Source organism: Macaca thibetana, chromosome 12 (genome assembly GCF_024542745.1).
Source record: "Macaca thibetana thibetana isolate TM-01 chromosome 12, ASM2454274v1, whole genome shotgun sequence".
NCBI classification, from domain to species: domain Eukaryota; kingdom Metazoa; phylum Chordata; class Mammalia; order Primates; family Cercopithecidae; genus Macaca; species Macaca thibetana.
Window position 1 is genome coordinate 5,533,341 of NC_065589.1, and position 576,716 is coordinate 6,110,056.

The 576,716-nt window shown below is 45.5% G+C and overlaps 2 protein-coding genes, 3 long non-coding RNA genes and 1 other non-coding gene across 11 annotated transcripts; 4 read left to right on the top strand and 2 right to left on the bottom strand.

The window, feature by feature from the left end:
• Positions 1 to 20,607: 20,607 nt before the first annotated feature.
• Positions 20,608 to 460,068, bottom strand: COPS8 (COP9 signalosome subunit 8). Of its 2 annotated transcripts, none has more exons than XM_050751681.1 (9): positions 460,065 to 460,068; positions 33,331 to 33,464; positions 32,172 to 32,242; positions 30,727 to 30,775; positions 29,401 to 29,533; positions 25,185 to 25,292; positions 23,501 to 23,563; positions 22,420 to 22,467; positions 20,608 to 21,644 (listed from the first exon to the last, which is right to left on the bottom strand). In XM_050751681.1, exons 2-9 carry the CDS (start codon positions 33,406 to 33,408, stop codon positions 21,565 to 21,567), a joined length of 630 nt encoding a protein of 209 aa, XP_050607638.1. In that variant the 5' UTR covers positions 33,409 to 33,464; positions 460,065 to 460,068; the 3' UTR covers positions 20,608 to 21,564. The 2 variants fall into 2 exon arrangements, with proteins under 2 accessions (XP_050607638.1, XP_050607639.1); XM_050751682.1 differs by lacking the exon at positions 460,065 to 460,068 and adding an exon at positions 32,577 to 32,641.
• On the top strand, positions 33,545 to 62,529 carry LOC126932630 (uncharacterized). Its single transcript, XR_007718251.1, has 3 exons — positions 33,545 to 33,913; positions 34,666 to 35,225; positions 59,452 to 62,529. It is a non-coding gene; the product is annotated as an uncharacterized LOC126932630 (long non-coding RNA).
• Positions 104,365 to 104,466, top strand: LOC126933226 (U6 spliceosomal RNA). Its single transcript, XR_007718471.1, has one exon. It is a non-coding gene; the product is annotated as a U6 spliceosomal RNA (small nuclear RNA).
• LOC126932633 (uncharacterized) lies at positions 182,100 to 207,734 on the top strand. Its single transcript, XR_007718257.1, has 2 exons — positions 182,100 to 182,825; positions 206,922 to 207,734. It is a non-coding gene; the product is annotated as an uncharacterized LOC126932633 (long non-coding RNA).
• LOC126932631 (uncharacterized) lies at positions 403,746 to 416,262 on the top strand. The gene is made up of 3 exons (XR_007718252.1): positions 403,746 to 404,179; positions 408,214 to 408,416; positions 411,698 to 416,262. It is a non-coding gene; the product is annotated as an uncharacterized LOC126932631 (long non-coding RNA).
• A 78,501-nt stretch (positions 460,069 to 538,569) lies between the features above and the next one.
• Positions 538,570 to 553,061, bottom strand: ACKR3 (atypical chemokine receptor 3). Of its 5 annotated transcripts, none has more exons than XM_050751672.1 (2): positions 552,981 to 553,061; positions 538,570 to 540,487 (listed from the first exon to the last, which is right to left on the bottom strand). In XM_050751672.1, the coding sequence occupies exon 2, from the start codon at positions 540,458 to 540,460 to the stop codon at positions 539,372 to 539,374; it is 1,089 nt and encodes a 362-aa protein (XP_050607629.1). In that variant the 5' UTR covers positions 540,461 to 540,487; positions 552,981 to 553,061; the 3' UTR covers positions 538,570 to 539,371. The 5 variants fall into 5 exon arrangements, with proteins under 5 accessions (XP_050607629.1, XP_050607628.1, XP_050607630.1 ...); XM_050751671.1 differs by lacking the exon at positions 552,981 to 553,061 and adding an exon at positions 550,702 to 550,811; XM_050751673.1 differs by lacking the exon at positions 552,981 to 553,061 and adding an exon at positions 550,183 to 550,622.
• Positions 553,062 to 576,716: the final 23,655 nt, after the last annotated feature.

Below are 576,716 nucleotides of genomic sequence, written 5' to 3' on the forward strand. Positions count from 1 at the left end.
CAATCATTTACATGAAATAAAATGTCCACCCTGGTTTTAGCTTGTCTTTAGATATTTGAATACAACTACATAATCTTTTCCACTAATTTTGAAAGCTTCCTTTACTTAGAGAAGCAACAAATTCAGAGGAAAGTTACTACTTTGCTCAACCACAAATGTGATGCAGATTACTCAAAGTTATTGATTCTAGCAAACAGGCAAACCCTTACCTTTCTCCAACTGCAGTGATAGCAAGGATTCTCAGGTGAGAGAAAATCCAGGCATGGCATTTGTTAACAAGGAGGTCCTTACTCCACTTCATAGGCTGTCCAGCTAAGAGGCAATAGATGCATTTCTTCCCCTTGCTTTTCAATGCAGAGTTTAATTGTGGGTTGTTGTAAAAATCCCCCACACACACTAAAAGCTAGAAGACTCCTGGAAAACTGCTAATCTCTCCAGGAGGTGTATTTGTCCTTGCTGCTATCATTTGGGTGGAGGAGGGGCAGAGGGTATGGATGCTATCAGGTGAATTCCGTTCTTCCTGTTTTTGCTATAAAAGGTGGAGATAAGTAAGGGGAGGGGAGTCCCGGTAACTGTCCCTAACATAACCAGTGCCTGAACATTCCTTCAAAATCACCTTGATCAGTGGTTATTGAACTTGGCTTCAATGGTATCTGACTGATGGGATCCTCACTCTATCTGAGACCATCTGGACCACCACCAACTGATAGGCACAAGTCGTGTGGCTACTGAGCACTTGGAATGTGGAAGTCCAAATATGGCTGTGCCACAAGTGTAAAGTACATGTGAGATTTCAAAGACATAGTATGAAGGAAAGAATGTAAAATATCTCATTAATATTTTTGCATTGATGGCATGTCGAACTAATAATATTTTTGATTGGCTAAATAAGATTGTTGTTAAAATTAATTTTATCTGTTTTTATTTTTCTCCTTTTTACTGTGGTTTCCAGAAGATTTAAAGTTACATATGTGGTGTGTCTTCTAGCTCTATTGGGAAGTACTGGTCTAGGCAGTTAAATAACTCTTCTTTGTATTGAGTCAAAACTGGCCTTTTCTAACCTTCTTGATCTTGCCTTCTGAAGCAATAAACAAAATTCTTCCACATGACAGTTAGTACAATATCTTAAGACAATCATGATCCCCACCCATCTTTTCTTCTCATGCTGAACAGCCTTTCCTTTTGCAAAAATTCCTTCTAGGACATGTGTTAAAAGTTATTTATCTAAAACTTGGAAAATATCAAAATGATTGCTGTTATCTTTCTGAACAATTTCTTTAATAAGCCCAGTTGACCTTCATCGAGCCCTCTCAGGGAATGTAACTTTGATTTTACAGGGCTGTAAAACATCTGGTTCCTTATCAGTTATGGATAGTTGCTCTGAGTTTAACTTGCAAAAAGTAGAGAGTGAGAAATGTTCTTACGACTTGAGATGAAAAGCAAAAATACTGCAAATAGAACTCTGGGAATTATGATGAGGGTATTAAACTGAGCTTCTTCTCATGCCCCTGCATCTAGCTGTTGGGGACCCAACTCCATATTGGCTGTGGTTCAGTTTAGTGCATATTCCATCACTTGGAAGAAAGCATCCCAGCCAGTCATGCTAGTACAAGAGCTGAGCCTTGAATAGGCCATTCCACCATTCTATTAAGCTAGATACTTCAGTGTAAGGAGAACTTAAAATCAATGAAATGGTCATGCACCCATTGTCACATCTCCTTGTTCATAAAATGGGTCTCTTGGACTGAGGTGATGCTCTGTAGGATTTACGGTTAATAGATGAGACTTTCATATGTTCTTAGAAGGTGGTACTGGAGAAGGCACTCACGGTGCATGTAAGGCAAACCCATACCTGGAGTAGGTGCCATTTCCAGTAAGGATGTCACGTTGTCCTTCCTATGATAGATGGGGCCAATATAACCAACTAATGGTATCTTCAGTGCTGCCGAGCAGTATCTAGTTTCCTTCTGGAACAGAGTCATAGTTGATGGCTTCACATCACTCTCCAGTGACTCCAGGTCCATCGAGGATGAAGCAAGATCAGCTTTGGTGATGGAGAACTCACGCTGCCTGGCCCATGTGTAAACCCCATTCCTGCTACTATTATGACTCTGTTTATGGGCCCATTGTGCCAACACAGGGATGACTGAAGACAACCTGGCTCATAGGCAAAAGACAAGTTAACTTGTCCACTCGATAGATGACTGTTTCCTGTCTGGTGAGTGTTTTCTGGTGGGCATTAATGTGAAACACATAGATTTACTTACTGTGTGCCCACTCCTACAAGTCCATTCATGATCTCTTTCCCAGACTTCTTTGTTTCCAATTTTCTTATCTTTCTCCTTTCAGGCCCCCGATCCACTAGCCTAGCCACTTGCCGCTATCTTAAAGTCCATTCTGCTGGCTGATACTATCTCTGTTCAAAGTGAATGGCCAAACGTACGGCTCAAAAATCTGTCCACTTGGAGTATTTCCCCTCATTGCTATCTTTTATGTCCACCACTGAGTGGGTTTGAAATACGTCAGCAGTGCATTTTTTGGCTTGTATCAACGTGTCAAGCTGACCTGTTTGTGAATCAGGCCTGCGTGTTTGCTTCCTCCATCAGCAAGTCAGAAGAAACCTCCCATAAAACTACACATGTGAGTTGAGAGAGAGGTGTAGGTACAACAGAGGTATGGAAGTCTAGGTCACCTGGTTAGCTGTTTGTAATTGTACCTGCTTGGATGTGCTATCAAATTTACCATTTTCACTGACCAATAAATTTCTGCTGTACCCACAAACTTTTAAATCTGAAAATAGCCAGTTATAGCCTACCCATTGAAATCTTAATTTTGTTTTTCTTTGGGAGAAATTCTAGTTAACTCTTTTTCATATATGCCAGGTATGTTTTGATGTCTCTTGCTCACTGTTCATACTTTTAATGCCTTGACTTTTAAAAATATTTTTAAAACTTATTTAAACAAAAATTTAAATAGTTTTATAAAATGAACATATTGTTAAACATGTTTTAACGTACTTAAACATATGAAACATTTTCATTTTATAATTATAATTTCACACCCAACATCTTTGAGGCTTTAATTCTATGGCTTTTAATTTATGCTGATTCTTATTCGTAATGGCTTACTTATCATGCACTGTTTAGTTTTGGATTGTGAACTCATCTTTCTTGGAACCCTGTCTGTGGCAATTCATTCAGGCATTGAGCTAAATATATTGTCAGATATTTGCTTTTGCTTCTGGCCAACCTTCTGAAGACAGACTTGTGTACTCATATCCCCTTCCCATTACTTCTTACTTGCTCCCCTACTGCAGAATCTTCTGGAAGGGAAGGATTTTTCTCTAGTTCATCTTTCCAGGGTGTTATCTTTAAGATGTACTACTGTATGTGAGTTGAGTGATCTTACTTACCTCATCAAACATAAGGTTTTGTCTCCTGCACCCTTCATATCAGTGGCCCCAAATAACAGAGGTTCTAGGCCATCAAAATTGGTAGGTGCCCCTACAACAAACGCAGTCTACAGTGCTAGAGTATAGTTGTTTCTGGCCTTTGAGAATGTCCCTATTTTACTGTCAGCTCATCAATGTATACTTAAAGATAACTTTAATACTTTAAATAGCATTTTAGTTGTTCTAGACTGGGAGGTTTTCTCCAGACATTTAATTAACTATATTAGCAGAAACAGATGTTAACCTTACATTTTAACATGCGCATTTAACTTAAAGTCTAAAATTAATCTGCATCTTTCCCCCTACATGAATGTTTCAAAGATTTAGGATTAACGTACTAGACAATAATAGTTACAAGTTTGGAGTCATCTTGTTTTTAAATGGTTCTAATTTAATAATTATCAATCAAGGGTAAGGATGACAAAAATCTTCAGAAGACTTTTTCAAGTGTTACTGCATGTAATGAATGTGTCATATATGTTAATAATATGAAGGCCCAACAATGTTAAGAATTCAGTGTTCTCACTGATGAAATCATCTTCTTTTAAAATTTTATTACTGACCTATACATCCAACAGATATATATAAATATATGTACAAAATTATATATATGTATATATTCTAAATTTAGTTTAAGTTCTTAAAAGGAAATTTTCTTTTATAACCACAGTAAAATCAACACAATCAGGAAAATCAGCGTACTATGAAATGATCTCATGCAAAGGCTGGAAAACTTTCCATATAGGGTCAAATAGTAAATATTTTAGCCTTTAAAGAACATATAGTTTGTGTTACAACTACTGAATTCTACTGTCGTAGTGTGAAAGCAGCCACAGATGATGCATAAATCAATGGGTGTGGCTGTGTTCCAAAAAAAAATTTGCAAAAACAAGCATTGACCTGGTTTGGTCCCACAAGCTATAGTTTGCCAACTCCTGATCTAATCTACAGAGTTAATTCTGATTTTGCTAATTTCCCAATCATGTGCGTTATAGCGTTGTGTTGAGCTGTGCCTCTTTACTTTCCTTTGATCTGGATAGTTTTTCAATCTTTCTTTGTCTTTCATGAAATTGGCATTCCTGAAGAATGCAACACAGTTGTTTTGTAAAATATCCCTCATTTTGGGTTTGTGTGATGCTGCTTCATTATTAGATTCAGGATTTACATTTTGGACTTGGATACCACAGAATTGAAGTGTTCTCTTCAGTGTTTTGTAGTAGAAAGGACATGATGCTGAAGTGACCCCTTACTGGTAAAGTTAACCTGGTTAAAAGGGTCATCCACTAAAATTTTCTTCTTTAGAAAATACTTGTGGGAAGGGAGTTTGGGTCTGTAAATATTCTTAATTCCCAAGACTTAACCCACTAGTTTAACATCCAGTGATGAACCTTTCCTGTATTAATTATTATCATGATGGTTTCCCAGTGGTGACATTGCAAGTCCATTCATTCTACATCTGTTAGTTGGAACCGTTCTTCATCCCTATCTATTTGTTTACATCCATATGGAATAATGAATTCTTATGTAATTGAACAGGTTATAATCTTTAACTATCATTTATTTTGAAGCTCAATCTGTCACTAATTTGGCCAGAGGGATCCCCTTTCAAGCTGGTTCTAGTGTCCTGTTAGCATGTCTTCCAATTCTTTAAGTTCCTCCTTGCTTTCTGGCACAAGCTGTGTTAAGAGGTTCTCTACTTACAGACCTGAAACCAACCATTTCTCCAAGGAGTCCTGTGTCCTTTGAAAGAAATAGGCTTGGTTTCATTGATTTTCCCTATTATTTGTAAGGTTTTTATGTTGCTTATTTCTGTTCTCATCTTTTCATTTGTCTGGGGCTTAATTTGCTCTTCTTTTTCTAAGTTGTTAAGATAGAAGCTTATATAATTGATTTTACATTTTATTTTAATAAAATAAACATTTTAAAACATGAATTTCACTCCAAGTACGGATTTAATCCCACAAATTTTGTTATGGCTGTTTTGATTTTCATTCATTTCAAAATATTTCCTAGTTATGCTGGTAATTTCTTCTTTGACCCATGGGTTATTTAGAAGTACATTTTAAAATTGTTGAATATTTGGGGATTTTAAATATATCTCCTGCTATTGATTTCTAATTAAATCCTGTTACAATCAGAGAACACATAATGCATGATTTCTAACCTTTTAAATGTATTGACACTTGCTCTGTGGCCCAGCATATGGTTTATCTTTGTGAATGTGTATTCTGCTGTTGTTGGGTGGAGTGTCAATTAGGTCTGCATGGTAATAGTGTTGATCATGTCCTCTATATCCTTATGTATTTTCTGTCTAATGTTCTGTTAATTACTGAAAAAGAAGTATTAAAATCTCCAACTGTAATTGTGGCTTTGTTGGTTTCTCTTTTCGGTTCTATCAGTTTTAGATTCATGTATATTTGAAGCTCTGTTGTTGGGTGCATATACATTCCGGATTATTATGTCTTCCTGATGAACAGACCACTTAATTGTTTTGAAAGGTCTGTCTTTATCCTTTGTAACATTCCTTGTCCCAATATTGACTTCATCTGATATCAACATAGCCACTCCATATTTCTTCTGTTTAGTAGAAACATGTAATTTCATTTATTTTACTTTTAACTCTTTTTAAGTATAATAGGTTTCTTGTACACAGAATAGAATTGGGTCTTGCATTTTTAGTCAGTATGACAACCTCTTTTTGGTTAGAGTGCTTGTAATTATTCATATGATGGCTTTAAATCTCTCATTATGCTATTTGCTTTCTGTTTGTTTCATCTTTTCTTAGTTCCTTTCCTCCTCACTTCTTGCCTTACTTTGAATGGAATGTTTTTTAAATTATTATTTTATCTATGTCCACTATTGGACTTATTTGTTATATCTATGTTTTCTTTATTGGTAGTTACTCAAAAGCAGTGAGGTCCAGTAGAACTTTCAGTAATTATGGAAATGTTCTGTATTTATGCTCTCAGATATGGTAGCCACATGTGACTAATGAGCATTTGATATGTAGTTGGTGCAACTGAGAAAGTGAATAATTAATTTTATTTCATTTTCATTAATTAAAATTTAAATTTAGTCAGTTGTGACTAGTGGCCACCATATTGGACATTTCACACTAGGCTTCAATATCTTTACCTTATTATAATTTAACTTTACTGTATTTTACCACTTACTATATAAGACCATTACAAAAGCATATATCTATTTCCCTCTTCAATTCTTTGCACTACTGTTGTCACATATTTTACCTTTACATATTAAAGATCCTACATCATTTTTGCTTCAAATAGCTATCTTTTAAAGCAATGAAAAAATAAAGACGTGTTACTCACATACTTACTATTTCTGATGTTCTTTATACCTTCATATAGATCTAAATTTATCTGACCTGATATGTTTTTATTTCAGTTGGAAGAACTTCCTTTAACATGTATTTCAGTGCAGATCTCTTGGTGATGAACTCTAAGTTTATGTTTGTCAAAAAAAGTTGTTTTTCTCCTTTGATCTTAATTTTTCAGGACATTTTTACTGGCTTTAGAACTCTAGTTTGACAGTTGTTTTCTTTTAGGCCTTTAAAGATGTCATTCCATTATCTCATTGCTTGCATACTTTCCAATATCTGTAAATTCTTTTTTTTTTTTTTTTTTATGACGGAGTCTCACGCTGTTGCCCAGGCTGGAGTGCAGTGGCGCGATCTCGGCTCACTGCAAGCTCCGCCTCCCGGGTTCCCGCCATTCTCCTGCCTCAGCCTCCCGAGTAGCTGGGACCACAGGCGCCCGCCACCGCGCCCGGCTAATTTTTTGTATTTTTAGTAGAGACGGGGTTTCACTGTGGTCTCGATCTCCTGACCTTGTGATCCGCCCGCCTCGGCCTCCCAAAGTGCTGGGATTACAGGCTTGAGCCACCACGCCCGGCCCATATCTGTAAATTCTCATCTTTCTTTTTATGCAATGTGTCCCCTGCTACTCTAAGAGACAGCAACCTCTTTAAAATTTTTTAAAATTTTTTTCTTTATCGGTTGTCCAGAAATTTTATCATGTACTTTTGTATGACATATGTTTGTGTTTATTCTAGTTAGGGTTGATTGAACTTCTTGGATCTGTGAGATTATGTACTATTCATCAAATTTGAGAAATTTTTGGCTAATTCTTCAAAGAGTTTTACTTCATATTAGCTTGTGGATACTCTAATCACACTTGTATTAGGCCTCTTGATATTAATCTACAAGCCCACTCATTTTAATTCTTTCTTTTCCTCTAAACTTCATTTTAGATATATCCTGTTCCTTATAATTCATTCATATTTTCTTCTGTAGGATCTATTCTGACATTAATACAGTGCAGAGAAATTTTCATTTCAGATCTTGTATTTTTTTAATCTGTAAAAGTTTCACCTTGATCTTTTATATCTCTTCTATTTCTCTACTCATTGTGTTTATGTCTTCCTTTACATCCTTAAACACTTAAAGTATATTTATTATATCTGTTTTCTCCTCTCTGTTTGCTATTTCCATCATTCCTTTCATTTCTATGTCTGTTTCTAGTAAGTGATTTTTCCTCCTAGTTATAACATTTTTCTTGTCCACATAATGTCTAATAATTTTTTATCTGTTGATGAGCATTGTGAGATTAGGTTGTAGAATGCTGAATTTTGAAATGTGTCTTCAAAGACTGTTGTACTTTTTCTGGCAACCAATTATGTAACTTGTGGATTTCGCTGTTTTGAAGCTCTTTTAAACTTTTGTACAGAAGCTCTATATTTACCTTTAATTTAGGGCTAATTTAGCCCCACTCCTAAGGTGTGGCCCTTCTGGAGTCTCTAGTGAACACTCCATTTAGTCAATGAGGTCTTCTTACTATAAATGAAGGGAACTTGAATGATTTCTAGCTCTTTGTTAATTTTTTTTCTCATAGTTTTCCAGTAGTTGTTCTTTCCTTGGAAGTTATTCTTGCCCACCTCATGGGATTTCATCCTACACATGAGCAGACTGGTACTCAACCAAAGACTCAAGCAGATGTCTATGCAAATATGTACAACTATTTCTCTGACTAGTCCCCCACCCTTTATCAAACTCCACCATACACATCTTAGCTCCCTCAGCCTTTTGAATCTATGCTCTTCAGTTAGTAAGATTGCCAGGCTCTATTTGAGTTGCACTTTGCTGAGCTGCAGTGTTATTTGCCCCCGGGCAGAAAACATAGAAAACTGTAAGGCTTACCGTCTTTGTTCCTCCTCTCTCCAGAATTACGTCTAGTATTTCCAGTTGTCTAATGTCAGAAAATAATCATTTCCTATACTGCATGCATTTTTAAAATTTATGATGGGAGGATAATTCTGAATCCTATTAGTCTGTCAGAGCCAAAGTGAAAGTCCCTAATTCCTTTTAGTGGAAAATGCTTCTAGAAGCAAGGATCTGAGGGTTAGGTGTGCTTTTTGCTACACAGTCATCATTTTTGTGGTGATAGCACATATCATTGCTCTTTTTACATTTTTCAAGAATACAATATACCTTGCTGTACAACACAGTTCTTGATATTTATTCCTTCTATCTAATAGTAATTATGTATCCTTTCACCTTTAATTTAGGGCTAATTTAGCCCCACTCCTAAGGTGTGGCCCTTCTGACCAACATGTCCCCAGACCACCTTTACCTAACTACCCCAGGCTCTGGTAACTACCATTTTACTCTCTACTCCTATGAGATCACCATTTTTAGATTCCACGTATGAACAAAATTATGAGGTATTTGTCTTCCTGTGCTTATTATTTCACTTAACTTGATGTCTACCAGGTTCATCAATGTTGTCACAAATTTCAATTTTTATGGCTGAATAGTATTCCATTCCATATATATATATACCACATTTTCTTTATCCATGCATCCATTGATGGGCACTTAGGTCGATTCCATATCTTGGTTATTGTGAACAATGCTGTGATCAACACAGAAGGGCAGATATTTTTAACATACTGATTTCATCTCCTTTGGATATGAACATACATACTATTTTACATAAAGCTGTACCATTTTACACTCCCACTAACTGTTTTTAAGCATTCACTTTTCTCCTCATCCTCACCAACACTTGTTATCTTTTGTCTTTTTGATAATGGTCATTTTCATTGGGGTGAGGTGATATCACTTTGTGGTTTTGATTTGCATTTCCCTGATAATTAGCGATTTTGAGTATTTTTTCATACATCTGTTGGACATTGTATGTCTTCTTTGAGAAATGTTTATTCAGATCCTTTGCCAATTTTTTAAATAGGCTATTTGTTTTTGGTTGTTGAGATCTTTGTGTATTTTGAATATTAGCCACTTGTCATATGTATAGTTTACAAGTATTTTCTCCCATTTCTACAGGTTATCGCTGAACTCTGTTGATTGTATCCTTTGCTATACAGAAGCTTTTTAGTTTGATGTTAGCCCTATTTTTGCTTTCATTGTCTGTGCTTTTAAGGTCTTATCCAAAACATCCTTGCACAGACCAATGTCATAAAGAATTTCCCCTGTATTTTCTTCTAATCGTTTCAGTTTCAGATCTGACATGCAAGTCTTTAATCCATTTTTTATTTTTTATATGGTGGAGATAAGGGTCTCATTTCATCCTTCCACATGTGAATATCCAGTTTTCCCAACACCATTTATTGAAGAGAATGTCCATTCTCCAAGGTGTGTTCTTAGAATCTTTGGCAAAAATCAGTTGGCTATAAATGAGTGGATATATTTCTGGGTTCTGTTCTGTTCCATTGGTCTATGTGTCTGTTTTTATACCAGTACCATGAGTTTTTGGCTAGTATAGCTTTGTAATAAACTTTGAAGTCAGATAGTGTGATGCCTCCAGCTTTTTCTTTTTTCTGTCAAGATTGCTTTGGCTATTTAAGGTCTATTGTGGTTCCACATCAATTTTCAGATTGATTTTTCTATTTCTATGAAGAATGTCATTGATATTTTGACAGGGATTGCACTGAGTCTGTAGGTCACTTTGGATAGTATGAACAATTCAACAATATTAATTATTCCAATTCATTAAACACAGTATGCCTTTCATGTATTTGTGTCTTCTTCAATTTCTTTAATCAATGTTCTGTAGTTTTTACTGTAGAGGTCTTTCACTTCCTTGGTTAAATTTATTCCTAAGCATTTTTGTAGCTATTATAAATGGGATTGCTTTCTTGATTTCTTTTTCAGATTGCTCACTAATAGTGTACAGAAATACTGCTGATTCTTGTATGTTGATTTTGTATCATGTTACTTTATTGAATTTGTTAGTTCTAACAGTTTTTTAAGTGAAATATTTAGGGTTTTCTATATATGAGTTTATGTCACCTGCAAACAGGGACAATTTAATTTCCTTCTTTCCAATTTTGATGCCTTTATTGATTTCTCTTGCCTAATTACTCTGGCTAGGATTTCCAGTATTATGATGAATAGAAGTAGTGAAAGTAGGTATCTTTGTCTTCTTCTAGATCTTAGAGGAAACATTTTCAGCTTTTCCCGTTCAGTGTGCTGTTAGCTGTGGGTTTGTTGTATATGATCTTTATTGTGATGAGGTGCATTCTTCTATACCTAATTTGCTGAGAATTTTTATCATGAAGGAATGTTAAATTTTATCATGCTTTTTCTGCGTGTATTGAAATGATCATATAGGTTTTAACCTTCATTCTTTTAATGTGATGTATCATATTTATTGATTTGCATATGCTAAATCATCTTTGCATCTCTCTTGCATGAATCTTACTTGATCATGATCTTTTTAATGTGCTTTTGAATTTGGCTTGCAAGTATTTTGTTGAGAATTTTTGCATCAGTGTTCATCAGGATATTGACCTGTAGTTTTCTTTTTTTATTGTAACCTTGTCTGATTTTGGTATCAGGGCAATGCTGATACCAAAATTGAAGTTTTTCTTCTTCAATTGTGTGAAATAGTTTGAATACGATTCATACTAATTTTTGTTTAAATGTTTGGTAGAATTCAGCAGCAAATGCTTTTCTTTGATGGGAGACTTTTTATGCAATCTCTTTACTCATCATTGGTCTGTTCAGATTTTCTGCTTCTTCATGTTCAATCTTGGTAGGTTGTTATGTGTCCAGGAATTTATCAATTTCTTCTAGGTTCTCCAGTTGGTTGGTACATAATTGTTCATGCTTGTCTCTTAGAATTATTTGTATTTCTGTGATATCAGTTGTTATGCCTCCTTTTTATAATCTCTGATTTTGTTGAGTAGTCTCTCTTTCTTAGTCCAGTTAAAGTTTTGTCAGTTTTATCTTTTAAAAAAAACTCTTCATTTTGTTGCTTTTGTATTTTTTAACTTCTAGTTTATTTCTGCTCTGACCTTTATTATTCCTTTTTTCTGCTAATTTTGGATTTAGTTTGTTCTTGTTTTACTAGTTCCTTGAGGTGCAATGTTAGATTGTTTACTTGAGACCTCGCTTCTTTTTTTGGTGTAGGTATTTACTGCTATAAACTTCCTGCTTAGAACTGCTTTTGCAGTGTCCCATAGGCTTTGGTATGTTCTGTTTTCATTTTCATTTGTGTTTAGACATTTTTAAATTTCCCTTTTAGAGGCGGAGGTTGCAGTGAGCTGAGATCGCACCACTGCACTCCAGCCTGGGCGACAGAATGAGACTCCGTTTCAAAAACATATAATAAAATAATAAAATAAATAATAAATACATAAATAAATTTCCCTTTGAATTTCTTCATTGACCCATTGACTGTTGAGGAGTATGCTGTTTAATCTCCGTGTATTTGTAAAATTTCTGAGGATTCTCCTGTTATTGATTTCTAGTTCTAAACCACTGTGGTGAGAAAAGATATTTGCCATGATTTCGATCTTCTTAAGTTTGTTAAGACTTTTGGCATACCACATGATCTTTCCTGGAGAATGTTTCATGTGCAGTTAAAAGAATGTGTGTTCTGTAGCTGCTGAATGGAATGCTCTGTAAATGCCTATTTGGTCCATTTGCTTCAGAGTGCAATTTAAATCTAATGTTTCTTTGTTAATTTTCTGTCTGAATGGCCTGTCCATTGTGAAAAGAGGAGTGTTGAAATCCGCTACTATTAAAGTATTACAGTCTATCTATCTCTTTGGATCTACTTATACTTGCTTTATATTTTTTTGTGCTCCCATGTTGGGTGCAGGCATGTTTACAATTGTTACAGCCTCTTGCTGAATTAACCCCTTTATCATTATATAATGGCCTTCTATCTTTTTTCACAGTTTTTGACTTAAAGTCTATTTTATCTGATATCAGTGTAGCTACTTCTTCTCTCTTTTGGTTTCTATTTGCATGGAATATCTTTTTTAATCCCTTCGTTTTCAGTTTATGTGTGTCCTTACAGGTAAAGTGAGTTGTGTGTAGGCAGCATATAGTTGGGTCTTTTTACTCTGTCTTTTAATTGGTGAATGATCCACTTACATCCAAGAAAATTGTAATAGTTAAGAACTTAGTACTGACATTTTGTTAATTGTCATCTAGTTGTTTTGTAGCTACTATCTTCCTTTCTTTTTCTGTTACTGTTTCCCTTTGTGGCTGATTTTTTTCTAGTAGTAAGTTTTGATTCCTTGGTTTTTATTTTTAATGTATCTATTATAGGTTTTTGCTCTGTGGTTATCATGTGGCTTACAAAAAACATCTTATAACAAGTTTTTCAAATAAATAACAACATAACTTTGATCACTAAAAAGAAAAATAGTCTACACTTTTAACTCCACTGCCCCCATATCTTGAATTTTTCATGTCAATATGTATTTTTTATATTGCATATTCCTTAACAAATTATTGTGGTTATTATTAATAGGTTTGTTTTTTAACCTTCATACTAACGATAAATGATTTACACACTGCCATTACATTATTAGGGTATTCAGAATTTGACTGTGTACTTACTTTTTACCAGTGAGTTATATAATTTCAGTTACGTTTCTGTGATACTCATTATTGTCCTTTTCTTTCAACTTGATGAACTCTTTTTAGCATTTCTTGTAAGATAGGTCTAATGGTGATAAACTCCCTCAGCTATTGTTTGTCTGAAGAAGTCTTCATTTATCCTTCATTTCTGAAGCCAGCTTTTACTTAAGTAAGTTTTCTACCCCTTTCTCCTTTTCAAGGTTTGAGGAAGTACCTCTTGAACATTGATACATTTGCTCTTTTGATGTTATCCCATAAGCTTTCTTGCTTCTTCTTTCTTCTTTTTTCTCCTCTGACTATATATATTCAATTAATCTGTCTGAATTCACAGATTTTGTCTTCTATTTGATCAATTCTGTTGATGCTCTTTATTGCATCAAAGCTGTTGATGATCTCTATTGCCTTTTTCATTTTGTTCATTATATTATTACTCCAAGATTGCTGTTTGATTATTTCTTATTATTCCAATTCCTCTGTAAAGATTTTCTGATCCATTTTTGATTTGTTTCTCTGTATTGTCTATACGTTTGCTGAGCTTCCTTAAAACAACTATTTTAAATTGTTTATCAGGCAATTCTTCCATTTCCATCTCCTAAGGGTCAGTCGATGGCATCTTACTTTGTCCATTTAATGACATCATGTTTCCTTGATGATTCTTCTTCCCATGGCTGTGCATTCATGTTTTCACACTGAAGTAGACACCTAATGCAGTCTTTGCAACTGGACTTGTTTTTGAGAGTGTTCTTCAGCAGTTAGCTTATCCAAAGATAGAAGGCAGGTCTATTAATGAGGTCCTTAAGCCCATGATTTCTTCAGCTGTTGAAGTGCTAGGGGGCTTACTAAGACCAGGACTACCATGACTGGAATTCCATGGCTGCCAAGGTTGAAGCAGAGCTGGATGGCACCAGAAGCCCTCAACAGCTGAGATGACTGCATTACTGGGGTGCACCCAAGGCCCACAGCTTCTACACAAAGTCTGTACACAACTAACCCTAAAGTCTGAGGGTTATTCAGAGTCTGAGGGCCCTGTAGTCAGCCAGTGATGGTATCAGCTAAAACTTGATTCTATCTTGTTGGGGACATGGGTTCCCACCTGGCACCAGGCAGGGTCTTCAGTACAATTTTGAATACAGGTGATTACAGCAGATATACCTGTCTTGATCTCAGTACAAAGTGGGAAGCTTTCAGTAATTCACCACTATGTGTGAGATCTGCTACAGGTTTTCCATGGATACTCTTATTAGATTAAGGACATTGTTTTATTTTTATTTATGAAGAGTTTTTCTGTAAATCATGAGTGAGTGTTGAATCAAATGCTTTTCCTGCATCTCTTTAAATCACTGCATGATCCTTCTCCTTTTTTCTGTTAATGTGGTGAATTACACTCACTTTCTAACATTAAACTGCCTTTTAAATGCTGGAATAAACTCCACTTGGTCATAATAGTCTTTTGAAATATTGATGGATTTGATTTTCTAACATTTGGATATGGATTTTTACATCTATCTTCATGAGTATATTGGTCTGTATTTTTCTCTTAAAATTGTGGCCTCTTTAAGTCAGCTCGCGATTTTTCTACTGTATTCTATTAATTGGAATAAATTGTGTAAAATTATTGCTCTTTCTTAAATGCATGGATAAATTTATCAGTGACCCTATATGGGTGTTGTGTTTTGGAGAGGATTTTAGTAGCCAAGTCATTCTCTTTGACAGATAGGCGTAGTCAGATTTATTTCTTGGTTTTATTTCTCTAAGTTGCATTTTTCAAAGAATTTGTCCACATAATTTTTTCTTGGCATAAAATTGCTCACAAAATCCTATTACCAGCTTTTTTTTTTTTTTGGTGGGGGGATGAAGTCTCGCTCTGTCGCCCAGGCTAGAGTGCAGTGGGGTGATCTTGGCTCACTGCAACCTCTGCCTCCTGGATTCAAGCAATTCTTGTGCCTCAGCGTCCTAAGTAGCTGGGACTACAGGCGCACTCCAGCATGCCCGGCTAATTTTTGTATTTTTTCTTTTATTAGAGATGGGGTTTCGCCATGTTGGCCGGGCTGGTCTTGAACTCCAGGCCTCAAGTGATCCACCCACCTCGGCCTCCCAAAGTGTTGGGATTACAGGCAAGAGCCACCACACTCAGCCCTATTACCAAATTTTTTGCTTTTTCACTACTGCTGTGTATAATTTGTGTTTTCTCCCTATTATTCTTGCTAGAGACTTAACAATTTTGTTTCTTTTCAAAGCCCCAATCTGTGGTTTTGTTGACTTATTTCTATTATATTTTTATTTACTATTTCATTGATTTTTGGTCTTAATGTTTCCCTCCAACTTTATTTGAATTTGATTTGTGATTATTAGTTTTCAGCCTCTTTTCTAGTAATTGCTTTTAAGTCTATACGTTATCTCCAATCTTAGCCTTGGATGAATTCCTTAAATATTTCTAATTTATGTTTTCTTCTGTGTCTCATAGGTAATTGAGAAGTATACTACATAATTTCTTTCTTTCCTTGGGACGGGGTCTTACTCTGTTGTCCAGGCTGGAGTGCAGTGGCATAATCACGGCCCACTGCAGCTTTGATCTCCCAAGCTCAAGCGATCCGCCTGCCTCAGCCTCTCAAGTAGCTGGGACCACAGGCATGCACCACCATGCCCAGCTGATTTTTTTAAATTATATTTTTGTAGAAACAGGGGTCTATGTTGCCCAGGATGGTCCTGAATTCTGAATTCCTGGGTTCAAGAGATCATCCTGCCTCAGCCTCATAAAGTGCTGGGATTACGGGTGTGAGCCACCATGCCCAGACAACTACATAATTTCTAAGCAGTTACAGATTTCCTAGTAATCCATATGGCTTCATTGATTTCTAGCTTAATCCCACTGTTTTCAGAGAATGCACTCATTTTGATTTCTACTCTTTGTAATGTATTAGGGCTTTATGGTCCTTTATGTGTCCAGTTTTGGTAAATGGTTTATACAGCATAAAATGAATTACATTTTGTCATTGTTGGTTAGTGTTTTATGTATCCCAATTCGATCAAGTCTGTCACCTTTTCTATATTCTTTGTGATACTGGCTGTTCATGCCATCAGCTAATATGAGTGGTATGTCTTCCAGTATGATTATAGATGACTTTTCTCCATTTAGTTCTGTCAACTTCCACTTGATTATATTTTGAATATAAAATTAGAATTGCTACATAATCCTGTTGCCTTTTGGACTGATCTCTGTAGAATAATGTCTATATTCGAATATTCCAAAAATGTCTATATTCGAATCTGTAGAATCTCAGGTTACATGGGAAAAGGAAATTAAGATAGCAGACAGAACTAGATTGTTAATCAGCTCATCTCAAAATAGACTGATATATCCTGAGTTTCCAGGTGGGCCCCATATAATCACAGGGGTCCTTCAAAGTGGAAGAAAGGAGGCAGAAGAGAGAATCAGAGAGCGAGCAGGGTGAACATAACTCTACCCAATGTTGCTGGCTTTGAAGGTGGAGAAAGAGCGGCATGAGCCAAGAAATGTGGGTGGCCTCTAGAAGCTGGAAAGGGCAAGGTAACAGCTTGTCCCCTAGAGCCTCCAGAAAAATATGCAGCCCTATTGACATAAGCCCAGCGAGACCCATTTCAGATTTCTGAACTGCAGAACTGTAAGGTAATACATCTGTGTTGTTTTAAGCCATTAAGTTTGTGGTAATTTGTTACAAAAGGAAACTATATGCAAACTTTTTCATTAAAAATCACTTTCTATCTCTAATAATGCTTCTTGCCTTGAGGTCGACTTTGTCTAATACAATCACCCTTGGATATTCACAGGGGATATACTTGGCTTCAAGACCGCCGAGTATACAAAATCTGTAAATGAGAGTCCTCTATGTAACAGTATTTGCAAATAATCCATACACATTCTCTTGTATACTTTATCTTTAGATTTAATACCTAATACAATGCAATGTATAATTGTTATGCTGTATTTTTTTTTTTAATTTCAAATAATTTTGAGCCACAGTTGGTTGAATCACAGATGTAGAACCCACAGACATGGAGGGCCAACTCTTACTTTCAAAGATGCACCAACTTTCTTTTGGTTAGTATTTGCAGTGGTATATCTTTTTCCAACTTTTAAATGTAAGAACACAGGAATATTAAGAGTATCTTTTGTATACAACAGTTAGGATTTTACTTTTCTTTCAACATGTTATAAATGCCATTTCACTGTCTGGCTTTACCACTACTTCTTTGAAGACAATGCCCCCCAAGTCCTTCCTCTGTGCTTTTAATATATTCTCGTTGTCTCTGGATTTCAGTAGTTTACTATTTTTGTCTGGGTGTGGTTTTCTTTGCATTTATCTTCTGTGGGGGTTTTCTGAGCTTTTTGAATTCCAATTAGATGAATGGTAGATCGCTTTGCCGTGTACCACACGTCTCCAACACAATGGCCAGTTAAGTTTCACTGTTTCATTTCTGTACTTCAGCTTAGTATTTTATATTGACCTGTTTTCCAGGAGCAGTTTTCCTAATATTCTACTTCTTCTCCCACCCACCAACCTTGTTTAATGGAGCGCTGACATAGCAAGACTCCAGGAAAATGGAATTGTTTCTCAAGGTTTTTGACTTGCGTTTTGGTCTCCCACCCTAGGCAGCTTATAAGTTCACCAAATGTTTTGAAGGGTAAACAGTGCGGTTTAGCCCTCTCAAGTCTCCATTGTTATCACCCCAGCCCTTTGAAAGTGCCCAAATTCCACAGGTTGTTATTCAGCAGTGGACCCCTCACCAGGCAAAGCTTGAATCTTGCTGTGCCCAGTGGAATAAGCAAACACCGCCACCGACCTGCAAAGAACTGCTGCACATGACCTCACTGTAGCACTCTCAAATCTCAGCATTCCACATTGATTTACGGGCTGATGCCTCTCAAGGGATAAATGTGGGTATCCACCTATTATAGTTATTGACACAGTTCTGAGTTGGCCTCAAGGCCCTTCAACCCAGGAGCAGAAATGTTCATATTTACCACCCCCTGACTTTGTCATTTATTTTTCAAGCAAACTCACTAATCCTGTTAAATTTCCCACATTCTGGAACTGGCTGATTCTTAGTGGGATGTTTAACTTGTTCCATTAATTCTCACATTTTACGTAAAGTAGCAGATCTAAAGCTTCAATTATATGTGTATATATATGTGTGTGTATATATGTATATAATTAAATACAGGTGCTTTCAACCTGATTCATGTATTATACATTTCCCTTTGATTTGATTAGGTCCCCGATCCCTGCCCCAAGGCAGAACAGCATAGGTATATACAGGTATGCAGACAGATCACTTCTGTTTATCTCTGGGAACAAGAGACAGGGAACCAGGAAAAGTAAAACAAGGAAGAGGAAAAAACAATCGAAGGCTGCGTTAGAGAGCTTATGACCATGGGACACCACAGCTCAATCTTTTTGGGGTTCTTTTTGAGGAAGTAGGTATAGAGCACATCGGAACTAGTCTGCCCTGAGACAAGGAAGAGAGTGTTTATTCAGCCTGTCATGTTCACAACTGCTGAAGGGCTGCCCGTGGGGCTAACGCCCTCTTACCCAGGTCTGTGTGGGCATCCTGATAGTAGTGCCAGGGTAAGTCCCAGAGCAAAATTGTAGAGATATTCAATGGATCCGAAGCACGGTGCTGTCAGGCTACACTTGTACGCAGATTGCTGGCTCAGAAACAGCCCGAGCACAAAGATAGGCTGATGGATGTACCGGACGTATTTTATGCTCAATCTCATTTTCTTACCCTGTGGTCTCAACAGCATTGATATATATTTCCACGATCCCTTCTTTGTTTCATTAAGGGCTGCAAGTACTGTTTTTCTAATTTTTATCTTTATTAGGTGGAATTTTCCAGCATGAGCTTTTTGACTACCATACAGGTTCAATTTTTGTGGCTTTAGAGATTGGTAGGATATCAATTTGTCCTGAAAATTGATAATAAAGGGAAGTGAAATCAAGCACTTAGCCTGCCTTTCTTATACAGTGATAAAGTTATTAGTTAAAAATAGACACATATACAAATATTTCATGCTCAAACTGTCTCATTTTTACATGGCCTGTAGAAATCCCTTCAAGTTGGCTTGTATAAACCTTTGACAGAATCCCAAGTCTTTAAGAGCTTCCTTGAATCCTGGACATCTTGTAGCAGTTTTGCAAGTAAGTTCTTATTCCTTTTAATTGCAAATGAAAATGAAAGAACACAATCTGGATACTAGTGGTGCTCATGGTTACTGAACTGTAATCACTCTAGACCTTTTCATGTAGACAGGAGTGGGAAATATTTACTGTTTACAAAGAAAAAGAAAGCATATAATGAGGTTTTCGTGTCAAATTTAAGATGACTGGGGTCTAAGGTTACATGATTACTAATCTATAATATACTTTTAATAATAATGATATCAAGATTTTGTGAAATTAATCATGAAAAACCACATTCATGAATCTAAGATTTTTTTGTCCTTGGTGTATATCCTACTGACAATGTAAAATTGAACTACTGTGTTTGAGTTATTCAAGATTATTTTTTCTCCATGTAGAAGTTCACTGTCCTCTCCTTCATCTCTCGGGAACTATTTTATTCATTTTGTAGATATCCCCCAATTGCTTCATTTTGAAATATAAGGAAATATGTACATATATATAATTGTAATCATTCTCCTTTTGTTACCCTCAAAATAACCAGATAAACTACATGTGCTTTCTATGTTCTCTCTCTGAAGATCATTCCAGTTTAGTAGAGAGATCTTCACTCCTTTTACACTTGCGTAGTCTACACTGTTGTTTATTCAAACAATTCCCTATTAATGAACATTTGGATTGACTTTAATCTACTTTTAAAAAATAACCAGGGATACAGTTTGTACTTAATACCTAGAAGTTAAAAAAACTGGCACTGTCATTCTCTTGACCACTCTACTGATCCTCTGACTTCTTAAATTTCCATTTCCTCAACTGTAAAACAAGGAATTGTAATATGACTTACCTATCCGGGTTAAATAAAATTGCAATTCAAAAAGTATTCCCATATATGTTAAGAAAAACTGAAATAGCCACTAAAATGCATTTAAAATAAATAAATTATGTAATTATCACCACACAGATTCACCATACAGCTCATTTCTATTTAAGAGATTCATATTGAGACAATGACAAAATAGACTGTGTCCACAGAAAGATTGAGAGAGTGGAATTTCCAGAAACTATCTTAGATGAAATAGTTGAAGAATTCAGTTAAATATTTATTGAACAAATGCAGAATAAATGAACTAAGGCCGTTATAACCTGAAGTTCCAACAAATAACTTCAAATATTCAGAGGGCTGTCACACATAGAATGAAAGACTTGCTCAGTATTTCTCCAAAGGGCAGAACTTGAGCCAAGAGATAAATATAAGCAACCAATGGGCTGCAGGATAGTTGTACAAAGTGTATCATGTATCTTCATAGCTTCTTTGCCCATACAATGCATTCCACACTTAAGTTTTCCCTTCTAAAAGGAGACAGCATAAGTTAATACGTCTCATGAATGTCTTAAATAAGTTGCATTTTCATGGCAAGCCCTCCACTGCCAGCAATGGATATACTCACACTATTGGAAAAAATCTAAAGTCAACAAACTGGTTTAGTATGGAAATGGTCTATTTGTTCCTCAGCTATGTTTCTGTATTTTACATTAGTGGCTCTTAGGAGGTGGGGGTGAAAAGAGAGCATATTCTCCAAAAAGCGTGAATCATAATCTCCAGGGATTCCGATACTGTGCCTGGGGACAGTCTTGCTTCAAGTCCAAATGAGTCATGACAATTATCAACCAATGGTACAGGTAAGAGTGTGGCATGTGCTGGGGCAGACAAAAGACAGTTGACAAACACTATTCTACATGAAACAGGAAACCTTATTTTATGAGTCACCAGAAAACAAACTAACTGTAATACTGACGGGCTCCATCCAGATTATTAAGTATTACAAAATGAGAACTGTTTCAACAACTATTCAGCATAATGTTTAAGGACAAAATGTATACAGTATATTTTATATTCTATATGTATTTTATCACATACTCAGTAAGGAATGCTGAGGTGCTTAAGCCATCCAATAAACTGAAAACACAAACTTTACATTTCGATATTTGTCAGTATACAGGATTCTGAAGATGAATCTTGAACTCAGAGTGATAATTCAGTTTTCAAGGAAAGCTACATAATCCGTCAGTCTGGCTAACTGCTGTTCATTGGGTATTGGGGGAACTGGAGCAGGCTCTGTATGTTAAAGAATAAACACACTTCAAGTTAGATACCACTGTAACAAAGCTTTGGCCCCAACACCTATCTCCCCCAATGCCTTCCATTTTGAACAGTAAGTTAATTTTCTTAGATTTGTCCTGGTTTTAGACAAAATCTTACATCATAGAGCCTTGGACATTTTTGAAAAGCAAGTCAAGAAGTCTCAACTTTTTTGAGTATGGTTTTACCTAATTGGTAGTAAAGGCATGTCTGATGTTGTTATTGAAGTATTCTATGTAAAGGTTAAAGACACTTTTATCAAGCAACATCTCGTTTAAAAGATCACAGCTCTTCTTGAAAACATCCGTACCCAAGCAACATTAAATTCAAGAAATAATTAGCGTGCCTACCATGTCCCAGGCTTCATTGAAGAATATTAAATTGTCAATGAACCAAAAAAAAAAAAAAAAAACCCACAAAGAACCTCAAGGAATTTACATTCCAACATTTAAGTTACTCAGGATGCCTTCTGAATACCTGCTGGTGAACAGCTCTGGTGGGTCTCCCCAACGTGAGAATAAGAAGGCTCTGCAGCTGGCCCAGAGGAGGCCACTGTCTCAAGGCAAGCTCTGGGGGAGCCCAGTTTCACTCTTGTAACCAGATGTATTATTACACATTTATGAAATTTAACCTCTGTTGACAAGGTAAGAAATAGATACACACACTCACACACACATATACATATATATACTACAAAAAAGAAATTAGGAACAATGAGACATTTAAAAAATGTGCATATGAAAATACATACCTGATAAGGGAATAAACTTGTTAAAGGAAACATCCAGGGCCCCTGCAACTAAATTAAAATAAAAAAAAAAATGTACAGCTCAATTTACAAGTCATTGTAAAGACCTTTCATAGAACATGCGATTTTCAGCACAACATGCATTTATGGCCATTTATTTCTCAAACAGGGATAATAACCGTCCTCTATTATAAGTCTTCATTATATTACTCTTCCCCACTATCTCACTTGACTGGGATCGTGTCTTCCCACTCTTTGTAACTCAAAGGACTGAGCACATTGAGAATCCTTTACTGTATGTTCAACAATGTCTAAACATAGGCATTCCGAGTAGGTGGAAGGAAATCTGGGTTGACGTGGATGCAGGCGGGTTTGTGGAAGTGGGCATTAAGCCTGGCTCTAAAGACCTGGCAGAAAAGGACACTCCTGGTCAGCAGAAGGAAGAGAAACTATCAGGCAGGAAGGAGTGTGGCTCACTTCTAACAGCAAGACTGAGGGGCTGGGAATTCAGATAATAACAACAAGGGCAGGTCACAGAAATTAAGGCCTTAAAAGGAGGGCTAGAGAAGTTAACTCTGTGAAAGTGGAAGCCACAGGAAAAGTGCCCGTATGACTTGAGAGCAAGCAGAAAAGGGGGCCAGTTGAATATTTAAGGTTTTTTTAAATACAGACAACAGTTTCGATATGAAGGATAAGCTCAGTTACAAATGGCTCCATAAAAGGATGGAGATTAATATTTAGTAAAAACTATGGTTTAAGAAGGACCATGAAACACCTATATAAAATCATTTATATACAGGAAATACATTTTTAAGAGTTTAAACTAGCTGATCCTTTCTACCCTGTCTACTACGCTTTATTTAAAATGTGTTATTTCCATCATTAGAAATAACTGACGTTAGAAAACAAACCACGATCTTTAAAAGATTCTTTCTACCCTGTTGACGCTTTATTTAAAATGAGTTATTTCCATTATGTTAGTATAGCAGAATTTTATATGCAATTATCAAAAATCAAAGCCTGAAAACCTGAAGCAGTCTTAGAAGAGTTCAATGCTGCATAAATGGGTGAAAGCTCCACCTACCTGGCTTTCTGGGCAGAACCATTCTTGTGGTGGAATCAGCTTGCCATCCTTGTTCTAATATACCTAAAAAAGTATATTATACATAAAGATGCGGAAAGAATAAAACACCCCACAAAATCCAAAACTTGTCCATGACATTAGTTGTACAGAAGACCTGATGTGTTTAGTATAACCCATCGTATGCATTTTTACTAGAAAGGTATATCACAAAGAGCATGGAAACTTATTATTGAAATATTTCTGAAACAGGTATCAAAGCCTCATTTTACTCTATTAGGCTGCTATAATCATTAAAAGATGGTTAGTTTTCTGTCAAGAATACATTACAGTATTAACCTAATCAGTATTATTTGAAACAAACATAAGGAAAACTCATATGGTGCCTTTTGTGATCATCATATCAGTAATAACAAAAATGGCAATAATAAAAACAGCTTCCATATACAGAAGGTTTACCTGTAGGTATCAGACTACGTGCTTTTATAGGGATCATTTTATGTAACCACCACAACTCTATGAAGTGGGATATAAGGCCATTATTTGACAGGTATGGAAAATGAAGCTGAGGGAATTCAAGTGATTTGTCCTAAGTCACACAGGCACTAGCATCAGGGATGGGTGGTACCAGGATTCACATCCAGGTGGTCAGCTGAGAGTATGAGCTCTGAAGTATGTTATATATAGAAAATAAATGATGGATCAATTTTAAGAGCCAAAAGAAGAAATAAAAGTATTTAATAACTTAGTATAAGAACTTGCATTAACCTATCTTCATGTATCTAGAACTATGCTAGGCCCTGGAAATTTAGGATGTGGTGCTCGATGGAGCTCATATTGTAGCTGGAGAATCAAAAATGTCAATCATGGTAAAACAATGCAACAAGGTGTATACAATATTCTTTTTTTTTTTTTGAGACAGAGTCTCACTCTGTTGCCCAGGCTGGAGTGCAGTGGCACAATCTTGGCTCACTGCAATCTCCACCTCCCAGGTTCAAATGATTCTCCTGCCTCAGCCTCCCAAGCAGCTGGGATTACAGGTGCCTGCCACCATGCCCAGCTAATTTTTTGTATTTTTAGTAGAGATGGGTTTTCACCATGTTGGCCAGGCTGGTCTCGAACTCCTGACCTCATGATCCACCTGCCTTGGCCTCTCAAAGTGCTGGGACTACAGGTGTGAGCCACTGCACCCGGCCAGGTGTATACAATATTCTATAGCAACGAGCAGGAGGAAGGATTAGTCTGGGCATCAGCTGAGAAATGAAAATGCGAAGTTACATTTGGAGAGACCAGCAGGTAGGTGTGAGTGGGGAGCAAGCGCCTAAGGTATGGGTCCGAAATGGCAGGGAAAATGGGCTGAAAAGGGATGTGGGGATGATGCTGCCTTTGCCAAATAAGGGCGAAATAAGGATTTCCAGATATGAGTAAAGAGGCCAATTAAGACATATTTTTGTAACCACCTGTGTGGATATTCACGCATTTGCTTGCCACAGAACTATTAATATGCTTGACTGCAGGGTGCCTGCTGCGTGTTCCACAACACCTGTTTCATATCACCTCTCAAAAAACACTGCCTGGACTCCAAAAGCATATTCTGTTCCAAGCGTTTCAGAGGAGACTGAGAAACCTACAATTCACACTTCCATTTTCCATTTTCCTTGTAAAGTAAAAAGTAAGCCAAAAATACCTTTCACAGCCTCTTCTACAGGAAGTCCAACAAAGGCTGCAAAATCATCAGCGATGATTGAAGTATACGCTTGAGAGACCAGGGCGAAGGCGCGTCTCCTTGTTGCATCTATTGTGGGAGTGGAGGGTTGGCAGAGAGTGAACCAGGGGAGCAGGTATTTTCAACACACATCGCTAAATCACACCACTGTCCTTGTCCAGTTTTCATAAGCAAGACCAGATGAACCCAAAGATTTCTGTGCTTATAGATACAAATATGTATGTCCAGTATGTAAAGGGGGTTCAAATATTGCTGAATAAAAAAATACATTTCTTACACTTCTTCTCGGATGAAAAATCTCAGATAATGAACATTACAAAGATGGAAAAGGGTTACTAAACACAAGGCTCTAACCCTAAGAAAATACAGTTCGTTTACACAATGGGGGTATAAATGTACTTATCTTATTTCATTCACAAATGCTGGAATCAAAGCAGCAGAAAACTGATTTGTGTAACCAGCTGTCCTTTTCAAAAATGTCTCTAATACAGGACCACACCTGGGAGTCACAGGACAGATCCTGTAACTGAGGCACTCTTCAAGTCTGCATCAAACTCTTGACTGAATTAAGGTTCAAACTCTTAAATTCCCACCCTGAAAGAATGAGTCTAAGAAGAGACTGCCAAACACCACCAGCAACAAAAACTTTCCTGAAAATGGCATTTAGGATTGTCCCCAGGCTCACATACCCACATAAATCAATTCCGGAGTGATGCAGAGTTGAGCACTGTGGAACCAGCTGGCCTTTCTTCCTGTGCAGTGCTTTGTGGTAACGCAAGAGCTCCTCCACCTGGCTGTCCACATGCTTAGGAAATATTCTGGGTCTTACTTTCCATATTTAATAGGCCAGTGGACGTATGTAAAACAAACACCCTAACGTATTTAAAATCTTCTCTCCATTCCTGGGACATTGTCAAACTACACCAATGCCCTCAGATGCCCTTTGTGCCAAACTAGTCCACTGGCTCTCAGACAAGTCTTACACCTTCTCCCACTGGGAATTTTGGTTTACGCTGTTCCGTGGCCTGAAATGCCCTCCTGTCTGCTCTCTACCATTCCTAAGTCTGTTTATAATTCATTACGATCTCTGCCCTTCTCTAAACTCAGCAGTATCGTTTACACTTCTACTTTAACAAGCAACTTTCCACCTACGCGGCAGACACTGTTCCACCTACCCGCTTCTTTTCAGTTCTATTCCAAACTTCTCAACAGGAAGGGCTATTCTTATCTTTATAGTCCCCCAAACATCTAGCATCTCCAGTGAAATCTATGCCAAATACATGCTTGTTGACGGTATCACAAGGACCAAAATGGGGCACAACTCCAACACTCAGGCTTTGTTTTCTCAGATTCCTTAAAAACTGCTGACACTCCCGTGCCTTCCCTTCATACTGAGCCCGACATCCTCTCCAGCTTTCACTCAGCCACTGTCTGTCCGCTCTTCATTCTGTGGCTTTACACTTACTATTGTAGGTTCCTTCCTTCCTTTAACCAGCCTGTAACCTAACAGACTTTACAACACCAAGAAACGTTTTCTATTAAGGCTGCAGACATTCAATGGAAAAGAACGGAGCCAACAATGTAAAAGAAATATATATTTTTTAGAGAAACAAAAGTATACACCACAAAACTATATTCATTTGGTAAGCCAACCATATTTCAAAAACATTTACTTCAGTTCAAATATTCTGATCATATTTTCAGAGTGGGGAATAAAACAGAAATACAATAAGAATGGAGGAGATAAACAAAAGGGAGAGAAAAGTAAAAAGATATAACTGGAAAAGGAAAGAAAAACATGCAATGGGAGGCAGAAGTGAGTTGACGAAGCAAAAATAAAGGCTAAGTGTTCTTAGTCTCAGGGGCTGCAATATCCACTTGGCACGAATCACATCCACATTCCAACTAGTCACTCTGTGATCCCCAAGTTGTGAAATCTGTAACCTCAGGTCCCAGAATGACATGCTGGAAGGTGGAATAAATTGAGCCAGCACCTAATATCTGTGGCAGTTGTTGATGGAACACATTTTTGGTGAAAACAGAAATGCTAACAGAATGCAAATTCAGTTGTTCAACAAATACTCAAGTGCTGCTCATCCATCTCTGCCTGTGCTGGAGACAGAAGGGAAGAGGAGCTCGTCACTCCCATCCTTTCGAATCCTCTTCTGTCTTTCCCAGCCATGCTGTAAGCCAGGGAGGTTGGCCACCAATGCCTGTGGCACCTGAGCTCTCCTGCTTTGGCAAATGGGGGTCTATCAGGTCACAGGCTGGGAAAGAAGGTCAGGGAATTTACTTCCTATGTCCCTTCCCCGCCTTGCTCCAGCTGACCTTCTGTATCCATCCCGTAGGGCAGCCCCAGAAACACTGGCCCCTCGCCTTGCCCTTTCAGGCCTCAGATGAGAATGGCTACTGTCTCCCTAGTTCCTGGGTACTTCCTCAGCCCTTGTTTCCCGCAAAAATACTTTTCGCTATAGCTTCTCTTCAGTTAAGTCATTTTCAGTTTAATAGGACTGTGCCTAATTCAGAATAGAATGGAAAGAGATCGTAGCTAGAAAATAAGTTTCTAATATGTTAAGAAGCAAAATGTTAAATTCATCAGTAAGACCAATCTGTTAAGAGACTATCCTGACCTGGCTGCATTTTACAAAGGAAACCACAGTACCATTCATGAATCTGGAGATTTGTAAAAGTCTCAGGATATGTTCAGGAATATTGTAGTACTTTAGAATAAGGTACATGATTATATATTAACTCATTTATAACCTGAAAAAGTACTATTTCTAATCACATTTCACAAATGAGGAAAATGAGACACTGAGGAGTCACCCCAGTAAGTGAAAGAATCAGAATTTAAACTCCAGAAGCATGGATCCAGAGTTCAAACTCCCACATGGTATGCTGTATAGCCTTTCCTGGGTCTACTGAACTTCTTTCCAAGAATTCTCAATCTCATGGAATTCAGTGAAAGGAGGCTCTGGGAAGGAATAAAACTACAGATCCCAACGGTGCACAACAGAATGCTTGCTGAATGAGTAAAGAGCCCCAAGCCCAGTCCTGCCAATGAACCCGCTGTGTAACACTGGGAAAAGGCAAATGGCCTGTGACCGCACCACCACAATCACAAGGCTGATTCACAAGGATACTATGAAAGTCCACTGTGATACTAATTCCTCAGGCCTTATATGAAGAGGTTTCCGGTGCTACTTTCTGAAACTGCCCCTGCTATACCTGTGCAATCTTCTTCCACACTCCTCCCTTCCCATCTATCTGCCTGCCTTAGGATTCTGCTCATTTCATTCACATTTAAAGAAGCTGCCTCCTGTTTTGTCACTTACATTGTTCTGTTTTATGCTGCTAAGAATTTTACCATGCCAAGGGAATTATGTGCATCTCAAAAACAATCTTTGCTGTCTGCTGCCCTGTAAAGCTGATATCCCGTAGCAGAATGATGAACAGTTATTAAAAAATTCCTGCTCCCTGACTTCCTCCACAGCAGGAGGGCATACACTGAAGGTGGATATTAACTGTGGAAGTAAGGGTAACAGTAAGAAATAAGAGTATACAACAACGTAAAACCAGATTATACAATTTTATAAAGAGTGAACCAGGACGACTGGGGGCAAATGTTAAGGGTGGGAGAACGTAGAGAGGCAGGGAATGAGATTTTATTGTGGGATCAGTGCTCTGTCACACCAGGCTTGTAATCTTTCAAAGCAATTAAAAATGCATTTGAGCATCTATGTATTAAACTGATTAGTTACAAAATCCAGAAGCTTAAGACAACACCTATCAAAGGCTGAGGCTGACATAATTCAAAGAGCAGTCTCTATTTTCACATCTCTACAAACCCATACCTTAAACTTGTTAGAATACTACAACATCTCATTTTAACAGCAAAAAAAAAAAAAAAAAAAAAAAAAAAAAAAAAAAATCTAAAACTGATGAGCAATTTCCATCTAGAATTAAGAAACAACAAAGGCACAGGAGCCAATGTAATCTCAAGCAACAAAAAATGAAGAAGCATGATTAGGGCAAATCTGAAAAATTTTGAAAACTGCTCTTTTCACCTATCAAAAATATCTACTTAAACACACACCACTGATTTATTACTTCAACACTGCAGCACTTAGGGACCAAGTCTCATCTAATTTCATTTTTAATCACAAAGAAACACTACCTCTAAGTGCTTCCATAATTGGCTGGACCGTCTCAGACCACTGGTGAGCGTTGATGGTTGTATAGATCCCAGGGAAATCTCTCTGCCAGATTCTTTGTCCTACTGACCAAATTCCCCCAAGTTCAGAATTTGCCTGCAATAAATATTATTGCCTTAGAGGGTATTCACTCTGTAAATGTACCAATGATTGTATCTTAAAACAAAATACCAGAAATGATATAAAAACTTATTAGTTACATCATTAAAACATTTATTTTAAAAGATGCAATTACTTTTTCAGCCCAATCACTATCAAAAAGGTTTTCAAACACTATGAGCAGTAAGGTAAAATTTATCTGTAGGCCTGATACACATTTTTAATTACAACAGCAAATTAAGGCATGAGAAAGTAGTCCAAAACCATTTCAGAATTAAGCCTGGGGACTAATTAGCTTAAGCATTGTTTTTAAAGATGCTGTCTTTGTATTTCATAGATATATTATGTATAGATATTTAGGTCAAAAGTAATAGCAAAATGGTTAATAGAGACTGTCAACCTAAGATGTCACACATTGTAGCCTAAGGATAGAGCTTCCACTAATATCATTGAAACTTAAGTGCATAATTTATAGTTGTTCTTTATTTAGCCAAAGAAGTTGAGGAATATTCCAATCTTACTTAACAGGATGTGTGAGGAAAAAAAAAAAAGTAAAAATACTAATCTGATCTCTTGATGAATATCGACAATGAACAAAAGTTGAGATGAATTCTTGGTAATATCCTGAGAATGCTAAAAATTTCACTTTACACTCATGTTAGACACATGGAATCATCTGACATTAAAATTTTACTTCATTCCACTTTGGAAGAACCTTTTCACAGGCTATTTCTTCTAATCTCCCATCCAAAATAAGAAATTTAAAATCTTAATTAGCAAAAATAATCTTATTGCTGTGAATCATTCTTAGAATATTCTTGTAAACAATGGCAGTTTCAAAATAAGTACCATTACAGGAAGCAACATAAACCGGTTGAAAATCACCTCGGCTGCTTCCGCCACCTCCAGGACCTTCCTTCATCTAAACTGGCTCAGCTGTTTAACTAGGGAAGCTGCACATAGAATTGTCTCAAGAAATCTAATCAGTAGGAACTGGGCACAAATTCTACATCATCCCAGCAAAATTCAAATTTCTGACTAGAGGACTCTGAAGATTTATTTTGAAACCTTAATACTAGTTTGATGACTATTTCTAGGACGTCAGACAGAAAACAGAAACTTATAAAAGGTTGCCATTTAAGGGAATGTCATTACATTAAAGCAGTAAGGCAGGTTTAAAGGATACTTACAGATTTTATAGCAGGTGGTATTCTTTTCCAAAGATATCTTGCATTATTCCTAATTTACGCCACCACAAAGAAGAATAATCAATTAAAAACATAATCATCTCCGTAAATGTTAAAAACTATCAGGTCCCAAGGCAAACATTCAGAAGTATACTTTACATAACACAAAGTAAAATTTAGTGTTATATGAATTTGTTTTGGGGAAACAATAGTAGTTTTCCAGATAAAAAGGACATGAAATATTTTTACCAAAGTAATATTCTGCCATTTCTACTGAACTTTTTAAAAATAATAATCCATATCCTAAATTAAGGCAACAGCACACTAAAAACACAAGGACGTATAGAACGGCCCAAATGATTTATTCGGATACAAAAGTAAACAAATTTATGTACTATGAAGGCTCCAGCATTCCCTGACAATAAGCCTGGTACACAACACTTCTCTCCCTGTCACAGTCCCTCCTACCAGTGGGTACAGAGCTTCTGAGGCAGGAGTTTGTATGGGTTTGGAGGCTTGAACTATGACAAACATATAATGATAGTTTTACAAAAAATAAAAAACCAAACGTACATGTGTAATAAAAATTTCAATTTAGTTTTTAAAAAGATATAAAAGAAAGGTTTTGGAACAATTTAAAATAAAATTTTATCAGGAATGATCAGTGAGTCTACAGGAGAACTATAGGAGATTTTTTTTTTTTTTTTTTTGCACAGTTACGCTTTCTTTTTGAGACAGGGTCTCACTCTGGCTGCCCAGGCTGCAGTGCAGTGGCGCAATATCGGCTCACTGCAGCCTCGACTTTCTGGGCTCTGGTAATTCTCCCCACCTCAGCCTCCTGGGTAGCTGGGATTAGAGGCATGCGCAACCACATCCAGCTAATTTTTTGTATTTTTAGAGCAGATAGGGTTTCACTATAATCCCCAGGCTGGTCTCAAACTCCTGGACTCAAGCCATCCACTTGCCTCGGTCTCCCAGAGTGCTGGGATTACAGGTGTGTGTCACCACGCCTGGCCTAGCATAGTTATGCTTTCTGACTTTTCCATGTGAACGTGAAATAGGAATAATTAAAAATTTAAAAAAACTTTCAAATCTCATACATGTTTGTAATGAATCTCTTGGCTGCAATCTTCTCTTTCCACTTCTTTTGTTTTATTAATATGAAGTAAATAAAGATCATAAAAGTATTTTAAAAAGACAAAGATTAAATGAATTTACTGACATAGTTTCTCATAATAAATCGAAATGTTTTCTAGAAAGTATAAGACAATGACGACCTAATCATAATTCATTAAGCTATGATTCAATAGGAAATAGATGTAATAGTTATTATAATAAAAGAGGTAGCTCGTTGTGCCTATGTTTGGTGGTGCTACTTCAGGGCAGAAATATTTCCATGTAACTTTTGAGAAACCTGCTGCTCTTGGCTTTAGGTTAAACGTACTTACATGTCATTATGGAGCAAATATAAAGCTAGAAGCTGACCATACACTGGGGGTGTAGCAATTCCTCCAGGGGCCTAGAAGGCCAAAAATGAAAACAAAACAAAACAAAACAACACAAAATTTAAAAAACCTCATTTACCCTTTAACTTTCATTTTTGAAATAATATTTTATAAATGCTAATTAAAAAGTAAGCCTTTTTAGTCTAAGATTATAAATAATCTTATAGTCCTAGTATAGATTTAGAAACAGCTTAGAGAAGTATTAAACACGAAAATCCTAAGTATTAAGTTTATATTCGTCATCAGCTTTGATTTATCTCCCTTTGGGCCTCAGTTTCTCTATACATTCAAGAATATGTAAGAGGATCCCCTTCCCCAGTTCTCAAATTCCCATTTAAATGATCTTACTAGTATAAGAAACAATTTCGACAGATTCCTGAAGCATTCTGATTCTGCCCATTACATCAAGCGTCCTGAATAAGAGACAAAAAATCACCACAGCTGCGTTGCAAAGACAATTCTTTCAATTTTAACTCAATTGGGAAGTGTCTATTGTCTATTAGTGAGCTGCTTCTTCTGGATGTTGTCTCCTTTAGTTAATTTTAAAACTAATGATATAAACGCTTTTAAGTGTCTAAAAAAAACGTTAACTTTAACAGCTGCATAACTTTCACTTGTCTTACTAAAGACAAAATGGCAAGCTTACTTGACAACATTACGAGAAAGGCTCTGTGAGTTAAGAAAAGGTTACAATGGTCACATCTTTCTTGGTGTGTGTGTGCGCTTTGGGGTGTCTGTGTTGGTGTGTGTGTATATACCAAGATCTTTAATAAAATCCACATTACTACTCTCTCCCAACCCGATACTGGGAATGAAAGATGTCTAATTAATATGAGCTTATCGATAGGTGCTGGAGCAAAGATGCACAGGGTTTTCGGGATCACAAGCTGAAGACATATAACAAAAAGGTCCCGGTGACTTAGGGGAGACCGGGCCTGGTCGCAGCAGGCCGCGACGGTCAGGGCTCCACACGTCCACCTCCCGCGCCCGCCCCGCGAGCTCCCAAAGCCCGCGAGCCTCAGACCCCGTTACCCTGGAAACTGGTGCCGCCCCGGGGCCTAAGACTACTCCGCAGTTTCTCCCAGGGAACGCAAAGGGCTACCTCGAGCTCCTGGTTCTCGCACTGATCCAGCAACTTTTTGAAACTGAAGGCACTTTCCGCCATCACCGCCACTGGCATCTTCCCGGCCGGTCTCGCCGCCGCACCTTCCGGACAGCCAAACCCCAGACCGTCCCTCGGGCGTCGCGCCCGCGATGACGTTTAAAGCCGCCGTTGCCGCCGAGCGCCCCTGCGTACCAGATCGTCAGTTCCGGGGCGCCGTCAGACATTGCCGCGGCCGGGATAGGGCGCCGCCGTTCTGGCCGGCTCTCTCGGTGCCCTGGAGGACCTGGCCGGCTTGGCTGGAAGCTGTGCTCAAAGCGCACGGCCGCCCCCTGGCAGAGAGGAGTTCGTTGCACTTTTGAGGGTTCTTCACGAAGACATCCAATATATAGAAAACAACAGCAACAGTAGCGCATTTTTAAATATTAAAATTGCTGGGGAACACGATGGATCCTGCAGCTGCTCGGCTGTCCTGGTCAAGTCGGTGACCCTAGGGCTCTGCTCCGTGCCCTGCATACCGTAGGCGCTCACGAAACGTTCGTGAGTTCCCCGCTTTGAGGAGACAAGCTTAAAAACTCGGAATGTAAGGTTCGAGTCTCCCCAAACCTGCTTGTTGGGTAGCGTCTCCCGCCCGGGCCCGCCCCGCACACTCCCCACTCCGGAACCACGCTTCTGCAGCCGGGACCCCTGCCTCCTTCCGGGCTATTCTCGGAACCGCAGCCAGAGGGAATTTTTTTTTTCTTTCCTGAAACGTAGAGCAGATCTGGTTACTCTTATGCACAACGCCCTAAAATCCAGGGCCCTTCCCGTCGCTCAGAATTTACGGCTAATTCTCAGCTCTCCCCCAGCTTGCTGTAGCCATCCTGGCCTCTTCAGTTTTAGTTTCGCACAGCACTGATTGTTAGCGAACATTATATATTGCATATTATTTATTAACATACTTGTTTTTTACATCCCTCACTAGACCCCCAGGAAAGAGGCTTTGATTGTTCCCTGCTGCAAGGCTGGCTGCATAATTTGTGGGTCTCAGAGAAAAAGTGCAGAGCTTCCTTATTCAAAAAACAGAAGGAAAGTGACTTTAAGGTCATAAAATATAAAACTTTCTCTTTCCTCTCAGTTTCTCTCTTTTCATAGTGTTCTTATGGGTTATTTAATATCATTCCAAGAAAAATTTAGATTTAAATTGTTAGCATGAAGTTTACCATTCATCTTTACGTTGTGCAATGCCAGTTTTAAATACTAATATAAGTGCACTGAACTCATATGTGGAATCACAGAAATGATACAATTTGTACTTTATAGCTTATACATGCGTATGTATTTTGTTTTTACCAGAACCACGCTGCACAAAGTGAACTTACCTGTTTTCATCGCACTTTATATGCACGAATTCTACCTCCACTCTCGACCTGGGACTCACTCCTGAGTAAGGAAGGACTGAAAGGCAAAAGGACCATGGACTGGCCTTTTGGCATAATCAGGTGTTTAATATAAAGAAGTGCACGAATAAGAAAAGATATGATATGTGTGATGGTTAATACTGAGCGTCAACTTGATTGGATTGAAGGATGCAAAGTGTTGATCCTGGGTGTGTCCGTGAGGGTGTTGCCAAAGGAGATCGACATTTGAGTCAGTGGGCTGGGAAAGGCAGATCCACTGTTAATCTAGATGGTCACCATCTAATCAGATACCAGCGCAGCTAGAAATATAAAGCAGGCTGAAAAATGCGAAAAGAGTGACTGGCCTACCCTCCCAACCTCCCAGCCTACATCTTTCTCCCGTGCTGGGTGCTTCCTGCCCTGGAACACTGGACTCCAAGTTCTTCAGTTTGGGACTCGGACTGGCTCTCCTTGCTCCTCAGCTTGAAGACAGCCTATTGTGGGACTTGTGATCATGTGAGTTAATACTTAATAAACTCCTGTCTTTCTCTTGATAGATAGATAGATACATAGATAGATAGATGGATGGATGGATAGATAGATAGATAGATAGATAGATAGATAGATATAGATATATATCCTATTAGTTCTGTCCCTCTAGAGAACCCTAACACAATATGGTTCCTTCATGTTTCTTAAGACATCATTGCCTTCTTTCTGCCTTCGAAACAAGTTTAGGCTCTAAGGGAAAAAGTGTGGCCTTTCAGGGCTCAGCACCCAGCTCACTCAGTTGTAGATACAGCACGAGTACCTTGTGCTCACTTTGAGTCTTGCTGGCCTTGCAACATCAGGGGTCCACAGGGAATTCAGTGTGCATGGTGCATTGTGAATGCTGTATGGAACATCAGTGGCCACATGTAGAGGCCTGTTTCCCTGGCTCATGCTCCATTGTCTTAGTGGACCTCACTTACAAACCACAAGTTTACAGATAAAATTATTAAGCATTTCAAGACAGAAACAGCCATCTTTGATTATTTTTGTGTAATCCACAACATCTCTGTGTGGAAATGATTGTTTAGTAATTCCCTGAATGGAATGTAAAGAAAAAACAAAACACTACAGGGTTCCTCATGGAACTGCCAACATTAAATAGAAGGGCACATAAGCAGTTAGCAGAACTAGAGAGATCTTGGAGGAATAAAGCAACGGAGTTTCATCCATGGCTGCAAGGAAGGAAGGACTCAGGGTAGTATGATTGTCAGATCATTTGACAGAACTATGAAGAGCAGGATTTTGAAGCTTGTAATATGGTCTCTAACCCTTTTGGGGCAAAGAAATATTCAGTAGAAACGCTGCTTGGCAATTTGATCATTTAAAGGGAAAACTATCATGTGAAAGCTTTGGCAGGTGCTTTGGGCCTGTAAGAGGTGGAAACCTACAAAGGTGGCTCTTCGCTGAATAGAAAATCCCGGTGAGGCTTTTGATACATATCACAGGTTAGAGGTGGAGATGGGGTGTCACTTAAAGGACCAAGCTGTTCTTTAGAAGACCAGTACGGGAATTGGGGAGTTGGAGCCTGGGTGCCAGAAAGGGTAGGAAGAGAGTCTTTGTGGGGCAGAGAGGAGTCTCTGGGAGCAGTTGGGGTCTAAGGTGAGACCCTGGTCTGGACACCGGGAACTCCAAGTGGCAGTGAAGCACTGAAGCGTCTTCAGGGCTGTGATGGTTGACATTCAGTTTTAAGTTGTCACTGTACTGTGCTGGCGCCACCTTTCCCCCCAGACTTTTGACAGTAAATGGGAGAAGTGAAAGGGTACAGGAAAGGGCAGTGTGGCGTAAAAGGCTGTCATCTCCGGAGGTGTGACTCAGAAGAGGGGTCGAGACTGGGAAGAAACAAGAAAGTCAATGAGAGGCACCCACAGGGACCCTCTGTTCCTGGAGATGCTGGCGCTGTAGTGGCAAGGACTGCGTTTCTCTCTGCTCTTGCAATGAGGGATGGGGTCAGCATGCTGAAGGGAAGCGTGCACTCCGAAAGCTGGAGGATGGGGGTCTCAGACCCGTTACTGCCCCTGGTCTTCCCCTTGTGCAGGCGGACCCTTTTTCCATAACTCTTCTCTGAGAGAAGCACAGTGATGGAGGAGGTTGGAAATTGTACCAGGATGGCTGACACAGTTTGGGCGTTTGTGCCCTCCACGTCTCGTGTTGAAATGTGATCCCCAGTGTTGGAGGGGGGCCTCGTGGGAGGCGATTGGATCATGGGGATGGATCTCTCACGAATGGCTTAGTGCCATCCACTTGGTGATGAGTGAGTTTTCCCTCTGGCAGTTCACATGACACCTGGTTGTTTAAAGGAACACGAAATCTCCTCCCTCCGTCTTGTTCCCTGTCTTGCCATGCGACATGTCTGCTCCCCCTTCACCTTCCACCATAATTGGAAATTTACTGAAGCGTCACCAGAAGCAAAAGCCAGCACTATGCCTCCTGTACAGCCAACAGAATCATGAGCCAAAGTAGACCTGTTTTCTCCATAAATTACCCAGTCTCAGGTATTTCTTTATAGTAATACAAAAATGGACTAGCACAATGGCTAACTCAAAACTCTGAAATTTGATGTTTTTTGGTCCTATTTTCTACCCTTTCAAAGTTTTCTGCTCCATTTGCTCCTGGGGACTATAGAGTCATTTATTATGAATAAAGTCCCTGAAGAAGTGATGTCACAGGGCCTCAGGTGTGCTCCCCCCAGTTTCACACTGGTTGCCCATTTGCTTCGGGATCACAGTTTCCATAGCTGGGTCTATGGCTACATGATCTGTCTGATTCATGTCATGAAGAAACCACAGCAAGCATTTATCAAGTGGCCCATCTCCCCTCCTGGGGCTCTTGGGCCCATGCACCTGCTCTTGAAGCTCTGGGGTGTGGATAAGTCGGCCAGTGTGGGACAAAGCATAGGAAAGGAGAACGGAGGATGAGCCCTGGTCACCTCTGTGCTCAGAACACTCCCATTGTGTCAGTCAGGATTGCAGCAAGAAACATGGAATGCTTAGTGTATTCATCTGTTTTCACACCGTTATAAAGAAATACCCAAGAGTGGATCATTTATACAGGAAAGACGTTTGATTGACTCACAGTTCTGCACAGCTGAGGAGGCCTCAGGAAACTTACAATCATGGCAGAAGGGGAATCAGGTACATCTTACATGGAGGCAGGTGAGAGAAGAGCAAAGGAGGAATTCTCAAACACTTATAAAACTGTCAGATCTTGGCCAGGTGCGGTGGCTCACGCCTGTAATCCCAGCACTTTGGGAGGCTGAGATGGGTGGATCATGAGGTCAGGAGGTTGAGACTATCCTGGCTAACACGATGAAACCCCATCTCTACTAAAAATACAAAAAATTAGCCGGGCATGGTGGCAGGCACCTGTAGTCCCAGCTACTCAGGAGGCTGAGGCAGGAGAACCCCTGGAACCTGGGAGGTGGAGGTTGCAGTGAGCCGAGATCACGCCACTGCACTCCAGCCTGGGCGACAGAGTGAGACTCCATCAAAAAAAACAAAACAAAACAAAAACAAAAAGAAAAAACACCAAAAAACTGTCAGATCTCATAAGAACTCACTATCACGAGAATAGGAGAATAGCAGGGGGCAACCGCCCTCATGATCCAATCACCTCCCTCCCTTGACACATGGGGATTACAATTCGAGATGAGATTTGGGTGGGGACACAGAGCCAAACCATATCTCAGATTGGGCAATTTGAGGAAAATTTAATAAATGGCTATTTACAAAGATATTGGAAAACTACAAAGGATAGCACCCCAGGGCTTGCAATAGTGTAACATCGTTACCACCCCTAGAGTTTAAAAAGTACATGAAGGGGAGTTCTACTTCTGTGGACACACTCCCCACTGAAACAGCCATCGTTGGAGAAAATGATTTCTAAGAAAACTTAAAAGTTTCTGGAAATTATCTTAAAGGTATATAAAAAACGAAAAAACAATTCAATAAAATATATCACAACTTGGTAAGAACAGAGAGAGTGTGTGGCATTTGAGCTGCAACATGCTCCTTCCCGCCCCACACCTAGCTCAGCTTGATAGAAGCTCCACTGTGGGTGGATGTGGTCAAGAAGATGGGGCTCACTCTCCCTTCTTCTCTCAAACAAGGGATAAGGTGTCTCACAAGAAGGCAAAGGATGCAAGCATTTCTCATCCACTCCAACTCCAAGTTTAAGGCCAAATTCCAGATAAGTGTGGCCAAGAGGCAGGAGGCTGCCTTCCTCCACCAAGCTCCCACTCATGGGTGGAGACTATGCACTAGGTATAACAGGCCCGGAAGCAGGGGTCCTAATTGCCTTCACTCCAGCTTGCTTTCTAGGGTAAACATATATTCTGTGTACAGTAGAAAAGCTGAGAAGACCAAAGGCTACCACTCCTGCCATGTGCCAGAGTAATGACTGTGGCATCCAAAAATCGATCAGTGTAATAAGCCATATCAGCAGAATAATGGATCAAAACACACGTTCATCTCAATAGATGCAGAATACATTTATAAAACAAAATCCAACTTTTTTTTAGTAATAAAAACACTTAATGGAGAGAAGGGAATGTCTTCAAACAGATAAAAGGCACTTATGTAAAACCTGCAGTTAACATTACATTTAATGGTCAAAGACTGATGGCTTTTCTCTATGATCAGGAGGAAGACAAGAAAGTCTGCTTTTGCCATTTTTAGTCAACAACGTACTACAGGTTCTAGCCAGGGAGATTAGAGAAGAAAAATCAATGAAAAGCGTCCAGATTTGAAAGGAAGTAGTAAAGCTCTATCTACTAAAGATGACGTGATCTTGTATATAAGAAATCCACCAAGGCGGGGCGCGGTGGCTCAAGCCTGTAATCCCAGCACTTTGGGAGGCCGAGACGGGCGGATCACGAGGTCAGGAGATCGAGACCATCCTGGCGAACACGGTGAAACCCCGTCTCTACTAAAAAATACAAAAAGCTAGCCGGGCGAGGTGGCGGGCCCCTGTAGTCCCAGCTACTTCGGAGGCTGAGGCAGGAGAATGGCGTGAACCCAGGAGGCGGAGCTTGCTGTGAGCTGAGATCCGGCCACTGCACTCCAGCCCGGCGACAGAGGGAGACTCCGTCTCAAAAAAAAAAAAAAAAAAAAAAAAAAAATCCACCAAAAAACAAAAACAAACAAAAAAACAGGTAGAACTAATTGTGAAAGGAAAATAAATCTTTGGATCCCAAACTTACTAAGCCAAAGGGAAAAGTCAAGCCGGAAAGTGGGTCATGCAAGCCTACCTCCCATTTTGTTTCCTAAATAAGATGGCTACACACATGAAAAGCTACACACCTCCTCTGTGGGCGCCAAGATCTTTACCCTAAAGCATTTCTGTTAAAGTTCACCATGGCAATGTAAATTAATAGCTTATCTTCACAGGTGCGAGGACGTAGGACAGAACTCAAAGCTATCCCTCTGCCCACCTGAGACAAATTCATATCTAATTTTTTCCTCTGCCCTATCATCTACGTTATCTTAAGTAAACACGTATATTCACAGAGCCAAAGACATGAATGACTCTTTTCCTCTAACCCACTCTTACATGAAAATTGTGCATTTCTCAATATCCCACCCTTTCCCCCTTAAACATTGAAGCTCTCAAAGATCATCTCTCGAGAAAGGCATAGACCTGTCTCTCAGGCACATCCTTAACTTTGGCAAATAAACCTCCTTAAAATGATTGAGACTTGCCTTGGTCATTTACCTTGATTGACATAGTATTGGGTCCAGTGAGGTTGCAGGATACAAAATCAACATGCAAATATCAATTTTATTTCTGTACATTAGCAATGAATAAACCAAATGTGAAATTAAGAAAACAATTTCACCTGTTGTATTAGTCCATTCTCATGCTACTATTAATGTAAAGAACTGCCCAAGACTGGGTAATTTGTGAAGGAAAGAGATTTAATTGACTCCGTTCCGCATATCTGAGAAGGCCTCGGGAAACTTACAATCATGGCAGAAGGTGAAAAGGAAGCATAGACCTTCACACGGCAGCAGGAAAGAGACAGCTAGCAAGAGCAGGGAAAACTGCCTTATAAAACCCATCAGATGGCTGGGCACGGTGGCTCACGCCTGTAATCCCAGCACTTTGAGAGGCCGAGGTGGGTGGATCACCTGAGGTCAGGAGTTCGAGAACAGCCTGGCCAACATGGCGAAACACCTGTCTCTACTAAAAATACAAAAAAAAATTAGCTGGGCGTGGTGGCACGTGCCTGTAGTCCCAGCTACTTGGGAGGCTGAGGCACCAGAATCACTTGAACCCGGGAGACGGAGGTTGCACTGAACTGAGGTCATGCCACTGCCCTCCAGCCTGGGTGACAGAGTGAGACTCCGTCTCAACAAACAAACAAACAACACAACAGCAGCAAAATAAAAACCATCAGATATCTTCAGAACTCACTCACTATCACAAGAACAGCATGGAGGTAACTGACCCCATGATTCAGTCACCTCCCACCAGGTCCCTCCCATGACACATGGGGATTATGGGAACTACAAATCAAGATGAGATTTGGGTGGGGACATAGCCAAACCATATCACTTGTAATAGTATGAAAAAGAATAAAATACTTAGAAATAAATATGAAGAAGTGTAAAACTTAAACTCTGAAGACTGCTCAACATTGTTGAAGGAAATTAAAGACCTAGGTAAATGGAAGACATCCCTTGTTCATGGAGTGGAAGACTTTATATATGATTGCAATGCTAAAATTGACAAGCTCATCCTAAAATTCATATAAAAACTTAAGGGACACAGAATACCCCCAAACAATCTTGAAAACAAAGAACTATGAGGACTCATACTTTCTGATATCAAAACCCACTGTTAAGCTACAATAATAAACATTGGATAGACATTTCGGTAAATGGATAATAAGAATCGACATAAAGATCAATGGAATAGAATTGAGGATCCAGAAATAAGCCCTTGCATTGATAATTGATTTTCAACCAGGGTATCAAGACCATTCAGTGGGGGAAAGAACAGTCTTCTCAACAAATGATGGTTGAATGACTGTATATCCACCTGCAGAAAAATGAAGTTGGACCTCTATCTCACACTACCTACAAAAATTAACTCAAAATAGATCTAAGACCTAACTAAGAGTTAAGACTAATAGTCTTAGAAAAAAATAGGATAAATCTTTATGTCTAGTCATTAAGCACTGATTTCTTAGATATGACACTGAAAGCACAAGGAACAAAAGAAAAAAATCGATAAATTGGACATTATCAAACTTAAAAACTTTTGTTCTTCAAAAGATACCATCAAAATGTGGAAAGAACCAAGAATGGAAGAATATTTTTACAAGTCACATGCCAGATAAAAGACTTGAATTTAAAATTTAAAATATATTGATAACTCTTAAAACTCAAAAATAAAAAGGCAAATAACCTGATGTTAAGATGGAGTAAGGATTTGCTTAGACGTCTCTCCAAAGAAGACAGATGTCCAAACACACATGAAAAGATGTTTTACGTCATTAGTCACCAGGCAAATGCAAATCAAAACCACAGTGTGATAGCACTTCACACCTACTTGGGTGGTTATAATAAAAAGACAGCAGCAAGTGTTGGTGAGGATTTGGAGAAACGAGAGCCCTTATGCCCTGCTGAAGGACTATACCATGGTGTTGCTTTGGAAAATCGTCTGGTAACTCCTCAAAAGTTTTCAGAGTTGCCATATGATGTAGCAGTCCACTCATAGGTATATTATATAGGTATATTCCATTTTCATTCCAAGAGAAAGGAAAACGTATATCCCCACAAACACTTGTAAGTGAATGTTCATAGCAAGCTTAATTCATAATAGCCAAAAAGAAGAAAATCCCAAATGTTCATCAACTGGTGAATGACTAAGTAAAATGTGGTATATCCATACAACAAAATATTATTCACCCATAACGAGGAATGCAGTGCTGATACATGCTGCAATATGGTTAAATCTTGAAAACATATATTAAGTGAAAGAAGACAGATGCACAAAGCCCATATGGTATTATTTTATTTACATGAAGTGTCCAGAGTAGCAAGTCCATAGAGAGAAGCAGATTGGTGGTTGCCATGGACTGGGATGTTCAGGGGAAATAGGAAATTACTGCTAATGTATCTGGGGTTTTTTTTTGGCGTGATGAAAATATTATTATTATTTTACAGTCTCACTCTGTTGCCCAGGCTGGAGTACAGTGGCACGATCTCAGCTCACTGCAACCTCCACCTCTCAGGTTCAAGTGATTCTCGTGGCTCAGCCTCCCAAGTAGCTGGGATTATAGGCATGCACCACCACGCCTGGCTAATTTTTTGTATTTTTAGTAGAGACAGGGTTTCGCCGTGTTGCCCAGGCTCGTCTGTAACTCCTGAGCTCAGGCAATTTGCCCACCTCAGCCTCCCAAAGTGATGAAAATATTTTAAACTTCTATTGTGGTGATGTTTGTACTATTGTAAACTTTCAGTGGATGAATTCTTATAAGAGAAACGGAGGGAATATTTAGTAGAGCCCAGCAAAGACTGTTTGGCTGGGACTCTGATGTTTAATTGAAGGGCCAACCAGGGAGTGAGGGAGTGAGGAGTCAATACTCAGAGGACCTTCCTCCCCTCTGTCCCTCTGATCGCCTGCTGGGGCTCCCCATTGGCTGAGCGCAGCCGGAAGCTGAGGGCAGGAAGTCTGCAGCAGTTGCTTATACAGCTGGCCTTCTGAGGCATAATGGGGAGGAGAGCATGGAGAGTGGATGGGTGAGACAAATGGAAGACACTCAGTGCACCTAGTGTGGTGACAGTGTGGTTGGGGCCCCAGCGATGGTAGAGTGGCCTCTGTGCTGCAGGGCATGTGTCACCAACCCCCGGAAGCCCCATGCAGGAAGGTCACCTACAGAAGAGAGGAATGTGACATTAGCCCCTGCCAAACCCTCAAGAAGAAAAGTCAACATAGATCATTTGCAGCCATGAAGTGTATCAGGTTTAGAGTCCAGCCAGGCAGGCAGGCAAGAGGTGGAGAGTTCATGGATATCAGTGAGAAAGATTTCCAGATGGATCACCTGGCTGGAGGCAGCAGGACCTGAGGCTAGAGGATGGGCCCCAGGCAATGACGATGGCTCTGCCAACAAGGATCTGTGTCAGTTACTGGAAAGCAGCTGTAGAAATAGGCCGGCCCTGAACCAGCTCTCCTGGTGGCCAGGAGTCCTGGCTTTCTGCTGAGGGTGGAAACCAACCCTGCCCACAGCATGGGTGGCTGACTCTTTGAGCAGGGGCCACTGGGGTGAGAAGAACAGATAGGGAAAGAATGGGAGACGTTTATTATTATTCCGGAGGCATTGAACTCTCAGCAGACTAGAGGAGATTACTAATTCTGATGAGTTGTCCTCTGGAGGAACTGGAGTTTGGGGGGTGCTGCCATGGACCATTGCCACTAGACATTCATATCCATGACCAGCGAATTTTCCAGTGGATCTCTTGGCAACGTCATCCCCAGTGGCAGTAGATGCTACCAGTTTGGAAAGGCAGGTAGCAGTACACAATGAGAGCAATGAAACAGTCTTAGCCTTGGACTTAGCATTCTGGCTCTGGGAAGTTATCCTGAGGAAGTTATTAAAAAGAGGAAATAAGCTACAGCTAAAGATGGGACAGCAGCATGAAGTACAATAGCTATTAAATGCATAAATATCAAGTCTATATAAAAGTAGTGTTTCTGAAATAACTTTGAAGAAACATGAAAAATAATATTGTATATACCTCTTGGTTATTATATATCACAATCCAGACTAGATTCATGGGGAAATGTTGAAAGGGAACATGGAAATTAACATTACGATAAACTTAAAGAGCTAGATTATGGGTGAAAAGTATCTCCTTATAATATTATAAAATCAATGAAGATTTTGTTCTTCTAATCTTAGACAACTTTCACAATTCAAACTTTAAAAATAGGACACTTTTCTTTCTTTTTTCTCCTCCTTTTTACTAATGCTTGTGTTGGCAAGTGAATAATAAAAGAGAACATTTTTGCAAAACTTCAGAAGGGCCCTGGAGCTAAGGGCAAATACATGTTAGGGGAAGTTTGGAGGAATAAAGAAAAGCTGCAAAAAATGATGGCAGTGGTAGAGGCAAAGGCAAAGGGGTTATAAATAAAGCATGGAGGAAGAGCACAGGCACACAGCGACCTGGGAACAGAGCAATGGTGCTTCCAGAGCAGGGTGGCTTCCAGGCACATGACATCATTGAAGGCCACTCTCACACTCATTAGCTGTTTCCTGAGTCAGGACATGTGTCGTGGCTAACGGCGTGAGTGGAAATATAGAACAGGTCATTATGCTTTTGATTTCTAGTTTTATTTTAATTCTGTGCGCTCAGTGAAGCTTGGTGTATTATGAGCACTGCACATAGCATGTGTTCCATAAATGTTTGTTGAATGAATGCTAAGTGTGCTCCCTTTTCTTGAATTTATTCCCTGAGAACAGGATCTCACCTTGCTTTTTTGCCTTCCTTGTTTTCCATCCACCCTTGCTCTTTTCCTTTTGCCTTCTATGACTCAAGCAGTAGGGTGTTGTATGAGTCTGTTCTCACACTGCTATAAACAAATACCTGAGACTGGATGATTTATTTTAAAAAAAGGTTTAATTGGTTCACAGTTCCACAGGCTGTAGAGGAAGCATGATTCTGGCATCTGCTTGGCTTCTGGGGAAGCTTCAGGAAACTTACAATCATGGCAGAAGGCAAAGGGGGAACAGGTGTCTCTCATGGTGGGAGCAGGAGCAAGAGAGAGTGAAGAGATGCCACACACTTTTAAACACCAGATTTCAGGAGAACTCACTCACTATCGCGGGAACACCACCAAGGCAATGGTGCTAAATCATTCATGAGAAACCCACCCCTATGATGCAACCACCTCCCACCAGGCCCCAGTCCCAACACTGGGGATTACAATCAGACATGAGATTTGGTGGGACACAGATCCAAAGCATATCAGATGGGCTGATGCTTTCAGCTCCCATGGCAATTCTGACAAAGAGGACAAAAGCATGTCCAGATGCTGCTCTCCCCTCACAACTTGCTCTCTCAGATCTCAGTTCAGGGGCTGGGCCAGGAGAGCCAGGGACAGCAGAGCCAGGGACAGGACAGCCATGTCGACCTCCAAGGAGTCCCCTTCTCTCTTTATAGTTGCCCTCCCCAGTATCATCTGATATGTCTGCCTGAGACATCTGTTCTCTGTCCTGCAATACTTCCTACTTGTTTATGCTGATTACTTCTATCTTCCACATTCTTCCATGCCTACAGAATCACCCAGAACCCTATCCGTTCCCACTGGGTTCAGGCTCTAGTACTCTTATCTCATTCTCTCGGATTTTCTCCTGTTGTGTTAGGTCATTTCCTCCATGCCTAGTCTTTTGGCATAGTTATCTTGTGTGCAGGCAGCCCTCTTAGAAGCAGAAACTGCAAATTCCTGGCATGAATCCTGCCACTACCCCAGATGCTGACCATGGCAGACATCACTAGTCAATCACAGCCGACTTTCCCATGGAGCCTGGGCATGGCTTCAGAGTCCTCCCAACAAATAACTTCAGCCTGCTTCTACCAAAAGATCAGAGTGGGTGTGCAAGAAGAAACCTGTCGGCATTTCTGTGCTAAAATGAAGGCTGCTGCCAAACTACTTGCCCCAGATTTCTTGTGGTTGCCACGTCCCGTGTGCTTGATCAGGGGCCCTAATCCTGAGCATTGCCCGTCCCTCCCCTCTCCTGCCTTCTGCTTACTCAGAGCTCTCCAACTCCCGGTACACTTTGCACCCAAGCCCGTCTGTATCACAGTGACTCCCTAAGCCTAATCCTGTTCTTATACTGGCGACACACATTGATTTCAAAGCTCAGAGCATCTCAGCGTAGCCTTATGTCAGAGTCACCAAAGTCACCTCAGGTTAATGTGAGCCTCCCGCCAGTAGACTATTCCCACAGTGCCTAGCCCAGCCACCTTGAAAACAGTATGTGATTAACAAGCTTCCTCAAAGGGATGACTTATACTTTCCTAGAAAAACTAGGCTTTGGAGTTGCCTAATGGAAAGCCAATATTCAGTGAGAAAAGAAACATAGCAATGTTGGGAATCAAAAAGAGTTAATCGTGTATTTTGAGGGAACCAAGCAGAGACGGTCATGTTTCTCCTAGGCTGTTCATAGCGGTGTGTTTGAGACCCCGGGCTTGAGAATCCTGGCACTGACCGCGTGACTTTGGGCAAGGCCATAGCCGCTCTCTGAGTCTATGCCTGCACCTGTAAAACTATGGTTAACAGCCAGGCTGCAAAGTAAGGCTGTCTTAAGCATTGCATTAGATTATTCTTGCCTCAGGACATGGGCAAATAAATGGTGATTTTTGTTAATTATAGGAATGCCAGGTTGGGATGTCCCACAACCTTATTCATACAGGGTTTTAAGACATGTCTTTTTTACCTTTGATAGCAGAAATCAAGCATTATACTTAACTTGAGGGAATGCAGTCTTGGGAAAGAATTTCCGATGTTCTTCCCTCCAAAGTAGAGGTGAGAGGGTCAAGCCAGACAAGGACACCTGGAGACCGTCGGTGCAATCTCAGTCTTTCCCACCAGGGGGCGGTGTGGCACCGTGCAGGATCCTAAATTCCCCACTGGCTGAGGGAACGCGGACAGGTCTTGGGTTGGGCATAAGTTTTCCTCCTCTCTTTATTTTTCCTTTTCCCCAAAATTAGTTTTTAAGTGGCAGTCCCTTTAAGTGTGCTTTCAGGGAGTCCCTTTCCAGGTGCTGTATGTTTGTCTAAGTCTTGCCAGGCTTCCTCTGGCTGCATCCGCTTCTTGGCTCCATCCTGAATTAGGTGGTCCAAGCCGAGTGGACCTCGTCCTTGTCCGTGAGGCTGGGGGAAAGGTCATGATCAGCCTGAAGCATCCTTGGGAAAACTGGATGAGGTTCCCGGGAGAGTAGGAGGGGAAGGTATCAGGAAGGCTTTTCTCTGGGCACCCCTATGTCTTTGCATTGGGAAGGGCGTTCTGCAGGGAGCACAGTCCAGTCCCTACAGAAACGCCAGGGGAAAGATTTTTTGTTCATCATCACTTTCCACAGCATTCATGGCCCTTCTCAAAGGGGTGTGTGAGCCCCAGGGGTACTGAGTCTCTGGCCTCTATAGAAAACCTCCATGGCCATAGGAGGGGCCGACAGGAACCAGCTTGAGGCTGTTGCATATCTTAGGAGATACCTGTCTGATAAGAGTTGAGGATGCTTTTTAAACTGGATTTGGCTGGATTTGAATGACCATTTACTAAGCTACCTCATTTGATTCATCTGCAATACTCATGACACCAAATGAAGAACCGAGGCTCAGAGAAGTCAGATAACTATCCCAAGGTCACACAACTCTCAGGGATTTAAACTCAGGGCTCTCTGACTCCAAAGCCCATGTTCTCAGCAGCGTTGCACAGATTGAGGAGGCCCCACAGCACCAATGAGTGTTCACCCCAGTTATGTCCAAACTCCTGGGAATCAGTGCCAGAGGCAGCCTGGAAATGACTTTATACCCAGTCGCAGCAGAATATCTGAGGCCACACTGTGAATCCATGTTCTTCCTGATAACCCTTTCAATTTCAAATGGCCTCCACACTGGGATGCACTCTGCCTACTTCCCCATTCCAGGTTCTACTCATTCCCACCCATGTCTGTTCTTCTCTTTCCAGGAGCCATTTTCTTATTAAGCACCTACTGAGTGCCAGACACTTTACTAACTGCTGGGATACAGTGGCAAATACATTCAGCCCTCACACTGGAGTGAAACATATTGCCTTGAGGAATTCCTTTAGTTCTCTTGGGGTTTTCTAGAATTTACTAGTCTATTTCTATGTCAATTAAGATTGCATATCAATCCCAAAACTTAGCAGATTAATACAACAGACATAGGTTATCTGATGCTTTTTGCGGTTCAGGAATCCTTGTGTACCTTAGTTGTGTTCTATCAGAGTCACTCACGAGGCTGTGATTAAGGTGTTGTCTGGGACTGTGGTCTCATCTCAAGGCTCAACTGGGGAAGGATCCCTTTCCAAGATCACTTATATGGTTGTTGGTAGGATTCATTGTACGCTTCCCCAGCAGTATTTCTGCTGATATTCTGGGGGAAGGGTACACAAAATGGTGCTGATGAAAAAGAGTCAAACTCTGTAAAATATTTGAAGAGATTTATTCTGAGCCAAATGTGAGGATCATGACCTGTGACACAGCCCCAGGAGGTCCTGAGAACATGGGTCCAAAGTGGTTGGGTTTTATACATTTTAGAAAAACATGAGACATCAATCAATACAGGTAAGATATGCATTTGTTTGGTCTGGAAAAGTAGGACAACTCAAAGCTCGGTGGGGGTGTGCTTATAGGTCATACATAGATGAAAAGATTTTCTGATTGGCAATTGATTATTATATTACCTAAAGACCTGGAATCAACAGAAAGCAGTAACCAGGTTAAGATAAGGAGCTGTGGAGATCAAGGTTCTTATTATGGAGAATAGATGGTATATGTCTCTTATTAGGCCTTAAAAGGTGCAAACTCTTAGTTAATTCTCTCCTGGATCAGGAAAAGATCTGAAAAGGGGAGATGATTCTGTATAGAATGTAGATTTTTCCCACATGAAACAGCTTTCCAGGGCTATTAAAAATATGTCAAAGGAATATACTTTGGGGTAAAATGCTTTGATTTCTTTCAGTGCCTGCTATCTGTCATGTGATGGTATACTAGAGTCAGGTTATTTTATTGCTACAAAGAGTCTGTTTTTTCTATCTTAATATTCCTGTTTTAATGTTAATGCTGGCTAGTTGTGCCTGAATTCCAAAGGGAGGAGAATGTAATCTGGCATGTCTGAACCTCCTTCCCATTATGGCCTGAACCAGTTATTCAGGTTTACTTTGGAGTGCCCTGAGCTGAGAGGGGGATTCAATTCAGTCAGTTGGGGCGCTTAGAATTTTAGTTTTGGTTTACCAAGGTTTCAGCTGTGGTGGTAATTATTTCTTCCCTAAATTAGGTGATAGGTACATGGGTCATCATTGTCTTACTCTTTGAACTTTTTTGTGTGTCTTTTTATATTTCATAATGAATGTTTAAAAATGAAAGCATTTAAAAAATAAACCTTATGTTATTTGTGCATGACTAGAGAGACACATCAATGGAACAGAATAGAAAGTCTAGAAATAACTCAAGTACATATGGAAATTTAATATATGATAAAGATGACATTTCAAGTGCTGGAAAAGTGATTGGCTTTTTGATAAATGACACAGAGAAAATTAAATAAACATATCTCACATGATACACAATAAACTCTAAATGAATTAGAAATGTAAGTGTAAAAGATGACATCAAACAAGCACTCGGAGGCAACATGAGTGAGTTCACCTATGGAGAAAAGCTTTCTCATTATGACTCAAAAAATCCAGATGAGATGCCAAGAAAGAAAAAACGGACAAAATTGGACATATAAACATTGCAAAGAAATCTATTGTCTTAGTTCATTTTCTGTTGTCTATAACAGAATACCTGAAACTGGGTAGTTTTTAAAGAAAAGAAATTTATTTCTTATGGTTATGGAGGCTGAGAAGTCGAAGGTCAAGGGGCTGCATCTTATGAGGGCCTTCTTGCTGTTGGAGACTTTCTGCAGAGGCCCAGGTTGGGACAGGACATCACATGGTGATGGGGCTGAGTGTGCTAGCTCAGGTTTTTCCTCTTCTTCTTATAAAGTCACCATTAAGCCATTAATCCATGAATGGATCAATCTATTTAAGAAGGAAGAGCCTTAATGACCCAATCATCTCTTAAAGGCCCCACTTCTCAGTACTGCCACATTAGGGATTAAGTTTTAATGTGAGTTTGGAGAGGACAAATATTCAAACCATAGCACCTATGTATGCCAAAAAAATGCCATAGCTACTGCTTTTAAAAACAGTGGAAAGTAGCTGCAGTGTGCATCAGAGACACTGGGTTAATTTCACTAATAAAGAATTCTTAAAGATGAGGAAAGACAAGTGAGGAACTACCATGCTGATGATAGCATAGTTTTTGAAACTCCCTGAATCCCCCCATAAGAATAGATAGAAACCTAGATACAGAATCAGAAAGCCATGGATGATACAAACAATAAAGCTAGGTCACAAGGCATTCTTAGGAACATCAAAATATAAGTAGATGGGAATAAACCATTAACAGCCTGAAGACTTGTAAGTTTGTGTGTCTGTGCAAGAAATAACATAAGAAAGCAACAGGACCGAGAAGGGGAGAACCCCAAGGTAGCCAAAAGTTTTCACCATAAAGCATAGAAAGATGATCTGAGCACAATAGCTGAAGCTGAGAGGGGCATTGCCAACTTTAGTAGCAGTGATTGCAGTTGTCGCTGCTAAAGTTTGAAGGGACCAGGGCTGTCTAGACCCTGTTGATCCTCAAAAGTACCTACCAGGGCTTTCTTCCAGGACAGGGCCCCATGCCCAGAAGAAACATCTAGGGGTGGAATAAACAGTTTGAAGAAAAGAGGCAGTTGAGAAACAGGAAAGAGAAGGTTCAGATTTGGCTGGAAGAAGGAAACAGCCAGGAAGTTTCTGAAGCCAAGCTGCCATGTTTTTAAAACACACCACAAAAATGCACAGCAGAGGGAGCTCTGTGGAGTCAGAAGAGTTGGTGAGCCATGATTCTTTCTAAATGGTCAATGAAACAACATCACATAAAAATGAACAACAGAAATGGATTAATAGAAAATCCCATACAAATTCTATATTAAAAAACTGAGGAAAATAGACCAAAAAACCTACTAGAAAGATGGACAAACACATGAACAGGTTTTCCCCCACCAATGGACAAATGAATATGTAAGAAAAAAATGCTCATCTTTATCCAAAACAAAAAATAAAAGACAGAGATGTTGGTTTTCAGATATCAGACTGGCAAAAATTCAAAAGCTTGACCACAAGCTGCATTGCTATGGCTCTGGGGACAAAGCTGTTCCCTTTCATCCTTGGGGGAGAGCAACATGGTACTATTCCATGAAGGGGAGCTTGACACCATATAACCACCGTATGCATGCATTTCCTGTAAGAGGTTGAAGAGTGTTTCCGCCCAACTTCAAGCTCACCTGGAACCTATGAATGTAACCTCATTTACTTATAGGGTCTTTGCAGAAGTAATCAAGTTAAGATGAGGTCATACTGAATTAGGGCGGATATTAAGCCCAATATGACTGGTGTTGTTATAGGAATTAAAGAACAGACACAGACACACGGGGAGATGTTCATGTGATGACAGGGGCAGAGGATGGAGTGATGCATCTACAAGCCAAGGAATGCCAAGGATTGCTGGCAACACCAGAGACTGGAACAAGCAAGGAAGGATTCTTCCCTGTAAACTTCCTGGAGAGTACAACCTGGCTGACTCCTTGACTTTGGAATTCTAGCCTCCAGAGCTGTGAGAGAATAAGTTTCTGTTATTTTTAACCACAAAGTTTGTGGCACTCTGTTACAGCAGCCTCAGGTAACATATATTTGCCCTTTGGCCCAACAATCCTCTTCTCAAAAATAGCAATCACAATTGTATTCACTAAGGCATTATACGTAATTGAAAACAGTCTAATTGCTGAGACATAGAAGATTGGTTGAACCACGGCACAGTCTCTCAATAGAGTGCTATACAGCTTTAAAAAGGAGTGAACAATATCATCATCAGCTGTGAAAAATTGACTCCAAAGATGGTGCCCTGTGCACGTGCAGCCAATCACATCGAGAACCTGAGCTGACCTTGCATTTTACTTTGCCCAGCAGAATGTAGAAGTGAATTCAGTTCTTTGAGAAAACTAGTCTCTAGAAGGACTGACAACTTCTACCTTCTCTCTCAGATATTATATGAAAGATGAAGAAAGATATGGAATATGGCCAGTGCATCTGTAGGGGTAGAGAGAAAGTGTTCCTTCCACCCTCTGTGAAGTTTCACTGAAATGACTGACAATAGACAGATTCATAGGAGAAAAATGGCTTACACATTTATTACGGTGCATATGGCCATGGAAGCCCTACAAATAGGAGACTCAAAGAAGGGCCAGATGGTTGAGGCTTATATACCCTCTACATAAGGGACAGGGAAGTGGCGGACTGTAGGACATTTTAGAGAGGTAGTAAATGATTTCCTAGGAAAATGAGTGAGCCCAAAGAACAGATAATAGCCTGGGACAAAGTTCCTCTGAGTTCTGGGGCAGGTGGCAGGATGGTGAGGGGCAGAACCACACTGTGAACAAAGGTTGTCTTTTTCGCAGATAAAGTCTCCCAGGTAATCTCTTGGAGCTGTCCTCAGAAGAACAGATGAAAAGTCTGTCTGGCATGGTGATGATTCCAGTCTCTTCTCTTCTCCAGTAGTTAATCTTTCCTGGTTATTTGATGAGATTCCTAGGAAGGGTATCTAAATTACATTTCTGGCCAGGTACAGTGGCAAAACTTATTCAGACAGAGAAATTCCCTCCTGGTGCTTCAGGAAAGAAAGAGGATCAGATAGACTAGACAGGGGGATGAAGGGAGACTGGAGAGAGACCTTAGTTCCAAAGCTTATTTCTGAAGCCTTTTAATTTCCTTTAACTCAAAAACCCTCAGCATACGAAAGTGCCATATTTTTTAGGTACTGTTTTCTGAGCCTCAACTCATCCAAGAATGTCTTGGAGGTATCATGGTCAAGGACATTGAAAACATGGTCTCTTTGGCAAGTCTAACCCAGAGGGAAAACAGAAAAGCCCCTGACTCTCCTGGCCAGGGGTGAGGAATGTGGTGGGGGCCTTTAAGATTATGTAAGGCCTGGCTGGGCATGATGGCTGACACCTGTAATCCCAGCACTTTGGGAGGCCGAGGTGGGCAGATCATGAGGTCAGGAGACTGAGACCAACCTGGCCAACATGGTGAAACCCTGTCTCTACTAAAAATACAAAAATTAGCTGGGCATTGTGGCATGTGCCTGTAATCCCAGCTACTCAGGAGGCTGAGGCAGGAGAATCACTTGAACCCAGGAGGCAGAGGCTGCAGTGAGCTGAGATCACACCACTGCACTCCAGCCTGGGTGACAGAGCAAGACTCTGTTTCAAAAATAAATAAATAAAAAATAAGTCCTTCATTCCCACTCTGTACCATCCACAATGACCTTGTGATTGGAAGTTGGTTCTCGGGAGGCCATCCACAGGCAGGAATCGACTGATGGGAGGTGTCTGGTCAATTTGGGAACTGACCAGGGTCTTCAGCTGCCACCGTCTGCTGAGGTTCTGTCTCAAGGCTCTCTGAAGGGCCCTGTCACACCCAGCCCTCCAGCCTGTGAAGTCAAGGTGACTACATTTAGTTTTCCTTCCAAGAAGGCTCTGGGAACATTCCACATGATTTGAATTCTTTGAAGAATCCAATCATTGGTGACATAATTTGGGTGGATAGTAAAACACTGTTCCATTTGCCCAAAGGAAGAGAAAAGTGCTCATGTTTTTACAAACATAATAACTTCCTTTTAGAGCTACTTCTTTTGCAATAGTCTGTGAGCAGAACTTTGTGGTAAATGACTTTTCTGATATCCACCAGCAAATCCTGCGGCCCACCCACACACATGCCAGCTTAGATGACTGTTGATGTAACGTTTTCACTTCCCTATCAAGGGGGCAAACCAGGGTGAAGTTTTGAAATCTGAGATGATTGATAACATGCTCTGGTGAAACAGATGGTCTTCAATGGAATATGATACTGATATTAATTACGGGATTGGAAAATAAAGTTCTTGACAGAAAGTGAATAGGCCAAAGTGGCATTATGCATACAATTATAGGATTTTGATGATCTTGCTGTTTGATTAAGTAGCAATCTCATTGCAGAATTTAAATGTGATTGTTCCTGTCCTAGAGCCCTGTTCTCCTAAAGGGAGGTCAGTAGCTGGTTGTGCAATAAGGATTCTGGTTGGCCTTTGTGGCAGGTTCCTCAAAAGAGTCTCTAAACCTTAGGATTACCTGGCCGGGTAATCTAATCTGCTTTCTTTCTGTCAGTGGAGCTGGAAGGAGCCCAGAGGCCAGTGAAGATTAGCCCGGCCTTGAAGACATGGGCTCCACTGCGCAGCAAGCAGGCCCCGGTGGTCTCTGCTCTGCCTGGAGGGGGAAAAGGGTGGGGATGCATTTCGGGGCTGAAGCTTACACCCCAGTGCTTCCCTGAGAAGCCCCCATGCTATGGGCTAAGATAGGGTCCCGGCTGCAGGCGGGTTTCCTGCGTGGGCTCACATGATGTCACAAAGCTCGTGTGTCCTTGTCCATGGTTGACCCAGTTTCCTCGAGGTTGGCTCCACCTCAGACAGGCCCTCCGCCCAGTACTGCAGCAGCGACTGCCTCGCGTCTTCTCAGGCTAGTCCAGCAGGAAGGAGGGAGAGGCTCTTTCCGGGGAGTCCAGCCCCGGCGGTGTCATGTGCCCACGTGGACCAATCACTGCCGCGAGGGTAGTGAGATGCTCTGATTGGCTTAGATCTAGGTCATGTAATCAACCCCGCCCAGAGTCGATTACTGGGCTTAGAGACAGGGCGGGGTGTTTCCCAACTTAAGTGTGGATGCAGTTACCAAGAGAATGCATTTTAGGAGTCAAGATCAGCGGATGACAACCAACATTTGTAGAGTGGTCACTGCCTGCAATACGGATAATGATGTCCAACCTCTGGGTTGTTGAGCGAGTTCAATGAATTAATGCATGTAAAGTACATAGAACAGTGCCTGGTGCACAGCAAGCTCTCAGCAAATGTCCACTGTTTGCCAAGCAGCAGTCTCAGCACCTCTTGCACCGTATTACTTCATCCTTTTACAGCAGCCCCATCAAGTGGATGCTATTTTCTCCACTTTACAAATGAGGAAACCAAGGCTCAGAGGGGTTATGTAACTTACCTGGGGTCACACAACTAGTGAGGGATGGAGTCAAGATTTCAACCAGGACAGTTTGACCTCAGAGTGTGGGTGCTTAACCCTTCCACAGTGCTACTGCAAGAGGGATGCGCATTCTGTATAGATGCCCATTCTATGTATTAGAGCCAATGGCAGTAGGCTGGACGGAAGTGTATTTAAAGCACCCCATAATATAATAGTATAAATAGGATTCTCCCAGTGGTCAATTTTCACTCTAGTTTTAATTTGGAAACCCTTTAAAACTACATTAGTGCTTTTCAGAAACAATTCTGAAACATGAGGACTAGCAATACCTTCCTGTCATCCCAGCGGCCTGAGAGAGTTAATGTAGCTTCCAAGACTTTGTAACTTACAACCAGGGAGGAACTTACATGCTGGGAAAGTGTAATTCAATGAATAATGGGAATCTGGATTAATTCCCAAATAAAGTTGTTATCGTAAGGATTATGAAGAGGGGAAAAAGACATTTAGCAGAATCTCCAGGGGCAGATATTAGACATGAAAATCAAACTTTGCAGTGCTTTAAATGTTATTTATCATGTCTTTTTCTTTTCTGTGTCCAGCGTCTGGCGCCCCAGGCCTGTGATCATATTGTTTTAAATGGACAGGATCACAAGTGGCTGCTCTCACGTGGAAGTAAGGGCAGGGAAAGACAAATGAGGCACAGATGAGACACGAATGTGTTCTGTGTTTGTGAACACAGAACACAGGATGTAGGTGGTGTGCCCAGTTCAAGTTCAGCACCGAAAACCCTTTTCTGGGAGCTTAACATCAGGATTTTTTCATCAAGTCAATCAGAGGAGACTGGGAAGTTAAACAAAGTAGTCCTGCCTCCCCTTTACTTATATCCCAGGATCAGTGGGGCTTAACTGTGTGTGAACTGGGGTGATGAGATGTCAGCTTTGTTCATCCCCTGCAGGGGGTGCTGGTCAACTCCAGGAGGAACCTTCAGCCAAGGGCCACGGGGAGTTGCTTCCCATCTAAACAGAAGCCAAGCCAAAACAACTGCCATCGTGAGCTCAGTCGGGGTCAGCGTGTGCCATGCTGTCATTGTGTGCGATTTCAGGGAGGTCCCTAATGACACTAGTAATTCCTTCCAGCAGATTGCAAATCCTGAGATTCCTTCAAAACTAGTCCATTGGAGGCCAGGCATAGTGACTCATGCCTGTAATCCCAACACGTTGGGAGGCCGAGGTGGGTGGATCACATGAGGCCAGGAGCTCGAGACCAGCCTCGCCAACAAGGCGAAACCCAGTTTCTACTAAAAGTACAAAAATTAGTGGGGTGTGGTGGCACACGTCTGTAATCCCAGGGAACCCAGGGAACTGAGTTCAACCAGCAACCTAACGGAGCAGGGACGGGCCTTCCCCAGAGCTCCGGGAAGGGATGCAACTTGCCGATACTTCGATTTTAGTCCAATGAGATCTGTACTGAACTAATGACCTGCAGAACATAGCATCAACTTGTGCTGTTTTAAACCACAACGTTTATGGCAATTAGTTACAGCAATCAAAGATTCACACAGGGGTACAGGGGAAAGCTGTGCCTGCTTCAACGTGGCCCATAGCCTGAGCCCTTTGGCGAGGGGGCTGTGGGCAGAACGTGATGGAGCAGTTTTCGCGTGTGCCCAGGTTCCCAGGTATGATGCCCCGTGGGCGACAGGGCGTTTGCCTACCTTGGTATGGAGCACAGCCTGGCCACAGCAAGGACAGGTGCTCCACACGCTGGGGTCCTCAGGAGTCTGCCCCGAATGTTCTCCCAGAAGGCATCTGCAGCCGTGGTAGAAGGGGGTGCAGCCCTCCTTGGCTCTGTGACCAGCAGGTGGTAACAAAGAGAGTTCAAGGAAAGATGCCCAGAGATGCGTCTAACTGGGGGCCTTGCTTTACATGGGAGGAGTTAGAAGCTTGTAGAACTTGAGTACCTATAGCAAGCTGATCGTGTTAGGGAAATTCAAGATAAACAAGCACATTTTCAACCTCCGTGAGCCTCGGTGTCCTCATCTGTACAATGGGAAAATAGTCGTTCACAAAGCTTACTATGAGAATGAATTAAACACCAAGAGCCCAAGTGCCTGCTTACACCCAGTGCATGCAGCCACCTCGTTCCGGTTCCTTCCTCCTTCTCCTCGTCTTGTTCTCTGACTGTGCTTTATTCTGGGATGACACCCCGGCTCTACCTGTTTGCTTCAGGCCTCGGCAGAGCTTATCGCGGCGCTCCGCGAGGCACCTTTGGTTGTCCGACGTGGATTTACGCCAGCATCTGCAGTCGCTTTGGCTGAGACGCCTCCAGTGCCCCCCGGGTGCAGGGTGGGTCCTTATGTGGAGGGATGCGGAGTTTCCCAGGGGGTGGGGCAACGCTTTCCTTGCTCCAGGTGTTTATGGTTGAAGTTGACGGTGATCGTAGACTAGGGGTGGCGGGCTGCTGGGAAGGTTCCTGTTCTGGGGATTGGCCAGACCCACTACATTATGCCAAAAAAAATCCCAGCAAGTTGCTGAAGGGGGATGTAGGAGTGAGGAGAGAGAAATTTTGAGCAAAATGGGCATATGGAGGGACTGTGTGTGTGGGCGCTGTGTAGGGCAATGGTCCCCCAGGGGTGGCCCCAGAGAGACCCTGTGAGTGGCACAGCAGCCGTAATAAGACACCTGGGCCTTGGGCTCAGGCCAGCAACTTAATGTTCAGTCTTATTTCCAGAAAGTGGGACAAGCCTACTGGGGCAAGCCTGAGATGGGTCTGAGCCCTCGAGTGGGAAGGGTCTGGTAGGGTGGGATGGAGCAGATGTGGGAGGCTGGGGAGGAGAGGCCAGCCCGAGTGTGGTAACCAGGTTTCAGCAAGCCTGGGACCGTGACATCGTGTTCTTGGGAAATGCAAAAGGCAGACCACAAGGTGGTGCTCACCACAAAAGAATTCCAGGACCAGTCAAAACCCGGAGAGTGCCAGCTTTTTATTCACCCCGGATTTACGAAAACAGCAATATGGACAAAAGACATTTGAGGCTCTCCTGGGCATGCTTTCCCTTTTCTTCTTTTATGGTGTTTTTCTAGTTTGTTTCAGGCAAGCTCGCCCTTCATTATTGGAAAGTCTTGTTCAGAACAGTTGGTGTCTTCACAGTGACTGCAAGTACTAATGAATACACACAAACACACACGCACGTGCGCGCGCGCGCGCACACACACACACACACACACCCTGCAATAGGTGGCTTTCTAGATTGATACCCCCACCCCAGGGTACTAAGAGGGGTAAAGCCAGAGTCCGGTAGGGTGTCCTTCAGGATGTGACCTGTGACTTTGTTGTTGTCCTGAAATTCTCAGGATAGGGAGGATTTCAGTTTGATGCAAAAAATATTCTATTTCTATAACACATATTTTTGCTTTTTTTGTACCGCACGATCCTCCGTCGTCTCTCACTTTCCCCACACACTATTACATGCGTCATTAACTCTCAAGGTCCTGCCAAGACAAGCAGCTCCCCTTCAGCTGTTGAGAGCGATGTGGGACTCACCCTGCCCAGCGCATTGCCGTGAGGACACGAGGTGAAGCCCGGCGGGGCAGAGGTGCGCTGGGAAGGAGCCCGGGCCTTGTGAACTTTGCATACAAGAGTGTTTTGTATCCGTGTAGAAACTCACATAAACAGCAAATTATCATAGTTTTTTCCCTCTTCTGTCTCTTGGTGTATTGTATATGTGTGAATGTGTGTAAATAAAGTATTAATTTCAGTGCAGTGTGAGATATCCTCACTGAATCCTGCCCACCTCTCTCGGCCAGGCTGATTCAAGGGGGCCCTGCCTGGCATCCTTCCTGCTCCACCAGCCATCACGAGGCCACCTTCCATGAGCTCCATTTCCACGACTGGCCCATCTGGGTATCACAGTTCCAACCAGAATGCGTGTTTGGTCCCTGGGGCTTCTGGATAACTTGGAGCTTTGTGAGAACTCCAGAAGGATTTCTTCTGAAGAACCAAACCCATGTTTCATAGGCGACACACAGTTTGCTCCTTTCAACATGCACACGAAACACACATTCATGAAACAGCAAACAAGAGCAGCCTCGGCATGATCTGAGAGTCTGCCAATCCCTTCCTCACCAGAGGAGGGCTCAAAACCATGTTTTCACGTCCTCGGATTCTGGGGCGCAGCCCTCAGGGACAGCTTGGGGTTGCGGCCAGAACACAGCAGGCAGGACCCAGAGCTTCTCCCCTGACCCCACCTGGCACATGGCTCAGAGCCGGCGGGGCTGGTCAAGGGTTGCTTTTCCAGTATGGTTTGCTCATTTTCTTTTGCTGTTCTTGTTCCTGCACTGTATGCTCTGTCCCTGCTCCTCAAGGGTTTCAAGATCAAGATGCTTATTGTCGAGAACTGTCTTCCTTTCAAAAATGGCTTTTACAGTTCTGGCCTCCAAATGCAGGATTTTACCTACACTGCTACCTCATTCAACATTTAAAAAACAAAACAAAAATAGTTCACATGATTATAATTTTTCCATTTGCTAATGGGCAAATGAGGGTTGAAAGTGCAACTGCCCGCAGAGCCCCTTGACAAAATCTGCAGAGAAAAGTTTCTTTTCTGTTTTTGGGCAGGAACTAGAAAATGCTGCGCCTCATGGCTCCTGTAGACGCTCCTCCACCACTGAGCTGGGCTTGGCTTCACAGTGGGCTCATAGGTTCCATTTAAAATATTAACCCTCAGCAGAAACTACAATTTCAGATGGATGTAGAGTTTCCTACGGCTGTTGCTTCACCTGTCATCTGGAGAAAGCTGCCTGTACAGTCTTCCCAACTTTCCACAGATAAAGGTGAAAACAATGCAAGAGGAAAACAGAGATGACGACCTTTCCTTAAGGCAGAAACTGGGAAGAAGGGATGCCTGAGAGGAGCAAAAGGACCCCGATGCCATGAATGGCCTCGGTGTGAAACGCAGAGGGCCTCAGTTTGTGTCCCAGCACAGAGACCACCTACACAAAGTTTTGTTCTTGTTTGTGTTTTTAACTTTTCCCCTGTCCCCGATGGAGACACCTGTGCCTGTGCTCCGGGGGAACTCAGCAGCGCCTGTGCTCCATTCCTTGGCTGCTTCTGTGAGTTGAGCAGAACGCCTTTCTTCTCGTTTCCATCAATCACCTCTCTTTGCTCTCAGCCCGCTCACTTCCCCATCTTCTACACCTCAGCCAAGATGCACCATCACAGAGACAGGAAGGAGGGGCTGCCGAGGACCCCAGGAACGCGGCCTCAGGAGTCACCATGCAGGTGAAGAAGGGAGGCGCCCTCACATTCGGGCAGCCTGGGAACCGGGATGTGTTCCGTGCAGTGACAGCTCCCAGCACCCTGAAACCATGACGGCGGAGGAGGCAAGGCAAGACCCCTCCTGCGGAACAGCCATCCACAGGGGCGATCTGGCGAGGAGTAGGAAGCAGGTAGTCTTACCCCAGGTCCCCTAAGAAGCGGTGCAAAGAAATGGATCAAATAGGCAACCATTTCATCAGGGAAAATGCCTAAGAGAAACTGGGGGGAAGCTGGGGGGAGCTGGAATAGCCTTCAGACTGTGGTGTGAGTCTGACCCCAGTGAAGGAGAGAGGAGGGATGGTTGCGAGCAGGTGGCCCCAGGAAAGTTCTGCAAAGCCACGGGGCATCCTCAAGCCTGAACCAGAAGACCCAGCCCCAACCTCTCCCCAGGGTGGACCTGCCTAGCTCAGCCGCTGGCTGGGAGCAGCCTGTGGGAAACGTGGCTCCATGCAAATATTTAACAGTCAATAAGCCACAGCTGAGGAAGCATGGCCACACAACCGTGTTAGTCCATTCTCGCACTGTTACAGAAAAATACCTGAGACTGGGTAATGTATAAAGGAAAGAGGTTGAATCGGCTCACACTTCCACAGGCTGTACAGGAAGCGTGGCAACATCTACTTCTGGGGTGGCCTCCGGGAGTTTTTACCCATGGTGGAGGCAGTGAGGGAGCAGGCATCTCACCTGGCAGAAGCAGGAAGGAGAGAGAGAGCGGGAAGGTGCCCCACTTTTGTTTTTTTTTTTTAAAGAAGACTTGCTCTGTCACCCAGGCTGGAGTGCAGTGGCATGATCTCAGCTCACTGCAACCATTGCCTCTTGGATTCAAGCGATTCTCCTGCCTCAGCCTCCCGAGTAGCTGGGATTACAGGTGCACACCACTACACCCAGCTAATTCTTTTATTTTTAGTAGAGATGGGGTTTCACCATTTTGACTAGGCTGGTTTCAAACTCCTGACTGCAAGTGATCCACCTGCCTCGGCCTCCCAAAGTGTTGGGATTACAGGTGTGAGCCACTGCTCCCAGCCTACACACTTTTATACAACCAGATCTTGTGAAAACTCTGTCACTATACACTACCAGCGGCAGACGGTGGCAAACCATTCATGAGAACTCTGCCTCCATGTTGCACTCACCTCCCCTAGGTCCTCCCTGACACTGGGGTTACAATTCAACATGAGATTTGGTCAGGGACACAGAGGCAAATCATATCAACAACGATTTGAAAAGTCATATGCAATGGGAGAGGGAAATCATGGGAAATAATAGAAAAGGAATTCTTTTCAGCAATGAAATCTGCTGACATCAAGATAAATACATATATACATGCATATATATACACACACACACACACATATATATATATTTAATATGAAGTCTACTTCAAACCCAAACAATAGAGAGATGGATTTATGCATACCTGAAAATGAGCACTATATCTCTATTAAATAGGTAATATTGAAAAATACCCAATGGCATAGAACAATGTTCTAAAATGAAAATAACAGGTGAAAAACAGTAAATACAAAGTAAAATGTCATGTTTCATAAAACTTCTTACCAGTGGTTCTCTCTGTGTGATGGGATTACAGATGATTTTTTTTGTTTTATTATTTCTCTATTATTATTATTATTATACTTTAAGTATAATATATAATGATTTTTGTGTTTTACTATTTTCTTAAAAAAAGGAATACATGTTGTTTTGTACCTTTAAGAGATTTTAAGAGCACCATGGCATGGGTCTGGCTCTCCTAGTATGTCAAGGTGCCTGCCTGTCATCCGTGGGGTCGCAGGTCGGCACTGCTCGGGGAGTGGAGAGTCGGTGCCCCTTCCCTACGCCGCTGCCCCCACCGCGATGAAGTTTACCAGGGAGCCCCCAGCCACTGGGGACTGGGGTCTTATTGTCCCTCTGCTCCTCCTCTAGGCAGAAATGTGAGTGCCCCCGGAATTGACATCTCCCGGGGATGGGATTGAGAGAGGGGGGAGGCAGGGCATGCCAGCCTACCTGAGCTCACAGCCCTTGCCAACTCCTCTGGGTAGGGGCTGAGCTGGGCTTCATGTTACCCACCTTGGGGTCAACCAGTGCTGCCCCCAGCATGGTTTGCAGCAGTCGCCTTCTGCTTGCCAAATCTCCAATAGCCCCCTCCCTCTGCAGGCTGCCCAGCCCCCAGAAAACATGCTGGGCAGGTTCTCCCAGGTTGTGCTCCAGGCTGAGCACAGATGCATGTGACGTCCCCACCGCCAGCACTGTTAAATTAAGCCATGTCCAAGGACCCACAACACCCCAACACCTAGGTATTAAGCAGATTCTTTGGAATGCAAGTCCAGTGAATGCATTCCCGTCCTGTCACATGGCTCCGTGAGGTTCTATAAACAAAGACCCTAATATGTTAACTACTCTTTTGGGTTATAATGTAATCTCCCTGCCAGTGGTCTGGATTTTTAAAAAATGGATTATTTCATCTCTCAGGTTTTTGGCACCTGTCTTTTCTGACCATAGGGGAAAAAGTCTGGCAGAAGCAAGCCTTGGCTGGCCACGTGCACCTCATTCCATGCCATTCCAACTGTCACTGTGCTCCCAGGCTCACATAGTAAGAACCAGCTTTCCTGCTTCATGATTTTGCAGCTTAATGGGATGGATATGGTATGGCTTAATTAGAGGCCTAGTCTCATTTTGACAGTCTTTTGTGCGCCCTACATATTCCAGCCGCTATCATTATTACTGGAAATGTGAAAGTGGACATTGGCAATGGGTTGGCCTCCACAAAAAGCCGTGAGAATCGAACTGTACAAACCAAGCTAGGAACGCCTAGCCAAGTTTATTCTAAAGCATTAGCTCATATTGTTAGACAGCTGTCTTTTGGCTAAAACTGGGGGAAACATCAATTAAATTCCTATTTCAGGGGTCAGAGTTATAGATTATTAATGAAAGCACTGAGTTGTACTTGCTATATCTGTCACCAGAAAGAGAGTAATTTAGCTTCTAGACAGGCACAATCGCAGACGCGCACAGAGGCTGGAAGACGGTGCACCCCGTTGAGATACATGTCTCATCCGGTCCGCCACATGCAGCCGGAACCAGGCCAATGCCTGGGTGTCCCTTCTGTCCTGTCCTCCTCCCTCTTCTCTCTTGTCCCCACATTCCTTCCAGAGTTTCCCATACATGCATCGCTCTCAGGCTCCCTTCCATTGGGGGCCAGAGGTTCTCACAGAGCACAGAGAAGGAGACCATTGGCCCCTGGGACCATCAGGGCAATGATCTAGAAGTCAAGCAAATGTTCTAGCCCTTCAGGGTCTTAAAGGCGAGTCACTTGGGGTGAACCAAACATTTCTCATGCACACAATGGCTCTCTCATAATCATGACGTTGCATTCTGTTTGCAAAGTCTGCCTTTCTTTGCTCTGTGTTACTGAAGATCCTCTTCCTACCAGGGATGAGAGAGTGAAGGGAACAAAAGGTTGGCTGAGAGGACAAGTCCATTTGTCCACCTCATACTCCCACTGTGATTGCACGTGCCGCCCTCATCTCTATCCTCACTTTTTTCCCAGTCAACTTGTACCCAACTGTTCTAGGGAGATTACAAGGGAAGAAGGCTGAGGTAGAGAGCGGGGCCTCTATACATTTAAGCTCATAGAGATACAGAGCATATGAAGATATGGGAATTCAGAGAAGTTTCATCCAACAGAAATATAATGTTAGTCACATAGTAACTTTGAGTTTTCCAGTATCTGTATTAAAAACAGAAAATATAAAACAGGCAAAATTAATTTTAATACTATAACTTATTTAACCCAATATATCCAAAATGCTATTTCGTCATGTAACCAATTACATGATGAGCTTATTAATGATATATTTTATAGTTTTCCTACCAAATCTTTAAAATCTAGTATGTATTTTCTACTTACTTTACATCTCAAGGCAGATGCTAAATTTTCATTAGAACTACTTGATCTGTATTTAAATTTCATAAGATCTGCAGTTAAAAACTTAAATTCACACGCCCAAGTGTCCCCAAAGATACTTCAAAGTTTTCCAATAACTGAATCAAGTCCCAGTTTTAATTTACAATTAATTAAAGTAAAATTAAAATTAAAAATTTAGTTTTTCAGTTGCCCCAGTCACACTTTAAATACTCAGTAGTCACGGGTGGCTAGTGGCAGCCACGTTGAGCATGTGGATTCAGAATCTATGTGTATTTTGTTTCCAAGGATTGTAAAGTAACAGCAGCAGCAGCAGCACTTGAATATGATACAAACAAATAGGAAGCCTCAGGAAGACGCTTCACAGAACTGTCAGCCTGTGGAGTTGTTTCCCCACGAGAGTCTGGAGTTAGAAAGAGGTATCCAAATCTGGGAGGTTCAATTCCTAAAGTTCTTTGTCCCAGAACTGCTACCTTAAATTGCGATCCCACAACAAGCTCAGCATGCAGCTTTCCCACTCATTGCTCCGTCAGCTCCTAACTCACTTTACTGAAGACTTACCTCACTTTAGCTTGCATGACCTCTGAGGGCAGCAGCCATTTTTAACCTCTGATGCTGGGGGTAACTAGCCCATATTGCTTTCGGGTCACTAAACTTCTTGCACAATTTGAATTTTTATATGAAAATTGGGGTAGACAAGAAAGCTTTCTGGCAGAGCAACTCTCTTGGAGTTAACCGTGCCTGCTCTTGTTCATTGAACATGTATGTGTTTGTAACTGAAAACCAAGAGGTAGCAGAAGTACGTCTTTCATGCAGAAATAGTTCACTCCTGAATACTGATACAACAGTTTTCCTGTCAGTCCTGCCTCAGTTGCTGTCAAAACAAATGAGTCCTCAATAACTGTTATAAGTGTGTTCAAGGCCCTCCTTGCTTTAAGGTGTTGGTTACTGATGGTAGAGAGAGGGTTGAAAATTGAGGTGCTACAACTGCTCCCCAGTGAGAGGTATACCATCTGCTCAGGTTGGGCAGGCAGTGTGAGTCATTTCCAAGTTACCTTTTCTGCCTCCAGTGTGTGTGTGTGTGTGAGTGTGCGTGTGAGTGTGTGTGTGAGAATGTGTGTATATGTGTGTGTGAGCGTGAGTGTGTGTGTGAGTGTGTGTGTGTGAGTGTATGTGTGTGAGTGTGTGTGTGTGAGTGTGTGTGTGAGTGTTTAAGGAGGGTACAATATGCCCAAAGAAAGCCCCACGTGCCCGCAGGCCCATTGATAATCCAATACCCCCAAGTTAGCGACTATCTCCCCACAATCTCCTTCCTGAGAGCAGACGACAGCACTCGTCACTGATCCAAACTCCCGAGAATCTCCTGGGATCCAGAGGGTGATGGTTTTTTCTCCAATTCTTCCTGTTTTTTGTGCCAGTTCCCACCACAGCACAGCAAGGTGATGAGAGACTCCAATAAAAGCTTGTGCTTTCTCATCCTTCAAAAATCATGCCTCAGATTTTTCATTTTGAGGCCAAGCATAATTTTGACTCTAATTGGTTTCAGGCTTCAATCAGTGACATGACTCATAATCAGGATCCTTGAGTGCAAACTCACAATCCCATCCCCTAGCCCCAGGCTTCCTTTTCCAGCATCTGTGGGAATCCTTTTGTCCTTGATCTTTACTGTAAGGTATTTTGAAGACTTTGATGTATTAACTCCTCAGCCATCTCCCTCCCCTAATTTTCATTTTTTTCCTGGAATTAACCTTTAGTCTTTTGCAAAATTCCCTTTCCTTCGTGGGTGTAACCCTCTGGGCCAGGGAGAATTCTGGGCCCCTGTTAGCATTTATTGCCATAGGTGCCAGTTACCTCCCCATTTGCTCTCAGATTTTTAAATAAACACACAGGGTGCTCAGGTCGATTTGAATTTCAGAAAAACAATGGATAAATGTTTGTATAACTGAATACCAAATATCGCATGAGGCATAGTTATGCTAAAAATTTTTCATTGTTTATCTGATATTCAAACTGGGCATTTGTGTTTGATCTGGCAACCTCACTCTTTGGATTGATCCCTCCCCTTCCCTACTCTGATCACCATCACACGAGATGTCCCCTCTCAGCTCCCTTGCCCTTCAGATCCTGGAAGAATTTGGTTGAGACTGGTGGGCCAGAGGCCGGGAAGAGCCAGGCTGCATCTCCTTTCTGTTCTTCTTGTGGAGTCTCCAGCTACAACTTAGTGTCTCCATGGCTCAGGCCGTGCCTGGATTTTCCTGCCTCTGTTGCCGTTTTCACTGGGTGACCTGGATCCCCGGGTGCTGCCAGGATGCTCCTCCCTGTACCCGCCCAGCACTGAGATGGTGGCAGCAGCTGCCCACTGTGCTAGTCTTCCCATTGTCTGCCGTCCCCTGCTTAGAGACTCCACTTGCCCAGTACCTGTTTAAGCAATTTCCTGTATTAGATTTCATCTGTTTGAAATGTCGAGTGTGGCTGCTATTTCCTTGAATAACCCTCGATTGAGAATGGCTTTGCTGTTTATTTCTCCAGTTCTCAAGAGCCCCCTCATCCTTCTTCCTTCAGTCTGTCAAACACTGTCTTTGCCTGTTTCCTCTCTTGTTTTCTTCTCAGCTGCCTTTGCCTGTAAAGACGGAGCTGTCATAGGCCATACACAAATAAGGTGTTATCAGTATTAAAGTGCCAAAATGTCCTTCTTTATAAATATCTAAGATGCAAGCCTGGGAAACGATGACACCATCCCTCACCTGCGGTCCCATATTGTCATCAGCAAAGTTTAGTCATGGTTCTTGAGGAGAAAAGGAAGGGTTGTGACGGGAGCGAATCCACCTGGCTCTGTTTTCACCATGGAGTGTGCATCCCATCAGCTTGTGTGAAACAGAAGAAAGGCTGCGCTGTCCTGCCGCAGAGCAACGAGGGGGGCTAACGCTCAGTCTTCGTCTCCTGTTCCTTCCCAGAGAGGCATCCACATATTTGCTCCTCACCAATCCACAACTATAAAATTAAACCACATTTTCAGTTAATAATGAGATGTTAATGTCATGAGAGATGCCTAATCATTTAATTGCCCAAAAAAGCCCTTCTCAAATTATTTCCAAGTAACATTGACAAGTATCAGAGACAGCTGCCCCGTGTGTTCAGGAGTGGGCGCCGCGATCATCCAGCGAGTCTCCTGGTCATGCCATTCTGCTGCCTCTGCTTCCGTGACTCTCCCGAGGACACGGCTCCACAGGGCCCAGCTGGGATCTGCCTTGGGTGCACGGCGTCCTCCATGGCCCGCTTTGACTATGGAATACACTTGCCCTTAATTCTTCAAAGCATAGCAATAATCAGCCTGTAGCTTCAAAATTGTATGGAAATTTGTGAGTTAATGGAAGGGAAAAATATTACAAGAAATGCATATGTTACCTTCAGAGCCCGCGGCTGAAGGCTTCCTCTCCCTGTTCCACATGGCAGGAGCCTGTGGACTGCATTGGTGAATTTTCAGAACATCTGTTTACTTTTGAGTCCAAACCAGACTGGCAAAGGCTCCCACAAACAAATTATGCAATTCTTTGCTTTTTGTCCCTAGATTGGCCTCTTCCTGTCACTTGTGACACTGGGACCACTGACTCTCGTCAAGAGAAACATGACATTTCTCACAGGGGTGTAGACTAGCCCCCCAAGGTAATCATGCAATAGCCCTAACAGCAATTCATGCACTGGGGTGTTCGTGAATTAACATTAAATAATATTACAAAATGGACAGCAGGGGAATTCAGTGCCTTCTTATATCACCCTGAGAGTGGAGCCTACAAATCCTCCTGAGTCTTTGAGGTTCTCTATTCCTGTTATCCTTGAACAAGAAAATGTGCACATGTACACACACACACACACACACACACCACTAATTTCACTGAAAGCACAAGAATGAGCAGTAATAGATATGCACAGGTCAGTCTAAATGAGTATTTATCAAAACAGATTTTTCTATTTTGCAGATGTGAATTTAGAACTCTGCCTACATCTTAAAAAAACCTCTCCAATAACCACCCACAACAATTTACCTCCTTAGAATTCTATTATTGGATATTTCCTTCTTAGAAGAAGGTTTTCTTTTTCCTGAGGAAGGCACCTCTGTGAGCTGTTTAATTATGCAAATGTGAGCAAGGATGGTGAGCAGGGTGGGGAGCCCGAAAGGCAAATTCAAATATCTATTCTCGGCAGCAGAAGCTGCTAATAACCTAAATAACAGATATTTTAAATTAAGAAATAATTGGGAGACTTAAAAATATATAGTGAGTATTCTTTTAGCCAACCATCAGCTCTAAGTAATGCTAATATACTAACATATTTAGATGTTTGTTTGATGTTTTTATTTTAAATAAGACATTATAGATAAAGTTCAAACCCCATTTTATTATCCCCTGGTCCTCTCTTCCAATTTTCTCTTTCCTGATGCATCACCTCCCCTGTGTTGGCTTAGGTGTTTCTCATACATATGTTTATGTTTCTCTATATAAAACTGGTATACAGGATACCTTTGCACGTTTTGAAATTAAGTAAACTTTTTCAGACAGAATATATTTTTCTTCAAATTGGATTATTTTTACTCAATATTTAATGTCAGATCTCTGTTACTGCATATAATCCTAATAATCTAGTTCATTTATGAAAGCTGCAATATTCTATCAAATGCACTTGCTTTTCCGACAAAATGAAGTGATGGGGATTTTATTTACCTTCCTCCCCAAAACAATCAAAACACAGACAAAACATGTGATATAATGTTTTCAAGTCACTGGACATCAAACAATGAAGGGCAGTGAACTCTCTGTGACAGCAAATGAACAATAATGAGGCCTCCAATTGCTCAGCCTGTCTTCCTTGATAGTGTTTCTAGGCTCCTATTCAGAGAAGGGGGAACCCAGGCAGAGCTCAGTGGAGTCCCTGAGTTGAGGAGACAGAACTGAGAGTATAGAGAAATCCAAGAGGCAGGAGGAGCTCACAGGACAGAATGCCAGCAAGGAGAGCGCTGTACAGAAAGAATGATCGGGAGGCAGACAGCGGGTGCAGAGCGTCACCACTGAGGGTTCTGGTGAGTATTCATGATCACATGAAAACCTCCCAACTTTGGGGAAAGAACCACCCAAAAAGACCAGAAGTAACTGGAGCTGACCAGGGCCTGAGAACAGCTCCTGTTTCTATTAGCTGGACTGAAGAGCTTCATGATTCACAGGACATTTGGTTTGAATACACAGACAGGCTTCCCTTAATCAGTGGAGAATAAGTAGAAATAGAGTCAGCATTGCTGTGGTCCTACCTAGAAGATCTTAAAAGCCAGACTCAAAAGGATCAATCTATTTCCAGTAACTTAATTACATCCCAGAATAAAGCTCAATAATATTGAAAGGACTACAGCAACTTTCAGTACTCAATACCAGGCATTCAGGGAAGCAGAAGAATATAATCCTTAATGGAGAGGTCAGTCCATCAGAATTGACCCAGAACTGGCACCAATGTTAAAATTAGCAGACAAGGACATTAAAATATCAGTATAATAACTGTATTCCGTATGTTCAAAAAGTTAAATAAAAGCATGGGAGATACAAAAATGACACAAGACAAACTCCTAGAGATGAAAAAAATACAACGTATAAGACAAAAAATAAATTACAGGGTTAGCAACATGTTAGACACTGCAGAAGAAAAGCTTGGTAAATTTTAAGATCTAGAAGTAGAAACTATCTAAAATGAAACAAAGAGGGACTAGTACAGAAAAAAAAACTCCAGTACATCAGTAAGCTGTGAAATCATGTCAGGTGGTTTAATATATATGTAATTGGAATCACCAAAGGGAAGGGGGCAGAAAAAACATTTAAATAGATAATGGCCAAAATTTTCCAAATTTGATGAATATTATAAACCCATAGATCCAATAAGCTCAGAGAACCTTAAGTAAATTACACCAAAGCACATACTAACCAAATTGGCTAAAACCAATGACTAAGAGAACATCTTAAAAGCAGTCATACAGAAAAAGACAAAAGGAAAAGACAGACAAAATAAAGAGGAGGGAAGATAAGGGTGACAGCAGATTTCTCAGAAGAAACAATGCAAGTGAGAAGCCATTGGAGCTGCATTTTAAAAGTACTGAAAGAAAAAATTGCCAATCTTGAATTCTGTACCCAGTGAAAATATTTTTCAAAAACAAAGGTGAATAAAGACTTTTTTTCAGATTTGAAAAGCAATTCCATCAAGTGACTATATTACAATTTGCCCCTCCATTTTTCTCTTGATGGACATTTAGGTGGTTTTCGTTGTTGTTGTTTGTTGGACAGCACTGAAATGAGCATCATACACACATTACCTTTTGTTCACATGAGAGTTTTTCTAGAATAGGCATCCAAAGGGAGAATTGTTGGGTAACAAGGGATGTGTATCTTCCATTTTTGCCAAGGTACATACCAAGTGCCTGGAAAGTGTGAGCATTAGTATTATCAGATTAAAATGTTTGCTTTTCTAATGGGCCTGTTTCTGGATGTTCTATTCTGTTGCACTGGTCTGTTTGTCTATCATGGGACTAATATTAGGCGGTTTAAATTGTATAGTTTCACAATAGCAATTGCACAAGACCCTCTGAATCAGTTTGCTAGGGCTGCCATTATAAACCCTGTTGTAGTAGGGCTGCCATAAAAAACAGACATTTCTAAACAGCAGACATTTATTTTCTCACAGTTGTGGAGGCTGGAAGTTCAAGATCAAGGTGTTGGCTGGGTTGGCTTTTTTTCTGAGGGCCATGAAGGTAGGATCTGTTCCAGGCCTCTCTTCTTAGCTTGTAGATGGCCTTCTCCCTGTGTCTTTACATCATCTCCTCTCTGTATGTGTCTGTTTGTGAATTTCTCTTATAATATTCATCAATATTGGATTAGCCCCACCCCATCATGACCACAATTTTAACTTAACTTCTGCAAAGACCCTATCTCCAAATGTAGTTACATTCTGAGGTATTAGGGGTTAGAACTTGAACATAGGAAATTCGAGGGAATGCAATTCAGCCCATGATACCCTCTGTCTTAGTTTTTCATCAAAAGTGAATTTTAGAATCAGTTTCTCAAGTTTCACAAAGAAAAGCCCACCAGGACTGTAAGTGAGAATTGCATTGGATTGATTAGGGGAGAAATGACATATTTGTGACATTGTGCCTTCTCTTTCATAAACATGCAGGTCTGTCATTTGTTCAGGGATTCTTTTAAGTCTTTCAGTAAAGTTTAAATTTTACTCCTAATGGCCGTGTATTAATTTCTTCCCCTGGCTTATTACCATAGAAGCTCCATACCTAGGGGGTTCACACAGCCTTTTTGAGAAGCTCTTGCATTCAAACTTCTGGCTCCTGTATAAATTTTTCTATCCTTATTTCTCACGACTCACTGCCTCAAACTCTTCACTTCAACAACACCAAAATTCTTGAGGTTTCTCAAACATACCATGTTAAATCACGTCTCTATGCTTTTTCATGTTCCCTCTGCCATTGATCTATCTATTACCTATTAAAAGATGAGGTACATTAAAGACTCAGCCTAGACAAAACCTCCTCCAGGAATCCAACCTCAGCCAAGACCACCACCCAACCAATAGAGTTAGGTAGCTTTCTTCTCTGCTCTTCTAGCATGTGACTGCAGTGCCCCAGCATTTTCTAAATGTCTCTATGATGCTAAAGACATTTAGAAATAGTGTTGTATCTTATTCAAATTTGGATACTATCAAACAGCACAGTGCCTGGAATATAAGAAGTGATTCCAAATATTGCTAGAATAAGTGGATAAAATAAACCAGAATAGCAATTGGTTAATTTTTTCATAAGTGATATTTCCGTGTTAGAGATTGCTAGCTGGAACCTCCTTCTCAGGATTAGTGGACCTGGGAATGAGAGGGATATGGAAGTGGGGAAGTGAACATGGTTTCAGGAAAAATCTCAGTGGAGATGGTGAACACTAAAAACCTGTTTCCACTTCTTAATAGAAAGCAGCTAATGAGTAGCCCCAGTGTTGGTGTCTGCCTTATTTAACATCTCTCGTTCTTGGAAAGCCTTGGATAAAGGCCACCGGGTCTATTGACTTCTCCATTGCCTCACAGTTTCTTTCAGACTCAAGAGCAGCCTTCGTAACTGTGGTCACAATCTCTGTTGCTGCATTGCTGAGATTACAAACAGCCCCTGAGCAACGACACCATGGACATTCCCAGGAGGACCCAGGCCGGATTTCTAGACCCTCTCTTTCCCCAAGCCTCAGAGGATTTTCTTTCTGTCCGAATCCTTGGGGGAAGGAAGCACCTCCCTCTTGTCCTCAGGTACTGACTCCACTTAACAAGAAATATGCAGTGAATTCCCAGGCCTTTTTCTCTGAAATTAGTGAGCTGACTGAGGGTTTCAAAACACCCCCAAGAGGCCACATGGTAAAGGTGACTCTTCAAACATGTTTTAAGTTCCTGGCTTTTGATGGCTTTTATCTCCTCAAAAGTAAGTGAGAGCTTTAGACAGAGCTGTGAGGACTATTCAGTAAGTGTGAGCACATGAGCTGGGGACAGGCTTCTTGCGGAGAGCTTTTCTGTCTCACATCATCCGTGCTGCGGCCTTGCTTCCTCTACAGGTGGAGGAATTTGGAAGGGATGTTGACCTCCAATAACGTCTCCTAGACATTCTTGTGTAAACCACATGCTCCAGGCGCTCTCCCCTCGAGTTCAATCTTGCAGGACACTGGACCCTGGAGATTTGCCGTGCTTGCTGTTGGGACAGCGATGCTATGGAGACAGGCTCCCTTTGCCCTGTCGTCTGCATAACTGAGGCATCTCCCTTTCTCCCGCCTCGAAAGGCTGTGGGACTCAAGTGTAGCACTCAGATGAGAGTCTTCCAGGAGGGGAAAGGATGTTCTAGAAAATGCACCATCTTTGTGGGGAGCATCTGCTCTCCCCTTGCTTCCCCACTCCTGTTGGTAACAGTCTTCCTGTTTTCCTTAGGGAACTACCCTTGGCCTGCCCTTTGCAGCAGGCTGTCTTTATGGACATCCTAATCAATCCCCCTTCTCCTACATAGCTCCTCTCAGGTCATGCTTGAAATGCTCCTCATGCAGGTCCCTTCTGGGGATGCTGAAAGGCTACTCCACCTGTTCCAAAGAACTTCTGCTCACCCCGCCATATGGGGAGGATTTCCGTCTCTATTTGTGGTTTTTACGAGTCAATGCAAGTATTCTAGGAATGAGTAGCAGCGCAGCCCGTCATTAACTTCTTAGGGTAAACTTCCTTGATGCCTCTGTTATCTGACATCCTTGGGGGTGTATTGCTTCACATGAGAAAAACTACGAGATCACTGCACCGAAATTTTCTGAAAAAACCTTGACACATTATAATCTTCTGGGAAACTTTGAAATGGAACATGGTGAAAACAAAGCCCAATCTAGCTTGTTCTTAGGAGTCATGATGGTCCTTCTGCAAATCAGGTCTCTGCTCAGTGTTGTAATGTTATATACCAAGTTTCTTTGGTCCGGGGAGCTTCAGTGGGAATTCTTTTGAATGTTTTCCTTTGCGCTTTTGAAACTTCTTTTACTACCCGGCAGCAATTGGCGTTTCTTGCCCATGTGAGCATTTCCCTTCTTAAAGGCTGTTGCCTGCTACCAGGTAAGCAAAGATATCTGAGTCACCCTGAAGGCAGAGGTGGTAACAGTGGCGAGAGGAGAGCCGAGGTGGCTCTAGGAAGTTTGAGAGAAAGGGCAGGGGATCCACAAAACATCATCTCCAGCCAGACTAACCTGTTTTCCCAAATGTTAGTTCAATAATTGAACACATGAATGATGGAGAACACGGCACAGTTTTCTAAGAGGAAGCAGATCTTCCTGGAGTTCTCAAGTCTCATTAACACAAATTCCCTTTATGCAAGTTATATAAATTGCGTGTGTTTCCTGGGCCTTGGTCGGCTTCTTAACAGCATCATTCAAATAATGAACATTGAAAAAAAGTGTCAAGAAAACTGTGTAAGCATCATATTGTCAGATTTCTTTGGGAAAATGTATTAAACCAAAAATGTTACTTTGATTATTTCACTGAAAGGACAGGTTGTTAGGTTTTCAGATTTTTTTCCTATAAAAGTTGGTTCACTTTCATCTTCTTGTAAAGGAACTAAACATATCCCAGGAAAAAGAAAGTGCACAATTGTGGGGTGTCTGATATCAGGGATGCTTATTTGACATTATTATAAAGTAAACACTGAGTTCTGGCATGTCAGGTGAGGCCAGGCTTCCTTTCCACCCTCCATGTCCTAGTTTATGTCACTCCTGTCTTTTCTAAGAAACCGATACCCATTATCTCCCTCCCTGCCATTCAAGTTGCTTTTCTTTGATATCAAAGATTCCTCTGTGATTTCCTCTCTTGGCTCTGCTGCTGACAGTGGAGAATATGGACTCAGCAGCAGGGAAATCTGAAGTCATTAAATATTATCAATTCCCCCTTTGGATGTACGCAGTGATTTTTTGGCAAGTACTGCATTTCCCGTGCCTTTGTAAATGAAAGGGAAATTAAAAAATAAATGACAAATGTCAAAGTAATTAGGTCATCCAATCACAATCCAAATGTTTACATTTGCATGATTACGGCAGCAACATGGGAGCATCCAGGTGATGCTTTGAAGTACAGTTGAATAAATGATATGTCATGGTAAAAGTAAATATTTTAAATCACTATTACATTATCAGATTGATCACCCTACAACTGCGCAAGATAAACGGAGATGGAAGCATGTAATGTGCATTCATTTGGAATATCTCCAGCAAACTCCACAGTGTTCCATTGGACAGTTGATGAGGCACTCTAGGTTTTGATGAGAATGTACCATCTGTTGCTACATGACCTAAATCCTCTATTGGGGTCAGTCCTCACTGAGCATTAGTGTAGTGACTTAATCATCTGTACAGTCTGCACTGTCCAGGCATTCTTGTATAGACCATATCACAAAGTGGTTCTTTCATTGAAAAAGTAGAAATAAAGACAATAATTAAAATAAATTTCAACTGTACTGTACATGGCCATGGTATATGGAGTGATTTTATGAACAAGTAACTTCAAATTGAGATGACTGATCATCCATGCAGATAGACTGAGTGGGGTTCTTCCTTGGACCACTGGCAATGCCTTCAGCCTAGCGTGATCGGACACTGGGAATTCCAACTCTTGTTTCAGTTTTATCATCATCGCCAGCTTAACATGGACAATGGGCTATTTCACAGTATTTCATATACATTATCTCATTGATTTCTTAACCCAGGTTAGGACTCTTTGTGTTACATTCTTCAATGCCATCTCTATTCCTGGGACTCTTCCCACTTTGTAATTATATATGCACTTTTGAAATTAGTTAATTTATGTCTCTTTTCCCCTAGCAGGTGGGAAACTCCATGCAGGCAGAAATTTGTCTGCATTACAATTAGCATCTGATCATGAGTAGGATCCATGCATGCCCAGGTATTCTGCAGTTCTTTAATTGGAAAACAAGAAATAAGGACATTGATTGAAAGTAACTACATTGCATATGGATAACAGTGTATATACAGAGATTTACTAAACAAGTAACTTAGAGATGATTGCTGAAACATGCATATGGCATGGACTGGGGTTCTTGCTTGGAACTAGGACCCAAGCACAGTTCCTGGTACCCCATAAAAGGCATTCAATAAATGTCTGTGAGTGAGTGAATATCAACATTCACAGTAACACAGTGAGTTAGGAGATAGTATTCCAAATGTGTGTAAAAGGAAACTGAGGCCTAAACAAGATAGGCTCTGTGTTCAGTAATGAAGCTGGAACCAAAACCAGGTCTGCAGGGCTGCAGAGTTCTGTGTGGTTGACTGCCACACTGACTGCCTTTGGCATCCTCCTCTCCTATGACCACATTCTCTTCCTGTTGGGTCCAGAGTCATCACTGCTCATTGTGGGAACTCATCGCCATTCAGCTTACATTAAATCAGTATTTCTCATGTGCAGCCATATCCCATGGGTGCTAGTTGGGAGGATTTTACATGACAGATGGATGAATATTTTTTATTTTTTAGTTATATCTTTAATTTGAATTTGAAAAATATAAATGGAGCATTAAATCAATTTTTTCCCATGGATATTACTGCCTAGGATGGGAAAAAGTATTTAAATTTTCAAATGAGTCAACTTACAGAAAAACATTAAGTGATTAATATAATAGAGGAGACACATGGACAAGGCACTCCTAATAAATTGTGGGAATGTTATGTAAGTTTCACCCGAAGTGGAAAACATTCTCTTTGATCGATTTCTCCCTCTTGTTAAAATTTCATCTCACCTGCTTAAGACAATGTTGACAGTCTTCTGATGGCAAAGGAGGGACACTCCTTTTTGAGAAGGAAAACTGTTTCACTGCCTTACCTATCTGACAATAGGAAGGCTTATTTTTCTGTCCCATGGAGAAATCCTAAACTTTCCAGGGGAAGAGTTTGCTTTGAGAGGTTCTATTTGCAAACCAGTCTCAAAGACAAAGCAGCTCTCTGCTCACTATCTTTCCTGCTTTCTTTGCAAAAAGTTCCTGCTGCCCTAGAGTGGGAGGATGAAAGGGAATGTCTCCTCCTGGAGTTGGAATGGGCTGTTGCTGCTTTGTAGCAGAGATGAGGGCCAGGTCTGGGACAAGACTGGATTCATCAGTGGTTTAAGAGCCAACAACCTTGTCTTAGGTATACTTAAATCTTTCTCCACAAAATACATGCAAAGCATGTATCTTAGTTTTTAAAAATGCTAATTGAATGCGAAATGAATGAATAGTTCTTCTATTTTTCCCTCAAAGTAGCATGCTTTTAGAGGGATAATATATTCTTTAATAATTGGAGAACAGAGCTGACCTTCATGTCCAGATAGTACGAGTATGTGTCCTTATACTTTCACACTGGAATATGAAATTTGGGAACTCAAGAGACGTACAATTGTTTCTCATACGTTAAGCAGGTGCTCAGGAAGTACGTATGGGCTTTTGTCCTGGGTTGAATAGTGTCCCCCACAAAGTTCACGTCCACATGGAACCCGTGAATGTGACTGCTGTGGTTTGAATGCTTCTGTCGAAACTTAATCCCCAATGTAACAATACAAAGAAATAGGGTCTTTAGGAGGTAAAGGGAAGTAGATGCCTGTATAAAAGCGCTTGACTGAGGGAGCTCACCCCTTTTTGCCCCTCCTGCCCCTTCCCCCGTGTGAGGATACGAGGCTGCATTATCTGTGAGGAATGGACTCTCACCACACACTGGACCTGCCAGCATCTTCACCTTGGACTTTCCAGCAAAGACTAGAAGAAATAAATTTCTGTTTTTCATACATTGCCCAGTCTCTGATAATTTTTAGAGCAGCACAAACAGACTAACACAATGACCTTAGTTGGAAATAGGGTCATTGCAGATGTGATCAAGTTAAAGACACACACAGGGAAGCCACCCTGTGAAGGTGGGGCGGAGACTGAAGTGACCTCTCCACCAGCCAGGCAACACCAGGGACTGTCAAATGACTGGACTGTGTCGCTGAAAAAATTGATTCTGTGCAAATTTCACTTCCACCGGCAAGTTCTCCATGAGAATTTTGCATTATGTTTTCCATTTTGATGATTACTGAAAAAATGATTGTAGGCCTTCTTGGAATTATCAGGACAATGACTTTTGTCACCTTATTTCAAGGTCCCACTTACATTTGCCTCCACTTCAGTGCCCTGTGGTTTCAAAAATGTACCAGGTCCTAACAGCAGCATCCTTCCCCGTTTCTCACTGTGTCAAGTTGAATTCTTTAACCAGCTGTGATGGCAACATTTCTTCTAGATCATTTGGTAGAACGTTTTTATAGACCAAGACTTCACTTTCTTAAGTTACTTAGTGAGCAAAGACTTTGATCTGACAGAATTTAAAAGACCTAGTATTGCAAACGGATGCTTTCTTTAATTGTCCTGGATTAATAGCAGCAGAGGCATACTTAATGTTAAGGTGATACCGCTGCATCAACAAGGCCAAATGAAGTCATGTTTTACCTAAGCAATAAAGGTAGCAGAGATTAGACAGAAAAGCATGCTGGGTGAACTGAGACCTCCCCTCACACTGGCGGTGGAGCCAAGAGGACCTGGGCCTCCGCTGTCAGCCCAACACGCTCCCCTCCCAGGGATGCGTCTGCCGGGTCCTAACCTCATATACTTCATCAGAGGCAATTGCAACACTCAGTTTGCAGTCAATGTAGCAGGAGATGGCCCACAAGGACGTTTTCATTCAATGACATATTTTTATTTTTCATGATTGCATTTTGGAATATATTTTAAAATGATTGGCCTGTCAACAGAGTGTATTGGCAGTTAAACATAACCAGGAGAATATGTAAAAAATAAAAAGCGTAAATTATGACAATGATAATATTGGTGATGCAAACAGTGGTCCACCAAGCTGAACATAAAAACACATTCCAGGCAGTGACAAGTCAACAGAAAGCCACCAACACATCATTTTCTAATCAACTCAGAACTAGCAATTTTATTTTAGCCAAATAATGCAATCTGTCATATCAATGAGTATCGTTGATTTAAATTCTATTAGTTTTTAAGTTAGGGCCTTTCTTTTGTTCCCCCTGTAAATGCACATTGCTAGTGAATACGGGTTTTATAGCTAGTTTTATATTTGTACATATTTAAGTAACATGATGAAAGAATTTGTCGACCATGGGAATTCATGAGAATCATTTTCCTTTCAAAGGAAATCACTTAAGGTGGAGTAGTGTAGCCTTAATAGCATTGTAGCCTTTTCTGTGTTTTATTTTCATGTTTTGAAAAACCACATTTTCACGTCTGTATGTCATTCTAAAGGTGTCCATTGTGAAAAGTAATTGTCACATACGGAGAAATCGCTCATAACTCCACTACCCACACCATTTTAACACCTCTTTTTTAGGGGATGTCTATAAATATTTAATTTAATTATGCAAAAACGATGTGAAACTCTAAACCTTCTTTTACCATCTGCTCTTAACACTTAGTTGATATCCATGCCAATCATAGGGTGTTAAAATGAGAATTTTCTGTCTCAGAGTTTTAGGTGAGAACAACACAACCAAGCCGAGAACACATTTCCTAAGGTAGAGGAGAGAACAGATCACTGGAGTGACATGATGTGACATGAAGTGTCTTTTCCCAGCATTATCCTGAGCCGGAACCTGTGTGATCTGAGGCCAGGTCAGGGGGCAAAGAGGGTGAGCTGGCTCCTTGAGGGAGAGTTGTCGGCCTGCTGTCTACCCCGCTCTCCTGCCTGGGACAGAGGGGATGCTTCCTGCACACCTGGAGCCAGATGAATGAGGCTTCCATGGGGCCTGCCCGGAAACTTGACCCCCTCCTCCAGAATCCGGGGTGAAACTTGACCCCCTCCTTCAGAATCCGGGGTGAAACTTGACCCCCTCCTCCAGAATCCGGGGTGAAACTTGACCCCCTCCTTCAGAATCCGGGGTGCAGGAGGCGTGGCTCGCACTGGAGAGGCCTCAAGGCCTGAAGCTGCATTAGGTGCCTCTGAAGAGGCAGCACTCAGAAGCTGTGGGCAAAGGTGAATGTGCCTGGAACTTCATCAGTACCCAAAAGGGTTTTAGCTGACCCCGAAAGATGACACTTCCTACCTGTATGTAGACAGATTAAACACACACACACACACCATGAAGTTGATAAAGAAGGAGGGATGGTTAGAGAGGAAAGGAGAGTACTGGGTGGGGGCAGGGGGATGGTCTATGAAGGAAGTTCAAGTTTGCCCCTCTCCTCTGAGGTCATAAATAAAAAGTCCGTTGATCCAACGAACTGCCTGAGATATCAGGTGGAAGTGATGGGCTGAGCACCATCTTAGTAGGCATGATTAGTAGAATCAGCTCCACAGGGTCGGCCTTTCACGGGTCAGTCTTCTTTGTCAAAACATAGTATTGAGGGCCGGGCGCGGTGACTCACGGCTGTAATCCCAGTACTTTGGGAGGCCGAGGTGGGCGGATCACGAGGTCAGGAGATTGAGGCCATCCTGGCTAACACGGTGAAACCCTGTCTCTACTAAAAATACAAAAAATTAGCCGGGCATGGTGTCGGGTGCCTGTAGTCCCAGCTACTTGGGAGGCTGAGGACGAAGAATGGCGTGAACCCGGGAGGCGGAGCTTGCAGTGAGCCGAAATCGCGCTACTGCACTCCAGCCTGGGAGACAGTGAGACTCCGTCTCAAAAAAAAAGATGGTATTGAGGCCAGGCACGGTGGCTCACACTTGTAATCCCAGCACTTTGGGAGGCCAGCAGATCACCTGAGGTCAGGAGTTCGAGACCAGCCTGGCCAACATGTTGAATCCCTGTCTCTACTAAAAATACAAAAATTAGCAGGGCGTGGTGGTACATGCCTGTAATCCCAGCTACTTGGGAGGCTGAGGCAGGAGAATCTCTCGACCTCAGGAGGCAGAGTTTGCAGTGAGCCAAGGTCGCGCCACTGCACTCCAGCCTGGGCGACAGAGCGAGACTCCATCTCAAAAAAAAAAAAATTTTTTTTTGAGAAAGCAGTCACCTGAGAAGGCTCTTTTCCTTCTCTGATCAGTTTCTTAAGAAGAAATTCTCTTGGGCTCTGGCCACAGGAGGATTCCTATTAATGAACACAATTCCTATTAATGAACATTAATGTATCTAAACAATTTTACTTAAAATTTAAAAACATAACCTTACCACTGTCAGAGGCATATAAGAAAATTTCAACTTGTTGCTACTTCTAAATGCCCCTTGCCTTCTCATTTTTCTATGAACCTATGTCTATTGCAAGGGCTGTTCTTTTTTTTTTTTCTTATTTTCTGGAAGTAGAGAAAGAAAAGTGTCTAGCTGCAAAATACAAAAATGCAGGTTGTTGTTTACCTAATGTTAGTATTCTTCGGATGGATTAATAAGGGGAGCAGTTTTGGAACCTGGCTTGCATAATTTTTCACCTGTTTAAACATTGCGGCTTTGGGAGCTTGGCTCTGCTTGGTGCTGAGTCAGCCAGCATCCTAGGGGTTGATGGGGTGGAGTCCCCGATTCTTTGACACAGGCGAAATTATGTATTTGGAGGTGTTGACATACCATCAGGCAAATGCTTTAAACCTTATCAGTAATTTTTAAAGACATGATTAAAAATGGGGGTATAAATAGCATCCAGCACCCCTAAGGCGACAAAGTATTCCATGAAGCAAGTTCTTACTTCTTGCAGGTCTGCTGCTTTGTTCTGTTTTGTCTTTTCCATTAACTAAAAATCAAGGTAGTCTCTGGAGCTCAGAATTGAGTGAAAGGTTGGAATTTAGAAGGTCAGACGCCCTGGGGTGGATAAGTCTGGCCTTTCTGGGTTTGGGAGATGATTGTCTGAATTCTTGCTTAGAACTCTGCTCTCAGATTTCACAAGGGCCTTACGAAGGGGAGATCCATGGGGCTGCCACCAGGAGGAGGGGGCTCTGGGCCTAGGTGAACCCCCTCAAATGGGTGCCCACGAGGCTGCAAAAATCAGCTTTGCAACTTCAAGAAACCTTTGCTAGCACTGACGGACAAAGTGAGGAGGTCGTGTCAGACTTGTTTGCTTTCCAAGAGTGTACAAAGTCAGTTCCACGTGGTCGAAAGGGGAAACTCGTACATGTACAGTGCAGTGGCTGGGTTTGAATTCAGACCCACAGAAGTCTAAATCCTGGCTTCATTGCTCTCACTATGTGACTCTGGACCGTCAGTTCCTTTATCTGTGGAATGGGAATAGCAACCCCCCTAGGGCTGTCCTACACATCAAATGCAGGGCAGCTGCTAGAACGAAGCACGCCTTTCGCTGTGACAAGCAGCTGCTGAGAGTCATTGCTGCGGACACTAGCTGAAATAAAGAACAGGGTCAAACCCAGCAGGGGACACCACAACTGTAGTGGAATCATTCTAGGACCTGGCACAGGATGTAGGTTTGTTTTGTTTTGTTTTGAGATGAAGTCTCACTCTGTCGCCTATTCCGACAGTAGCACTGCATTCTATTGGAACGTAGTGGCATGGTCTCAGCTCACTGCAACCTCTGACTTCTGGGTTCAAGCAATTCTCCTGCCTCAGCCTCCCAAGTAGCTGGGATCACAGGCATGCACCACCACATCTGGCTAATTTTTGTATTTTTAGTAGAAATGGGGTTTCACCATGTTGGTCAGGCTGGTCTCGAACCCCTTACCTCAGGTGGTCCCCCCACCTCGGCCTCCCAAAGTGCTGGGATTACAGGTGTGAACCCCTGCACCCGGCCAAGATGTAGGTTTTTTTGATAAATGCTATACTGTGAAATCGTTTAACATATTGGATTTGGAAGAGAAATGATTCATACAGTAAAATGGATCTAAAATACCTTTTATGAAAAAAAAAAGCTAAGGAATGCAAAGTCTGCTTCACTTTTTCCTGGAGGGGACTGGTATTTAGCGTTTTGTTGTAAATTAATGATTCTGTTAAGATAAACGTCCACACTGGATGTCACATTTCCAATCATCAATAGCTAGTGACAGAGGCTTTGGTGTAAAAAGTACCTTCCATAGGGTGGAGGAAAAAAGGCATAATGACGTTAAATGAAACTGAAAAAAGAAAAAAAAATGAACATTCTAAGGAAACAATGAGGAAAAATAATGTTAAGGGATAAAAAGGCTTGTATGGAGGATAAAATACAATTACATAAGTAAACCTTATCCAAGTATCTTAAAGGCCATGGTCTCAGAATCTCATTACTCAAAAAAGGGCATTACTAAAAAATTATTGACAGAAATATCTTAGCAAACCAGTGCAGTTAAAGAAAAAACCAATTTACTGTATACTGAACACATCCAAACTGTAAATGAGCCATTACTTAGAGTTTGGATTGAACTCAAGATCATTAGGCTTAAATGACCTTGGCAAACTTATAAAAATTACCGTCAACTTTGAACAATTATTAGATGCCTAATTGCACAAGGCGGTGGATTCCTGATTTCAATAGATCTAATTAGGAAACATGCAAAGAGGAGCCACTCATGTGGAACGTGAGACCCTCCCCAGGGTGGAGTCCCTGGCACCTTGCAGAAAGAGCCGTGGGGGCAGTAGGGCAGGGCGGAGGCATGAGGAAAAGTTGGTAACAAGTTCGGAGGGCCAGCTAGGAAGCTGGCTGTGGGTGTCTCTGGAGTCTGTCTCCCTTTGCTTATTCTAAATTATTTTGGAATTCTGGGCTTTCCTCTCTTTATGCTTTGTTTATTTATTTAAAAGAACAAAGGGAAAACGGAGCTAGCAATGTCAAGCAGAAGTCCATTCTTTCTCCGGATGACAAATTGCCTTCACTTTCCTCCTCTCCTAGCAACATAACCCCATGACCGTTTCTTTTTGATTTCCTTAGGAAAACAATCTTTTACTTTTTCTATTTCAGGGTTTTTTTTTTTTTTTTTCAAGACAGAGTCTTGCTGTGTCATCCAGGCTGGAGTGTAGTGGTGCCATCTCGGCTCACTGCAGCCTCCGCTTCCCAGGTACAAGTGATTCCCGTGCCTCAGCCTCCTGAGTGGCTGGGATTACAGGCACCTGCCACCACGCCCAGCTAGTTTTTGTAGTTTTAGTAGAATTGGGGTTTCACCAGGTTGCCCAGGCTGGTCTCAAACTCCACCAGTGATCCAACAGTCTTGGCCTCCCAAAATACTGGGATTATAGGCGTGAGCCACCATGCCCATCCAGAAACAATCTTTAGCTTGCTAGAATTTAGTTCTGTTTTAGACCCCGTATGAAGCCCCTCTTGTGATAATCCTAATGTTCTCTTTATGTCTTTCTCATTAAACAGGCATATCCTATGCTTTGGCTTGAATGTTTGTCGCCTCCCAAACTTACATTTGAAAATATTAATTGAAAACAAGCTTGTAGATCATGCTGGTCCCCTCAACCATCCTTTGGCATTGGGAGTACTGACAATATCATTCCCATTTCCTCCACCCCCAGCACAACAGGCATAATAGCAGTGATCAAATGCTGGCTCAAGGCCACTGGACTAGTGTGTTAGGGTGAGGACTTGGGTGGGGCCAGGTACCTGGATTCTACCACCTGTGCTTCTTCTCCTCTGACCCATCCCATCTTCTCCAGGACACCAAGGGATTTGTGTTGTTGCTTTAATTGCTTAAAAAAACCCTGGACGGCTGCAACATGTATAGGCCCCCATTAGTTCATTCTTAAAAATAGCCTTTAGAATTAATTGCAGTATAGTTGGCCTTTTAATCACTCACAAAATAAATGCATTTTGACGCAAGTAAAGCAATTTATTTATGCATCATTGAAAATTTAGATTAGAGCAGTAGATTTCAAACTTCGTGAGCAGCAGAACTTTTGTACACACCTAAATACATGGATAAAGGAATAAACAAATTAGATAGACAGATAAAAATGGCCTGTATTGAGAAAAGGGGAGGGGCTGGGTCCATACTTCTACCTACCTGTTTGGTTCTCCACTCTCCCGCCCTGGTAGAGAAGCCACTGGCCTCACTGTAGGTGGGTTTTCCCACCAGGGTTATATAAGGCTGAAACCAAGCTCGACAGTTGCAGCAATGCACACATGGTGAAATGGTGGGGTCTGACACACACACGCACATGCACACAGACACACGCATACGTGCACACACGCACACATCTTGATATTTATAGGTCTTGAATATCAAAGGTTGCTATGAATTTAGCAATGGTCTTAAATGAGTTGCTATAAAATGTCAGTGCCAATTCCTTTTCAGCTGTGTTCAATCTTGTCCTACTTGTATAGAGAGCCAAAATTAGGCACTAAAATCACTTCCATGCGTTTTCCCTCTTCCTGCCTGTGTTTGGAATTCCCACATGTCATCTCTGTGCCTTCTAGAACTAAGACCCCCATGTGGAGTACTTGACCGTCCACCCATTTGAGGGTAGCTTTATTCAGAGGCCAACACAGAGAGTTAGAGGACAGTTAAAGAAGCCCCTCAGTGTGACTACAATGCCTGCAGAAGTCATTTCTCCTGCAACCCTTGTGGTTTAATTAAAAGAGAGCAGTAAAGTTGCCAGTGCAGCATTAGGAGCACAGTATAAAGGCAATGCAGAGAGTGAACTTATTGTATTGTTGCTGGGTTTTTGGAAGAGGTTGAAGCTAAACATGAAGTGAGTTTCACATCAGGGAGGAAACTTGACAAAAGAAAATTCCTAGTTAATTGCTTGCTATTTGCACTCTCTCTTAATGTCTTGCAACTGAGCTTTTGTTTCGTATGTCTTTGTGAACTTCTGATGATAAATATCTCCATTAGAATATATTGTATTCTCCTAAAGACTCCAAATTATGGAGAAGTTGTTCTAAATCTTATACAGCCCACAGATCCCTTTGAGGTTAGCCATTTGGGAGCCTTCTGCATGATAATAGGTGCAGTTGGATTGAAAAATACCTACTGTCAAAAGTGTATGTGAGGTCATAACTTGTTGATCTCAAAGTCCTGTGAGGACACATTTACATGACAGTCAAGCCTTGGTGCACAAGACTGTTAGTATGCAGGACGTACTTGGTGCCTGCAATGACTGTGAGACTCCTTGAAGAAGGATGCAGCTCGGAGTGTCCCCTGGGGGTCTGCTGCAGACAAATCAGGAACCATTGCTCCAGGAAACAGAAATTCTAGAATGTCTGGTTTCAGAGTTAATTTTCCATTAAGAGAGAGAATACATACCCAATTATTCATCATCATAACAATATGACCAAAGAGTAAATATCACTGCAAATCTCTTCCATTAGATAGACATGATACAGTTAAAATATGTTACTGTTAAAAATGGCAATTACACAGTAGGTAGGCCAGATGGGAAGCTTGGAAAAGCTGATGCATGTTAAGCCTACAGCAGTTTACTGAGAACAAAACATGCACATCATTATTCTAGAAGTGGACATAATTTTGTTTCTTGCTTTGAACTTCCATAGGAGCTGTAGCTGGGATGTTGACTCCGGCTTCTATGAAGTGTTTTGGAGAAAAGTTAACCACATCGGAACAGGGTGCCTGTATCTGATGATCTGAAGCAATTTTGGTACAGAGCTTAAAAAAGAGGGGGAGTAGGCAACCAAAACCTCCACTGGGCTTTGTCAGGAGCCTCATCAGCCATGTATGGTTGGCATCCACAGAGAGAACCTCAATACAGGCACCCCGGGGGCCAACTGAGGGGGGCTTCTTCTGCTCTAGATGTGCAGCTGGGGAGGACGCTTGTGTTCATTCATTCCATTCACTCCGCAGTCATCTGGGGATACAGCAGTGAACACATCCAACTTCCTGCCCTCATGCCACCTAAGTTCTCGTGATGTGCGGAGGGGGTGCAGATATACAGCAAGCAAACAAACCAGTTAGTGTAGATTCCACATCGTGCTGTGTGTAGACTTCACATGGCGTCATGTGTAGACCCCACATGGTGTTGTGTGTAGATTCCATATGGTGTTGTGCGTACACTTCACCATGGTATCATGTGTAGACCCCACATGACGTTGTGTGTAGACTCCACATGGTGTTGTGTGTAGACCCCATATAGTGTTGTGTGTAGACTCCACATGGTGTTGTGTGTATACCCCATATAGTGTTGTGTATGGACTCCACATGGTATTGTGTATATACCCCATATAGTGTTGTGTGTAGACTCCGCATGGTGTTGTGTGTAGACCCCACATGGTATTGTGTGTAGACTCCACATGGTGTTGTGTGTAGACCCCACATGGTGTTGTGTGTAGACCCCACATGGTGTTGTGTGTAGACCCCACATGGTGTTGTGTGTAGACCCCACATGGTGTTGTATGTAGACCCCACATAGTGTTGTGTGTAGTGTGTAGACCCACATGGTGTTATAAGTAGACTCTACATGGTGTTGTGTGTAGACTCCACCTGGTATTGTTTGTATACCCAACACAGTGTTGTGTGTGGACCCCTCATGGTGTTGTATGTAGTGTGTGCATTCCACATGGCATTGGTGCATGGAGTAAGGAAGCAGAGCAAGGAGAAGGTGACTTGGCACAGGTTGGTCCAAGGCACCTCCTGAGAAGGTGGCATTTGAGGAGAGACCAGTAGGGAGTAAAGGCGTAAGCCATGCAGTTCTGCAAGGGAGGGGAGTTTCAGGAAGGGACTGTGCCATGTGCAAAGGCCCTGAGCTAGGAGCTAGGTGGCCAGCAGGATAGAGCAGAGTGAGGGGAGTGGAGGGAGGTGAGTTAGAACGTGGGGTCAGAGGGGTCTCCAGGTCATGGTAAGGAGCTTTCTGAGTGACATGGGGAGCCAGGAGAAGCTTTTAAATAGGACATGATCTGACCTTTGTTGCAATAACATCACTTGGGCTCCAGGGGTGCACATGCCGTGTCCATGACACTCACACAGCGAGACTTTCGCTCTGTCTGGGAGGGAGTTCAGACCATCCATTTATAGAGTCATAGACATACCTCCAGCAACTCCTACATCTCCCTTTCCCAGCTCAGAATCCATCCATGGGACTGCTGCCCTGAGGCCAGGACATGGAACAAGGGCCACGTCCCCTGCTGGCAGTGTGTGTGTGAGCGAATTAAACCCAGGCTCAGCCAACATGCCCACCTCTGGCTCTTAACTCCCTGCCTCCTTCCTCTTTCCCCATACCATGAGAAAATACAGTATAGGGTTTAAGAGGATGAGCCCAGGAGCCATGCTGCTTGAGTTTAAATCCCAACTCCACCAACACTAGCCTGGCAAGTTACTTCATCTCTCACTGCCACAGTCTCCTCATCCATGCGAGGGGTTTGATGCTATTCGCACTTCCCTCACAGGATTGTTAGGAGTTCAATGTGTCATTGCATGCCCAGCATGGAGAAGAGTACCTGGCTTACAAGAGTGCCACAGGAGTGAGTGACACGTGAGTGACACAGGAGTGAGACATGAGTGAGTGACACAGGAGTGAGTGACGTATGAGTGAGTGCCACAGGAGTGAGTGCCACAGGAGTGAGCACTACATGAGTGAGTGCCACATGAGTGAGTGCCACAGGAATGAGTGCCACATGAGTGAGTGACATAGGAGTGAGTGCTGCAGGAATGAGTGCCACATGATTGAGTGCCATCTGGGTCTCAGTTCCTGCCTTTGTTGTTAATGTCAGCGTCTGTCCCACAGGAATGGCTTTGCTTGGGTCTCCCTGCAATGCTGCAGCCTTCTCTGTGGGCCTAGGGTGAGGAGCTGGCCTTCTCTCTGGGCCTAGGGTGAGGAGCTGGCCTTCTCTGTGGGCCGAGGGTGAGGAGCCAGCCTTCTCTGTGGGCCTAGGGTGAGGAGCCGGCCTTCTCTGTGGGCCGAGGGTGAGGAGCCAGGCTTCTCTGTGGGGCCTGGGACCCTGCCCAGCTCCTGCAGCCACTTCCCTGGGAGCCCTGCTTGGGGCCATGGGCTGCTGCCAGGCCTCCATCACCTCGAAGCAGACCTTGGAGAAAGCACTGAACCAGTCCAGCCCTGCTTCTTGGGTGTCTGACTGCCCCTGGGGAGCCCTGTGGCAACGCCCTCCTGGCTGGGTACCTGGCACCACCTACCCCACGGAGGAGTCAGCCACTCCAGACCCCGAGCCTCGTGCCCTCCTGCACCAGCTTGACTTTTGTGATTGTTGTATTGTTTTGACCAGGATAGCCCCCCAAGGCCCCTCCCTGGACTGGTCCAGATGGGGACCCGAGTGTCCCCATACCTCTTCAGCACACCCCAAATGCCACTTTGTTTTCCTCCACGCTGAAAGCTGGCATGCCTCCTTTTCCTGAGTTTCAAGATACCTGATGAAGCTCTCAGAAAACTTGGTTATTGAATGGCATATCTGCTTCTTAGATGTTATTACCTTTTTGACCACCTGTGAAATACTTTTACCTGATAATGGCTAGTTTAAATTCTGCACCTTAAACAATGGACTCTGGGCTCACCATGCACCCCATGCCCCCCAGTTCTCTCCCTCACCCTCAGATCTCCTAGCTCCTCTCAGGGCCACCTGTTCCCCCAGCCCTTCCTGTTCCCTCCTCCCTCCCAGCACATCTCAGCGCCCCCGCCTCCATTAACCCCAGGCCCTGCCTGTATGAGAAATATCTGTTTAAAAAACAGCTTTATTGAGTTGTTTTTAAAATTAATATACAAACCTGCACTTATTTAATGTACACAGTTTGAGGAGTTTGATACGTTCATACCCACTGAGACAATCACCACAATCAAGATAAATGTACCTATTGCCTCCACAAATGTCTTTGTGTCTCCCCATTTTTTACTGTGTTAAGAGCACTAACCATGTGATCTATTCACTTAATACATTTTTAAGTGCACAAAAGAGATATAACCTTAAACCAGGGGGCTTACGTCTTGGCTTGGGTCCCGTAGGATGGAACTACCTTATGCCAAAGGCTACTGTAAAACTTTACCATGAGAAGCAGACACAGTTGGCTTTCAGAAGAAGAGCTTCAGCAAGCTTTCAGAACATTGGGGTGCTTCACATTCCAGAGGAAATTTCACAAGAGGACTCATTAGACCATGCACCCCTGTGTCATTTTAACAGGCCTTTGTAAAATAACTTTCGCTCCGAGTTTTGAAGCAGCAAATGACTTTTAATCACATTGGAGAATTACGAAACAATCAAAATTGGTGCCTGAGCCATTTAAGCATCCATTGGCACAAGTGGTATTTACTAAGTGTCTCTGGGCTGCCAGGCAGTGGGAAGTACAAGGGACAAGGTGTTGTTCCTGTGCTGTTGAGGGACTCACAGTTTCCTAAGGAGAGACCCAGGTAGACAAGGAAGCAAGGCTTTAACTGGAGTGTCAACAAAATGCTATGAGGGCCCAGAGGAAGGGTGAGCGCTGGAGTTTGGCTTGGACGGGGGGAGGGTTTACTTCAGGGAAAGGAGTGGGGTGGGGTGAAGTGGGGGTGAGACTGATGTTATAAGCTGCCGTCATGGCCTTCCTTCAAGGGCTGCAGAAACAGGCATAGAGAGTGGACGGTGAACTCTGGATATACAGCTGAAATTTGCCACGTATCTGCTTTGTCCTTGAGTTTGTTCAGAAGAGCAGGGTTTTGGCTGGGCACAGTGGCTCACTCCTGTAATCCCAGCAGTTTGGGATGCTGAAGTGGGCAGATCACTTGAGGTCAGGAGTTCAAGACCAGCCTGGTCAACACGGTGAAACCCCATCTCTACCAAAAATACACAAATTAGCCAGATGTGGTGGTGCACACCTATAATCTCAGCTACTCAAGAGGCTGAGGCAGGAAAATCACTTGAACTCAGGAGGCGGGAGTTGCAGTGAGCCAAGATCATGTGACTGCAGTCCATCCTGGGCAACAGAGAGAGACTCCATCTCAAAAAAAAAAAAAAAAAAAAAAAAAAAAAAAAGGCCAGGTTTTAAGGGCTTGTTAGTCTGAGGTACAGGAAATACTTCTGACTGTCAGAAAACTCCACAAATTATATGTAGTTTTCACGCATGTACATTTTCCTGGAGATTCCATACTTGCCTTCAGTTTTTAAGGAGTGCGTGTCCCTAAAAGCGCATAACTATTGTATCTGTGCCAGGCTGCTCCCCTCTGCCTGGGAAGCCATCTGTGGTGGTGCTGGTTGTCCCTGGACTGCTACCCAGAGACCTGGGCCTTCTTGTTTGACCTTGGGAATGTTGAATCCCCATGCACCATTTTGTCCAAACAGCGCCCATTCTAGGCACCTAGAAAATGTTGGTTGAAATGAACTCAATGCTTACCTAGGTTGTATTTTCATTTCTTCAACATACCCTGTATGGCCAGTAAGAGCATCTTTACCCAACTCAGTAACTGCCCCACTGACATACACAAGAAGGCGGGAGGCCTCCATGTGAAACCAGAGGAAGTCTCCATGTTCGTGGTTAAGGTGCACCTCCCAGCTCAACTAGAAAATGAACTTTTCTGGTAGTCTTTGGGGAGTGACTAGTTCCCTCACACCTTGCCAATAATGGAGAGCTGGAAAAGACTCATTGGAATAGAAGCTTCCAAAAGACATGAGCAAAGTTTCTGAAAAGGCAGTAAAAGGGAAAGAAACAAAGAAATGAGCATTGTTGATTATCAGGAAATTATTCTTGACATTTCACATAGCATAAAAAAAGAGGACCGTGCACAATAAATTAAACAATCTTGATGCTCCCATTGCAAAGGGTCACTTTCATGTAACTTTCATTCCAGCTGTGCATCTTTGGGCGAGTTCGTTAAATCTCCTTTTGACCCCAACTTTCCCATCTTTGAGGGGTCAAGTCTCACATGGCTATGGTGAAAATCAAATGAGGTGAAGGATGTTGAAAGAACTTAGTAAAAGATCCAGTCTACACAAATTGAAGCTTCCATGGCCGTCATGAACACTGACCATCTTTGATAACTTTGCTGCAGCCTCTCTTGAAATCACTTGCAATGATAGTACTGCCTTCATATCACCCACCGGCCACCAGGTGGACTCAGCTGCCCTGGCTTGGTGGCTGCATATCCAATTTCTCACTGCTTCCTAAGTGTCCTTCCCTCTCTAAGCTGCACCTTCAGAAGGGGAGAATGCCTTTCCTGTAGGGGAAGACTATTCCTCAGTCAGGTGGTCAGATGCAGTCGCCTCGCCCTGTAACCTCTCTCCTCCCCTGCATTTCAGGGCTCACTCATGGAGCTCATGGAGGTGGGCAGATAGCAGGTTGGGTAGAGGTTGGGGGGTCAAGAGCTTTCCTCCTTCCCTGGGGCTTTGGCACAACTTCTCCTGTTCACCCCTTTCATGGAAGAGACATTTTCCCTGAAGTTCTGCCCTTGAGTCTCCTCTCTCTTAACTCATGGTCTCCTGAGCAATCTCATCTACTCTGTGACTCCAGCTCTTGCCCCCTAGGACACTCTAAATGCCACCTCCTAATGTGTCTAGGGCTCCGAGGGAGTGCACGGCACACAGCAGCCTCTCAGCAAATACCCCTGAAATGAATGCGCCCTGGGCTTCCCATGCCTCCTTCTTGTCCCTGCGCAAACTGCGCTCCTCTGTGAGCTCCCTCAGATCCTTCCTCCCTTCCTCACCCTCCCTCACTCCATGTCTCCCATCCTTGCCAAGCCTGATACTGTGGGCCATCACTCCATCCTCTTTTGTGTTTCTCCCTTCAGTTTCTTTTTCCTCTGGTGACTTCTCAGCACCGATACTCTGCTCATACATTCCTGGGGCCCCTGCTGTCAGGCCGATCGGCACTTCTGGTAGACACAGCCCATCTGGTCTCCATTCCCAATGAGGCCATCTGTGGCTGCTCAGTATCTCCCATACCCTGTTCATCTCTCTCCTCCAAACGACCTCACCTCCTCCTGGCCTCCTTCTTAATACGTTAATAAAATTTCTCTTGTCACTCTTCCCTTCTTCCTTTGGGTACAGAGAGTGCATCTCCTTCACTCAAGTGAGTCCCTCTGAATTCCATCCAATAGATCCAGGCTCTGGGGCCTCCGGTCATCCCCTCCTCCCTGTGTCTGTTGCTTCTTCTCTCACCACCTCCTTCCCTTCAGCCTGTCCACCTGCTCTGTGGTTTCAGATATTTGCACACACACCACAGCCAAAGGCACACACCTTTCTGGGACCCCGTTTAGTGTCAGACACTGCCTTATCTCTTTCTGCTGCTTTCCATTGATTCAATGCATGTAAAGTGTTTAGATGATAGATATTAGTGAGCGACCATCATCGTCATCACTATGGTCGTCATCATTGTAATTTTTGTAGCAAACATTCTTAAATATTTGTCCAAGTTCACCACCTCCATTTCCTCCTCTTCCAAAAGCCCCTGAAATCTCAGAAGCCATAGCCTGGCTTTGATTCTGCCGCACCCTGAAAGTATTCTGACTAAGATCATCACTGGCACCAAATCTAAAGGAGGATTTTGGCCTTCGTCATACTCTACTTCCCCATCAGCTTCAGATCCAGTTGGAGCCTCTCTCTTCTTTCCCGGAAATGCTCTCCAGCTTCCTGAGATTGGGCAGCCCCTACCCTGCAGCTGACCCCGCCCCCAAGCACAGCTGAGGCTCCTCCTCATCTCTCTGACCTTGAATGTCGCAGTAATCCTTGGTCTTCATGGTAATCATCAGGGTTCAGTCCTCTGAGCCCCTCTCTTTTCTGTCCTCACGCACCCCTAGGGGACCTCATGCTGTTTCCTGGCTGTAGGTATCATCTATATCCTGACCACTGGCAAATATACTTGCTGGCCCTGGCCTTCCCCTTGAATTCCAGACTGGCGCACCTGAGCTTCTCCTTGACATCTGGTGCTTTCGGACATTCAGTGGGCATCTGAAGCTCACCATGTTTGAATTAGATCTTCCGATGTTTCCACCAAATCTGTTCTTCAAATCTGTCTCCAATTTCAGTGAATTCTTCCAATTGCTTAAGATTGGAGTGAACATTCATTCCTCTCTACTTCTTACACCCCACATGAAACTCCCTAGCAGATCATGTTAGCTTGAGAATCAGGTCACATTCTCCCCCCATACTAACCCACTCTGCTCCAAGCCCCCATCAGCTTCTCCCAGCTTCCCACAATAGCCTTTTAATGATCCTCCTGCAGATCTGGCTCCCCTGCCCTCTCCCCTCTTCACTGCTATAGCCTTCTGTCAACATCAGTAAAATTAATTTCAGTTTTGTCAGTTAAGTCAGCCACAGGGATCCTGTTACAATCAGATCATGTCATTCCTCTGAGCAAAATTCCCCACTGGCCACCAACTCACTCCATCCAGGCCAAAGTCCTCATGACGTGCGAGGCTGTGAGTGGCTCCGTCATTGTGACTCATTTCTTACTTTTCTTCCCTATTCCTTCTGTTCAAGCCACACTGCCCTGTGCACTATGCCCTGAACACGTGACACACCCCTGCTTTGTGTCTGTGCACATTCTGTTCCTTCTGTTCCCGAAGGCATTTGCATGGCTTCCTCCCTGACTTCCTTTGAGCCTTCACTGCACCTTCTTAGTGCATCCTTCTCTGGCCAGGGACACTACGATTTCACCCCCTTCCCATCACTACATAGCCACTTCTCTTCTTTGCTTTAAATATTCATTTACTACCACTTAATAACTAACATTCTACATGTTTTATTATTTATCTTGTATATTGTTGGTCTCCCCAATGTCTTACTAGAATAGAAGCTTCATGATGCAGGGGTTTTTTTTGACAGCTTTCCCACCCCAGAAATAGAAACAGAGCCCAACTCACAGTTGGCACTCAATAAATAGCTATACAATCAATAAGTGAAGTTTCTCTTTAAAACCTTTGTCATGTGCCCATCTTCTGCTCCATAGCTATTGGTGTCCCCTTATCTCATTGATATTTTCTTCAGGGTATTTTATCCATACCCAGGGCTTCACCTGGAATGGCACCATGTGATGGAGAGCAACATTGTTCCACAGCTTTTATTTCTTCCTGAAACCACACCCTTCTCAATACAACTTTGAAGCAGAAGCAGAATATACATTCTCCAGCCAACTGAAGATGAACTCAACTATGTGATTTGCTTTGGGAGTCTTAATAAACATGTGGAGGCTGAGTCCAGCCAAGCTTAGCAGCAATGAGCAGAGCCCCCACACCTGACCATCTCACATGCTTCTGAGTTTGGGGAGGTAGTTTGTTATGCAGCAGTAGCTGACTGATACATATTTTAGTAACTCCCGAGTTCATTCTGAGTCTAAGTCTCTATTCTGAGTTCAAGGTACAAGTTCCACTTTTTAACTGCTTCCTGGACATGGCCCCTGAATATCTTGCAGGGATTTAGCAGCTGTCTTTCTCATCTTCCACCCCATTCCCAGCCAGCTCTGAACTAGCCAGGACACTTTAAATTATCAGGCAATTAATTAGCTCATTAAACTGGAAAGCTCAGTAGCGGGAAGGACTTTGGGTCAGCAAATCCAGTGGCTCCATGCTGCCATCAGGGATCCAATTTGTTCCTCTCTGGCTGCTTGGCCTTCTGTTGTGTTGGTTGCATTCCAAGGCTGACTGACTTCTTGGCCTTAGGATGGCTGCCATTGCAGCCTGGGCTTCTTTAAACACACACAATAGCCAGGAGGAGGCCTTCCCACAATTCTCAAGCTCAAATCTAGAGCTTTATGCTGGTTGGATCACCCTTGAAGTGAGCAGTGTGGCCAGGGGAATATCACTTGCTGAATGGCTCAGAACTGTGCTAGTTGAACCACATCAGGTGGATGAGATCTGGCTGCTTGACGTGGACCTGTGGTGGGATGGGGACCTGTAGAACTAACATGGAGTCCATTGCCCCAAAGAACTCAGTTACTGAACAGTGGGAGAGGAAGAAAGGATGTTGAGGAGACCCTGGCATCTGCCACACGTCCCTTCTGTATTTTCAGTATTTATGCGCTGTCTACCAGTTGTTTGGATTGGTGTTTCCCTAGCTCCAGGTCACTCTCTTGGTCACCAGGCCTAGCACTCTCTAGATACTCTCAAATCTTTTTCTTTCTCTCTCCATTCTCACTGCCACTGCCTGTATCAGTCCCCCATATCTCAATTACAATGAATAGCTTATTGCAAAATGCTAATATGATATTATAGGAAAGTCAGGCAATACTGTTAAGTAAAAAGGAAAAGTGTTAATATCACCCACACTACCCACATCACAATTCACATTTTGATATCTGTCCATTCGAATTATATTCTTCGAAGATTTTAATCGAACGTGTGACTGGGTTCAGAAGAGCAGCCTGGTCCAGACTGCACACGGAGTTAGGTGATTCCTCACTTTCCAGAGCCCCTTCTGGATTTTGGGCTGGCAAATCCATGCATGTGCTTGTGGGTATTTGGGGACATTGAAGCCAATGCACAGCCATTTTTTTTTTTAAATTTAAAGGAGGCCCAGGAGCTCCATAGGAAATGCTGAAGCTTGACCCCAGAGATGTAGAGATGTGTCTGACCTGGAAGAGTTGGGGGGAAGGGGAAGGAAGCCAAACTTCAGAGGGACAGAGTGATTCCTGAGAGAAAAATCACACGAGTGAGGAGGCTGGTGGGGGGAGGTGTGAGGAAGCAGGGACATTTCAGTTACAGTGTGGGGGTCCACTGGAACCTTCTCTGACCTGGTTTTCATTTTCCTTGAGGAAACAACTGCATGTCCTGAAAATGCAAAACTGAAAGAGTTATTTTGGTACGGTCCCCAAATCCCAACCCCTTCTCCCAGAGGAGATCCAATGGAGGAAAGAAATCAAACAAAAACATGTAACGATAAAAGCATTATCTTACCGGATAGAGAGAAAGATGAGAACCCAACGTCACCAGCAACCACTGAGATGCCACTACTTGATGGTGGCAGCAGAGGGTGGCAGAGGTACTAGTATTACCATGAGCACTAGCGGGCAGATAGGGAGAAGGTCGGAAGTGCCACAGATGGGCAGCCGTCAAAGGTGGCTTCTCCAGCTCTAGGGTGGACAGCTCTCTTCACCTGTGTCACCTCAAGTGGGAAGATAGTCCAGAGGGTCCAGCGATAAACAGCTAACATGAGCATTTCCTTCCTTCCTTCCTTCCTTCCTTCCTTCCTTCCTTCCTTCCTTCCTTCCTTCCTTCCTTCCTTCCTTCCTTCCTCTCTTTCTCTCTGTGCCTCTCTCTCTCTCTTTCTCTCTCTCTCTCTCTCTCTCTCTCTCTTTCTTTCGAGACGAAACCTCACTCTGTTGCCCAGGCTCTAGTGCAGTGGCATGACCTCGGCTTACTGCAACCTCTGCCTCCCAAGTTCAAGTGATTCTCCTCCCTTAGCCTCCAGAGTAGCTGGGATTACAGGCACGCGCCACCACACCTGGCTAATTTTTATACTTTTAGTAGAGATGGGTTTCACCATGTTGGTCAGGCTGGTCTTGAACTCCTGACCTCAGGTGATCCGTCCACCTCGGCCTCCCAAAGTGCTGGGATTACAGGCATGAGCCACCATGTCTGGCCCTAACATGAGCATTTCTAACAAACAAAACAAAGATAGTCAACCCCCCAAATTCATACTCAATATACTGTCACACAAATTGAATCTTTTCAATGTAAAAGTGTTGAGAATATTTTATAGTCAATTTAAAATTTGAACAGACAAGTTAGTGACCACGTGGTTCATATAATTTCAAACTTTTCCGTCCTTTACCATTGTAAAGAGCCGTGACCCTTTACGCCAGCTCCACGCTGGTGATATATAGCACTCAATGAAACCAACACCTTATTGAACCATCAAATATGTCAAAAGGAAATTTAGAACAAGTGGCAGGAAAAGCTTCATAGCAGGAAAATCTTATGGGAACATAAAATTATTTCCCAAGGAAGTTGTTAAAAATCCATTATGCGAGCCATTTATAAACGTGTTATTTATCAACATCTTGCAAAAAAAAAAAAAAAGTGAGACAGCACATTACTAGCAAAATTCCTATACTGGCAAGCTAGACCACATGCCTTAATAGCACCTTTTTTCAAGTCCACTGATGATTTAATTTATAGCATTTCTTTTTTTCACGTGATAGAGAATGTTATTTTCTTGCAATATGATATGTAATACCAAAATGAAACAGTTGCTTTCTGAGAATGAATATGGAAAGATATTTTTTGTTGTCCCTCATGGCTCTCAATTCGTAAATCAGTGCAAAATACATGTGAAAAACCTGTGTAACTTCAAATAAATGTAATTTTTAATAGTTAGATTAGTTATGCGAATATGTCCTTAGATGACACAAAATTGATTTATTGCTGATTAACATGATGTATTAATATTAACATGGTTATTAGTACATATTAATTTAAAAAGACCCAAGGGAAGGTTGGTTGGGAAGGAAGGCATCATAGGGAAAGCCTCAATTGGGCAGGACAATGGAGAAGGATGAGGTGGAAGAAATGGCGAGCAGAGGGCAAGTACAGTCTAGGATTGGGAGGGAGTGGGTTTAGGGCATTTCATATAAGAAAGATTTGTATTCAAGGCTGAATCAAGATGGTACCACTGAAGACCACTGGCAGAGATCTTTTAAAAATCTAAAATATGGCTGGATGCAGTGGCTCATGCCTATAATCCCAGCACTTTGAGAGGCCAAGGTGGGTGGATCATGAGGTCAGGAGCTCAAGACCAGCCTGGCCAAAATAGTGAAATCTTGTCTCTACTAAAAAATACAAAAATTAGCCAGGCATGGTGGAGGGCACCTGTAATTCCAGCTACTTGGGACGCTGAGGCAGAGAATTACTTGAACCCGGGAGGTGGAGGTTGCAGTGAGCTGAGATCACGCCACTGCTCTCCAGCCTGGGCAACAGAGCGAGACTCCATCTGAAAAAAAAAAAAAAATTTACGATATGATTTTTAACATGAGATCCCACCATAAAGAAGAAATTAATAGGAAAAAATTCATTCATATGAGCCACCCCGATCTGTGCTTCAGGGATATCTCTGTATGTGCCTAAGGCCTAAATGACGCAATGCACTTTTAGACATCAAAGTCTGAGAAAAAAATGGTGTGTGGAGCCCACAAGATATCAACTACCAGGTTTCTAATTTACAGAGCAGCCTGAAGGGATCAGAGAACATTCTGTAACCATGTCTGAAGTGACCACTGTAAAGTTCTTCAAGCTATGGAAAATATTGAAGTCAAATATTTACAGTACTGAAAGGCCCACATGCAATGGAAAATAACCCCCAAATTAAGAACATCTGGGGGAAAAGTCTAACGAGAGCCAAGTAATGAAAGCAGCAATAAAGATGCAGAATGCATTTGTGGAAGGCTCATGAAGAAGGGAACCTTTTTTTCTTTTTCTTTTTTGTTCTCTTTTTTAGGTAATGAGGCTACCTGCCTGTGGTGAGCTTAAGGGAAGTGATTTGATTCTGTCTGACTGAGTTTACAAGCTGCCAAATGAAAAAAACTGCTACTTCCCATTTCATGAAATGAAATAATTACTGATGTATAGAACTTGTAGACGATCTTAGATGTTAAAACACTGGAGAAGTAAAACGTATGTGTATATAATTATATAGGATCAATCAATTGAGGAATGTTTTATCTGGGTTATAGAAAAACAAGAAAGGGAGTCCATTTAAAGAGAGGAAGAAAAATATTGACTTTGTTGTCGTCAAGTCCTGGATCCATGTGTTACTTATCATTATTTTAGGCCAGCTGCCTAAACCTCTCCCAGCCTCAGTTTGCACATCTTTAAAATGGGACTCTGATAAAGATTCATTGACAGAATTGCCAGGTGTGGTGGCTCACGCCTGTAATCCCAGCACTTTGGGAGGTCGAGGTGGGCAGATCACTTGAGGCCAGGAGTTTGAGACCAGCCTGGTCAGCATGATGAAATCTCATCTTTACTAATATACAAAAATTAGCCAGGCTTGGTGGAACATGCCTGTAATCCCAGCTACTCTGGAGACTGAGGCACAAGAATCGCTTGAACTTGGGAGGTGGAGGTTTCAGTGAGCAGAGATTGCACCACCGCCCCCCTTCAGCCTGGGTGACAGAGCAAGACTGTGTTAAAAAAAAAAAAAAAAAAAAAAAAAAAAGATTCGTTGACAGAATGCAGATGAGGCACACAGCCTTACACCTGGCCTATAGAAAGTGCAGACCACCTGGTGTTTGCCATTACTATGATTGTCGTTGTATTGTTGTTATTGTTGTAAGTGTTGTTATTACATTTTTACTTAGGGAAGCAAGGTGTCAGAAGGAGGTTACGATTCTATCAAACAATAGCGTCCTAATGAAAAGTACTTATAAATTTTTAAAGATTGAAACTCTCTTGGAAGTATTTTGGATGATAAGCCACATAAAATAATGGGGTGAAGTATTTTTTCTCCTTTGATGAGAACAGTTGCATGAATGCACAGGAGTGCCCCTGGAGCGTGTTCAGATGGTCTCATGTTGAATGTACTGGGGAGGAAAAATTAATAAAACCCAGTATGAATGAACAAGGCCTCACTCCCCAAGTTTCCTCTAATCTGATATTTATAATAGGACATCATACAAGGGTAGACTCTCACAGCTGCTGTCTAGCTTAATACAAATGATTTTGAAGTCTTGGATACTCTTGGATGTGTGTTATTTATACTGTGCATTGTATACTTATTTAGCATTTCCACCTTGAAAACCTCCTGTTACTTAGGCATCAAGAAAACTTTGAAATTAAGAAAGTTATAAACTTCAAAAGATTGCTATTGGTTGAACTTGCAAGAGTATAATAGGGAATCAGAAGAGGACAAAAGAATCCAGTGGTATTCAAATCCTGTTAGAGACCATATGATGTCTGCTTGCTGTTTAGGGACTGAACAGCAAATTGCAAAGAACTCCTAATCATAGGTGTGGTCTAAGTGCCTATTAGAATACCTTGAGCAGTTAACAGTAGCAGCAAAAGTCTACCAAAAAAAGTCAGAAACATCCAAATTTGTTGTTGGTCAAACAGGTTGACTTAGTTACTGGCATTATCAATAACACCAGTGGCTAAAAAACCATGATACATAATGATACGATAGAATACATATAATAATCCTTTCAGAACTGCAAGGGATGGAAGGAGATACCATGTCTGTTCAATGCCTGATGCAAAGCTAATGATTAATTCAAGTTCTTTTTGTTTTTCCTCTTCTTCCCTTCCCGGAAAACCAAATAAGGGTCCCAGTGACATTTTGCCTTGGATGTCCCCACTGTTGGAATTGCTGTCAATGATACGTGTATAGTGCATGAGGACTCAGTTTTCTCCCTGACCTGTAGGAGGGATGGAGGAAGATGGCTCTGGGTGCGGGCAGACACGCTGAGGGTCAAACCCTGAGGAGGAGGAACATCCTATGCCTGGGACTGCATCAAAGCCCCTGAGTTACCAGTGACTGTGCATTCCTCTGGAATCCCTCTTTTTCTGAACCCCGGGTCCTAGAATGGCTGCTCATAATCTAGAACAGGGTGGGGCAATAAGTAACACATTTGCACCTCCTAGGCCTGAGACGTAAGTTCACGGCCCTGTGTTGAGAAGGAGTGTATAGCTCAGTTGGAAAGCAAGCCATGATTGATTAGCGATGCCATTTAGAACTGGGTTTTCATCCACTAAACACATAACATTGACAGCAATTCCAACAGTGGGGACATCCATGGCAAAGTGTCACTGGGACCCTTATTCGGTTTTCTGGGAAAGGAAGAAGAGGAAAAAAAAAAAAAGAACTTGAATTAGTCACCTGCTTTGCATCAGACATTGAACAGGCACTTTCAGACATGGTATCTCCTTCCCTGCCTTGCAGTAATCAATTATCATGGAGAAATCAATTAGTGATGTCTGCCACTGGCTAGGGCTAAAGGAAGGCAGCACATGCCAGCTTGCGAGAATTCCTATCCATAGTGCAAGACTTGGCTCAAATACCATCTTATAACCATATCCCAAGATTTAGAATTAAAGCAATGTATGAACTAAAGGGTAATGAGATCATCCCTATCTTTGTTTCTGTATTTTAGGCAGTTAATTTATTATACTGCCTTATATTATAATTTTTTCTTATTCTTACCACCAGATTATAAGCTCCTTGAAGGCAGGCCCTTCTTCTAAATCATCCTTAAGTAACCATGACTCCCCCTCCCTCTCTCTCACTTCCAACTCTAATGCATGCATTCAGGCTTTCTTCTGGTGACACATTCAGAAAATGTTTGCTGAGCCCCTATTAGGGACTAGAAGTGACAATAAGAGGACAAAGCTCAGCTCTGTGGAGCTTGTGGCTCGGCATAAGGCAGGTGCCCAGAAGCTCTGCTGCTAAATCTGCCTGCTGGACTCATTGCATCCTACTCTTAAGGCCTGGCCGGTGGTGACCTGGGCTGTGGCTGAAGCTGAGTGAGCATTTGGGACCAGCACTGGGTGTAGAGCAGCCTTCCGTGGCAGGCCCTCTGAGAGGAACTCAGCAGAGATGCTGGCAGAAGGTGGGAGGTGATTGAAATGCCGGAGATCCAGGGGGTCCCAGGGACTAATTTGCTAGCAGAGGTGGTTGCGTTTTCTCAAATCTCTACAAGTTTCTGGAGTAAGCTTGGAAAGCCAGGCAGCCTCTGATGAGTAAGCAGAGGCCGCCACCGTTCAACGTGGGGACTGTAACTGCCCGCAGGTCAGTGCAGAGGGAACGCCCATCTGTCCTGGTGTGCAATGATCGAAGGCTTCTTTCCTGGAATTCTCCCCTGCATTCCTGCTTTCTGGTGAGAATTAGTTAGACATTTCACCTTAACTTCCCTTATCAGAAAAATGGAAAGGATAAGACTCAATTGTTTTGTATCTATTGAGCTAATGTTTGCATTTCTAACTTCCTAAATCATCTTACCTAGGCTGCTTGAAAGAAGTGTGTCCTAGACTTAGAATAATGTTTAATTTTTAGAAGATGCCATTCTCTTTCCATGGAAGGTTAGTAATTCCAAAGAAGTCAATATAACATTATCCAGTCCTTCTGTTAACATTTCGATTGCTTTCTTTGTCAGTCTTCTTGTCTCAATGGTGAAGGGTATAAATGTTTCAACAGCTGTGGAAGAAATGTTTATTACCCTCCAGTTAGGCAAAGCGATCCGTCTTCCCCAAAACAATGCTTAGGGTTAAAGACTTGCCTCCCCTTTGCAATTTAGTTTGCGCCTTTATTTCTGAGAATGACTTCAATTCAGGCAGTTGGTAAATCAAGGATCTGACTACCAGAAAACCCCCTCCTTGTTGTCCCCTGTGGGCAAAAAGGATGGTGTTCTGGTTTGTGGTGGCTGTTTTGGGTGTGAGTGTTGTTTGATTTTTCTGTAGAGGTTTCTCAAAGAAGCTGACTTGAGTTTTCCAGGTGCCCCAGTCTGTTACATCACTCCTAAGCATCAAGAACAGCACAAAACGTCTGTGCTGCTAGCAATGGCAAGTTAGGATAGAAATCCCCCTGGTAGAAAATCCAATAGGTTCAGGTTCCTTGAGGTTCTCCTCTTTTGCCTCAATCTTCTTTACCTGTTCGTTCCTTCCAGTATGGGAAAATCCCTGGAGACACTGCAATGCCGGTGGCACCAGGAGACCCCATCTGAGGGCCATTCTCATTAAGAGCAGTCAGACCCCCATGGCAATGCCACTTTCATCCCGCATGCCATGCTCAGAATCCTTCCAGGCTCCCCAATGTCAGTGGGACAAAGTGGAAACATTAGAGTCCTCCCTGGGAAGGCACAGGTGCCTCCAGCCTAGTGTTCTCTCTCTCACCCTCCAGCCCCTCTGGTAGACATATCCTGTTCCTGGCGACCTTGGGCATCTGGGCTTTCCGTGTTCTGTGCTGGCATTGGCTTCCAGTGGCCTCCCCGGCCCTGCCCTGTGAACATGTCTGACTATGACCCACACTGCAGAGACCAGCCTCTGTCACACACTGAATGGCCCAACCACCTCTGCACACACTGTTTCTCCACCTCCCTGTGTTAATTATTATGTACTCCATAAAGGGATCTTGGAGATCATGTAGTCTGACACCCCATTTAGTAGGCAAGAATATTGAGGCCTAAGAGGCAAAAGGAGAGTTAGTTCACATAGAACCCAACAGTCCTGGTGGACGCTTGAGCAGCACATACACTAAAATTGGAACAACGCAGAGAAGATGAGCACGGCCCCTGCACAGGATATCATACAAATTCATGAAGCATCCCATCTTTTTATGTTTATTCCAACACTGTTCATGATAGCAAAGTTGGGAAATCAACCTAAGTATCCATTAATAGATGAGTGGATAAAGAATACGTGGGGCTGGGTGTAGCAGCTCACGCCTGTAATCCCAGCACTTTGGGAGGCCGAGGTGGGTGGATCACCTGAGGTCAGAAATTTGAGATCAGCCTGGCCAGCATGGCGAAACCCCCTCTAAAGAAAATTAGCCGGGCGTGGTAGTGGGCGCCTGTAGTCCCAGCTACTCCAGAAGCTGAGGCATGAGAATGGCATGAACCGGAGGTGGAGATTTCAGTGAACTGAGATTGCACCATTGCACTCCAGCCTGGGTGACACAGCGACACTCTGTCTCAAAAAAAAAAGAATATGTGCTGTATATACTCAGTCATAAAAGAGAATGGAATCGTGTGTTTTGCAGCAACGTGGATGGAACTGGAGACCATTCTCCTAAATGAAATAACTCAGAAACAGAAAGTCAAATATCATATGTTCTCACTTAGAAGTGGGAGCTAAACAGTGGGTCCACATGGACATACAGGGGAATCCTTGGAGACTTCAGAAGGTGGGGAGGTTGGGAAGTCGGTAAGGGCTGAAAGATTACCTGTTGGGTCCAGTGTTCATTATTTGGGCAGTCGGTACACTAAAAGCCTAGACGTCACCACTATGCAACATAGACATGTAACAGAACTACATTCCTACTCCCTAGATCTATAAGAATAACAAAAATACAGCGGGGGAAAAAAGAGCCCCAGGGTCATTTCTACTACACTGCGTTGTCTTTTATTTTGTTGTCTTATCAGCTTTTTTTTTTTTTGAGAAAAAGTCTCACTCTGTTGCCCAGGCTGGAGTGCAGTGGTGCGATCTCAGCTCACTGCAACCTCTGCCTCCCAGGCTCAAGTGATTCTCCTGCCTCAGCCTCCTGAGTACCTGGGATGACAGGCGCATGCCACTACCCTCCCGCTAATTTTTATATTTTTGGTGGAGATGGAGTTTCACCGTGTTGACCAGGCTGATCTTGAGCTCCTGACTTCAAATGATCTACCCGCCTCAGCCTCCCAAAGTGCTGGCATTACCTGCATGAGCCACAGCACCCGGCCCTCTTATCAGCTTTTGTTGCCCATCTATGAATCTGTCTGATTTCTCCAACCAGATTCTCAGCCCTTTGAGAATAACTATGTCTTGTTTCCTTTGTGCTACTACTTATTTCCTTTGTAACAGTCAGCAGAGCCTGTAAAGAAGGATCCTCTGACTGAATTGATGGATAAAAGCTGTGTGCTTTATAAAACAGCAAATCACCAGGACACCCATCTTGGAGACTGTTGTGACACTCAGAACAGGGGCTCTTGAGCTGCTGGTACCGGAAAGCAAATCGTGCCTTGTCATAGAGCAGACCTGCTGGACAGAGATGAAGTGGTCACTGGGTCCAGTGTTGTCATTGTTCAGTGCAGATGCCGAAGCCCAGCATGCTGAGGTCACACAGGTATCTGGTACTGAAACCGGAATTGGAACAATGTCTTGCCCTGTGTTTATCACTTCAATGCCCCCCAGTTTTCCTGGACAAAGGTTTGCATGAATAGGGGCTGAGGGAAGTAAGCAGGAAGGAAGAGAAGCTGCTGCACTGAACAGAAGTCAGGATGCTGGGGCTCTGCGTGTGTTCCTGCAGCACGGCCCGGTAACCAAGGCCAAGTAGGCTCCCAAACTTCTCTGGTGTCTTTCCCAAGCTTCTGCTCTTCTTTCTCTTTTCAGCTAACCTCCAGGCTCTCTATCTTTTTGTCCTTGGCTCTAGTCTCTGATTAAGATGTACTCACTTCCCGCTTAGCAAAACTCATCACGCCAGGCCTCACCTGTCCCCAGAACTCCCTTTTTAATTACAGAAAACGGCCCGCTGATCTTGGAAAGGGCTGTCAGGTGAGGTACCCTTCTCAGACTCATGATTCTTTTGGTCCTGCTTTTCCAAATCTGCTCCCACTTCTGTCTCTGCCTTCTGTCTCTGTCAAACAACCACTGTCAACCGTTCTTTAAATCAAAAATCATCGCTCAGGAAGCGAATTTGTTTGCGGGAAGAATGACAGTCTGTCGCCGTGCAGAGGGCGGCGTTCATGACGGTGCTTGAAGGAATTCACGGGTCAGGCCCAACAATGCCCAGCGCGTTGATCAGGCAGCTTGAGCATGGGTTGTCTTCCGCCTTCTTGCTGGTTTGACATCGTGGATAAAACCTGATCATTTTTTCAGAAGGATTCTGAAGAGGTTTTGTAAATGGAAGAAATGGCTTGCTCTTGTTAGGAAAGCAAAGCCAATCTTTGAGATATTCAGGGAATGTGAGGTCTAGTGGACTCTTTTACTGCCAAGTTTCTTATCATGAGAAACTCTCAGCTCCTTAGTGGAAGGAAACTAAATATATGCGAGGCATTAGCAGCTGACTCAGACAACTGCACCAGCATAAACCATGTTGTGACTACTTTGCAAACTTAGTGCAGGGAAGGTCCTTAGACGCGATTCTGGAATTGCCAACCCTATGAGCTTCCACAGATGCCGTGGGCCACTTTTAGAGCCCACGGATTCAGCATGTGGCTGTTGGGAACAGGCTTTGCTGTGGAAATCAGTGATGGCTTATAATACCTCTAACTGCCATAAATGTTTTTGTAGGATTATTATTTATGATCTCAAATAATATTTCCATCTGATTAGCAGTGAAACAAACCAGGATGTGAGGAAATGGGAACTTAATTAAAGGTTGCTGCCTGGTCAGGGTGGCGTTCCAGACCACGGATCCTGCTATGTAGGAGGGACGCCCAGATTTGCCCTGAGTGGGCCTCCCTTCCTCTTCTCGTGCAGCCTCTAACTCGAGGTGTCTCTTGCAATGCCACTTAGAATCGTTTCACCGAAGATGTAGGTGATTAATCAAGGCCCCGGGTGTCACAATGGCCCATTGTCCCTGAAGGCATTCCTTTGGCCGGCTTCTGACCTTTTCTCTTGAGGCAAGTGTGCATTTTCCCAAACTCTTAATGGACAAGAACTCACAGACAATGGCCCTGCATGTAACTTTCATTTGCAGGATGGAACAGAGACAGTTCGGGTTGCTGGAAGTAGGGAAAAGGGCATGCATTAACTCAATCTTTGTATTCTCGTCAAAAAACAGACACATATTTTGAAGAGGACAGCTTTCCATTCGGTTTTTTATTTTTAAAAGAATCCATTGCACGTAAGCCCATCCTGATAATATTAAAGGAAATTAAAATAAAAGACTCACAGTCCTACCACTCTGACACTCTGGAAATTTAATTATTTCCATTTACGGTGTTTCCCTCTAATCTTGTCCATATACAAAGTTTTTACTCAGTTGTCATCAAAGCCCCCCTGGCTTTTAAAAGAATTACATTGTGATGGAGATATCTCTTTTAGATAGTTATGTATCATTATTAAAGATTCAAAATATCATTAATTTCTGTCAAGCTCTATTATGTTTATCATCTATCACTGTGTCAGCACACTAATCACTTCCTCAGCTGCCTCAGGACTGCGGCTTAACTATTTACTTTTAATAGAAATCGGACCACTGCAGCCTTTCTCTGCACCAACAAAGATGTGCCATTTCATGAGCTGTTGATCCCTCAAAACAAGTAAAGTCCTTTCATGGTCTCCTACGTGGTCGAGATTTTTTTTAGATGATGAAAATGAAAGGTCAGAGAAGTTTGTGGAGACAAAGAGACTCATCCCTATTTTCCTGCAGTCCCTGGATGAAGAGCAATGGTGGACAGCAGCCAGCCTTTACACAGTGGTGTGGAGAATTCTGCAGAAGGGATGCTTCCTCCAACCCTGTGTCCCCAGGCTTGGCTGACAGCTGCCCAGGCAGCTGAGATGAGGGAATTGGCTCAGGTTATACTGAAGGTGCAAGCTTGGACCCTGGCTTTCTTTTTTTTTTGAGATGGAGTCTCGCTCTGTTGCCCAGGCTGGAGCGCAGTGGCCAGATCTCAGCTCACTGCAACCTCCGCCTCCCGGGTTCACGCCATTCTCCTGCCTCAGCCTCCTGAGCAGCTGGGCGCCCGCCACCTCGCCCGGCTAGTTTTTTGTATTTTTTTAGTAGATACGGGGTTTCACCGTGTTATTAGCCAGGATGGTCTCGATCTCCTGACCTCATGATCCACCCGTCTCGGCCTCCCAAAGTGCTGGGATTACAGGCTTGAGCCACCGTGCCCGGCTGACCCTGGCTCTTTCTACAGGCACGGTCCTATCCCTGTAACAAAGCCTGAGAATCGGGGCTTCCGAATCAGATACTCTGGGTTCACGTTCAGACTTTCCCATTTACTTAATATGTGGTATCAGGTAAGTTATGTGACCTTCCTCATTCTTGTTTCTTCACATTTGACATAGAAATTATATCACTCATTCATTCAATAGGTATTGATTGAGCACAGTTCTGGATACTGGGAATATAATGGAGTTTATAGAGGAGGAGTGGGGAGGGGATACAGATACTGATCAAATTGTCATCCTGTGAACTGCAAGTGCATTCATTAAGGAACAGAGCACCACACTATGAGAGCCTGTTAAGAGGGAACTTGAACTTGTTAGGCACGTCAGAGGATGAGTTCACCAGCTGAGGACTGGAGGGAACACCATTCCCACTGCTGGAAACAGAAAGTAGATAGTCTCTATGCTAAGAGGAAGCATTGTCACCAAAGGTTCCACAGAAGTACGGGGGCCAAGAGCACAGGGGCCAAGGGAGATGTGGCTGAAGGGATAGGAGCCATGGCCCCTGTTAAGGATTCCCTCCCTGTGATGGTGAATTTTAGGTGTCGACTGCGTTAAGGGATGCCAGCTAGCTGGTTAAGTATCATTTCTGGGTGTGCCTGTGAAGGTGTTTCCAGAAGAGGTTGGTGTTTGAATCAGTAACTGAGTAAGGAAGATCCACCACACCCAATGTAGGTGGTCACCATCCAATGGGTTGAGGATTCAGATAGAGCAAAACACACACACAGATACACACACACACACACACAAAACTCACAAAGGAAAGAAGAATCCATTCTGTCTCTTTGGGAGCTGGGACAACTTTCTTCTCCTGCTCTCCTGCTCTTGGACATCAGAACTTCAGGCTCGCCAGCCTTCAGACTTCAGGATTTTCACCAGTGGCCCTGGTTCTAAGGCGATTGGCCTCAGACTGAGAGTTACCCTTATCCCAACAGCCACCTGGTTCTCAGGCCTTCAGACTTAGATTGAGCTATGCTCCTGGCTTTCCTGGTTCCCAAGCTGGCAGAAGGCCTATTGTGGGACCTCTCAGCCTCCATAATTGTGTGAGCCAGTTCCCCTATTAAATCTCTTCTCATATATCTATTTTTGTATCTATGTATCAGTCTATCTATCTACCCATCTAGCTATCTATTTATCCATCTATATCTATCTTTTCTGCCCTGAGTAACACATCCCCTAAGAGCAAAGAGAAGCCATGGAGGGTGTAGCAGTGCCTGCTACAATGAGACATGGGCACTGAAATGTCACTCTCACTGCAGCATGAAGCTGGTATTCCCGGTGAGTTGGAGCAGATGCAGGAAGACTAATGGGTCTCCAGAGAATTCACCTGGTTTCCTCTCTATTAGAATCTGGCAGCTGGCTTAGTGCTTGGGATAGCGTTAGTGCTGAATAAATATTTGTTTCAGTGAACGAATGATCTAAACTGATGATTGCAGAGGTGGAGAGACTTAGACGGATTTTAGGGGTATTTAGGAGAGAAGGTTGACATTTGTTGATGCCTGGCCTGGGGAGGTCCCCATCCAGGCACCCTTGCTGATTGTGGTTGGGACTCCATGTCTGGGTTCCACTTCACAGGGACCTCAGCCGGGACGACTGGAACCTATTGGCTCTGCCCATGGTTTCCATATAGAAGGTTAAATTTTCTCTCATAGTTCCCTCCTGGCATTTTATTTCTGCCTCCCCCATTCCCCACTGTTCCCCAGTTGTATCTTAATCAATTTAGAATTAACACTCAGTGATGAAAAAATATAACCCACCCAGAAGTGGCATGCTGTTTAAATTCCATATCCCTCTGCCTGACATGTTTAACCTTAATATAGTGTAAGTTCATTCCTAAGACCACGAACTCTTTCATATTGAATTGTCGTGTATTTCACAGACAATGTAAACCACGCAGTAGGTATTCATTGCTGAATAATGATATATTCAGCCTTGCAGGTTCATCCTCAGGCAATATCTTGGACCATTCTGTAAGCATCATTGTTTCCAGAATATTCAGTTTGAGCCCTTGCTCAGTCCTAAAACGTTCTCTATTGTTGGCTACATTCCAGAAAACACATTTGCCTCGTATAATAATAATAACAACAACAATAACAATAATAACATCAGCAGCAGCTGAAAACTATGTAGTGCTTCCCATATGCCAGGCGCTGTTCTGAGTGCTTATTTCACAGAAATGTACATTCTACACTCATCCTCCTGCAAGGTTATTCAGTTATACGAAAGAATTATCTCAAGAGAGCTTTACAAAACACATCCATACTACGTACAAACACTATATATTTGATAAGACATTATCAATAGAGAATGGACCCAAACACTGTCTACTTAACTATATGTTTAAAGTCCTTCTGTTTGGTTTGTAATATTAAAGTGTTTTTTTCTATAAATGGTACATTCCTTCATTTAAAAAAATAAAACATTTAGGGCCGAGCAGGGTGGCTCACGCCTGTAATCCCAGCACTTCAGGAGGCCGAGGCGGGCGGATCACGAGGTCAAGAGATTGAGACCATCCTGGCCAACATGGTGAAACCCCGTCTCTCCTAAAAACACAAAAAATTAGCCGGGTGTGGAGGCAGGTGCCTGTAATCCCAGCTACTTGCGAGGCTGAGGCAGGAGAATCGCTTGAACCCGGGAGGTGGAGGTTGCAATGAGCCGAGATCGTACCATTGCACTCCAGCCTGTGGAAAAAGAGCGAAACTCCGTCTAAAAAAAAAAACAATAAATAAATAACACATTTACAGTAAAGGATTCTATAATATATTCTGTTTTGAGGAACCTGAACTCAGGTGGAGATGCACAGGCAATGGACCTAGCCCCGAAGTCTGGTGGCGTCTCGGGGCTGTCCCATCTGACCGCCGAAGATGAAGGAATATGTGATAAAGCTGAAGATTGTTAAGGATTTCACAGTGTTTCCACTCTTTACTTTTAACTGTGCAATAAAAATTCATTTCCCTACTGGAACTTGGCTCTGCAGGTTTACGTTTGAAAGGCTAAAGTCACACCAAGCCATATTTCTCCCCAAGTGGAAAATAATAGACTATTTGATGTAGAGTGGATCTATGATGAAGAATGAGAGTGTGAGAAGAAAAGAAACTCTTTTAAGAAATTGAAAGTAAGACTTTGGTTTTTATTTGGAATTCCTAGAGCACTCTTTTGATGTTTAAAAATTGCCTGCCAAAAGCTCAAGGTTTATATGCAGGTAATGGACATCTTCACTCTGGTTTTGACATTTAAGAGGGTCTAGTCCTAAAAGGCAGAATCTTAATAAAAACACACTATGGGTTAAAAAAATAAAATATGGGAATTCACTGTTTTCTTACTTAAAGTAGTTATGATATCTGGCAATTCCCATTAGCACCAACCCCTACACCCCCTCTCCGCCCCGGCCACACACACATCCCAAGGGCCAAAGAAACGTTGAATCTAACTTGTTGTTCTCTAATGGGTGGGTGGATGGGGTAGGCATTTGTTCACCTTGGGTCTGTGCTCACATACTTGATTCATTTTATATTATAGTGTACACTTGCCTGAGTTTCTACATGGTCTTTTAACCGCTTTGTTAAAATGAATCACATTGAAGTACCAGAATTTGCTCATCTATTTCTCTGTTATTCAACATTTAAGTTGTTCTTACTTGTTTCTCTAACAGATATCACAGCAACAATTAATTTTAAATTATACATTATAGCTTCTTTTTTTTTTTTTTTTTTTTTTTTTTTTTAGATGGAGTCTTGCTCTGTCTCCCAGGCTGGAGTGCAGTGGCACTATCCTGGCTCACTGCAACCTCTGCCTCCCAGGTTCAAGCGACTCTCCTGCCTCAGTCTCCCTGAGTGGCTGGGACTACAAGTGCACACCACCACGCCCAGCTAGTTTTTGTACTTTTAGTAGAGACGGAGTTTCACCATGTTGACCAGGATGGTCTCGGTCTCCTGACCTCATGACCCACCCACCTCGACCTCCCATAGTGCTGAGATTACAGGAGTGACCACCGTGTCCGGCCAATTATAGCTTCTATTTAATTATTTCTTTAATCATTCCTGCTAGATAAATTTCTAGATGTGGGAAAACAAGGTTAAAAAATTTAGTTGTCAAAGCACAGTGATCTAAAAGTTTGTACTAATGTACAATGCTATCAACTGCATATTATATACACACAGATGCATACACACGTCTATGTATATATTAGTTTTATCCCAACTTCACCAGCAACAGATGTTATTATTTAAACTATTTTCTCATTTAAGTTTTAAAAGTTCACATATGCTGTTAGGCTAATTTTTATCTTATGTTATTTTATATTTTATTTTACGTTATTTTTATCTTACTTTATGTTTATTCAAGTGCTGGTTTATTATTTTTATCCGCTTATGTGTGTATATTTTTTGTAGTTGGCCTTGACTCATTTTTTTATGAAGGTCTTAAGCCTTTCCAAATATGCATGAGCATTTTCAAAGGTCATTATCAATATTAATCATATTTGTAGACATAATTCATGTAAATATTTTATCTTACATGTCTCCCCCTACATTTTAGTCTAGTTCTTTTTATTTTAATCACTGCAGTCAAAAATTTCAACATTGCATTGCCCATCAGTCCGTTTCGTATTTCCTTGAATTTTGAAAAAAAATTATTTATTATTTCTTCAAAGGTAGGATATTTTCTGCTGATTTTTCTCTACAAATATATTTGTAATGATGAAACAGCCTCCTTTATTCAGGGATTATGGTGTAAAGTATGGATATAAATTAGGTTTTCTCCAAATTGCTCCCAGATTATCCCAACATTATTTATATTACAATTCCTTATCCTTTTGTTTTGAGAAGATTGCATAATAATATATTATTCTGGGTCTATTCTACTGTGCCTGTTCCTTCCTTTCATATTTATTTTCATTTCTTTGCAATTCTACTTGGCATTTTATTGCCATGGGAGCTAATATTATGTTTTTCAAAAAGGCTAAGGTTTATTTTCTTCTACTTGGAATAGTTGTTAACATACCCACACAGGGAAGACTATGTGTTTTGTGGAACATAAAACTTACACCGTTTGAGTGCCCTGTTAAGAAAAACAAGACAAAATTATTAATACAAAGCATCCAGGCTCCCTCTGTGAAAGAGAGCAAATGAGGGGCCCTGAAACCTCTGTGTCCTTAGCTTCATGGCAAATTCACCTCTATTTTATTTTTGCCAAATGAATTTAACAATATTTGGCTGAGTTATTTATAAAAAAGGACTTTATTTATATTTCAATTGGAATCCCATTATATCTGTGAAATGGAACACGATGTTTCTCTACTTTCTTTGTCTTCTTTTTATACTCCTGATAAGACATTCTAATTTCGCTCATTCATCCAGCAGCAATTTATTGAGTACCTCTTCAATAACTTTGCAAGGAATTTTTTTATTTTTTATTTTTTTTGAGATGAAGTCTCACTCTGTTGCCCAAGCTGGAGTGCAGTGGCGCGATCTTGGCTCACTGCAAGCTCCACCTCTTGGGTTCAAGCGATTCTCCTGCCTCAGCCCCCTCCGAGTAGCTGGGACTGCAGGCACATGCCACCATGCCTGGTGAATTTTTGTATTTGTAGTAGAGACAGGGTTTCACTATGTTGACCAGACTGGTCACAAACTCCTGACCTTGTGATCTGCCTGCCTTGGCCTCCCAAAGTGCTGGGATTACAGACATGAGCCACCAGGCCCGGCCACAAGGTTTTTAATAATGATGATATGCAATTCTGTTTATTACGATTATTATGATTTCAGATTCTTGAATGTTTTATAAATGGGATCTTGAATTTCACAATGGTTTTGTTTATTTGTTTCCTATAATTAATGACTTTGCTACTTTTTTGTATATTTTTCTTATATACAGAGGGGTCTTCTTCTTCAGAGGGTTTTTTTTTTAATTATGTTTACGTTTTCAGTAAGTTTGTCTTTTAGACTTTTTGGAGGTGGAGTCCAGTCATCTTAAACTAATCATGTTTTTAAAAAATCTAAGTGTCTCTGCTTTTCCACAATTCCCCATTGCCCTTTTTGAAAACTATATTTTTGATTGTGATAACAAAAAAATGTAACATAAAATTTGCCATCTTACCATTTTTAAGCACATAGTTGAGTAGCATTAAGCATTTCTGTGACATTGTTGTGCAACAGATCTCCAGAACTTGTGCATCTTGCAAAACTGAAACTCTGCCCTCATTAAACAACCCCTCCCCATCCCTTCAGCCCCTGGTAGCCACCACTCTGCTCCTGTCTTCATGAATTGGACTGCTCTAGGAACCCCATGTAAGTGGAATCATACAGCATTTGTGTTTTGCGACTGGTTTATTTCACTGAGTGTGACGTCCTCAGGGTTTATCCATGTTGTAGCAGGGGTCTGGATCTCCTTCCTCTTTAAGGCTGGATAATATTCCCCTCCATGCGTGTATGTGGTATTTTGTTTATCAATCTGTTGCTGCATCCCCATTGCCCTTTGATGGACCCCAACTCCTCTCCCTGCACAGCCTGGTCTTGTCTCTCCTGGCTTCATCCCGGTTTGTCCTCTCCTGTCTAGCGCTGCATCTTCACTGCTTTCTTCCTGTCCCTCAGAAGATGCCAAGTGTGTTCCTGCTCCAGGGTCTTTGCTTACACTTTCCCTCCACCCTTGATGTTCTTCCCACAACTTTCAAAGGGCTGGCTCCTCTCAGCATTCAGGTCTCATTTCCAATATCACTTCCTCACAGAGGCGTGTTTACTACTTAAATAGAGGCTCGATCTCTGCCACTTTCTGCCATGCTACCTTTAAAACCCGTAATCATTACATTTACCATGACCTGCCATTCACCTGCTTACTTATTCCTGCAAACCTTGTTTCTGTCCCTCCATAGGTGTATTAGTCTGTTCTCACATTGCTATAAAGAACTACCTGACACTGGGTAATTTAGGAATAAAAGACATTTAACTGACTTACAGTTCCACAGGCTGTACAGGAAGCATGGCTGGGAGGACTCAGGAGACTTAAAATCATGGCCAAAGGCAAAGGGGAAGCCATCACGTCTTCACATGTTGGAGCAGGAGGAAGAGAGCGAAGGGGGAAGTGCCACACACTTTGGTTAAGCTTGTTCTCGTGAGCACTCACTCACTATCATGAGACTAGCAAGGGGGAAATCCATCCCCATGGTCACCTTCCACCAGGTCCCTCCCTCAACACTGGGAATTACAATTCAACATGAGCTTTGGGTGGGGACACAGAGCAAAACCATGTTAGAAGATAAACTCCATATGGGTCAGAAGATTACCTAACTGACCACTGCCTCCCCATGCTGAGAGCATCTGGCAGCAACTTATTAAATATCTCTCCAGTGAATCCATTCACCGTTATTTATTTTTCTTTTGTGTTACTGCATTGCAGGGTACTTAAAAAATATAGAAAAGTAACGGGATTGGTGGTTATCTTTGTTTCATTTTTTAACTCTTATTATGTACATGCTTATTATTATGAATTATTATGCATATTATGAATTATATTATGAATCTTATTATGAATGTGATATGTAAGGGCATTTAAACATTTTAAGGAGGGTTTCTTAAAACAATTTTGCTAGAAATCTATGATGAATGATATTAATTCTGCCTCAGCGTCTGTTTGAAATGTTATTCTTTGTTTGTCTATCCAAGCCTAAGACAAACCAGTCCCCACAGGAAGGCCTGGATTAGATATCTTCACTCTGAAATAATGGCATGCTGGAGTGTTCTCAGTGGGATCAGTTGCCTGGCGCTGTGTTAGACAATATTAATTGCTTTGTTTAAAATGAGTCACCCTTGCATTAAATGACTCTCTAAAATTATTTTGATATTGATTGGAACAATTAAAACTGACAATATCTCTTTGACTGCAAAACAGGGATGCATAAAGCCTGAACCATTTGGAAGTGCTGAAATACAGCACTTCATGCATCTGGCTTCTTTGTTTACAACTGTTTGCCACTGACAGCAGTTAAATGATCTCAGCAATGTCTTTCCCAGACATATGCAGACATCCTGTGTGGCAGGAACCTGCCCCATCAGAACAAGAAGGCCTGCATTGGAAATCTTCACTTTATAATACCAAGGCCTGGGGCCGTGCTCAGCTCTGCCCACTGCCTAGGGCTTCCTGGGTATCCTTTCCGAAATCCTGCCTGTTTGGAGGAGGCAGCACACCACGATGGGAGCAGTGTCTGCCTCTAAGTCAGTTTAGAGTAGGTGGGTATCCTACTAGCTGTACGGCCCTGGGCAGCTCATTTACCATCTTCGTACCGCCGTCGTGGTATATAGGTCTTGACAATGCTAACACGTGCTTGTCAGGGAGGTGGAGAGCATCCAACATGGGAGGAGAGTACCTGAGCCAGAGGAGATGTTCCGCAAACAAGAACTATTCTTATCATCATCCGAATCCTTGCTTGCCACTCTTCCAGTTTTTACCAATTAAGTACCCTAGTAAAAATACACCTCTCTCTCTCATTTTCTTTCTTTCCTCTGTCTGTGTTTTTTTTTTTTTTTTTTTTGTTCTTGCAGTTGAACAGATTTTTTTTTTCAGTCTAATCATAGCAGCGCCCATTTGAATCCATATTGAAGCTATTGTTTCGAAACATTAGCCTGGCCCACAGATTGAATTTCAGATTTGGAACCCTTCCATCACACAGCGCTTTTGATGAAATCAGTTGACTCCTTCTGAAATTATTCTGAAACAGACCGAAAAATGAACATGAAATGTCAAGTCGTTGGACTGAAACTGAAATCTCAGTTTAGTCAGTGAAACCACATGTCATGGCTATCCTGGAAAACCTTGATAAGCCGAACACATAGCGGAGCCTTGGTTACATCTCAAAGAAGGAACCCATGATGAGAAAAGCCAGTCTAAGTGATGGCACACTCCAGCAGCAGCCTGTGCAGGGGACAACCGTGGCGCTTAGTCATGGGAATTCACACTTGGTGATGAGCCCGGAGGGTGTCTAACCCAGAGCCATGGTGTATGAGATTGCCAGGGCTACCATAACTCAGTTCCATCGACTGGGTGGCTTAAACCACAGATATTTATTGTCTTTCAGTTCTGGAGGCTGGAAGTCTGAGATCACTGTGTCTGTAGGCTTGGTTCCTTCTGAGACCTCTCTCCTTGGCTTGTAGACAGTCATCTCCTCCATGTACCTTCACATGGTCTTCTTTCTGTTGAGTCTCTGTCCTAATCACCTCTACTTATAAAGAGACTGGTCATGTAAATTAGGACTTATGTGAATGACCTCATTTTAACCTAATTGCCTCTTTAAATAACCTGTCTCCAAATACGGTCACATTCTGAGGTACTGAGGACTAAGACTTCAGCAGATGAATTTGGGGAAGACACAGTTCTGTCTATGACACATGGATTTCCTTGTCTCTCCTGGTGCTCTGTCGCCTGTCTGGTTTCTTGCAAGTTCTCTAACCTACAGAGGTAAGTGACCTCTGGCTCATAATGTGTTATTCAGATGGCCAATTGCCCTGATATTATAGTGTGGATGATTCAGTACTTTCCCCAAACTTTGAATCATTAGTGCATGAAGCTTCACATCACATTCTTAAGTTATTTTCCTTTTTTTTTTTTTAAGACAGAGTCTTACTCTGTTGCCCAGGCTGGAGTGCAGTGGCACGATTTCAGCTCATTGCAACCTCCGCCTCCCGGGTTCAAGCAATTCTCATGCTTCAGCCTCCCCAGCAGCTGGGATTACAAGCATGTGCCACCATGCCCAGCTAATTTTTGTTTTTTTTAGTAGAGTTGGGTTTCACTATGTTGGCCAGGCTGGTCTTGAACTCTTGGCCTCAAGTGATCCACCTGCTTCAACCTCCCAAAGTGCTGGGATTACAGGTGTGAGCCACCGCATCCGTCCAGTTCTTTTCCTTTTCTTTCATTAATGATTACTTTAGGTAGTCTGCAATTTGAATCTACTTATTTTTTCAAGGGAGTGTTTCTGAAACACAAGGTTGAGACTAAATGTTTCTATATTTTGTAGAATGTTTTATGGCTTATTAACACATTTTAAATACATATGTTTTGGACTCTGAAAAATAAGGTAAACCTTACCACTTCTATTTCTGTATTGATTTCAATTTCCTGAACTGAAGTAACAATAACATGGAGAGAGGTTTTTTTTTTCATTTTTCACATAGACCCAGATGATGTTGAGCAGGTAGCCCAATTTAACCTTTTGTTTTTTGAATGAAGCTAATAAGACTAAATGTTGGAAAACAAAAGATATTACATTTATTTAATAACAATGCAGGTCTAAAAACCCAGGCCAGTATTAAAAGCTGAGCAAAGAAAAACAACAGGAAAGTCAGGTGAATAAAATTGGCCAAAATAGCTATAGACTCCAAAAGAGAGGACCTTGATTTGGAGAAACCAGAAAATGCCACCCTCTGCAAGAGAAGCTCACAGTGACCAGTAGAAAATTAATGAACTCAGGCACCTGTATGTATACACCAGGAACTGGGTCATTTGTCAGCGTGCTGCAGAGGCTCAGTAGTGTTTCCGGCGGTGTGTGCTGGAGAAGGTCACTTCTGTAAGGTAATACGGGGATCGAGGGTGCCTGGGTATGCAGACCTCTCTGTATATTGTTCCCCTCTCTTAGAGAGGTGAAATGCTCAATAATGCTTTAAATGCTCTGAGAGGCCCTCCTAGGAAAACAAGCAAATCCAGGTTAATTTCATTTAACCCAGCGTTTTCTACAAGGAGTTTGACTCTAGGCCTCTCTTTGTAGGACCACTTTCACTGGAGGTTAGCATAAGCCTCTCACATGGATTATCTCATTGAATTCCCGTACAGCCCTACATTAGTAGGGGACTAATTTGCCACCATTAGTCCCCACATGTGATGAATAATTAAGCGGAATCTAACAGAGATGAAATAAACTAACCTCAGGGAACAGTGAATGCTGGAACCTGGGCTGACTCCCCGCAGCCTGCACAGAGTCTGTGTCCCACACACTCCCCACCCCGGCACACCAACAGGCTCTTCTGAGCGGCCACAGGAGCTGCCCAGTTCCCAAGAGAGGTCCATCCCCTAGGTGGAGATAGAGAAACTGGGCGTTTGGAGCCCAACAGCTCTCAAGTACTGTTTCTCTTAAGGCCACCCAGCCACCCCTCGTTCTCTGGTTGGTGCTCACCAATGGGTCAATGGTAGAAATTTTGTTTTCCAGATAGGTTTATTGACTTTGAGAGAAGAGTATGCTTTGCGGACTGGCCTTTGTGAATGCATCATCCTCCCCGCAATCCGAGCAGGGCTTCACCAGGTCACAAGGGAAGCACTAACTGTGGACATTCGGGAAGGATTGTACTTCGTCATGGGGGCTGTCTTGTGCATTGGGGATGCTTGGGAGCATCCCTGGCCTCCACCTACCAGAGGCCGGTAGCACCCCTCACCCTCCCCAACAGGTTGTGGTGACTAAAAATGTCTCCAGCCATTGCCAAATGTCCCCTGGGGGGCAGAATTGCCTGGTGAGAATGACTTCAGTTAGACCATTATGTTAATTCTCACCCACCATCCATTTGCATATCTGTGAGCATGAATCAGGCTACAGGAGCACTCCCCAGTCTTGGGTGAATGGAGAAACTCGGCATTCTGAAATTGCACAATATTAGGCTGTTCTCGCATTGCTATAAAAAATACCTGAGACTGGATAATTTATAGAGAAAAGAGGTTTAATTGGCTCATGGTTCCTCAGGCTGTACAGGAAGCATGATACTGGCATCTGCTCAGTTTCTGGGGAAGCCTCGGGAAACTTACAATCGTGGTGGAAGGTGAAGGGGGAGTAGGCATGTCACACGTCACATGGCAAAAGCAGGAGCACTTTTAAATGACCAGATTTTGCAAGAACTCACTCACTGTCATGAGGATAGCACTAACGGAATGGCACTAAACCATTCGTGAGAAATCCACCCCCATAATGCAATCACCTCTCACCAGGCCCCACCTCCAACACTGGGGGATTACAATTTAATATGAGATTTGGACAAGGACAGATCCATCCATCACATAGGAAGCTGAAACTTAGTGACTGAATCTCAGGGCACCTGGATCAGTCAGTACCTCAGGAGGAACCAGAGGCCCACTGGGACTGGGCAACTGAGATGAGCCTAAGGATGATCAAGATAGTGCCAGTGGAGTTGAGGGCGTCAACAAGGAATGATGCAGCATGCCGGGCCCAGCCCAGCTGGAAGTGATTATCATCCCCGCACCTGCAGGAGCAGATGAGTAAGCAGTTTCCCGAACCTGGAATGTTGTATGGAAAGGCTGCCCAAGCCAAGCTGTAGCCCTTAGGACAGGGACACAGCCTTCTGGAGCAACCTGGCATGGAGTGCCAGGGAGAAATGACTCCTTTCATACTCTTCCCCCCTCCTTCCTGTTTTTTGCTGTCTTCCTCCATTGCCCAAGGTAATAGAAAGCCAAAAGACTAAAGAGTGGCGAATGTGGAATATTGGCTCTCATTCTAGATCAGTTTTCTCCAAATTACTCACAAGCCATCCCAGCGTCATTTATTATATGATTCTCCTCCCCAAATGGAGTGCTTATTTATTGTATTTTGAATTGTTACATAAAAGTCTTATTTTTGTTGATTCTGTTATGCTACATTATATACCTTTTAAAAAACTAGCTCCTCATTATTCCAATTATTTGCTTTATGACATGGTTTAATATCTAATGGAGCTAGTTGGACTAATTTTGCTGCCAAACTGCAATTTGCCATTCCCCCTTCCTCCTTCTTCATTTATTTTCCCATTGTGTGTCTTAAATGACTAACAGCCAAAACCTTTCTGATTGCAGTGGGCAGATTGCCCGAACCTTACTATGAATTTAGTACTCTTTAACACTCATCCAGGTTTTCTTTGATTTGCTTTCCTTTTCATTAAAAACAAAAAATTCTTGAAAATTATTCCTCTGCATGTTTGCTAGAATGGTTTATTTCACCTTGGATGTATGCATTTATTTCCTTTCCAAATGGAAAATTCTATAAAATTAATAAACAAGCACACCACACCCCTCCTTTTTTTAGACCAGTATTTCCAACAGTAGCCTCAGCTTTGTTTTGATCACCAGTTATGTCCTAAGTCTTGTTTGAGCAGTGTTGCTTTGTTGAGACCTGATGCTTCACCCAGACACACACCATTTGTTCACTGTAAATGTTTTGTTTTTAATGAGAAAAATTTAGACTCAATATCTCCAAGAAAAGTAAGATTTTGATATCTGACATTACCACTCATCCTTTGGGATGTGTAAAATGCACAACATCTGGGTACAATAAACAATAATAAGGTCTAATAATGTTTTCATTGCTCAGCATCCTTTTAATAATCTGTCCACAGGTTTTTTTTTAAATATCTCAAACAAATAACAAGCAAGTTTCAGAACCACAGACATCATTAGCTTATATTTCCTGAGACTGATTCCGCAGAGTGAACTAGGGACATACACAGGTGAGATAAAATTTCTGCTTGAGAGAGACATTTATCATAGCACGCAGGGAAATGCCTAATGAGTTACACGAAAGCAAAACATACAGACTCTTGCAATTTTGATTTGTGCTGCATTTTGAAGCAGGCGCTGTGGGATGAAGGGTCATGATGATTAAGCTCCAACTGGAGCCAGTGAAACAATGTAAACAATTTACCATTCAATTTGGCTAACTTTCCTTTTTTGTTTGTTTGTTTGTTTTTTTTTAACATGTTAAGTACCTTTCGGTTTCACACAGCTTTAAAATGTACTAAATAACACTAGCAAGAATTCCACCAATGCAGCAATAAGACAAGACCATAATTTATTTGGGAAATTGACCAAAACAAAAATACATTGCTGAAAAAGGTGAAGAATGGCTTCCCCTTTCTCTTTCTCCGTTGGTGGAGCGATTCTGTGTACTTGGCTCCAGCAGGCAAAACAAGCGTTGATAAATTAGGTGTTGCAAGCACCCTCCTGCCAGGTTAGCAGGCGGGACCTGTGGCATGCTTTCCCTCACTGGCTGTCACGCTCTCTCTCTCTCCTTGGGGACATCAGGAAGCTGTCCAGAAAAATAATTGCTTGACATGGTGGGTGGGTCAGGACCCTTTCCAAGCGACCTAGAAGAAAGAATAAAATATTACATTCAAATATCTGTCTAGCAAACATGCCTATAGTTTGTGTTTCCCATAATTCCACCATGCAAACAAGTCAGTTGATGTATATTACCTTCAAACAGGGTGTTAAGGGAATAAAAAGTAGAAATGTGTGGTCTCTTCCTTACAGAGGTACAAGTAACAGAACATTTCTAATTTAAAATTAGCCAGCAGTATGAGATACTGTTAGTGTTTATATGTGAACTAAAGACTACAAAGAATGTGACCTTTTGGGGTACATCCCCCAAGCAGATTAGAGAACAGGCTCTGTGGCAACTCTGAAAGGAACCTGGTTCCAGGGGTCAGGGGCCTGTCAAGATCCTCAGCCGAGAGCTCAGGAACTAACACATCTCTCCAGCAAACGTCCAGCAAACTGGAAATTGTGAGACATCTGAACAGCATCCGTGGTTTTAAAGAAGGGACCGGCCTGTACAAATCCTCCCTGTGCTGACAGCCTGCCTCAGGAGCACAAGAGAGCTCTGAAATAACCAATTCACGTTCTCAAGGAGATTTGAGGACATTCTTTAGAGAAAAGGGAACAGTATAAACTGAGAAGGATGCTTTGTAAGTTTTGTTTTGTTTCTAATCAAAGTAGCCAATGGTAGATTGGCTCCTCCAGAAAACTGAGCATTTATTACTTTTATAATCAGAAAAAAGTGCAACTATTTGCATTTTGGATTTTAAGAAGAAAAGCATACAGTTAGATACATCTCTGTGAAGATTTCAAAATTCCAGAAATACAGGCAACCTGCTGAAACAAAACAAAACAGAACAGGCATGTCACTTCTTTGCAGCAAGATATATCAGTCACAGTGGACCAGCGACTTCCCAGTGTTGAGGGAAGCATGCGATCTTGCCAAGTCTCATCCCTTCCTGTGGCCACAATCACAACGATCTCAGGAACTGGAAGGGCCCCTTGCCTCACTGTGAAAGTTGCCAGGAAAGATCTCCTGAGAACTGAGCAATGATCAAAATGTGGAAGGCAATAACAGGGAAGATTGGTATAAAATAAACCACATGAAATGGACATGAAGGAGTAAATAAACATTGATAACAAGTTTATACAACTCAACGCCTCAATGCAAAAGTAAAAAAAATAATAATAATACTAAAAAGAGGCCAGTTGCACTGGCTCACGCCTATAATCCCAGCATTTTCAGAGGCTGAGGCGGGAGGATCACCTGAGGTCAGGAGTTTGAGACCAGCTTGGCCAACATGGCAAAACTCTGTGTCTACTAAAAGTACAAGAATTAGCTGGGCATGGTGGCACATGCCTGTAATCCCAGCTACTCAGAAAGCTGAAGTAGGAGAATCACTTAAATGTGGGAGGTTGCAGTGAGCCGAGATAGCGCCACTGCACTCTAGCCTGGGTGACAAGAGTGAGGGTCCATCTCAAAAATAATAATAATAATAATACTAAAGAGAAATGATCTGTAATGTAAAAATAGTTTAATGATAATCATCTGCATTTTAAATTCTCACTGAGTTTACCAATAGCTTGGAAGGGAGATAGAGCAAAAGAAAAAAAAAACCAATAACATGCTACATGCTTTCATCCTACGTGAGAAAGGTAAAAGACCAATGACATGCTACATGTTAACATCTCATCCTATGTGAGATAGCTAAAAGATGCAGTTTATACAAATGTTGATTTAAATATATATATATATGTGTATATGTACAAATCAAACTTAAGCATTACCGTTGTTAGTGAAATAAACAGAAAACTCACAAATCGTCCAGAAAAAAGAGAACAAGTACTGCCTGGCAATATGGCAAAAGGTAGGGAAGGAAATACATTGGAAGCATGAGGGAAACATAAATAAACATCATAAATTAAGATGACAGAATTAAGACCAAGCAAATCAGTTAATATGGCAAAGTAAATGTTTAAACTCTTCTGTTAAAAGACAAACTCTTAGACTGTATAAAAGCAAATATAAACTTTTATGTTCCTCCGAACGATCCTTTTAAAATGTGAGCATCCCCGTAAAGGCAGGTTCTTGGGAAAATAATTTCCTGGAAGTGCATGTCTTCTGACACCTAAAGGACAGAGAGAAAACGAGCAAAAGGCCATGAATTCATCCATCTGCATTCACTCAGCCAGCATCTCCGGAATGACCCTGGACACTGCGTGGGTTGTGGAGAATACGATGGTGAGGAAGACACTACGTCTGCTCTCTGGAGGTGCCATTCCGGAGAGGAGCACAGACGTGGGAAGAGGTGGTGACCGCACGAAGGACACATGCTGTGGGGGGAAGAATGGCAAGCACAGGGCCAGCCTCCCCCACGTCAAGCCAAGAAATCAGTTCGAAGCCAGATAGGGTCATTACATAATTGGTCATTTGTGTCTGTAACTCTCATAGAGAAACCCAGATTAAATAATATATGCCTACACGCTCAAAATGTACCCCACTTCGTGTACGTTTCAGTTGTTAATTTTTTTTTCAGCCGGGGTCGCTTCCCTGTGTGGACGCACAGAGCCTGATTCTCCTGCACAGCTCTCCCAGGTGGATGATGCTTGGAAGCTGGTTGAACAGAAAAAGGCTCTGAGCTGCACAAGGGAAATTTTCCTACAGTAGTAGAGTCAGAAGATGAAAATAAGGGTCCAGGAAATCACTGCACAGAGCAGGGAATTGAAGCATTACCCTGTTGGGGGCGGAGGTGGTCGTTGGAAGCATGCAATTACTTTCAACTGTTTTTATAACTGGTCAGCCGTCGGGCCAGATCTAAGGCTTTCTTTAGTCAATGGCAAGGTTTTTAATAATTCTGTACATTTTCAGAGCCCTCAGAGGCAATGTGAGACGATTGCAGCTTCTAACATGTCTCACATCTGTGCAAGTGACTTAGCTTATTCCAGTTGGGGACCGGCTTAGGTTGGGCTCCCCCAGAAGCAGACCCCCAAACCAAGATGTGAGTGCAAGTCATGTATTTTAGAGGTGATCCCAGAGAGCCATGGCAAGTGAGTCGGGAAAGGGGCTGGGGAGGGTGGGAAACCAAGGCAGGGAGTTATTGTAAGCAGGTCCTCCCACCTCCCCCCAAGGGCATTCGGGCTCATCCGCTACATTCTGCTGGGGGAAGGGGAAGCTGGGTATTCACCCATTCACTCCCTTCCACCATGGTTGAGAGCAGCCCTGGGATATTAACTCCCCAGCTTGGTTGGCCATGCCTGGCCTGCAGCCGTTGAACTCTTTCGCGCACCAGGCGCAGGAGTCTGAAGGTCACAAGCTGTGGGCATGTATATGAATGGAGAGTACCTAGGTGATGCTGGTGGGGTGCTGGCAGCATCCATTAAACGACTGTGCCTCCACTCTTCTTGCTATCCCCTGCTACTGGTTTTCTTTTCACATCTTTGTTAAATTAATGCTTGTATATATTTTTTAATTTTTAAAGATACTTTTATGTTGCTCAGGCTGGTCTCAAACTCCTGACTTCAAATGATCCTCCTGTCTCAGCCTCCCAAAATGCTAGAATTACAAGCATGAGCCGCTGCACCTGGCCGGTGCCTTGTGTCTTATTCTGCTAAACTGCTGTGGCTTCACTCCGTTACACTATCCCTCCCTCCTTCCTTCCCCCTACTTCCTTCTTTCCTGTCTGCAAACATTTACTGAATGACCACTCATTTCAGCCCTGGTGATGAAAGATGACTGGACCTTTACATGCACAGATTCTTCACGACACTGTATTGGCAAGGCTAGGAGACAGGCATGCGTGAAGTACTGTGGAACATGGAGCTAGCGTCTTCTAGCTCGAAAGTAACTGCCAGGGAACTGGATGAAGTGACTCCTGAAAAGGCAGTGCAAATACATGCGTCAAGCTCAGAGCGTGCAAGGTGCTGGTTGAATGTGACGCTTGATTATGACAGCAGGTGACAGGTGGGCTGATGTGTTATGAGGAGTCTCTGCTGCTCCAAGTTCCCATCACTTTCCCAGCAAGGAAGTCAGGAGATGAATGACCTCCGCTGTTGAGGATGGAGGAGGCCACAGTACATGCTCTATTGATGCATTTTCCAAGTGGAATTCAGGTCGTAGCGTAAACAGTTTGTGGAAACTTGAAGGAAGACATATGACAGACGACATGTTCTTTAAACAAAGTAAGTCCACTGTCACCTCTCCTTAAATCCCGTCCTTCCCAGAGAATGTTCCCTGAGTGTCTAATGTGCACATCACATATCATTCAGCCAGATGTTCAAGCCAACCTTGTGCGGACCTCTCTGTCATCCCTTGAACTCAAACTTCACTGTATAAAATGAACCCTGGGGAGCCTATTATAATGATATTCCTAGGCCCTGTTCCAAACCTACTGAATCAGAATCTCTGCTGGTGGTCCCAGTACTCTCAGGTTTAGGCACTTCTTATGCAGCCAACTGTGCTTTCTCTGGGTTAGAAGAATGATACACTCATTCATCCATCTATTTATGTATCTGCCCATCCATCCATCCACCCATCCACCCATCCATCCATTTATCCATCCATTCGACCATTTATCTATCCATTATCCATCCCCATCTGTCCATAAATTCATCCATTCATCTATCCATTTATTCACTTAAAAATATTCATTGAGGACCTACCATGTGCAAGGCACAGTACTAGGCAGTGGAGCTACTGAACAAAACAGACAATAACTCCTTCCATCAGAAATGTCACTTTCTTAGGAGGGAGGCAGACAAGAAAGTGCCAGATAGGTCAGGTATGTGGTATGTCAAGAGTAGTAAGTGTTATGGGAAACCTAAAGCAGGGGAGAGGGATGTAAAATGTAAAGGGGCAACTGAAATTTTAACAACAGTGGCTGGAAAAACATCCTCTGAGAAGGTGACATTTGCATTGAAGACTTAAGGTGAGACAGCCCACCATCAACATGCTCACTGGGGAGAGAATTCCCCCCAGAGGGACCAGCTCCATCTGGCAAGGCTCTAGAAATAGAGAGAAAGCCAGCACAGCTGAGCTGGGTGAGTCAGAGGTGAGGGTTGGGGTGTGAGATCATAGAGGTAGGGAGAAGCTGAGGCCACTGGGGGACTTTGGGTTATTCCCTGGTTGAGATGAGAAGCTCTTGGAGGAACTGGAGCCGTGGAGCCCCTTGATCTGATGCGTGCTTTCACAGGATCGCTCGGGCTGCTGTATATAGAATAAACAGAAAGGTGGGGAAGTAGATTCAGGTAGTCTCGTTGGGAAGCAACCACAATGAAGTTCTCAGACCAGCAGAGAGTGTTCAAATTTTTTTGCTTTAACAAAAGGATTTTCATTCAGAAATGGATGTGACAAATAAGCAATAAAACATATGAAAAATACAAAACATACTCCAGATAGAAGATGCTGGGTGTGTTAGTCCATTCTCATGCTGCTATGAAGAAACACCCAAAACTGGGTAATTTATAAAAGAAAGGGGTTTAACTGACTCACATTTCTGCAGGGCTGGGCAGGCCTCAGGAAGCTTACAATCATGGGGGAAGGGGAAGCAAACATCCTTCTTCACGTGGTGGCAGCAAGCAGAATTGCAGAGTGAAGTGGGAGAAAAGCCCCTTATAAAACCATCAGATCTCTTGAGAACTCACTCACTATCATGAGAAGAGCATGGTGGTAACCGCCCCCATGATTCAGTTACCTCCCACCAGGTCCCTCTCATGACACATGGGGATTATGGGAACTACAATTCAAGATGAGATTTGGGTGGGGACACAGCCAAACCATATCACTGGGTATCACAAGGCCACCCCAGGCTGACTGTGCTCCCCACAATCCTAGGGGCACCATTGCATGCACATTGGAGCTGTGCATGCAACAGCCCTGCTTGCGCTGGGGAATTAGCAGGGAATGAAGCTGGGACTCTGAATATGTTTGGAAGGTAAGGCCAACAGGCTGTCTAGCAAGATCCCTTTCACAGTGGAAATGGAATCATCTTTTGTCATTTTCCTCATGTGGGTCCCCTCTGCAGAGCAGATTCAGTGTAGAACTTTCGTTTGGATTCTCAAGAACCAGCAGAAAGTCACCGAGTGCTGCCCTGGTTTTGTCATCAGTCATCAATCTCCCAAAAGCCTGGGGAAGATAACATGGAGAGTGAGCCCAGATGTATCTTTGGAGACAAGGTGCCCATTAATAGAATGTCATATTTAGTCAATGACATTGTAGGAATTTGTAAGTGTTTTCTGAAGGGAAAAACATTTTGTCTTTGATGGATTTTCTGTTTTACAGACATAATTAATCACACGTCTTAAGAAATCAATTTCTCTAATAGCAAAAATAATCTATGTTTTGCCAACTGGAAACACCACTTTCATTTAAGAAACACTCTCCATCAGTTGATTGTACTTCTTGGCGCCAGAAGCAAGGATGCCGTCCATATGCTCAGATTATAATGATTCACTGAAGAAATATGAAGTTCTCAGACCAGCAGAGAGTATTCAAATGCTTTTGCTTTAACAAAAGGATTCTCATTCATAAATAGATGTCACAAATAAGTAATAAAATACAAATATACAATACACAAAGTATACAAAACAATTGTTTTGTATACAATTATTCAATTGTTTTCAAACTTCTGAGGAATAGGCATATTCTGAAGAGTGTCATGTGATAATGTAGAATCAAAGAATTGAACTCATACGCAGATGTTAACCTAGTCCCCTTCCCCTGCCCCCATGGCAGGACCCCTCTTCAGTATCTTCAGGAAATGGGCTTCTACTCCCTCTCCCACCATCAGGGGAGGAAGAGGCTGACACACTGCCTGCTGTTTCCTAACTGAATAGTGCTGGCTGTGGGAAAGCCCTGCTTATTGCCCATCTACCCTCTTGTCATCTCCCCATTGGCACTGGTTAGGTTTTCTGGAATTACAGTTCTTTTCTCAAAAAGGTGAAGCTGGCTATCAAGTCAGTACTAAACAATCACTTTTCTGAGCTCACACTTTCCTCATTCCATCAGCTGCAACAGGAATCCAGTCTTGGTGAATTTTGTTGTTGTTTTTTTTTTAGACGGAGTCTCACTCTGTCGCCCAGGCTGGAGTGCAGTGGTGTGATCTCGGCTCACTGCAACCTCTGCCTCCAGGGTTCAAGTGATTCTCCTGCCTCAGCCTCCCGAGTAGCTGGGATGTGTGTCACCACACCACCTAATCTTTGTATTTTTTTTTTTTTAGTAGAGATGGGATTTCACTATGTTGGCCAGGCTGGTCTCAAACTCCCGACCTCAGGTGATCCACCCACCTTGGCCTCCCAAAGTGCTGGGATTACAGATGTGAGGCACTGCGCCCGGCCTCAAAAAGGTGAAGGTGGCTATCATGTCAGTACTAAGAATTCACTTTTCTGAGCTCACACTTTCCCCATTCCGTCAGCTGCAACAGGAATCCAGTTTTGGTGATTTCTTAAAGAAGCCATTTGAACCGAGGCACAGCGTCCCAAAGGCACATGGCCTCCACAGAGCTCACCATGTGCTTTCCACGTCTACCCCAGGTTTCCAGAGGGAATGAGGGCTGACACTTACTGAGAGTCACCTCCTTCTTGCCCTGGGGTTGAAGTGGGGTCACCTTGGGGGAAGAAGTCCTACTTCTCTGAAAACAGCAAAGGAACTAACACTTGGCTCACCCCGACTCAGCTGTGCAGGCTTTGTTGGAAGAGAAAACCCCACATCCCTAATCCATCAGGGTCTGGAAGAAATCTCACAAGAGAGAATGACTTGATTTTAAAATTCTGACTGCCTTTGTCATCCTCCTGCCAGGCCTGACCTTTTGCAGATATGCTTTTAATTAAGCAAGGGTTTTGCTCAGCCTCCTCCCACCTTCTTCAGTTTCCAGCGATGGTGCCAGATTGTTCAGACAACTTCTTAAATTAACACGACGGCTGCCGGTGAACTGGGGGCTTCGATAGGAGGTACCAGTGCCTGCCTTTCTGTGCTTGTCACGGCTGCTTCCCTGCAGACTGAGATCCGGGGCGCTGGGGTGACAGAGAGCACGTGGCCACATCGACGGGTCACAGGGAGGACCTTGCTGTGTGCTGCACATATTTGTGACCTGACCAATGGCTGGCAGGCTGCATCCTGGACTGAACCTAGAAGGCACGCCTCTGGGGTGAAGAGGGGTCAACAAAGCAGCTCGTGTTCCCTGCTCCAAAGGACGCAGCTGCAGAGTGTTTTGGTCATGGAGAATTGCTACTGTCCCCAACTCAGAACTTGGAACAAGCTGTCTCGTCTCCAAAATACAAAGAAAAAAAAAGATCAACAGGAACACAAAGTGAGGTGAGGAAAAGTGCACTTGTGCAGCAAGCCCGCTGTTCCTGCCATGAGGAAATGCCGAAGTCACTTAGAACTGACAGCTGAAATGATTGTGGCAAGTGCTTTCTTGCCACACTGGATGAGGTGGCATTTCCCTATTAAAGTCCCTTACCATTTTCTAAGGGGTGCAGTTTAAGGTCATCTTTTTGTGAAATACCTAATTGTACTAACTAAGCCTCCTTTTGGAGAGAACTGACCCTGCTCTTCTCCAAAGGTAAATATTGAATGTGACAGTGGGAGAAAATCATTCAAGTTGCTATTGACACGCTCTGATAAACATTTGGCAAGCAAGAATCTGGTTTGAAATCCACACACCCAAAGTCCTAGGTTGATCACTGTATTCATCTCTAACACGGGTACCTGCAAACAGCAGTCTGTTACATGGGTTTCCTTTGAACTAGGAAGGCTGGCATCCTTCCAAAGGGCCACTGGGTCTAAGGTCCAGCTGCCTGCTTGGTTGCAAAACCTTCTCTGTGTCTAGAACGTTGGGAGATATCATGGCCTTCTTATGCCCGTAGGCCAGCCCATTGATTTAGAACGCAGTTAACAGACAGAAATACAGACACGTTTGCTTCTAAGGTCTTAGGAATGAAATTCCCTTTAGAGCTCACCTGAAGTGGAGTATTAAATGCCTCCTTGCAGAAGGGTTGCTCCTACATTTGTCCTGTTGTGATGCGTGCCTTTGACACACAGCAAACACCTAGGATCCTAGAATGTCACACCAGCAAGGCCCTAAGGCATCACGCTTCTTCTGATGACAAACCTATAGCCCAGGGTGCTATGTGACTGGCTCAAGGCCCCACAGCAAGTTGACCTCAAAGCTGCGCCCAGGCTCCTGGGCTGATAAGCCCACACCCCCCATCCTGCCCTCCCAGGATCCTCCAGACCCTTTAAGAGGAGGAGACGCTGACCTGGGCATTTGGAGAGACACAGTGTTCCTGGACTTGGGGGTGGGAGGGGTAAGGACAGTCGCCGGGTTGCTGACTCTCTTTACAGTCTCAGGAATTGTACCTGTTTAGGGTCCCTCAGTTTTGCAGCCAATGCCAAGGCAGGTGAGGAAAACAGTCCCAGCCTGCTGTGTGTTGCTGGGACACTTTACCGCAGATGTCACCTTCGCTCTCCTGACTCACCTAATGCTGACAGTGGCGCCCATGGACCAGGCTTTCTTCCCACACGTCCTGAAATGCTCATTCATCAGCGGAAACTCCCTTTGCAGCACCTCAAGGAATTTCCCCCTTCAAGGGTCAGTGAATGACAGCCAGAGCAGCCTATTGTATATGGTATTGTCAGACTGAAATATAGTCGAAGAACTATCACCCAATGAATGGTATTAGACCTGCATGGGGTAGTGCCAATGGGAATGGGAATTCCAGCCCCTTATCTTCCAGAAGAATTCCTCGGACTCCATGGAAGGCCATCGTGCCACAAAGCAGTTCACCGCTGCTGCTTCCCTTGGAGGGCTGTGTCTCAGTGCAAGATGCAAAGAAGTGGACTGGGAAGCATGTTGTCCAGCATTGGTCACCTCACCTGTCCAGGTGGGTGCTCCCTTCTGCAGCTGTCCCCATGGCTTCTCCCCATGAGGGTGGACACCCAGGCAGTGTTCCAGTGTTCACAGAGGCCACTGGCTCAGGAACGGTGCCCCAATTCATCTCCACCAAGAAGGAAGGACAAAGATCTACTTGCATCCTCAAATAGCATACTTTGAGATTTTAGGAGCACTTTTCTACGGGAAATACTGAAAATGGACTTTTGAACCTCAGGAGAGAAAGAGAGAGAGCAAGTCAGGCTGAGAAACATGTTTCCCAGCAAGCAGCAGCCCGCCTGAATCCCCGCACCTACACATGGGGTGGGCTTCTCGTGGAAGACTGTGGGAACCAAGACTAAATAAATGCTAAGCGCCCTCCGTGCTTCTAAAACGCAAGGCTGGCAACAATACAAAATACAAACTGAAAAGAAAAGCAAACAGGTAGCCCTTCCAGCTGGGCATTGCCCCAGGTGTCTGAATAATTTTGTGATTGAATCAGGCACCCGCCTATAGCATTGTAGTTTATTCCTCCTCAGCTAAAGTGACACACTTAACGAGAATGTTGCGTTAGTGTCTGGGCTTCTTCAAAAACAAAGGTAAATAGAAGGGGCAAGAATGGAAGAGGGCATGCAGGATTTGCTCAGGACTGTTTGCTTTTGCCCATGGAAACTGCAGTGGCCTCGAGAAGCAGTTGAGTGGGTTGTATAACCCTCAGCTGCTTCGGTCTCAACAGGGAAAATACTGTCCTGGGTAAGCACACCTTGGGTTTTTTGTTGTTGTTGTTTGTTGTTGTTGTTGTTTTAACTGAATCAATTTCTTAGAAAAATGAAGTCTCCATAGCATTTGTTTTCCATTTTTAAGTTGTTGTAAGAGCAATGGAGTGAAATGGAGATGGAACTGCCTCCCAGTGCCTGTGATCTTCACCCACCTGCATCCTTCGTCTGTCTCCGTGTCATTCCCCCTTTATCACACTGTGACCCCCTCTCTGATCACAATCTTTAGTTACACTATCATTACTCACCTCCCAGACAGACTCTGTAGATTTCAAATGTCAAAATCAAGGAATTCTCCACAAGATCATTTAATCAGGAAAACAGAGAGAGAAAGTGAAACATAAATGAATTACAACTCACATTTTCCACACCCTCTGCACCCTCTGTGGATGCTAGACTTCAGCCAAGTCTCCTTCCTAACCATGTGTGCTGCTTGTTGAACTATAAACTAAAAGGTTTGTTTCCAGGGTTATGTTACTGTTAGCTGATAGCGTATCATTTCAAGGGGGTCCATTTTTCTCAGCTTGGCTCAAATCACTTTGGCAGGTTTAATCTGGTCTAACAGCTTTGCTATTTACTGCTGGAATTTCTGTATCTTAAGAGTACCCTGGGAATTTAGCTTAGTGGCTAAAAGATTGACTTATAGCTCCAAACCAGGTGGAAGTCAGGATGCACTGAAAATATACACAAGGATATATTGCAGAATTATCTCTGCTCTGAGAGCATTCCCACGGGCACGGAATTAATTTCTGGTTTTTAAACTGTGCAAAAGTTACTGTATGAATCTAGAGATTTAGAGCATTCCTCAGGTTGAAAGTGGAGAGCTAGGCTGGGGAAGGAGCGGGGACTTGGACACACACAGACCTGGGCTCTGTGATTCACTAGTCCTGTGATCTTGGGTGTGTTCCTTGATCACTTTGAGCTTTCTTCTCCTCATTTGCACAAAAGGATAATAAATCCCCAGTGGAGAGTGGTCCTGGGGATCTAGTGAAGCAATGCTCTGGGGATACAAATTCGTAAGTCTCTGTCTCTATTTAGAAGACTCTCCATCCCCTCCTCTATCTAAATCACTCTCACCTTCTCTCTGTTTATAAAATATGTTTTAAATGTTTGAGAGCCTGAGACTTATGAGGACCATCAGAGTAATAGTGACCCAATCTTTGTAGATGGGACCAAGGTTGATCAAGATTTTTCACAAATTTGTTTCATTCCACTCTTCCAAACGTCTTTGGAAGAGCTCATTCTTACTTCTGTTATCTGCTGAAGAAGCCATGCTACATAATTGAAGATAAGCAAAGCAGGGCCCTAATAATCATAAGATAACAACAATGGCAACGATAACAAGGATGATGATGATGATGACAGCTAACCTTCACTGGGGGCTTCCTTGTACCTGATATTCTATTAAGTGGCCCAACATAGAGTTACTCATTTAATACTCACAACACCTTATTTGATAGGACTATTATGATCTATATTTTATGGATGAGATCATCATGTTTCAGAGATGTCCAAGGTCACCAAACAAGTGAGAAGCAGAACAGCATTCAAATCCCATCTTTTTACTCCATCTCCATATCAAACCATGGTCTAATTATCTTTCTACTGTCTCAAGTGATAGATGACATTAGAGAAGAAAGGTTACCTTTGTAGAAAATAAAATCATCAGGAAGATTTTTAAAGGAAGAAACAGTAAGATCATTCAGCAAATACTTTGGGTGTCTATTAAGATTAGGTGCTTCATTGGACATTGGGAAGCCCTTGAAATCACCCAGGTGAGAGATAGCAGTAGCCAGGTGTATCAGATACTTTCCGTTGTTCCTCATCTGTTTCCCGCTTTCAGCTACTTGGTCTGTATCAGCCACTGCTCTGACCAGCTTTCCATGGATTACAATGAATCACACAGGCACAGCAAAAAATTCATCCAGAATATATACAGAATCCACACACAAAAAAAAGACAATAAGATTTCAAGATGGACAAAGTGTTTGAAAAGTCATTAAGTAAAAGAGGAAATCCAAATGTCCAATAAACTTACATAAAGGTGCTCAACTTCATTAGTTATTTTGGAAATTCTCGTTAAAACCAAAATGCGATGCTCCTCCATACCCATCAAAATGGCTACAATGGAAAGAGTGGAAGCGGTTTGAAGCTACAAAAACTTTCATACACCACTAACAGAAGGATAAACTCACACAATCACTTTGGAAAATTGTTTGGCTGTATCCACCAAAAACACATGTGTGCCTTATGATTCAGCAATTCTGCTCCTGGGTGTACACCAACAGTAACACATGGATATGTTCACCAAGAGGAATGTTCACTGTGACACTATTTGTAATAGTCCCAAATTGGAAGCTTGACAAAAGCCCATGAAGAGTAGAATAGATAAATAAAATATGTTAGCATCATATAATCGAATGTCACACAGCAATGAAAGTGAACATTATACACAGCAGTATGGAGAAACTCACAAACATAATGTTGACCAAAAGAAACTATCAATAGAAGCCATTCATTCCAGCACTACAAAGTTTTAAAATATCTTTAAAAATTAATGAATGTTATTAGAAATGAGGACAGTGGGTCTTCTGGGTTGGGGAGAAGTAGGGAGTGCCTGAAAAAGGGTCTAAGTGGGGCTTCTGGGGTGTTGGTAATGCTTTGTTTCTTGATCTAAATGCTGAGTACCTGGTTGTATTAGTCCATTTTCACACTGCTGATAAAGACATACCTGAGACTGGGTAATTTACAAAAGAAAGAGACTTAATGGACTCGTTCTTTAGGAGCACTTTAGGAGGCTGGGGAGGCCTCACAATCATGGCGGAAGGTGAACAACACATCTCACATGGTGGCAGACAAGAGAAGAGAGCTTGTGCAGGGAAACTCCCCTTTTGAAAGCAATCAGATCTTGTGAGATTTATTCACTATCAAGAGAAAAGCATGGGAAAGACCTGCCCCTGTGATTCAATTATCTCTCACTGCATCCCTCCTACAACACATGGAAATTCAAGATGGGATTAAAATTTTTTAAAATCAATAAAATGCTAATGTGACTTATACTGATTAGTGTGGTTGCATTTGGCCACTCTTTGTGATAAACTTACTTAAGTAACCCAAATGAACAATAGCTCCTGGCATTCTTGCTCATATGTAGCCCCCTCCTACACTGTCTCCAGACTTGGCCATGTGACCAGCTTCAACAAATGGTTCAGTAAGTTTTCGCATGCTGAGTTTGTTTTCTTGGAACGCCTCTTCTTGGAACCTGGCCACCAGGCTGTGAGGAAGCCCAAGCAGCCATCTGGAGATGCCCATGTAAAGTTCCCTCCTCTTACGTGCGGATAAGCATGCCAACTTTGGGAACTGTAGAGGTGATTAAGTGAGTTAGTATACACAAGTGGACACACAGTGAAAGGCAGGCTCTAGCTGCTTACCTTGACCAAAAAGATTTCCTTCCATTTCTACAAACTCGTACGTTGCCTTCTTCCACACTGCTCAAAGTTCGCCTTTTCTAGGAAGCTATTTGGCACTTCCTAGTCCTCCTCTATCCATCAGCACAGCCTGCACAATTCAGCACAGGAGTATTTGGTTGTGCTCTGGAGCTGGATACTTTAACAGTGAGTCATTGCACTGTATGGCACTGAGAGGCAGTTTTGCCCTTCATCTCATCTGGGCTTCATCACAATGCTATGTGAATTGGGCAGAGTAGATACTATCACATCCATCTCAAAGATGAGAGAACTGATGCGTGGAGGGCTGCCGTTCTCTGGCTGGCCCTGTGAGAGGAGTGGTGGGATCCAAAGGTGGGCCTTCCCCTTCTCTGGTTGCCTTGAACCCCAGGGAAGGATCTGGTGCTTCTTTTCCTTGGTATCTCCTCTCAGGCATCTGCTCTTCCTGGACCCACCAAGACACTCCAGTGCTCTCGCCAATGTTGAACCCAGGACTTTGCTCAATAAAGCTTCTCGATTATGATACTAATAATGCAGCACTGAAACTGAGAGATAGGATGCTCTGCTGAGAATCAGAGGGATGGGTTTTCTCCACATTCACTGAAGAAGGTGTTTCATCATCCACAGAGGTGTCAGTCCTTAAGCACAGCCTGAATGCCACCTGCTGTTGCTGCTTCCGCTGGCTGCCGCTTACTGACCACTGGTTCCATGGGCTCTGTGGTACACAGATGGAAGCATCCTTTCTCCACTGGGGCTTCTCACTGTGACCAGGACTAAGACAGGGAAATAACCAAAGGATAGTGGGATCAGAGCTGTTGACGGCACACACACGGTGCCATGCAAATCCACAGACGAGGAGAAGCTGGGCAAACTATGTGATGATGTTCATCTTCATTTTGCCCCCCAAGAACCCCCAGGAGAAGGAAGTAAGGATAAACCTAGCAAGATCTGTAGATGCTCTCCAAGACATGTTTATTTCACCTACTTTTCCATTCCCATTGAAGTGGTCCAGGCCCAAGGCCTGTAACCCCCAGCCAGAGTGTGGTGCCCTCCCCAGCCTGGCTGCTTCCTTCAGCCCTGCACCTCCCCTGCACTGGCACATGGTTGCCAGGCTGGCCTCCAGCACAGTCTACACTTCCCACAGCCTCCTCCACAGGCCGTCATGGCTCCTGCAGCCTTTAGCAGCATTTCCCTACTTTTTTCTCACTGCAAAGCTATCTTTGGCCCCAAAGTGTCTTGGCCACCGTGACCTCACAGGGAACAGAGGCAGCTGACACAGATTTGTCTCCTTGATCAGGCTTTAGCCTAAGTATGACGTAGTCAGGAAAACCCTCTCTGGGCTGGTGGCCTGGGGCCACATTGGTACCGCACTATCTTCTTTCAAACTATGGGTGCTCACATGAGGGAACATTCCAGGCATTTGCTTCCTGTGTTAAACAGGACCCTCTACAAAGGCAATGGTGGTGTCCGTTCTGTTCACAATGACAGGCTGCACTGAGCAGAGGATGGGGCCTGTGGCTGGTGTTTCCTAGGTGGCAGCTGGATGGCTACTGGTTCCAGAACCATCCTCTGCATTTGGAGGTCTCTGTCCAGGAAATTCAGGCTCCGCTACATCAGGTTTTATGCTAGAAGCAAAAGGAGATTCAAACGGGTTTGAAATGACAGGTTGGTGACTTACAGGTTGGTAGAGGAGACAGACTTTATTAACAAGGGCTTCAAGCCTGGGCTCCTCTGTGCCCCTGCAGAGCACGAGGCCATCTGTCGTGCCGGGGTGCCTCTCTACCACCATTGCCCTGTGGAGCAACTCCTTCGCTGGCATTTTCTGTGACTACTCTGAGTAAGTCTGTTGAAGCTAGTATTTGTTGAACACTCATCTGAGTCAGGCACTGTACAGGCAGTTTCATACCTGATCCATACAAGAGCTCCAAGTCAGAGGAAAGAAGGCGAGAGTTGGAGATGTGAAGTCACTTGTCTAACTAATGTCCAGCAGGGAGAAAATGGGAGAGGCTGCAATGGAGAGAGGTCTGCGCGATGCTGTAACCAAATATGCTCAGTTACAGAGAACAGAGTCATGCTTGCCAGTTTAGAAAGGGATTTACCTCGGCCGGGCTCAGTGGCTCATGCCTATAATCCCAGCACTTTGGGAGGCCGAGGCGGGTGGATCACAAGGTCAGGAGATCGAGACCATCCTGGCTAACACAGTGAAACCCCATCTCTACTAAAAAATGCAAAAAAATTAGCCGGGCATGGTGGCGGGCGCCTGTAGTCCCAGCTACTCGGGAGGCTGAGGCAGGAGAATGGTGTGAATCCAGGAGGCAGAGCTTGCAGTGAGCCGAGATTATGCCACTGCACTCCAGCCTGGGTGACAGAGCAAGAATCCATCTCAAAATAAATAAACAAACAAATAAATAAATAAATAAAAGAAAGAAAGGGATTTATCTCTGTTACTAAATTGATAACAGAATCACCGAGGAGCTGAAGAATGATCCTAGGTGAGCTTCCAGGACCAACTATGATGCCACAAACGTAGGCTGTTAAGGAAGCTGCCTGTCAAGCAGGGCCCCAAGATGTCACTGCTGCCTCCAGAATGCTGCCCTCCACCCACTGAACTCAGTTCTGAATGCAGGTCTTGAACAGTGCTTCTAATTGGCAGGAGATCAGCTGCAACCAGAATCTTGGCTCTGAGAATATCTGGGAAATAGTGGTTTTAGCTCTCTAGCCTCTGTAGAGCAAAAGGCATATCCAATAGAGTGGGAGAAAAGAAACCTTGGAGAGGGTAAGTCAGAGGTAGTCCCAAATATCAGTCCAACGTTAAATTGCGATTTCGTGTGTGTGTGTGTGTGTGTGTGTGTGTATCTGGTGTGGTATAAGTTTGGGTGGGGTGGAGGTGATCGTATGTGTGCATTCTCTCTACCCTCCTTCCATGCATATGCATCCAGGAGAGATGGGTCCACCTTCTCTCCTTCTGGCACATGCCCCCATATTTCATCTTATCTAACGGTCTTTGTGTCTTGCCAAACTTCTGACTGTGGGGGCCACTGCTAAATGCCTATCCCTAAGGCATTCTCTACTTCCGTACTTCAAACACCCAATATACACTCTTCCCTTTTTCCTTGTCGACAGAAGCCCAGTGTATCTCAGAATGTGTTCAGGATCTCTTGCAGCTCAGGATAGACTTACAAGATGGTTCTGGCCAAGAAGATTTAAGTAGAAGTTTAAAAGGTGAAGCTTCTAGAAAAGCTATTGTTTTCCTAATGAAAAGGGACCATTAGCTTGCATTTCCTTTTGATTTTTGTCCTTTCCTATTAGGTCTTACTTCCTGGAAATGAAACATGTTGCCTAGAGGTGGAGCACCCATTCAGTGAGCCTGTGAGGAAGGCCATTTACCAAGAACAGGAGAAAGCTAGAAGGAGCCCATATCTCTGACTGCCCTCGACAGCCCACACAAGAACTCACGCTGGAAAAAGAAAGCCCTGTTTCGGTAAGCTCATGTGTGTTTAATTTTCTGTTTTTCTGATACACACGAACCCCAGAGAGTCTTCTCTGAACTCAATCTTTGTATACTCAGTTCCATGGCCTAATGGAATTTTAGGGTCAAAAGAGGGTTTAGAGATTACTTAGCTACAGTCATATACTGCCTTATAGATTATTAGCACTCAATGTATGTGTGTCTAGTCTACATGGTTAGTATTAAATTCTCTGAGGATGGAAACTATATGTACATTTAAATGTTTGTGTTGAAAATGTTTTTCAAAACCTTGCTAAGTAAATGAATTCACAGAACCTTTCGCAATGTTTCTGGAGAAACATTTTTTTTGAAAGTGCATGGATTCTGCGAAAAATTTGGGGAGGATAGAAAGAAAAAGAAAAATCCTATGCAAAGGTTAAATTTTGAAACTCTTGTTAAAATAAAATCCTTAGCCAAATTAAATTTAACAGAGTTTATTTTATTTTATTTTTGAGACAGAGTTTCGCTCTTGTTGCCCAGGCTGGAGTGCAGTGGCCCTCATGATCTCGGTTCACTGCAACCTCTGCATCCCGAGTTCAAGGATTCTCCTGCCCCAGCCTCCCAAGTAGCTGGGATTACAAGCATGCACCACCACGTCTGGCTAATACTTTGTATTTTTAGTAGAGATGGGGTTTTGCCATGTGAGCCAGGCTGGTCTCCAACTCCTGGCCTCAAGTGTTCCTCCCACCTCAGCCTCCCAAAGTGCTGGGGTTACAGGCACAAGCCACAGCGCCCGGCCTAAATTTAACAGAGTTTAATTGAGCAAAGAATGATTCATGAATCAGGTAGCCTCCCCAGCCAGAGCAGGCTCAGAGAGTCCAGCATAGCTACGTGGTGGAAGATGATTTATAGACAGAACAAAGGAAAGTGATGTACAGAAAATGGAAGTGAAGTACAGAAGCAGCCGGATTGGCTCAGCATTTGTCTTATTTGAACACAGTCCAAACAGCTGACCACCATAGATTGGCCAAAACTCAGTGATTGGCACAAGGGTAGGTTATAGTCTGTTTGCACTTCCATTTAGGTTGTAGTTCACGATGTACAGAGAAACCTTAGGGCAATCTTAAAATATTGGCTGGTGACATTACTTTTAATGGCAAAAACTACAACTACTTTTGCACTAACTTTTGCACCAATACGTAAGGAGGCAGTTTTAGGCTAAAATCAATTTAACAGATTTATTCTGAAAACTTGCTTTGTCTGTTGCTGCATAAAAAACAACCTCGAGGCTGGACGTGGTGGCTCACGCCTGTAATCCCAGTACTTGAGGAGGCTGAGGCGGGCAGATCACCTGAGGCCAGGAGTTCAAGACCAGTCTGACCAACATGGAGAAACTCCGTCTCTACTAAAAAATACAAAGTTAGCCAGGTGTGGTGGCGCATGCCTGTAATCCTAGCTACTTGAACCGGGGGTGCTGAGGTTGTGGTGAGCCGAGATCACGCCATTGCACTCCAGCCTGGGTAACGAGAGCGAAACTCCATCTCAAAAACAAAACAAAACAAAAATCAACCTCGAAATGTAGTGGATTCAAACAACCGTGATTTTATTTGTTCTTGATTTTCTGGGGCTAGAATTTGGGATGATGTTTCTTCTGCTTCACGCAGGTTGGCTGGGATTACTTACTCGGCTGCATTCAGCTGCTGCCTGGGCTGGGCTGGGAGGCCAAGAAGGCTTCACTCACAAGCCTGCCCATGGGTGCTCCTGCTTCTGCCAACTTCTATTGGTCAAAAAAGGTTGCAGGACCTGCTTAAATTCAAGGGAAGGGGAAATAGGCTCTTCTTAAGGAGAAATAGCAAGGCTGTAATACAAAAGAACATATATGATGGCAGAGAGTGCTGTCACTATCTCTGGAGACAAATCTACCACTCTAACTTTCACTTCTTTACAAGCCGAGATTACCCTGCAAATTGGAATTTTTATATGTGAGGAAAAATTAATATTTATAGGATCCCTACCATATGCTGAGTGCTGTGCTAACTACTTTCACGTAGAATTTCTCCTTTGCTGTGACCTATATTTTCTGTAGACCTAATCTCTGGGTTCATTTGAACCATCTGCTGATGGAAAGGCAGTAGCTCACAGCTGGTCCATCCATAAAGGAGGGTGCATGACAATTCCGACAGGTGGAACCTCTCCAGCTTCCTTCCATACTCAAGAACAACCCTAAACATGTTCTCTTTGTCCCTCGGGATCACGGGATACCAACTTGCATTCCTCAAAGAGCTCATATCACACTGTTGTTCATTTGGCCTCTCGGGGGATAGAAGCTTATCTTTTTAGAGATTCTTTTATTATCGAAAAGAAATCATTTCTATGATTCTGGGTATCCAACTAAAACTTGTACAAACAGAAGATATTGGATGGGCAGCTCCCTGGCAACCCCCTCCTATTCAATTGTGAAACACCCTCCTCCAGTTATTCAGAAACTACAAACTAAGGCAGTAGCCCCATGATGTCTGTACAAGAACTGATGACAGGCACACCCAGAGGCTTACAGGGTGTTTGTGCTGAACATCAGCCCTGAGGAACCTTCCTGTTTTATCCCTTTTGAAACTCTTGACTGTGATTCAAAAGTAAAGAATAAAACAATAATCTGCCTGTGTACCACAGAGCAACTCTACTGCAGTAAAAACGGCAGATGCAGGAATATTTCATCCACCAGAAATTAACCTGCAGTCAGAGGAAAGCTGTGACATCAGCAGAGTTGGTGTCTCTGGAGTCAAAAGGGAAAGTTCTGGGACCTTCTAGCAGGGAGGTCGTGGAAAACGCAGGAGCGGCCCCAGATTGCTAATAGGGGCAATTTGCTAACATTTTCAACACCTTTTAAATGTTGTAGACACTTTAGGAGTAGTGTAGGGATTTCAAACGTTTATTAGGCAAATGAGGAAAGAGAGGCCCAAGTGGGTGAGGCGACTTGACCAGGGTCATTGGGCTGGGGTGTGGCACAGCAGCTTCTGGACCCCGTTTCCTCATCTCCAGCCCAGCCCCCTTTCCAAATACACCCTTCCTCCAACCCCGACCTTTCTGCCCAACTCATCTTTACCAAGTGACCCTGAAGTGGTGAAGAGGAATCCACTTGGTCAGAGCATGGAGAACAAGGAGGAGCAGAAGGGAAGGGACAAGGTCAGGGGTTTCTGAAGGGTCTTTAGGCAGCCTCAAGCTGGAAAGTGTGTGTGGTGGGCAGGGGAGGTCTCTCTAACACCTCCTGCCTCTCCAGATAGCACTAGAGGAGGGAAGGAGTCATTCTTGGCCAAATCGAGGGAGGCCTGCAGCAGCCAGGCCTTCAGGGATGCAGCCGTGTCTAGTGGTTGTAATCTGGTCTCATATCAAACTCACACAGAAAGACAGAAAAGGCTCCTTGACTGTGAGGTCTTGGTGAGGACACACTTGTGTGAACTTGAGCAAACCAGGGAAGAGGAAGTCAGTAGAAAACATGCCTGGAAGACAAAGAGAAGAGAATAGAGGCCAGTCCTTAGTCACAATTATTGTAAAAGATCATTGTTCATCTGAAATCACCTCCCTCTTAAATGCAGGTTGGGGCATTTATGAGTGAATTTGCACGTGTGAATATTGCAAAAATAGACAGCTGAGGGCAGAATTCCCACTGGCCTTGTCTTTGGGACTGTGTGTTAGCAGAAGACAAAAGAAACAAAAGAGAGCCACCATTGGTTTGTAACTCAAAGGATAAAGGCTAGCGGGGATGGATACCTCATTCTCCATGATGTGCTTGTTTCACACTGCATGCCTGTATCAGAACATTCACATACCCCACCCCACAAATATATACACGTACTATGTACCCACAAAAATTAAAAACTAAAAATAAAATGGAGAACAACAACAAAACCCCAAAGAGAGCTACCTCCTCTGCATTAGAAATACATAGGAAACTTAGTGTCGAGAGAGTGAGGAGAGGGACAGTGGAGGAGGAAAGAACGGGAAGGGGATCCCGAGACACACACTCAAGCTTTGGGGTTAGCTGAAGGAAGATCCGACATTAACATGCCAGGAATGCTGACACAGACCCCCTTCTGGCTCCTAAATATTCAGTAGGATCTGTGCTGCCCCCACCAGCCTCGAGGATTTTTTTTAGTGGGTAGGGAGGTGGGGTGGACAGAAAGGAAACAGGCAGAGTCTCACTCTGGCTAAACTTGGTGAGAGGGAGAGAGGGTCTGCTGGACCGTAAGATGCTTCTTCAACTGGATTGATTCAATGGACGCAGGGCTTGGCTTGGGAGCTCCTAGGAATGACCCATCATTTGGGGAGCTCACTGGTTGGGGAAGGAAGGTCAAGTCAATGTCATCTCCATCCTAAGAGCCAAAGAGCCCCAAATGATATATTGTTCTGTAGACTGATATGGTTCAGTTAGTAATGATAGTTCTAGAACTTTCTACCCAAATTTTGGTGGTCCTGAGGTCCAGGGCAGTGCTTACAGAGACCTTAGCCTGGACAAGTCTTGGCTGGATAGACACTCCTTGCACCAAGAGGCAGGAATTCTATGTTAATTCTGTTCTAAACAGCCTTGTGCCTGGAGTGCCTTTGTAACCACCCAGCAGGTTCTTCCTGCCTGCTGTACAAAGAAAATCTACTCACTGAGATTGATATGGCTCCCATGAGTGGAGGAACACCAGGGTTCTTCATCTCAGGTTGAATTAGATAAAACGACATGGACACACGTGGAGTGGTTTTAAGGAGCAGAGAGTTTAATAGGCACGAATGAAGGAAGAAGCTCCCCCATACAGAGACAGAGGGAGGGGGGCTCCAAAGCCAAGAGAGGAAGCCCTATGTGCCGCGGTAATGTGTCTACTTATGTGAGGAGGCTGGAGGAGGTGGTGCCTGATTTGCATAGGGCTCAGGGGATTGGTTTGACAAGGCATGTCACTCACACAGCCCGCGAAAAAACTGGTCCTCCTGCTCTAGCCTTTTAATGTGCAAATACAGGGTGCCATGATGTTCTACACACGTGGGCATAAAAGGGGGCTGCCATGCTGTCAGCCACATGTAGGGGCAAGGGCAAGAAGAAGAGGTTGGGAATCGCCGTGTTTGGGGGTACCCAGTTTCTAATGGCCTGCATTTGCATATCAAAGGTTGCCAGCCAGGCTCTAAGACCAAGGGATTTCCTGCTAGACAAGAAAACATTTCTGCAGTTGCTTTAAAAGAAACAAAAACTTTCCAAGGACCCCTTTTCCTCTCTATCAGCCTAAAATAATTTCTTAATAATGAAAGGACACAAAGATAGATGTGTACCCGCCCCCCACCCGCTACACCCTTGTTCTGCTCTCTAATCTTTGCACATACCAGAGATTTCGTAAGTTCTGTGAGTACCTGGTTTTCTGCACGTACCAGAGATTTTGTTTTGCACATACCAGAGATTTTGTAAGTTCTGAGGCAAGGTCACAAGACGTGTTTAAGTAAGATAAACTCTTGCTGCCATAAACCTGCTCTCCCGCCTCAAAGTTTGAACCAAAATATCAGAAATGGCAGGAACCAATCATAGTTAGCCAAATCGCCTTGTTCAAACACTAGCCAATCATATATCTGATTTGTATAATAACTCTATGCCCACTTTTCTTAGACTATATAACATTGTTCGGAGCTGAGTGGGGGAGCTCTCCTGCCCGTCTCGTTTCACGAGCGAGGGAGAGTTCCAGGTTCGAACCTGTAATAAAGATCCTTGCTGCTTAGCTTTGACTCTGGACTCTGGTGGTCTTCTTCGGGGAATAAACGGTCTGGGCATAACAAATGGGGGCTTGTCCGGGATTTCCCCCAAGCCCACCAGACCCCCAAGTCAACGGATCTTAATCTGTAGGTAAGCCGGCTTTGTCACTGTCTCTGTCTTTGTCTCTGTCTGTCTCCCTGAAATTTCGCGAAATCCGTAATCTGTAATCTGTATTGGTCTGTTCTGTAAGTGGCACGGTCTTGGCGGACGCGCTAGAAGACAGCCACTCGGGACTGGTGGGAGACGTTCCCCAGTGCCCATCTGGGGGCCTCCATCCTTGGTTGCCCCGTCTGACTCAGGTCGGAAGTCCGACACGCGCTCGCGAATGCTCATTGTTATTACTGTCTGTCCGTTATTGTTAAGTGTTAAGTGTAAGCCCAAAACGAAACATAAAACCTTTTCTTCCCCTTCCAGGACCGGACCTGTCGGATACTCCCCTCTGCTTCACACTCATTTTCGTCCCCCCTTCTCTTTTTAGGAGCAGTCCAAAGATGGGCAACAACCAGAGCACGCCGCTCTCACTCCTTGTTACCAATTTTAAGGATGTGAAGGCTCGGGGGCGTAACTTAAGCGTAGAACTAAAGAAGGGAAAGCTAGTTACTTTCTGCCGTTCGGAGTGGCCCTCTTTTGGCGTAGGGTGGCCCTCCGAAGGAACTTTCTGTCTCTCTATTATTACTAAGGTAAAAACTAAGATTTTCCTGCCAGGGCAGTCAGGACATCCTGATCAAATTCCTTATATTCTAGTGTGGCAGGATCCTGTGGAAAACCCACCACCCTGGATAACTCCATTCATCCCTGAGCCCTGCAAAGTCCTAGTAACGCGACCTACAAGACAAAAGACTCCCTCTGCTCCCTCGGCCCCTGTGCTGCCGGACAGCCAGGACCCCCTAACGTTAGAACCCACATTTCCCCCACCATATCCGCACCTTATCCCGCAGGACCCAGGCCCCCAGGGTGGTGCTTCCGTAGAGGGAAACCGAGAAGCGGAAGCAGCCGAGAGCGAAAGTAACCTGGGGGGGCCGGCCGGCCGAAACACGAGGCCGCGTACAGCGGGACCAAGCTTCCCGACTCCCTGACTCCACTGTAGCCCTGCCTCTCAGAGAAATAGGATCGCTCGATGATACCGGCTCTCCCGTCTCATGTATTGGCCTTTTTCCACCAGTGATTTATACAATTGGAAGTCCCAAAATGCTCGCTTCTCAGATAATCCCAAAGATCTAACCTCGTTGTTAGACAGTGTCATGTTTACTCACCAGCCGACCTGGGATGACTGTCAACAGCTCCTCCGAATCCTGTTCACAACGGAGGAGCGGGAAAGAATCCAAGTTGAGGCCAGAAAACTGGTTCCAGGAGATGACGGCCAGCCAACTGCAAATCCTGACCTCATTAATGCGGCTTTCCCTTTGACCCGGCCCAGATGGGACTACAACACGGCAGAAGGTAGGGGACGACTGCTCATTTATCGCCAGACTCTAATGGCGGGTCTCCGGGCTGCAGCTCGCAAGCCCACCAATTTGGCTAAAGTATATTCTGTGTTACAAGGTAAGACAGAAAGCCCCGCTGTGTATTTAGAGAGATTAATGGAAGCCTTCAGACAGTTTACCCCTATGGACCCGGAAGCACCGGAAAATCAGGCAGCGGTAGTAATGTCCTTTGTAAACCAGGCAACACCAGATATTAAAAGAAAACTCCAGAAATTAGAAGGTTTAGAGGGAAAGCAGATTCAGGACCTCCTTCAGATGGCCCAGCGAGTTTATAATAATAGGGATACTCCAGAAGAAAAACAGTTCAAGGCAACCAAAGAAATGACCAAAGTCTTAGTAGCAGCTTTCCCCCAGGCAGGAAATGGCCAAAACAGAAAGCAGAAAAAGCAAGGCCCTAGGCAAGGATTAGAAAAAGATCAGTGTGCTTATTGCAAGGAACGTGGCCACTGGATTAAGGACTGCCCAAAGAAACGGAGACCAGCTAACCCTACCTCCGTACTCGTTACCCAGGACTCTGACTAGGGAGGACGGGGTTCGGACCCCCTCCCCGAACCCAGGGTAACTTTGCAAGTGGAGGGGTCCCCAGTTCGCTTCTTGGTCGATACTGGGGCGGAACGCTCAGTCCTAACCAAACCAATTGGAAAAATGTCTAAGAAAACATCCTGGGTGCACGGGGCCACAGGCATCAAAAAATACCCCTGGACAACCCAGAGGACTGTAGACTTAGGAACGGGAAAAGTCTCCCATTCCTTCCTAGTCATCCCAGAGAGCCCCTGCCCTCTACTAGGGAGGGACTTGCTGACAAAGATGGGGGCCCAAATCCACTTTGAGCCAGAAGGGCCCAAGATAACTGATTCCCAAAACAGGCCAATATCTATCCTGACTGTCACCTTAGAAGATGAGTACCAACTCCATCAAGAGCAAAAGCCCCCCGATCAGGGAATTGACTCTTGGCTCCAGCGTTTCCCTGAAGCGTGGGCAGAAACTGGGGGCTTGGGTCTAGCTAAACATCGACCTGCCATATTTGTGGAAGTTAAGCCAGGGACGGACCCGGTTCGGGTTCGGCAATATCCTATGCCCCTGGAGGCAAGAGAAGGAATTACGCCCCATATCCGCTGACTCCTAGACCAGGGAGTCCTACGGGCTTGCCACTCATCCTGGAATACTCCACTGTTACCTGTTCGTAAACCCAACAGTACGGACTACAGGCCAGTACAGGATTTAAGAGAAGTTAATAAAAGGGTCATGGACATACATCCCACTGTGCCCAATCCATACACCCTTCTGAGTGCCTTACATCCCAAAAAACAGTGGTATACCGTTCTTGATCTAAAAGACGCTTTCTTCAGCCTTCCTCTGGCTCCCAAAAGTCAAGAACTCTTTGCATTTCAATGGACGGATCCTGAGAGGGGCATCAACGGTCAGCTAACATGGACCAGACTGCCACAAGGGTTCAAGAACTCGCCAACCCTGTTCGATGAAGCCCTTCATGAAGATCTGGGTGAGTACCGGTGGCAGCACCCTGAAATAACTCTTTTGCAATATGTTGATGATCTCTTAATAGCGGCCAGGTCCCCGGAAACTTGTGTTCAAGGGACTGAGGACCTCCTGAAGACTCTGGGGGAGCTAGGCTACTGAGCCTCAGCAACAAAGGCTCAGATCTGCAAGTCGGAGGTAACTTATCTGGGGTACCTATTAAAAGGGGGGCAACGCTGGCTAACCAAAGCCCGAAAGGAAACAGTCCTACGCATCCCTAGACCCCAGTCAACACGGCAAGTGAGAGAATTCCTGGGGTCGGCAGGGTTCTGTAGGTTATGGATACCCGGATTTGCTGAGTTAGCCAAGCCCCTATACCAGGCAACAAAGGAACGGCAGCCCTTCAATTGGACGGAAGAGGCTGAGCTGGCCTTTCAGCAAATCAAAACTGCCTTGTTATCAGCCCCCGCGCTGGGGGCTCCCTGATGTCTCCAAGCCCTTCCACTTATACGTGGATGAAAGTAAGGGTGTTGCAAAAGCCGTGTTAACACAGTACCTAGGCCCCTGGCAGAGGCCAGTTGCCTATTTGTCAAAAAAATTAGATTCAGTGGCTGCTGGCTGGCCACCCTGCCTCCGGATAATCGCGGCGACCGCCCTAATGGTCCGAGACGCTGATAAACTTATCATGGGGCAAGAGTTGCGCGTTATAACCCCGCATGCCATTGAAGGCGTCCTCCGGCAGCCGCCGGACCGATGGATGAGTAACGCCCGGCTCACCCACTATCAAGGACTGCTGTTAAACCCCCTCAGAATAACTTTTCTGCCCCCAACCTCTTTAAACCCTGCTTCACTGCTGCCAAATCCAGACTTGGACGCCCCGTCCCATGAGTGCACTGAGATACTGGCTCAGGTGCATGGGGTGCAGGAGGACCTGCAAGATCGTCCGCTCCCCGACACAGAACTCATCTGGTTCACTGATGGCAGCAGCTATGTCCACCAAGGCCAGTGGTATGCAGGAGCGGCTGTAACGTCAGAGACTGAGGTAATCTGGGCGGAACCCTTGCCTCCAGGGACATCGGCCCAAAGAGCCGAACTGATAGCCCTTACACAGGCCCTCACCCTAGGGGCAGAGAAAAAACTAACAGTATACACGGATAGCCGCTATGCTTTCGCTACTGCGCACATACATGGGGCCATCTACAGAGAAAGGGGACTATTAACAGCCGAAGGCAAAGAAATAAAAAACAAGCAAGAGATCCTAGCTCTATTAACTGCTTTGTGGAAACCAAAGAAATTGGCTATCGTACATTGCCCTGGGCATCAGAAACCAACTACACCAATTGCTCGAGGCAACTTCTTAGCCGACCAAACCGCAAGGAGCATAGCAAAAGCTCCCAGTCAGCTCCTCGCGCTCCAGCTCCCCGATCCTGGCCTGCGAAATTTGCCATGTTTTCCCGACTATACCGAACAGGATCGCGAATGGATGAACACGCTTCCCCTAAAACAGGTTAAAAATGGGTGGTGGACTGATATAAATGACCAAACCATCCTACCAGAAAAATTAGGACGGCAGGTGTTGGAACACATCCACCGGACAACCCACCTGGGTGCCCGGCGAATGATGGACTTAATCAGGCACGCCAAGTTTAGAATCAGGCGCATAGCTGAACTGGCCAGCGATGTCACAACAAATTGCAAAGCCTGCCAACTAAACAACGCTTGCCCCCAAACCCAGACCACCGCAGGAATTAGGTGTAGAGGAACTAGGCCTGGTATCTATTGGGAAATAGACTTTACTGAGATAAAGCCTGGAAAATATGGGTATCAGTACTTACTTGTCTTTGTAGATACTTTTTCAGGATGGACAGAAGCGTTCCCAACTAAGAGAGAAACTGCTCAGGTTGTAGCAAAGAAAATTTTGGAAGAAATCCTCCCCAGGTATGGCTTTCCCGTCCAAATAGGGTCAGACAATGGACCAGCCTTCGTTGCTAAGGTAAGTCAGGATTTAGCTTCCATTCTGGGGGCAAATTGGAAATTACATTGTGCTTATAGGCCCCAAAGCTCAGGACAGGTAGAAAGGATGAATCGGACTCTGAAGGAGACCTTAACTAAATTGACCATGGAGACTGGCGCTAATTGGGTAGTACTTCTCCCCTACGCTCTGTTCTGGGCCCGAAATACCCCTTACAGACTAGGCCTCACACCATATGAAATCATGTATGGCAGACCCCCACCCCTGGTCCCCAGTCTAAAAGATGACTTACTCAAACCTGAAACTGAAAATGTCTCTGAGCTCCTGTTCTCCTTACAAGCCTTACAGAAAATTCACCAGGAAATTTGGCCCAGACTATGAGAACTGTACGAGGCAGGACCTCCGCCGACGCCTCATCCGTTCCAGCCAGGAGACTGGGTCCTAGTCAAGCGCCACCGGCAAGAAACTCTTCAACCCAGGTGGAAAGGACCACTGCAAGTACTCCTGACTACTCCCACCGCTCTCAAAGTAGAAGGCATCGCTTCGTGGATCCACTACACACACGTCAAACCAGTGGACCCAACATCCGACCTTCTCGAGCCGTCTGGAGCACCGGTTACATGGACTGTAGACAAAGCTAAGAACAATCCCTTAAAGCTAACCCTGCGCCGTCATCCCCATAGCCGTAACCATGTCTAGCTTACCTATGCTTTTATGCCTTAGGCATCTGACTCTCCTCACTGCTGCGCCGTCTAATCCCTATGTCTGGAGGTTCTGGCTCTATGAGAACAAAACTCACCCCGGGGAAACCCCCCAAGCGGGTAAACTGCTAGCTAGCGCAGACTGCCCCCCCTCAGGGTGTAATACTATAGTTTACCTCAATTTCACTAGGTTCCAGATTGTCCAACCAGCAACACCCATGATCTGTTTTGAATATGATCAAACTGAATATAATTATAAAAATTATTGGTGGCACCAGAGTGCAGGTTGCCCATATAGCTACTGTAAGACGCACTCTGTCCGATACTGGAGAGAACGACAAGGGTGGTATTTTTGCAAAACTGAGTCTCCCGTCACTTACACTTGGATAATTAGAGACCCATGGGACTCTCGGTGGACAACCCCACAACATGGGGGAGTATATTACTCATCAACTAGTACCTGGCCCAGTAGCCATTTATATCTGTGGAGAAGTCTAGTCCAGATTCAACCCTTAATCCACACACAAATCCACAGGCAAGAAACCAAGCTATCACAAGACTTGCAGCCCTTCTCCTGGCTAACTCTATTACGGAAAGGGCTAGCATTTGCCAACCTCACTGGTTTAGGCGACCTGTTCTCTTGCTTTATGTGTGCAACCCTAGGAAGACCACCATTAACGGCTGTTCCTCTATCCTCCCCTCCCACAAACTATACAGGTTTTAACTCATCGATAGTCACAATACCCGATGTGGCCCTGTACCGTGACCCATACCAAGAGAAATACCCCTATTGTTATTCGGCATTTAGCAACAGCCTCTGTAACCAATCGGCTACATACCCTAATAGTCCCATATATGCTCCCCCTGGTGTGTTCTTCTGGTGTAATATGACTCTGTTAAAAACTCTGTCCAAAAGCATCTCTGACGGACAGTTGTGTATCCCTGTTACCCTAGTTCCCCGACTGACACTGCTAACCCCGGCAGAGTTCATAGGCTGGGCAGGGACCGCCCCAACTAAAACTGCGCGACATAGACGAGCAGTTTTTCTACCACTAATTGCCGGAATATCCTTAACCACCTCTGTCGTCAGCAGGGGGTTAGCAGGAGGGGCCCTACAACACTCCATGATAAAAAACGACAAGCTGTTACAACAATTCTCTGTTGCTATGGAAGACTCCGCCTATTCCCTAGCCTCCCTTCAGCGGCAGCTCACCTCCCTAGCACAGGTCACCCTTCAAAACCGCAGAGCCTTAGACTTACTCACGGCTGAGAAAGGAGGTACCTGTATGTTCCTCAAAGAAGAATGCTGTTTCTATATAAATAAGTCAGGGTTAGTTGAGGAAAGAGTCCAACGCCTACACGAACTAAGCTTAGAAATGAAAAAGCAACAATTCACTACAGCCGCTAACAATTGGTGGAGCTCTTCAATGTTTTCCCTTCTGGCACCCCTTTTAGGCCCCCTAATGTCTTTACTACTTCTATTCACTATAGGCCCCTGTGTGGTAAATAAAATTTTACAATTTGTCAGAGAAAGGTTTGATACCATCCAACTAATGGTCCTCCGTAGCCATCACCAGCCTCTCCTGCACCCAGAAAGTGAGGCTATATTATAAGACTCTGGAAATCCAAGATTGGACATCCAGTTGCTTATGAGAAGGGGGAAATGAAAGGACACAAAGATAGATGTGTACCCGCCCCCCACCCGCTACACCCTTGTTCTGCTCTCTAATCTTTGCACATACCAGAGATTTCATAAGTTCTGTGAGTACCTGGTTTTCTGCACGTACCAGAGATTTTGTTTTGCACATACCAGAGATTTTGTAAGTTCTGAGGCAAGGTCACAAGACGTGTTTAAGTAAGATAAACTCTTGCTGCCATAAACCTGCTCTCCCGCCTCAAAGTTTGAACCAAAATATCAGAAATGGCAGGAACCAATCATAGTTAGCCAAATCGCCTTGTTCAAACACTAGCCAATCATATATCTGATTTGTATAATAACTCTATGCCCACTTTTCTTAGACTATATAACATTGTTCGGAGCTGAGTGGGGGAGCTCTCCTGCCCGTCTCGTTTCACGAGCGAGGGAGAGTTCCAGGTTCGAACCTGTAATAAAGATCCTTGCTGCTTAGCTTTGACTCTGGACTCTGGTGGTCTTCTTCGGGGAATAAACGGTCTGGGCATAACAATAACTCCTATAACAAGATCACAGCATTGCAGTAAAGAAAGAGTTTAATCGAGGTGAGGCTAGCCTGGCCACCCCACGTGGGAGATGGAGTTATTACTCAAATCAGTCTCCACAAAGGCTTGGAGGCTAGGAATTTTTCAAAGATAGTTTGGTGGGCAGGGGGCTGGAGTAGGGGGCATGCTGATTAGTTGGGTTGGAGATGAAGTCATAGGGAACAGAAGTTGTCCTCTTGTGCTGAGTCAGTTCCTGGGTGTGGGCCACAGGATTGGTTGGCGGGTCCAGGTGGGGGCCATCAGGGTGTCAGAAATGCAAAAACCTAAAAAGACATCTCGAAAGGCCAATCGTAGGTTCTGCAATAGTGATGTTATCTGCAAGAGTAACTGGGGAAGTTGCAAGTCTTATGACCTTTGGAATAATGGCTGGTAATTATTTAGAATTCAAACCCTTCTCATCCTCCTAACTTGGTGGCCTTTCATTAGTTTTACAAGAACTAATGAGAGCTAGAACTAATGAAACCAAGAACCCTAACCGTAAGTTTAGTTTAGGGGAAGTGCTATTATTATTCAAACTAAAAACCAAATTTCCCCCAAATTAGTTTGGCCCACGCCCAGGAATGAGTAAAGACAGCCAGCTGGTGAGGCTAGAGGCAAGATGGAGTCAGGCATGTCAGATTTCTCTCATTGGCGTAATTTTGCAAAGGTGGTTTCACCTTCCCCACTCCCAGCATTCTCTCTGTCTCTCCCCTCCCTCCCCGCAGACCCTTATGTAATTTTTGTTGTAAAGTTTCCAAAAACCTACCATTAGCTGAAGAATGACAAGGTTCATGCATTTGGAAAGGAGAGCTTTATTTCTCATAAAGGGTTGTATCCTGCAGGGTGGCTATTCTGATAGGCTGGGAAGCAGAGCCTCCGGCCAGAAGCTGGAAACAGACACTTCGAGGGTGGAAAAAATAAGACAGGAATTTATGCTGAAGCAGGTGGCCAAATATACATATTCAATAAGTCATGAATATTTATGAAATATTTATCCCCTGGCTGCCCCTTGCTGAAAAGACTGGGAGAGTGAGCATTTAGCTCTTTCAGTCTCCTCTTGGAGTCAGGAAAGAGAGAAGTGATTTGGGAATGGACGTTAGGTTTGCCAAACCAGAGTCCACTATCCCTTTCCAGATCGATCCCAAGGCACTGTGGCCGTATGGCCAAGATTGGAAGGGAAACACACAGATTCAAATGCATACCTGCACAGGCTCACACACATGTGACAACACAACCTCTCAACCATGAAGCAAGCTTAAAAGAAAAAGGGTTCCTTTCCTTTACCACCCTCAGCTTGCTTTCTGATTTGGGAAAAAGCCACAACCTCTCAACTTTGACGTTTTCTAGCCCCTTATCCAAATAGAAGAGAAGGATGCTATGAAAACAACACCAGGTGGACGTGGCAAGGTGGGCACCAGGGGCCAAACCGCTGATCTTCTATCGATTCAGAAACAAACCTCAGAGTGTGGCATGAAGAATACTCATGGTAATGAAATAATGGCTGTGTTGTAAGAATGAGAAGTTGGATGCTAACATTTGTCTGAGATCATGAAAAAGAGGAATGGGAAGTTCATGACATTTGTGAAGTTAGTGACTAAGGCTGTATGGTAAGGAAAGACCTTGGGGATTTCAGTGAAATTCTGAATTCAAAGAGCATGATGAATGTGGGGTGGGGCTCTGTGAGGCAGACAGCAGAGAAACCTGAGAGCAGATGCGGCTGGGAGGAGGAGCTGCCCCGGGTCAGGTGGAGGGAGGGGCCCGGCTCGGGGAATTCTGTGGGCAGAGTCCAGGGATCTGCTGGTTACAGTCTTGATGGATATGCCGTGACCTTCATACCGGGAGGGGCTGAACTGGGGCGGTGCACACGCAGTGGCTTCCTCAGTGACCCCAGAACTTGGAAGAAAGGCAGTGGTCTCTAGGGGAGGTTGGTGGTGAAGCCAAACCAGGAGAAGTGCTGGGAGAGTGAGAAAAGCCAGGGTGGTCTCCAAACATACAGCACCCCCAATGCACCGAGATGTTGCCTCCAAAGACCCTTGTCCTGCTGTGAAATGCCTGGCACCCTCCAGGGCTGCAGGCTAAGTGCTGAGGGAAGCGTCCCAAGGAAGGGAAATGTCGAGAAAAGAGGGTCCCGGGGAAGCCTCCGTTGTCCTTTGGCAAATGGCCCATCCTTTGGGGGACAAAGGGATGAAGTAAGGGAAGCGGCAACAGGTCAGGCCCGCAGCCTCCTGCTCGGCTCACCCGGAGCCAGCCTTGGTGATAAGCAGGCAGATGTGGCGACGGTGTCTGATGCATCTGACCCCATAGACATGTGGTTGAGGCAGTCCCGAGGCCCCTCGAGGCCCCACCAGGTAGTGCTGGGAAAGAAGATGAGGCAGTCCCGAGGCCCCTCGAGGCCCCACCACGTGGCGCTGGGAAAGAAAAGGAGCAGGAGGCAGATGTTTTCGACTCAGGCCTGAGTTTTGTCAGCTCGGCATGAGCCCATCCTGGGCTGGTGGGCTGGCAAAAAAAGAAACGGGGTTTTGAGGCAAGAGCTAACTCCAGGACCTCAATGTTGGAACACAAAAAACCCCTTCCTAGCTGGTAACGCTCAGCCCCCATTCGCTGCCACCACACACCTTCTGCCCCGAGAAACTCCGGTTATAGGAAAGAATGCTTTCAGGCAGTATCAGGGAGGGGAGGGGATCAGCTGCAACGTGAGCATGAGTTGAAATCACAGTTGCAGGGTTTGTGCCCCTTCCTCCTAGGAACGCCTCTGTCCCTGGACTCAGCCCCCTACCCTGGCTCCTGGTTGCTTGGGGCTCCGTCAATAATCTTAACACATAATAATGGGCTCTTTTAAATGGCCTTATCCATATGTTTATTTTACAAGATACTTTCTGAGCAAAACTTAGCTGTACAGCTTTCATATCAAGTTGACCTCCTCCACTTTTCACTCGAGGGCACCGAAGCGAAGTAACTGCGTGGTGACTGATGCAAGACGCCGCTCAGACACGAGCTGCTTCCTCAAGGAATAGCCCATGCGGGGAGCGAGGAGATTTTGTTACCTCTGCCCAAATGAAAACGTTCATCGTCACCCAATTCTGGGCCTCTTCTGCCAGATGTACTGATCCGTCTCCCACATTATCCATCTGCTTAGTTGATGGCAGCCCATGCTCGCTCCAGACCACAGAGCTCTGTGTCCTAAATAATCGGGAGCAGGCATGGAGGTGAGCCAGTCCGTCATCAAACACACTGCCACACTTGCAGTCCTGTGATCATCAGCCCTGGGGCTTGGCAGGTAGAAGGTTTGTAAGCCTAAGAACTTTTAGCAGCAACAACAACAAAACGAGGAAAAAGTTGTAAATAGAAAATGGAGTTCTGAGTCTGAGCCCAGGCAGCCAGGAGCTGCAGCCTGCCGGATTAGGTCCTAGGAGCAGCTGCCCCAGGGTTTGGAAGTCAGTCTCCCCTTCCAGAAAGAGAATGTAAGAACGTACATGTGGAAACTCTCCTTTTGCGAATTCAAATTTGAATTTTAAGTCACCAGGGTGTAAAGGTGATGGTATGCTTTTGTGAGATTTCAGAACCTAGTGGGTGGTCGAAGATGCTGATTGATCTCTCTTCTAAGTGCCAAATGACCTGCTGGGAGTGTGTGGTGGTCGGTCTGATGTGCACCAACGTGGGCAGGCCTGTCCAGGATGGGTTTGCTCTCAGGCTAGAATGACTGCTCCAGCCCCAGCCTTTGCATCCTACTCAGTCCTGTGTCAGGTGCTGGGAATACACAGGAAAGAAAAAGTTTGTCTTCCAGAAACTCAGTTTGGAGGAGTGCTTTGCAATCTTTTATGTGCACTGGAATCCCTGGGGATCTTGTTTAACTGCAGAATCTGATTCATTAGGCCTATTAGGTCTGAGATTGTGAATTTCAAACAAGCTCCCAGGTGATGCTGATGGTGCTGGTCCGTGGACCACAGTTTGAGTAGCCAAGGTTAGAGCAATGGTTCTGAAAGGGTGGTCCCCAAGAAGCAGCTGCAGCCAAGAGCTCCATATTAGAAATACAAATTCTCAGGTGTCTCCCAAGACCTACAAAATCAGAATCTCTGGGAGTGCGGCCCACCAATCTGTGCTTTAATCACCCCTTGGATGATTCAGATGTGCGAGCTCACCACCTGGTTACAGCAGTGATTAGCTTCGTTGCACTAAAAAGGGAGGTGGCCTGAACCAGTATCTGAGCTGAGCTCTTAAGGACACACAGGAGAGACTAGGCAGACAGAAGGCTGTGAAAAGGCCCGGAGAGGAAGTTGGAGCAGCAGGTGTCTGGAGAGACAGCCCAGGAAAGAGGCAGAGAATCACCCAGAAAACTCTTGAAGGCCACTGTTTGCAGGCCCAGAGCTTTGCTCAACCATTGGCCCTTCGAGGTTGAGCCTCACAGTGAGCCCCCCTCCCACCTCCCCACACTCAGCTGTGGTTAAGCTGGTTCACCTTCCTGAAGAGAAAGCTGCTGATCCTGAAAACGTTTTCCAGTCTGATAAAATCGAGATGGCGCCCAGAACCCACTTTTCACTCCAGGAGAGTCAAGGCTGTGGAGACCTAGTAAGTATTAATTCCTATAGGAGCCAAGGCAGGAAAGAACGAAGTTGGAGAGAGTGACGGGGAGAAAGGTGAGGGGTGGGGAAGAACGCCTGAGGACCTTGTCTGTGGTTAGCATCCTAAGTGTAGTTGTAAAGGAGGATGGTTCCTGTTGACATTTGTGGTTTTCTGTCGGCCTGCATCTTTCAGACATTTTTCACCAAATTATCCCCAGTGGTGGGGAATGTGTGTGCGTGATCCCAGGAGCTGGAGGAGTGGCTGGGGGGCAGCCAGCGAGAAGCTGAAGTTGTCCCAATTTTGTCTTTAAAAATGTGTGTGCCTGTATGTTTGTTTTAATATAATCAATGGCTCAGTGCTTAGTGAAATAAGTATTTCTGTGATCCTAGGGTTTTATCCCACGCAGTGTGCATCTCATTCTCTGAAAAGCAGAGGGGCGGACTTTAGAAATGCATTGTCTTCTAGGGAGGTGGAATTTCCATGAGGGGGAACATTTTAGAGGAAGAACTATTAATACATCAACCATCTGTGTGGTGAGCACACAGGGGCTGGGATGAAGGGAGGGTGCTTGGGGTGTCCTTTGACATGAGGCTGTGGCAAGCACCTCTTTTTAGTTAGTGTCCCAACAAGCCCCAACTCGTAGTCCCACCCAGGAAGGGTGGGCAGGAGGCCCAAGGCAGGTGGAAAGCAGGTATGGCAGGCAGGCGCAGCTACCGGAGCCACAGCTGGTGCTCAGACACACACTCAAACCCACGCTAGCCTAAGAGCATGCTCAGGGCCTCTGGAGGGGCTGCGGTGCTGGAAGGGGGCTCTGTTTCTTGAGAATTGAGCAGTAAGATGAACTCTCTGAATTCAGTCCTCAGGGTGTGTCTCCTCTGCCCAAGCCTGGAGCCACATCGGGAGGGTGGGCTCCTGGGGAAGGTACTAGGTTAACTCGTTAGAAGGCCCCAGAAGACACACCTGACTCAAGCCCAGTATTTTGCAAATGTGCACATTTGGTCAGAAGGATCAGGCAGGAAGAGTGGGCAACTCCGCTCCAATCCATAAGAAAATGGCATTCATCCAGGGGTTTCCACCAGCAGAGCCACCTCGTGTTTGTACTCTGGTGTCAGCATCTCCTCCTTCCTAAACCCTTCCCCGAGTCAGGTTCTGCAGCGACACAGCAGCGCCAGATGCACCTTATTTCTAAAGCCCCGTAAATGTCTGAAAGGTGGGGCGTAGAAACCGATTTTCAAAACGTTCTTCTTTGCAAGCAGAATTGTAGGTAAGCACCAATACCTCGGAGAGGCAAGAGGAACTTTCTGGCGCTGCAGGGCAGTGGGCCCCTTCCACCACACAGTCAGACACAGCGGCAGCCCTCATCTGTCTTCACCAGGACAAATGGGTACCGTGGGATGGGAAGGCCCAAAGGAGGGGGCAGGTGGTTCGGGACATGCAGCCGACATGGGTGAGGGTGACTCACCCGGGGGAGGTCCCAGCTCCAGGAAGGGTGCCCAGCCCAGGAATGAAGGCATTGGAGCCCTCCGGAACCAGTTCCAGATCCCTGACCCCCAGGCCAGCCTTGCTTTGGGTGGACAGATGCCCTTCAGGAGCTGCCCAAATGCTGACAGTCAGGCTTTGGAAGGACACAGATTTCCACAGCAAACCTTCCTCCTCCTGACCCTCTCACCCCTGGGCTCAAGGAGACGCCTTCTGTCACTGAAAACGTATGTTCATTTAAAACAGATGGGGACTTTGGACTTTCTGGAAATGGATTTATAGGTTTCCGTTTGGCCCCACCTCTCTGAACTCCAGGCTCCATGGGGTCACCCATCTTCCTTCCTGGGAGGGGCCTGAGGCCCTGGGGGGGTTACGTTTGAACAGACATAGGGTGAGCATTTAACAACGCACTTCCTGACCTCGGTGACGTTCAGCAGAGCACAGGGAGCGGAAAAGTGTTTGATCAAAACGTGTCCTATTGCTGCATAGTTACTGTAAACTGATGGAACACAGGTTCCGAACCTAAAAAAAAACCAGAGGTGAAGTCACTCACCACAAGTTCCTATGTTCCCAGTTTGTTACTACTGAGGAAGGCTGACTGTCTTCGTGGTTCACACACTTTAGCCTGCATTAGAATCCTCTGTGGGACTGGTTAACACAAGGCCCCACCCTCAGAGTTTCTGATTGAGAGGGTCTGGGTGGGCCTGAGAATCTGCATTGCTAGCAAATGCCCAGATGATGCTGAGTGATGCTCCGGGGACCACAGTGAGAACCACAGCTCTACAGCCAGCGCTCCGGCACACCATGCCCCACACTACCATTTTCTTACTGGATCATTTTTCACATCACTCTTCCCCAAGACAACATTTCTATCACGCAGCGCAGGCAGCCCAGGAGGCGGGGGCTGGTTCTGCAGGCCAGCGTTGTTCCTGAGCCCATCCTAAAATGGGAATCGGCATCTCAGACGGGCTCTGGCTCTGTCCAAATGCTTCAAGATGCCTCATGAGAGTGCTGTCCAACACTGGCCAACCAGGCTGTGCCATTCACGCCTCCTATGCCAGTTGGAAATACTATCGAGATGAACATCAGCCAGAAGGACAGGGGCCATTGTCCAGCCGTCAGAAGTGTGTGAACCAGAGGAACTCCATCTTGAATAGGGGCTGGATAAAAGGAGGCTGAGACCCACTGGGCTACATTCCCAGATGGTTAAGGCATTTTAAGTCACAGGATGAGACAGGAGGTCAGCACAGAATACAGGTCATAAAGACCTTGCTGATAAAACAGGGTGCAGTAAAGAAGCCGATCCAAACCCACCAAAACCAAGATGGTGATAAGAGTGACCTCTGGTTGGCTCACTGATACACTCCCACCAGCGCCATGACAGTTTACAAATGCCATGGCAATGACAGGAAGTTACCCTATATGGTCTAAAAAGGGGAGGCATGAATAATCCACCCCTTGTTTAGCATATCATCAAGAAATAACCATAAACATGGGCAACCAGCAGCCCTCGGGGCTGCTCTGTCTATGGAGTAGCCATTCTTTTATTCCTTTACTTTCTTAATAAACTTGCTTTCACTTTTCTCTATGGACTCGCCCTGAATTCTTTCTTGCGCAAGATCCACTTTACTCTATGGACTCGCCCTGAATTCTTTCTTGTGCAAGATCCAAGAACCCTCTCTTGGGGTCTGGATCGAGACCGCCTTTCCCGTAACACAGCCACCAAAAATTCCAAGCTCAGGACCATCAGCCCCACCCCTCCAAGCACAGGTCCACACAAGCGACATCATTCCTCTTACACGTGGGAGGAGTATCCTAGAACAAACTCCAGGCAGAGAGGGCATGCATCTGAGAAACAGTGTTTTGATTTTTTCCAATAAAGATGCAAAACATTTTTTGAAATTATCAGATGGAATTGATCATTAAAATAGAATGAACATTTAGACCGGGCGCGGGGGCTCAAGCCTGTAATCCCAGCACTTTGGGAGGCCGAGACGGGCGGATCACGAGGTCAGGAGATCGAGACCATCCTGGCTAACACGGTGAAACCCCATCTCTACTAAAAATACAAAACACTAGCCGAGGAAGGTGACGGGCACCTGTAGTCCCAGCTACTCGGGAGGCTGAGGCAGGAGAATGGTGTAAACCCGGGAGGCAGAGCTTTCAGTGAGCTGAGATCCGGCCACTGCACTCCAGCAGCCTGGGCGACACAGTGAGACTCCGTCTCAAAAAAAAAAAAAAAAAAAAAAAAATTTAATTATTTTTCCCCAAAACCAGCGAATGGTGACTTGAAGGGTAGGTTAGTAATAATTGTTCTCCCTACTTACAAGTCATAGTATGAGTTGAATTTCTTTGTGTCATTGCCCTTGCTTTAGTTGGTGGCCATCTCTCCAGGGGCCTGACCAAGCATTAACCAGTATTCCTGATGTCCTGTGATAGCAATTGTTGATGAAAATTTGAAGGATGGTTAATCATCATCTGCTGTCTAGTTTTTTGTTGTTGTTTGTTTGTTTTTAACAGTTTTAAAACTGTTTTTTAACAGTCTGGGAGAGAGCATTTTATCCTAAAAAGTGGGGAGCAGGTATCACATGTGACTAGCCTCAGCTCTGCAGGAACCCCAGAGAAAGAGCCGGATGCCTATCTGTTCCTGACCCTCAAGGTCCCTCAAGATCTGCTGGGAGGGGTTAGTGGTGAGATGCAGCCCCAAGACTGCACAACTTAACCTGTGAAAGTATTTATTTAGAATCGACCATTTGCACTTTGGGAGATGCTTGCAAACACAGCTGTTTTCTTTTTGATGCAATTAAGATTGAGGTATCCTTAGTGACAATGGGTACCAGAATGGAGGCCTACTTGAAGCTACCTCTCCAATGGTGAAAAGGTATCCTCAGCAAGGAGGTGGTACTCACTTCCTCTTGAATGCAAGCATTGACCTAAAAGTTCTGTTGGATCACAAAGACCCAAGTTATGAGGAAGCAGTAAGATACAATGGTCTCTGAACTGTGAAATACTTTTCTTTCTAGCCTCTTTTTAGAGGTGTATTTAAAGGCAGCTTTGTGGGATCCGGCATTCATTCATTCATTCATTCATTCATTCAAATGCAACGTTTATTGAGTTGCTACTACATGCAGACCCTCATTGGGATCTGTGCTGAGCTTGAACAGCAGGCTGCTTTCACATTCCAAGATCTCCCTTTACAATCCCCACAGGAAATATGAATATGCCACATTTGGGGTCTTTTCCTTCTCTGGGAGTGCTGGGATCATGGTGTCAGTGTGTCTCCCATCTAGGTGGCTGCATCTCAAACTTCTGTGATCCTTTTTTAAGATGTGAGAACGGGTATTGTTTGTACAGCATTAGTGCCCGCTGGCAACGAGTCCTCAACAGCAGGTTACCTTGGAAAGGGGAGGCTGCCAGATCAAAAACATGGCCTCAGGAGCAGCCCTCCCTGCAAGACAGTTCTCTCCAACCAGGATGGCCAACTGATGAGCCAGAGATGCAGGGGTTAAAGGGGTCCAGCCTCTCCTACACTCCTAACAACCCTCTCTTCTTCCTAAGAACTTGAAGATGGCGCAAGAGATGTACAGGTGGCAAGGAAGGGACTGGGATGAACCATACACCCACTGCCTGTGCAGTTTTTCTTAAATTAAACCTTTTGTTTTGAGATAATGGAAGATTCCCATGCAGTTGTGAGAAGTACTGTAGAGAGAGCCCAGGTACTCTTCACCCAGTTTCCCCCCATGGTATCATCTTGCATACCTATCCTACAATGTCACAGCCAGGCAATTCCCCCAGGCAGTTTTGTCTAGCAGAAGTGATGAGCTTTCCTGAAGGCCCTTGTCCTGCCATACTCCTCTGGTTCCTCTGGGCCTAACCCCTTTCTGCTCCTGGGTCTTTCTGCCAAGCTCAGATCTTAATTCTTTTCTATTTCCCTGCTTTTCCACTATGGATCCATTTTGGAAATTATAATGCTTAGTGACCACACAAAAAAAGTTAATCCAGTGAGCCAGAAAACCCTCAGTTACCTTATACTTTTAATGTAAGACATAGTTCTGAAATTTTACTGGTCTTTTGCAGGTCATACTATCTTGCATTTGATAGGAACACTTTTATGGATAATTTCAGAGCTTATAGTCCAATAAAGATAGGGCAAAGCATTTCAAGTTGCTTTTCTTTTTTTTTTTTTTTTTTTGAGACGGAGTCTGGCTCTGTCATTCGGGCTGGAGTGCAGTGGCCGGATCTCAGCTCACTGCAAGCTCCGCCTCGCGGATTTACGCCATTCTCCTGCCTCAAGTAGCTGGGACTACAGGCGCCCGCCACCTCGCCTGGCTAGTTTTTTGTATTTTTTAGTAGAGACGGGGTTTCACCGTGTTAGCCAGGATGGTCTCGATCTCCTGACCTCGTGATCCGCCCGTCTCGGCCTCCCAAAGTGCTGGGATTACAGGCTTGAGCCACCGCGCCCGGCCTCAAGTTGCTTTTCAAATCCGTGATAAGGTGACAGTGGAGAAGAGCTGCGCTGATGGTGTTGTATCAAACTTCCTGGGGTGGCCCTAGAGGAAGTCAAATAGCATTACCCTGAGCTGTCTGCTCAGTTAGATTCTCAGAGGATCTTCTGCAGTGTTGCTCAGACTGTGCTAAGAACAAACAGGGTGACTTTATTTTCTATCATACATATGCTGTCCAGAAGGACAGATGCCTCATCCTGCCCCGTGATACCGACAGGCAGCGAGAGCCGTGCTGCTTGCCATGTGTTTTGGAATCTCTTCCCCCAGCTGCAAGTGTTTCATAACATCTATTGACCTCTTCTGAGAATAAACACCCGCTAGAGTTGGCTGCATCTCCTCTGAAAGAGGCATCCGCCCCACGGTGTAATCCCACTGTGACAGTAGGCTGTGCACAAACTCTACAGGGTGCTTGAGGCATTTGTTGCCTGAGCCGCGTTAAGGCCCATTGGGTTTTGATAGATCAGTATACACTGATGTGTCCCAAACAGGGGTGTGCCTGCCTCACACCCTGAAGGGGAGGAGGGGGCTGGACATCACAAGAACCTACATGTGGCTGTCAAAGTACACACTTCCTTCTATTTGTTCCAGAGATAGCTGAACAGATTTCTCCTACCATACCTTGCATTTCCAACCAGCTCTTGACATGGCTGAAAGATGAAGTGCATGAAAGAAAAGACAATGAATCTGAGCTCTCACTCTGCTGTCATGAATGATGTCACACTAGCCTAAGAGCATGCTCAGAGCCCCTGGAAGTGGGGGAGCTCAGGAAGGCGAGCGCAGAGGGGAGCAGCCTGAGTCCATGCTGCGTGTCCCAGAGGCACAGGAGGACACCGGCTGTGCAGCGGTCAGAGGCCAGGGAGCCCATCAGAGTGAGGTGGTGTGCTGGGGCGGGCCTCGCCTTAGCTGAGCATGCAGATGGGAATTAAGATGCATTGTGGCAATATAAAGAAAACATAAACGTGGCCCTGGACCCAGGGAAGATGACACAGCCCTCTCTGCAGGTCGCACAGCAGTGGCATTGGGCTTCCAGACCTGGCCCCAAGGAAGGCAGAGAGAAAAGTCATCACCCAGCATCCCTGCAGGCACTGAGACAAGGAGACTTCACCCTGACCCTCATGGGGCCAAAGCCCCTGAGATGGAGATGTGCTTGTGGGCGCTGGGCTGGGCTAACATCAGAGGCCTGTGTGTGCTGGGGTTTCCCTTCCCAAGGGGCACTGTCAGGTTTGAACCAAAAATCTCAGGAATCCTGCGATAAAATACTGCTGCTCCCAGACTACCCAGACAGTTTAGTCAGGATCTTCTAGCACATTTGTCTTGGGGGTTGTTGTAAGGTTTGATGACTCTCTTGCTTATAGGACAAGTTAGGATTCTGTAAATATATATATATGATATTCCTATGCAGCTTTGTGGCCAGTAACGGAGAAGTTTTCTTCTGATCTCAGGGATCGTTATGGGCTGAACTGTGTCCTCTCCAAAATTCACATGCTGAAGTCCTAACCCTCAACACATTGGAAGGTGGCTGTGTTTGGGGATAGGGTCTTTACGGGAATAACTAAGTTAAAACAAGGCTGTTAGGATGCGCCCTGATCTAATATGACTGGTGTGCTTATAAGAAGAGATGAGGACATGAACACACACAAAGGAAAGGCCATATGAAGCCACAGGGAGAAGGCGGCATCTACAAGCCAAGGAGAGAGGCCTCAGGAGAAAGCAGCCCTGCTAATGCCATGCTCTCAGACTTCCAGCCCCCAAAACTGTGAGAAAATCGATGTCTGTTGTGTAAGCCACCCAGTCTATGGAATCCGGTGACAATGTGAAGAGTGAGTGCAAGACATTAATAGTCCAGGTTAAAAAAAAAACTGTAAAATAAAATTTACTATATTGGCTGGGCATGGTAGCTTACACCTGTAATCCCAGCATTTTGGGAGGCTGAGGCAGGCAGATCACAAAGTCAGGAGTTCAAGACCAGCCTGACCAATATGGTGAAACCCCGTCTCCACTAAAAATACAAAAATTTAGCCAGGTGTGGTGGCAGGTGCCTGTAATCCCACCTGCTCAGGGGCTGAGGCAGGTTCTTGCTTGACCCCGGGAGGCGGAGGTTGCAGTGAGCTGAGATCGCACCACTGCACTCCAGCCTGGGTGACAGAGCGAGACTCCATCTCAAAAAAAAAAAAAAAAAAAAAAAAAATACTATCTCATTGAATGGAAATATCCTATAGTGCATTGAACCTTTAGTCAGAGAAAGTCTTTAGGGAAAGCCTGGATAGCCAGCAAAGCTTTGGACCTACAGACTCTGATGTCAGGTAGAAAAGAAGGCTCATGGAATTCTTCCCTGAGCTGGTCTGAGAGTCTCTGATGGCCAACCCTCCCACCGTCCCCAGGTCACGAGCCAGGAGGAATTCTGACAGAGCACACCTTAGTCAATAGTCTTTGTAAGCAAAAAAGAAACTGCTTTTTTACTTTAATGTTTGGTAATTATAAAATAAAAATATACTAATGACCCAAGGAAATCTTAAAGAGAAGAATATATTCACATCGAATGCTTTTTTGTGTATTTCTTTCCAGTCATCGTTCAAGTGTATTCATAATGGTATAGTCAGAGTAATGGAATAATACACTATTTCGTATCCTTTTTCCTGTCTTTATTTTAAGTCATTACTCTTAGGGCAAAACCCAGGAGTTATTTTATTGGGTCAACAAGTATGAGCATGTTGCTAAGTTTCCACCAAGAAACTCCACTTAGCATGTTACTAAGTTTCCACTAAGAAACTCCACTTAGCATATTGCTGAGTTTCCACTACCAGAAGGGCCATTATCAGTGGAACCACATCCTCACTAAATAATTTTAAATTTTAAGTCCTATTTTTAAAAAGTGAAAGTTTATTCTTAATTTTTTAAGAATTTGCATGTAAAAATTCTTAAAAGGACAGAAATACTGTTTCAGATTTGTTTGGTAATTGTACAGCCTTCTGTACAAATTATTTATCACATCCTTTCCCTATTTGCCTACTGAGATTTTGATATTTTTCTTACCAGTTGAAATGAGTATTCTATATTCATACTGGCTTTTTCAGAGTGTTGTAATGGTTCTCCTAGTCTGTTATTTTTTCTTATTTCCTTTAGTGTTAGTTATAAAATGTTGATATAGTTCAATCTGTTGAACATTTCATTGACTTTCGTCTTTTACTTTTACATCCTCTCCCTTGGGTGGTTCTGGTGAACACCCCAGCCCCCGCCCGAGTCAGGGCTCCCCCTCTATCTTCCTCTTCACTTCCTTGCTACACCTGCTGGGCTGGGCCCTTTCCTTATCCTTTGGCCAAGGTTGTCCAATTTAGAGAATAACATGATAAGATAGTCATTTATATTTGGATGTCAGATAAATAGCAAATAACCTTTAGAACAAGCATGCCCCTGGAATATTTGAGGCATACACTAAAAAAAAAAAAAAAATTTTTTTTTTGCTTTGCTTTGCTTACTGGCATTCAAATGTCACTGGGTGTCCTGTATTTTATCTGGCATCTCTATCATTGGGTCCCATCTTGCACCGAGTCGAATGGAGTCTTTCCAGGAGCGGATTCAACATGACTTCCCAGTCCCTCAGTGGGCAAGCGGTTTGCGCAGGACACAGCGGAGAGGCTCCCGAGTGCTTCGCCCGCCCCAGCCGCAGGGCTGCTCCTTTCCCGCACACCAGGCCTGGGTCTACCATGGCGCTGTGGGGACGAGGGCCTCACTGGTGCATTCTGCAGTTTTAGCATCTGTGGGGTCAGCTCAGGCTGCCGTAATGAAGCACTATAGACTGGGTGGCTCAAACAGACATTCATTCTCTCCAGGATTCTGCAGGCTGGAAGTCCGAGATCAAGATGGCGACAGGGTGGGTTTCCCTCGAGGCCTCTCTCCTGGTTTGTAGATGGTTCTCTTCCCCCTGTGTCTTCACATGATCTTCCCCCTCTACCTCTGTCCAGATTTCCTCTTAGTGGATCCGCCCCAATGGCCTAATTTAACTTTAGTTCCCTCTTTGAATGCCTTGTCTACAAACACAGTCGCATGGGAGGTATTGAGCTTAGGACTTCCACACGTGAGTTTGGAGGGGACGCTCTTCAGCCCATGGCAGCGTCTTCCACTCCTGCAGTTATCCGTCCCCTTGTTGTCCCACTTGACAGCACTGACTGTGTGTCTGCAGCCTCTGGGATCCCACTTTCCCTCTGCGATTGGAGCTGCACACACGACCCTGATGGTTCTTCGGACATCCTGACTTCACCAAGACCTTCTCCCCCAGGCTCGACTCCAGCTATCCTTGGTGGAGCTTCCATGGGTGGGGACCTGTCCACTGTGGATAGATTACCCAACAGTGGCCAACACCCTTTTGCACTTCCAAATTGGACCAGTTCCTGGAAACTTCTGCTCCACTGCCTCAGCCTACCAGGCCTGCCTGATCCCACCCGCTGTCTGAATCACTCTAGAACTGGCCTCTTGGCCTTTGGTTACTGGGTCCTGGACCCCTGGCTGTCTTCCCCAGGCTCTGCCCACACACAGGCCACTCACCTCCACAGTGTCTGATGTCCCTGCCTTCTCCTCCTTCTCTGCAGGCCTGCTTTTCCTGGAACCAGGAGGACTCCCACCCAGGTCCACTCAAGTTGTGACACTGCTTGGCTTACTGTAAGCTTTTTTTGTTTTTTAATTTTTTTAATAGTTTGATTTACTCCATCGAGATCTTACTTTGTCAGATGACCTATGGTGTGGTTTTAACTCATCGTGATATACTTCTGCATTTTACAAATCATTATAAGGACATATGTCATTTATTAAATATCTATTTCCTTCTCCGTGACTTTCCTGATGCCTGTTCAATAACATATAGCATTCCCTACCTATAATCTATGCTGTGAGGAGGTCATAGCCTCTAGCCACATGTGGCTATTAAATATGTGGATAGTACAAATTTCAAAACTTAGTACAAAAAAAGAATGTAAAGTATTGTGTTAATATTAAATAATTTTTTCAAGGCCTGGCGCTATGGCTTACAACTGTAAATCCCAGCACTGTGGGAGGCCAAGGTGGAAAGATTGCTTGAGCTCAGGAGTTTGAGACCAACCTGGGTCTGGCAAAACTTTGACTCTACCAAAAATACAAAAATTAGCTGGGTGTGGTGGTGTGTGCCTGTGGACCCAGCTACTCGGGAGGCTGAAGTGGGAGGATCATTTGAGCTCGAGAAGTCAAGGCTGCAGTGAGCTGTGATTGCACCACTGCACTCCAGTGTGGGTGACAGAGTGAGACCTTGTCTCAAAAAATAAAATAAATAATTTTTTCATTTGATCACATGTTGAAATGATATCATTTTGATATATTAGGTTAAATCAAACATATTATTAAAATTAGTTTCACCTATTTATTTTTGCTGTCGTTAAATGCAGCTACTAGAAAATGGCAAATTCCACAGGTGACTGTCTGAATTTCTGTATGTGATTGTCTTTAGCTCAAGGTTTCTGCATTGCATTCCTTTAGTCTCTCTCTGTCATATTTTAAGCCAATATTCTAATGTTTTAATGAATGTTCTTCTTAAAATATATTTTTTAATATCTTCTGGGACTGCAAACTTCTTCCCTCTTACTCTTATTTTTCACGCAGTCCTTTTGGAAGTCTATGTCAACTATTCTTTCAGTTAGATTTCAAAATTGTTTTTGCCAAATTCATAAAAAGTCTGTTTGGACTATTCATCTGTGCATCTAGAAATAGTTTTCTTTTCTCAAATGGATGTATTTTATGACTTCCTATAAACCTTGGAGGTTTTATTTATATTCTGCACATTTTCTCAAAATCACTTCTGTGTTTATAACATTTTTGATACTATTGTGAATAAGATCAATACTCAGGTGCTATTGGTTTTTCCATATTTGTCTTTTAAAGTCACTTAAGCTGCTTTGAAGTAATTGTATATATTCCATTGTTATTATCTGTGAAGAGTATTTTTCTCCTTTTACTGTATGCATTCATTTTATTTGGTTTCCTCTATAGTTATAATGTTACAATGACCAAGGACCCCAAACCTTAATAAATAATTATGGTGGTAGTGGACATTGTTCCTGAAAATAATTTGCTAATATTGCTTTTTGGAATATTTACTCTTAAACTTGGCAATGCTTTTTCTTGGCTTTGACTGCCTTCAAGGACACCCATTAGAGAGGCATTTTCCCTTTCCAAGTAAAATAAGCAGCCTAGAAAACAGAATTTCCTTCTGGCCTTTTGCAACCCACCCACTATAAAAATAAAACAAAACCATTATGTTTTTGGTTTTGAAGCATATTTTCATAGGGTGACATGCCAGATTACAGATAATCCATAATGCATTGCAAAAATGTCAGTGGATAGAAGAGCAGTTAGGTCTTCTTTTCTCTGGAATCAGGCTCAAGAAATGTGAGCTACGGTCAAGCTTTGTGTTAGGGTTAGATTCAGAGGTAAGGTTAAGCCTAGAAAAACCTGGTTTCAAAGCACTCTGGTATTGCATTTCAATTTTAAAACTCTCTTAAAAACAAAACCACAAACACACTTTTAAATAACTCTTGAATTAAAGATGAAGTTAAATTGATATTACGAATGCCTTAGAAATTAAGGATGACGAGAGACTTATATATCCAAGCCCGTTAGATGCAGATTCGGAGAAAAACATGGCCTTAAATTCTTGTATTAGAAATCATAAACAAATGGAAAATAAACTAAGCTATCAAAAAAATTAAATAAAATCCCATGTAACAAATTTTTAAAGTTACTAAGTCCTCAGAATATCATTTAGAGGTGTCTTATGTTTTGCATCAACAGATAAAGCTACTAGGATACTTTTTAGAGAAAATGGCAGGCTTAGAATTTTCATAGGATAAGCTACAGGAGGAGCAAGCAGATATCTCTAGCTCTTATACAAAGACAAAAGATGGAAATATTGTTGAGTTTGCCATTAGCCAGCACTGACGTGACTCCTGGCTCCTCTAGACAGAGGGACTGCTGACCCGGCACGTGCAGGGCTGGGGGTAGCTGGATACTGTCCAGTTCCTGGGTCTTGGGAAAGTACATCCTGGTTATGCCTGGAGCTGGAGCAGACAAAACTAGGTGACGAGAAGCATCTCCCTTGTCTTCAAGGCTTTGTCTGATGAAGATCCAGTGTGGAATCTTTGGCTTAGTCTGGGATTTCTGGGCTATGAAAGTTCTGGATGTTTCCATCCTGAGAAGCATGCTCAGCGTGGCTTGTCACAGACACTGTACACTCTGAAACTGACAAGACATTTTCAGATGCAGCCTCCCTTAAGGGATTGTCCCTGGGATGGCATTCTGTTCAATAAAACAGTGCCCCCTCTTCCTTGGCTAAGGGTCTCTAGGAACTGATATAGTGGAAGGGGCGTCTTCATAGGGACCATTCCAGGAAGATTCTTCTTCTCCCAGCGCTCCACATCATTCTTGCCATTCATTAAACTGCCCTCCAAGATCCAGCCCCCAGCCCAAGTGGATCTCTTTTTTTCACATGGTAGCTCCAGCAGGGTGGGGGCCCCCCTCAGGGGCTGGTGGATGGATACCCGGGAACTCTGGGAATGGGGATTTGGGTGTGTGAAATGCTGAAATTCAGCTAGGAGAGATTGGTTTGCTGGAGATAATGGCTGTGAAAGGTAAAGGGAGGAGGGAGGATGGGCTGGGAGGGGCCATCACACAGTGGTGGATCTGACAGAGCCCCCGCCTCCCCAACAGTAAGCTTGGGGTGAAGCTTCCTTGTTCAAAGACTCCCGTGTCAGGTGGAGGTGGCCAGGAAGTCTTGCTCAGTCACCAGCTGAAGCCACCCCAGGAACAATATTATCTTAGTTTCAAAGTTGAGGCTGATTTATGAGCTCTCGTCTTCATTTGGAGGCTGTTGGCTAACCACACTCCTCACAGCGTGAAAGGGAATCTGAGTCTCCCACACACCTCTGTGCCTGCCACACCCCATGTGGACTATTGATTACCTCTCTGTAGTCTTGTCAGACACAGATAATATCTTGCTTCTACCGTCATCAAGCTGAGCTAATCCACAGTTCTAGTAGGAAGATTCCTAACCTCTTAGCACATTATCTATACTGGGATCCGGTTCCATTTTGAAACGAGAAGCCCTATCACTTGCCCCTTTTTGACTCACAACTTAGTGGGGTGATGCTATGGGAAGACCCCTCTTTGGGAAGACCCCTCTTTCTGACCTCTGGGGCATCCCAGCTGTGTGGGGCCTTCAAGCAGGGTAAAAGCTGTTTCACGGAAGTCTGGGTTTCCTCACCCATTGGGAGTTAAGATTTAATTATCTTTAGAGTAAACCTCCTTCCACTACACTAGGCTGGGAAGAAGTGATAATGCGTTATCTCTTCTGCTAAGCCCTTTTTAAACAGGGGCATCATTCAGCTGATCTGAGACAAGATAAAAGAGGGACCCTTTGAAAATGGTAATGAATCCAAACAAGAATTCTTGGATGAATCATTTCTGCTCTGGTTTATATTAGCTACGCAATTAAAGGGTTTACACAAGGGGACCCTCAAAGGAGAATTCTTTAACCACATGAAAGGCGGCAAGGTCGACTCCTAAGAGAAGGCATTCCTGAGCTTTTCTTGGCTATTTTTCCCAGACCTTGGAAAAGGCCTGTGCTTTTCAAAGAAGAGGTCACTTGGAGGGAAGACAATCAGAGGCAGGCTGCAGGGGACAAGCCATATTTGGAGTAGGTTTACAACCAGCCTCCTTCCAGTTCTCCTTGGCACTTTCCAGTTCACAAAGGACAATTACAGCTTCACTCCTTTTTGGTTTTTTTGAGACTGAGACAGGATCTCACTCTGTCACCCGGGCTAGAGTACGGTGGTGAGATCACCCCTCCCTGCAACCTCCGTCTCCTGGGCTCAAGTGATCCTCCCACCTCAGCCTCCCAAGTGACTGGTACCACAGGTGCATGCCACCACAACTCGCTGATTTTTGTATTTTGTGTAGATGGGGTTTTGCCCTATCTCCTAGGCTGGAAGGCTCTTAAGAGGAGAACTGAGCAGTGAAGATCCCATCCTGGACTTTGCAGACTTGCTGTGCCTTTGAATGCTTCTCTCACGGTCAGAGCCTGCACTGGAAAAGATGGCATTTGGGACAACACACCTGGCTGCCACCCCAGGAAGAAAGTAGTGGACACTGGAGGACTGTCAGCCCTGTCGGTTTCTGGAAATGTCCCCTGAGTTTAAGTTCTGGTTTCAGAATATGAGGAGCAAAATTACTAAGTAGGCCTCCTCGTAGAACAGGAACCTCTTCCTGCTGTGGGCCGGTGGCTCTGACATATCACAGAGCCTGCTCTGATGAAGGCAGCAGGAATGACCTCAAAACAAGCAAAACCAAAGAAAACTGTTTGACAATGGAAGTAATAGAGGCTCATTTTAGAAAATGTAGACATACAGAAGAAAAGAAGAATCTTCCATAACCCACAGATTATAACTACTTACATACCTTCCAGGGTTTATTTCTCTTTTCTAAAAAACAAATGTGTAAGTGGAATTTACCTATAAAAAAGATACAGGTCCTAAGAGCACAGCTTGGCTTGACCAATTTTCACAAGCTGAATGCACCTGTGCAATTAGCACCAGGCTCAACACACAGCCCCAGCAGCACCCTGGAAGCCTTTCCAGGCCTCCTTATTGTCACCCCCTCCCTCCCCAGGGGTAGCTGCTATCACTGTAGCTTTGGTCTGAACTATATATAAATGCAATCATGCCACATTATGTTTCTGAGACTCACCCACACCCTGGCAAGCCATTGCAGTTTGTTTATTCTCAATGTTCTACAAGTAGCAGTCCCCAAGCTTTCTGGCACCAGGGACCAGTCTCATGGTAGATGATTTTTCCTTAGACCAGGTGGGGATGGTTTCGGGATGATTCAAGCACATTACATTTATTGCGCACTTTATTTCTATTATTGTTGCATTATAATATATAAGGAAATAATTATATAACTCACCATAATGTAGAATCAGTGGGAACCCTGAGCTTGTTTTCACCCATCTAGAAGGTCCCATCTGGTGGGGGTGGGGTGGGGATGAAAGACAGTGACAGATTATCAGGCATTAGATTCTCGTAAGAAGCTTGCAACCTGGATTCTTTGCATGCTTAGTTCACGATAAGGTTCATGCTACTATGAGAATCTAATCCTGCCACAGATCTGACAGGAGACAGAGCTCAGGTGGTAACGCTCACTTGCCCACTGCTCACCTCCTGCTGTGCGGCCCTGTTCCTTACAGGCCATGGACTGGTACCACACAACTATTTCACCATAGCTACAAAAGCTGATTAGAGGTGTAATTACAAATTACATCACTATTACATAGGTTACAAAGAGGTTTAATTGGACTTATAGGTCCACATGACTAGGGAAGCCTCACGATCATGGTGGAAGGCAAGGAGGAGCAAATCATGTCTTACATGGAGGGCAGCAGGCAAAGAGAGAGCTTGTGCAGGGAGACTCATTTTTCAAAACCATCAGATCTTGTGAGACTTATTCGCTATCACGAGAACAGCATGGGAATTACAAATTACATAGTTATGTAGTTACAAATTACATAGCTAATTATACCTGTAATCAACTTTTGTAGCTATGGCCAAATAGTTTTCCCAAGTGGTTGCACCAATTTACACTCCCACTAACAGTACATGACCCTGCTGGCAGCTCAATCTGCATTCTTATTGACTGCATTAGTCCATTTTCATTCTGCTGATAAAGACACACCCAAGACTGGGCAATTTACAAAAGAAAGAGGTTTAATTGGACTCATAGTTCCACATGACTGGGGAAGCCTCACAATCATGGTGGAAGGCAAGGAGGAGCAAGTAACATCTTACATGGAAGGCAGCAGGCAAAGAGAGAGCTTGTGCAGGGAGACTTCCATTTTTCAAAACCATCAGATCTTGTGAGACTTATTCACTATCACAGAACAGCACAGAAAGACCTGCCCCCATGATTTAATTACCTCACACCAGGTCCCTCCCACAACACATGGGAATTCAAGATGAGATCTGGGTGGGGACACAGCCAAACCATATCATCAACACTTTATTTTTCCCCATCTTTTTCATTTTAGCCATTCTTTTCATGTGTGTTAGACATTTGGATAGCCTCATTTGTGAAATGTCTCCTCAAATCTTTGCCCATTTCTTCTACTGGGTTTTTCATCTCTTTATTGCTCTGTAGTTGTTTTTAATATATTAGACTTATGTATTGCAAATCTCTTCTTCTACTCTGGAAGTGGCTTGCATTTCTAGTCATTTCAGACTGTTTTAATGCTATCTTGTTTCTTTCTTTATGATTCAGCACTCTTTGTGTCCTGCTAGAACCCTATCTATTTCATATTCATTAAAATGATTTTTTTCTACAGTCTTCGTTATTTTTCCTTTAACATTTAAATTTATAATAAATCTGGATGTGATTTTTATACAGTGCATTTTTCTTCCCAAGATATCCAGTCGTCTCAGCATCTTTCCAGACTTTTGCTAAAAATATTTATACAATATGTTATGAATATATATGCATGTTTACTTATTAAGAAATGAAATTCATATAGAATATTTTAATATTTCATTTAAAATTAATATTGACTAATTGTCAGTGAAATCCACCAAAACATTATTTTTAGTATCTGCATTATATTCCATTTTATGGAGTTGAGCCATCCAAATGCTATTAGACATTCAACTTGTTGCCAGATTTTCACACATAAGAAACCGTCCCAACTACTCGGGAGGCTGAGGTAGGAGAATTGCTTGAACCCAGGAGGTGGAGGTTGCAGTGAGCTGAAATCATGCCCTTGCACTCCACCCTGGGCAATAAGAGTAAAACTCTATCTCAAAAAAAAAAAGAAAAGAAAAGAAAAAGAAAAAAAGACACCATTGTAAAAAGCTAGGTATAAATATTTCAATGAGTATACCCAGGATAGATTCCTAGAAGAATTGATCCAAATGAACATTATAAGGCCTCTGATCATAATTGCCAAATTGCTTTCTGGGAGGTTTGTTAAAACATAGAATTTTATAAAAACTGAGACTAGTTTTCTTTCCCCATGTCACCACAGTTTTGCTAACATTGATGATTATCATTAAAATCTTTAGACAATTATATAGAAAATAAATTACATGTTGATGTGGAATTCGGTTTTCTTTCAAAATCAAATTGGAACTCTTTATGTTAACCATTTTTATTTCATCTGCAGAGTATAATCTGTTTATTCGTTACCTTTTACATTAAACACATTACTGTTCTTTTTATTGCTTTGTCTGAGCTTTATATAAAAGGTAGATACCAGTCATGTTTAATATAGATTATTTCCAAACATATTGACTGTCTTTAAAGGTTGCCAATTTATATAGGAGTTTCATATTTTTATGTAGCTGAGCCTCTTGATCTTCATTTTATTATTTTTTCTATTACTTTTAATCTTAAGTAGCTTGGATCAAGTATTGACTTCTATGGAACATTTTTACATTTCATTCCTTTTTCTATCTGAACTTATTCTGCTACTTTGACGTAAGATATGGATGAATCTAAATTACATCTTCTCCCCATCCCCAGACACCTAACTAGTTTTCCCAGCAGCTATTAGTGTTTCCCAGTAGCCCAGCAATGCCGTGAATAACTATGTATTCTTAGCTGGTGCTGCTCCTAAGAATTCCTCTTAGGTGCAGAACCAACATGGGGAGATTCCCCTGAGAATTGTCAAGTAGAAGATAAGCCATTGGAGCCCAGCTCAACCCTGCAACATAGGCCCCAGAGAAGGCAAGAGCCACTCCGCCATTCCAACGAAGGAATCTACTGCTTTTGAAGAAAGTTAGGGAGAATGAGGAAAAAGTGGTGGTCATGGCGGGTTGGGGGTGGTAAAGAGGAAGAAGGGAAGAGCCAGAGACATGAAAAGATGCTGGACAAGCAGAGGTGTCAGTGAAGCTTGCTGGTGTTGGGGCAGTTACATGGACAGCGTGGATCAATGACTGCAGGTGGTCCACAGTTGTTACTGCAATTCCTTATATTTTGGCTATGAAAACCCCTTCTGTAACACTTCTGTTCCCCCAGACTCCAGACTGTGCTCAAAAGGACTTTGCCTGAGTTTGCTTGTGTTTTGTGAGGCTCTGAGAAGTGCAGCATTCACATGTGTGCTGTGTGCACACGGAGCAGAAGCCGGGATGTGGGGGCTGCAGAGTTGTCCTTTGGGCTTGCGGGGACCTTGGGCAGGGCTCGGGGCTGTCGCAGACCAGGAACTTCAGCATGAAGTGGAGCTGAGCCTGGCTCACATCCGGATTCATTTTGCTGGCCTTGTTGCTTTGCCATTCATTTTGGTTTCTTCCTTTATCACCAGGGCTGATATTCTGAGTTCATGTTACTTCTCTTGGAAGTCTAAATCTTGAAGCTTCTTTTATTAAAAATGCAGTCAGTTCTCCCTCTCTCTCTCTCATTTTACCATCTTCATCATTTTTAGGTACACATTTTAGTGTCATTAAGAACATTTACATTTTTGTGCAACCACACCACCCGATATCCAGAAATTTTTCATCTTCCCAAACTGAGACTCTGCACCCATTAAACACTAACTCCCCATTTGCCCCTCTCCCCAGCCCCTTGAAACCACCATTCTACTTAATATCTCTATGAATTTGACTACTCTAGGGACCTCATATAAGTGGAATCTCACAATATTCTTATTTTTGTGACTGGATTATTTCGTTTGGCATAATGTCCTCAAAGTTTATCCATGTTGCGTCATGTGTCAGAATTTCATTTATTTATTTATTTATTTATTTACAGATATATATTTATTTTTTGAGACGGAGTCTTGCTCCATTTCCCAGGCTGGAGTGCAGTGGCACAACCTCGGCTCACTGCAACCTCCGCCTCCTAGGTTCAAGCGATTCTCCTGCCTCAGCCTCCCAAGCAGCTGGGACTACAGGCGCGCACCACCATGCCAAGCTAATTTTTGTATTTTTAGTAAAGATGGGATTTCACCATATTGGCCAGGCTGGTCTCGAGCTCCTGACCTCAGATGATCTTCCTGACTCGGCCTCCCAGAGTACTGGGATTACAGGCCTGAACCACTGCACCTGCCTTCATTCCTTTCCATTTTAAGACTTCATAATATTCCATTGTGTGGGGAGACCCCATGTCGTCCATCCATTCATCCATCCAGAGACACGTGGGTTGCTTCCAGCTTTTCTCTGTTATAAATAATGCTGCTATCAGACCGCTCTTTGTATCCTTAAAATCAAAACTGCAGCCCACACTGGGGGGCTCTTGGGGAGAAAACCACACGGCACTCCATAGTGTGGGGTCTGTCCCATGACTCTCAAGCCCTTGGGTCTCCTTGAAAAAGATGGACCTAGTCCCAGGGTGGGGGTCATTATGGAAGGGCACCATGACACGAAGGAATGCCGTGACTTGATACAGCCCCTCATCCCACCAGCACAGGAGGAGGGGAGAGGAGCCTGACCTGCTCTGCCCTCCTGCCTTAGAGCCATACCCCGGCCTGGGTGAGCCCTTACCTAATCCTTTCGCTCAGTTACTTCCAGAAATATGAGGGCCCCGCAGACCCAGTCCCTCTCTTTGTATCTTGATTTTCTTTTTTCAGTGGGCTCCAAAGAGAGAGAACTTTCCTAAAACACAGAACAGTGGTGGTAGGAGAGACGGCCCACAGCACACCCGAGCCAGGTGGCTTCCTTTGTCTCGGGTGCTTTCAGTGGAAGGGGGCCCACCTTGTGTTTTATGAACATGGAATCCTCTAAGATCGTGGGCATTAGCCTCTGAGATATAGAGCTTATTATACACGAGTCCTTCATTATTCTGGGTATATCAGACACAAATATGAATAAGAATCCTTGCCCTGGAGGAAATGACCGTGCACCACTGGGGAAACTCGCACACTGAATGATCAGTGCACATTGTGATAAAATCCCAGAGGGAGTCACAAATAGCTTTGCACATGGTACAGCTTGGGCCTTTTGACTGTAGTTTCAGAAAAGGGTATGACAAGGAACGTTACCTTAACAACCAGCCTCATTTTCAAGATGAGCACGAGGCCCAAGGAGACAAATTGATTATCTAAAAGCATAAGCCGAGTCGTGGCAGACCCAGGGCCAGTATGCAGGCCCCACTCCAACTCTAGTCTCACCTGAACTAGGTGGCCCACGTCTGGGCTCCAGCTCAAAGGTGGTCTTGGGCTTGCTGGGTTTTGAAAAGAGAGGCTGAGCTGTGGAATTTCAGTTAGAAATCCCACTCTTCCTCTATCTCATTCCCTGCTGAAATGACACACTGTTTTAGACTCATGCTTCCTGATGCATGTGAATTTTATCTCATATCCTGCGGGACAATAGCTGGAGTGTGGCTGCAAGATTACCACATGGTCAGTTTCCATAAACAACATCCATCAGCCTTGCTCCATCCTGCCATGTGGGGTTAGCACCAGCTGACCCCAGGGAAATTTGCTTATCAATCTGGGCTTATAACATTCAACAGACAGGACTGTAGTTACATTCAGAAGTGTTCTTGCTCCATGGGAATGTGCTGTGTTTTCTCACTGTGCCTGTGGCCTGTCTGAGGCTTTCTGATGGACAGATGTGCTTCTACCTGCCTGGTATCCATTCCCACTTCTCCTAGTAATAGGACCTTGATGTTCCTTTAAGGACCCACCATCTCCCATTTCCACCACCACTCTGAATGCATCCAACATCCAAAACCTGGGAACAGGGCCCAGACCAGACCAATTAGATTCTCTTGGACATTTGAACATCAAACCGGGTGGTTCAAGGTCAGAAGTTGGCTGGGGCTTGTTTACTGTGAGAACTGAGCCCTGAAGAGACCACCTGGCTACACATTAGTTCTTGCACCCAGAGCCCCTCCAGCTGCTTGGCTTTTAGCTGTCTTTCTATTTCGTGATATAGTCCATATTTTTTTCCTATGTAATACTATTTTGCTCCTAATACTAGTTAGCCAGAGTCTTATGTCTGTTGTTTGCAACTGCAGAACCCTGACTGACCACTGTTGAAAATGAGTAGGCAGATGAAGGGCTCCAGATGAGGGTCAACCAGGAAGGAGCGAAGGGAGAAGTTAAAGGGAGAGGAGTCGGCAATGGTGATGAAACCTCGGTCCAATGCCAGTGAGACAGAAGAGATCTCAAAGAAATAAGGAGGAGGTAGACAGGAGGGAACGGTTGTATGGCTTGTAAATGGAATTCTGTCAAGGGATGGAGAGATTGAGTTATCAGTGGAAAGATTCCTGGAGATGAGGGGTCATGGAAATATGAGGCCCAGGAATCAAGGGCTCTGCCATCCTGCAGTTCAAAATCACTAAGGAGGATGCTGGGAGAGGAAAATGGTGACCCAGAAAGTGGAACTGTGAGAATTTGCCCAAAGTGGGCCCTTGGCAGTCCTCATACAGTTACCACATGTGGACTAGATTAGGACATCTTTGAACTCACTTTCTCCAAAGGGTTTACTCCCCTGCGCTTGAGTCCCCATGGATGAGATTGCCCAGGGTACGTGTCCAACTGGGAATGTACATGGCTGCAAGTACCAAGGGCAGATGCGTGCTCTGACTATGAGGGTACTTTTGGCACAGAGTTCCTCCTGACCTCTCTGCTCCTCCCAGGATGAGGTAGGCCAGGCAGGCACATGCAAAGTCCTCACAAACTCATTTCCTCCCCCATGTCCCCAGGGTTGAGCTATAGCTCGCTACAAGGCAATTTGGCTTTATGATGAATGAAGTTCATATCCCAAGTGACAAGGCCTTTCCTAGCCCTGCTCTCTGGTGAAGTGTCCAAGGTTCTAAACCCTAACATCCATCCTTTCTTTCCTGCTTCCTGCCATAGGCCCTTTTCCCACAGCTGGGCTGGAAACTGTCCAGGCTCCCCAGGTACCCTGGGCAGGCTGGAGCTCCTCTTGCTTTGGTTAATCCCCTGCCAAGGAATGACCCTGGCCCAGACCTTCAGCCTGGAGCTCTGTTCCTCTGTGGGCAATACCTCTTTACTCTGCACTGCTGCCACCTGAAGTATGTGAAATGGGATTTTCCAACAATTATTTTAAAAGCAGTCCAGGAGAAATGCCAGTGAATCAAAAGTGTGGTTAAACTTGCAGGAGAAATGGGCTTCTATCCATTTCTGGGTCATCGACCCCTTTGCAATACTATGGAAGCTGTGAACACACAAAAAAATCCCACAAATTGTTGCCCACAATTTCAGGGGGTTCCTGAAACCTCCTAATGGCACACATTGACTGTATCCAAGGTTCAGAGCCATCTTCAGACACATGAAGTCCCCCACCCTGTCCCCAGGGTCTCAAATGTATCCCAACTCTCCTGCAGGAGGTGGCCAGAGTGTGCACCCACGTGCCGGGCCCCGGAGTGTGCACCTGTGTGCTGGGCTCCAGAGGCTGTCCCCGGATCCCTGGGTCTTTAATGTTGCAATGAAAGAGACTGAGGACCCCAGAGAGCTGTGAGTGTCACCTGGGAATCATAGCATGGGGAGGGTTTGTTAGGAGCCCGCCTGCCAGCGTCACACCTCTGCTGGCTCCTAATGGGGCTGCCAGTCACCCCTACAACCAGGAGATGGCTTGAGGTCAAGTCTGGGGTCTTCCAGGGACATGAGCCGGTGACCCATCTTCCACTCATCTCTCTGTTGCAGAACCCAACATTTCCCACTGGAGCCAGGGCCCTGTAGTCCCCACTGAGCCCTCCAGCCCCTACCTGCTTACTCCCAGCCCTCACGACCCCAGCACATCCTACACTGACACCTCTGTCCCTTTCTCTTCATAACCCAGCATAACAATCAGCGTGTTGAATTCTTACCTGCAGGACTTCTGTTCATACCTGTTCAGCTTCCATACCATCCCCTTCCCCAGCCCACACCAAGCAGGCAGGGGGTAGAGCCAGCTAGAGGAACCTGGGAGTGACTTCTGTCTCTTTCCTCTCTGCCCCACCCCACTTTCCAGCTTATCCTGCACACAGCTGCCTCATGATATTGTACAGTGCAAATCAAGACATGCCACTCTGGCTCAAAACCTTCCCCTGGCCACACCCCCACTCTGCCACCACTACCCAGTTAATGTCTGAATACCTTGAGCCAGCTTACAAGGCATCCATGAATTTGACCTTGTCCCACCGTCAGCATATCTGTCCTGCCCTCCTGTGACTCCTGGAGTCTTTGCTGCAGCCACCTCAAACCAGCTGTGTGTCCTGAGGACATTATTCTGGAATCCCATCCTCTTATCCTGTCTTCCTCCCAGCCTTTCGGTAATCCTCCATCCATTCTCGGTCTCCCCTGGAGGGTGGCCACTGATTGGGCCTCTTCTCTGACTCACCCAGGTAAGAGCAGGTGCTTCTGACTCTTGGCTGTCTAAGTGTCATCTCCAGGGGAGCTCTTTCATCCTGATGCTTGGCATTGGGAACCATCTGCTTTAAACTACGATATCATCGCATCTTTGACTGAATCTTTTCATTTCAGTGTCAAGAGACACATTGTCCATGCGTAAGGTGCTCAACAAATGTTGGACAACTAGCTAATTAATTAATGGAAGTCATAGGAGTCTCTGGAGCAGGAAGGTGTGTAGGAAGGTACACAAGCTTTTAAGTTATGCCTCCATCTGGATCGAGACTACTCTAACTCAAGTGTGACTTTGGGCTCATAGTTTAACTTATCTGAGCCTCCATCTCTTCACCTGCTCAATGAAGATAGCCGGGAAAACTATTACGTAGTGAATCCGTGGATGCACACATGTGTCCTACTTGTGCACACACACATGTACACACACTCACAAATGCACATGCACACACAGGCACACAAAGAAACATACATACACACATGTATGCACATGCACGCACACACGTCATGCACACGCATGTACATAGAGACTTGAACAGAACATGCACAGACACAGATGCACATATGTACACACATACATGCACAGAGACACCCATATGTGCATGTACGCACGCACACACTAAAGGTACATTGAATACACCTATTGGCCACTGAATAAATGGTAAAATCAATAGCTGACTAAAACTGAGATCGAAGCATCCAGGGTTTAATAATTTAAAAAGTAAAATGAAATATTTTTAAGCTTCTGTTTATGTTTACTTATCATTATTATTTTCTTAAAACTTTGGAGATCAAAACTTAAAAGTTTGACAGTGCAGGAACAATGACTCCTCAGCACCGTCGGTTCTCCTGCTATGCATTTGCAATATGAAATAGAGAAATATGAGGCCCCCTAAAATACTTTGTTTCCTTAACCAACCACAGCTGAAAGTGGGTGGGTGTGTAAGACCTGTTTTCTTCATATTCTTGATGCTGTTGATGATGTCTGTACTAATCACATATGCTAAAGATCATGATTTGGGGATTTTCCCTTCTTTTCATTATTTGAGATGGCAAACTATTGATATTTTGCTTTTAAGATGTGACAAATTATCAAACAGGATTTTCCCTTGAAAGACATATAACCTAAATGGAGTTTTAAATACAGGCATTTAGATTATTTTGTTTACTTTGATGAATAGCATTACCCAGATAGTTCTACGAAGATTGGAACTATGATATAATAATCTCTGTTATCCTGCCTGTATTCCTACCTAAGATTTTATGAATACTTTTGCCAGGGTCTCACTCTCTCGCCCAGATTGGAGTGCAGTGGCACGATCTCGGCTCACCGCAACCTCTGCTTACCAGGCTGAAGCGATTCTTCTGCCTCTGCCTCCCGAGTAGCTGGGATTACAGGCACACACCACTACCACCCAGCTAATTTTCATATTTTTAGTAGAGATGAGGGTTTTACCATGTTGGCCAGGCTGGTCTCGAGCTCCTGACCTCAAATGATCTACCCGCCTTGGCCTCCCAATCAAAAGGCTTTAAAACAAAGTTATTCTTAACATTTTCTAACACATACGATCTTTTTATGCATTACTTGCCAGTCTATTTCCTTATTTAACTATAGGAAACATTTTGATAAGTTTTATGTATAAAACTAATAGATTTCAAATGGTCATTTATTCTAGAATTTTACTCATGCAATATAAATAAACATGCATTTATATTTCCACGGACTGAAAGAATTTCAAAATATAAAGTACTCAAGGTGATTTTTATTCCAGGTTACGTTTAGAATGGTTGTCTATGTATAGAAGTGAATGTTCATATATTAGCAAAAGTCTTATGATGTGCCTTGTCAATTTTATTACTGTTGTTACACTGATCGGATAGGAAAGTAATCTGCAGGGTCACCCGATCCTTGATCTGCAGGCTGCCAGGAAAGCCAGAAAGGATGCTGAAATGGGCTTCTAGCTGACTGGCCTTCTGAAGGTCAAGGCTGAAGCGAAAGCTGAGTGCAGAGTCTGTCCCTGAGATGAATTCCAGCGCATCCTGTATGCATGTGTGCGTAATCATGTAGCAGAAACAAAAGCTCTGTGGAACAATTCTTACTCTTTATGTATAAAGGATTTGTATATACATAACATATACATAAACACATGTGTACATACACATGCATATACACACGTACATGCACACTATTTCTCTATTGCTCTTTATTCTATCCAACATTTTATTCCATTAAACTAATGCTGGCCACCACCTTCTAAGTTGTTTCACAACCCACAGTTTGACAAGCACTGAAGGATACTTCCTAAATTCCACTTCCCTTGTGCCTTAATGCACCCCAAAAAGGAGAAGGCAAAGTCCCCACAGCTATGGCAAGCCCCACAGGAGGGTAGGGCTCCTCCATCATTTTCATTGACAACTTCCTCCCAGGCACTTTGCCGAGCGTGTATTTTGTGGGAAGCTCCAGGAATGTGAAGACTTACTTCCTGACTTTACAAATCCCATACTCTAAGGACTGGGGAAGTCACTAACAGCTACTCCCATGACAGCATGGTAATGCCATTTTTAGCATAAATGTGGGCACGGAGAAGGCTATCTCTTCTGGCTTAGGGGCTAATGATGTTATCCCTGAGAAGGTGACATCTGAGCTGAGCCTTAATGGGTAGAGGAGTCTCAGACAGCCAGAGGGAAGAGCCAGGGGTAGCTGGAATGGAAATGGGAGCAGAAGGTGGGGCTGGATAAAGTAGGCTCTGAGTGCAGAGATTTCTAAGCTGCTCAGATCTCTGGAACCCTGGAATTATTTCTCTTCGTTCATCAGGAAGGGGGTACAATAAGGATGGGGTGCATCTCTCCCAGGCCTGGGAACCTGCATTCAAAGCGGGCTTGTGAGGTGGTCCTTGAGGCTCTGCAGAGCCCAGGTTAAGAGACTGAGCTGGTGGGAGCCCCACCCTGACTCACTTACCTCCCTTCTCGGTGGAGTAAGCCCCAGTGAGCCATGAGCCCCCCATGAGCAGAGGCCTCTTTGGGAACTGTCCCAGCAGGGACTCCAAGAGTGCTTGCCTTCACCAATAACCACACGATGGGGTCCCTTCTGGTCGTGGGGTGACACTGAGCCCAGGGACAAGCCTCTTTAGGGCTGCCAGTTCTCTGTCTCTTTGTCCCTAGTTGTAAGACAGAGTCCCTAGGTGCTACCCAGGGCCCATGACAGTGCCAGTAAAACCAATGAGAAGTTCCCCGAGAAGCAAAACATATGATCATGAGTTGAAGAAAAGCCTGCCCGCCCTTAAAGATAGAGCTCGTGTCGGCAGGGCCATCAGCAGGAATATTATTGGGAGTAATGGGAGCAAACTGTTGAGTCTGGAAGCCTGGACCCCTACCCCAGCCCTTCTGTAGGCTCCCTGCAGCCCCCACCAGACTCACCTCCTCAGCCAGAACACAAAGGAAGGCAGTTCTCCCTGGGCCTTGACCTCATCCCAGACACCAGCCCCTCCCGCCTGCCCCGCCAGCCACATCCTGAGATGACACGGGAGGAGCTTTGCCAAGGCTGCACTGGAATCATTTGTTAATGGCTACACGTGCAGTGTATCAGCAAGGAAATAGCCTATTAATCATTAGAACATTTTCCCCAAACAAATCTATCAAAGGAGCAGAACGTGTATATATTGTCCCGTTTGCCAGGCCTAGCTCAGCTGCTCCTGGTGCTGAGCAGATGGCTTAGACGAGTGACAGTGTTTCCCTCATTACGTGACTCTTGAAAACAGCCCAGACGGCGGTGTTTATGACCAGCGCCCGGGATGATTAGACACCCCGATCCACCCACACTGAAAGGTGTGATCCACATGAGTAATGATGTGCTCGCTAGTAGGCATGGTTCTTTGGGGTATGGTGATGTCACACTTAAGGATTCCTCCTACCCAGTGTCATGGGGGCTGGGAATAGGAGGGTGAAGACTTCTGGTTTCAGTTCATTTAATGGAGAGAGATGCTCCCTCTGGGATATATTGCTACTTACTTCAAAAATGTAACTTAAATCCACAGCCCTGTGTCTAAAATTTCTCTCATCTACATATTCTTCTCTCCATGGCCACCTCCGAGGTCTAAACCTCTCGCCAGGTGCAGTGTGAGTGCCTGTCTTCCGTCTTGACTCACTGAAGTCCCTCCACATTGCAGTAGCTAGAGAGTGCGAGAGCAAGGCACCCAACGCAACAAGCCTTCAGTGAGGCCAGGGGATGCCAGGATGCAATGCAGACTGTGACCCAAGAATCTAACTTGCAAATGTACGGCACGACCTCGCTGAAGGGCGCAGGGTGCTGACCCTAGTGACTTTGCAAGTGAGTGGAGTCTGTAAGACCACAGGCAAAGAGAGCTGCACACAAGCACTCTGCTCTAGACGGTAATGATGTTTCTCAGGGGTTAGCAAGTCTGCAACCACCATACATGGATATAGAATGGGACACTGAAGTAAATGGGTGCAGAATGTCAGGAGCCAAATTTCTCCCCATTGCAGTGGGAGATTAGAGATAAGCAAGGGGAGGAAGCTGGAATGATTTGTGGGATATGGAATTAGAGCTGGAAACGTCAGACTCATGTTTAGCCTCATATAGATACAGATGGATCAATGTAGATCAATGTAGATATACGTATGGATATGCATATATGTACATATACATTTCTAAGCACTTTTGGCTGCAAAGGCCTAGAAGCAATGACACCCCAGTGGTATCAAGCACACCTAGCACCCACCTCTTGGTTTCTAGTATCACTTTCCAGTAAAAGGAATCAGGGCCCCTGAGAATTGACTGATTCTAGAGCTGGGGCAAGAAATAAACCTGAAGAGCCTGGAGTATCCTGTTGTCAGAAAGTAAGGAAGGGCTCGGAAAAGACAACTTGTGAATACTGAATAATAGTGTGTCATTGTCGGTTAGTTGGTTGTGACAAATGCCTGATACCATTGTAAGATATTAACAGTAGAGGAAAATGGGTTCAGGGTAGAGGAGACCCCTTGATACTATCTTTGCAATTTTTCTGTAAATCTAAAACTATTCTAAAATAAAACGCTTGCTTTTTAAGAAGCCTCGAATGACACTACTTGCCATTCTCTGTAACTGCATCCACTCTCTCACCCTTGATCACTTTGTTCCCACCACAGTGGCCACCTTTCCATTGCACCTGCCTTTATCATCCCATGTCTCCTGTGCTTCTAGAACTTTCTGTATGCTGCTCCCTCTGGCCAAAATGTGCTTCCTTCTGCACCTGGCTCCTCCTACATCAGGACTTCACTGAAATCTCTCTCTGTGGGGATGGGTTCCCGATCAGCCTAGCCAAAGTGGTTTCCTCCCGCTGCCCAGGGCCCCCACCACACCCACACCACACATGCACACACACCCACACATGCACACTGTCTTCTGGTCCTCTTTCACATAACCTTGTGTATATTGTTCACTGCATTTCCATCGTGTTCCATAATCCAGCTCATGTGTCTCCCTGGGAAGAGTTCCTGATGCCTGAAGAAGATGTGTTCCAACCGTCACTGACTGCCCAGCATCTAGCTCAGTGCCTGGCACACAGTTGGTGCTTAGTATACATTTGCTAGAATAGATAGATGAGGGTATTAATGAATTAACTTTAAGCCAGGCATGGTTGCTCATGCCTGTAATCCCAGCACTTTGGGAGGCCAAAGTGGGCAGATCACTTAAGGTCAGGAGCTCGAGACCAGCCTGACCAACACGGTGAAATCCCATCTCTACTAAAAAGACAAAAATTAGCCGGGCATGGTGGCACATGGCCTATAATCCCAGCTACTCAGGAGGCTGAGGCAGGAGAATTGCTTGAACCCAGGAGGCAAATGTTGCAGTGAGCCAAGATCGCACCACTCTATTTCATCCTGGGTGACAGAGTGAGACTCAGTCTCAAAATAATAATAATCAACTTTATGCTATGACAGTCAGTCCCACATGAAACTGTGTATCACAGGCTCTCTTCATAGGCAAGTGAGGACAATACCCATGCCCTGCTGGCTTCATGAGGCTTTGGGGCAGAATGTTTGGCACCTGTCTGACTCCAGGCAGGACATGATCTCTGCTATCAGGGATTAGCAAACCTGATATCATCATGTGATCAAAATGCACATTGACAGCACACAGAGAAACAGAACTTTTCACACTTCACTGAAATACGTCCCATATTTTTTCCCAGAAGCTTAAAATCAAATAAAAACTTGCAGTACACTAAGCATATGGCAACATGGTATAGCCCAACCACCATGTCACCATTGTGTGGTGGTCAAAATGAAAGAGATGTGGGACATGAAGGGTGAAAATTAAAGTCAACAAATGAAAACAACAGTTTGAAGGGTATCATGTGATCAAACAATATAAAAAATGGGCTTTTATTAACAACGGATTTGTAAATGGTAGTAAAATATGTCAGTTTGAGTCTGCTCTGCTTCTACATGAAAATCCATTGGAAAAAAGAACGAAGCTCATGTAGCATTGGGATCCAAAGTGAATTCTCCATTGCTACAGTGCGGAGTCTATGATGTTGCTTGAAAAATAACGACATCAACAAGGACACCAAGCCCTCCACCTGGGTAGCCAGCCCAGGACTTTAAGTGGGCAGAATTTCACCTTTAAGTTTATAGTCTATGAAAATGTATAAACAGGGATTTTTCATATGGCCTGGCTTTAGGATTGGCTTGGATTCTGGTCAGGTTCGCCTTCAGAAGAGTGCAGGAAGGAGTCCTCCTGCAAAAGTGTCGTCTCCCGCCGGACGATAAAGCTGCCTGGCTCCCATCCTGGAGAAGCACAAGCTCTGAGTTTTGGGAGGATACCCTGGGGCTGGCCAGCAGCTCTGCCCCTCTCTAGTTGGTTCTTTGGAGGAGTAGATGCTTCAGTGGTTCAGAGGGAAGTGTCTGTTTCTTCCCCGTGCACCCTTGGGAGGAGGCCAAGTGGACGAGACAGGGGCACATATTGGCTCTAACCTTTCCAGAATCATTTCCACAAAACCCGTTGGGGAGAGGAACCAGGCTAGGGGCCTGCATGGCTCTCCCTGCCTTAGCCCTGCCTCTTGTCATTCCCAGATGAGGAAGATGGGTAAAGTCTTCTGGAATGGATGTCTCCCATCCTGGATGTTTGATTCTGCCCACCAGGTAACAGGCACCTGGAGGTGGTGCTGAAGTGGGCCAGGCACCTCAGCTCCTGAGGGGCCCCTCATTCCTCACCAGACCCCGTGCTCCCTGCTGTCAGGGACAGACGCTCCCTAATTCCTGTGGAATGAAACGGGAGTGCTCACGAGTTAACTACCTTGGGGAGGTCACCGTGTCAATGGGGCTTTGCTGCCTGTCAGGTGTATTGGAAAGTCAGATTACACTGCTTTCAAAAAATGCTTCAACGGAAACTGCACCTGGAATGTGATTGGACATATGTCAGTTAGGAGCAGGTTGAACCGTGTTTGCTGTGAAGATGTCCTTCCTGCTGCCAGCGTTCGGTTCTCCCCCAGCACCACTGCACTCAGCAGACGACGTCTTATCCAGTAGGGCATCCTCCTCAGGCCGTTGCAGGTGTCTGTGCCAATGGGGACTCCTTGGCAGTGGAGACCCACTTGTGAGCCCTGCAGCCACCTGCCAAGTGCAGAAACTCCGCCCCTCTCAAACACTCACCCAGGGATGTCTGGGAGCCCAGTGTTGTCCAAGCCTGGTTGCTAGGAGTTCCTGCAGGTACTTCTGCTCTGGTGTGCAGCGCTGAGATCCACTGCCAGGAGGACCTAAAGCCCAGAACCTTGTGTCTGCTGTGGGGAAGACACTGCCGCCTCCAGTGCTGCTGGCTGCAGGAGCTCCTCAAAGAGCCCTGCTGTCCTCAAGTCCCCAAAGCTGCACTGTGTTCTCAGAGGAAATGGGGGGGATGCCCTCTCCACTCAGCCACTCTTGTCCATGGGCTGTGCTGCCTGTCTTACGGGGACCCTCCTCCTTCCTGCAGCTGTTCTCTGTGGGACTCCCAGAACAGGGTACCTTTCTGCACCCCTTCCCTCGGCCAGTATGCATGCAAGAGACACTTTCCTCTTCATCCTTAGCAGCCCCCAAACCTCCTCCATGACATTCCGCATCCATACTATGTTGTGTGAGACTCATCCTGCTCCATACTACATTATTTGAGGGACAGTCTCTGCGGCTCTCAAGCCTAGCACAGTGCTGGCTCAGAGAAGCGTCTTCGTAAATCTCCACTTAAGGCACAGCTAAGTGGACATGTCCTGGGCTGGACCCACCATCTTCCCCTGCAGCCTCCTTTTCTTCTGGTTTCCACCTAAGACAAGGGCACCGCCATCCCTGAGTTACCCAAACCAAAAATCCGGGAGTGATTTCCAGATCCCTACCTCATTGCACTGGAGTTCTCTGTTTGCATGTCTGTCTGCCCTCTCAGGCTCTGGGATTCTCAAGTGCAGAGACTGAGTTGTATATCTCTGTATTTCTATTATTTCACATACATCTGGCACATGATAGGTGATGAATCAAGGGTTTGCACTGAGTGACTGGGGAGTTGAATGAAGACTTCATCTGTGTGTGAAGTCACGCTCTGCACTCCTGGAGGGCACGTCTCTGCACCACCCATCTGATTCCCAGAAGAGTCTCTCCAGGTGGATTTTAAGTTATTTCGAGACAAGAAGCCCTGCTCCATGGAATCTCTGTGTCACCACTTTCACACACACAGCCCCTTACGTGTTGAGAAGAAGGGATGGCGGGCCACTCACCACACTGAGTAGTCTGCAGCTGGGGAGGAGAGAGCTGCGTGTGGACTGTGTAACCATCCATGGATTCTGCACAGATCTGGAGTGCAGGAGGCCACAGAGTGAACCTTCCACCATTGAAGACCAAGCCATGAGCCACCAAAATGTGTAACATGAGTCATTTTATATATTTCTCTAAAATATATTTGACAAGTTTTATTTATTTATACCAAAAAATAACCAAAATGGGCCACATTGGGAGACTCTCCAGGAATTCTCTGTGCACAAATGACTCTGAGTAGAAGCCTGTTCTTAGATCTACTGACCGACCAGCTTAGAGGCATCTTTAGAACTGTGGGCTGGAGAAAGGGTCCTAGAGGGGCTGGTGGGTGAGAAGAGGGAAGGGACATCTAGGGGAATATATGTATGTGTGGGTTCCCTGGGAGCCCCCAGCCTTATCCCAGGAGTCTACTTATGCTTGGACTAAGAATCTGTTCCCGCACCCCAAGTGTCTAAAGCATCTGACAGACATAAAACATCGTGATTTCCAGGGGACAGCTGAGACAGCTGGTTCAGAAAGGGGCCAGGAAAGCTGGGCTGATGCCCGAGTTCATTTCTAAACAGATCATTAATTTACCCAACAAATATTTATTGACCAGAAAATGACTACTTGGAGAATATCTCGGTCTTTGAAATTTCCTCATATATCTATTTTGTCACCCTCTCTGTTTTCTTTTTCTTTTCTTTTTTTTTCTGACCCCAAACCCTCATAAAACCCTTGAAGATAAAAGGTCCTTGAGTTTGCAGCGGGTCTGAGGGCTGAGAAGATGGCAAGGTGGCAGCTGTGGGTGGATGGCCTGTTCCTGGCTTCTGTGGGAGAGAAGCCTTTTCCCAAAACTCTGACTTCATCTCCTTTTGCCCCTCCACCTTGGAAAGGCCATGCTGGTATTAACCAAAAGGGACCCTTGGAGCCTCAGAACTCTCTCAACTTTCTTCCTGCTTCTACACATATCTGCATGAGCACACAAGGGCACCCCAAGAAGCTGGATGGCTAAGGAGGGAAAAGTTGGCTTGGGGACTCTGGGGATCAGACCTCGGGGGTCCCCAATTCAGATGAAATGAACCGTTTTATTATGACAGGATTCCACAGAGTTCTACAAGGTTAGAGCAGAGTAATGGCCGCAAACCATATGTCGCTTCATTTCCTAGCTTTTCTGTGTCCGCCCTCAGCTGTTTCTGATGATCCTATAACGTGGCAGCCTCTCGTGTTTCTCTTGCCTGGCCCCTTTGTGACTTGATCCTTTTGATTTATTATTCCCTCTCTTCCTTTTAGTGTTTAACAGCAGAACCTGCAGTGTTGCTCTGGGTTAGGAAACCAAACAACTGAACTTTGTTACAAGTTGCCTTAAAATAAAATAGACTGTGGCTGATATCCAGCAAATAAAGCCTGTGGGCTTTGTGACATTGCTTCTGGCTGTCTGGGGTCCTGATGTGTCCCCTCTACTTTCGTTTCTAGGATCCAGATAAGTGAGGCCATAGGAGAGCAGACGCTGGATAATGGAGGCCGAGCGAGGCATTTCCAGACTGTCAGGAAAATGGAGACGCTGTCGCTTCCAGGAAATACAGGCACATAAGGCAATGTACAGCTGGAACATCTGGCCTTATAAAACTAAAAATAACACCCCATAAAATACATTTTATTCATTTATTTTGACAACAGGAACACACTTTCCATTACTCATGACTCTGTAAGTCTCCCTGGTGCAACAGTCCCCCCATTACATGCTGTGGGATCAACACCGCCTTGGTCACATAGATTTGCCACTCTCCCGTCCTCCTGGTTTCCCAAAGGTCAGGAACTCTGACTCTGCTCACGGTACAGCTTTGGCTTAAAAGGCCCTTCCCCCTCCTTTGTTCATTGCAATCCCCTTTCTTCTTTGAGACTCCCTCCCTGAGGCGACTCTCAGGCTACTTCATCTGCTCTTAAGCAGGAAGTTGCCGCCATCTTGTTTGCCACTTTCTACCCTTTTTCCTTGATCATTTATTCGGTTGAGTCAAGGCCCCATATTCACAGAAAACATTCGCACTGGGTGTTTGTCTCCCGCTTTGCTCCAAGACTCACCCTTATTCTGGATGATTTGGATGTCCCTTGTCCTTGATCAGATGGCCATTGTTCTGTAAGCTTCTCAACCGATTGGCACATTCTTTCACTTTACTTAGGGCATTTGTTATCAAGGCCCCTATTTTGGACATGTCCCTGTAATTTATCTACTTCTAAAATCTTAAATTCCTCTCCCCTGGGAGCTCTCTGACAACAATCTCCCATCATCCCAGCTCTTTCTTTCTCTGATCCCTTTCCTTCTGTTCGAGACTCAGAAAAAATCTCCAAGAAGTTGTTCCTTTGGTCATCTTGCAATAGATCTGCTCCCCTCTTTCTCACCTTCACTATTCTGATAATATTCAGCCCAGATCTGGGCTGCCACAACATTCATATTCTCATGCCGATCCTCAAGTCATTATCTTCCTTGTCTTTGTCCTTCTATTTCTCCCTTCCCGGAAAGCCCAGTGACAGTTCTTCCTGCTCTACATAGCATTGTGAAGCTTTCAGTTTCAACCCGTATTTCAGAGCTGCCTGGCCATCCCTCTGTGTGGTCCTTGGTAGCCTTTTCTCATATTCTGCGGAAATCTAGGACAGCTTTCTCAAACTTACTTTTTCCCAAACTCTGATTTCATCTCCTTTTGCCCCTCCAGTTTGGAAAGGCCATGCTGATATTAATAAAAAGGGGCCCTCGGAGCCTCAGAACACTCTCAACTTTCTTCCTGCTTCTACACATACCTGCATGAACACACAACCTTGCCTCCTTGCTTCCTTCTCTCCAGTCATGAAATAATAGGTTGACTCCTGAAGGAATTACCCTCCACACCTGTTCTGGATCTCATTCCTTTCCTCTCTCTAGGGATCTGGACTCATCAGTCATACTCACTCCATCCTCAGTCCACAATCATAACTACTGAGTCTTTTTATTCAGTATTTGAATATTCTCAAGACTCTTCTATCTTTAAAATAGTCTGAATTCTTACTTCACCTGTCAATGGATAGACTTGGACCTTTATATCTTCTTCAAATCTTTATATTCCAGTGCTTAACATTCACACATTCACCCTTTTTTCTGTTCGTCCACTTAGCCACCTCTCCATTCAAACGAATAAGTTTTGAATATCTCTACTATGCCTGGAAACAACTGGAAACTTGTTTATACAATAAGGTTCATCACAGCATTATTTATTATAATAAAATTAAGCAAACTGCCAGAATGTCTGAAAATGGAATGGTTAAATACAATAGGGTAAAAATCAGATTTTTAAAGGCATTTAATGATAGAGGGGAGAATTCAAGCTACAGCAAATAGTAAATGACAAAGCAGGACAGAAAAATTTATACAGTGAAATCCATACTTGTGCTAAAGAGAACATAAACATATAATCAGAAGAAAGGATTCCAAAAAGGTCTTATCTATGATTATGAAAACCTTAATTTTTTAAATTATACTTTAAGTTCTGGGGTACATGTGCAGAACATGCAGGTTTGTTACGTAGGTATACATATGCCATGGTGGTTTACTGCACCCATCAACCCATCATCTACATTAGGTATTTCTCCTAATGTTATCCCTCCCCTAGCCCCCCACCCCCTGACAGGCCCAGTGTGTGACATTCCCCTCCCCATGTCCATGCATTCTCATTGTTCAACTCCCACTTATGAGTGAGAATATACAGTGTTAGGTTTTCTGTTCTTGTGTTAGTTTGCTGAGAATGATGGTTTCCAGCTTCATCCATGTCCCTGCAAAGGACATGAACTCATCCTTTTTTAAGGCTGCATAGTATTCCATGGTGTATATGTGCCACATTTGCTTTATCCAGTCTATCAGTGATGGGCATTTGGGTTGGTTCCAAGTCTTTCCTATTGTGAACAGTGCCACATAAACATACGTGTGTATGTGTCTTTATGGTAGCATGATTTATCATCTTTGGGGTATATACCCAGCAATGGGACTGCTGAGTCAAACGGTATTTCTAGTTCTAGATCCTTGAGGAATCGCCACACTGTTTTCCACAATGGTTGAACTAATTTACACTCCCACCAACAGTGTAAAAGTGTTCCTATTTCTCCACATCCTCTCCAGCATCTCTTGTTTCCTGACTTTTTAATGATCGCCATTCTAACTGGCATGAGATGGTATCTCATTGTGGTTTTGATTTGCATTTCTCTAATGACCAGTGATGATGAGCAGAAAATCTTAATTGTTTTGAAAAGTTTTAGTTTGAAAACTTCAATGATCATATATTTATAATGAAACAATAAATATTAACTAGTTCTAAATATTGACTGAAAGAAGGTACAGCTTCAGTTGGAAACAACAGTAATAGTAGCAAACACATATTTACTACACAATGTTTACTATGAGGCAATGCATAGTAAGATTAACTCGTTTAAACCTTATAGCAATCCTGTGGTGTGAGAATCGTCAATAGCTCCATCTTAGAGATGAGGAAACTGAAGCTTATAGAGACTATGCACCTTGCTTTTGGTCATGCTGGAGGTGTGACTGTCAGGATCCAGGTCACTGCTCTGTGTGTATAATTTTTTGGTATTATATTTGTTTAAAAATATTATATGTAAATATATTTTTTCATGTTGTTAATTATGTTTTTTGGGTTTTTTTGTTTCTGTTTTTTGGCTTTTCTGTTAAGGCAGAGTTTTATTCTGTTACCCAGGCTGGAGTGCAGTGGCACGATCTCCGCTCACTGCAGCCTCCACCTTCCAGGTTCAAGTGATTCTCACGCCTCAGCCTCCCAGCCTCCCAAGTAGCTGGGACCACAGGTGCATGCCACCATGCCTGGCTAATCTTTGTTTTTTTTTTTTTTTTTTTAGTAGAGATGGGGTTTCGCCATGTTGTCCAGGTTGGTCTTGAACTCCTGACCTCAGGTGATCCACCCACGTTGGTCTCCCAAAGTGCTGGGATTACAGGCATGAGCCACTGTACCCGGCCAGATTTTTTGTTAGAAAGATATTTTAAATTTTTATGTGCTCAGATTTATTGATTTGCTCCTTTGTGATTTGTTCAGGAACGTAGGCACTTACGTCTTTGACTATCCAAAGATTAGCTGTCAAAATTACCATCTACTTGTGTGAATGTAAATCTTCGAGATCATTAATTTGTTTTTCATCTATTAGAAATAAGATACTAAATAAGGAATGGTAAATAAGTTCCAGTTAGATGCTAACTCCAGTTAATTGGTAGTGGCCATCCCGAATGTGGTGTTGAGAAAGATTCTGAAGGGGTCACATATTTTTTTAAATCTAGATTTTTTCCCTCCCAGATAACTAGCCAATGGTCCAAGCACCATTTAATTAATTAATTAATATTCAATGAAATTTGTTTTGCTTATCAAGTTCTATTGGCATCGTTACTGACAAAGCTGGTTTCCCAAAACTGGAGTCTTTTCCTGTTCAGTGTCATGAAGCTGATACATGAAACCAAAAGCAGGGCAGGCTTTATTCCATGGCCATGGAATTGAGAAGCAGGAGCATGGCTCGCAAATCAACTTCTCCACTAGTGAGGGGTGAGGGGGTTAAAATACAGAGTTCCTCTAAAGAAGGGGTTGGATATTAAAAGCCAGGGGAGGAATATTCATGTCTTTTCTGGAAATGGGCAATGAACTTCCTGGAACTGGAGTGCTGCCTTCATTTTTCCCTTTTATGGCCTCCTGTAGTCATTGTCATGGTGATTGGCAACTGTTATGGCACTGGTGAGAGTGTCATTTAGCATGGAAATGAGATTATAATGAAGCCTAAAGTCTTTTTGAAGTCGTATGGTCAACTCTCTTGGATTTAACCAGTCTCCGCTGGTCTGTTTACAAAGGAAAACTTTTTGTCACAGGCATCCTGTTCCATAAAGATCAGTGGAGTTAGGGCAGGTCGAGCTTTAGCTGTGCCACATAGGCATCACGCTGGGTAACAGCATCTCTATTTAAACCGGGGTGTAATTTCAACTATATTTTTGTTTTTGTTTTTAGTGCTAGAGGACTTTCCTATATGTCTACTCCAGATTATATTTTCCCTGAAATTCATTCTGTGGCTTGATTAGTTGATTTTTGTTCTTGTAACTTAGAGAGTTTGGGAGATCACTTTTAAAACCCTCTCTAGCAGCCTGACCCAGGAGAAGCTCACTTGTTCATTCATTCAGAACATAACAAATACAAAGAGATAAGACATGCATGGCTCCTTTATTTTCAAAGTTGAATAAAAAATGGGACAGTGGGACAAACCACTTTTAATTCTTTTTTTTTTTTTTTTTTTTTTTTTTTTTGAGACGGAGTCTCACTCTGTCGCCCAGGCTGGAGTGCAGTGGCGGGATCTCGGCTTACTGCAAGCTCTGCCTCCCAGGTTTATGCCATTCTCCTGCCTCAGCCTCCCGAGTAGCTGGGACTACAGGGGCCTGCCACCTCGCCTGGCTAGTTTTTTGTATTTTTTAGTAGAAACGGGGTTTCACAGGGTTAGCCAGGATGGTCTCGATCTCCTGACCTCGTGATCTGCCCATCTCAGCCTCCCAAAGTGCTGGGATTACAGGCTTGAGCCACCGTGCCCGGCCAACTACTTTTAATTCTTATTATCCAAGCTATTTGAGTGTGGTGGGACTTCTGTACGTAGCCAGACTGGTTGGGCTACTCATTACCATTGTGGACTCATGGCAACACCAGACTTACGTGTCATGGACCAACTATGTGTTAAAATCCCATCTGGACCTGTAGAATCAATTATCATTGCCTTACTCTTATTGATATGGCTTATAAATGGTTATTGGAATAGAAATGGTATTTGCAGTTCTAGCCACAAAGTCCAGCTTTAATTAAAAAAAAAAAAAACGAGGAAGCCCTCCACCGCCAAAGGCACACAGACAGCGAGAAAAAACAACCCATTTTGGGGACGCAAAGCAACTAATAGTCTGGACTCAAATAACATAGTTGTTAGGACTGTGATATAGAGACTTAAAAATAGTTGATTAATATATTTGATAATCTAATAAAAAAGTAGATCATGTGTGTGCACAGATAGAAAATTTTATCGAAAAGATGAAAACTACAAGAAAGGGTTTAATAGAAATGTCATAAATTAAAAACAAAACCAAAACCATGTTAGTGGAAATGAAATAAAGGATGTCTTTGACAGGCTTGTTAGCAGATTTGACAGGCTCATTAGTAGATTTGACATAGCTGAGAAAAGAATCAGTGAAGCTGAAGATAGGCCACATAAATTACCCAAGTTGAAACACAAAGAGAAAAATAAAAGATGAGGGAAAGAAAGACAGAGAGAGAGAAAGAAAAAGAGAGAGAGAAACAGAGTGAGAGAACAACTGAGACCGAGACCGATAGAACAATAACATTTTTTGTTAATATGATTATAACTGGAGTCCCAGAAAGAGAAGAAAGATGGAAAGAAGAAATACTTGGAAAGATAGTAGCCACGAATTTTCCAAAAATAATAAAATACATCTAAGCAACAGACCAAAGAAACTCAGAGAATCCCAAGCAGGATAATTTTCAAGAAAACACATCTAGATATATTATAATCACACTTCTCAAAAACAAGTAGAAATAGAAAGTCAGACGTAGTCAGACAAAAAAAGGACACAAAACATACAGAAAAATAAAGATAAGAATTACAACCAACCTCTCAACAAAAACTATGCAAACCATAAGTCAATGGAGTGATGTTTTTAAAGTACTGAAAAAAACACAACTGCTAACCCAGAGCTCTATATCCAGTGAAAATATTTTTTTTTTGGTCAAAAATAAAGGCGAAATGAAGACTTCTTCAGAAAAACCAAGTAGAGAGAATTTATTACCCAAAGACCTGTACCACATGGAATGTTAGAGTTCTTCAAGCAGAAGGAATATGATACTTTATATCATAAACCAGTATCTATAGAAAGAAAAGCTAAGCTCCATAAATAGTAAAAATGAGGAAAAGAGCCAATAATGCCTAAATAACAAGCCCTTACGCTTGACCTTTGTGTGTGTTCTACTGTATAGATCTTGTCAGATATCCAGCCAAGACAAGTAATATAAAAGAAGGATGCATGACCCCAGGAACATATTAAGCATTCAAAGCTTCCAATTATTTAAGCCTTTCCCTGGATTACAGAAGATCACAGAAAATCTAGACCGTGCACATCAAACTGAGTCTCCTTGGAAAAGTCCTTTCTATCAAAAATGTTTTATCTCACCCCCAAAAGTGTTTATTTTTGTTTGAAAAATTACTATCAGTATTCAGACTCAGGGCCATAATGGTTGTCTCTCATTTTCAGTAATAAATTATTACAATCAAAGGGGCTTTTAAAATTTTCCACCTGAGAAAATTGAGGCCCGTGAATGTAAAGAATTGTGGAGAAGCTGAAACAGCACAGGTTTGGAGCCAGCAGAACTTGATTTCCAACACTGATTTTACGATCTTTGACCTTCCACATGTTATTTAACTACTATGACTTGTTAGCAATACATAAAATACATTCCCAATAAAGAAGAGCAATACATAAAATACATTCCCAATAAAATAGCTTGGATAATTATAAAAGGTGCTCAATAAAATATATTATGATAAAACTGACAATGAAAATATTTTTATGGCTCTGTGATCTATCTTTTTTAGCAATGTAACCTGGGAATTTCACTTAATCACTGTGTTTCTGAAAATAACAACTCTTTGTGAGGTTATTGTGAGGTTAAGTGAGTTAATGATTATGTTTAAAACAGTATTTCACAAAGTAGTAAGTGCCTTTTGTTATTATTATTACTTCGGGAATACAAATTTTAGGGGCAATCTGAATCACAGATTTTGTGGATTGAAAATTTGCAAACTGGAAATATGCTGTGACAATATGTCAACAGCTTAAGGACCTTAGAAGCTCTTTTGATAACTTTCTTTAGTAGCCCTACTATCTTTTATGCTGATCTTAGGAAGGTTCATTTTACTGATAAACCTTACAACCCACATTTTAAACTATGACAAAAGGATTGTGAACAGAGAATTGTCTGCCTCTAAGTACAAAAGAAGAAAGGCAGAACTTGAACATCAGAATGATGTAAGCATGAGACAACAGTTCCTTGAAAATGAAAATACTAACAAATGAATAGACAATATAATGTTTGGCTAAATGAAAGTAAACAAAGTAATTAAGCACCCTCACACCACACACAAGAAAATGTGAAAAAAGAAAGGGAAAAGAAATATCATTAGAGGAAAATGATACCTTGACCTCTCATTCATTTTTAAATGTTCTTATTCCTAACATAAACAAAACACAAAAGAAAGAGAGGGGAAAAAAATACTTTTGAAAACCTTGTGGCCAAACCAATTTTAATCTCTATTTTCAGCAGCCTTAATTTAAAACTCAACCACACTGTAGAGAATGGTTAAAACCTAAAGGAAACCCTGTCATTTCAAAACTTAAATGGAAACAAACACCCACCAATGAGTGAGTGTCTCATTTGGCAAAAACATTTAGTGCAGATTACCAAAATACCCACTCGACATTTCAGGGCAATATTACATTTTGAAACTGAAATGTCTCTATACATGAGCTATGATGTTATCTTTCATAGGCAGTAAGGTGATTCATGGTAGACATGCCTAGGATCCACGGAGCGTGCTAGTCAGACATCACCATCGTTCTCCCAATGCCGTGAGATGTGCACCAGCACTAGAGTGACACATGAAACAGTCACTCGCACCCACGGGCTCTACCTGGAAAAAGTCAAGGGGGCTAGTCCTCAAGAGCCCAGGCTAGGGACAGACACAGTGGTGGGTCATACCTATAAACCCAGCACTTTGGGAGGCCAAGGCAGAAGGATCCTTTGAGGCCGGGAGTTTGAGATCAGCCTAGGCAACATCACAGGACCCTGTTTCTACAAAAAATAAATAAATTAGCCAAGCATGGTGGTATGTACCTATAGTCCCAGCTAGTCGGGAGGCTGAGGTGGGAGAATCACTTGAGCCCAGGAGTTCAAGACTGCAGTGAACTATGTTTGCACCACTGCACTCCAGCCTGGGCAACAGAGCAAGACTCTATCTCTACAACAAACAAACAAAAAAAGCCCAGGTTAGGAAGCTGTAATGTCTGGGTTTACATTTAGCTCCTTCATGCATGCTGGCTAATCTTGGGCAAGTTATTTAAACTCTGTGTGCCTATGGTTTCCCTACCTTTAAAATAGTGATGATGAAGACAATGATGCCGGGATGCGGTGGCTCACGCCTGTAATCCCAGCACTTTGGGAGGCTAAGGTGGGTGGATCACCTGAGGTCAGGAGCTCGAGACCAGCCTGGCCAACATGGCGAAACCCAGTCTCTACTGAAAATACAAAAATTAGCCGGGCATAGTGGCAGGCTCCCGTAATTCCAACTCTGAGGCAGGAGAATCACTTAAACCCGGGAGGCCGAGGTTGCAGTGAACCAAAATCATGCCACTGCACTGCAGCCTAGGCAGTAAGAGTGAAATGATGTCAAAAAAAAGAAGAAAGAAAGAAAGAGAGAAAGAAAGAAAGAGAGAGAGAAAGGGAGAAAGGGAAGAAAAAGAAAGAAAGAAAGAAAGAAAGAAAGAAAGAAAGAAAGAAAGAAAGAAAGAAAGAAAGAAAGAAAAGAAAGAAAAAGAAAGAGAAAGAAAGAAAAAGGAAAAGAAAGAAAGAAAGAAAAAGGGAAAGAAAGAAAGAGAAAGGAAGGAAGGAAGGAAGGAAGGAAGGAAGGAGACTATGATGATGATGATGGTGATATGTACTTCAAGAGCTGAGGTGAAGATTACATGAGTTGATGTGTGTACATACTTAGAAGGATGCTTATGCATTCTGTATAAGTGTTAGTTCTTATTGTTATCAAAACATGTCTAAATATTAACATGAATTTGTTGTTTTAAGTGAGAATTTTCTGTCAGCACAGTAATAGTGGGTGAGAGTCAAGCATTACTCTCTCTTGGATTCATCAGAAATTGGCTTTGGCTGGTCCTGCCTTCCTATCTAATTTACAAATCTATTTCACACAAACATCATTAAAATGAAAACCCAAATCCTAACTCCACATAAAAATACACACTTCATACCTCAAAACCAAGTATAGCAAAAGGAGTGTGCTCTCCTAACTGAAAATACTTTTATACATAGTCTACTCTTTCTTACTGTATGAACAAAATTGTGATGCTAATTAGGCCTTTTAATTCCAAATCCAAATTTATGAGACAAACCTGGTGAATGTTTTACGAGACAAATGGTTACTATTGGAATAATTGATCTAGTCTTTCAACGTAAGAGCTTAATACGCATTATAAAATTTTTAGAAACTGAAGCAACCCCTGTACTTGCTAATCTTATTTATTAACTATCAAAATGTCTCCAGGCAATATAGCCATGTATTCCAAATTAACAACAGGTGATTGCTAAATATATTACTTACCCATTTTAGTGTTTTCCCCTAATTGTCTAACACTTCTCTTAATTAAATATGCATTTGCTTAAATAGTGTATCCATAATATATTTAAGTTGTTCATCATGAAATGCCATAAATTAATTTTACTCAAAGTATTTTATGGCACCCCTTGCACGTACAACAGTTCCTTCCAAAAGGTGAAGGTTAGGTTTCTTAAGACACTTCTCATTAGAAAATTGTTGATTGTGGAGTTACAGATTCTAGGTAGAACATTGTGTTGGAAGAACTTTATTACTGCTGAACCAATGGAAGTCCTACAGATAGGGTTTTTTAAAATTATGATCACTAAAATAGAACCAAAAATACAGCACACTAAATAAGTAAATGAGTATTAATGGTAGAGATGTATTAAATTAGTAGCCATTAATACAGTTACATTGATTTCCATTTATCTTTAATACCAAGTTAAAAGAGGAAGGAGGAAGGGAGGGAGGTGGTCACTGTTGAAAACAGAAAGCCACCCTTGTACTTCTCCCCAGAAATCCACAAACCTGTCCTTAATTTTATTTCAAATGTTCAATTTGTACTTGTTTGTAGTGACCTCAGGGCCATCTGGTAGGTTTGAAGGAAGTGAGCTTTCCTGAAGCTCTTTCTCCACACGTCCGAAGGAAGTGGAAAGTGAACAATCTTTCTTTGAAGGGATTTCGTCCTCACAGGGATGCAGCAAACCACTGCAGTTTTGTCTGAAGTTCAAGCTTTATTCATGAAGGACATTGATTTGACTGCCTTCTCAGTAAGGTTTTAATAGTGACATTTTCTCCAAGTTTGGATGCAAATAAAAATGATTTGATGATTCTTTGAACTCTCCAGGGTCCTCCTTAGGTAACCCCAAGCCTAGGTAGATTTTGTAAATGGAGGGAGAGTAACTAGCAAGATCAAAGCTAATTTTGACTGATTTTTGTCAGGCTGAAGAAATAGTTTCAATGCACTACAGCCTTCACATGTTCTCTGACCAAGTGTCTTCATTTGGGGACTGTCACAGCACAAAGGTTTAACAGATAGGTCATGCCAGTAGAGGAGAAATCTCTCCAACCTTCCTCCCCATCCATTGGCAAACAGCGCCATTAACAGCTGCTTTGAAAGCCGTGACATGCCAGGATCACCCTTGGTGACCACCAGTATGGCCAGGTTGAAAGCTGTGCTTGTGGCAACAGCTTGGAAACTTCAACTGTGGCAGGGGAAAGAGTGAGGGCCTGCCAAAGCCTGGCCAGGAGGAGGAAGCCTTGGTTGCGATGACTCTTCAAGAGAGACAGGTGATGCCACATGGGAGGTTATCAGTGAGGTACCTTCCAGACCTGAGTCAGCCTCCTGAGCCAGCAAGAACCCCGTTTTCAGTGCCCCCGTGAAAATTCCTTTTAATTTTTATTTTTTTGAGACGGAGTCTTGCTCAGTTGCCCAGGCTGGAGTATACTGGCATGATCTCGGCTCACTGCAACCTCTGCCTCCCAGGTTCAAGTGATTCTCCTGCCTCAGCTGCTGAAGTAGCTGGGATTACAGGTGTGCGCTGCCATGCTGGGCTCATTTTTGTATTTTTAGTAGAGATGGGGTTTCGCCGTGTTGGCCAGGCTGACCTCAAACTCCCGAATGCAAGTGCTCCACCTGCCTCAGCCTCCCAAAGTGCTGGGATTACAGGCCTGAGCCACTGCGCCCTGCCGAAAAATTCTCTACTCAGGGCTTTACTTATACCCTTCATGCTCAAAGCAGGTAGTGCCAACAGAAGTGAAGGCTGAACCAGCAATTTACGTGAAATATACATATGTTGCTTCTCTCGTCCACTTTATAAAAATCTTAAACAAAGGCCAAATAGGCGAGGATTTAAATAGGTACATTTCACAAGATTTGTGATTTCATAAATGCTCATCTTTATATACATTTGTATGAGGGAAGTGCTGGGAAGGGAAGTGCATGGTCCCTTAAATGATACAGAAGGGCTGGGCAGGCGCGGTGGCTCACGCCTGTAATCCCAGCACTTTGGAAGACTGAGGCAGGCGGATCACCTGAGGTCAGGAGTTGGCCAGCCTGGCCAACATGGTGAAACCCCGTCTCTACTAAAAATACAAAAATTATCTGGATGTGGTGGCTCATGCCTGTAACCCCAGCTACTCAGGAGGCTGAGGCAGGAGAATCGCTTGAATCTGGGAGGTGAAGGTTGCAGTGAGCTGAGATTGCACCACTGCACTCCTGCCTGAGCAACGGAGCGAGACTCCATCTCAAAAATAAAAATAAAAATAAATGAATAAATGCATAAATGATACGGAAGCGGGGAAGGGAAGTGCTGGGTAGAGGAAGGAGTAGTTCCTGGCTAGGGCTCCACCCCCAGGCCTGTGCCCCCGAGCCTAGGTGAAAACTGGCATTTTTGTTTTCCTGTCCAAATGTTGCATTTCCCAAGACCACCCTGGCTGCCACACCCCCATCTTGTGCCTATGAAAACCCTGAGACCCTAGCAGGCAGACACGCAAGTGACTGCCCGTCGTGAGGAGCACATCAGCAGAAGACACCAGTGGCTGGATGTCAAGAGCACACTGACAGGCACCAGCAGAACGACACAGAGTTTGGCTGGGGCAGTCAGAGAAGGGATGGGCCACCAAGTGGCCTGACTCCAGGAGAAAACCATCTCCCTTCTGGCTCCCCCATCTGCTGAGAGCTACTGCCACTCCATAAAACCTTGCACTCATTCTCCAAGCTCACGTGTGATCCAATTCTTCCAGTACACCAAGGCAAGAACCCCAGGATACAGAAAGCCTCTGTCCTTGCAATAAGGCAGGGGTCTAATTGAGCTGACTAACACAAGCCCCCTGTGGATGGCTAAACTAAAGAGCACCCTGTAACACACGCCCACTGGGGCTGTAAACATTCACTCCTAGTCATTGCCGTGGGGTCGGAGCACCATAGCCTGCCCGTCTGTACACTCCCCTGGAGGTCTGAGCAGCGAGGCACTGAAGCAGCGAGTCACACCGCCATCACACACCCTGCGAGGGCGACGAGGAAACCTTTCCTGTTTCACAATCATAGCAACAGAAAGAAAGCCCTTATTTGGGCTGCTCTCCACCACTTGGAGGTGTCTTGAACGCTCTTCCCACTTTGACTTCTTTCCTCTGTGCCCTTTTCTCTAATTCATAAGCACTGATCAGCTAATAAGCTATCCTTCTCAAGCAACATACTCTATTTCCACTAGACTTTTCTGGAGCCATTATTCCTTAATCCAAAGTCGTAACTGGAAACGTCAGATATCTCCTGAAGTGTGTTGTTTTCAGTATGATGTGCATTTCGGTTAGCCTGGCCATTCAGTCTCTGCAATTCATCGGAAAATTGCTTGTCTCAGCCACCTGAGCTGGCCAGAATAATTGTACGTCTCTAGGGAGAAGGTAGCTCCCTCTCTTTTCCCACCGTCTTCTAGGAGAGTTCGGAGGAGAACATGTATCTTATTTATCACAAGGCTACTAACCTCGTAAGTAGCCAACACTTTGCGCAGAAAACACTCCAGATGTTTCCAAGTGGATCTTGGGAAGTGAGCATTTAGGAGGCTCCGTTTGATCCATGAACACTCGTGATACTTTGACTTTCTCTGACCCTATAAATAATACAGCTGTGGTAGATAAGCCGAGCAACCCTGGGAAAAGCTCTCGAGGTCTTCATGGGAGCTCTGAAAGGACACAGGGCAGCACGACTTCCTTTCCTACAGCCGTTGTGCTCCCGGGGCTCTCCCGTTGATATCTGCCACTACAAACAAGTTGAGTTTCCTGGAAAAAATGTCAAGTTCCCTATAGAAGTGGTCTGGAGCAGGGTTCTTCATTGTGTTATCTTTCTATGTACTGTTTGGTTTTTCTTCTAGGATAACAGAACTTCAAGAGGAAAGGACAGTGAGAGACCATGACTAAAGAATTACTCCGTGAACAACTCAGGAGGACCAGCTATGATTTCACTGTCATTCAAAAAAGAGAAATAATATTTATTTCAGCTGCTACCCATAAAATATTTCTGAATGTGTGTACAATGTTCATGCTGCAATGGCTGCTGTGCCATGAAAGAGGTGTTGACACCTCGTGGGTGGCTTTTTACAATCCCCTTGGGCAGAGATTGGGGGATTGACGGCCCCGTCCCCTCATTTTCCACACCGAGGGGCAGTTGGGACATACGTAAAAGCTCTTTCTCTAGTTAGGACCTGTTGCTATAAATCTAGCATCAAGAGTATCACTATTTTCTAAACACTTTGCCAGACAGCCTTCAGAGTATAATTTTCTGAAGTTTATAAAGCATAACTCATACACATACCTAGTGAGCATGTTCTGAAGGTATATTTAACTCCTGCATGAGGGAACAGGCAGGATGAAAGTGGGTTCTAAGAAAGAGACTAGCATACATGATCAATGGGAAAAACGATAAGTAGGCTTGAAACCACCTTTGCAAAAATAATAACCGAAGAGATTAAGACAGTGAAGGAGATCAGACCTAGCCGACCCCATCTTGCTTCTAGCCTTTAAGCTGTCCTTGTTCATTCCTGGGTGTAGGCTGAACTAACTTTGAGAAGGAATTCGTTCATGGTTTAACTATGAAACAAAAAAATTGATAATGGCCCTTTCCTGAAAAGACCCCCTTCTTGCCTGGGGACCAGTCTGCCTTTGCAGGACTAACACATTAACTACAAGAGTAGAAATTACAGTTTAGGGGTCCTGCAGCCTCTGGCTCCAAGAGTCTGAACCTCCCCACATTGCTCCTGGGGATAACATCACTATTGTAAAACCTAATATCAGTGCTTGAGATATTTTGCAGACCCTGCACTTGATGGATCAGCTGACACCACCCAGACCCATAATCTGGCTCAACCAGTTCTGCCATCGCACCAGGAACAGAAGACAGCAAGAAACACTCACTTTGACCCTCTATGATTCCATCTTTATCCTGACCAATCAGCACTCCCCACTTTCCAAGCCCCTACCTGCCAAAGTATCTTTAAAAACTCTGATCCCCGAATGCTCAGGGACTCCGATTTGAGTAGTAACACAACTCTGGTCTCCTGCACAGCCAGCTGTGTGTGAACTACTCTTTCTCCATTGCAATTCCCCTGTCTTGGTAAATTGGCTCCGTCGAGGCAGCAGGCAAGGTGGACCCATGGGGCAGTTACAAGACGGCAAAGTTAGAAACAAGACTGGCAATGCCCCATGGGTCAAAAATAATTCATAACATTGGGGCTTCATTAAGTTTTCTACTGGACAGAAACAATTTGCAATGTATCCTTCCTCTACATTGTTTGCCACGTCAATTGTAAGCATTAAATAAAAATTTAAAATAATTATTTTAGAGCTTCAGGTGCACCTTACATGGACTTGTTAGATTGTTAGACGCTGCTTAGTGTGACATTGAAAGAGGGCACAATACTTTTTTTTTGCCTTACTTCTAAGTTGTGGGTATCCTTTTCTTAACACTTCTTTTCTGTGATTCTGTACAAGACAATTGTTGATGAAATGGGATTTTCTGGATGGGAAGTCCGTGTGCTTTACTGAAACCTCTTTCTACAGTTCTCAGTCTTTCAAGTGGGATTCTGTGAGCTGACTCATGACAGCTGAGCATCACTGGAGATTGGCTTCAATGGTCCTCAATGTGCAGAACATAAATAGCAATTTCTACCATCCCTCGATACCATTTGTGGGGCCTTTTATATGGAGTATATAAAAGTATTTGCAGGTCTTGGTTTATCTGTCCCCATGTGACATACCTATAGAACAGGTATTTTCATCCCAGCTACTTATTATAAATATTTAATAAGTAGGCTAATGGTTTGGAATTCTATTTCTCTATTTGCATGAGTCAAATAATAGACCAAATTCTTTCACAAGGAGGAGATGTTAACATACCAAAAGAAACTGAAACAAGAGCATTGAACTCACGGCGCCCTTCAGAAACACCTGCCAACAATGGGGCAGAGTGTCCAGCTGCCTGGCCAGTGTGTGCAGGGGCGGGGCCCTTCCTGTTCACAATGGCTTTGCCCGGCAGTTAAAATGCAAATGGAAGGCAGACTGAGAGTGCATCAACCTCTCACATCTCAGAGTCTAAAAGGCGGCCTTTCAGTGCCTTCTGTTCAAATTGCAAATGCTCTTCCTTTATCCTTCGAGGCCTGGGAGACAGTTCTGAATAATTCTTCCCCAACAAATTGGCTTTCCTTTTCCCAGCGACGAAAGCCCTTATCGGTTTTAAAAGTGCAAAGGACAAACTTTATTCAAGAGTCTTAAGGCAGATGAAGGTTCACAGACACTACAAGGGCAATTCCAGAGCCTCCACGTACAACCGTGTCCTTATAACGACTGGTCCTTGTAAGAGGTCAGCAACACTATCCTGTTTTCCTGTACAGGCCTGGGATTCCCCTTAATTTCTTTGCGTCAGCTTTGTCAGCACAATTACCCAGAGTTCCCAAGAATTGGGACATTTCCAAGAAATTGCCCAGTGGGTCAGAGGAGTGCTGTCAAATGAGATGGACCATCTTCAAATCAAAACGTGGGTGGTTTCTGCTCATTGCTGAGTGTTTCACTTCCATTCTGGAGTCTAAGAACATCACTCCAGGAGATACAATGTCAAGGGCCCCCGCCACTCTCCATCATTGCCCAACTCATAAGAATCATCCCCCAAATTCCTTCTATTTCTCCAAGGTGGGGTAACCCAGGGCTGGGTAAGCCTGTTAGGGCAGGTCACAGTGGCACATACAGAGGAGGAACTCAGACAGACAGACAGAAAGTGACAGGGGACCAGCAGCACTGTGTGCTCATCACCACCCTCAGGAATTCAAGGGCCCTGTCCTGGTACCTGGGCCACCTTCTGAGATAAGTGCTACTGAGGTTCACGGCCAAGACCCTTGCAGGAAATTCGGAAAGCGGTTGGTTTCCATGGAAAAGTAGTCTGACTCAGAAGGCGTTTATTCAACAAGGTGGAAGCTGACAGCATGTTTCTTTGCTCTGGGCCCTGGAATTAAACTCCTAAGAGACCCTATTCTTTTCTGACGACTGCTTCTTTGGAAATGGTACAGCTTGGATTTTCAGGGCAAGAAACTCATGTTTTCTTGGCTTGCTGAACTGAATAACAAAAGAAACAGACATGGGACCTGTCTGCAGCCTACAGTTGGTTGTCAAAAGAAAGAAGAGAAAAGTCCTTCTTCAATTTTTAACCATCCAACTGATCTCAAGTATGCAGCCCTTCCCTAGGCAGGGGAGATCACAAGGACTTTATTACTTGTGCTCTCAGGGTAATGAGACTTTGGTCCTGCTCACCCACCGCCTCCTGTGGTCACGTCAAGGCCCCACCTCTTCTGCTCCTCACCTACCACTCCCTCGGCTGCAGTCCTGCCCTGGGTAGGAGGAGTCGTATGGGATGGGCCACTGTCTTGTTTTGCATTGTGCACACACCTGGCCAAGGTGGTGGTCTGCTTTCGGCTCAGGGTCTCATAAGTGGTCCATGAACTCACACCCATCAATCTCCAGCCATCAAGACTCAAACAAGCCCCTCAGGTTGGCAAAGATTGGGGGACTGACCTCATGTCATCCCCACATTTTCCACATTACCGCCAGTTAAGAATTTCAGCCCCCATGATCAGATGGGTGAGAAATAACCCATCTTCATTTTCTTCAAATTAGCCTGACTCTGACTCCATAGGTCCCACCCACCAGGCAGGAGAGGACTGAACCTCATGGCTACTGGCGCTTCCCCATCTTCTGAGGCTTCCTCTTCCACCTCAGGACCTCAGGAGAAGGGCCTCGGACATTCCACCACTATGTGTGTGGTCTGGCAGCTTTCTGCCCTATGCTCCTGTGGAGCTGGGAGTCTTGGACAAGACAGACTATCTGATGCCGGGGCCTCAGCCTTTTAAATGTACTCACGGGCCCTGAGGAGGCCTGGCCTCCTCCTGGGGATGCAGACAGGGAGCGACATGCATGTAACCCCTGCCCACAGGCTCCGTGAACCTTAGATCTGTTCTCAATCTAAGAAACACAATTCCACTTCCCCTTCACCTCTCTCACTCCGGGACACTTTGCACTACCTTTTCAATGGGCTTCAAAGAGTGGAGGAAAAATTGTCTTCAGACAACGTTAAACAGTTTTAAAACAGAAAATTTACTTACAGGGACTTCGTAGATGTTAGAAGAAATCACCAGGTAGCTCCAGGTAGCTAGGAAGTAGGAAGAGCCCACCTCTTCTTGGAATGAGGAAGAACACACATGAACTCTCATCTCATAAAATCCAATAGTCAACTACAACATGGCTTATGTGAGTGAAAAGATCCCAGAATGAGACCACCTGCGTGAGCCTGTGCCTGGTGGTCTCAGAGCATCCCCCTCCTCCCATCCATCCCTGCTCTGCCCTGTATCATGGGGGTCTGGCCTCTGCAGGCTATGAGCCCTGGGTTCCTGTGTCCCTGGCTTCTGACTGGGTTGGACCAATGGGAAGCCTGGAGGGACACGGGTGTGTACAGGAGTCTGGGTGGGCTTCTTGCCTCTCTTTGTTGGGCTGTCTTGCCTGGAGGCTCTTTCCTTCTACAAGCCAGCTTCAGCCACAGAGACCCAGCCTGGTTCTAGCTTCCCTCCAGTAAGTCTGATGGGCTCTGACAATTGCCTCCTTCCTTGTGCATCCAAGAGCTGGTAGCCACTTCCTGATGCTGTGGACACCAGGGTTGCCTCAGTGTCCCTTGTCTGACTTTTTGGCTCTTCTACCATCTACAAGGTCCCTGTGATTAAATTTCTATCTTATAAAACTTAGGATGACTGTTTATCCTCACTGGGTCCTGACTTAGCCACTTACTACTGTGTGGATGTGGTCAAGCTTCTTTCTCCTGCTATGCTCGGTTTCCTCATCTGGAAAGTAGGATAATAATGGGTTCTTCCTTAGAGAGCTCACCCCAGAGTGAGTTAAAAAAGATAATCTTCAGAACTTGTTACTTGGAGCTCACACAGTAAGTGGTGGTGTTTGGAGTCTGTGCCAGAGGGTCCTGAGGTGTGGGCTGAGAGTGATCTTTGGTGGTGCCCGTTCACTGGATTCAACAACTGCCAATCACAGCGTGAGGACGTTGTTCACTTTTCCGGTGGTTTTGTTTTTTCTGTCTCTCTTCTTCTGGATACAACGAAAGCTGTAGTCTGTTCCTAGTATGTCTTTAGAACTTGGAGTCTCCATGACCAAGGGAGAAAGAGCAGGTCTCACACTGAGGAAGCAGAACACAAAAGCATCGTTCTGTTTACATGGAATTTGCTTTTACAGCCAACTTCTACTGATGGCAAATGATACAGTGTTCCATTTCTGGAGGTGATAAAAAGTTCTTTTCATAATGATTTCATGTAAGTTTAAAAAAAAAAAAAAAAGATCGACTTGGAAAAACAGAAGTAAAAGAGTGCAGTTGGGAGGAGCCTGATGACCTGAGCTTGGAAGGCCTTTCCTGCAGACGTGCTCTGGGGCTATTGGGTTGAATCAGGACACGGAACAACAAAGACGGTTTCTGCCTTCAAGGAGTGCGTGGTTCTTGGCCAAGTTCAACAGGAATAATATGACAGAACATAATTAAATAGCAAGTAATTTGTTACAGATGCAAATTCTGCAAAAGTTCAAAGACGCATGGGCCAACGGGGTCGGGAGAAGGCGGAATGGAGGAGGCAACTTAACGGGAGGGATTCTCGGTGGTGAACACAGGTGCAGAGAAACGGGGACCTGGGTTAGGGGAGTGAAGGAGAGCGAGTGTGACAGTGTGGCAAAAATGGGTTTTGAGTTTCTGGGGTAGAGATCCAGGTCGGTGTCAGGGGTGCTGGGGGTTCTGGGAAGGAAAATGATGACAAGTTGAGGGCAGGAAACGTGGAGTTCTGCATCATTAAGCCTCAGTTTCGCGGGAGGCTGTAGTCCTTGCAGAATCGTTTTTGGCTGCGGTGTGCAGTCGACATCTGCGGCTGAACCACTGCAGAAGGAGGACAGGCAGATGCTGTCACCCTGGTGTAACCCTGTTCCTCCGGAGAGAGAGACTGGGAAGGGGCCAGGTGAGCAGGGCCAGGGGGCAGCAGCGCCATCAGGGCACTCATGGGTTAAAGCCTCATCTGGGGACACAGTGAGGAGCTGACCCGGGAAGGAAGAGGCTACAGAGTTCTTATCAGACCACACACACACACACACACACACACACACACACACACACACACACGCCAGAGATCCAACTCTTCCTACAGTTTCTCACCAGGAAAGGGGGTCATGGCTGGGTTGAAGAAAGTGAGGCAGGAGTGTTTCCTTGCAAGGAAGATTTGTGTGGAGGGGTCTCTCCCAAGGGTGCTCATGTCAGGCAAAAGGTTCTCTCTGTGGGATCCCCAATCCATCTGATCTCCTTTCTGCAGGAGCCTTGCTCTTCCTCATGGAGACACATTTGCATCTAGAGGGAAAATTGTGAGTAAAAGAGATGACTACAAAATGCACATGTGGATTCCACCGTGGGAAAGTGGGGAGCCCGGGGCCGGGCACAGCATCCTAAACGAAGGTGTGTCACAGGACAGTCGCATGCTCAGGCTGCCCTCAACAGAGAAATAGGTAAAGGAGAGCATTTCTCTTTCCACAACTAACAATATTCTTATCTTAACAAGAACTGGTTTTTGTTTGTTTGTTTGTTTTGTTTTGTTTGTTTTTTTGAGACGGAATCTCACTGCAACACCCAGGCTGGAGTGCAAAGGTGCAATCTTGGCTCACTGCAACCTCCACTTCGCTTCACAGGTTTAAGTGATTCTCCTGCCTCAGCCTCCCAAGTAACTGGGATTACAGGTGTGCACCACCACACTCAGCTAATTTTTATATTTTTAGTAGAGATGGGGTTTCACTGTATTGACCAGACTGGTTTTGAACTCCTGATCTCAATGATCTGCCCACCTCAGCCTCCCAAAATACTGGAATTACAGGCGTGAGCCACCGTGCCCTGCCTGTTTCCCTTTTTAAATTTGGTAGTCAGGATTTTATATTTTGCTGCAAATGATATGAGAAAATTCAAAGAATCACATAAAATCACGCTCTCCCCTGCCTGCTGTCACTTGCCATCTATCAGTGGCACCGATCTTCAGCGGTGGCCGTAACTAAATAGCCCATGCTCCTCAGCGGGGCTGCACACGTGCAATGCAGTTGCAATGTGTAACATGAATATGCAACATCTACAGAACAAATTTTCTTCTTTTCCAGAAACTATAAACATTGAAAGGAATGCTGGGGCCTCCAAAATCTGCAATTACATTACTCATAAATGGCAACTCATTGTCATCCTGCGGACATGGATTAAACCACAGGACGGGGTCTGAACCGGGAACACTTGCAGGTTAACAGCAACAACATCCATCCCAACAGAATCACCCCCATCGCGGTGAGCAATGAGCAAAAACATGGCTCAGAAACCGGTTCCCCAGATGTTCAATAAAGGACATTTAAATGAGACATTTACCATCTGGTTAATAACACAGCATTGAGTGGGACTTGGTAACAATATCCCAATACATAAGCTTTTAAAATCAGTTCTTTTCCCTGAGCATAAAACTGCTTCTCCATCTGCCCTATGAAAACAAGCGATAAATAAATGTTTGTTCAACCTCATCCTTGTCAAAGTCGTCGTTCTTTGGGGTGGGGGGAATATATGTGTGTGTGTGTGTGTGTGTGTGTGTGTGTGTGTGTGTATATATATATATATAAACTGTCTTCACTGTGGGTTAAACAAAACTATCTGCAACATGTGCTATGATCGGCCTTTGCCACAGCACATGGGAGACAGGAACTCAGAGCTGCCAACAAATCCCCACCTTGTTAATTTTATCAAAGCCACAGATAATCTGAAAACAGGAAAGATGCTATAAATGGTGGTTCTGTTGTGGATCCATCTTGCAGCCGGTTTGACCAGCATCTACTCAGCCAGAGGGCAGGAGAGGGCAGGGCTTGAGATATCTCTAAATTCCTCTTTTCCTTTGCTTTCTAAGTCCTCATCCTGCTGGGCTTGCAGCCTGCCTTGGGGTCCCTTCAGCCTCCCCCGATTCCACCCTGTAGACCAAGTGGTGCTGAGCCTTCCACTATGGGCTGTGGTCACTCTGGGGCCACTACACATCCAAGGTCTACAACCTCGAGAGAGTCCTCAACACGGCTCATCCACCCTTCCCGCTCCACACAGGCCCTTGCACCAGTGGCTCAGAGTGGATGAGCAAGGTGACATGGAACGTGCATGTGAAGTGCTGTGAGCAGGGCCCAGCACCCAGCATGCAAACCAGGGGTGAGGAGGCGAGAGGGGACTCCTGCAGTCACCCTGAGATGACAGGTGCGGACAGGATGGTTTTGGGCAAACAGGGCCTGCAGTCACTCCCTGTGTAAGCACTAGCTATGATTGCGATCATCCACCTCATCTCCCTCAAATCTCCTGCCCATGCCTGCCCCATCCTGCCATACATTGAGCATAGACTCCTCCTCCTGGGGGAATCAGAAGCCAAGACTGGAGGGGCCCCACAGCTGCCTGCAGCCGCCCGCACTACCTACTCCCTGTGTGAGGCGTTCCTCCTCCCCCATGCCCTGCTCTGCTCTCCAGCTGCCACCAGCACCCCATGCAGGTCCCCACAGCCTTGTCTAGGGTGGGATTGGGAGATGGACGGGCACAGGGCCACTCACAGGATGGGAGCCTTGGGCTGTGACTAAGCTTCTGCCAGTGTCTGCTCCCTAAACTGCACAGGGAGGACAAGGGTGGGACCTGCCTGGCGGAGGGAGGGTTCAAGTATCTGGAGGAACGCGTAGCTTCAGAGAAGGCTCAATTAACATGAGCTGCTGGCAGCACCATCTCTTCCCTGGGAGCATCTCTGGGTTCTGACTCGTCCCCCACGTCCCTGGCTGAGGGTATCTTATTTCCTCCTCTCCACTGCTCTTTGCTGTAAGTACTGCTAATTATCTAAGAAACGGTGCAGAGTTGCTCCTCCATTCCTGACTCCGGGCTTGGTGCTCGGGATACAATCAGGGCCGAATCATCCACAATTCCTGATCTTGGGGTCATCCACGTGGCAAAGGAACAGACGGGAACTGGGTGGGCAGGCATCTGATCTCATGAGGGCACGAGGGGACGTGTGGGACAGTGGGTCCAGAGAGAGCTTCCAAGGGGGACGTGATCAACTGCAAGGCAAGGAGAAGAAGCAAAACCTTTCCAGGAGGATTCAGCAGCAAATGCACAGAAGCCCGGATGGAAAGGATCCCTGCCACTCAAGGGGAAGGGAAGGATAGAGAGGCAAAGGCTGAGTGAGCCCGTGGGAGCAGGGGAAAGCAGTCCTCTGTGTCTTCGGCGGAGGCTCTGACAGCTGCAGCATGTCTGGAAGTGGACACAGAGGAGCACCGAGGCCCACCGCAGTGGGCTGTGCGGAGTCATGCTGGAGAGGTGGCTGAAGGGCAGCTGCTGTGCGGCTGGAAGGAAGGCGGCCACACTCCTTGGCTGGACTGGCCAGTCTCGGACAAAAGCACCAGAGCCATGGCTATGATAGACCTTGGCCATCTGGAGCCAACCTTAGGGAGGGTGGGAACACGAGAATGCGTGGCCAGGCTCCATTTCTCACCAACTCCAGGGCTCCAAGAGCTTGATCCGACCTAGAAAAATAAAGGCCGTGGCGTGTCTCACTCCCGTGTCGCGGCACACACCCTGACCCAGCTCTGCTCCTCTCACCCGATGATTGTGGTCACCTGTGGTCACTCCACCCCATCCCTGGGTTTCTTCTTCCTCCTGGTGTCTCCACAAATCCTGCAATCCTATGAGGCCACCTCCAGTTCACCTCTTTTACAAAATCTTCTCAGCCTCTACAGCCACACTGGCTTCTCTAGTCCTTGAGACTGTGGTTCACACCATGTTAACATTAATCCCAAAACACACCATCTCCATGTCCAGGTATCCAACACGTGTGTTCTCATTTCTACTGAGAAAGTAACCACAGACGGGGCCTCAGACAGTGTAGGAACTCAAAAAATGTAGGTCTGATTTTCAGAGGCCACAGTGTAACGACCCACTGTATACTTTCATGGACAGAAGAGAACCGTCTGCAAAACACTGATAATTCTCTTAAACTGCCTTCATTCATCACACTCTCATTCATGTATTCATTCCACATGTATGTTTTATGCATCTATTATGCTCCAGTCATCACATGCAAGACGTTTTTGATAAGAAGATGACTTTTAAACTGAAAAGAAGTATTACTGATGCTTTGGGGTTTTTTGAAGTGGATGGTATTTTGAAACACTGTCCTGTATATCTAATTTCTTAGTACCCTCAGACTATACATCTAAGCCAGCCGAAGTGCTGTGACTGACCAGCATGGCACAGAGCATGGCACAGTGTGGGCTGCACAGCTCCCACCGGGCTGCTCACTTCAGAGCTTTGAGGATATTTTGTTTGCTTGTTCTGAAACGGAATCTCACTCTGTTGCCCAGGCTGGAGTGCAGTGGTGCAGTCTCGGCTCACCGCAACCTCTGCCTCCCAGGTTCAAGCAATTCTCCTCCTTCACTCTCCCGAGTAGCTAGGATTACAGGCTCCCGCCACTATGCCAAGCTAATTTTTGTATTTTTAGTAAAGACGAGGTTTCACCATGTTGGTCAGGCCAGTCTCGAATTCCCGAACTCAGGTGATCCACCCAGCTTAGCTTCCCAAAATGCTGAGATGACAGGAGTGAGCCATCACGCCCGGCCAGAGCTTTGAGGATGTCAAGGGAGGAATCAGGAAAGTCAGGCCCAGAGTTATCTCCATTCTAAAAAGGAAACAGCAGGATTCAGTAAAACCTTAGGAAGTCCTTACAATAAACAAGCTCCATCCTAATCTTCAAATGCAAATCCCCTTCTGAATAAAATATTTCTTCCCCTTATCCCCCCGCCCCACCTCTCCACCGTCTTCCTAAACAATTTCCCTCCTCCACATTCTATGCGAGCATAAAACGCCCCTGCTGGCCGCAGGCTTCCCCACCATGCATGCACCTCCCCACTGGCCTCATGTAAATATTTAATATTCTTTGTTTAAGATCTGCCAATCCTGTATCCTACAGTCATTCAGAGCATGTTCTGATTAATATAGAGTTTGTCAATAGTGCCTGTGGCAAAGGGTAACTTTGGGTCCTAAAAGATCCAGCCCCTTTCATACGCTTAACTTTTATTTTGCCTGTAATAGATGTTTACTATAGAAAATACAAAAACTGTAGATAAACAAAGGAAACTATTATCTACAATCTAATAGTCTAGAGCATTGTATTATCTACAATACAATAGTCTAGAGCAAATCACTGTTAGGGAAACTCTGGAAGACTATTCAACAGAATGCAACTGTCCAAAATACAGTTTTTTTTTGTTTTTGTTTCTGTTTCAGTTTGGTTTGTTTTTTGAGACGGAGTCTCACTCTGTCACCCAGGCTGGAGTGCAGTGGCATGATCTTGGCTCACTGCAACCTCTGCCTCCCGGGTTCAGGCAACTCTCCGGCCTCAGCCTCCTGAGTCGCTGGGAATACAAGTGTGCGCTGCAATGCCCAGCTAATTTTTGTATTTGTAGTAGAGACGGGATTTCGCCATATTAGCCAGGCTGGTCTTGAACTCCTGACCTCAGGTGATCCGCTGGCCTCAGCCTCCCAAAGTGCTGGAATTAGAGGCATGAGACACTGCACCCAGATACAAAATGCAGTTCTTACAAAGGATGATGTCAGCTCATACCAGCTCATTACTACTTAGCGTACACGCTCCTCTTTTAACCAGGAGTCATAATCCTCTCACAAAATTTTTGTTCGTATTTGCCAAATTCTTGGAGTAAAGGTCTAAAAGGAGGAACTCTGGGTCCCGATGTATGCCACTTTAAATGGATTTTGCTACAAATTGTCAAATCGCCCTCCAGGACTTTATTCCAATTAACACCCTTGTCAGCTGTGAGCCTTCTGATTTCCTTCTATTTGCCTCACACTCAGCTCATCCGTGGCCTTTCCAGGCAGTAAGAAATGATATCTTATTGTTTTCATTTTCCCTCTTTTTTGTTAAATGCCAGTTTATGTCTGGTGAAGACTTTTCTAAGGCAAATTCATGTAAAGAAGGGATCAGGTGGACAATTGATAGAAATGCCAGTGGTTCTTTCCTGAGTTTAGGAACACACATGACAGATCGCTTGCTGTATTCCAGGCAAGACCGTCTCCTTGCCCCCAAAACTTAGACATCAGTATTGAGCTTAGACTGACAGACCAGGGCTGCGTGTTTTCTCTACAGGCATTTGCAAAGCCGTTTATTTCTGTTCCAAAATTGTGAATTGAAAAAGAACACCTTGGCCAGTTCGCTGACTGGAGCAGTCTTGATGGGGTGCCCACTCTGTTCCACAAACTTTTCTTTTTTCTTTTTTCTTTTTTTGAGACAGAGTCTCGCACTGTGGCCCAGGCTGGAGTGCAGTGGCGGGATCTCGGCTCACTGCATGCTCCGCCTCCTGGGTTCAAGCTATTCTCCCGCCTCAGCCTCCCTTGTAGCTGGGACTACAGGCGCCTGCCACCACACCCAAATCTTTATATTTTTAGTGGAGATGGGGTTTCACCATGTTGGCCAGAATGGTCTCAATCTCTTGACCTCGTGATCTGCCCACCTCGGCCTCCCAAAGTGCTGGGATTACAGGCATGAGCCTCTGTGCCTGGCCCCAGGGGCTTTTCTATCAACTTTACAATCTAATTGGGGTGGAAGAGTGAGAAGCAAGTAAGCAAATCAACAAAGAAGAAAATACAAACACCTAGCAGTGAAAAGCACTGGGGTAGTTGGAACTTGGGATGTTTGTTTTCTTGTCAAGCAAAGGGTGGTTTTCAATGAATTTATTGAGCTGATGAGTGAACTCAGTAAATATTTACAGAATATCTACCCACGTGCCAGGGACAAAAATGAACAAGACTTGGCCTCTTACCTAAAAAGAGTTCTAATTTGAGGTATAGAGAATGGGGAGAAAATAGAAATTGAAGAAATTCTTTTGCAAGTCTTACTGAATAGTAATTTATGTTTCTCAGGCTGCTCCCTTAGGGCCCCACACTCCCATCCCCTAATGACTCTATGTGGCAACCAAGGTAGACACGGTCTCCACCTTGCAAAGAAAGATGGGGCTCCTGGGAGGTGAGCCTTACCCAGGGTCACGGCGTTGGCAAATCATCCAGCTGGTGTGCACACAAGACCTTCTGACGCCAAAGCTAGTGTTCTGGCCATTACCCCCTCCCACTTGGAATGGAGTGAAGAACTGGGAGAAGAAAAGGCATTGTGGAGAGGGAAGGAGAGGTGACGCAGCCATTCGGTTGATTACACAAACTGAATCTGATATTCAAGACTGTCTGTGTAAGGCCAAAACAACCAGTCAATGTATCCGAGTCCAACAGTCTGCCGTGTCCTGGGGAAATAGTCATTAAATCCATGATCTGGTGTTGAGTGCTCAAGCCTGGCCCACACTTGCATGCTTTGCTGTTTTTTTGTTTGTTTGTTTTTCATTTTCGTTTGGCTCCGCTGATGCTTGGGGTTCCTGGGCTTCAGGTCGGCACGTCTGGGGAGGACCTAACACCACGGCACGTCATCTGCACAGGACAAAGGTCTGATTTATTAATTATGCTCGTCCCTGAGGGGAACAGAAACAAGGGCACTTTAGAAGGCAAAGAACAATCCTGCTGCTGAAATGATGAGGGCCGTGAAAAACAAGTTGAAGCCGGACTGTGAGAGCAGAAACACACAGTTCCGCAATCCTGAGCGGAAAGTCCTTACCTGTCCGCGAGCCTCTCAGCCTGACGCCAAATGGATTTTCCTCCAGACATGCTGGGATCGACGTCAGCTTCTGTTTCACATGCCCCCACGTGTGTCAAGGCTCTTTTTCCTTCTGTTAGCAAGTTTATTGTGGAGACCACACGTGCTTCTCTTGGGTCCCTAGAGCAGTGTCCTGGATTTCCAGGTCGGTCCAAAGATACCGAGGAAGACGACAGGCAGATAAACAGCAGGTTGCACCTCTTGCTAGCATCTCTCTGTATCTGGTCTTCATAAGAGAGTGGGGATGAGGAAGGGAGGGAGGGAAGCAGAGCAGAGAACAACTCAGGAGGGAGCAGCAGAGCCCAAGGGAGGGGAGAAGAGATGTCCTTCAGGGGAGGGGAGAACAGATGTCCTCCAGGGGAGGGAGAAGAGAAGTCCTCCAGGGGAGGGAGAAGAGAAGTCCTCCAGGGGAGGGAGAAGAGAAGTCCTCCAGGGGAGGGAGAAGAGATGTCCTCCAGGGGAGGGAGAAGAGATGTCCTCCAGGGGAGGGAGAAGAGAAGTCCTCCAGGGGAGGGGAGAAGAGAAGTCCTCCAGGGGAGGGGAGAAGAGATGTCCTCCAGGGGAGGGAGAAGAGAAGTCCTCCAGGGGAGGGAGAAGAGAAGTCCTCCAGGGGTGGGAGAAGAGAAGTCCTCCAGGGGAGGGGAGAAGAGATGTCCTCCAGGGGAGGGAGAAGAGATGTCCTCCAGGGGAGGGAGAAGAGATGTCCTCCAGGGGAGGGAGAAGAGAAGTCCTCCAGGGGAGGGGAGAAGAGATGTCCTCCAGGGGAGGGAGAAGAGAAGTCCTCCAGGGGAGGGAGAAGAGAAGTCCTCCAGGGGAGGGAGAAGAGAAGTCCTCCAGGGGAGGGGAGAAGAGATGTCCTCCAGGGGAGGGAGAAGAGAAGTCCTCCAGGGGAGGGAGAAGAGAAGTCCTCCAGGGGAGGGGAGAAGAGATGTCCTCCAGGGGAGGGAGAAGAGAAGTCCTCCAGGGGAGGGAGAAGAGAAGTCCTCCAGGGGAGGGAGAAGAGAAGTCCTCCAGGGGAGGGAGAAGAGAAGTCCTCCAGGGGAGGGAGAAGAGATGTCCTCCAGGGGAGGGAGAAGAGAAGTCCTCCAGGGGAGGGGAGAAGAGATGTCCTCCAAAGAGTGGAGGCTTCAGCCAGCGCTTGCCCACCATTCGCATGGGGTATCTCCAGGCTCTGTACACAAGATCTCTACGTTCACCCGTTTCAAGCTTATACATACTTGAACAGTGTTTGTTTTCCATACCATTTTATCCACAAAGGGGGCCACCCTCCAATTCAAGTTCTCCTCCAAGCAACTATTAAAGGATCCATTGGATGAGCGGGTGACGTGTACAATTTATGGCTTGTTATCATGTTCAGCTAAAGAAATACTGTGGCTTTTGCTTTGCTTGAATGAAATTAAGTGAAATCAGCTGGTCCGCAGACACTGTGCCAATGGCATCTGAGATGGAAGGGCCACAGGGACAAGGAATGAACCTCAGCCCTCCTGTAACTCTCCCGACAGAAAGAATGGGTGTAGGTATTCACAGAGCAGGCAGAGTGTGCTCTGGGCACATGTGGGGACCAAGCAGTGTCCTGTGGCCTCTCCCTCCTGTCCTGCCAAACCAGCCATCAGCTTGGCCAGCAGCGTGCCTTGTGATTTTTGAAGAGCTTGACCTCACTCAGCAAGCTTTCCACTGATTGATGGGAAGAAATCAGGTGATGAACTATGTACACTCATGGGGATTTTCTTTTAAAAGGGCACTTTAACATAAAATGATGACCACATTAATTTCAAGTTTGTACAATTTTGATATGCATATGGACAAAGACTGGAAGGAAACCATACATACAAAAAATTCTTCTCATATTAGGGATAGCGAGCTGACTGTGCAATTCTGTCAACTTGTATTGAATGTCTATTGGAACTGAGCAACGTGTTAGGGATTCAAGCCCTGCAGTTTACCATCTGTCTACCAGTGGACAGCACATCCTCATCATGTGTGGATGATCACACAGATAACTATGGAGTTACCCATGGTGATGCACTATAGTAGTTCATTTGCACTACAATAAAGGAACACCTGAGACTGCGTAATTTATGAAGAAAAGAGATTTACTTGGCCCACAGCTCTGCGGGCTGTATAGGAAGCATGGCGCCAGCGTCTCCTCCTGGCGAGGCCTCAGGAAGCTTCCAATCATGGTGGAAGGTGAAGGAGGAGCCAGCATATCACTTGGCCAAAGCAGGATCAAGAGACAGAGGGAAGGCTGGGTGCAGTGGCTCACACCTGTAATCTCAGCACTTTGGGAGTCCAAGGCCAGCAGCTCACATGAGGTCAGGAGTTCGAGGCCAGCCTGGCCAAAATGGCAAAACCCCGTCTCTACTAAAAACACAAAAATTAGCTGAGTGTGGTGGCACATGCCTATAATCCCAGCCACCTGGGAGGCTGAGGCAGGAGAAGCACTGGAACCCGGGAGCTGGAGTGAGCTGAGCTGCAGTGAGCCAAGATCATGCACTCAAGCCTGGGCAACCGAGTAACACTGCATCTCAAAAAAAAAAAAAAAAAAAAAAAAAAAAAAAAAAAAAGAAAAAAAAGACAGAGAGAGAGAGAGAGAGGGAGGGAGGTACCAGCTTCCTTTCTTTTTTTTTTTTTTTTGACAGAGTCTCGCTCTGTCGCCCAGGCTGAAGTGCAATCTCTGCTCACCTCAAGCTCCGCCTCCCGGGTTCACACCATTCTCCTGCCTCAGCCTCCTGAGTAGCTGGGACTACAGGCGTCCGCCACCACACCCAGCTAATTTTTTGAATTTTTAGTAGAGATGGGGTTTCACCATGTTAGCCAGGATGGTCTTGATCTCCTGACCTCGTGATCCACCCACCTTGGCCTCCCAAAGTGCTGGGGTTACAGGATTGAGCCACTGTGCCCGGCCACCAGCCTCCTTTTAAACAACCAACTCTCATGTGAACTGATAGAGTGAGACCTCATTTATCACCACGGAGATGGCCCAAGCCCTTCATGAGGGTTCTGCCCCCGTGATCCAACACCTCCTACCAGGCGCCACCTCCAACATTGGGGATCACATTTCAGCATGACATTTGGAGGGGACAAAGAGCCAAGCCATATCCCATCAGCAGGAAAGGAAATCCCCGTTCCTGTGAGCGCACCCGGAGCCCGTTCTTGAGCCTGCGTGGGTGGGAGTCAAGAGCGCCTCCTCCTGGTGACAGTGACACTGGAGGTGAGGTTTGAGGAATGTACAGGGACAGGACGAGGACGCTGGAGCTTTCTGTGAGCCAACAAAGAGCCACAGGGTCCCAGCTAAGGCAGAGTGAGGAACTGCACCTGGGGAGGGGGCTGGAGGCACCATCTGGCCTAGAAGTCTGGTCTTATTCTAGAGCAAAGCAGAGCCACAGAAGGTTTTGCTCATCTGTTCGCTAATAGATTTTATTTTTTGAAACAGTTTAGGTTCGAGACAATATTGGGCAGAAAGTACAGAGATTTCTTGTTACCCTGTCCCCCTACACACACACACACACACACACACACACACACACACACATCTCCCCTGCTATGAAACCCCCTGCCAGAGTGGGACACTTGTTACAATCAATGAACCTAACACCTTACTATCGCCCCAGTCCACAGTGCACACTACGGCTCATTCTTGGTGTTGTACATTCTACGAGTTTAGACAAATGTAGCATAGCAGGTGTCCACCGTGATAGTATCATACAGAGTATTTTCACTGCCCTAAACCTCCTGTGTGCTCCATCTATTCATCCCTCCTTCCCCCGCAAACCTTTGAAAGCCACTGGTCTTTTTCCTGTCTCCATGGTTTCACCTTTGCCAGAATGTCACATAATTGGAATCACACAGTCTGTAGTATTTTCAGACTTGCTTATTTCACTGAGTAACGTGCCTCATCTCTAAATGGCTTGAAAGCTCATTTTCTTTTCCAGTGGAATAGTATTCCATTGCCTGATCGTGCCACAGTTTATTTATTCACTCATCTGCTGAAGGACGTCTTGGTTGCCTCCGTCGGAGGTTTTCAGGGAGGAGACTGAAGTTCTTTAACATGGGCTTAGGTGATCTATTTGTAGTTATCTTCAAACCTCCTCTTAAGACTCTTACAATGCTCTTCTCCCAATGTGTTTAGAATAATTATGAACTTTATCACATATGACCATAATAGAATTCTATATAATATAGTGTTTTATAAAACATCAGACGTAAAATTCCCTGTGCACACTAGTTACTAGCATAAAATCTGCAGAGAGTGGGTAAATCCTGGAGGGTACATAGAACCTGAACATGGTCACTTGTGTGAGGTGTAGAATCACAGGCGATGTTTGCCTCTCAAAATTGTTTCCCCATTTTCCTGTACACATAATTTCGAACTGACGTAAATAAATAAGAGGAATCTCCAGGTCTGAAGGTTGATGGCTACATCTGCAAGGACTCTATCTAGCCCTATAACTTATGTAGTGATAACTTGCCTGGGGTACCAAATAACAAGTACTCACCTCATTTTCTTCACCTAAGAAAATACTATCCAAAACATTTACGCTGCATATTTGGGAAACAGATACAGGACCCTCCATTTGAACACCTGGTCGAAAATTGCTGACGGGAGAATTTGAATGTCACCATAGCAACCAGCACGGGATGGCCTTCTGATGCCCATGCCCGCTCCTTCCCCTGGGTGCCCAACTCTATGCTGTGGACTGTGCTCTGGAGACATGCTTGTTAAAGACAGGAGCAGGTGCTGAAGTTCAAGTGTGATGGGAGGAGCAGAAGCACAGAGTCCAGGAGCCACCTCTCTCTGGAGCCGGATTTTGAACATGCCCATTTGTGTAGATGTCTGTGGCTTTCAAAGTGCCCACATGCACACTCAGTTATGTGATCTTCACACAGATTCACTGTGATACATGGGGACTCTGATGTGTAGAGGAGGATATTGAGATAACTCAGGAATATTAGGTGCTCTGTGGAGGTTCTCAGAACCAATGAGAAGAGCTTGGGAGGGAGCCCTGGCTTCTGAAAACCAGCTTGCTGCCCCTTCTTGCCTACCTGACTGGCCACATCATCTCCTCCTTGCATTCTGAGGAACTGCTGCCACCTCACAGGTAGAGCCTGCACAGCCAGACGGGCATCTGCTGGAGACTTACCAATGAGGGCGGCTCATTTCATGTGCAAATTCGTAGATCTAGTGCAAAGCAAAAGACAATACGCAGCTAAAGGAAAGCTTAACAATAGTTTTAGTGCAAGGCTAATTGGAATAAATTGTCTATTTCAAGTTGAAAATTCCTTTGAAGAATTAATGTTAAGAAAATTATGGTATAAAACTTAGTAAACAAATCAGAAGTATATAGCTTGATGAGTTTTCACACAGTGAATGCACACATTTACCCACCACGCCGGATCAAAAAGTACAACATTGTTGGCCTCAGAAAAGCCCTTCCCGTGCCCTTCTCAGTCACCACTCCCTTCCTCTCCCCACTGGAGCTGCTGTCCTGGCTTCTTACATCATAGGGTTTTTTGTTGTTGCTTGGTTTTGGGTTTTCTTTGGCCTATTTTAAACTTTGTACAAACGGAACCTACATGCCTTTTTGTGACTTATTTCTCCTTGTCAGTATTATGTTTGTGATATACATCCATGCTGCTGCATAATCAGTGGTTTATCTCTTTTCATTGCAATATGGTTTCCCATTGCGTGTTGGTGTGTTTGTGTTTGTGTGTACTGAAACGTATTCCTCTATGCTACTAGCTATATTTGACTTTCAAAATTGCTTCCACATTTTCCTGTACACATAATTTGGAATGGACATAAGTAGTTAAGAGGACTCTACAGCTCTGAAGGTGGATGGCTTTGTCTGTAAGGATGGCTTTGTCTGTCTAGGTAGATACCTAGCCCTTAACCTACATCGTGGAAGCTTGCCCAGGGTACCAAATAACAAGTCCTCATCTCATTTTATTCACCTGAGAAAATACTCTGCAGGAACTCTATGTTGTATATTTGGGAAGCAGATACTATGGACAGCGGACATGTAGGTCTCTAGCTGTTAATACTATGAACAGTGCCATGAATAAATTTGTATGTGCCTTTTAGGGCACATGCATTCACATCTAGCTGGGTAGGTCGGTGCGGTAGGAGAGAGGGGGCTGTGGTCAACACACCACGCTGGGCCAGTAATCCGGAAAAAGGCGAGGAGACACGGAGCAGGCAAGGGCAGGAGGAGGAGCAGTAGAGGCAAAGGAAAAGGTCTTTGCATCTTTGAGTCTCTGCTCTCCCCGCTCCTACTTTTCCTGCACTTCCATACCGGGTTAAACTCTTCAAGTCGCTCCCCGTTTCATCAGCACAAACAGCCCCCAAATCTCAGTGGTGTACACAACGACAGCTTGTTTTTCCCCTCCTGTTACGTGTCCAGCATTGTCAGTAGTGACACTGTCTATCTCAATCTCTCAGGAACCCTGATTGAAGGAGGAGCTACCTTGATCGCCATGACAAGGCAGGGTCCACGGCCACACCCAGCCTACATGGGAGCAGAGAAGCGCAGCCCCGCCCATGCGCTCTGGAGAAGGAGAATGTTTGTTAATACCTGTAATAACTATCATGTCCCTAACACCTGAGGGCAGAATTAATGAGCTCCAAGAGCATTTCGTACCCATGACTACTCTAAACACTTCCCGTACTGAATTGCCCTCCTGGAGAGGCCTGACACTAAATTCCTGAGAGCGGAGGCGGAGAATCTGTCTGTGAGTCTCTCTAACCACAGGACCTAGCCGAGGCACAGAGCAGGTGCTGAGATGTGCTGAAACAAGAAACTTTTTTTTACCTACTAAAATGTTTCCTTATCTGATATTTTTACAATGTGTATTTATAACTTCAAATAAATTAGTCCTTCCTCTCCTGGATTTCCTGAAAAAATAGACTATCTTTTAGGAAATTACTATGACTCCAGGAATCCCAGAGTAGCTACGGAAGACATCACATGTAACTGGACGGATGGCCAGGAGAGTTAGGAAATAAAAATATTATCAGCAGCAAACCTGCTGTCAGCTCGCTAACTGGAGAAAGGTTATGCTGAACAGGTGAGCAGGAATGCCTCAGCCTCTTCCCGGGCTTGAGGTCCCTGCACCGTGCTCACTTTATTTCCAGAAACACTCTGAGTGTGCCGTCCTCAGTTACTGGGATAGCGTTTGCCTAACTCTTTAGACAAATATATACTCAACTTTGTATTTTAATAAGCCTTTGTCTTTGCTGAAATACAAAGGCTAAATGTCCATATTCCTTAAAAAGTATAAGGACATCCTGGAGGTGTTAAGACCTCCATAATTTTCCTTCTTGGTTTACTGTTTTCATAGCCAGAAAGAGCAGATGGGAGCGATTAATGAATTCCATTAACAACGGTAAATTTTTAACAAGGAAACCTCCCTTCCCCTCAATCCACTCCCTTAATCTCCTTATCAAATTAGTACCTTTATTTTCACAACAAAAATGGTATTCCTCCCCAGTAGTTCATTTGTAGTTCAAGCCCTGGTGGGATTCTAATTTACTCCTTACTGCCCGTCAAGAAGAATCTGAACATCACGTGATGCATTTGCACAGCTACTTATCTGGGCCATATGTGTTCACGGAGATGAGGTTGTCAATTGTGGGACCCAGCAATGTTTCTGATTCCTTTATTTGTTTGCACACATATATATACACACACACGCATATATATCCTACAAAAACATTTTCTTTTCTTCAGTTCTTCCAAATTGCTGTGCAGTACAAAGGCTGGATTCAGAGGGGTGAATTCTAAATTACTTTGGCCATCTGGCACCAGAGTCAATGAAAAGAAACCGGACCAGAAGGAGTCTGATTCTGTTGGCCACAGGTCACGTGACCTGAAGCCTGGGCTGCTCTGGCTCCACAAGCTGGATGGGGCTCCCCAGAGTGGGCGAGGCGTCTGCAGAGGTTGCTCTCCACCCTCTCCTCATATATTTTGCCTCGCATTTTAAAATCACTATCAAAGTAATGTATGTACATTTACAAAGATGGGAAATTATGGAAACTATGCTAAACATCCAGAACCAAAGTGAGTGCATTTAACATTTAGATCTGTTTTCTTCTAGACATTTCTTTTCTCTCTCTCTCTCTTTTTCCCTCTTTCCCTACGTTCCCTCTATATGCTTGTATATTTAGTCATATACAAAAAATAGGAGATAAACTATAATACTGTTTTGAAATTCACTTTTTAAGCTTAACAATATATCCCAAACACCTTCCCACAAAACTGAATCTTTTTTGAAAAACTTATTTGAACATTTGAGTAGTATTCCATCATGATGTAGATGGTTTATTTAAATACATTACTATCATTGATCATACAGAAATTCCCTATATTTTACTTTTACAACTTAAGAAACAACATACTTCCTTGTATGTAAACATTTTTGCACATCTCTGATCTTAGCTGAGGATAATTTACTTAAAGTAGAATTATAATTTAGAGGGTCTGTTTTCCAGCATTCAGATGTGCTCTAGATAATCTGTACTGCTTCACATTCTGCCAGAGTAAAGCAGTGCTGACTTCCCTGAACACTCGTCAATAAGGGGCCTTGTCATTTTAATTAAATCTTTGACAATGTAGTTTGTATAAAATGGTGTTTCGTTGTTGTAATTTGCATTTTTTTGATTCTCAGTATAGGTGAAACTTCTTAATAATTATTTTTTAATTACAAAGGTAATACATGATACTTGTAAAATTTACAAACATTAACATCTTTGAACTAGAATATTCAGCTTTTAAGTAAACATTTTCTATGGTCTCATGGTCCTAAATTAATCAGAGTTCAATAACATGGGGTACCCTCTTTCAGGTATCTTTTACTCCAGAATATAATATCTGGATTCTCCCTTGTGAATCTGAGTTGATGAAGTCCTTTCTCCCTAAACAGAGACAAATTTCTCCCCAAGAGGAATGCAGGTGCCAGTTGTCAACATATTGGTTACATCATTCAACTCTATTTGCAGTTTTTGCTTTGAATATTATTTCTTCTCAAGGATTGCTGTCATTCATACAGTTGAAATTTCTGTCCTCATCCTGTTCTCCATGTAGACATATTAAGACTTAAATTTTCAGAAGAATTACTGTGTAGCATTCTATAAATATGGCAAAATTTATCCATTTTCCCAGGTATGGACATTTTGGGTTTTTTTCTAATATTCCTTTTTACAAATCATCCTTTAATAAATGTCCTGCTATGTGAGATTTTCTGTGGACTATCTCCTGAATTAGTAAAATATAGCAGTACAGGGTATTGCCATCATCAGCTTCACCAGAAGAGATAAACGGTCTTCCAATAAATTGTCCCATTTACATGTCCCCCTCCTCCTTCCCCAACCCCTAAACACAGGGCAGAAAAGTCATCTTTCCTTCACATCTTTACCAGTATTGGCGATTGCCCTGTTCTTTCTCCCACAAAGCTTAAAGCTTTACTTTTTAACCTAAATATACATGGACCAGCTTCTAAGCCCTCAAAGCTGTATCCTTGGTCTCTGTTTATCTCGTGTGTTGATGTCATCCTGTTCTAATTACTGTAATCTTATAAAGCCGGGATAAATGGTCAGGCAGTCTCCCGGGCCAACATCCTTCTTTAGGACATAGCTTCACTATCCTTAGACCTTTACCCTTTCATAGGGATTTTATGATAAAGACTAATGTCAAGTTTTATTAACAACCCTGCAGGGTTTTGACTAGAATTGTATGGACTTCATCAGAAGTTAATTCCGAGGGACTTGATATTGTTTCAAGGTTGGCTTCCAACTTGTAAATCCAGAACAAATTTCTTATTTAGTCATTTTTAAATTGTGTTATAATTTTCTCAATAAAAATCATACTTGCATCATGTTAGATTTATTCCCAGATACTTGTAAGTTCTGCTTTATGGTTGGCAGAAACCTTTATAATTACATTTTCTAATTCGTTGTTGCTGGAAATATCTGTGTTTCTTTCTGATTTTTCTCTCTGTATACTTTATTTCATTTGGAATTTTTTAAGGGGTGATTATTTTCTTTGATTGATACTTTCCAGAATTTTAATATAATATTTATCAATTAGAACAATGGTAATGACAAATTTTTTGTTCAAAGAACAAAATAATGCTTCTAGTGTTTCACCACCCAAATGGGATAATGTCTAATTTTGTTGAGCTTTTTTTTTTTTATCAAGTTAAGATTGTTTGCTTATTAGTTTACTAAGAGTTATTTGATCACATATGAGTATTAAATTTAACTGAATTTTTTTTCCTGCATCTACTGAGATGACCGTATGGTTTCTTCATAAATCTGTCAACAGAGTGAATTATGTTAATAGGTTTTCACATATTAAGTTATCAGTGCTCCTCATTCTTTTTGGTCAAGATGAAATACTTTCTATTTCTTTCTTTTGTATCCTTTGTTTTCTGTTCAGTGTTTTTTCAGCGTGTGATAGTTTCAGAGCTATATAATTTGTCCTTACTTCTCATAGTGGCTAATTTTATAATAATATGGATAGATAGCATTACATTTTCTTTTCAACTTCAGGAACAAAATTTTAAAATGAAATAATTCTACCAAAGTTCTATATCAAAACAGTGGAGGAAAGACTAGATGATTTGACGTTGGTACTTCTTCTTCCTTTTATTGATAAACCCAGGAATTTTAGTTTCTCTATATTAGATAACATTTTAAAAATTTTACTTCCCAATGCCTTCCTTCAAATGGTTGACTTTACAGCATTGAATACATAGAATTATCAAGCTGTTTACTCTTAGTTCCACATGTCAGTGCTCACCGCCAGCCCTGTCATAATACCTTCCCTTTGTCTGAAGTCTTTATTTGCAATCATGTCAAACACGGCTTACTAGTTTTTTCAGAAGGGATTCAATGACTTTTTTATTATGATTTTTTGTTGAATTTATACATGAAGAACAACTTCACTGGGTACAAACATTAGGACTTTCATGTTCTCCTAAAGCTACCGTGAAATTTGCTTCTGGGATAGAGCTGTGTTGAGGACAAGTCTAAGTTCCATGTTGTTCTGCGTTTTTCCTCTTTTAGGCCATGTGCCTTTTTTTTCTGCCTGAAAGCTTGTGGTGTTCTTTCTCAATCCTTGGAGTTAAATATTTCTAGTAAGACAAAACTTTTTGTTACTAAAATTTTCCAGGAATACGACGTGGCCTTTCAAGCAGCAGATGAAATTCTTCGCTTGAGCATGGTTTTTTCTCTGGTCCTTCTGAACGTGCTTGCCCTTCTCTTCCACTTGTTCTGTTCCTGACGTTACAGGCACCCACTGTTTACACGTTAGCTCTCTGTGGTCTGTCTTCTTCTTCTCACATCTTTTTAATTTCATTTATCTCTTTTTTTATTTCTTTACTTTGTGCAAATATTAGCTTCACAGTGAAGAATGTGGGTTTGACAACAGATAAACCAGGGCTCAGTTCTGGCTGTGCACTTATTTTCTCTTTGATCTTGGATGAGAGGATTAAACTTCAGAGCACAGACGTCCATCTGTATCCTGAGAATTACCTCATCAGACTGTGTTAAAGAACGAGTCCGATATCAAACCACTCTATATCAAAGAGTAAGCAATCATTAATAGATTAACTTACGTCAAATTGTCAATATTCAACTATTTTGTAAACTACAAAATGATGTTTTCCTATGGCTCAACCTAATACATTTTAGTTATTATAGTTTTGTTCTTCTTATTATTATATCTTAATGCCTGGTGCTTATACTATTATTCAGCTACTGCTATGCTATTTCTATTCCTTAATATTTTAATGCATTTATGACTTCCCTTTATTAATGTTTTGGTCCTCATTTTTCCCCTAAATTATGCATTATCGCTATGTTGTTCTATGCTTTTTATAGACCCTTTATTCCTAACCAGTCAGTGGTTTTCCTTGGGACAGTCTGATTTTACTGGGTATTTCCCTGCTACAACTTGCATTGAAGACACATGTGGTAATAGTTTATGTCCTACAGTGCAGGGTTTCTCAGCTGCAGAACCACTGACATTTGGACCAGATAATTATTTGTTATGGGGTGTGTCCTGCGTACTACAGGCCAGTAGGACCTTCCTCCCCTACTAGTGATAATATAGCATAGTATTCTACTGCTAAAATTTTATTATAGATATTCTTGCACTGTGTGCAAAAAAAAGGTCATAATAAATATCAATTTAAAAATAAAATATGAGAAGTAGAAAAGTGAAAAAAACTACATGTTCATAAGTAAATTAAAGTATTTGTATCCAAAAAATTATGCAACCATGAAAAGCAATAAATTACAGGTAATTACATGAAAACAATTTTTAATTGTTATAATACGCTTTTTCTTGTGTAGATGATACTGCCATTTGTTTCCATTCTTCCATTCTGGAAAAATACACTTAATCTGGAAATGACAGACTGAGGGTCTGGGTGTCTACAATGAGAGAGAAACTTAACTTTTTCTATATATACCTTGGAATTAATTGAGTTTGGTTTTATTATGTGCATTTATTATATGCATAATTCCTTCAAATTAACGAAGTAATTAAAATGAATTAAAAGTCATACTAGAAGAAATGTAAAACATACTAGAACAAAAAAGAATAACCACTGAAGAGGATACTGCCAAGGACATGGTAGATAGGCTTAAAGATTTGTACAAAATGAAAATAGACAAGAACAGGGATAATTATAATAAAAGAAGGGAACACACGTTAAAACATTCAAAGATTTTTTCTTAAAGCTTACCTGACATAAAAATAGTCCTGAATCTGTATATGAAATAGATTTCATGTTTCAGGGAAAGTCAAGGCTGAGCGATCAACAGACATAACCCACCGATGTTATTTAATACTAGATTTCAGGAATAAAGAAAACAAGGATAATAATCGTTATATTATACAGCCTTTACAATGTGCTGCTAGGCAGTTGTGTGTGTGTGTGTGTGTGTGTGTAATGCAGTTCATATAATGACAAAGAACCTTATGGGAATTGCATAAGTGTCCCTGGCCACAGTAGTGTTCTTATAAGGGAGATATTCGTGCTGGCTTCCTCCTTCCCCACTAGAACACTCCCATGGCTGGAGACCTACAAGATTGTCAAGGAAAAGGAAAGCATTACCGATTCTTTTCATGCAGTCAATCACAGTGCTTTCCAAAAGCAAAGGCAACATGTAGACACTCTCAAACACAAGCAGACTTAGGAGCTACAGCATCCATGAGCTGCTGGTGCAAAGCCCTGCTAATCAAATGATGAATCCAAATAAGCAACTCAAGAACGGAAAAGTTATGGAATATTAACTCCTGGCAAACAGTGCTTATATTTAACGTAGAGTCAGGACTAAGCTGTTCTGGGAATTTTTGCTGCAGAACGCATCGTAGATATTACACAGCTTTAAAATGAACAAGTAATAATGCAGCTACTAAAACCTGGTGGGTAGGTGAGACCCAGGGGAACGGAGGGTGGGCGCACTCATTTCATCATCTTTTGTAGCAGCAAATTAACAGGAACCGTGACAAGTTCCAACATGCAACTGAAACAATGCTGTCATTCTAACCTATTCATTGTTTATTCTACTTTCCCCCCCTTTCTACTGTTCTAGGGGTCTTTTAGAAACCAATTGTTTTTCTCATAGTGAGAGAGCAAAGAAGCATTTGTTTGAAATTCAGCAGTTCCTTAAAATTAAACTTAATGCATTTTTGACAAATACTTATCATATGATCCAGTTTTTATAAAATTACTTCTTTCCATCTGTAAGTATATTGGTCTATCTATCATGACATTTCTAGAATTATGCTCAACCAATTTTATTTTTAAAAAATAATTGTTTGGATCATCTATATGAAGATGTATATCATTTTGTTTTCAAAACACTAAAGTCATTTTCCCCCAAACTTAGTAAAGTGAAAACTCCTTCCCCCTCCCAATCTCCCCAGCAAAGATTTAATAATTACCATCATTTTCCCATCTATTCTCCCAGAAAAACGTTAACCTGCAGATGTTCTCTGTACACAATGGTATCACACTCTACATACTGCCCTGTAACTTGTTTTCCCCCCAAAGACTGAAACTTGTCAGTTTTCCAGGACTTCCGCTTTGCCTTAACATGTCAGCTTCATCATGCAGAGAGCACTGGAGTCCCACAGGTATTTCAGTCTATTTCTGTCCCGTGTATTCAACTCAACAATCCTATCTATTCATGCTCTGGTGCAAAGTGCTCTGACTTTCTGGAATAACTCAACGTTTTAATAACTGGGCAGCACAGGCTTATCAGTCTTCCTTTCCACAATCCCCCGATCATTCTCATACGCTTTTTCCCACATGAGACTTAATATCATTTTGTAAAATTCCAAAGTATCCTGTTGGTATTTTACTTAATATTTCATGAAATATGTAGTCTAATTTAGGGTAATTTATTTCTTACACAATTGAGCCTCCCCTTCTGGGGATAAGAAGTTACCTCATTTACTTGCCGAAAATACTCCTCAGTAGGGTTTATGTCTCTCAGCAGAATAAAATATTTCCCTCACATTGGTCCTGCAGTTGTTTTATGAAGTTTATTACTTGCTATTCAAATGTCATTGCCATTCAAATGGGTATACTCCTTCTGTTATACTTTCTAAATGTTTATTTTTTTCAGATAAAGGAAAGCTATTGATTTTGCACATTAATTTTAAGACCACCTAACTCACTGAATTCTCCTATAGATTCTAATAATGTTTTCACTTGATTTACTTTGTGTTTCTAGACACACACTATTGCCATCTTCAAATTATCTCTTATCTAATTGCATTGGCTGGTATTTCCAAAACCATATTAAGTAACAATAGTGAACATAGGCATCCTTTTCATTGTCTTGACTTTAATTTGAATGGCTTTATTGTGTCACTGTGAAGTATGACAATGATTTTTGCTTTGAGATTTTTTTAAGAACCACATTAGAGAACTCCAACGGAATCTCATGTCATAAGGATTGTTTGTTTAGTGCGTGTGTATGTGAAATTAATTAAGATAGATTGGATTTTAGCCGAGGAGCTCTTTGGCATTTATTAATTGGTCATGTTACCTTCTTTTTTTGACTTATTTGATGGATGTTGAATTAATTAATAGATTCAGATGCCTAGTTAGTTGTGGTTGATGTGCTTGCTTTTATATTCTTGCAGAGGTAAGTCTGTGCCTGTCCAGGGTTGGGTGGAGATGGATTCTGAAGTCGTCGTAGGTCTCAGACTAGTTCTCTGAAGGTCCGATAGAGGAAAGGGAAGAAATTTTAAATTGCTTGTAGTTTTTCTCTGCCAGCTTGTTACTGTGCAGAGGGGTGTTCAGGATGTGGGGGCAAGGAAGCTGGGGGCCACCTGGGGGCCGTGCCTCTGTGTATTTTGGCCACCATAGCCCCTGTTTGTTTATTTGTTTGTTTGTTTGGCTTGTCGGCCAAGGCCCTCAAGTGAAATTGTCTCCAAGGAGTCTCTACATGGTGTGGTCCCACTCTTCTTTCCATCCTTGATCACCAGGTTAGATGCTGGCACGGAGACCTTTCTCTGCCCATCTGTATTAGTCCGTTCTCACATTGCCAATAAAGATATATCCACGACTGGGTAATTTATAAAGAAAGTCTAATTGACTCACAGTTCCGCAGGGCTGGCCAGGCCTCAGGAAACTTATAATCATGGCGGAAGGGGAAGCAAACACCTCCTTCTTCACACAGCAGCAACAAGGAGAAGTGCTGAGCAAAAGGGGAAGAGCCCCTTATAAAACCATCAGATCTCATGAGAACTCACTCACTGTCACAAGAACAGCATGGAGGTAACCGCTACCCGTGATTCAATTACCTCCCACCGGGTTGCTCCCACAGCACATGGGGATTGCGGGAACTACAATTCAGGATGAGATTTGGGTGGGGCACAGCCAAACCGTATCACTGTCTTCCTTTGCTGAAATGGTGCCTGTGGAGAAGTCACGTGGGGGAGTACCTGCTTCCTTTACCCCATTCCCTTCTGTGCCTCATCTGACAGAAATTCATCGCGTTTGGCTTCAGGGCACCCTCCACTGTTGGCAAGGCCAAGTTTGTGTCTCCCTAGCCACTCAGTGACCATCTTCAAGAGAGGGGAGTAGACAAGGAATCCTGTTTGCTGAGAAGATTCCCAGTTGTTTAAAAAAGCGCATGTGCTGGTGCGCGCACACACACACACACACACACACACACACACAGAGTACACTATAAATTTGTATGCAAAACCTTCTTGGCCAACGTTAGAAATGTCAGCGCCTAAGTTAGCACAGAGACTCAGAAGAAACCCAAAGCCAGCACCTCGAGGCACAGGAGCCTGTAGGGTAGAAGGCTACATTCCGCCACTCCTGAGAAAGACAGCTGGGCCCTGGTGGGCGAAGGTGACTGTGACCCTTTCTCTCAAGCCCAGGAGCCAGCTCCAGGGGCCCTACAGCCTGACCTGCCCCCCTCCCGCTGGGGCCCACTGCTCTCCATCCCGAGTCCTGCTCAGAGACAATCTTCATTTCTCCTCCCTTTCATTATTCAGGGTCAGACTCCGGGTCTTCCAAGCCGACAGCAGGGAACCTGATAAGCGAATCTTCACTAATAAGAGAAGCTCTGGCTAATTTGGCCTGAATTCCCCATATCCCTGGCACCCTGCTGAGGCAAACAGTCACAGCAAAAGCAACCAAGACCACGCCTTCTTTTTCTGCGTTTTGCTGTCATTGTTGTTTTCAAAAACACTTTCACATAAGTTATTGTCATTTATCCTCATACGTGAGAATGGTTGAAATGATGGCTCCCATTTTCCGGATAAAACTGAAGCTGCCAAGAGCCCAGGATCTGGTTCCCAATCTCTAGACCCCTGGACAGCTAGGCCAGGTTACCCAGGAGCCCCCAGGTCTTTCTAACCTAATCTGCTCAGGGGGAGAAGCAACTCAGGCTGTTCCATATGCATCTTAAAATTTTAAATATTTAAACATACCCCTTCAGACTAGCTTTCGTGACACCAAGGTGGAAATGAGTAACAGACATCTTTCCAGAGGCATGACCGCTCTCTCCTTCTGTGGCGTGGCTCTCAGGAAATGGGAGGGGAGTGCGAGGAAATCAGATCTAAAGGAACACCGAGAGTCCATAAAGAATAATTACAACCGTGAGCCACGGGGAAGAGGAAATGGACTCCGGAGTCTGATAAATAGGATTTTATTAACTTATTAACCTCGCTGGCCTATCTAGGAAGCTAAAAGCGAGACCTTTCAGCCCTGCAGTGACCAGTGCACGCTGGGAATCGACAAGCAGACGGAACCCACAGGGCCTTGTTTAGACAGAGGCGGAAAAAGCAGGCACAGCAGTGTGGGCACTACATGTCTTTATTCCTAGGGGAACATTTGCTGGAAGAGAAATTATCTTGAAATACAAAGCTGGTGATATTTCATCCATAGTCATACTAGAGATAAAAAATCTGACACTTAAAAAAAAAAGTAGGAAGAGAAAATAACATGAAGTGAAAAGTATTTCTTCCTTTCATGGGAAGATTAACTCACGTTGGGGGAATATAATTTTGAACCTAGAAATTGGTGATGTCTGGCTATCTACGTCCCAGGCGGCCGTCGAGGCTCAGGAGGAGGCAGGGACCACATGGTGCATTTCTAGACAAGCGACCGCCCAGCCGTCCCCTCGCCATAAACCCAGCCCGTTATTTGCAGCAGGCCACACAGACGCAGGGGAGCGGGGCCTCAGCCTCTCTCTCAAGGACTGGAGTGGGGCTGTAATTCTTCGAAATCCCACAGTCCATTTAGTCATTTCACTTTTGCTGATCCAGCAGGCGGAATGGGGGCCCAGGAGTAAGCCTGAGTCTCTGGCTGCAGAGAGAGGGGTTCCAGCAGCTCCAGGCTCAGGTGTGTTTGTGCTGTGACCCCCACAAAGGGGGCCCACTGCCCTACATAGTGAGTCTCTCTCAAGCTTCCTGAGATGGCCTTGTGGGTTGTCTGGGCTGCAAACTTCCCAGTGACTACTCATCTGTCAGAGTAAATTCAAAGTCCTTGCAATGCCTCCATGCCCACATCCTCAGACCCTTCTCGTCTTGTGGTTCCCCCCACTCCATGGCATGCAAGGCACTTGCTGGTGGCAGGGCCTGTGGGCAGAATTCTCTTCTCTCAGGGGAGCACCTGGGGAATCCCCTCATTGCCTCCCAGTCTTTGCTCCATTCCCTTTGCACCAAGACCCACCAGGTCGGCTGTGCTTGGCTGATGCTTCACTCAGGGCTCTATTCCTGTTTCCCTGGCACATGTCACCTTCTGGCTCATGAAGGTGGACTGACACCTCCTTGATGGGGTATGTGCATTGCTTGTTTCCTCATAGCACATAAGTGCCATGAGGGCTGGGGCCTTGTCTGCATCTCACTCATCTATTCCCAGCAACTAGAAGAACCATGGGCACACAGAGAAGCAGGCAGCAAGTGTGTTTGCATCCAAAACAGCGTCTCCAGTGTGTGTTTCTCTCCCAGCCCTTCCTTTCCAGAGGTGGGAGAGAGGCCAGGGCAGGCGGTCTATGTACAAAAAAGTCCTTTAAATAAGGAATGTAAAGGTCTGGTTTTACGGCACTACCCCTACAGGAATTCCAGGCTTTCATAGAAACGAGTCCACATCCCTGTGCTGAAGTCTGCTGTCAGGAGGTCCCTACACAGTGGGTGATTGTCCACAGTTTACCAGCGATGGCTTCAGGCCTGACCAGAGAGGACCCTGAGCAGTGTTCCCCCTGCCTTCACTCTGCATTTTCTGGCTCAAGTCAGGTCATAGCAGACCATGGCTATTATTCTAGCATGGTTACTAGCATATAAATATTTGTCAAGTGTTTCATTCAAATGCCTCTTCCAGGAAGACAGGGTGGAGGGCCAACCACGTGCCATTGGATGTTAAGGAAAGGTTGTTCCAGCCTTTTCTATCTTTAATCGGGAGCTTTCTCTGAGGGTGTAAAAGTCACTTTCTCTACTTGTCTTTCTCTCTTTCCTCGCATGCGGAATGCATGTATTTATTTTTGTCTTAGTTAACAGGGAAGTTACATAAAGACGTAGGAATGTCAAGACCGAAAGAGAAAACCTATTCAATGGAAGCTAACAAGTTCATTGCTGATGGCACAGTCTGATTTATCTGGGAGATTGGACCAAAGGGAAAAATCACAGCCCTGCAGTCAGCGATAACCTCAGGTTAACATAATATAAACGCACAAATTATTTTATCCATTGCAATTTGAATGAACCTTTGTATGCCTAAAGCTGGAAACCAAATCCGAGGCTGTTTTATGGCCAAGGCCTTCAGAAGTCGCATGCTGTCCAGATGTCTGTGTCACCCATACACTCGGAAGAGACCTGCCTAAGTACTTAGGAGTCTGAAGCTCTTTTAAATCATTTTCATGCAGTGCAATCTAGCATTACGCAGTTTGGCAAATTGAAAAATGTTGCTTCATAAAATAGAAAATGTAAGAAAGAGTGAATCTTTTATAGATCTGTGGCAGAACTTTTTATTTCACTTCTGGTCTATTTCAAGCCAACATTTGTTCAAAAGTTTTAAAGAAACATAAATCAAACAACTGGAATCTGGAGGTCTACACAATGAGTCTGATTATGTTTCCTGGTAAATTGGCACATTGGTCAGGCACTCTATAGACACGTTTTTAGCATTATGCCTTAAGATCCAAAAAAAAAAAAAGCCAATATTCCTTGATCCACACAACCTTGCTCCTAGAAATATATCCCCCAAAAAATAAACAAATAAAAAATGTGACCTGAGATTTGTGTACAAAGATGTTCAACACAATCTTACTTACAACAGTGGGAAAAGTACAAGAGACTTAAATAACCAATGACAGAAGCATGGCCAAATAATTTATGACACAACCATAATACAGTGTATTATGAATCTATAAAAATTATATTCTCATGGAATATTAAAGGCCATGGGGAAAGTCTAAGAAAATGCAAAAGAAAAATATTAAAATATTATCAGAAGCTATATCTGAATTGTATGTTTATAGGTGATTTTATTTTCATTTTTATACTTTTTTATTTTTAATTTTTTTATAGGACTCATATATTACTTTTATTCTCTGGGGAAATCATGAATGCTGTCTTAAAATAAAGTGATCACAGTCTTGAGTAATAAGCTGTGATGGATTATCCACACTACTTTGTTGAATTCGATATTTGGGAAAAATATAAACCAGTAACCAGTAGTGACCTGTGCAACAACCTGGTTGGAAACTGCCCAGGTCTTATACACAATGTCAGTGTGTCCTTGGGCTTACGGGAAGCTCCCTGAACTTTTGTGGGTGATGATTCGGAAGAGGGTGAACCTCCCTTCTTAGCAGAAGAAGGTGCCGTAGGCCCTGGATGGGGCCTCCAGACCAGCCTTTTCCTCGGCTGTTCCTTGTATTAGGTAGGTGCGAAAGTAATTGCACTAAAACGCATTAAAATGGCAAAACCCGCAATTACTTTTGCACCAACCTAATACCTTAGAGAAACCCAGAATTCTCTCCTCTCTCCCTCGTCATGTCCTAACATTTTCTCGAGCTTCTTTCCTCCGCGTTGTCAGGAGACCAGATGGAAATGTGGAAGAGGTGAGCATTTGTCTTCAGGGCTTGGTGATAAAGTGGAATCAATGGCATCGCACTTTCTGGTTCCGAGTTTGCTTTGAGCCAGTTAAAATTCCTGTCTTCAGAACCCTCGGTGGCTCCAGCAAACATAAACAAGGTCTCTAAGAAACAACCGTTTGATTAGTGCAGCCAGTTCCATCAAACAATTTCAAAATTCCATGGAAAAACAAAAGCCAGTAGAAAGGCCAAGCCAGATGCTGCACCTGGGGACACAGCAGAGGCGTCCCGGCTGCCATTCTGCCCACCATGACCTGTGGACACCACCAGCCACAGGCAGTGCAAACAAGTAGACTGTTCAGCTCAGTCAGTGAAGACTCCATTTCCTCAATTCATTTTATTTATTGCTTTGGAAAACACTCATTGGCCAGGAAAATGGACATGTCCAGTAAAGATTAAGCCCTGCAGCACAAAAGAGAACCCATGTGCCTTACAGATTTATTACAGATCTATGGAAATGATGAGAGAGCTCCATGTACGTGAGCTCCAAGTGAGGGCAACCTGAACCAGTAGTCACCACCCGCCCCTGCAGTGCTGCCTTCTCTTCACCAACAGGCCTGGGCTTTCCGCCATGACTCCACCACCACCACCCTAGGCACAGGAGGAGCATGGAAGGAGATGGGGTTCTTGTTCACAGACCATCCCAATTACCTGATACAGAGGAGAAGCTATTTCACCAGCTGGGCATCTCCAGTTAAGAAATGTTGTAATCAAACGTCAGGCTGGACGTTGGTTTGCCTATTTTTATATTCATTGAACAAATATTTATTAAGCATCTTCTCTGTTAGGCTTATTTACACAATAAGGTGTAAAACAGAACAAATCAGTGAAGATGGTAAGAGAGGCAAAAACAGGATTATAAAGGGTAGAGCATGAAGAAGCCACTCCCTGTCAGTGGGAACCCGTGGCCGTGTCCAGGCACAGCCACTGCAGAGAGGCTGGTGGTCCATCCTACCAGGTGGAGTCCACTACTCATGCACACTTACTGATTGTTTTGGAAAACGTTCATTAGCCAGGAAGTGGGAGTGCCCATGAGTGTCAAGCTTCAGAAAGGCCATCTCAGAAGAGACAGTCAAAGCAAGCATATACAACCGGCGAAGAGGGTGGATGGCATTTCAAGTATGGCTGGAAGGCTGGAAAGCATAGTACTTTTGGTGAACCTCAAAGTCTACTGAGGCCCAGGCATAGGATACCTGGAGGATAACAGAATAGGTCAATGGGCTGGATGTGCTGCTGAGATTTTCTCAAAAATTCTTGAATCATTTGCCTTCTTTCCATCTGCACTGGCTTTGTTCTGGCCCTCATCAATTCCCTTCAGAAAAATTGTAACAGTCTTGCTCACCTCTCTACCCAAATCTCTGTCCTCCAGACATCCTCCACACAGGACAAGAGTAGCTTCTTCCTAATGTGGAGGGTGATGCACTATCCTAGTTGGCTTGGGACAGTTGCACCAGCTGTCCCCACAAGCAAGGACAGGCAGGTCCTACCTGTGGTAGTGGTGGATGTCATCTCTTCTGACAGACCCACAGCTTCCCTTGGGGTGAATACAAAACTTCATGGGACAACTCTATCTTTGGGGTAAACCCATCTTTACACTGCCCCCCAGCCCTATGACAGGGGTCAGAGACTACATAGAGACAGGTCATAAATGAAATGTGTCTCCATGTGAATTATTAGAACTCACACAGCAGCCTTCCCCAGGAGCACCTAGCAACAGAACTGTGACCTGTGATGGCATGTGACACCCGCCTTAGTGCCAGCAGCCAACACTGTGTGGGCCTGGGCTCTGCTTCCTCCGTAGGACCCCCCGCCTGAGGGTCCAGCAGCACAAGCCAATAGCAGCTCCTGGCCTGCCTCTCACCACACTTCCTTTCAGCCACTCTACCCTTCAGGATGGGGATGCAGAGGTATCTAGGACACAGGCCCCACAGAGGGGACCTAGGAGACCAGAGTCTGCACTCTATCAGGGTGTTCTCCACAATTTCATCAGGTCAAGCCGAGACCCTGAGCCAAAATCACAGGCTTCCAGGCTCTACTGTTTGAAACTGAAAATAACCCTGCATTAAGTGTTGTTTAATGAAAAAACAAGAGCAATTAAATGAAACCTTAAAAAATTAAAACAAAAGATAAATATGGTTTCTTTATGAAACATTTCTCAAGTCTTTAATATTCTAGGGTGCATTGTGACTCTCCAAGAAGATCCAGCCTGCAACACTCCCATACTTACTGCACCACGAGCCCTCTTCTTATAGAGCATCTGCATAGACTTCTTTTTTGCGGAGTTCACATTGGGGAAAACTGGAGTAAATTATTAGATAAGATGAGGACAAAGACATCAGGAGGACACCTAAGCCCAAAATGTTTTTCATAAGTCTGGAAACATTGGAAATAATCTTAATGCTCTCTAGAAAAATACATGAAGTCATATTAAAATGCCACTCCAGATGCTAGTCAGGAAGCCTATAAAGTCCATAATGAAGATACAAGATTAGATCAGTTTTTTTGCAAAGGTGCAAAATTGTATAAATGATTATTATAACTACATATAAAAATTAAATATAGCTTCTGGCTATGAGGCAGTAAAATAACTGAGACCTGTTCTATTTTAAACAAGTAAAAAGTTGAACAAAGTATGAAACCACCAATTTTAGACACCAGAGAATAGGAAGTACAAAGACTTTGACCCCTAAGCAAAAGGAAGCAAACAAGATGAGTCCAAGGTCTCCTCAGCTACTTCTAAAAGCAAATTCCAATCTGACTGCAGTACAGGGAGAATAATGCGAAACAACAAGTGCATATTGTTGAGTTGAGGAGATGGAAATCACAGTGTGGGGAAACTGATGGCTTTTTATGGCAGAATACCAAAGAAGAGGAAGCTAAATCTTCACAGGTGTGTGAGTGCCTCTGAGGACCTGGAAGAGTACGAGTCTGCACATACATACAGTCAATTTCCCTGAGGTTAGATGAAAGCTTCCAGGAGCAGAAAAGGTACAAAGAAGCCCTATGCCAAACAATCCCCAGAATTACCCAGACAGGGTCAGAAAGCCTTTGACTTGCCACTAGCCAGAGCAGAGGAAATGTACTGAACACACAGAGTCTTCACTAGAGCTTCCAGAAAGGTCATGCTGTAGGAGGTGGGCTAAACTAACCCTAAAAGAACCCCCCAGATGATTAAAAATATGCCTCAAAAATATTGCATTAGTACACAAATAACGGCAGTATTTGCCAAAACAAAGCCTAGTAATATTGTTTTCTTTTTTTTTTTTGAGACAGAGTTTTGCTCTATCACCCAGGCTCGAGTGCAGTGGTGTGATCCCAGCCCATTGAAACCTCCGCCTCCTGGGTTCAGGCAATTCTCCTGCCTCAGCCTCCTGAGTGGATGGGATTACAGGCATGTGCCACCATGCCCAGCTAATTTTTGTATCTTTAGTAGAGACGAGGTTTCATCATGTTGGCCAGGCTGGTCTCGAACTCCTGACCTCTAGTGATTCACCTGCCTCGGCCTCCCAAAGTGCTAGGATTATAGGAGTAAGCCACCACGCCCGGCTGCCTAGCACTGTTTTTTTCTTTTTTGTTTTTGAGACGGAGTCTCACTCTGTCACTCAGGCTTGAGTGCAGTGGTGCAATCTCGGCTCACGGCAACCTCCACCTCCCCAGTTCAAGCAATTCTCCTGCCTCAGCCTCCCGAGTTGCTGGGATTGCAGGCCCACTTGGCACTCTTTAAAAAACTTTCAGCACTAAAAAAATTGATGTTTGGTATCTGATTAAAAATTACCAGACACATTAAGAAACAGGAAGATATAACACATACAAGGAACAATCTTAGTCAATAAAAACAGAACTAGATATGATTAACATGGCAAAATTAGCAGAAAGGGCCATTAAAACAGCTATTATAAATATACTTAGCATGTTCAGTGATCGAAGGGAAAACATTTTTATAATAAGAGAAATAAAAGATACAAAAACATAAAACTTTCAGAGATAAATATCTCTAAAATATAAACTTTCACTGATTTGGGCTAAAAGAATATTAGACACTGTAAAAGACCAGTGTACATAAAGACATGGCAACAGAAACTGTCCAAAATAAAGCATATTTAGAAAAAAGAATGAAAAATAATGACCAGATTCAGAGATACCTGTTAGACAATATCAAGCCACCTAAGATATGTGTCAGAAAAAGAAAGAAGAGAGAAGAGGAGTGGGAAATTATATTTGAAAAAACACGAGAATTATTTAACGTTTAATAACTATAATTCATAGATCCAAATAGACCAATAAGCCCTAATCTGCATAAATACACACACACAAACCACCATGGCACGTCATAATAAGATCGCTAAAAACTAGAGATGAAGAGAAAATCTTAAAATTAGCCAGAGGCAAAAAGGCACACTACAAACAAAAGAACAGACATTTTGCCAAAAACTATGTAAGCCAGAAGACAATTGAATTACATTCGTAAAGCACTGGAAAAGGACAACCTGTCAATTTAGAATTTTACAGATCTTATCCTAAGGATTTATCAGTCAAACAATAACAGATAATTTATGATGCACATACGTTCACCACAAGAAATATTAAAGGAAAATTTCAGGCAAAAGAATGATCATTTCAAATGGGAACTTGCATCCATAAAGAAGAGCATGAAAAAATGTGCAAAATAGGAAACTGGGGGGTTTTCTAGTTTAATTTTTTTTTTTTTTTTTTTTACCAACAATTGAACATTTAAAGCAAAAGTAACAATATTTTGTTGGTTTATAATATATGTAGCTATAAAATATATGTCAACAACAGCAAGAAGATGGACATTTGGATATAAAGTATTCACATTATATTTAAATGATATAATATTATTTGAAGGTAGACTGTGAGGTGTTAGAAATACATATTTTAAACACTAGAGCAATCAAAAAAAGCAAAGTGGCAAATTTAATATAATAGTGAATGCAAAAGGAAATCACAAAAAAAATACAGAATTAATTTTAAAAGGCAAGCAAAAAAAAATGCAGCACATATCAGATTAACAAATAGGAAACAAATAGAAATATGGTACACTTAACCCCAAACATATCAATAAGTACATTGAATGTAAATTACCTAAACCTTCATGATCTCATGTGCTGGTCACTAACTGCATGTGATTATTTAAGTTTACATTAATTCGTTAAAGCTAAAATGGAAAATTCAGTCCTCAGGCAAACTGGAAAATCTCCAGTGCTCAACAACCTCATGTGGTTAGTGACTCTCAGCCTGGACAGTGTAGACAGAGAACATTTCCATCATCACAAAAAGTCCTGTTAGTGCTGATCTAAACATATCAACAAAAAACAGATTTCCAGATTGGATAACAAAACAAGACTCAGGTATATGCTACCTACAAAAACAAAAAAAAAAAAAAAAGAGAGAGAGAGAGCAAGAGAAAAGAAAAAAGAAAAAGGGGCAGCCTTAAATACAAAAATATAAAGACACAGGTTAGTGGAGAAGTCAGAACAGAACAACAAATAGTACCAGAGATAAAAGTGGCCAATTCATAATGATGAAGGGCTTACTTAATCAAGATAACATACAATACTAAATGTGCAAGTACCTATTTGGTACCTATCAGGTTGGTGTAAAAGTAATTGCGGTTTTTACCGTTACGTTTTTTGGGTTTTTTTTTTTTGAGATGGAGTCTCGCTCTGTCGCCCAGGCTGGAGAGCAGTGGTGCAATCACAGCTCACTGCAAGCTCCGCCTCCCGGGTTCACGCCATTCTCCTGCCTCAGCCTCCTGAGTAGCTGGGACCACAGGCGCCTGCCACCATGGGGTTTCACCATGTTGACAAGGATGGTCTCGATCTCCTGACCTTGTGATCCACCCGCCTCGGCCTCCCAAAGTGCTGGGATTACAGACGTGAGCCACCGCACCCTGCTGCCATTACTTTTAAATTATTTTACTGGCAAAAACCACAATTACTTTTGCACCAACCTAATAACAGAACTTCAAATGCCTGAAGAAAAGCTGACAGAACTATAAAGGAGAAATAGACATTTTTATAAGCATATGCGGAGCTTTTATCACCCCTATTTCTCAGTAAATAATAGAACAAATAAAAGTCAATTGGGATACACTGCACTTGGAAAACACAATTTGATCTTACTAAGCTTTATAGAATATTATACAGATTTTAAAACTTCAGAACACACGTGCTGTTTAGATGCACGTGGAACATTCATGATGATAGACAATATACTTGGTTATAAGGTAAGTCTCAACACATTTGAAAATATTGAAATCACAATGGTTTGTTGGTTTGTTTAACCACAATGGAATTAAATTAGAAATCAACAACAGAAATGTAACTGGAAAATCCCCAAATGTTTGAAAATGAAACAGCATGCTTTTTTTTTCTCTTTCCTTCCTTCCTTCCTTCCTTCCTTCCTTCCTTCCTTCCTTCCTTCCTTCCTTCCTTCCTTCCTTCCTTCCTTCCTTCCTTCCTTCCTTCCTTCCTTCCTTCCTTCCTTCCTTCCTTCCTTCCTTCCTTCCTTCCTTCCTTCCTTCCTTCCTCTCTCTCTCTTTCTCCGTCTTTCTTTTTCTTTCCTTTCTCTCTCTCTCTCTTTCTTTCATTCTTTTTCTTTTTTATCTTAAGGAGAAAGCACTTTGGGAGGCCAAGGCAGGTAGATCACCTGAGGTCAGGAGTTCAAGACCAGCCTGGCCACCACGGTGAAATCCCGTCTCTACTGAAAAATACAAAAAATTAGCTGGGAGTGGTGGTGCGCGCCTGTAATCCCAACTACTCGGGATGCTGAGGCGGGAGAATCACTTGAACCCAGGAGGCAGAGGATGCAACTGCCTCCCAAGATCTCACAACTACACTCCAGCCTAAGCGACAAGAGCTAAACTCCATCTCAAGATACATACATACATACATACATACATACATACATACATACATACATACTAGAAGAAAGGCAATTTTATTCTTTCAAGAAAATGTACCAACAGGTTGAAGAAAGGAGCAACTCTGGCTACATCCCCTAAGCAGGGGTCTGAGATGAGGCCAGGCATGTCCCTAGCTGGGGAGAAGCCTGTGGAGCTCCCTGTGGTACTGAAGAGGGAATCAGGCAGGCCTAGGAGTGACCTTTGTTCTGTTAACACCAGGAGCCTCTCACAGCTGGACTTGATGACAGGGCAGTGTGTGGCAGAAACAACACACTTTTTTCTAAAAAACACATGCGTGAAAGAAGAAAGCATGATATATTTTGAACTAAATTAAATGAGAATTTAATGTGGCAAAATCTGTGGGATACAGCCAAGGCAGTGATACAGGAAATGTTTATAGAAAGGATTAAAATCAATCACACAAGCTTCCAATGTGTTCTAGTTTCTTCCAACTAGAAAAAAAAAATCAAAACCTGAAAGAAATAGAGGGGAAGAAATAATAAATATATAAGAGTGATGATCAGTGAAATAGAAAACAGTTAAACAGAGAAATTAATAAAAACAGTGAAACAATAGAGAAAATTAATCAAACCAAGATCTGACTTATTGAAAAGATTAATAAAACTGCTCATCTCCAGCATGACTGATAAAGTTTTTTTAAATAAAAGAAGACACAAATTTGCAATATTACAGGTGAAGGAATGGACATCACTTCAAATCCTACAGATGTTAAAAGTCTGATAAGAGAATATTTGAATAATTTTATGTCAATAAATTCAACACCCTTGATGAAAAAGACAACTTTAGTGAAAAGCACAAATTAACACGGTATTTGCAAGAAGAAATAGAACATGTAAATAGCCCTATATCAAATAAGAAAGTGAATTCATAATTTAAAAAGTTACTCACAAAGAAAATACCATGCTTATGTTGTCCCACCTTTAAATTCTGTGAAATATTTAAGGAAGAAATAATAATAATCCTACACAAACTCTTTCAGGCAATAGAGTGAGGAGGGAACACTTACAAACTCATTTTATAAGGCCAGCATTAACTTATGTCAATACTCAACGAAAGTATTAGAAGAAAACAAAACTACAGACTAATACCCCTCATGAGAATAGATGCTAAACTCTTGACAACATATGAGGAAATAATATGCAGTTATATATATATATAATATATATATTATATATGTGACAACATATGAGGAAGTAATATGCAGCTATATATAATATATATAATATATATGACAATATATGAGGAAATAATATGCAACTATATATAATATATATGTTATATATTATATATATGACAACATATGAGGAAATAATATGCAGTTATGTATATAATATATATTATATGTGACAACATATGAGGAAATAATATGCAGCTATATATATATATATAAATCATGACCAAGTGGGGCTTATTCCAGATATACAAGAAAATCAAAGTAATTTACTGTATTAACAAAATAAAAGATAAGAACCACATTGTAATATCAATAAATATAAAAAAGCATTTGACAATATTTAAGTCCCATTCGTATTTTTAAAATTCTCAGCATACTAGGAATAAAATACAATGTCTTCATCTTGATAAAGAAAACCTACAATAAACTTATAGCTAACTTCATACTTAATGGTGAGCATTCTGAATGCATTTCTTCTTAGATGAGGGACAATACAAGAATACCCCTTTCACCAGTTCTATTCAACATTGTACCGAAGGTTCTAGCCAGTGCAATATGGCACAATTAAAACAAAAAAAAAAGAATTGAGAAGATATATAGAAAAGTAAACTGTAATAATATATATGGAAAATTCTAAAGAATCTTAAAAAACAAATTCCATTAGAACTAATGAATGAGTTTAGCCACTTGGCACAACATAAGGCTAATATACAACTTTCAATTTTATATATGCAGAGAGACAGGGTGTTGCTCTGTTGCCCAGGCTGGAGTGCAGTGGCATAACTGCAGCCTTGACTTCCCAAGATCCTCCCCCTTCAGCCTCCTGAGTAGCTGGGACCACAGGTGCATGCCACCACACCTGGCTATTTTTTTTTTTTTTTTTTAAATTTTTGTAGAGACAAAGTCTCACTATGTTGCCTAGGCTGGTATCAAACTCCTGGGCTCAAGTGATTCTTCTACCTCGGCCTTTTAAAGTCCTGGAATTACAGGCATGAGCCACTGACCCAGCCTATATTTCTGTATACTAGCAACAAACAACTAGAAATTAATATTTTAAAAATAATAGTCACAATATCAAAAATACAGTATGCTTTGAAATAAATTTAACAAAATGTGTGTAAGAGTTGTACAGTGAAAATTACAAAATACCGTTGACGGAAATTAAAGAAGCCAAATGAATGAAAAGAGACGGAACATGTTTTCACTTGTAAAACTCAGTAGGAGTAAGGTATCTTTTCTCTCCGACTACTCTACAGCTTTAAATCCATCAAAATCAGACTGGCTTTGTCTGAACGATTTTGTATAAGTCAATGGCTTATTTCAAAATTCATATGAAATTTCAAATGCCAAAGAATAGGCAAAATATTTCAGAAAAGAAGAAAGATTGAGGATTTACAGTAACTAACTTCAAAACTCACTAGAAGAATGAGGCCAGACTGGCGTTTCGGGTCATCTGCAAGGCAGTTCAGTTTACCCCAGTCAGCTTCCTCCTCCTTCCTCTTATACGTGTGAATCCTTAATAAATATCTTGCTCACCATACTCCGCCTCAGATTCGGCTTCTGCAGAACCCAGCGTTTAGTAAGTATCACCCTATTCCAAATTGTTCTTCATATTGCTACCATACTTACCATTCTTATTACTCAACTTTCTAACTGTGAAAGTATTCCTAAAAGAAATACATAACTCCCATGACATAACACCCCTTCTAGAGCATAGAAACAAATGGAATATTCCTTTGAATCATTTTATGAAGCTTGAATAATCTAGATTCTAAAAACCTATGAACAACAATGAGACAAGATAAATAGGTGTATCTTCCTAATGTGAAACATTAAATTAAAAATAGTAGCAATGAAAGTAGGCAGTACCTTTGAAGAACAATACGACATTATTTAATAGGGCTTATTGTAATAATTTAGAAAGATAAAATTTCAGGGAATTTTCTTCCTCTACCTAAAAAAGAAAGTCAACACTTTCTTTTAAGCAGTTAATGGGTATTTTAAAAATCTCCTAGTGATTCCACATCACTGTGAATGTCAATTAACTAATAGGCCAGGCCCCAATCCAGACAGTTAATAGCTTGTGTCTATGCTAGCTTTTCTGTTCTTACCTGAACAGTCTGTTTATTTAAGTGGCTTTAGTGGTTCTTAACCCATCAAAAGTGTTAGTTTAACAAAGAATACCAAACAATTAACCTCTGGTGGGAAAAAGGGAAACGATTAAAACAAGCAAAATGTATCGCTCTATTAGGTTCTGCAAACACCATCTTGATGAGCTAAAAGTCCCTAATAAAATAGCAGTTACACTCTGCCTAAAAACATATATCTCAATTATCATACAATGTGGATTACTACCAAAATAGATGGCTACAGTGGGTGGTTGGTCTGTATGAAGCAAAGTGGTGGATATGACAGATTGTTTTTCCATGGAATTGGCTGAGCATCTGATTTCGGTGTCATGAGATCACAGTGAGGAAATCTGCGTGGTCCTTGTCATGCAGAGCTGGAGCAGAAGAGGAAAGCGATATCCTCAGTGCGCCTGTGAGGTCTTCAGACCGAGGGACAAGCTGGTGCCAAGAGCCGCCTGGACCACACACTGGAGAGGCAGTGGAGAGAAGGAGAGAGGAAACTCGGAGGGCAGGCCGTCCACGGCAGCCTCGGTCAGCCCGGACCACTGGCCGGACACACCAGGCTTTCCTTTTCCTGGCAGGCATGTCAGGGCAGCCAGACAGGCAGCCACCTTCTTCCAGTCAGAGACTCTGCAAACCCATCTGGACAGCAGGTCAAGGCCCTGCTCCAGAGACACCATCACTCTCCCCATGGCTGACGTCGTCCTCACCAGGTGACTGGAAGACAGGATGAGATGGGGCCAGCAGACTGGATTTCCCCTCGGGTGGCTGGGGGCCTCTTTGTCGGAGTGCAGGTGTCCTTACCGGCTCCCGTCCAGGCCGTCCCCACCCACTTCCCTGCAGCCTTCTGAGCCTGGGCGTTCACTGCAATGACTCATTCGGTCTGTGTGTCTGGAAGCACGTTGGTAGGGTGGGGAGGTGGGTACCACCCTAGCCTAAGGCGCACACTGCTTTATGTTCTAAAGTCCTTGCAGAATGTTCATTCTAACTACTAGCTTTCAGGGACAATTGGGAACAATATAATATTTCCGTCTCAAAATAGCCTCTAAGTTGCAACTGTAGGAAGAAGTTTTGTGTAACCCTTAGCTGGCCCTGGCTCCTGGAAAGCTGCGTAGGGAATCCCCATGACCGGAAAAAAAGTCAGGCTCTTAGCGGATCACTCACAATCTGCTTTTCTCCGGGGTTCTTCTGCCAGATGGATCCTGGGGTTCTCTCCTTGCCTTTCTCCATCTCCTTTCCTGGGGTTCCCAGGGCCTTCCCTGTCCCCTTCTGCTCCAGGCACTGGCTCTATCTTGAAGGGTGATGGCCACACTAGAGGCTTTAGCTCTTCCGGCTTCTAAGACAAACAACACTATCTCTTGCTATTATTCAACAGTTTTCATGGCTTAATAAACTCAAAATCTTGTTACTCTAATGAAGTCTCTGGCTGGTTAACACAGTATTACCAAAAAGCTTCTCCCCTACAAGTAGTGTGGAAGGAAAGGAAAGGAGAGGGTGGGGGCAGCCATGCTGCCTTTTCTCCCCTTCACAAGATGTACAGGCATGGATCCTCACAGCAATGTCCCAGCCTCCCCAGCCAGCATGGATGTGACTATGGGTCCATCTCACAGTGAAGGTCCCTCTGCTGTCTTCAGTTCAAGGACAACAGGCTCCACAGTTCTCCCGCTTTGTCCAGCAAAGAGTCCTGATGTTTGAGCTTTTTATCATAAAAGGAAAAGCTAATGCATACCAGCGAAATTTGAAACCCAACCTGACATCCTCTGGGGCAAAAGTGCATGGTGGCAGGTTCAAAGGACAGGACAGGAGACACGGGCCAGTTACAGCTGGAAGAACTTGTTTGTTTGAAGAGGCAGGAGAGTCTCAGGAAGGGTCACCTTTCATTAGCTGTAGATACATTCCTGAGGCAGCTCCTCCAGGTACTCAGTAAGTTCTCAGAAAACGGGGGTGGGGGGTTGAACTTTGCTAATTTAAGGGTACATCACCAGTGGCTGTCGCCAATCTCCATCTAAGCATTACTTATATTCCAAGCCGTTTTCATTTCCATTTGGCCCCACGTGACCCCAGTTTCTGAACACGAAGACGTAGGGGCTGGACCCCTTAGGTGAGATTCTACGGAGCAACATACGGAGTCTTATTTCCATTTGACAGACTTCAGAGGAAAGTAAAGTTGGTGCAAAAAATATACAGGGACCATGACCTGAGGTTAAGAGAGAGGCGGAAAAAAATACCAGAATCTTTTCTTATTTGTAGCAATTGGCCCTTGATGTAGAACAGTGTGTTATACGCTATACAATTTCAATAAAGTCTAACTGGTTATGGTCAGGAATTTCTGGAGCATTTGGAGAAAATTCTGATGCATCTGAAGTTCACTTTTAAGGTCTGTACTGAGTCTGCTATCCACAGTTTCTTTTTTTGTTTGTTTAATAGTTGTTTATTATTATACATTTTAGAACACATTTCAAGTCAAAGAGACAGCGAGGTTTCTGCCGAAGACTGAATTTCAGCAGCCAATTTTGAAATCTGTGATGTGTGCATATTAAACTATAGAGAACTTCACATCAGAGGATGAGATGATTAAATTCTGCCTCTGTTTCTGAGATACTGCAGCATGAGGGACACAGTTTCTATAACAGTGACTGCTGTAGGTATAAAATGCATGCCTCAAATTATCTGGAAACTTTATATACACATATTATCTATGAAGAGATGTTGGAAGGAAAATTCCTGCCTCTCCAGGTAAACCTGTGAACAAGAACAGAGTAAATGGCCAAGAACAGGAATGAGTGCTCTGTCTACACACTTGAGAAATACTAAGTATAATCTTCCACCTTTCAAAGAATGCAGAAACCAGCCCGTAATTAAGAACGTTTTGTGTTGACACTAATATCATCAGCCTCAAGCTATGAGACCTTTTATAGTTGCTTTGAACCAATCTAAAAATGTCTATTCCTTTCCAATACCTTATTCCAACTAAAGGAGTTCTTTCCTGCTCATGACACACACACACACGCACACACACACACATACGTACGCACACACGCACACAGAGCTATTTTTAGAATCCTGTAATATTTTCCCCAATTCTAGCCCGAGAGAATCTGTAAAATTGCTCTTCACGGCCCTGGAAGTATAATAGGTGCTCAAGGATATTCTCTGAATGACACAGGGCATGGATGGGAAAAAGGAATGAGTGAAAAAGAAATGACAAAAAGAAGGAAGAAAGGGAGGGAGGAAGGGAGGAAGGAAGGAAGAAAGGAAGGGAGGGAGGAAGGAAGAAGAAAGAGAAAGAAAGAAAGAAAGAAAGAAAGAAAGAAAGAAAGAGAGAGAGAGAGAGAGAGAGAGAGAAGAAAGAAAGAAAGAAAGAAAGAAAGAAAGAAAGAAAGAAAGAAAGAAAGAAAGAAAGAAAGAAAGAAAGAAAGAAAGAAAGAAGGAAGGAAGGAAGGAAGGAAGGAAAGGAAGGAAAAGAAAGAAAGGAAAGAAAAGAAAGAAGAGAAAAGAAAAGAAAGAAAAAAGAAAGAGAAAAGAAAAGAAAGAAAAAGAAAGGAAGGAAGGAAGGAGGGAAGGAAGGAAAAGGAGAGAGAGAGAATTAGTGACCATGTTGATTAACAAATTGATTTCAGAGGGTCCCGGAGTAATTCCACCGTTTAGACCACCTAGTCACTGGGATTACACGTCCCTCACAAAATGCACTTAACATGGGCCATGCAGGCACCTGTTCCCTAGAACTGCCCTGAGCCTTGGATCTGATTTCACTGTGGTCCAACAACAGCTGCAAGTGTCACAGGCTCATGGACACTTGCCACCGCCAGCCACCCCGTGTGAGCAGGAGGTGAAAGGCCCCATGTGTCTCACCTAAGCTCAGGATGCGTGACTGGTTCAGTGTTTTCTTCTTCACGCCCAGATCCTTATTTGGAAAAGATGAAAAATTTCACAACTGTGTTCACATACTCCTTTTAATGACTTGACTTCCTGCATGGTTTTTAGCATAACTTTATGAGGAGCAAGAAACACCTTCGAAATGTGGATTCAGGAAAAAATTGCTGCATGTTTGTGGCCTTGCTGGTCTTCATCATTTGCCTCAGTCTTTCATTATTAAAAGCCAAACAGCAGCAGTAACAACAGCAAAACTCCTCTACCTGATTACCTGGATTCAATAAGCCACGGAAAATGAAGGAGTGTATTAATTCACTGAGACAGATCTTCTGTATTTTCTAAGCTCACCAAGTCAATCTTGTTAACACTGGCCTATTTTAGCTACTAGTTCTTATTCAAAGCTTTGTGAATAATCATAGCAACTAATTATAAAAGTGTCATTTTGTGCAGAACATTGACTCCAGATTAAATAGGTAAAGGGTTTTGGTTTTGATATGCTTTGTTTTCAATAAAAAAGCCACAAAACTTGAGCAAATCCTTCCTCCATGTAGTTATACTGAGTACTTCATATAAAACATTGCTTTTAATTGTCATAACAACTCTTTGGAAGGAGTTTTATCTTTTGCTCCATTTTACAGTTTAGAAGGTTAGGTAATGTGCCCAAGTTGACCCAACCAACTACTGGGTACCACGGCTTGACCTGCTGGCTCCTAAGTTCACGCTCAATCTGCTATAACTTGCAGCTTTCCTAGAGTTAACCTATATTCCTGTCCAGGCAGCATGAGGTCAGATACTACATTCCATGTGAAAATCTGTCCAAGATGCATCTGCTTCCTCTGCTTGGGTCAGTGGGAGGCACTGGCAGAGTTTGCTGAGGAACCTGCTGACCATGAACTTCTAAACCTGGGGTCATTTGCAGGCCTAGACACAAGCGTAACACATTACACACAGGAGTTTACCATAAGTGTGTTGACTGAATGAATGAATATGAATGAATGAATGAATGAATGAATAGACAAACAGGTAAAGCATAACATGGACAAGTGTGGGTTCTGTTCAGGCTAAATAGGCTTTTTTGCTCCCACCATCCAAGACACACAATATTAAATTTGCCAGCTTACGATGATAGTAACTTGAAAGCTATTAAAGGAAAGAAGTGTATTGCTGACCTCACCCTGTGTATGTCTGGAAGAGCTCTACTTATGTGGAACTACTGGGAAGTTCCTGCTTTGACAGGAAGTGACTTGGAAAAGGAGATAGGATGAGTCAGTGAAATAGTCAGACCTGCTCCCCTTTCCCTCACTCGATTCTGTGGCTGACGCCAGCTCCAGGGTATTTTCCTAAGCCCTCTTGACAGCTCATGTTAATTTCCTGAGGACACCAGGCTTACCACACTTTGCACAGCAACTCTGTGCACATACTCCCTGGAGCAGCATGTAAATAAGTATTAAAAGAAGAAGGAAATGGCTTTGTCCAGACTGTTCTGTGGTTTCTGTGTTGCAAACAGGAAGTAATGCAATAGGGGTATACACAGACCATGAATCACTAGAATAGTAAATATAGGTCAAGACAGGAGAACTCAAATACACTCATCCTTGAGAAAGATGCAGAGCTAGTTGCTGACCAGTGATGAAGTATGCATTCATCATGGAATCATGTTATGGAAAGAGGTAATAAAGTGTCACCACATGTTTACAAGAAGACCATTTTAAGAGATACTTGGCATCAACTGGGCCACCATTATAAAACCATCTCCAGCTGAGTCTCCAAAATTGAAGGGTGCTGTCAAAAAGCCAGTTCACAGAGAGGCTAACAAAATGGTCAAATGTTTAGAAAACAAGACAAATGGGGTAACTGTGTTTTTCCTCATTGAATAAGTAGAGGACTTAGGACTTTTCCGTTTGGAGAAAAGAATGTTGTTGGACGATTATAAATTATTGTTTCCTCACTCTTTAGGGGACATACATTGAAAAATGTATTTAGATTTCTGGTACTTAGGTTGTACTTTAGACATTAATTGTTACTAGCCAAAGCTCAAAGTTTTTGTATATTTAACCAGAGAGGCTTAAGAATCCCATGAAAATCTTTTTGACAACCTTTCTCATGGTGGAAGCTGGGGAGGCTCCATGTTACCTCCCTTGATACCTCCAACATTGGGAGTCTTCCTTCAGTGCCTGTCTTGCTTAGCAAGACTATGATGTCCTTATATTGATTACTGCCTTCTCACACCTTCCCTCAGTCACTCAATAACACCTGCCTAAGCATCCCCAGCACTCAACTTGGCTGTGGGAGGACTTCAAAGGTATAAAAAGTAGTGTCACCATAAATAGCATCAAGATATACCCCTGTGAAATATACCCTCAAATGATAGCCCGAGGCCATGTGTGTGTGGCCTGCTGGAAGGAGCCTAGATTGACACAAAGGTGTGGGTTCTAGTTCTGCCTAATCTTATCGGCTGTGTGGGCTTGAACATAATCTTATCAGCTATGTGAGCTTGAACAAGACACTGTCTTTTCATTGCACTTTGGTTCTTCCTGTGCAAAGTGAGAAAAAAATCAATTGCTTAGGAATAAAGGCAACCATCCATTTTACTGTGCAATATAATCAGTAAATCACTGTTCAACTACAGGGACTCTACAAGGCAAGGCAGTGACTCAGCAGTGAGGGCAGGGGACAATGAGAAGAGATGAGCTTGGGAAAGACTCTGCAATGTTGAGGAGACTCGAATGGGACCCCAGAACCAGATAAATTACTGAGGCAGTGGACAGGGAATCCCCCTTGGGATATCATTTTCTTTTAAAGGATATTAAGCAAAAATGTCCAGGCTCTTCAGAACTAATGCCAATTTAGGCATGACTACATAGGAAATATAATGTCAAAGATTACAAATCAAATGAAGGAAGGAAAAATTTGTGTTACCATGAATGTTATAATCTAGAAGTTAGCTTTTAACGACTTGGATAGCAGAAGAGGGTTAAGAAATGTGACATTTATGGTTAAAATAGTCAAAATACTGCTTGTTACAAAAACAGAACCTATCTCCTGTCTTCAGATTTTGAGTCATTTTTAAAGAGAAAATATCTAACAATCTGTCTACTGAAATTGTCACTAACTGGATACTGAAGGAGCTTGAAGTATGTTGGAATGTATTCCATTTTCATTTGACAGCGAGTCTTTTTCTATCATTTATCTGGGAGACAGCATAAGGCTTGTTTTCTTTTGCTGTGGCTATTTTGATCGCTTAGCCAATAGATAGCTTAGCTGTATAAGTCTGTACCGGGACACGTATATGCCATTCTTTATTCCAGTGAGGTAGCAGAGAAGTTCAATAAGCAAAAAAAGTTTAAGGTCGCAAAAGGAGAGTATGTGCTTAACATAACACCACACAAGCAGAGATGATTGAAAATGACAGCTAAGTGAAATCCTCAGATTTCAGAATGGCTGTTTCTGCTGAAAAGACAGAGTTCTTCGCTGAAAGAGAGCTGCATCCAGGGAAGACTCCGCAGAAGTGGAAATGCGGCCGCCTTCCAAGTCACAGGGAATGCAGTATCTCCAACAACCTGTCATTTAGGAAGATCAGCCAGCACTTGATAAATCATCTCACATCTCTAAGACGAGAAAAATAAAAATAAAAAGCACTGACGGAGGCATCAGCTTTCCTCAGGCATTGCAAGGAGCACTCACTTCAAAGCTTAATTTGGCGCAAATGGAAGCCCATTAAACTCGGTGTGCCCACAGATGAGATGCCTGCTCAGATTTCTACGGAACCTTCAAAAAACAAAGAAGTCACTCCATTTTCAAACTTGAGGTTTAAAAGCTTATGCTTGCAATCCCGGGTCATGATGCTTAGTTGCCCCAGAATCGTTTGATTCTGATGTCATTATTAAACAGTGTGCTTTGAATTACAGCTCTCAAACCCTTCAGAATTGCTTTTGTTTTCCACAGTAATAAAGTCTTTTCCCGTCCTAAGAAAAAGATTCCTAGGAATTGCTCTGCACGGAGTCTACAGTTTGGAAGGAGGGGAAAGGGGACAAGAAGGCTAAGAGCTTACTGGTTTTCCCTTGTCTCTGATCATAAAGTAAAGTTCAAGTGGTGTCATTCCACACTAATCAGAATAATGAGGTAAGAAAATGGACAGGAAATGGCTTCACTTTAAGTGCCCATTATCTGATGCCAATTGACAAAGAAACGCTTAGGAAATTGGAAGTGTATGCAGCAGCCAGTCCCATGATGGGGGCACTGAAGTCAATATGGTCATTGTTGCTCATTTCAATGTCAAGGTTTCTTGAGTAGGGAGATTTTTCAGACACAAATTACAGTCCTTATTAGTGAGTGTCGAAAATGATGCTGGAAACAAGCCTATGTATAATGCTTCCATAAGTGGGTAGACCAGTGTGTTCCTAGTATTAACCACAGCCTTTAAAATTAAGACCAAATGCCAGTAAACAATGGGTATTCTTTTCCATGTGAATTTTTCTTCCTAATAATGCCGTCAGTACAAGATTGAATTTCAAGTCTACCTAGAGAGCTATATGAAAAGCGAACAATTTGATCTTTGAAGGATTTCATTTCATCCAAGATACTCTGAAATTTCCTTTGTCTCCATACGGTATCTTTGTCAATTTAACATGGTTAATGGCCAGGAATGTCAGAAGCCACATGATGCTGGAAGGCACATTTTCACTTCATCTGCCTTTCTGACACGTTTCGTTTAACTTAATCAGAGGGTTGACGCTAATTTCCTGAAGCAGTTTCCAGGGTCCTTGTGCAAAAAGGGAAAACCATTCCCATTCTTTTAGGACATATGGTTGTCATTATGTAAAAATTCTCTTGTGCCATTCTGGCACCCCCATGCCCCCACCGCCACTACTACAGATTGAGTTCAACCACCATGTTTCGAGTACATTCATTTTCCAAGGCTTTCTGGGGGCATGTCAGCCAAGCACCCCCCAAAGCAGGAGTATGTCCACTCATGGGCTCCACATTCCAGCTCTCGGCCACTCAGGGGGGGTTGGAGTGGGTCACCACATTGCCACCAGCTGTCCTAGCAGCCCAGGAAATTGACTTGATCTCCTGCTACACAAAATGGGACCCTCTGTGGAAGACACCAGAGTCACCTTCCAGGGCTCAGTACAGCAGAATCACTAGGTAGGACTGAGGACCTGGGGTGCTTTCAGCAGCAAGAAGCCCACTTGGGTCTTGCGATAGCTCTAGTGGGCACCCTAGAATCAGACTGCCTGAGGTTGAGTCTTCTGGCCCTATTGCTTACAAACTCTGGCCTGGGCAAGTTTCTACCCTCTTCCAAGATTCCAGTGTGCCCATCTGTGAAACAGGCACCCATTTCACAGAGCTCATGTGAGGGTGAAGTGGGATAATGTCCTTAGGGCACTCAGCAAAGTCAAGGGCACAGTGGAGGTGAGGAGTAAACACTAACCCTTTCCATTTCTTGTCTGACCAATGGAAGTCAGTCTACTACCCACGTAAAAGGTTGTCGTGAAGACTGAAAGAGTGAAGGCATATGAAATTCTGGGACTGCTTGGGGTGTAGAAAGCACACAGTAAATGCTAGCGGTGCTATTGTTATTCATAATATACACAGAGTGGCCTTGGCCCTAGTGACAGGCACCTCATCTCATAGGCATGACTCTGCAGAGGCGTTGGGCGCCCAGGAGATGACATTGGGAGGTGTCTCATCCATCAGGCACAGACAAAGCCTTAGGGAAGAAGTCGAGTTCCAAGCCTCCGCAGAGGTGGTGAAGAGCAGAACATGGGGTCAGGGTGGTCGTGGGAACTTCTGATGGGCCAAGGCCACCCAGAGATAAGGCCGGTCATGCCCAGCAGTTGCGAGTGCTTCTTTACTAGCTATAGGAATCAGACATTTTTCATTCACCCTAACATTCTATTGAGATCCCACCAAACTGAGCAATCAATAGTAGGCACTTATAAAAACGAGAAGAGGCCAACAGGAGACTGGCTGTTGAAGGAAGTGCCAACTGCCTGTCTGAATTAGTCAGGTCTCTCCAGAGAAGCAGAACCAATCAGGATAGACAGAGATGTCTAAGAGGGGATTTGTTATGGGAGTCCGCTCAGGAGATTTTGGGGACCAAGAAGTCCCACTGATATGGTTGACTCTGCATCCCCACCCAAATCTCATCTTGAACTGTACTCCCATAATTCCCATGTGCTGTGGGAAGGATCCGGTGAGAGATAATTTTAATCATGGGGGTGGTTTCAGCCATGCTGTTCTCACGGTAGTGGGATCTGATGGTTTTTTCTCTTGCTGCCGCCGTGTAAGAAGTGCCTTTTATCTGCCACCATGATTCTGAGGCCTCCCCAGTCTTGGATGTGTCTTTATCAACAGCATGAAAACGACTAATACAGTAAATTGGTACCAGTAGAGTGGGGTGCTGCTGAAAAGATACCTGAAAATGTGGAAGTGACTTCAGAACTGGGTAACAGGAAGAGGCTGGAATAGTTTGGAAGACCCAGAAGAAGATAGGAAAACGTGGGAAAGTATGGAACTTCCTAGAGACTTGTTGAGTGGCTTTGCCCAAAATGCTGATAGCGATATGGATAATGAAATCCAGAATGAGGCAGTCTTCGCTGGAAATGAGGAACTTGTTGGGAACTGGAGCAAAGGTGACTCTTGTTACGTTTTAGCAAGGAGACTGGCGGCATTTTGCTCCTGCCCTAGAGAGTTGTGGAACTTTGAACTTGAGGAAAATGAGTTAGGATATCTGGTGGAATAAATTTCTAAGCAGTAAAGCATTCAAGAGGTGACTTGGATGCTGTTAAAGACATTCAGTTTTATAAGGGAAGCAGAGCATAAAAGTTCAGAAAATTTGCAGTCTGACAATGTGATAGAAAGCAAAACGCTATTTTCTGAGGAGAAATTCAAGCTGGCTATAGAAATGTGCATAAATAACAAGGAGCCTAATGTTAATCCCCAAGACAACGGGGAAAATATCTCCAGGGCATATCAGAGGTCTTCATGGCAGCCTCTCCCGTCACAGGCCTGGAGGCCTAGGAGAAAATTATTTCATGGGCCAGACCCAGGGTCCCCATGCTGTGTGCAGTTTAGGGACTTAGTGCCTTGCATTCCAGCTGCTCCAGCCATGGCTGAAAGGAGCCAACATAGAGCTTGGGCTGTGGCTTCAGAGGGTACAAGCCTCAAGCCTTGGCAGCTTCCACATGGTGTTGAGCTTGCAAGTACACAGAAGTCAAGAATTGGGGTTTGGGAACCTCTGCCTAGATTTCAGAAGATGTATGGAAATGCCCAGATGCCCAGGCAGAAGTTTGCTCCAGGAGCAGGGTGCTCATGGAGAACCTCTGCTAGGGTAGTGTGGAAGGGAAATGTGGGGTCAGAGCCCCCATACAGAGTCCCTACTGGGGCACTGCCTAGTGGAACTATGAGAAGAGGGTCACTGTCCTCCAGACTCCAGAATGGTAGATCCACTGACAGCTTGCACTGTTTGCCTGGAAAAGCCACAGTCAATGCCAGCCCATGAAACCAGCTGGGAGGGAGGCTATATCCTGCAAAGCCACAGAGGCAGAGCTGCCCAAGAGCATGGGAACCCACCTCTTGCAGCCTCGTGACCTGAATGTGAGAAATGGAGTCAAAGGAGATCATTTTGGAGCTTTAAAATTTGCCCTGCTGGATTTCAGACTTGCATGAACCCTAGAACCCCTTTGTTTTGGCCAATTTCTCCCATTTGGTTCGGCTGTATTTACCCAATGCCTGTACCCCCATTGTATCTAGGAAGTAACTAGCTTGTTTTTAATTTTACAGGCTCATAGGCAGAAGGGACTTGCTTTGTCTCAGATGAGATTTTGGACTGTGGACTTTGGGTTAGTGCTGAAATGAGTTAAGACTTTGGGGGACTGTTGGGAAGTCGTGGTTGGTTTTGAAATGTGAGGACATGAGATTTGGAGGGGTCAGGTCAGGTTGGGCTCTGTGTCCCCACCCAAATCTCATCTTGAATTGTACTCCCATAATTCCTACATGTTGTGGGAGGGACTCGGTGGGAGATAATTTGAATCATGGGGGCAGTTTCCCCCATGCTGGTAGTGGGTGGGTCTCATAAGATCTGATGGTTTTATCAGGGGTTTCCACTTTTGCATCTTCCTTATTTTTCTCTTGCCACCACCATGTAAGAAGTGCCTTTCACCTCCCACCATGATTCTGAGGCCTCCCTGGCCATGTAGAACTGTAAGTCCAGTTAAATCTCTTTTTCTTCCCAGTCTTGGGTATGTCATTATCAGCAGCATTAAAAGAGACTAATACACCCACATCCTGTAAGCTGGAGAAGCTGGAAAGCTGGGGACATAAGTCAGTCTAAGACCACAGGCCTGAGAACCAGAGGCTTCATCTTGGAGTCTGAAGGCCCAAGAACCAGAGGCTCCAATGTCCAAGGGCAGAAGAAGATGGATGTCCCAGCTCACAACAGAGCTGTGCCTTTTTGTTCTGTGGGACCCTCAATGGATGCATGATTTCTGCTTGCGTTGGTGAGGCTGATCTGCTTTATCCAGTCTACTGACTCAAATACTAATCTCCATGAACACCCTCACAGACACACCCAGAAATAATATTTTACCAACTACGTGAGCCTACCTGAGGCAAGTCAAGTTGACACCTAAAATTAACATCACACAGCCCATCATTTCCTTTCCTGAGGAACATGGCTGGACCAGATGCAGGGCCCAGGCTCCATCTGGATCACGGTTTGACCAAGGTCCTGAGCTCTGGCATGTTGCAGCCCAGAGAGGGATCAGAGGCACAGGGCTGAGTCTCAGGGCCCGTCTGAAGAGTTGGGCTCAGTGTGGCAAGCAGCATCCTTGTGTGCAACCAGGGCACTGTCCCCTCAAGAGTCCTCCAGGCCCATCCCTGTCCCCCACGGCAGTGCCAGACCCTTTGGTCCTTCTCCTTTATGACGATTACAGAAGCTCCCCCTCAGACTTGCCCAGAGAAGCGGGACCTGTCTTTGGCTTGATTTGCTTAAGAAACAATGTGTGGTTAATGCTGGAACGTGAAATAGTCAGGCCTTGCAATCCTCTTGGCCGGTGGCAAGTTGTCTGTGACGCTAAATTCAGAAACAAGATAGCACCACCTCTGACCTTGAACGAATTTAGTGTGACTCCCATTTTCCTTCTTTCAGTGTGAGCTAATCCTACCAGTATTTTAAGGACCTTCTCAAGTGCAGGCAGATCCCTGCTTCAATGCAGGTTCCCCTCCACAAAGCCCAGGTGTAAGAGGAAGTGGTCATGAAGTTAGACCAAGCATCACCTACAATCCTTGAGACCCTGGGGCAGGTTTTGGGAGCCCAGCACCCAGAAGCACAAAAGGACACAGTATTTACTGCTCGTGAAGGGGTCCACTGCCATCTCCATGCTGCAAAGGATGCCACCAGCTTCATAGTGTCAGTCATCAGGCCAGAGCACAGTGTCTAGGAAATGAGTGGCAGAGCAGGGAAGCAGAAACTTCACGATGCATCTGACTCACAATTGTCTGACACTGAGAGGCAGCAACCGTGGAGTCACGTCTGCTGGGGAGAAGAATTTTAATCATTCACATGTGCACTCAGCTGCCAGCCATGCAAATGCTCCTAGTATACCGGGGCCTTTCAGCTCCCTTCCCATCCCCTGCAATGGCCCTGAGAAGAAGGCCGGACAGGACAGTCGCCATTACTGCATCAGACCATGATTTGTTTCAGCAAGAGTATGGGGAAAAAAAAAAAAAAAGGAAATATCTTGCTGGTTTTAATAATGTTGCAAAGAATGCATGACTATGGGAAGTTCTTTGTGGATTTGAAATTTGGGGTTCTGAATATTTGGGTACAGGCCTTGCCAACCCACAATGCCCTTTGGGCAATTCTCAGTGACTGTAGGCTTGAGTGAAGCCAGGGTGAAGATAGATGGAGTGTTGGGGCTGGGGGACCTCTCAGAGAGGGGCCAGGACCCATGCTGTCATGGCCCCCTTGGCAGAGTCCTGCAGAGGCCAGGATGACTGGTTGAATGAAGGCTGTACAGAGGATAACAAAGGCTGCTGTTCTGATCTGACCATGCTGGATGAGAGCCTGGAAGAGCAGGAGGCAGATATTCTTCCCTGCAGCCCACAGCCACAGCCATGCCTTTCACATCAGCCTGTCCTATCTCCTGAGATTGGGGCTACAGCAAGAGGTATAGGACAGTGGGAAACTTGATCACCAGAGACGTTCTATCAAACCCCAAGAATCTATGACATTCCAATTGGAGAGTGTTGTTAAAACCTCCGAACTCAGCCCCTGGGACTCGGTTGTGGCCTCGTGGAGACCCTGAGACTATGCACTGCTACCATGACCTGCTGTGTTCACTGCCCATTTCCTGCACTGGAACGCTGACGCTGGCTTCATTTCTCTTCTCTTGTTTGATCTAAAATCTAGTCCTTATGCACAAGACCCCTAACAAGAGCTCCACTCCTTTTCATGGAAACCTGCCCCTCAGTTTTAGTTACTAGTCTGTGGACCACTTATCTATTCATCCATACCATGCTGACACGGTTTCTCAAAGACCTGGTGTGAACAGCTGTCCGCTGCCTGAGGGATTTTTAAGGGCCACCCTGCAGAACAACTCCAAGATATTCTAGTATCTTCAAGATTACTGCCTCTCTTCTCACTATAGAATGGTCACGGGAGAAAGTGTAGTTCATAACTCTGGGTATGCATTGCCTCAGGGATTCCGGCCAGTGTAGGAAGACAGAGCAAGCACGTCACCATCACCTCCTCCTCTGCTCATGGGAGACATTGATAACTGATCCCAGAGCTCTGTCTGACATCACCGTTAGATCAGAGCTAACATTCAAGGTGAAGCCTTTTTGGTACCTTGACTTTGCCCAACCCAGAGTGATATGTTTTCAATGAAACTGAGAGATAATTCACAATCAGGGATGACAAGGCTTTTGTAGGGCTCACAGCAATACCTGGGAGAGACAGAGTACCCAGCACACGGAGATGGCTCTGTGGCTCCTGGGGCTTGTAGCTCACTTGGGTTTGAAACAGGCTCCGCACTCTGTGCACACCTGTCTACCCCAGGGGCAGAGCAGCCACCAGTCATCAGGCAGGCACCCTAACTCTTAGTCCCTAACTCAGGTCCCTAGAGTGATCTGTATGACCAATGAGGGTCCCAGGAGGAGGGTCCCACAGGGAACACCACTGGCTCTGTAGGGTCAGTGTTTCAATGAAACAAAGACTGTAGCTGTAACATTCTGGTGGCAAAACACCAGCCTTCCTGCCTCCCCCAGGCATTCCCCTTCACAGATCCATTGGCAGCTTCCAGCACAGGGATTCCCAATGCCATTTGAGCTTTGCCCCTTCCATGGGCCTGGGCAGAAAACATGTTTGCTACCCAGGAACTTTGTTGCAATGGCAGCAGGCAATGATATGATTATCGGTTTTCTCTTGACTCTGCCCAGTCCCTAAAGAAATGGACAAGGTGCCATGCAGAGCCACAAGGAACCCCTCTGCTGATGAGTCCCAACGTTCATGGCACACACTGTAATGAAGCTGTCGCTGGCAGTGACATGACATTTCATCCTCCAGGATAGAAGGGAGCAACCTGCAGAGACAGAAACCCACTGTGGCCACCGCGTTTTCTTATAACATTTCTACCCATGGGCCTGATATGTAAGGAGCTGCTGCCTGTTTCTTATGTGAGGGGTGGGGTGGGGGTCCCTGAGCCCTGGTGCTCTATCTAGACCAACGTGTCCACAGGGAACTTTCTGGAAGGACTGCCCCTCTATGGTACAATTATTGGTAGATTTTTATCACTAGAACCCATGAGAGAAATAATAAGGAAATTGCCATGCAAATACATATATGGAAAATAAACTTTTAGGCAAAAATATATATTCTTCAAAATGAAAAATGATACGAAACTGTTATAGAAATTAATTATGCAATCAAGTCAAAGAAACTCAGTCTAACAAAAGGGCCTCTCATGCCTGCCTCTTCAACTCCACTAATCTGGAAGAGAGAGGCTTGATGAAAAAATAGGAAACCCTTATGAACGGTAAGGTTGTGATATAGAGTGAGTTGCAAGTTGAGATCCTCATATTTCTTTTCCTGTTGGATACTTCGGTAGGGGGGTTCAATCTTTCGGCTTCCCTGAGTCACACTAGAAGAAGAATTGTCTTGGGCCACACATAAAATACACTAACACTAACAATAGCTGATGAGCAAAAAAAAAAAAAAAAGTTGCAAAAAATCTCACACTGTTTTAAGAAAGTTTACAAATTTGTGTTTGTAATCTTCGCTCCATTCAAAGCCATCCCAGGCCGCATGTGGCCCGCCGGCCACGGGTTGGATAAACTTGACTTACAGATAAGCCTTATAGTGTCTCTATTCTTTTTAAATCACCCACAGATACTGCAAGGAATCCTGTAGACTTCTGTTTCTAAGAATCAGGGGCTTTTCCCTTTTCCTTACCTTTCACAAGATGGCCCAGGAGCCAGCTGGTTTTTACCCAGAGGACTTGCTGATGCACCTCTACAGCTTCAGAGATGGTGAGCAGCAAGACGGAGGCAGCACCTTTTGCATATGCATATGCTAATAGGTCTAATCAGCCAACCAACCTGGTGAGGTCAGCCCTCCTGCCGCTTTTCAGGGAAGGAGCCTGAGCATGGGTGCCTGGCTCTGCTGGAGCTGACCGCACTCCTCGCTGGCACACTTCTCCCCTGAAAATGAAAATGATCTCTGCAGGGAACTGGAAACAAGAAGTGTTCTGTTTTGGTTTGATTTTCCGTGCTAAGGCTATTTGAAAGGTAAGCTCTTTTGGTATTTAAAGTCTTTGATGCTGGGCGTGATGGCTCACGCCTGTACTCCCTGCACTTTGGGTGGCCCAGGCGGGTGGATCACCTGAGGTCAGGAGTTGGAGATGAGCCTGGCCAATGTGGCAAAACCCCATCTCTACTAAAATACAACAATTAGTTGGGCGTGGTGGTGCTAGCCTGTAGTCCTAGCTACTCAGGAAGCAGAGGCAGGAGCACTGCTTGAATCCGGGAGGCGGAGGTTGCAGTGAGCTGAGGTCGTACCACTGCACTCCAGCCTGGGTGACAACGTGAGACTCCATGTCAAAAAGAAAAAAAAAAAAAAGCCTTTGGTGGGGGGGCTATAAAAGCAGGAATAATTGTAAAAGTGGGCAGGACCTTGCAGGCAAAAGAAGCAGGATGTGTGAAGAGCACGGAAACATGGCATCTGAGGGGGCCCAGAACAGGAGGGCAGCCTCAGCCATTCCGTGTGGCTGGAACACAAGGTGCCCGGGACAGTGCCAGGAGAGTAGGCTGACAGGGACCTTCTCAGCATTGCAAAATAACAGCCACATGTGTTTCATTTAGCATCCATCCCAGGCATGATTTCAGCTCATCTCTAGCGTTCCTAGGAATGAGGCATCATCATTCTCCTTTTACAGATTAAAAACTGAAGCTCAGGGGAGACTGCAGTCTTGTTTGAGATCTGGTAATGGCCAAGAGGGAAAATTAATACATGAATGTGTGGTACTTTTAAAATACACCCATGAATTCTTTAACACTCTTCCCTTCCAGAGGTGAAGGTCAATCCCACTCCTCTTGAACGTGAGTTGGACTTCATGACTCTCTTCTGCTGAACAGAATGCAGCAGAAGTGATGATGTGTGACTTCTAAGGCTGCGTCATAAGAGGCATGACTGATTGTTTCCTGCTCTCTCTTGGATCCTTTATTCTGGGGGAAGCCAGCTGCCATATCGTGAAGATACATAAGCAGCCCTATGGAGAGACCCATGTGCCAAGGAGCTGAGGCCTCCAGCAAACAGCCAGCAAGGAACTGAGGTGCCTGCCAACTGCCTCGAGTGAGTGCGGGAGTGGATCATCCGCCCCATTCACGCCTTCAGATGACTGTAGTTCCAGCCAGCATCTCCAGGGCAGCCTCCAGCCATAGCCTTCCAGCCAAGCTGCTCTGGGATTCCCAATGCACAGAAACAATGAGGAAAAAATGTTTATTGTTTTAAGCTGCTCAATTTAGTGGTAATTGGTACACTGCAATAAAAAAAAATGAATACATGATTTACAAATCCAGGAAATACAAATGCATATAAAATAAGAAGTGTGTGTAGTCCCCTCCCGCTTTGTCTTCACCAAATCCCCCACAGAAATAATCAACTAGTGTTTCCACATTCGCCCTTCCAGCCCATTATGCCTCCAGTAAAGGGCTGAAGAGCTAAAGAAGCTCATAAACCCCTTACTGGAAGGGCTTTGTGGAAGTTTGCAGAAGCCATTGAGTATCTTAGACAGGGGCTAACACCGTCAGACTTGCCTTGTGGAAAGAACAGCCTGGCAGCCTGGAGAGGAGAGGTTGCAGTGGATAGGACGAGAGGCAGAATCCGTGATGCAGGCGGGAAATGACACGGTGAGCATGAAGATGCAAAGTTACAGAACAGAAAGGCAGAGTCTAGAAATATTTAGTGATAGGACCAACAGGACCTCCCCTCTTGCTGCAGCCTGCGGGTGTCCACCACTAGGGCTGGGTGTGTCAAACTGTGTAGGAGTCATTTGCTCAGTTAGAGTGTGAATGCATCTGACTTTGGTGAACCATCAATGCGAATTCAATTTCACCATCCCATGTTCCATATGCAGCAGCCTGGAGAGGTCAAAGGCGAATGCTGTGTTCTACAGCAGTCTCCATGCAGGACAAGTCCTGACCCTGGACCAAGGCTTGGGTGCCGTGCATTAATCAGCATTTCCTGGCTGTGTTTCTGTGCTACAAAGAGCCCGGCAGGCATTTTAGATTTTCTCAACATTCCTGTATGAAAGGCACCCTCATGATCCTCATCTTACAAATTAGAATGAGGGTCAGCAGACTGCCACCCTGGGCCAAATCCTGCTGCCGCTTGATTTTGTGAATGAAGTTTTTTGGGAACCCATACGCTCATTTGTTTACGTATTGACTACGGCTGCTTTTGCTCTGCTGTGGGTGAGCTGAATAGTGGCCATTGAGACCTTATGGCCAAAAATATTTACTCCCCGGCCTCTGATCTAGCACAGATGAGGGAGGCTGAGCAACTGCCCCCTGCAGCCAGACTCGAGCTGGGTGGGTTCTGACTTCAGAGGCCAGCACTTGCGTTGAACTGGGCCCGGCAGAGTGGCCACCAGTTTGAGGTTGGTGTCGTCTGCTTTCCTTCAGAGCAACTCTGAGCAGCTCAGAGAAGCTGCAACTTGAGGCCTCGAAGGAGGGAACGCAACTTTGCCGAAAGGAGCCCGGCAGGAGGGCCCTGGAAGTCTAATTACAGACTCCAGTTTGCCTGTGTGCTTCTTTGTCTAGAAGAGGGGTGGGCTGGGTGCCTCCAGCTCTGGGAGCCTCACAGAGCCCTAACCCAGCCCCAGAGAGTGGGGGCGGGAGAGGAAAGAGGAGGGGTTGGGAGAGACAGAGGGAGACAGAGAGGAGACAGGGGGAGGGAAAGAGAGGAGAGAAAGGAAGAGACTGTCTCTAGAGGAGAGAAAGAGGAAGAGAGACTGTCTCTAGAGAGAAAAAGGAGAGAGAGGGAGAGAGAGGAAAGAGGAGAGAGAGGGAGAAGGCCTCGGTACCTGCACTGCTGGGTTTGGCTTGGAGAAGACTTGTCATCAGTCGTCCCGGCTGGCCTGTAAAACTGCAGAGAATCAATTTCCTGTGTTATTGGTGGTTCCATTTAGGTACTCTTCCCCTAGGCATTTTTCAATTACAGGTCTAAAATCTCATTCTCTCTAAGCATGTTTTTTTTTTTTTTTTTTTTTTTTTTTTAAAAAAAAAAACACAGTTTGAACCTCTGCCTTTGTTGAGGTTCAAACTGGCTGGCCCCAACCCAGAGACGGACCAAAGAGCATAGCAGAACCGGGAGCTCTAGACACTGCCTGAGGAGGGCGTGGCCACGCCCCTCCTGCCCACATGGGAGCTGTAAAAGTGATGCTGGCTGGAGCCGAAGGTGTGCTTCCTGAGCCACAATGGAGCCCACAGCAGACACCAGCATAGGGGACACTGCCAGCAAGGGCAGTTTGTCCAGGTGCCCCAGATCCAGCCTCTGAGCCCCACCCTGCCTCTCTGTCCTCAGATGGCTTGGTCTATCTTACAGACCAGGAGGCAGCCAGGCATTGGCCTGAATATTAGAAAATAAAATTGCCAGTCTGGGTCCTGCTGAGGTGAGAGTCATTTAACCCAGGCTCCTGCCCTGCCCAAGCAGACAGTGCGGGCCTGAGAAAGTCCGTCTTGCAACTTGTCATTCCACCTTTAAACTCTCACTCCTCCGAGCCTCAGGGGTTCTGGTCTCCAGGAGTTCCCATTCCAACATGCATCACCCTGGGGTAGGAGAGGCGATCATCTGAAGATTGATATGTGCAGTTTGAGCGCAGCCATGCCCTTCCCAGGCAGTGTCTAAAGCTCTCTGCTCTGCTCTGCTCTGCTCTTTGAAGTGAAGCATTAGGATGTCAGCAGGGATAGTAGAAATGCAGTTTAGGGGAGTGGGGGAGACAGCTGAACTCAGTTTATCTGAAACCTATGATGCTCCCACTGTGTGTGTGAGATCCAGCGGCAGGTGAGAGGGTTGCAAAGGTGAGCAGGACACGGGTTCTGTCCCAGGGAGCTCACATTCCAGTAAGAGCTACTCACGAGAATGAAGAAGTGTGGATGCACATGGTGTGGTCAACAAAATGGTAGCCCACCAAAGACGTCCATGTCCTAATCCTCACAGCCTGTGACTTTGTTACCTTAGATGACAAAGCAGCTGTGCAGATGTGACAAGTCAAGGACCCTGAGATGGAGAGCTGAGCCCGGATTATCCAGGTGGGCCCAATGCACTCATAGGGTCTTTATGAGTGGGAGGCAAAGGAGTGAGTCACAGAAGGAGATGCGGTGACAGATGCAGGCATCAGAGTGATTCCATGTGAGAAGGACTGGACCAGCCATTGCTGGCTGTGCAGATGGAGGAAGGGGCCATGAGCCAAGGAATGACGGTGGCCTCCAAAAGCTGAAAAAGGCAAGGAAATGGATTCCCCCTAGAACAATCCAGGAGGAACACTGCCCAGTTGATGCCTTGATTTTAGCCCAGCAACACCCATTTTGGACTCTAGCCTCCAGAACTATAAAATAATAAATGTGCATGTTTTAAGCCTCTAAACTTGTGGTGGTTTGTGACAGCAGTGACAGGGAACTAATGGTATGTGCAGGAATGCCCATGTGCCCAGTGGGAGGGGTGACTTTGGGAGCACAGAAGAGCCCAGGTGTCAGGGGAGCTGCCTGGAGAAGATGCCTGGGCTGAGCACTGAAGGGTGAGTATCTCCTGGGCAAGCCCAGAGGAAGGGCATGCCAAGGAGGCAAAAGAAAGGAGTAGAGACAGCATGGTCTGTAGCGCCAGGAGGTGTGTGGAGACCCCTAAACATCTTGGGTCCATAGAGCAGGAGGTGGGGGTGGGAGAAGGAGGATGAGGCGGGGGAGGTATGCAGGGCCCTGCCCAGTGCCTTTCAGACAGCACAAGGGAAGGGGCACTGTGGTCACGTTAACCTGGGTTGCATTTTCCTTTCAACAGCATGCCTTACAGAAATAAATCTTTTAATTGCATCTTCTAATAACAACTGGCTTGGCTAGGCACAGTGGCTCAAGCGTGTAATTCCAGCGCTTTAAGAAGGCTGAGGTAGGTGGATCACTTAAGCCCAGAAGTTTGAGGCCAACTTGGGCAATATAGTGAGACCCCATCTCTACAAAACAAACAAACAAACAAAAACAATGAGTTAGCCAGGCATATTGGTGCCTGTCTGTAATCCCAGCTAGTCGGGAAGCTGAGGTGGGAGGATCGTTTGAGCCTAGGAGTTCGAGGCTGCAGTGAACCATGATAACGCCACTGCACACCAACCTGGGTGACAGAGTGAGATTTTGTCTCAAAAAACAAAAACCAAAAAGCAACTGGCTTGACTATTTTCAGTGGCCGCTAATCAGGTAATCCCATCAATTCATTAAGAAAATAACTACTGGCTATCTAGTCATCATGCGAACTGTACATGTCAAACCGTTGTTTTGAGATTTTAAGATCAGTAGCTAAGTTGATTACATCAAGCTGCTATGTTATCTTGCAAACTCCCTTGCCCCAATTTCCTACACCACACCAGAGACATTCAAAGTTCTGAGAAAGCCTGGAACTTGGGTGAGTTCCTCAGAAGAGCTGCCTGTGAATTTAGGAAGAATGGGATTATCAGCCCCAGAAATGCAGAACAGTACCACCTGCCATGGAGGCAACAGAGGCTTTGGGTTAAGATGCACCTGAATTTGAGCCCAGCTCTGCCACATTTGCCTGGGTAACTTTGGACAAGTTGCTTAACCTCTGTGAATTCAGTTTCCCTATCTGTAAAATGGGGATGGTCACGTCAAACTCATGGAGTTGCCAATACTAAATAAAATAATACTTGTAAATGCAAGGTGTCTCCTGAGGCGTAAGCACTAACTGATATACTCAGCAAGGTGTCATTGATGGAAAAATGAGCCCCCTTCTCAATGCTGGTGTGGCCCAGCCCATTGCAGACATAAGTGTGGACGCGGCTGCTACAGAGGCCCTGAGAGCTCCTGGGAGACCACCAGTGGAACGGCCAGGCCACTTCCAAATAGAACTATGGACGCGCGCCACGTCTGCATTTATGCGCTGGGGTCTGTTGAGCAGGCAGGCCAGAGCTGAGGAGTTAGGAGGAAACACATTCCCAAACAAACACAGATTCCCGTGGAAAGAAGTGGAAGAAGGTCAGGGGACTGTAGCGGACTTGGCTGCTGTTCCTCTTGGGCCGTGTCTGGCAGGTCTTCCCTGCACAGTGGGCTCCCTTTGACCTGCTCCTGGGGACCTCGGCAGCCCCGCTTTGTTGTGCTTACGTGTGACCTTCCCTGACCCCAGTGTCATTTGAGATGTCACCATGGAGACTGCCAGGCCTCCCTGGAGCTGACCTTTTCCGGGCTTGTTTCTAGGCTGCTCACATCGCCCAACACAACCCCTCGGGTAGGTCTACGGGATCTGGCTAGCAGGTATATTCGATTTCATGGGTGACTATTTTTGAGTGAGGCTGTCTACACAATGTTGAAAAGGTAAAAATGGCATTCACACGGTTATTTATTGTCAGCTACACCTGACTGCTAGTTTGAGTCCATGTAAGGGAGGCCAATTACAAATTACTGAAAGCAAAGGAGCAGCAGGCCTGCTCCTTCTGTCACTGCCTGTCAGCAATTCCATAAAGTGGGCTCACTCTGGGTTGTTTTTTTTTTTTAAGCCAGTCTTCAAAATAATCACCTATGGGATATTTGTTTGGATTCACAGATTTCATCACCCTGCACTGGTGGGCAGGGCCCCAGCACTCGATATGTGTGTTATCTCACTGGAACGATGAGACACATAACGGATTTTGAGCAATGTAGATTAGAGAGTTAAGCTGGTTATCACCAAGGTCCAGAACCCAGGACTCAGAAAGTGAAGGGTTGGAGTGAGACTTGGAACATTCTCCAAAGGAAATCCGTGGGGTCTCCATGCCTGTTTTCATTGGATGTAGCGAAGCCAAATGGGGGCGATCAGCTCACCGACGATTTGGAAGCCAGCACACTCCAAGGGAGGCAAATATTTCATTCGATGGAAATGACAGGCCCAGTTCTGGCTCAGGAACACTGAGACCTTGAGACCAACCTCGCTAAAATGAGAGAAGAAGTAGGAGTTTCTCTAATTGCCTCCGAGGGCTGTGGCGGTGCTCAAGACTCCTGTGTGCTTGTGCGCTGCCAGGAAGAGAGGAAGCAGTGGAAGGGCTGCAGGAGGAGGCGCCACATGAGGCTGAGCTGAAATGGAATTTCATGTCGTGAAGCGAGACGATGCATCGTTTCCCGCCAGCGTCCGGAGATAAAACCTCTGCTCCAACTGCTGCGTTTGGGATCACTTTGAACTGCTGGATGAAATTCCCAAGTGGAAATTCCCCTCCTCTCATATTCCTTCCTGTTCAATGACCATTTTTACTTTCCGTTTACATCTGCACAGCTCTATGCTTTAGGCAAAACAATGGCTAACTTAGTTGATCTCTCAGATTAATATTCTATTTCTTTTTCCCGTTCACTACAACACTTCACATTTGTATCTTTGTTTAATGATTCTTTAAAGAGTCTGGGCTGTGTGTGGGAGCAGCATAGTGGCTAAAACACTCCTGCCCTTGAGAAGCTCACAGTTGAGTACAGAGACAGACATACAGCAAACAAGGCACTATGACGTGCACAGCATAAGGGTAAAGAGTGAATAACTCTACTGGGAAGTGGAGAATCTTGGAAGACTTCCTGGAGGAGGTGGAATCTCAAGTCCATGTGAAATGTCCAAGTACAGTTGCCCAAGAAGGGGTTGTTCATGGTGATGTGAAGTTTAGGAATGTGCTCTGACTAGAATGTTCAGGTGGGTGTCGCCAGCACCTACAGGTTGGTAAATCATAGGTGTTGGGGAGATATAAGCTAGGGAAAGGAAGGAAACTTCAAGCAGGGCCATGGGGATTTATGGATCTAGACCTGTGGCCACTTCTCCAAATGCATCCTCTTTACATGGGAGGCACCTGACACTCTCCCTCTCCGAGGCTTCCCCCACCCCAGCTATTATGGTGTATCTTTCCTGGCCTGGTTCCCTCCTCATTCTCTGATTACTTCATCTCTGTGGTTTTCTTTCTTTCCCTTTCCCCCTGCTGGTCCATTTATCAATAAATCATGCAACGATCCATTGGGTGCTCATGTGCTAGCGACTTGGGTTGGGGCAGGAATGAAGGTCAAGGTGGTGGGATGATAGGGAGAACCAGTGAAGGACAAAAACTATAACACCTGACCCACGAACCAAGGAGCTTGCCATCTATTTGGATAAATGAGACGAGCACTGCAGACAAGAAAGTACACAGCAGAAAGCAATATGTAAAAAATGTTGATATGGTTTGGCTTTTTGCCCCCACCCAAATCTCATCTTGAATTGTAATCCCAACAATTCCCACATGGTAAGGGAGAGACCAGGTGGAGGTAATTGAATCGTGGGGGCCGTCTTCCCCATGCTATTCTCGTTGTGGTGAGTGAGTTCTCACGAGATCTGATGGTTTATAAGCTGCTCTTCCCACTTCACTCGGTACTCCTCCTTCCTGCCACCTTGTGGAGAAGATGGCTTGCCTTCCCTTTGCTGTCCACCATGATTGTAAGTTTCCTGAGGTCTCCCCAGTCATGCTGAACTGTGACTCAATTAAGCCTCTTTCCTTTATAAAGTACTCAGTCCCAGGCAGTTCTTTATAGCAGTGTGAAAACAGGCTAATACAAATGCCAAGATAGGACTAAATGTGGAATGCAACTGGATTTCAGAAGAAGGGGAGGTCATTGCTGGTTGCAAGGAGTCAGGGAAGATTTATTTCAGGAGGAGACTTTGATCTTTGGGGATCCTGAGGATCCTATCCTCTGTCACGCCGTGCATGGGCCTCTGTTATTACATTTGTTATTCGGGGGACTGCCATCAGTTTGTCAGCCTCCTCCCCTAGACTGTAAGCTCCATGAGGTCAAAACCACATCCTTATAGACTTCTTCCAGGCATATCCTGGCACGTGGTAGACACACAGAAAATGCATGCTGGGGTGAATCAATCCCACTAGCCTTTCCCCCATAACTCAGTTTTTAGCACTCTCTATTATTGTCTTCCTTACACTCTCTCTCAGGAAATACACCTGTTCCTGGCAACAGCTCTCATTTTAGGGTGTGTGATGTTCAATCCACACACCTGTAGCCTAGCATGTGTAGAGATGCCAGGATAATATCGAACTCTGAACTCCTCAAACCAGCCACATGATCTCCCACCAACAGAGATCTGTGTTGGTGTGGCCTCTTCCCCCTCCTAAGATGCAGCCTTAGAAAAGGACTGTGTGCAGGTAGTTTATTTTGGGAAGTCAACCAGGGATGCCAGTGAGGTGCCAGTGAGGGTCAACAGGGAAGGAGGAAAAGCCAGTACCATCAATGCCACACACACACTATAATGTGGTATCAAGCTCCCCATCCCATCACCAGGATATCATGAGAAGAGAATAAAATATCTCTGCATCATCTGCCCAAGAGACAGAAGACATAATCATTTATCTAGCAGCTCCAGTCTCCCAGTGGTTGAGGGTTGGTCCATGAGATGTCAGCCCTCATCAACTTCAGAGGTGCCCAGCCATGAATTCCAATTCAGCTTCTGCAGGCATACCTGTGAGAGGTTAGGGATGGGAGGTGCTCTCTTGAGATGAGCCACCATCAGCACAACGCTGATCAAGGTCAATATTCATCTCCTCACCATGGCTAGGGCTGGAATCAGAGGCAAGGACAAAAGGACGATGGGGAGGCACCCAAGTGATTCCATGCAGACCCTGTCCCTCCTTGCCCTGTGTCCACCCACAGCACCTCCATCCTGCCAGACATCCAGGTCGCCCACTGAGCTGTCTGCAGTTCTTCTTGGCCACCCGTCTCTTGCAACTTCCAATTCAGTTTCCTCCTTTCAACTCTTCCCTTGCATGTCTCTTGAATGCCCCCGTCTATCACCACCATACTGTGAGTATCTCCCAACTCTTTCCATCCTCCTGGCTTGCAAGTCTTCCAGTGGACTTGGCCACCTCACTTATTCCCTTCCAGTCCACCCTCGCAGCTCCCCCAAAACCTTGCTTTGTGCACGTCAATCCAAGACTAGAAAGCTGGCTGCCTGCTCCCAGTAAAGTTGAAATAATATTTCAGAGGCCTTTTGGAGGAGTTTGGAGTGTCCACCAAGGAAGTATAACCATTTATAGATCATTCATTTATCCATTCCATTGTTCAATCATGTGTGTGAGGACCTGCTCTGTCCCCAGCCTGTTCCAAGCACAGAGAGAGGCGAGTGAGCCTCACAGAGCAGGACTGCCATGTGATGGAAGCTGCTGTTCCAGTAAGACCCAGGCCACAAAATGACATGACAGGTACCGAATTTTGATTTTTTTTTTTTTCCAGATGGAATCTCCCTCTGTCGCCCAGGCTAGAGTGCAGTGGCACTATCTCAGCTCACTGCAGCTTCAGCCTCCTGGGTTCAAGAGATTCTCCTGTCTCAGTCTCCCAAGTAGCTGGAATTACAGGTGCCCACTACCACACCCAGCTAATTTTTGTATTTTCAGTAGAGATGGGCTTTCATCATGTTGGCCAGGCTGATCTCAAACTCCTGATCTCAGGTGATCCGCCTGCCTCTGCCTCCCAAATGTTGGGATTACAGGTGTGAGTCACCACGCCTGGCCTGATCATTGTTTTTAAACTGGTAAAAATAAATAATAGAAACAAAAACTCACTAACAACAGAGTAAGGTGACAGAGAGTAACTGGGTTATGGGAAGAGTGGGCTTCAGCAGGTGGCGAGGAAGGTGTTTGTGAAAACATGTGACAGGTAGGGCCTCACTAGGAAGATATGAAACAGATGGCACACCCAAATTAGAATAATCAGGCTGCTCTTATTATTTTTAAACTCATATTGGTAAGGGAGGTTTAGAGAAATGTGTAGCCTCATTCCACATCTGCCTAAATGTCCCCATCCCATACCCACGAGTCCTTCTTCCTATTGTCCTTACCTCAGCGAGACCTGGTTGGGTTGAGCTTTGAATCAGTACTCTACTCTACAACCCTATAATCAGCATGTGAACTAGAACCTCACTCATGTCTGCCCCGAGGCCACAGGAGAGGATTCCTTGAGAGCAGGCTCTGTACACAGGCTCTTAATTGAATATTCATGGCACTAATTCCTTGTATTCCTTCTGCAAGCTCCCTGGGTGGTAAGCAGCAGCTAGATGACACCATAATCTTGATCATCACTATCGTTGCCATAGCAACTAAGTGCCACAGCCACTTGATCGCCCAGCGCCTTGCCTTCCACCTGCGTTTCATCCCATGCTACCACTGATGGTAATATGAAGATAATATGATCATCATGATGCCAGCACGTGCCCTCCTCTAATCATGTCCCCAGTAAGCAGGTTGCCCCGGAGGTCGTCGAATACATGAGCAACCCAATTCCAGAATCCATTGTGAGGGCCCTAGAGTCCACCTCTGGGATGATTCAGATATTAGTAGGGGTCCCAACAGGACACAGACTGCACACTCAAATTAGGATAATCAAAGAAGGGTTGAAAATAGTTTCCCCCGACAAGTGTGGGGAGGGTTTGAGGGGCTCATAAGGAGTGGTGCTGTAGCCCAGGAGAGATGAGGAGGGGCAGAAACCAAGGAGAAAGTTGAGCTGCAGAGCCCACCCTGGAGAAGCAGTGACTCAGTGAAGTAACACAGACAGCCGTTGGTGGGGGGGGTGGGGACAGGAGAGTGACTGCCCCGATTGTGCTCTGGTGCTCTCATTTCCTGCAGCACTTCTCCTACACCCTTCCCCCTCCTCCTACACCCCTTCCCCTTCTCAACACCCCTTCCCTTTCCACTACACCCCTCCCCCTCCTCAACACCCCTTCCCCTTCTACTACACCCCTCCCCCTTCCACACACCCCTTCCCCTTCTACACCCCTCCCCATCCTCAACACCCCTTCCCCTTCCACTACACCTCTCCCCCTCCTCCTACGCCTCTTCTCTTCCTTCTACACCTCTCCCCCTCCTCCTACACCCCTTCCCCTCCTCAAGTCAGAAGAACAGAAGCCCACAGTTGCAGCCCGTGTTCATCATGCTTTATATTTTCTGTATTTTATAATGCTTTGACATCCTGGGATCTTGCAGACACAGGGAGGAACTGCCCCTCCCCAGGGTAGCAAATTCCTGGAAATAGCAAGCAACTAGCCTGCTCACAGAGCGTTCCTTTCAAATGCAAATCAACCAATTCAGAGTCCCTATCTCCAGCCACCTTCTTTATCTAACTCGCACACAACAAGCCAATATTCCACCCGTCCTAAATCATTAAGGTGGGCCCTAATCCAATATGCCTGGTGTCCTTTTAAGAAGAAGAGATTAGGACTCAGACATGCACAGAGTCCACTGAGAGACTTGCAAGCCAATAGTGTGGAAAGAGTTGGGAGATCTACTCACAGTATGGACCAGGAATGAGACAATTAGGGACCACCCCTATATCTCAGACCCATCCCCTGCCCCAGATTACTCAAGCTGCCCTATCCCAAGTCTGCCCAGCATGTCCACCCTACCTGACCCATTCCTTCCCGAGAAAACCACAATAAAGGCTATGGTCCCTGCCTTCCTCTGGCTCCCTCTGCCTCCTGAATGACCCTGGTCCTTTCCCACGTGGCCCTGTGCAGCCTGGCATGGCATGCCCACTCCTATTGGTTAAGCAATAAACACTTCTTCCAAGGCAGTTGTGTCTGTGTCTGTGTCTCCCCATAACTAAAACGTTAAATCCTGGGGACATTTGCAAGCCCAGCCCACACAGGTCCGCCTCCCAGCACAGAGCAGGGTAGAGAGTTGATGCAGGGCAGCCACGAGAGTCCCAGCACAGGAACTTTTGTGCTGTTATCTAAAAGACAGGCTGCTAGCCTCTCACAGAGATCTGGGCCAAGAACATTCAAGACATGAGGAATAGCCAAGGCAAGCCATTCCCAGCCTTCAGAAGAAGACCAGATCTCAGGGGCACCGTTGCCACAGCCAGAGGGTGCCCTCATGTCTAGGGAGCACTGATCCCTCCCCCTCCTGCCATCAGGCCTCCTGTGCCCTCACCCCTTTGCCTTCTGCTTTCTCAACTTTGATTATCCAGTTCAGTAGATGTTCAGGCCAGGTGAGTCCTAAGTCTTCTCTCTGCTTACCCCATTAACCCACCATGACCTTCCTCTCTTCTGATTCCAGAAGCTCCTTCGTATTTACTGAATGCACTTCAGGGCTAGGCATTTGACCTACATTACCTTGTTTAACCCTGAAACAACCCCAAAAGAAAGGAGTTAGTTTTTGAGATGGAGTTTCACTCTTTCACCCAGGCTGGAGTGCAATAGCATGATCTCAGCTCACTGCAACCTCTACCTCCCAGGTTCAAGCGATTCTCCTGCCTCAGCCTCCCAAGTAGCTGGGACTATAGTTGTGCACCAACACACCTGGCTAATTTTTGTATTTTTAGTAGAGATGGGGTTTCACCATATTGCCCAGGCTGGTCTCGAACTCCTGACCTCAGGTGATCCACCTGCCTTGCCCTCCCAAAGTGCTGGGTTTACAGGCGTGAGCCACCGTGCCCAGCCAAAAAGGAATTTTTATCCCCAGTTCCAGAGAGTTGAAACGGGCCTGTTTGAGAACACAATGCAGGATGCTTAATCACTGACCTGAATAAGCACTGCCTTGCAGATGACCCACAAGAGTGGTATGGCTCTGTGACAGCCTGAATTGCATCCCACCAAATTCACCTGTTGAAGTCCTAACCCTCAGTAGCTCAGAATGTGAGTAACTCTTATCTCTCTAGAGGTAATTAAGGTAAAAAGAAATCATTACGACGCGCTCTAATCCAATATGCTTGGTGTCCTTCTAAGAAGAAGAGATTAGGACTCAGACATGCATAGAGAGAAAGACCATGCGAGGACACAGGGAGAAGGTAGCATTCACAAGTCAAAAGGAGAGGCCTCCAAAGAAACCCAGCCCTGCCAACACTGTGATCTAGGACTTCCAGCCTTCAGAACTGAGAACAAATAAACATGTGTTGTTCAAGCCCCCAGCCTGTGGTCCTCTGTTATTGATGGCAGTGGCTGCTGCCATCACACTGGCTGCAGCAGGGAGGCGTGGCTGGGGCTGCACACTCCTTGGAGCCAGTGAGGCCCCACCCCTTCTGAGTTGGGGCAGGAGCTCCTCAGTGTTGCTACAGCCGCCCAAACTGTGGCTGTGAATCTGAGCCTCCCTGTGCTCTTATGGGGTACCAGGAACAGGCAGGATCTGCCCTCCTGGATGCAGCTGCAGCTGCCAGACCTGCAGCTGCACACATGGGCCTCCTGCTTCCTGGAGCAGGTGGGACCTGGGGACAACCAGAAGCCCCACCCCTTCTGAGTAGTTTTTCTCTGCAGGCAGGCCTTCCGTTGAGTGTTCAGTTCTCAGCAGAGAGGAGGCCCTGGAGAGGGTAGCTCCTCTGCAACTGGTCATCCTGATGTCTATAGCTCTCAGTGGAGAGGAGGCTCTGGAGAGGGTGACAGATCTCTTCTGAGCTGTTGTAACACTCAGTTAAGCTCATTCTTGTTTTGTTCACCCTTCACTTGTCTACATACCCCATTTTTCCTGGATGTAGGACAAGAACTCTGGCAAGGGCACCGTGGCGACAGAGGCGTCTGGCCAGAAAATCAGCATCCCAAAGATCCGGTAACATTATGACACCTTGGCTGACTAAAACAGGTATGAATGCTTGTAATAAAAACAGGGTGGCTACTGCAGATTCAGAATGGTTTGCACACCAATTTCCTAAAGTGGAGAAGGACTCTGTCCTGAGTCTGGCTGAAAACCCGGAAGGAGACAATGACGCTCTGATGCAGCTGAGGGACGTCCCTGCGACCCGGCCCAGATAGTGCAGCTGTGTAGGAGGGAAGGGTGTCTACCCCAAGCCTGTCTCCTTTGGAGCTTTGGGTTCCTATTGTAGACCACAGTGGAGCTGGCGCTAGGTAAGCCTTGCTCCTCTCTACTGCTATGGGTGTGTTTGGCATTTTAATGAGCTCTTGATGCATTTCCACACTCTTTCGAGCACTCGCAAGCCCCAGGTGCAGTAGTGTGGTGTGCATCCAGTACTGCAGAAGATAGATGCTTCCACATGAAACTCCATAGGCCAGGCACTTTAATTTGGAAGTGGAGGCACCGTGGTGTGCCCCATGGGCCTGAGTCACCCACTCCCCAACCAACCACCAAACAGGGAGTCCTACCTCTCACCACAAAAGTGCTTTCTGGCTTTAGTTTTTCCTGTAAAATACTAAATATTTATTTGTGGGATATTTATCAGATGAATAAAGACTTTGTGTATCTTTAATTGGTAAGATCTTGCCTCCTCCCTTTCCCCATTCCTAAACAAAACTTGGGAACCTTGATTTTTTTTTAAACAGAAGAGTGTTTTGAACCCACAGAATGGACCCATTCTTTGGTCTGTTTTCCGCTCTGTTGCCCGTGAATGTACACACACCTCTCCAGATCCACTTTTGTCCTCCCCAGCAGGAATAAAGCCACCTGTTATTAGGCCCACAGTAGTGGATTGTGTGAGTCTGTCCCCCTGGATATCAAGAAAATTGATGTAACTCTAATATACACAATTTCTCCATCTTGCCTGCTTCCGTGTGTCTGGCCTCAGATCTGCGTTTCACGTGCTAGTCTAAATATAAATTCTGTGGGTGACGCATGCCTACAGAAGTCTTTTTGCCAGACTGATTTCTGCAACAGGTGTCACGGAGCTGATGCGCTGGCTTCCCATTTATTATGTGCATTAATGGACAACATCTGTTCAACTCCCCTCCTGCTCACCCTCATCACGGGATCCATGGACAGAGAGGTTCAGCTGCGTCCTCCTTCAACCTTCAGCTCCTGATCACTCTATAAGTAATTTGTAGCCCCAGTGAGAGTGTCTTTGAGCAAACACTTTTTCTTAAGTCTATTCTCTCTTCTTTTGTTGGGTTTTGCAGCCTTCAAAGGTTAAGCACCCCCCTCTAGGCTGGCTTTCTTCTTTTGTGGGCCAGATTCCCATTTTTCCAGAGCTCTGTGGGAACACCCTAAATCCTTGGGAGAATTCCTGTCTGTGAGATGAAAACCTGGCCCCATATCTGTAAAAAAATTTGGAAAGCTTCAGCTCTTAAGGAGGATATTGGGAATTGTGGACCACGCAGACACTTCAAACTCAGCTATTCACCTGGAATCCAGCACATTTGTAATAAAAATGTGTCAGTTACCTGGGCAAGAGCCATGGCTGATTTTCTGCCAAGTTGGAGGTAGACTGCCCCAGGGAACAGAGTGAATGTGTACTGGAAGTAAAACCTCCCTCGCACTTCGACGGAGGAGACGTTGCTATATACAGGCCAATCATTTTCCTGGACACAGGAAAAGGGCCAAGACAGAGGTGGGCCGGCGATGGAGTGAAGCCTGCCCTTGGGCACTGGATAGTGGGGCTGTGTCCCAGGGATTGGGAGAGCTGGCCTATCCTGCAAAGTAGCCCCGTGCAAGGAGGCTGCCAGATTTCACAAATAAAAATACAGGGTATCAATTAAATGTGGATTTCAGATAAACACAAATCACTGTTTAGCATAAATATGTCCCAAGTATCTGAAATTCACATTTAACTGGGAGTCCTGTATTTCATCTGGTAACCCCGGAAGGGGGCTCGTGCAGGTCCCAGCCACCATATTGTTCTCTCCAGGGAGCTGAGGTCACAAGCTGGGGAGGACCAGGGGCAAACACACAAGTTCAGAGGCGGGAGGCAAGAGAAGAAGCCAGGGATGGAGTGGGAATTGGATCCAAGTGGGAGCAGGTCTGGCACAAGAGATGAGACCAGGACACACGGCCTGGAACCACAGACTGAGTCAGACAGCCACACGCAGGCCACCGAGGTGGGCTTTTGTGTGTTTGCTGCCTGACTTTCTTTTGGCTATTACGCAAATTGAAATTTGATTTCTGGAGTCACTGGGAACTTACCTGATAAAGTCTAGAAGGAGACGGGTGAAGACTGCCCTGCCGTCCTTTCCTGGGAAGACAGCATTCCCTCTTCCCTTCTAGAGGTGAGTCTATGTCTCAAGACTAAACTCATACCTGAGGCTGGCAAACACAGCAGCATCTCCCCATGGCCCACTCAGGCCTCTGCTGCAGCCCGTCTCTCCTCATCTCCATGTTTTCAGACCCCAGTGCCTATTTCCTTCAAAATGTTAGTCAAAGAAAAAAATGAGAGAAAAATTCAGGAAAGCATGAACTACGAATTGCTACTTCCGTTTTCTGGAACACTTAAGCCGGTGAGAACCGTCTCTGCCATCCCTCAGACCTGCAAATACCCAGGGGATCGCTAACCACACGGATGGGGAGGGGACTCCGTGTGACAATGGGGGGCTCCCAGCAGGGCCATTGTCCTCATCACTTACCCAGCATGTGGCACATATTTTGAATAAATACTAAGATGAAACGCTTATACGGATACATGTGCATGAGACTGTGCGTGAGAGAAAGAGGAGCCCCTAAACCTTCACATGAACTCCAGGTGGATCCTACATATCATCATCCCAGGGAGCAGACGAGGAAATGGGAAGTGATAGAGGATAAAGGATAGGTGGCTTGTTCACGATCCCAAGCAGCCTTGCAGGTTCAGGGTCCTGACCGCTGTGTTCTGTGGCCACCCCGGGAGACAATGTGTCACGATTGGTGAAAATGAACGATCCACTTAGAGTCAGGGTGGACCTCGAGACCAGGCTCCAGGGCCTCCCCCGACCCTGGTGTGGACAGTGCAAATGTGGGGTGGGCCCGGTAGTGCTGCCCATCATGGTGTTCCAGGCATTTCTTCCTCTATTTTCTGTCCCGGATGGAGGTAAATGTCTCAATGGGAACTTGGGCCAGGCCAAAGGCTCAGAGCAGCTCCCAGGATCTCACCCCTGGTGCATGAAGGTCCCGGAGGTGCCCGGAGCTATGCCCTTACAAGGTGATGTGAGGGAGGCCTGGACTGAGGCTGCTTTTCTTTTCTCATAGCACTATCGGCCAGCCCCACTTGGTGTGTTCTGAGAACACCAACTAAGGGCACTCTGCCTCGTCTTTTCAACTTTTAGAGACCAAGTGTCATGCCCTTCAAATAGATGGGATAACTGACCATATTCGATTAATGTAGGAAATGTCATGCTCTTCCCAGAAATAACTCCAAAGATTAAAAAAAAAGTCATTCTTTTTGTCTGGGGGATCCTAGGGCCATTATTTCCTACACGTTTATACCAGGTGGGAAAAGAACTATCGTAGTTTTCATTGGAACAATTATATATTTAGCATTTGTTAAATTTAGACTTCCTACTTTTTCTCTGTCACTAAACAACCGCACACAAACAAGATGCAATTTTCTAGTCCAAAATAAACAGAGCAAATAGTTTCCCAGATACCAAAGTCCCTTACCATGAGGAGAGTGGACGCCTACCATCGGTCTCCTCCCCTGGGACTGGGTTCTCACACTGGGCTCAGTTGGATTAACGGTGCCCAGTGTGAACCGGATGTCCCAAGATCTCCAGGTCATTAAGTCGCTGCTTCCGTATGACCCTCTAGGAAAGGTCTGTTTGTTTTGATTTGTTGCAGCCATTGTCAGTCTTGGGTTTCTCTATTTCTAATGCCACATTATAGAAATGGAATTTTCTGTGTCCTAGCTTGCCCTGGGTTGATAGAATCAGGGACTCTTAGGATTGGAGGGTGATTAGAAAGACCCTCAATACAACTATCCTCCCCAAATGCCTAGGGAGGCTCTTTTAGGTCCGTTCTGGGATGGGGGAGACTGCTGCCAGAGTGATCATTTGAAGTCCAGGCAATTCCCCTGTGTCATCCACCTGACAAATGAATCAGCTCTTCTGTGCCTCCTACTGAAGGTCATCGTCTTCCATCCATGCTCCAACTCCATTTTCTTGGGCCACATAGGACCTGTCTAATCCTCCTTCCACATCAGAGGTGTCAAACTATCTGAAGATAGGTATCAGGTCACTGCAGGTTAAAAAAAAAAGTGCAGATTTATTCACTTACGTGGATGGCATTTCAAATAACTGCTGAAAGGATGAATCATTCAATACAGTGATGAGATAATTGGTTAACTGTTTAGCTTAGATCTTTATCTCGGTTGATGAGCCAAATATATTACAGCTGGATTAAGGATGGAAAGATTCTTTTAAAATGAAATCATAAAATAATGAAAAATTTTAAATAGCTAGAAAAAATGTTAGTTAAAAAACATCTGGGACTGGATGTGGCCTATCTAAGCATAATATCAAAATCAGAGTAAAACAAAGAAAATGCTCACTGATTTTTTTCAAACTTAGAAATTACAAGCATCTAGATGTTAAAAATAACCCATAACAATTTTAAAGTAAAAAATGCATTGGAAGCATTTGTAGTATATATGACAAATAATTGGGATCTTTTGTGTAATAGGAGGCTTCTCAAAATGATAAGGGAATATGAATAAGTTATTCATGCAATAATAAACGCACATAGCTAAAAGCATTGAAAAGATTTAATTTTGTTCAGTAACCAAAGAAATGCAAACTTAAAAATGGATGTGTTTTCCACCCATTAGATGGAAAGATTAAAGGCATATAAAGCTCAGTTCTGATGAGGTCTGAGAAATGAGAGCTACGTGGAATGGTGCAAACTTTCTCAACAGAAACGTGTCAATATGCATCAAAAGTACTTTCACACAGAAATCCCACTGCAATGATTTATGCTCAGGAAACATTAAGAATGTCAGCAAAAGGCTTAGGTATAAGACCGATTAATTAGTTTTAAAATAAGACTTCAGACTAAGTTGAATATCCTACAATATGGATTTAACAGATATATACTTCCTGACAGTTTCAAAACACATGCATATGATACATTAAATGAAAAAGAGGTTAAAATCTGGTATTGAGTACACAACTATGCATAGCCATTTAGATAAGCATGTTCTATTGTATCCTTATATATGTGCATAGGGATAATTCTGGAAGGAGATTATTATTACGGACTATCTCTAGAAGATGGAATTACAGGTAGCTTCTGTTTTGTTCTCCTTGCATATCTGTACTTTATACTTCTTTTAAAATAAGCTACATTTATTATATTCTAAAAACAAATTTTAAAACTGAGGTAGCACTTAAGATCTCTTATATCAATAAAGTAATAGGAAATCAAAAAACCCAATGCTGTAATAGTTGTGGTGAAACAAGCAGAGGCCTACACTGTATGTAACCATGTAAATCGGTAGGAATATTTTTGGAGGTCAGTATGGCATTATTGACCAAGAACCACATAAAGGTTCATTCCTTTTGACTGAGTAATGCCATTCTGGAAGTAATTCTCAACAGCAAAACTGCCCCAGGTCTGTACTCAATGCAGTATTCATATTCATGTGGGAAAACAGGTACTTTTATAATAAGGAGCCAAGAAAATGATGACATAAAAACTAAGTGGACTATGCTGATGTCATTAATATTGTCATTGCCATTTTTTATTTAGTAACACACACTTTGTGTTTAGTATCTAAAATTATTTCCAGGGCCAGGCATGGTGGCTCACACCTGTAATCCCAGCACTTTGGGAGGCCAAAGCAGGTGGATCTCCTGAGGTCAGGAGTTCAAGACCAACCTGGCCGACATGATAAAATCTCATCTCTACTAAAAATACACACACACACACACACACAAACACACACACACACAATTAGCCAGGTGTGGTGGCATGCACTTGTAATCCCAGCTACTAAGAAGGCTGAGGCAGGAGGATCACTTGAACCCGGGAGGTGGAGGTTGCAGTGAGCCAAGATCATGCCACTGCACTCCAGCCTGGGCAACAGAGTAAGACTCTGTCTCAAAAAAAAAAAAAACCTTATTTATAATCGCAAGAATTTCATTATGCCAGAATTGTGTGTTTATATGCATGCAGTCAGAGAGGGTGGGGGCCCAAAAGTAGAAACATGAAAGCAATTCGATTTGTCGAGCTTGTGGAGCTATTTTTGATATCTAATATTAGTAAAATAACAGTTTCATGTGGCTTTGGGGGGGAAAAGGGAGTAAAGGTTTAAACTGTTAGGATTGGCTCTTAATGGAAACAAGTTATCTTTCATTGATCATACTCTCTTTTCTGACAACTCCCAAGTTACTTGTGTAATAATCCATGCTGGAAATTTGCCTGAGGTCAACATAAGTTTTATCAGTTTAGATACCTGGTGTATTCATCTGTTCTCACGCTGCGATGAAGAAATACCTGAGACAGGGTAATTTATAAAGAAAAAAGGTTTAATTGACTCACAGTTCTGCATGGCTGGGCAGGCTTCAGAAAGCTTGCAATCATGGCAGAAGGCGCCTCTTCACAAGGTGGCAGGAGAGAGAACGAGTGCAAGCAGGGGAAATGCCAGATGCTTATAAAACCATCAGATCTCAGGAGACTCACTCATTATCACTAGAACAGCATGGGGGAAACCACCCCCATGATACAAGTCCCTCCACCAGGTCCCATCTTTGATGTGTGGGGATTATTACAATTCAAGGTGAGATTTGGGTGGGGACACAGAGCCAAACCGTATCACCTGGGTACTAAGTAGTGGAGATATTAATATATCAATACGTATTAATAGAATCACGCATTGCTGCTGTTCATTTCTGCTGCATTTAACCTGCATCCCCCACCCAATAGCAACCATGGTAAAACATAAAATTAGTATTCTTCCTATTTTGCATAGCATCCTCTTCCTACAAGATGCCGTGCTCTCCTTTATCTATTCAATCCAGGTGTCATGATTTTGATTTTTGCAGATGAAGAAACTGAGGCTCAGAGGAGTGAGGACCTTGCTCAGGGTCACAAGATGGTAAGACTCAGCCATGACTGGGACTGAGTCCCTCATTGTTTTCCACACAGCATGGCTGTTGCACAGAATCAGTGCCATCAACCTAAGAACTGTGGGACCAGCCAGCCAGGATCTGAGTACTTGTTAGTAGGGTAAAGGATTTTTCCACACATGATGCAGTGGCATACATTAGCTTCAGACTGTCTCAAATACCAAGTCCAGAGTGCAGACCCTGTCAGTGACTGTGGAAAAGGCTCTAGACTGAGCCCCACACTTTCCTTTTCTCTCTGGGCACACAGCTAGATGGTGTTCCCCAGCCTGCCTTGCAGCTAGGTGTGGCCAGGAGGCTGCTTTGTAACTCCTGCATCCTCCCTCTCTTTCTCCCTGACTGGTGCCTGAATGTCGACATCCCAGATTAGCCCTGGTAAGCTCAGTGAAGACAGTAGAGTCAACAAGTCAACTCCATCCACTGACCAGGGGCCTCTGCATTGCACAGTGACTTCAGTGAGGGATCATCTATTGGGTGTTCTCTGAGACTTGTTAGGCAGCTGGTGGCACCTTAACTAGTACAATGATCATTCACTTCTCCATTTCTCTACTTCATTTTTCTTCACCTTTTCATTCTTCTCTAAGTTCACCTGTGTGAGATTAAGCATCAAAAGACCTTATGCTGCATCTGTAGCCATCAAAGACACTGCCCTTGCATCTTAGAGTTAATCTCTTCACAATTTTATCCTTTGATGTCTTCATTTATAATCCAGGTCTACATAATGATTTTTTAAATGCCAACCCATTAGGTTCTAGGAAGTAGGCTAAAATATCAATGATATGGTTTGGCTCTGGGTCCCCTTCCACATCTCATCTCAAATTGTAATCCCCATGTGTCAAGTGAGGGATCTGGTGGGAGATGATTGGGTCACGGAGGCAGTTTCCCCCCATGCTGTTTTCATGATAGTAGGGAGTTCTCATGATACATGATGGTTTTTAAAGTGTTTGACAATTTCCCCTGCTTTCTCTTCCCTGCTGCCATGTAAGACATGTCTTGCTTTCTCTTCACCTTCTCCTATGATTGTAAGTTTCCTAAGGCCTCTGCAGCCATATGGAACTGTGATCAATGAAATCTCCTTTCCTTATAAATTTCCCAGTCTCAGGCAGTATCTTTATAGCAGTATGAGAATAGAGTAATACAAAGAATTGGTACCAGGAGTGGGGTACTGCTATAAAGATAACCTGAAAATGTGGAAGCGAATTTGAAACTGGGTAACAGACAGAGGATGGAACGGTTTGGAGGGCTCAGAAGAAGACAGGAAGATGTGGGAAAGTTTGGAACTTCCTAGAGACTTGTTGAATGGTTTTGACCAAAATGCTGATAGTGATACAAAAAATGAAGTCCAGGCTAAGATGGTCTCGGATAGAGATGGAGAACTTGTTGAGAACTGGAGCAAAGGTCACTCTTGCTATGCTTTAACAAAGAAACTGGTGGCATTTTGCCTCTGCCCTAGAGATCTGTGGAACTTTGAACTTGAGAGAGATGATTTAGGATACCTGGCAGAAAAAATTTTCTAAGCAGGAAAGCATTCAAGAGGTGACCTGGCTTTTCCTGAAAGTGTACAGTTATATGCATTCACAAAGAGATTATTTTACATTTGAACTTATGTTTAAAAGGGAAGCAGAGTGTAAAATTTGGCAAATTAGCAGTCTGACCATGCAGTAGAAAAGACAAACCCATTTTCTGGGGATAAATTCAAGCTTGCTGCAGATAAATTTGCTTAAGTAACAAGCAGTCAAATGTTAATAGCCAAGACAATGGGGAAAATGTCTCCAGGGCATATCAGAAATCTTTGAAGCAGCACTTCCCATCACAGGCCTGGAGGCTTAGGAGGGAAAAATGGCTTCATGGGCCAGGCCCAGGGCCCCACTGCACTATGTAGCCTTGGGACTTGGTGCCCTGCGTTCCATTCCAGCCACTCCAGCTCCAGCCATGGCTAAAGAGGCCAAGGTGCAGGTTGGGCCATGGCTTCAGAAAGTGCAAGCCCCAAGCCTTGGCAGCTTCCATGTGATGTTGGACTTGCAGGTGAGCAGAAGACAAGAGTTGAGCTTTGAGGACCTCTGCTTGAATTTCTGAGAATGTGTGGAAATACCTTGATGCCAGGAAGAAGTCTGCTGCAGGGGTGGAGCCCTCATGGAGAACCTCTGCTAGTGCAGTCCAGAAGGAAAATATGGGGTGCGAGCCCCCACACAGATTCCGCACTGGGGCACTGCCTAGTGAAGCTGTGAGAAGAAGGCCACCGTCCTCCAGAATCCAGAATGGTAGATCCACTGACAGATTGCCACATGCACCTGGAAAAGCTGCAGGCACTCAACACCAGCCCATGAAAGCAGCTGTAGGGACTGTACTCTGCAGAGCCACAGAATAGGGCTTCCCAGGCTGTGGGAGCCCACCCCTTGCATCAGCATGCCTGGATGTGAGACATGGAGTCAGAGGAGATTTTAGAGCTTTAAGATTTAGTGACTGTCCAGCCGTGTTTCAGACTTGCATGGGGCCTGTGGCCCCTGTGTTTTGGCCAATTTCTTCCATTTGGAATGGAAGCATTTACCCAGTGCCTGTACTCCCATTGTAACTTGAAAGTAACTAACTTGCTTTTGATTTTACAGGCTCATAGGCTGAAGGGACTTGACTTGTCTCAGATGAGACTTTGGACTTGGACTTTTGGGTTCATGCTGGAATTAGTTAAGACTTTGGGGGACTGTTGGAAAGGCATGATTTTGTTTTGAAATATGAGGACATGAGATTTGGGAAGGGCTATCAAGAATGGGATTCAGTCCCCCAGGATGCTCAGAGCAGAGACCAAGGTCTAAAGCAAGCTTACTGGTGAGAGATTTGGAGAGGTCTGTAGATGGGTTGTTCAGGGACTCCTACCAACCTGAGGGTGGCCCTGCACATCCTCAGGGAACAAAGCAAGAACTTCTGCTCAGAATCTCCAGCTGCCAGACCCAGTGGTGGGTCACATGGTGGAGCTGGGGCAGGACACTAGAACTAACAGGACCCAGGGCTGGGGAAGGGTGGGTCACAAAGACAAAGGTCATGTATCATTTATTCATTCAAATTCCACTCATTCAACAAGCATTTTCTCAATGCTTGTTCTGTATTGGTGCAGTTCTAAGAACTGAGCATATGCAGAAGACTATGACTCAGATGCCAGGAGGAGATCAAAGTCCAGCCAGAGGCCATGGAGGAAGGCACAGGGTCTAACACATGGCACCTGCCTGGTAAGTGCATGCTTTTTGAGGGATGAATGAATGAAGCTCAGAGTTTTCAGATGCACAAGTCCCATCACCAGCAAGGTTACTCGGGTCTTTGTTACCTTCTTTGATTCAAAGGGAAAGAGTAGTGTTTTTCAAAAATACTCAATAAATGGTCAAGTGAAACTTGTTACAACAGGTCATGTTCCCTGTCATGTAGTAGCTACCTACTACATGTATAGCAATAGCCAGAAATGTCAAGCTTGGCCAGAAATGCTGGTCTGTGGAGACAAGAAGAAGGCCTCCCCTGCAACTAACTCATGCATGATCACAGTTGAGGGAAACAGGAAAGGAAAAGCATTGGCCTGTGTTCGCTCTGAAAATGATCACCACGCAGCATTTGAGTGCACGCCCTGTGTCACGCTTTCTTCATCTCCAAAGCAAATGAGGTGGCATGAGTTGATCTTCACATACCGGCATCAGTTTATATTTTGGATTCTCCACTGAGTTTGGAAATTTCTCAATTGTTCCCAGGGCTTTCCTATTAGGTAATGTGTTTTTTCCAGTAAGATAAGATTAGTGTTCTTCCCATCAGGTTTAACTCTGAGAAGGTAGCAGAACTACAGTGCAATGGAAACCCCATTGCATTTTGTAGCCAGGGCATCAAAAAGGGCAACATCATTTCCTGAAAGAGGTTCAGGGCGAGAAATAAGTTCCTAAACCCAGTGATTTCCCACAGTGCCAAACAGGATGTAACTTGCAGCTGAGCCTGTGAACTTTACCTCTTGGCCCACATGGGAAGCTTAATTCCACGATACCATCCTTGGTCAAATTCCTTTTAGATGAGAATAGAGCAGTGAGGTTGGCCCTGACCATGAATTTTACATCAGTGGGAAAATGCATGCACTTGTTTGGGGTGCTGGCAGGGAGAAGCTGCTAATGGCATCCCCGTCTGGGAACATGGAGCCCTTGGTTTAGGACTTGGTGTTGAAGGGGGCATTTGCCAACCTACTGACTCATGGATCCATGATGCTAGCCAATGGAGAGATGGAGAGGACTGGGATTCCCCGCCCATGGATTCCTGCTGGTCTTAGAGTGACAGTGGACGGGGCTCTTGCAGATCATTTGGCCCATGATTTCCATTTTGTAGACAAAGAAACAGAGGTTCACAGCAGACAGCGACTTGCCCACTGATACACAAGCATGCTGTAAAACTACCAGTGAAAATCTAAAGCAATGAGGGATGAGAGACTCTGGCATGCATCCTTCCATGGCCTCTGTTCACTGTGTACCCTTGGCCATCCTCAGCTCTGAAATTCCAGGACATTTGGCTCAGAATATGTCTATCTCCCTGCTCTTCTGACTTAGTCCTGTATTCCCAACAGAAGAAATGAAATTCAAGTCCACAATCCGAAGACTGGAGAATTCTTCCTGAGGTTTCTGTCCTGGGGCCCAGCCCTCCCCTTGTCTCTGGAACCCAGTGATTGGCAGAAAAGACAAAATTATAAATAGAAACAGTGACAACCACAGTCATTAATAACAATTAATGATAATAATAATCATCATCATCATTGCAATTCTCGCCTACTTAGTACCTACTACATGCCAGAGCCAGTGACTTCGAGACTGGTTATTCTATCCTCATTTCACAAATGAAAACATTGGTGCTCAGAGAGGTTAAGTGACCAACCCCAAGTCACACGGATGGGATGGTGAGGATTCGGTCAGGTGGGAGTGATAAAGGACATTCTCTTTCGTGCTCTGAAATGGTCCATCAGGCAGAGCATGTGCGGGCACAGGAGCAGTTCCTGCTGTACCTGTTTCAGGATTAAAGTGTAGCCTGAGACTTCAGGACACAGGAGCCTTTGGCAGAGCTGGCTGGAGGTGGTCTCCCCCTGGCTTTCAGAGATGGGCTCTCCTTCTTCCAACCCCACAGGGAGCTTCTAACCCCACCATGAGGAGCAGGTGTCTCTCTAAAACGGCCCACAAAGCTCCAGGTCATCTGAGTCACCCACCCCAGCACCCTCCTTCCTGCACACGTATCAGATGCCCCCACCTGCTCCCAGGCCTGCTTCTCCCTCACTGTGGGGTCTTCAGAACAGTCTGAGATGGCCCCCAACCTGCTACAACTCCCACCCTTCACAGCCCACTTGGGCAGCCCGTCATCAGGAAGCTCTGGGCCTGCTGCTTGGGTTAGGGGCTCTCCTTGACATGCCCCTGGATGGAGCACAGATCCCATGCAGTGAATCTGCAGGTGATCACAGCCTCTCCCCAGAGATAGTGCCTCCTAGAAGGGCCCTCCTAAGAGGGGCCATGTCTTCTTAATCCCTGCATCCTTAACCCTAGCACTTTCTGGAATAACCCAGATCCTCAACCCATGTTTATTGCATTGATGAATAAAGAAATGAAGACAGAGAGATTGGTTCAAGTGGTGCTTCTCAGCCTTTTGTACTCCGTGCCCTTTTTGGTAAACATAGAAATCAGGTGCAGCCTCACCCAGCCTCACTGGAGACAGTGGGGTGCTGCACAGTTCCCCTCCCCATACGTGTACAAGTATCTGCAGCTGTCAGCCAAGACGCTTCTCTCAAGCTTAGTGCCTGGAATCTATGTCCCCAACACAATGTGTAACTTATCTCATTATCCAAACATTACACACAACACACTTTCTCAAATGCATTTGCTCCTCACCTTCAAAACTGGGATCCACTGCCATAGGGCCCTTTGAAAACTCACTGAGTTATGGAGTTGAGTTGCAGTGACAGGTAACAATGGCTTGACTTAAGTCATGGTGATGGGAATGAAATGAAGAAACAGAGTCAAGGAACACATCAGAGGAAGGGCAAACAAAACTTGGCACATTTATCTCAGACTGTGCAATGGGCAGAGCCTAAGAGGGAAGCTGAGGCTTCTCACTCACCTCTGCCAGTCCCTTCCCTGATGGCGAGCCAGGCGTTATCAGCCACCATACACGGCAAGGCAAGGGAATAGAAGAGACCTTCAGCAGTAACCCGTGGAGAAGGAAGAAAGAAGGGTGAAGTCCAGCCAACTCTAGGGGACACCAACCTTCAAGTCCCCCATCAGACAGCTGGCCACACTTTGGGAGGGAGGCAGGAATCTCTCTGCATTTTTAGTCTAAGAAGAGAAGAGATATAGGAAACCTGATCCTGTCCATAAAGGCTTGAGAATCTCTCAAGTCTAATGAGAATGTCAACTCAAGTGGTACAAGAGACCTAGACTTCCGGGGGGGGCATGAGAAGCCTGTGAGATGATGTGAATCTGAACTGGAAGAGCAGCTCTGCATTCTCTGGACTCTAGTGCAGTCTGCAAGTTCAGTGGAGGGCCTTAGTATTACGGAAAGCACGTTTTTCTCACCAACAGAGAATGTGAGTGCAATAAAATGAGATCACAAGCAATCTTCAAGACTTCACCATTTTCTTCCATTTGTGGCAATAGAGAACTTCTAAAAATATCCATTTCACATAAGCAATGTAAAAATAACAGCTTAAAAACAGTCATGCCAATGGATGGAGATTTTCCTGGGAAAATAAATCTCATGTGCTGAAATACAAATAAATAAATGAATAAATACGATTAATTCTGTGAAAGCACCATGGTTCTCCAGGCTCCAGGAATCACTGGCCTGTTGGGGTAGCCACCCCATGGGCATGGCTCCCTTCTTCCTCTCTGGGTTTTTAATGGTCATTCACAGACTTTTCTGGACAGTCTGTGCACTATGCCAAGAGTTCTAGAGGTACAGAGCGGAATGAAACAGAGGCCTGTCCTCAGGGAACGCTGTAAACACACAGTTGTCCTGTAAAGTGGCAAGACCCGAAAGAACCGACTCTCCCAGGACATGAGAGAGGAGGAGAAAGAGTTTTCAACAGATAATTTTAAAACAATGACATCTAGAAAAATAACTTGCTTAGATTACCTTATACTGTATGCCAAAATACACTCTACACGGATTGAAGAGGGACACGTTTAATCATCTATCATTAAAAAAAAAAATCAGCAGGAAAACAAAAATCGAACACCCGTTTTCTGGAGTAGACTGGACCTTCTAAATTTCAAGGCAGTAGAATAAACCACCAAGAAAAAAATTGTCCGGATAATAATTTTAAATGCCAATACATTAAAAATATGACATCATTTTTTAAACATTATTTTTATAGCAAATGGATTTTGCAAAACACAACTGTAGCAAAGATACAGGCAGAGGGTTCATTTCGCAGCAAATTGCCGACTTTCTTCCAACCCCAAGGGTTGGGGGTTATGAACCAGGAATTCACAAAAGGAAATGCAATTAGTAAACAAATACTTGGGGAAATTTCCTGCAGCATTAAGGATGGAATAAATACAATTAAAATAATTACATACCATTTTGACCTATCAAGTTAACAAAGTTTAAAAAAATAAACATCGTTGCCAGAGAAGGTATATAAACATGGTCTCGTAGGTTGCCAGTGCGATGTTTATTCGGAGGTCTGAAACCATCTGTGGGGACAGAACAAGTATTCTGACTTTGGGGAAGCCCAAGTTAACAAAAACAAATACTATAAAACCTTCAGAGAGACAGATTTTCTTCACAATATACACTTAATAGTGACAAACTGAAACTATTGTAAGCGCCTCCCAAAGAGACAGAACAGTTAAGGAAACACAGTGTTTTGCAAAAGCAATTATTATATTTTGAAAGAGTCTAACATAACAAAAAAAATATTTCTGGGTTGGGCGCGGCGGCTCATGCCTATAATCTCAGCACTTTGGGAGGCCGAGGCTGGTGGATCTCAAGGTCAGGAGTTCAAGACCAGCCTAGCCAAGATGGAGAAACCCCGTCTCTACTGAAAAAAAAAAAAAAAAAATTAGCCAGGTGTGGTGGCAGGTGCCTGTAATCCCAGTTACTCGGGAGGCTGAGGCAGAGAATTGCTTGAACCTGGGAGGCGGTGGTTGCAGTGAGCCGAGATCATGCCACTGCATTCCAGCCTAGGCGACAGAGTGAGACTCCGTCTCAAAAAAAAAAAAAAAAAAAAAAAAAATTCTGATATGATGTTAAAGGGAAAAAGCAGAGCATAATACTAAACAGATAGTATGAACCAGACTGTAACAAAAACACTTACATGGAGCTTCTAGAAAGAAATATACCCCGATGGGACTGGGATTACTTTTCATTTCATTCTCCTTGCCTGTATTTTACAAGTGTGCTTTAAGAAGTATGTCAGTGGTTTTCAAATTTTAATGTGTATGAGTATCATTTATGTACTCCTTAAAATGAGGATTCCCTGGCCCAGATTATCCGATCCTCAAGATCTGGGGTCTGAGGTTTCATTAGCATTCCAGGAGATGCGAACGTCTGCAGTTCCAAAACCAATCCTTTGTCATCAACTGGATGTCCTACCATTCAATTCCATTCTGACACTAACTAGCCAGAATGAGCTCAGACCCCACAGGGTAAGGGGCAAAGTCCTTCAGCTCTGACACTAACTGCCTGGAGTTCCTATCAGATCCCAAGCTCAGACCCCAGGAATTAAGGGCAAAGTCCTTCAGCTCTGACACTAACTGCCTGGAGTTTGTATCAGATCCCATAAATTAAAGGGCAAGTGCCCCAACAGGACTGCCCTTCCCTGAGAAGCCCTCTGCAAATGGGGTCCCCAAGCTACCTGCATTTCTGTCTGACTTCGCTACAAATCTGGGGGGGTTCTCAAGATCTTCACCTTAGGTTTATTAATTCTGTAGAACAATTCAGAACTCAAGAAAGCACTATACTTACAATTACAGTTTTATTTTAAAGGATGCAGATGGACAGTCAGAGGAAGAGATACACGGGACAAGGTCTTGAGGGTCCAGGCAGTTGGCACAGATCTTCCTGACTTTTCCCTGTGGAATCGGGTCCATCACACTCCCAAGAACCATCAATCACTACAGTTCTTTAGGATCCAGGAATAGTGTCCTTCAACTCTAACACTAACTGCCTGGAGTTTGTGTCAGCATGTGGATCGGTTCACCAAGCGGGAAGCTTCCTTAGGCTTTGGCGTTCAGAGCTTATTGGGAGTTTTGTTCTCTAGGCACAATTGATTAAATCACTGGCTATGTGATTAAACTCCATCTTCAGCCTCCTTTCCTTCCCCAGATGTCAGAGAATAGGGCTGAAAGTTTCAAAACTCTGGTTACGTCCTTGGTTCTTGGTCTTTTTGTCCTGGCTATGGCCAGCCCCTCCCATGAAACTATCTAAGGTTCCGCCTCATTAGCATCCATTCAGGCAAGGTCAATAGAGGTTTCATTTGAATAACAAAGGACACTCCTATCACTTAGGAAACACCAAGGTTTACTGAAGCTTTGTGCCAGGAACTGGGAACAGAGACCAGATATATTATTCATTATATCTCATTGTTCTATGTCTATGTGTCATACTCAAAAAAAATTAGAGTGTGTATTATTTTAACATGAAAAATATTAGATCATGCATTATTTTAATCTTTAAAGTAAGTTTAAGGTTATCAGTGGGGAAAGTGTTCGGAGATGTTAGAGGTCAGGGCAATGGGGCTTCTTGTGGAAGAGATCTTTGAGCTGGGTCTGGAATGGCAACAGGGCCTCATCAGGAGAGCTATTTGATGGGGTAAGTGTATGGGAGGGACAAGTGTATGCTAAAGATAGAAATTGGAAAGTATGTTGCATTTTCGGAAGAACCAGTTCAGTCCCTGGTAGTTAAAGTCTGCATGGGGAAGAAATTATTCTAAAAAGCATAATAATTTGGCATCAGGTTGTGACAAACCACATTTGCAATCCTAGAGGCTCCTAACTGTGTCCTTCAGGTTAGTCACGTTGGTGTTTTATGAACTAGAGGTGGCATGGCTGATGAATAGAATAGCAATACTGGGGGCATTACATGGATTAAGAGGAACTATTGTTTTGTGAAGTTTGTTTGTGTTCTAGGTGTATGTTTACGGGAGGTGAATGTGTGTGTTTGAACACCTGGTGGGGTATTGTGATATAATAAGTAGTATATATATTTGGTCTGCATTCCTGATTCCTGGCCAGAGCTTCTAAAACCCTTGTAATTTCCAAAGCAATTGGAGCCATAAAGGTTAAACAAATATCTTTTAGCCAAGTGAGGTGGCTGGCACCTGTAACCCCAGCTACATGGGAGGCTGAGGCCGAGGGATCACTTGGGGCCAGGAGTGCGAGACCAACCTGGGCAACAAAGGTAGACTCTATCTCTAAAACAAACCCAAAAAAGCAAACATCTTTTGTTATTCATAACAAGCCCCCTTCAACTACCCTCATGTTAAAGAGGGAACTTTTGGAAAGGCCCTAACTATGGGTCTGGTTGCCAGGGAAGCAACCCTGTGATTAGAGATGGAACTTTCTGCCCCGCACCCTGACCTCCTTGGCAGGGAATAACTGGAGACTGACTCAATCGACAATGGGCAATGAATTAATCAATCATGCCTGCTTAATGAGGCCTCCACAGAACTCCAAAAGGACAGGGTTCAGAGAGCTTCCAGGCTGGTGTGAACACAGGGACAGGGGCTCACCAGAGTGGGCGTGGATGCTCCATACCCTTCCCCCACATTCTGCCCAGTGCATCTCTCCCATCGGCTCTCCCTGAGCTGCATTCTTTTCTATTAAACTGGTAAGTTAGTAAATGAACTGTTTTCTTAAGTCCTGTGAAGCGTTCTAGCAAATCATTGAACATGAAAGGGAGGTCATGGGGACCTCCACTTTACAGCCTTGGTCAGAGGCACAGGTGACAGCCTGGTCTCGATACTGGCATCTGAGGAGCAGGCAGTGTTGTGGGACTGAGCCCTTAGCTTACGGGGTCTGATGCTGACTCTGGTCATATAGGATCCGAACCGAACTGAATTGTAAGACACCCCGTCGATGTCCTCCAAGAATTGGAGAACGGATTGAAGTGTTAAGAAAACCCACACATTTGGTGTCAGAAGTGAAGTGCTGTGTGTGAGTAGAGAGGAAACAGGTTTTCCTTTTACCTGGGTTCCACAGATAGCTTGAAAACAGTAAGCTTCCCCACTGACGCTGTGGTTGTCCCCACTGACAATGTGGCTTCCCTCCAGGAGCTGGGAGCTGCACAAGAGTGCGTGTCCGCACGTGTGCCCTGAAACTAGGGAGACGTGCGGGGGGAAGGGCTGGGGCAGGAAAGGCCAACGCCAAAGCAATTGCAAGAATCAGATGATGGCCTGGGGCACTGGCAGGGGGCTGCAAAGAAAGGGCCTGAATGGCGATATATCTGGGAATTATGTTGACATTGACAGGGAGGTGTCTGCCTGAAGCCGGTGTGAGTCTAAGATCTGCAGAAGAAACACAGGGAAGCTTGGGAGGAGGTCACAAGTGATGGTTTAGCCCCATGGACGGTAGAAGACCCCCTGGACGTACCATCAGGTATAGACGTGGATTCTGCCAAAGCCCTGCAAGCACCAAATCAGATGAAGAGTTTGAGGACAGACACTGCCGCCCACCAGGGCTTCAAAGAAGGAGAGGAAGCCACTAGGGAGACCCCAGAAGGGGGGTTCCGGGTGGAGGCGAGAGCTGCGCGTGCAGCCACAAGCCTGCTCTCCCCTCTGAACCCATAGGAATGTGCCCGGAATCTCAATCGCAAAGCTGTAAAATTACCTAAGCTTGGAGACTGAGAATATAAATCAGTGATTTCCCAGGCTCTGGAAAGAATTCCCACTCAACACTACCTGGACAGAGCTAATTGGAGCCAAAGGGATTAAAATCACATAGAACTGATTCAAGTGGAGAGAGACTGATGCTGGAACAGAAGAGATTCAAAATGGGCTTCAGTATGAATAAGAACTTGATAGCTGCAGAGAATGCCAGCTATCAAGGCATTGGAAACCAGGAAACCAGGGGAATGTTTACCAAAAAGCACCCGGAGAGCTGGCTCTTTGGTTAAATAAGTAAATAAGATTACATCTTCACTTTAACTATACTCGACAAATTTAGGTGAATCAATGAGTTAACAACCAATTCAAAGGTATATGAATATTGTTCTAATCTCTGTCTAAAGAAGGGCCTACTATAAGCAAATAAACCACTTACACAAATTATTTTAAATATCAACAAAGGTGAAAGCTAAACCAAGAGAATGCATTACAGAAAGGAGTAGCCAGCAGCCTCCAACACTGTGTAAACCACATCTGATCACTGGGGTGCAATCGGAACTGAGTCTTGGAGAAGAGGCAGGATTTAGACAGGTGTGGCTTGGGACGGGAGTTCCAGGTGGCCCAGACAGCATGAGGCCCGGCAAGAGGACAACCAGGCCTTGGGTTCGCCTGGCTTAATTATCAGGTTACAAAAGTCCTACATAAACAAAGGCCACCTGGAGAAGTGGCACAGCCGGCCTAACCTCATTTCCTTATGACTGTCAACATTGACATTTGTAGACTCTTTGAAAACAAATTTAATTACTCAAGCAAATAATATCCTCCACGCAGGAAAGTAGGTTCAATCCAAATATCTGATCCACGATATTTACTTTGCTAGAGAGAATTGCCACTTTGAGAAAATAAGCCCTTGATATTTTTAATTGCTTGCATGCAGATTTGGTTTTCTAATTATTTTCTCCTTCATCAAACACATCCAAAGAGCAGCCTTTTGCATATTGCATCCAAGAGAGGCAAGATACCTTCAAAGAAAGATTTCTCCCATCAGGGAAAGAAAAATAATTAAGACAAGAATAATGCCACCAGACTTGCTGTCATCCTCCCTGGATGGTATTTCAAAGAAACAATTCCATCTGCCCTTAAATACAAATGGGCTTTGTTTCATCTCATATACTTTTTTCAGGATACAAATACTTTTGAAATATCTGGGAACCAGATTTATAGAGCTCATGATATGTCCATATTTTAAAATGTCATTTTATTTCCTGATATTCAAGAAAGAAATGAGCCACTTACACACACACACACACACACACACACACACGCACAAAGGGTTAGAAGAAAATACCCTTCTAGTAATTATGATCTTGTTTATTTCGTGTCTTTTTGATTAAAATGGTACACAGGAGGCCGGATTCCGTTCCTACCCAGTGCAGAAATGCTCAAAGTCCTTTCATCAAAATTAAGCAGAAGCAGGTTTTCTTAGTGACAGATCCATGATTCAAAATGATATTATTAACAACAACAACAACAAAATGATCCCATGACCATCTATCAACTTCAGCATTCACGAACATATTTAACACGTGCTGATTCAGGCTTGCCTCCCCAGCACACACCCACCTCCAGGACTTTCTTAGACCTTTCTGGGCCTCTCCCAGGCAGGAGAGGTAATCCCTATAGAATCTCCATTGCTCGGAGCCCTGATTTGAAAGATCAGAAGCCTGGATTCTAATTTGCAGAGTTTTATTAATGGCTTCTCACCCTCGATAAAGTGATTTTCTTCCTTTTAACTCAGGTGACAGTCTCTGTTTACAGAGCTGATTAAACGTTCCTTTCCTATTCAATCTGTTGTAGGGCGAAGACAAATTCCAATTCCGCTGAAAGGTACTGCTGGACACAATGGGACCCTCGTGAGGGAGATAAGAATTCGTTTTTTCATTTTTATTTTTCATGACACTGGCAGCCAGATGGATGCAGGCACCTGGTAACAAAGCTGAGAACTCATTTGCCATTGAAAGAAGCCCACAGGCCTCTCAGGATGTAAATGCTCACAGCCCACAAGGATTTTTCTTGGTTGTTGGTTGTTTTTGTTTTATGGAAGTTTATCTAAAAGGTTTTCTTTTTTTTTTTTTTTCTACTCTCTGGGAGACGAGAGTGAAGAGGCACAAAAGTTTCCCTTTGGCCTGTGCAGGAGGTGGCCGGAGCCTAAAGTTCTCCGAGTGACAATCCGCATCTGGAGTGGCAGTCAGCGGGCGGTCAGCAGGGGGGTCACTGTGCTGCCTCCAGGGCCCCTGGATCATCAGGGCCAGCTCTAAGGCTCGCCCAGGGCTCCGTCTTGGCCAGGTGTCCTGTGCTCACCCTTGCTGTATACCCAGTTTGTTTCTTCCATGGCACTCCTCACAAACTGCAGGGATCCATCTGTGTGCATGTGTGCATGTGTGCATGTGTGCCTGCTGCCCCTGTTAGACCCAGGAGTTAGGCAGAGAGCTCTGTGTGTAGCTCACTTCCCCACACCCAGCACCCCTCACAGAGGCCACACGTGGGAGACAGGGAATTACCGGATCAATGACCCCATCTGAAAGATAAGGAGGCTTTCATGGCACCTACACTTTGTTCAAAGTACACACTATTTTTTCTTTTATCTTAAGTTTCTTCCTGTATACTGACTTATTTTCCTAAACTAATTAACACATTGAAGGATCTTCTATCTTTAAGAAAGAAAAATAAAGAATCCCAAGACACAAAGAAAAAGAGAAAAAGGGCTGGGTGTGCTGACTCACACCTGTAATCCCAGCACTTTGGGAGGCCTAGGTGGGCAGATCACAAGGTCAGGAGTTCAAGACCAGCCTGGCCAACACAGTGAAATCCCGTCTCTACTAAAATACAAAAATTAGCTGGGCATGGTGGCACACACCTGTAGTCTCAGCTACTCAGGAGGCTGAGGAAGAAGAATCACTTGAACTTGGGAGGCGGAGGTTGCAGTGAGCTGAGATCGTGCCACTGCACTCCAGCCTGGGCAACAGAGCGAGACTCCATCTCAAAAAAAATAAATAAAAAGAAAAAGAAAGGAAAGTCTCTCAATTCTACCTCTCCCTCTGTTACTATCACATTTGAAAGATGAGATGGCCTGTATTTCCCCTTTTCTCACTTCCATTCATCCTGTGTCCTGCTGCAGCCTCCCCCTCCCCATTCCCTAAAATGGCCTGAATGAACCTCAGAATTCTATCCAGTGACTTGTCTCTTGAACCCCTAAATGATCAGATAATATTTCTGTCTTCTTAGACAAGGAACAGTGCTATGAATGTCATTTGCATCTTTCCCATTATTGGGTCTAAACAGTGACACACAGAGAGGGTTTGGCCTTCTTCCTCCTCCATCCTTTCTCCTAAGGGGAGTGTGGAACCTTCTCCATGACCTCCAAGCCTCCCTCTTCCATCTCCATCATTTGACATCCAGTGGATGACCCTGCCTTTCCCTTCACAGGAACAGTGGAATCACCAAGCAGAAATAGCCTCAACTTCCCCCGCATTTCCACCTGTAGAATCATATCTACCTTTACCCACGTTGCATTGTTTGCCTATTACTGAATAGCCCACTACTCCGAAACTTAGTGGCACAGAACTGCAATAAACAAATATTATCTCACAAAGCCCAGGAATTCCAGAACAGCTCAGCTGGAGGTTCTGGCTTAGAGTCCCTCACAAGGTTTTAGGCAAGATGTCAGCAGAGGTTGAAGTCATCTGAAGGCTTGGCTGGGGCTGGGCGACTGAGTTCCCATCTGTCGTACTCTCATATCTGGTACAGAGGCCTATTTTTCCCTGGCTCTTGGCAGGAGGCCTCAGTTTCTCCACACATGAAGCTTGCTGCAGAGCTACTTGAGCATCCTCACAACATGGTGGCTGGCTTCCCCCAGAGAGAGAGCTGAGTATAAGCCACAATGTCTCATAGAGCCTGGCCTAGGAGTGACACTTACTCAGTTCCCTGATGTCCTTTAGGCTACATGCAGCCCTATTCAGTGTTGGAGAGGACTACACCAAGGTATGAAGAGCAGGAGGAGAGGCTCATGAGGCCATCTAAAAGGCTGGCAGCTGGTCCCTTCTCCTTCCTGGCTTCCTCAGCAATGCACTTACCCCTATATCTTTAGTCTGCCTCTGTCTATTGACTTATTTGCCTAAACAAATAAATATAATCAATATCTTCTAACATTGTAATAAAACACAGTGTTGCCCCCATCTATCTGATTTCCTGAAGAGGTTCATTAGAAAGTCATCTCTACACCATCTGAGCCTGCTCAGCTGCATTCATGTTCCAGCCCACCACAATCTCTCTTTGGACCCCAGTCTTCCTCCAACACTCATGCTGTGGTCACCAGTGAAGTCCTACTGGCCAAATCCAGCGAGCACCATGGCTTACATGGCATCTCTGGAAAAAGAGACAGAGGTCACCTCTCCTTCCTTCTTTCTCCCTCACCTTCTCAGAATCTTTCTTTCCTAGATCCTCTCTGAATTCTGTCTCTTCTACATCCCCTTGGCTGTTCCTTCCTCTGCCATCTCTCTCAAGTGCTGGAATGTGCAGGGATCCCATCTTCAGCCTCTCCTCTCCCCTCTCTCCACCCAACACAACCAGAGGCTGAATCCCCAGGCACAGTGGTCAGGCAGACCTGGTTTGAATCAAGTCACCCTGATTGGGTGACCTTAGCCAGGTCACCTAACTCTCCATGTGTCATATTCCTTGTCTCTAAATGGAGAGCTTTGTGGAGAACTGAGTGTGCTGATGGATGCCAGGATGGTGCCAAGCACAGTGCCAGAGGTGACAGATGCTCACCGCCCCATGATCCTGTATCAGGAACCCTCACGCACTGGATTCAACAGTTACTTGTAGCAGATTCTAATTTCATAAGTCACTGACTCAAGTACACAAACATTTCCCCATATCCTGACTTTGTACTTTGAGCCTCCACTACCGCCTGAAGATTGAAAACGTAGTCTAGTGTCTTCCAAGTAAACTCAGCCAGATCTGGTGATTTCTTAGTATGTTCAGGATTAAACTCAGCCCAATTCAGGACCTCCCCTCTCCCCACTTCCAGAGCCCTTCTTCCAGGGTCACACCTGAGTTCAGTGCACACCGGACCCCATCATGGCATCAGAAGCCAATGTTTGACTCTTAGTCAATATCTGTGCATGCAGCTTCCACGTGTCCTGCTGTCTCCTCAGCCACGGTCACCTACTGTCACCAACTGAAATATGACAATCCAGACTAGCCTGAGACTTCACCATCTCCCAGAGCTGACAGCAGCTGTGGTGTACCGTGTCACCACTTCCAATCCAGCTCCCGGGGGTGGGGGACACCTTCCTCCCAGACAGCACAGGTTTGCCAGCTGCTCCTCCTCAGATGCCTCCATGCCCTTTTTGGCCCCAGTGGGACCCATTTGCACCCCCTGAGTGTCCGGGGGCTTCTGAGAGTCCCCACAGGTACATCTGCAAGGACTCCATGCCCACTGCTTCTCTGCCATTCTGGTGCCACATTGCACACCTGGCTTCTCTCCAAGACCTGCTGCTGCCCTGGCACCCCTTGGGAAGGAAGGCATGGGATCACGGCAGGCGGGATCTGCTGACACAGGTGGATTCTTTTTTTCTTTTTTTCTTTTTTATCTCGGCTCACTGCAAGCTCCACCTCCTGGGTTCATGCCATTCTCCTGCCTCGGCCTCCCGAGTAGCTGGGACTACAGGCGCCTGCCACCATAGCTGGCTAATTTTTTTTTGCAGTTTTAGTAGAGGTGGGATTTCACTGTGTTAGCCAGGATGGTCTCGATCTCCTGACCTTGTGATCTGCCCGCCTCGGCCTCCCAAAGTGTTGGGATTACAGGCGTGAACCACTGTGTCCAGCCTATAGGTGGATTCTTACTGCTGCCTACCACCCCTGGAACTCAGCCAGATGAGGTCTGGTAGAGTGAGGGCCCTAAAACAAGTCTCTCTCAGCTGGCTGCTTCTGGCGCCCTACTACCTATGAGTGGTGCCTGTCTGGACACTCACGGAACAGATGGGAAGTCCACTGCTGTTTTCTACAAAGAATTTGGCTGCACATCCAAGCCACTCCCTGTCTTTTTTTTTTCTAAATTGAAACCAAAAAGTCCGTAAACTCACCTGGTTTCTCTGTTCTTAATTCTCTTCCCTCATGGGGCAATGCCAGAGGAATGTCTTGCAGCCTGACAGCGGAATCGCAAGGGTTAAGTTATGGGTGTGACCAACACGTGGGTTCATTCTGCACCCCATGCTGCCTGAGTGCAGACACCGTAACTACCCAGCGTCTTTGGCTGTTCCATGCGAGCACTGATCATGGCCACCTGGACACCTCCAAGACGCCCAGCAGGAACACCAGGGTCACCCACACATGGCCCACTCCGCTGGCCGGTTGTGTCCTCGCCTTCCCTCCCTCAGGACCACCTGCCCTACACGCTCACATTTGCACATCACTCTCTCTATATACACATTTCATTCTCGATGCCCAGCCAGTTTCAATACTACAAGTTCCTGCCTCTAAACCACAAAACAACTTCCCACGAATTGCTGAGACAAGCTCCCGGTCCCTGCTTTGTTGACAACAAAGACTTGTGGCCCTGTATGGTAGGTGTTCAACAGAACTGGCCGTATAGTTTAGGAAAAAACCTAGATTTCAGCCCAGACACAGCCATTAAATTACTCAAGAGATTTTTTTCCAAGATGGAAGTTTCTCTGGCTCTACAATGCTTTAATTTCTCTCTTAGCATCTACCTCCCATGAATACATCAGGTCATGCATTTCCTGAAAGTTTTCATGATTGATTCGCCCCACAGGCTGCTGTCCTTGGGTGCTGGGTTACTTCTCAGCCACAGTGTGGGCCCCCAAGTCCCAGGGTGAGCAACTCCACCCTCCATGGAGTGGTGAGGGTCTGAGCTGATGGATGGGCTGGGTTTCAGCTCTGCCTCTAAGTCTGGAATTTGGCATTCCCGGGAGACCCAGCTTTCAGGAAAAGTCATTTCTTGCCTTATTGATGCTCCAGGAGGTCAAGTTATTTGACTTTTGACATCCTTTTCCTCCTTGTGAGATGTTATGATTAGACATTCTCTTATCGGCTGATCTAATGTAAAGAACCAGGCGGGAAAGAGGCGCGTAGGAAGTGGAGCTCGTGCCAAAAGCCTGACACTTGCAGTCAGCATGAGCTCCCTAGGAGGGACTGACGCTATTCTCAGTCATGGCCAAAGCTACACCAGGCATGCGGTGCTCCCAGCAGGGTGCTGCCGGGGTAGCCTCTGGGATGCACCTGTCCTCACTGCTCACCGTCCTGAGTCAGGGCTGCCTGGGAAGCAGTGGCTCTCCTGGGTTGGCATCGTTGCTGCTCTCCTTTGAGTGCTCACCTGGGTGACTCTGAAGCACATGGAAGCCTGAGAGCTGGGTTTGGAGCCTTCCAAGATGCCCCATCGCCCATCCAGGACACGTGGCTGTCTCTGTCCAGAGAGCCACACACCCAGGCCTGGCCCTGTGCGCCATCGGGAGGTGAAGTTGAGCTCTTCCCAAGGCCCTCCCCAGTCCCATGTACCAGAACAGTGCTGTCCTTGGTTCCTGCCCTGGATGAAGAACTTGGGCATCACCTGGCACCCCTCGGGGTTCTCCCTTTATCATCCCACAAGCACAGCCTCTATGACTGCACACCTAACAAGCCTGGTGTCCGCGTGTTACCTGTAGTCTCTACGCTCTCCAGTCTTCACCATCTCATAAAGAAACTGGCTCCAGTCACCCTTCCCTGGCACTCACATCCAAATGCAGGGCTCTCCTGGAATCCTCCCATCTCTCTCAACGCACCCTCTCCACCCACAGAATGTGAGATCCAGAAGCACTCCTATGGGAAAAGCCCAGGTCGGTCAAGTCACCTTCAGGTCCTAATATCAAAGTGGTCCTTACTGTGAACGTCATGCCCTTGGTGACCAGCCCTGAGGGCACAGTGGTTACCTTCTGCTCAGTGAGGAGCAGAGGTGGAGGAGCCGGCCCCATGGCAGAGGTTTGGTTCTATTTTGTTTTTTTTTTTTTTGAGATAGAGTGTCGCTCTGTCCCCCAGGCTGGAGCACAGTGGCATGATCTCGGCTCACTGCAACCTCCACCTCCTGGGTTCAAGCCACTCTCCTCCCTCAGCCTTCCCAGTGCCTGGGATTACAGGCGCATGCCACCCTACCCGGCTAATTTTTGTATTTTTAGTAGAGATGGGGTTTCACCATGTTGGCCAGGCTGGTCTCAAACTCCTGACCTCGTGATCTGCCTGCCTCAGCCTCCCAAAGTGCTGGGATTACAGGTGTGAGCCACCACGCCCGACCTCAGAGGTTTAGTTCTGTTCATGGTGCCCTGAGCCAGCCATCACGAATGGAGTGCTGAGGTGGCAGAGGAGGCCATTGTCGTTTAGGCTTTGTTAGACATGGCAGATGAAAAATTAATGAAAGAGAGGAAAGAAGGGAGAAAGGAAGGAGGGAGGGCCGGGGAAGGGAGAGAAAGAGAAAGGCAGGACCACAGTTTTTGTCGTTTTCTTAAATGATTATTTATCGAGTAAACCAAACCCTAGTTCAATTGAAATTTTATGTATAAACAGTGATCTGAGCCCATGCACTCAACCTTCTCTACCACCAACTCCCACAACAAATGCCAAAGAAACATCGCGAGACTGGGATTCGATGCCAGTGGCTTGAAGGGTGTCCTCCACAGGCCAGGGGACTTGAGGAATCACTGTCAGGTGCTGTGTAGGCCTGGCCAGACGGTGACAAGGGCCAGCCCCTCCCTGGAGAGGACCAGGGAGGGCAGGCCTAGACCCAGGCCATGCATCACAAGACATGGGGCAAAGCCACAAGAAAAATAAGACTCCAGAGATCCTCACAGCAGACCTTGTTCAGCCAAAGCCCCAGAATCCAACACAATGGAACGGGAACCTGGTGGCAGGTGTGTGGAGACTCCACACCCCGATGCCAGGGAATCCAGAGCTAGAAGGGAAGACTGTGTTAGAGGCAGGGGCCTGCATCTGGACGTTTGAGCCTCTCCCATGGAAGGAGCTGAGAGGCAGGCTTGGAGGTGCCTGGAGGCCCAGGAGGAAATGGTGTCCCAGCAATGACTGTGTGATCCGGGAGGTCACTGACGGCCACACACAGTGCGGGGAGTGAAGCTTCCATCTTGGATGTGCCTGTGTATCAGAGGAAGGTCGTGGCCGGTGCCTTTAACTCACCCCAGACAGCGGGGTCAGGGGCTCCTAGGGCCCCTGCCAGGTGGCCCTGTTTTGTTACCTGGACTCACCTCTCAGCAGGAGCCTGCTTGCCTGTGTTGCACACGGGGTGTGGTCATCAGCATGAGCTCCTGCTGGGCCTCCACGGAGGTGCCACCCCTGCCTGGGCTTTCCTGATGACCCACGCCCAGACCCGTGTTTGCCGGGGGTACCACGGCCAGGAGCTCACTATAAGGGAAGAGTGAGTGGGCACAGCAGCCATCTGCTTTAGTGGCAGGGGGAATGGGCTATACCACAGGACATCCTTGGAATTACTGAACCTTCTGGCCTGAACCCCAGGGATTCATATGAGAGAAACAGAAGTGCCGGGAGGACATGGGCGAATGTGGAAAATGCTGCTGAATGCAGAGACTCTTAACACGAAATGTAGGAAGAGGCATTGTCTGCACTTTGTGGAAAACCTCACTGCCCAGTGCTTTGGCAGAGGTGGCCTGGTCCCCCAGGAGGGAGCAGGCACAAAGTCGGGGTCTGTGTGAGACCCCGGAGCCCGGCACCCCTGGGTCCGTTTGCTGCAGCTGTGCTTGGCAGAGAAGGCCAGGCCCAGAGGGCACTGCAGTCATCAGAGAAACACCAGCAAGGTCCGGTGGGCTCGGGCACGCCCACAAAGGAGGCTGATGTCATGAGGCAGCCAGCCAGGCCTGCTGGGGAGCCCTGGGAGCCGTCCTGGGAAAGGTCCTAAATGTGACGGGGATGAAGACTCTCCCGCACTGGCTAATAGAGGCAGAGAAGAAAAGAAACATGTTTGCAAAGTGGCACACGTGCCCCCGCAGTCCTGGGGGAACCCGAGTCAACTCCAAGACTGTCGCCCATCTGTGCATTCCTTGAGTCATCAAACACACATTGATCATCACCATGTGCCAGGCACTGTTCTATGCCCTGGCCTTTGGAAGTGAACAGGACAGACGAGGTCCCTTCTATGTAGAAATGCATCCCGAGGATGGAAGCAGACAACCAGCATGTGAACTGAGATACATCCCATATATGTACATCTGCAACCCACATATATACATGCATACGTAGACACATGTGTATATTGCACAGTATATCTAAGTAGATATTTAAATGCATACATTTAGTTCTTTTCTTAGTGAATCAATTATCATAAAGTTAATTATTTGGGGGTCTTTATAAAATTTGAAGTTAAAAGAGCCCCAAAGCTGAGCGAGGGCCCTGATGCAGGTAGACATATTAGCCCTGTTCTCAGATTCCATGGAACCAGCACAGTATCTTCCTTCCAGAACGGGTGGTCCCTCCTTACACCAGCCCACTCATGACCATTTTGCATTGGGCAGCTTCCCCGGGGGTACCTGGTCCCCTGGCCATGTCCAGCCATAACGGCAACCCACATAGCATGGCTTAGGAAGACTTTGCCCTTCTTGCCCCAGAAGGAAGAGTGAAGAGTAATGATCTACCCAGCGGCCCAACACATGTGAAGTTGCTTAAATTACATTCTCAACATGTACCAATGTGTCAAATTAATTTGCCTTGTTATTCCTGGAACAGATCATCTTCCTAGCAACATGAATGTTGCCTTCATAACGCTTTGGTCTCTATGAGGGCCAGAGGAACCACATACTAATGCTGTTTTAATAGGCGCAGAAACATAGTTGCTAAATCTCTTTGTGGCTTTTCTTATAATGTTTGTTCTTATATATTACGATCGTTGATGTGTGCCAATGTCAACTGTTAAAGAGGAGAACACTGTGATTGCTATTAAAAAGCAATCATGAGTTTGGAAGCCTCATGCCTGGCTTTTCTGCGTAGAATGCTGTTTGACAGTAATAAGCCATCACATTAATGCAGTAGCTTGAGTTTTCAAAGCATCTCTCTTAGGTTTTCTTGTTAGATTGTGGCATTAGGCAGGCTACATAATATTTTTCCCTTTTTATAAGGAACTGTTTCTTCTGCATGTTCCTTGGCTGGTGGAAGGCAGACCCCATGTAAATGTCCAGTACTTGCCCATCAGGTTAGAGCAAATAACCTGGCAAAAACCCTCTTTCTCAAACCCCATCAACTAGGGTTGCCGTTAATCTTGTGGCTATTAATGTGGATTCATACGCACCCTTTTGTTCACACATTTCTTCCTTTTTATACTCATGGTGCTTGCGGAAGTTTACCCATCATGCCAAGGGCCATCCTTCATGCAGACAATGGGAGAAGTCTTGGGAAGAAAGACTAAAGAAGAGAAGGTTTTGCCTGCTCACCACCCCCACCCGCCACCCCACTCCTCCACCCAGCCGCGTGCCAGCCCCATCGAGGTACCGTGCGTAGCAGAGTTCTCCCCAGCAATGGGAGTGGAGACCCCAGCTGGAGGCAGAACAGAGAATGGGCTGGGGCCATGAAGGCTCCCTGCTTCTCAGGGGATGGTGGAGGTTTCCAGAGGGCCGTGTGGGAGAGGCACCAAGGCAGGGAGCTCTGCCAAGACCGAGGGTGTGTTAGGCTTGAGCCTGGGGCCCTGGAGTTGGGTGAGAGCCTCGCAGAGCTGATGTTTATTGATGCTGTTTTCTGTTAACTCAGTTAAACCTCTCTCTGAAGCAGTGCTGGCAGGCAGAGTTGCCTGGGGGGGCAAAGGGGTTGGGGGGGGGTTCTATTTTCCCAGGTGCTGGGTGGGGTTCAAGCCAAGGGAAGTGAAATACAATCCCCCCAAGTGTGAAACTCCCCTAAAAGTAACCTTGCCCTTCATGCCAGAGGCCTCCCTCTCTGTTACCAGGGCTGCACTTGGATTTCAGCACATGTGCTTCTATTCAGTGCTTTATCCATGAAACTCCACGCAGAAAAATAAAACCGAGCCATAACGATTTTGATTGGAAATTACTGCTCTCTAACATGAAGCATATTTAATGTCATTACATTTTATGGATTATAATTCCCTCGTGAAGAGCACATCAGGCAGGCTGCACAGCAGCCCTGTGTTCAGAAAATGGCAATTTGGTGAATTTAGAGCCACATGATTTATCTGGGAGATCAGAAATGTAATCAAAATGACATCAACGAAAACCTGATTTGCTGGTTTTTAATTACAGTTGGCCCTTTTTAGCTGGGATTCCATATTTACCAATTCACCTTCTCTCTAAAATCAACACCTGAGGTGCTTTTGAGGTTATTCTCCGATGTACCAAAAGCAGCAAGAACTTTGGGTCACCCTCAGTGTGCACGTTGCCCCCCCGAGGTTGGGCAGGCGCCACTCTGCCTTCTTCGATGGCTCTCAATACTGGAAACGTGTCCTTTTGGCAGTGCCATTTTTGTTGTTGTTGTTGTTGTTGTTGTTGCATTTTTTGTGCCTTTTTTTTTGGTGATTTCACTGCTTTAAATGGCCCCCAAGTGTGTTACTGACAGGCTGCCAGGTGTTCCTAAGTGCAAGGCAATGCGCCCCCAGGGAACATGCATTGTTAAGCAAGCTGTGCCCTTAACATGCATTGTTAAGCAGTCAGGGCTGCAGTGCCCTTGGTGCCAGAGACACCATTCATGAATCGACAACACGGTCCATCAAGGAAGTGGAAGCAGAAATTTGCCAATCTGTACATGAGGTGGCCCTGGAAAGGACTGCATTAGCATCGCTAGTGTGGGATGAAGCTATGGAAAAGACCGGAAGGGGCTAAATGTGTGGATTCATGAGATGAGGACTGGTTTAAAATAAACATAGGGACAAAAGCACTGTTGCGAGGCTGAAAGTCAAATAAATTTATGATCACATTACTCAGGGTCAGGAAAATGCTAAACCCTTCTCAGCTCATGTTTTATTATTTATTATTAATTATTTTAAAGAAATATATATTCAGTAAGGTGTCATTAAACAGAAACACACATAAAACAGGGTGACTTATTGATCAGTGGATACAAATGTTGTGACCGTGGGCTCACGGGGACTAACCCTGGGTTTTCCCTGAAAGCAATGGCCAGTATTTGCTAATTCCATGTTTGTGGTGACTTTACAGAACATTACTACCATGAGTAATAAGAATCGGCCAAACAGTTGGCCCTCGGTGCCCACGGGTTCCACACTCATCAATTCAACCAACCAAGGATGGAAAATATTTACAAAAAAAAAAATTAAAGTAATACAACAATAAAACTAAACACAAATGAAAACCAATATAGCATAACAGCTGTTTGCATGACATTTACATTGCATTAGGTACTACAAGTACTCTAGAGATCGTTTAAAGCCTATGGAAGGTTGTGCATAGGTCATATGCAAATATCATGCCATTTTATATCAGAGACTTGAGCATCCTCAAATTTTGATATCCGCAAGGGATTCTGCAACCAATCTCTGCTGATACCAAGGGATAACTGTAATTTTTTTTTTTATTACAAAAGTTATACATGAGGAAAACTTAAAGGATGAAAGGCACAAAGGAAAAAGTCATCTGCTGTCTCATCTCCTAGAGATAAGGACAATGACAATTTTGGTTTATGTTCTTTCTGCCTTTCTCTGAGGTTCCAGTGTTTGTGTATATACTTTGCACTATTGGAACTTTCTATTTTCTTTTCTGATGTTACCTTAAAAACAATGCCTTGTTCAACAAACATTCTCCCACCACCTGCTAGCTTTTTTAGTCATGTAATATTCCATCCTATGTATTTATTCTGATGCTTGTGTCTAATCCTCTATTTTAGGACAGGGTTTCCAGGTATGGCTGTGCAGGTTGCACACTGCACAACAGCACCCAACAGAGAGCATGTGAAGGATGAATGCAGCTCACACTCAACTTGCCAAGCCATGCACCTGACTGGGGCTATAGCTTCTTGGAGGAAGGGGCACTTGTCAGGCCATAAGCCTGAGGCCTGGCTACCAAGACAGCACCCCTTTTTCCCATTTCCCTGGGGAGACCACATGGGCCAGAGGAAGGTCTCTGGTTGTGTTACTGGTGGAGGGTTTCCAGGTTCCTGGCATTTTGAACAAAGAATTGGACAAAACACACAAACAAAGCAAAGAAAGAACGAAGCAACAAAAGCAGAGATTTATTGAAAATGAAGGTACACTCCACAGTGTGGGAGCAGGCCGGAGCAGCGGCTCAAGGGCCCTGATACAGAATCTTCTCCAGTCCAAGTACCCGCTAGAGGTTTCACACCGGCCACTTGGTGTTCACCACATGTAAATTACGTGGTGGCCCCCAATCAGTCTGATTAATTGCTTTCCACAGAGGCTGAAGTGAAGTTACAAAGATCACATTCATATGCAAACATCTGATTGGTTGCAGAAAACAACCAATCAGAGGCTAAATTGAAGTTACCAAGTCGCACTTCAGTGCAAACGAAGATTTGCAATCACTCTGATTGGTTGTGGAATCAGAGGCTGAAGTGAAGTCACAAAGTTATACTCCTGTGCAAATGTCTGATTGGTTGCTTCTTGTAAAGGGAGTACCCTCTGGTCTTTTTGTTACTTAAGCATGGAAAGTTAGGGCTTTCCTTTCAATTTAGTTCTGCAAAGTCAGTGTGAAACAGCCTTAGGTTCCCTGCCTCCAGACCCTATTCTCCTGGCCTCAGTAGGACATCCAGGCTGTTTCCAGATGAGGGCTCATGAAACCAGGGAGCCTGCGAACCATTTTGACTCATGACTCCTCCTTGCTCACATCACTGACTGTTCATTATTGAGCAATTGAGAGTTAAAACGCAGCAAGTTCAAATGAATAAACCAGGTGAGAAGTGGAGTAATAACTTAAAAAGATGTTTATTAATTTAGAATCTACCATTTCAGGAGATATAATTCAGATGACTGTAAGCTAAAGTGAACTCTAATTTTAGAAAGGTTCTTACCAAGTAAATTAAGTAGATCAAAATTTAGATTAGAGGGAAGATGTTAAAAATGAAAGGAGAAAATCTTTTTTGTTTGTTTGTTTGTTTTGAGACGGAGTCTTGCTCTGTTGCCCAGGCTGGAGTGCAGTGGTGTGATCTCAGCTCACTGCAAGCTCTGCCTCCCAGATTCAAGCAATTCTCCTGCCTCAGCCACCTGAGTAGCTGGGATTACAGGCATGCACCACCATGCCTGGCTAATTTTTGTATTTTTAGTAGAAACAGGGTTTCACCATGTTGGCCAGGCTGGTCTCGAACTCCTGACCTCAGGTGATCCACCCATCTTGGCCTCCAAAGAGCTGGGATTACAGGCATAAGTCACTGTGCCCAGCCAGGAGCAAATCTTTCACAGTGACCCTAACCCTCCCTCTAAGAAAGCAGCATTGATATGTGAATAAACTCATTCTAAGTCCTTCTCATTTATTCATGAATGCTGAGACATGGGCAGGGTCCTCCCTGCTCAACCCTGAACAGACAATATGACTTGAAATAAGGGGAAGAGAATGTTAACACCAGGGGTTCTGTCTAGGTCCTGTTGCTTGCCACACAGAAGCCAATCACTGAGACAACAAGTATCACCAACTAAGAAGGCTTTAATCAGGTACTGCAGTCGAAGAGATGGAAGGTCAGTTTCAAATCCATCTCACTGACCCACTAAAACCAGAGGTTTATATAGCAGGGAAGAAATGTAACCATGCCTGAGAAACCAGGAACTAGAGAGGGGAAGGAAGCAATCATGGCAAATGAGAGGTCAGGCATCTTGTTGTCTGAATGTGGTGATCTGGTGAGTTTTAGTTCTTTGATACTTTTTTTTTTTTTGAGAGGCTTGGGGGTCCTTTCCTGAAGAAGGAACTCAGATAAAACAAATGTAAGTTTCAAGCTACCACCAAAAGGGTCAGTTTATATGCTTATCCAAAAAGATTATCTATGGGACTATTGGGTCAGTTTCCAGAAGCTGGCATTAATTTCGAGCCCTTTTATGCCAAAAAGTCTTACTCACATTATATCAGGGAACCTCTGTTTTTTTGTCAGCTTCTTTTGAAAAATTAGATGATTCACTTAACCATCCTTCATTATTTTTCCGATTTAGAAAAATAATTCTTACATTATTGTTTGCTAAACTTTGGGTTTTATTGTGGGGCATATTCAGTAGCAGCACTTTAACCAAGAGGATCTCATCCTTAAAAGTCTATAACTCGACTTTAATTAGACCCTGCGACACTTTGCCTTAATGACTCATAATTAGTAAGTCATGGAATTGATGTTTTATCTGCTAAGGGCTCCATCCAGGATGGAGAGACCCCTGGCCTGCAGCCTGGCTTGTCCTGTTCCTTATCCAATTGCCATCTGAAGAGTTAAAATTCAAATGAATAAACCAGAAAATTAGAGAAAGGTTAAGCATGCATTTTATTGAGTTTTTAGAAATAATTTCTCTCTAACTGGCTAAAATATACTCCTCTGTTTATCCTTTCGGGTAGGCGCTCTGTTTCCTGGAAGTCCCCTGGCCCCAGTACCCACCCTGCCTCTCCACAGCCTCATGCACACAGGCCTGACCATCTGCTGCAAGCTCTGGCACAGGAGTGTAACCCAGGTAACCTGAGTTTGCAGCTGTGCAGGGGAGATGCTCCTCTCCTCCCCCAAACCCACAGGAAACAGCAAAACGAATGAACATCTAAGAGGACAATTTCGCTTCCAGGGAAGCTATTTAACGCGGCAGAGCAGCCAACTAAGCAGCTAACTGCGGGACTCCAGGTTCATGGTGAAAGGATGGGTGGGATTTTCTCTTTCCTGAAATAAGTGGCTGCTGCTTTGTTTTCAGATTCCAGGCTTCACTTAGGCTCCACGGTAGAGTCAAAATTCCAAAAGGTGCAGGTGATAGGGAAGGTCACCCCACAGATGGAGGTGGCAGGATGGCTGTGCCAACAGAGGAGGTGATCAGTGGATTACCCTGATGGGGCAGCGGGGATGTAGGGCAGGTTGCCCCAGAAAGGAAGGTGATCGGATGGGTCACCCTGATGCTGCAGGTGGCAGGATGAGTTCCCCACCAAAATCAAGGGAGGAGTCTTTAGGGAGCAAGACTGTCACTCTAGAGGCAGCTGAACCAGGGCTGGAAGGAGACCCTGATCTGGGCTCCCTTAGCACAGGGATGGTGTGAGCCTTGGTAGGAGGCGCTGTGCAGGGCCGGCACGACCTCAGATGGGGCAGCAGGACCACCTGTGAGGCCATGAGACCAGTGAGTGTCCCTCTTTCATGCTGAAACATTGCAGAGGGAGGGACCATGGGTGGGGGGTGGAGGGGTCTCTCTCAGGCTCCTAGAGCAGAAAAGCAGCCGCAACCATCGCACAGCTAAAGACCACACTCACCACGGCATCCTGGAGCCAAAGACACGAGAGTCAATGCTCAGATGAAGGGAGGGGGACCATGGCCTTTCCCTGTTGTTGTTCTGGGCACATGGCACTGGGCTCAGGGAAAGGAAGAAGCCCATTAATGCCATTAATGGCAGACACTTCTTGCCAGCCTTGGCGAATTTGATTTAGAAAAAACAAGTGTACCTTGTCTCCTACCTGTTACACAAGGAAATGACCCAAACTCCAAGCCATGTAAAACAAATACTATAAATATTTCACTGTAGAGCCAACTTGTTTAAATGGATGTGCAAAGAAGAAAAAATTATGCTAAGTCTCCAGACCCACCTGGACCTCTCAAAGGGAAGGCTTCCAGGGTCCACGTTTAATCGCTCCAGCTGGAGACGATTTCAGTTCCTCACAGTCCCAATCAGCTTCCGTAGCATCTTCCATTCCACATGGCCTGTTTCTTAAATTGTTTTCCATTTAGCTGAATTAGGGTTCAAGGGGAATACATTTTCTGTCTTTGCAGCACTGAAAATGTAATATTTTTTTTTTTTTTCGACGGAGTCTCACTTTGTCACCAGGCTGGAGTGCAATGGCGCGATCTCGGCTCACTGCAACCTCTGCCTCCTGGATTCAAGCGATTCTCCTGCCTCACCATCCTGAGTAGCTGGGACCATAGGTGCGCCACGCCCAGGGAATTTTTGTATTTTTAGTAGAGATAGGGTTTCATCATGTTGGCCAGGGTGGTGTCAATCTCTTGACCTCATGATCCGTCTGCCTTGGCCTCCCAAAGTGCTGGGATTACAGGCATGAGCCACCGTGCTTGGCCAACCATGTTATAATTTTGACTTTACCTTCTGGATAGTGTCGCTGGGTATACATTTTCAGGTTCAAAGTAATTTTCTCTTAGAACTTTGGTATTATTCTTTATCTCATGATGCTGAGGAATCGGGCATAATCTGAATTTTCTTTTAATCTCTTTATAGGTAACCTGTTCTTTCTCTCAGAAAGCTATTAAGATTTTTAAAAATTGGCCGGGCACAGTGGCTCACACCTGTAATCCCAGCACTTTGGGAGGCAGAGGCGGGCAGATCACGAGGTCAGGAGATCAAGACCATCCTGGCTAACACGGTGAAACCCCATCTTTACTAAAAATATAAAAAATTAGCCGGGCGTGGCAGCGTGCACCTGTAGTCCCAGCTACTCAGGAGGCTGAGGCAAGAGAATGGCGTAAACCTGGGAGGCGGAGGTTGCAGTGAGCCGAGATTGTGCCACTGTACTCCAGCCTGGGTGACAGAGCAAGACTCTGTCTCAAAAAAAAAAAATTTAAATTATGCTCCGAGTTGTAAAATTTCAATAGCACATATAGGTATGGGTCTTTTTCTCTTCTTTTTTTTCATTAATCTTTCTTGGTGCTTGGTGCTCCCCTCTCCTTTTTTTTTTTTTTTTTTAAATAAAAAGTGGTATTTTTCCTAAGCTTAATACATTTTTCTTCTATTATTTTTTTCCCTCCTTCTTTTGTCTGCTTTTTCCTTCTGAGACTCTTAGTACAAATATGTTAGATGTCCACAATATATTTCCATTTTTATGTATTCCAGGCATATTTCTACCCACCCTTTGTTTAAATATTTCTAGTAAATCAAGATTCACTGCTTCTTGACAGTGTACTCACCACTGTGAAGCTCTATTTATTAAACATTTCTTTAAAATATTTATTTGCTGGGATTTGGGACTGGAATGGACAACAAATAACATTCTTTCTCTATTGCTCATCATTCACCATTCACCAGAAATCCTCCTCCCAGTAACTTGTAGATGTTGGTTCTAGTTCTATAATCAGAATTACATAAACGACCTCTCTACTTAAATTACTTTATACATAATATCCCTCTTTAATTTTTTTTCAGGGCCCACTGTGCCCCTGTTCTTCAGCTGTTCCTTGAATTCCACAGTTTGAACCTCCATCCTCTTGGCACCTTCCCTGGTCCCTCAGTTACTGCTGCCTGTGGCTGTGCACCACATCTGCAGCTTGGCCCACGTCCCAGGAAGTGATTCCACAGTTTCTCTAAGCCTGGATACTAGTCCCTTTGCACAGAAAGACGCCCTCTTTTTGTCCCTCCAGCTATTTCACATCAGAATTATGATTTTTTATTCTTTTCCTCTTCCAATCTAAAGACCATTATTCTCGTTTAGGGAGACAGGAATTAGGAGCCTGGGGTTCTCCTCCCAGCTTTGCTATTGAGTAGCTGGGTAATCTTAGGCAGTACACTTACATTTTCTTGGCCTCGGTTTTCTGAATTAGTGTACTTCCCAGACACCAGTGCAGGGATTGGGGCCAGTAACAAAAATGATTTTATGACTGCATAGCTAAATGAAAACCCTGGAGACAAGAATATGTGTGCATTAAAGAACTTACTAATGTACCCAAATACCATCTGTTCCCCCAAAACCTATGGAAATAAAAAATAAAAATAAAGCGACATACAACCTTAGACAGAACTCTCACCATTTTAAATCTGATTAAACTCTATGTCAAACAAGGAAGAAAAAAAAAGACTATGTGTGCATGTAATTAAAACTGCTAGTTTGTGGAAATTTCTATTCCTTATTTTGATACCATAACTTTCTAATGGGATTTATGAGTGTATGTGTGTGAGAAAACATACACATTAGTGAAACCATCATCATAATTATTTATAGTTTAATTTTATCTTATATGAATAAGATATGAGTAAGGAAATATCTTTATATGAGAAAATTCTAAGTTGATGATTTTATTGTCGCCATCCACTTTATCTTGCTTGTTATATTTAAGTGGTCTCTTAAATCCCAAAGTCCAATAGTCAATAAATTAGACTTTTTATAACTGTTTTTATATCTAAAACTACAGAATTATTTGACAATAACTATTAGGGGTCTAATATTCTTTTTAAAGACATTTTCAACAATGATTTCCAAAATCTTTGCGCAAGTCCTCATGATAAATTCCTTCGAATTTTAATAAAGTCATTAATTTGGTCTTCTTTGAAGAAAGATATGCTTTCTTTTCCAAGGAAAAGGTTACGTTTTTTCCTTTCCACATTGTCCATTGGGAAGCTTAGACCTAAATGTACTGGGCTGTTATAGGAACCATATTATGTATGCTCTGTATGCACTGAAGTCCTAACCCCCAGTATCTCACAATGCCACTGTATTTGGAGATAGTGATTTTAAAGAGGTAAGAAGGCTGGGCCTGGTGGCTCACGCCTGTAATCCCAGCACTTTGGGAGGCCAAGGTGGGTGGATCGTTTGAGGTCAGGAGCTCAAGACCAACCTGGCCAACATGGTGAAACCCTGTCTCTACTAAAAATACAAAAAATTAGCTGGGCGTGGTGGTGGGCACCTGTAAATCCAAGCTACTTGGGAGGCTGAGGCAGGAGAATCGCTTGATCTCAGGAGGCGGAGGTTGCAGTGGGCTGAGATCACACCACTGCACCCCAGCCTGGGGTAGAGAGTGAGACTCCATCTCAAAAACAAAAACAAAAACAAAAAAAAACAAAAAATGAAGATGTAAGAAGTTTAAATTAAGTAATAAGAGCAGGGACCCCATCTGCAAGCCAAGGAGAGAGGCCTCAGGAGAAACCAAGTCTGCCAACACATTGGTCTTGGACTCCCAGCCTCCAGTACTGGGAGAAATACATCATTAAGCTGCCTGGTCTGTGGTGCTTTGCTCTGGCAGCCTTGACTGGCTGATACGAACACTGATATTTTATAAGTTTCATCATATATTTGAATGATTGGAGTGGGGGAGACTCTGTGAGCAAGACTCATGGAATAGGGGAACAACGGCATAATATTTTCTGTTTTCAGAGTTCCTTATTAACAATAGGATAAAACTTTCATAAGGCAACATTCAAGAGCAAAAGAATACAATTCTGTTTTTCCTCTCTAGGCAACTTTAACGCTCTTAGCATTCCAATCAAGGGTGTGTGATGTAATTTCAGAAAGAATATATCTTTATCTTGAAAAATACATTTTCTATGGGTGTATACCTATGGTGATGACAATAATTTGGCCCTAAAAATCTAAGGGCACAGACCATATTAGTTATCATTTATACAGCATCACAAATCTTTCTTGGGAGTCAGATTTAAGAGCTTTTTTTTCTGAAGGTGGGGATTGATGTGTTGGTTCATGCCAATGCAGGCATAGAAAAGTAATGAATGAGCATTCCAGCAAAGAAACCATGAACCAGGTTGGCAGATCTGCTGCATAAATGTCTCCATCCTCCCTGCCACATCCATCACACATCCTGTTACCTTTTTAGTCATCAGGGCATCTGTCCCCAACCCAATCTGAACATGGCTCACAACCCTCCCTAACAACTGAGCTGCCACTGTCACTGAATGCGGGGGGCCACATGCGCTAACACCCATGCCCGGAGCCTTCATCTGCAACTTCCACCCCAGAGATTTATCATTTGCTTGCTTGCTTCTTGTTCTTTGATGTCTTGTTCTCCATTTAGTTGCCTGTTAATTCTGTATCTGTCCCTTTGTTGCGGGTCTAATTGTGTTCCCCCAAAATATATGTTCAAGCTGCCTGTGAATATGACCTTATCTGGAAATAAGGTCTTTGTTTTGTGGATGTAATTAAATTAAGGTGAAGTCATACTAGATTGGTGGTGTGGGCGGAGTGTTGATCCAAGACTGATGTCCTTGTAAGAAGGTGAGATTTGGATACAGAGACACAGAAGGGAAAGAGACCACGTGACAATGGAGGTGGAGATTGGAGCGAGCGATGCATCTGTGAGGACAGCCAGGGATTGTGCCACCATCAGAAGCTGGAAGAGGCAGGGAAGGAATCTTCCATGCACCTTCAGAGGGAGCCTGGCCTTGCAGCACCTAGACTTATTCCCAGGCTGGAGTGCAGTGGTGCAATCTTGGCTCACTGCAACCTCTGCCTCCTGGGTTCAAGCAATTCTCCTTCCTCAGTCTCTCGAGTAGCTGAGACTACAGGCACCTGCCACCATGCCCGGCTAATTTTTGTATTTTTAGTAGAGACAGGGTTTCACCATGTTGGCCGGGCTGGTCTTGAATTCTTGGCCTCAGATGATCCACCTGCCTCAGCCTCCCAAACTGTTGGGCTTACAGGTGTGAGCCACTGCACCCGGACACACCTTGACTTCTAACTTCCACCCTCCAAGATTGGGAAAGAATAAATGTCTTCTCTTTGTAGCCACCTAGTTTGTGGTCATTTGCTATAGCAGCCACAGGAAACTAATACATTTTTTTCCCCGCCAATTTCTTCCTGTAGTGTGGTTTAGCATCAATGGTAGTGATAGGTGTAGGTAAAAAAGAAGACACGCATATGCACACATGCACAATAGGTACACACACCCACACAGAGGATAATAAATGAAGAACATAAGTCCATAAGTAACGCAACATGCTATAAATACACACTTTTTCCTGACTAAAGGAGCATAACACTACATAGTTAATCTTAAATGAAACTATGCTGACACAAATGACCTCTATTTGATATACTGCCTTCTATATTGGAAGGAGAAATGCACTTTTTGTTTGCCATTGGCCAAAATCAACTTTGAAAAAGTTCAACTTATTCTAGCTTTTTCCTCTAAGCACTCTCAGACTTGTGACAACATTTAAATGACACCTTTAGGAATAAATTCTGCATTTGTCCTCACAGATATCCATGTTGGTAAAATTATACAATAAAACAATAACTTCAAGTGATGAGTGGTTTCCTCATTTCTAGCTTCTATGTCTTTGAGTGGGACTGAGAATCAAAGTCAAGATCTGGAGGGTAAAGTCATAGTTTCCAGTCACTGAAAGGAGATAAAATGTGATAATTTGTCAGAAGCAAAACAAAAGTTTAATATTTTTTTAAACTTCATACCTGACGTGTGGTAGTGAAGGAGCCATGAAAAGCAGACATTCACATTTTCCTTCCTACTTTATATGCTTCAAATTTTTCCTAAGTTGAGAGTTTCATAATGGACCATCTGTAAATGTCCTAAGCAGCTGAGACAATTCTGGAAAGAGAAGTTATTTTACACAGCAGGACATGTGTTGTGGAAAATCAATGTCCTTCCAATCATAGAACCCTTTGATTGTCTTGATGAGAACATGTTAATCTTCTGCAAGGCTTTATAGTGTAATGACTAAATTGGGCAAATAAAGGTTATTTTTAATTATTGTTTTTCTACAGAGAGCTTAACACCAGAGCATTCTTTTGCCGGATTCATAAATCTTAAGCAGTTTTGGCCTGCATAGGCAAGCGTTGAAACAGCGTTGCAGGACAGTGTTGAAATACTTAGCTGCTCAGAACCGTTCCAAAGTTGATATTCTTAGAGTGAAGTTTTGAAAATACCTCTCAATCATAATTCATAATCAGAAACGCTCTCCACAACAATGAGAGCAGGAGATCATCCGCTGAGTGGAAAATTCTGGAATAAACACAGATCTTGGGGAGCACAGTTCTGAATACTGATTGCTCTGTGACCATCAGCTTGGCCCAGACCCATCAAAACTGTGCATGTGTCCGTGGCAGGCACATAAAATATTGTTTCATTGTATAATTTTAGCAACAGGTTTCTAAATCAATCAGGTTTCTCCCGGTTCTCCCAGTCATCAGCCTATCAGCAGGACAGTGCCTGCCTCCTGGTGCAATATAATCTCCCAGCTGCAGAGGTAATTGCTTTAAGGAAAGGAGACTCTACCTGTGAGGGATGCTTGGGTCTCAGCTGCTTCCCAGAACCACTGCATCCTCAGTAGGAAGGGACCTGCTGCACTTCAGCAAGACTTGCATGGAAAACAATGGCAGCTCAATCAAGAGTGAAAGTACCTAAGCAGAGCCATGGGATCCCCACAGCCAGGGGTCGGGGCTGGATGATGGCATCTTAAATTCCTAAAATGTGGTCCTCGACCTGCAAACCTCTGTGTTCATCAACTACAATGGCAGCCAACAAAGCAGACTTTCATAAAAGCTCATTGGAAGTGGCTGCTGATGCAGAAATGCACCATTCAGGTGAACCTTCTAGAAGTGACTTGCTGCCCAGTTGGAGGGGCATGTTCAGCTGGTGTTTCCAGCTATGGACTCCTTCAGGGTCCACCTCAGTGTGGAGCTCAGGTCATGTTCTCCTTCAGGCAGCACCAACCATGAGTTAGCAAGGTGGTGCAAGGGCCTGGCTCGTACCGCCCAATGCAAGGCTCCTTGAATGGCAGGACATGCTTTGCTCCAGAGCCCCCTCCAGGCTGGGGAGGCCGGGACTTTGCCAGTCTGCACTACAGACTGATGGCTCCCCCTGCCCAAGCCTGCTTCCTCCCCTTCACTTTCACAGCTGTCATCCCAAGCAAACCTCTTCCGTCCTAACTTCATCTCAGCACTACTTCCCGGATAACTCAACCAGCTCCGAAGTGACCAATTCTCTACACAGAGAACTTACTGAATCCTCAAGGATCTCCAGTCAAAGAGAAAAAAAAGGAGACAATGTCGGTGGTTTATTGGTAAAAGGAAAGGCATTGCAGAGAGAAAGTGGAAACTGGGCCCACGGATTAACATACATTTAGAGACAGAAAATAGAATTTCAAAAGATTGAAAAGCAATGAATATCATAGTAACATTCCCAGATACTTTAAGCCCTCTTCTTAGCTTCCTAATAACTTAAACAGTATTGATCTCCCCTTTACAGATCCTATACGCTGTATCTTAAATTGTGCTTTTAAGAGCTCAATAATGAAAGGTATGGTCCGCCAGTCTGCAGTTCAAGCTCTGTGCTTATACTAGGCCCTTTTAAGATCTTTAAGGAATCAGGACAGTTGAACCTGAGGAGAAGAGATCCTATGGAGAGACCGAGAATCAAGAGATGAGCCGAAGAATGGGAGAGGAGGGAAAGACAAGAGGAAAAAAGAGACAAAAATGCATGACCAAGGAGGTTAACAAAGGACAGAAAAATATTGAAATTTGATTATAATTCAATGTGATGAGTTGTTGAAAGTCTGCTACAAGTAGACTGCAAATACATCACATGCATCAGCATACAGGAAGAAGGAGAACGTGACCTGCAAACGTGCTTCCCAATACTCATCCTAGACCCTCTGCTCTGCTGACCCTCGACCTTTGACCCCATGCAGCATTTCCTTTTGTCTTCCCCTCTACTCTGATGCTTTGATAACCTTCACACAAGGTCCTCACCTGAGTGAGCCGTGTGCACCCAGTCTAGTTCAGAACTCACTCAGGTCCCACACAGCCGGGCCTCTCCAGGGACTGAGAAATACAGGGTATTTCTTGCTCCGAGCCTGCCAGCTTGCAAAGAGAATGAGCACTATCTCTCCTGCAGTGACAAATGAAGCACCAGACAGGCATTTTTTCTCTTTAAGCCTAAACCAGATTAATTTTGGGAATGGCATTTGCAGTCTAATTCCTAATGACTGTACGTAAATGGATTTTTTTTATTTTCTCATGATATATTCTACTGCCTCTCTCACAAAAACGGCAAAATGAATGAATGTGAAAGTGATGGATGTAGAGGATCTAACTGTAAACAAAAGTCCGAGGCTTTTCTCCAGCTCCAACTCTCTCAATTTGAAGGACTCCGGTTAATATTTCTGTGCAGCCTCGTTTGTACCATGAAGTGGTTGAAATAGATAATCTAAGACTACATGACTTCATGAGATTCTAGGATTTTATAAGGTGAGACCAGGACAAAGCAGCTTCTTACAGTAAGCAGATTCTTTTGTTTGGCCACTTATTACTGGCATCGGCATGCAAGGGAAGATGTTAGGAGCAGGACTCAGAAGGTGGGGCCTCCAAAACACAAACCCACTCTCATGGGGCTGGAGTCCTGGTGTTCCAAGGAGACTCAACAGCACTGACACAGCGTCCACCAGAATCTGTCACCTTCAAATTCCTTTAAAACATCTGATCTGCCCAGTGAGGTCAGAGGCCCGCTGACTGGGGTTGTTCATGATCTGTTGGAGGTTTTTTTTGTTTTAATATGATTTTTTTCATTATAAAAGCAGAACAAACATTTGTGAAAATGTAAGAAAGAAAGAAGGAAGGAGAGAGAGAGAATGGAAGAATGAAAAAGCAAAGAAAGAAAGGTGAAAGTAAAACAAGAAAGAAAGAAAGAAAGAAAGAAAGAAAGAAAGAAAGAAAGAAAGAAAGAAAGAAAGAAAGAAAGAAAGAAAGAAAGAAAGAAAGAAAGAAAGGAAGGAAGGAAGGAAGGAAGGAAGGAAGGAAGGAAGGAAGGAAGGAAAAAGGAAGGAAGGAAAAGAAAGAGAGAGAGAGAAGAAGGAAGGAAGGAAAAGAAAGAGAGAGAGAAGAAGGAAGGAAGGAAAAGAAAGAGAGAGGAAAGAAGGAAGGAAGGAAGGAAGGAAGGAAGGAAGGAAGGAAGGAAGGAAGGAAGGAAGGAAGGAAGGAAGGGGGGGGGAAGACAGGAAGGCAGGAAGGCAGGAAAAAGAACTTGCCTAAGTGTTCTAGCACCTAAAGCCAACAGTTGGCATTTTGATATAGTCCCTACAGTTGCTGGTAAATGCGTACTTTTAAAAGCACAGTTGTGTGTACAGTTCTGCACTCTGCTTTCGTTCCGCCACACCACAACAGAGCGTTTAGAACAGATGACCGAGCAGATGGCTGTGCTCATGGATGGACATGAGGATCACTCAATGCCAGTATCAATCTTCAGAGAATAACTTTATTTAAATAATGAAATAGTCTTTAAAAACTAAGAAAAGGATCAGGAGACTAGAAAATAGGAATGGGGAACAAAGTTATGCATATATTTCAGCAAAGCATTTGGCAATCTCTTAGTGTGTTCTTTTCTACAAGAATACAGAAATTGGGACTGTGAAATGAACAACTAAAGCAGAGTGGAAATGGAGTGGTCTCACCCCCAGGTTTCCAGGAGCCCACCCCTTGGGCCCTGTCACCACTGCTGGTGCACGCATCCGTCCAATCTGGTCCTGCAGTCCCTGGTCCTGGACTCTGACCTATGACTTGACAATGTGCCCAGATTTAGATCCAGAGACAGGCCATGTGTTTCTGGACGCCTGACCCTGCTTCTCAGCCGCAGCCATCATCTTCCCCTGGGCTGCATCCACCTCTGGCCCCAGGGCCCATCCCTGGCTCAGAGGAGGGGGTGTGAGCCATCTGAGCCAACCAAGCTTATTTGGGGGCTCCCTTGTCTTGTCTGCTCTTAGTCTTGAGATTTGCCTGCATACCTGGACACTTCACCCAGTTCACAGGGACCCTTGCCACAGCACCCTAAGCCTGAGCCCAGCCCTGCCCACCACGCCTCATGGGCTTTACCTACTGGTCCTCACTTCTGCCTCTCACCTTGCTCCTCTGTGCCCATCTCTGCACCGACAGCTCATTCCAATCACATTCTATCACCTTCCTGAGCCACAACAAGAGCTCTTTATAACTCGAGGGACTTACTCATATCACGGAGAAGGGAAAGAACAAAATAGGTGTTCTCAGAGGAGCCACCTCGAAACGCCCCTGACAAACTGATGCAGCTCCCTTGTCAAATTCCACGTCTCAAAAGCCACTGAAGTCTTTCCATGTTTCCATCACCTCCCGCAGCTTCCTGAGAAAGTCAGATTATTTCATCAGAAAGGACCGATTCCATTTGTGGTTTTGGCCCAATTCTCCAAACTCCACTTCTTTAAGCCACGCATAGGCACAGACCACTGGTGTGCCAAGTGGGTGTGCCTCGGGGAGCTCTGCACACGTGTCTCTTACAGGCGCTCCCAAGACCAGCCCTGTGTCTGCAACGTCATCTCCAGTCTTGAAACGGGCTGGCGTTTGGAGAGGCAGTCGCCTTCCTGTGGAAGCAAGGCTCTGAGGATGGGCTCCCCATGGGGGGCAGTTCCAAGGTGAGGAGGCAGGAGGGCTTCAAGTTGATGGAGGCAAAGCAAGTGGCGAGTGAAGCCTCGTTGAGCTCCAGAGAGATGATGGAGCGAGTGTATCTGAGCATGGAGGAGATGGGTGGCGTGGCCAGAGGGAGGCTGTCAGCAGGAGTGATTCCACAGTACCTTCATGACCTGGCGGGATGGAGCCCAAGGAAGAGGGAAAAGGTGGCCAACTGGAGAACGACTCTTCATGTCCTGGTCTCTGTTTATTGAGATGTAACAATGGAGAGGAGGATGAGGGCCCAAGGGAGTTACCGAGGGGAGGTGTTGGAAGCAAGAAAATGGATCTTTTCTTGAGTCTAGCATCAAGTCCAGGTGCGCGTGTTGTGGCCAATGTGACGGGAAGCAGCCTGCCGGGGGGCACATGAGCCAGGTGGGGCCAGTCACACTCAAGCTTGGTGCATCTGGAGACACGCTCCCTGGCACTGTTAAACTTTTCTGCAACTTCCCTCTGTGCTTAACGGCTTGTCCAGTTTGTCTTGTGGGTGCCTGTGGTGAGAGAATAATCCAGAAAGCTTTCCCAGAGGTTTTCAACGGTATTAGAAAGCTTCAGACAAGAGCAGCCCAGCCCAGAGGAGCTCATAATTCTGTTTCATCACACAGTTATCAGCAATGACCCCTTTTCCCACATTTCCAACAAAACATCTTGAAGAACTCATATTTCTAAAATTCACCCATCCACAAATCTTAATTACTGCAAAGAATTCCACATTGCAGCTGCCTCAGACTTAAAAAAGAAAAATAAGAAATCCACGAAATGTATTTGTTTTCTCATGGCTTCGTTTAAAACCGTTCAAAGGCAGCGGATTTTGCTTTACACCGTTGGGCTCTGTGTGCTCAAGCTGCTTTGAAGCTGTTGACTAAGCTGTGATTGCTGTGAGTCATCTGCTCACTTGACAAATTCACTAAAAACCTGCTTTGCCTGAATGTTAGCTGTAACTTGAACCAATTGTTTCATTGAATTTAATTTACTTGGGAGAGGGTGGGGAAAATAAACTGTAGTTTTATGATTAATTGCTTAAAATGGTTAAAAGTTTATTTCCCTGCTCCTAAAGTTGTTTTTTTTTTTTTTCCTCACTTGAAGATAAAAAATCCATACTAGTATTTCAGAACAAAATGGGCCTATTCCTCTGCTTTGCAGAGAGGCTTTTATGGGCTGGAGCTGGCAAGCTTTGCAGGGAGAACTGCAACCCGGAGCTCGAGGGGACCTTCACGGCTAAGGGAGGGCGGCCGAGCCAGGGTCAGCCAGCACTCAGATGGCAGCACCAAACTGAGCTCTGTCCCTATTGCCAAGAGTTTAGAAGAGAATCGACAGGTAAACAGGCGGTGCCTGGGTCCATATGTGCACGGGGCGCCTCCTGTTTTGCCTTCTGAGGTCGTCCGCCCGGTTCTGGGCTAATTCAAAGCAGCTCTGCGTTCCTCTGGCTTCTCTCCAGAGAGGTGTCCTGGGCGGTGTTTTCAGGGGCTCCTTGTGGTTCTCTAGCCTTGTGCCTGCCCCTCCCCTCCCCACATCCCCCGGTGATCCACATTTGAGAAAAGGCAATCCCCGCTTGCCAGTTTTCTGGAAAATATCGGATCAACAACCCCAGGCCGGGCGTGTTTTCCTTTCTGGCTGAGAGGTGGGGGCAAAAGTTCTCCAGCGCCAGCAGTGCTGAAATGCAAGGCAGGGAAAGAGCATGACTTCCCCAGGCTCCTTGGGGCCCCGTTTCAGCCAGGCCATTGGGTGCGAGGGTGGCCGTGGGAGTTACAAGCGATGCTCACGAGAGGACCTGTCTGGGCTCATGACCTGGTGCTACCAGCACAGTTCCGTAGCTTGTGATTTCCCCGCCCGGGCTTGTGCCGTTTCTCTGGTCACAGTGTTGCTGCATTTCCATAGACCCCGGGGGAGGGAACAGGGGCCTCTGTAAACACCAACGGGCCTCTCCTCACTCTGTCTCGGTCCCTCCAACTCTTGGTGCTTTGGTAAAAGTGCCAGTCCTGAATGAGATATGGATTTTGTCCTCTCCAACTCCTTTGCCCTTGTTGATGATTTATACACAGTACTAACCAGTCCTCAGCTACCTAGATATCCAAGATGCCTGGTCTGAATGTCTGTGTCCCCCTAAAATTCACTTACTGAATATTACCAACGTGATGGTACTAGGAGTGGAGCCTTTGGGAGGTGACGAGGTCAAGAGGGTGGGGCCCTCGTGAATGGGATTAGTGCCCTTATTAAAGGGACACCAGAGAGTTCCCACACCCCTTCCACCATGTAAGTACACAATGAGAAAATTGCCATCTGTGAACCAGGGAGGGTCCCTCACCAGACATGCACTCTGCAGTGTCTTGATCTTGGACTTCTCAGTCTCCAGAACTGTGGAAAATAAAGTTCTACTGTTTCTAAGCCTCAGTTGATAGTATTTTGTTATGAGAGCCCACGTGACTAAGATGCTCCTGCTTGGCATCTTCCTTCTTGGCTTCCACCTCCAGTCTCTTTGGGTCCCAACCAAGGTTCTGAACCACGTGTGTTGGGGGCTCCAGTTGAATGTCTGTGGAATCATGACTCCATATCAAGTTCTGCCTGCAGACTGTGGGCCAGTTACATCCCACGGCCATGGACACCTGCCAGAACCGGCCTGAAAAGAGTAAAACTTGTGAATGGACAGCTGGCTTTGCCCTGTGTGGATAGCAGGTACTCAGCTGTTCTCCACATCATCCCCCAGGTCTGAGCTCTCTCCTGCCAGCCCAGCTTGAATTTTTTTTTTTTTTTTTTTTTTTTTTTGAGACGTAGTCTCATTCTTGTTGCCCAGGCTGGAGTGCAATGGCGTGATCTTGGCTCACTGCAACCTCCCTGTCCCGGGTTCAAGAGATTCTTGTACCTCAACCTCCCAAGTAGCTGGGATTACAGGTACCCATCACCACACCTTTTCAGTGAAACAGGTTTGGAATCACAGTTCTCACGGAAAATGAGGGCTAATTTTTTTGTATTTTTAGTAGAGACGGGGTTTCACCATGTTGGCCAGGCTGGTCTTAAACTCCTGACCTCAGGTGATCTGCCTGCCTTGGCAACCCAAAGTGCTGGGATTACAGGCGTGAGCCACCGTGCCCAGCCCAGCTTGAAATCTTCACTTCACCTTGAGGCTTTTGCCCAAGCCATGAAAGGGTGTCACCTGATACATCCAGATTAAAACTTTTATGAATGTAGCACACAACTAAAGCTGGAATTTTGAAACAATCAGCTCCTTACTGTGCATTTTTACATAAGATGTAGAAAATAAACTATCAAAATTTTATCCTGTGACCCATGATCATTAGCAACATTAACCACAAGTGTGGCCTTAGTGCCGATTGCACCAGGATCCAGGAAACGTCCTTTTTCAGTGAAACAGGTTTGGAATCACAGTTCTCACGGAAACAAGAAAATGTGCCTCTGGTACCCACACACGAGGCTCCCTTTGGAAGTTGCCTGTGCAGAAATCCTAACCTGCATCAGAGTTTACATTTTTAAGTTTCTTCCTCTCCCTACTAATAATGCGGGATTTAATACTTCTTTTCGGAAGTTTTGTTATTTACAGCTAGACCTCTGCTGTGATGTTTATCACAGTAAATCTCCCATACTTTTCATATTCGTTGCCAAATCCCTCCACCCCCCAATAATCCAAACCCAAAAGCTGCATCAGAAATTAATAACCATGATCATAAATCAAAGTGAAGGTTTTATCCTTTCATTTTGCATAGGACATCACGACTAAATGAGTACCCCCATGCACACAGGACTTATCAAAAAGGGGGAAAAAGCCTTCCTTAATCAAAGGCATATTTCATCTCTGAAAAATTCATCAGAATGTGTTATGGAGTGACTACGTCTCGAAAATCTCTCTCTGGCACATCTGGAAACTCACATTTTTTTTCCATCATTGTATTCGGGAATACAAGCGGTTTTGATTTGCATGCATAAAGTGGTTTCTTCATCTCTTATCTTGTGTGCCAGGGAATGAATTCCTGTGATCTATGGTTACAATTACCAAAATACGGATTAAGGGTGCCTGCATTATGCAGATGGCTGCTGTGATCAAGAAGCTGCCGGAAATACAACACGGGGCCGGAGAATGCTCCACTGTTTCATACAACACTGACCTCTTTCACGGAGCCCTGCCTCCTGCCTATCACAGCTTTCACGAGTACCTGAACCCAGACTTTGCTGGGACACGGTCAGGAATAGAGCTGACAAGTCACCTGCTCTTGAAATCTTTTATTCAAAGCCAGTTGCTGAGATGCCACCTTCTGATTCCCGCAGCCCATCAAACTGAGTTCTTCCCTTTTCTCTGGCAAGGTGCTCTGCCACTTGCCTGTAAGTGACACACCTGCCTGCCCTTGCCAAGTCCTCTGGGATGGATGGAAAGTGCATCCTTTTCTTGTACATTGGACGAAAGCAGGGGCCAGCATCTTAGGGGAGAACTTTCATCATTTATAATTGTACCCATTTGACCTATTCATGGTATCGGAGTTGGTGCACAATATTTTGCACCAATGTTTTGCACAATATTTTGCACTAAATGGGGAGGCTTAGAGAAAGCAGTTTGTGTGCAGCGCTGCAAGGCATGTGAAATGCGGTGGTTATCACCCCTTTCTCCAAAGGCAGGGCTGCTGGTGTCCATAATGGTTAGTATCTGTAGGCAACATTCCTGTCTACACCAGGGTGACTGCTGAGCTCACACACACAGAAACTCTAACGATAACTTCACACTTCAATTCTTCCCTCACAGCAGCTAGATGAGCTTGGAGAAATTCCTCACACTCTCTTGACCCCCAATGTCCTCTGCTATGATGATAATTGTGTCCAGTCTTTTAGTTTCCTAGGGCTGCCATAACAAAGTTCCACAAACTGGGTGGCTTAGAACCACAAAAGTTGGTTGCACCACTGTTCTGGAGGCTGGAAGTCCAAAAGCAAGATGGCATCAGGGCTGTGCTCCCTGTAAAACCCATAGGGGAAGAATCTCTCCTGCTTCCTCCAGCTCCTGGTGGCTACAGACGTTCCTTGGCTTGTGACAGCGTCGCTCGTCTTGACACGGTGTTCTGTGTGTGAACCTTTACACAGCTCTGCCTCTGTGTCCAAATTTCTTCTTTTTACAAGGACACCATTCTTATTGGACCAGGGCTCACCCTAATGACCTCATTTTAACCTGATTACCTCTGCCAAGACCCTATTTCCAAATAAGGTCACATTATGAGATACTGGGGTTTAGGACTTCAACCTATTTTTGCAGGGAACACAAGTCAAACCCTTACCTAGGATGTGGGGTCATCGTGAATTAGAGGTGGTGCATAGGGTCACAGCTAGCTCTGTGCTTGACACCACAATGACTTATTGGTGCCGTTTCTTCCACCTCCTCCCAGGGTCCTGGGGACAGGTATGCTGGATGTAGCACAGTCACTTCTTTAGCAGCGTCCAGCCTAAGGTAACTGAGGGGATTCAGTAAGGGCTGGAATTCTGCAGGAAGTAGGAATGCTATGCAAAGTGAGCTGCAGCCATCGTAATGGGTCCCTCGGTAAGATGTGCAAATTCAGCTCCAGATGATCCTTGTTGCATCTGCAGCTGCCCCTGACAAGGCATTCCACGATGGGAGTCATGTGAGCATCTGAATATGGGACAAAACCTGCTTTCTTTTCAAATCATGGGCAATTATTCTCCCTGAAAAGACCAAGATTATTTATTGTTTTTCAATGAAATGTGAAAGAGAGAAGAAGACTAAATAAAGCATAACGATTAAAAACTGCCAGAAGGATGAATGTTACACGAGGTAGTTAATGTTTTGAGCAATCATGGGCTAGAAGTACATTCCTCTTGAAGATGGTAAGATGAAACTCACATCTAGGTCACACCACGGTCAAGGTTGCACGGTTTTCAGCATGGCTCCCACTGTTCTAACTTAGCCCAAATGAACTCATTATCCTTTATGGAAAAATTGTTAATAAACAATATTAATACTCAATATTGTCTTGTTACCTCCTCTGCCGCTGAGTTGTGCTTTGTCATTAAACCTTCTGCATGTGTGTATGGAGGCCATAAGAAAGAGCCTTGAGGACAGTGTATATAGAACTGAAGAAGCGACTGTGATAAATGGTATCTCTCTTTCTCTTTCTCTCTCTGTCTCTCTCTCTCTCACACACACACACACACACACACTCCAAGAGGAATTTTGCTTCCCTGAGGGACTCATTTGTTTTCTCTTCACAAACATTGAAATACAACAGAGGACTCCTGTTTCTGTTCTTGCTTTGGCTACCAGGGAGATCAGAGCCCAGTTTGCATCTCAGCTTTGGTATGGGTGAGACTGTCTGGTCCCATATAACTTTTCTGTCTTCTTATTCTCCACAGTTCTGCCATTTTGAATGTCTTTCTTAGATACTAGAAAGCTGAGAAAGCCTAACTGGAGTTTTCCAAGTTCATCCCCTCTCAATGCCAATGTTAGTTTTCTGCCATTAAAAAAGAAAAGTAATAGCCCCTAACCTACTGGGTTATGGGGTATTCATAATTTAGTCCCTGTAGTGCCTTAAATGTAGTGTCCAGAACATAGTATACACCCAGTAACTGTTAGCAGCACCTGTGAGTGCTACTATTATTTTAGTTAGTAAGAAATGCTAATATGATTAATAATAAGATCCAGTATGCTATCAATATCACCAAAATTACAGACAAAAATATTGCACGACAGAGAATGAATGACAGAGACCTGCAGAAAGCCTGAGGGCTGTTCCCTAACTTGAGAGCATTTGGCCCCACTTCAGTAGAGTCCCTAATCCCTTACCAATCCAGCGAGATCCCTCAGGGCCACAGTCAAAGGACATCATGAGAAATTTTTCAAAAAATGTTGCTTTCATCCTGATATATTGTGTCTACAGAAAGCCTCAGCCCTGCAAATCCAATTTCCCTGTCAAAACAAGGAAATGAAACTAATCTTGCATGATTGGCCCTTACTGAACTCCCGCTGGCTTCAAATGATCACCTTCCCTCTCCAGGGCTCTATAAAGCAACCACTTGCAAGTCGTTTCTTTCTTGATTCTTGTCATGGATCCAGTTGCCAGGTCTGTTGCTGGGGGAGACACTTCACTTCCTCCTTGCATAGAAAGTGTTACATCAGAGTTTTCACATGAACTGCGTGCTTTACAGAAATAACTGCCACGTAGGTGTAGTTGCCTAAAACAGGGCCAGCACTACCACAAGATGATTTCCATGCTAATTATCTGAGCAATTTTCCAGTTGCTCAAAATAATGTGTTGTTTCCATCTTCAGTGCTAGAGGAGAGGGGAGCAGAAGTTTTTCATAACAGTGATTTTTTAAAAATCTTCTTGGATTTGGCTTTCTACAAGACCTGGGGCTTGTATTAGTCTGTTTTCACACTGCTGATAAAAACATACCTGAGACTGGGAAGAAAAAGAGGTTTAATTGGACTGACAGTTCCACATGGCTGGGGAGGCCTCAGAGTCATGGCGGGAGGTGAAAGGCACGTCTTACATGGTGTCGGCAAGAGAAAAAATGAGGAAGATGTAAAAGCGGAAAGCCCTGATAAAACCATCAGATCTTGTGAGACCCACCCACTACCATGAGAAGAGTATGGGGGAAACCACCCTTACAATTCAAATTATCTCCCACCCGGTCTTGCCCACAACACATGGAAATTATGGGAATACAATTCAAGATGACATTTTGAATTAATGTGTGGGGAAACAGCCAAACCATATCAGGGCTTATATTTGAATCTGACTGTTCCCAGTTCCCTTAGAAGATGCAATACTTGGGCTTCATTTTTTTAAAAGATCACCATCTAGTTCTTAGCTTCATCCCCGCCATCCAGGAGATGATGAGTTGGTGCCACTTCACTGCCCTGGCTGCCACCAAGGTCAACCCAGAGCAAAAGGAGCTGAGTCCTGGTGGAGACAAGTCCATAGCAACACAGGCCAGCAGGGGAATGCAAGGGTCATTGAGTTATTTGTGGCCTGGGAAATAGAAAACATGAAGAATATCTGGGAGGGTATCTGAGATTTCCATCTGCGCTGCACCCATTTTCCCTTCTTCAAGTAATAGCACCTTGACTTCCTTTCTGGGACCCACCCTCCTCCACTCTTAGGCAAGGTAGTTCCCTGGGGACTGACCCATCCCTGACTCTCAGGCAAAGGCTAAGAACTAGGCCTGGGCCAATGAGATGTCACAGCCGCTAGACCACCCTGATTAATTTGGCACATGTGGCACATGACCTAAATCAGCCAGCCACAGTCACAAAGCAACTCCCCGGGAACTTTGGTTGAACTTCCTGGGACAGTCTCTCCTCTGGTTGTAAGCCCAAGTCTTCCATCTTTGGGAGACTGCTTGAGAATAGACTAACACAGACACAAGCAGAACCAGGCAGTGCAGACTAACTTCTGACATCATTTTCTGAATATCTGGAACTATTAATAGCTTTTTGGAAAGCTAGATTTAGCTTTCCAGTAAAACTTTCAATCATATAAGCCAACAAATTAATTTCTTCTTAGGCCAGCTGGAGTCACATTTCTGTCAGTTGCAACTAAGAGACCCTTAATCTGATTATCCACAGAACCTGGAGAGCTTAGACAGAGGCCGGGCAGGCCAAAGACCAATGGCATTGTGGCAGTCATTGGTGATATTCACCAAATATCTCCAACTCTCCATTTTCCAAGCACATATTAGGATGGCATTTCCCCACTCCCTTTGACATTAGGTGTGGCCATGTGACTTGCTTTGGCAAATGAAATGAGATCAGAAGGGCATAGATCCGTTTCAGAGAAACTTCAAAGCAAATATTATTCAACATATTTCTCTTTTTTCTGCCTTTCTATCATGAAAGCATAGGAATGGAGCTTTTCTCAGCCAGGGTCTGTGAGATGGAGATGAGTCCATGCCCCCAACCAGGCAGCAGTGGACATGTAGAAGGACAGGGTGGAGGAGGGGACAAACAAATGAAAACAAAGTTTTTATCCCTTCATATTTTGGGCTTGTTTGTTACTGTAGCATAGCTTATCTGGTCCTGACTGATACAAACATCCGGCCATGGGATAAGCAGTGATGGCTCAGAAAGAAATCAGGCAAGGGGGGTCCTCTTCTAGGTGATCTACCAGCTGTGTCTGCCTAAGGCTCCATGTGAGGGGAAGAATGGGAGGAGGATCTTGAAGACTGGCAGGACCCAGAGGGCCATTAGGCAAGGCATGTGAACATGCCGTTCAAAGAAGCAAATAAAGGAAGGGGTGGGAGGGAAGAATTATATCTGTCGGTAGCCAGGCAACATTGGAAAATATTTGGGAGTAACAGCAGCCAAGAGATAACAGAATTGGAATTTGAAAGAAAATGAAAATGATCACACCCAGAGGAGAGAACTGAATGGACTAATGAAATATACTTGAAATGTACTGTGCGTATTGTTCTGTGAGTCAGAGTCCCAGCTCATCCACTCATGTTGTGCTGGAGCACCATGAGTACTGGAGAAGGTACTGAAGAGACCATAGTTCCAAAAGTGTGATTATTGGGATCATCCTGTCCTGCAGGGCAGTGGGGTCCTGGTTGGCTAAGAGAGTTCCAAAGACTATCAAGGCACAAAGTAATGTGTTTTCTTTTGTTTGGAGGAATTCTAAAATAGCCCTTTGTTTTAGTTATCTGTTGCTGTACAGCAAATTATCCCCAAAATGTGGCTTAAAACAATGAATATATCTATTATGTTACCTTTTCTGTGGAACAGGAATTTAGGAGTAGTTTGGCTGGGTGCTTCTAGCTCAGGGTCTCTCCTGAAGTTACAGACAACTTGTAGCCATCTGGGCTACAGTCCTCCAAAGGCTTGATTGAGATGGGGAGTCCACTTCCTAGCCCATGGCTCACTCACATGGCTGCTGGCAGGAAGCCTCAGTCCTTGCCACATGGGTCCTCCATAGAGCTGCTTGAGCATCCTCACACCACGGCAGTGCATTCCCCCAGAGCCAGTGATCCAGGAGAGAGCAAGGAGGAAGTCAGGATGCCTCTTATGACCCAATCTCAAAGAAGTTACAAAATTTCACTGATGTCATCTTCCCTTTGTTAGAAACAATTTGCTAAGTCCAGCCCACAATCAAAAAGGGAAAGGAATTAAACTCCATCTCTTGAAGGGAGGAGAAGCAAAGAGGTTGTGGATGTATTCTTAAGCAATCACACTCATGCATGTCTTTTATTAGTGTGGTAGACAGAATAATGGACTCCAAAGATGCCAACATCCTAATCCCTGAAACCTATGAATATGGTGTCTCACATGGCAAAAGGTGTCTTTTGACACACTCTGAAGATGTCAGTGAGTTCAGGACCTTGAGATAGAGTCATTATGCTGGATTACTTGGATGGGCTCAATATCATCACAAAAGCCCATGTAAGAGGGAGACAAGAGGGTCAGAGTCAGAGAAGGAGATGTGACCATAAAAGCAGAGATGGGAGTGATATGAGGATGAGCCCATCAGCCAAGGAATGCAGGCAGCCTCTAAGATCTAGAAAGGCCGAGAATCAGAGCTTGCAGAAGGAATGCAGGGGTCAGAGGATAAATGTGTGTGTGTGTGTGTTTTGTTTTTCTTTTTGTTTTTTTGAGATGGAGTCTCGCTCTGTCACCCAGGCTGGTGCAATCTCAGCTCACTGCAAGTTCCACCTCCCACCATTCTCCTGCCTCAGCCTCCCATGTAGCTGGGACTACAGGTGCCCGCCACCACGCCTGGCTAATTTTTTGTATTTTTAGTAGAGACAGGGTTTCACCATGTCAGCCAGAATGGTCTTGATCTCCTGACCTCATGATTCGCTAGCCTTGGCCTCCCAAAGTGCTGGGATTACAGGTGTGAGCCACCACACCCAGTCAAATGTGTGTTGTTTTTAAGCCACTGAGCTTGTGGTAATTTGTTACAGCAGCAATTGAAAACAAAGACACTTAGTGAGTAGCGAGTGTTTACTGAACACCTACTGTGTGATGAGCATACAGAACCACAAGGGATATAGAGGCAAACAAAAGAAACAAGAGGGGGAAAATAAACCAGCAAAAACATATTCAGGTACAAAGCAAATGGATGGCTGATCATTTCTATAAAGACAATCATACCAGGTGGTACGAGTCAGCCACTGTGAGCGGGTGGGAAGCGGCTATTTGAGATGGGATGGTCAGAGGCAGACCCTCTGTGGGATGAACGGAGGCCTTGCAAATATCCCAGAAAGGAGTCCAGAAAGAGGAAGCAGCAAGTGCAATGTTCCAGAGGCAAAAATGATCTTAGTGTATTCCAAGAAGAACAAACAGAGTGAACAGTGGGAGATGGGTGGAGGCCGGGCTGAGCAGGGTCAAGCGTCCTGGGGCACCCACACCCCATGCCGCTCAGGGCAACGGTGTGGGGATCCAAAGTGAAAATTCCTGCCGCTGCTCTGTGGATGACGATGATCAGGGCTGAGTGGACACTGGGAGGGGAGTCTGGAAGCTGCTGCAAGAGCAGAGGCAAAAGACGAGGGGGTTAGATTGCCGGGAGGGGGGCAGTCTGCAGAGCGTACAGGGGGACTTTTTGCCCCATTTTCAGCAATTCCCATGCATAGAGTCTGTTTCTTCAGAGGAAATAGTGCCATTTCTTTTTTTTTTTTGCCAAGCAGTTGCATTTGTTTTGACACTTGACTTAATTACCACATTTCCAAAAGAAAAAAAAAAAAAAGAAAAGAAAAAAACCCACCATTTTTGGCGCTTTGTCCATAATAACAGTTCAGGATGTATTTGTTGAGTGAGAGTGTGAATAGCTGGATGATGTGGACACTATCTGGAAATCTGGATCCCGTTGGCCAGATTTATTGACGGAAACTATGGCTCTGACAGCATGGGTTTCAGAATGACAGGGTCAAAGGATTTGTCAACGATACCTGTGGCCAAGCATTCACGGATGCGGACCATGTGGCTTAAGGCATGGGTCATTGCAAAACATTCCAATATTTTTTATATTACATCACTTTAAAAACCAATCACATCAGTTACAAAGGGCATGTGAGTAGGATTTCTGCTTCTCTTTAGTATTTTTGTTCTTACTGGCAATGGTTTCTACTCCTGACTACTGGCTTTAGAGAGCTGCATGAATTAATTCACTTCTTATAAAATAAAACAAATTTGTACTCAGAATCCTAAAGCCACATGGATTTCAGAAAACAATTGCTTTGGAGCTCCTAGAAAATGATGAAATCAATAATGTAACAGACATGGGAAATGAGAGAAATGTTATTGTCCCACAAACAGCTCCTTCTACTTAAGTATTTCTGTGGCAGCCCGTACACTTAGTTTGTTTTAACACAAGAACTAATAAAAGCTACATTCCTTAGTGAACACCAGAATGGCTCAGCTTTCTAATAACACAATTTCTTGCAGTACACATCTAAATTGATCAAATGGAAAAAGCAAAAGTAGGGAATCTGGTTAAACGGTTGAAGCTTTGCCTCACTTCCTTCTTGCAAAGCAATGAGCCAGTAGCACTCAATTTCGTCACCTATTGTGCTAAATAGACAAAATCTGTGCTTCTACTCGATCGAGAATAACTCCTGGGGATATTGTTTCAAAGTGCATTGACTCAAAGAAGGAAGGTGAAGCAAAACCTTGACTAAACAGATTGCTGACGGACGGTGGTTCTGGATAATTGAATTTGCCAGTTAACCCAAGAACTCTGTTGCTCTCTGGCCTCCCTCACTCACCCAGGCATATCCTCCTCGCCCGGGAATGTACCAAAACACAGCTGTGGTCTTCGCAGTTGCTTGCCCACAACCCTTCTGTTTTTGTGCTCTAACTGGCTTGAACATTCACTGTGAAGTCCTTTTGTGTCTCAGAAAGGAATGCAGAGAGGCTGTAGGATGGGAACCCACCCCTGGATCTCGGCTGACTTTCTGGGTTTGATGCGGACTTTTCACCGGTGCTCACATCATCTTGATCCATTCTCACACATCTTCTGCAGGTCAGAGATAAAATCAGAGCTGCACGCCAGGATCTCAGCAAGGTAGTGGCAGTGATTATGACGGTGGAAAAGGCAGGTGTGGGAGGGAAGCCAGGGGCAGGCAGACAAGGAGGCCGTTCTCCAGGGAAGAGGTCACGAACGAAGCAACTCCTGGGGATATTGTTTCAAACAAGAAAGGTGAAGCAAAACCTTGACTAAACAGATTGCTATAGGCTGTGGTTCAGTAATGATGAGGTGCTGGGGACGGTGATGAGGGGGGACCAGATGCAAGGAACTTTCTAGAAATGGTAGTGACTTTCTAGAAGCAGCAGCTTTTGGGCTGGCAGAGGTGACTCTGGAAAACAGTCAAAGACAGGTTATATCCCCAGAGGTGGATTGTGAGTAGGAACAGAAATAGGAACCAACAGACTAGAAAGGCACAGGGTGAGGGAAAGATGCTGCCTTCATCCTGGACACACAGTTTCGGTGTCTGTGGACCAGCTGGGCTCATTGGCTACTTAACCTGCCTCAAATCCAGGGTGTGTCTTGACAGAGGCTCTAGAGATAGGTAAGCAGATGTGAACAATGACACAAGCTTGAGGTTGTAGAATGAGGACAAGTGTGAAGGGAGACGGAATAGAGAAAAAAGATAACACCAGCAAAGGCAGAACCAAGAGCTTTCAGTATTTCTTTAAGGATCCTTTCTTTATTGTGTAACTAGAAAAATAGTTAAGTCTCAGAATACCTACAAAAATGAATTTTGGAATTAGATCCTCGATCTTGGATTGACTCTGTTTTCACAGAAATATGTAATATACACAATATGTATATCAAGCTTGTCCAACCTGCAGCCCTTGGGCCACATGCAGCCCAGAATGACTTTGAATGTGTCCCAACACAAATTCATAAACTCTTAAAACATTATGATATTTTTGAAACTTTTTAAAGCTCATTAGCTATCATTAGTGTTAGTGTATTTTATGTGTGTATGTGTGGCCCAACATAATTCTTTTTTTGTTTGTCGAGACAGGGTCTCCCTCTGTTGCCCAGGCTGGAGTGCAGTGGCGTGATCTTGGCTCACTGCAACCTCTGCTTTCTGGGATAAAGTGATTCTCCTGTCTCAGCCTCCTGCATAGCTGGGATTACAGGCATGTGCCACCATGCTTTACTAATTTTTGTATTTTTAGTAGAAATGGGGTTTCACCATGTTGGCCAGGCTAGTCGTGAACTCCTGATCTGAGGTAATCCTCCCACCTCGGCCTCCCAAAGTGTTGGGATTACAGGCGTGAGCCATCATGCCGGGCCCCAAGACAATTCTTCTTTTAATCTGGCACAGGGAAGCCAAAAGATTGGACACCCCTGATGTATATTACACAGAAAGTATAACTTTCAAAATTTTAATGAGAATTAAAGCCAGAGACATCTGGCCACATTTACATCGAAAGAGCAAAGATCAGATGATTATCAACAGCTGACCATGTGTTTGTGTGTTTGTATATGTGCACAGATGCATGAAAATGTGTACAAGTGTGGTGGGTTCTCTATGGACCAGGTATCTGTGGTTTTGGAGTGAGAGAGCACTCGTTCCTTTAAGTTTCCACATCTGGGTTCCAGGGCTCTATGATTGCAGAGCCCTGGTGGATTTGGGGTACGACAGGAAGCTGAACTGAAGGCTGTTCATCCCTCGGACAGTCAGGCGGATGTGGGCTTCCCTTGCACTGGGGGGCAGTCTCTCCGTGGTGTGGCAACCGGAGAAGTCAGAGGAAGTCTGATGCCAGAAAGTGCTTTTCCATTTCTGCCTGGCCCTTTGATCTTCTCACCAAAAAAAGATTTTCTTTAAAAATGTATGATGGGCCCCAAAAGAAGAAACAGACAAATTGGACTATATCAAAATGTAAAACCTCTGCATGTCAAAGGGCACAGTCAACAGAGTGGAAAGACAACCTGCAGAACGGGAGAAAATATTTGCAAATTCCGTATCTGAGATGGGTTTAATATCCAGAATATATAAGCAACTGCTATGACTCAACAACAACAAAAAATGGGCAAAGGATTGAATAGACATGTCTCTAAAGAAGATATATAAATGGCCAATAACCGCATGAAAAGCTGCTCAACATCTGTGATGGTTAATACTGAGTGTCAACTTGATTGGATTGAAGGATGCCAAGTGTTGTTCCTGGGCCTGTCTGTGAGGGTGTTGCCAAAGGAGATTCACATTTGAGTCAGTGGCCTGGGAGAGGCAGACCCACCTCAGTCTGGGTGAGCACAATCTAATCAGCTGCCCATGCAGCTAGAATAAAGCAGGCAGAAGAACGTGGAACGACTAAACTGGCTGAGTCTTCTGGCCTTTATCTTTCTCCCATGCTGGAAGCTTCCTGCCCTTGAACATCAGACTCCAAGTTCTTCTGGACTCTTGGACTTACACCAGTGGTTTGCCAGGGGCTTTCGGGCCTTTGGCCACAGACTGAAGGCTGCACTGTCAGCTTCCATACTTTTGAGGTTTTGGGACTTGGACTGGCTTCCTTGCTCCTCAGATTGGCCATTTGATGCAGATGGGCTATTGGTGAAGCCTATTGTGGGACTTCACCTCATGATCGTGTGAGTCAATACTCCTTAATAAACTCCCTTTCATATATACATCTATCCTATTAGTCCCATCCCTCTAAAGAACCCTGACTAATACAACTTCACAAATCATTAGGCAAGTACAAATGAAAACCACAGTGAGATATCACCTCACACCCGTTTGGATGGCTACTATCAAAAATAGAAAACAATAAGAGTTGGCAAGAATGTGGAGAAATTGTGTGCACTCCTGGTGAGAACGTAAAATGGTGCAGCCACTGTGGAAAACAATGGCAGGTCCTCAAAATATTAAACGTATAATTATTATATGATATAGCAATTCCACCTCTGGGTTTATACCCACAAGAAATGAAAGCAGAGACTTCAATAGATATTCATACATGCATATTCATAGCAGCATCATGCACAATGGCTAAAACATGGAAGCAACCCTGGTGCTCCTCAGTGGATGGCTGGATAAACAAAATGTGGTCTATCCACACAATGGAATATCACTCAGCCTTTAAAAAGAAGAAGAGGCTGGCCGGGCGCAGTGGCTCAAGCCTGTAATCCCAGCACTTTGGGAGGCCGAGGTGGGCGGATCACAAGGTCAGGAGATCGAGACCACAGTGAAACCCCGTCTCTACTAAAAATACAAAAAATTAGCCGGGCGCGGTGGCGGGCGCCTGTAGTCCTAGCTACTCAGGAGGCTGAGGCAGGAGAATGGCGTGAACCCAGGAGGCGGAGCTTGCAGTGAGCCGAGATCGCGCCACTGCACTCCAGCCTGGGCAACAGCGTGAGACTCCGTCTCAAAAAAAAAAAAAAAAAAAGAAGAAGAGGCTGATACATGCTCTGACATGGATGAACCTTGAGGACATGATGTTAAGTCAAATAAGCCAGACACAGAAAGCAAATACTGTATGATTCTACTTACAGGAGGTCCCTAGAGTAGTCAAAGTGATAGAGACAGAAAGTAGGATGGTGGTTTCTAGGGGAGGGGAGAGGGGAATAGGAAGTTAGTATTTAGTGCAGACAGAGTGTCAGTTGCGGGAGATGAAAAACTTCTTGAGATGTTGATGAAAATTGCACAAAAATGTGAATGTACTTACTACTGAAATGTACACTTAAAAACGATTAGGATGATACATTTCATATGTATTTTAGCACAATGAAACATTTTTAAAATAAAATAAATTCTTTAAAAACGTTCAATAAATTTTCAGCTTCTTCCCTTTGCCTCATATTATCCTTTCAATCAATGCACAGACCTCTGGGTAAATATAAGAAGGCCTTCTTAGGGTTCTTAGGGGCAGGCAGCTTTGGGGCCCATTTGGACTTCACAGTAATTCCTAAACAAGAAGATGTGTGTAAGGTCACAGACCAGCTTCTGCATGAATGGAGGCAGACACCGGCAGCTCATATAGGCATGACATGTCTCCCACTCATAATTTTTAAAGGTGCCCTTAAGCCAAGCTTCTTAAAACCTGGCCCCTTACAGTTACCTCCAGCAGCCTGAGTGGATGAAGTGACTTCCCACCCATGAAAGAATATTTCTAGCCTTGGACTGCTGTGAGCGTGAACCCTTCCGTGACTAGAGGGACAGTCAGCAGGTCCAGGAACAAAGTGTCCCTGTGTATTAGTGACCTGGATCCTTCTTCCCTGGGACGTGCTCCATTGAGGTCTCAGGGGTGTCATGGGGACAAGCACTGGCCTTTCTTACAGAGCTGGGCTTTGGGGATGGCCAGATGACAGTTGAGAGATAACAAAATGGAACAAGGATGCATTCATGTCTGGGTCACAAGTCAAGATAGCAGTGCCTGTAAATCTCTCCCCTGGCCAAGGACACTTGGTGGCCATCACCGCACACAGCAACCCTCGGATGGCCCAAGGCTGCCCTGAAGAAGGACTCCGTGTTCAACACAGCTGCAGCAGCACAGGCGTGTGCGGAGGTTGTCAGGTCCCCTGGCCTGGCCTGCTCATCCCTCAGATGTAGAGAGGCACCGCAGTGGTTCGTCGGTTTCACATCCACCAAAGAAACACATTTCGATTCTCAGAGAAAAGAGATGTTAAACGTCTCCAATTTGGGCAAGCTGCCAGTGACTGCTAGGAGCAGAGACCTTTCCAGAACACCTCACTTTAGCAGGTCCTGCTGAGGAGGAGAAGAAAGGAAGGGTGAGGAAGCAGCACTCCTTTGTAACTTTATTTTGGTCTCATTTAAATGTGTTAAAATGAACATGCATTACTTCAGAAAATAAAAAAAGAAATACACTCATCCCCCAAAGGCGAAAACAACTGGTGCCAGTTACAGACGCTGGGTGTGAGCTGCCCCCGGGGCACATAAACGTATATTCACTATCAGCGAACAGGCCAGGGTGAAATTTGAATATCAGATTTCATGTGAACAGATGTTAAAACCAATGAAATAATATTTGTCCTGGCAACGCTGCCCAGGATAAATATGATTACTGACTAAAAAAAAAAAACAACAACAACAACAAAAAAACAGTATCAGGGCAGATGAATACATACCGGGTGTACTGAAGTTGAAAAACAGCTTATTTCTGAGGCTCACCTGAGTCAGAAGCTTCTCCCCAATGTCAATAAAAGAAGAAAAAGTCAAGAATCTCTTTGCTCCTTGCAGGAATCTAGAAAGAAATATGCTAAGAGACCCCGCGCATGACTCATGGTTTTCTTATGATTCCCACAAGGAAAAACCAAAAGCATAGCGCTCAGTCCATGACGAATCCCAGGACAGGTGACCTGGCAGAGTGGTTCCAGTGGGGCAGAGACAGGGTTTAATGAGAGGCTTGTGTTCCTAGAGCCAGTGGCTGGTGGATGATGGAGAGACATGTCTGGGGGGAAGAGTAGACCATGATACTTAAAAGGTTCAGCTGTAGTTTACACACCTTTCTAGGGAGAGAACTTTGGGGTCTACTAGCCAGAGAATGATAGAATTTGGTGGGAATAACAGCTTCTCACCAGAGGCTTTTTGTGAATGTCTAATTCACATCTGCAAGGCATGGATCTCAGTAGAAGGTTTTCAGGGGTCTGAGTGCCAGGCACAGCTACACTTGCCCTTATGAGGCAAAGGGAATGGAGGCCATAGGCCATTGCCCTACTCCGGTTACATAGTCCCCCACACTCACCACGCTTCAAAATCCTTGATAAAGATAGTAAAACTACCTTTATCCTGCGCCATAGGCAAAAGCTGCTGTCAACGAAGCACCTCCTAGTCTTATGAAAACTGCTCCATTGAAGGTGGATACCTTGCCATGTAGCCCACCTTAGTGGTCACACGCCCTGCCTGGACCCAGCTCCAGCTTCCCACTGTGGGGATAACCATGCCCACAGCCCTTGTTCATAGCAGGCTTCCAGGAACCCATCCAGACAGGAACCCTGGAAAATGCCTACGAAGGATTCCAAAGGAACATCATTCCGAAGGTTCACATAAATTCCGTAACGTGTCTATGAAACGTCTTTGAGAATGGGTTATTGGCTAAGAAATAGACCAATAATAATAATAAAAAAACAACTCTTAAAGTACAAAAGGATCATAAAATGTTTGCAATTCTTTTGTAAAATGTCAAGGATTCTTCCCACATTTGCTCACTTTCTTCTCTATAGTTATGTTCTCAATCACTGGGAGCAAAGACATGAAATATCCTCTTTGTCTGAAGATCTCTATTTTTACTCACTGCAGTTAGAAGTATAATGACTTTTTTTTGTTGGTTTTGTGTTGCAGTGTTCTTTGAGGAAGAGTAATATAACCGTTTTTCTTTAATTTTTGTCAAGAGTCCTTAGGATGTTAGAAACCCTCAGAACTAAAAAAAGAAAAAAAAAGAAAAGAAGACGATCCCTGCCTGAGAGTCTGTAAGTTGCTACAGCTGTTGTTTCTAAAAATGCCTGTAATGCTCGTTTTCCAGAAAAGGAAAGTATAATACACATTTTTAACCAGTAACTCTCATAAAATATCTACTATGTTAACAGGATTTCATTAGGTTATTAAAAATACACAAAAAAGCAACTATTTCCACATCTTAAATGCTCAAATAAATTATGAGCTATCTGCACAATGGGAGTTGTTAAAATACAGCTATTAAAATTATGTTTTCAGAGAATTTTTAATATTGGGAAAATGCTCACTAGATGATGTCAAGAGAAAGTAAAGCCGGATATTAAGCCCTGTACACAAAACTTCATTGTCCTGAGGAAAAATTGGCTCATTTTTAATTTAGTTACAATGTATCGAGCACTCCTTATGTGCCGGGTTAACAGGCAAAACTCGGCATAGTTTACCTCATTTGTTCTGTTCAAACTTCCTACAAACAGATACTATCCCCATTTTATATGAGAACACTGAGGCTCAGAGAGGTCAAATAATCTGCTCTCAGCACTCTTGCCTGATAAAAGTGGCATTTGCACCCCAAGGCCCAGCTCTAACCCTCCATACTCAAACATATGGTTCCAGGACCAGAGCATCAGCACCAGACCCTGCCCCACCCGCACCTTTGGAATCAGAGCCTGAATCTTCTCAAGATCCCCAGATGATGCATATGCACCTTCAGCTTTGAGAAACTGCTCTAAACCACACTATAAAGAATAAAACATCCGAGAAAATGCATTGGAATGTTAACAGTGATTAACTGTGATTTTACAAGTGATTTTCATTTTCTTTTTTACATGTTTCTATATTTCCCAAATGGTTTCCATGAGCAAATATTTCATCTACAATAAGAAAACTGTTGAAGTGAACATTCCATCTTCTTCATTTGTTGATACAATAGAACATAGATTTACAACATCATAAATTGCAAAAAAATAAATTTGAACCAATTTCCCCCCCTCTGCCCCTTACCACCCCTACTCCACCCCTTACCACCCCCATCACCAAAGTCCAGATCTGTGAAACGCAACCATGGATATTCGTGTAACCGGGGTGGGTGCGCTTACCTGGAGCTGTCTCTCCCCCAGGGTGGCTGCAGACGCTGTGGCTGCACCTGGGGTGACGAGGGGAAGGCTTCACCACATTCATCCGTTGGTTCAGGGGCCGGGCTAGTGAGTGGATTCCAGGATGGCATGCAATCCATGCAGAGGGATGCTGGATTCTTGTGAGATGACAGTGTTGTCACAGCCCGACATCAGAAGCCTGTCCATCTGCAGCTGGCAACATGGCGCCCACATGCCTTCCACCCGCGCATGGGCCCGTCCTGCCATCGCACTGCACGAGAGGCTTCGCGAGGACAGCACTGAGCACAGTCAAAAAGACCAGGCCAACGGCAGGCAGCTGCTCTTCCTCTCCAGCTGTTGCCATGTTCATCAAAGGAGCTCAAAAAGCACCGGGCCTCTTAAATGCTTTCTAAAAGGCCATTTTTGGGGGTGCAGACTTATCTCTGACTTTGTCCCCTGAAAACGGCCTCCTTCATACTAAGCCTCTTGTCAAGTCCTGACACTTTAACTAGCACTGAATGGCCTGTGGGCTTCTGTGTCCCCAGGAGAGGAGCTCTGTCCAAGTGGCCATCTCCAGGAGCAGGTGTCCACAGTGCTATCCACCCCAGCCCCCAGCCCCCGCAGCATCCCATTCCCCACCCCTTTTATCCCCATGATATTGAGGGACAGGTGCCAGCCCCCCAGCCAAAGCTGGTTCACCAGGAGGTGGATACTTAGCCCAAGCCAGGCCAGCAAACTTCTCAGAAATTTTTCAGTTTGGATCTAAGAGATCCCAAGCCTCGTCAGCGGTGAGAGCTTTACAGTTAAAAAGGCCAGGAGGCAGCCTGACCAACATGGAGAAACCCCATCTCTACTAAAAATACAAAAAATTAGCCGGGTATGGTGGCACATGCCTGTAATCCCAGCTATTCGGGAGGCTGAGGCAGGAGAAACACTTGAATCTGGGAGGCGGAGGTTGCAGTGAGCCGAGATTGCGCCACTGCACTCCAGCCTGGGAGACAAGCATGAAACTCTGTCTCAAAAAAAAAAAAAGGAAAGAAAATTTAAAAAGGGCCAGGAGGTGTCAGTGGCCACGTTTCCCTTCCCAAGCCGAGTGCCAGTCGTCTGGAGAGAGCCTGTGAAAGGTGTTCCGATGTCCAGCCTGTCATTCCTGAGGCCTGGCCTTCTGCAGGCCCCCAAGACGTGTCCGTCTCCTCCTGGGAGATGCTGAGGCAGCACAGCTGGCATGAGTGGGTTTCTGCATCAAGCACAGCACGAACTAGAGTGGATCCAGGGCAGGAGCCATCCCAGGGAAAAGACCAGCCGTGCCAACACGGACAGGCCTGGGGCTCTCTGGATGGTGATCTGTGTCACCAAATGTGCTCAAAGAACATGCGCAAGTCTCACCAGAAAGAAATACAAGGTCTGGCGACTGGGTGAGAAGGTGCCTGCTTCTTTTCTGATGGGATGATGAAGCCCAGGACCCTCCGTGGAGAGATGTTTGAGCTGATTTCTTTCTCCTGTCATCCTCTATTGGGGCGGCCCTAAATCCTTAAAAGAGAGAGTTTATAACAGCACACAGACACGGCAGGGATGGCCAGGAAGATGAGGCAGATTGCAGGCACAGCCCCAAGCCAAGGAATGCCAGGAGCCCCCAAAGCTGGAAGAGACAGGAGTGGAGTCTCCCCCAGAGCCTGCAGAGGGAGTGCAGCCCTGCCAACACCTTGACTGTGGGCTCTGGCCTGCAGAACAGCAGAGAACAAGTGTCTGTCGCTTTCAGCCACCAAGTTGCAGTACTTTAGTACAGCAGTCCAAGGAAGCTAGCACAGGATGCGGGTGCTGACGTAGACCTTTGAATTGATCACCAAGTTGTGCTGAGGACAGACAGGTTGCAGTGTCAGCAGGAGGAACAAAGGCTTCTGAAGAATCAGCCACCTGAGATGACTGATGAAAGATGCATAGGAGGTGGCCGCTTTAGCATAGACTGAAGCAGGAACACTGTCCTAATCGAGCCGTTCTTGAAAGGGCCAAGTGCTGGGGTAGCCCTGGGGCAGGAACTTCACAACCACCAGCCAAATGACCAGCTGGACCCATGCATCCCATCCTAAGGTTTCTGTTGGTGAAATACATCAATAAACCTGCCAGCCAGCAGGTGATCACACAATGCTTTCATCCAGGAAATCTCACTCATTATAAAGGAAATTGCAGTGAAAGGAACTCCACGCAGACAATGACGCAGGGAAGTGACCAGAGTGACGTCTGTGGACATGGAACTGGGTGGCCTGAGTCACACATGAATCAGAGGAGGATCCCTTTTGATTCAAAGGGGTACAGAGGATCAGGAGCTCCCCACCCTCTATAGGAAAATGTTCTGTTCACAGAGCTCAAATCATTGCAGATAGCAAGACACAGAGCTTCCGACGTTGCAGAGGGAAATAAAGATTTTCTGCTGGTGTTGGAACACCCTCGCCACTTGGGAGGAGCGGAAATGGAAAGATCTTTGAAAGCACTTAGCCCTTTCAAAGATCTCCCTTGCATGGATAGTCTCTTTTGGGGCACCTGTGGACTTGGTTTGGAAGTGTGCTTCTCAGAGGGGGACCTGGCGGGAAGCAGTCCCTTCCCAGAGCAGAGAGCACTGGCTCCCCTCAGCCATGGTGGGGCTGTGCCCGCCCCTGCTAGAAAGCAAGAGCCAGGAGGGCTATCCAGCCCTCTCACCTCCCTGTCTCTCACTCTCCCACCTCCAGGCGTGGTGTCCCATCCAAAGGGGAACTGAGGGGACCCTGGAGGCGGCCAATGCTCTACATCTGAACCCAGGCCTTGCACCCAACACTTTCTCCATGGCAGTTGGAATGCACGGGCTGTCAGGATTGTGGATTCACAAGAAAGGAGTAGATCCTTAAAAAAAAAAAGGGGGGGGGCGGGACTGGGCGCAGTGGCTCATGCCTCTAATCCTAACACTTTGGGAGGCCAAGGCGGGCGTATCTCTTGAGGTCAGGAGTTTGAAACCAGCCTGGCTAACATGGTGAAACCCTGTCTGTACTAAAACTACAAAAAAAATTAGCCTGGTGTGGTGGTGGGTGCCTGTAATCCCAGTTACTTGGGAGACTGAGGCAGGAGAATTGCTTGAACCCAGGAGGTGGAGGTTGCAGTGAGCCAAGATTGCACCACTACACTCCAGCCTGGGTGACAGAGTGAGAGTTCATCTCAAAAAAAGAAGAAAAAAGAAAAAAGAAAGAAAGAAATGTGTCTTATTTTAACTGTTTTAGCCTTATTGGGGGAATAATTCACAACTAGAAATTGTGTACATTTAATTTGTACAATTAGTTGTTTTGATAGATGTATACATTGTGAAATGACCACCACATTCAAGCCAGGTGACAGACCCATCACCTCACATAGTTGCCTCTTTTTGTGTTGAGACACTATTTTTCACCCTCTTAGCAAATTGTAAGTGTGCAATGCAATATTGTTCCCTATGGTCACCAGGCTGCACATTAGATTAGCAGAACCTAGCTTGCACAAGGGAAATTTTGTACGCCTGGACTAACATCTCCCTATTTCCCCAGCCCTCAGCCCCTGCCAACCACCGTGCTACTCTCTGCTTCTATGGGGTTGCCTCATTTTAGGATTCCATACAATGCGTGTCTTTCTGTGTGTGGCTTATTCCACCAAGCACCATGTCCTCCAGGTTCATCCATGTTGTGGCATGTGTCAGAATGCCTTCCTTTTTAAGACTGAACAAAATATCATCGTAGGCATACACCACATTCTCCACTAATCCACTGAGGGGCATCTAGGCCGTTTCTACCCCTTGGTTGTTGGGAATGAGGCTGCAATGGCCACGGGGGCACAGATAGCTATTCAAGATCCAAGTTTCCATGTTTTTCAGGTGTTTACCCAGTGGCAGCATTACCAGATTCTATGGTAGCTCTATCTTTAACTCTCTGAGGAACCCCCATATGGTTCTAGTAAATTCCCAACAGAACCCCTGGCAGCATACATAGCCCTGGGTCCACCCTGGTGGAACTGTGCACGCTTCCACCTGCCCCTCGGATCCCTCTAAGTCCTGAGTCACCGCAGCCTCACTGTGAGCCTGGCAGAGCTGAGCACGCTTCCACCTGCCATCTCGGATCCCTCTAAGTCCTGAGTCACCGCAGCCTCACTGTGAGCCTGGCAGAGCTGTGAACACTTTTGCCTGCTATCCTGGATTCCTCTGAGACCCGAGTCACCACATGCAGCCTCACCGTGAGCTAGTATCTGCTCCACCTGTGGTTTCCAGACCCCGACCCAGGCAGGGCATCTGCAGAGACAGGACTTCTGCCCAAACCAGATGCAACAAGCATGTTCGCATTCTTCTCCCCTGAGAGAACGTGGAGCCTTTGGAGCCTGTCACACTGACCCAGCTCATCAGGTGTGAGCCACCCCCAGGATCAACACACTCAGGGGCAGGGAATTAGTATCCTTCAACCTAACGGCATCTTTTCAGCTCTTATTTGTCCAAAGTCGCAGATGAGCGGTGGGGGGAGGAGGATGGTGTCTCTGATTTTGTGACCTCACCCCTGCCCATTGCCCTGGGAGAGCATCTGCAATAAACCCACCCCAGGGAAGGTGCTGGGAGCCCCCCGGCTGCTCCTCGGTTTGCTCAGCATAAACGTCTGATGGCCATTGTTAGTTATCTTCCACAGAGCTGGTTCCTGAATGTCACCAGAGGGGACATTCTACATCCTAAAGTTTCTAGATGCCTCCCTGTCTGCTCCCAGTTCTCCTAGGAGTGGGCACCAGGTAGGTCAGTGCCCACCTGCCTGGGAACACTGCTTTTTGAACCATCCATGGTGAGCACCTTGAGCTCACCTCCTTCCCTGGTCCTGGGGATCCTTTCTCCACCCTGCAGCTCCTACTCTGCCCTTCATCTCATGCCCCAACCTGGGCCCAAGGATCTCATCGTGGCCATTTGCTTTGTCCCAGGTCATTGTGCTGGGATAGGAGATATGAAAGTAAGACCCTTCCCCTCCCACTCTCATAGCACCCATGGTCCCATGGAATGGATCCCATCGAGTCGTGATGACTCAAACACTTACCTAGCTGCCCATGTCTGAGCCTTGGGGCTGGACATCTGGATGCCCAGCTGCCATCTCTGTCTGATTTCCTGCCCGCCAGCACTTCCTGATGAAACCCCCCTACCCCATGTCCCTCCTGCAGGAACTTTTCTTTACCCACAGGACAATTCTAGACTTCAGATTCCCCTTTTTAGCCTCATCTGCCCTCCAAACACCGCACTGCCCCTCCCTGGACCTAGCATCTTATTGCAGATGCTGCCGGAAGCCCCTCCCTGTTCCCCTCGGCTCCTTCCTCTCCAAGAACCCCCTCCTTCTGCCCTCGCCATCTAGAGCTCTACTGGCATCTGGGACAAAAATGGGACAAAAAAATTATTTTGAAAACCACAGCTATTTCTCATGCTAGGGGGTAGGGGAAGAATAAGGCCTTGAGAGAGCTGATATTTGGCACAGAAAGTGTTGGGTCATGGAGAGAGGAAGGCCAGGGCCTCTTGCAGAAGGAAGGGCTGCGATGGTGAGGGATGAAGGCACCCTGCACTGCCTGGGTGCAGAGAACATTGTGGCTTCCCTGGGAGGAATACCCTGGGAAAGGACTGCACTGCCTTGTGTCCTGCTGATCAGTGGCCTGACTCTGGTCACTTGGTTCTAAGGCAGACAGAGGTCATCATCAAAGCCTGGGGAAGCTGAGGCACTTGGGTGACAGTCCCAGCCCACCACGTGACCACTGCCCGCTCCTGATTATGTGCCTCATTCCTGCCACAATGTGGAGAAAACTTGTGTGGGCCAGAGAGGTATTTGGGCCAAATCCATTTTTCCACAATGCAGTGCCATACCAAGAGAAAAGGTTTCTGTGTTAAGATGCAAATCTGGAATCAGAAGCATTTTTGTATTGTCAGCAGACACCATCCCCCTGGGGAGGCAAAGAGAGTGGAGGTTCTGAAATGAAGACACTCAGCTCTGCGCCTGGCATCATCTCGGAGCTCAGTCGGGGAGCACCAGCCAGAAAGAGGGACAGAAAATTCGCCCTAAACCTCAGAGCTGGGGCCGAGATGTGGCTGAGTCCTAGGTGGGCCAGCCCAAGGCTGGCTTGACCTCAAAGCTGAACTTCACGTTGGCCAATACCAGCTGGCTCAGGCCAGAGGCTGGGATGGGACAAGTCCATAGGTCAACCTCAAGAGTTGGGGTCTAAAAGGAGGAAGGCAGGAAGGGCCGTGGGTGTCTGGAAGGCATTACTTAATGAGGTGATTCAGGTTTCCCCTGACCCAGGGATTCTTTGATGTGTAACCCGTGACCTCCAGGGCTTCTAATTTCTGGATGAGGATCTCATAGCCTCCGAGGGCCTGCCACAGCAAGAGGCCCTGGGGTGAATGGCCATTGCAGACATGGACACAAGGTCATGGACCCACGGGCCCACTGCTTCCATGTGCCACGGTCATCATCTAGTCATGTGACACCGTGCTCCATGGTGCATTCCTTGATTAGAGCTGGAAAAGCACCCAGTGACAGGCACCAGGCTTTCAAGATGGCAAAAGGAGTCCTGCCTCCCAGCCTAGACAGGGAAGCAGCCCACAAGCACACATTACAAAAATAATCCAGGATTTGTGCACCAGGTTCCCTCTATTGACCCAAGAGGCCTAATTTCTCACATCAAACTCTCCCTGCTTCCCCTCCCCGGTGTGGCCAGGGATCCGGGTCCCATTTTCGTTAAACCCATCCCATAACTTTCTTATGTTGTACACAGCACCCAGCAGAGTGCTGAACGTGTCAATTAAAGCTTGGTGGGTCACCACAATTTAAAACTTTCGCATCAAAGGACACAAGGGATTAACAGAGTGACAAAACAGCCCACCGAATGGGAGAGAATGTTTTCAAATCATATATCTGATAGGGATTGATATTCAGAATATGTGAAGAACTCCTATAGCTCAACAACAAGAAAAAACAACCCCAATTTAAAACCAGGCAAAGGACCTGAAAGAACATTTATCCAAGGAAGAAATTCAAATGGCCAATGAGCATATAAAAAGGTGCTCAACATCCCTAATCATTAGGGAAATGCAAGACAAAACGACAATGAATTACCACCGCACACTCATTGTGATGACTGTTATCAATTAAAAACACAGAAAATAGCAAGTGCTGACAAGGCTGTGGAGAAATTGGAAAACTTTTCTTTTGCACTACTGGTGGGAACGTAAAACGGTGCAGTGTGGAAAACAGTATGGCTATTCCCCCCAAAATTAAAAATAACATGACCATATGACCCAGCAATCCCACTCATAGGTACATACTCACAAGAAGTAAAGCAGAAACTCCAACAGATATTGATACGCCCATGTACACAGCAGCCTGATTCCCAACAGCCAATGAGCAGAAGCAGTCCAAGTGTCCGTCAGTGGATGAATAGATCAATAAAATATGGTCTATATTATTTCTTCCTTAAAAAGAAAGAAAATTTTGATATTTGCCACAATATGGATGGATCTCAAAGCCATGTTGCTAAATATGCCAGTCACAAAAGGACAAATAATGTATGATTCCTGTTTCAGGAGATACCTAAAATAGTCAAATTCACAGAGATAGATGGTAGAATGGTGGGCCCTAAGGGCTAGGGGAGGGAGAATAGGTACAGAGTTGGGAGGAAGATGAAATGGTACAGAATGGGAAGATGAAAACGTTCTGGAGATAAATGGTGGTGACGGTAGCTCAATCATACGAATGTGCTAATGCCACTGAACTGGACACTTAAAAATGATTAAAATGGCAAATTTTGAGTTACGTAATTTTACTACAATTTTTAAACATTTTGGTGGGTTAAATTCAAGCAACGAATGTAAGAACAGTTTTGCTTTTGTACCAAGAAACAAAAGGAGTCTCTAATCCATCCAAGGGTAATTGCTGTGTTTACCATCTCTGTTTCCCTCCCTCTTCTTTGCTGGGCTTTGTATTGTTAAGGAGGTCTCTGATATTCATTTGTTCCATGAACCAATTACCAGTGTTCACAGGAGAAAAGAAACTCAGCTGCTATGATACCACCTTGAGATAGACAGGGGGCATCTAACGTCAAAAGTGATGCCTAGCATTCTTGGCAGGGTTTATTTGCTAACCCACCTTGATGGTCCTGAGTCCCTGAATGGCGCCCCAAACACCCCCACGTCTGAATAGTCTCACACTAGGGCAGAGTACTGCGAGCCTAATATTTACCTGTGAGCCACATGGATCAAGTTTTCTTGCTTTTTAAAGTGCAAAACTATTATAAAACTGGTCTTAGTCTTTTCATAAGACACACACTGAATAGAAAAGTTGACTAATTTTTTATTTCAAAACCTGGTTTATTCTGTGCTAGGGTGGTCCCCATCACTCCATTCTCTGATCCTGTTTATGAAGTTTTGCCTTTAAATGCCCTTCAAATACTATTTATGGGAGTGGGTTTAAGGCTTTGAAGATTGTTTGTTCTTTCAAGAGATAGACACATTTAAAACCCCTGTCATTGGACCCAACTGATGTGGTCACATGGCTTAGCCCAGGGAGGATGGGATTTGTCCAGCTAAATGGGAAATATGACAGAGATTAAATTCACTGTAAACAAGAGGGATTAAGAGCCCAAAGCTGGGGCGGGGTGGGATCAAATGTCTTTGGTTGTCAGAGAATAAAGTCTCCTCAGGAAGTTAAAGAAATGGCTTTGCAGAGCCCAGTGCTGTCATCTTAGGCTATGCTCATAAAATCAGCCATCATGTACTTAATGGAACCATAAAACAGACAAAGGGCACAGGCAACAGCGTCTGCACTTCCAAAGCCAGAAAGAGCCAACATTTAGGGCCAGCTCAGCCAACATCTCTAGTGATTTAAGCTGGACACTCAGTGAGCTGCCTGTCACTTTTTGGCAATAAAGGCCCATCAGGGAGTATCTGCAGCACCAGGATCACTTCTGGAGCCGGCTCTCAAACGCCTGAGGGTGTTTTACTGGAAAGAAAACTTTAGGAGAGGGTCTTTCCCAGTTGGTTTTCTCAGCATGCGTCTTCAATCACATGCTAGCAGGTACAGATGTACCCACTACCACAATCTCTCAAGAACAAGGCTTTTTCATGGTGGGGTTAGGAGGTTGCAGGTACAGAGAGAGGGTCTGCACACAGCCAGCTGAGGGCTACACCTTGTAGGGCCAGGTATCTAGATCCTATGGCTGTGTGCAGAAAGTTCAGCCCAGGCCTGAGACTTCCCTGCCTAGTTGGCCAGGAAGCTTGGGTTCTCCTGTCTCCTTTTGAAAATAACAAAAACCAAAATGAACAAACAAAAAAACCAGAGAACCTCTCCACTAACACCTGGATGCATAAACTTGCCAGTTTCAGTATGAACAGGGAAAAGGAAACTGGCAAGTTGATGCACCAAATCATCCCACGCTTTTGCTCTGGCTTTGTGCCTGGGAAGGAAGGCAAGGGAAAAGGTGCAGGAGTAAAAGAGATGAGCTGAGCCCTGGAAATTGGCTCAGGTGATTTGGAGGGCAGAGTCACTTAGCAACATAACCCTGGAGGTCAGAACAGGCATTTTTTGTGGATTTCTGAGCCTCATTGCAGAGGGAACTGGAGAAGCAGAGAAGGAAATCCGAGGCTAAACGTGTCTGAAAGGCACCTGTCAGGAACATCTGGAGGTCCCTGAACAAGGTCTGCAATAATTTGGGAGATCGCATGGGAAAGGGATGCCGATCTGACCAACATCAACCATCCCCACCTTTCCAACATCACCGATGGATGTGTACACATGCTGTAGCATCTGTTGCTTGCTGCAATTCACTCAGCTGTTATGTTGCAGCCACTCAGCTGTTATGTTGCTCACGCTTTTGGGTTGAGCAGGGCATGTGCCACCTGAGTATCTGATATCCAGGGGCACAGGAATCGCACTGCAAAAGTCAGCTCCCTGTAACCTATGTGCCCTCAGTCTGCTACTTCAGATCAGAGAAGGCAAATGGAAGGTCTATGCAGTTAAAGGGAAAATTCGCCCAAAGCCTAGCAAAGTGTGGTCTGTTGTCCTCCCACTTCTGAGAAGACAGATGCTGCACATGGAAGCCATATGTGGTTTGCAAAGAGTCCACCCGTGTTATTTACTGTACATGACAGATACTAGGACACTGCATCTGAAATTTAAGAAGAAACACCAATGATCACATCGCTAAATTCATATTTTCTGAAGAAGGGTGCACGAGGCACGTACATTTTCTGACACCATTAGGAGCTCCGGGGCTGCTGCTAGTAGAGTGATTTGTGCAGTCTGCCTGGGCTGTCATCTCACCCAGTGAGTGATGAGATCTAATTTTTCCAACAGAAGGGACAGACAGAGTAAGACAAAGAATACTATGTAAAATCATTAAAAATCAGAACCTCTTAAAATTATACTTTTTTACTGTTAAGCTTTACTGACATGCACATGAAAATTTGGAAAAATCGATGGAGTTTTAGACGCTTTGGTGCATAAAAATCAGCTGATCGTGTCGGGATACACTTAGCAAATGGGATTCACATGCTGGCTTTCATTTACTTTATTCTGTGAAAAATGCACACGAAAATTTTCTGTCACCTGCTCCCTGTGAAATTAAGGCTTTTCTCTTAAAAATGTGGCCAAGAACTTGGGAATCTTGTCCTTGTGAGAACAGCGCAAACCACATCCAGAAGGCAGCAAACCACTTTGCTGAATTTTCTTTACAAATGTCCAGTGAGGTAAACTGTTTTCAATGTGTTTCTCAAAACTTACAAGTACTGTATTCTATTTACAGGAGATATTTGAAACACATGGAAAGCAAGAAGAAAGGTGCTTAAGGGGCAAAAGAATTAAATCTCCTGATATAAAACAAACCGTTATTCACTTATTCCCAAATTGAAACCACAGTTATGTTTAGAAGATGGAAAAGAAAAGAATGACCTTTGCCATCTCCATGGTGCCTCCCAGTTAGAATTGCCAGGATATTGATGAGGGGCTCACTTTGCTGAGGCGTGTGAGGCCCCGAGGGTGTGAAACGTGAGGAGGTGCTCCCTTGTGGGCTCTGCACGTCGGCAGCTACCCACCACAATGTCAGCATGAACCCAGGGAGCAGAGGGACAATGCCAGGCGTCCTGGGAACAGTCGGCAGCATCCCAGTGACTTCCCCTCATACTCTCAGGGCCAGAAGGGAGGGAAGTCCTAAAAGGGACAAATGGGACCTGCCCTTTCAATCCTACACCTGAACCCTTATATGATTATGATTTTAAAATCTATGAAACTCATCCTCCCTTGCTTTTATCTCAGGCCTCCAGGACACTGGGGAGTCCCATTGATGGGGTTTTTGTGGACTCATCATCCTATGTCTCAGCAGGTGAGGTCATTAGGCAGGGACCCAACCATCCCAGAACCCAGGAGTCTGGTCAACATTATTCCTACCGCCCAGGCCAGTCACCCATCACTCTCTGTCTCCACGAAAGTTGATCCACCTCCAACAACCAGCCTCTTCTCCATAAATCACCAATCCATGACCCCCTCTGTGAATGAAAGGAGTTGAGAGCAGCCACCAGACACCAGCGCCTTCACCAACTCTCCACACATGGGTCCCTCACCCACCTCATCCTTCCACCCAGGAGACACTTCCACCCTCTCTAAAGCTGGCCTCCCTGTCTGGATCCTGGATTCCATCTCTTCCCAACACTCCAGGTTGGAATTCATTCCTACAAATGTTTCACCAACCACTACCACTGCCAATATGCCATCAAACACACACTTCACATGAGCAATTTATCTTTTATTCAAACTCATATTCCAAAATATTATAAAAGTAATGCATGGATATGGTAAAATATTTCACTCAGTACAGAAAGATGTTAAATGAAGAGAAGCTCTTCCTCCATTCCCCTTGCTCCCCACCCCACAGTGCAGAGACAACCTCTATAAGCATTTCCATTTAGGTTCTTCCTGGGGCTGTCATTACAACACTGAACAATGTACTTACACATCTGTGTCCAAGCTTATCACCCATGCCTGGTAGGCCTTGGCACTTCCTTCTCTTCTGAGAGGTGAAAGGCACAATGCAAGCATGCTTCATCCCCCTACCTGCCCTAGATTTTGTTTTGTTGAGCATCTTTAGTGTTTCTGTTATTCATCCTTTGCACCTCTAAATTATATGCTTCCTTCTTTCTTCCCATTCTTCCTTCCTTCTTTCCTTCCTTCCTTCATTCATTCCTTCCTCCCTCCCCACCTCCCTTCCATCCTTCCTTCCTTCTTTCCTTCCTTCCTTCGTCCCATCCTTCCTTCCTTCGTTCCATCCTTCCTTCCTTCCTTCTTCCCATCCTTCCTTCCTTCTTTCCTTCCTTCCTTCACCCCATCCTTCTTTCCTTCCCTCTCTCCCTTCCTTCCTTCCTTCTTTCCTTTCTTCCTTCCTTCCTACCTCCTTCTCTTTTTTCCTTCCTCCTTCCTGAAACTTTCATGGGAACAGCCACCAGGTAAGGTCAAGAGAGGTGGAACCCCCATAGCCGTGGGGTCAAGAGAGGTGGGATCCCAGGCAGTGTGTGGGAAAGTGCAGCAGTGGTGCTGGCAGAGCCACTCATCTGGCTGGAGCTGGGTGAGGAGTCAAACCAGGAGGGGAATGATTCAGCCAGGCATGGAATCGAGGGACTAGTTACATACATAGAAGAAAATGAGCAAACTTATTTATGAGAATAGGATAATAGAGTTACAAATTTGGGAAAGCAGTCCAGGCAGACCCTGCGGTGTTGAATTGGAATTGAAGTATTGTCGTGAACTCACATACATGTTGCATCTAGCTCTGCCCACTAACAGGACATAAAAGCAGCTACACCATGATGGCCATGAACACTCTTAGCATCCAGATGGTGGTGTCTAATTACTGTTCTCTACTGAAAGGAACCACAGCCACTTGAAGAAATGACTGATTTCAGAGCTCGTAACCTGGAACATCTCATCTAGAAGCCAGGTAGAAAGGGCTTTTGCAGGCCAAATACAAAACAAGTTGAACATTAAAATAAGTAATGGTAGAGTAAATTATGACCCAACAAACAAAATAGAAATTGATGAATAAACAAATAGGGAAAATAAAACATTTTTTCTTAGACTCTAAAGACAACTAATAAGTGTGAGAGGTATGGTATAAGTAGAAAATCACCATTTTTGTCAACTGCCATAGTAATAATTAATTCATCCCCCCAAATCAGTGGGTGCTGAAACTAGTAGGTAAAAAGTTCAGGCTGGGCACAATGGCTGACACTTGTAATCCAAGCATATTGGAAGGCAGAGGTGGGTGGATAGCTTGAGCCCAGGCTTTCAAGACTAGCCAGGGCAACATCGTGAGACCCCCCATCTCTACAAAAAAAGGCAAAAATATTAGCCTGGTGTGGTGATGCATGCCTGTAATCCCAGCTACCTGCAAGGCTGAGGGAGAAGGATCACCTGAGCCTAGGAGGTCAAGGTTATGGTGAGCTGAGATCACACCACTGCGCTCCAGCCTGGGAGACAGAGTGAGACCCTGTCTCAAAAATGTATTTGAAGAGGGAGAGTATATTTACATATATCCTCCCAAAATACTTATCAATTACAAAGGGAAATAAATTAGAGAAGATTGTCACACACGAACTTAACCAAAGGATCAATGTCAACATCACCAATAATGGGATGAATTGAAATCATTGGGTACCTGGTGGGATGCACTGAGGAGAGCCCAGCATTGCAGCTATGATCTGCCAAAGATGAATGACATATGTAATCATGAACAAACATCAAACAAATTAAAACTAAGGGCCATGTCACATCATAAGTATCCCACAACCGTCACAAGTGTCAAGTTCATGAAAGTCAAGGAAAGGTTAGGATGTTGTTCCAGAATTAAACTAAAAGAGAGGACAAATGCAAACCACAATTCTAGGTGGAATCATTTTGATCTAAAGGACATTATTGGGACAACTGGTAAAACTTTAAAGAAATACAGGAATCAAAGAACAGTAATGTATCAACTTTAATTTCCTGACTTCAGTGGCTGTGCTATGGTCGTACAGGAGAATGGCCTTGTTTGCAGAAAAAAAGTAGTAAAGTACTCATGGGTGATAGAGCACATGGCGCAACATCCTCTCAAATGGTTCAGGGACAAAGTTCCCAGTGCTGTTCTTGTAACTTCTCTGTCTGGTTAAAACGATTTCAAAATAAAATGTAAAAGAATAAGGTCTAATTATTGTAAACATTCAACAATATGTATCCAAAACCTCAAAATCCATATATCTTTTGACCCAGAAATGCCACTACGAAAGATATATCCTGAGGATATAATCACAAATGTCTTCAAAGATTTAGGTTTAAACTGTTCGTCCAGAGTTATTTATAGGTTAAAAAAAAAAGAGAACCAACCTACACACACTGTAGTGGGATCTGGGGACATAAATTATGATATAACAGTGAAATGGAATACTCATATAGCTATTAAGGAAGATGTGTGAGAAAAATACTTAATGGCTTGGAAAAATGTTTATGTTGTATATTGAGTGGAGAAAGCAGATTTGACAACGGTATATCCAGTGCATCCCACTATTGAAAGAGCAGAAAAACAAGCATCGTGTGTGTGTGTGTGTGTGTGTGTGTGTGTGTGTGTGTGTAAGAGAGAGAGAGAAATAAGAGCAAGAGAGAAAGGTGGAAGCAAGTAAAGCAGATTCTTTGCTACAAAGAAGCCCAGAGCCCTTAGCATGCCAGTATGCGTTGCAAATCTCCAAAGCCGGGATAGGCAAGCGGTATTTCCCAAATGTATTTGACCTTAGAGCATTTTCGGCTTCAGAACCTCTGAGCCCAGGCTGGGCTTGTCTCTAGAAATTCCTGGGACTTTGAGTGCTCACGTTTCTTCCTCTGAGTGCTCTTTCAATTGCTCTCACTTCAATTTCCTTATTTATCTTACATTTTCCTATTACAGTATTCTGCTATATGTGTGTATCTTTGTAAGTTAACTCATATTACTTTTCAAACACAATGCATAGGATTATAAATAATAATCAGCAGCAAGAATTAGACCGTCCTGGGGAAGGTCCAGGCAGCCTTGGGAAAGCTTTGAGGAGGGAGATGAGCTGCGGTTGTCTTTTTATTTCATTTGGGCACCATCTTTCAGACCAAGAGCTCTCTCCAAGTTCCTGAGGGAGGTGAGGGTCAGGTGGGGCTCCACTCCTCCCCAGTGCTCCCTCCACTACCATCCAAACATTCTATATGTTGGTTTGAAAGGTTTCTTACCCCACTCTAACTTGAAAAGGCATGAAAACCACAGACAAGAAGTGTGACGTTGGCCCTATGTTACCTGGGCCCTGTGTCAGGCATGGCCAGTAGAAGGGGCTGCTCAGTCACCATCAATTTAGAGACGGGCTAAAGAGTGGATAAACATATTGTAGAATATCCATAAAATGGAATCCCATTCCGTAACAAAAAGAAAAGACTGATATATGCAACAACATGGATTAATTGAAAAAACAATTATACTGAGAAAAAAAAAAAAGCCAGACACAAAATAGTATATATTGTATAATTTCATTCCTAAGAAGTTCTAGAAAAGCAAAAACTCTTCTATGGTAAAAGAAGTCAGAACTGTGGTTGTCACTGGGTGATGGGTGGGGATTGACTAGGGAGGAGAACAAGAAGTGTTTCTGCAGTACTGGATTGTTCCACCTTGAGAGAAATGTGGGTTACATAAGCTCATGCAACTGTTACCACTCATAGAACCACACACTTGCAATCTGTGCATTTCACTGTATATCAATTATACCTCGATTTAAAAAAACAACTGGAGAGGCCGGGCACAGTGGCTCACGCCTGTAATCCCAGCACTTTGGGAGCCTGAGGCGGGTGGATCACAAGGTCAGGAGTTCGAGACCAGCCTGGCCAACATAAAACCCTGTCTCTACTAAAAATACAACAATTAGCCAGACATGGTGGCGGACACCTGTAGTCCCAGCTACTCAGGAGGTTGAGGCAGGAGAATCACTTGAACCAGGGAGGCGGAGGTTGCAGTGAGCCAAGATCGTGCCACTGTACTCCAGCCTGGGCAACAGAGCGAGACTCCGTCTCAAAAAAAACCTGGAGAGACAATAATTTTTCTATTGATCTTTCAGTTCACTTATTTTTTCTCTGTTTTATAGGATCTGCTCTTTATCCCATTCAGAAAATTTTTTATTTCAATTATTATATTTTCCAGTTTTTCATTCTAAGAGTTCTACTTAGTTCTTTTTTATTGTTTTCATGTCTCATGAGATTCTTCTCTTCTTTGCCAGTTACATTCATCCTTTCCTGTAGCTTCTTTACCATATTTACCATAAGTATGTTAAAGTCTTCGGTAATTCCAACATATGGATCGTCAGTGGGCCTGTTGCCACTACAGATTTTACTCTTGACTGTAGATCACATTCTCCTGCTTATCCCATGCCTTATCATTAAAAAAAATTGTATATTGGATATTGTGTCTAGAAAGCAAAGGCTGAAACACACACGTATGAAATTCACCATCAGATGGGATGTCCTTTCTTTTATTACACATCTCAGGTGGGGAGCTGATTAGTTAAACTCCTTGTGTTCAAACGTTAAGGCCCCAACAAAAGCATAAAAACCTTTTAAGGCCTCCTAAAGGAATACGATCAACTCAACTCCAGCTGGATCAAGGAGATCTCTCTTTGCTTTTCAGCTTAGCCTCCAACTTCCTCAACTCCCACTAGACTGGTATCTTTGATTTCATCTGAAGTTGAATTGGGTAGAAACTTGGTTCCAGCTTTGCTTAGTTGCAGTCCCTCTCTCAAGAAAGGCGCTGGGCTTAAACTCCTCAATATTACAAGATCTCAAAATGATAAACGTTGAGGCTGTGAAATCTCAAGACTGTTAGACTGGAAGAATGGCCAGTCGCATGACTTTGCTGTCCCCAACCTCTGATAACTCAGCGGAATTCCCATGGGAGACAGGCAGACAGAACCCTTAGCACACTGGAGTTCCTCCACGGCCAAACCCACACACAAGCCTGCCTGATTGGCAACATCTGCCTGTTTTCTCCCGATTTGGCAGAGACCGGCCTCTGCGGGGGGCTTGCTCTTTTCCTTGCTGGGCCTCAACCTCAACCACGGGCCCTTGATCACGCAGGAAGGGCTGGTTCTTCTGGAATTTAGCTTTTTACATATTATCGGTGTCAACAATTTCACAAGAGTGTTTGGATTTTATTTATCTAATGGTTTCTTGTTATTGCAAAAGGAGAGGTCTTATGTTTCCTTCTACAGCTTATTTGGAGGCACAGCTCCCAGGACAGTACCACCCCGTGCCAGGTATTGATCCAAACATATTTTTCTATATTAACTGAATCCCTATAGCAACTCTCTAAGAAAGGTAAGACGCTTGACCCTTGAACAATGTGGAGGTTAGGGGTACCAAACGCTGAGCAGTTTATAATTCACACATAACTTTTGACTCTCCCAGAATCTAACGACTAATAGCCTTGCCAACTGGAAGCCGTACCGACAACTTAAACAGTGAGTTAACACATGGTTTGTATATTATATGTATTGTATACTGTATTCTTACAATAAAGCAAGCTAGAGACAAGAAAATGTTGTTAACAAAATCATAAGGAAGAGAAAACATATTTACTATCCATTAATTGGAAGTGGATCATCATAAAGGTCTTCCTCCTCATCTTCATGTTGAGGAGGCTGAGGAGGAGGAGGAGGGGTTGGTCTTACAGTCTCCGGGATGGCAAAGGTGGAAGGGGAGTCGGGAGACAAAGGCATGCTTGGTGTAAATTTTATTTAAAAATATCTGTGTATAAGTGGACCCTTGCAGTTCAAATCCATGTTGTTCAAGGGCCAATTGTGTTAGGCTCACTCTAAATATGAACACACAGAAGCTCAGAGAATCAAATGGCTCTGGCAGGGTCCAGGTGGAAAGTGGAGGATCTGGCATTCACGCCCAAGGCCTCTGGTCTCCTGCCTCCACTTCCCCCTACTGAGGAATCCAGGCAGCTCTCACATAGGCCCAGAAGGCTGGATGAAGACAAGGCTAGTTTCAGGAAAACTGAATAGAATGAAAGACCCAGGGGACTCCAAGCATGTTAGGAAAGGACAAAGTTCTATATTGAACAGCAAATTAGTGAACCAGCCAGTGAGGAACACATGCCAGGGCAGGGCCAGGATGAGATCAGGCAAGAGAGGAGGCTGGACGCGTGCACTCTCAGAGCTGGGGAAATTCAGGGTCTGTCCTGTGCCTGGGAAACAGGCCATTCATTCCCTGAGGTCAGAAGGAGTCATGCCCAGTGAGCCGAGTAAGGGACTCACACAGGTGCAGCCTAAAGACAAGTGGCCACAGCTGGCAGAGGCTCTCGCTGACTGTGGAGCATCTCCTCCCAAGGCATATGCCATGTTTCAACAAATAAACAGAGACCAGTGTGCCATGTAATCAAACTGAATAAATCACAGCCCCTAGAGACTCTCTCCCCAAATAGATCCCTCCCTTTTCAATGAGAGAAAGCCTGGCCTAGGCAAAGCCACTGACTTGATGTCTGCCAATGCTTTGATATCCTTGCAGTGGGCACATTTGTAAAGAAACAAGAACTTTGATTTCAGTAATCGGCATACCAGCTATTAGCAGTTACAGTGCATGTGCATTTTTAAGAGAAAATATTACACTGATGTTTGACCTCAAAACCTGGCCCTTCTAAGATAAACAATAGGGTGAAAACTCATTGTTTTCCTTCACCAGTGCATGAGAGAAAGAGGGCATGGAGTCATTGCTGGCAAACGTTTGAAAGAGCCTGTCTAATTAATCCAATGCCCTCTCCCCCTGACTGATGGATTAAGAGGAAGTGACAGATGTCATCTGTGTTGACTTCAGCAGAGCTTTTGATTCTGTTCCACATGATTTACTCATCAACCCAAAATAAACAGGCCTCTGCCTCACAGCTCAGAGGTGGGCATGAGAAGCTGGGCGCCTTGGCTTTTTGGAGTCTTATCAGTGGGTTGTCTCTCCGCGGGGGGTCCCAGGAAAGGCTGTCTCACAGACCAGGTGACATCAAAGGGAAGTCTCAAAGAGTAAGCTGGAGAGAGGAAACAGGGCTCTCTGGAGAAGAGCTGGCTGGAGATTTCATTCCCTGGGGACTGAGAAGGCAGAGATCCTGCTTCAGTCTGAGCGTGGAAACCACTTTGGGATAGGGCTCAGCCCAGACCCCAAGCCTGGGTCTAAAGGACAATGAGGCCGAATGGGAATTAAGTACTGCAGGGAGCCAAGGGCGCTGGAGGAGAGGGAGCCCTCAGGTGACTTTGTTACTCCTGTTTTAATTGGTGCCATAATAGGGGATTTGGGGCGGGGGAAGGAGAGGGAGGCATACTCACCACTCACTGCTTTTTGGATACCTCATTTTTGCCCAGAGCTTTTTACTCAGGGTGAAAGTAGGCAGCACCAGCCAGTGGCCATTGTCAGTACCAGACAGTACCAGCCCAAGAGCCCAAAAGCCAACGTAGGGACCAGGAATAGGGTAGAGCCCCCAAATCACACTTCAACTCTGCCACTGATGCAAGGGACTGTGATTCTAGAGACCTGGGTCCCAGACAGTGATTCTAGGGACATGAGGTAGGGCCAGTGTGAGCTGTCAGGGGTTATGTTTGATTATTCATCCCTTCATTCCACCTGTGTCTCCTGCAGTGAAGAGGGCTTTGGGGCACTGTTCAGTTTGCTGAGCTTTCCTGCAATGTCTTAAAGGCACCTGTGCAGAGAGTTCAGGCAGGAAAGGAAATGGGTAAAGCAAGTCAAAGAGAAGAGAGCCGGGGAGGGGAGGCTGCCATTTACCAGGGAGAGGGAGACCCACTAACGGGGTGAGCGCCAATTACCTCCAGCAGACTGTGGCCTTGCGGCAGAATAACTTGGTCCTGATCATCCACATTTTTGGAAAAATATTCCAAGTTTAAATTTTATGTGAAGTCTAGCACAATTAAACATTGACAACTCCTTTCAACTGGATGGCCCACACCAAACCTGTCTGAGTCAAGTTCGGCCTACGGCAGGCCAGGTCCTCACTCCTGGCCCAGGTTTGAGGCCCACGGGTCCTGGGATGCCCTGGCTCCACCAGTAGGACAAGCTCCCAGTGCCCTCTGCCACACTCAGCCTTAGAAATGGCCAACCCTTGACCCTGGTCACTGAGCAACTTCTCAGTGACTTCTGCCTTGGAATACAAAATAAATGAGGGATTGCACAAAGAAAACAAGAAGAAAATTCAGAGCATTGACTACAGGAAGGGAAAAAACCTAGTTTTTCAACTAGTCCCTGTGTTGACCAGCATCAAGCGCACAGAGGAAATCAACCATAAACTGAAGTTCTGTCGGGCAGACACATACCTGGCTCTCAGCCCACGGCAGGGCTCAAATTTCTGTTCCGCTGGGCACCCCTATTCCTCCAAATCCTGGGACAGCCCCTTCTCTTCAATCTTTTTTTGTGTGTGTGTGTGCGTATTTATAAGGCGGGCATACAGGGTGTTGTTTTGGTATACACGATGTAATGGCTACTACAGTCAAGCAAATTAGTGTATCCATCACCTCGCAGAATGACTACTTTTTATGGTAAGGGCGCCTAAAATCTCTTCTCTTACTTAGCAACTTAGATGCAGATTTAAAATCTTACCATCTGAAGTCAGCTCCCCCAAATTTTTTTTGCCCCAACAGTGCTTTTAAAAATGTGAACAAATGCTAGTATTTAAAAACTGGGAAACTACACATAGAAATCCAGATTCTCTTGAAAACTCCAAAGGCCCAGATCCCACACCACCGCCCCCTCCGCCCCAGGGCAAAGACACCAGCACTGAGTGGTCACCTCTGTCCTCGGCAGAGGTCATGGCCTTTCCACTTTCCCCAGCCCCTACCTGGGCTGCTTTGCTGCACGCAGGGAGGGCAGGGGTGAAGAACTCAGACTGCCCAAGCTGGGTTGCAGAAAATCTTTGTGCCTCAGTTGATCTCCCTGTAAAATGGGAGTGATGGCATATCACCTCATATGACTGCAGGGTGAGTCGATGAGGTAACATGGGTGAAGTGATTAGAGCGGGACCCAGGACACAGGAAGACAGGGTGGCGGGGGATGTAGGTGTATTCCATCTGTGGCCTGCATTAGCATCAGGCAAGTCCCTTTTTAAGATCTGAGAAGCTTGAGGCTCTGTGCTGGCTTTCTCCTCTGCCTTTGTAAGCTCTCCTCCAGATCCTGTCCAAGGCTAAATTGCTGGAGGCTGATAGTACATCCTCCTGCTAACAAGTGTCACGTTTGTGTCTCTGGCCAGGCATCCCCGCTGAGCACCCGGGTTTCTCCACTGACAGAGAACTTCTCTGACTTCGCTGATTCTCTCCCAGCATAGCCGCCAGCCTGCTCGACATCTCCCGTGGGTGATGCTACGGTCAGAATGTTTGTTCTCCCCCAAATTCATACATTAAAACCTAACCTCAAAATGATGGCATTAGGAGTGGGGCCTTTGGGAGGTGATTAGATCATGAGAGTGGAGCCTCATGAATGGGATTAGTGCCCTTACAAAAGAGGCCCCAGAGAATTCCCTCACCCCTTCCACCATTTGAAGACATAGCAAGAAGGTGCCATCCATAAACCGGAAAGCGGGAAAGCCCTCATCAGACACCAAACCTGCCAGCACCTTAATCTTGGACTTTCCAGCCTCTGGAACCATTGAAATAAATTTCTGTTGTCTATAGGCCACTCAGTGTTAGGTATTCTTTATAGCAGTACCTATGGGCTAATACAAAGGACTCAAAGGCACATCAGACTGAACTTTGGGTAAGTCTTGCCTCATCCCTTTCCCAGGCCTTCTTCCTTTCTCCTGATCCCTTTCAGAGCATCTGACTCCTCCATTGCCAAGTCTACAAGCTGGTCAGCCAGTTCATTACCAAGTCCTGTCCACTGGAATTCTGAATGCACCTGCCCTCTGAGACCTCACCTTCCTGACTCACCTGGATCCAGCTTCTGCCTCCTGTCTTTTCCTCCTACTCCGGACCATACCAGTCTCTCCGGAGTGTCCCAACTGACCCTTGAAAAAGCCAATTTAATATGGGCTAAGTCTAGACTAAAGGCCTGGTTTTCCCATTGCTTTTAGGATGAGGAGCCATGTCCTTGCCTGGTCTTCAGCCCCTGTGTGCCTTGACTCCACCCACATTTCTCTGCCCGCTGTGAGAACTCAGGGTCTCTCTCCACCTAATGTGAGGACTCAGGGTCTCCCTCCCCCCAGCGTGGAGACTCGGGGCCTCTCTCTGCTCAGTGTGGGGACTCGGAGTCTCTCTCTGTCCAGTGTGAGGACTCAGGGTCCTTGCATGAGCTCTTCTCTCTCCTGGGAATTCCTTTCACTTCCTGGCTGACACCAGTGATCCTTGAGGTCTCCATGTGAATATCCCTTCCTCAGGAAGGCTTTCCTGGCCATGATTCCTCAGCAAGCACACTTTCCTCTCCTCAAAACTCTTCCCACAATTGTAACCAAACACCAGCTTGTGTGAAGGGGGTGATTTGTCTTCCTGCTGCACTGTGAGTGCCACGGGGGCCTGGAGCACGTCTCCCTGTGTGTCACCAAACCACCAGTGCCTGACTCAGAAAAGGCAGCTCAGAAATATCAGAGGAATTGAATAATTCATCCAAACATCAAATTTCAAAAGCATGGTGCAGAAAAATATCAGTGGCTTTCATCAACCACACACTAAAGCATTAGATAGGTCTAGAGGCAGGCATAGTTACAAATGTGGCATCCCCACGGAGGCATGGCCCTGTCACCCTGGGCACCAGCCAGGCCACACCCTGAGTATTCTAGCTGTACCATTTTTCTTTAAAAAGATACTCTTTGAAATATGTGTGGACTGGGACATGCTCTCCCTTCTGGAGGGTAAGGTAGCCCACATCACTTCATGCAAAGCGTTGCTGCTGTTTCCACTGAAGTCCTCGTTACCTTCATACGATGCCTGGCCCACTGTAGGTGTCCCCTGAGAGTCCAGGCAGCAGCCCAGCTGCAGGGTGAGCAGTTGCAGGGAAGGAGCCTCAGGGCTGTCCCTGAAGGAGGCAGCCCAGCCTGGCCACCTCCAGAGCCCGCATATTGCAGGGGAACAGGAGGCGCTCAGCCCTCCTCTGGCTCCACTCAGGCAAAACAGGAGAAAAGGCATTTAACGTTAGCCTGGGGGACCTGTCAAAATGCTTTCCAGCCTTAAGCTTCTGTGATTTTAAAATTATCTTGGGCTAAATGGCCAGGACTCAAAGGAGGGATTGGGAGGGTTGGGGGATGCGTACAGCCAAGACCCAGCCAGTCCTGGAATTGGACATAAAACAGCCAATTGCAGGAAAAGAATTGGGAGGCTCTGGTGGGATTCAGTGGTAAGAGGAAATGAAACCAAGGGAAATTATTTAATACCGGTATTTCCTAATCATAACTTTTTGCTTCTTTGAACCACCCTATGGTCCAATCTCATTGAAATCTTGCATTGAAGGAGGAAGTGGGTGGAGGAGAGGTGGTTGCTGGGGCATTTGGCTCTGCCTCAGGGTGACACTTCCAAAGCGTGTCCCCACCAAGCCCTGTCTCCAGAGCTGGGAGCATTCTGAAAGGCAAACCTAAGGTCAGAGAATGATTCCCCAGTGCAGGAGAGAAGACGGATGACTCCCACAGTACCTGAGACACCACCTCCCGAGCCAGCCATCTCCTGCTGGTGGCCTGAAAAAAACAGAACCAAGACATGAGGGATCTGGTGGCATTTTCTGGACGTCTGAGGCTTAGGGGTTGTGTATGCATGGTAGAGAGGGGGTCCCAGCTCCCAAACTCCAGCAGCAGTGAGCAGAGCTGCACAGGTTGCCCAAGCAGAGGAAGGAGGTCTGTCCGCATGCGGGGGCCTGCACGTCTCACACCTTCAGTGCGTGGGCTGAGGATGAGGCCTCAGGCTGCAGTGAGCACGCTGTACCCAGACACTAATGCCGGCTTTCCCTTTGCCCAGACCTGGATAGTCACTCAGGTGTGGGGTTAGCGCTGAGGCACTGGTTGTTTCCTGGAAGCACAAGTACCCTCAGGCCTCCCTCCCTCTACAGGAGGATGAGACCAAATATTCCATTTCTCCAGTGGCTCTGTGTGCCAAGGGAAACGTAACTGCCACTTGGAGCATAACTGAAGGGGTGACAAATTATTTAGGGGATATTTGGGTTGCAAGGAATATCCTTTTAAAACAACAAAGTGCCATCATCTTTTGCTTTTATCATGATGGCACATGGTGGGGGAACCACGTTTTTATTTACTTGTTGTTGGGTACAGAGTTGCTTTCATGTTTCTCCTTCTCACACAGGTCCAAGTGCCCAGCCTCCCTCTGTCACCTCCCCATCGCCCTGTCAGAGCACTCAGGCCTGTCCCCACGGAGCTCCATGGGCTCCCCACAGGCCCTCTGAGGGGCCTCCCATCCCACGGGAACTGCCCCCCATCAGCCTCACACAACTTGCTTTGCCTCTGGCCACTCTGATCCGCGCCCCCACATTTGCAGTGCTTAATTATGTGTGGATTCCTGTGCTTGCTAGTTCGAAAAAGACCCTAAAAATAATCCAATTTAACCTCTTCATTTTAGAGATAAAGACAGTAAATTAGGCAGGTAAGCAACCTAAGTTCCACTCAGGGTCAACCCAGACATTTAATGGAGGAATAAAAATCGACCCCCTCATCTTCCCATCACTTTCTGCCACACCATGATGGCATCTGACTGTTTCATGTTTATGTCAGATACCCCATTGATTTGATAAGGGGCTTTGGCAATGTTTTTAAAATAGAAATAATAAGGAAACACTACCACATAAATGGAGTTGCATCCTGGATTTCAGAGAAATGCTTAGGTGAGGGGAAGAGGGGTCTTGGGATCCAGGAAATGTCCTTCTACAGCCCTGCCCACTACCCAAAGCCTCGCCTGCCCCACAGCCCCGGTGCTGGGCTCTGAGATGGAGGGACCGTGCGTGGTGGTCCTGCCAGGCGGATGGAGCGATTCACTAGTGTGGCTCTCGGGTCATGACCCTCCCTGTTGTGGGTCCCAGGGGGCAGGTTATTGGACTCGCAAGCTCCCAGATGTCTGGCTCTGCCATGGCACCGTCAAACTTGCCATGGCACCGTCCCTTCCAAGCTTCTGCTTAGGGGCCGTAACCTGGAAGAATTGCTGAGGCCAGCCCTGCCTCTCACCCAGGGTATTGATGGTCATTGTGAAGACCATAATGTTTTCCATTAATCCATCGAGATGAGGCAACATAACAGCACTATTCCTGTCCATGGAAACAAATAGAAAGGAGCTGATATCCTCATCTCTGGATGTGATGGGGCTACGCGCTTTGATCGTCGAAGTACGTCTGTACACTTGATCTCAAGAGGGGAGAGCAGTGAAGAGGGAAATCGTCAACTTTTTTGTTTTCATAAGTAGCATGGTAGATTTTTTTTTCATGATTAAATGATTTTTTCCAGATTTGATAAAACTGAAAGGAATTTTTGTTTTCTGTTTCTGTTGGACTGACTTAAAGAAGAGATGATATTAAAAAGATAAATAACAACAACAAACAACAAACAAAACAGTAACTGGGAAAGCTTCTAGAAAACCAAGAGCGTCTTTTCATCTCCCATCCTAGCTGAATCCCCTGCTCTGTCTTCTGCACTGATTTTCTCTTTCCTTTGTACTTCAGACAGAGTTCTGCCTAGTTCTATTTTTATATCTTTACAGGACACAAGATTAAAGCCCACTCCCCATTTTAGGACTCGAATGACACTTTCAATATTTGACTTTTTTTTTCTTGGTCTGTTGAGTTAAGAACAATTTGTGGGAGCCCAACACAGCTGATTTTAGTTAAAAAAAAAAAAAAAAGACGTGGAAATAATATTCCAAACAACCACAAAGCCTCAGCCATCTCCAGCAAAGGAGCTGGCACGCAAGCCCAGGTATCTTCCCCACCTGGCCACCCGCGTGCTGGCCTGGGAGCTCGCAGCATTCAGCAAACAGGTTCAGTCTTGACAGGATGAGCCTGCCTGTATTTCATAGCTGGGTGGCAGTCAGGCCACTGGTGCAATTCTGTGTCTCACGCCCTGGGGACTGTTCACTGTGCCTCAGCCCTCCTACCGGAGAGCTTATTCATGAGACAGGTAGGTACTTGGGCAAACACAGAAAGCAATGCAGAACACAATTAGAAAAGCAAATCTTTCACCTTTTCTATTTAGAGCTGGGGGTGAAGAGGAACGTGTGTCCCTTTGTCTTAAGAAACACAGAGACACTGTCAGTCTGGAGGAATTACTAAAATGAATTTATTTAGAAGACACAAACTCCTGGTATAAACTTTGTGAATTTGGAACTTCATTTTTAGATCCAAAGTAAAGTAATCTTGGGTTCTAGCCTAAGGGGCTTCCAGCAGTTCTGTATTCTTATACCACTCCATCCAGAGCAGGAGTGGCAGCCCAAGGAGTCATGGAGCCTGGCCCTCTATTTCGGATCTCCTTTACACCACTTTCCCTGCAAATAACCTTCCTTGTTAATTGGGACTTGTTGGGTACTTGTTAGTTAACCCCACAAAGTCATCTTAGTTGTCCAACCAAACATCAAGAAATTCTAATCTAAATTAGAATTTTAGTTAATTATTTAAGTTTCATTGCTATTCTATTAATAGAAGACAGATGTACCCCCAAAATCTACCACCACTAATCTATGAAATCCCTAATGATTTTTTTCAAGAAATTACTGCACTAGCCCCTCAAATCTGTGATGGTGACATTTCACATCGATATAGTCAGGCGGATCTATTTTCCCAGAGTACTTCTTTAGGAGGACCATTCAGAAAGTCTTATAAAGCCCTCCTAGAGACAGGGAGAGGGAAAGTCATGAAGAACTGATAGAAACAAATTCCTACTAATGTGTTTCCTGAAATTAGCTACCCTTGAAGATGCTCTCCAGCAACCTAAGAATGGTACTTTAAGAATATCTCTTACCAAATACCTAGGTCCTAAATGGAAGCAAATGTTGATTTACTCCTTTGGTGATAATGTGTACAAATTCTGTAAATAATTCACATTCTTATGGCTATTATGTTGTAAAGACCACCCAGGTTGATGAATAGAAGTTTTTAGCTAGAAGAGAAATAGCAACTGTGGCTTGGAGGCTAAATTCCATTGCAGAAGCTCAGCACTAAGCAACATCCTCCAGGAGACATGGGGTACCTGAGGGTGGGGAACGGGGAGGTCACGAATGTGCGTTTGGAAACCCATGGCAGTGACACTGAGTGGCTGTCCAGCCCACTCCAGGCTTGTGTGAATATTGTATTTATTCTTAGCCCTCAGAGCAATTAGCCAAAGTTCAGTGATGAGTGGAAATCTGAGGCAAACACCAAAATAATGTATTTAAAGGGAAAAACCTCAAAAATGCAGCAAGCTGCATCTCTCCGTATCTCCGTAGAAACTATTGTGCTTTGTTTTTTCTGAATGAAGGGATTTTCCTGCCTTTGCATCTCTAACCCTGTTTTGTTTTGTTTTCCACTTTTTGGCAAAGAAAAAAGAATCTGCAGGCCTTATTAAAGCACTGATAAATGCACGCAGCCCCTCTCTTTTGTCTCTCGGCCAAGGGGTCTGTTCTGGGGGTCTGTGCGCTGACTCAGCAACCGCACACAGTAATTCTCTCCAAGAGAACAGTCAATGGTCAGCAACTTCATATTTGTGGTCAAAATGAAGCGCTTAAGAAATGTCTACAGCTAATGAAGTACAGCTGACACACAGAAGCATTCGTGAATGGGATGTGTTGGTGATTTTCACGAAGCATTTTTGTATTTGCGGGAAGAATTTCAATTATTTTCATTCGGGATTCTTTCTGACAGCCCTGAGAGTGAATTCAGTAGCATGGTATTCTTTCAGTACCAACAGCTAAGAAAATCGAAGGGTTGTAACTTAGGAATCTGAGGCATATTCAAAGCCAAAGGTGTACAGCCCAACAAAGCAATTATACAATTCCTCAGCTCTGCAGGCTTTGGCACAATCTCCTTTTTCAAACTGTGACATATATGAGAAGAGACAGAAAAGGTGCCCAACAGACAGTGACACCAGGTTGCAGTTGGGTTTTCTCCTCCTATCCTTACCCATGAACTTGTATCTTAATAGTCTAACAGAGATTTTGAAGAATTGCGTGTGTGTCCCCTGATATAGTAAGAACGAAGATAAATCTCTTCTTTTCTGCTAATGACACAGTTTTATTATCATGAACTAGGAGTGATCTCAAAAGATCTGACCACAGCCGGGAAGAATGAATCAAGCTGAATTATGTTAAACCTAAAACCATTGTTTTTGCAGACACTCTCCACAACTTATAGGTCGCCACTCTGTAAGTTCATGAGCTAGTTGATGTGTTAAGCTCGGTTGTCCTGGTGAGAGCCTCCACGTCCTTAGCTGCTCCAAGACACGTAGGAGAAGCTATCTCCAGAATCTTCTGAGGTCTCCAATGACAACAATTGGTAAGACTTACACTCTAGATGTTTCAGGTCCTAACTGTCTCTGCTGGACTCCACAAAGTGTGGAACTCTGGGGTCTCACTCAGAACAAGATTTAAAGTCAGACCAGTTCCAAAAATACTTCCTGAAGAGACTCTTAGATTTTGCCTGTGATGGCCCTCCCCAGGATGAGGAAGGCAGCCTCCCCTTACCCTCCCCAGGATGAGGAAGGCAGCCTCCCCTTACCCTCCCCAGGGCGAGGAAGGCAGCCTCCCCTTGGGACACCACTCTACGGACTTCTCAGCGTTGGAAGGAGCTGGTGGGTCCTGCCAGCCCACCCCTGGATTTCCTAGTACACCAGCTGTGCTGTCAGTCGTGTGGAACTGCAGACCTCAGGCCTTTCCGGGGAGCTCCAAACAGGTCCCAACTAAAAGAAGTGACGTTGAGCCGTGGACACAGCTGCCCTGTGTCTCTCTGGCTTCTCTCAGATTAATCTCGGGATCACATTATATCAGAGGCTGCATATTTGGACCACAGAAATTTAACCTAATCCAGGATCTAATTTACTGAGTTACACTTTCATGCCATTGCCTGGCCTTTGGTTTATTGCAAGAAATTGTCATAAGAAAATAGCTCTTAGATTTGTTGTAAAAACACTATTTAGGCCTTTTCTCATTATGTTATCCATTGTCCTGCAGTGGAATTCTGGTTTTAATAATTCATTGCTAGAGAAAATGGAGTCAACCCTGAGGAACTGAAATACTTCCTATTTTCTGAAAATGGAAAACTTGTCATATAACTTTTTGCCCCATTTTTTTTCCTCTATTTTCTGGGATGCTCAGAAACAAATGCAATGCCTATTCTCAATGTATTGTTCATTCTGAGGAATATGTTTTTTTCTTCTGTTTCTGTGTTCTTGCTTTCTAATTTATTTGCTATAGTGTTAACCTTTGGAGCCATAGGCCCTACATCACAGCCAAGCTTTTTTGAAAATGGTGTATTTTTAAAAGTAGCCATTTACAGTAAATTCTAGATTTATGTAATTAGTGGTGAGAAGCAGTGAAGATAATGGGCCATTTCTGCTCTTCTTACAGGGGCTCCTACAGGTAATTCCTACTCTTCATATTTGTTCTCTGCTAAACCAGAGGAGACACATCTTGCTCTAGAGTTCCCCAGAACCTGCTCTTGTGGGTCAACTTCCTGCTGTCTTATTCTTCCATCTTTTCTCCACCTATGCCCAAAGCACAACCAAGGTCACTTTGTTTCTTGAGCTGAGTTCATGCTGGCGCATGTGAGTATATATTTGCTTCCACAGCCTTCTGAGTCAGCCACATGGACTGAGATGTAATGGAGTTGCTCCCTGCTGGAATGGGTCTTGTGTATTTCCCATAGGCTGGTGAAGTCTGATTTTCCAGTGGTTTACAGATCTTCACATGGAAGGGCAGGCTTCTGTTGGGGCTTTCTGGCTGAAGCACTTACTCGAATTCAATGGCTGATACCTGCAGGTACAAGACCAGTCCATGGAAGCACATCGATATTCTATAAGATACTGAACTTTTCTTACCCTTAAAATATTACTATTGGCCCAGTGCAGTGGCTCACGCCTGTACTCCGAGCACTCTGGGAAGCAGGCGAATAACAAGTTCAGGAGATCGAGACCATCCTGGCCAACATAGTGAAACCCCATCTCTACTAAAAACACACAAAACAATTAGCTGAGTGTGGTGGTGGGTACCTGTAATCCCAGCTACTCAGGAGGCTGAGGCAGGAGAATGGCTTGAACCCGGGAGGCGGAAGTTGCAGTGAGCCGAGATCGCGCTGCTGCACTCCAGCATGGTGGCAGAGCAAGACTCCATCTCAACAAAAAAGAAAATTACTATTAGCAGTTTACATCAAAATGATTGCATTCTCAGCAGATAACAGAATATCCTAGAGGTGTGTTGCTCCAGAGTCTATTTCAATGAAAATTCAAGAGGAGTGTGAAATTAGCCCCAAATATAATCTCTACCAACAATCCATGAAACTATGTATGAAGCTCTCCTGGGAGGTCAGACAGGGTGGGGGGTCCAGGGGAAGAAGGGAATTGAAAAATTATGTCATTACTTAAAGACTGCACTGCAGTGTCATAAATGCTGTTAGCAGCTCAGGCTCCCCTCACCTCCGCATCTTAGGAAGGGGTCTCAGAACAGATATTTGGTTGCACAGTAAATCTGATGAAATGTTGCCTCCAAGAGACTCATTAAACAAAATGACTCGGAAAAATGAAAAAGCAAAAGCATATATCAGTCATTTAGGCAAAATGAAAGGAAGGACGGCACTATCATTGCATTTAAAGCATGACTTGGTCATTTTATAGTAATTAAATACACAATCCAAGACAAAGACATCATAGCCATGAACCTTCATTGCTTCGTGATATAGCTCTGAATTATACCAAGCAAATCCTGTACAAATATCAAGAGGAAATGGACAGAAATACAATTGATGTAGAACTTAACCCACCATTTCCATGTGTTGAGAGGCAAGGAAACACACAGTATAAAATCACTTGGAGAAAAAGGCCCCGCCACGGCAATCCCGTGGCCCTGAGTGGGGTGGGCTTTCCTGCTCCAGCCCTGGTGCTGAAGCAATGTGGAGGCCCTGCAGCTTCCTCCACACTTCCACACTGAGAAGCAGGGTTAGTTTAAAAAAGGAATTACAGTTCTGGAGGGAAACATTAAATCCCTGGAAGTTAGACTTTCCTGGTGAGTAACTGAAGAGAAGGTGCCTTAGGAGTGAGTGCCCTATGGGGCCCTTGTGGGACCAGGCTACCCCCAGGCCTAACTTATCTCCCCAGGAAGCCCCCAGTGCTTGGGAGCACCAGGAGCCTGCCAGCCCTGCAAAGCCCTCCCTCCCCTCACCTGCTGGTCTCCCTCTCCTCTCCAGGCACTCAGAGAGCCTCCTCAGGGGAGCTCTCAGGCCTTCCTGGGAGGGAGGAGATAGCACTTCCTGCAGCAGGGTCCAGCGGGAGGTGGGATGTGGGTCAGGTCTGGGGCAGTACCTGGATTGGTGATTCCAGGTGTAATCAAAGGAGATGGGTTGGATGTCTTTCCTCAAAGATGAGTGTGACCTGAGCCAAGTCCCTTTTCTATCTTTGGTTTTCAAATACCTGGCCTGTTCTCAAAGCAATTTTATAAAGAGGGGAAAAAGGAAAGAATGGTAATACACCCAATGAAAGATTAAAGTGCTACTACAATAACAAGAGAGCTCAAGTCTCCTGCTAAAAATCTAAAGACCCCCAGTGGCTTCCTGCCTTGCCAAAATCCTTCCAAAGATGATCAGCTCCTCCCTCGGTCACTGCCCCATCCTTTCCCACTTCTCTCCAGCCACACTGACTTCTGCTTTCTCTCCACACTCCGGGCACCTGCATTTGCTGTTCCATTTGCCTGGAATACTCTTCCCGCATATCTTCCCATGGCTCCCTCTGTCACTTCCCCTTCCATGGCCACTATGTCTAAAATTACAGCCTTCCCAACACACACACACGCTGACCTACTTCCCTCTTACTTGCTCTGTTCTTCTTAGCATTTAGCACAATTCAACATTTTAGTTTTTATTTATTTTGTTTTCCATCCTTCCAACTCCATGAAGAAAGAGATTTTATATGGTTTCATTTTTCCCCCAGCATCTAGATCAGTACTAGGCACCTGGTAACCCTGAGCACATGGTAGCACTCAAGAAATATTTGCTGAACAAATGAAGAAACTTCCTGTAGACCTGAGATATGTGGGTACACCCTTATTATCATAGTGCTTAGACACTTGCATCTGTTTGTTTTCCTCGGTTTCTGGCCATTGAATAGTCTTGACCCAGAGAGACACCATTTTAGAATGGAAGGCACTGCTTGAGAACCAGAGAGACCTCATTTCTCATGATCTCACTGTGCAGGACTCAGGTAATTCCCCCAAACTTCTCTGGACAATTCCTCACTCAATTGTAAATAACAATTATAAAAAAGAAAAACAGCTATCACCTTAAGCAGTTATTAATAAATCAGACACTGTGCTAATTACCTCCTGATGTTCCTGCAGGAAGCTCAGGAGGTGAATACTGTCATTATGTTATTTTACAGATAAGGAAATGAATTCTCAAAGACAGTAAGTCCTTTACCCAAGAGCCACAGCAGAGCAGCAACACAGCTGGGGCTTAGACCAAGGCAGTCACATCCCAGTGTCCATACAATTATTACCAGACAATGTGATGTCCCTGGGAAAGGGGTCATTTGGGCTAATGTCCTTTCCAGCTCTAAGAATTTCTCTCTGCCCAACTGTTCAACTACCAACTCATTCATCCTCCTATGCACCCACCCATCTGTCCATCTACCACTGACTCATCCACACATCCATGCGTTTATTCATCCATCCATCCATCCATCCATCCATCCATCCATCCATCCATCCATTCATCCATCCATCCATCCTATCCACCACTCATCCATCCACCTATCCACCCACCTATTCATCCATCCAATCCATCACTTATCCATCCACCTATCCATCTACCCAACCATCCATCCATCCATCCATCCATCCATCCATCCATCCATCCAATCCATCACTTATCCATCCACCAATCCATCCACCTATCCATCCACCCATTTACCAATCCATCCCTGCATCCATCCATCCTATCCACCACTCATCCATCCACCTATCCACCCACCTATTCATCCATCCATCCATCCATCCAATCCATCACTTATCCATCCACCTATCCACCCACCTATTCATCCATCCATCCATCCATCCAGTCCATCACTTATCCATCCACCTATCCATCCACCCATTTATCCATCCATCCATGCATCCATCCATCCTATCCACCACTCATCCATCCACCTATCCACCCACCTATTCATCTATCCATCTGTCCTATCTATCACTTATCCATCCACCTATCCATCCAGTCATTTATTCATCCATCCATCCATCCATCCATCCATCCATCCATCCATCCACCTATTCATCCATCCATCCTTCCATCCATCCATCCGTCCATCCATCCATCCAGTCCATCACTTATCCATCCACCTATTTATCCATCCATCCATCCTATCCACCACTCATCCATCCACCTATTCACCCACCCATTCATCCATCTACCCACCCACTCGTCCACTTATCCACACATTCATTTGTCCACCCACCCATCTGTCCATTCATTCATTCATTCACTCATCTATCTAACCATCCATCCATACACAAATCCACTATCCACTTATCGACCCATCTACCCACCCACTCATCTATAATACTTATCCACACATTCATTCATCTGTCCATCCATCTCTCCATCTATCCATTCACCTATCTATCTATCCAACCATCTATTCACATATCCATCCATCCCTCTATTCTGCCACCTTCCTTCTGACAGAAAATTGGCCAGAAAAACAAATAAATGAACAAACTAACATGAAATTTAACCAGGCAAGAAATACAAGAGCTAACATTTGGTGGAAGGAGAGTAAGGGAGACATATTTTCAGTACAGAAAGTGTGGGAGCTGGCCATGCCCTCAAATGTATTCAGTGTCTAGATACATTTTTTTAAATTAAGGATTAGATTGGCAAAGCAACACAAAATACAGTTTAAAAGGGCAAGTAGAAATCATTACCGTCTGCTGCCAGTGTTTACCATGGGTGGTGGCAAACACATGGTCCACTCTCTGCCCTGCACCACCTGCTCAGGGGAAGCCTCAAAAGTGAGAGGCACGTGGCCCCTACCTCAAGGAGCCTTCAGTTCTTGGAGGGGAGGAAAAACGTGCTTGGTCACATGAAAAGATGGCAGGGAGGGGTGGGAAGGAATGGCACAGGTGGTGAGGGCAGAGACAGAAGGTGACATGTTGGGAAGGCTGGAGGACAGCGCTGGGTCTTTATAGAAGGGGGGCGACCTCCTAACTTGGAGATGGGCTGCCCCAAGGGCATAGCTTTGCTGGGCACTTGGAGAGGGAAGCCCGGCTACCAGCAGTCCTTATCCCTGCCAGTCCTCATCCTCACCTACAGTAGCAGGAACCAAAAGGCTGGGGAACTGACCCCCAGCACGTTCCCTGTCACCATTCACACAACCCTCAAGAGCATGAGAGGAGAGGCATCTACTCTATCCTCACTCACTAAAGCCAAGCCCTGGCCTGGGTGTGCCCAGTAGCTGCTCTGTGCCAAGGGTCCCAGTGCAGAGGTCAGAGCCCCGTGTCCACTCCATACCTGGGCTTCAGTGTGTGTTTGCTGTTCTGTTTCACTTGTTTTTCTGCCCATCACTAGGTGACCCTTATATCCTGCTGAAAGCACGGGAGTTCAAAATAATACCCTCGCCTTTCTTTTGTGCATACATTTTTTATAGTCTTTTAGAGTAAATAAATATTACTAAAGTTTGCAATTAGATGTTTTCCTTACAGCACAGACTTGGATTCCTTTAAGGGCTGGGGTCTCAATAGCCCCTTGGACCTCTTCTCATCTTTGAGCTACTGGGCCTAACACACTTTGGCCCTTAGAGGACATGCTGTAGTTGTGTGTGTGTTTGTTTTGCTTATTCTTAAAAGCAGCTTTATTGAGATTTATATGCATGCCATACAATTCACCCATTAAAATTGTACAGTTCAATGCATTGTTAGCATATTTGCAGATAAGTTTCATCATCACCACAGTTAATTTTAGAGCACTTTCAACACCTCAAAAAGAAATCCTGAACCCTTCAGTTGCCAACACCTTACCCCTCTTAAGCAACCACTAATCTCTTTCTCTGGAGATTTGCCTATTCTGGGCATTTCATATAAATGGAATCACGCAATCTGCGGTCTTTAGTAACTGACTTCTTTCACTTAGCATAATGCTTGCAAGGTTCATTCATGCGGTAGATTTATCGGTACTTTATCCCTTTTTATGGCTGAATAGTATCTCATTGAATGGATATAACGTGTTTTATTTATCTATTCATCAGGTGATAGACATTCGGGTTTTTTATTCTTTATGCCCATTATGAGTAATGCTGTCATAATGTTTTTGTACAAGTTTTTGTGTAGACCTGTTTTCATTTCTCCTGGATATACCCCCAGGAGTGGAATTGCTGGGTCACATGGTAATTCTGTGTTTAATCATTTGGGGAACTTCCAGACTGTCTTTCAAAGTGGCTGCACCATTTTCTATTCCCTCCAGCAGTGCATGAGGGTCCTGATTTCTCCAGGTCTTCACAAACACCTGTCACTGTCTGACATATTGGTGTGTTTTGAGTGATGCCTCAGGGATATCTAAGGATGAGAGAGTCCCCCAGAATGTGAGAAGTGAGCTCAGACTCCAAGGTGGGGATCACTACCCATAACTCACTGGCTTCCCTGCAGATCCCACTGGCCATATCCCAGCAGTAGCTTCCCAGATTCCCGCTGCCATTCATCCCTTCCTCAGCTTCTTTCCTTGGATCCCAGTTCACGCGTTGGAGCTTATCCCACTTTTGAAAGCTCCTGTGTGCATCTGACTCTGGGTCAGTCCTGACATTGTCCTCACCAGCACACTGTGGACGTGAGCACACACACAGCCCATGTGACTAACCAGCAAGGTGGGCTTCCCCCCAGCCACTCCCTACCCTGCCACATACACACCCACAAGCAGAGAAGGCATGAACAATGCTAAAACCCAGCAAATGCTTTCATCTGAACGGGCAATAGCTCCATACTGGGCTGAGTCTGAGGAGATAGAAGAGGAACGAGAGAAGGAAGTTGCAGGGTTCTGCTGACAAAGCACAGGTAAGATTTTCCATCCACGGTGATGTTAGCTGGGGGGCGAGGCGGGCGGGGCTCTCGGGCTACAGTGTTCTTTCCTGTTTAGCCACATTGGTGAAAGTTCACGGATAATGCTGACTGAATTATTTTGCAAAAGGAATTCAAACTTTCTGGATTTTACTATCAACTTGAACTGTGTATCATGTTTCCTCTTCTAAAAAGCATTACTGCTGATGGGATTTTTTTTAATGGAATTATCATTGACCTCTGGTTCAATTAGACTGTTTGTATGAACTTTTGACAAAGTTACAAAGGAGCATTGCCCGGCACCCTCACACATGGCCCCACAGTGACCAGGGCCACCTGTGACCGGGCTGCCCTGGTAAAGGGAGGAATCTGGAAACAAAGAGAACGGTCCTAATCCATGAGAAAATTGGACCACAGCCTTTCCCAAGGAATATCCTTCAGAGCAGTAATTCCACAGGCCGGCGATAGGTAGTAAGTAACCAAGAGCCCGGTGCTCAAGCAGGCTTGTAAATCACTGATTAAACACAGTTTAAGTAGGTTTATTTACAGTAGCTTTTTTTTTTCTTTTAGTTTTTAATACTGAAATGTGAATTATGAATCTCCAGGAGGAGAATATAATATGTGCTGTTTCCGAAACTCATCTGACCACAAACTGTATTTTAAAGAATGTCTGGTAGGACTGCATTTTCATGGAACCCACTTTAACACTAAATTTCATATTAGTAATAGAAACCGGAGACAATGATGGAACCACTCTAACACTAAATCTCATATTAGTAATAGAAACTGGAGACAATGAAAGTTCATGACACTTTCCAAGTGAGAATATACAGTCTGTCCTTCTTGTGCTTGGATCTCAGCCTAGCTGCTCTGTTCTGTCTATGTAGTGACTGTATAATATATAACATATTTGACGCAATTCTATTGCTTGAAGAATAGGGATGCCCTGATTTTGTAAACTTCATAAGGTATCATCGTACGGATACAGGGTTTTGTGTCAAATACCATGCTTTGTAAAGAAACAAGTTTCTTCTCCATCATGCAGTTTAGAGTGTTCTTCTCCATCCCTGGGATTTCTGCAAATGCCATTCAGAGTGGGAATATAGGAAAGCAACACTGTCACCTCGAGGTGCAATCACAGCCTTTAGGTGTCTTTCCCAGGAGGGTAGGATGAATAACTGACAAGAAATGTGAGAAGTTTCATTTTATTAGTGGACAGCAGCAGGCAAAGCTATGGCTCTCACTGCTAACTTCCCAGGTGGCCACAACAGACCAGTTCCCGTGGGTCCCAGCCTGTCCAGGAGAATGGCTTCCAGAGTTGACCAACCCAGAGACATCCATGGGAAACAGCATGGAAACCTGTCAAATAATGAAACTGATAGATGATACAAAACTGGGAAGAAAGACCGATGTACTATGTGACTGTATTCATTTCCTTGACTGTTGTAACAAAGTACCACAAATGGGTAGCTCAAAGCAACAGAAATTTAGGCTCCCACAGTTTCGGGTGACCGAAGTCTGAAATCAAGGTGTCTGCAGGGCCACCTTAGGGGAGGACACTTTCCTGGCTTTTCCTGGTGTCTGGGGGCTACCAGGAATCTTTGGCATTCCTTGTCCGGCAGCTCCATCACTCCAGTTTCTGCCTCTGTCATCACGTGGTGTCAATACCTCCTGAGTGTCTCTGTCTCTGTGTCCATACTTCCCTCTTCTTCTTCTTTATTTTATTTTATTTTATTTTTTTCGAGACGGAGTCTCACTCTGTCCAGGCTGGAGTGCAGCGGCATGATCTCGGCTCACTTCAACTTCCGCCTCCTGGGTTCAAGCAATTCTCTGCCTCAGCCTCCCAAGTATCTGGGATTACAGGTGCCCAGCACCATGCCTGGCTAATTTTTGTATTTTTAGAAGAGACGAGGCTTCACCATCTTGGCCAGGCTGGTCTAGAACTCCTGACCTCATGACCCACTCACCTCAGCCTCCCCAAATAGGGAATATAATCCCTCCCCAAATAGGGATTATAGCCGTGAGCCACCGCGCCCGGCCCCATACTTCCCTCTTCTTATAAGGACACCAGTCATTGGATTAGCACCCACCCTGTTCTGGTATAACCTCATCTTAACTTGATTACATCCACAAAGACCCTATTTCCAAATAAGGTCACATTCACAGGTATGGGGTTGAACGTGGAACGTGTATTTTTGGGGGACATAACTCAGTACAATGACCAAGGGAAAGTCTAGAAACATCTTGATAACTGGAGCAAAGAATAAATGTAGAGAAGGACATTCAATAGTGATCATTAAAAAATGTGCATTGTGCATTCAAAATGTGTATTTTGAACTTGGGTTCAAAAATACACTTAAATGTGTACAGAGTGAATAAGATGTGACTGAGAGAAGCATGCATGTGAGAAAACTTAGGCAACTTCAAGGGCTGCAGAGCTGCTAGGGACTGAGCCATCTCGTGCTGGTTAACAATGCCCTGAGTGCGATGTCTGGATCACCTGAGCTCCGTTCCAGAAAATCCAAATCCAAAGTGCCAGGTTTAGTTACATACACCAGGCCTTAAGGACACTGGCAGACTGGAGAAGGTTCAAAGCACATGTCCAGGAAAAGTTCAAAATCCACCATACATGAGAAGCCATGGAAAGAAAAGATGATGAGAAGGAGAGGGGGAAACCCCAAGACTTCAGGAGAATGAGAGAACCGTCTTCAAACACTTGCAGGGCAGCCATACAGAGCAGGGTGTGAACTAATTTCCTGTGCCTGCAGATTTCGGGTCAATGGCAACAGGGGGCTATGCGGGTGATTCTAAATACATTCCAATTTGGGAGCTGTTGAAATAGAAGAGCCTCATATGGGAATTCATGGAGAGAGGGCCTCCATCCCCAAGAGGCTGGCATTATCCTTGATTCAGAAAAGAATCAAACTTGGAGACTGGAATTGGGAAGGCTTCCTGCCTTACTTGGAGAAGGCTCTCAGGACTGCTCTCTCACAATGCTGGACTCACGCCTTCCATTCCTGGGGCTCAGGGCTGCAAATTCAGCTTAAATAATCAAGACACATTCTCCCAACCTGGAGAGGGGCAGGGGAGGAGGAAGTAAGGAACCCAGCGAGAGGACGCAGGGAGAGTTCTACAAAGCATGAAGATTTCCAGATGCATGCAAATACATGCATACAGAGATACATAAATAATAAGTTGGATCTGCCTGAAAGTTACTGCCTACCTCCTATCTGTTGGACATATTGGGATTCTGGGTAAGATGTTGGTTTGTTGCTTACATTTTAAAAAACCATTGAGTCCTAGAGAAATGAACTAAATCTAACCATATGCAGCACAGTAGGATATCAAATACATGAATGAGAAGAATATTAAAAAGTGAATGAATGGGTGAGAGAGTAACGGAGTGAGGGAATCCCTTCCTCCGCAGGTTACAATGGTCCTGGTGTGCACCTGAAGATGGGAACTAAAGAGAAAAGGTGTCGTTTGAATCTCTGGGCCCACACAGAACCTGCCCAAAGCAACATAGCGCTAAAGTGTTCCCTGCCATGAGCTCTGGCTTAGACAGGTGGACCCCCAGGAAGGGAGCCCAGGTAACCACCACGAAGTCATTAGCCACTTTGAGTCACTGGCTGCCACATAAGACATCCTTGGGTAGACTTCAGTGCATTTAAGGCCAGGAACTTACTCTCATGCATTATTTATTTTAATGTAATTTACTTGTTCTCTTTAAACTTTTTTAACTCTCAGCCCCTTTTCCTCTCGTGGCATCTCTTCCCAGCAATGCAGCAGAGCTTCTATTTCCTGGCAGATGGACCGTGAGCCTGGGCCAGAGAATCCGGTGCTGAGCTGCTGCAGTCAGCTGAGCTGCTTATGCAACCTGCAGGCTCTCCCGGGAGGACCATGCCGTGAAAGGCAGCTCTGGTTTGCTTCCCCTCAGATGATGTTTATATGGCCTTTTGGTCAGAGAAGAAGGAAAGATAATCCCCCTGACCCTCAGGTTGAGGAGACACAGATCGGCCTTTGCTGAGGGTAGCGCAGCAAATGAGGACGCATCTCCCAGCAGGCGACGTGCCCTGGTCCTGTGACTCATGCCCTTTATCCTAGTAAGTGATCTGGCTCCGGCAAACTGCCCTAGGGAGCCTTGCCTGGACAAGGAGCACCTCGTGATGGTCTGCCCTGTGCAACCCACTGCTGTTTCTGACGAGGTTAAGCTGGATTCAAATGCTAGGTGGCAGGGCCTCGCCTTGCACGATGGTTTCTTACCCCACAATATTCATCTCAGGGGTGAGCAGGCTAGCAGCATTCTTGGGTGATGTGCCCATTCCGGTGAGATGATAAATGCTTGGGGCCTGGACTCTGAAGATCTTCACGAGGTCACTCCTGCATGACTGTCCTGAATAGGCGAGGCAGTCTGCCTGACGCAGCCATCCTACTTTCTAGGGTCAATGACCCATCTGCAGCTCCCAGCTTGGGAGTCCTAGATGCTTAGATTAGGTTCTTCTTCTCTCTTAGGGTCAAATGCAAACAAAAATGCTGCAAGGCGCAGCACACCGGGGGCATCCCAGGGCCTGAACGTTCTTACTCTGACGAGGGCCGGCTCCAGGCAGCTGTCCACCATGCCTTAAAAATCAGGAGTCTGCATCCTTTTTCTGTAAAGGGCCAAGTATTAAACCTTTCAGGTTCATGGGCCACATGTGGTCTCCGATGCAACTACCCAACGCTACCATTGTGGCACGAAAGCAGCCATAGACGCTTTGCAAATGAATGGGCACGGTGACATTCCGATAAAACTTCATTTACAAAAATAAGCCATGGGCTGGATTTGGACTATGAGTTTTACTTTGCCAACACCTGGTTTAAATTAAATCTGAACTTCCCTCAGAGGTGGACATATATTTCTACGTTCTTCTTCTTCTTTTTTTTTTTTTTTTGAGACAGAGTCTTGTTCTGTCACCTAGGATGGAGTGCAGTGGCACGATCTCAGCTCACTGCAAATTCCGCCTCCCAAGTTCGAGCGATTCTCCTGCCTCTTGAGTAGCTGGGATTACAGGCACCCACCATCACGCCTAGCTGATTTTTGTATTTTTACTAGAGACGAGATTTCACCATGTTGGCCAGGCTGGTCTCAAACTCCTGACCTCAAGTGATCCGCCCACCTCAGCCTCCCAAAGTGCTAGGATTACAGGCGTGAGCCACGGCGCCCGGCCTCCCCTTGCATTACTAACCACATGCCTGAAATGCTATTGAAATACATCTTTTAGTGGGTGCTTGGATTTGTGGTGCACAGGGGCTGCCAGATCAAATACAGGACACCGATTAAAATCGAATTTCAGAGAAACAGCCCAGTCACTATTTTTAGTTTAAGTGTGTCCCTTATACTAAAACACTATTGGTAATGTATCTGAAATTCACATTTAACTGGGCTCCTATCTTTGTATTTGCTGAATCTGTCAGCCCTGGGTGCATTAACTCTGGCTTGGGAGGCTGTGCGCAGCCAGCACAGGGACCGAAAGGGCCTGAGGATGACCCCAGGGACTTGTTTTCTCTTAGGAAGCCTCAGCGCAGATTTAGCAGGACCAATAATGGGAAGGAAGAATTGTCAAGGTGGGAGAGTGGCTGGGACCACAGCTCCTGTGACTTCACAGTACCGTGCCCAGGGATGTGAGCCAGGCCACGCCAGCTGAGCTGGCAGCCCCAGGTGCCCAGAGAACTCCAGCCAGCCTGCTCTGACCCCAGCCTTCCCTGCCCCAGCGAGAAGCCAGGTCGTTTTTCTAGACTCACAGCCCAGTGGCAGTTTCTGAGGTCAAAGACTGTAATCTCACCGAAGCAATGGCCTCCTTGTCACAACACCGTTACTCTCTGCTGTTTCCGTAAGAAAAAAAAAGGTTGTGGATGCACTCACCATTTATCCCCATCCTTCTCCATTAATGATCAGCCTAATTATTTTAAGGTGCTGCATCAGTAGTTTGGAATGTAATAGTTAAAACCTAATGAATTATTAATATGTGAATAAACAATGTTTAATGCTCAGTGATACATTTCATAAGTATAAAAACTAACTTTTAAACTTTCAGAAAAACATTGCTAGGGGCTGTTATTCCTTCTCTGTTTCAGTTAGGGAAGCTGAGGCACTGGGAAATTCAAGATCATGCATTGGTGGACGCTGCGGGGAAAACAGAATTGGAACTCAAGGAATCTAACACGCCACCCTCAAAAAACAATCTAAAGCACATTTATAATGTTTTTCAATTGAATATCCTCTTTCTGATAGTTCGTTTTGACCGTATTTGCTTATTTTTATTTTAGAAAATTTTGAAAATGGAAAATAAAGGGAAAACAACTGCCACCAAGGGTAAAATTGTTTAACTTTGTGGTATAGTACTTTCTAGAGTGTTTTCCCTGCGCAGGTGTATATACATACATACACACACTCGTAGACATATGTGCATCTATGTGTTTATGTACCTAAACTCTTGTTAAATATATTTATTTAACAAAATTGAGAGACTCTTCTCTTACCTGTTAAGAAATGCGATCTGTGCCCAGGTTAATATTCGAGAAATGGTTCTCATTACAGAAATGGTACACTACGACTGCACAGTTCCACAAGGCTGCCACGACAGTGCCAGGGTTTAGAAAAGTTTGAGGTTTACACATGCTTCCCAGACACCCAAGCAGCATCATCCACTCAGCATTTGAGGCAAAGCGTGGTAGAAACACATCCCCCCAGCCCATGGGCTTCTGCCCATCTCTGAGATTCCAGCAGCTTTGAGACGCCTCCGTCCAGGCAGGTGGGGAAGGAGCAGAGAAGGCCTTGAGCGGGTCTGCCAAGATCCTGCAGGTGGAAATCCTTCTCTCAGCCTGCAGCAAGTCCTCCCTGCACTGGGGCCAGCACGTGCCGAGGGAGCAACAATCCTGGCCCTGGCTTCCCATCCTGCCCCCTCGCCCGCCCACCTGCTGCAGCTCCTTCCCTGTCCTGGTTCCCATCCAACCCCAGGGCTTTGTCTTTCCTCCAGCAAGTCCTTCTCAGATTTTGACAATGAGGAGCAGGTACTGCCTTCGGCCCTTGCTGCACAGGCCCCCACATCCTGTCCTCTTTCTCCAGGGCAGTGGGACTCCACGGAAGTTACTCCGAAAGAAACTGTCTTTTGCAAATGCCCTCTGTTCACAAAGGCCGCAGGAACTGTGTACCTATTTGTCCTCATCCTGGTGTCATAGGCCAAAGGTCACGGCAGAAAAACCAGGCCAGGCACTGCCCAGGGACACAGAGAAGTGCCCGTTTCTGTGCTTCCATCGCCTTTTATTCCTGAATTCACCATTGCTGATGACAAGTTCAAAGTAGACACCCCGACAAATGGGGTGGGTGGGAGAGGAAAGGAAAGAAAACAAAAAACGGCTGGGAGTGGAGAAACCGTTTAACTATGAAGTGCTTGCCTAGGCCAGTGATGCACGACAGAAATCTACGAAAGATCGGGAGGGCCATGGGCAGTCACTCATTGATTTAGTCCCCCTTTCACCAGGCAGTGGGTGATCTCTAACTCACCCCAAATGTACATGGGCATCGAGCCAAGTTTCTCAGGGAGGGGAACGAACTGCCTCTCACAGAGGATACGGTGACAGGGAGAGGGAGACCCTCACATAGGGGACAATGGCACTGGGCAGCCAAGGCATGAAAAGGCAGGTGGGGTGAGAGCAGTGAGGCAGGGGACACCCCAGAGACCCCTCCCACCCTGGACGCCACCCAGCAGCGAGCCAAACAGTGGGAAGAAAGAACACGGCCCAGCTTGGATGCAGGTAGCTGAGGTTAGAATCTCTCTCTGGGACTTGCTAATTGTGGAAACTAGAACAAGGTCCTTGGATCCTCAGGACTCTGGCGTGCACACGTGTGAAGTGAGGATCAGTTGTACTGCATGGAAATATCATCTAAAGCTCCTTGTACACTGTAGATGCTCAGCAAATATTACTTTCCTTCTCTGTGCTCTCTTTTCCCCAAAGCTTTGGTGACTCTACCCTTTTTTATTTTTATTTTTTGAGATGGGTTCTCGCTCTGTCACCCAGGCTGGAGTGAAGAGGCGTTGATCCTCCCAACTAGCTGGGACTACAGGCATGCACCACCACACCCAGCTAACTTTAAAAATTTTTAGTAGAGACAGAGTCTCGCTCTGTCTGGCGAGCAATGGTGTGATCACCGCTCACTGCAGCCTCCACCACCTGGGCTCAAGTGATCCTCCCACCTCAACCACCAGAGTAGCTGGAAGCACACGTGCCTACCACCATGCCTGGCTAATTTTTTAATTTTTTATAAAGACAGATTCTCGCTATGTTGCCCAGGTTGGTCTCAAAATTCTGGGCTTAATCCATCCTCCTGCCTCAGCCTCCCAAGTGTTGGGATTACAGGCCTGAGCCACCGTGTGCAGCCTCAACTCATTTTCTTATACAGTTTTTCAGCATTGACAATTTTTCCTTTGTTCTTTGCTTAAATCTTAATTCAGGGTTGGAAAAAAAAACAATTGTTTGGGGGCTGGGCGCAGTGGCTCAAACTTGTAATCCCAATACTTTGGGAGGCCGAGGTGAGCAGATTACTCGGGGTCAGGAGTTTGAGACCATCCTGGCCAACATAGTGAAACCCCATCTCCACTAAAAATACAAAAATTAGCTGGGTGTGGTGGTGGGGTGCCTGTAATTCCAGCCACTCTGGAGGCTGAGGCAGGAGAATCGCTTGAACTCAGGAGGCGGAGGTTGCAGTGAGTCACTGCACTCCAGCATGGGTAACAGAGCGAGACTCTGTCAATCAAACAAACAAACAAACAAAACAACAACAAAAAGCTGTTTGGGGGAACCTCAGACACTTGACTGACAGCAACTGGACCCACCCAGAAACCTCACCACCAAGGGACCAGCCCCGTTTCTGCTCCACCTTGCCATCATGTTTCCCCACAGCTCAGCCACACAGAGCCACGGGCACAGTCCCCAGCTCTCGGGCACCGGGCCGCGCCAGGTGACACTCTCCTATGGCAGATCCATGCACTGTCCACCCTCCTCTCTCCCCAGGAGGGAGCTATGTGGTGCTCAGGGGCCCAAGAACCCTCAACCTGATAAAGAGAAATGTCTCTCTCTGCAGACCTCGTCCCCCGCCACCTTCACTGTCGCTGAGCACAGACGGGCCTTCGCTCCTGCCGTCTGCTTTCTCCTACGTGATGTATTCGATGCCAGCATTGAGACGCAGCATGTACTTTTGTGATGGGATCCTGAAAGAGGGGAGCGAGTGTGGGGACAAGGAAAAGCATGTCAGGAAGAAAAGCTGCCGGGCCCCTCGATTTGCTGACTAGACAATAAATCTCTATATCGTTCATTTCATAGACAGAGTCTGGAACAAATCGCAATATTTAATGCACAATTATAGCTTCAATAAATTGTTCCCAGATGGCTCAGGAAAACAGCATTAAGCGGAAGCAAGAAATGATCAGATTTTAATGAATGTTTGTTTCCTGTGCCTTGTTTCCGTCATAAATTCTAATTGAATCTGTGGTTCAAGAAGTGCGTCGGCGTGCGTGTGCATAGACGTGTGTGAAGCATTAGGCACACGCGCACATTCAGCACATATAAATGCACATGTCATGAGCGTATGAGGGCATCACGGTATGTACATGCGTATATTTATTCCGTGTGCTTCGTATACTAGGCATTGTGCTAAGTTGTGTGTATCATTATATTCTTCACGATTATGCAAGATGATATTCTTCCCATTTTACAAATGAGAAAACTGAGGCTAAGAGACAAGTAAGTCACTTGTCCAAGGTCACCCAAACAGACAGTGATGGAGGCAGTAACTGAACCTGCCTCTGTGTGACCCACAGGCCTTTGTCCTTCGCACTGGCCACATCGTCTTTGCCTAACAGAGGATCGAGGTCTATCAGAGGGACAGGCAGAATGGGGACAGGCGCCAAGTGAATGCATCATCTAAGAGAGAGCACCAGGACAGCCTGAGCATGCCAGGCTGGCTCACACTCAGCCCTGAATCCCATCTCTGCAGACAGTGGCCCGCTCCTTAGACTCCCATGGCCAGCCACCTCTGGGGACACTAATCAGGTTTAAATGTCACATCCTAAGAAATGCTCTCCCTGACCCCTAGTCCAACCCGTCCAACTCCTTTGTGAGGTCATCCTGTTCTACATTTGTATTGCAACTATACCTCTATTTAATAATTGCCTGACCCACCCCAGAACATAAACTCCATGAGTTCGGGGCCTCATCTGTCTTCTTCATTGCTGAACCCCTGCCACCTGGAACCTAAATATTTGCTCAATAAAAAATGAGGGCATGTTTGTCTCTCCCCTGTTATCCACTACATGTTTGAGGCTTTTGGGGGACACCTCCTGTGGGGGCTTTTGGGGGACCTCACCTCTCCCTGTGGTCCTTGGGCCCCTCCAGTGGTGGCAACACTAATTCAGTCTATGTCCTCCCGTCCACAAGGGTTATGGGCCCAGCACTGGGGGAAACACTTGTGCTCTTGGCAGCCCAATTAAGGGGCACACACAAGAGGGAGGAGCGTTGCCAGTGAAGAGCTGCTGTGAGGTCTGAGGAAATCGTATCAAGTGGAATCGAATGGAGAGGCCACTCCTTGAAGACATGTGTCCCTCCTGGCCGAGGACAACATTGATAATTAAGCCCCACACAAGCACAGCAGTGCATGCCTTGCAGCCTGGATGGGGTGGGTCACATTTTTCCAAAAGCGGCTCACGGGAGGGCTCAGGGACATCGTGAGGATGGATGTCCCGCTGGTGATGTTGCCACAACAGCTCACCTCGGATGTCCTGCACTATGCCGCGTGTGCTCTGTGTCCTGGAGGACAGGTACAGACGTGGACATCCTACCTCATGTGGCAGCTAGTGTGGCTGAAGGAGCAGGCTCTGGGGACCTGGTGAAATCAGATGAATCTTGGCTCTGCCACTTTCAGACAAGAATGACAGGTGTGACTTCAGACATTCCTCACCTTCTCAGAGCCAGAATGCCCTCCTCTGCAGAGTGGTTGCTCTAGTTACTCTTTCCGTGGGGCACTGTGAAGACCAAGAGGCAGTGTGTAGGCCGCTCCACTTGGAGCATGGCATCTATGATGTGCCCACTCCATCCTAACCTGCCCCCAGGTGTGAAGCACCTGCGAAAAACCAGGTATGGCAGGTCTACCAACACCCACTAGCATTTTTTCTCTGTTCTTCTCAGTAAACAGCTTGTGTTCTGCCAGAGAGAAGGAGCCCCAATTCTGGGCACAGTAATGGCCAAGTGGCCTCTCCTTCCCCGCTGAGTGTGCAGCAGGGAGAACCCCCACCACGCAGAGCTCCGGAACCCACCGCTGACTAGCAGAGCGAAGTGAATCGCCTGCTTTGCAAGCTCCCATTCTTCTCCAGTCTCATTGTCAAGCTGTCCCTCAAGCCATCAAGGAAAAAGGCAAGCACAACAAGTATGTTCTCCTTTCCCTCTGACTCCCTCTCACCTTACTTTCCATCAGCATCCATGCCCGCGGATTTGTGCCTGTGGTCCCAAGCAGGTACTCTGTTGGGAACTGGAGGTCCTCATGCTCAGACAGGCTCTCTGTCAACTGCTTCCCCAGGACTCAGTGGTGAGCCCTCAAATTCCAGGACATCAGAAATATCTGAAGGAAGATTGAGAAGGGCTCATTAGAACCACGGTTTAGAGAAGCAAACAGTCACCAAAACAACAATTCTTTATTTTGCCAACTAAACAAGTGTCAACATATAAGCATCAATCAGCTCTTACTAAATGCCAAGCACATGCACAATCTTTCTTATTTTTGGTAACAACAAACTTCAGAGGGAGGTGCAACTATGGTATCCCATTTTACAGATGAGAAAACCAAGGTTGAAAGTGGGCAAATGACTCAGGCAAGTTGCCAGGTTAGCAGGTAGCAGATGTGAGCCCTGGCATCCTGCCATCCAAAGTGCGGTTCTCAGCAAGCAGGATCCACATATCCTGAGGATTTGTTGGGGATTCAGGATCCGGGGCGCCAGCTATACCCACTGAATCAGAAGCTACCCTTGAACGAGATCCCAAGCAATATATATGTGCATGCTGAAGAGGGGAAGCTGGGGTTTGACAACCAACAGTCTGGTCCCATGTCCCACATACTCCTTCCGTTGCTGACTGCCTCATTCAGTTGTCCACACCCTTACTGCACATGTGCTGAGTGCCCACCATGTAGAATGCACTCCACAAGGCTCTGGGAATATAAAGGATGTGAAAATAAGCTTTTGGCCTGGAATCTGTTTTACTCAAAGTGGGGCAACAATGGAAAATCCTTCCAGCTATGGAAAAGCAATTAGTTAATAATAAATTATAATATTATTTGCTGGGCACAGTGGCTCACGCCTATAATCCCAGCACTTCAGGAGGCCAACACAGGTGGATTGCCTTGGCTCCTGGAGCCCAGGAGTTTGAGATCAGCCTGGGCAACATGGTAAAACCCTGTCTCTACAAAAAAAATAATAATAATACAGAAAATTAGCCAGGCGTGGTGGTATGCACCTGTAATCCCAGCTACTAGGGAGGCTGAGGTGGAAAGGTCTCTGGAGCTCAGAAGGTCGAGGCTACAGTGAGCTGAGATGGCACTCTAGCCCAGGTGACACAGTGAGGCCCTGTCTCAAAACTAAATACATAAATAAACTTTGTTTAAAAATAAGAAATGATAATGATATTATATTTAGGGATATTGTTATCAGTTTAAATGTCAAGAAAAATGCCACATTGCCTCATCTTAGTTTCCTTTAGACCTACAATAGTGCCAGTAACATAACTAGGGATTTTAAGATATGCTCCATGTAAGTACTGAAAAAATGATGGAGGCTTGTAACAAAACAAAAACCAACAAAACAAGAAGAAGGCATTTTCAATAGACAAATCTGGGACGATTTGAGCAATAAAATAAATAATTACATCAGTGAATTATAACCCACAGAATGAAAGAAATATCTATCCATTCATAGTGATACAAAGAAGTAATTGAATACGTAACTAAGCTCATCCTGACAGGAGAGTTCCAATTAACCAATGTAGAAGGAGTGGAAAGTAGAAATAGAAAATGATCCTTTTGCAACATCACAGTAGTAATTGTCATAGGCAAGAATCACCGATAGATGCTGAGTAGGCAAAAAGGATAATAAAAGACAGGATATTTGCATAGTTTTGAATCATCTCCCCATAAGATACTTAATAAACACAAAGGGGAGGCCAGGCACGGCGGCTCACGCCTGTAACCCCAGCACTTTCAGAGCCTGAGGTAGGCAGATCATGAGGTTAGGAAATCAAGACCATCCTGGCTAACACAGTGTAACCTCGTTTATACTAAAAATACCAAAACAAACAAACAAACAAAAAAAATTAGCCAGGCGTGGTGGCGGGCACTTGTAGTCCCAGCTACTTGGGAGGCTGAGGCAGGAGAATGGCATGAACCTGGGAGGCAGAGCTTGCAGTGAGTCGAGATTGTGCCACTGCACTCCAGCCGGGGTGACAGAGCAAGACTCCATCTCAAAACAAACAAAAACAAAAACAAAAAATAAAAAACGAAGGGGAAAATAGTAACTGTGCAGAAATCTGACAGATACCACCTTAACCAAGTAATGATCAGTAATGAGACATAGTGACATCACGTATCTTCTGTTACGGTGCATTGAGAAGGTCACAGTATCACTTCTGTGGCATTCTTGTCAAAAGTACATCAACTTTTTTTTTTCTTTTCTTTTCTTTTTTTTTTTTTTTTTTTGAGATGGAGTCTCGCTCTGTTGCCCAGGCTAGAGTGCAGTGGCAGGATCTTGGCTCACTGCAAGCTCTGCCTCCCAGGTTCAAGCAATTCTACTGCCTCAGCCTCTTGAGTAACTGGGATTACAGGCATGCACCACCACACCGGGCTAATTTTTGTACTTTTAGTAGAGATGGGGTTTCGCCGTGTTGGCCAGGCTGTCTTGAACTCCTGACCTCCAGCAGTCTTGGCCTCCCAAAGTGCTGGGATTACAGGCATAAACCACCATGCCCAGCCCCAAAAGTACATCATCTTAACCTAACTAGAAAACACAGAAAAACCCAAATTGAGGCTCAGTCTATTTAAAAAAAAAAAAGCCGGTACTCTTAAAAATAACACTAAGGTCATAAAAGACAAAGCAAGATAGAAGAACTGTTCCAAATTAAATATGAGAAAGGAACATAAGAAATAAATGCAATGAGGGACCCCGGGTTGGATCCTGAGGCAGAAAAATGATCTCGGGAACAACCGGTAAAATTCAAATAAGGTTTGTATACAAGTGAATAGGGTTGTATTGATCATAAGACTCTGGTTACATCATTACAGCATGATGATCTGAACATTTGAGGAAGCTGGGGAAAGGGATTTAGAAACTCTGGGTACTGTTTTTATAATTTTTTTTGTAGGTATGTAGTTATTTAAAAATAAGAGTGTAAGAAAGGCATGCCTTCTGTGAACAGACTCAAGAGTTGCCAGACTGAATGGCTCTCCAGAGCCTGCCTGCAGCACCCAAGAGGCCGTCAGGCAGAAACTCGTGGAACAGTGCCACGAGCTCTTATGGAATTGTTGGAAATTAATTTGAATTATGCCATTAAACAGATGTGCTCCGTGGGGCATGGACAACTTTTTATCCCTTAAATGTCTAACCTGCTGCCGCATCAGATGGCATCAAATTAATTACACAGAGTTATCAAGGGACGTGCCATAACAAGCCTGGGCATGGCTATACATCATCGCGAGTCACCGTGGAGGGAGCCGCTGCCAGGCTAGGAAGGGGCATGTTTTGCTGTTCCCGGATCAGACCCGCCTTGACAGTGCATCTGATGACTCTTCACGCAGGCCCGGAGGACTTTCACGTGTGTCCAAAAACTTAAACATGAGCTAAAAATAGAAGCACCCAAATAATCGGAGACCTGTATCTATGATAACCAGAATTGGCTAATTAGCAAAATTTCATTATTCACACTTGAAAATGCCAGGTACATATGTGGTATGCTTTATTACTTTATACTTTTCAATATAGCACTCTATATTTAGAGAACTGTTATATATGTGTGAATATTGTATGCAAGATATAAAAGAACAAGATATGTAGAAACATGAGACTAAGCAGTCTAAAGATGATTGATAGAGAGACAGATGGAGATGGATGGATGAGAGAGAGACATTCATATACAAGTACTAGAAAAATAGAACGAAGATAAGAGTTAATAAACTACTAAATGGAAAAATGGTACATTATGCTTTTTAAAAAACAAAAACAATGAAAATAACAATAAAATATGCTCGGTTACCATAAGTCACTCTTTTAAAAACTATTTCTTTGTTGATGAATTAAAAGGCACTCTAGATGATGCTTATCCTGAATTTTATTCTACAGAGAAAGCCTGATACAAATTTAATCCAGAGCTAAGCTTTCTTAATGGTTAGTGCTCAGTTTCTCCAGGGCAATGGCAGGAACCCTGGGGCAGACCTCACCCAATGTGTGTTGAATGAATAAATGACTAGATGGATTCAGAGAAATCATACGTATCTTTATTTTGGAGTAAGGATTAATGCAGAAGAAACTAACATAAAATACAGTCTATTAAAAACATAAAATTTTGAACCCAACACAGGACTTGAGTCCTAACAGAGCGAAATGGGCTGCATGCTCCCAGATCAGATTTCTATTTGCACTTACTCATTCCTTCATCCATCCATCCTTCCATCCATTTATCTGTCCTTCGCTCCCTTCCTCCTACCCTTTTTCCTTCCCTTCCTCCCTCCTTTCCTTTCTCCCACCCTTCCATTAATCCATCCATCCACTTATTCTTTCCGCAAACCCTTAGAGACCCCAGGGCACTATCGTGAGTGGTACCTCTACTAAGATGAATAAGACGCAGACGCGTTAGAGGGCTCACTAACTTTTGGGAAGAGAAACCTGTAAATCAACGCTTGCGAGAATGGACTGCAGGACCTCCTGTAAGGCCACTGACCCAGCTCCCCAAAGGCCCTATTGAGACAGGCTGAATGACGGCTTGCCTGCCTGGTGCTGCTGCTCAGGGCTGCAGAATCGTGTCTTTAATTCCTTCTATTGGCAATTATTTTTTAGGTACCTATTGTGATTCTGTGCCTGGCAACAATCCTACAGTTCTGCATGGGAGAGAGACAGTGGCTATAACAGGAGGAACATTATGATGGGGAATATGGGGTCCTCAGGGTCACGCTGGAGAACATTTGCCCAGGTGGGCAGCCTCCTCAAGGAAGGGACAGCTAACAGAGGCCTGGAAGAAAAATAGGATGTGGCCAGATGGGAGTGGCCAGCCAGGGGCCAGAGATGCAGGAAGCATTCCACCCAGAGGAAACAGCAAGTGACAGAGTAGCAGGTAAAGGACAACAAGGGCCTGAAGACCTTGGGCGAGGCTCTGGCAATGGGGGGACGGGGTAGAAGGCACGGCCTATGGGGTTGGGAGAGACCAGTGTCCTAAGTCCTGTGGGGACATACTGAGTTTATCCCGAAGCAGAAAGGAAGCAGTGCTGGGTTTTGATAACGAGTAGGCAACTTTGTCCTGAACCCAAGACCTGAGACAGAGCTCTGAAAATTTCCAAGGGCATTGTCCAGAACAGTAAGCACCAAGTCCTTGCACTATCAGACCCTCCCGCGGGACAGTCTTGCCAGCAGGCCTGGGCCACACCAGAGGCGGAAGAGGCGGGTCATCAGCTGCTCACTTCTCTCTAGCCCTGGAAGCCAGAAGCTGGGGGCTGGAGAGAGGGAAGACACTCTAAACTGGATGGAAACCTTTCAAAGGTTTGACATGACAACTCACAGGATTTTTTAATTATTAAAATGAGACTGATCTTGGGACTAGATGCGGCTGGAGGGCTTTCAGTTATCTGGGAATGATGGACCAAAAAAAAAACAAACCAACCATACGACGACGGGACTTTCCTCAATTCATTCAGGACAAGTCAACAAAGAAGCATAAAGGGAGTTACAGGGCATGTTGTTGCTTCCTGCTTCTCTGATTCTCCCTGCGTGCTAGAAGATATTTGCCTTTTAGATGGGGTTTTCTGGCATTGGTGAGGGGAGATGATCAACAGCAGGAGGGTGAGCTGAGAGACAAGCCGGGAATGGCCTGGCAGGTTGCACTGATCATCCACACCACAGGTAAGATGACCCGCGCGAGAGAGGACGGACAGGAACGTGTTCAGGCTCTTGTCAATTTCTGGGGGTAGGAGAACCTCAGCAGGAAGGGAAACAGCATTTCAGAGAAGCCCAGACATCTTTTAAATGGCCACCGCGTCTGTTGGCCACTATGAGAATGAAATGGAAAAACTCAAAATGGGTAGCTCTGGCCTCTGGCAGTCTTTGTTCTGCAAACGTGTGTGTTCAAAGCCTGGCATTTCACATCACCTTACAATAAGAAAATCTACGTATCACATTGCTGAGGCTGCCCTGTCTGTGCATAGAATCCCTGGGGAACTTCAGGCAAATGCAGATTCCTGAGCATCCTCCAAGGATTCTGGCATGGAAGGCCGTACTCCTGAGGTTAGTCATCATTGTAATCAGGTGATTACACTGCAGTCATCCTAAGGTGAAACTCTTGAGATACGTTGCAGTGCAACCATAGACTTTAAAGAAGACACAACCGTTCCGGAGTTTGGGGGTGTCTGGTGGGAATTCTGCTTTGTTGTGTTGTAGACATCTTAGTCCCTCTGATCTGCAGAAATTCCTCATCATTTTCAGCCTGTTGATGGCAGCCTTTCTATTTTCCAGTGAAGATACAGAACTTTTTCTTTCACATTTCTTTGATCGTGCGTGTGAGTAAGGGGAGGGAAGAGTTAAACGCTCATGAGTTACGTCCCCACCTTGCAACAGAAACCTATGCCCATACTTTTTAAGCTCTAATTAAAGCATGTCAGGATCAGCCGCATTCGGAGCCTCCAGTTATACTCTAATAAGATAGTCAGTGCAGCTCACGGGATGATAAATGATTTTATCAGCATTATCAAATTACATGGAAGGAATGCAGGAGGGCCTTTAATATGCTGCCTGAGGAGGAAGCACACGTCCTGCGGGGAGTCGGGGCTCTCTGGGTTTCAATCCATTTCCAATTATCCTAAAAAATGACAAGACTAAGGGCATTGAATGGGCCAACCCTTCCTTCATTTTAATGTAGCCCCACTGTCACCCTTGTTTTCTGATCCTTGCTATCTTCAGGCAGAAGGTTGAATTACAGAGTCTCAGAGACCTGCTCAGTATTTCAAGGCAACAATGGGCTGTGTAACTCCCATCATTGTTTGGTTGGTTTGTTTTTTTTGGTCCATCATTCCCAGATAACTGAAAGCCTCATAAGTTCAAGCAGCACAAAGCAAATTCATTTATCTTAAAGAAAATTAATTAACTAATTGTGGAGGCAGTGTTTTGCATGGTCAGACCAAATTCTACCTGCTTGAATTAAATCCCAGTTTTACCAAGCCTGAGCCATGGAACCTGGCTGGGCAAGTTCCTCTGCTTCTCCGTGATTCAGTCTCAGTCTCCTCACCTGTAAAATGGGGATAAAATAGTATTTACCATGTAAAATATTTGTGAGAATTAAATAAAATAATGCCTATAAAGCACTTTGCACAGTACCTGGCATCTTAGAAGTATGCAATATTTATGCGCTATCATTGTTTTTCACACTCTTGGTGAGACTTGGGACTTAGCGGATGGTGGGCTTGCCTCTCTATCCTCTGACTCCTCCATAAAAGGCCCTGAAGTAAAGCACTTATGAGCGTCTAGATTCTCATGGAGATGATCCCAGGGAACTAGAGCCAAGGACCAGAGGGAGTGAGAAGAGGAAGGAAAGCCAATATAAGTGCATGTTACTAAGATGCTCACCAAGGACAGGGAGAACTCAATCCCACCTGAGACCCTTGGAAGGACCCCTCCAGGGATTCAGGCTAAGGGGCCATCATCTATTGGCTTCCTTCCTCAGCAGTTGAGGGTTGCTCCTGGGCATTACTCCCTAAATATCTACATTGCTAGTTAGACAATGGGTTTCTAGCAGAGTCTACTTGCTGGGAAGCCCTGGAAAGAAACTGGAAAACACCACTTACGCTGGAGGATCTCAGGTATGGAGACTTTGCAGGGAATGGTTTGATACCCCCTCACCGAATTCAGAAGGATGTGAGTTGGATAGCACAGGCTTAGGAGCCTGGGCTGGTAGGATCCCCCTTAGAGACACAGCAGGAGTGTAGGTCAGGGTCAGTTCTGATGCCGTAGGGGTGGTGAGGATGGAGTGGCCAGAGCTTGTGGTAGATGACCCCAGTCAAGGAGTCAAGGTGCTAAAGACATAGCCAAGGGAAAAAGCTGAATATCAGCAATTCAGAGAATGCACAAGATAAGGATGTGGGGAGCTGCAACAGTATCCCAAGTTAATGGCCCTGCTGTTTCCTTTCACACGCTGCATGCTCACTGCTCGGGGGCCTACAGCACCCCAGTACCTGCTACAAGATGGGTAGCCATCCTGAGAAATCTGAAAAATGCTTGACCGTGGTTTTGTGTGGTGGCTTGTCATTTTGGGTCTAATATGACTTCAAGCATTGTCAACTTCAAGAAGTTGATGTACTTGGGCAACAAAACGGAAACACGAGAGAAGGAAAAGGGTGTTAGCAGCTCCTCACAGGCTGTGCTACTCCTTCCCCGCATCACTAGACACGTATCCTGACAAGTCCTTGTGGATACAAGGCAAAAATTTAATCAAAGCAACATTTTCAGAAGTCCAATATCACAGCCTTGATTAGCTAATAAAATCCCAGTGGCCTGACGATATTAGTTTTCTGAATTGTAATTTCCATTTTTACCGTAATTCATCTTTGTCTGAGTCCAGATTCATTTCTTTCCAGCTCTGGGCACCAGTTAATTTGAATAAATGAGACAAGCACAGTGGACAGGTGAATATCCATCATATGTCCCACGTCTCCCGGGGACCGAGGCGTCCACACCCTCCCGTGGGCCCTCCCACACGGCAGGTCCTTGCCTAATGTGCTGTGCTGGCATCTAACAGGTTCAGATGAGGGCAGCCGAGACAGCGAATTGCCCAACAATTAAGGGTTTGGCTGGTCTGGGCTCCACGGCGCCTGATGCCCTCGAAGTTTCTGTGACGGATTAAGTGTTCACAGCTCCCCACTGCCATCGCAGCCTCCCCTCCCTTCAAGCCTGCTGTTAAGCTGTCAGGGTAAACAATGGCCCTGCCTCGGGTTGCCCTCAGTGTCCATCAGACTCGGAGAAGCAGACGGCTATTGTCACTGTTGGCTAAACTCCCATCCGCGGGCAATGTGTGTGTGTGTGTGTTTTATTTTTCCTCTGTGTGGTCCTCATCTGGCTGAAAACAACTTTCCAAAAAGCAATTAACTTTCCATTCAAAACGAGGTGAAACCATTTCTCCTCCCATTCTCCCCCTTAAAGATACTTCAAGGCTGGAATATCCAGGGCTTTCACTAACCGAGGCAACATGGGGAGATTTTGTTCTAGAAGATTCCATGATTTAAGGACTCCAGACTTCAACCCAGCTCCATTCCCGCAATCCCCCAGGCATTCACTCAGAGCTGATGGGAAGTTTTTTCAGCTCTCTGGACCATGGCCAGCATCATAGCCGTGGTGTCTGCCTTGCTCTGTCATCTGGGCTATGACTTCCTGGGGGCACTGTTCCCCCATTTGCAGACGCATGGACCCAGCCCTCAAACACAACCACACATGAACACACACACAGGCCAGCCTCCTGGGAAGGATTTGCAAAGAATTGCCATCAGGGGCCTTGAAAATCAAATACCAGAGATAAGGGGTACCAGAGGGAGTCCAGCAGCCCCTGAGGCCCAACTCCTACCTTCTCAGTTCCCTGAGCACTGACCTCATGTTGTCCAGGACAGATGCCACTGGCTGTGTGGTTAGTGAGCACTGGGACTGCCCATGCTCAAAATGAGATGCTCTGAAAGTGTAAAATACATGCCCAATTTAGAAGTCAACATAAGAAAACAAGGTAAAATATTTCACACATAATTCCCATAAAGGGCGCCTGTGAAAATAATGTTGGATATACTGAGACCAATCAAATATATTATTAAAATTAATTTCACCTTATGTTTAAAGGTCTAAAGCTTGTATTCTAGAAAATTTAAGGTCGAGTGTAGGGCTTACACTGTATTTCCTTTGGGCAGCGCTGCTCCGGATTTTCCCAAGAGCACAGCCAACCCCGTTGCCTGGCCCCAAAGGCCTCTTGGAGTCAGGGAAGAGAGGTGCCCCGCAGAACTGCACAATCTCTGGGGCAGAGGAAAGTACGCTACGTCTGGCAGGCCATGAAGAAGCACAGGGGGCGTTACCCACTCACGGCTGCACAGCCTGCTTAGCCAGGCCTGCCCAGGTGAGAGCACAGAACCCACATCTTTGTAGCAAAGTCATTGTGAGTGTGTGAATGTGTGTGTGTGTACACCTGCATCCATATTCCACGAGAAACACAGCTGTTCAGTTTGTCTGACCCTCTTTGTGGAGAACCAAGAGGTTTATCTTGTTTATAGAGAGCCACGTCCACAGCTCCTTGAGTTTCATTCCTGAGTCCTCCTAGGAGGTGCATTCATTTCCTGAGGCTGCTATTTGTAACAAATTACCACGTATTTGCTGGCTTATAACAACGGAAATTTATTCTCTCATAGTTCTGAGGCCGGAAGTTTGATATCAAAGTGGTGGCAGGGCTGTGCTCCCTCCAAAGGACCTAGGAAAGAATTCCCTGGAGCTTCCAGTGGTTCCAGGGACTCTTAGGCTGGAAACAGCATCATTCCAGTACCTGTCTCGCCTCCTCCCCACCACCAGCCCGTGGCCCCTTCTCTTCTGCTCGTATGAACTCCCTCTGCTCCGTTCTTACAAGAACACTTGCCATTACATTAGGCTCAAGGCCCAGGACCCTTCACCGAACCACGCTTTGTGCCATGTGAGGTAACACTCACAGTTTCAGGGAGTGGGAAAGGGACATTGTCTTCTTGGGGCCACTGTGAAGCCCCCACAGAAAGTGGAAATGAACTGCTGTTCAGGACTCCCGGTGAGCAGGGAACTTCTGAGTTCTCACTGCCTGAATGTAGCTGCTGTCCCAGAAGGCAGCTGGCACGTACCCCTCTAACCCAGAGTGAGTATTAAATGCATTTTACATTTTATTGAACTCTTTGTTGATGTGAGTAAACACCTAACAACTTCTCATTCCAGGAATCTGGCAATAAAGTGGTTCAAACCAAAATCACTCTATAAGCAGATAGAATTGTGTGTGCATTTATAGTGCATAGATTTTTTTCTAAACCACACTGGTGTGAATGAAGCCAGACCCCTGTCTCAGGCTGGTTGAGAGCTATTTATTGTTGTTTGGCTGGAGGCCTTCATCCAGAAAGACTGCGCTGAAACCAGACCATCATTGTCCAAGCCCCCTGCTGTGTCTCTGAGGGCAGGGCGCAGCTACCTGCACAAGAATGACCTGGATGCTTGTAAACATGTCCACTCCTCAACCTCTCTCCAAATCAGAACCTCTGGAGATTCTTTCCACTGCCCCAGGAGCTGCATTTCTACCAAACTCTTCTGGTGATTTTTCAGTAAAACAAGGCTTGAGAACCACTCTCCGGCTTTCTCTTGACCTCTGTCTTTAAGGGAAGCTGAGGCTACGGGTCAGCGCCCAGGGACAGGGGCAGGGCTGACCCCAGGGATCAGCCACTGTTCTGCAGTGTGGGACAAGTGCAAGCCATCGAGTCATAAATCACACAGTGAGAACTTTATAGCCTCTGTCTCTATCTTGGCCGCCTCCACCTTTGACATCCAGCACTGGTTTACCTCTCAGTTTAGCAGAGAGAGCGAGCGGGCCTCGAAGGCTGAGACTAGGCAGGTCACAGAAACTACCCTAAGGGTGACAGCACGACTTGGCCTTTATTCGCGGTAAATGATGGTGGCTTTCAAGGAGAAGCAGTGACACTAAGGTCCCTTCTTAACATCATGTATTATGAAAATAAGTCAGGCCAGGCACAGTGGCTCATGCCTGTAATCCCAGCACTTTAGGAGGCTGAGGCGAGTGGATCACTTGAGGTCAGAAGTTTGAGACCAGCCTGGCCAACATGGTTAAACCCCATCTCCGCTAAAAATACAAAAACTAGCCAGGCGTGGTGGCAGGCACCTGTAATCCCAGCTACTTGGGAGGCTGAGGCAGGAGAATCACTTGAACCCAGGAGGCAGATGTTGCAGTGAGCCAAGATCATGCCATTGCACTCCAGCCTGGGCAACAGAGTAAGACTGTCTCAAAAAAAAAAAAAAAGTCAATTTTAAGGAAGACGGAAATTATAATGCAGAGAGTAAGCTAACTGGGAAGGTGGAATTGCTGAGTCACATTTGGAAAATACTGATTGCTTCTGAGAGTTAATTTTGGGTGCTTACTTCACTGGGTTAAGGGATTCCTTGCTGGCTGGTAAAGTGTTATCTCCGGGTGGTCTATGAAGTGCCTCCGGAAGAGGCTAGCATTTGATTCCGGGCTGAGTCAAGAAGATCCATCTCACAATGTGGGTAGTACCCTCCAGTGGGCTGAGGGCCCACATAGAACCAAAGGCCGATGAAGGGTGAATTCTCTGTTTCTGCATTTGGGACACACATCTTCTCCTGCCCCTGGTCATCAGAACTCCAGGCTCCCTGGCCTTGGGACTCCAGGACTCTTTGTAAGGAGAGTTACTCCCTCAGGTCCTAGGTTCTTAGGCCTTCTGACTTTGACTGGGCTAGGCCACCAGGTTTCCCTGGTTCTCCAGCTTGCAGATGGTCTCCGGTGTGTCTTCTCCACCTCCATAATCTCACAAGCCAATTCCCATAATAATATATATCCATATCTATGCCTATATCCCATTGTTTATATATACTGACTAATCTAATACACTGTTATTTCTTTATCTAATACACTGCATTTCTTCAGAGAAACGGAACAGATTGTGTGTGTGTGTGTGTGTGTGTGTGTGTGTGTGTGTGTGTGTGTGTGTGTGTGTGTGTGTACAGAGAGAGAGATTTATTATAAGGAATTGGCTCATGCAATTATAGAGGCCAAGAAGCCCCAGCATCTGCAGTCAGAAAGCTGGAGACCCTGAAGAGCCAATGGTGTAGTTCCAAGTCCAAAAGCTGGCAGGCTTCAGACCTAAGAAGAGCTGGTGCTTCATTCTGAGTCTAAAAGCAGGAAACAGACCATGGCCCAGCTCAAATAGTTGGGCAGGAGGAGTTCCTGCTTACTCAGCCTTTTGTTCTAGCCAGGTCTTCAGCTGCGGGGCGGAGGCCCACCCACAAGGGAGGGCCATCCACTTTCCTCATTCTGCTGACTCAAATGTGGCTCTCACCCAGAAACGCCCTACAGATACACCCAGAATAATATTTGCCCAGATATCTAGTTACCTCATGGCTCAGTCAAGTCAACACATAACATTAACCATCACACTGACCACTGCAACACACGTGATTAGGAATAAGGGTAAAAACGTGTGTGCAGGTGTGTGCACATGGGAATGTGTGCATGGGTATGTGTTTGTGTGCACGGTCATGGCCAGGGGGCAGCCCCTTGGCCCCCAGGACTTGCTTCAGCAGGGTCAGTTAATTGTCAGGTTGACCAGATGGTCATATTGGGATGTTCTTGTATCTTCCGGCCAGGACAACCTTGCTCAAAGAGGAAACTAACACTTTTGCTCTGACCTGTAAGTGTCACCTGACACTAATAAGCAAGTGGACCCATTGAGCCTGGCATCCTTGGGAAGCTCTGCATTGCGAACTGATACCCAATTCAGTGGGGGAACTGGGCTTCACGGCAGCAGCAACCAGGCACAGCAAAATCAAGAGGCAATCATTGGGCCATGCACGGTAGCTCACGCCTGTAATCCCAGCGCTTTGGGAGGCCGAGGCAAATGGATCACCTGAGGTCAGGAGTTTGAGACCAGCCTGGCCAACATGATGAAACTCCATCTCTACTAAAAATACAAAAAAATTAGCCGGGCATGGTGGCACGCGCCTGTAGTCCCAGCTGCTCAGGAGGCTGAGGCAGAAGAATCACTGGAACCCGGGAGATGGAGGTTGCAGTGAGCTGAGATGGTGCCACTGCACTCTAGCATGGGCAAAAGAGTGAGACTCCATCTCAAAAAAAGGTAATCATTATTATAACCTTACCCTCCGTACAGCTAATCTGCTTTGAGCTAAATTATTGAGCTAGAATATCACTGCCAAAAACGACAGCAATTAATTGTAGAAAGTGTTAATAGAAAACATTTGAGAATAGTTTGTTTATTTACAGGATGAACGCTTTCTAAAAAGAAATAGCTTGAGGTAAAAATATCAATAATCAAGAACTTCATGATGTGACTGTGTTTCCATTATATCTGAATGTCACCTAAAATTTTACTAAGATTATTTCATTCATTTAGCAAATATTTATTAAGAACTACTATAAATCAAGAAAAACAAGACTAAGGCTGAGTATTAGGGACTGTTACATCAAAGATGTAATTTTAAAAAAATATAAATCAGACCAGGCTTGGTGGCTCACTCCTGTAATCCCAGCACTTCGGAAGGCCAAGGCGGGTGGATCACTTGAGGTCAGGAGTTTGAGACCAACCTGGCCAACATAGCGAAATCTCATCTGTACTAAAAATAAATACAAAAATTAGTCGGGTGTGGTAGCAGGCACCTGTAATCCCAGCTACTCGGGAGGGTGAGGCAGGAGAATCACTTGAATCCGGGAGGCAGAGGTTGCAGTGAGCTGAGATCACGCCACTGCATCCAGCTTGGGTGACAGAGAGAGACTCCGTGTCAGAAAAACAAACATAAACCTCTCACTGGTCTGCTCATAACCTTCAGTGGTTCTCTCTTATCTCTCAGGAAAGGTATTGTATTAGTTTATTCTTGCATTGTTATAAAGAAACACCCAAGGCTGGGTAATCTATACAGAGAAGAGGTTTCATTGGCTCACAGTTCTGCAGGCTGTACAAGACTCATGGTGCCTGCACCTGCTCAGCCTCTAGGGAGGCTTCAGGAAAACTCACAATCATAGGAAAAGCTAAGGGGGAACTGTTTGCACACGGCAAAAAGCACACGGCAAAAGCAGGGGCAAGGCGGGAGGGTGCTACACACTTTCAGACAACCAGACAGCACAGTAACTCACTCACTGTCACCGAGAACAGCACCAAGGGATGGCGCTAAACCATTCATGAAGGACCTGCACCCATGATCCCATCACCTCCCACCGGCCCCACCTCCAACACTGAGGGTTACAATTCAACATGAGATTTGGGCAGGGACACAAATCCAAACCATATCCAACTCTCTCCTGTGGTCCCTGAGGCCCATAAGGTCCCACTGATGGCCCCTCTTTCACCATGCCCCAGCCACCTTTTCCTGTTTCTCCAGAGTTGGGATGTTTGAACTTTTTCTCTAGACCATTCAGTAAACATTTGAGGCTAAGTGTTTCATAAAGTCTCCATCACAACTCTTCAGCTCTGCCATCATACCGCAAAAACAGACACAGACATTTGGGTGTGGTTATATTCCAGTCAAACTTTGTTTATAAAAACAGAGAGTAGCCAGATTTGGCCTACCAGCTAGTGAGCTGACCTGCTGTTCCGAATCCAGGCCTGGTCCACGCTCCACCCGCCACTGGGGTAGCCTCTTTCTTCTTGCCTGGCTAACACCTGCTCTTCCATTAGGTTTCACTAAATATTCCTCTCCCCGAGAGCTCTTCCCAGAGACTTTAGAATGGATTCTGTCTTTTAGAACAGTTATCCCAGTTGTAATTATAGAAAGAGAATGTATGTGTGTGTGCACATGTGCATGCGTGCGTGTGTGTGATGGTTCAATGTCTGCCTCTCCATGAGTCACCAGGGAAAGCCAGCTTCACTCCCCATGCTATTCTCAGCGTGGCACCTGGTGTAGGCTCAATTTATATCTGTCGATCAAATTAATAATTTGATTAGAAAATTGAGTGGCTGCATAAAAGCCAGGCCAAGTTTGCCTCCTTGTTCTGACCAAGCCTAATAAATGGAAGTATGAGTTGATCCTTCTGTGGCTTCTTCTCAGCTTCCCTCCCCAGGCGAGGCGATGGGATCCAGGTCATTGGTTGTGCCTTCCTGTCTTTTGAGTGGACTCTCTGGGGAGCATGCCAGCAGCTTTTTCCAGGTCAACGTTTCCCTCACCAGCCCCGGGACTTGGTGTGAGTTATTGAGCTTCTCTCATCTTGCATTTGCTCTTCTGTAAAAGCGAGAACCACGCTCATCTCATGGGCCTGTTGTGAGGATTAGCGCACTGACCTTCAGGGCCTCACGGTTGTTGGTGTGAAAAGTACGTTGCGTCGCATGATTTGATGCATCAGATTTCCTTCTGTGTGGAAAATCTACAGTAGGCCCTAGAAGACTCAAGAAGGAAAGAGCCAAGAAAGCCACGGACATTTCAGATGATGAAGGGAAATCAGCGAATTATGATTTTCTCTGTAAAGATCTCTTTAATTACAGCAGGGATAACTGTTCTAAAAGACAGAGTCCATTCTAAAGACTCAGGAATGAGCTCCCTGGGAAAGGAATATTTACTGAAACCTAATGGAAGAGCTGATGTTAGCCAGGCAAGAAGAAAGAGGCTACCTCAGTGGCAGGCGGAGTGTGGACCAGGCTGGTGTCGGAAGAGCAGGTCAGCTCACTATGGCTGGCGGGCCAAATCTGGCCCACTGCCTGTTTTTGTAAATAAAGTTTTCTGGAACACAGCCACACCCAAATTTCTGTGGATGTTTTTGTGGTACGATGGCAGAGCTGAATAGTTGTGATGGAGACTTGATGGAACACTTAGTCAAAAATGTTTACTGTGTGCTCTTTCAGAGAAAAAGCATTTAAAAACTAGCTTATTTCTCCCTTCTTCTTAGCAACATCAGATCTGGTTAAAATATTTTTCAGGAAAAATATAGGCAGAATTTGATATAAAATACATTTTCATATCTATCACAGCAATATTTATAATAGAGAAAAATTAGAAGTAATCTGTGTCCAAAATCAGGGAACAGAGTATGTAGATCATGATGCATTCAGGCATTGAATTATATGTTTATCAAACATCTTTAAAGCCAGGGAAACAGGCCAGGCATGCTGGCTCATGCCTGTAATCCCAGCACTTTGGGATCCCAGCACTTTGGGAGGCAGAGGTCGGTGGATCATTTGAGGTCAGGAGTTCGAGACCAGCCTGGTCAACATGGTGAAACCCTGCCTCTACTAAAAATACAAAAATCAGCCAGGTGTGGTGGTGCATGCCTGTAGTCCCAGCTACTCTGGAGGCTGAGGCAGGAGACTCACTTGAACCCAGGAGGCAGAGGTTGCAGTGAGCTGAGATCACATACTGCATTTCAGTCTGGGTGACAGAGCAAGACCCTGCTCAAAAAAACAAACAAACAAAAAGCAAAACAAAACAGGAAAACACTTGTGTTCTAATGTTAAATAACAACCAAAGCAGGTTAAAAATTACCTATATAGGGATTTCATTTATATAAAAAAATGTATTTAAAAACACAGATTGTAATAAAGCAAAATATTAAACATGTCTTCTTCTTGTTAGAGATATGATGGCTGATGTGTGTATGTGTATGCATCTATGTATATTTGTGTTTATGTGTGTGTTCACTTTTCTGTATTTCCCTAATTTTCTACCCTAAGCAAATATGGCATTGGTGGCCAAGAGAGAGAAAATTTGTCTGATTCTGATATATGACATCCCAGACAGAATGTGAGAGAGATGGAGAGGTACCTCTTCCCAGCCTTTAAAGCCTACCTTAGACATTGAAGGGTTAAAAAGTCTGATGTGAGGACTCCTGCGTGGACATCAGGCTGTGGAAGGTGCAGCCAAGTCACGGTCATTGCCACCCTGGCCACCAGCAGATTTCAGACTGGGCTGCCCGGTGCAGGTGAGGGCATTGGCTCGCAGCCCCATTCCCCAGAGCTGCACTCCAGGGAAGGGCAGGCCAACCTGTGGGGAGCTCTGAACTGTTCTGTCCCTGGCTACCTGCAAAGAGGTGTGAGAGGGCCACTGCCCTCTGCCAAGAGCACAGCAAGCCCAGGCTTCAGGACGAACTGCTGACCTTTGTCATGATGCATGGGCCTTCCACTCACATCTCATTAAATCCCCAAAACATGCCTTGCAGGCTGCTGCTGTCATTATCCCCATTTTCTCCTGATGAGAAGACTAAAGGTTAAAAAGACTCAGTAAATGAACCAAAGTCTCACAGCCAGGAGTTGAATCTAGGTTCAACCCACTCTAAATTTCTCAACCTTCAAGCAGGGGACGACAAACCTCTCTTCTCAACTTGATTCATAAGCTTCTCTGCTGGGCACCTCTGCACCTCCAAATCCAGTGCCCCCTGGATTTCCTTAATTGAACTTGCCATCCCGTGAGCTCCACTTTCTCCTCATGGGAACTTTATTAATTCAACAATTGTGTGTTGCAAGCCTGCTTTCCGTATGACACTGTGATAGGTTGGCCTTTGAGAAGCTGTGCAGTATGCACGTGTGACAGCGCCCCAGTCCTTGAGCAGCAGGTGATGGAATGAAGGATGACTAGGTAATGGCTAAGCCGTGATTCCTATGTGACCTCATGTGAGCCTGGCAGCCCGTGGGTCAGATTCAGGTTCAGGCTCTTTTAACCATGCTGGCCATGCTCTGTCCCAGGCAGACGGCTTGACTCCAGAGGACCCACAGCATCCCAGCTGGTGGAGACGGGGAGGCCAGTGCAGAAGGGGGGCTTCCCTGAGATGGGGATACTCCCGCATGTCAGCAGTAGAACAGAAGGAGCCAGTGCAGGAGGAGGGTGTAGAACAAGGAGCGGAGGGACATGAGCAAGTCCCAGGGCTCCAGGAAGAGCCTGTCCCAGACACTCGCTCACTTAGACCTCTAGTCTGGGAGGTGCTAAGTTGTGAAACAGCAACAGTGGGGTGAGCTGAGCCTGGACGTGGGCCCTATTTCCCCACTGACAGTAGCTCCAGCCAGCCTGCAGATTCTCCCCACTGCAAACCATGCTGCAGGTCTTGGCAGGTGGCAAAGGCTCCATTAATGAGCACAAGGGGCTGAGCCAGTCCAGCCCGAAGACTGTGGAGTAGGATGTGTGCTCTAAGAAACCACCCAGCCGACGCCCCCAGGTCTGTCTTCAGAAACTCACTCTATCCACCGGGGGTCCTAACTCTGTACCACAGTGACGTTTGAACGTTGTTTCTTTTTGCTTCGTGTAAGTTGAGTGTTCCCCTGGACTGACTGTTCAGTCGGGGTTCATGTGGCTGTATCCTGCCTCAAGGACCTCCCACAGGGCTGGGCAGAGAATGCAGAATGCCTGGGAAGCAGCTTGGGCTCATGTCAGCCAGACCCGGACTGGAATCCTGTCTCAGCCCTAGGAGCTCGGTCACAGTCTTTGTTGCCTCCATGACAGAGTTCTCATCTGTAAAATGGGGTGATCACATCTAGAAGCCAGGGCTGGGGCTGAGTGAGGGGAGAGAGGTGCCTTGGGCACAAGATTGAAAAAGCTGCTCTCAAGGCCGGGCGCGGTGGCTCAAGCCTGTAATCCCAGCACTTTGGGAGGCCGAGACGGGCGGATCACAAGGTCAGGAGATCGAGACCATCCTGGCTAACACGGTGAAACCCCGTCTCTATTAAGAAATACAAAAAACTAGCCGGGCGAGGTGGCGGGCGCCTGTAGTCCCAGCTACTCGGGAGGCTGAGGCCGGAGAATGGCGTAAACCCGGGAGGCGGAGCTTGCAGTGAGCTGAGATCCGGCCACTGCACTCCAGCCTGGGTGACAGAGCGAGACTCCGTCTCAAAAAAAAAAAAAAAAAAAAAAGAAAAAGCTGCTCTCACATTCTGTGAGGGCAGAGAGTAACCGCCTCTTCAAATTGTATGCCTCTGAATTAGGCATCTTTCTTGCCTTACCCTAGTCCTGGCTCTTCCTGTGTCCACACTGGTTCCAGAAGTCCAACCACCTGCCTATGCTCACCTTTGTGCCCAGAAACCTGGGCTCAAAAGTCCCCACTGGTGTTGGAGGTAATTGCTTAAGGCACCACTTTGCAAATGGGGGGTCTCCAACCATGAATGTAAATGGATATCCATTCAAAGTAGATGGCCATGACCAACATTTAAAAATTGAAATAGGATAGGCTAGCCTGGAATGGAATTCTTAAAAATAAAAGAAAAAATCAGAATGTATCTTGTGTGATTTTTATAAGACATTTGCTTCCATTCTGTGTGTGTGTGCACTGTGTGTGTGTGTGTGTCCCCGCATACACTCTGAGCTATAATGTAAACTGTATTCCTGACGTGAGCGCGCATCCAGGCTGAGGATGCACCTGCTCCTCCCCACCTGCTGGTCGCTACCTGGCCTGTCCGTGTCTCACCCCAACTTGCTTCCAAGCACACAGATGGCTGTCATTCCCAAGGGCAGACGCCGCCTTGGGCCTATCTGTGTACAGGGTTTTATGGGTCTTTCTTCCTCTGTGGGGGCTCATGCCCTCGGCAGCCAGCTTCCAGGGATGACAATGACCCACCAGGCCTCACCACAGTCATGGAGTGGGAGGGCCAGACCTACAGGCAAAGCTCACAGTTCCCAAGCAGTCTGGACACAGCCCTGTGGTGGCCCAGGCCCTGGGTGAGGCTCAAGGGGACAAGGGGAGGACCTTTCGCCCCACCCTTCCCCTGCCTCACTGTCCCTGAGGAAATACCTGGGGCTGGCTCCGAAGAACCAGCTGCTTCACCGTGTACTTGAAATGATGGTTGAAGCCTTTGCAAGGGAGTAAGGGAATGCCAAAACCTGTGAGACATATTGCTGGTCCTGAGATAAGACAGAGACTCACCACGGCTGATAATGAAGGCCTGTATATGAAGACAACAAGAGGCTGAAGACAGCCGGGAAAGGGAGTGGATTTTTTGATAACCTCATGTGTGAGGCCTTTTCCATGCTATTTCAAGAGCCCTACAACATGACTGTATTTCTATCTACAACTGACGAAACTGAAGTTGCCCCAAGTTTGTAAGAGCTGGGAACAGGAGTCACACAGACATTCAGGCACAATGCATTCCTTCATTTATGCCACAAATAAAGACGAAGCAAATAGCGTACTACGTGCTCAGCAGAATGGCAAATATTAGAGAAATAAGCGCCCTCAAGAAGGTCAGTCTAGTGTGGGAAGATGGACACACCACAGGTAAGCGCATCCAAGTTATCAACGTTCTCCTGACTCAAAATAGAGCACACTGGGTGAGTGATGAATTCCGCCAGGAGCAGGTGGTTAGGGCAAAGAGGCAGGGTGAGTGGAGGATTCCTTTCTCCATCTGGGTGAGACCTGTTCTAACAAGGAGATGCTGTTTTGAAGATGTGGACCTTAGAAAATGTCCTGACCGGGGCCCACATTAGCAAGGGCACCAGAGAACAAAATAACCAGCTCCCTAGCTGTGCCACGTGGACAGAATCCCAGGGGAAGACGGCAGGTAGGAGAAGACAGGAGGCAGCTGTCAAGAGCACAGGGAAGGAACTGTGTTATACGACACAAGCACATCTCTGCTCTCCATCCCCAGGGTCTACAGATGGAAGTCGCATTTTCTTTAATATCTCACTCAGAGGACAACCAGTCTCAAGTGTTCTCAAGAGCCCAGGGTTCACTGAGGACAGAAAAAGACCCAGAGCCCTGTGGTCATTAAGCAAAGCGAAGTGCGCTACACAAATGTCCATTTGGGAGGCTGTTTTTCAGGATTGATGAGGTCATCCCTTTGGAAAGAGTTCACTCGCTGCACTTTCTAAAAGACACACCTGCATTGGTCTCCTGTAACCACCGGAGGTAAACGCATGCCACTTCCTGGAACAGGTAAGGGAGGGAGAGCCAGGAGAGGACCCGAGCGTAGGGAGGGCGGGGAACATAGGAGAGGTTACGTTCACTTTCAAGGAGCTGGTGCAGGCTCCAAGGAAGCAGAGATTTCCAGAGCTTTCACTGCTGCATACTGCTGAACGGTGACAGATGCAATCTGATTTTTATGCTGAAGTTTCAGCACCTAAAAGAGACAGGACTGCAGGCACTCATTAGAAAGTTTATATTCTTAGTGGGGTGTGTGTGTATGTTTGTGTGTGTGTAAGCATATTTTAGCTGTTAGAAATACAAACATCTTGCATATTTCATGTTTTTCTTCCAACTAAGAAAAGGCTTTCCTTCGGGTTTGTAATCTGTAACCCCCTTGGAAGCCCAGGACAGAATCTGATAGAAGAAACTTGAACAGACTTTACGGGATACCAGATTGGCTGTTCTCGGGAAATGGTTTCTCCCAAGATTGCTTTCATTGTGAGAGTGCCTTTTACAAGGCCATTTTTGAATAATGGGTATGACGTTTGATTGGACCTTCCTTTAAAAAGGTCAGGTTTGCTTGAACAATGGCTCACGTCATTACTATGCATAATAGGAAAATACTGGCCAGTTGACAGACCTAAAGCAGAATGTATTTTTTCAACCATTTGATTAAGACCTTCTAGGGATGGTAACCCAGCAGTGTGCATAAATATGGGAATATGGTAGTGATTATAATGTGTGAACAGGGCAGGGAGGTTAATTCTGTTTCATTTTGACACCTGAAGGTATCCAGTGAAATGTCAGCTAAAAATGTCCATATAAAACCACGCTCCTTTCTGCTTCCAGTCACCAAAATACACATTTGATATTAGTCAAAAGGCCAATAAGTGATGGGAAAAAAACAGATAACTCAAATCATATTGCATTGTCCATCATCCACCGACAGATATCCTAACAGAAACACCACAGAAAAACTAGGCTCCTTCATGGAGTCCTAAATAAAGCTGTCTTGTTACTGGAATACTGAAACAGACCCAAAGACAACCAAACCCCTTGTTATTAAGCAAAGGAACAGAGAACTCACCCCTGTCATCTGAGTTCATGAGCCTGGGCCACAAACACAATTATCCAGGTGATTGTGTCTTCCTGACACCAGAGTCTGTGCCTGAATGTACCCTGGGCTTGAAGCATCATCTTAATACTCTACCATGGACCACTCGAAGGCCTCACTGCATCAGCCCGGGGCTCTGAGAACCCCGGGGATGGGATGTCCTGGGTCCTGGTGCCTCAAAGCCCTCACCGCATCAGCCCAGAGCTCTGAGAACCCCGGGGATGGAATGTCCTGGGTCCCGGTTCCTGCATCCCCACTCTATCCTTGCATGCTGCTGCCTCTCCTGTACTCACTCCTGGCTCTGAGGCGTGCCCCTCAATGCAGTACAACCAAGTCCCCACAGCTTTCCAGGCTCCTCTGGGACTCCCACTCGAACCCCAAGCCCCCGTGAGTTACGTTCCAGTAACCAGAGCGCGTGATGGCCTGAAATGTGCATGTGGCCCCAATCCTGTTGCTTGAGCAGAATCCCTTCTCTCAGGACGCCTTTGTAAATTCTATGGGCCCGGCCTGCTTATTGGGCAGCGCCTGCCTTGTAATAGGCCATGAGACGCCATGACAAAACCACCCACAGTCCCATCACAGGCACAAAATCCTGATTTGACTCTCACAGCCACATCTTTTTCTACTAGCCCTGACCAAATCACACACTGACCTCCCTCCAGGAGTTACCCCAAGGACAGATATTCAAGTTCACCCTAGATCAATGGCTCCCCTCACCTTGTCTTTGACACTCCTGTAGTACTCCCAAGCCCAGCACTGGGCCATCCCCGAGTAGCCAGTTTGCCATCATGACCCCTGGGTTCTGTTCTCCTGTGAAGAGTAACGGTCAGGCCGTGAGCCGATGCAAACCCCCATTAGCAGACAGATGAGGAGTGGCACAGTCCATTCAGAGAGTCAACCTCTGTGCATGAACCACCCTGAAACTGAAAGGAGTGGCAGGAAGCCTCGTTGTCCGATGACAACGAGGGGAAAGCCACAGCCATATAACAGTACTGTGCAAAATCCAGGGACTTTAGAATCAGACACTCCTAAATACAATTCTTGGCTCGATCATTTACCAGTCATGTGACCTTAGGCAAGATGTCTATCTCAATGCCTCAGTTTCCTCATCTGCAAAACGGAGAAATTCTAGCCCTTGAAGGACTGTTGTGGAAATTAAAGGAGATGTCAAACCCATTTATGTTCACAGTAGGTGCTCACTGAATGTTACTCTACTTCCCTTTAATCCCCATTCCAAAACTTAGTCCTCAACCATCTCTCCCTGACTTGCCCAGACATTACTGCCACCCCAGTCCTACATGAGGCTGCATATTCATCTAGAAGGGCATGTCTGTTGTAGGTGGTCTTACAAGCAGCTGGCTTCGGATTCAGCCTGGGTTTAAATTGTGGTGTTAGGCCAGGCACAGTGGCTCACACTTGTAATCCCAGCACTTTGGGAGGCTAAGGTGAATGATTTGAGGCCAGGAGCTCAAAACCAACCTGGCCAACATGGCAAAACCCTGTCTCTACTAAAAATGCAAAAAAATTAGCCAGGTGTGATGACACATGCCTGTAATCCCAGTTAGTAAGCTAAGGCAGAATTGCTTGAACCTGGGAGGCGGAGGTTGCAGTGAGCTGAGAGCATGCCTCTGCACTCTAGACAGGCAATAAAGTGAGACTCTGTCTCAAAAACAAAGCAAAACAAATACTGTGGCTTTATGACTTGCAAACTATCTAGTCCTGGTCAAGTCGATTCATCTCCCTGCCTGTTCCGTCAATCATAAAATGAAAACAGGACAAGTCACGCTTACCACAAATGATTACTTTGAGAAACAAACAGGCTTCTATTGGGAAAGCACCCATGACAATACCCGGCAAATGCCAGCCCCAGCTTGTGCCTTCCTTGCCTCTTCTTGTGGCAGCAGTGGTTGGGAGGGCATGAGCTTCACAATTGCTTTTGTCCTGCCCTCTCTGACATGCCCAAGGTCTGCAGAGATACCAGAGCCCTTGGTTAAGGGCAGGGTCCTGCTCTGCCCCTAACCAGGGGCTGTGTGGGAACCTGCTTCACTCCTCTCCAAATTGAAGAGGTTAACAGAGTCCCCCAAGGTCACTTCCAACGCTCTATTTACATCCTTCCATCTTCTCGCCATCTCTCCAGAAGGAGACACGGCAGCGGGAGGATGAAGCCATCCCTTGGGCTGGTGCCTGTTCCTTTCCTCTCTGTTCCCCATGACACTTGCCCTAGGTCTTTCTGCCCTAAGCTGTTCCTAACAGCCACTGCCACTGAAAGCCTCAAAGCTCTCGTCCTCATCTTATAAATAAAGTAAAAATAATAACAATAACAACAACAATAGTATTAATAATAACAAGGCTTAGAGGATAGAGGAGGGAGACGTGGGTACCCTCCTAGACCTTGAAACTGCAGTGACCCCCCCTTTTCTCCCTTCTCGAGATTTAATGCACACTAAACTTGGGCCAGAGCAGAAGCAGCCCATTAAATATTCCACCCACCCCCGTACACACACACCACACCACAACACAAAGAATATGTTTGCAACAGATATCCCTGGAGATTTTCCTCAAATCATCCCATGAAGAACCCAGATCCACCTGTTACACGCTTTCCATGTGTTTGTTTGGGTGTATACAGAGCAACTCAAAGCCAGTCGAAGGGAACTGATTGGCCCCTTCTACTTTCCCAGGCAGGTAGCCGGAACGCATGAGTCTCTCAGGGACTTGGAAAGATAATTTTACCTGCATACGTAGCCTTAGAAAATGCAATTCAAATTGTCCCTGTTTGCAGATGACATGATTGTATATTTAGAAAGCCCCATTGTCTCAGCCCAAAACCTCCTTAAGCTGATAAGCAACTTCAGCAAAGTCTCAGGATACAAAATCAATGTGCAAAAATCACAAGCATTCTTATACACCAGTAACAGACAAATAGAGAGCCAAATCATGAATGAACTCCCATTCACAATCGCTTCAAAGATAATAAAATACCTAGGAATCCAACTTACAAGGGATGTAAAGGACCTCTTCAAGGAGAACTACACACCACTGCTCAGTGAAATAAAAGAGGACACAAACAAATGGAAGAACATACCATGCTCATGGATAGGAAGAATCAATATTGTGAAAATGGCCATACTGCCCAAGGTAATTTATAGATTCAATGCCATCCCCATTAAGCTACCAATGACTTTCTTCACAGAATTGGAAAAAAACTGCTTTAAAGTTCATATGGAACCAAAAAAGACCCCACATTGCCAAGACAATCCTAAGCCAAAAGAACAAAGCTGGAGGCATCACGCTACCTGACTTCAAACTATACTACAAGGCTACAGTAACCAAAACAGCATGGTACTGGTACCAAAACAGAGATATAGACCAATGGAGCAGAACAGAGTCCTCAGAAATAATACCACATCTACAGCCATCTGATCTTTGACAAACCTGACAAAAACAAGAAATGAGGAAAGGATTCTCTATTTAATAAATGGTGCTGGGAAAATTGGCTAGCCATAAGTAGAAAGCTGAAACTGGATCTTTTCCTTACTCCTTATACGAAAATTAATTCAAGATGGATTAGAGACTTAAATATTAGACCTAAAACCATAAAAACCCTAGAAGAAAACCTAGGTAATACCATTCAGGACATAGGCATGGGCAAGGACTTCATGTCTAAAACATCAAAAACAATGGCAACAAAAGCCAAAATTGACAAATGGGATCTAATTAAACTAAAGAGCTTCTGCACAGCAAAAGAAACTACCATCAGAGTGAACAGGCAACCTACAGAATGGGAGAAAATTTTTGCAAACTACTCATCTGACAAAAGGCTAATATCCAGAACCTATAAAGAACTCAATCAAATTTACAAGAAAAAAACAAACAACCCCATCAAAAAGTGGGCAAAGGATATGAACAGACACTTCTCAAAAGAAGACATTCATACAGCCAACAGACACATGAAAAAATTCTCATCATCACTCGCCATCAGAGAAATGCAAATCAAAACCACAATGAGATACCATCTCACACCAGTTAGAATGGCAATCATTAAAAAATCAGGAAACAACAGGTGCTGGAGAGGATGTGGAGAAATAGGAACACTTTTACACTGTTGGTGGGACTGTAAACTAATTCAACCATTGTGGAAAACAGTGTGGAGATTCCTCAAGGACCTAGAACTACAAATACCATTTGACCCAGCCATCCCATTACTGGGGATATACCCAAAGGATTATAAGTCATGCTGCTATAAAGACACATGCACATGTATGTTTATTGCAGCACTATTCACAATAGCAAAGACTTGGAATCAACCCAAATGTCCATCAGTGACAGACTGGGGGAATTAAGAAAATGTGGCACATATACACCATGGAATACTATGCAGCCATAAAAAAGGATGAGTTTGTGTCCTTTGTAGGCACATGGATGCAGCTAGAAACCATCATTCTCAGCAAACTATCGCAAGAACAGAAAACCAAATACCGCATGTTCTCACTCATAGATGGGAACTGAACAATGAGATCACTTGGACACAGGAAGGGGAACATCACACACCAGGTCCTATTGTGGGGAGGGGGGAGAGGGGAGGGATAGCATTAGGAGATATACCTAATGTAAATGACGAGTTAATGGGTGTGGCACACCAACATGGCACATGTATATATATGTAACAAACCTGCACATTGTGCACATGTACCCTAGAACTTAAAGTATAATTTAAAAAATAAAAAATAAATAAATAAATATATAAAAGGAAAATGCAATTCAACTGTGCAAATATTTGCTCGGGCCCTCCATGCTTCAAGACGTATCCCTAAGGATGCTTGTTAGAGAGGCCAGCTCAGCAGCTGAGGTGGTCTCGCTCTGGCTTTCTTTCCTGAGCAAGCTCTTCACAGTTGCCTGACACTTTGAATTGTGTAAACCATAAAATTAACAACAGCCCCAAAGATCAAAGGCCAAATTAGACATTGCAAAGCAAGTAATAGTACACAGGCCTCATTTCTGGCATGGTAAAGGAATTCCTCATACTGCACACAGCAATGAAGAGCTGCTTGGATATCTCTCCCCCAACTCCCTGGCAGGAGGCATAAGTTGCCCCCCAAAATTTTGGACAAGAATAAGAGTACCGCAGATACTGATGGTTCAAAACTCAAATCTTTAAATTATCTAAAAATAGAATTAGGTGCATTTCTGAGGACTTGGAAAATCTTTTAAATAGAAAATTATGCTCATTTTTAATGATAAAATATTCCAGTGGAAATACAAAAGTTATAATAATAAAGCACATAAAACAATAAATGTTTTGACATTCAAAATGGCCAGATTTGAAGAGAAAGCATATGGTGTGTTTACATCTGCCAATTTTCAGTGCCATTCTAGGAGATTTTATGACTGGGAAACACAGTACATTAATAAGCAAATGCATTATTAAATTAAGCATGGCTTTAGGTGCTTACGCTAAGGAAAAAACACCAGGCAATAAAGTGAGAAATTATTTCACACTAAATAAAACCTTCGGCCTACTTTGTAAATCTTTCCCCTGCCCCAGAACCTCCATTCATGCTCCCAGCAACCCATTCCTGAAGGCAGAACACGCCAAGCCTTGCGTAATACGTGCTCCGGGTGGGAAGATGGATGGGCTGGGGTCTGCTTGGAGCCGAGCTGTTGCTGGGCTCTCCTCATGGCAGGAACGTCACTTGTATGCCAGGAGAATCCGATTTGCAGAAAGGAGCCAACCTAAGGGTGTCTGGGCCCTGGATTCATTCATCCACTGGCATAAACTATGCCATTCAATGAGTGTGGTACTGCAATGAGACACAGCCCCCTTGGGATCTTAACGCTCTATCAAGCAAATAATGCATATATAAAATGAAAAAGTAGAAATAAGAAAGTCAAGAGAATAATAAAGAATAGTGAGCACTTATGGAGCCCATTCTCTGTGCCTGCCCAGGGCCAAGTGCTTTGCAAGCGTTAGTCCATGCTAACCCCTCCCCACAAATCCCAGGAGTTGAGAGATTCTCCTCCAGGATCTGGCTGCTATTGAGAAGATATGAGAGAGTCCAAGGCTCATTTCTAGCAACTTTACAAGCTTCAACTTGCTTCTCAATAGCCCCAGTTTCCTAACTTCCTTTATTCTCATAGCATATTTTTTGTAAGGTACCTTAAACCACTTTGGAACATGATAACTTTGTAAGAACTTGTTTACTAAATTTAACATGCCTGAACTTAAACTATTTATCATTTCCCCTAAACCTACTGCTTTTCTGGAGTAGGCTATTTTGGTCCCCAGAGCTCAAACACTGTTGCCTTCTTTGCTAAGTCCCTCGTACCTTCCAAGATTTGTCTCCCTACCCTGCCTAATAAAGTACTGGTCCATTCCTCTGGCAGCATCTTCCTGGCTCATTCCCTCACTTCCATTCCCACTATTGTCATCCTGAGTGGTACACAGGATGTTACCTAACCTGGGATATGGAAATACTCTTCCCATTGGTCCTCTCCTCTTCAGTTTGTCTCTCTCTAAACCACTTTATATACTTAGAATTAGTGTGTGCCATAACCAGCTTCCAAAGGCAGTGTCCTCATCACATCACGCTTTTCAAACGTTGTGTGGCAGTTGGTGCATGTCCCATTCATTGATCCATTCATCCCTCTACACACTCATCCACCCCTCCACCCATTCACCCATTCATTATCCATCCATCCACCCACCCACACACTCATCCACCCATCCACCCATTCATCTATCCATCATCCATCCAGTCCCCCACCCACCCATCCATCCTCTCACCCATCAGCATATCCACCCATCTAGGCATGCAGAAGCATTATGGAGCTTTTCTCGGTGGCCGCCCAGTGCCAAATGACTTATACACATTAACTCATTCTATCCCCACTTCCCAACCCTGTGAGGACCATTCTCCCCTTCTGAAGAAAGGGACAGTGATGAATACTCTATCAAGGAGGTTAGAGAAATAAAGCCCAGAAAGTACAAGTGATTCAGCAAAGGGTTTGAGTTCTTGGGAACTGGAGCTGCTGTTAACCAAATTAGGATAATTCAAAAGAGATGCAGACTTGGGAAAAATGATAATGGGTTTGAGTGGAGGCTTGCTGAACTTAGTCAATAAGGCCTTGTAAAGGTATGTGTAGACTTTGGGGAAAAGCTGGAGTTTAGATTTGGAAGCAATTAACATGGTAAAAAGAAGCTGATGTCACGATGTCAACGAGACTACCAAGACAGTGTATGAAGAAAAAGGAATAAAAGATAGGAAGGCAACTTTGGAAGTACCCAACTTTTATGAGTTAAGATCAGGAGCCAGCAAACTTTTTCTATAAGGGGCCATCTAGTAAATATTTTAGGCTTTGAGGATCACACAGTCTTTGTTGCCACAATTCAACTCTGTCATTGGAGCAGGAAAGCAGCCATCACCAATACGTACATGAATGGGTGTAGCTGTGTTCCACTCAAACTTTATTTACAGAAACAAGTGGTAGCTAGATTTGGGCCAAGGGCCATAGTTTGAGGAGCCCTCATTTAGAGGATGAGAAGAGACATCAAGGCCATCTGAGGAGGAACCAAGGCGCCACAGGGGAGGGGAATGAGGAGAGAAGAAGGCGGGGACCACTGCGCACCAAGCACCTCTTCAGGCCAGGGCCCTGTGAGATGTTTCTGCATCTTCATCTCATGTGTTTCTCATAGGCTGTGCCATTTGTACAGATCAGTGATAACAGAGAATTATCCAACTACAAAGGTACATGGGGTCCAGATTCAAGTCTGGCTGTGTCCTCTGCCTGAGGAGCATTAGGACAGGCACAGAAGTCAGGGTAGAGAGAGGCTTAAAAAGGAAAGCTTAGATCAAGTGCTGCAGAGGGGCAGAGAGGAGCAGGAGGACGAGATCCTTCTCATTGGAGGAGACAGGACAAAACAAGCTTTCTCCTTCCACCTAACCCCACCTCCCCAGGTCTTTCCACAGACCTCTGCAGTTCTGGATCATCTAGAACCTGGGCACTTGCAGGACTCTTGGGCAGTGGAACTGGATTTCTTGGGTGCCTTCCATCAGCACTTCTCCACCGGGACTATTTTCATTTTTAGGAACTCCCCTTTCCTCTTTCCTTGCCTCAGTTGAGAATCTCATGTCAGGAGTACCGGATTCTACTTTCCTTTGCCCTTTTGAAATCTGTCATTTTTCTACTCCTAAGAATCTCGTGAGAGAATATCCTTTAGGATGGTATTCTCAGAGGTAAGGCACTGTTAGCCAGGAACATCCATGCTGGGCTAATCCCTGCGGGAGCCTGAGCCACTGGCTCAGATGACGATGTCCCCAGATCTCGGGGACATCAAGTGTCCAGGGCAAATATGGGGAGGGGGAGCCACCAGCCTGCAGGGCAGACACAAGGGCACTGAACACACCACCCAAGTCAGGGCTTCTGGTGTTGCAGGCCCGCCCAGCACCACTGCCACCCTCTGAGCCCCTACTGATGGCTTGGTCCATGTGAAGGGGCTGTATCCACCTCTCCCTCAGCCCTGCATTCCTGCCAGCTCTTTTCCCTCCTCTGGCCTCTTTCCCGCCTGCCATTTTGCCACCCTCTGGAGATTTTTATCCAATGTCTGCCATGCTGCAGATCCCTTCCCAGCCACAGCTGCGAGCACCTCAGTTACAAGCATCCCAATGGTGGCATGACAGGCACCCAGAGGGGACATCCCTGTGTGTGAGGGACAGAGGCCCCTCCAGCAACATCCTAGTCACACTGGTCACTCCAGTCTCATCTCTTCTGGATTATCCTAATTTGGTTAGCGGCAGCTCCAGTTCCCCAGAACTCAAGCCTCTCCTGTGCCGCCAGCCAGAGCAGATCATGTTGGCCCATGGCCGACTCGGGCAAGGCTGCTGCCGCCATCTCAGAAGCCAAGTCCATTGACTTTGACCTCGGAGCAAATCCCAGAGAAAAGCTCTCTGTTTTCCCAAGTCAGGCTGAGAGAAGGGAGGAAGATTCCCTTTGACCTGGCTGGTTCCTCAGAGCGGAGATCGGCTGGGTCACTGTCCCCACAGAGGGCTGAGGGGCCCACTCCCCACCCAGGAAGCTGCAGTATCCCCTGGGAAAGGGCTGGGCAGTGGCCTCAGGGGTGGGGACCACAGGCTTCAGGGACTGGGGACATTTATGAGCTAGAATCCGTGAGACTGATTTCAGGGAATGAGGGAGACAGAGGGCGGCTCCTGACCCAGGTGAGTGAGGCAGGTGAATTGGTGGCACCTTTGTCCTTAGTAAGCCCAGGGACAGTTATGGGAGGGGAACCTGCTGAATGCTCAGCACCGGGCCAGGTGCCCCCGTGTCTGAAGGGAAGCTAACACATTCTGTTTCCACATCGTAGGCAGGGACTCCCTACTGGGTGGCCATGGAGCTCTGCACAGCAGCTAAACCTACAGGGAGATGGGGGCTTGGAGGTCGTTCTATCTTGCGCTGAGAGCCAACTCATCAGAGAGGATAACCATTCCCCACAAGGGAGACTATAGAGGAAGAGGGAACAAGCAGATGTGGGTCATGACTCCAGGAAACCTCCACACTGAGGGCTGCAGACAAGGAGAGCTGTCGTCTGTCTCCTCAAGGAGGGATTCCCAGGCTTCCTTGTTCTCCATGTCAACTGCTCCCAAGCAGGAGCTCGATGACGGTGTGATGAATGAATGAATGAATGAATGAATGAATGAATGAATGAATTTGAGGGGCTACAAGTAGCTAGCTACCCTTCGACTTTGGGCAGGCAGCTCAAACTCTCTGACTTTTTGTTTGCTTGTCTATAAAATGCAAAGAATCCCACAGGATATAACAAAGTGGCACGTCGCAGATGAGAAACCGACTCAGTGAGGGTGTCACTGCCTGCTGGTCTCCTTTCCTTCCTGGGCCACGCTTTCCTCTGCTGTAAACAGAGGCTATGGACTCTTTGTTGAGGTCTTTTCCCGATGGCATTTCAGGACTCTAAATGCACAAAGGAATGCACAGAGTTGGTGGGGTGCCTGGGCAGTGGGAGGGGACAGAGACCAGGAGGGCAGGGGCTATACCTCTTTTCCATGAATGCAGTTATAGTGGCGGGATTCCCGTGTCTTGGCTCAAACCCATGATAAGGAAAAGCATTCCTCCTTTCCAATCACTGTCATGACTGACAGGTCCTGCAAAGCTGCCTCTGCCCAGGTGGAATGCAGACTGTAGATATGAGTCATTCCCCAACACCCACCACCCTTCAAAACTGACAAGGCTTTCCCCTGCTAATTGAGTCCCACTGGGCAATGCTTCAGCCCTGAAGACCCTTTTTCTTCTGAGAGACGCTGGAGAAAGGAATGTCAATGAGGCAAGCACGCAGTGTGGTTAACTGAAATCCGCAAGTCTATTTTCTGCAACCTAAAGCTAAAAATGTAGGATTGAGATTCCCCACTTCCTAACGTGGTATTTATCGTATTATACAACTCTGGCAGAAATCCTGTAGGTAGATTTTATAACCATTTACAGATGAGTGGATTCAAAATTGGAAGGAAAATGTAAGGTCTGTTGTTTCCAGCCCCCCCACCAATGAAGGAGGTAGAACACTCCCTTAAAATGTGAACCATAAAAGACAAACAAATAATTCCCTAAGAGTTAGACTATAATATTTACACATGAGGGGCAGGCCTGAGGTGTGTGCAAACCTCACTTTCCAGAAAGGTAGGGCTCCCTCGCCCACACAGTTCCGCCATCCTTCCCTCTAAGGACAGGATGCACAGGGCAGATGCAGAAACTTAGGAGCCCAGGACACAGGGCGCCAGGGAAAGTAAGTGAACAGGGTCTCGGGAGAGGGTGTGCCATGCACAGGCATGACAGGGACAATATCAATTGCTAGTTCACCATGGACATGGATGCGTTGGGCTTCCCTGGCCTAGTGACATGAAATACAGCAGAAATGTCACAGGCAAGGGCTTGAAGCTCAGGTTGACCATAGGCCCGAATGCAGTGTCCCAGCCTAGCACTTGTAGGCTCATAGCTTTAGACTTGTTTTATTTTTGTTGTTTGTTTGTTTGTTTTGTTTTGTTTTGTTTTTGAGACAGAGTTTCAATTTTGTTGCTGAGGCTGGAGTGCAATGACGCCATCTTGGCTCACTGCACTCTCTGCCTCCCAGGTTCAAGCAACTCTCCTGCCTCAGCCTCCCGAATAGCTGGAATTACAGGCACCCACCACCACGCCCAGCTAATTTTTTGTATTTTTTTTTAAATTTTTAAGTAGAGATGGGGTTTCACTATGTTGGCCAGGCTGGTCTCGAACTCCTGACCTCAAGAGATCCACTCTCCTCGGCCTCCCAAAGTGCCAGGATTACAGGCGTGAGGCACCGCGCCCGGCCAGACTTGATCTTTATCTAGGTATCATCTTCCTAATATACGTTCAGTTGGAACAGCCTTCCATCAATATTAGTTTAAAAAAAAAACTTGCATAATTAACCCCTTCATAAGCACCTTCTAAATTCTAATTGGCCTCCCCTCTGGGAAGTGAATGCATGGCCAGACTGTCCGCAAGCCCTTACTGCAGCCCTGGCAAGCACCTCCTTCTTTATTTTGTGCCATTTCTGAGACTGTGGGTATTTTGCTGCCAGCGATACCCAGAGCTCCACTACACTAGGGGATCTTCTTTTTTTTTTTTTAAACCAGTTTTGCTTGTTATAGCACAGGTCATACATTCTAGGAACAGCCTGCAGCTGAAAGCCATCTCTGAAAGTCTCTCCCTGAGCCTGACCTCAACCACCCAGGCTCAAGTGATCCTCCCCCCTCAGCCTCCTGAGTAGCTGGGACCACAGGCAGGCACCACCATGCCAGGCTAATTTTTAAACTTTTTGTAGAGCAGGGTCTCACCATGTTGCCCAAGTTTGGTCTTGAACTCCTGGATTCAATCAGTCTTCCTGCTTTGACCTCCCAAAGCACTGGCGTTGCAGGAGTGGCTTTGCTCTCTCCCTCCCGCCCTTCCTCCCTTCCTCTTCCTCATACCTCTCCTTCTGTCTTTCGGATCCCCAGAATACAGTTGCTGGAGCGTTTAATTGTTTAAAATATAAAATATATTTATATTGCTGATTAAAGAGCAATACCTATTTATTGATAATAACTGGGAAATGCAGAAAAGGGAAAAAGATAGAATAAAAATAATAGAGAATTAAATAATAGAGAATTCCATCACCCAAAGGTGGCCACTGAATAGATGTTTGTTTTGACTTATTGAGGCATTCGAAGCATGTTTGTGCATGGTTTTCAGACTAATTTTACACCCATTGTTTAGTCACTTGAACATGTTGTAATCTCTCCACACAAGCTTATTTTAATGGTTGGAATGTATCGCAGGACGTGTTGGATGAGGCTGTTGATAATCCTTTACTCATATAAAAAACACTGAGAAAAACATCTTTGCAGGGATTTATTTGAATATCAGATTTGCTTGTCTTTTTGAAGACTTTCACGGATAAGGCAGATTATTTCTAATTGGAATTAAGAAGGAGGAGAATGGCATGGAATGTTTTTCATGGAAAACAGCCGTGTGCTGTGGCTGCTTTGGAATCCAGGCAGTGTGATTTGGGGCTGTGGCTCCCCGACTCGCATCTGCAGCTCACTGCTGCATTTTGACCTCACCTTTTAGAAGGGCCACGGGCATATATCAGTATCTCAAATAAGGAGAGAGCTGGGGTGGTGCAGGCCTGGAAATGGTCATTTCTGTCAGGAGAACACAGGTCATATTTTGGAGTATGCAATCATCTGGATTCAAGCCAATTCAAAATGCTCCACCTCAAATCCCCATTCTAGGGCCCTCTCCACTTGAGAACAAGACATTCTTTTATCCTGGAATCACCACCAGGAGTCCCCCGGAGGAGCATCCTCATGACAGCAGTTCCATGGGCAGGGACAGGGTCCTTTCTGCTGGCACAGCGTCCACCACTGCCCTGTCTCCTGAGTCCCTGCGGGGCCCAGCAAAGAAGGAGTGTGTGTGATGTCTGCAGAGCCATGACAGACCCAGCATGCGGCGGCAGGAGAAACCCTTCGTTGGTAAAAGCAATACAACCCTTATCAAGTTTCGGCTGCTTCCTCCTGTGGGAGGGAGGGCAGGGAGACGCACCAGCTCCTGAGAAACTGGGTGCCTCCCCACATCCTTCCCACCCCACCCCACCCCCAACCACCATTTCAGGGCCCTCCCAGCACACACATTGCCCTGGAAACCAGAATAATTCCCCTAACAGCACACTATTCCCACGGCATTCAGGAACTCTCGGTGGAGATGTGTTGGGGACAATTGTGATTGTTTTTACAGATGAGGAAACTAGAAGAGAAAGAGCAAGTGTGTTTGCTGCAGTAAAGAGTTTCCATAATAACCTGAATTGCCACTGGGCCGCCTTTTAAACGAGCCTGGAAAAGTAAGAACCCAAATTCTCAGGACAGAGAAGTCAGGGGCTTATGGGTCATTTCACAAAAGGAGTCAGCAGTGGCTCTATCTCAATGGGGCCCTGCCCTGATGCTCCTGAAAGGACCAAGCTCAGCCTCCAAGGGAGGAGGGGAGGGGACACACTCCCAGCCCCCAGGCCTCCCATCCTGCAGAACAGGACACATAGAGAAGCGGGAGGAGGCAGCACACAGCTTCCGAAGTTCAGGCCCCACACAAGCCAGCGGGCCGATGCCAGGGGCAGAGGCGGGGCCCGGGAGTCCCAGATCAACACACAACAGCCCTGATGCCAGGAGACTGGCAATGAGAGACAAACAAAACGCTGCCAGATACCTTTGCATTTATTCTAAGTGCAATGTGCAGACTTAGCTTTACCACCATAAAAGCCCAAAAAGAGGGTGTCATATTCTGGGCAAGCCCTGTAATTTTCTCTCCTGCAACCTCCCTGGTGACCCACAGGAAGCCATCTGTGCCCAGCAGGGTGTGGCCTGTCTGCTCTGTACCCACCCCCGTCCCCAGGGAGGCTCCCTCCCTGCTGCCCTCACCAGTTACACTGAGACCCCCAGACTCTTGACTCTGTGAATCCTATTCCAGAATCTTCCATCTGAGTTCTCCATGCTTTCTACCTTCATCCGAGACACCCACACCTGAAATCTATCTTTGCCACACACTTCTGGGCAGAGCCTGCAGTGAGCTGGCACCGCACTGGCCTGCCCTGGCTCTGACCCGGCCCTCACACTGTCCCGCCCTCTGCCCTGACTTCCAGCTCTGGCTGCCACCCTGTGACTGCCAGTTCCTGAGGAGGATGCCCCAGCCGCCTGGGCCCCCATCCAAGCACTGACAAGCCCCACGCACCCAAAAAGCCTGATGCGATGGCCAGTTTTCCCCTTCTCCACTTCCTGTCTGGAAACGGCTTTCCATCTGAGCCTGGAGGGAATGAAGGAGCTTCCATACAGGCTGAGGAAGGCGGGTCAGCTGGGGGCTGCTGTGGGGCTGGGGTCTCAGAACGGTCATCAGATAGGCCCCAGGCTCACATCTCAGGACTCCTGTCCACCCAGGATGCACAAGTCCCACCTCCTCCTAACCCCCGCTGGCATTTGGGACCGGGTCCTGCTTTTGCAACCAACTGGGTTTGCCGTCAGTTATTTTAAAGTGGACATTCCAGGTCAAACTTAAAGAGCCAAAAACACTGTCCTCACATGCACACGTGTATACACACATGCACACACATGGACACATGCTCACACACATGCACACATACACAGATGAGGGGTGACAGTGGAGTGCTACATCCACCGGGTCAGGTGTGTTTCAGTCCCTTCCCATCACCACTATCCTGTCATTCCAGCGACACAGTGATAAGAAGCGTGTTGTGGTGAGAAGGACAGAAGCAAAGCAGGGTCGATGTGCCCTGACCACACCTCCAGGGACAGAGGGTGATGTGTCTTTATCAACAGATGATGACCAGCCCTGCTGGAAGCCAGTTTCTGTGCAGGCTGGGGGGCCACTGGTGAGCAGGAGGGGTCTGCCCTGTCCTCGTGGCCCTTCCAGGCTCACTGGAGAGGCAGTCACCAAACCCACTACCTGCTATGAAAAACAGATGGGAGCCAAGTGGTGGAAAACCCAGGGGCAGGGAAGCCCTGTCTGGAGGGACTGCTGAGCCTCCACCGAGGAATGAAGTGGAGAAGAGGGATCCTGCTCATTGGAGGGAGAGCTGAGGCAGACAGAGCACCAGCCTCATGTGCAGAGATCCTGGGGCAGGAAACAGCTGGATATGGTCAATAATAAAGAGAATGCCAGCAGGTTCAAAACAGAAAGAGTGAGAAGAGGGGCCCATGGGATGTTCAGATAAGGGGGCAGGGGCCCAAAGGGACAGGATTTAGCAAGGAGTTGGGATTTTATTCTTAATGCAATGCTGAGGTTTTGGAGGGCTTTGGGGATGGGGGCAGATGATGGGCTTTGTTGCAAGGCGTCACCTGGCTATCGTGCAGAGACAGGACATAGTAGGACAGGGATCCCGGGCACATGGAGAAAGGTGGAAGGGCACAAGGTCGATCTGGGGGTGGATGCGGGGTGTGAGGAACAGGGGGGACCATGGTTTGTTCCAAGGCCTCTGGCTGGAGTCGCTGAGTGGACGGTGGGCTCAGGAAGACTGCAGGGCAACGTGGGCAGGGAGGCCAAAGCAAATGCCCCACTGCCCTGGGACACGCCCAGAACATAGGAAGAGGAGGATGACACCAAGGCCATTTGCACACGGGAAATTCCAGCACCAGAGGCTCGATCCGTGATAACACCATGAGCAAGGGAGGCAGGGGTGCGGTTGGTAGGAGGCTGGGCCCCCTCGTCCCCCTGGATGTCTGGGTAGAGACCCCAGGGGGAGGCTAGGGCTGGCAGAGGTTCTCTCATTCAGAGGGCAGGAGGCCAGGGCTGGCCAAAGCATCTCCTTGGCAGAGACTGCTGCAGGTGAGGGCACATGCACAGACTTTCTCCTGTCCTGAGCACTCAAGGTTGGGATCATAATTGACTTAGATTTGGAAGGAGACAGCTCATATCAAGCATTTCAACTACTAAAAGCAAGGATGCAATTTGTTTCCAGAGAATCTTTTACTCGGGGTAGAAACATAGGGGGCAAATGTGTAACCTCCAGAAAAGAGAATCTACCATGTCAAAAAATCGACCACTAATAAAAACATACATGCAAGCACAAAACCAGCATTTAACATCTTACCAGAAAGGTTAGACAAAGAGGATTCATTCGAGGAAGAGAAGGGGACTTGGTTCAAAAACTCTTAAAAAACAGAAAAAAAAGAAAACTCCTTTTGCTAGCAGAACAGCCTTCTTTAAACCTCAGAAGCTTCTGGAACTAGGTCTGCTGCAGCCAAGGAAGGCAGGCTTCTGGTGTCTTCATCTTACATGAGGCACAGAGAGGCAGCTGCAGGAGGGGAGACACCCTGGGCTGTCCACCACTCTGACACCCTGGCATTCCAGCAGGAATGTACCAGAACAGTGCACCAGCCAGCATTTGCTACAACAGGGTAGTACTGGGGCAGTGACTGGGCCGCGCCAGCCAGTTGACTATCACCATGGGACCAGCCTCATTCAAAGAGTGATAGTGGGGTCCTTCCAGTTACACGTTTGCTGCTACATGAGGGTCAGATTCAGAAGGTCTTTTAATCCTGGTAGAGGAGAAAGGCTTAAAGTACAGATGTCAAGTTTAGGCAAAATAATGGCAAAAATAGACGAATATTATTAATCTATTATAATAGCTATTAAATAGTGGATTCCTTGTAGATGCTATGGTCTCCACTTTACAGAGAGCTTAGAGAGTTTGGCCATCACCTGATGCAGGGAAAGAACTGGGAAAGAACTTGCTCCTACAGACTCCCTAAACCCCTTGCTTTTCACCACCATGGTGGCCACAAGAGTGAGTTATCAGGCCCTGTCCACTGCACAGGAAATGATAGCGGATTCTCATGGGGAGGGAGGTTGGAGAGAGGTTGCCTGTTGGGTCTCAAACTGGGAAGGATTCACAGGAAGAAAGATTTAGAAACTGAAGAGGGCACACAGTGCTTACATGACACTGGCTTCCCTCTTTCTCCCTAATTTAGACAAGGTGAATGTTTTGGAGATAGACACTCTGAGAGTTAAATCCCAGCTCCGCCAATTACCGGCAAGCATGCCCTCAGGGAGGTGGGGTCCCCTCTGCACTGAGGCTCAGCTGCAAGACTGAGGCAGGTGATTGGCCCCGCCCACCTCTCAGGTCAGATTAAGCCCCCAGCACATTGTCCCGGAGCCTTGCACATCTTAGAGAGGGCAGCGTGGTTCTTCCGATGACAAGCACCAGCCCGAACCCCAGGATTTATGAAGTTGCTTTGTTTCGTTTTTGAAGCACGGCCAACTTAGTTTACAGTTTCTTGCTTCCCAGAATTTGGCAGATGCGAGCATGTCTCTGTAGTGACTTTCTTTTTCTCAAGTCCACGGAGACAAAAGTAAAATTCACTTTCAAAAAAGATCCATGCCCTCTTTTATTCTCAGTCAATACCAGTAAATCAAAACCATATCATAGTATCACCAAAACTCACAGGGTCTTTCACCCACATATTTGTCTGGCACCGATATTTTCTCGCTATTTGTTCACAAACTTTCCCGAGACTGCACCATCTGTAGGTTTCTGGGGTCTCTGTGTGGAGCTGGTTCTGCTCGGGTGAAGAGCCACAGGATCTGGATTAGAATCTTCTCCCAAATGAGGCAGGAAAATAGGGCCTGGAGGCAGGGAACACAAGGCCGATTCACGCTGACTTTCTAGAACTAAATCAAAGGAAACACTTCAGCTATGACAGGAAGTATCTTCTCCATTTGCATAGGGTGTACACCAAGTCAATGATTTTCTAATTTTATTTCATCCTCTTCATTTACATAGGGCATATACCAAGTAACCAATGGAAACCTCTAGAGGGTATTTAAACCCCCAAAAATTCTGTAACAGGGCTCTTGAACCCCTGTGTTCGGGCCCGCTCCCACCCTGTGGAGCGTGCTTTCATTTTCAATAAATCTCTGCCTTTGCTTCTTCATTCTTTCCTTGCTTTGTTTGTGCATTTTGTCCAATTCTTTGTTCAAAACACCAAGAACGTGGACACCCTCCATCGGTAATACCAACAGTGGGAGCCCTGCTTAGCTCACCTCATCCCACTTCTCGCCTGCAAAACCAGGCAAAAAGACCCCACGCAGAGCAGGCTTGGGGACTGGGTGAGCATCAGGAGTGGGGTGTGCCGCAGGTGCCCCCGCCTTAGAACTGCTCCCAGAGGTTGGAGAAGAGGAGTTGCAGCTCAAAGGGCTGTTTTCTGAGCTATGAACACAACATAACTAAATTTCTAACTCACTGGTATCCCACGATGACTGAGGTGGGATACCCTGTCAGTTTGGGAGTCAGTTTAAAATTCCTGACTCCCAAATCCCAGACACTCATGGGGCTCAAACGTGGAGTTCTAGAAACAAATCTGGAAGCCCCCAAGCCTGTGATTCCTCTGAGCACTGTCCACTGTGGGAGCTACAAAGCTTTCTTAGCACCAGATGAAAGAGGAAAAGAGAGGCAGGGTGGCAGAGCGAGAAAGGGGGAGAGAGAGCTGGTGGGGAGCTCTCCTTCTGGCTCTTCCCTCTGAGCCTGTTTCCCAGCCTCCACAGGTGACACTGGCCCAGGAACCAGGAGATGGGTTTTAATCTCGACCCTGATGCCGGTTAGTTGTGCTCTCTGACATCTGGCTGTGGGCCCAGCATCTGTAAGCCAGGTGCAGGACAAGCAAGGCCCCAGGGGAGGGGACATCCAGCATGAACTTCAGGAAGTGGACAGCACAGACCAGCCAGCCTCTCTCCCACCCTGGCTCCTTTGCAGCAGCCTGAAGCAGCAGTGATCTGAGTCCAGCATGGGGAGGGACTGGAACTTGCATTTTATTTCTATGACTAAGCAATTTTTGGTTTTACAAAAGAGTGACCTCAGATCGCAAGGAAAAGGATGTGGAGGTGCATCAGCCACTGGCTGTGGGATAGGGCGAAGTTGACAGCAGGCGTCAACTTCGTGTGTTGGCAGCAGGCAACTGGGCATCTTACACCTGAGGCTGGGGACAGTTAAACAACTCTCCCTGGGCCACACAGTTCCATAGGAGCAGAGGCACAGAAAGAATGCAATGAGCAGGTCCGGACCCCTAAACTGAGCCCCCACCTCCACTGCACTCTGCCTCCAGGGGCATGCTTCACAGTGGCCTTTTGTCCACATAGCAGAGCACAAGTTCCCATACAGGCAGCATCTCTCAGACCCAGAGTCCTGGCTGGCACTTCTTAGCCTCCTCAGCTCAGGGCACAATGGAGAAAGGAGCTGAAGGTGAAACAAGGTCTTTGCATAAAATAACTCTAGAACCTTATAGAAATGTTACCACTGCTAAGTTTTCTCACTATATAGATGACCCCAGGGGTCAAAGTTCCCATGGGAACATACACATGAGATCTTCACAAGTCCCAGAAAGCTCAGGAAGGAGCCAGTCACTAAGGCCCCCACTACATGCGATCAAACATCAACAAATGCCTTAGAAATGACTTTTGTTTTTAATACATATATTAAATAATCTTCCCAATGAATGATTTTAGATTTTTTTTTTTTTTCGGTTTTGGGATGAGAGATTAATTACCAGGTTTCCACTTTGCCTAACCACCCCTCAAGATGCCCTGGTATCCTGCTTCCTAAGGAAATATACCAGCAATACCAAAGATTTCTCAACAGCTTTTAGAGGTTGGATTGAAAATGTTGTGTGTGCAACATACCAGCACCATTTGCCAAGGCATACTATATGAACAGAATTGCAACTCTCTTGACACAAAGCACATCGCTAAGGATGCCTTTTTGATGGGAAGGGATTAGATGAACCAGAGTTGTGAAGGTCAAGAATTTCCTAAGTGAGACAGAGCTGAAAGCAATTTCATGAGTATTATTGGCTGGTACAAAAATAATTGCGATTTCTGCCATTAAAAGCAATGACAGAAACTTTTATACCAACCTAATACTTTTTAAAATTCGTTAAGCCATTCTTGAGATGCAGATGGGGTGCCGGATAAAATATAGGACACCCCGTTAAATTTGAATTCTAGACCAGCAGTAACAAAAAAAAAAAAATAGTGCAAGTATATTTCATGGAATATTTGGGATATACTTACCCTAAAAAAATTAGTCAATGGTTATCTGAAGTTCAAATTTACCCGGATGTCTTGTGTGTTTATTTGCCAAATCTGGGAACACTAGATGGCAGTTCCGGCAATCGCATCCGGAAGTAATCTTGTTTCCCCTAATGCAGTCACTTTTCACTTCTTTTTAGGAATGGCCAATCATTCTGCAGTTCGCACTGCTGCCTCATACATATTATGGCTCTTACTTAAATGCTTTTGGTGTTTAGCATTTCTAGTTCATGACACTTCTCCTGCAACTGCTTCGTTATCTCTATATTCATTGAGATCAAGTTCTGTAAATTATTTTTAAACTGGCCGGGCGCGGTGGCTCAAGCCTGTAATCCCAGCACTTTGGGAGGCCGAGGCGGGTGGATCACGAGGTCAGGAGATCGAGACTATCCTGGCTAACATGGTGAAACCCCGTCTCTACTAAAAATACAAAAAACTAGCCGGGCGTGGTGGCGGGCGCCTGTAGTCTCAGCTACTGGGAGGCTGAGGCGGGAGAATGGCGTGAACCCGGGAGGCGGAGTTTGCAGTGAGCCGAGATCACGCCACTGCACTCCAGCCTGGGAGACACAGCGAGACTCCGTCTCAAAAAAAAAAAAATTATTTTTAAACTGTGTAAACCCATATGTTTATCCTGTTATTACTCGTTTTTTGGTTTGTAGAAGCTTTTTGTCCAAATTGTCTATAAGGTTTGCAGGCTGTTACATTTTGAAGATGAAAATGTGAATATGATTAAAGACTCCCTTATGTTTTAAAGCTGTTTCACATTGCTTTGTTATCCAAATGTGGAAGCTGAGTTTCTTAAATATCAAGCACAAGGTATCTGGCCTGACTGTTAATTGCTTGGTTGCCTGTAACAGAATCCCAAAAAAGCCTAAAGGGGGGATTACTGGGCTGGCAGAGGAGCTCAGTGGCAGGAAGTGCAGAGGGGGCCTCTGGAGGGACTTCTCCTCTCCTGTGCTGGCTCCCTCTTCCCTCCCACCATCACCTCACATCACTCATTCTCTGCGATCCTGTGGAATGACCTCGCTGGCAGTCCAGTGATCTCCCCTCAGTGAACTCACAGCTTCCCCTGGTCCACATTTACGTCACTTCTCCATCCAAACACCCAATAAAGACTAATGAGATTCACTGGGTCTTGGGTACAAATTATGGGATAGAGATTCCAATGGGCCCCATCACTCCTGGTTCAGCCTGCTGGGTCCCAGGCAGAGTGGGCTGTCTGGGCAGCAGGTGCCATGTGATGGGTAATTCACTGGTGTGTTGACAGCAGAAGTTTTGGAAACGTTCTAGCCAATCCAAGGATCATTATAACAAAGTTGTGAGGATGGCATCCAGCCTCATGTATCTGAATCACCTAATCTGCCAATGGAATCCCTGGCAAATAGATTCTGGACCAAGGTGTGTTTGGGGGTATCGGGGTGATTGTACCCAGCAGCCATCACTCGGAATCTTGGCTCAGAGGAACTCATCTTGTTTACACATGCCACCCACTTCTGGAAATAAAAGTAAACGTTGCCAACTCAGTTCAGGATCCCTAAACCATTACTAATTAGTAAATGGGTTGCCGTAACCGTGCAAATAGTGGAGATGGTCAACTGGGGTCTGTTCAGAGGAAATTCATAACGTTGCTAATGAAACTATACTTAAGTGGGTGTCTATGAAGGACATGTTTTCTGAAGATTGTATACAGACAGGCAAAGCCTGCTGCAGTGAATTCCACACCCTCAGGGACCATGTACAGTAATTGGGTGTTTCCCTTGGTCTTTACATATCATCTCCCCACCCTGGTCTTCTCCCCTTTTTCCATGTTTGTTGATTTTGATCTGTAATTAATATCCATCAAGACAAAGTAGAAAATAGCCACAAGCAAAAAGAAAAAATGTATATTTCCCTACCACCCACAGATAAAACATAACCGCAGTTGAAAAAGTAGGATGACTCTATATCTGCAGTTCGTTTATGTGAGACATATCCCAGGCATCTTGCCGTGCCCATAAAGATATTTTAATGGCCACAGAGTGTTCCATGGCAAGGGCGCGTCCTAATGTTTTCACTAGCTGCTCGTGTTCAGTATTTTGGATGTTCCATTTTTTCACTGTTGCAGTCAATGCTGTAATATGCATGGATGAAGCTAAACTTTTGCATAAATACATTTAAATAGTTTATAGTTGTGGTTTTGATTTCATCTTTGACCCAGCAGTTATTTAAAAATGTTTTGTTTTGTTTTAATTTTCCAGTGCCTGCAGTTTCCTGTTTATATCTTCATTATTTAACTTTAGTTTTATTGCACTGTGGTCAAAGAATGTGGATGGTACTATTTCTGCTCTTAGAAATTTATTGAATTTTTTAAAATAGTTAAATATACAGTCAATTTTTGTAACTATCCCATGGGAACGTACGAAGACGCTGGATTCTTCCTTTGTAGACCATACCAGTTGACTTTGAGCTCTCAATTCAAACTTATTAATCATATTCTTAAAATCCTCACTCTCCTAACTTATTTTTCCATTTTAAGTAATTTCTTAAAAACCAAAGAATTATCTGCCACTACTACTTATTTCTGACAAATCTCTTTTTATCAATGTCAATTCAGAGTGCTTCACTGTTGTTTTTATTTGGTTTTAGCTTTAAAGTCCAAGGCACACCACTTCTGTGGCCTGTTTGAACAGCTTTCTTCCATTTGCTAGGTATTTTTCTTTAGGAACAGAAATTATAAGTACATTGAAACCATTACGTCTCATCAATAGCTATCATATTTTTTCTAATATTCTTCATTTCTTTACCATTTCACTTTAACTTAAAAGGGCTTTTAAAGATTGACTGATTCAATTTTTTGAAGTTTGATTGACTTTGACTTTTTCTAATCCTGCTTTAATTTATGTCACAGCCTTATTTTTCTCTTCCCAATTTTCCATAAGTCTGCCATTTCCTTTTTCATCCCTGTCTTACAGCTCATCTCTTACTGTACAGAATCTGTAAAAGGGGAAGAAGATGATGTCGAAGTTTTCCTCCTGTTTCCAGTGGTAAATGTGTTTAAATCTGTTTTCTCCTGTTGGCTGTGATATAAGTTAATCTCCTTCTTTAATGTTGCAGAATCTTGTCACGAGTAAGCGTGTTGGTTTGGATCAGTCACAGGATGAGCCACTCTGACGGCCCTCTTCTTTCCGGGTACATTTGCTGTTTCCTGCCCCCCATCCCTGCCCCAGACTTCCAGCTTGAGGTCGATCAGGTCTCAGCAGCCCAATGGTGAGCAGAACTTGGTGAGCCCCTTGGTCAGAAGCTCTCTGCCGATGCCTTCTCCAGCAGGTGAAACCCTCACACCAACCCCTCTTTTCCCACATCTGACTGTCTGTCTAGCCAGGCCACCGCTCTAGTGCCTGGGAGACTTTAGTTAGCCCTCTTTCTGGCACACGCTCTCCAGATTGAGGGAAGGAAACTGTGGGTCACGAAAGTGCTCAGGGAAGTCACCTGCTGCTGCTGTGGCCAGGAGAAGCTCCCTAGAGACAAACTCCACATCAAGAAGTCTTTGGGCTGCCCCCCTACCCAACTTGGCCCCCTCTGGGGGTCACTGCTCTGCCAGGGAAGAGAGATGCCAAGAGGCGTCTCCACCTTGGCCCACTCTCGAGTGGAGCTCTGCGTCCCCAGGCCAGAGTCTCACGAAGTTCCCTGAAACACCCACTTCCAACAGCCACAGCCCTCACAGATCCCTGGGGAAAAACTTGCTACCTTCTGCAGCCTCGGCTGTGTTGTCCCGTGTGCATTTCATCCAGCAAAAGTTCCTTACCAGGGCCAACTGCGGTGGCTCACGTCTGTAATCCCAGCACTTTGGGAGGCCAAGGCAGGTGGATCACCTGAGGTCGGAAGTTTGAGAGCAGGCTGGTTAACGTGGTAAAACTCTATCTCTACTAAAACTATAAAAATTAGCTGGGTGTGATGGCAGGCACCTGTAGTCCCAGATAGGAGGTTGAGGCAGCAGAATCACTTGAACTAGGGAGACAGAGGTTGCAGTGAACCGAGATCGTGCCACTGCACTCCAGCCTGGGCAAAAGAGCGAGACTCCGTCTAAAAAAAAAAAAAAATTTATCAGCAGGCTCGGCCATGGAGGCTGTCCCCATCGACTCTCAGTGCCAATGACATTTGCCCCCACCTATATTTGTTTTATTGTCAATCTTTCCATCTGTTTCCAAGAGAGAAAGAGAATCTGGACAGTTCATAGGAATAATAATATAGCTACTAAACCAATAAGGCACCAATTACATGCCAAGGACAGTCTGCACTCCAGCCTGGGCAACAGAGCAAGACTCTGTCTCAAAAAAAAAAAAAAAGAGTTTAACATTATCGGTCCATTTCATCTTCATGAAGCAGATCCTCTTATTAGTATTATTGCCATTTTGCAGATGAGGAAACTGAGGTGCAAAGAAGCAAGTGGTTCATGCCCTGTCACACAGCTGCTGAGCATCTCCAATGATTAAACTCAGTCCAGCTCCAGGATCTGCATTGAGTGCACCCTGGATGCCCCTCCATTTGCTGCAGAGAACAACCCCAGCTACAGTGTGATCCCGCATTTAGGTCCCCAGATGTTAGAGAAGGAAGAACATGGGAAATGGTAGGGCAAGCTTCAATTCTCGCTCCGACAAACAATCTCAGAGAAGACCTGGGACCATATGGCGGTTGTAAAATAAACAGGTTGTAGAGACAACAGCCTTTTCTTTTATGTGTTCCCTCAAGGCCCAGACCAGGACTGTTGGAGCAGACGCCACCTCTGCAATTATCGGGAAAAGCCCTTGAAACGGCCTTTCCACACGTGCTTCAGAGAAGCAGTTGGCAAAATCATCACTACTTCCTTGCACAAGAGACACAGGAAAACGTCTTGACCAAGACTTAGGCTGCCGTCAAGCACTCGGGCTTCAAACTCTACCTCTTTCTTTTAGTCATCTGCAGCAAGCTCAATGTAGGGTCTTTTCCATCTCAGGCACAATATAAAGCTTAACTTGGCAAATACAAAGCGTGTCCCCAGAGTGCTAAGTCACTGTCCTATAGCCAGTGCCCAAGAATCACAGAGAGATGAATGGTGATGTCTTTTGGGTGGTGGAAGACACCACAGAGCTACTAAAACACCCTTCTTTGATGTCACCTCCCCACTGTACTCTGCAGCTGTGTGATCCCACCCAACCTCCCCAGCGCCCCCATACACACACACACACACACACACACATACACACACACCAAAGCTAGTATGAATCTTCTCTGGAAGCCACAGAAAAATCACTACCATTGTTTTATCTAAATGGGACACACTCCCAACTGTCTAGTCTCTAACTACCAAAATGTTAACTTCATTGCCAAGGAATCAAAGTTTTTAAAAGATGTTGCCCAATTAATTCTATGACACATAAACAGAGGTGTTTGTGGGGTTTCTACTTTCCTTAATTAAAGATCTCCATGGAGAAATAAACAAATACTCTCCATTCAACAACATTTAGATAAGAGGTTGGGAATGCTTCACCATCTAAGGCACAGAAACTTCTAAGTGTCAGGAGGTATGTGATTAATTTAGGAGATCCCATGGTCTTCCTGGGTGATCTCAAGCAAGTCCCCATGCCTCAATTGACTTTTCCAATCTGTAAAATCTGGCAGGGATATTAAGATCAGTCAAGGAATGTCTGTAAAGTGCTTTGAACTCCTAGAGTTAGACATTAAATAAATACCCAGTGTTATTAGAACTCCACTGGGGCACTAGAATGTTCGAAATGGGACTTTATTATAAATACTCTCTGAAGTTTGCCAAGAATAAATTGAATGGGCAAAGGCAACATACTTGGCTGTAACTTAATCCAAACTTGGCTTATTTGCCAAAACTTGGCATCATGATACATGAATAGGGAGTTCTGGAGAGAACATGAAAGGGTTCTATTATTCCGAGCCAACAGTTTAACCACATTTCCATATCTTCCATTTATTTGTTCCGTTCGTTAAATTGCTGCATTATAGAGGAAAGCAGAAGTACAAAATAAAACTAAAGGACCATAAGCCTGTTTGCATTTTCCTACAGTTAATATGACTGAATGTAAACTGGTATAAAGACCAGAGAATCAACCCCCACGTCAGTTGACTAAGATGGATAGAAACCAAGATTCCCTTTTTTAAGTTCACACAGCAAAAACTACAGCAGTACTACACAGCCTTTGCATGACAATAATATTTCTCTGAGTCAATCAGAGAAAGCTATGCCTACAACCAAATTAAGTGTATTTTGAAGTCTAACATCTTATAAAGAAAGCATGATTTTCCTTGCTTTAGAAGAAAGTTTAAAATTGCAAATTGAAAACTTTTACATTGCTTTAAAGCGTGCATTATGATTGGGAATTTTCATAAGGACATGACATGAATGAATTATCATTACTAAGAAGCAGGACATTCATTCTGTGTCAGGAAATCAATCAGGAGACATCCCAAGGTACAGAGAAATTCCCAAGACTTGGAGATGAGATTTCTGGGTCTGATCTCAACTTCTGCCATGAACTAACTGTATGAAAAGTTAAATCCCCTTCTTGAGCCTCAGTTTCCTGATCTATAAAATGAAGGGAGAGATCCAAAGTACTCTCTTCTTCAAACAGCCGTGTTTCTCAAAAGCATTACAAGTGAGAATGCAAGCAAAGTAATACATTCCTGGAAGGAAATAGCCCCAAACCAAGGCTTACACCCTCACTCATACCCAAGAATAAACTTGAAATGACATTCTCTAATCAGCCTTGATGTCTAAGTTTTTTCCCATCACCTGCTTACAGAAAAAAGAAAATGACTTCATCTTGACAAAACGCTGGGTATTTTCTGCAGCAAACCTCAGTCCCTGTGTGTCAGAGTTTAAATTCAGCACATATTCTGAATTCTTGCATCAAAATAAATACTTAGAGGTACATGTCCAGATATGTTTCCTAGGAGATTAAATTCCCCTGTGATGGGCGGCAGGGTTTGCCCAAGAGAGACTTTCACATTCACTGAGTTGCATATTTTCTGGATTCGTAAATGCAGAAAAATTATAAAGTTCCAAATGACTACTTCAATAAAGCAGTGCTGTTGGGTATTTTTTTTTTTTTAATCTTGAATGCATGCTTTTGGCAAATCAGAAAACCATCTGGATTCTCTAACTAATCTTAGGATGGAAAATAAATGCCCACCAACACGGCCTTGAGGAAAATGTGGGTGTTGGAAACAATACATGCAACCAGATCAACTTTGCACAAGTTCACTTTCTTCCAAGCTCCCAGCCCTCAAGCCACAGGAAAGCCGCTGCCACCACAGCCAGACAGAGCTTTAATTGGGGTCTGAGCTTCGCTCGTGCTGCGTGGCTCCAAGAAAATCTATTCTTTAAAGTCTGGGGGAGAAACTGCAAGCTTGCCCAGTCCTTCAAGAGAAAATAAATGCCAGACATCCGGGCCCTTAGGAAGCTACTGGCTCCCAGACAGTGAATTGTGGTCATTGGATTCTGGGGGTCTGAGGATGACTACACGCTCCCCAGGAGTCACCCTCCCTCCCTCTAGACAGGAGACTGGACAAGGCAGAGTCTCACCCACAGTGTGTAACAGGTAGAAGAGACCACGGAGGCCCTGTCTCTGCCCCACATTGAGCTGGTCTGTGGCAGGATGGGAGCAGCACCCAATCTCCTGATCTTCCCAAGGGCTTTCCAAGCCCAACATCACCTAAAGCAGGGACCCCAACCTCCGGGCTGAGGACTGGTCCATGGCCTGTTAGGAACTGGACCACACAGCAGGAGGTGAGCAGTACCGTCTGAGCTCCGCCTCCTGTCAGATCCACGGTGGCATTAAAGTCTCATAGGAGCACTGATCCTACTGTGAACTCCACACCAGAGGAGTGTAGGTTGCACGCTCCTTATGAGAATCTAATGCCTGATGATCTGAGGTGGAAGAGTTTCATCCCCAAATCATCCCTCCACCTCCCACACCCTCTGTGGAAAAATTGTCTTCCATGATACTGATCCTTGGTGCCAAAAAGGCTGGGGACTGCTGACCTAGAGGGCTCATTAAACACAGGTTCTCTTGGAGAGTTAAATGAGATAATGCACCTAGAACTCTTAGCACCAGGCCCCAAAGCATGGAGGAATGTTGGCTATTGTTATTACTAAAGATGTGGATTCCTCTGCCCCTGTGGTGCTGCCCTCCCGAATACTTCACACCATGGCATCTGCGGGGCCTCCCAGGTACCCTAGATTCAGGTGTGCATGACATGCTCCAGAGCCAGCAATTTGGGAGCCCCACTGGTCTGTGCACTGGCCAGCCTGTGAACAAGAGCTCCTCATCGCCAGCACGGCTGGACAGTAAGTAATCAGAATTCCTTCACCATGCACTGCGATAACCCAATAACCAGTACTAACTATAAAACATGAAGGGAAAACCGATCCTATTTCATACCCCTGTGTGAACTAAGCGTTCCTGAGAGCATCCTGTCTTGCGAATTCCCGCAGTCACCAGAGGAAGCGTCCGGCGTCCACCTCATTGTTCTAGCCATCCTGACATCAGGCTAATCTCAGCGCAGTCGCCCCTCATCCCCTTTTCCACATCCTTGCCCAGAAAGGTCAGTCACCTGCTTGCTTCAGAGTCAAGGTGGGTGCTTTCTAGCCTTGCTCTGAGCTTTGGAATGTTTTCCTTCTTGCAGAAGGTGGTGGAAGGAAGTGGAAGTTATAGCTAATAACCACACACACTCACATGTGCACACCCACTCACACACACATGCACGCACACATGCACGCACACATGCATACCCACTCACACACACGTGTACACCCACACACCCCCATACATGTGTACACACTCACAGATGTGCACACACTCATGCATACCCACTCACACACATGTGAACACACTCACGTGCACACACGCACACCCACTCACACACATGTGGATACCCACACCCTCCCACACACACGTGTATGTACTCACACATGCACACCCCCACATACGTGCACACTCACACACGTGCACACATGCACACATGCACACCCACTCACACACATGCACACCCACTCACACACACGTGTACACCCACACACCCCCATACATGGGTACACACTCACAGATGTGCACACACTCAGGCACACCCACTCACACACATGCACACCCACACACTTAGATGTGCACACCCACACATACCCACACACACGCACACCCACACACAAGTGCACACAATCACATGCACATGCATGCACACACTCACACACACGTGCACACTTCCCCTACCCTCACACTTCCATATTCACATGTAGATATCCCCACACACCCACAGTTGTGTACCTGCTCAAATGTGTACATATACTGGTATGTATTCACATGTGTACACACATGTTCACACTTTGATACACATGCACACGCAAACTCACACCTACACACCAAAACACAGAGGCAACCTATAAAAATGCATGCTGACAATATGGGGTTGCTGCCCAAATCCCTATACTTGGGCAATCACCATCGGACCCCTCCCATCCTCAGGCCACAGGGGAGCTTGCTCAATGTACGCCATCACAATGACAATATTCAGGTTTACTAGACAAGAATCATCCAGCCTCTTCCTACATTTGCTCAACTTACCCCACAGCTATGTGTGGTTGTGCAAGGAGCAGCCTTCCCCGGCCTCCACTGGCAGAGCAGGCTGGAGAGGAGCCTCCCCTCACTCGCAGGCAGAGCCTGGGTTTTTCAAGTTCTAGCTGTACCTGGGGATCTTCCTCAAGCTCCACCCCACTTGGAAGGGTCCAAACTCCCTGCTGCTCTCTGAGCCTTCTTTTTTATTTTGTTAAGATGAAGCTTGGCAGCTCAATGAGCTGAGCACCCTGATTCGTATTACTTCTAGAACACTGACACTTCCATTTCAAAAATGCACATGACAACATTTCCAGCAGCAGGCTTTAGTGTTTCACATGCTTAGGAATTCCACTCAGCTGACACCAATAGGCTATCAATTTATTCCGTGTCAGAAAAGCAAGACTTGTCCTGAAATGGCACTGTCAGGCTTGGGGCAGATCCTCAGGCCACGCTTGGTGGCTTGGTGTTTGTGGCTGTGTCTTCTTCCCTGATCTCTTCCCTGATGTCCGGGGCGTCCCTCAGTCCCTCCACTTCAGCCAGAGTTGATGCCAGGCACCACTTGCCTCCTCTACGCCACACACGTGAGGGCTCCTGTGCCCATGGGAAAGACCTGCTGGAGCCAAGACCTGTCCTCCGCCCCAAGTGTGGCCACCGCCCCAGGCTTCCCCACAGCCCCCACACACTCAGCACAGGCTCATTGAGCAGCTGTCAGAGACCAGGTGTGGTGCAAAGACAATCCAACCTGAGGAGGGGTTGCTGCAGCAGCTGGCCCCTGGGAGAGCAGTCTGGTGAGGTGGGCTCAGGTGCCAGGGGCTCTGAGGGGCTCCCAACTCCAACAGGGGGTTAGGAAGGGCTTAAGGGATAATATGGGGTTACTGCCCAAATCCCTGTACTCTGGGAAATCACTAATGGGACCTCCTCCCATCCTCAGGTCACCCGGGAGCTGTGAGCATGGGAGCCGAATCATGACAGGGAAGCAAAAGCATGAACCCATTTATGCTTTCGTTCTTGTGAAATTATTTATAAAAGCAAACAATAGATGAAAACAGCAGCAGTCATCTACCAGGACTGCAGTAACAAGTCCCCAAACTGGGGGGCTTGAGCATTTATTCTCTCACAGTTCTGGAGACCAAGATGTTCAAGATCAAGGGAGGGCAGCACTGGCTCCTTGCAGGGCTGGGAGGAATTTTTGTCCCATGCCTCCCCTTGGCTTGTACGTGACTCCTGCCTGTGTCTCCTCAGGTCATCCTCTCTCTGTGCCTGTCTCTGCCTCCAAGGTTCCCATTCTCATAAGGACTCCGGCCATTAGATTCTGGGCCTATCCCAGTGACCTCATTTTCACTTGATTACCTCTGTAAAGACCCTCTCTCCAAATAAGGTCACATCTCAGGGGTGAGGACTCCAACGTAAGAATTGAGAGACACAATTTAAGCCATAACAATGTCAAATGGCCATGATGAGTCAAATAGTGGTAGATTATAAACCATTTCAAAGACAGATAAGAACACCACATAGGAACATGGAGAATGCTTGGGCTGGGATGTGAAATGATAGAAAAGAGATGCAAGGGAATACAGATAAGTGAAAACCATGACTATTTTCGGGTCAAAAGTTCATACATGATCTTTATCTTTTTTTTTCCAAATGTGATGTGGCTCAATGACATTTACAATGTGTGTTGCAGCCGTTGTCCTGGCAGCCATAAGCCCACGTCCTCTCGCTGCTCTGGGAAGCCAGGATCAGACCCACACAAATGATCCTTTCTGTCATTGAGAGACTGGCCAGTCAAGGAGGTCCAAGCAAAACTCAACCAAGTGTTCAGGGACCCTGCAAATCTCCTCACCTTAGTACAGCAGCTCCATCATCAACAGATTGGTCACAAAGACCACAACCAGGAACTCTACCTCCTACCCATAGGCGGGCTGGGACAGCAAAAGTTTCAAGCCTTTATACACCCTGAGATCTAGGAGTTCTGTCTGGAAGAGCAGGGCACATGCCTGCCCTCAGGCCTGGGCGCAAGACTGCACTGAAAGGAACAGGAATGAAGCGAGACACCCTGGCACCATGGCATCCTGTGCCATGAAGACCCTGGCCCTCCCGGTGGGCCCATTAGCCTGACATGAGGGAGAGTGACTGCTACATGTCCAGTGGCTCCCTGAGTTGGGCCATTCCTGGCTCCTTAGGAACTCCAGCTGCCTCTCTGGGATGAGGGAGCCCCACATGACCGAGGGACAGTGAACCTCTCCTGGACCTGATGGCCACGTAGCGGGGGGATGGAGACTCTGGTGTGACAGATCCACCAGATGTCTTGGGCTCAGAACATGTGGCCAGGCCATGGTGACAGCCAGCACACAGAGGAGTCAGCGACACTGCTCCAAGCCAGGCTCCGTGTGGGTGCAGGGTGCCATGCTGGCCAGGAAGGTGGTGATTGCCAACTGGAAGTGGCAGCAGCTGCCTCCGCCTCTGGCAGGAAGTTTGGGTTTGTCTTTGAAGACAGATTGCTACTCTACTTTGGTAAAACCAGAATTGTCTCCCAAGATGAGCATGTTAGAGGTATTCAAGAACTAAACTGTTTGTGTTCAGTAAAGAAGGTCAAAGGCTGCCTTTGTTGCAGGCAGATTTGTAACTCAGAAGAGAATCACGACAGGGAGAGCAGCTGGCCTTGGGGACAAGGAGAACCCTGTTCTCCCTCTAAGCACTTGGGGCTCGTGGACTCTGGCAAGGAGGGCATGGCCAAGGCAGCCCCAGCAGAGAGGGAGGAAGAAGGCCCCTAAAACACAGCTGCAGGGGTGAGGTGAGTACCGGGGGAGCCAGAAGGTTTCACCCTAAGCAAGGCGCATCTGGGAGTAGGCGTTCTCAGATCTGGGAGACTTCGATGAGCTGACTTGCCCACATCATAAGCTCCCCCTTGCCCTGGACTTTAGTCAGGTTGTGTTAGATGTGACAGCTCTGTCTTTGCTTGGCTTTGAGTCATCAATGGAAAGGGTTGTGTCGCTGATGGGTAGAAGCTGGGTGCAGAGGTAACAGAAACTAGCCTAGAGATATTCAGAGGGGCTCTGCAAGGGCCCTGAGCCAAGGTTCAGGGGGACTGCTGGCTGCTGTGACCATGACCGCCAGGATGGTCTTGGAACAGGCATCCCTGGGATCACTAGAAGTGTGGTAGGGAATCTGGCAGAAGAATGAACTTCCTGCAGCCACACAGGATGGGGGTGTGGACTGGGATGTGCTTATCAAAACACCCTCTGGGAGCTCGGTGCAGCGGCTCACACCTGTAATCCCAGCACTTTGGGAGGCCGAGATGGATGGATCATGAGGTCAAGAGATCAAGACCATCCTGGCCAACATGGTGAAACCCTGTCTCTACTAAAAATACAAAAATTAACCAGCATGGTGGCACACACCTGTAGTCCCAGCTACTTGGGAGGCTGAGGCAGGAGAATCGGTTGAACTCGGGAAGTGGAGGTTGCAGTGAGCCGACATCACGTCACTGCACTCCAGCCTGGTGACAGAGTAGGACTCCATCTCAAAAAATAAAAAAGAGGCCCCTTGGGGCACAGAAGTCAGGAGCTCCAGAGCGTAGTAGGGTCTTGGTCCTTATCACCTGGACCACTGACCCATGAGAGTTAGGAGCAGCTAGCAATGGAGTGGTTCCAAGTGTCAGGAAATGCCAGGTGATACTGTATAATAACCTAGCCCCACATCTCAGCCTAAACAAGGGGATGTTTCTCACTTAGACACATGTCCCCAGAGGGACAGCTGGGGCTCTCAGCCACTCCGAGAACCAGGTCAATGGAGCAGCCTCCATCTCAAACTGGGCTCAGGGAAAAGAGGGCCCTGGAGGGTCTTACTTTGGCAAATAAATGCTCCACTCCCAGATGATGCACATCTGCTCACAACTCTGGACTCGTCATGTGGCTCCACTGACCAGATGGACATTAGAGGTACAATCCCACCAGGCCCCAGAAGGCAGCAGGGGACACCACTAGCTGCCCCTCCAGAGGCCTTCTGCACTCCAGCGAGAAGCTGCCCTGTGGCCTGGTGTTCGTGGTCGCAGCTGCTCCCCACCTGGCCTTCTCCTGGTAGACGGAACATCTTGTAGATGGAGAAGGTATCACCAAATCTCCAACCTCCCCTCCAGCTGCCAGCTCCAGCAGAATGACAGGGGCAGTTTCCCCAGGTGGGCAGAGTTTGTGTTCTGCCAAGAACACAGTGAATTTAAACACCGCCAACTTGTGTGGCTGGCTGAACCACAATAGAACAGCCCAGTGCCTGCATCCTGGGGTGTGCAAATTTACTCAAGTGTGTGCCGTGACCCACAGGTCACTCCAAACTTCCACTGTAACTTCAACCTACAAGAAAATGATTCATCCTTGATATCCTAAGGAGAAGACTTAAATGGAGCATGAAACAGAGATGTCCTTCATCTTGAACTGTTATTTTTTTTCTTTCTGCTAAGTACAGCAACACAATTCCATCAGTAAATGTAGAAATTCCTCATTGAGTAAGAACTCTCAGCCACAAAGCGATGTCTGTCTGTAATTACATTTAACCCTCACACTGTAGCTGCAGACAGCAGTCTGCAAGTCCCATCAAGGTTGAGTGATGAGTGGCCTCAAATCGTTCCAGTGACCTTCCCTCCGACTCTCCCAGGTTACTTTTGCCATTTGATCCAGATTCAGCAAGACAAGCTCCCACTAGCCCAGAGGCACCCAACCAGTGGCTGGAGGGTTGAATCCAGCTCTCAAAAGTGTTCTGTCTTCACTATTTTTAAAAATTCTATTAGTTGCCAGTATTTTTATGATTAATTTTAATTGGAAATATTTTTTAAAATTTTTCATTTTAAGATACACAGATATCTGGGTTCCCCTGACAACCAAAGTGATCCAAAAGCCCTGGGTTTGCATCTCTGCTTGGAGAACATCAGACGGAGCCAAGGGGCTGGACCTGGGCCGTCCTCCTCCACTCCCCAGCCCTCCCATGCCACCCGCTCCTCCCTGTGACTTGCCTGGCCTGAGACGGCTAAGACTGTGACCCCTGGAGGGTGGTGCCATGAAGACGTGCTCTTGGTACCCCAGCCCCCAGCCCCCAGCGCGATGCCTGGCTTGTGGCGGGGGCCAATGGTGCTCGTTGAATGAATGATTGAACTAGTGGGTATTGATGTAGAGAAATGTGCTGGACCTTTCTGTCAGGAGCTTGCGCTGATGCCTCAGCTCAGCCTCTTACCGGGTTTTTGGCCATTTGTGTATAAAAACATACATAGAGTCTGTTAGAAGGTAGGGAAGATACCCAGGGGACGGTGCCTAGCTTGGCAAACCTCTTGGTACCTCCCGTTGTCTGGCTGCTCAGGTGAACCAGGGGGTCCTCCCTGCATCTCAGCCCATCCTTGGGGTCAGCAGAGGCAGTGACGAGAACTGCTCTCCTCCTAACACCTGTTCTCTCAGAGAAGGCACCTGTGGGCAGGTGGGTACCACAGGCAAAACTCACCCCATTAAAGGCAGAAGAAGCTATAATCCCAGCACTTTGGGAAGCTAAGGCGGGTCAATCACTTGAGCCCAGGAGTTTGAGAACAGTCTGGGCAACGTAGCAAAACCCCATCTCTACCAAAAAATGCAAAAACAGTCAGGTGTGGTGGTGCTCACCTGTAGTCCCAGCTACTCGGGAGGCTGAGGCTGGAGAATCCCTTGAACTCAGGAGGTAGAGGTTGCAGTGAGCCAAGATCATGCTGCTGCACTCCAGGCTGTGCTACAGAGCAAGACCTTACCTCAAAAAAAGATAGTGGAAGCCACCCTGGCCTTGGCTCCCATGAGAATGCAGAGAATTCTTAGCAGCCGAATTACCCATGATACCAAGGACCTTGATCAGTTTCCCATTGCTGCTGTAACAAATCACCACAATGTAGCCTAAAACAACCCACGTTTACCCTCTTTCAGTTCTGGAGGCCACATGTCTGACATGGGTCTGCAGGACTGAAGTCAAGGCGTGGGCAGGACCGTGCTCTCTCAGAGGCTCTGGGGAGAATCCAGTCCCTGCCTTTTCTGGATTCTCAAGGCTGCCTGCATTCCCGTGCTTGTGGCCTCTTCCATCTCCATAACCCATAGTTTCATCACGCTGTTCTCTGCTTCTGTCCCCGAATCTGTTCTCCTGACCAACTTTTCGTCCTCCCTCTTCTGTATTCAAAGACCCTTATAATGACATTAGGCCCACCTGGAAAATCCAGAATGACCTCCCTATGTTAAGACCAGCTGCTTAACAACCTTAAGTTCATCTGCAACATTGCTTCCCCTCTGCCCTGTAACTAACGTATCCACAGTTCCCAGGGATTACTATGGGAACATCTTCGGGGGCTCTTATTCTGCCCACCACAGTCATATTCCCAGGAGTGATGAGACAAGACAAGGAGAAGTCCTGCCTGCAGGAATTTTCATTCTAGCAAATACATCCCTGAGCAAACGCAAACACAGATTATGGTAACCCAGTGCAACCGTGATTCCAACCAGCTGAGGCCGGTCTTGAAGGGAAAATAGGATGCAATTCATTAAACTCAAAGGACTCTTCATCAAGTGCTCACCATGTGCCAAGTGCTACATCAGATGCTTGGAGTAAGAGGATAAATAGGAAGAGCTGCCATAACAGAGCTCACAGGTTAGTAGGGAACAGTCCCAGTGGCTGGGGCCTGGTGCCATCCACATTCCCATAGCAGGTGCGGTGGGCAGGTGGAAAGACCCCAGGTTTTAAGCCATGTCTTTGGGTAAATTATTCATTTATTTAAAGCTCCACCAATTTGGCAGCAATGTGGAGATGAGAATGGCTACTTCCTAGGTGTGGTGGGGAGGGAGAGATGCTGCAGGTGTTGCCTCATGCATCACTGCACAAAGCTACGTTGAGCACACGGTGGCCACGTGGTCATTGGAGTGGTGGCTGAATTTCCACACAAGCCACATCAGAGCAGTTCCAGTCTGTGCTCCTGTCATTCCATCCTTGGTTTTCTCTCCCTCCTTTGATCTTACAGAAGCACCAACTTCTCCCTACCCCATCACTCATATCACTCATGACTCATCTGCCATCTTTTTTCTTTCTTTCTTTCTTTCTTTTTTTTTTTTTTTTTTTTTTTTTTTTGAGATAGAGTCTCACACTGTCACCCAGGCTGGAGTGTAATGGCATAATCTCGGTTCACTGCAACCTCTGCCTCCCAGGCTCACGAGATTCTCCTGCCTCAGCCTCCCAGGTAGCTGGGATTACAGGTGCACACCACCAAGCCCGGTTAATTTTTTGTATTTCTGGTAGAGACAGATTTTCACTATGTTGGCCAGACTGGTCTCAAACTCCTGACCTCGTGATCTGCCCACCTTGGCCTCCCAAAGTGCTGGGATTACAGATGCAAGTCACTGCGCCCGCCTCATCCGCCATGTTTTAACCGAAAGAAAGAGGAGAAAGGCAGCTCCTTAGACAACCATCTGGGAAGGCCAGTCCTGCAGCCCCTTAAGGAATTGTCCTTCTGAAATCAGCGTTGTCATTGGTGCCCCTCAGGCTGGCTGTGCAAAGAGTGTGGTCCCACTTCAGTGTGGCCAATTATTAGCTATGTGACCCCAAACTACCTGCATAACCTCTCTGGTCATCGAGTATGATATCAGGAACTGGACCAGTCAAGTTTGCACATTTTGTTTTTCTTTTCTTTAACAGTAGGACCCTTTCTTCAGCAGAAATCTTGAGTAAAATCCAGTATGTGAAACCAGTCAGAAGGAGATGTCAGGGACCAAGAGCCCTGCCTCCTGGTGACCCATCACCTCCCTCCTGCTGCAGAACCCCTGGGCGGCCCTCGGAGGAGGCACAGGTTGAAAGGCTCCCACCTGAGTGGTCCCAGAAGCCCCTTTAGCACTAGGACTCCTTGAGCCTCTGCCTTCCAGACCCATGGGCTGTCCTGTGCTGTTTTTCCTGTTGGCTTTTTGGTTGGTTGGTTGTTTGCTTTGTTTGTTTTGTTTTGTTTTGTTTTCGTCGCCCAGGCTGGAGTGCAGTGGTGCAATCTCAGCTCACTACAACCTCCATCTCCTAGGTTCAAGCGATTCTCCTGTCTTGGCCTCCCAAGTAGCTGGGATTACAGGCACCCACCACCACGCCCAGCTCATTTTTGTATTTTTAGTAGAGATGGGGGTTTCACCATGTTGGCCAGTCTGGTCTCGAACTCCTGACCTCAGGTGATCTGCCCACCTTGGCCTCCCAAAGTGCTGAGATTACAGGTGTGAGCTACCATGCCAGGCCTCTTCCTGTATTTAAATTTAGATTCTGTATGGATTTGTAGACCATTTAGAAATAATAATAATAACCCAGGGAAGTGTGAAATGCTTCTGTATCCTCTTCTCCATTGTCAAGTTTGCCATGATCCTCACTCACATGATAGCTTCGGGAGGCTGTTGCCTTAGTGCCTTTTCCAATTCAGACCAAGGACAGGCTTCTTCTAAGCTCGGTTGACAGCCCTGGGTCTACTGTGTCCCCTATCAATATCCTGTTTCTGTGTGTGGCCAAACAAAACAAAACAAAAAACAAAACCCATGATTCACCCAGAAACTATGCCTAATGATAGACAAATTAAATGGCTATAACTTGTTGTAATTACTTAATAAAGTTTGTCGAGCACTTAAGAATCCATCTGGATGAAAGAAACATTGTTAATGTAAAACATGATTACAGCAACAACTACAATCATGCCAAAATTCCAGAGTCCCACCCCCTCAGTAAAGAGCATGAGCTGTGCCATTGGTATTCCACCGCAGGATGCTGCCATGCAAACCAGCATCCCCGCCGGCTCCTGTGACATCCGCCCACGCAGGGTGTTTGCTGACAAGCAGGGTGGAGTGGGAGGTGTAAAGGAAAGAAGTGCAGTCCTCCAAAGTGAAATTATTCCCTTGTCTCCATTCTGTGAAGGCTCCGAGTCCAAGTGAGCTTGCTAAAACGTCAGCCACGTGCCTCAGTGATTAGGGCTGCGGTTTGGGCAGCCTGTCAAAGATTTCCCCAGGCGATGCTCAAGCCCCTTCTCAGCCCAGCGCAGGAGGTTCGGTTTTTTACTGCAGGGCAGTCCAGAGTTTCTGGGAGAGCAAGTGATATCTTATAAGCCATCCACACACCCTCATTCCCCACATGCATCCTAAACTTGAAGTTAATGTTCTGCCTTTTCTTTTTCCCATTCGAGGAGATTCATAGGTTTGGCTAAGATAGCCTGTCCCACTGACAGGACCCTAAAGCCAGTCCAGCTGGGAGGAGAGCCAGGGAGGCTGCGTTCGTGGACTTGAAGTGTCTAACAGGCCTGCTCCTGGAATTTCATCCCTCGCTCTCCCCACTTCTCCCCCCAACCCAGCGTGAACTTCACTTGTGCCAAAAAATCAACTGCATAAGAACAGGAGTAAGCAGGAGGCTGGAGGCAGAAGTAAAGAAAGTGCATGAATGAAACCTCAAGATTTTCTTAACTGTGTACTCACCAAGAGCCAACAGAGGGGAGCTTATGAAATTTCACTAGGTGAGACTGTATGAGTGCTTCCTCGCCAAGCCAAGTTCAACCTCACCGTAGCTTCCCCTCAACGTTTCTAAACCTGCCCTCTGGAATCATAGCGATCAAGCCGAATCTCTGAATGAATGTGCTTATGCCCAGCGAAGCATAGAAGATGACTGCTGGGCATCCAAGTCTTCCCTTTCCCCAGATGAATTTTCGTGAGTCTCCTGTCCCTTGCTGCCCCTGACGGTTCGCCACCCACTCATCATGTTGTGGGTTGACCCCAGTTTAGGGGTGCTGCTCCCACAAGTAGTTTCTTGAGCTGCTCTTTCCCTGGAGCTCTCCACTCTGATGCTGGAAGGGCTTCAATTTTGGGGTAGATCAGAATTTCTCAACCTTAGCTCTGCAGATCTTTTTGCCCAGAGAATTCTCTGTTCCGGGAGGTGGTCCTGTGCACTGTAGGATGTTTAGCAGCCACCCTGGCCTCTACCCGCCAGATACCAGTAGCAACCTACTCCCCGTAGTGACAAAAACGTTTCCAGACATTGCCACATGTCCCTTGGGGAGCAGAGTCACTCCTGACTTAGAACCACTGGGGTAGAAGGTTTGATTCAGGTCCTCTTCAACTGAAAGGTTCTAACCTTTCATGATTCCATGAACTGCCCACTTCCAGATGATTTTCTCAACTTCCAGATGATTTTCTCAAATCATCTGCTCAGTTCAGATTGTGAAACTGCTAAGAACACAAGACTACTTTAAAAAAAGGAGCTGGTATTTTGAAAGTTCTCCATAAGTAATAAAGCAATGATGATCGTCAAGGTAAAGTTGCAAAAATGCCCAGTCCCCTTAAAATGAAAGCAGCAGGAAGAGCGGCAGCCCCGGGTGGAGGGAAGGATTGGCAAAACTGAATTCCTGGAGGATATCCGTCTTTGGCCAAGCGGGTTCATAGCAGACAGCTTAGCAAAGGAACTTCACAAAACGTTCTTTCCACCTGAAAATGGTGGTCTCCTGTAATTTCAGCTGATGAGAAGAGGGAGGAAATAAAGGAGCCAATGTTTAAACTAAATGAAATAGAATCACTTAGAATCCTTCTGATCAATGGCTGGCTGGCTGAAGCAAAATCTTATTTTTTAAAAAAATTGAGAGCCAGCCTTCTGAGTCCTCACTGCTGGCTGAAATATAGCCAGAACTGTGGATTGGTTTAAGAGTCTAGAGGAAAGTCTGACCTGAGATTTCAAAGCATCCCATTTTAGCCTGAAACGAATTCCTAAATCCACAGGAAGAAAGACCATGCCATCCACGTCCAATGCATTGTGAAATTTCATTCCTGGAGCCCAACATTGGATACCAACTCAAGGAGATAATTCCTTCCCTTACTGGCTGCCTCTGAGGCCTCCCGGAAAACATCTGTTTGGCTTGATTTTCTTTTATATGTTCAGATCAGTGGCTAGGACTAACAGGAATGCTTTTAAACAAGCTCCTGCCCTGCTCTCATTCCTCAAGCTTTTCTACCTGGACCTTCACGGTGAGGCACACACGGGTGTGCGTGGGGACTGGGTGTGAACCAGCTTTCCCACTCACACCTCCTGAGGACTTTCTGTTGTCCCAGGAGCTCTTGTCTCTGTCTCAGTTCCAAATGCTGGGTAATTCTGAGCACACAAAAAGGACCCAGAGCCGAGAAACGTCCCTGGTCCCAGAAGTCAACAAAACCAGAGTGAGAGTGAGAGAGTCCCAGACGCAAAGGCTAATGAGAAAGCAACCAAAGCCCCTGCAGTCCCTGGCCTACATTCCGAAGCCTTATTGTTTTCCAAAGCATTTCCTCTGAAGTGACCCGTTTACCCTCTGAGTCCCTAGTGATGGAGAAGGGCTGAGTATCTACCTCCTCACTGTATTCTATTCTAGCCTAGGCAGCCATGTGCTGGACACTTAACAACCTCATGGGTGAGTGGGGTGGAGGAGCCCTGACTGATAGCACTTGCTGATTTTCGTGGTATCAATACTCCCTCCATGGCCAATGCCAAACTACCAGTGTGGAGTCAACTGGCTCTCCCAGTACCTGCAGATTTAACAACAGTTCTTGCAAGCAAGCGCGAGTCATCTCCGGCATTCCAGATTCTAGGGCACCCTCCCCTATGTAACACCCCCCAACTAAGAGCTCCGACACACCTTATTTACTCTTGTCTCATAAATGCCAAAGGGTTAAAAACATTTTTGGCAAGAGAGCCAGACATTTTGGCTCTGTAAAAGGCAAAAGGGGAGTTTGAGTATATTTTAGTTTGCTTTTTTTTTTCTTTAAATAAGAGAAAGGGTGACTGCAAAATAGTGCAGCAAACACTAATGCACTCAACTGTGAATTCTAGAAAATACACACTGTACCCACCATCAAACACTGCTAGATTCTGATCTCCCAGAAGAGGGAAAGGTGGTTTATTTCACTTCAGTTCTTCTCAACCAGAGAATGGCCTGCCTCATAAAATGAAGCTAATCTTTATTACACATCAGAATTGCTTTTACCCATTAATTTTTTATTGCAGTTGAATATTGATAGTGTCTCCCAAAATAACTGATTCTACTTTACCTACTGTCCTGAACTTATTTTATAATTTTAGATGTATCTTTAGTGGCAGTAAGAACAAAAATAAGGTAGCTTTGTAGCTTGACTTGAAACATTAGGGTCACTGCTTCCTCAACATTTAAAAAATGACCACTTTTGATGAAATGATGGTCATAGGATTGCAATGTATGCTCTACTAGAATTCTCCAGAGCAAAAAGAAAAATTGAGCAAATGGGAAAGTCAGGACTAACCATCAGGAAGAGAAATGGCTTAGCACACATAAAAGAAACTCACTAATAACCTAGTCAGGCTAGGAAATGATCTTTAACATAACACATCAAATAACATAAACATCCAAATCAACCTGAAGCCCCTTCCTTCTCACTCATGTTTCACCCTCATGCTTACGCCAGATCAAAAACAGCTAGAAAGAGTGGGGAAATAAAGGGGAAAAAATGCCCATTCATTCCCCAAGAATTTCAAGGAGACAGTGGGCATGGCTTTATCCTGATGGCTGACCAAACTGGGTCAATTTTTAATCTTTTCACTTAACCTAGGGCTTGGGGATGGGGGCGGAGAGGGGTGGGCAATGGGAGATAAGAATGACTTCAGAGCTGATGGCTGGACTCCCTCTCAAGCAAACTCACCAAGCGCTCTTAACTTGGAAGCAGCTGAGGTCATTCTGTAATTTGCTAGGCAGGTCTGCTATCATGCATCGTTTAATATAAAAGGCAACTCAAGAGCCAACACAGCAAGGTGGTGCCAAGACTCAGTCACCGTTAATGTGCATAGTAAAGGCCAGCAGACTGCATAGTTCAGTTACAGCACATAGTCATCAGTCATGTCTGCTGTAACCCAAAGACTCCCTGAGACAGCCCATAAAGCCATCTAACTCTGACTGTTTACCGAGGTTAACCTAAGAACAGTGATTACAGCCACAGAGTTGACACACGTAATTAGGTTAGAAAAGCTCTCTAAGTGAAACTGAAGACAGACTCTTATGGAAACAGATGTTTATCCCACTGATGTTGCTGGGTGTGTGCCGTACGGTGTGTCTGTGCAAAGCTAGGGTGAGCATCCTTTAACTCTCTTGCCTGATTCCAACTCAGAGACCTCTGTGTCCTGGAACATGATTGCACTGCCCCAGGGCCAGCCAACTGTGGCCCAAGAGGTCATGCCTACCTGGTGCCAGACTCCTCACCTTTCTTGCAACCTTGGACTTACACCAGGCAGGGACTTACACCAGTCCTACAGAAAGATACCAGCACAACCAGCATTGCCAAAGAAAATGTGGATAATCAGAGCAGGATGGCATTCACTCCTTAACGCCCTTCAAAATGCCACTTTCTACTGCACAGCTGGAGAAGGAGCCAGCCACAGAGGAGGCTCCATAAGTGGGGAAATGGGATAAGCCAGAGGAGGCAGCATGCAAGAGGCTGTCAGTGGGCTCTCCTCCCTTCTCATGTAGAGAAGGAAAAGAAATGGCGATGTGGAAAAAGTGGTGAATGAGAACCAGGGAAGGAGATGCCAACACCTGACTCCACCTCCACCGCCTCCAACCAGCTTTCATTCTGGGTCACAAGTGGGAGAAAGAAATCCTGCCCCACACCAAGGGATCCTCACTGCTCCCAGGAGCAACCTAGCATGGAGCACTAGTTCTGCACACGTCCCTGGTTTCCTTAAGAAATGCAAGCTCCCGGGGGGCTAGGGGAGGGAGAGCATTAGGAGAAATACCTAATGTAAATGACGGATTGATGGGTGCAGCAAACCATCATGGCACGTGTATACCTATATAACAAACACATTCTGCACATGCATCCCAGAACTTAAAGTATAATAAAAAAATTTTTTTAAACAACAAAAAAGTGGGAAACCAATAATCTAAGAATGAGGAGAATGACCCCCTTTTGAGTACTCTGTAGGTTTTATGGCACCTCTACTTGCCAGAGTAAAATGGAAGTAATACGGTCTTTGTGTACATTTATATTGAAAAAAGAGCCCTAAGGTTGACCTGTAAACTATAGAGTTATTAGGTCCCCTTTGTCTCTGTTTTCTTTTCTGCATGCTTTAAATCTGCTGTTACCTGTCTACTGAGATAAAAACCACTGTTGGGATCTAATAGGTTTTTGTTTGTTTGTTTGTTTGTTCTGTAAGCTGGCAAATTTGTATTTATCTCACGGCTAAAGTACTGAAGTAAAAACTACAGAATCTTAAAAAAGAAAGAGAGACATGAAAGAAAGAAAGAAAGAAAGAAAGAAAGAAAGAAAGAAAGAAAGAAAGAAAGAAAGAAAGAAAGAGAAAGAAAGAGAAAAACGAAAGAAAGGAAGAAGAAAGAAAAGAAAGAGAGAAAGAAAGGAAGAAGAAAGAAAGAAAGAAAGAGAAAGAAAGGAAAGAAGAAAGAAAGAAAGAGAAAGGAAGGAAGAAGAAAGAAAGAAAAAGAGAGAAAGAGAGAAAGAAAGGAAGAAGAAAAGACAGAAAGAGAAAGGAAGAAGAAAGAAAAGAAAGAGAAAGAAAGGAAGAAAGAAAGAAAGAAAGAGAAAGAAAGAAAGGAAGAAGAATAAAAAGACAGAAAGAGAAAGAAAGAAAGAAGAAAGAAAAGAAAGAGAAAGGAAGAAGAAAGAAAAGAAAGAAAGAGAAAGAAAGGAAGAAGAAAGAAAAGAAAGAGAAAGAGAGAAAGGAAGAAAGAAAAGACAGACAGAAAGAAAGAAACAAAGGAAGAAGAAAGGAAAGAAAGATAGAGAAAGGAAGAAGAAAGAAAAGAAAGAAAAAGGAAGAAAGAGAGAGAGAGAAAGAAAGAAAGAAGAAGAAAGAGAGAGAAAGAAAGGAAGAAGAAAGAAAGAAAAAGAAAGGAAGAAGAAAGAAAAAGAAAGAAAAAGAAAGAAAGAAAAGAAAGAAAAAAGAAAGAAAGAAAAAAGAAAGAAAGGAAAGAAAGAGAAAGAAAGAAAGAAAGAAAGAAAGAAAGAAAGAAAGAAAGAAAGAAAGAAAGAAAGAAAGAAAGAAAGAAAGAAAGAAAGAAAGAAAGAAAGAAAGAAAGAAAGAAAGAAAGAAAGAAAGAAAGAAAAGAAAGAAAGGAAAAGGAAGGAAGGAAGGAAAAGGAAGGAAGAAAGGAAGGAAGGAAGGAAGGAAGGAAAGGCAAGGCAGGCAAGCTTCCTTCCAACTGGGTTCATTTTCTTTCTCTCCCTGAGAGTTCAGAGATAATCCAAGTCTAGTATATTGGTGTAAGTAGGACATTCAGGATTTCCCCTCCTTTCCTCTCCCCAGACTTCCTCTTCATTCTGCATCCTATTCCCTCCTTTCTAACTGGCCAACCTCAGCCAGCCTCCCTGGACTCAACCTCCACTGACACACCACTACTAAGACCCATCATTTCTACTTCCAAAATTATCTTGACCCTGGCCACCTCCTTCATCTCCTCTGCTACCTCCCCTGTCCAGGCCTCCACAATAAACTCATGCTGGGTCTCTCTCCTCCCATTCTTATCCACGCAGGTTTGATGTCCATAGGACAGTCAGAATGGTCCGTTTAGACTCCTATCCAATCAGATCATCTTCCTGCCACAACCCTGGGGTGGCTTCCTACTGCCCTTTGGATAAAACCCAACATTGCTGACGTGCCTAAAAGACCTTGCATGATTTGAGCTCAAGGAGCAAAGGGGAGAGGGAAGAAACTTGTCCTACAGCAGAAAGAATGTTAGAAACCCCTAAAGAGGGGGAGCATGAGCCAGTGAGTGGACACCTACGGAAGAGGAGAGACAGAGGGGACACCGCAGAGAGTGGCAGAAGCTCAGAATTGGATTGGAAACAGAGACCACATGGAAGATAAATCAAAAGGGATTCCAAAGAGACAATGGAGGCAACAGAGTTAAATGCCAATTTTAAAACTCTTGAAGAAGAAAGAAGTAATTGCACAAGATAAAATCGATGCCATTAAAGATCCTGAGAAATTCCCACACTTTTGACTGCTTTGCCGACATCAGAAAATCAGGGTCAGTAGAGGGAGGCTCAGCTCTCCAGAAACATTACATCCCCCCAGCCCCCAGTTCCCCTGACCTGCACCAAGGAGAGTGTTCAGCAGATACTGATGGAGAGTCTTTGCCCCGTGAGGGCAGAGGGGACTCTCTCCAGGGCACATGGCAAGATCACCACACAGGCAAAACCTGGACGCATGACACGCAAGCCAAATTCTCCAGAAACACTGGAGAGAATCCCTGGCCACCATGGAAGACAGTTTATTTTCCCTGCAAGAAAAGCTCTTGTGAATGAGTTGAGAGCGCTTTTGGCTGAGAGACCTGCACAGCCTGAGAAATAAAATGCGCTCTGAGATAAATTATGGAGGAAGGATCGAGGGGCTCCTGAGGCATCCTCACATCCCTGATGCTGCCGTGGGGCTGTCAGCAGAGGGCCATGGGGATGATGGGACCCAGAGGAGCAGGAACACCAGGCCACAGTGGGTGGGGGTCAGGGCCCAGGGCCCAAGGTGCAGCCCCTCCCAGGATCCGGCCCAAGAATGAGAGCCTCCACCAGACACCCTCAGCCCTACTCAGTGACTGCACCAGATGGCAAACTTCGATCCCTGTGCCCCTCAACCAGGCTGCCTTGACCCAACCCTCCCACAGGATCAGTGTGTCCTTAGGCTGCTTTGATCCAACCCTTTCATGAGAACAGAGTATGCCTGGGCCACCGTAATCCAACTCTCCCATGGGAACAGAGTAGGACCTTTGGACTGCCCTAATACGACCTTCCCATGGGATGCGGGTGTCACTGGGCTGCCTTGGTCCAACCTTCCCATGGCAAAGAGGTGCCCCTGGGGTGACCTAACCCAACCCTCCCGTGGGAACAGGGTGCCCCTAGGCCACCTTGATCCAACCCTCCCATGTTAAAGGGGTGTTTCTGGAGCCACCCTGATCCAACCTTCCCATGGGAACTGGGTATCCTCGGGCTGCACTGACTCAACTTTCCCATGGGATTGGGACGTCACTGGGTTGCCTTGATCCAACCTTCCCATGGTAAGGGGTGTTCTTGGAGCCACCCTGATCCAACCCTCCCACAGGAATGGGGTGCCCCTGGGCCACCTTGATCAAACCCTCCCATGGGATCAGGGTACCCCTGGGCTGCCCTAATCCAACTCTTCCGCAGGGAAGGAGTGCGCTGACCCAGCTCCATCCTCTCCTTGTTCCCTTGTCAGACATCAGAGGGTCTGAGGGGCCCGGGGGTCAGCTCCTGGGAAGAGGATTCTGTCCTTCCCCTAATTCAGGAAAGGTTGGATGGCACTGCCTAGGAATCTTCCCCTTGAAGGAAGCCATAGCCCTGAACCTCCTCCACTGAGGGGCAAAGAAATATGTCCATACCGAGCACTGTCCACACAGCCCGACAGCAGGAGAGTCTCCTCTGAGTGGCCACCGCCTTCCAATGAGCCCACTTCTGAAGTTCAGAACCATAGCAAGATGCTTTTCTCTCTACTAATTTTGATTTTTTTTTCTTTTAGTTTATTGCTGTTGGTGTTTACCGGCCCAAATGTAAACTTGATAGGATTTCATTATTCTTAGACAATGTTTTCTAACTATAGATTATTTACATTTGACTGATATAAATTAATTGATCCCATTTTATTTTATTTGTAGGTAGTATAATTATAATATCTTTATTGTTGTTAACAAGTCCACTAAAAAAATCTTAAAAAACAGCAAGAATTTGATTTTGCCTTCCTTCTAAAATAATTTTGAAATGTTTATTTCCTGGTTTTACCTATATTATTTAGGTAATTGTACAACATCTTAAGCGGAGACTTGCTAGGAGTATAACTTTTAGGATAATGTTTAATAACTGTACATTATGTAAATGTGAATATTATTAGTACATCATTTCCATCTTATTTGATTTCTAGATGCTGCTATAGCATTTTGTTATTGCTATTTAATAACATCTCCTATTGATCCACTAACACTAAAATTTTGTCTCTCTTATAAAGGAAAATTAAATTTTCTCCTAATTCAGTTTCAATACAATAGTTCAATGGTTGTACAAATTCTCAAATGGAAGCTCAGTGGAATGATGACTCTTAGGATAGTGTTTTATAAACGCAGCTTATTTAAAAGCAAATTTCCTGAGTGCATTATTTCTCCTTCCTCTGTTTCCAGCCAGTAGAAGAATAGCGTTTCAGTTGTTGGACTTTAACAAAGCCCCATAACATGACCCATAGTGAGAAATTTATGTGAGCTGTCTCCCAATTGAGGGTATTTGAAATTCAAAGTTTATTTCTCTTTACCAAGGGCTGAATTTACTCTGGTTATAAGATTAGTTAAATAAATTTTGGTTTCAAAAAAATTACTTTTGAAAACACGGAACATGGCTGAAGATCCCTTGCTTTGATATTTGAGAGGAATGTCAGGGTGATAATGGTTCCCAGGAGACCTGCCCCATGGACCCTGCCTTCTTCATCTTCAGCCCCAGGATCCAGCTCTGGACAAGGATTAGCGGCTTGGAATCAGAGTTGTCCTCCAGTGGCAGCCTAGTTTCTCAAACAGATTTCCCCTTCTCCATGCCGAAGCTCCATAACCCTGAGTAACATCTCTCAAAACCAGGATTGCAGAGCATAATTTGGGGAAAGCAGATGTCGAGGAGATGCAGTCATGGCTGATGTTTCCTAGGGCGTGTAAACTCACATCTGGAGCTAGTTACACCTGCCCATCCATGTAGAGGACATAGCACAGCATCTGGCACCCAAACAATGTCCAATCACTGTCTGCATGGGTCACTGTAATGGCCCAGCTGGAGCCACCATCAGCTGAGAAGGACACTCTGCACTTGGAGGACAGGTCTGCCACTTCCTCCAAGGTTGTGTCCACTGGCCTGAGCATCCTGTAGATGCTCCCCTGCCCCTTGGGGAGAGACACCAAGACCCTACCTTCAACAGGGAACAGCTCTGGCTCCTCCAGGGACTGTGGAGGTGCCACTACTGAAGCCTTGTGGTCTGATCAGAACCACATTTGTTCTGACCTGCAGCGAGTGACTCTTCGACATGGGGCTTTTCGCACCATGCGGGCCTTACAACCAGAAAGTTGAGAAGGAAACTCCAACACAGTTTTGCTGGATGTGTAAAGAGCTTGGAAGTCACCATTCCCATCTTTACCATAAGAAAAAGCTGGATGAACTGAAAATCAACAACTTTTATTGGACCCATCAGAGAACTGAGGTCTCAAGGCAAACCACCATCCTGACATCTGGAGACATCAGTGTCTCCAGGGAGATACAGGCAGTGAGATTTGTTTACGTGAAGCAGAAAGCACTGACTAAGCCAATAGGAACATTAAAGTAGAAATTTTAATGAACTGTGGAATCTGCATGTGAGATACCAAGGGAGAAGTTTCTGGGAAGCACAGTGTTTTGCAGGTTTTTCTTCAGGATCCAGATGGATCCAGAGGGAATCCCCTTCTTTCCATGGCCTTGACGAGAGGAAAAACATAGTAACTGTTATGTAATCCAACCAGGAATTTCTTGCTTACAGAACAAAAGCCTTCATCTTGGGAAGGACATTGCCAGAAAGCCACTATGACATGCCATCCAACTAGTGAAAGGGAACTCCACCCCACTCCAGCCCCACTCCAGTCCCCCTGTATCACTTAAGGAATAAAATGAAAAAGAAAAAGAAAGCCTTAAACTATGGGGGAGAGAGTTTCAAAGACACAGAGTAGAAATGCTGCAGTCAGGGATGGGGGGAACAGAGGGTGAAGTTCCATCCTTGAAAGAGGGAGAGAAACAGTTGTAAAGGCCACGCCCCTGAGATGTAGACCCACTGTGTAGGGCAAAGACTGAAATATAATCCGAAGGGTAGAGAACATTCCCCTTCTCCACGCTCTGCCACCGTGTTATCAGGCCTCCAATTACAATAACAGTAGATCACAGCTGGGAGAGCCGTCACAGGCAGATTCTCAGTGAGGAGCTGCTCAAAGGGAAGGGCCAAAGCTAGAGAGGAGGCAATAATAATTTGGTTCAACAGTGCCGGTCTCCCCCAACAACACAGTTCAAATACTGTATATTAACAGTGAGTAATTTCATAATGTACAAACTTCACTGCTAGTGCTTCAGTCCACATATCACTACATAAATAATAGATGTGCATTATAACCAGCCACCAATCTCATCACTTCTTCCAAAGCCTATTGGTAACTGGGCACTGTGTGTCCATTATTCAGTTCCTTCACAGCCAGCAACATATGTTTTGTTTGCTTTCCTATATCCCAGTGATAAAACCATGGGATATATACAAAAAAAAAAAAAAAGGATTATCAAAAGAGGAAATTGACCAAGAAACATGAAGGTGTATTGAATAAATGGAAAATGATAACGCTCAAGAAAAATTCAAATTGAACATGGATGCAGTTATAGAAGAAGAAACTGACCGTGGGAATGCTGACACTACTGTCATTTAGGAGAGACTAGATATCCAGCCAGAGGAACCTGGTGAAGGTCAACTTCCTGACATACGTGCAGAAAGCGATTGTGACCAAAAGGACTGAGATGTCCTAGAGTTTAGGATCAGGATAAAACTTCACATTAAGGAAACTGTGAGAGATAGTTTATGACACAGAATGAGCAAAGGATGAAATGTAGGAAGCTGACTACAGCTTAGAAAGGAGTATGACAGTGCGCCAAGGCATAGAAAAGATGTTCACTACATACTGTGAGGTATATAATAAAAAGGAGGCAAACATTGTTCAAACTACTCTTGATAATTTTTATAAAGAATAAGACATTTGAATTATCGATGTTTCTAACGTTTTAAAATTAATGTTTTAGATAAATATTAGTTTTACTATTTTTTTCATTTTCCTATACATTTGTAACCAACAGAAGGAGAACTTTTAATCTTCTGACAAAGAAATTTATAGGTTATGAGGCCATCATAACTTTCCCATTGATTATTAGTCACCTTGTATGGTTTCAGCTTCTGTGGTCATTTTTACAGTCCCACACAACTGTGTGAAGTAAGCATGGCCTATATGTCTATCACTTCAAACACAAATGGTCCAAACCCACCAGTTAAAAGACAGAGATTGTCGAACTAAATTAAAAGAAAGAAAAATGACCCAGTTATATGTTGCTTACAGAAAACCCATTTAAATATAAAAACTTAAGTTAAGAGTTGAGAAGTGGAGAAAAGATATACTGTGCAAATGTTAAAGCAAAGCTAGAGTAGCCATATTAACTTAAAAGCAGAATTCATAACAAGGAAGATTATCATGGGTAAAGAGGAACATTATACAATGATACGTTGTCAATTATCAGAGAAAACATAATAATCCTAAATATGTGTGCAATTAACAACAGTGTGTCAAAATTCATGAGGCAAGGAAATCATAGAACTAAAAGGAGAAATAAATGCTCAGTTAAAATTGAAGACATTAACACTCCTCTTAGTAATCAGAAAAGAAAGCAGACAAAAAATCAATAAGGATATAAGTGATCTGAACAGCACTGTCAATCAATGTGGCCTAATCGACATCCAAAAACAGCAGAATATATCTTATTTTCAAGCGCACATGAAAGATTCACCCATATAAACTACATTCTGGGGTTTAAAACATGCTTTAACAAATTTTTCAAAAAATACAAATCATACAAAGTATATTCTTAGACCATAACAAAATTGAATTGATAACACAAAAACAGCTTGAAAATTCTCAAATATTTGGAAGTTATACAGCGCACTTTTAATAACCTATGAATCAAAGAAGTCACAGAGGATATTTTTTAAATATTCTGAACAAAATAAAAAAAGAAAGAAAAGAAAACACCAAAAATGTGGGGGCCAGGCATGGTGGCTCATACCTGTAATCCCAGCACTTTGGGAGGCCAAGGCAGGAATTACCTGAGACCAGGAGTTCAAGACCAGCCTGGGCAAAACTGCAAAATCTCATCTCTATTTTTTTTTTCTTTTTAAATGTGAGATGCATCAAAAGCAGTGATTAGAGGGAAATGTATACCATTAAAATGCATATGCTAAATATATATATGCATATATAGATATATAAAAAATCAATAATTAAGCTTCCCCCTTAGGAAACTAAAGAAAGAAGAGAAAATTAAACCTAAAGCAATCATACAAAGGAAATAATAAAAATTAGAGCAGAAAACAATGAAATTTAAACCAGGAAAACAATTGAGAAAATCAATGGAACCAAAAGCTCTTCCTTTGGGAAGACAAAAAAATAAAAAGAAAAAAAGAAAAACAAAGGTAAACCTCTAATCAAGAAAAAAAGAAAAGATACGCCTATAATCCCAGCACTTTGGGAGGCCAAGGGGGTGGATCACTTGAGGTCAGGAGTTCGAGACCAGCCTGACCAACATGACGAAATCACATCTCTACTAAAAATACAAATATTAGCCAGGTGTGGTGGTGCATGCCTGTAATCCCAGCTATTCAGGAGGCTGAGGCTGAGGCATGAGAATCACTTGAACCCGGGAAGCAGAGGTTGCAGTGAGCTAAGATCATGCCACTGCACTCCAGCCTGGGCAACAGAGTATGACTCTGTCTAAAAAAAAAAAAAAAAAAAAAAAAAAAAAAAAAAAGAATTAAGGGGGTAATTACTACCAATCCCATGAACACTAAAAGACAGTAAGAGAATACTATGGAAAAACTCCATGTTCATAAATTTAATGAGAAACGAAATAGGCCAATTCCTTAAAAAGCACAAACTACCAACACTCACTTAAGTAAAATTCAGTAAACTAAGTAGCCATATATCTTTTAGAGAAATTGAATCAACAACTAATAACCTTCCAAAAAAGAAAGTACCAGACCCAGAGAGTTTCACTGCTGAATGTTACCAAACATTTAAGGAGGAAATAATACCAATTCTCTACAGACTCTTCCAGTAAGTAGAAGAGGAGAACACTCCCAAATTCCCTTATGGATCCAGAAGTATCATAATCCCCAAAGCACACAAAGATGTTACACCAACAAGAAAACTACATGCCAATATTTCTCATAAGCAAAAATATTTAATAATTTAGAAAATCAAATCTAACAATATATAAAAAGGATAAATACATCAAGACCAAGTGAACTCCATTAAGGAACATAAGGCTGGTTCAACATTCATAAATCAGTAATATAATTTATCATATGAACAGCCTGGATAAGAAAATCCAAATGATCTCAATAATGAATGCAAAACAAAACGCATTCAACACTTGAAAACTTCATTAACCTAATAAAGGTATATAAAACAAATTACAGCTAACATCAAGCTTAATAATCAACTACTAAATGCTTTCCCCCTAATATAAAAAATAGACAAGGATGTTCTCTCTCATCAATCCTATTCAACATCATACTAGAAATCCTAACTAGTGCAATAATGTAAGAAAAAGAATTAAAAGAAACACAAGTTACACAAGAGAAAGATCACAGGATAAAAGGTCAATAGAAAAAGTCAACTGATGTCCTATATACTAATAATGAACAATTAGAACTTGAAATTAAGAAAATACCATTTACAATAGCACTTTTTTCCCTCCTCACTCAGTTAAGTACTAACATATAAATGTAACAAAATATGTTCAGGATCTGTATGCAGAAGACTATAAAACACTTAGGAAAGAGATCGCAAAGGACCTAAATAATTAGAGACACATTCTGTGATCATGGATTGGAAGACTCAATATTGTTAAAGGATTAATTCTTCCCATTTTGATGTATAGATTCAATGTAATGCCAATTAAAATCCCAGCAAGGCTTTTTTTTTTGTAGACATTGACAAGCTGATTTTAAAATTTATATGAAAAGGCAAAGGAACTAGAATAGCCAGGATAATTCTGAAAAATAACGAAGTTGGAGAACTCAGATTACCTGATTTCAAGAGTTGTTATAAAACTATGGTAATCAAGATGGTTCAGTATTGGTGAAAGAACAGATATGCAGACCAATGAAGCAGAACAGAGAGTTCAAAAATCAACCACCCACAATATAGCCAATTAATTTTCAACAAACACACAAAGGCAATTCAATGAAGAAAGGATACTCTTTTCAACAAATGGATTTTAAAATTGGACTTCCACATGCAAAAGCAAAAATCTTGACCTATATCTCATACCTTATATAAAATTTAACTAGACATGGATTATAGACCTAAATGTAAAATTATAAAGCCTTTGTGATGGGCAAAGATTTCTTAGATAAGACAGAGAAAGCACAATCCATAAAGGAAAACAAATGATAAATTAGACGTCATCAAAATTTAAAAATCTTTGTTCTATAATAAATATTGGGAAGACGAGCTACCTACTGAGAGAAAATATTTGCAAATCACAAAACTGACAATAAACTTGTACCAAGAATATATAAACAACTCTTGAAACTCAACAGAAAACTCAATTTTTTAAAAATGGACCAAATTTTAAAAGATACTTCACCAAAGAAAATATACAGATGGCAAACAAGCCTATGAAAAGATACTCAAAATCATTACTCATTAATAATATGCAAATTAAAACCACAAGGAGATACTGTAACATACTTGTTAGAATAATATTTAAAAATAACACTATTGAATGCTGGCATGAATGCAGAACAACTAGAACGCTCAAGCATTGCCTGGAGGTACACAGAGTAGGACAGCTTTGGACAGCAGTCTGATATGGTTAGGTTTTGTGTCCCCACCCAAATCTCATCTCAAATTATAACCCCCATAATCTCCATAATCCCCACATGTCAAGGGAGAGACCATGTGGAGGTAATTGAATCACAAGGGCAGTTCCCCCACATGCTGTTCTGGTGATAGTGATTGCGTTCTCATGAGATCTGATGGTTTTATAAGGGGCTCTTCCCACTTTGCTCAGCACTTCTCCTTCCTGGCGCCTTGTGAACAAGGTGCCTTTCTTCCTTTTCACCTTCTACCATGACTGTAAGTTTCCTAAGGCCACCCCAGCCCTGTGGAACTGAGACAAGTAAACCTCTTTCCTTTATAAATTGTATGTGTTTACAGCAGCGTGAAAATGGACTAATACATAGTCTAACCATTTCTAATAAAGTTTAACATACACTTACTATACAACTCAGCAATCCACTCCTAGGTACTTACCCAAGGTAAATGAAAACACACGTCCACAAAAGTATCTGCACATGAAGTTGACTTTATTTGTAATTGCCTCAAACTGGAAACAACCAAAATACCCCTCAACTGAGGAATGGGTAAAAAAAAAACGGTGATATTCAATGAAATTCTACTCAGTTCACTGATACATGAACAACACAGAAGAACCACAAATACACTAAACTAAATGAAAGAAGCCAGACTTAAAATACTGAGGGCTCTATTGTTCCATTTATTTGACCTTCTGGCAAAGGCTAAACCACAGGGACAGAGAACAGATCAGTATGGTATGAGACTACCATACAGGGAACCAATTCCAGGTGGAGTGGATCTGCTCCACATCCTGATGACAATGGTAGTCACATGACACTACTAATTTGCCAAAATTCATAGAACTGTACACCAAAAACAGTGAATTTTACGTTACGTGAATTAAAGGAAACCTTGAATATCAGTGTCTATTGTAAGTATTCATTGATTTATGCATTTAATCAGTGTTTACCAAGTGATGATTTCATAATACAGACTTTGCTGGTTTCTGACAGTAGCAAACAAAACAGATACAGTTCCACTCTCTAAACTCACTCTCTGGTGCAGGCATTGGCAAATTGTAGGGTGTGGGCCACATTCAGCTCCACCATCTATTTTTGTAAATAAAGTTTTATTGGAACACAGCCACGCCCATCCATCTATGCATCGTCTATGGCGAGTTGAATAGTTGGCACAGAGACTTATGGCTCACAAAACCTAAAATATTCACTATCCGGCCCTTTAAAGGAAAATGTTTGCCAACCCTTAATATAGTGGGTCTCAAACTTTATTTTGCCTGAGTATCTTTGCAGAACCTGTTAGGCCCATGCTCTATCCTGAGCGTTTCTAGTTAAGCAGTTATAGAACAGGTCCTCCCTTCAGGTCTGCAGATTTCTAGATGATTCTAAAGCAAGTCATTCTGGACCACATTTAGTAAAAGCCGTTTAAAAAAATACAGACATTAAGTAAAGAATTCCAGTAGAATGGATTTTGTTTGCAGGGTGAAGCTACAATTCATGCATTAAACTCAATTTTGACAGCCGGGCCCTCTCAGAAGTTGCTTCAGCTATTTGAAGGTGGCACCCTCTGGGTAAAACAATATTTGGAAAACAGATGCTTCAGAAGAATTATGGGCAAAGGGTTATTTTACTCACCTTATCTCCCACTATGAATACATATAAAACCTTTCTAGAATTTGTTAATAAAACTGCACATTATTTTAGGTTTAAGCTCCAGTCCAGCCCAGCAGGGTTCATCAGAGAGGCAACTGGCCCCTCTGCAGGGAGAAGGATGGCTGTCTCCATTTGTCATCCTGTTGGGTGGATGCAGGGACACCGCGAGGGGTCGGGAGGGCATGTGAGAGGAGCTGCAGGCACCTGGGGAGATTCGCGGAGGCTCCCTGCAGAACTCCTTACCTCTTCTGGACCTTGACCTTTCTCCACCAGCCCAGGCTGCCCCAAGCTCTTCATCCAACCTTGCTCCTCTCCACTCCTCTTCTTTGGAACATAAAGTCTGATCCCTAGCTGGGCTCTGGCGTCCCCACATACTTCCAAAATGTAACAGGGGATTAAGAGTCAAAGCAGAAGAGAGGCCACCTTATTCATCAGAGGAAGCTAATTGATGTGAAATAATTCTTACTCATGAACACTAAATTTAGCTCTGAGTTTCCTGAAAGCTGGAGAGAAAAACAGAATAAACAAATTACAAAACACTAATATTATCAAAATGTCCTGGCATGAGCTAGACATGCCTCAGGAAGGGGCTAGAGGAGAGGCAGTGTGCGTTTTCCCATGCGTGTACATCAGTCCGTCCGCAACCACCACCTCTGCCACCCAAGGATTCACTGCCGTGACTTGATGCCCATTGGCCTCAAATGCCAACTCTGGCTGTTTATCTCAAGACCCTGCTGTCAGCCCAAAGTCATCCAGTGAGTCCCACCAGCTTTAGTCTTCTAATAATAATATTTTTAGAGTATTACAAAATGGTGATATTATTGCTTTAATTAGTAATTCAATGACATCATGACTAGGAAGATTTTATTTTGAGAGTGAAACTACCCATGATGCAAAGTAAAATTATTTTGGGTCTCTTGTAGCCTCTCCTTGATGGCTTACAATTCTGAAGTCTAACAGAACATACGAACCATGTCTAACACGTAAACATGCTCTTTTAAAAATATTACTTGGTTTCCACATATTCTTAGCTTGAACTCTACATCTGAAGCCACAATGGCCCTACTCTATAATTAGTAATGAGTTATCTGTCTTCTTTCAATTATTTTCTCTCTGGTTATTACTTGACAAAAGCAGTGTGTCCAACAAGTGTTCCATCTGACCTTCCCCATCAGATCCCATCTCTGCAACGTTCCACCATGATGGATGGGAAAGGAGATGGAGGGAATGTATTTAGTGTACACAGAAAATCAGAAGATAAATTTCCAGCTGGAATGAAAAGAATCCCCATTGCCCTTTAGACAGGAGGCACATAGTGAGGCTAACTGATTTATCCTGCTGGAAACAAGACTTCATACAATCTTACAAAGAAGCAGAGAGAAAGCGAAAGCTGAAGTGTCCACCTCTCCATGCAAGGTCATGGTAAGAGTTTATGCGAAGATAAAAAAGAGATAGTCTCATTATCTGGCCCTCGCAAAGTCATGAACTGTTTACCTCTTTATATTTATTTAGGCATATTTGTTTTATATGGGACTCTATCTTATCAAAGCTAAATTAAAAGAAAATACCATTCCAGGGAATATCAAACTCCAAGTGTTAAGAGATAAAATAGTGACACAAAGCATGATTGGTGCATCTCTAGAAAGTGTATTTATATTTTAAACATATTCATAATCACTATGAAAATTTACACAGAATATAGAATTTTTACCCTCAGAGCAATGTTAATGATAGATAATTCACAGTATTGATGTGCTGAAGACCTTTCTGTGAAAAAGGAAAAACCGACTTCAGCATACTCTCCAAAATAAACAGGCTCAAAGTTGACACACATGCATGAAAAAGGCTTACAGAAAGTCCTCAGTGGCCAGATATGGTGGCACATGCCTGTAATCCCAGCACTTCAGGAGGCTGAGGTGGGCGGGTAACTTGAGGTCAGGAGTTCAAGACCAGCCTGGCCAACATGGTGAAACCCCATCTCTACTAAAAATACAAAAGTTAATTGGGTGTGGTGGCAGGTGCCTGTAGTCCCAGGTATTCAGGAGGCTGAGGCAGGAGAATCACTTGAACCCAGGAGGCAGACGTTGCGGTGAGCTGAGACTGCGCCACTGCACACCAGCCTGAGTGTGAGACTCTGTCTCAAAAAAAAAGTCCTCAGGACTCTCTTTATTTAAATCCAAAATGGCTCAAATCATCTTTAAATTCCAAATGATGAAGAAAGGATTCCTGGAGTGTATTTCCAGGAGAAAAAAAAGTAAAACATCTTTGTCCAAGGCTCCTGTGACAGGGACGCACAGTCCATGACAAAATGCAATCACGCACAGGTTTGGAAGGAGCAGAGTTGAACGGCTCAGGGGCTGCCTGTGGTCATGGGGGCAAGATGGAACAGCCTAGCAGAGCTGAATGTCAATGAAGACAGGCCCTCGAGCAAGCAGAGGGCCAGATGAGGAGCACCTGAACCCTGGCCAGCAGGGAGGCAGAGCTCAGCTGCCTGAGGTGGGGATTGCCTTGGGAAGGTCCACTGACAGCCTCCTGCAGTGTGGGTCTGTTGGGGCACAGAACTGAGAGCAGTACCTCCTGGGGCAGTGACCTGGAGACCGAGCTGAATGGTGGATGGCTTCTGGGCGAGAAGCAGGGCCTGGATGGAAATGATGTGGGTATCAAGGGAGGATGTGGGTCGGGGTATCAGTCGGCCGCTGCAGTGTCAACTACTCTCAAGGTGTCCTCTGCTTTCCTCCAAGAGTCCTCTGTGCTCACAGCTGCCTCATGTGTGTCTGTCTGTGGGTGTGTGTGTATGTGTGTGCTCACATGTGTGTTCGCATGTGTGCTGTGGTAGTTTATTTTGGCTGCCATAATAAATGACCACAAACTGGGTGGCTTAAAACAGCAGAAAGTGTCACATTTTTGGAGGCTGGAAGTCTGAAATCAAAGTGTCTGCAGGGCAGTGCTCCCCGCAAAGGCACTACAGGAGAGTCCTTCCTTACCCCTCCAGCTCTGATAACTCCAGGCATTCCTGGACTTGTGGTCTCATCACTTCCATCTCTACCCTCCACAGTCACATTGCCTTGTCCTCTGTGTCTCCCCTCTATGTGCCTCTTATTAGGATACTTGTCTTAGTCAGTTCTCATCTGCGATAGCAGAATACCACAAACTGGGTAATTGGTAGAGAAAAGAAGTTTATTTCTCAAGTTCTGGAGGCTGGGAAGCCCAAGGTCAAGGAGTCTGCATCTTGTGAGGACCTTCTTGCTGTATCAGCCCATGGCAGAAGGTGTTCCAGCACATGCTTTTTGAGGGACACATTCAAACCATACCACTTGTCATTTGTGATCTTCAGCTTAATTATAGCTGCAAAGATTCTTTTTCCAAATATGGTAATATTCACAGGTCCTGGGGACTAGGATGTGAAGATATTTTTTCAGAGGGACCACCATACAATCCACTACACATACTTTGTGAGTGTTTGAAAATAACATTTTACTCTGCTTTCTCATAGGCTGCAGCGTGAACTGTTCAGGAGGACTGAGTCTGGAAGCACAACTGATGTGGAGAGATGGTACCTGGAGTGCACAGGTGGGTTGCCTGGTGTCATTCAGGAGATCAAGGGGCCAGAAATACTCCTTTCCAGGGGCCATGGAAGACAGTGGTGGCCAGGGGACCATGGTAACATGAGGAGAACTGCGGCCAGTTTACAGGACATGCAACCCAGTCAAATACGGAGTCCCTCCCAACTGAGGCATCAGTGCCCCTTCACCTGGGCTTCTCAGAAAGAAGAGCCCAGAAGGAAGGTATTCAGTGTTTGTTCGAGATGCTGGGCAGGGGACAACCAGGGACTGCATGAATGTGTTCTGAGGCAATTCATTGCTTGGGTTACCATATTTTAAGGTGTGAACCTTAAAAGAAACAAGGTCCAAAATCCATATAATTCTTAGGAAAACCAGCCTGTGACACTCCCAGGCTGTTAATTCTCATTTTTAGGGGGGAAGCATCAGCTTAGTGTTTAACACACAAAAAGCATGGCTAGGTCAAGCCTTGGCTTCTTCTTGGAAGGGGGGTGATTCTAGGGAACTCAGATACCGGTTGTGAAATCTGGCAGCCAGAGCCTCATGACTCAGCACTCCAGGGAAACTCAGAGACAGAAGGCAGCCCCTCTCAGGCTGAAAACAGGCTTCTTTGAAACCCACCTCATCCGTCATTCCAGGCACTCCTTTGCCTTGACTGCAGCACTCGGGTTCAAACGACCCCTCAGAAGGCACAGGGCCAGCCAGCATGCGTGAAAACACTCCCTCCCTCAGCTGGAGGGAGGCACCCCACGTCTGGGAGCTACGGGTGGAGGAGAAAAGAGTGCTGCCTGACGCGACCTCATCCGGGAAGAATGTGAATGGCCCCAACACTGAGTCAGCCTCACAGAGTTGTATTTCTGAACCTCAGCTTGTGTTGGAAGCCACTTAACAGCCTCTCCTCTGGCAGGAGCTGTGTTGGACGTCATGTCGCTCCATGGTTCCCCCACAGAAGTGTACATCAGAATATTATGCAGACTTTTTAAAAAGCACCCCCTAGACCGGGCCCCACCCCAGGCCTGCTGATTAAGGGCTTCCAGGAGTGGAAGTGGACACGTGTTTGGGAGTTTGGGATTTCTGTTTGGTTGTCATGTTCCACGAGTGACTCAAACATGTTTACCACTCACTGAGAGGCGTTGAGTGCACTGACCTTAGGCAACCTCCAAGGACACAGAGGCCCCAGGAAATCAAATGTTTTGTCCAAGGTCACAGAATAAGTTCATTCAGACCCCAGTCTCCTAACTTCCCCGGTGTTTACCTTTTTCACATGCCCACAGCCTTTTACGGAAGAATCAGTCCCAAGATATTTGAGAATTCAGAATGCCTGATCCTGGTACACCCGATCCAACTCCCATCAAGAAAGTAAAGAAATGATGCTTGGTTTGGAAACATGGCAAGAAAGACCGACTCCATTGCAAAGGCCATTTACGAGCTGGAAACCCATCAGCTCAGAAAGTATTTGTAGCTTGGCCAGGAGGGTTTAGGGAAACTCTCGACTTCTTATGAAAGAAGTAAAGTCTTCTTCCTTAGAGCTTAGGGATTTGAGGGTCAAAGTTAAGGGAAGATTGAATAGAGCAAAGTGATTCTCACTGACCACTCACAGGAGTCAGCCAGGGAAATGATCCACTCCTAGTGGGGACCTAGAAAGCCGTAAGACCCCAGGGGCATGGAGCTACAGCATTGACAGTTCCACCCTGAGAACGAGGATCTTCCCCTAGGTGACTGCAGTGCTGCGATCACACCTAAGAATGGAAACATGAATTTAACGATCTCTTCTTCTCTACCGCCCAACTTAAATTTCCCGTTATCCCAACTTGCCTTGTATGGTGGTTTTAGTTTTTGTCTATGCATAGGATGCCTTGCATATCACAATGCTAGTTTTGCAAACTCTAATTTTAAAGCATTTGTGTAGGATTATACCTGTACATGGCACAATGACAGATAAGATGGGAGTCACAAAAGCAGTCCTGTCCTCAAGGCAAGGGTAGAGATTCTCAACACCGACATCCGTAAAACCTCTGAAATTCCTTGAAAAATGTATGAGTGGGGTTTTGCAGGGAGAGCATGCAAAGCTTTAATCAGGCTTTGAAAGGAGTTTGTGCCTTGAAAAATAAAAACGATTAAGGAACACTGATGTGGGGGCCAGGACACACAGAGTACCGAGCCAACGCAATCAACTGATTTTCACGGGCTTCATTTGTCGTAACCATAGATGCTGTTTGCCATGATATTGGTTAGGGGGAAAGTTGAGATTCAAACCCAAGCCTGCCTTATTCCAGAGCCACACCCTGAACCAGGCATTACATGAATTCTCATCTGCCTGCCCACTGCTGAAGCCCCGCGTCCAGTCCTGTGTCCCTCACTTAGAGACCAAATGGGAGCACATCCAGGGAAGAGTGGCCACCGGCCATGAGAACTCACACTGCATCACTGCAAAGACCAGCTGGGTGCCCTTCCCAGACTCGACTCTCCTCTCCTCACAGCCACAGCCACGGGAACTCTCCTGCAGCCCCATTCTGCTGTCCCCTGCATTACAGAGAAGGCCCCATCATTCCTCAGGCCACTCGGCCCTAGGGCAGCACTGCTCCCAGTGCCTTTCCTGCCAGTGCAGGCTCCAACTCCTCCAGTAGCCAATTCACACCTTTATTCACTTCCAGAAACCACGTGCCCTGCGTGGACCTGACTTCTGAGTCCCGTGGTACTAGGCTGTTTTCTGTCTTCTGCCCTGTGTTCAGAGTTCCCACCCGGACCTCGCTCCTACCTGCCAGATCATTTCCAGAAAGCTGCCTCCAGTCTCCCCACCTGCAGCCCTGATTCCAAGTGGGGCCCGAGCCCTGCTGTTGCACACACACTCCCTTCCTGCACTGCCTCTGCCAGATCACCCTGGCCTCTGAACGCAGCATGTTTGCTTCCAGTTGGAATTTCTCCCAGAACCTCCAGCTGGGTCTGTGGGTTCCAATAGCACCTGCAGATTTGTCCCCCATTGCACAATGTCCTTAAGCATGGCTTCGGAGCCAAGTCTTCTTGCATCCTGCTGGCCATGGTCGGGTGCAGTGGCTCATGCCTGTAATCCCAGCACTTTGGGAAGCCAAGATGGGTGGATCACCTGAGGTCAGGGGTTCAAGGCTAGCCTGGCCAACATGGAAAACCCCATCTCTACTAAAAATTCAAAAATTACCCGAGCATGGTGGTGCACAACTGTAATCCCACCTACTTGGGAGGCTGAGACAGGAGAATCACTTGAATCCAGGAGGCAGAGGCTGTAGTGAACCGAGATCACGCTACCGCACTCCAGCCTGAGCGACAGAGCAAAACTCTGTCTCAAAGAAAAAGAAGTTAATTCCAAAAGCCAAGTTAGAGTTTTAAGAGTTGCATTTTAAAACACTATAGGAGACACCCTTGTTGTTATAACTCCTCCATACTGCAGAAGAGGGGACAAGAGACTCTCATGAATATTGATGCTGATAGGAGTAGAAACGCCATCGACTCTGAAGCATCCGATGGGAATACAATTAATAACGAATGGAAAGAATCCACTTATTGGAATTATCGTTGCACAATGTTGTAATTCTACTTTCATTTGACTGCGTTTTTCTTGAAATTGGTCCTATTCCCTGGCTTCTCCCTGGAGGCAGGCTAGGAATACTTTCCAATACTTAATAAGGAATCATCCCCCTCTTAGGGACAACCTTGTGTTTCAAATCTGGTGCTGGCCGCACTTCAACAGATAGGATTTTCCATCCGATCCTTTTAGAGAAAATTTGGATTCTGTGTGTCTGTAATCAGTCCCGAAATCCTACCTCTCCTGATAATGCTGCCATTTGGTTAGCTCTTTGGCAGACACAGTCTGGCACTTACTATGTGCCAGGCACAGTTCTAAACACTTTGCAAACATCAACTTATAGGACGTAGGTTTCCACCTGACGCCACTGTGCACAAAAGCATGTGCACGTTGCAGTCAGGTCTGTGATACTAGGGTTATTTGTATAATTTAACACTTACTAGAAGTAAACTATTTTTTTTAATTTTATGCTATCCTCAGCCCCTGCTACCCCCCGAAAAAGATGCCTATAATGCTGTGATCAGAAGCTAACAGGATAGGAGAAGAGTAAGTGAGGAGTGACTGCTAATAGGGTTTCTTCTTGGGGTGATGAGAATACCCTACAATTAGAGTGGTGATATTTGCACAACTTTGTAAATATGGAAATGACTCACTTGTACACTTTGAAAGGGTGAAATTTATGGCCTGAGAATTGTACCTTGATTTTAACCCATGTATGCCTGAGGTTGCAATTTTTTGAATTTTTGCAATCAGACTTTGGCAATGACCTTAAGCAGTATATAAATATATAAATAACTCCCGCATGCATAGTGTTCCAATAATGGAACACTAGGCGTACATGGCTAAGTTAACAGAAAAAGAAGACAAACAAAGCAACAATTCTCTCACTCTTTCTTGTGTTCTAATGACCCACGCCTCCCCCTCCAAACTCTGTCCATGACATTTTTCCCTTTTGCCTAGAACTCAGAAGGAGAGAGAGGAAACAATAAAGAAGAGACGAGAAAGTACAATGGCGTTGCAAGAGTAACTGGAGCGGGCGTCCCCACTGCAGCGGGGAAAGCAGCAGTGGACCCTGTGAGAAGCTTTCAGGTGTCCTCCTGCCTGCCCCGTAATCCCCACTGCCTGAAGCCCTGCTGTGGATGGGCTCATAGGTGTCTCCAGCCTGGGCTGCACAGGCCTGCCTGGGGTCTGGAGTGAGAGGGTGGGAAAGGCCAGGGATAGGCAGAGCCTTAAGGAGTAGTCCTTGCACTGGGTGCTCCTACAGCCTTCAGGAGGAGGGGCAAGCGGAGCAGAGAGATGACGCCGGCGCAGTAGGACATGCTTTGCAGAAGCAGCATGAATTGAGAGTGCAGGGGACATTTTTTAGGCTACCTCAAAGCAGGTAGCCTTTGAACAGCATCTGTTTTCTTTTTTTAGAGTCAGAGTCTCGAGACCTGTTTTCACATCTAAAACATCCTTGGCCTGTTTCTCTCTAACCACTTCCGTCCCTTGAAACTCTCCCTGCCTGATTTCCTCAACTCTTCTCCTTCCCCTTCTACATGTCATCTCTTTTTCTCAGTTTCTTATGAGCTCTCCTCTTCTTCCCACCCTGTTGCCAGGCTGGAGTGCAGTGGTGCAATCATAGCTTACTGCAGCCTTGAACTCCTGGGCTTACGTGATCCCCTGAGCCAGCCTCCAGAGTAGCTAGGACCGCAGGTATGCACATCACACCTGGCTATTTTTTTTAATTATTTTTTGTAGAGACAGGGCCTCACAACATTGCTCAGGTTGGTCCTGAACTCCTGGCCTCAAGGAATTCTCCCTCTGTAGCCTCCCGAGTCTCTGGGGTTACAGGTGCAAGCCACCATGCCTGGCCTGAATAGGGTCTTTAAGGGTGATTACAAGTCCGCCAATAAACCAGATGGACCCAGGCAGAAGGATACACTAGAGAACTGGGGTCAGGGACAACTGAACGTTCAGAGCTAGTGGAGTGGAAGCCCAGAATGCAGGAGGAGGCCGGAAAGGGTGAGCCAAGAAGGCCTCGGATGCCGTGATGAGAGGGGATCCAGCCAAAGGCTTTGAGGAGGGAAAAAAGAGAAAAAGTTGGTCTGTGTCTGAGAGCAGCTACTCTCAGACTGGAGGTGACTCAGATGCCAGATCTGGGGAGGAGGAAAGGAGGTGGAGAGGAAGAAGATTCAGTCCAAGTCACTCTCAGGGCTCTGGCGGCATGACAGGAGTTGCATTTGAAATGAGGTGGGTTTGACGTGACTCAGGGTCTTGTCAGTGGAGACATCCTGCTCGTGGTACATCGTGGACCTGGTGCCATGGGATGGGGCCAGTGCAGATGGAAAGAGTGGGATGCCCAGCTTGTTCCAGACACTGATGCTGGGGCAGAGCTGAGATGCCCAGGAGGGTAGGGGCAGGGGGAAGATGGGAAGGGAAGAGAACTAAGGATAGAAGCTGCCAGGGGTGGGAAGAAGATAACTCATAAGAGTCTGAGAGATGGCAGGTGGCAGGGGAAGGAGAAGAGGTGAGAAAACCAGGCAGGAAGAGTTCCAACGAAAAGACATAGTCAGAAGGAAACATGCCCAGGAGGCGTTTTAGATGCGCTAAGGATGAGGGCTCCTCTGAGATTAATTCTGTTCCAAGTTAAGACCAGCTCACCTCCGGCACTCCCAAAATACACCACGCATTCCCCTAGGGCAAGAGCAGCTCTCGCACTTTCTGAACGAGAAGGATGAGGCCCACACAGGCTCCGCGATCTGTCAGGCATTTGGCCCGAGTCTGGGGATGAAACACAGCTCTCCTAACATAGCCCCCCACATTCTGCTCTCTCCATGGAGAAGAAGTATTTCTGGGCCAAGTGTGTGCTTCTGATTCAGAGCACGGAGGAGGCTACGGAGTAGACAGCAGCTGTGCCAAGTGACTCATGGCACCCAAGAAACCTCTCAAAGCAGCGCTCTGCATGGCCCAAGAGTCTTCTCCAAACCCCTTATGTAAAGTACTTTCTGGAGGCCTTTTGAAAGTGCAGGATTTTCTGGGGTTGACAACAGGATTTGTTGAGAAAGACAAATCTCATGAGGATGAGAATGAGAACTGTTATGTGACTGTGTGATATCTCACACCCACACATGCACGTGCGCACATACAGATGCTCACACACACACACAGCGTGACACACACATATACACACACACACCACACAGCCTATAGCCTTCTGGCCGCTCCTCACTAAGCCGCCATTGGTAGACATGGACTGCTCTATTCTGGTCTAGATTCAGATTCTTCTGGACTCTGTTGACCCCACACCACCTCTATCTGAGCTGAAATCAACCATTCTGTTTTTAAGGCTTATTACAATTTGAAAACCTTGGTGAGATTTCTGTCTGAAACTGCTCAGACACCCACTTAACTTCATTCTTTATTCATAGGTTTCTACAAGCTTCAAATCAACCGAAAACTGTTTCAAAAGGGAGGCTTCTGGCCCGCCTGGCGGACTCGGGAACGAACATGGACTCCGGAATGACTGAGCGTCCCACAACAGCTCTCCCTCTGCTTTCACGTCCTATCAGTGTCGCTGCTGCCCTGCAAAGTGGGAAGCCCCCTCGCTCCCTGACCGCGGTCCCCGCTGAACAGGGACCTTGTGGAGCAGAGCAGTAGATGACCGTCTCCGTGTGGGGCAGTGACCTCCCTTGCTCACAGCTCGCAGCGCTGGAGGACTCTCTCCTGAGACCTGATCTCATAGCCAACTTCACCTTAGCTACCCCAGGAGCTCTTGAAGACCCCAGAAAGCATTTGCAAGGCACTTCCCAGAAGACTGAGTTGTTCTGGTGAGACTCAGGAGTCCAGTTTTAAAACTCCACATTTGTCCAGCCTAGGATGGGAACCCCTAAGCCCTGCTGTGGTAAGAACCCCAGGAAAGGCCTTTCGGGCCACAACCATGACCCTCTGGCCTTCCTTGGGGCCCCTCCAGTTCACCCCATCACAGAACCATAACAAAAGCTGACGCCAACACATCCGCGAGGAGGGGTGCTATTTTAACAGCCTGCTAGCCTCATGGGGAATTAATTACCCTATGAGTTTACACACACCCCAGTTCACCCCACTAAACAGTTGACATGGCTTACCACACCTCCGAAGTGTATTATAATAAAATGATCAAATAATCAGGAATTAGAAATAATGTTTTTCCTCCTGGCTCCAGGGCCTGATGCCTGTGTCACCTTGTCATGGAGAATGCAAGCCCCATGGGCAAAGGCCAGAAAGGCCCCCAGCCCTGCTTCTTGGGGCCTGTCCATGTAGCCCCAAGCAGAGGGCAGAGCCCTTCTTCGAGAGTGGGGAGAGTAGGTGGATAAGGCAGGGTAACAGCCGGTGGGGCCCAGCAGGTGCCACGGGTTGGCTCTGCATCAGCCTGTGTCAGACACGTGCTCTCACCCACTTCACACCGTCCCAATGTGCGAGAGGAGGGTGCACCGGCTTTCTGTGGCTACTCTACCAATGTGCAGCAAACCAGGTGGGTTTAAAAAGCAGGGATTTGCTCTCTCATCTTTCAGGAGTGCAAAAGTAAGAAATGAAGGATGACAGGGCCTCCGCTCCATCCAAGGGGTCTAGGGCAAGACCCTTCCTGCATCTTCCCAGCCCCAGTGACTCCTGCAACCTCTGCATCCCTTGACCTGGGGCTGCATCCCTCCAAACTCTGCACACGGTCCCCTTCTCTGTGTCTCTCTTTGTCCTCTCCTCTGCTTGTAATGACACCCGTCATGGGGTTTAGGCCTCCCCTAATCCAGGACGATACCATGTTAAGAGCCTTCATTACATCTGCAAAGACCCTGTTTCCAAATAAGGTCACAGTCACAGTTATGAGGGGTTAGGATATAGACATACGTTAGGCAGGGGATGCTATTCAAGCCACTCCAGAGGAGGCATTATCCCCACTTTACAGGAGGAAAAGTTTAATAACTGATGGGTACGCACCTGGCAAGGCGCAGAACACAGAGTACCCAGAGATGGCATTGGTTTTTGACCCTGAAAGAGGCAGGGCCCTTGAGTAGACTCTGTCTATCCAGGGAACACAGGCCCCCACCCATAGGGTGACCCACAGCAAGCAGCCGCCACCCAGTCAGGGTCTGTGGCATCAACGCCAGCCACAACCACCATGAAATAGAAAGATGCACTTGTAACAAACACTCATGGCTTTCCTGGACTACGTGAGGATGCTTCCCCAAGCTAATTAACAAAGGCTCACTAGCATGGGCCTCACCTTGGGCTTCTGAGGCAGCCTTAATTTATGAGGATTGATCATAAATCCTCATTTAATGCAGATCATTCCACAGCTCGTGTGGAACATATCAGCTGTCACCAATGCCCGGGGTTTCACTCCGCTGCCTCTGGTGAGTTGAGCCTGATGCTCAGAGGGAAGGCGCAGGAACCAGCCTCTGCAAAAATTACAGAAATCCAGGAAGAGATAGCGAGGTCTCCAGATCACTGGTCCAAGACTGAGGGAATTACAATAGAAAATGTGACAATAGCAGGACAGATAAATCACATACACCTGTCACCTGCTTAGAGGAACAGGGAAGTGGGAGAGAAAAGAAAATATGGAAAGTTAATTAACCTGCCACATTATTAATCCTTCACCTGTGTTTTAGAGCTAGAAAGAGAATGATGGGAAAACAAAGAAGAAGAGCGATTTATGGAGCACAAAGAGCGCTCGGCCGCCGCCCCGCCAGCCCCGACCTCAGAGCTGAGGACATCGACCAGAGAAATTCGGAGGCCAGCCCGAAGTCGCCCTGCACCTTAGTCGGGGGCTGCTATTATAAGGTGGTGCTCCTGCCTCCAGCTCACCCCTTACACCAGAATAAAGGGGTTCTCCATTAAGAGAGCTGCCACATTTCCTCCCAACTCTAGTCAACGTCAGCCGAAGACTTCGATTTCTTCCCGAACCAGGCGTAGGTCATCGAATGTATTGATTCAGATCTTAACGTGGGTGTGGAGTTAGAGTGGGTAGCCTCTAAACCCATTCACTGAATGTTCCAGAATGTTAAAGGCATGGTAATGAAATTTATCCAGCATACTCAAATACTGTTGATGTGGGTGCATATGTGTAGACCTGGTGAATTGTTCCTTTGTTCATGTTTCCCGGGGTTCTAGTCCTGACTTTCTGTGATGCTCACACTGTAGGACCCTCTTTCCACATCTCTCACCTTCTCCCCCTGCTCCCCACCCAGTACAGACCAATGACTTCTGGCCCTGGTCTCCATCCCAGCTCCAGACACACACATCCAATTCCTTCAATTGTCCACATCAAGCCAGTCCCCGCTGTCCCCTCTCTCCTAGAAGAGCTGGTCCTCGCTGCCTCCTCTCTCCTGGAAACCTGCTCTCCTGGCTGTAGATCCTGGCCAGGATATTGCCCCCACTGTCCATGCACCCCAAAGCAGTGACAGTGTCACGTCCCCCGAGTCTCCACTCAGACCTCAGGCCCCCTCTGTCCTCCCCTCTGAATTTCTCAGCTTGTCCACTCCTTTGCCCCCAGCAGCCACCTCCTTCCACAGACCCTCCTCCACCTCTCTTGGGGAGACTTTGATAAAAGCTCCTACCTGGCTCCCAGTCTGCTCTCTCCCCACCCACGTCCCCATCAAGCCCACCCTCCATGTTGCATCAAGCAGCTCCATGACCACCGGAACACTGGGCAGCCTCTAAGCCTACAGAAGGAAGACCAGGACCCTAGGCATGACCAACAAGTCCTCCCTCTGTGTAGCAGCTCTCCCTGGTCATATCCACACTGTATCCCAGGAATGCAAAGCCACCACTGTTCCCAGCCCACCTTCGCTGGTCTTCATCTCTTCCTCCTTCTGCCTTCACTACCCTCCCCACTACCTGCCTGACCAGCTCCTATTCATCCTTTGAAACCCCACTCGGGCATCCTCTCTGAATAGTCCTTGTCCCCACAAGGTCAGCTAATGTATGCCCCTCTGAACTTCTGCCCTGCACAGCTCACATGACTTATGTGTAGCTGCCCTGTGGATGTTCTATCCTTTCTACACCGTGGCTGTGAGCTCCATGAGGCCTGTCTCATCCTCTTCCAAATCCTCAGAGCTTCCACTCTGCCCAGCACACAAGAGACCCTTAGCACAGGTGTGTGGAGCCCAGACTCCCTCTCCCTCCTCAGGAACACGTCGCACTAACAGCCTATACCCTTGGCAGGATGTGACAAGAGGGGCATGTCCCCTCTGCGGGCTCTCTCCAAAAACCCACAACCCCAGTCTAACCACGACAACAACCACAGACGAACCCAAATGGAGGGACCGTCTAGAAAATGCGTGATGGTGCTACCCCAGTCCCTCCAAGCAAATGAGCAAAGGATGGGAAGGACCTTGCTGTGAGTCTGAACCTGTGGTTTGTAGCAGGGGTAGGTCTCTGCATTGCTCCAGCAGTCTACAGTCAGGAGATCACTCTTACTAGCCATGTGATGGAAATCAAGAAGGCAGCTGCCCCTCTTCGCCTGGTCCCCCTGCCAGTTCCCGCCTGGCAGGCACAATGGCCTATTTTAACAGCACATGACTCCCCAGTGCTTACCCCTGGCCTTGGCTTGGAATGAAATGCCCTGATTGGAAGGGCCCTGCTTGAACTGGCTCTGCCTCTGTCTCAGCCTTCATGTCACCCCCGCCCTCCTCTCACCGCAGGCCAGCGAGACCGGAGGGACCCCTTTCCCCGTTCACACACACTGCCTATGCTTAGTCTGCCCTCCCCTGCGTGCTCTTCAAACGCCCAGCTCCTTCCAAACCTTCCAGTCCCCTCTTCAATATTTCCTCCTGCAAGTGGGCTGCCCTGCCCACCTGAGTGAACTGCACCCTTCCAATTCTCTATCACCACTTGGGAGTTATGTCCCGAGGTGTAGCCATCCTCCTCATTTGTAAGTCCTCAAGTCCTGTCCACTTCCCCGCTGCACTGCAAACTCCTGCAAGCAGGACTGGTGCACAGCGTCTGCAGCCCATGAGCCCAGGGCCCCACTGGCCCAGGCAGGCCCTGCCCCTGCACCTTTCATCCTTACCGAGGGGCGGAGAAAGTAGGGAGTGGCAGTGGCTGGAGTTAAGCGTCATGGAAAGACTGAGTAAGCCCTGGAGCCAGATAGCCAGAGCCATGAATGTGACTTTCAGGAGGTGGATCTGCTGCAGAGCCTGCTCTGGAACACGCAGACACAAGCATCCACTTCACGAGGCTGCAAGGATTAAATAAGATAATGTATTTCAAGAGCCAAGTGCAGGGTCTGGCACAGAGTGGATGCTCATTATCCTCTAATTTTTTAAAGATACGATTAGGCTGACAGTGCCTGTTGTTTAAATCCTTGCCAAAAGCAACCCCGTTGCTATCGTTCTTCCATGCGCTTGTGCGTGTTTTATCTCGACTGTAAGTCATGCGAAAACAGTCCATTAAAAAAGAAACGTTAACCTCCTACCTTTCCCACGTATCCCAAATTCCAAAATGATTGTAACAATACATGTTGAAGCAAACATTTCTTTCTCTGCGGGTAAGAGATAAAAGGTGAATTTTAAAACTGTTCAGAGTTGGAGGACAGCAAGTTCAATGCGTTTGCACATGTGCCCTGCAGTCAGAGAAAATCAAAAGAGAAGACAAATCTGAATAGAAAAATGAAAGCAAGAAAATAAGACCTTGAAGCTCAGTCCTCAAGCCTGTCGATGCCTTCAAACCTCCTGGCCAAATCTAAAGAAAACCAAAGTCTTTTCCTGAGTATTACCTACCACACTTGCAAAAAAAAAAAAAAAAAAGATATAAAATGGTGGTTAAGGCATAATTTATAGTAATAAAGACAAATTTATCTCAAGGAAAACAGAAAGCATAAAAGAAAAGAAAGACAGAAACCCCCAAAACAATGGGCCGCTGTGGCAAGGGCTCGAATAGTGACCCTGGGCCAGGCACAACTGTGCTCCAGGAACAAAAATGGAATCACAGCGTTTGCAGCGAGAAAGGACGCATGGAGTGACGAGGACACATGGAGTGACGAGGACACGGTCCAGCCTGACAGACCTGTTGCAGGCTCTGTCCTGGGTGCACCCAGGGTCTTGCTGGATCACTGAGACATGAGAGGGACACCATGCACAGCAATAAAAAGACATCTGCTGAGCTCCCTCCCCGTGAGTCAGACAGCCTCTGCTTCTGGCTTTGCACAGACCGGCTCATTTCCACCAAGGCCACTAAGCGCCACTAAGGGTTGCTTGTCACCATGACCGACCCTAGCAACAGCCAAAGCTGTGCCCTGGACAGAGTCAAGACACACAGACTGTAGCAGCTGGGAGGAATGTTAAAGCCCTTGCCTCCTAACCCTGCAGGCTGCAGGTCAGAACAGGGAGCTCAGGGTCGAAGTTGCAGGTTCAACCCATGGTTCAGGGCGCCGTGGAGACAGCGGGCTGCCTGTCTTCTGAGCTCCGGAGATCAGGCCCAGACTTTCAAAGAAACAATTACTCTCCTGCCCAGGACGCTTTGGGAAAGTCCTACTGCCTTAGGACATAGGAAAGTGCCTAAGAGCTTCGATAGCAGTGTTGCCAGGAAGCCTGCTCCGCGTCTCGCACCTGCTCTCGGTCTAAGCACAGCAACTTTCCCTTCTTAGGTCCTGTGCCACCAGAAAACGCACAACTGCGCAGAGTCGGGGCGAGTCCCGGGATCCCAGCAGGCCGGACTCCAGAGAGAGCAGGAGGGGCTGCCTCTCAGCTGAGCAGGCCGCGGCTCCTGGTGAAAACCCTGGAACCTCTGGTTTAGGTTGAGTGTGGTGGGTTGAACGGTGGTGGCCCCCAAAGATATGTTCACACCCTCCAACCCCTGACTGTGACCTTATTGGGAAGAAGAGTCTTTGCAGATGTTCTCAAGCTAAGAATCTTCAGATTAGATCATCCTGGATTAACTGCGTGAGAACCAAACCCAATGGCAAATGTCCCTATAAGAGAAAAGGAGGTGACAGAGAGAAGAGAAGACCACGTGATGAGGGAGAGACTGGAACAATGTGGCCACAAAACAAGGAATGCCTGCAACCTCGCAAGCTGGAAGGGGCAAGGAGGGGTTTTTCTCTGGATCCTCCAGAGGGGCCGTGGCCCTTGGTTTTGGGCTCTGGGCTTCAGAACTATATGCGAATAAGTTAGTGCTTGTTCCAGTCACCCAGTTGGTGGTCATGTTTCATGGCAGTCTGAGGAAACTAATATAATATCCTCAGTGTTTTTCAAGTCCAAGCCAGGCTCACAAAGGTGTGAACCACTGGAAGCTGGCACCAGGGACACTCCCACACCCCAGCCCCACCCTCAACACTGTCCCACCCAGCAGCCCCCTGGTCTCCAGAGAGGGAGCCCCAAGAGAGCCCAGGAGCCTCCGTGGAAGACACCCTGGCCTCTAAGGAGGTCTGAGCAGGAGGAAGCAGAAGTTGGATGAAGCCTCCAAGTGCCCGTCTCACTCCAGGGTCTGAACCAGAGGGAAAGGGGGAAGGAGGAGAGACACAGGGAAAGAGAGCAGGCAGGGAGGGCCAAGAACAATGATCACCGCCATATTGATCCTGCCACCACCCTGATGACCACACGGCTCTGCTGAACACGTCTCATGAAGCCTCCTGGGAGGCCTGTACAACACCTGCCCCTGGGCGCCACTGTCTCCACACACAGGAGGGAAGAGGGTCCTCCGCCCGTCACTGGGCCACTGTCCCCACACACAGGAGGGAAGAGGGTCCTCCGCCCGTCACTGGGCCACTGTCCCCACACACAGGAGGGAAGAGGGTCCTCCGCCCATCACTGGGCCACTGTCCCCACACACAGGAGGGAAGAGGGTCCTCCGCCCGTCACTGGGCCACTGTCCCCACACACAGGAGGGAAGAGGGTCCTCCGCCCGTCACTGGGGCCAGCTCTGTCATGTCGCCGTATGCCCACCTCCCTTCTTTGCTGACAGGCCCCCAGTGTGCACTGGCCTCGTCCCTGCCCATGGGCCAGACCTGGCATCATCATTGATTGTGGGACCAGAGCCTAGGAGGGGCCACAGAAAAGGCTCCTTTCCCATGGAAGGGACAGTCCTTCTGAATTGTCCACTGGACTCCTGCATATGACACCAGGAACAGCAACAGCCGTCCTGCTGATGTTCAGGGAGACGGATGGGACAGGCGGCACAGCAAGGGTTGCAAGGGCCAAGCAGAGAGAACCCCAGGCTCCCAGGGCCATCTGCTCAGGTTTCTCACGGTGACAGCATCCATTCCCCTCCTTTTCAGGCCTTTTGAGATGCATGGTCTGTTCCTGAAGCCGAGACCATCTCGGCCACACTGTCCCGCAGTGGGTGAGTCCTCAAATGGCACAGATGTGATATTTCTCCCTAAAATTCCCTCTGATGACATGGAAGAGGAATCGTTTGGCTAATTCATTAGCACAGGAGAAACACCGTGAGTGACACCAGTAAGTAAATTTCTCTTGTCCTTGTGTTGCCCGCTTTCCCAGGCATATGCCTGAAATGGCCTGATCCCTCCCCTGCAGGTCACTGCCTGGGGGGAGGTGAGGGCCAGGAGCTGTGTGAGGTCAGGATCAGCCACCTGCCAAGACAGGTCCCCGGCCACACTAGCTCCCACTGCCCCAGGCGGGCTGGGGCTCCAGTTGAACAGCAGGTTCCTTCTTGGCATAGCTTAGCTGAGACTTCCTCTCTGGACTCCTCAAATGTCCTGGGTTCTGGGATACTGGTCTGAGAGTGGAGTGTCCCCAGGCTCCCTGAGGGCTCTGAGGTGGAGGGTCTGAGCCCGTGGGCCCTAAATAATGAGAAGGGAGCAGACAATGGGCGCCGATGGGGTGTCCAACACGCACTGTTCCCTGCACTGCACCAAAGGCCTTGCGTGCTGTGACTCGGTTACCCCTCGTCCATCCCGTGTGATGTGAGTATCGTGATTTTATTTTACGGATGTGGAAACTGAGGCCCAGAGAGGTGACTCTCCCATAACCACAAGGCCAAGAGGTGATGAAGACCCTGGAATCCAGGTCATGGGGTCCCTACATCAGCAGGGACCCAAAGACTGTGTCAGGGAGCCCGAGCATTGTGGGCCACCCTGAGTGAAGGGCCCTGCGTGGACGGCACCAAGAATGCTGCCCGCCATGTGGGGAAAGCTGCCCCAGTGTAGGTTTTTGTGGATGACCCGTGGGGCCTCCCTCCCCCGGCCAACCTCACCTCCACCCTGGGCTGCCGAGGAGGAACCAACCTCGGATGTTCCCTTAGGAGACAGGAGAACCATCCTCAGCCTGTGCAGACGGAATCTGGCATCCAGGACTCACCCGCTGTGGGACAGTAGCGGCCGGGATGGTCTCAGCTTCAGGAATAGAGATGTTGAATCCTTTCATCAAAGTCAGGCGGTAGGGCTGGGTTTACACCTGGGTTTCCTGAATCCCACCCCTGCACTTCACTTGCTCAGTTAACAAATATTTCTTAAGGGTTGACATGCACCAGGCAGTTATAGGTGTGGCGAACCCAACAAGGAATAAAATGCACAGAACTTGAGCCCGTGGCAGCTTCTGTGGCAGCTTCTGTGCCAGTGGGAGGGAGGCAACAAAGAAACAAGTGAGGTGCTTATGTGGCAGCAGCGGGCGGGGCTGAGACGGAGAAGCCACCACATGGGAGGGCGCCTCGCACGCCTCGTCTACTGCGCGAATGGTCTTGAACATCTCTTCAGCAAGAGCAGACCTCTCCCTGCACCCCCCAAAACCTCGCATGGGATTGCAACGTGTCAGACTGATCCAGGGGCATCTCTCTGGTTGAGATGGGAATGGGGGGGTCCTGCCAGGGCTCACTGCACCCCAGCACCCTCTCACCCTGAGACTCATGGGCAGAACTTCAGGTCCGTGGGTCCCACAGGGAAATTTGGCTGCCAGCTGGAACTCTTGCCTCAGATCGGCTGTTTTGTTCTGCCCAGTCTGCCCGGCCCAGACATCAGCTCTGCTTGTCAGAGTTGCAAACGCTGCCTCTGCTGAGAGCCTGGCCAGGTGGATCCCTGAGGCTGGTAGTGTGCAGGTCCTTCCGCTGTGTGGCCCCCACCTATAGGATCACCAGATTCCCCAAGTGACACTGTGGGGACTGGCCAGCCAGAGGATGCTTCCACACTGAGAGGGAGACCCTGAGAACCCGGACCCACGGGCAAGGAGGGAGCTGATTCGAGGGCGCTGCTTCGAGGACGCTTTCCGGAGAACCGTTGATGGTAACGAATGGCCCTTTGTCTAAAAGGCCCCGACGTCCGTAATGGTGAGCAAGCAGGCTACACTGCAGTCCTGGTTCCTGAGACAAAGGAGCCACCCGGGCCACCTCTCTGGGCCTTTCTCACGCCTCCACACTCCTTCGGCAGTGGACACGGATCCAGCCACAGGGGCAACAAGGTGGGTGAGATGGGATTCTGAACTGTGGAGAGTTGGTGCCCTTGGGACTTGAGAGGAGTCTTTTGACTGTGGAAAGGTTTCCAGACAGAAAGTGAGCCGTGGGGTGGAGTACTGAGCTGGGGGTGGAGTACTGAGACAAGGGGTGGAGTACTGAGACAAGGGGTGGAATACTGAGACAAGGGGTGGAGTACTGAGACAAGGGGTGGAGTACTGAGATGAGGGGTGGAGTACTGAGACCAGAGGTGGAGTACTGAGACCAGGGGTGGAGTACTGAGATGGGGGTGGAGTACTGAGATGGGGGTGGAGTACTGAGATGAGGGGTGGAGTACTGAGACGAGGGGTGGAGTACTGAGATGAGGGGTGGAGTACTGAGATGGGGGTGGAGTACTGAGACGAGGGGTGGAGTACTGAGACGGGGGGTGGAGTACTGAGACGGGGGGTGGAGTGTACTGAGATGGGGGGTGGAGTACTGAGACGAGGGGATGGAGTACTGAGACGGGGGGGTGGAGTACTGAGACAGGGGGGTAGAGTACTGAGATGGGGTGGAGTGCTGAGACGAGGGTGGAGTACTGAGACGAGGGTGGAGTACTGAGATGAGGGGTGGAGTACTGAGATGAGGGGTGGAGTACTGAGATGAGGGGTGGAGTACTGAGACCAGGGGTGGAGTACTGAGACCAGGGGTGGAGTACTGAGATGAGGGGTGGAGTACTGAGATGAGAGGTGGAGTACTGAGATGAGGGGTGGAGTACTGAGATGAGAGGTGGAGTACTGAGACCAGGGGTGGAGTACTGAGACGAGGGGTGGAGTATTGAGATGGGGGTGGAGTACTGAGATGGGGGTGGAGTACTGAGACAGGGATGGAATACTGAGACCAGGGGTGCTGCTTCGGAAGCGAGGCTGAGCCAGGAGCTCCAAGAGCTCACCCTTTCCTCCCCACACTGGCCTGTGGCCAGCATAAGGCAGCCGCCGCCCCATCCTGAGCAGCTCCGCCTCACCGATGGCCTCTCCAGCCCTGCTCTTCATTCCTGGGCTTGTTTAAACTTCTCTTAATCTTTGGGATGGCCTCTGTTTCCTTCCCCTCTCTCCTTTCTTCAGTTTTTATTATTCTTGCCAGCTCCTTTCTTGGACTTCATGAAGCACTTACTCTAGAATGGCTGATGAATTGGATTAAAAAGCTGGAAATTGTTAGAGGGAAATCATCGTGTGAGAGCCTGGTCGCATGTGTAATTGGTCTCTCTATTATTAACAAATGGCTGGGAAGCCCTCAACAAGGCCCCGTTTGTGGGCTACAAAACAGGGGAGTGATGCCTGGTCTTGCTGCCCTCAGAGTGGATACCTGTGCCAGCTGCAAGGATGCCCTTACTTCCTGCCTGACGGACGAGGGTGTCGCCTCTTCGCTGTGTCCAGGTCCCCTGCCACACACACACACACACAAGTCACTGCCCCTTGCTGTGCCCCTCTAGCTCTTGTGCCAAAATCCCCGGTTCACTGACCCCACTGAACTTCTGCATAGCCCAACTCCGGGGCACCCTCCACATCATGGGTAAATGGGCCTTGTGGGGTATCTGTCTGCCGGCCACACTGTGCATTACGGTTCCTAGGCGTGCGGTGGCCTCCCCCAATGTCCCAAGCCCTCCACACTCAGCTCCTCACAGAAATCGAGCCTTGGCCACTTTTGCAACCCTGTGCCCACTACACTTGGCACAGGGTGGGAGCTCAGCAGGGCTTGTTCTTGACCTCCCATCCTGCACCCTATGCTTACCTCCTGGAGCTCCTGGCCCCATTCCATGAGGATCCACTGCTCCTGGCGCTGCCTCTGGGCACTCAGGAGCTCCCTGTGGCTTCCCTGGCTTTGCTCCTGGGAGCTCAGTCCGTGTGTGTGGAGCAGAGTTGTTGAATGTCACAGTGACATTCTGGGATGCGCCTCACCTTTGTGTCCCTGGCCCTGAGGTCTGCATCCACAGACCCATCACACCCCTCCTCACTGCCTAAACACAGCAGCCAACGAGGCAAAGTCACCCAAAGGGCCCAGAACCTTATGTCAACAGGAACTTTTCTGAGACCAGAACGCCCAGAAGAACTTTAGGATAGAGAAAGGAGGGGAAGCTGGAGACAGGCCTGGGATGGTGTTTCCCACAGACCTGACTGCTCCAGCCTGAAAGCCTCAGCTTCAGAAACAAGGAAACAACAGGCCCCTCCTCCTCTCCACACCTCAGCCCCCAACCAGGGACATCCCACAGGAAGGTTTCCCAGTCCTCAGCCCCCCATTCTTCTCCCAGAACCTGCTACCCAACCTACACCAAGCAGATAAGCAGCAGGCTGAGGGGCACAGTATCAGGTCCTGAACAAGTGGTGAGAAGGAGGCCAGCTCGGATGCAGGGACCCTCCTCATGGCCCCTGGTGGAATCTGTGTGTGTGCATGGATCTGCTGAGACCTCCCATGTCAGCCTGTCAATAGGAGGTGGATAATTGACTCTCAGGCTCAGAAGCTCAACCCTACCTCATGCACAAAACCCCTCTACTCCATCGTAGGAAAATGGTCAAATGCCTCCTCCTGAATGCCTTCCTTGACGGGGACCTCATCACCATTACTTCCCACTAGGCGCAGAAGGCCTGGGGAGGCTTTACACTGTGCCAGCTTCTCCTCACTGGGCCAGAAGCAGACAGAATTAGTCTAATCCACAGCCACATCCTCCAAACATTACCACCGCGGGTCAGTCCCTCTCATTCTCTGACCAACACGGCCCATCAGCTTGAACACTGAACACACAGAGGCTGCCCCCACCCCTCTTGAAGCCCAGTCTAGGACTCAAGGCCATGCTATAGATGGGATGTGACCAGAGCATCTTCCACAGCCTTGACATGGTTGGTTATTTCCATCTCAGGTCCCCGGACAGCCACGCCCTTGTCCAGTCTCACTCTATTTACAGCTGCCTGACTCCTCCAGGGCATTTTCAGCTGACCCGTTGCTAAAGCAACTCTTTGCTGCCTGACCATTCTTTACCAGTGGGCTTTTCTGTACCTAAGAGTCAGACTTTAAAATAACCCCTACTGGCCGGGTGTGGTGGCTCACACTTGTAATCCCAGCACTTTGGGAGGCCAAGGTGGGCAGATCGCTCGAGCCTTGGAGTTTGAGACCGGACTGGGCAACATTGCAAGACCTTCATCTCTACAAAAAATACTAAAATTACCTGGGTATGGTGGTGCACATCTGTAGTCCTAGCTACTCAGGAGGCTGAGGTGGGAGGATCCCCTAAGCACAGGAGGTCAAGGCTGCAGTGAGCCAAGATCATGCCACTACACAGGCATTTGTATATCTTATAAGAAACATGCATGTAAACAGCACACAATAAGACAAAATGGAAAAGCCGCAAGTATATGAAAGAACAGACCTGGCAGAGTGAGGTCCTCCAGTTTCTTGAAATAAGCTGGTTATTGCATCCAAGCAAGCTTTAGCGCAGGCTTCCTGGAAAATAGCGCATGGAGGGAAGCATGACAGGTTTCCCCTGGCAGGTAAAAGGATGCCTACTGGGCAGGCAGTCAAGATCAACTTTTCCTGGCAGAAATTCATAAAGGAATATGTATCATGTATTTTTCCATGTTCCATGAAACTTGGAACTTTCTGTAAGTTCCATGAGGTAGCACCATAGAAAAATGACCCCCAGTGGGGCTGGCGTTCCTCACGCAGCGGGACAGGAGAGGTCTCTGGGGCTCACACTTGCGTGCAGAAGCAGCTCCGTCACAGCCACATTTCAGCACGTGGGATTTGCAGCAGGATCCAGCCCAGGGAGGTCTCTGCCTCTGGAATTGTTTCCAGCAAATTCAATGTCTTGACAGACTTCTGTCATTTGCAAATTTCACCCACGGATCATCCACATTGGCATCCAGTGACCCTGATCAGAGGACTGAGCAGGCAGGTCCAAGGGCACTGACTCTGTGTTCCTCCCAGGAGCTTCGACCCAAAGACGCCGGCATGGCATCCCATCTGGGGCAGTCTCGGACCAGCCAGCTTCACTGTGGTCAGGAATAGTGCCGCCCAGGTGTGGGGTGGGCCCTCGGGGAGAGAGGCGCCATAAGGAGCTGAGGCCAAGGGCTGAGCACACAGCTCCAAGGGTGGCTGTGCCCTCTAGCAGCCTGGAGGACCCATGGGAAGCCCAGGAAGCTTCTGGGCCCCAACAGCCCAGCGTTGCTTTTAGATCATCTTTACGTTATTGAAAACTTCATTGTTTTAAATTACTTTTTCCTAGGGTTCACTCTGCCTCACAGTTTTCCTTTCATTGTTCGAAGTATTGTCTGCTTGTTTTTATTGTTTCTGTTCTTAGTTTATAAAGTAAGATAAGCAGGAAGCAGCGTTCACGGGGTGGGTGGGGGAGACTTCACCTCATCCAGGCAGGCAGGCCCCTTCTTCCTTCCAGGAGGCCCCAGGATGCCTTTCCATCCCCCACACCTCCACCACCTCCCAGGCCTCCCACCCGCAGCACCCCAGCACCTTCCGTGAGGAGTCCCGACAAGACATGTGCCCTTCTAGGGCGTTCCTCACGCAGCGGGACAGGAGAGGTCTCTGGGGCTCACACTTACGTACAGAAGCAGCTCCGTCACAGCCACATTTCAGCACGTGGGATTTGCAGCAGGATCCAGCCCAGGGAGGTCTCTGCCTCTGGAATTGTTTCCAGCAAATTCAATGTCTTGACAGACTTCTGTCATTTCAGACTTGCGGCCTCCAGCACTGTGAGAGAACACGCGTGTGCCTTTAACCCACGGAGTGTGCAGTAAGGTGTTGGAGCAGGCGCAGAAAACTCACTCAGGCCTCTTCCCTCAAGTGGGATTTTCATGGTGCTACAGACACCAGGCCTGGAAGGAACATTCCAGGGTGTCTAATACTTCTCCAGATTAGTAACATTCATTGAGTCATTGATTGGGCAACCATTACGGAGCACCTGTCAGAGTCCTGCCTCGTGCCACTGCTGGGACTGGAGGTGAGAACAACACACAGCCCCTGCCCCGTGGGGCTCACCTCCCTATTTTGAGATTTGCTTGCACACATCCAGCAACAGGGAGCTCACTGTGCTCCAAGGAAGCCCGTTTTATCCCTAGACAGCTCTGGTTGTCTAGTCTTTGAATAGGACTCCTTGGAAGTTTCTCCTTCCAACCACTTCTGAGAAAGTGATCTGCCCCTTGAGGACTGCAGGAGTCCAGGGGCCTCCTCTGCAGCTCATCCCACATCCTTTGCCTTTGTGAGCACCGCCTGCAGCTGAGTCCCTCGCCCCACAGATGAACCTACCTCATCGTCTTCCGGAATCCCCAGCCTCCTCCACACCTGCCACAGGCAAACACACCTTCCTTGTGCCCGTGCAATTGGTTTTTGGAGGGCAAGTACATTTTGCTTACAAAACTCCATCCTTTAGATAGGATCTAGTACTACCCACCAATAATGTCGTGCAACCTGTTCACAGATCTCTCAGCTTTATGTCATCAGGAAAGTATTTCTTGTCTTTCTTAGTTGAAGTGAAAACCTCATCAGTGATCTCTATGCAGATCACTTCTAGCCCCACGTCTCCTGATTCCAGGTCTGCTCTTCTAGGGGCCACTAGACACACATTCTGAGCTCCTGCAGTCTGGAGCCTGCCACCACCCTCATCGCCTTTCTATTCAAGACAGCGCCGGCTTCTTCCTAAGAAAGCAGCGGTTAAGGCATTCCTCCCCCTCACCTATCTAGAGGCCCAGACCCCGGCCCTTGATGTGAAATTCCACTAGCATTAGGGTACCAGGCAAAACCCTCCCAGAGGGATCCCACGAAGAGGCACGGAGGCAAAGGGCATGGTCATCAGGATGCTGGCCTCCGGCAAAGATTGGTGAAGGCTTCCTTATTGGTTCCAGGAACTGCAGCCGGATTCCCAAAGCACATGCGAATCCTCCCCACATAAAACATATATCAGTAATTAGGAACATGCCATTTATTGGAGACAAAAGACAGTGTAACTAGAAAGATAAGTTTGGAAGGACTGGAAGCAAACAACCGCTATATAATTAGGGGGTGTTGATCTGGAAGAGGGCCTGGTATTCACAAGCCCCCTGTGCAACCTCCCAGCCTCCACCTCCATCCTCAGCAGCACACTCTCCCTCTTTTTGGCTGGTGTCATAGTTTGCTCACACTTTGGTTACAGCTTAAGGAATAGAGATGACTACAGTCTTTATGTGAAACATAAGTACATTTCCCACATTTATCTCTGTCATCATCCTCCTACTACCCAGAAATAACCGCAAATAACAATTTGTGGTCTATCTTCCTGGGTCTCTTCTTAAGCGTGTACACACATGAAGCTATTATAGAAAATATCTGCATGGAAATACCTTCAAAATACATGTTTGGTTGGGTCTTTTTCCATACACATGTTCAAGTGCTGCATATTGATTTGAAATTTGGTCATTCCAGTCAACAGATGGTGTGGGCTTTCCTTCCTTTCTTATCCATGTACATCAACTTACTGAGCTCATTTTCCTGGCGGCAGAGCATTTTGTTGTGTGGATGCTCTTCTGTTTGTCTAGTTTTTCTCTTCGTGATGAACATCGTGGTTGTTTCTGAACATCTTCCATAACTAATGGTGCTTCCCTGAAGTCTCTATAATCATTTGCTGAAATCGGTCTCCCCAGTTCCTTTCTGGGATGTGTCTGCCACTGCTCATCCACATGCAGACCCATGTGCCACACCCTGAGGTACACGAGGTTCTGCTGCCTTGGCGTGAACCACACGGTGGCCTCTTTGGAATGCTCTGCACAGCCCCTTGCCTGTCCACCAGATGTGGCTCCTCCTCCCACACTCAGCTCCAAGGACACTGCTCCTGAGGCCTTCATGGGTCTTCCTGTCTGCAGAACACTCCTCCCTGTGTCACACTCATCTCACATTCCAGTACCTAGCACAGTGCCTGGAACACCGTAGGCATCCAATGCGTATGTGTTGAATGGAAACAAGAATGAATGAAACCCATGCAAAATTTGGCACACGTGGGTGCCTTCTGCAGTCGTGGGTGCCTGCAGGCCGTGTCCAGCTCACTGCTCTAGGCCTCTTTGGAGCTACTCATTTGCATTTCCTGAGTTACTGTCAGCCACCATTCGTTGTCACGGTCCTTTAACCAACATGTGCTTTCTAAATTCCATCGCGGGGAAGTGGTTGGTGGAGGTCACTGAGCACGGCCTGTCCGAGACACTGAAGCGGAGTCCCTCCAACAGTGTCTTGTTGGGTCTTCCTCGGGAACCGTGCAGGGTAATTCCTGCCAAGACGATCTGTACTGGATTGAACAGTGTTCCCCAAAGTTCTGCGTGCACCCGGAACCTACAAATGTGACCTTATTTGGAAACAGGGTCTCAACCGATGTAATCAAGTTAATTTGAGATCCTATAGGATCAGGGTAGGCCCTGAATCCAATATGATCAATGGTCTTCAAAGGAGAAGAGAAGAAAGAGAGACAAGCAAGCGGAGGACGTCAGGTGACAACGGAGACAGAGACCGACCTCGGCAGCCCAGGTCCTTCAGTCCGAGGGACCTGAAGGATTCCTGGCAACCACCAGAAGCCAGAAAGAGTCAAGGAGGGTCTCTTTCTTCCACACTTCCAGTGGGGGGCAGGGTCTTGACTTTGAACTTCTAGTCTCTCTAGAGTGGTGACAGGACACATTTTGTCATTTTAAGCCATCCGGATTGTAACACTAGGTTATAGCAGCCGTCACAAATGAGCCCTGTACACCACCGTTCCTTTCCTCCCTCATCAGAGAATGAAGTCAGGGACCCTGGCTACACGAAACCTTCCCAAGACTGATCCACACACAGGCTCTGCTACCCTCAGAGAGACCAGCAGACCCAAAGTGGGCTGCTTAATTTGCAGAAGCCAGTGCAAAATGGAGATGTGAGCTGTCTTGTTGAAAATGCTTCCTCCTCTCTTCTGCAACCTTTCTCCCAACCTGCCGTGGCAGTGATTTGCTATTGAAGTCACTCTCCCTTGGGCACAGGATACAAGGCAACTACAGACCTCCAAAGGCACCTGTGCCCATCTTGGCCCTCCTAGAGTCAGAGGTGGCCTGCAGTGGGTGTTGGGCACGGGTGGGGCATAGGCAGCTGCAGGGAAGCAGCAGGGACCTCAGTTCCCAGCACATGCTTGACTGGCCCATCGACTTCCCTTACTAAACACAAACGCAAAGATAAAACCATGAAGAACTTCCAGACAGTGACTGCAAAGCACTGAACCCCAAGTGCGGGCCCTTCTGAGTGGAAGCCCGTGACTGGGCTGCTCAGCCACCCAGGAGGGCAACCCTGAGTGTACCACCCCCAAGGCCGCACAGAAGAAGGACACAAACATTATTGAAGTCTATCGCGTGCCAGGGCTTGGCAATTTAAAGCCTTGTCTCCCATTTCCACCAGGCCCTGGTGTGGTTATTCCTTTTTCTCAGATGAGAAAACTGAGGCTCACAGAGGTGAAGTCAGGTAAGCCCAGGTCTGCTCTTCCAGGCCCGGCCTGTCTCTCCTTACACACTCCATGCCCCCACGGCAGGTCAGCCTCAGCCATCCGCCAGCCTGCACAGCAGATGCGGAAGAAAGTGGCCTATTTCCAGAGAAAGTTTGGGGCAATTTACACTAAGAAAGTTGCAATAAATCTGAAAACCACGGAAGCAGGAATACAAAGACAAGACTCAAAGAATAAGGTGGGGGTGGCAAATATTTTTACCAGAAAACCTAAGGCGAGATAAACAACCTGGATCAAAGCACAGAACTTAGCTCCAAGCTCTCTGGCAGCTGTGGTGCAGTGAGGACTTCATGACTCCACAGTTCCTGTCCTCCAGTGAAGGGAAGCGGCTGCCAGAGGGATCCTTCTCATAAGGCTGCGCTGCAGAAAGCCTGCATCGCCCGTGACTTGGATGATGCAGACAGCAATGACAGACTCCGAGAGTTTTGGGTTGCAGTTTTACAAAAACAGGCAGATGCTCCAAACCCGGTCATTCCATATAATGGTGCTTTGGATAAACCCCGAGGTGTGTAGGTGACTGTGGAGCCAAGGAAGAGTGGCTAAGTACAATACACGATCAGTTTCACCCAGGCCTGGTGCTCACATCTTGAGCCCTGTGGACTGAGCTGACTTTCGGAAGGACTTGGGCAGGAGTCAGCAGCAGTCCCCGCCAGCCCCGACAGGCTGCTGCACACACGGCTTCCATACACTAACACTCTGTTTTGAGTAAAACAAAAGGTTAAAGTAGCCAACATAATATCCTCTTTTTTAAAAGGTGGTGATTTTTGTTTTCATTTAAAAAAGAAGCCTGTGTTTCCAACAGCCTGACTTTGGCTGCCATGTAAAATGTGCCTCTGGCAGGGAGATGTTCATTTGGTGGCCTCAGCAAACGCCAACCTTGGAAGGACTTCAAGAGAAATCACAACCCAGCAGATGGAATGACAGAATCAGAGAGCTTGCAGTCAGCGTGGAGAAGGGGCAAGGCGGCCACAGCCAGATGGGAGACTCCCAGGGCTTGGGGTCAGCCGAGGAGAGCCTCCAAGGTGGGAGGGGAGGGGCCGCCTCCCAGCCTAGCCCACCATGGATTGGCCATGCTCAGACCAGCTCAGCCTCCTCATCCATACACGGGCGATCATGGGAAGAAAGGCTAAATAAGCAAACATCAAGTACTGGACACAGAGCTGGAGACAGGCTGTCCCAGGCGTCGAGTCCCTCCTCCATCCAGCTCAGCTTGCTCCCCACCCCTGCATGCTCCCATGCACACCCTACAATAAGGGCGGTGTTCTGGGTCCTGCGGGGGAAGATAACCTGTAATAGAGAGCTCTTCTGGCCAGGGAGGGCCTGGCAGCCCGGAGTTGCCTGACTCCTGGGTAATCTCTTCCATGCCTAGGAAGGGGTGGCTGCTGTCCCGTGGGTCTTGGTAATCTTAGCTCAAAGGAAGACTTAGTACGAGCGGGGACCTTGACCAATTGGTAAACGTCACCACCAGCCTCCCTGCTTTTCCTTAACTCCCACTCCTCCGTAGCTGCCCACAAAGGCGGCAGGGAGGAAGCCGACACACACTGGAGCTGCAAAGGGGCCCCAGGACACAGCAGCTGACAGGTTCTGCCTCAAGCCAGGTGAGGCTGCACGGGACCGGCCCAGGGTTCAATAGCCCATGAGGCCTGCAACCTCCACCAAAAAGCCTCTAGGGACAGCTGCCCCTTCAGAGAGCAGAACAGACTCTTGCCAGGCAGAAGCTCAGCTTTCTGCCGTGCACATATAGAGGGGAGGGAGGAGGGCGGGAGAGTCCAGAGGGCTGGGGCAGGATTCCGAAAAGCTTTAAAGTCAGAACAGTTGTTTTGGAGACTGTGAGGTAGGTAGCAGCCACGAGCCCTTTGTCTTCTGAGCCAGGTGCTGGACGGACAAAGCGGAAAATGGGCAGGAGGGCAAGCCCAAGCCAGCTGGCCTTGCCAGGCAGGCTGAATAAGCCCTGCCTGAAGGTCAGGTAGGAAATCCCGGGCGAGTAACCCCCAAGGTTTCACGGGACTCCCTGTGTAAGTCAGGGTGGTTTCGGTACTAACCTCCACTTAACCTCGGGGAATAAAGACTCAAATAGGTAGTAGTTAGAGGGTTTTTCTCCAATGTGTGTAATTGATCCACAAGACGGAAGCCCTCTGGGGGTGCTTTCAGGGGCCTGGGTGTTTCCAGGATTTTCACGAAAAACTGAGCAGCGGACTTTCCCCTGGGGCTGGCCAGGCCCTCTGTAGGGAGGGCACTTTGAAAGACGGTGGGTGAGTAGTTCCTTAGCTTCTGTGCACAGGGCTGTTCATAGCAGAAACAAATTGTTTTTCCCAAATTAACCTTCTCATGAAAGAGAACCTAAACATTAGCAGCTTAAGATCAATCATTCGTTGCTTTCCAAGGAGTAAGCTGTTCACCCATCCTCTTTGGAGCATCCTGTTCTGGTGCATTCAGACAAAAGCATTTCTGAGACTCCTTCACCATGTGGAAGGCACTGCAGCTGAGTGTGGGTGAAACACGTACAATCCTGGCCCTTGGGGAATTTGCAGGCTAACAACAAGGGAACTTCGGCCCGTGGCCTTTATGGTCAGACACACAGTTAAATAGCAACGTGCTTCAACCTCACATTCTCCCAAGCCCAGGCTCTGACCCTCTCAGCAGGCAATGACCACGTTGTCTGACCCCACGCCACCCTCACATCTGACCCAGTGTGAGACCTCACAGCTTCAGGCTTCCTAAGCGCTGGTCCCTGAGAGCTAAGATGGCCAATGAGCTTCCCCTTCTGGGCCAACTCCAGCTATTTGGCAGTAGCTTCTGTGAGCACTGTGTTAAAAGGATTTTGAGCTGAACCTACTGGACTAAATGGCAAAGTGAACAATGACAGATAAACTACACCTGCTGTGCACATCAAAGATGTTAATGATGATTTTTTCATTCCTGACCTGTAAATATTACTGCTCAGCTGGCTTCATTCCAAAAGATTGACCCAAGTGAATGACCCAACTTCTTAAGAGCTCCTCTAACTCAATATCACATTGACCTCCATAACCACACAGTACAGCCTCCACCCCTCATGACTTGCCCTGGGTCTGAGAGTGCAACACAAAGCCTGCCTGGCCCCAGGGCATAGCTTATCTGAGATTGTTAGCAAAATAAATTTGGGGCTGATTAGTTCACTTGAACCCTCCACCAGCAAGAAACGAGCTAGAAGGTTTGGGCTGATTAATAATTGTTACTGAAGCTGAATGCAATTAGTTATATAATTTTGAACAGTTGAACTGCAATTCCACTGAGCTTACATCACGAGACTGAAGCATTAGCAAGGATTACTTTCAAAGGGCTAATAGGTATGACTAAACTTCCATGCACACTCCACTGTCTTTGAACCAAGTCCAGCATCAGAGGCTCACTATTAACGTGACATTGGTTTAATGAAATATTTATGGAACCAATACACATGAGGATTTCTTTCTTGAAGAACCCCAATGCCCACTCCAGGTCCTAAGAGAAAGCATATGCTCCTGGGTGGTGCATTTTTAACGGGCTGCTTTTCCCTACCCCATCCCCCCATGAGGCATTCTGGTTGCAGCTGTCCCTGCCACTCTCTGTCCAAAGCATGGCTTTCCCCCTCGCTTCTGTATTGTGGCGACCAACACTTGTGGAGCTTCACTTTCCAAGGGCTCCTGCAGCTGCTGGTGACCTGAAGAAAGCCCTTTGGCCTCACCATCCTAAATTGCCCCCTCTGAAGATCGTGGTGGCCAATGGATTCCACTTGTGCAACCTTTGGGTGTGTTCCGTTTACAGAACATGAATCTGGACCTGGAAACTATTTTCTTTTTTAAAAAGTATATATGGTTTGCTTGATGACTTGTGTTTTTTTAAAAGTATATATGGTATACAGCTAACCCCTAAATTTCTGAAAAGCCACTTTGCTCTCCACTTTTCTACATGAAGCCACATGGGTGCTTGGGTGCCATCATGGCGTAGGAATTGCTTTCCTGCTCTTTTATGATTTGCATGCATTAATATAAAAGGCACTTAGAAGAGTGCCAGCTATGAATAAGGACTCTGTATTTCTTTATCTTCATCAGCCAGTCACAAACTATCTCTTTCTAGTTCTTATCATGTGACATCAAAAAGAAAATCCATCCTACTCTATCATGAAGAAAACAAGTCCTAGGGATGGGAGGAGACCCGTGCTGTGAGGTCGCAGCATCACCCACCTGCCTCATTGTATAAGAGATCACAGGGTCCCTGTCTCACAAGGTGGCCGTGACCATGAGAGATGACTGACGAAAGCCCTCCCCACAGGGAAAGAATCCAATGAATTGAGGGTGTCTCCATCGAGGCCACTGTTCTGTAGGGTCTGTTGGCGATCAAAACAGCACAACTCAATATCCAAGTCTCTTCAACATCAGCATCTCCACATCGCCTGCCATATCACAGGCCTTTCCCACCTGCTTCCAAGGCCCCTCTCTTGTTTAGTGATATTTCACCAGGGAGCTGTCATTTAAAAACCTTGTTTTATGTTGAAAATTGAGTCCTACGAAAATGGGGGGGCAATTTTGATTTTGTCATTCATTATTTGTTTAATTCCCCATCTCTGTGGCAATATATCCAATGTGGTTTAAAAATACACACAATAACGTGATTTAAAAACAAAAACAAAAGGACCAAGCAAAAGTGAGAAAGTAAATAGGTGATTTGAGTGGTGGGGATCAGCTGTAACTCAGCTGAGTGTTGCATTTAAAGGAGACAGTTTGGGCCTATGGACTCCATCCCCCTTCCATCCTTACGACTTCTTGTTGAATTATCTTACAAAAGGAGAAGGGAAATTCTGTAGCTGGGTTGGAACATATTGTTGGTGTCACCATGGGTACATGCTGCAGCACCTACAAAGACATGAAAAACAACTGACAAGGACTCCCACTGACGGTAGCTGAAGGGACAAGGACTCTACTTATTAGAGGGGTGGCAAGCCATGTTGAGGAAGAGCATGGGGAGCAGAAGGCGGATTGCCAATGTCCTTGAAGATGCCACCTGTCACAGTGTTATTGACTCATTAACCATTGCCTATATTATTATTTCAGTGAATCAATGAATTCAACTAAATGACATGGAGATATAATCTTTTATTATTCATCCATATATCAAAATAAAATTAATAGGGAGTGTTTGGGTGATTTTACATGGGAACACTTAATCAGAAGGTAGGCCTCCTGAGCCACGAAAGTTAACACACACAAATGCAGATCCTGGTGACTTGACTGGGTCTTCCAGAAGAGCTGGTTCCATGCTTTTACACCATGGCTAGAGCAGTGCCTCAGTGTTCTTCAACTTTTGTCTGTGTCTAATTGCACCCAAAGAAAAGATTATGTATCTCAACAATGTTGTAGCTCCATTGAGCTGATACAATCTACCCTATTGACGGACGAAGAAACTGAGGCTCCCCACCATGGGATGTGCTCCCTTAAAATTGAGCCCAGCCCAGGATCCAGCCTGGAATCCTCTAAAATTTCAGGCAGCTACCACAGTTTTGAAATTCCCTTCATTCCTGTAATTTCTATTAGCCAGATCATTTTATACTTGACCTTAGCCCTACTTTGCAATCTTTTGACTGGGTCTTCCAGATGAGCTGGTTCAATGGTCTCCCACCATTCTGGATGGTTGGATGCTGTATCATACACTATACATAAAACTATTACAACCTGACAGAACCACACATTGCAGACCTGACATTCTTCTAACAGGCCTTGATGACAAAGGGAGGCTTTTGCATCTTTTGAGATTATTCTCGAAAGGAAAATGTAAAACAAATCAGCCTACAGATATGGTGTAGCCCCTCAATGTGGGTTAGCTTCTTGGAGGCCTATCGTTTCTGCTAGAAGACTTGGTAAATGATGGTAAGGACTAACAGCAGTGACACTTATTCAGGAAGCCTATGAGCTTTTAAAGAAATGGTTAAAGCTAGAAATACCATTTGACCCAGCCATCCTACTACTGGATATATACCCAAAGAATTATAAATCATTCTACTATAAAGACACATGCACACGTATGTTTATTGCAGCACTATTCACAATAGCAAAGACTTGGAACCAACCCAAATGTCTATCAATGACAGACTGAATTAAGAAAATGTGACATATATACACCATGGAATACTATGCAACCATAAAAAGGATAAGTTCATGTCCTTTGTAGGGACATGGATGAAGCTGGAAACCATCATTCTCAGCAAACTATCGCAAGAACAGAAAACCAAACACCGCATGTTCTCACTCATAGGTGGGAATTGAACAATGAGAACACTTGGACACCTTGGACACAGGAAGGGGAACATCACACACCAGGGCCTGTCATGGGGTGGGGAGAACGGGGAGGGATAGCATTAGGAGATATACCTAATGTAAATGGCGAGTTAATGGGTGCAGCACACCAATATGGCACATGTATATGCATGTAACAAACCTGCACGTTGTGCACATGTACCCTAGAACTTAAAGTATAACAATAATAATAATTATTATTATTATAATTATAATAAAGAAATGGTTAAAGCCTGGGGTTTTTATCTCCTGTTTAAGCTTGCAGAAATGTCAGGTCAGGTACCATGTGAGACAAACACAGCAAGGAGGGTCTAGGACCGTCCTGCAGCCCTGGCATTCCAGGTCTCTCATCTGGTATTCATTAGACAGTAATGTTATTAAGCTTCTAGTCACATAGGAGAAAAAGAACCACGTTCAGAAATGTGAAGGTATTTGAATGTCAACAACCAGGCTCTACCTCTAGGGACAAAGTTTTCTCGAAAGAAATGTTATTGCAGCAACAAATCTGTTTTTCTGATGATTTCACCCTGTTTCCACCATGTTGTCATCAAAGTTCACTTTCACAAATGAAGTGGCCTGTGCTCCCATTCTTCACGTGGGAAAGGCGCTTTGCTGCTCACTGTAAAGCCTGTCTGTATCCCTCACTACCCCAGCCCCAGGAGGCTGGAGCACGCTGTTCAGCAGGTCAGGTAGGTCCACCGGCTTGGCTGAGATCACACAGCTGAGAAGTGGCAGAGCTGAGTCCCCACCCAGTGCACCCCCTGAGAGCTCCCCTCTACAATCCCTGAGCACCCCATCCCTGCTGTGGACTGAACTGTGTCCTCCCAAGTTTCACATGTTAAAACCCTAAACCCCAGTGTGAAGGTGTCTTAGAGATGAAGTCATTAGGGAAGTAATTAAGGTCAGCTGAGGTCCTAAAGGTGGAGTCCTTGGAACTGGTGTCCCTAGAGGAAGAGGAAGGAACCACAAATCCACCCCGCTGCACACACACACACACACACACACACACATGCACGCACGCACGCCCACACAGCAGAAAGGCCATGTGAGGACACGGAGAGAAGGCAGCTGTCTGCACACCCAGAAGAGAACACTTACCAGAAATCACATTTGCTATCACCTTGGTCATGCACTTCCACCCTCCAGAACCGTGAGAAAATGAACGCCTGTTGCTTAACCCTTGGTCTGTAGTTCTTTGTTATGGCGGCCCCAGCTGATAAGACAGCCCAAAGCCATGGAGTGTGAGAGGAGGATCTAAGAGGGGTAAAGGAAGGGTCCTCTTTAGAAAAGAACCCAGGAAGCCAGGGCTTGAGGCCACATGCCAAGAAAGTGAGCAGACAACGGGTCCAGGGCATGAGTCCCACAGGGCCAGGAGACGGGGTTGTGCTGACCATGTTGTGGGGTACGTGCTGCAGCACCTAATAAGACATGAATAAGTGAAGACGGAGCCCCAGGTGCTCCCTGAGAGGGACTCTGGGATATGCTTAAGGAGGTGCAGTCAAGGTCAAACGAGCAGACCCCACTCTTACCCCAGGAAGGGGAATGCTGCGGGTCTGGGCTTTACATGGGACACTGTGCTAAGCCTGGTCAGGCACCACCCCAGAAGCCCAAGGATGGTCAGAGGCCATCTCCGAAGGGTGCAGAGCTGTGCCCCTTGTGTCAGGAAAGCCAGTCTCAGAAAAGGTGCCCTTGGTGCCAGGGCTATGGGTCCTCCTTTTCCAGCCATCGCAGGAAGCGGGGTCCAAGAGGAGTGTCTCCGCTCCATTGGCAGAAGGCAGATGTCCATGATCAGGCTGAGGACCAGTGGATCTGGGGTGAGGCTGGAAGGTCCCATCTATCAGGGCAAAGCACGTTCATGCATTTATCAAACTTCTGCTGAGAACCGACTATGTCAGAGACTGGTTAAACCTGTTGGAGATCCCAGAGAGCACAGGTTCCAGAGCACAGTGGAAGCCCTTAGGGGGAACGGGGTCTCACTGGAGAGGAGCATGCCAACAGTAGCTGTATTGTGAGCACGTGGCAGAGAGAGAGGAGAGCACGTCTTCTCAGCAAACACCGAGCACGTCTTCTCAGCAAAGGTGGTTGCAGAAAAGACTACAACGAAGTTTGAACTTGTTCCTGGAAGTGAAGAGACATCCTCGAGGAATTGAAATCTAGATGTGAGATGTTCAAATCTGCCCTTTGGAAAGGCCACTCTGGTGGCATTGTGGAGAAGGGTGAAACTGGAGGGCACGGGGCCAGCAGGAAGGTGAACACAGTAGTCCACACAGTGAGCCCTAAGCCAAGGTAGGGGTGACACATGGACAAAAACCATCTGTGAACCCCTGGGGCTGGGCTGGACTAACAGGACAGAGAGGGAGGAGGACCCCCAGACCCCTAGGTTTCTGGCTTGGGTAACAGAGAATGATGGAACCCGTTCATATGGTGGGAAGACAGGAAGACGCATGGGGGCAGCTGGAGAAAAGGTGGTGGGTGTGAGCAGGCCAGTTTGCCTGAGCTCCTGAGATGTTGCCATGAAGCCGTCCAGAGAGCAGATGGGAACAGGGATCAGGTCTTAGACAAGAGATCTGGACTGGACGCGGCAAGCAGGGAGCCGCCTGGCCCATGGAGGCCCACACATGTTAAGGGCACGTCATGGGCAGAATTGTGCCCCCATCCCCAAAATTCATATGTTGAAGCCTCAACCCCCCTGTATCTCAGAATGTCGCTGAGTTTGGAGCTAGGACCTTTGAAAAGATAATAAGGATAAATGAAGAAACAAGGGTGGGGCCCCCAACTACAAGACAAGGAGCAAGGCCTCAAGAGGAACCCAACCTCGAGCTGGGCCTCCCCGCCTCCAGAACTGGGAGAAATACATTCCTTTGTTTTAAGCCATCGGTCTGTGGCGCTTTGCTCTGGCAGCCTGGGCTGGCTGAGACAGAACCCTGACATTCTGTAAGTTGCAATTTCTATTTCGACGAGGCTGTTAGGGCAGTCCCTAATCCAATCTGACTGGTGTCTCATAGGAAGAGGAGATTTGGACACACAGAGAGACACCAGCGGTGTCTGCACACAGACCTTGTGAGGACACAGAAGACAGAATTCTGGCCATCTGCAAGCCACGGAAAAAGAGCTCAGAGGGAACTGAGTCTGCCGACTCCTTGATCTTGGCACGTCCACCCTCCAGAACTGTGAGAAAAATCCATTTCCTCTGTGTGAGCCTCCCTGGCCATGATAATCGGCTATGGCCGCCCTAGAAGAGGAATGCGTCGCCAGAGGACAACTGAGGAAGCTGTGGGCGAGGACAAAAGGGAAATCAAAGGCTACAGACAAGGATCCGCTGCTGGAGACCCAGGAGAGAGGTAGCCACATCCATGGAGCACCAGGAATAGACACTTATGGCAAAGAGTACGTGATGTGGCCGCTCATGAGCCAAAAGCAAGGGCTGTTTCCGCAGAAGAACAGGGACGTGTGGCTGGAAGGAGCGAACGGCAGTTCAGCCTGTGGACAGAGCAAGAGCACACGGCGCCGCGGGAGGCGTGGACAAAGGACAGGAATGGGGGAGGCAGCAGTGCTGGTGGGGTCAAGGGACAAAGGATCCAGGGAAGATTTTTAGACGTTGTTTCGCTTTGCGTTTGGTAAAGAGTGTGTGTGTTATACGAGAAGCCTCAGCCCTCTGCTATGGAAGAGGGCAAGTAGCTCGTCTGTGGCTGGAATGTGTTGTCACCAAGAAGATCCCGGCATAAAACAAAAGGCACACTCAGCTGGGATTGTGGAGAGAATTCAATGAGGCGGTGATGCAGAGGGTGGTGGGCAGCCCTAGAGAAGCAGAAGGGGCCCTGAGACACCTAAGGACAATGTCATTAAACATCCAGGCCTGGGGGATGAGGGGGGAAAGGTGACACCCACGTCTGCCGAGAATTGGAGCTGTGGAAGGGTAAGCGCCTCATGGAAGCTGTGCGGGGCGCTGGTGCTGCCCGCCGGAACCACAGCACAGCGCAGGGAGGGCTGGGGAGAAATGGCCCAGTCCTGTCTCATCTCACCTTCTGATCTCCTGAGAACTCCTGCAGGAATTCTAACCGAGGCTAAAGCACCAGAGCACAGCAAAGAGGGCAGACCATAGGGTCACGCCGCAGGGCACAGAACAGAGTGAATAACGCATTTGGGGGAGCTGTGGGTTTAATTGCGTCTTCCCTCAAAAAGAGCTGTGTTGAAGTCCCAATCTCTGGTACCCTAGAACATGACCTTATTTGGAAATAGGACTGTTGCAGATGTAATTAGTTAAGATGAGGTCAAAGTAGAGGAAGGTGGCCTCTCATCAGTATGACTGGTGTCCTTACAAAACGACGTCCGCATGTGGACAGATACACAGCGTGAAGCCCTATAAAGACGAGGGTCACAGTGATGCATCCTTGGCCAGCAAAGGAGCGCCAAGGATGACCAGTGACACCAGGCACCCAGAGAAAGGCCTGCAACAGATGCTCCCAGTGCCTCCAGCACGAGCACTGCTCTGCTGGCTCCTTGACCTTGGATTCCAGCCTCTAGAACTTTGAGACAATCAAAGTACCAGTTTGGGGCACTTTGTTACAGCAGGAAATTAAGGAGAGGGGTGGGGTACACAGGCTGACCAGCATGTTTAGACAGAACAGGGGAAGACAAGGTGCCTGATTGGGTGGGAGTGGCAGGAGGGGAAGGCTTCCTGGGAAGAGAAGGGGAGACGAGGTGTGTGGTGGGGATGCTGGAAGAAATCCCAGGACGAGCCCGTCCTTCCTCCCTGCTTTCTCCAAGGTCATCTGCCTTCAGAGGTAGGGTTTGAGCTAGCAGGTGGGGGCTAGAGTGGGAGCTTGAGGAGCCAGAGGAGATCTGGGGACATCTGGCAGGGAAGGGAGGAGCTTTCTGAAGAAGGGTGCAGTCGCCAAGTGCCTAAGGGCTCTGCCCAGATGAAAATCCACCCACTTGATTGGCACCAGTCTACACAGTCATGTGACTTTTCTCCAGCAGCAGCCAGCCTGGAATCAGAGGGAGTGAGGAGCTGCTTGTGTAAACCCAGGGCTGGGGCTTCACAGCGCCGTCCACTAGACCTTCTGCAAGGAAGGAAATGCACCATCATCTGTACTGCCCAATGGGACGGCCCCGGTTACACTTTAATCCCGGCTGGTGCAACTGGGAAACTGAATTTTTAAAAAGAATTTAAATTTAAATAACCACAGGTGGTGCGTGGCTACCATACTGGACACGGCATACAATACAGATGGCAAGGGAAAGTGAGGTCAGTGTGCGCCAGGGAGCACCTCAGGTAGCTGGGACCAGCAAGGCTGGAGGCAGGAAAACATAAGGCTTATCCAGGCAAAGGAACAGTCTGAAGTCATTAGAAACTTAATGATGCAAGGCGGGTAATTGGCCGCTTGCCTCAGAGTTGCTGGGTTATGAACGTCCTGGGCATTTTTAGGGGTGCAAGTGATGCTGAGGTGTGAGCTCTGCAATGTGTGGCTGTTTTCTAACATGACAGCTCTTTTCTCCATTGACAGAGGTCACAGCGCCTTCCAAGTATCTTGTGCTCCTATGAAGAGGGAGCAGCTTTCTGAAATTTTTAACACCTTTCCAGATGTGCTGAGGAGATCTGTCCTAGAGATGTTGCAGGCGTGATATTTTCATGGTGTTTTAAAGTATCACCGGATGATCTTCCAGTGTTTTAAAGAAATCCCTTAGGGTGGATAAGATGCCTGTTGACTAATTAAACTCAGTAACAAGCCATTTGCTCTCTCCTGGGGCTTACTAAGGTACAGATACCATAAAGGAGCCCCTAAAGGAATTGCATGTCTGGAGGAAAATACTCAGTCACACTTGCATCATCCACTAAATTCTTCGCTCGTTTTATTGATGACAAATGCATTTTTGGAAACTTGGTAGTCTGCCTCCACGCCCATGAGGATCCTTCTTATGAATTCTGGAGATCCATGGATGGGGAGCTGTGTTCCCCACACACGTGATAGAAAAGCAACCTGGGATGTGCTTCCCCAGGGTCCAGGCAGAGGTGCCCAGCCCAGACCTCCCAACTCTCAACTGAGTCCTCTCTGTGACACTGCGCAATGTCATCTCTTAACACCTTAGGCCAAGAACAAAACAAAAATATCTGGAAGTCTTCAAAGATCCATAAAATTTGTACCATCAGTATACATGCAGATGCAAGAAGAAAGGCAAACAGAATTGTCTTGTAAACAGCCACACAAAATAATTCTAAGTAGAGAGGAAAAACAAATGTTGGCCTACCTGCATTTGTGCCAGCAACGGAAAGGCCCACACTCTGGTACAAATTAGATCAAGTGGTAGACCATCCATTTAAGAAAGTACTAGAAACCCAGCCACAGGGTCTGAACTGTGGTTTACACCATGCAGAAAGGCTCCTCTGCCTTCCAATGCCAACCGCCAGTCGTTGTAAATCTCTAGCGGCCAGGAGACCAGGTGGCCTGTCATGTGTTTCTCAATAAAATTAACAGAATTCATAAAAACCTACCTTGTAGAATATTCTTCTTGGACTGACCAAAAAAATCTGTGCTAACTCCTTGTTTAGGCTGGTGTGGACTCTGCCAGTGTCAGCTTGGGGCTGCCAGTCACAAGGGCCACGGGGTCTGGGCCCTACTGGTTCCACGCCCAGGTGGTTCCGTGCCCTCATGGTTCTATGTCCTTACCATTCCAATTCAGCAGCTGTGTCACAGGGGAAATCCATCCAGGCCAACTACTGATCTGTGAATTTGTTATATATGATCCCCTAGTGCTCTATTTTTTTCCATTTACGCAAACCTCATTGACAAAGTCTTTCAGAGAAACTTTATTAAATATTGCCATTTCAGAAGTAAGAGTTTTCATTTTAAAGGAGTGGTTATGATGTCACTTGGGGATTTTGAAAAACAACTTTGTTTCAAAATCGACAGAGTTGGCCTTACCTCTTGAAGTCTGAGTGTTATCTCAGTAAAATGAGTATTCCCAGACGGCGCTTTCAGAGGCGAACAAGCTGGTCAGCCCATACACAGGTGACCAAAACAGCAATAGCTCTCTCTAGCCAAACATCACGTGAGGCTTCTCTTACTAAAGCAACATCCAAAACCCGCTTTGGCTCCTGCGGGTAAAAATCAATTACAACATCAGCATGAAAAGCGGGGTTTCATGATTAATGGAGTCATTCTATACAGAGTATTTAGTAGCATAGCTAAAGTCCTTCATGAGCTGTGAAGCTAGACAAACAAAAGGAGCTTTGGTTTGTGAGTTTTGTTCTCAGTGGGAAAAAAATCATTCAAAATAATATTTCGTGTTTATCTCTTCTTCTGAAAGTTACATGCCAGGTACTGGAGGTGGAGGTGAGAGTCAGGAGAACCGGGCAGAGGCTGGGTTGGAAGCTTTCCCATCACCCATTGGAAGCAATGTCCTCATCACGCTTCACTCCTGGGACATGGGAGGGCGTGCTGCGAGGACACAGGTTTTGTTGTGATGACTGATACTGTTTACATATCTATCCACACTCAGCACTCACCACCACCCCCTGGTCCTGCAGGTAATTAGAGAAGAGCCTCGCTTCCCTGGGGCTGTCACTTGTGTGTCTTGGCACGATTTATGTTGTTTGGTTTTCATTAAAGGAACCCGCAGATAGTTGCTTTCAAAAACCCAGCCTGCCCTAAGGACAGACATGGTAAGTCTTGGCCAAATTTATGGGAGTTTCATGAACATGCATAACACAATCAGCTGGGTCTGAACGAGTGAAGTCTCTTTGTTACCACAAAGGGCACAGGACTCACTCATTCCTTCCTGAGTTCAGCAAACGTATGTGGGTCCTCCTGTGTCCTGGGCACTGCATGAGGACCCGAGAACGTAAGAGGAGGAGGACGCAGTCTCCCGTTTGTTGCTTCCACTGCCTTCCTCCATCTCCTTTTACGTTAAAAGTATAGTAGAGGCTGGAGAACCCGCAGATGAAGAAGATCCACATTCTTCCCGGTTCTGGTGTTCCCAAAGCAATTCGGTTCCCATTCTTCCCATCTCTTCTCAGCCATCCCCGAGGTTGCTGGACAAGCGGTGGACAGGCTGGTGTCCAGGGACAGTCAGATCAAAAAGTCGCCCAGGTAAGCATATGGAGTAGATTCTGATTCTGGTCCTGGAGGAATTCCACCTCCTTCAGGTAGCCCTCAGGGACCGATAAAACAAACTGGAACCCCATCTCTATGCCATCATGCTATTCCAACAATCCTGAGTTAAGCGACTTTAGGGAACAGTGTGTGACCGTCATTTACACAGGCCCTGGCTCAGACAGAGGGTTATGCAAGTTGTCACTGCAGGTGGGGCTGTAAACTTGCTATTTCTTTTCCCCACTTTTACTAATTTTTGGAAACATGTGAATTCCTCAAACAGTATGCATGTAACCACAGGGTTTGGTTTTAGAAACAAATTGCAGAGGACTATTAAAATAGAAAAGAACTTCACCTTTGGAATGTGAGAACAAAGACCTCTGAAAAAACTGTATTAAAAGAGTGACAACCCGCATGTTCTCGCTTGTAAGTGGGAGCTGAACAATTAGAACACAGGGACATGGGGAGGGGAACAACACACACTGGGACCTGTCAGGGTGGGGAGTGAGGGGAGGGAGAACAGCAAGATAAATAGCTAATGAATGCTGGGCTTACTACCTAAGTGACGAGTTGACAGGTGCAGCAAACCGGCACATGTTTACCTATGGGACAAAGCTGCACATCCTGCACAGGGATCCTGACACTTAAAAATAAAAATTAATTAAGAAAATAAAAAAATTAAAAATTGAAGAGTAGCGACACAGAAAGGATTCTCTAAGATAACCAAGAAGATTGCAATGCAACGTGGTATGTGGATAAAGTTGAATCTGCCACATTTGCCAATGGTGAAATTGAGCTTATCAATTGGCTCATTTGACAACCATTCTTCCAGCCCCTCCGGTGTGTAGGGGCCTGTGAGGGGCACCAGGCATTCACCTGTGTGTCAAAAGCTTTCTCACACACGTTCTCAATCCTCCTTTTACCATAATGTCAAATGGTAGAGCAAGGCTAAAAACAAAAAAAGCAGACCAGAAAGGAGCCAGGGTAAGCCAAGTTAACAGGACAAGTACACCATGCAGTTTAGGAAGGGCTTATAGGACCATCTCCGTGAATTTGCAGAGCACCCCTGGAGACAGGTACTTGTATGGGGTCCAAGTTCTAGCAGAGAAAATCAAGTCTCTGAGAAGCCGAGTCACTTGTGCAGAGCAAGAATTTTAATCTAGATATGTCTGGTTCCCAAACTCTGTCACCATCTCTGCACCGGAATGTGCTAGAGAGAGAAGCAGGCTGCAGTCGGCAGACAGAGGAGCCAGCTTCCTGGGGCCAGCAGTCCTTGCTTCCAGAACCAGTCGGAATACTGGGAAGTCCATTCCAGGGAAGTCCAGAATGAGAGTCTGGGTTTAGCGAGATCCTGGCAGTGCAGATCCAAGATGGCGGGATCCACTGAGGATGTGTCCCGAGGTCCACCCTGCAGCCGGGGACATCTGAGAAACAGCTCCCAAAATGGAATGACACACACTTGATTGGGAGCTCAAAGCCAGGACGGACCCCAGTGGTCCTTATCTTCTCAGGCGGGGCAGTTTCTTGGAACTGAATTAAAATCGAAATGGGTCCACTCTGTCCGTATGTTTCCTAATTAAGGGAGGTGTTAACAAAAACAGCTGTCATCTCCCTGCATCCATTCAATTGCTTATTAGATGAAAAAGCCTCATTAATCCTACTATGTTGAAGACATAGGCCCTGTGCCAGAACCTGGAGATACAGGGGGACTGAAAGTCCAAGGAAGACTTTTCTTGGAATATGATGGAATGAGACACTAACCATAGAGAACCTAACAAAACACTGCCGAGTATGCAAATATATGGGCATTTACTGGATCAAGTAACCAAAAGTAGGTGCTAAATAAAACAGAAGAGCTTATTACAGAAATGACCGTCTTTTAAAGCAAAGCAGTGCTTTGAGGTTACAACTACAGCAGGAAGCTCGGCCTCCCCAGTAAAGGATCTTCACAAAGTCCCTCTGGCCTCCCCTAAAAGCAGTACCTCGTTTCAGATATTTCAGGACTTAACACCAAAAACGAGCCACATGGTTTGGTTTTTCCAGCCTTTCTAGACGACTCTATCTTTATCCCAGGGATCCAGCTTCTAAGAATAATTTTCTACCCATAAGGCAATCCATACTATTTTTATGCACTGTCAGGAAAAAAGAATGAATTGCCAGTTTAACAACCTTACAGTAATCTTTTAAGACCAAGTCTAGCTATCAGAAAGAAAGGAGGGGAAAAGTGAGTCTCAAAGTTGAAAAGCTGGTGTAATTTTCTCGATCTTAAACCTACCTTCTCATCTTTCCTTCATTTTGAGCAGAACACCAAAGGTTCTATTTCCTACTTTCAGATATCGCTCTTGGCATGCAATCTTATTTGGCGTTTGGACGACTTTTGGCTTTGGAGAATTCCGTAAAATAAATCTATATTTAATCAGGTGTATCTGCTCTTGAAACCAACAACTCAAGGACTGATGCCCAAACCTGTAACTTGAAAAAGGGGGAAGAAAGAAGAAAATTATTTAGTAATTTGGGTTTGGATTTCTGGCAGGGCTATGTTTTACTCTTGGCAGCTGGGCTGACTGTCTCAGAATATCCACTGGTTTCCTGACGTGGAGTCTGCATAGACCACTTTCTTTATCTGGAGTCAGCCCGGATGGGGGCAGTGACTTCAGAACCAGCCAGTCTGAGGTTCACGTAAGAGACTCCCAATCAGCTGTGTCCAGTGAGCCAGTCTGGTGGCATTCCTGGAGCTTCAAAATACCCAGAGCTCAAGCCAAGACTGCCAGGAGTGCCTGCTTTCGTACCAAGAACATAGTCACCATTTCTTTTTTTTTCTTTCCACTTTGTGGGTCTGATACTACTTTATAAGTAAAAGCCCATAGAGATAATTCTTTTTCTTTCACAGAAAAAAAAAAAAAAAAGAAATCCATACACTATTTACTAGCTCAGTTTTCAGGGCACTGAGCAGGAAACCATTTGACATCGTGGGAGGACCGAATCCAAGGATGTCTCCTGATGAGTGTTGGTGGACTCTAGCTCTCTCTCTGTAATAATTTCGGAATGTATATATCGACGATGGAGTGTGAAACAATTGTTTAATCAGTTTAAATCAATCATGTTTCACAGTGTTTGTTATCATTGAATTAACTCTAAAGGCAGCACAAGGCAATGCAAAGAGCTTAGGGCTTAGAGTTAGAAGCTCTGACTTTTGCTCATTCATTCATTGATTCATTCAACAACTGTGCATTGAGTACTTGGCAGAGCCAGTGCGCTGCTGAAAACTGGGTGTACAGGGACAATCTGGTTCCCAGTTCAGGCTCACTCTAGTTGGAGAGAGGTGTGGTAAAAGAAGGCAAGTCAAAGTGCTACATAGCCCAGAGAGACAAATAACTTCTAAGCATCTGCTGGTAAGAATTACCCTACCTTGAGTGCACAAGGTTACCAGGCACTGTGCCATATGCTTTACACATGCTATCTGATTTAATCCTCAAAGCCATCCCGTGAAGAAGATACCTGACTATCCCCAAATTGTTTCAGATACGGAAACCGAAGCTCTGACATGTGAAATAACTTTTCCAAACTCACACGGGCAGGAGCCAGAACTAAAACCCAGGTTGACTTGAACCCAAAGCTTGAGCTCTTTACCATGTTTTTGCACATTATTTGTTTCGCTTAAGACCTCCAAGACGGGAGCTTTCTCTCTGCCTCCTGCAGGTCCTTGGTAGTGGAGTGGACAGGTAAAAAATAATGCGCATATGCAAAGCATTCTTAGGAAATTCCTGAGTCTCCCATACAAGGAAATGCTCAGTGAACTAAGAAAGATTTTGAGACCTTTTGACAACCTTGCAACTTTACTTGAAGATGAGACATGATTACTTTAAAGGTAACTTATTCAACTGATTTTCAGATTCTTTTCTGTAGCCAAACTTAACCACCGCAAGATTCCTAAGACCTTAGGATGCCAACCTGGCTCACCTCCTGGGCATTTACGGCAGAGTCTACCTCTCCAGGGTGCTTGTTAGAAACCGTCTCTCGAAGATGCTGTTGACAGTCACTCATTGCAATCAGGCTCCACAAGTGTTGGACACCTCCATTTTTTGCGGGTCCCTCTGTCCTACGTAATGGCTTCATCGCATGAGGTTGGAGGCAGCCGAGCTCCACAGTTCACATGGAATTTCCTCCTGCTCTGGCTCGCCTTAGTGGAGCCAGTTGTACAGGCCTAATTGCCTCTCCATTACAAAAAGGTACCTTGTGGATCAGTGGTAATCCATGACCTCAGGCTCTTCCTAAAGTGGTTTTAAATTGGTTCACACACATCTCATATGTCTCGTATGACTTAATTTTTCCATGTTATGTTGAACACATTTCTTGGGATGGGTGGACATGCACTATAATCATTTGCCTGGATACCACCCAAGCCAGGGATAAATACACATTCACAGAAGAAACCATTTCCTCCCCTCTACCCCTGCCACAAAAAAGACTCACTTATTTAACAGTGCAGGTAAGGTGCCTCTGGAGCAAATGTTTTCTGTTGCACTCAATGCAAGCCACTGTTGTCATGCGACTTTCCCTACAGCCATCTTTCACAACCTTTGAAAGGCAGGCTCCATCAGGGCCTCTCTTGAGATCGTGTTTCCCAAGATGTTCACCCACAGGGTAAGCCTAAGATGGATTTGCACCATTACTGACCTCTCTATTTGGTTTGCCTCTGGGAAGCTCAGACTTAAAAAGAAAAACCAAACTCAACTCTGAGACTTTGTGGAACCTGAGTCCTCATTCTAACCTGAATGATAATCAGAGTCGCCTGGAAAATTTTAAAACGTGTGCATTGTGGGACCCACGCCGGAGCTCCTACACCAAACTCTCCACGGGTAGACCCTGAGGAATCTCTTTTGTTTCAAAACCTTCCCAGTTGGGTCTCCTTGCTGCCTTGGAAACCCTGCCATTTTCAATATTAGCACAACAGGCTAAACGAGCTCTGTGGGCCAGTTGGAATGTTCTACAAGGAAAGGGCTTCATGATCAAGGAAGCTAAAAGGCTTTATTCCAGGACTCCTCAGAGGTTGAGATGTGCCCACGGTGCGTTGGGAATTTCCGACAATGCAATGCAACATTTCTTACACGTATTTGTCTACAAAGCACTCTTTCTCAGGGAGTGCTGCTAGAAGTTTAACTCAGCCGAAACCCCTTACCCCAAGAACAATCCTAACACTATCACCAGCAGACTGCAAGCAAGTCACCCGCCCCTGCCGCATCTGTTTTTTCTCTGTAAAATAATGTTGACCTGGCTAGGTGTGTTATGCCTGTGCACAGCAAGCCAATCACTCTGGTGATAGGTTTTGCAAGAGAGAAAAGATTTTATTCACAAGGCTACCGTGCAAGGAGATAGGAGAACAAATCTCAAATCTGCCTCCAGGAAAATAGAGTTTAGGGATATTTATGGGATAGAAAGCAGGTGGTCTAAAGTGTGGGGAAAGGTGGCTGGCAAGTAGGAAAGACGAGGCAATTGGGGCATCTGCACAAGTGGAAACGAGCCACGTGGTTCTTCATACCAGATGTGCAGAAAATGGCCATGGGCACATGATCTGAGGGTGGAGTTCTTGGCCCTCTGATATCAAAAGGTCACTCTTCCAGCATCCTAGCAGGCCCAGGCGAAGGGCTGGTGGATTCAACTGGCTTGAACTGGACAAGAGCTGCCCCCTAGTTCCTGAAGAGCAACTTTAAACACCTGTTACTGGTCCGAGTGTGGTGGCTGATGCCTGTAATCCCAGCACTTTGGGAGGCCAAGGTGGGTGGATCACCTGAGGTCAGGAGTTCAAGACCAGCCTGGTCAACATGGCAGAACCCCGTCTCTATTAAAAATACAAAAATCAGCTGGGCGTGGTGGCACGCACCTGTAATCCCAGCTACTCAGGAGGGCTGAGGCCGGAGAATCACTTGAACCCGGGAGACGGAGGTTGCAGTGAGCCGAGATCACGTCACAGATGCTATGCCGGCTCTCAGCATCAGAGCCAGGACATCAGGACACAGCAGCACTCCACACATCACTGGCAAAAGTGCAGCAGTTAGCCTTGCAACTCAACAGTGTGTTACTTCCAAAAAGTTGAGTGTCGACTGCTTGACACACGTGTGTGCACATGCACATGCAAACACACACACTAAAAACATACTGAGCACACACACATACATATACACACCACACAATTCACAGACTCCTACACAACACCCTGCACACACATACACACCACACACAATACACACACCCGCCACACCACACTGCACATACACATACATATACACGCACAACACAATACACACAATACACAACACACTGCACACATACATACACAACACTCACAACACAAAACATACACCCACCACAACACACTGCACACACACATACATATGCACACTGCACACACAATACACACACACACACAACACACTACACGCACACATCACACACACAATGCACACACCCAACACACACTACATACACTCACATATTCATATATACACAATACACACACCCACACGTAATACACTGCACACACACATACACACCACACACACAAAATACATACACTCACAATACACTGCACACACACACACGTATACATGCCACACACAATACACACACCCACACACAACACACTTTACACACACCCCACACACACATGCACTCCATACACACATATATACACATATGCACGTATACATACACCCCCCACACACACGCACTCCATACACACATATATACACATATGCATGTATACATACACCCCACACACAGCACAACACACACACACTGTAGACACATACCCCATTCACACACCTAAACACACACTACACATACAACACAACATATACACACTGTGGACACACACCCCATACACACACATATGCATACACCCCACACACAACACACCACATACACACAACACAACACACACACGCACATGTACACACTCCACATGCAACATAACATACAACACACCACGCACACAGATACACAACCATAAGATTGCCCAATATGTCACGCTGTCCTCTCCGGAGCCTGGGTCATTTTTGCCATTGTGTAGTTGCTATTACTAAAGGAAGTGCTTCCTTATCCTTTCTCGCTTTCTCCACTGTGGGTCAGAAACATGATCTTTATGTTTAAAGATGTCACGTGTGCACTACTGGCCACACTCCGGGGTGTTGACTGAGGCTTAACAGCTCGCTTCACAAAGTCGACAAAGCATGAGAGGAGTGTTGACCTTGTGCCGGCTGGCAGGGCAGGGGCACACGGAAGCCATCAGCGCTGCACTTTCCGGAGAACCACTCCAGCCTCGTGTGGTGACTTGGATGGACAAGACGAGGTCGGAGACAAACTGACGAGGAGACATGAGAGGGACGGGATGAAGGCGGCAGCCCCGGTGGTCGATGACAAGGAGAACTGGCCTGCGTGGAGAAGGTGAACCCATGAGGAAATGGCTCCAGCTTCCTGGTAAACACAGACCGACTGCATTGCTTAGCTCCCATCCCCCCTCAGTCGGGGTCTACTCAGGAGACCCCCATTTGAGCAACGAAAGTTTCACACTCAGAATATGACCCTTAACAGCAAATAACTGGCTTCCCTTTCCAAAACCTCACGATCGCAGCAGCAGAGAAAATAACAATCAGCAACTAGAAATACACGTGCAGAGATGTGCGTGTATATTTGCCTTGTCCTCTCACCTTTTGCTTTCCATCATCTTCCAAAATCATAATGAAATCAGAAAGCCAGAGAGGGAGAAACCAACAAGAAACAAACCTATTTGTGCCACGAAACCCAAGATGTAAACACCTACCAACACCCCACTGGGTGAGATTAAAAGCATTGTGATCTCAAAAACCCTGGTCAGATACAAGACCCTATATCCTTCAAACAGTCAGAAGCTCGGCCCACCTGCCTGGGCAGAAGACCTAAGTTCAGCCCATGAGGAAAGCAGACTGGAGGCTCTGGGCTTCGGGACACCAGGCACAGGCGATGGGGGGCACACAGCAAAGCCTAAACATCGGGGAACTACGTGAGGGTTACACACTGGATGCTGCGGCTCCTCCAGGCCCCTTCTCAGAATGCCGCGAGTCAGGGTGACACTTCCAGGGACATTGAACGATTTTTCTCCGCAAAAATAGACCAACCTGAGAAGAAGGGCCCTCAGCCACTAACATCCAGGGAGACCCCAGGGGAACATCTGGAGACCTCAGTGAAATTCACTGGTCTCCAGGCTCAGCACAGAGCTTCCAGCCGGGCTTCTACTCCTCATTGTAAAATGTGACTCCATCACCAAAGATCAGTAGCTATTTGAGAAAAGCCCTAATGTGAAATGCAGAAGCCAGAAGGAGGAAACAGGAAGAGAGAGGAAGAGGGAAAGCCTGGGTGGCCCCGCATGAAGGAAGGCCCTGCATGGGAGGAGGCAGGCTGACAATGCACACACCTGTGTGTAGGGCTAACAGTGCACACACCTATGTATGAGTCTGACAATGTGCACACCTGTGTGTAGGGCTGACAGTGCCCACACTTGTGTGTAGGGCTGACGATGTGCACTCCTATGTGTAGGGCTGACAGTGCACACATCTACTTGTAGTGGTGACAGTGTGCACACCTATGTGTAGGGGTGAAAGCATGCACACCTGTGTATAAGGCTGACAGTGCGCATACTTGTGTGTAGAGCTGACAGTGCACACACCTGTGTGTAGGGCTGACAACATGCACACCTGTGTGTAGGACTGACAATGCACACACCTATGTGTAGGGTTGACAAGGCACACACCTGTGTGTAGGGCTGACAAGGCACACACCTGTGTGTAGGGTTGACAGTGCGCACACCTATGTGTCCACCTGGTAATGGACAGAAACGTCCCTGAAGTGGGTTGAATAGTGTCCCCCAAAACAATATGTCCCCTGGAACCTGTGGATGGGGCCTTCACTGGAAAGAGTCCTTGCAGATGTAATTAACTTAAGTATCTCGAGATGAGACCATCCTGGAATTAGGATGGGCCCTAAATCCAATGACAAGTGATCTTAGACGAGAAGGGGAGGTGAAATGAGACAGGCGGAGGCCGAGTGAAGACAGAGGCAGAGATGGGAGTGACGCATCTTCCAACTCAGGCTTGCCGGCCATACCAGAAGCTGGAGGAGGCAAGGAACCCACCACCCCGCAGATCCTCCAGAAGAACCAACCCTGACCACACCTTGACTTCTGGCCCCCAGAAGTGTGAGAGCATGAATCTCGGTTGTAATCCACCCAGTTTGTGGCAATTGGTCACGGCGGCTTTAGGAAGCTAATAGAGTCCTCACACTGTCTGAGCAGGAGGCAGGAGGCAGCAGGCAGCATGCCTGGGCACAGGCTCTAACCCTGACCGGTGGCACTCAGACGCCAGCTCTACTGCTCACAGGCCAGTGCCCTGTGGCCCCTCACCCCCACCCCTGCTTCCTTTCTAAAATGGGTGGCCTCATCCTTTGCACTAGCACTGCTTACCTGACTGGGATGGGTTATGGTAGCACACAGTGGCTCTTTCTGTCTCTGGGTTGAATTTTAGGCTGTATGTGAGGGGCCAGGCACAGAGCAAGTGCTCAGTAAATGCTCCTATTTCATTCATTACTTTATCTCTGTAATGCTTGTGTCCCCCCAAAATCCATATGTTGAAGCCCTCACCCCCAGTGTGGCTATATTTGAAGTAGGGCCTCTATGGAAGTAGTTAATGTCAATTGAGGACATAAGGATGGGGCCCTGACCCAATAGGATTCGTGTCCTTCTAAGAGAGACACCAGAGAACTCATTCTATCTCCCCCTGCACAAAGAGACCATGTGCATACACAGTGAGATGGCGGCCACCTCAAAGCCGAGACAGGAGGCCTCAGAATGAAACCTACGTCACTGGCAGCTTGACCTTGGACTTCCCAGCCTCTGGAACGCTGACAGATTTCTGGTGTTTAGGCCTCCCCGTCCTCGATATCTTGTTGTAGCAGCTGAGCTGACTGATACGCCATCTGAGCTCTGTTCTCCTGAGGCCTCCTTTGACCCTAAGCTGAGAATTTGGGAGTAAGTGTCTCAACCAGGGAGTGGGTGAGGCAGGAGAGGGGAGGGGAGAAATCCAATGGAAGGTGTGATCAAGGGGAGACTCAGAGCACAAAGTGCATCCTGAAGCTGGTCCTGCCTTGTGGCACAGGAGCTGGGCTCTTACACAGCCATACTGCCAGGCACTGACTGTGGGACTCCAAGGCATGTCCAGCCCTCCTTATGATGAGGGGTCCTAGTACCCAAGTGCTCAGTGCACAGGCCATATGGGGAAGGGCCAGGCAGAGGGCAAAGGATAGAGAGCCCTGGGCACCAGGCACCTCTGCCAGTGCCCAGATTGGGTTTTGCATGTAGAGATGACTCTAATTTCTTGGCTTAAAAAATTTGGTGTGGCGGAGGGGACAATACGATGGAGACACTGCGTCTCGCTGGCCAGGTGAGACCGTGAGTGATGGAGACGCTGGGTCTGGGCTGGCCATGTAAGACCGTGAGTGATGGAGACGCTGAGTCTCGCTGGCCAGGTGAGACTGTGAGCGATGGAGACACTGGGTCTCACTGGCCAGGTGAGACTGTGAGCAAAGGAGACACTGCGTCTCGCTGGCCAGGTGAGACCGTGAGCCCATTGTGAAAATGTGCGCTCCGCCTCCTCTGTGAACAGCCTCAGAGACCAGCACAGGCCACTGCAGTGTGTGCCACCAGGCAGGGACGAGGAGAGGAGCTCAGGCTTACAGAGTTGCCCCTTCCTTCTGGAAACACACGTCCAGTGGTACATTCTACAGCAGGGAAGAGCTGAGTGCCATGTTAGGCTTACAATTTTGCTTCCCCACAAGTTCTATTTACACTAATCCTGTGATTGTCTCAAGAGGCATCCCCGCCTTTGGTGCGGGGGTGGAAATTGCTCGCTGCCCCTGGCATCCGGGTCTCAGCCCAGGCTTGTGCTCGTGATCGGTGCTCCAGAGGGTCACCCACCAGCCATCACACACTCTATGGGCACCGCCTGCAGGGTCTGCCTGGGATCAACGGGTCTTCAAGAACAACCAGAGCTTTCGAAAACCTCCAGGGAAAAAGGGAAACCCATCTGACAGATGTCATTTTTGGCTAAGCAGGATTCCCAGATAGTCATGAACTTGGAGCTGCTTGTTTGGTTGTCAGAGCGGGGAAGACAAGGTCCCAGGCTGCACAGCAAAAGCAGAAGGAGGCTACAGCCATTGACCTGCAGAGCCCAGAGGCCTCTCTGTCCACTTTCCCGACTTCCTGGCCCCAGCCTTCTTTTCTGTCTTCACTGGGAGTGGCCGTGATGACCTTTGATTCCCGCCATCAATAGCTCTTACGGCACAATGATGACAACATCAGTGTTTGTCAACTTCTGAACACCTCTCAGACACCTCCACTTTTCCTTAAGGTGTCTACCCCCAAAAGTGACGGCATCCCAGGAACCGAGGCCTGCCATCCCATACCTCATCCCCGGGGCTTGCCCTCCCAGGTCCTGGTCATCCCTGGGCCAGGATAGGAGGACTCCTTCTTTTCAAGCCTTCCCAATTTCCCCAGTCTAAAGGATCTTTCCAGAATCCTTCTTACCATGTTGCCCCTTAAAGATTTCTCTACGTCTCATTCCCCCTCTCCCTTTCCAGGCTGGGAGCATTTTAGCAGGAAAAACATTACCCTCCAGCCATCTGTGACATTTTTAAGACAAGCACAGAGCAGGGCACACAGTGGTCGCACACTAAAGCTTGTCCATCAGTGAGTGAACGAACGTGTGGATGGATGAATAAATTAACAAGAACGAGTGTGGAATACATCGCAGGGAAAGACATTCACCGTCTGCACAGCTGGGCAACGGACGATTTTTCATTTACACTTTGGGCTCCGCACGAAATTCAAATTCTCATTACACTGTGGCACGAAACACAATTCACACTTTTAACAACGGCCCTGAGAAACGCAACGGTGGGGAAACCTTTAATGCGTTCGTCCTATTGATGAGCCCCTCGCAAAGGAATGAAAAGATTAGCTTCAAACACTTTCATGTGAAAAGCTAAAAGGAAGCAAATCCAGCATGGCACGGCGAAGCCCAAGGCCCTTTCAGACACGCCACCGCCACCGACAGGACATGTTTGCTGCTCGCCCCATGACATGTTGCCGTGCCAACATACATTCTGAGTCACCCAAGCAGATTTAATGCCATCGCCACAATGACTTTCTCTTTGCCTTTTCTTCTGAAAATTGTTAAAGGGAAGATGCCGACCTACCTAGGAAATGATTTTAATCAGTTTAGTTCCGGAAATAACTATGGAAATTCAGATTTTTTCATTCTGCTGCTTCTGAACATTACAGGGTAACAAATGACTGATGAAGCCACCACTTTTTTCCCCCTAACCCGTCAGGAGAAATGACATGATTGTCAGCCGTTCCGAATCCCACATGGAAAGGTCTGAGTGCATAAGCATATGAAAGGCCAACAAAAATGAAGCTTTTGAAAAGTAAGGAAAACTCCAGAATTGGGCATTCCTCTCCCCATGCCATCCAGATAACCACATCCCCCTTCACAGGGGTCCTGCCCTGATCTCAGAGCTGGAGAAGCCCAGCCCTGTGAAACCTACATAAAGGCCATGAGCACCGCGCCCTACAGCAATAGACAGGTGAACATGAACCCCTCGTAGACTTCAGACAAACCCGGAACGAATGAGGCACGCTAGAGGCGTGATAGATTTCAATACTGTGACATAACCAGACAGCATGTGGATTAAGCATTGGGCAATATAAAAATGAATCACGCAGATAACAAAACCAAAAAAGGCTTAGAGAATGGTTAGGAACATTTGTGTGGCCCTATGCAAGTTTCAAACACTTCACTCATTCTTTTTTGCATTCACTCAACTGCATTGATTCGCATATATGCTCTCTTTTGATCTCTACAACAATCCTTTAATGAAGGTGGAGCAGTAATTTTGAGGGTGAGGAAACTGAGAAGAAATATTTCTAACGCCATGGAGCTAATAAGAAGCAGAACTGAATCTATCGCCCTGGTCTCATGCAGTCCTGTCCACAGCTCTGTCCCGCTAACCGTGTTCTTTCTGGAGCTTTTAAGGCAAAATACTTTAAATCTTAAACTAAAATTTAAAACCTCCCAAGGGTACTTAAAATGTCTACTAATGTTTAATTTGTGTGTTCCTATTTCAGGAGTACATCTTTTATGTAAATGGCAAATGCCCCAAATTCCTGTAGTTGAAACATATTCAGGCACAGTGGAGATGCTGGCGTGAATCCACATAGCATGATTGTCTGCGTTGCCCTGGCCTGTTAGGGTTCTGCTGAGTTGAGGGGCAGGAAATGGAGAAGCCACGGCTCTAAGGACTCAGATGCTTTTCCCCAGGTGCTCTTTGTACCCTCAGTGAATTCCCCAGGCAGTGAATGGCATCCAGAAAGAAGGCTTGTGTCTTAATGACTGGTTTTATCCTAGGCCAGGGTCTCTCCACCTCCACTCAGTTGACATCTGGGACTCAGTAATTGTGTTAGTCTGTTTTCACACTGCAGATAAAGACGTACCTGAGACTGAGTAATTTATAAAGAAAAACAGGTTTCATGAACGCACAGCTCCACATGTCAGGGGAGGCCTCACAATCATGGTGGAAGGTGAAAGGCAAGTCTTACATGGCAGCAGGCAAGAGAGGAGGAGAGCCAAGCGAAAAGGGAAACCCCGTATAAAGCCATCAGAGCTCATGAGACGTATTCACTACCACAAGAACAGTATGGTGGAAACTGCCCCCATGATTGGGAGGAGGCTCCAGGAAATGCCATCAAGAAATCCAAAGCTGCTTTTCTCCCAGCTGCCTCAAGTTGTCTCCCACCAGGTCCCTCCTACAACACATGGGAGTTGTGGGAGCTACAGTTCAAGATAAGATTTGGGTGGGGACACAGCCAAGCCGTATCAGTAAAATTTGGGTGGGGACACAGCCAAGCCGTAGCAGTAATTCTCTGTTTGGGGACCATCTTGTGTACCACTGGCTGTTCAGCAGCATTCTTGGCCTTGACCCACAAGATGACATGAGCATTCCCCACCCCAAGTTGGGACAACTAAAATGTCTCTGGACATTGGCAAATGTCTCCTGAAGGTGCAAATTGCCCTGGTTAGAATGAGTGTGAGACAGATGTGCCTCATCTTTTCACTCACCACCCACGGGCAGATATTCTCTTGCCCCATTTCTCTGAAATGCATTGTTTCTTCTCAAGAAAAATGCAAATTATGCCCAGAGAATGTGGTCAGGATGGCTGTTGTTCTCTGATCATGCACTATGTGTGCCCCAGGCACCGTGACATGCATTTTGCAGAGACTGTGATCTGATCATCATGATTGCCCTATGAATCAAGTACTATCATCATGCAACATTATAAACAAGGAGGCTAAGTTTAGCAAAGCGAAAACCTGGCCCACATTTCCCAGGATAGAAAACAGTGATGGCTCTTCAGGCTACACACTTGGCAGAGGCCTGAGACTTAGAGAAAGTGGATCTCAACCCTGTGGCCCAGGCTCTCACTAGGATGGTCCTAAACACGCACGTGAAAGCTGTGTCCAAGAGCACATGTTGGTCACACAGATGGTAGCAAGTCCAGGTGTATGCACGGGTGTGTGTGCACATCAGAGACTGTGAGGTGAGCAAACTCTGCTACTCTACCAGAAGAGTTTATGGAAGAGTCAGGCCGTCCTCAGCCATCCTCAAGGCAAACGAACCACTGTAAATCTCAACTGCGTTAGAGTGATTTAACGTCCTATCAAACCTCATTCAAACTAATCTTGTTCCATATCAAATGTCAGTGATATCGAGATTGCGGGATCTTAGCAGGCCCTGCGTAAATGCAAACCACCAGGGAGCTTTTCTTGGGAAATCCAAGACTGAGAAAGAGGAAGTGAAAAATGTTCTATAGTAGTGGGTCGATCTTTTAAAGCATTTAACCCACCTGAAACCACCACCCCTGAAGGACTAAAATCTCAGTGGCATAAACCCATGCAGAGGTATCCCTGGCACTTAGGGGCGAAAACCCATACCTCCAGGAGGAAGCTCTGGGAACTTTCTCTGCTGTCTTCCTCAGCCATCCATCCCATCAGGGCAGATCCACAGCACCCCACGTTTCCCCAGAGTTCTGAGATACCTGTGCTTAGCCTAGATGTGACATCTCCCAGATCCATTATGTATTTATAGCCAATGTCCTCAGAGTAGAAGTCCAGTAAGGCAGAATTTCCACATTCCTAGTAAAATAGACCATGCCCTGGAGCTGCTGCCTCCTGGAGAGGCCCCAGGAAGTATCCTGCTACAGAAGATTTAAAATGTATTGCTGCTCTGCCAGATCTGACCACAGATATCACTCGGGTCCCATCCCAGGTTGCTGCGAGACTCTTGGAAGGACCAAAAGCCATCGGCCAGCAAATAGATTGTATTCCTGTGTGTCCAGATTATTTTCCATCTGGCCTTTTGAGCGGCATTATTTTTCTTCTTCACTTGCACGGAACCCAGGGTACAATCAAGGTTAGCAGCTCGTACGTTGAACCAGATGGAAAGCATTTAACAATGACTCACCGATGACGGGCTGCCATCCGGGCTGCTGGGGGTGGCCTTCCGCTGCCCACCGCCTGCCATGCCTTGGGCATTTCAACCATGAAACAGGAGCAGAGTATTAGACAGGAATGGAGAAGAAAATGTTCCCCTCTCCCTGGGGTGGGAGAAGGATCCAGGAAGCACCGTCAAGAAAGTCAAAACTGCTTTTCTCCCAACTCTGAGGTCCCACTCTGCCTGGAGCTCCAGACATCCTTCCTGGGGTCCAAGGTCATAGTGCTAACAGCTTTCTTACCACATCAGGAGGCGGGTGTCTTGGAAGATCTGTCCAGAGAAAAGGACACCAAAGAACGACCCTCCCACAGCAGCACTGCAGGCCCTCTAGTCCCTGGATTTGAGGAGAGCCAGGGGTCTCCTGTCCATCCCTCCTCCCCTCAAGGCCCACCCCATATCCAAACACGGCTCACTATTCTCTCTGCCTCCTCTGCACCACAGTCATAGGGTGGGGCTGAATTTATTTTTTTCAGTATTAACTCCCCTCCCCTCAGGACACTCTACCCCTTGACCCAGCCTCTGTTATCCCTCCTGGCTCCAGGGAAGGACCCTGCAGTGGAAATCAAAGGAAAGAGATTTTGAGTCCAGATAACTGGGAATAAACCAGCAACTCTTCCAGCCCCAGGCAGGACAAAGAAGGGGATTTCTAGAAGGAAGAGAGAGAACAAAGTCACTGGAGCATTTCCGAGATGGAGCCTGCCCCTGCAGACAGCAGACCCCAGGGACGTCGGAGGGTCTGGGACAGCAGGCCACGGTGCCCTGGGCCCTGTGGGAGACGGAAAATCCCCCCAAAGCAGAGGGTGCCGCCTGGTGAGTCCGGGTCTGGTTCAGTGTCACCCTCCCTCCCTGCCCCTCCACTGCAGTGTGGGAGGAGGCAGCTGGGAGAGCCCTGGGCCGCAGAGCAGCAGAAAAACAGAAAAGGGCCAAACCAGTCTCACGGTCCAGCGAGGCAAAAACAGCAGCCAGAGCCACAGGAACAGGGGTGGCAGAGGAGCCCTGCAGAAGGCACAGGCAGTGGCCGTCTCAGACATCCAGGTCGACAGACAAGCCTGAAAGACCCCCACCCACCCCAGCACTGTTAGGCCCTGGGAGCCTACTGAAATTCCAGGGTAAGGGGGTGGGAGAGACCCCTGGATGGACTGCGATGGCAATTCAGCACAGCAATTCAGTTGAATGCCTTTTTACAGTTCCATCTGTTGCATGGCCGAGCGTGTGGATTGCAATCGATGCCCCCTCCCCCTCCCCACTTTGAATTTACTACTGGAGAAATGTATTTCTGCCTGAACTTGACGCCTAGAAGGCTCACAGCAAACATGTAATCCATTTTTATTGTCAAGGAACACATATTTAGGTCGAGAACTTTCCCAATTTCATGTTGCCATCCTACCTACTCTTATTTTCCCTTCTTCAAAGAGGTATCTTTGCCTCTTTGTATGCTGTTATCCCACTACCTACATTATTGTTATCGAATCAGAATCCCACTGAAGACCACGTGTATGTGCACCTGAGGATGTACATGTGTATCAAGAACATATTTCCAGTAAGTTACAGCCCTAGTTTCAAAACTCTAAGCTGTGAAGCCCTTTGCAGGAAATAGGAGCCCCCTGCAGTGGACTCGGTCTGTGGGCCCCTGGGGACTGCAGAGCTGCCCATTGTGGGTCTGTGGGGCAAGGATTTGCACAGGGTGCTTTCCAACCTAGCAGCAGCCCCCAGGCTCACAGGTCAGATGAGCATCTGGGACTGCCTTTGTGTTGGCAAACAGCTCTCTATGCAGAGAGGTCTTGGCAGAGGTAGAGGTGGTGAGGGCAGTGCTGGGAGCCCAGCCCCTCTCTGAGCCCCTGCCCAGCTGACTCGTCTGTTGAAGTCTCCACCGTTCTTGTGGCTCCAGGTAGAGTTAGAGAGGGCCCAGCAGGAACTGGCCATTCTGAGAGCACTCTTTCCAACCACTAGTAAGGGCATGCATAAGCTGGGGATTCGCTCTTTGTGTGGCCTCAAGAGGGTAGCTGATTGGCACAGTTTAAATGAAGACTTTGTATAGGAAGTGTTGCCCCTGGAGGTGTTTACCTTAGCAGAGGAGATTTAAGGGGCTTTGCACAGGCCCTGGAAGCACACAGGCGGTAGAGATGAGGACACCAGTCCCACAACCTGAAACTCTCCTGTCTGGACAGCAAGTGGCACCTTCTCTGTACCAGCCTTCTCTCCATGACCATCTCGCTGGACCCTAGCAATCGTCCCCCGCTACCAAACACATTATTGCCTGAAAATTTAAAAAAAAACTATGCAGTGTGCTCAAGTGTTTTTCTTTTTATATCATTTCAAACAAGTTAACCTGGTGGCTTTTGCTTTTCGGTAGCACTCTTCTTCTAAAATCTTCATTCAGTTGGCCTGTGTGTGCCGCATATATCCATGTATTACTACCACGCATGCTACTCAAGTGCCAAAACACACTTTTAAGACTGAGACTTGATGCATTTTTAGGAAACAAAAATCTTTATTAAAAAAAATAACTTACAAATGGAGAGAACTCTCTGAAATGCGACTGTTCGTTGTGTGCACAGATTTGCAGTCCAGAACAGTTTTTTGTTTTTTTAAAATGTAACTTTACAATACTATTAACGTCACAAACTGCATTACAGAGCAGTTTTCGTTCCATATCCCGTGCCGGTACGAAACACCACACAGATATAAAATTATGGTAAATAAAACATTTCAGCCAAGACTGGCATATATTTATATATTTATATATATTTTTATATATATATATAATTTCAGAACAGCTAACAATTAGTGTCATCCTTAGTCAAAACTGAAGTCAAGCTAACCTTAAAACTACAACACTCTGAATATATGTCAGCACTATGCCTCCCAAACAATATTTAAAATATATTTAACTTTCAAATACATTTATAAGGTACACCAATAGTGAGAAAATAAAGTCTTAAAATTTAAATACAAATCACCATATAAAAAATTCAGAAAACACAGAAAATCCTATCTTACAGAAGTCCAGGCAAGCCCGTCCTCAGCTGGCTCTGATGCACAGCACTGCTGTACGACACACCTCTGCCTGTTGCAAAACTGTCAGCACGTACAGCCAAACGACAGCCGCGTTGTCAAGAGAAAGAGAGAATGGATGCGGGGGGCACGTGCTCCCCTCTTCACGTTACTCAAGCATCAAGACCCGAAGCTACTTTGCTTTGCTCTAGAAAACCACAGGGCCCATCACCCTGTTCAAAAACAAGCAACCCCGTCCCAGAGCCTCTCCAGGGCGGATCATTTGGTGCTCTGCTCCAAGGCAGAGTACTCCGTTTCCGAGACTCTGGAGGCATCGATGAGCTTGGTGAGCCCGGTTTTGGCTGAGTATTTGAAGATGAAGGCCTTCATCAGCTCGTACCTGTAGTTGCGATTGATGAAGCTGTAGAGGACAGGGTTAACGCAGCAGTGCACCAGCGACAGGCACTGTGTGACGTGCAGGGCTGTGAAGAGGGCGTGCTCCAGCCGGCAGGTGAAAGGGATGTAGTGCAGGATCGAGAAGATGTCCAGCAGCACCGCCACGTGGTAGGGCAGCCAGCAGACGAGGAAGACCACCACGTAGGAGAAGATGATCTTCCGGCTGCTGTGCTTCTCCTGGTCACCGGACGCCGAGATGGCTCTGGCCAGCAGGAAGTAGAAGACAGCGATGACGGAAAAGGGAACGGCGAAGCCCAAGACCACAGAGACCAGCTCCATGCCGATCAGCCACTCCTTGATGCTGTGCTCAGGGTAGAAGGAACGGCAGTAGGTTTCATTGTTGGACGCAGACGTGACGGTCTTCAGGTAGTAGGTGTCTGGCAGAGACACGCAGAAGGCCAGCAGCCACACCAGGACGCAGACGACACGGCGTACCATCTTCTTCCTGCTGCTGGAGGTGTTGGTGAAGTAGGTGATGGAGAGGTAGCGGTCCACGCTCATGCACGTGAGGAAGAAGATGCTGCCGAAGAGGTTGATGGAGAAGATGAGGTGTGTGACCTTGCACGTGAGCTCCCCCATGGGCCACTGGTTGTGCTGCACGAGGCTGACCACCCAGACTGGGATGGTAAGGACAACCCACAGGTCGGCGATGGCCAGGTTCAGGATGTAGCAGTGCGTGTCGTAGCCTGTGGTCTTGGCCTGGATGTTCACCCAGACCACCACGGAGTTGGCAATCATGCCGATGACGAAGATGAAAATGTAAATGAAGGCGAGTGTGTAGAGCAGGACACTTTTGTTGGGCATGTTGGGGCACATCACCGTGTCCACCACGATGCAGTCGCTGCTGTTGCATGGCCAGCTGATGTCCGAGAAGTTCCCTGGCTCCGAGTAGTCGAAGACATGCAGATCCATCGTGCTGAGGGCGGGCAATCCAATGACCTACGAGAAAACCAAGCAAACAAAAAAGATGGAAGAGAAAAGTCACTTCATTAGGAAAAACTCCAGTTTCAGGCAAAATGCTTTTCCAAGGCCCTGATAGGCTCAGCGGTTTGGGTTTAGCTCTGTAATGTCTTTGCAACGAAGGGAGAAAAAAAAATCCATAATAAAACTCTCCAAAACAAAATAAAACATACTCGGAATCTAAATCCACGGGGTTCTCCAAGACAGAAACTGTGTTTGCTTTCTCCATCTTTTCATGGCTATGTTCTCAAGACACCGCCAGTCTGGCTGTGCCCAGGGTGTGAAATCAACACAGTACAGGGGCCAAAGAAACGTCAGGCAGCTGAGCCCCAGCCACCGCGATGCTGATGGCCTGCTCGCTCTCAGCAGGGGACGGTGGAGCCATTTTATCTACGTCCCCAAAGAATGGCAGGGTTGTCTGCTCCTGGCACCGCTGTATTACAAGTGTCCTGCTTTGGTGTCTTAATGAAAGCATTTCAAATCCTCCTCCAAATTTGCATTTAAAATGTGACTCAGCACTCTTTACTTTTCTGCTAAATTCACATGTAAACCTGCGTCTCAGGCAGCCCCAGTGTGCAGTCATAAAGCCTCCGGAAACACAGTGAGCCTACGCAAGGTGGCCCACAGCTTAACTGCGCCCCGAACCTGAAGACTCTGGGTTGACAGTGTGGTTTTCAATGAAGGGCAACCAACCAGCTGTCTCTAGCTCTGGGTCAGCACCTGTTTTTCCATTCCTTTATTTGTTCAACTGCTTCAAGAGCAAAGTGTGCCAAGACTCAAAGCACAAAAACCACCAACTGTTGCATTTCAGGAGGGCTGACAATTTTCCCAACTGTTTTCCCTGCTGACCTGAGGTGGGACCAACACTCCGTCACCATTTCACTGCCAGCCAGAATTCAGCCACAGGGTACCATTGTTATCTGGCAGTGATTTCTCCAGACAGACTGACAGCGGCTGTCTTCTACTGCCAGTCCGCCCATGGGAAGGCCCTGAAATCCCTCCAGGCCATGGTCCTGGGTCAGCAATTGGCCCTGCCTGAACCCCACTGTAAAATGAAAACCTCAGCCCAAGGATGCAGTTGACAGTGACATAGTTGGGTGGATGCCCTTCCCCCTCACTTGTCCCAGGTGATGACTGGCCTAGGGTCAAGTCATTATTTACCAAGTTCATTTAAAGTGGATTCCAGGTTACATTTGAGAATTCCCTGGGGGATCAAGGATAACGGTCAGGGATCAATGTCCAGGTAGCTCGCTAGCAGTATGCAAAGCCACAGCTGGGAAGCTGCCCATGTCGAGATCAGACATTCCTGGGTTGGAATTCTGGCTGCTCTATTCATTAGCATTTACCTTAAGAGTTCATCTGTCTGCATCTGCCTCCCCAGGACAGCAGCACCTATCTCACAGATACCCTAAGAAGAAAAGGACTAATTCAGAGCTTGGCCCTAGCCGATGCTCAGTAAAACGATGCTCAGTAAAACGTCTCCCGCTTCTCCCTCCCTGGCCAAGAAGAAAGAACCCTGGGGATTCTCCCACCTAAGGGGAGAGGTTTTTCCCTTTAGCAAAAAGCAGAACCTGGTTTAATTCTACTCCCCTTGAAAACTGGCTTTACTGGCTAAGTAATAAATATCCCCGGTGGAGGGAGACTCACAGGCTCACACAGAGACTGGGTTGTTTGATGGGTTTCTCCTTTGGGACAATATGAACAGAATCCCTGAAAAGTGAGAAATTGCGCGGCCTCGGCTCCACAGCCCCATCATTCACAGCAGAGGACCTCGCTTGAACCCCACTTAGCGGAGACTGTTGCAGGCTTCTGGGCACTTCCCTCTGCAGGATGTAAATCACCGTGGGGTCCCCTCCTGGTGACCTAACCTGACTCGGTGTCCTCCACGGCCGACAGAAAGCGCTGGGCCTCCCATGACAGCCGCATCCCCTCCCCACTCTGAAAGCCCTTCATGGAGGGAACCACGCTGGTCCTGCAGCGGGAGGCCTGGTTGTCCTCAGAGTCACCCACTAGGAGGAATCAAGCCCTGTGACCACTGACTTATGACAAGTCCTGATGCCCAAGCATGGGAGGGTGCCCGTGGAGGTGAGCAAGGTCAAGGTCAGGACAGAAACTCAAAGTAGGAGGCTCAGCACACCTGTCCTAAGACGCAGCTCTAGAACTCCAAAAGGACGTAGGCCCAGCAGGGAGCTGAGGAAACCCTGGCCTGCCAGACTGCCCCCAGGGCGGACAGCCAGCCCCAGGCTGTGCCTTGAAGCTACTATCTCCACCTTCCCTTGGCCACCACCCAGAGCTGACGTTCCACTCTCCACCCTGTGATTCCAGGAGACAAGGATGTCACCTTTGCTCTCCCACATGGCTCTACTGCAGCCACCTTTTCCTTTGTCCCATTTGCATCATGGCTTGGTTTCCAAAACACTTTCACTTGTGATCTCATCTGACCCCAGAGTCCCGGGGAGCAGAAGAGCTTGAATGGAGGACGGCCCCACAGCTGGGCAGCAGCAGGGACAGCAGCTGGGTCCAAAGGGCAGCTCGGCTGGTGCCTGGCTTGGGCTCCCTGCTCTGTCCCCACTGGCACAGCCACTCAGCAGAAGCTGCCATAAATCCTGGGGTTTGGGCCATTCACAGGGGCTAGAAAGAAATGACCCTCAGTCTTTGTTCGCCAGAACTTGGATCCCGAATCCGCCCCACCTCTCTCCCCCACCATGGTGACAGTCCTCTGGCTCAGGTCTTACTCGGCCTCCAGTGTAGAAACATGTCAGGTGCCGGCTGGCCAGGTGCCTGGCCACTGCTCGGCATGGACGGCCCCTGCGGAAGGCCAGGTCACTCAGTGAGAAGACGCCTGGTTCCCACACCTCCAGTGTGTCCTTCCTTCCAGTTCCTCCATTCTTAGCACAAAACAGACACTCACCTGCTTTGAGCTACCAGCAGCCTTCAGTATTCTTAGAGCTCAGAGTGGGACTGAGAAGTGGAAAAGGGCTCAGAGACCCCCATCCAGTCCTTGGCTTTCTACCTCTGCCTCTTTGGGCAAAGAAAATTTGATTTAGGGGCCACTGGTCCTCTGAGTCAAAAATAGTATTTCTGAGATAGGCCCTTCCCCGCTCGGCTGTCCTCCCCTTTCCTTGCTTCTCCCCTCCTGGGTGGCACAGCGGGAAACTTCCAAAGAGGGTGTGGCTGTTGCTGCCCAAGGGCTGAATGAGAGAGCAGAGGCTGGAGCTCCTCACTGCCCCACCAATCACCGGCCACCCATCATCAGTCACCGATCCCCGATCACCAATCCTCAATCACTAACCAGCCCAAGGAACAGCAGCCCACACTGGGACTGGCCAGGAAACGAAGTCAGAGCCCCATACCCTGATCACCTGCTTTCCTCTAGGGGCCTGGACCAGCCTCTTCCTTCCCATCACCAAAGGCTCCAGTGGTCAGATAAAGGAAGGAAAGTATAGCGAAAAGGGAGATTAAGCAGACAGTGCAGTCATCAAGTCCTCTGCAAATTTAAATGGGAGCTAAAGAAAACAAACAACAACAACAACAAAAAAAGTGTCATACAATAGCTCAGCCTTTCGTCATTTCGGTATTTTTCATGCATTAGGTTTCAGAAACAAGGGCTGTCTCCAGAAAACAGATTATTATTTGACAAAGACAATCAATCCCCTTATTCAAAATAGGGAACTGCCACGTAACATGGAATGTGGTCTGCGACAAAGGCTCTGGCCGCCCCAGCCTGCGTGCAGGACGTTTAGGGTGGGCAGGGCCCACTTGCATTGAATACCATTCACTGATGGTGTGCGTCCGCCATTGGAGCAAAGAATCTTCCTAAATTACCTGCTTAGACCTTAACAAGTGACACTCTCAGAATCCCTGATAGGAACAAAGGCTTCATAGGGCAAACTATGAAATGTGTACCCAGGGCCCCTGGTTCCCAAAGGCCTGGTGACAAAGCTCCCTGCAAAATCTGAAAGTGGAGAGAGGGAGGGAGGCCTCTAATGAACCCCCAGAGAGCCCTACACAGAAATCACAGGTCCCCTCAAGCAAAAGCAGGGGATTACCTCATCCCATACAGAAAGAGCTGATTGCATTCCGCACAGATCTGGATGGGCCAGCCCTTGGGTCCTTGTATACATTCTTAATGCCTCTCAGCCTGTGCCGGGTCTGTTGACGCTGGGAAGCTGGGACAGCCGATAGCCACAGGGTCTGAAGGAGACATTCCACTTAGACCAGTCACCCTCTGCTGGAATCAACCAGCAATTCCATTCCCGCTTGAGGCCAGGGTCTAAGAACCATTTCTGGGTGTGAATCAAACCTGCCCACTGACTGGGTTTCTATGGCCTCCGTGCCCACGCCGGGGCAGGCAGGGGAATGAGACCCACTTCTGACACTCAGGTTCTAAGGTTTCTGCATAAAAGATTCCAGGGGGAAGGAAGGGGAGGGAGTGCAGAACAAAAGACATTTCTTTCCAGTTCTGTGATGATACAAATTCACACATTTCTCTCCTCAAAATATTCATGTGTCTCCAAATGTACACAAGATGTTTTTTAAAGCAGTATTTATTTACGAGCAAACACTGGAGACAACATAAATGTCTTTCAACAGAGGCATGACTCAGTAAAGCCTGGGTCTCCGCCATCTGGAATATAATACAGCTGTGAGAGGGAGGCCTCCCTTCATCCACAGGGAGAGTTACGGCATGCTGTTCAGTGAAAGACAATGCGCAGACGCACACACACACAGCACAATCCCAGCTATGCAGAAAGACACACAAAAATTACACTTATGTATTTTTATATGTAAATACATGTGCACAAAGGCATAGAAAAAGACCTGCAGTAAGTATGAAACTTGGGGCCGGGAGGGTAGGAGGAGGGAACAAAAGGAGACGTGTAGTTTTTACTCTTTAAACTCCTGTGTTATTTGAAATTTGACATCAAGAATTATGTAAATTTTCTTAAAGGGAGGAATGGTCCGCAAACAATCGAGGTTCATGTTCCATTTTCCTGGACCACAGCGACCCAAGGGAGAACGAAAAGCAGTGAACGTCAGCTTTCATTCCCTTTTTCCCAGCGCCTGCTCTGTTTTATCTCATTCATTCCTTCGTACAGGGGTCACCTTTTTAGCGGCCCTGTCGCACGTTGCAGTGACAGGGAGAGAACTTCCCTGTAGCCGGCAGTGGCGAGCACCTGTCCAGCCCTGCATCCCTTCCAGCCTATGGCCGGCAAAGGGACTCCTCTGTCACTCACAGCCCAGATGGGGCTCCTCTTGTCAACTGCAGGACTTTTCCCGGAGATTCACCTCTCGTTTCTGGGATTTTTTATTCATCAACCAAGTATCCTTGACAACGACCGTGCTGCGGCAAGCAGCCTGGGGTATTCAGCTGCATCCAAATGGTCTCCCTGGGCTCACTCTGCAAGCTGAGGGTGAAGCCAGAATTAGAAGCACTCAGGTTTAGAGCCTCCATGGGTGGTGGCTAAGTATGCAATCAGCATGTCCTCACGCTGGTTAGTTCCTTCCAGAGAATGCCACGTGTTCAGGCACCCAGCCAGTGTTCCCCCAAACTCCCTTCCATATGTTTGCAGTCTCCAATCACAAACTCTTCCCCACTGATGCCCTCTGCCCTTCTGATTCTCCCACCTTCTCCTGGCCGCACACCGCACATCTCTATTCTGGAATGTCTTTTGTACCATGACGTTGTTCACGTTTCTTGCCCCTCCACCTCATTCCTACCAAGCCCCGAAGCCCCCACCAAGTCTTCTGTAACTTTATGTAGCTACAGCGCTACAGCTATACAGCTACAGCTGTACACAGTAGGTGCTCAATGAGCCAGCAGTTAATCATGGTCCACCGAGACCCGCGACCGTGGCCAGCAGCGGAGACGGGCGTCCAGGAGAGACTTTTCTGAAATCGTCACCGAGCTGGTGTTGGCGGACTGAGCCTCTTGTTCGAGGAGGCACTGCTCTGGGGCACGTGAGGACAACAGATCAGAAACGTCTCCCCGCAATCCCCGAGACCCCCCCCCGGCTAACTGGGAAGGCGCGCAGGCCCATCATGCCCCTTCAGCAGGAAGATGAGGGGTTTCTACTCTGGTGGCTTACGGGGCCTTCAAGGAGGTAGCGGTGATCAAGGATGTTCCAGGAAGGCACAGCCACGGGTAGAGTCACCCAGCCTGGCTGAGGCAAGGACTCTCCACAGAGAGCAGATGGAGGTAAGGGTTGGGCCTTAAAGGGTGGGCAAGAAATGTGGCCTGGGCTTATCCATGCAGGAACCAGGAAGGTCTAGAGCAAGGCCATGGCTTTGGGGCAGAGGAAGCTTTGGGAATGGAGGTAATACGAACCCCACAGGCGGCTTTGCAGTGGGGTGCTCTGGTAGCTGGGTGCAGACCAGGCTGCTACACACACGTCACTCCTCTACAGTGGCACAGATAAGATAACCCAGGCCAGGCCTGGGGCCCCAGGACCAGCTCCCAAACGAGGGGCCCTCTGGCCCTCTGGGCCCTGCAGGACCTCTGCCTCCTTCACTGGCTTTCTGCAGCGTGAGACCTGTGTCCTACAAAGGAATTTCATGAAGAAACTCGGTATTGTCCCAGACAAGAGCTGGGACAGTGGCCCTCACTGTTTGCACACCTGGCAACTGAGGCCAGGCCAGGTGAAGAGACTGGGTTATGGCAGGCTTGTGGCTAAGAACAGAGTTCTCTTCCCCTTTCCAACATCTCCAGGGACTCTCCAGCGGGAGTCATGCTACAAAAGCAAACGCTCTGGTCTCTTGGAGCAGATAACACCTCTTCCACCAGGCTAGCCCCGGCTTACGCTGAGCCTGGAAGTTAGATCAGGAGAATCCACACTACCTCCGAAGAACCATTAGGCAACTGCGCATCACTGAGTGGGGGATGTGTGTGTGCATGTGTGTGTCTCTGTGTGTTTTTAACCAATGCTACATCACATCTATGGGGAAACCAACCAAGTAACCTAGGGGAGAAACCCACGGAAGCTTCGGCCCAGGCAGACTCTCTGTGACTATCCGCTAGGGCTGATAGCAGAATGGAGAGCTGTCTGTCACCTCTGCTGCCAGCAATGGGAAACAGTCTCAACTGCACATTCACTAGCGACCGTGAGTGATCTTATTTTATGCAAGTACGTACCTGCTTTGAATTGCTTGAGAACTCAAAAAACAGTAACTACAGAAAACTCTATACCCTGATTCAGATACAGTCCACCTCTTCTCAGGGTCCTTAGACATACTTCACATGAACACGTGGGGCATCCTCGTCCACTTTAAGGATTTGGTGGATCAAATAAATCCCACATCCAGAAACCTGATCTGGTCTATTGTGCTCAGCTGCCCGACAGGGAAGCAAAGCTATACCCACAAGAGCAGGTCCAGAGATTCCCACGTCACAAATGCTGCCGTCTGGGCTGGCCCACTGTAATCAGAGCCCTGATTCCCACCCAGCTTAGGACAAGGACGAGGCAGTGGGAGGTCAGCCAGGCTAGGAGAGCCTCCTCACCCCCCGCCCTCAGCCAGACACAATGGGTTTCCCAGGAGGATGCTGTGCAAACTTAGGCTCTGCATATACAACTGAGGGAGGATGCCCACATATCTGTTATAGCAGGAAGAGCAAATTACGCTTACTATCTGGCTGACCCAGCCTTCAAAACACAAAGTCCCCCACGCTGCCCTGGGCTCGTTATCTGTCCCTTTGCCGACAGCGGTTCAAGGCCACCTGAGATAGTCTCGGCCCCCCTCCGCCTTTTCAGTGCCTGGAACAAAACGCAGTCTGCTTCCAAAACTACCTGTGGCTCTTTAAAATTGTCACCATAAAATGGTGCAATTCCCTGATCACTTTAATATCGAAGCAATAATGCCTTTTTTTCCCACTTCCAAATTAGTAGATAAAAGCATCAAATATTCCCTGCAGGAAACCATCAAGTATTCAAAATCAAGAACAGCCCCTGCACCCCTCCTTGTCCTGATCTGTCTATTTCTGGCTTGCTCGCTTTTATTTCAACAGAAAATATGTGTCCTGGAGCTTTGTCTTTTCTTTCCTGGACTTTAATAACACTTGACATGACACAATCTTTAGTTTCTTTCTAAATTATACCTACACACATGCAATCCAATTGAAGGCATTTTAATACTGTTCTTGCTTCTAAGAGTAAAACTAAGTTCTTCGGTTGCTTGGTTTAAAGGTACAAATGCCTTCTGGCCCCAAATTCCCCTCATGTTGTACAAAATCACTGAGAAAAATCTAAAGTTTTGCAATCTTTGACGTCTTTTTCTTTCCCCTCGGTTACTCTTAAGGTTTATAGAGTGACTGCCCTTCAGCCTCAGGTTTGAGTAACTTCAACCAATTTCCCTCACATCGACTTGAAAACAGGAGCTCTCTCCTCAAATGATCCACACAAAAAGCCACTGTTCCTGATTAAGTAGGGTTTTTTGTTTTGGGGTTTTTTTGTGTGTTTTGTGTTTTTTTTTTTTTTTTTTTTTTTTTTTTTTCATTCAGAAAGCCTATACTTGGCCTGTTCTGGGCCTGATTAAAAATCATAATACCTTCTCAACGCTTCAACGACTTGCTGTTCATACGGAGGAAACACCCCCCCAAAGTCGTGTGTGTGCTGCACAGGCATGCTGCCTTGGCGATACTTTATGGAACTTTTTTAAAACGGCGACTGCAACGTCTGCCCCTTAAAAGAAAAAGGCTGATAGGCAGCAAACTACAGCCATTTCTCCATTTTCCTTTGCTTTCCCATCCCCCATCCTGGGCAGCTTCTCCCTCCCCCCAATCTCCTGGAGGTTGTGGCATTAAGCTCTGCAGTTGTATGCACATTCAAGTGTTTATGGCAGAGACTGGGGAAAAAAGAGCAAATTGTTTCCAAGCTAGAGCTCCCATGTGCAACTTTGCTTTAGAAAAAGGCTTTCCATCTGGGGAAAGCTCATATTCTGATGAAAGAAGGACGAGCAGTTTATTCATTTGAAATCTATGGAAAGTTAAAGCACAGAAACCAGCAGCCTCCACTTTCTTTGCTAGGAGTGCCTAGCTGATGTCTACATTTTTCCTGGAATAAATAAAGGGACACTAAAGGCAGCATCTGCCTTTAAAAAAGAAAAGAACAAAGTGACCATGTTGAGACGTTGCAGACTGAAATTTCAGGGGATGTCACTGCACCAAATACGTTCAAAGGGCTGTAAACCAGTTAAGGAAGCTCTCTCCCACTTTTGAAAAACTAAGTAATCCTGTTGTGAGCAAAAGGAAAGAAAGAAAGACAGAAAGAGGAAGACAGAAAGAGAGACAGCCAGTCTGACTTTTACAACTTCTCATTCTCCCTGGAAGTTACAAGTCTTGGCTAACCACCCATTCCTGACCTCACTCCAAAGTTCCCTCAGCCACTCCTTGAATCTTTGCACATGCCAACAAAATTGAACAAAATCCACATTTTACCTGAAGAGTATATTTAAATTGCAAAATAGTAGACTTGTGTGTGTGCTTCCCTCCCGCGCCCCCCCCCCCCCAACAATTGAAGTTGGACTTAACACCTTCTAAGAGAACAGTACTCAGATTAGCAAGCGTGCCATCAAGAGAAGAGAAGACCGGGCTGTATTTAACATTCACGTTTATAGCTTCCGGACTTACAGACTCTGGTAAATCCCCCAAAGTACTGAATTCAAATACATCTTGGACTCACAAAGATTCTCAGCAGTTTTCTGCTCCATTAAGGATGCCTCTTCATAAAGTGTTCATCGTTCTGGAATTACGTATTTACTGCCAATTTTATCTGTTTCCAAACTGATATACTAGAAGCAAAACAGGTAAACAGGGGGTGCCAAGCTAATCCCCATGCCAAATTGGTCAGGCAGAATGGATAGTCTGTGTTCTTGCAAAGTTCCCCTGCTTACTGGAGCTTAAATAGCCACACAGCAAATAAATACCAGATTCCTAAATACACAAGGAAATTTCCTTCTGCAAGTGAGTTAAGAAAATTGCCCTTTGCTTTCTGAAGCGAAAGGTGAAGCCCTCCGAATTAGCAAAAGCACTTTGCAGTGCAGCTACGTACAGCCTGGGTTTTTAGAAACCAGACCCGCAGACTCAAAAGCACCCATCTCAGCGATTTGAAAGAAGTCCTTTGAAAAAGACTCCTTGGCTTAAGAGCAGAAGCCATGCCTTCTTTCCAAGCAGAGCTGCTGCCCCAGCACTGTTTCCTTACCTCTGGGCTGGCTCGGCTGGCTGAGCTCGCTCGCCTTCCTGGCTGTGCTGTGCGCTGGCTCCCTTAGTGCTGAGCAGTTTGCAACAACTGTGAGCTCTGCTGGCTGCAGACTTGCATTATATACACTGCAGAAAAGAGCCTCTCGCCTCTAGATGGCAGCTTTGTAACCCACATCTCTCTCTCCCCCGTGCCACCCCCATTCCACAGGCAGACACACACACACACAAACACACACACAGAACACACCCCTCTTGTAAACCTCACTAGTCTGTTGTTTCCTGCACAAGCGCACTCTTGGGAAACCCCAGCCTTCTTTCATTTGCAAAATCTGATGAAGCCACAAAGTCCGAACCCCATTGGGGAAAACGTCAGCCAAAGAAAAACTGTCAAGAAACTCTAGTGCTTGGCAAAATCATCAAATATTTATCTGGTCTCAGGTATATCTTGAATAATCCCATTAACACCAAGAGTTCCTGCGAATGCCTCTTCGCTCTAGGGAGGACTTTGTTCCCAAGACAAATTACTCTGAACTTCTGAACTTCGGTGTTGATTTGCTAAGCCTGGGTTTTCTTTGCTAATTCCTCCAAAACAGAAGTAACAGTTTTGGTATGACCAATGAGTCGATACCACACCGTATATCCCCAAAGTGGGGAAAAAGAGTCTTTATAATAGATTATACTTGAATACTTTTATTTGTAAAGGACTTCAGGTACAAAATCCTTGAGACTCTAATCAAGATAGTATTCCACAGTGTCTGCCCAGTGCCAGACACGCATTAAGAAGATAATAAATGCCTTTCGATAATGTCTTTTTCTGAGATGAGTTTGGCAAACACTTTACTACAATTATTGAAATCTACATTCTTATTTGGAAGCGTATTCCTAAAGTTCCCCCCGTGGGAGGAATTCAACCTAAAAATGTGATCCAGGCGATACTCATCTCTAATGCCCCATTTACAAAAATCACCCATACGACAGGGACCCAAAGGCCACCCGCCAGCCCGTCCTCATGTGCAATGCTCTGGCTTTCGTATTGCTTTCTCATCTCCTGGAGTTCTTTAAGAGCGGCTCAAGTGGAGTGTGTGAAGGCACCAGCTGTATTCACGCCTTCTCCAGAGCTAAAACTTTGAGATTCTTTTTATACTTCTACTAAAAATAACAGCAGACGCTCGGTCCCAGCGCTGAATCTGGGGGACTGGGAGGTCAAAGTCTCACGTGGCTAGAAAGTCTCAGTGTGGAGAAAGCCCTTAACAAAAGAAATATTTTGTTTAGATAAAAGCTTCACATTTTTCTCCTGAACTGGCTGCCCAGCGGGAGGCGAGGCGCACACCTGCTCTCCGGGGGCCTCTGGAGGGGTCGCCCTGGGGCCGGCCTTTCCCAGCCCGAGCGCAGCGTCGCGCCACCGCCTCTGCAGAGCGGCGCAATCACTCTTCGTGTCACATCGGCCCCGAGCACATCTCCAGGCTCTCCAGAGATGCTGGAAAGGAAAACTGCGAGCGGCTACGACTACCCACACCCAAGATCTAGGCAAGACCTCGACCCTCCACAGCATACGTGTACTGACTTTTTCCGTCCTGTTTCCTTCTTGTGGGGGACCCTGTGTCTGAACCTGCTGGAAATGTACTGGGATCCCCTCTGGACAGAGGCTCGGTTTCCGCTTTCTGTGGCTGTGGCGGTGACTCCAGGGCCTGTCCTTCAGAGAACGCGCTCCGCATTGCAGAGCCGGCGCGCCCGGTGGAAACACAGAGTGGGTGTGAATCTGTTCTGAGCTAAGTGTGCTGTCGCTGGAAGAAAGGCCACATGGACGGGGGACCCCTGACAGGATGCAGTTGCTAACGTTCTCCATTTTCCTTTGCTTTCCCACCCCCATCCTGGGCAGCTTCCCCCTCTCCCCAATCTCCTGGAGGTTGTGGCATTAAGCTCTGCAGTTGTATGCACATTCAAGTGTTTATGGCAGAGACTGGGGAAAAAAGAGCAAATTGTTTCCAAGCTAGAGGAAGGAAAACGCAACGCAGTTTTTTTTGAAAAGGAGAACCCACTTCGTGCGTCCGGGGCCCGCCCTCGCTCCGAGGCCAGAATCCACAAGGCCGCCTTGCAGCAGCTTGCGCCCTGCCCCGCCAGCGCCGGCCCCGCGCCTACCCACGGTCTGAACCCAGCTCCGCACCCACGCACGGCCCCGTGCTCTCCTACAGCCCCACGCCCTGCCCCGCCAGCCCCGGCCCCGCGCCCACCCAGGGCCCGCACCCAGCCCCGCACCCACGCACGGCCCCGCGCCCATACTTGTTCCGCACTCACGCACGGCCGGGCACCCGACCCAGGAGCCTGAGAGGATTCGGGCCCCGGGGTCACCGCCCTCGCCCTTTGACGTTCCCCACCCGTCCCCTAGTTCCGCCGGGCGGGGCTGCGGGAGGCTTCCAGACGGGGAGGGGCGGACCAAGTGCCGGCGAGGAATGGGGCGGGGGGGGTCGGGAACCCTGGGCAGGCTCGCACCCTGGGAGGAGGAGCTGGGTGCTTGGGGCCTGAACTTTGCTGTCTCCTTGGGCCTCCCACTCAGTCCCAGAAAACAGTCCTGGGGGAAAACGAGAGGGTAAGCAAGCAGGGCTTTTTAAGAAAACGAGATTCAATTGCCCTAGGACCTAAAAGGTCTCTTTCAAAGTTTTGAAGAGTGTCCCTGTTTTGGAAGTTTGTGTTTTCAGTGTAAGGGCAGAACTCCACCTCCGTCCTCTAGGGGTCCCGGCTGGGTCCGAGAATTAAATTGACGCAAGATAGATGAATAGGAGGAAAGCACACGGCAAGTTTCACGCGGCATGGGAGCCCTCATAAAGAAATGCAGACCCGGCCTGGCGTGGTGGCTCACGCCTGTAATCCCAGCACTTTGGGAGGCCGAGGCGGGCGGATAGCGAGGTCAGGAGTTCGAGACCAGCCGGGTCAACATGGTGAAACCTCATCTCTACTAAAAATAAAAAAATTAGCGGGGCGCGGTAGCGCGCGCCTGTAATCCCACCTACTCGGGAGGCAGGTGAATCGCTTGAACCCGGGAGGTGGAGGTTGTAGTGAGTCGAGATTGCTCCATTGCACTCCAGCCTGGGCTACAGAGCGAGACTCTGTCAAAAGAAAAAGAAAAAAAAAGAGAGAATGAGAAAGAAACGAGACTCCGTCAGAAAGAAAGAAAGAAAAGAAAGAAAGGAAGGAAGGAAGGAAGGAAGGAAGGAAGAGAGAGAGAGAAAGAGAGAGAGAAAGAAAGGAAAGAAAGAAAGAAAGAAAGAAAGAAAGAAAGAAAGAAAGAAAGACCCAAGAAAGAAAGCAAGAAAAAGAAAGAAAGAAAAAGAAAGAAAGAAAGAAAGAAATTGCACGCCCGAGCAAAGAAGAAGGAAGGAAGGAAGAAAAGAAGGAAGGGAGGGAGGGAGGGAGGGAGGGCAGACCCGAGCAAGCAGTTGGCATCCACTACTTAAATACTGGATTGAACAGATAAGAAAAAACTTTGAAAATGTGACTAAAAAGATTAGAGTGACTCTAACGAGGTCTGTGCAGTATTCTTTAGGTGGCAGCTTCTAGTCCTAAGGATAAGGATGCTGTCTTTCCTTCTGATATGGGGAGAGTGATCTTGCACCTGCTGTTTTTCAAGTGCCTTTCACTTAAACAGTTACCATGCCAGAATGCATATTCTAACCTTTTTAATAAGGTCCTACATAATGGTTCCTTTGGGTAGGAATGTGTTTGGTGGCACCTAATAGAAAACTCAGAGAAGGCACGAACAGGACGCTGTCCCTACAGCTGTCCCAGCTGACCCAGAACTCAAAGTTCCTGGATGTTTTGCTACCCCTGAGTGCCTGTTGGAAAAGGGTCAGGAGGGGTTTTCAGCTAAGCTCCTTCCTCCCTCCCTGTCTGTTATCTGCACCTGGGGTTGTGCACCCCACAGGGCAGGCGGTCAGCTCTCTCTGCTCTGGGATCTGCTTTGCCTGTAGATGTGGGACCACCAAGCTTCTTCCTGAAACCGCACCTGACTTAAAAGTGCAAGAGGGGCCGGGCGCGGTGGCTCAAGCCTGTAATCCCAGCACTTTGGGAGGCCGAGACGGGCGGATCACGAGGTCAGGAGATCGAGACCATCCTGGCTAACACGGTGAAACCCCGTCTCTATTAAGAAATACAAAAAAAAACTAGCCGGGCGAGGTGGCGGGCGCCTGTAGTCCCAGCTACTCGGGAGGCTGAGGCCGGAGAATGGCGTGAACCCGGGAGGCGGAGCTTGCAGTGAGCTGAGATCCGGCCACTGCACTCCAGCCTGGGTGACAGAGCGAGACTCCGTCTCAAAAAAAAAAAAAAAAAAAAAAAGTGCGAGGATCCTGGTGGGCCAGAGCGGCGGCAGGAAAGGTCTCTGCTCTGGGAGCCCCATTAGGGTAGAGACAGTGCAGTTATGGTGACTGTGATATGACCCCAGAGAGGCCCAACTGCGCCACTGGCCTGAGGACAAGGCGTTCGTCATTCTTGGAGTTGTGACCCTGGGAAGAAGCTTCATTATCTAGTAGCTGGGTATGGCAGGAGTCATTTCAGCTGGGACTGGACCTTCCCGCAGAATAAGAGCAACACCAAGCCCCTTCTGCAGGGCGAGGGCCTAAAAGCAAAGTCAGCCCCTCAACTCAAGGGAATTGGGTTCCTCTGTCCAGACAACCTGGCTTGGAACCCTAATATATACACACTGTAGGTGTGGGAAGAGTCTACCTCCATCCTCTTAGGATCCCATCTGGGTCCAAGAGTTTAATCCACATAAGATAGATGAAGAGAAGAAAAACTTAATACAAACTTCACGCAGCACAGGAGCCTCATAAAGAAATGAAGGCCCCAAAGAAGTAGCTGAAGTCAGTTACTTATGTAGTGGATTGGACAGAGAAGAGTTCGTTGTGAAGAAGCCACTAAAGTATGTGGAGAGGCTTAAAAGATGAGAGTTATTTTTAACAAGATCTGTACAGAATTCTCTCAGTTTCAACTTTGACTATATAAAAATGTTGCATCATCTAGGGAGGGCATCTTTCATATAGGAATTTCACCCTCTGCTTTTAAGAAACAGCAGGAAGGTCAAAGTCATCTTGTTGCACCTGCTGTTTTTAAAGTGTCGAACTTAAGTCAATATGCTGGAATCACATATTTTAACCTCTTCAACACCATGTCTCCTCAGATAACAGCCTCTTTGAGTGTTAGGTTCTTATCTTTAATAATTATAATAGAACCTCCTATTCTAACTGGGTGCTTGTCCGGATTAAATGAGAAGGTACACATGAATGGTACCTTGCAACTACCTAGAATGGCTATTTCTCTTCCTCCTCTCTCCTCTGTCCCCAGCCAAATTCCAGTGATACCATACATTTTTAAAGGAATGCAACAGATGTATATCCCAAGGCTTGACAACATTTTTTTGAACTCTCTGATGAAGTTTAGAAAGGTTTAATAGTCATAGGTAAATCTGAGTGTTCACTGTTTTCCCATCTTTCTGTTAAGTATGTTGCCTATCTTCTTTCATTTAATCTTCAGAGCAGCCATAAAGGTGGCACTGTCTTTGTCCCACTTTTGTAATTGAGGAAACTGAGACCCAGAGAGAGTAGGTGACCTTCCTAAGGGTGGCTATGACTGAATAGCAATTGGCATTCCAACCCAAGTGTGCCTGATGCTCTTACCTAGTACCACAGAAAAAAACATATCATTAAAAGAAAAAGAAAAACAATTGTAGAAACCTATAGCAGGGGTGTTAAGTCCTAAGACTGCAGACTTTTTTAAGTCTTAAAAGCAGACCCTAAGTTAAGAGTTCAGGGACAACTGATTTATTAAGGAAGTGCTTTCAGGAAAAAAAAAAAAAAAAAAAAAAAAAAAACTAGGAAGGAAAATAGAAAAGGAAAACCAAGGGTATGATTTCTGGCTAAATCCCAGCCTCAGTGTGATCCCCATGGCTCTCTGAGCCTGAATGACACCCTGAGTTTGCCCCTGTTACCAGATAGAAGGTCTTGACTGAGTCATTCAGGTTCTTAGCACATTGAACAAATAATTGAACAAAATGCACAAAGCAACAAAAGAATGAAGCAACAAAAGCACAAATGTATTGAGCGAAAGTACACTCCACAGAGTGGGAGCAGGATCCATCAGGCGGCTCAAAAGCCCCAGTTGCAATGTTCTTTAGGGTTTTTATTAAACTAGAAGGATTTGGTAACACCCCTAGGTACCCTTTAGAGGCCTCCAATAGAGGCCTCCAACTGGTTACACCTTCTGCGAATGAAGGATTGGCCTGTGACCAATCAGGCTGAAGTGAAGGCTTGGCCTCTGACCAATCAGAGGCATTTCCCGAGAGGGGGTTTTGTAGAGGGAGGGGCCTCTGGCCCCCTGTCACATGGGCATGGAGAGGTGGAATTTTCCTTTCAGTCCAGTTCCAAGAAGTCAGAAGCTAGTGGGTCTTAGGCTGCCTGTCTCCAGACCCTATTCTTCTGCCTCACCCCAGCTGCTGTCACAGGGGCTGGGGTTTCATACCCCTACATCCTCCAACTACCAGATTAGGGCTGCTGGGTGGTAGGAGGGAGAGTGCAGCCCCTCAGGTACTTCCTGATCACAGCCTGTGTGGGCACAGTGGATCCAGTAACCCACCTACAGACAGTCTCTCAAGGGTTAGTTCCAGTCACAAGCCTGGGCAGTAAACCCACATTAACGGTGAAGGAGGGGCACATCAGAACCTAAGGGGGTCCCTGCATCTGGGAGCAGCACCACCAGTATCCACCGCACTAGGTGTCTATGGCATCTATTGTGTCAATTTTCACCAAAGTAAAGGAGTGTTCTCTAATTAACCCTCAGACCACTTTGCTTCTACCTCAGGGCCTTTGCACCTGACATTCCTGCTTCCTGGAATTCTCTTTCTGGCCTGTTATATGGCCACCTGCTTCTCATTTTTTTGATGCAGGCTTTAATATAATGACTTTAGAAAACCTTCTTTCGCCATTCTATCCAAAGAATGTTCCCATCCTAGTTACTTTCTTGTTATCCTATTTTTTCATGGCACTTACTACCATCCAAAGGTATCAGCACACTATCTATCTTCTCCACAACTGGAGTATAAATCCCTAGTGGACAAGAACATTTCTATTCTATTCATTTCTGCATCCCTGTTTCCACACACTGTGCTTGGCGCGTGCCGGACGCTCATAAACATTGACTAAATGAATAAAGTCAGGTGAATGACACTTGTGAATCAGGTTTTTGTCCTCTCCATATTTTGCCCACCTGCTTCATCATGGAAATATGGGAGGAGGGCGGGGGAACAGTATTCAGGGTAAATGTTTTAGGAAAACTTAACACATATACTTTGAAAATTGGAAGTACTTCACACCTAGGAATATGCAGATACACATATGAAACCAATACACATATGAAAAGGCCGGCAACTTCCTTAGTCATTGGGGAAATACAAACTGTAGTCACAACGCCATCCAGCTGCACACCAACCAGAAGGGCTAACATGAAAATTACTGAATGTGAGCAAGGATGTGGAACCAACAGAATTCTCATGCACGAAGGCTTCTCCAGTGCTACATGGTGAGAGACCAGCCTTTCTTTCCTTTTAAATTTCCACTGCAGACCAAAACACATGGTCCCCATTGCATGTGAAGCTCCTCCCACACCCACCTCATAATGCAAGTGTGACAGCATCTAAACTGGTCAATGCACTGCTGGACGAGAACAGCCTATGTCAAAGCAATATTTGATGTCAAAGCAACATCAAATTTCTATAAAAGTTTCTAAATGCTCACGCTTGATTTCTAGACTTACCTCATTGCAATCTAATAACAAATAGCTCACAGTCCACACTCTGAGGGGCACTGCTGTCCCTGAAGGTAGGAATGTGAATTGGCACATCCACTTTGGCAGTATTCACTAAAGTTGAACATGCTCATACCCTGTGACCCAGAAACTTCACTGCAAGGTACATGCCCAACTTCAAGCTGTATACATTGCATCAGAAGAAATACTCAAAAATGTTTACAGCAGGACTATTTATGAGAGACCCAAACTGAAAATAACTGAACATTACTAGAAAACATTATAGACCAATATCCTTCATAAAGATAGATATAAAAACCCTTTAAAAATAAAAAAGCAAAGCAAATCCAACAATATGTATGATATACTGTGACTAAGTGGAATTTATAACTAAAATGAAAAATAAGTTTAACATTTGAAAATAGTATAACTTGCTAAATTAATAAAATAAAGCATTTGACAAAATTCAAAATCGATTCATGATAACAACTTGAAGTGCACTAAAAATAGAATGATTTTAATTTGACTTACTTCCCCAATTTGATATTCGATGTGTATGAATTTGACGTAGGCCTCCTATGAATACTTAGAGCCAAAATCATACTCAGTGGTTGAACACTTCACTTCTAAAATTGAGAACAAAGCAAGGATATTCATTTTAACCATTTCCCTTCAACAGTGTACTAGAAGCTCTAGCTAATGCAAAAGGAAGAAGAAAAGAAATAAAAGCCATATGGATTGGAAAGAATGATGTAAAACAACTTTTATTATCAGTTGACAGGATTATTTATGCAGAAAATCCTGATAAGTGTACAAAACAACTTCAAGAACTAATAAGTCAATTTAGAAAAGCCAAAGAATACAAACTCAGTATACAAATGTCAATTGTGTGGCCGGGTACAGTGCTTTGACATAGGCTCTTCTCATCCAGCAGTGCATTGACCAGTTTAGATGCTGTCACACTTGCATTATGAGGTGGGTGTGGGAGGAGCTTCACATGCAATGGGGACCATGTGTTTTGGTCTGCAGTGGAAATTTAAAAGGAAAGAAAGGCTGGTCTCTCACCATGTAGCACTGGAGAAGCCTTCGTGCATGAGAATTCTGTTGGTTCCACATCCTTGCTCACATTCAGTAATTTTCATGTTAGCCCTTCTGGTTAGTGTGCAGCTGGATGGCATTACACCTGTAATCCCAGCACTTTGGGAGGCCGAGGTGGGTGGATCACCTGGGATCAGATGTTCGAGACCAGCCTGGCCAACATGGTGAAACCCCATCTCTACTGAAAATACAAAAATTAGCCAGGCATGGTGGCACGCACCTGTAATCCCAGCTACTCAGGAGGCTGAGGCAGGAGAATTGCTTGAACCTAGGAGGTGGAGGTCGCGCCACTGCACTCCAGCCTGGGCGACAGAATGAGACTCCGTCTCAAGAAAAAAAAAAAAAAAAAAGTCAATTGTGTTTGTGTATGTCACCTTGAAACACATAAAATTCATAGGAATAGATTTAACAAACGACAGTCATGGCCTCTACACTGAGAACAACAAAAATAGTCCTGAGGGAAATTACAGAAAAATAAAATAAATGGAAAAGGATCTTGTTCATGGATTGGGAGACTCACTTGTGTTGTTATCATTTTCTTTCCATATTCTTCTTTTTTCAGATTTTATTTTAATGTGGTAACAACACTTAAAAGGAGATCTACTCTTTCAACAAATTTTTAAGTGTACAATACATTATTATTGACTAGATATAATGTTATACATTTATACATCAAAACTTTATGCTTACTGATTAGTAACTCCCATCCCCCAAACCTTCACCACTAGTAACCATCATTCCATTCTTTGATTCTATGAGATTCACTATTTTAGATACCCCATATAGATGGAATCATGGAGTATTTGTCTTTCTGTGACAGGCTTCTTTCACTTAGCAAAATGTCAAGTTTCATTCATGTTGTCACATATATCAGAATTTCCTTCTTTATTAAGACGGGGTAATATTTTGTTGTATGTATATACCACATTTTCTTTATCCATTCATCTGACAAAGGACATTTAGGCTGTTTCCTTACCTTGGATACTGTGAATAGTGCTGTAATGAACTGGGAAGTGTTTGTATCTCCTCAGGACCCCAGTTTCAAGTCTTTTGGATAAATACCCAGATCTGAAGCTGTAAAACTCCTAGAAGGAAACAAAAGGGAGGAGCTTCAGGACATTGATTTTGGCAATGACATCAGAAGCACAGGCAGCAAAAGACAAAATAAACAACTGAGATTACATCAAACTAAAAACCTGCACAGCAAAGGAAACAATCAACGGAGTAAAAAGGCAACCTATGGAATGGGGGAAAATATTTGCAAACCATTTATCTGGTGAAGGGTTAATCTCTAAAATATATAAGAAACTCCTACAACTTGACAGGAAAAAAAAAAAAAAAAAACCAATAGTCTCATTTTAAAACGGGCTAAGGACTTGAATAGACATTTCTCCAAAGAAGACATACCTATGTCCGATCAGTCTATGAAAAAAGATCATTGAACTCAAGACTAATGGCTGAATGTCCCTATTCATCAGGCAAATGTAAACCAAAATCACAGTGAAATATCACCTCACACCTATTAGGATGGTCTTTACAGAAAAAAAGGCAACAAGTGCTGGTGAGGACGTAGAGAAACTGGGACCCTTGCACACTGCTGGCAGGAGTGCAAAATGGTGCAGCCGCTATGGGAAACTGTATGGGGCTCCTCAAAAAAAATTAAAATAGAACTACCAGATGATCCAGCAATCCCACTTCTGGATATTTATTCAAAAGATTTGAAATAAATGTTGTTAATGTCAGTGCTCTCCCAAATTGCTCCATGGATTCAATGTAGTCTTAATCAAAACCCCAGAAGTTTCTTTTTATCAAAATTAGCAAGTTGATTTTAAATTTTATCGAAATGCAAGGGACCTAAAAATAGCGAACACTCTCTTGAAATGGAAAGTGTTGAAAGACTCACAGTTTGAGATTTCATGACTTATTATAAAGCTACATTAATGGACCTAGTATGGTATTGTCACTAGAACAAACAGAGCAAGGAAACAAAATAGAGTCCAAAAACAGACTCACACACTATGGTCAATTGATGTTTGACAAAGACATCATGTGACTGTTGAAGGACAGTCGTATTAATCTGTGGGCCAGAAATCAAATAGTCATCTCTAGAGGTGGGGATAGACTGGAAGGGAATTTTCTGGGGGTGCTGGAAATGTTTTGTGTTCCCACTGGAGGAGTGGTTATGTGGGTATACATATTTACCAAAGGACATCAACTGTACAGTTAAGATCCATGCTTTTCATTAAATTTTACCACAATTAAAAAAAGCAAGTTGCAGAATGTTCATATAAAGTGACACTATTTCTGTACAGTTCTAAAGCACTCAAAGCAAAGCATGTATTGTTTGTAGAGCTATACAAAAAACCACAGATGGAAGAAAGGCTGTGCATCAACTTGAGGACAGAGGTTACCCTGTGGTATAGGGAGAGAGAGGGAAATGAGATAGAGACAGATACATAGGAATATTTTCAACGTCTTTACAATATTTTTATTTTTTAGGCAAAAATATTCACATTTGTTAGACCTTATTGGTGGGTACATAGGTATACTTTATGTTACTTGCTGTTACCTATATTTGAAATTTTTCATTCTCAGCTTTCAGTTTTTAAGAAAAGAAAAAGCCCTGAATAGAAAGTTCTGAGTGAACCATTGCTTTCTCTACTTTCACTTCATTGTAAAGTTTGACACAGAAAAGAATTTTTCTGATCTCTTAGTAAGACCAGGAAACTTTTGCCATGAGAGTATATCAAAGCACAGAGGGCCTAATGGGCTACTAAGCACATAGGGTCAAACCCAGGTCGCGTTTTTCTGAAAAGTTGGTAACATTCTGAAGTATTGTGATTTCACACTCCTCAAACGTCAATATATAGATTTTAGCTTCAAAACATAAAAATGATTCAGCTTAAAAACATCTAAGTCCTGAAGGGAATTAAAGAATAAATATCTCAGTATATCTACTACAATTATTTGGGTTGATCATGGTTTTAAGATTTACATTTTATATATGCTAATAGTTACATTTTTTTCATTTCCACTTACCTTTGAAAATACGCTAAAGAGCTTAAAACAACGTGAGACAAAATTATTAAGGGAGATCCTTCCTTCCTTTCTATTTTGAAATAACCATAAACTTAGAGAAAAATTTCAAGGTAAATTTTCAAGGCAAAAAGAATATTCCCTGAACCATTTGAGAGAAGGTTGCTGAACTCATGTCCTGTCACCCTCAAAATACTTAAGTGTGTATTTCCCACAAGTAGGGATTTCTTCCGCTTTGTCCCAATGTAACCACAAAATCAGGAAGTTAGCATCCACACTTTCCTTCCTTCGAGTTCCCAGACTCCACTCAAGTTTGGCCAGCTGAGGTAGGAGGTCAGCAGGACTCGTCTCCCAGACCAGATCGAGAACGGGCCAAAACTAGAAAAAGACACAAAAAGCGCCTCTGGTTGTTCTCGCTGCCCATCACCATTAGCCATTCCCGCCAGCGCCATGACAGTTTACCAATGCCATGGCAGTAGCCGGAAGTTACCACCCATTTCCTAGCTATTTCTGAATGACCCGCCCCTTCATTAGCATGTCATTAAAAGTCAATGGAAATATGACTAGCAGCGGCCCACAGGCTACTACTGTCCACGCACTGCCTGTGGGGTAGCCCTGCTCCCCAAGGAGCAGGCACAGAGATGCATCACTGCCGGACTCAATAAAGCTGCCCTTTTCCACCACCAGCTGGCTGTTGAATTCTTTCCTGAGCGAAGCCAAGAACCTGCCTTGCATCACAACTATCCCAAGCTGTCTGTTCTAGAGAAAGACTCCTCAGAATCACGTGGTGCATTTAGTTGCTGGTCTCTTTAGTTTCCTTCAGTCTGGCCCAGTTTCTCAGTCTTCCCTTGACTTTCATAACCTGGACACATCTGAACATAACAGATTGATTATTTTGTAGAACATTCTTCCATTTGGGTGTGTCTGATGGGTCCTTATGATGAGATTCAGGTCTCAGGTTTCTGGCATGCATATCATAGAAGTGAGGATGTGTTCTCATGGCAACCCATCCGGTGGTCACCAATGCCAATTTGTCCCATGACTGATGACGTTCACTGTGATTGGAACCGGCTGTCAGGCTGTTCCACTTTTTCTCTTTTCTCTAGTTCATTAATAAGTATTTTGAAGGAAGATTCTTTGAATGTATGCAAATGTCTCATTTTCAAACTTTCAGTTTATTCATCTGTTTATTTCCATCTGTGTGAACTTGTGGTTTACTGTTCTATTTAGTGAGTTATAACCCATTACTCTCAGTATTTAGTTGACAGCTCAGATTATTCCTGATTTGGCCAGTGAGGGCTAGCCTCTGTGTCCTTTCAATATATGGTCATCATTCTTTGAATACTTCCTTGTTTTCTGGCACAAGAAGTCAGTGCGGGCTCATCTTGCACTTTCTTTAAGATTCCCTGGAATCTGCCTTTCCAAGGAGCCTTAGTGGAAAACCATATTTAGAAGCCAAGATCTGGTTGCAAAGTGTGCTCATTGCAACTGGTGTGTTACAACTCCCAGGCGGCTCTCTCAGTGGTGAAAGCCAAGACATCTGTATGTATGCACACACACACACACACACACACACACACAGACATACGTTCACATGAAAATATATATGCATATGTCTGTATTAACAGTAATTGGTTCCCACCAGCATCTCTAATTCCAATACATTATACAAAGTTCATTCAAGTTTTCTCCATTTCCATGTTTGTAACTCCCTTCCCCATAGTGAGAGACCTAGCTTCCATTGTCCCCGTTATAATTATTTATTTGCTCAGTCCCATTGGATGTAACTTGATTAGCTTCTTATTGTTGCTGAAACAAATTACCATAATTTTCGTGGCTTAAAACAAGACCAATGGCCGGGCGCAGTGGCTCATGTCTGCAATCTCGGCACTTTGGGAGGCCGAGGCAGGGGGATCACCCGAGGTCAGGAGTTCGAGACCAGCCTTGCCAACATGGCAAAACCCTGTCTCTACTAAAAATACAAAAGTTAGCCAGGGATGGTGGCGGGCACTATGATTCCAGTTACTTGGGAGGCTGAGGCAGGAGAATCGCTCGAACCTCGGGAGGCGGAGGTTGCAGTGAGCCAAGATCATGATATTGTACTCCAGCCTGGGCTACAGAATGAGACTGTGTCTCAAAAAACAACAACAACAAAACAACAAATGTATTTTCTTACAATTCTAGACATCCTGGGCTAAAATTAGTGTGCCAGCAGGGCTGCCTTCCTTCTGGAGGCTTTGTGGCCACATCTGCTTTCTTGACATTTTTAGCTACCAGAGGCCACCTGCATTCTGTGGCTTGGGCCCCTCCTTGAATCACTCCAACCTCTGCTTCCATCCTCACACTTCCTACTACTGACTCCCTGCCTCTCTCATGTAAGGGCCCTTGTGAGTACAGTGGCCCCACCGAGATAATTCAGGATAATCTCCCATCTCAAGACCCTGAACTTAACCACACCCCCTTTGCCATATAAGGGAGGATTCACAGGTTCTGGAGCTCAACATGTGGACCTCTCTGGGTGCTCTTATTCAGCCTCCCACAGTAACTGACCTCCCATTCCGTGGCAAGCCCCACCCTGCCTGCACACAAGCACCCTCTTGTTGCTCAGGCTCCATCTCCTCCATGTTCCTGGTCCCCTGGTGTGGATGTCCTCCTCACCCTGTCTGGGCCCTGATACCCCGACTGGGCGATCTTTCCATGAAAATGCTCCCATCATCCCACATGGACTCTGACTCCTCACACAGGAGCCCCCACCCTGGACACCCTCCTCACCCCACTCTGAGCCTCCGTGGCTCCCATGGCAGACTCCCCCCATCTGGTTGCTCTAGGACTGAATTGTTCAGAAAGGAAAAGGAAGACATGGGGAGGAGCAAGATCTTAGTTTCTAAATATGCTGTCCCTAAACATCCTTCACAACAAACTCCCAGTTCTAGCTAAAGTGACATTTGCTTCTACAGAAGCCCTGTGGCAAAGGAGTGAGCCAATGTTTCCAGCTTCTTTTTTTTTTTTTTTTTCCTTTAAGGTAAGAAGGCCATGTAGGTTGATATTATTTGTTGGTAATTTCCAGAAACCCAGCTAGAACTGGTTTAAGCAAAAAAGGAGACATCTGCTGGCTCCTGGAACCACACGGAGGCAGAGCGAGGGGCGGAGTTGGCCTCAGGAATGACAGGAACCAGGGGCTGTCATGGCATCAGGACATCTTTGTTTTTTTTCTCTGCTTCTCTCTCCTCTCAGATGCATCCTCTCAAGCTGGAATCAGAGTTGAAGGCAGCTTTTAGGGCTCATTTCGTCTTAGTTTCATGACCAGGTGTGAAAAGAGACTTCTCTTTCCTAGTCCCATTTCTGACACAGATCAGGAGTCACTCCCTAGATCAATCACCATGACCAGCAAAACGAGGTCAGTTATGGATGAAATGGCAAAATATGAAAGGGTCCAATGGTCCTGCTCCATTTTGCACTGTCAGAGTGCAGCTGGAGCAGGTTTTTGAGGGGAGACATTCCCCACCCCTGCAGAGCCCTAGACCTATAGAAGTGTACTCGTGCCCATGATTGGTATAGAGTGAAGATTCTGAATTGTCACAGAGGTAAGACGTGTAGTTTACAAGAGACAAAGCAAAAGCAAAGAGAAAGCACAGCAGAAAAACGGCTCGTGTATGTATTTGAAGGGCTGTCAGGTGAGACCTCGTTATTTCTAGAAGCAGCACGGCTTCAGTGTGAACAAGACCTTCCTGAGAATCTCAGACAGGAAGTAGAGGCCACCTGCCGCTGTGGATGCCTCAGCATGAGCTTGGCAACCACTTGATTGGCATGTGAGGATTTGAGATTCAAACCCTGAGGATGGGGGATGGAGTATAGGACCATTAAAGCCCCTTCCAAACTTGACATTCAGCGAACCCCTACTCTGATGCTTATTGACTCACCGCCTTTTAGCTACAAACTTCCAAACTTGACATTCGGCGAACCCTACTCTGATGCTTATCGACTCACTGCTTCTCAGCTACAAATGCACCCTTTTTGCCTGTTCCATGAAAATAAGTGTGGGCCCCTTTAATTATTTCTACTTTGCCAGTTGGTATGATATTAAGCTTGACAGGAGAGGTGCCAGAGAGACACAGCAGGAGGAAGAGTTTGGTTTCCTAGTTTGGTGTGTTAGATCTAGAGCTCCTGCCCTGCTCATACCTTCTCTGGTGCCCAGTTCTCCCAGCGCATGGCAGCCAGACGCTTCCCTGCACCCCCTGCTATTTGTGGTGGGTGCCTCTAATGAGACACTTCCCCATGAGCAGCTTTCTTGGTGCCCAAGAGGACAGGATTCTGGCACCCAGGGAGGGCTGCAGTGCCCTCTCCAAAGTCTGGGCCTCAGCCCTGGGGGCAGGGGCTTCTCCCTGGATGCCCTGTCTCAGCCCTAGGGGTCATGACTGCTCCTATGTCTGCTAATCCCACGTTCCTTAGAGTTCTCTTTACTTCTTTCTAGCCAATCCCTCCCTACTCCAGTCCTCTGTTATAATTAAAAATTCTTTGAATTAAACATTCCCTGTTCAAGTTACTATGGAGTTTCTTTCCCTGACACATCTGTCTTTAGTCTAAACATTACTTTCTTCCTGAGGCCTTCCTGGATTGCTCCTATTTGGAATTCGTTACTCCCTCTGGATCCTTAGTGATGCTCCACGTTATACATATTTGTGTAAGATGCATGAAGAATTAATAACCCCTCAAAGTGAAGGGACTGTGTCTTACTCACTTATTTTCCCAGAAAGGAGGAAGGGAGAGGGGCAGATATCAGAGCCACCTGGGACTTTTTCCAGTGACACTTTCCTCCATGAGATTGAGCTCTGTATCCACCCAGGACGCACCCTGAGGCTCGCCGTCACTCCTGGTGTACTGTGTCCTTGTGAAACTCTGTCCAGGACCCTCTCCAACTATGATGTAGACAGCAGGTGGGAAACGATTTTCTGAACAAAGCTCTACACAAACAGATTGTTAAATAACAATGCAAGATACGTTTCCCGAAATGACAGAAACAGAAACAAATAGAGACGAAATATTCAAAACATTATCAAAGAAAACATTTTCATTTTCTAAAGACGTCTGAGACACTCCACTACCTTTACTGCAGCAGACGCTCACAAACCAAGGGCCTCGCTCCACAAGCCCAGCACTCGCAGTTCGCAGCTGCTCTGAACACAGGCTTGCTGGTGCCCCTCCCGCAGGGCGGGAAGCCCTCCTGAGTTTCAGGGGTTTCAGGGGCTGATCCACACGTGTGCCTTCAGCCGTGGCTAGAGAATTGGGAGCTTCCTTTTTGGTCCTCCGACTTTAAGCAGGTGCTTTTGCATCTGTGACTTAACTCACTGAATTTGTGATCCTGTTCCAAGCAACCAGGTCATTTTCCAGCTCAGCCTATGTTCTCCTATGCTGGGAACCTTGGCGATGTGTTTTCCCTGCCTCTGGCCCTTCTTTATTAGTTTTTCCCTGTCCTGCTTTTTTCTGCCTCAAGCAAAATTAAAGCATTGCCTTAAGGGACTGTAAGCATATATCTGCCAAACGGCACCTGTGGTTTTCTTTAGGCGTTGGATATATGATGAGCCAAGATCTTCCATCTGCCCCTCCAGGTCCACTCTCTGCCTTCCTCCACCTGCCGTCTGCCTGGAAGGCTCTTGGGGCCTCTGGCTTCTGGGTGGGATTCACCTGTGGGGGCCTCAGCAGGAGGAGGAGGAGAGAGAGATCACCTGCTCTCCCACCCTCCCCCAGGGTGCACTGCAAAGCAGCCAACCACAGGCAACTCGATCTCCTCCACAACGGTGGAGCCAGGTGTGGCGCGGCCTGGAACGGACACAATTAGGGTGGTCCTGTAAGAAAAAGAACATCACATGATAAACAAAATGCCAGTGTCACTCCAACCACCAAGCATGGGCCAATGTGCAGAAGGAAATAAGAATGGGAAGAGAAATGGAATAACCGGATCCTGGCTAAAATGTGTGACTTCTGCAAATTTCTCACTTTGCTAACATGGACACATCCTAAGACATCTCCTAGCGCCTGGGAAGAGGCCCATACAAGTGACCAGCGTGACGTCTCCTTAACCTTCCTATGACCCTACTTCTCGGCTCTGGGGGCCCCTCCCTCCCTGGGTCCCTCCCTCCCTGGGTCCCTCCCTCCCTTGTCCTTTCAGGGGCTACATGCTCTATGTTATTACTCAACTCCAAGTTTCCTACACAGAGGGCATGTCTTTGTAAACATTGCTTTGTAAGCAAATACTTCTAAAATCACCCTGTTCCAACTGCGTCATCATAGTTCATCTGTATTTTCTACCTTTTTAACAATAACAAGCGTTTACCATTTTTTCCAAATAAAAGGATCTCTCTCCCCTCCTCCCACAAAGGAAAGTTGTTTTGAATCACTGCCACGATAGTGATCACCACTACGCCAGAATAAAAAGGAGGGGAGAAAGACTGGGAGGAGGGACACCAAAACCTGAGAAGTGACTTTCTTCAGGTGATGGGGACTGTTGACAGTTTCCCTTGGTTCTGATTTTACTAATTTCCTCAGATTTTCACCATGTATAATAGAAAGTAATTGAATGAACTTCAGATGCATGATCAGCCCTTCTCTCCCAGCGTCTGTCCCCTGCAACGCCCTCACATCCACCCGGGAGGACACACGGAGAAGTCCTCGCCAGGGTGACTGAGCAGCAAGGTCTCCCTCCCTTTTCACCCTCCTTTCAGGGGCTCACAATGCACATTTCCATCTTAAAAGACCAGCACCATTTTGCTCTGGGAAATCCCCTGGGTCTTCCTTACAAAAATGTAAATACCCTGAATCAGAGTATTGGACGGGAAACTCAGGCAGAAAGTTCCACGGGGGTAGAGACCAGGTTTCAGTTACCCAAATGTTGATTAAATAAGAGAAGAAGCCAGGCCCGGGTGCACAGGAGGGCCCCCAGGCCACGAGGCAGGGAAGGACCAGCAGGCCGACCAGAGCTGAGCCTCTGAGCGGAGGCCGTGGCTACTAGATCTGCCGGGACCAGGGCAGCGCTGTCTCAGAGTCCGGTGGGCCCAGCCCCTCCTAGCCTTTTGTAAGGGGTCCCACATGCAAGGCTCAGAGAACTAAGGGCAAAGGGAGCCAAGCCCATCAAGGTCTTGGAGGTCTAGGCTGAAATATAAATCAATGCTGGTTCACACTGAAAAGGAGAAGTACGACATTGTTTCCAAACAGTCCAAGGCACATTTTGTTATTTGCAAATATTCCATTTTGCCTTTTAGAAGCCATTGTTCTACTAGACCTGAGCGGGGAAGGGGAAGGAGTCTGGACACAGTCCATTTTTACATTGGAGTCAGTGAGTCTGCGAATCAGCTGGTGCCTGGACCCAGTTTTCCCACAGAGACAATGCACACTTGGAGATTCAGGTGACAGGATGGCCCCTGATGCCAGCTCACCCACAGCACTGCGGGACTGCTGTGCCCACCCAGTACCTCAGGGTTTCAAGGGGAAATGTTGTCTGAGTCCCTCCTGGGAGCCAGGAACACACTTTCCTTCCTGCAGTCACAAGGCTGGCCTTAGGGGCAGCCACCTCCAGCTCAAAGCCACCAGTGGGGTCTCCTGAGGCTTGACAAGGGACTCAAATGGCTGGGTGGGAGGGGGCATGGGACTTGGGGCATGAAGCCTGAGAACTGGACTTCCTGGCTGTGCCCACATGCGGAGTCCTGAGCACCGGGAGGCTGAGGGAGAAGGAGCACCAAGTTTCCACTTCTGGTGTTCGCCAGGTTCCTCCCAGCCCTGCCCTCAGGAAGTGTGAGATGCAGAGGCAGGGGCTGCAGCTAGTGGAAGAGCCCAGCAGGGCAGGTGTGCCTACAAGGCTGAGGAAGGCAGGGAAACTGAGGCAGAAACTTCCACCGGGAAGAAGGCACTCTCCCCTTAACAAGGACTTACAAACAAGGTGGAGGATTAGTAATATGAAACCAAAAGGAAGGGCCCGGGCTTTCCAGCTGTGGGAAGCAGAAAGGTAAGAGTCATTCTTGCAGCCACCCAGCCGGGGCAGCCGTGTGTGAATGCACATGACATGGCAAGTGGTTTCATGAACAATAAACACAAGGACGGGGTAAGACGTATGTATTGAGTAGCCGCTCTTTAATGGAGACTTTGACTTTGCATTGCTCTTTGAACCCTGGTGACAGCCCTGTAGAGAATTATTAAGACACCCATTTTACCTATGAGGGGCGGAGGCTTGGAGAGGTTTCATGCCTTGTCCAAAGCCTTGCTCAGCTACGAGGTGCCAGGTCAGTCCCCAGCTGACTGAGGGAGACTGGATTCACTTGCTCTCTGAGAGCCCGAATTGCCGGGAGCTAAGTCTCAGGCCTGCTCACCCCTAGCCTCACCCTTGGTGCAGACCACCTGCCTGAAACCAACCAGAGCAATCTCACAAGCCTGGATATCCTCGGAAGGTGCTGCCGTCAATCAGCATGTATTTTACTTCCTGATGACATGAAGAATGTTGACACACCAGCCCTAACTGCACCAATGGAAACTGAAAGGTTTTCCTTTGCCAAGGTGAGCAGCGTGCACACTGGCCTGGCAGATGTGTGTGCAGCCGGGTGCCCTGCCACCCCAACATCTGCCATGCGGACCTCGTCTTGCAAAGCCATCCTGCCACATTACATGCCCAGCGGACCCCAGGGGCAGGCACGAAGAAGGATGTTGTTGAATTCTCCTCACACTGCACCTTTACTGTACAGAATGGCCAGGAAGAGTCCCTCGCATGGCCTTAGGGGTGGAAACAGACTATGCACCAAGCAGGAATCCACACTGCTGTGGTATGGCTGTGGCAATAGGACTGGAGCTGTTGATGAACCTGCATTTAAAGAGCCCTTGTCAAAAGGGCCTGGGGTACCTGGGCAGACAGTACCCCACCCACAGCAGGCAGCCTTAGCATAGGCCCTCACAGTCGGGGATGTCAGAAACATCAGAGAGCTAGAAATTCCCTCTGTCACATTAGAGAAACTGATGACTTGCAAACACTGTTTACCCATCACTCCTCCAGACATAAATGGATTGAGACATAGTTCACAGCCAATTTTCTTCCGCCAAACCCAAAACAGATAATGTCCACATTCAAAATGCACTTCCCAGGGATGTGCAGGGCTCCACCGTAGTTGCACCTGCCACAGCTATGGAGGGTATGTCCGTGTTGGCTTGTTCCCTTTCACCAATGGGTTGGGTGGACCACGGACCACACACACGTCTTCCAGCATCAACTATGATCCTACTACCGTTCTCACACCCAGAAGTGCAGCCAAGGGAGGAGGGTGCTGCCATAATTAACATCTTGCCTCCACTGTTATTTAGTTAAGAATTAAATCGCTTGAAAACCTACTGGCCACATACCTCCCAGGAGACCAGACACACCACTTAGTCAAGAGGCCTCATGGAGACTAATCTTTCAGAGAGACAGACATGCCACCTCGCTGTATGCAGGGACCCAGAGGATGTGAGCCTTCGGGTCATTAAGGAAGAATGCAGGATATCTAGGTTACCCTGCTGGCAGGGACCGGGAACCGATGGAGCCCTCAGCAGGGGTGACTATGCAGGGTTCCACAAAAGGATATGGGCAGGCTTGCAGAGGCCAAGGAGGGACTGTGGAGCAGGCTGGGGCCAGCAAAGGAGGAAGCCGCTCCCTTTCCACACACTCTCCCCTTGGGTCTGCAGGGTTGGAGCTAGGGCTGGAGGAGAAGACACAGGGAGAGGGCAGGGGCAGAGAGACCTGGACCTGAAAAGTATCTCTGCTCAATTTTATTGGAAATGAGAAGATAAACATATCGGATAAACAAAGTTTACCATGAGTTCTTAGTAACACACTAAAGCAGTCTCAAGTTCCTTCCAAAGTGGACCTAAGGTAATTCAAGTTTTTCATTTAATTTATGCTAATTTTCGACTAAAAGATGCTCAAGTTAAAGTTGTAAGAATAGCTTTAAATATGTGCGCCCTTGTTGCTTGCCATCAGGAATGACACTCCAAAATGGCAATATGACCTCTTTAGATGTATGTGCATGAGCTTTTAATAAGCTAGTTGGCAAGAAACTCATCCAGTAAGTATAAATCACAATTAAATAAATACTGAACTGTGCTAATGTGAGTTTTTATTGGCTGTTATGTCAGAGAAGGTCAACATCTGCAACTCTCTTCAAACAATGCTCCATAGTGTCTGCCATTAGAGAGTCACATGGACCTCTCCTCCAAAGTTGAATGATAACTCTTGCCCGTAAGGTTTACAGTGTCCTCACTCAGCTGACCTCTTTCTGAATTGGTTTGCTTACAAAAAATGGGGCTGGTGACAAAGCTGAAGAGTCAGATCAAAGACCTCCCTGCAAGATGCCACACCCTCCCGGGGAAGATTAACGGGGGAGATGGTGAAAATCTTACCATCTTAACCTAGGTTCTGGTGGGAGGGAGAAAAAATGTTCCCTGAGAATTCAAAATAACACACCAGACCTTATGTGGGTTTAGGGCCTGATTTCATAACATCTTTGTGGTCCAAAAGTATCTCGGCTAAGAATTCAGTTTAAAGTAGGCCTTCATGCAGTAGCCAGATTGAAACAAACACACATGCTGTCTGGGAGAAGCATTCTCAACCCAGGCCTCAAACCACTCCCTGAATACCACTGATCATGAGATCATAATTTAAAAAATTAAATCATAAAATACACGAAAAAAACAAGATACTATGAGCATTAAGCAGGAGCAACAAACAGCAGAATCAAACCTGCAAAACCACAGTCCTTAAAATTATCAGATACAGACTGCAAAATCAGAATATAGAAAAAAACATAGACATGGGAAATGGGAAGGAGACATGAAAACTAGGAAAGGCCAGTGGGAATGTGGAACATATGTCTAATTGCAATTCCAGAAGGAAAGACTTCAGAGAATGGGATGACACAATCATCTGGGAAAGTGGCTCCTCTGAGTTTTCCAGAATTTTCCAGATGAAAGACACAAATCCTCAGATTGAGGAAGCACAACAAGTCTCAGGCAGAAGGCATTGGAACAGCTAGCACCCAGATACACTGTAAAAAAAAATGCACGAAAGATAACAGGGAAGATCTTAAAAGAAGCCTGGAGAAAAGGCAGACTGCACAAAGAATGGGCAATTCGATTGAAATATCACTTTCAGCTGCAAAAATGGAAGTCAGAAGTCAGTGGATTCATATCTCTAACATGATGAAAGACAACAGCTGTCAACCTAGAATTGTAAGCCCAAGATAATTACCTATTAAGAATGAGTGCAAAAATTTAAAAGACATTTTAACTATCAAAAAATTGAGTTTTCTGCCAGCAAACCTTCCTCAAAGGAACTTCTCAAAAGGTTCCACTCCTTAAAGAAATAAAATGGTCTCAGAAAAAAATGGTCTGATACACAAGAAGGAAAAGTGAGCAAAGAAAATCATCTGCTTGTAGGTAAATCCAAACCAAATTATTCATATATTTATGGAGCCTATTCTTGGTGTATAAGGAATATACATTCTCTGGCAGATAAACCTAGAGATAAATTTGCCTCTCTAAAGAGCATTTCTCATTTAGGATCTGAGCTTCCGTTAAGTGTACTAACATTTTTATACTGTATGAGTTGAAATATGTTAAAAAGCAAGAAGATAAAAATAAGAATAATATTTGTAAACAGTCATTAGCTCTCTATAAAGAGGCTCTGGGCAATTTTTATTTCCCTCTTCACACTGTAATAGGTTTTCCGCAGTTTCTAGAATCATTATTGCTGAGGTCTCATGACCACCTGTCACCATGACAATGTGTGTTTATGGACAGGGGTGATGGATGCCATCTAAGAAGTCCCCACCAACCTCCAACTCTCCAACTCTGGAGCCAATGCCGCTGAAGCCCATCAAGAGAGGATGCACTGTTCAGGGGAAGACAAAAGTCACAGGGCCAATGCCGCATTGATTTACAGTGGGAACAACCACCTCAAAGATCAGCCCCTTTCTCTCCCTGTAGGCAGCTCTTAGACAGAAGTCAAAACACAGTAAGAACACGCTTTCACTGGGGTGGGTTCAGAGCAAAGGGAGTAGGCTAAGTGAGCCTCCTGCTAACTGTCACAGGAAACACAGCCTCCTTGTCCTTCCTGCCGATGGGCTGGATCGCCCAGTCCTCTGGATGAGGCTCCATGTCCCCAGGCAGGGTCTGGATGGCACTGCCCACGTGTTTGCCTCTGGTGCTCCACGCACTCTCTGCTGCCCAGGTTCTCCGACCCTCTCTTCCTGTCGTGAGTAAACCTTCAGGCAGGAGGATGGTCACCTCTGGCAGGCCTGAGCACTCTCTCCACGATGACTGGATATCTGCTCATCTTGGATGTTACAATTTAAATCTCAGAGCACACTCTGATACCTGGAAATATAATTTATCATTATAACCACCAAAAACTGACAACAAATTTTATTAAATTTATAGTGGAACAATATCTATGTAGTAAAATCACAATGTAGACTAGCCCTGCCCTTGTTTAGAGTGATGAACTCAGATAGAGGGGGATCTTCACTGACCACTGAAGTCAAGAAGTGTGTGTCAGTGAGTCAGCCCTGAGAAGCCATCCTTCCTGGAGGAGGCCTCAAAGAGGTCCTTTTCCCCCGGGGGCACGCCTGTCATCAAAGTACCCATTTTGCCTACAACGAAGTAAAAAATCATCTTCCTATCACAAAGTCAACAAACTTAGCTAATTATCTAGCTTCTCCCGGGACCAAGAATTGTTAGAAGGAAAATTCTGGTACGGGAGCAAAACATCGCGTTGTTGGTGCTTCACAACTCACAAAACGTGGGCCTGTATTTTCTCCAGGAATACATGTAATGAATCTCTGAAAAGGAAGCAAAACTCACTGTGGTGAAAAGATGGCCCCTCCTTTGTAGTCATGCTGAGAAACAGAGAACAGCTGTCCACAACTTCATTTCCTTTCTCGTAGACTTTAAACTTGGGGCTTTTCGCTTCTCATTACACCGTATGTTTTTGGTGTGAAATTCAACAATGATACACTAAACCAGGCAAATAATTTAATAAATAAACATGACTTCTCTTTCTAATAATATAAATTTATTTGGCTTGGAAAACACAGTGAGCTCTCCCCGTAAGAACTATAAAGTATATTCCCAGGGGTTTTATTTTACATCCCCAGATAGAAGAGATTCCGTGTCATATACCATGACATCTTAGTGTTTCATAACCAAGTTGTAAAGTGCAGCATTGAAAGTTGATTTTGTCAGTCTGCCACAGTTTTATCGACGATTTGATACACTCATTCTTCCCTGGAGCCCTAATATTTTGTGCACCCTTCTTGCCATACCTTGAACGTCATCATCTAAACATTGATGATCTGCCTGTGGCTCCCAGACCGTGGGGTGTAGCATGTGTCCTTCCCGCAGACATCTGCACAAATGAGGAAGAAACGTCAAATAGAAACCCTGAGTTTCTATGTGATGTGGCTTTGAGACGGTGAATGAAGCGGAAAGCCTGGGTGTCGTCTTCTTAGGCAGGGTGACAGGAGGAGGGCTGTGAATCCCAGCAGAGGGGGCAGTTCAGACCTGTGAGTGACCCCACCAGGCACGAACTCTCAAACTCCCCTGGGCAACAGAGCCCCTGGAAGTCAGGGCGTTTGTCTCACATCCTTCAGTTGCTAGAAACAGACGCCCTCCCAGCCACATGGAAGCTCCTAAAGATGAAGAAGGCACAGAAAGGACCCGGGGTGTTCCACAGAATGCAAGGGCAGCAAAGGCGAACACCCTGAGTGACCATAGTACAGATATCAGGCTCCTTGGGGGCCACGTGTCTTCCCCACCTCTGCTCTGCCCTGGTTGCCAGCCACCATCTGTGCACCAGAGTTCTCCTCTTTGGAGTTATATATATATGTGTGTGTGTGTGTGTGTGTGAGATATATAATAACATATACATATTATATAGTAATATATATTATATATAATATATATGTATATAAACCCTTCTCCCAGCAGAAAAAATTGCACATATCTGTAACCACTATGTCATTGAACAAGCACAATTCAAATCGTGGATATAACAATATAGTAATTTTATTTTGGATCCCCTCAACC

Coding starts and splice junctions, on each gene's coding strand:
- ACKR3 (XM_050751670.1), bottom strand. CDS start 543,912: ATGGGAAGGAAGAGGCTGGTCCAGGCCCCTAGAGGAAAGCAG. Junction 540,488..543,870: donor AGGCCCCTAGAGGAAAGCAG/GTGATCAGGGTA, acceptor GTTTTCTCGTAG/GTCATTGGATTGCCCGCCCT.
- COPS8 (XM_050751681.1), bottom strand. CDS start 33,408: ATGCCAGTGGCGGTGATGGCGGAAAGTGCCTTCAGTTTCAAAAAGTTG. Junction 30,776..32,171: donor TATTTGCTCCATAATGACAT/GTAAGTACGTTT, acceptor GGCGTAAATTAG/GAATAATGCAAGATATCTTT. Junction 25,293..29,400: donor AATTATGGAAGCACTTAGAG/GTAGTGTTTCTT, acceptor CTCCCACAATAG/ATGCAACAAGGAGACGCGCC.